At 47.9% G+C, this 445939-nt stretch overlaps 5 protein-coding genes and 1 pseudogene across 15 annotated transcripts; 3 read left to right on the plus strand and 3 right to left on the minus strand.

The window, feature by feature from the left end:
* The first annotated feature begins 8610 nt into the window (after nt 1–8610).
* Nucleotides 8611–19177, plus strand: DEGS1 (delta 4-desaturase, sphingolipid 1). Of its 2 annotated transcripts, none has more exons than XM_026003462.2 (3): nt 8611–8800; nt 14307–15049; nt 18471–19177. In XM_026003462.2, the coding sequence occupies exons 1-3, from the start codon at nt 8719–8721 to the stop codon at nt 18615–18617; spliced, it is 972 nt and encodes a 323-aa protein (XP_025859247.2). In that variant the 5' UTR covers nt 8611–8718; the 3' UTR covers nt 18618–19177. The 2 variants fall into 2 exon arrangements, with proteins under 2 accessions (XP_025859247.2, XP_072588756.1); XM_072732655.1 differs by lacking the exon at nt 8611–8800 and adding an exon at nt 11155–11305.
* Nucleotides 19178–24897: 5720 nt separating this feature from the next.
* LOC112923461 (large ribosomal subunit protein eL18-like) lies at nt 24898–25537 on the minus strand (annotated as a pseudogene).
* Nucleotides 25538–33839: 8302 nt separating this feature from the next.
* Nucleotides 33840–115858, minus strand: NVL (nuclear VCP like). Of its 6 annotated transcripts, XM_072732658.1 has the most exons (24): nt 115730–115848; nt 114115–114212; nt 112298–112371; nt 110985–111037; nt 110803–110902; nt 106987–107044; nt 105982–106239; nt 102654–102783; nt 102359–102435; nt 101936–102070; nt 100436–100537; nt 98565–98682; nt 94871–95015; nt 86145–86409; nt 84367–84585; nt 83350–83454; nt 79189–79251; nt 72374–72493; nt 69365–69464; nt 55234–55340; nt 47512–47588; nt 44666–44754; nt 42194–42264; nt 33840–34127 (listed from the first exon to the last, which is right to left on the minus strand). In XM_072732658.1, exons 2-24 carry the CDS (start codon nt 114115–114117, stop codon nt 34083–34085), a joined length of 2514 nt encoding a protein of 837 aa, XP_072588759.1. In that variant the 5' UTR covers nt 114118–114212; nt 115730–115848; the 3' UTR covers nt 33840–34082. The 6 variants fall into 6 exon arrangements, 4 of the variants coding, with proteins under 4 accessions (XP_072588759.1, XP_072588757.1, XP_072588760.1 ...); XR_011996304.1 differs by lacking the exon at nt 44666–44754 and having other exon boundaries at nt 115730–115846; XM_072732656.1 differs by lacking the exon at nt 114115–114212 and having other exon boundaries at nt 115730–115858.
* Nucleotides 115859–131772: 15914 nt separating this feature from the next.
* Nucleotides 131773–148544, plus strand: CNIH4 (cornichon family member 4). Of its 2 annotated transcripts, XM_026003458.2 has the most exons (5): nt 131773–131927; nt 135522–135590; nt 141173–141285; nt 146473–146613; nt 147890–148544. In XM_026003458.2, the coding sequence occupies exons 1-5, from the start codon at nt 131859–131861 to the stop codon at nt 147915–147917; spliced, it is 420 nt and encodes a 139-aa protein (XP_025859243.1). In that variant the 5' UTR covers nt 131773–131858; the 3' UTR covers nt 147918–148544. The 2 variants fall into 2 exon arrangements, with proteins under 2 accessions (XP_025859243.1, XP_072588768.1); XM_072732667.1 differs by lacking the exon at nt 135522–135590 and having other exon boundaries at nt 131865–132002.
* A 4486-nt stretch (nt 148545–153030) lies between these two features.
* Nucleotides 153031–192545, minus strand: WDR26 (WD repeat domain 26). Of its 2 annotated transcripts, none has more exons than XM_072732661.1 (14): nt 191757–192545; nt 189863–189962; nt 189658–189762; nt 184145–184281; nt 180616–180713; nt 179294–179450; nt 173661–173799; nt 169531–169671; nt 166367–166486; nt 164541–164686; nt 164177–164255; nt 163770–163899; nt 160707–160892; nt 153031–157574 (listed from the first exon to the last, which is right to left on the minus strand). In XM_072732661.1, the coding sequence occupies exons 1-14, from the start codon at nt 192170–192172 to the stop codon at nt 157549–157551; spliced, it is 1980 nt and encodes a 659-aa protein (XP_072588762.1). In that variant the 5' UTR covers nt 192173–192545; the 3' UTR covers nt 153031–157548. The 2 variants fall into 2 exon arrangements, with proteins under 2 accessions (XP_072588762.1, XP_072588763.1); XM_072732662.1 differs by having other exon boundaries at nt 189706–189762; nt 191757–192544.
* Nucleotides 192546–199599: 7054 nt separating this feature from the next.
* CNIH3 (cornichon family AMPA receptor auxiliary protein 3) lies at nt 199600–415070 on the plus strand. Of its 3 annotated transcripts, XM_072732665.1 has the most exons (9): nt 199600–200115; nt 208701–208823; nt 209263–209337; nt 210949–211158; nt 357176–357244; nt 361503–361550; nt 394935–395047; nt 399146–399289; nt 402744–415070. In XM_072732665.1, the coding sequence occupies exons 4-9, from the start codon at nt 211141–211143 to the stop codon at nt 402769–402771; spliced, it is 420 nt and encodes a 139-aa protein (XP_072588766.1). In that variant the 5' UTR covers nt 199600–200115; nt 208701–208823; nt 209263–209337; nt 210949–211140; the 3' UTR covers nt 402772–415070. The 3 variants fall into 3 exon arrangements, with proteins under 3 accessions (XP_072588766.1, XP_072588764.1, XP_072588765.1); XM_072732663.1 differs by lacking the exons at nt 199600–200115; nt 208701–208823; nt 209263–209337; nt 210949–211158 and adding exons at nt 312068–312362; nt 357807–358043; XM_072732664.1 differs by lacking the exons at nt 199600–200115; nt 208701–208823; nt 209263–209337; nt 210949–211158 and adding an exon at nt 312076–312362.
* The last annotated feature ends 30869 nt before the right edge of the window (nt 415071–445939 follow it).

Genomic DNA, 445939 nt, shown 5'->3' on the forward strand with positions numbered 1-445939 from the left:
AAAATTAAATATCTGAGCTCCTGGGTTGGTGAACCTGTGAAATGTGGCTGGAGGGAACGTTCCAAGCCCCTTTCCCATGCCTAACCCTGTGCATCAATTCCGTCTGGCTACTGATTCATATCCTTCATCATAATCCTTTAAATAAACTGTCAAACACTAAAAAAATTAAAAACGGAATGACCACATGACCTAGCCATGCCATGTCTGGGTATATAGAAGCATTGGAAAGCAGGGTCTTGAAGAGAATATTAGTACACCATGTTCATAGAAGCTATTTGCATTGCCATAGCTAAAATGTGGAAACCACCAGCATGTCCACTGACAGCATGTGCATACCATGGAATATATTCAGCCTTCAAAAGGAAGGAGACTCTGACGTCTGCTACAGCATGGATGTACCTTGTGGGCATCCTACTCAGTGAAAGAAGCCAGTCACATAAAGACAAAAACTGTCTTTATTATATAGCATACTTGGATTCGTCAAAATCTAGGCTCAGAAAGTAGAATGATGGCTACCAGGGGATGGGGAGAGCGGTGAGGGGCAGAGTTTCCATCTTGCAAGAGGGAAACAAACAGTTCAGAAGTTGGCTCGTGGTGATGATCGCACAATACAAATGGACTTTATACCACTGAAGTGGTTCAGGCAGGAAATTTATGTTGCGTGTATGTTACCACAGTAAAAACAAAATTGGGAAAAATGAGAGGCATGGACAACTACAGATTTCCCTCGAAGCACTGATGGGCTGAGTCCCACCACTTTTTGTGCACTGTGTCTTAATTTCCATTCATCTAAAATATTTTCTGGTTTTCTTTGTGACTTTGACTTCTTGGTTACTTAGGACTGTGTTGATTCCCACATATATGTGAGTTTCCCAAATTTCTTTCCATTTTTTACTTCAAATTTCATTCCACGGGGATGCCTGGGTGGTTCAGTGGTTGGGCATCTGTCTTTGGCTCAGGGCATGATCCCGGGATCCGGGATCAAGTCCTGCATCAGCCTCCTTGCGGGGGTCCTGCTTCTCCCTCTGCCTATGTCTCTGCATCTCTCTGTCTCTCATTCATAAATAAATAAAATCTTTAAAAAACAAAACAAAAACAAATTTCATTCCCCGGTAGTCAGGAACCATACCTTACATCATTGCAGACCTCTTTACTTTTCAAAGCTCAGTTTATGACCCAGAATGGGGTGTATCTGAGAGGACATTTCCTGTTTACCCAGGAAGAATATGTATCCTGCTGTTTTGTGTAGAGTCTTCTGTAGATATTTTGTAGATCTGGGGGGGTGCTCATAGTGTTTCCAAGTTTTCTCTTCCTGTCTGATCGTTCTCTGCCCTAATGGAAGTGGGAAATTCAAGTCTCCAGCTATTATAGTTGAATTGTCCTGACCCCTGAGTTCTATCAGCTATGCTATCATTAGAAAAAAGACCCTCTTTATCTCTGTTCATGTTTTTAAAAGATTTCATTTATTTATTTGAGATAGAGCACAAGTAGGGGGAGCAGCAAAGGGAGAGGGAGAAGCAGACTCCCCATAGAGCAGGGAGTCCGACATGGGGCTTCATCCTAGGAACCTAAGGTCATGACCTGAGCCAAAGGCAGACGCTTTACCACCTGAGCCACACAGGTGCTCCTTTATCTCAATGTTAAAGTCTGTTGTGTCTGGCATGTGCAGAACCACCCAGCTTTCTTGGGTTGCATGAAATATCTTTTCTCGTTATTTTATTTTCGAGTTATTTGCATCTCTGAATCTGAAGTGTCTCTTTTGCAGTCACTCTATATAGACAGTCCCCAACTTACAATGGTTCAACTAACAATTTTTTGATGTTACAGTGGTGTGAAAGCGATATGCATTCAGTAGAAACCATACTTTGAATTTTCATTTTTTCCTGTCTGAGACAACACTGTCTTGTGATGGTGGGCAGAAGCAAAAAGTCATAGCATCCAGTCAGCCATGTGATCGTGGGTGTAAACTACTGATACGACCATTCTGCTTTTCACTTTCAGTACGCTATATTCAATAAATTACATGAGATATTCAACAGGTAGTTTTGCCCACCTATAGGCCAACGTGAGTGTTCTGAGCACATTTAAACTAGGTAAGGCCAAGCTATGATGTTCTGTAGGTTAGGTATATTAAATATATTTTAAAATTATTTTTTAAAATCATCTCTACACCCAACATGGGGCTTGAACCTATAACCCCAAGATCAAGAGTCACATGCTCCACCAACTGAGCCAGCCAGGTGCCCCAAATGTATTTTGACTTATGGTTTATATTTTTAACTCACTATGGGTTTATTACAACATAACCCTATCAGAAGTCAAGGGAGATCTCTATTGGAGCTTATATTTTTATTTAGTCTGTCAATCTCTGCCTTTTTATTAGATTCCTTAATCCATTCACATTTAATGTTATTGTTGATATAGTTGGATTTATTATTGCTGTTTTACTTTTTTTCTTTTTTTAAGATTTTATTTATTTATTTATTTATGAGAGACACAGAGAGAGAGAGAGGCAGAGACACAGGCAGAGGGAGAAGCAGGCTCCATGCAGGGAGCCCAATGTGGGACTCGATCCCGCATCTCCAGGATCACCCAGGCTGCAGGTGGCACCAAACTGCTGCGCCACTGGGGCTGCCCTTACTTTTATTTCTTATGTCTCATGTCTTTTCCCCCCTCTATTCCTCCTTACTGATTTCTTCTGTATTTAGTGAATATTTTCATTATATGAAAATTGTGTTAAATTTTAATTCCTTTAATGATTTTTTTCTACTACATGTTTTTGTTAAATTCATAATGGTTGGTCTAGGGGCTTACCATACACAACTTATCAAAATATTGCAAGTTTATTCTAACCTTATACTCCTATATAGTTCCATTTCCTTTTCCTCCAATTTGTGCTATGATTGTTAAACATATTACATCTGTGTATGTTACAAGTCCTAAATACAGTTATAATTGTTACTTTATGTAATTTTGTGCCTCAGAAGGAAACTGAGACTGTATATGGATTTTGTTATACCATTTCATTTACCATTTTCATTTCTCTTCATTTTTTTCTGTGGATTTGAGTTACCATCTGGTTTCATTTCCTTGTTCCAAGGCAGCTTTGCTCCAATCACATGTGTTGTTATTATTTTATATTTGTATATGCTATCGGGCCAACAATACAACTATATGCATATTGCTTTGTACAATTGCTTTTTAAATCATTAAGAAAGTAGAAGAAATAAGTGCTTATGCTAGCTTTTATAATTACTTACCTTTATTAGTGCTTTTTATTTTTTCCGGTGGCCTCTGGTTATATTCTGGAGTCATTTGCTCTCAACCTGAAGAACTTCCTCTAGTATTTCTTAGCAAATGGCTCTTTGAGCAACAAATTCACTCAGTTTATGTTTATTTGGAAATATTTACCTTCATATCTGAAAGATAGTTTTGCTGGATATAAGATTCTTAGTTGCCAGGATGCTTCCCCCCACCCCCCACCAGCACATTGACTATGCCATCCCATTGCTTTCTGGTCTTCATTGCTTCTGAGGAGGAGTCAGCTGTTGACACTGTGGGGTCTCCTTGTATGTGATGAGTCAATTTTCTCTTGCTCTGTCAAGATTTTCTCCTTGTGTTTCAGCATTTTACTGATGTAAATGACATAATGATGTGTCTGGGCATTGATCTCTTCTTTTTTCCACCAAATCCATGAGCTTGGAGTCCACTGAGCTTCTTGGATGTAGGGAATAATGTTTTCCAGCAAATATGGGTGGTTTTCAATTATTTCTTTCTTTGAAAAAATTTGACTACATTCCCATTACATGTATATTGATTATTTTAATGGTGTCTCACATTTCTCTGATGTCTCTATTCTTCAATTGTGTGTGTGTATGATAAAATATACATAAGACACTTTACCATTTTAACCATTTTTAAGTGTATAATTGGCATTAAGCATATTCACAGTGTGGTACAACCATCATCACTATCCAGTGCTAGAACTTTCTTATAATATCAAACACAAACTCTATACCCATTAAACAATAGCTCCCTATTTCCTTCTTCCTTCAGCTTCTGTTAATGCCCATTATTTTTTGTCTATGTCTGGCCAACTTTTATACTTTAACCATAGCAGCTCCCTTTTTATCAGGTTTTCATGGGGGCAGGGAGGGTGGCAATTCTTTGGCTTAAAAATAGAAGTTGAAGAAAATTACTGCCTGGGGAAATACAGAAAAATACAAGTCAGGTGGGGATGGGAATGGTAACAAGTTTCATTTGAAAGGATATTTGTTTTAATAGAGGAAGACAGTGAACGTGTTTGTGCATGAGAAGAAGAGAGGCAAAGCGAGAGGGCAGAGAGAATGCCAAGCAGTTTCCACACTCAGCATGGAGCCTGATGCAGGGCTTGATTTCATGACCCTGAGATCATGACCTGAGCCAAAATCAAGAGTCAGATGCATAACTGACTTATCCATCCACACGCTCTCATTTGAAAGGATTTTTTGAGTAGCTCTGTGGTCAGAAATTGTCCGAATTAGAAGTTGATATTCAGAAACTGGTAGGAAAAAGAAGACATATAGATGGCCAAAAAACATAAAAAATGCTCAATATCACTAGCCATGAGGGAAATGGAAGTCAAATCCACAATGAAGTGTCATCTTACACCTGTCAGAATGGCTATTACTAAAAAGTTATTTTGTTGCTGTGACTATCATAAATAAATAAAAATTTATAAAAAAATAAATAAATAAAATAAAATCATAAAACTAAACTGGGTACAAATTTCCAGAACTGGGGTGCCTGGCTGGCTCAGTCTGTAGAGCATGTGACTCTTGATCTTGGAGTCATGAGTTTGAGCCCCATGTAGGGTGCAGAGATTACTAAAAAATAAATTGTAAAAAATAATTTCCAGAACTAATAGAAAAACTGGTTTCAAGCAGAGCAAGTTGTATGGGGCTGAATGAACTTATGAGGATGATTATAATTTTTTACTTTTTGTTTGAAACACTGCTGACTCCTTAATGTTTTATTCTTCCTAACTTAAGGAAATGTCTTCTCTTAAATTATCTGTGACTTACAGCAATTTGCTAAAGTATAGATTTGTAAACAAAGATGAAATATTTAACCTGGTCTCTGCACCTATTCCCTCCAGAATTCAGAAACTCTTGAGTATTCTTTTTTTTTTTTTAAGATTTTATTTATTTATTCATGAGAGACACAGAGAGAGAGAGAGAGAGAGAGAGAGAGAGAGAGGCAAAGACACAGGCAGAGGGAGAAGCAGGCTCCATGTAGGGAACCCAATGTGGGAATTGATCCTGGGACTCCAGGATCATGCCCTGGGCCAAAGGCAGGTGCCAAACCACTGAGCCACCCAGGGATCTCCTTGAGTATTCTTTTCATGCCAATATAGGTAGTTATTTGCATAGGTTCAGTAAGAATCTGTTCTCTTTGTAACAGGACACAACTAGAAACACTGGTTATATTATCAAGGGTTTAGCTTGAATGTCATATTTGAGAGAGACATGCATAGACTCAGATATGACCACATTGCTCGGATAAATCCACCTGGAATCTTGCTCACACAGTTCTTGGCAGCCTTGTCAGGTAAGTAAGGAAGTCACTTCCTGGTAGGCCTACAAACCTCAGGATATTTGGGGGGAATCTCAAGAAGAGAGGAATTCACCCAAACTATAAGTATTGCAGGTAACATCTGATGATAATCCTCGGCTTGGCTTCCTGGCCTCAGAAGCTTTTAAAAGTTCAATCTGAAATTCCTTTTTTTTTTTGGGGGGGGGTTGTTGTTGTTTGGTGGTTTTGTTTTGTTTTGTTTTGTTTTGTTTTGTTTTTGGCTGGATTGTCTTAAGATTTTATTTATTTATTCATGAGAGACACGCAGAGAGAAGCAGAGGAGGCTCCCTGCAAGGAGCCTGATGTGGGACTTAATCTCAGGACCCTGGATCATGACCTGAGCCAAAGGCAGACGCTCAACCACTGAACCACCCAGGGCGCCCTCAATCTGAAATTCCTAATGAAAAAGTCCAAGCAAAGCAGCCTTTAAAAGAGTTTACATGGTCAATTGCTCTTCTTTCTGCGCTATGTAAATAATCAGACCTGGTTTAATAAAAACAAATCATTTTACTGTGATTATCTGGGAGGAAAAAAGTGATTATGGAGAGAAAAGTTATGTTTGCACCTGTGTAGACATTAAATTCTAGTCTTGCTGTCTTTGAGGATTTGTTCTATACCTGTAAACTGGACTGGATCTTGAATTCTTCTAGCTGAAATATCTGGCTATGACTCTCCAAACTAATGTTTCCTATCCTCTCCCACCCTTCTGATTTGCAATCACTGGGAACAAAGCCTGCTCTCAAATCCCCATGGAAGGACCACCAGTTGTCCTCACTACTCAGATGGCAGCCACACATTAGTGACTTGAATGTTCGGTACACATCTCAGCTAAAGAAGGCTCCACCTGACGTCCGGTCCTTTGCAGACCCTGGAGACCTCTGAAGCAAACTGATGAGGAAGAGAAGTAGCCACATCATAGATGTAAACTGCTTCTTCCCGAGATGCCAGATCAAGCCCTCATACTGTAAACATGAAACACTCTTTTCTCTTTCTTCTCCTTTACACTGGCATTGGCCTTGAAAATTAACACCATCTTTTGTATCTCCTAGGTCTTGCTAATTGGGGCAACCTTTCAGACTGCTGGATCTGTCATAAAAAACTCCTATCTGCCCGTGATGCTAGAGACCTCTGGTCCTCCCTGTGACCAATCTCCTTTCTAATTATTCCTCCCTCCACCTTAGAAGTCACTTAAGGAATCTTTCATGGCCACAGCATCCAGTGCCTTGTTTATATCTTTCTCCAATTATAACTGCACCTGCCCAATTAAACACAAATAAATATGCACATCATAGGACAGTTACACCCCCATGTTCTTTTTTTTTCACCCCCATGTTCTTATGATTATCTAAATCGGATGGAAAGTCACAAAAACATCTCACCAGTGGTTGCCATCTTTGCAAGGCCAGTGTTGTTCCCAATGATAGCATAGCTCTGGATGATCTCTTGGCTGAACAAGGAGGTGCCTGTGCCGTGGCCAACACCACCTGATGCACTTGGACTGACATTTCTGGGGAAGCACTGAAACTCAGCTACATAAAGTCACTGAATAAGCCACTACACTCACAAAAGTGGCTCCTTCAGGTTTAGGGTGTTTGACATGATCGATTTGGATTGGTTTGGATCTCGGGGACCATGGCTGGGAAGTGAACTCCAGATGCTCGAAATGATCCTGTTCATAATCACTAGAGCTATCGCCCTTGCAGGCTGTCCTCTCTCAAAGCCTCAGGTGCATGTTTACAGCTGCTGACCACCAAGCCCACAAGCTCCCGAGAAATGGAGGGTCGGAGAAGGAGCTAAGACTGACCCACTTACACGTTGTGAGCCTGGTCAGGACCCGTGGATAGCACACAGGATCAGCAAACACTGTGAGGCCTCCAGAGTCCAAGTAGGGAGTGGCACCAAAGCCTCAACTTCTGATCACATCCTCAGGTAGGCTGTTCAAAATTAAAAATAATTTTATGCACCACACAGTCACTGGGGTCCTTGAGAATCTGCAAACACATTTTGAGCTGGACCAGCTGCAAGTGCTGGTCCCAGCCATGAAGCTTTGGAAGGTTGTTTGCCATCTGTAGTGGCTGGAATGTTCCCACCCATTACTGCTGAGTTTCTGCTTTCCAGAGGAGAGGTCTTCTCTCAAGGGCCCCATAAAGCCCCTGAAGCAGAAAGGAGCTCCTAGGAGACAGGGCAGAGGGCCCTGGGAGTGGGGTGGGGGACAAGGAGTCCCCTCCAGGACTGGCACTCCTCATTTCTCCTTGACACCACAAGGGGAAGGACTGCCGTATGACAGAAGTGGGTAGCTCTGAAGGAAGTTTCCAGAACCAGCAGGACCCTCAAAGGGACCCTGGGGTGCCAGGGATGCCAGGGAGATACACGCCCTGGGCTGATGGGAAGTCCTGGCCCGTGGACCTAGGGCGGGGAAGGCAGCCGTAGAGTAGAAGGGCTGGGCCCCACCACGTGGCTCCACAGTGACCACCCCAGACTGCGGATCCCCCCCCCCCCCAGTGTTGAAAAGACACAAGGGGACGCCCGTTTCAATGTGGGAGAGCAGGTGGTGACCTGGAGCGGACAGGAAGGGGCACAGCAGAGTTCGTCCAGGCCCGGGCTGGGGCGCAGGGGTCGGGCGGGCCGGTCCCGGGAGGCCGAGGCGCCCGCGGCCGCACCCCGCGCCGGGCTCGGCGGTCGCTGGGCTCGGAGCCGGCGGCTCTCTCCCGCGCCCCGGCGCCCCCCTCCCCCCCTCCGTCGGGAGCTGGGCTTCCTAACGTCGCGCTCCCGTCCCCGCGCCGGAGGGCCCCTCCCTGCGGGCGCCGAGACGGCCCCGCCCACTCCGGCAGCCGAACGCGCCACGCGAGCCGGCGGATCCCGGCAGCAGCCGCGGCCGTCACGGGGGCGGGGCCGGGCCTGGGGGCGGGGCCTGGGCCTTCGGGGCGGGGCCGGGCCTGTGGGCGGGGCCTGGGCCTTCGGGGCGGGGCCTCGGGCTCCGCCCCCTCCCTCCGTCCCCACCGCGGCTCCGCCCGCCGCCCGCTGACAAGAGCCGGGAGCCGCCGCCGCCGCCTCGGAGGAGCCGGGCCGGAAGCGAGAGCGGGAGCGGGGCCGCCAGCCGCCGCCATGGGGAACCGCGTCGCGCGAGAAGACTTCGAGTGGGTCTACACCGACCAGCCCCACGCCAGCCGGCGCCAGGAGATCCTGGGTGAGGCCGGGCCCGCGCCCCGTTATGTGCGCGCGGCCTCCCGCCGCCGGGGCGCGCTCTCCGCGTCGGCCTGGCGCCCCCGCGCCCGCGGCCCGTTAAGAGCCGGTGGGGGTTCCCGGCGGGCGCGGGGTCCCGGCGGGGAGGTCCGGGGGAGCCCCGGCGGGGGAGGGCTTCGGGGGGGTCCAGGAGGTTCCCGGCGGGGGGGCACTCCCGGGGGTCGCAGGGGTCCCGGGGGGGCAGGGGCTGGGGGGGGCAGGGGCCCCGGCGGGGGGGGTTCCAGGAGGTTCCCGGCGGGGGGGACTCCCGGGGGGGCGCAGGGGCCCCGGGCGGGGGGTAGGGGCTGGGGGGGGGCAGGGGCCCCGGCGGGGGGGAGGTTTCCGGAGGTTCCTGGCGGGGGGGCACTCCCGGGGGGGGGGTCGCAGGGGTCCCGGGGGGGCAGGGGCTGGGGGAGGCAGGGGCCCCGGCGGGGGGGAGGTTTCCGGAGGTTCCTGGCGGGGGGGCACTCCCGGGGGGGGGGTCGCAGGGGTCCCGGGGGGGCAGGGGCTGGGGGAGGCAGGGGCCCCGGCGGGGGGGGGTTCCAGGAGGTTCCCGGCGGGGGGGACTCCCGGGGGGGGGCGCAGGGGCCCCGGCTGGGGGGCACTCCCGGGGGGGCGCAGGGGTCCCGTCGGGGGAGGGCTTCGGGGGGTTCCCGGAGGTTCCTGGCGGGGGGGACTCCCGGGGGGGCGCAGGGGTCCCGTCGGGGGAGGACTCGGGGGGTTCCCGGAGGTTCCCGGCGGGGGGCTGTGCAGGGGTTGGGGGGAGCAGGGGCCCCGGCGGGGGGCGCTCCAGGAGGTTCCCGGCGGGGGTGGGGGCTTCCGGGAGGGGGGCAGGGGTCCCGGCGGGGTGGGTGCGGGGGTTCCCGGGGTCGGGGAAGTCCAGGGCTTTCCCGGAGGGTGGGGGTCCCGGCGGGGCTCGGCAGGTCCTGCGGCTCGGAGCCCCTCGGGCGGAGGCCGGGGTGCGGGGCAGGGCGTGGTCCTGGGCTTGTGGGCCCTGCGCGGCTGCGCTGCCGGCTGCCCGGGGGCGGGGGCGGGGGCGGGCGGCGGCGAGCTGGCTCGGGCGGGGGGCGCGGGAGCCGCGCGGCGAGCCTGGGGCCCCGGGCGGCCGCGGCGCGCGTGCGCTCCCTCCCTCCCTCCCTCCCTCCCTCCAGGCCTGGGGGCCGGCGGGTCTGCGCTGGGAGGACCGGCCGGCTCCTCCCCGCAGGCTGATTCAGGAACCCGGCGGGCGCCCGGCGCACTAGGCCTCGGCCGGGCCCGCGGGAGGGGAGGGGGGCGGGCCTCGTGCCGGGTGGGCTGCAGACGCCAGGTCGGTGACGAGGTTACAAGGTTACGTGGCCTCCCAGGCAGATGCTCTCCACCCCTTGGAAAAGGCCAGGAAACCAACGAATGAAGCCTGCCCCACAGTCCTTACCTAGCTTTCCTTCTCAACGTCCATTTGCCCAGTGAAAGGAGAAAGCCAGCCTCTGATTTTTTTGCTGGGGTGTCTGAACTTAGAAGTGTCAATGCTTTTACAATAGGAGTCGGGGGGCAGCCCCGGTAGCCCAGCGGTTTGGCGCCTGCCTTCGGCCCCGGGGTGTGATCCTGGAGTCCCGGGATCGAGTCCCACGTTCGCGCTCCCTGCATGGAGCCTGCTTCTCCCTCTGCCTGTGTCTAAGAAAAAAACAAATAGGAGTCAGTAGGTTCAGCCTAGATGGATCTTTAAAAAATGGAATCCATAAATTGGTAGCTTGAAGCTTTACAGTTGCTATTCAGGATAGCCTTTCAAGAGACTGGTTACTGGATGCGTGCTTTCTTTTTATTTTTAATTAAAATGTGTATTTTGTAAATCACACAGCAGAGACAGCATCTGATACATTTTGTCTATGCCTTAGACAATCAACATGCTCCATAAGAACAGGCTGGTGTCCACCTTGTAAAAATCCCACACCTCAGCCCTGGAACTGAGCCAGTGATTTAAAATTCACATAATCAAGGAAGTGAAAAGGTGCTTATTGATGCTTATCTTGACAATTAGCCTTTTCCCACATACTTAACATCACTGAACCATTTCACGGAAAGTAAAAGGATGACAGGTTTCTCAGTGAAAATAGAATCCTTTTCCCTGCAGGTGCAAATACTGCTCAGTGTTCCATTTCAGGAGTGAAGCTAGAATAACCTCAGCAAAGATGAGAGTACTAAAATGAGAAGAGATATTTCTGGAAATGGTTGGGTTTTGGGGGCGGGGGAGAGCCATTAGAGAACATGAATATATTTTTTAACAACAGACATGTATGCTAAATTTACCTTTGGAGTTATAGTAAAATTTCATTTTTTTTAAAGATTTTATTTATTTGAGAGTGCACGAGAGAGCAGAAGGACAGGGAGAAGCAGACTCCCTGCTGAGCAGGGAGCCCGACTCGGGGCTTGATCCCAGGACCCTGAGATCATGACCTGAGCCGAAGGCAGACGCTTAACCTACTGAGCCTCCCAGGTACCCCTGTTCTGGACATTTCTTATAAGTGAAATTATACAATTCTTGGTCTTTTGTGACTGCTTTCTTTCCCTTATAATGTTTTCAAGGTTCATCTATGCTGTAGCTTGTTGGTATTTTATTCCTTTTAGTGGCCAAGTAATATTCCATTGTATGGCTGTTCACATTTCATTTATTCATTCTTCAGTTGCTAGACTGTAGGGTTGTTTTCACCTTGTGACTCTTACAAATAATGCTTCTATGAACACTTACATGGAAGTTATTTTTTTAATTATATTTATTTATTTGAGAGAGTGAGAGGCCATGAGCAGGGAGGAGGGGCAGAGGGAGAGGGATAAGCAGGCTCCCCACTGAGCAGGAAGCCGGGGACTTGGGGCTCCATCCCAGGATCCTGAGAGCATGACCTGAGCCAAAGGCAGATGCTTCACCCACTGAGCCCGCCAGGTACCCCTCACATGAAAATTATCAGATGGATGTGTTTTCATTCCTCTTGGCTAGCTGCCCGGGAGTGGACTTGCTGGGTCATTGGTAGCTCTCTGTTTAGCATTTTGAGGAACGGCCAGATTCTTCCAAACCAGCTGCACCATTTTATATTGTCAGCAGCAACATGTGTGGGTTCCGGTTTCTTCATATCCTGGTTACTGCCCATCTTTTTCATGATAACCGTTCTAGCATGTGTGAAGTGGTGTCTCATTTTGGTTTCAGTTTGTGTTTTCCTAATGACTAATGTTGAGCATCTCTCATGTGCTCACTGGCCGTTTGTCACTTAGGTTTTTGGTATATTATCTAAGAAATCATGAAGGCTGTAGAGATTTACTTGTGTTACGAGTTTTATAATTTTCTTGTATTGAGGTCTGTGATCTGTTTTGAGGTAATTTCTGAGTATGGTGTGAGGAAGGGGTCCAACTTCATCCTTTTGCATGTCAATAACTAGCACTATATGTTGCAACAACTCTTCTTTTCCTATTTAATTGTATCAGTACCAGGATCCCTGGGTGGCTCAGCGGTTTAGCGCCTGTCTTCGGCTCAGGGCGTGATCCTGGAGTCCTGGGATTGAGTCCCTGCATTGGGCTTCCTACATGGAGCCTGTGTCTCTGCCTCTCTCTCTCTCTCTCTCTCTCTCTCTCTCTCTCTGTCTCTCATAAATAAATAAAACCTTTTAAAAAATAATTGTATCAGTATCCTTGTAGTATTGATTTTTGTGTACTAAAATAAGCTTTGCAAACATTTGGTACAGAACTACTTGGAGCAGCTTGATTTGTCTGAGAGAACTATGCATGTGTGTTTCATCATTTTAGAATACCCATAAAATGTATATTGCCTTCCATCCTTTCTCAGATGTGTCAAAGGTAAAAATGCTGGAGCCCTAAGTGGAAATACATAGAGTTATTACTTACTGAATGAACTATTCAATGAGTTATTTCTTATCCACTAACAGTTGTTTTTCTGTTGTTGGAGAACTGCTCCCCAAATGCTCAGATTTTAATGAATGACTCGATTGAACTTTAAAAAAAAATTTTTTTTTTAATTATTCATGAGAGACACAGAGAGAGAGAGAGGCAGAGACACAGGCAGAGGGAGAAGCAGGCTCCATCCAGGGAGCATGATGTGGGACTCAATCTTGGGTCTCCAGGATCAGGCCCTGGGCTAAAGGCAGGCACTAAACCACTGAGCCACCCGGGCTGCCCTCGATTGAACTTTTCATTTGGTTTTAGACTAATTCACTTCTGGGCCTGTAGGGTTACTTTTTTTTTTTTGGTCTATTGCCTACAAAATTACTAACGATAAGATGAATTAAACCAACAAAGATCAGAGGTTAAGAGAGAGAAAATGGGTTAGCACCACTCTCACCTCTTATATGTAAACCTGGACTTCAATAGCTTCCTGCCTTGCAGTGTAAGCTTTGAATTCCTCACTTCACACGTAGAGAAAAGAGGATGAAGCTGCTCTTTTCCTTTGTCTTTTCAAAAACATTCTGAATGACCTAACTCAATAAATGAATGAATGAATGAATGAATGAATGAATGAATGAATGAATAGGTCCTTCCTCCTCATGCTGTTGTGGGTCAAACCTACTCAGCAACACATAAAACCAGAGACACTCATCACACCTGGTCCTCCCTCTGCGGGCGGTAAGATCCAGGGAATGGTCTGCGTTTGCCCTTACAGGACACTTGGCTGAAATGCAGAGCTTTTGCGGTTGGCTTTTTTCGTCATTCTTAAATATTTGCATGTAGATTCAACAAAGCAGATAAGAATCTAACAAATGAGCACTGTGCAGTCATCACACAGAAGTGAGCAGTATGGAAAGTGGCATCTTAAATCAGTAGAATTCTTTGTACATTATCCTGATTTCCTAATGACTGTCAGAAGTCCACACTGGCAAAAATCTTAGCTACTTGAATGTCTAAACATCAGGAAATGGGTATAAGTTATTACAACTGGCAACTAGAAGCGATTCAGTCATTACAAAGGAAATTATAAGTACGTGTCCTCTGTATCAATTCTATATCATGTTTAAGTGTGCAACTACATTGCATATGCATTATACATAAGTAGATACATCTGTTGTACTGTCAGACACTGGAATAGGTTATCAGACTGATTGCAACTTTGCAAAACTTTTTTTTTTTTTTTCAACTTTGCAAAACTTAATCAATTTACTATACAAAGAACTGGTAGGGGTGAAAAGGGAATTGGATGACACGACATCTTTACCTTATTTGTGATTTTCTGTTCCTGTGGAGGTCTAGATTCTGAGGCTAATTTTTCCTGAACAAATTCTCAATTTGTTGTGACACAGTATTTAGTAACTTCTCTATTGGATTACACTCCTCCCTGTAGTGGAGAAAGTCTCTAATGAAGGGCGTATAATGATTTGGAAAAAGAAAAAAATTAATGTGTTAATTTAATGGGTGTTGTTTTAATTATAATTACAGAACTGGTGAGTGCTCTTTTAAGTTCCTGGTTGTTTTTTTTTTTTTCTTCTTCTTCTTTACAGCAAAGTATCCAGAGATAAAGTCCTTGATGAAACCTGATCCCAACTTGATCTGGATTATCACCATGATGGTTCTCACCCAGCTGGTTGCGTTCTACCTCGTGAAAGACCTGGACTGGAAGTGGGTCATATTTTGGGCGTACGCCTTCGGCAGCTGCATAAACCACTCTGTGACTCTGGCTATTCATGAGGTTTCTCACAATAGCGCCTTCGGCCACTACAGAGCTATGTGGAATCGCTGGTTTGGAATGTTTGCTAATCTTCCTATTGGCGTTCCATATTCAATTTCCTTTAAGAGATATCACATGGACCATCATCGCTACCTTGGGGGTGATGGCATTGATGTGGATATTCCCACTGATTTTGAAGGCTGGTTTTTCTGTACCACTTTCAGAAAGTTTATATGGGTTGTCCTTCAGCCTCTCTTTTATGCTTTTCGACCTCTGTTCATCAACCCCAAACCGATTACCTACTTGGAAATTATTAATACTGTGATCCAGGTCATTTTTGACGTTACAGTTTACTACGTTTTCGGAATCAAATCTTTGGTCTACATGTTGGCAGCATCCTTACTTGGTCTAGGTTTGCACCCAATTTCTGGACATTTTATAGCCGAACATTACATGTTCCTAAAGGGACATGAAACCTACTCGTATTATGGGCCTCTAAATCTGCTCACCTTCAATGTGGGTTACCATAATGAGCACCATGACTTCCCCAACATTCCCGGAAAAAGCCTTCCACTGGTAAGTATAGAGTTTTGAAACATACTAGAATTTCTGATGGTTATAAGACCATGATCAGTCTCAACCTGCCTGTTTTATTTTATTTTTATTTTTATTTATTTATTTTTAAAGATTTTATTTATTTATTCACAAGAGACATAGAGAGAGGCAGACACAGGCAGAGGAAAAGCAGGCTCCATGTGGGGAGCCTGATGTGGGACACGATCCCGGGTCTCCGGAATCCGGCCCTGGGCTGAAGGCGGCGCTAAACTGCTGAGCCACCAGAGCTGCCCATGCTGCCTGTAAAGGAATCTTGGGGGGACGCCTGGTGGCTCAGCAGTTGAGCACCTGCCTTCAGCCCAGGGCGTGATCCTGGAGACCAGGGATCGAGTCCCACATCAGACTCCCTGCGTGGAGCCTGCTTCTCCCTCTGCCTGTGTCTCTGCCTCTCTCTCTTTTTCTCTTTCTCTCTCTCTCCCTCTCTCATGAATAAATAAAATCTAAAAAAATAAAAATAATAAAAGCAATCTTGGTGTGGGGGGAGCATGCCTGGGGGACTTAATCAGTGAAGCGTCTGCCTTTAGCTCAGATCATGATCTTGGGGTCCTGGGATTGAACCCCCACATCCACCCAGTCAGGCTCCCTGCTCAGTGAGGAGCCTGCTCCTCCCTTTCCCTCTGCGCCTCCCCTTGCATGTGTGCAGGCACACACACGCTCTGTCTCAAATAAAATCTTTTTTTAAAAAAAAAGGTTCTAGTATATTTTGCCCATCTGAGCCACTGATCAAAGCCAACAACCAAGTTCAATCCTGAGTGTGCCACCCTCGAGTCTTTGGGGCTCAGTCTCGGAGTCTCTCACCCAGTGGTGGCCCTCGGGTCTGGAGTGCTGGAGGATCTGCCGGCTTGTAAACTAAACCAGAGATTGAGAAAGGAGTCTCTTTAAGTGAGCTTTCATCACGTCGCTTTCATTGCTGTTAAATTGCTGGGCTTAGCTCAGATTTATGTGCTGGCTTGTTGGGCAATGCAGGCGTCCCACAGAGTCGGCCTGCACGTGAACGCCGGCAGTCAGTTCCCGAGCAGACTCTGCAGGCAGGCCCGGCCGCTCCCACTGCACGTTTCAGTATAGTGTGTGTGGAGGACATGAGAGGACGCATTGGACCATCCTTCCGTCCTCTGCCAAGGCCCACCTTCCTAACTTCAGTTACCTTTCTGGTGAATTCTTCCCCCCCCCCCAAAAGATTTTATCTGTTTATTCATGAGAAACACATAGAGAGAGGCAGAGACCTAGGCAGAGGGAGAAGGAGACTCCCTGTGGGGAGCCTGATATGGGACTCGATCCCAGGACCCTAAGACCATGACCTGAGCTGAAGGCTGATGATTCACTGATTGAGCCACCCAGGTACACCATAAGGACCAACTATTGCCAAATATTTTATGCCATCATACCCACCCAATCGAATTTTATAGATTTCCTAAGTTTTTTTAACTATTGACTGATTACAAACACACACAAAGTGAGAACTAAGTGTGACCTCTGATTATTGATTGGATTCCCACTAGAGGAAAGAAAGCTCTAGAATGGACATTGGGTCCATGGGAAACTTTAAATCTGTACTACATCATAGAAAATATTGTGTTGATGTTAACTTTCTTGAGTGTGAAATATATGGTTTTGTAGGAGAATGTCTTTGTTCATAGGAGGTATGTGTTGAATATTGGGATGGAATGTGAGAGGCCAGTTGTCACATGTCTGCATCTTACTCTCAGAAGGCTCAGCAGAGAAAGCACGCTATGTGGTATATGTCTGTGCAGAGACAGAAAGTGACTCAGTGGAAGTTGGCAGGCCTGGGTAAAGGGCATATAGGTGTCTGTTTTACTGCTTTTTCAACTTCTCTGTACTTGTCACGTTTTTCAAAATAAAATGTTTGGGGGAAAAACCATGCAACTGTCTAAAGACAAGTTTGAATCCCAGCTACTTTGTGTCACTCTTCCTGGCACAGGTCTGAAGACAGTGGGAGGCTTTTGTTCATCTCTTCCCTAAAGAAGTGAATTTTCACTTTTTAAATAGGATATAAAGCTGGTTGCCCTTTGAACAAAATCAGTTTTTCAATCCTAACCATAGAGAGTAGATTCTTGAACAACAGTGGTTAGGGTGCCAACTCCCCACAGGGTTGAAAATTCACATGGGACTTTTGACTCCCCTAAAGCCTAACTACTGAGAGTCCACTATTGGCATAAACAGACGATGCCTAACCGATGGCATAAGCAGTCAATTAACACATATTTCGTATGTTTTATGTGTTATATGCAGTGTTCTTGCAATGAGGTGAGCTCGAGAAAAGAAAATGCTAAGAAAATCATAAGGAAGTGAAGGCACATTTACAGGACTACACTGTGTTTAGCAAAAATATGTCTGTATACATGAGCCGTGCAGTTCAGACAGTGTTGTTCAAGGGTCAAATGTACCTTAGCTTACGGGTTTCTTTGTAAAAAAAAAAAAAAAAAAAAAAATTTTTAAGGCTTTTATTTATTCATGAGATGGAGAGAGAGAGAGAGAGAGAGGCAGAGACACAGGCAGAGGGAGAAGCAGGCTCCCTGCGGGGAGCCTGATGTAGGACTGGATCCCAGGACTCTGGGATCACACCCTAGGCTGAAGGCAGACACTCAACTGAGCCACCCAGGCTGCCCCCCAAAAAAATCTGTTTTTAAACTTTTTTTAAGATTTTGTTTATTTGAGAGAGAGCTCAAGTGGGGGAGGGATAGAGGGAGAAGCAGACTCTCCGCTGAGCATGGAGCTTGACATGGGGCTCGATCCCAGGACCCTGAGATCATGAAGGCAAGTGCTTAACCAACTGAGCCCCCCAGGTGCCCGAGCTTCCATGTTTCTTGACCAGTCCCCAAACTGAGAATGTGCTTGCCTCAGACATCACTTGACGTGAGGCAAGTGTCTGTCCTGGTCCTACTTGCTTCCTGCTGCCTCACTGCTGAGCTGCGCGGACAGGTGTCCTCAGAATTCTGGTCTTCCCTTTCCTGCTCTTCCTCTCAGGGGTATATCTGGGAGCATTCTATTCTGTGTCCTCAGCAAATCCCTGCTATTGATTGGATCATGGTATTGCAGGTGGTGTTATAATGTGCAGCGTTAATAGTGTGTGTGACGAGGTTTCTTGTAATAGCTTTATTGAGATATAATTATTATATCTAGCTGTTTAAATGACAAAACATCAGAGCTTGTGGCAGAGAGTCTGTGATCTGAGAGGGTGGAGTACCTGTCCCTGTCGCAATGCAGATGGCTTTGGAATCCCTGAGCTCCTGCTCTTAGGGCTGAGTTTTGGAGACGGAGGAGGCCAGAGGGCTCATGGTTTCTCAGTGTTTGTGGTGGGCGTTTGTCTGCCACATTTAGTGGGACTCAGCCAGCACTCATTCTTGTGTGTTTTCTCTTGCAGGTGAGGAAGATTGCTGCCGAGTACTACGACAACCTCCCCCACTACAACTCATGGATCAGAGTACTGTATGACTTTGTGACAGATGACACCATAAGTCCCTACTCAAGAATGAAGCGCCATCAAAAAGGCAAGGTGGTCCTGGAGTGAAGATCCTTAGAGTTGAAACCATTCCTCTGTGGCGCTTCACGGTGGCTGGAAAGTGGGATTGGAGCATGATTGATCTCAGCCTGGTGAAACAGAGAAGCTCCTCTCATGGTTCCGGAGGGTGAGCTCCGAGGCCCCCAAGCTTCCGTGGCTTCCCACGGTCAGCCTGCCTAGCCCGCCTTCAGCTTTGCTCACGGGGAGCGTGTGCATTGTGTCATCACTGTTGAGGACAGTCTCCCTGGCGTCTGACATTTTGTAAGCGTATCATAAAGAAAGCTATTTCTAGTACATTATTTTCACTATAAAGTTGTACTTTATTAAAACAGCTAATAAACTGAGCTATTAATCACAGTAGTATTTATCACATTTTCATACTTCACTGTGTTTATCTAATACGGTACTGGGGTGAGTTCACTTCAAAATGCCACCCCACCCCAAAAGATCTGGAAATCTCTTTTCCTATAAGCTGAATTTTTAGTTTTTACTATTGTACGTGAAACTGAAATGACACACTCCTGAATCCTGCATAGCCTATTCATAAATAAAGGACTTACTGCGTTCAATCACGTCCAACATTGAACTTCTTTTTCAGATGCAGCGACTCTCAGAAGTAGCTCCACTGAGAGACTTCCATGTCATTTTATTGCAGCAGAAGCAGGGTGTGGTCTGATGGGAGGCAGCTGGCTTCAAGGGGCCAGCAGTCCTGGTTAGCTGAACTGTGTCACTGGGGTAAATTGTGACATGGTGAAGTACTTTATTTTCTTTTTTTCATTAGAGAGGGAGAGGCAGAGGGAGAGAGAGAATCCCAAGCAGACTCCACACTCAGTAAGGAAGCCTGACGGGCTCAGTCCCACAACCCTGAGGTCAAGACCTGAACCAAAATCAAGAGTCGGACACTCAACCAACTGGAACCATCCAGGGTCCCCATGGTGAAGTATTTTAAAAATAATAGATGGTATCAAAAAATCAAATAGTCTACTATTTGTACACAACCCCAAGCAACCTTATTGCGAGATGTTACGAAGTCCAACTTCTGTAATCATCAGCTTGTCCTCGGAGGGACAGGCAAACCTGCTCTACAGACCTCATTTCATCTCCACAGTACTTGCTTTCCCTTCCTGGTCCTCTAGCCTGGGAAGATTCCGGGGATCAGAACTATTGCTTAAGGAACCATCGCGTGAATGGTGCAGAGTGATGATAGAACCAACTTTATAATTCAAGCACACTCGCTCAGTCACAGTGTCTGAAACACACCCATGGAACTGAGGCATGAAGTGGACTGTGTTGTCTGGCAAGCAGCCCTCCCACTCTCCTTGCCTGCAGAGCTTGAGCTGTGAGCTGTGAGCAGCAACACGGACACTGACAGGTCCCGCGTCCCCACCTGGCCCCTCCTTCTCTGAGCCCTGTGGCTGTGGGGCCTCAGTGTCTACGTCTTCATCCTTCCCCAGAGCTGCTGTTGGCAGTCACATTACCACTTCTTGTTTGGGTGGTAGTCTCCTGACCAGTCCAGCTCCCGTCTGCCAGCTCAGCCCATTGTTTCTGTTCCTGGCAGGGACTTTCTCAAAGAGAGAGCACGGACTCTGGGGGCGGGAGGAAGGCTGGGCCTCCCGCCCTCAGAGCACAGGGTAGGGCATGAGAAATCCTTCTGCGGCTTTGCACAACTCCTGCCTCCACCTCCTTGTCTCCTGGTCTGGCTGGCTCATCCTCGGAGCTCACACCAGCCTTCTGCAGCCCATCCCCATTCCCCAGCAGGTCAAGTGCTGCTCTTTGGGACTCTCCAAATGATCCATGGCCCCACTGACTGATTATGAATTTGCAGTCTGTTTCCCTATGAGGTGCTAACTCCCGAGGGACAGGTACTTTGTTTGCCGAACCTCGCAGAGTTAATGCATGCCTCCACAGTAGGCACATAATAAACGGGGAGCCACCTACAGAGCTGGTCCTTGAACCCGAACTAGGCACACGGGAGGGCATGTGGACGGCCTAGGAGTGCAGGCCACTTAGAACAGTGGATGTTTGTCAAGATCCCTACTGTCTGCTCAGCCCTCACTTCCCTACTCTCCAGCCTGCTAGCTGGACACAGCCCTGTTCCTGTCTTCATTGTGGACAGAGAAGATGGGCTCAGACAGACAGAGGCCTCTGCCTGGGGCCACAATGGGCAGGGCAGGACCTGCGGCTTGAACCGGGAGCTCCTGAGCCAGACGTGTTGGGCGTAAAGCTCGAGTTCCCTCCACTGCCTGCTTGACTCCTCCCACGAGCCTGCAGTTTGGGCTGCATCTGGGGGGGGGGGGGGGGTTTACTTCTAACAACCTCCAAGTCTTGTGTTTTGTTTTTATTAGAGTTTGGCTTTTTATAGAACATGTTATGAAAAATGTTTAATCAAAAGGACCAAAGTCCATGCCTTTCTCAGACTCCTCAGGTTCGCCCTTCTTTGTGTCCACATCCTTTTCAGGGAGGGTGGTCGGCCGTAGTGGAGGGGGCAGGGCGGGCCACCAGTGTCCCCCATTGCCAGTGAGGCTCCCAATGTTGACAATGGCCGATGCCTTGGCCAACTAGCCTGGGCAGAAAGGGTCAATATTTTTGCTGACCACTTTAATGAGGGCATCACTCCTACCTTCTGTGACCGTGCCCAGCACCTCATCATGGTGAGGCCACAGGCAGGCCAGCAGGGAGTGGCTGCCGGGTGTGGGCACCAGCTGAAGTGAGGGTCTTGGGAGGCCCGGGCTCCTCAGTAGAGGCTGAGCAAAGGGCTGCTCTAGAATGCTACCGTGGAACTTAATGCTTGCATTCGTTGCAAAAACCCATTTACTTATTCACTCCTCATGCATGTGGCCAGGCATTGCATCAGGCAGTGAGGCTGCAGAAAACGTTCAGGAGAGCTGACAGTGCAGCACTAGCCTGTGTATGGGGTCAGCAGTCAGTGATGAAGGGCTGGACGCCTACAACTGGGGGGGTAGGGGGGAGGAGGGCACACGGCCACCAGCGACCCATGCCCAACCTGCAGGCCAGGGAGGGGCCCTGCCTGGGCTGGGGGGGGGGGGCGGACAGGGCCCAAGACATTGCCCTGGGGCACGCATGGGGCAGCAGAGTCTGGGCTCCTGCTCCCCTACCTGCTCCAATGACTCGGAGGCTCTGGACAAGGAAGTGTCTTGCTGGGAAGGTCTTCCAGGAGCCAAGCTTAGTCACTTGGAATGAAGCAAGGATGGGCTGGCCGACCCTGAGAACACTACCCTCAGAAACCCAAGGGCATTAAGCCTGAAGACCCTCTCGGGGGGCTGGGGGTCAAGGAGGCACAGAGGGAAGAGGGCAGCAAGTCACACAGGGCCGAGGCCGCTGACGGGAGAGCTGGCTGCAAACGAGGAGTGTGGCAATGTCCTGGGGCAGCCCTGAGGGGGGAAGGTGCAGGATATGCAGGTCAGGTCTGGCAGGTGTGCTTCACTGGAAGGTTAGTGACAAGGTTGAGGGAAGGAGAATGGGAACGGCATCTGGGAAAAGGCGGGCCCCGTGGTGGCCAAGTCCACTCTGAAGTGATTCAGAGATTTGCGGAGCTCCCAACGACCCCATGGAGGGAAGGTGCCCGCCAGTCACGCATCGATGCCACTGGGAAGGTGGCCGCAACCACCGGCAGCTGTGACTTGGCACACAACACCCGAGGCAAAGGGTCAGGACCCCATCCTAAGGGGTCCTCCGTCCTGGCGCTCGTTTATGGGCTCGGGGCACACACCTGGCGATTCCTCCGCACAGGCAGACAGCGTGTTCATGGCCCACGGCCCTGAGTCGCCGACCCTCGGCCCACGAAGAGTGGAGGCTCTGTGGGAAAGGCCTGGGAAAACTGCGTGGCCCTGGGCGGATCAGCACTTCGCTGCTCTGGGGAGGGCTCTGCGGCCAGAACAGGCCCACGGGAAGGGCAAACAACACCCAAAAGAACAAACCGTGTGTGAGAGGGAACAGGACTGTCACGTGTCGAGTTAGTGGTTCAGGCCCCACATTGTCGTCCGGCGCAGTAGCCGAGATTTTCTGGCACAAGGGGGAGTCTCCCTTCCCAGCCTGATGGGCGCTGTGAGCTCCCACCTGAGGCCCCAGCAAAAGCCAAACCTCCAGGGTCCCTTGGGAGCCGTGCTGGCGCTGGCTGACAGATCCAGTGCCCAGAGCTCTGGGCCCGGCGGGGGGGTTCACGGCCTCACACCTCCCACCCATCCCTCCCGTGCCGGACCAGAGATGTGTGATCACTCGCTGAAAGATCTCTGCCCTCCTGGAAGGCAGCCACCATTGTGTCCCTTACGATCAGTGTCGAGTAGACCATCTTATCCTTGGCTGGAGGAAGACGAGAGCCAAAGTTAGGCAACTGGCAACAGGTGGCCAGCCTGCTCCCCGAGGTGGGGCGGAGCCACGGGCGGGCTCCGACCCACACCTTCACCCCCACCTGCCTGAAGAACCAGTCTGGGTGCTGGGCCCTCCAGCCTGGAGCCCGGGGTCTGGCTGCGAGGATGCCCTTCTGCGCTGAGGGCCCGGCCCCACCGCTCGCCAGGCATCTCCCCTGCTTCCAAGGAGACACGCGAAGGCCACCACCAGCTGTCCCCGCAGCCAGCTGAGGTGGGAAATTGGTGGCACGGTCCCACCCCTGGTGGACCTGGTCCGTACAGATTGCGGAGAAACGTAAGCCAGGTGTAGGCTGGTCTTCACCGTTCACGGAACTACATGTCACTAAGCCAAACTAGTTTTCTGAGTAAAGGCTGATGCACAGGAACTGCTTGTTCCCGAGAATCCTGCCGGGGGGCTGACGGTGCGGGGGGCGGGCCCCCCGGGGGGCCATCGGCCCTCACACAGGTATCATCCTCATTTTGCGACCGAGGAAGCAAACAAATTCGGTCTACGACATTTCAATTTGGAGCCCTCTCCCCAGTTCGTGTGACACCTGAAGTTTTCAAAGACAGGATCGGGTCCATACCTCCGAGGTCGCAGGGCTCCGGATGGGGGGTGCCTGTGAACTCCGTGAGCTTTCTCTGCAACATGTCCCCGGGGCCCGGACACACGTCCTACCCAGCGGTTTTAGGAGTTGGCTCAGAAGCGCAGCCAACCGTCCCGGGGCCTCCTAGGAAGAGCAGGCACCCGGGGCCCAGTTTGCCAACAAGACAGGCAGGCGGACACGGGGATGCCCAGTCCCTGTGACTGGGAGGACAAGGGCAGCTTTGTAGAAGTGTCAGCTGCAGCCCCAGCTCCAGGGCCCGGGGCAGGGACCCCGCCCGGCCAGCTCGCCCATGTTCAGTGGCACCTGGAGGACACCGTGTCACCTTGAGACATCTCAGAGAGCAACAAGGAAGGAAAACAGGACCTTGGTACCTGTGTATCTGCGGCAGGTTAGCTCACTTCCCTTCCCCACCATCCGTCTACCTCCCAGGGCTGCTGGCACCATTGTGGGATGGTCACTGCCTGGGTTTCGTGGGCATGGCTCCTGCAGCCACTGGGAACAGCAAGGTGTTGAAACCGGTCATTACGATCATTCCAACCCACAGCAGTTACTGTGTGTGGCCCAAACTCTCCTATGAGCTATTTTTTTTATTTTTTAGAAAACTATGGTAAAAACACATAACATAAAACTTACCCCGCTACCCATTTCTAAGTGTCCAGTTCTGTGGTGGTGCGTACGTTCTCACTGCCTTATAGCCAATCCCTGGAATAGGTTTGCCCTACAATACGGACAGTCAACACCTGAGGCACGACTCCCTGTGTGCCCCTCTCACCACCCAGCACCCACTGCTCTGCTTCCTGTGAATCTGTGACTGGGGTGTTTCCTCTTTAAAACAAGCACAGCTTGGGGATCTCCGGGTGGCTCAGCGGTTTAGCGCCTGCCTTCAGCCCAGGGTGTGATCCTGGAGACCGGGGATCGAATCCCACGTCAGGCTCCCTGCGTAGAGCCTGCTTCTCCCTCTGCCTGTGTCTCTGCCTCTCTCTGTGTGTCTCTCATGAATAAATAAATAAAATCTTTAAAAAACAAAACAAAAAAACAAGCACAACTTGGGGCACCTGGATGGCTCAGTGGTTGAGCATCTGCCTTTGGCTCAGGTCATGATTTCAGGGGATCGAGTCCTGTGTTGGGCTCCCTGCTCAGTGGGGAGTTTCCCTCCCCCCCCCTGCCCATCCCTCTGCTTATGCTCTCTTTCTCTCTCTGTATCAAATAAATAGATAAAATCTAAAAACTAAAACTAAAACAAGCACGACTCTCAAGTGCACATCCATACCCACAAGAAAGGCTCTGCAGGAGCTGGGTTTTCTTTTCTTTTTTTTTTTTTCAGCATTCAAAATCTTTTTAATAACAAGGCAGGATCTGGGGTTAGTTTTTGTAGCCTCGGCTGGCCCTGCGGCCTCTGGCACCCTCGAACTTCCAGCCCTTGGATCTCACGTAGGGTTTGGTGTGGCTGTGTGGGGTTCTGGGGTCTTGCCAAAGTGTCTGTACACCTCTTGGCCCTTGCGTGGACCAGAGTAAGACAGTGCCACAGCCCTTGGGGGAGTCCAGGGCCAACTGGTCGAAAGTGAGGATCTTGCCTCCCACTTTGAGGATGCGGCTCCGGGCACGGCTACTCACGCGCAGTGCACACACCTTCAGCTTGGCCACCTCCTGGACACGCACATCATCCGTTATGGTCCCTACAACCACAGCTGTTTTGTTTTCCCGGCCAGGCAGTTTCATCTTCCGGATCATCCGGGAAAGGGACAGAGGTGGCCGGTTGGTGCGACTCATGAACAACCGCTTCAACACAACCTGGTTAAAGGTAGAGTTGGCTCGTCTGGCCAGAAACCTGTACAGCTTGACCAACAGTCTCAGGTAGATGTCCTGGCTCTTGGGCTCCTTGCGCCCAACCTTTCGGTCCTTGTTGTGGCGGATGTCGACTCCCATGATGGCGCCTCCTGCTCAGCCAGGTCTGGAAAGAGCCAGGAGCTGGTTTTGAGGGGAGTAGCCAGGCACTGGTCAGAGGGGAGCCACCCCAGCTTGGGCCGGACATTCCAGCAGCTGATTCACTCTGCATCTGGGAGACAGTGGGGACAGGCCCACAGTCCCCCCAAGGGGCTCGTCTCCCGGGCGCTCCGCCCACCACCGGCTCCCGGGCCCAGGCTGTGCCTCCCTCCCTGGCCACCGCCCAGAGATCTCAGAGCGAGATCCTGGCAATTCCCAGGTTTCCGAGCTCCGTGGTTTGAACAGACACCTGTCCTCACCTGGAAGGGCCCCGAGGTGGGGTTTTCCAGCCTCCGCTTGTCGGGAACATGCTGAGTGCAGACGTGCCTCGGGCTGAGGGCGGGGCGGGCAGTGCGACGGGAGGACGGGCCGCCCTCACGTCCTTGCCTGGGCGTCACTCACACGCGTGTGGGCGAGCAGGTGCACACACTCGCACGCACACGCTCACACCTGCGTGTGCACGCTCGCACCCGGGCACACGCACGTGGCATGTCGAGGCCCCTGCGCGGCCTCCAGATCTGCCGCCCGGAGACCAGGCCCCTTCCGTCCCGGCCCGCGGGGCTCGCGGGACCCGCTCTTCCCCGACGCCGTTCCTCACCCGCTGCCTGGCGTGGGTGGGGTTCCTCCTAAAGCCGACCTGACGCGAGAATGTGGGTCCACACAGCTTGGCTGGCGGGTGACCCCGGGCCACGGCGTCAGGGATGGACAGGCCTGGCCCTGGAGCCTGTGCGGCCTGCGGGCTCTGTGTTCACGACAGGTGTGGGCAGAGGGAGCCAGGTGGCCCCTGTCCCTCGCGGTCGGCGGTGTCTCCCGGGGACACTGCCCGTGTGCTGCAGGTCAGGGGACAGGGAAGCCGCTCGCAGACATGGCCCCACCTGAGGCCTGTGTGTCCCCAGGCCTCTGAACAGGCCTCTCTTGCCACAGGGTCACAGGGATGCGAGGCCTCGGCACGAAGTCAGCCTGGAGAGGGAGGAGTCGCACACCCACGTGACTTGTGTCCCTGTCGGGCCACCACCCCTGGGAGATGAATACATCTGTTTTCCTGGGGTCACACGTGGTTTTCCAAGAGTGCCCACAAACACGGGTCTGATTTCTCCTGACGTGCACACGTCTCTGAGGCCGCCCTGCTCTGCCACCCGCTCTGCCAGTGACCAGGCCCTGGCGCCCCCAGCCCGGCCTCAGGAGCCCGCCGGGCCGACCTCTGCTCCCCAGCTGGGCCGGGCGCCAGGGGGCCTTGGGGTGCAGGGAACCCGGCCAGGCGGCCACAGGAACCCCACACGGGGTTCCCAGAGGCTGGCCGGCAGCCCTCACTCGGCTCACCTTCCACTCTCAGCCCCACTTGCCCCCAAATCATTCCAGGTCAGGGACAAATGTGTATGTCCTCCAGGGCTGGGGGTGGACACCCTGGGGGTGGGCACCAGAGTTTCCCCTTTCCACGTACATGGAGAAGGGGCCATGGGGCCTGCGGCATGAAGCTGGGACCTGGTCTCCACTTCCTAGGCCCAGCAAGGTGACAAGTGGCCTCTGTTGTTCAAGCCACCAGTGTGTGTCTCCGTTGTGATCGGAGTTGATGGAGATGATGACAGCATGCAGCGTGTGTGGGAAAGTTCTGGGTGTTTTCACCAATGGCAAAGGAGATGGTTTATTTTTTTTCTCATTTTTAAAAAAGATTTTATGTATTCATTTGACAGAGAGAGAGAGAGCGCGCGCACAAGTAGAGGGAGGGGCAGAGGGAGGGGGAAAAGCGGACTCCCCGCTGAGCAGGGAGCCTGACGTAGGTCCCAGGGTCCTGGGATCACGACCTGATCCAAAGGCAGATGCTCAACCACTGAGCCACCCAGGTGTCCCAAGGAAGATGATTTAAAAAACAAAACAGACAAAAAAAAAAAAAAAAAAAAAAACTCAATGCAAGTCAGTGACCTGCCCCATGTGCACCTGGCCCTTCACCCGTCACCCAGCGTCCAGAGGTCAGGCTTCAGGAAGGGAAGGCCCCAACAGTTGGGATGGTGGGGGAAGGCCAGGCTGGCCCACGGAGCTGAGGATGACCTTCTGGCGAGTGTCCTGCAGGCAGGTGCCTCCAGGGAAAGGACAAGGCACAGGATTTGTCCCCTGAGGCCCCTCTGCCTCCTAGGGTACCTGTAGGAAGGGAGAGAGGTGGCTGGGCAGGGCAGGGGCATGACACCCACCTCACAGAGATGTGACGCTAACCTCTGATCGGGGACAGAGCCACCCATCTGACCAGAGGAAAATCTGCAGACAAACGTTCAAAAAAATGTTAACAGTAGCAGTCTTGGGGCGGTGGGATGATGGATGGCCTGTATACCCTCTGCCACCTTCCTCTCAATTTCTAGCAATTCATGTAGCAACAGAAACATAAAGGCACAGAGTCGTCTGCAGGTGTGACAGGTGCTGGACTGCGCCCAAGCCAGTCAGTCGACCCAGGCTCTGGACTTCCCCGTCACGGAGCAGCCCCACAGCCAGGACTCCTGAGGCCGTGATCCACTCTCCTTGGATGAGTCACCACCCTGCCTCGTGACCACACTTGGGGCATTCTTTAAGCTCTAGACCTTTAAACTTTCCATAATTGTGCTTTGTTTCCTTAGAGAAAGAGATTTTCAGCGGGTGACACTGGCCTGGCTGCGCGGATGGCTGTGGCAAGTTCCTTGCACTCTCTGGGGTCACTTTCCTTATCTGCTGACCCAGGACAACAGTGACACCTGCCGCCCAGGGGTCCAGGGACAACTGAATGGGTTTAAACACACAGTGGCCGTCTCCGAGGAGTGTGTGTGACAGGTGCGACAGGGGTGCCTGTCCTGCAGAGGCCTGTGGTGACGTGGGCAGGACGGATGGACGCACACACACAGGACAACCGACTTGGCCGGTGATGAAGAGGCTGGTGGGACGCCGGAAGAAGGTGCAGCATTTCCTCGACTGGTGGGTCTGCGGACCCTGCCCCCCCACCCCTTCCCCCACCCCCAGGAGAGGCCACCGGGGGCGCGGGGCTGGGGTTTTGCTCTGAGCAGTGCGCCAGCCACCAGCGCCCAGCCTGGCTCGCGGCTCCCAGTCAATAAATATTTGTTGAGCAAATTAGTGAAATCTCTCCTCCGGGTTGTGCTTCGGCCCTTGGGTGGCGCCGGGTGGCCGTTGCTGCCTCTGCCGTGCCCTGGACCCCACTAGGAATTCCCAGGCCTCCCTGGGGCGAACTTGGCTGGTTTGTCCTGGGAACGGTGACAGGCCACATCGGGGACCCCTGACGGGTCCGACATGCCTCCTTCCCGGAGCTCCGCGCCCCCAGCCCAGGCCCCCCCGCTCGGCCCGCCCGGCCCCTCTGCCCCTAAACCAAGGCCCGGCGCGGCCCCTGCGGGCGCAGAGCTCGCAGGCCCGGCCATCAGCCAACACCTGGCGGGCTGCAGGGGAGGAGGAGCAGAGGCGAAGGCGGTCTCCCTCCTGCGGCTGGTCTGACAGCACTCTCCCCCCATGGGGCGCAGCAGGCGGCGCACGTGTCCTCCCACGCGGTCCCCGCGGGCAGGCACATCTGCTGGTCCGGGCTGGCAGGGGCCCAGCGCCGCCCACCTGCTCCCGCTTTCCACCAGCGAGGCGTTCCCTGCGGAGCGGGCCCGCCCCGGACGCAGAGCCTGAGTCACTGTCCCTCGGCCCACTCGGTCGGGTGGTTGCCCCCAAGCAACCCCAGATCTCTCCACAGGTTTTCGTTGTGAAATGTCACAGTGCTGGGCGAGGTACACATACGGCTTAGAGAATCGGAGCAGAAACAGGGTGGGGGGGCACGGCCCGCCCGTCCCGGGTACAGTCTGCACGGCCTCAGACGCTCGGCGCTCGCCTGGCGCAGTGCCCGTGCTTATCAACAGTACCGGCCTTACAGTTCAAAGACGGCAGATCTCCTGTCAAGGGTTCTTATCACGAATAAGAAAATTAAGAGGGCAGGAGATGACAGGTTTATGGCACAGACTGTCGTAATGGTTTCATAGGTGGGTAGTTATCTCCAACCTCATCAAGTCCCTTTCTGTGTGTGTGTCTTCACCTGAATAAACTGGATAAAAGAAGACGGAAGAAAAACACACAGCGCAGAGGACCCTGGGCAGTGCCCCTGACATACGCCATCCCCCCCGCCCCCGCCGACGGGACCACTATCCTGACTTTTGTGCATCTTTCTTTTTTTGAAGTTCTTCATGAAAGGGTTTTATTGAGATTTTTGAGGAAAGCAGAAATCAAACTCATTTTGAGAGGAAAGAGCACCGTATCTTCTAAATCACTGTAAATGTATCTGATTTATTCACTCAGGGTATTTCTTCACACCGGTGTCAAGAAAAATTCTTAAAAAAAAAGATTTATTTGAGAGAGTGTGTGAGCGAGCAGGAGGGGCAGAGGAGAGGGAAAGAATCTCCAGCAGACTCTCCATGGAGGGTGAAGCCCGACGTGGAACTTGATCCCAGGACCCTGAGATCACAACCTGAGCCGAAACCAAGAACTCAACTAACTGAGCCACCCAGGCACCCCCAAAATTTTCATTAGAAAACTTCTTTTTAATTGACGCATAGTCAACATGCACTGTTAGGCTCATTTCAGGCCCACGATTCTGCACATTAACCCTGCTCACCCTCAGCCACTGTACGGTGTTGGTCCTCAAGCTGTGCATCACATCGTGACTGGTTTATCTTATAACTGGGAGTTTGTGCTCTCGACACCCTTCACCCTTTTCACCCACTCCCGCCCCCTCTGGCAACCACCTGTTTGTTCTCTGTGTTCAGGAGCCTGTGTCTGTTTTTCAGATTCCCCCTACAAATGGAATCATGTGGCAGCTGCCTTTGCACCCATGTGTGCATCTGTAAAAAACTCATAGTTTTGCCTCAAAAAGCTGAGCAAGTGCAAACCTCTGTTTGTAGGGCAAGGGCCATACATTTATGGCCCTCCCCAGAAGCAGGGTGAGCAGAGCTGGCTTCAGCCTCCTTGGGGAGCCCCAGGGCCCCCCAGACGCACACAGTGGGGAGAAGTGTGAACAAGGTGCTACCGGTCAGGCAGCCACATGCTCAGAAGGGAGGGGGCCGCTATGGCCGTCCTGCCTCCAGACCTGCGCTGGCTGCCAGAGGCAGAGATCCCTGTGCTCCGTGCATGGGAACGAGGGGCTCACTTCTGCAGGGAACACACAGAAGACTAGAGAAATGAGTGGCCCGGGCACACGCTGGGCATCCTGGCTTCCTGTTCAAAACACTGTAGGAGGCTGTCGCGTGCTCTGTGGCTATAACCTGTGACGGGGTCTGTGTTCCAAGCCTCTCTGCAGGCTGGCCAGTGGTCTCCCCCCGGGTGGGGCTCCTCCGTCCCCCACATTCTGTTTCTTGCTTTTCTCCCTCTTCTTGGTGGAGCACATCCTGATAGTTTTCTGAAGGGTGGAGGGGACGGAAGGAGACAACGCTGCCCGAGGGTGCTCACCTGGGGCTCCAGCTGCCCCAGACCCACCACACCTCCCCGGGGGCTATTGGAAGAGGGCCCACTGCTGGGCTCGGGGTTGCAGAAGACTCAGAACTCAGGTTAGTGCTGGCCTGCCCATGGAAAACCTGCAGGAAGAGGTAAATGGCAACCCAGGCCCTTTGCACAAGCATAGGTGGGGGGTGCATCCAATGCAGGTGCAGCCAGACATGAGATGAGGCCTAGGCGCCCTCCACAGGGTGCTATGGCCTTAGAGGGTATGTGAGCTATTTCTGGGTGCTGAGGAGGTGGTGCAGGAGAGACCCCAGCTCTGCTCCCCTCTCCGGGGCTGAGGGACACGGCACTCATGCTGCTCTGTGACCTGGAGAGAGGCATGGAGCCCGTATGTGTCCATTCTCTGTCCTCACCACTGCCTATGCGCTGCTGGGGGTAAACCAAGGCAAAAGCCCCCATCTCAAGGGTGGTGAGCCTTTGTGGTTGCAGGAGAAGCAGGCTAGCCTGGAGCCACACTCAGGTCCCACCCCTGGGCGCCACTAGTGTATATTCCGGGGCTCCCCACCTGTAAGCTGCAGGGGTGGGGCTTTAGGGGCTTTCCTCGGGATCGCCTGGGGATTCCGATCCAACCCGGCGGCGGCGAGGCCCAAGTGGCATGTTTTTGAAAAACATGAGGTGATGCTTGTGTCATCCAGAGTTGAGAAACGCTGACAGATGATTCAAAGGTTTTTTGTGGGCATTACAACGCACATCCTGGGGACAGCCAAGCTGTAGGTGACATGTTCCAAGAGGAAATCCACAGGGCAGCGGCGCTGCGTGCACTCGGACCCCTGGGCGCGGCCTCATGGGGACGCGACCACTGTCCCGTGGACTCTGGGACACACAAGCCGGCACCGAATCCAGTGATGCTGCAGAGACGTGGGCACGTTCCATACTGTCCCCAGAGCCAAACATGCGCCCGATTCCTTCAATCTCTTACTGCCGAGGCTGGACAATGGAGCGGCTGTTTCTTCTCCTCCACCTTATCCATTTAGAAGTCACTTAGTTGGGCAGCCCGGGTGGCTCAGAGGTTCAGCGCCGCCTTCGGCCCAGGGCGTGATCCTGGAGCCCCGGGATCGAGTCCCGCGACGGGCTCCCTGCATGGAGCCTGCTTCTCCCTCTGCCTGTGTCTCTGCCTCTCTCTCTCATGAATTAAATGACTGACTGACTGACTGACTGACACATGGTCTCTGATTGGCCTCCGTGATGGGGCGAGGTGGGGGCGGACCGCTGAGGGAGGTCGCAGGCGGGCGCTCGCTCGGAGCCCTGTGGGGACGGGGCCGGGGCGGCTGCGCCTGTGGCACTGTGGCCGCCGCAGTTGGCTCGGAGCGCTCCGCAGGGGCATTCGGCGGCTTCCCCGACAAGCAGCTACCCCGCGCTCAACCACATCCCCCGGGTCTCGGTTCCCCTTCGCGGTTGATCTGGCCCCGAGAGCTCCACCGGCAGCAGCTCAGAAAGACCCGGCGGCCATTTGAACGCTCGACTGTCTCGCACAAATTCAGAGCGAGTGGCCGCTGCCTGAGGTCTCCAATAGTGGTTGGACACGTCACCTGTTATTTTAAAGAGATTATTGTTATGAGGAGTCACAGCAGCTGATGGAGGCAGAACCCACTACGGTCTCCCAGGAGCCGGGCGCTCGGTCCCACGTGGACAAAGCCCGCAGGATCTAGGACAACAGGGCTTCGGGGCCTCCAGGCGCCACTTATTGATGGTGAGCTGTGGGGGCAGCGCAAGTCGTTTAACCTGACGGGGGGGGGGGGCTGGCAGGGGGGTTGGTGACAGAGGGGTGATGGGGGGGTGACGGGGGCTGACGGGGGGTGAGCAGATGCCACCCTGAGAACAAAAACACAAGTTGGACTCAAACTCCTGACCTGAGCTGAAATCAAGAGTCACTTAGCTGACTGAGCCACCCCAGCATAGCTGTGGATTACCTTCTTACAAGCAGCATAAAAATTTCTATAGTGTGAGGTGGAGTGGAAGCTCTGGAAGGGAAAGGAGGCAAGTGCCCTGCATCTGTGGGTCAGATCACACAGCGAGCAGCACAGTAAAGGAGCGATGTCAGCAAACGTAACACAGATGCAGCCTTTGAGAACACAGCAGGCACCTGTCAGGTGTTCAGGCACAGGAGGGGCTCCCTGTTGGGCAGACCTGGGGCAGTCTGAGGGTCACGGGATGACAGCAATGGGACCACACGCAAACAACAGAAACAGCCAGTGTGACGAGGAAGGGGTTCGCACATGGTTTCCAGTACCTCCCACCACAGAGGAGCTGCAGAGGAGCCGCCTGGCAGGACCACTCTCCCACATGATCACAGGGACTGCATAAGGAGCCGGACACATCCCGACTGCATCACTAGATAGGACGCAGGGAGATCACAGCATCACTTGGCTAAACTCCTGCCACAGTTGTGTAGCTGGGGTGGGACCACGAGGACACTGCTGACAAACAAGTAACTGGCCTGGAGTGGGGGAGTGTCAGAAGTCAGGAGAGGGGAACTGCTCCAACTTGAAGGGAACTCATGTGAAGCAGAACCAGACGCAACAGCACATTCCTTGCCCTTCTGTCACAAAGGACAATCCCGAGGCTGTGGGACATGCCTGGCAGGAGCCGGGGGTCGACACGGTGTCCATGTCTCATGGCTACTTTCCTGAGTGTGACAGCTGACTTTGGGGGTCCTGGGGGGCAGGAGACATCACAGTATTTGGGGCTGACGGGGCTTCAGGGTGGCAACTTATCCACAGACAGCTCAAGGGAAAAGTACTTTTACTGTGATTGCAATGCTTCCATAGTGCATTGGAGACTTTCAAAATAAACATTTTATTTTTTAAAAACATATTGGTTATTTCATAAGTTAAATGTCTTTCTTTTTCTTAAAGAGAAGGGATGGTGTTCCCATGCCTGGCTGGCCAGACAGGAAAGCCTATGGGCTCTGACCAGCTGCATCACTCTGGGAATAACACGCACACACAGGACGGGAGCCCATCTGCGTCATGTCACCAGTGGGCTTCTTGGCCAGCTGGACACACTGGCCTCCTCTGGGGTCACAGGTGGAGAGACTGCCGCAGAGCTTCGTACATCACCTGGTCCTGAGAACAGAGGACAAGACAGCTGATGAGCGAGACATGGCTGCACACGATTTCCCAGCCCCCAGGACCACATGGTGACCTTGGTCCTCCGTCCTCTAACAAATGTTTTTTTAAAAATATTTTATTTATTTATTCATGAGACACAGAGAGAGAGAGAGAGAGAGAGAGAGAGAGAGAGAGAGAGAGAAGCAGGCTCCATGCAGGGAGCCTGACGTGGGACTCGATCCCAGGTCTCCAGAATCAGGCCCTGGGTTGAAGGCGGCACTAAACCGCTGAGCCACCCGGGCTGCCAGCAGAAATCATTCTTATGATTCAGATGCTCAGTCTTTCCCACTTGAGCTTACAGAATTGCCCATCGTCTTCTACTTTGCTGGTTTCAGTTCTCACACCTAAAGCTCTGACTGCCCTAAGGTGCGCCTGGCTCTCGGTTCTGGAGACGGCTTCCCAGCTGCCCCCACATCAACCACCATCCTTCTGTCACTGGTGAGGGGGCCATCATTATGTAGTGTTTATAGAAATTACATATTAATGGGGCACCTGGGTGGCTCAGTGGGTTCAACATCTGCCTTTGGCTCAGGTCATGGATCCTGGGATTGAGTCCTAAATCAGGTTCTCTGTGCAGAGGGGAGTCTGCTTCTTCCTCTGCCTCTGTACCCTGCCCCCCATTCCATGGTCTTTCAAATAGGTAAATAAAATCTAAAAAACAAAAAAAATACATGTATCAGGGTCAATTCACATTCCACTATCACAATGTTTTAATATTTAAAAAATATTTTATTTATTTATTCATGAGAGGCACAGAGAAAGGAACAAAAGCAGAGGGAGAAGCAGGCTCCCCGGGGGGAGCCCGATGCAGGACTCAATCCCAGAATTACAACCTGAACTGAAGGCAGACACTCAACCACTGACCCACCCAGGCACCCCACAATGTTTTAACTATTGAGGCTTTTGAAAACTGTATCAGTGCTTTTAGGCCCCACCCCCAGCCTGTTCTCTTTATAGTTCTCCTGCTGCTCTAGTTCGCTGGGTTTTCCATATGAACTTTCAGCCACCCACCCCGTTTTTAGCCCCCAAAATAAAAGAAAGATTAAAAGGCCATAGAGTATAGTCATTTAAATTATTTTGAACAGTGATGTTCCAGACTCCCAGCAGATGTGGAGAAGGCCGTTCAGATGTTCGCAGAAATGCAGCTGCGTGACCAGAAGCAGTCATGATGGGCTCCTCCGCATACAGGAGGTCTGTGCAGAGTTTAGAAGGGACTTTAAGACCATTATCTTTTATTCTGAGGACAATCCTGAGTCAGATAAAGGCAGAACGGATGTTCTCTCTTCGGAACTAGTCAGAACCCTGACACAGAGGCCAGGGCAGATCTTCCGTTCACAAAGGAAAACCATTTCCTGGACTGTACTTAATGCTTACCTCCGGTTTGAAAGATGGATTTGAAAAAAAAAAAAAAATCTATGTAGTACTTGTTTCAGTGATTTTTTCAAGTACCTCTAACAGTTTCAAAGGTGAACATAAAGTAGGCATTAGTGAAATGCTGAATTAACTCTGAAATAGGATAAAAGGGTCCCTCTGTATATCAGTATCAGTACTCAATAATATATAGTGAAGAGATTTTAGGCATGCTTGACTTATAACCAGGTTAAAGCAATTCTTTTTCTTTCTTTCTTTAAAGACTGATTTATTTGGCAGAGAGAGAGAGAGAGAGCGCGCGCGCATGCATGAGCAGGGGAAGGGGCAGAGGCGAGGGAGAAGCAGACTCCCTGCTGAGCAGGGAGCCCAATGCAGGACACGATCCCAGGAACCCGAGATCATGACCTGAGTCGAAGGCAGATGCTGAACCCACTGAGCCCCCCAGGTGTCCCCAAACAATTCCTTTTTTATAGTAAAATAACTTTTTAAATGATAAAACAAGATTTATTGTAGAAATAATAAAAAATACAGATCAACAGTAAAAAATTAATCCTCATTTCCAGAGTTAACTATTATCACTATTTTGGTCTCCAGAACTTTTATTTTTTTATTTTTTATTTTTTTTTCCAGAACTTTTAAATGACAGTTTTTTCAAGATTTATTTTCTTTTAATTTTCACACTTTTAAAGTAATTTCTACAGCCATTGTAGAGTTTGAACCCACAGCCTTGAGATCAAGAGCTGTGTGCACCACTGATTGAGCCAACTGGGCACCCCTCAGTATTGAATTTTTTTGAATAGGTAAGATATTCACATCGTGTGAAATTCAAAGAGGATAAAAGGCCCCTCAGCCAGCCAGCCTCTCCCTACAAACAGCTGTCGCTAGTTTCATACATAATTGCTTCTTTAGGGACAGTTAAGGAGCCAAAGAAAGTGCAGCCTTCACCTTGATGTTATGCCTTATTTTTAAGAGATCAAATAAATTAATAATCAGCTTGGTCATCTGATTTCTTATTTATTCAAAATTCATATTATGCCTATTTCCAAAAGGGAACTTGTAGTTTCTTATTTGCTAAGTTTTCAGAAATCAAATATTTAAAGTATAAAGATTTAAGGCACCAGAAATACTAAGAAGAATATACTAGTACTGTCTCACTAGGACACGCATATAGCCTTCCACAGGATGTTCCAAGAGAAGAAATTTCCACCATGTCTGGCATGATAGGTTCAGACAGATTTTTTAAAAAGATTTTATTTTTTATTTATGAGAGACACAGAGAGAGAGAGAGGCAGAGACACAGGCAGAGGGAGAAGCAGGCTCCATGCAGGAAGCCTGACGTGGGACTCAATCCCGGGTCTCCAGGATCACGCCCTGGGCTGAAGGCAGCACTAAACCGCTGAGCCACCTGGGCTGCCCAGGTTCAGATAGGTTTTTAATAAAATCAGTCATCCCTTTTAAGCAAAAGCTACATGTGAATCCTGTACTGACACTGACGGGACTGAGTGACCAGATGAATACATGTTCTATGTACAGGGCTCCGTCTCCTGTGATTTTTGAGTCCAGCACCGTGCCTGGCACATGTACAGCAGGTACTGGATGAACATTTAGAGTTGGATCTTAAGTAACCCATTAAAACATAGCAAGCGGGAAACAGGTGAACTCTGACTTGAGAAGTTTTTCTCTTGTGAATGTCCGTGTAGCGGAAATAATCAGGGAAATGAACCATCTACTCCTGAGTGTGGAGAAGAGAATTGAAAAGCCATTGGCAGTGGGTGTAAAAACCATGCTGCGGGTGAGTGCACAAACAGGAGGGTGGCTCTGGGGTGGCTTTAATAGAGGAGGAAAGAAAACAAATCTGACTGAGTGAGGTTTCCTTCCAGAAGTGGAAAAATGCCAGAGTAAGCAGATCAAAAAGACTATGAGGGGAGATAATAAATATCTGGGAACATTATCTTGAGATCTCAATGCTTGCTAATAGCTAAGCTGGCCTCAGGGCCCTGGAGCGCAGGGAAACCGCACGCTCCTGCACCGGCAGGAGACCTGGAGGGATGACGCAGCCGGGATGCACATCTCTGAATTCTGAGAAGCTGCTGGCGGTGGGCCCAGGCTTATTTGTCGGGCAGACTGCTTGCCTATTAGGGCCTCCTGGGACCAAAGAGGACGTGGCCACTCGCCAGCACTTAGGATGGGCAGGGATCTCCAGGTAGAGCCAAAGGGCCTGGCCCCACCACAGTGGGAGCCAAGGAGGCAGTGAGGACAGAATGGAGAGAGTGTCTGCTCACTGTCCACACCTCCCACCCTCAACCAGTTACCAAGGCTTACTGGGTCAGGGGACAGAGTGGTACACTGAAGCCATGCTGAGTATGTGAGAAATCAGGAAGCCAGCTCTGCAGACCGTGGGACAGGACCTGCATGGCTTTCTTCCATTGCCTTACATGACATCTATCAGTAACTCCGTGTTTACTCAATTCAAAGCGACAGCTGTTTCTGTAAGTTGGTCTGAAAGGCTGAAGTGTGGCAGGTGTTCCTTTCATGCCAAACAAAATCTAATGATTCTCTTGCAGCATGAAAAAAAGACTCAAAACCCCAACCCTGCCACTAACAAGTGAGTCAACTCGAGTACCAGCATCTTACTTACAGGTTTTCTTTTGAGGCTTTAAGTTGTCAGCTTTATAAAACTCCATGGCCCCTTGCCACCAGCCTGGCCAAGCATCCAATTTCCTAACTGGCCACACTGTTCTAGCACAGGATCCTAACCAGGGCTGGGCCGACCCCAGCCTTCCCCAAGACTCCCTTGCCAGAGTTGGTGGGGAGTTCTCTGCTGGGGAGTGGGGGTGGTGGTCTGGGCCTGCAGGTACCCACCTGCCCCTAGGAAACGAAGCAATGAGGTTCTGCAGCTAGCTGTGCTCTAGAGATCCTTGTTCTGTGGACCAACCAGCCCTGTTTCCCTGTTCACCTGAGTTGGGGATTAGGTATCTGTCATTTACAACTAAAAGAGCCCCAATATTAAAAGCAGAAAGAAGGGGCACCTGGGTGGGCTTTGTCGGTGAAGCATCGGCCTTCAGCTCAGGTCATGATCTCAAGGTCCCGGGACCGAGTCCCTCATCGGGCTCCCTGCTCAGTGGGGAGTCTGCTTCTCCCTGTCTCTCTGCCCCTCCCCCTGTTTGTGCTCTCTCTCTTAAATAAATAAATAAATCCTTAAAAAATGTTAAAAAATCCATAAATAACAAAAAATAAAAATTATTTGGTAATAAATTTGGTGAAAGACGGGTAAGATATTTACACTGAAAACTCACATTACTGAGTCAATCAGGGGCTCTAATAAGTGAAATGAATTAAAACATTAATAAATTTATTTAAGAGAAATTAAATGAACCTAAATGGATAGATATACAAAGTTCATGAGCTGAAAAACTCACTATTCGTAAGCTCTGCTCTCACAACTGCCTATGGACTCAGATCCCAGCAGGCTTCTCTTGTAGGAATCAATAAAGTGATTATAAACTTTATATGGAGAAGCAAGGGGCCTAAAATTAAAAAAAAATTTGGGAGGGGGGAAAAAGAGGACAAATTTGGAGAACTTATACTACTCGGAATCCCAAGACTTTGAATCTATAATAATGAAGACAGATGCCAAGACCATCGCAGGAGAATGGAAACTGACACATTTATGACCAAGCGGTTCTCAAACAGAGGGTACGGTGTAAAAGTCTTTTCAACAGAGTTGGAGCAGGGAGGCAGCCTTGGAAACATGTAATCATGATCCCTACCTCCCCCATCAAACTGAAATGTTATTTGGAGATGGATCACAGGCCTACATGTAAAAGCTAAAACTATTACACGTCTAGAAAAAAAGCAAAGGACAGAATCTTTGCGAACTTGAAATGGCCAAGATTTCTTAGGGCAGAGTGCACAGGCCTTCGTCTAGATTAAAAGCGGCTGCTCTCTAGACAGTGGCATTAGACAACAGAAAGGTAAGAAGCAGATTTGGAGAAAATATCCTCCATGTGCCACTTCCTAATCACCTCCACGTGGAGTAAAAGCCTTTACTCCAGAATAAGCTAAGAATTTGTGTAAGAAAAACAACACAAGTTTTTAAGAGCAAAGCAGGACAGGACACAAGGAACCACATGGCCAACAAGCATGTGAAAACACGTTTGGAGATGCACACACTGCACAGGGCGCTGGTTCACATCCCGTTGGACGCTGGTGTAAAGGACCGTGACACTGGGGGCTCAGCCGCTTCTACAGAGGAATCTCGAGACCTGGTGGCATCTCCCTGGCTATTTACACACAAGTGAAAGCTTGTGCTCACACATTAACATGCTCAAAGGACCTTTATTCACGAAAGCCACACACTGGAAATCCCACGTGTCCCCCAACAGATGAAAAGCTAGGAAGCTGTGGGATATTCTTACCCTGGAAGACTGCTCTGCAGGAAAAGGAGCAAATGCAAAACAGGAATGAATCCCAGAAGCCTTCCACTGAGCAAAGCAGCCAGATGCAGGGAATGCACAGCGTGCGCTTCCACTGGTATCAAGTCCTCAGATGGGCAGAGTTGGAGCCCGAGGATGAGCCAGACCCATGGTCTCCTGTGTATCTGTGGCAGCCACAGAGGGGGCACAAGGAACTTCTGAAGGGACAGAAAGTTCTAGATCCTGACTGCAGTGCCAGCTTCCCTCGTAAGAAATTACACAACTGTGCTTGCACACAGTGTAAAACAGTGACACTAGAGGACAAGCCACGTCCACATGTCCTAATTCCTGACGAGCCTTGGAATTGGGCTGCAGGTGAGGGATAATTTCCACTAAAACAATGTTCTTAATGACGAAACTTTTGGGAGGACATTTACATCACTAGCGTCTTGGTCAAAACGAGGAGCACCAGTAATAGTCACTGTAAAAGTCTTCCTGATTTTATTTTAACTAATAAGGCTGGTTTTTATTTGAAGATGCTCAGTAGATCAAACACATTTCCTCTGGGATACAAAATCACCTGAGAGGCGAAGGCAGACCACTGTGTCCAGCTATGGTGGAGAACGGGCTCTGGGTGTAGCAGACTCTCCTCTCTAGCCAAAGAAGTCAGTTATGTGCCTAAAAGATACCACTGCCAACCCAAATCAATCCACTAGTTATTGTGGTGAAAAGTGGTTAAGGGGGGAGAGTGCCTGGCTCAGTTGGTAGAACATATGACTCTTGGTCTTGGGGTTGGGAGTTCAAGCCTCAGAGGTGTAGAGATATCTTAAATATAAAATCTTTTTGGGATGCCTGGGTGGCTCAGGGTTGAGTGTCTGCCTTCAGCTCAGGGCGTGATCCTGCGGTCCAAGGATCGAGTCCTGCACTGGGTTCCCTGCAAGGAGCCTGCTTCTCCCTATGCCTATGTCTCTGGCTCTCTCTCTTGTGTCTCTCATGAATAAATAAATAAAATCTTTAAAAAAAATCTTAAAAAAATATTTTATTTGAGAGAGAGCATGTTTGTGTGTGAGAGTGAGAGCATGGCAGGGCGAGGAGCAGAGAGAGAGGGAGAAGCAGATTCCCCATGGAGCAGGGAGCTTGACTTGGGGTATGGGACTCGATCCTAGGACTCTCAGATCATGACTTGAGCTGAAGGCAGATGCCCCACCAACTGAACCACCCAGGTGCCCCAAAATAAAATCTTTACAAAAAATAAGCAGTAAGGTTGTCACCTCACTTAGAAGGTTCAGAGCAAACTTTGAGACACCAAACAGGGCAGCCCGCCTCACAGAACTGCTTGGACTCTGACTCAGAGTTTTGTTTTGTTTTGTTTTTATCAGTAATTATTGTGAAAAATTCTAGGCCTGGGGTAATAAAGGGCTAATGATTTCAAGGAAGGGTTAGCCCAGCAGGAAGCAAGTTCTCTTGGCTAAGGTACATTACATTTCCAGGAGCCCTGAAACAAGACATCCAAGTGAGCAAGCTTCATCAGGGAAGGACTCGAGTCAGGTGTTTCTTAGGGCCAGGTGCATTGCTGCCAACTGTCGCAGCAGCCATCCTCACACTACAAACAGAATACCTCCTTGTGGTAAGAAGCGGACACACAAGGTCTGGTGCTTTATGTAAAGAACAGTGGGCCATGTAACTGACCCTTTTCTGACCTTGCAGTGAGGACATCTGTACCCGCCTGAGACACGTGGACAAGTCCCTGGTGCTGGGGGCGCCTGGCTCCAGGTAGATAAGAGACGTCACGTCATGAAGGGTGGAGCAGGTCAAGGGACATGTGGACCAGACAGATTAAAATTCCCAAGACGGTGGAAAAGACACACACCCTCCCTGCGGCTTCAGTCTTTTTTTTTTTTTTATTTAATATTTTATTTATTTATTCATGAGAGACACAGAGAGAGAGAGAGAGAGAGAGAGAGGCAGAGACACAGGCAGAGGGAGAAGCAGGCTCCATGCAAGGAGCCTGACGCGGGACTTGATCCCGGGTCTCCAGGATCACACCCTGCAGCACTAAACCACTGCGCCACCAGGGCTGCCCTCTGCAGCTTCAGTCTTTTAAGAAACACGTAAACCTATAATCTCTCAGGATCACTCCCCCAAAGGCAGTTATTTTCCTTGTTTCCATAAATTCATATCCATTGATCTCGATTCCAATCTCTCTTCTCCATACACGTTAAGAGCATTTCTTACCTTTTTTGATATAGAGGATTTCACTTTCTTGAAAGCTTCTTCAAAGTGTTTCTGACCGACCTTGAGTTCACCTGTGGAGCAAATCACAAATGCCCCTGAGTGCAGCACGCCAAACGTCACTGGCTCCAAGCTTCTCCCGACCCTTCCAGGTGGGTGAGGTAGCATGGAGGTTTCAGAAGGGTAGTAGGCAAGCCTGATCCGCTGTGCTCATCAGAGCTTTTGGATTTTTTTTCATTTTCATTTAATTTACACATCTGACCAGAGTTAATTTCAAAATATGCTTAAGTTTTATTTACATCAGTGTCCATTTTAGTGTCATTTTTCCCCTCCAGCAATCAAAACAGTTTATTTGGGGACAAATTTTTGTTCATCTTTAATTAGAGAGATTATTACCCTTTAAAAGGAGAAAATCCATGTCTTCATAACCCCCACCGTTTACTGAGATGTCACTGACATATAACATATGTAAGTCTAAGGCTTTAACTATGACAATTTCAGACACATATGTGGTGTAATGGGATCACCACAAATATTAGTTTAGCACCTCCATCCCTCACATGATTAGTTTTTTTGTGTGTAATAACTTTTAAGATCTACCCTTTTAAAATCTTCTTTTTTTTCGTAAAGATTTTATTTATTTATTCATGAGAGACAGAGAGAGGCAGAGACACAGGCAGAGGGAGAAGCAAGCTTCATGCAGGGAGCCTGGTGTGTGGAGTCCCAGGATTAACGCCCTGGGCCAAAAGCAGGGTACTCAACCACTGAGCCACCCAGGCATCCCACATCTTTCAAGTATATAATACATACTGTTAATTGTAGTTGTCCTAAACATCTGATTCCCAGAACTTGTTCATCTTAGAGCATCTCCATTTCCTGACCCTCTGCTCACCAGGTTTTAATGCAGGGCACCCCAAAGAGGCTTAGCACTCTCAAACAGACATCCTCTGAAGGCCCCTCTTTGCACTGTTTACACCTTAATTTAATGGTAATGTTTAATGAAGAGCCAGAATTGTTCCTTTCTAAGATAATCCAAATAATTTAACTGGGAGTGGAAAATAATAATATTCCAGTTATTTAAGAGTACATATGCACTATCAGATATTACAGAGTTATTTCATAACATATGTTATATACAGAGATAATGTTGCAACCCTGCATCAGATGGGGCCCTACTACTTTAGAAGGCTGTGCCATGATAGAAGTAATGGAAATCAAATAACTACATGTTGAACAAGGCTTCTTTAGAATGTTCATATGACAATTTACACAACGACAATGAAAATAGTGATCTACACAGATATTAGGATACCACGTTTACCTAAAAAGAAAATGTACAGCTGAACATGTCAAGTGGAAGGTGAATAGTGCTACTGATTTTGGAGAGGAAGACGTCAATGCAAAGTCCCTAGAGGACAGGTAACTAGAAATGCAAACTCCAGGAGAGCACGGGTGTCAGAACTTGCTGCATGATTATAAAATATCCAAACAGACGTTAGGAGCAGCCAGTATGTGTAGAGAGGTCTGCAAATTTTCAGTGACAAATCCCAAAATGCCATCAGACTCTGCTCTCAGGCAGCACACTTACATGAAGTTTCTTTTTTTCTTAAAGATTCTTTTAAATTCATTCATGAGAGACACACAGAGAGAGAGAGAAGAGAGAGGCAGAGACACAGGCAGAGGGAGAAGCAGGCTCCCTGCGGGGATACCCGATGTGGGACTCGATCCTGGGTCCCCAGGATCACGCCCCGGGCCGAAGGCAGGTGCTAAACTGCTGAGCCACCAGGGCTGCCCTTACATGAAGTTTCTTACAAGATATTCTAATTTTGTGAATTATAACACCTACTTCTAAAAGGAATTTTTAAATTTTGTTTAAAAAAATCTTTTAATCTTTTTTTTTTCCTCTCCAAATTTTTATTTAAATTCTAGTTAGTTAACATATAGCATAATACTGGTTTGAGGAGTAGGATTTAGTGACTGATCACTTATATACTCCAAGAAGAATCTGAAATAGCTTTTAATAAAAGTTCAGATAACTGCATCTTAAAATTCAATAAAACCACAGGACTTTAAAGAAGGTATGTGTGCTGACAAAAGTCAGAGACACAGATGTCACTGTAACTGTAATCAAAAGGTCGCTCTGAGATTCCTGTGAGCCAAAGAAAAAAGGGAGAGAAGACAGAGAAAATCAGTGGGAATAAAAAAAAAGTTGTGTTTTTGGAAACATGCTGCATGAACTCTGGGTGGAAGCACAGGTTGAGGCCAGGACAGTCTATGTGCAGACAGCGTCTACAGGCTACCAGCTGGCTGCCACAGATACTATGCCAGGTGAAGCCTGGGGGAATGGCCTCATCAGAAACACATCAGCTTTAATGCCACAGACTTGAGAGAATGGTCACTGTCTGGGTCAGCTGTGGAGTGAGGTGTCCAGAGTGACAATGACATGGAACGGAGAGACTCCAGAAAGCACCATACCTCTGTCACCTCCACCTTTCGGTCTCATCATCTCCTGTCTCAGGGCACAGATGGAAGCTTCCCGAACCAAAGCAGAAAGGTCTGCACCCCTGTAGGACAAGAACCAACCTCAATTATTCTACAATGCTGCAAAGAACAGAAAGATGTCTGACAGCAGTTTCAAGTCACAAATCAGACAAGGAAGAAACTGACCACTCGTTATGGTCAGCAGGAAAGAGCTTATCGTTTTTACTTCAAATATTTCTAGCTTTCAGAAGGGTGATTACAACAGAAACAATGTAATGAATCATCAGTGTTCCCCTGCTAAGAGCTGCAGATATTAAGGTTCATGTAAGAAGTCTAAATAAATTGGCCAGGGGATGTCTGGGTGGCTCAGTGGTTGGGCGTCTGCCTTTGGCTCAGGGTGTGATCTCGGGGTTCTGGGATCAAGTCCTGCATTGGGCTCCCCATGGGGAGCCTGCTTCTCCCTCTGCCTGTGTCTCTGCCTCTCTGTGTTTCCCATGAGTAGATAAATAAATCTTAAAAAAATAAATAAATGAGGGATCCCTGGGTGGCGCAGCGGTTTGGCGCCTGCCTTTGGCCCAGGGCGCGATCCTGGAGACCCGGGATCGAGTCCCACATCGGGCTCCCGGTGCATGGAGCCTGCTTCTCCCTCTGCCTGTGTCTCTGCCTCTCTCTCTCTCTCTGTGACTATCATAAATAAATAAAAAAAAATTAAAAAAAAAAATTTAAAAATAAATAAATAAATAAATAAATGAATTGGCCTGTCAGTAGAAACGTACACATTCATGGTAAAATCTCCATCCACAAGGCCTATATGCTGCCAGCGTGTTGAGTATCCACATGCTACCTACCTACCGCCAGGAGTAAGCTTACATCAGACTCATTTATGGCATCTGCTTCAAAAGGGGGATGCACAGGCTAGGGAATCTCTAATGCTCTGACTCAAGCCCTCACTGAGTGGACTGGTCATAAATGAATTAAAAGAGCACAGCTAATAAGCCTCCATCCAATTACTCTGTGTGATAACATCATGAGTCATATGGTTCCTGAGTTCACCAGTGTTTCACTACATCATTATCTTTAACGAATTCTCGCAGCTCGTTAGAAGAATTTGGACCTGGGGATAAAAACTTCATTTCTAGACATTAAACTTAATGTATAATGTAGACACCCACTTAATATATAACATTAAATGCCCACAGAGTTTAAATTATTAGCTGAATGCAATGTTTCTGCGGCTAGGTGTCAGATTTATAAGGCTGTGCAATAATCGAGTACATGCTGGGTACTCATCCCTTTCCTTAATATTTAAACATCTCCCACAGGTGCAGAGACACCTTGACCTAACATAAATAAGCAGCTGAAAACAATGGAGAATTCTAGGTCTCTTGAATTGTGGGGACCACAGTATTAAAACTCCAATTGTACATCACTCAGCGTTAACCCTGATCCCTTTTTAAACCTGTGCCCTACACCACAGAATCCAGAAGATGTGGCCCAGGGTAAGTTCTGGCATTAAACTGCCTCTGGATTTTAGCACTCAAAGCTGTAAACTACTCCCTTAAGTCTTCTCCCCCCTTAATAGTGAGCTCATTTAATTGTACAAGTTTGAGCCCCAACAGGGGTGGAGGGTGAGGGGGAACGCACTCTCCTTAGAGGGAAGAAGGGGCTCACCACTACCACCTAGCGCTCAGCATGTCATCAAGATAATCCCTACCTTTGCACCTGAGCCAAGATAGCCAGATGAGAGAAGAGGCTCGTGGCTCTGGATGCCCATATATAAAAAAATAAGATAAAACGATGTATCCTGACCACACTCCCTGAGAATGATCAGCGTGGGTTCCAGGGCAACCATCTTGACGAGATGAACTTCTTCAATCAGAACCGGAAATAACTGAGTGCCAACTGCTCCCAGCAGGTCTGTTGCGGGGATGTAAGTTCAAATTATGGAGTAAGAGTCCTGAATCCCTTGAACATGAAAACCATGTCCCAGGGGCGCCCAGGTGGTGCAGGTGGTTCAGCATCTGACTCTTGGTTTCGGCTCAGGTCATGATCTCAGGGTCCTAAGTCCTGGTCAGGCTCCAGGCTCAGCAGGAAGTCTGCTCCCTCTCCCCCTACCCCCTGTACTCTCTCTCTCACTGAAATAAATAAATCTTAAAAAAAAAAAAAGAAAGAAAGAAAAAAGGAAACATCGCCTTACTTGCTTGGCTTCAGAAAACACATTTTGTTTTGACCTAAAGAAATAGCATGAGCACCAAGTATACTGAGAATAACCAATCCACAGAGCTTTCCATATAAGCCAGAGGGGCCGTTGCCATCTCCCTGTTAGTGAAATGGGAGTTTCATTTTCTGCTCTGTGTACCCAAAGTGGGAAAGTTAACACATTTACTTAATGTAAAGCAAGTAATAAAAACCATGACCACACAAACAAGAGGGGTATAGGCAGAAAGGGCAGATTTCCTGCTGCTACTACTGGCTGCGTGTGTTAGCCAGTATGCTGTGAAAAATGCATTCTGAGCCTTCTGCATTCTGAAAGTGAAGTGCTCACAGATTATTCTCTTCAGTGCTGCACACATCTGCTCACATCTGGAAGATGTGAGCAGCCACAGCGGCCAGGGTGGCCGGGTGCCAACAGTGAACACAGGAGTTGATGTGCCGAGGGCCAAAGCATGTCAGAACAGGAGCCGCAAAATGGGTCATCCCCCCTCTGAGGAGGAGCCAGGACAGAGCCAAACACAAGGCACCCCGCGCTCTCTGGGATCCAGAATTTAAGCCCCTACACGAGACCGCCGTCCCCCCACTCTGCCCACGAGAGGTGACGCCCTTGAGACCCAGGTACTCACGAGTAGCAGTCACAGCGCAGGTCAGCAGCAAGGGCTTCCAAGTTTACATCGGCATCCAAGGGGGGTCTGGTGCCATTCTAAGAGAGAAAACTCGGTTTTCACTGAGGCTTCCAAGAACTTTTCCACAGCATAGGTTCTTCATGAGTGGTGATGACTGCCTGACTGAATGAGTGCCACTGATCGGACCAGTGCTGTGCGATTCTATAGATTTCAACCTAAAGAAACAAGGTCAGGAAGCAGACTCCAACACTCAGAAACCTAAAGGCAAATGACTGATCCCGTGGGGCCTGGGGAACCTGTGCAGCAAGGACAGAACGCACCGCCTCGAGCTTTCCAAACACCTTCCCTCTGGCTGATTAAATACGGCAAACATCGGGCAGCACCTAGCCCCAGCATCGCCGCCCTGGCTGGCCAGGCAGGCAGAACCATGACTGCAACCAGAGGGAGTGCCACTACTGCTGTCCTAGACTCCCTCCAGACCTTGCTGCCACTGCCCTGTGGCTCACATACTGACGGGCACCGGAAAGGGCCGACGTCAGGACGCGCTGAGAATTCCAGCAACACTGACCATGGCGCCTGGCCGGCACACACCACACACATAATGATGTTTCAGTGACTTAAAATCATGACGTAGTTAGATGGCAGGTCTGTGAATTTCTGCTTTCTGATTCGATGCATAACTCACACAGACGCTGCATACAGTCCATCCGTTGTAGCAGACATCACTTAGGAAATAGTCGAAGAAACAGCAAAGAAGTGAGTGAGCCTGTGATAAGCCTCAAGGCACACATCAGTGTGTGGGTGTGCGGAGCAGAGGCCGGGCGCTGGACACTAGAGCGGGTGCAGAGCGTCCTGTGTGTATGTCCCCCACCCCACCTTGCTGGCATTTCACTTCACAAACCATGCATTGGCTATTCCTCAATAAAACGCAAATGTTCATCCAACACAAGTTCCAGAAATTGTTGCCACGGTTCCCACTTAATTGGCATCGTGGGGGTGGGGGGCGGCGGTGTGGGGGTGGGGAATAAACCCTGAGGGACCTCAGGCAAACAATCACACTGCTTTCTTCTTTTCTCCCTCCAGCTGTGCCTGAAGCTAGATAGCCAGACTGCCCGGTCCTTATAACTAAAGGGTTTCAGTACAGTCAGCCATGAGGTGCAAGGGGGTGCTGGGATCAGGGGTTGGAGGTTGAGGCTAGAAGGAAGGAGTACAGCTTCTGAGGCTCTAGTGATGATCTCTCCTCTCTTTTTTTTTTGTGGTAAAATTTGCCTAGCAAAATTGATCGGTTTAACCATTTTTAAGTGTATGGTTTAGCAGCATTAAATACATTCACGGTATTGTGCAACCGTCTTTAGAGTTCATCTTCCCCAAAGGAGGCTGGATGTATGAGCCACGGGCCCTCCTGCTGCCTCCCCCTCCAGCCCTGGCAACCACTACTCTAGAAATATAACCAGTAATGTTCTCTTCCTTTTTCTGGAGGTTTTGTTTATTGTTTCTGGCCAGTTGTGTATTTAATGATAAGTCCACTTCTCGGTACAGGTATTGTTCTTCAACACTGGACCAGGAATTAGGAACTCTGAGTTCTGAAGTTCAAATCTGCAACTGAATGGACCTTTGGGAAGTTCCTACATCTTTATCATTTATTTTGGTAATAAAAAGCCAGTATGTATCTGTTCCAAAAAATATTAAGAGGAAAAAAAAATTTCCTTCCTTAAGAGGAAGGAAAAGTTCCCAAATTCATTCTGTGAGTCCAGCATGATCCCGATACCCAAACCAGATAAAGACTCCACAAAAAAGAGAACTATAGGCCAATATCTCTGATGAACATGGATGCAAAAATGCTCAATATAATACAAGCAAACTGAATTCAACAGTACCTTCAAAAAAGCCATTCACAACAATCAACTGGGATTTATCCTCAGGGTACAAATGTGGTTCGATATTCACAAATCAATCAATTCAAAATAGATTAAAGATCTAAACGTGAAAACCTGAAAACATAAAAATCCTTGCAAAGTGTACAGGCAGTAATTTCTCTGACATCAGCTATAGTAACTTTTTAGATTTGTCTCCTGAGGCAAGGGAAATTAAAGCAAAAACACACTATTGGGACTTCATCAAAGTAAAAAGCTTCCGCACAGAAAGGAAATGATCAACAAAACTAAGAGGCAAACTACTAAATGGGAGAAGATATTTGCAAATAACAAATCTGATAAAAGGTTAGTATCCAAAATATACAAAGAACTGATACCACTCAACACCCAAAATCCAAATAATCAAATTAAGAAATGGGCAGAAGACATCAACAGACATTTCTCTATAGACAATATTCAGATGGGCAACAGACACATAAAAAGATGCCCAACATCACTGATCATCAGGGAAACACAAATCAAAACCACAATGAGATACTACCTCACATCTGTCAGAATGGCTAAAATCACCAACTCAAGAAACGATGGATGTTGGTGAGGATGCAGAGAAATGGGGAACCCTCTTACACTGTTGGTGGGAATAAGCTGGTATAGCCACTCTGGAAAACAGTATGGAGGTTCTTCAAGAAGTTAAAAATAGAATTATCCTATAACGCAGCAATCATATTAACTGGGTATTTATCCAAAAAAACCCCACAAAATATTAATTCAAAGAAATACATGCACCCCAATATTTGCAGCAGCATTATCTACAATAGCCAAGATATGGAAGCAGCCCAAGTGTACACTGATGGATGAATGAATAAAGACCACATGGTGTCATCTTTACACAATGGAAGATTACACAGCCATAAAAAGAAAGAAAATCTTGCCACTGGCAATGATGTGGATGAAACTAGAGGGTATTATGCAAAGTGAAATAAGTCAGAGAAAGAAATTATCATGATTTCACTCGCATGTGGAATTTAAGAAACAAAACAAATGAGCAAAGGGGAAAAAAAAGAAACCAAGAAACAGACTCTTAACTCTAGAGAACATATGGATAGTTACCAGAGGGGAGTGCATTTATCATGATGAGCACCGGGTGATGTAGTTAAGTGCTGAATCAGGATGTTGTACACCTGAACCTAATATTACACTGTATATTAACTAACTGGAATTAAAATAATAATCAAGAAAATCCATCTGATCTCCAGATAAACAGACATAATTTTGTGCTACACTGAGTGGGGGTGGGGATGTGGGGAATAGCAGCGAAGTGAGTGTATAGCAGTGATTTATTATAACAGAAACGTGGGCTTTTCAGGCTATTCCTGAAACAGGAAGGCCTGATGGATATGGCTGGTTGAGTTGCTAGAATCAAGTGGCAGGTTGGGGAGAGGCTGCCTCACCAGGCGCAAGCCCTGAATGTCTTTAACATTCATAAGAAACCACCAGCCACAGCATAAGGACATGTCCTGCACACACTCCACATGCTGTCGTTTTAATCGAAGCCTCAAACTAAGGGATAAATTCGTGGGGGACCGCTAAAGGATAACTCTTCTGTACTTCTCAACATCCGAACTGGGTCAAGCCTGACTCTCAGTGGCCTGTGTGCCCTCAGGGTGCGTTTCTCCCACTCTTCACAAAGTTGTTTCAATGAACTGGCTTGGAGTTAGGTCTTGGCTTCCATTAGAGAAGCATCCGGCTCAGTCCAGAAGGCTCCTGTGCTGACAACAAGGTCGTTGTTGAAAACACTGCCCATCACAACTCAGCACTCTATGTGTGAGGCCGAGAGGAGACTTCCTTACACTGTGGGCAGCTGTCAGCTTTCTAGATACAGGACACCCTTTAAGTGAGATCTTTTGTGACAGCTCACTATGCAAAGGAATGTAGTAAATGAAGAATTATCTAAAAGTAGTATTTCAGAAAAATAATTCTTAGAATTTAGATTTCAGAAACTAATTCTTATGAAATTCATTTTGTTAGAAAAATAAATAACCCCTTATGTGTCGTCATGTGAATGTGAAGGAAAGTAACAAGGTGCCTTTTTCTGGGAGTATGGGGAGTGGCCTACATGGGACACCTCCAAAAGTTTCAGTACCAACATTATTTTCTAATTAGTAGAAATAAAGGCTGAGGAATTAAAATTGAATTATTCTTAACTGAAAAGTGGCTGTGTTTCTGACCTGTGGTAAGAAGTAAAATGAAAAGTGAATTCTATGTACTCTTGTAGGGAAGCAGTTAGAAATGCAGCACTGGGGCACCCTTTGAGGTGGGGGGCTTCAGGGCCAGTACGGTGAACAGCAAGGGGGTTCTAGCTGATGGTAGTGTCAGGCACTCCTGTGGTGCCAAGCACACCCTTCAAAGGACAACATGTTGTAAACAGTGATCTTCATCACCAGGGTCCGACTCTGGGCGGCCCTGAACACCACATACCTCAGGTCTGGATGTCTGCTCCAGGCTCTGCCTTTAATTAGTAATAACCCAAGAGCAAGAGTGGAAGGATTATCGTGCCATCATAACCACAAGCAACTCTCAAGCATGCTTGTGTGTTTGTGTTTGTACACACATGCTCTAACCAAAGCAAACAAAAGCTCACAGTTCCTGGACAGAGCCCAGGGTAGGGGCAGAAATGCAATGTGGGCTTGTCACCAAACCTGCTGGCTACAAAGACAAGACATAACCACAGCATGGTTACTTGTCTGTGGCTCTACGGACACCATGGGTTGATGACTCATGTCATAGGGCTGTTCTGTGTGCACTGTAGCTGGTTTGCAAGCATTGTCACCCCCCAGCCAGGGCCCCACACAAGTGCCCCAAGACATTGCCTGGAGGTGGGGTGAAGGCTGTTGGCAGTAAGACGGCCCTAGGTGGAGAGCACTGCCCTGAAGCCACGCGTCTTCGTGTTTCTGACCAGAAACCACATGCTGGTAGGGCCAGAGGGCTCCCCCGAGCTTCCAGCCTCTGAGCTGACTCTCACCTGGGTATTGCCTAAGCACCAGAACCTTGGCAGCATCATCTCCTTACTCCCAGACCCTCATCTACTCAGCAGCCTGAGCAGAGAGTTTCACCTCCACTGTCCTTGCCCATCGACTCTACAGTCAGGCCAGTGTCCTGTTAAGGAAAACCAGATCCAGTCTTCACGCCTATGTCCTCTTTACTGCACCCCTGACACGGCCTCAGGTCCAGTGTGCTTCACTTCACAGCCTGGGCTTCACCTTCCTCCAAGCAGTCTTCCTAGACTGCTCTCACTGGGGCCTCAACCCACAAAGCTGGTTGCTGTTGTGCCCCTCCTTTGGGAGGCAGTTGCAGACACTGCTCTATGTAGTTTTAAGTCACGACGGCCCAGAATATTCCTCTGCCAATTCAGAAAGGGAATGCTACAAACACATAAGGGTTAAAATTTACTAGTGGAGGGCAGTCCAGGTGGCTCAGCGGTTTAGCGCCGCCTTCAGCCAGGGGCCTGATCCTGGAGACCGGGGATGGAGTCCCGTGTCGGGCTCCCTGCATAGAACCTGCTTCTCCCTCTGCCTGTGTCTCTGCCTCTCTCTCTCTTTCTCATGAATAAGTGAATAAAATCTCTAAAAAAAAATTTTTTTACTAGTGGCAACAAATGAAGGTGTGAAGCACCTTGTAAGTGCTTAGGAGTGAAAGATAAGAGAAACTTCTGACATGGCTGGTCTGTGAGCCTCCACTCCTGACAAGCAGCCTGGAGGGAAGAAGTGGGCAAAATCCCATGCACGTCCACTCCTCTTCCCATCTGGAGAGAAGAAGAATGAAAAGGCATTCCTCAGAGAGGCTCAGACCATCTGAGATTTCAGCAGGACTGAGAGGATCCAGCAGGGTCCACGGGTGGATGGGGCAGGTCCAGGTCACATTAGGCATCCTCCAGGAGAGAACTCGCTCAGGTGTCCTCATAAGGGTGAACTTCAAGCCAGCTCAGCTCCCCTTCCTGCCCCAGGTTATAGGAACTGGGACAAAGAAGCAAACAGGCAGCCCTAGGCTGTAATGCGTGAGGGGCAGAACTGGTCCAGCAGGGTGGGAGAGGGCACAGGAGGAGGACGGGGGCAACTGTCAGGAGGGAAAGAAGCATGGCAGGGAGAGGGAGGGAGGCAAGGTAGGAAGAACAGAAAAATGAGAGAAACAGGGAAGACGCAGGCTCATCACACAGAAGGCAGCAGAAAAGTAAAAAAACTAAAGCTCGAAGACAAATGATGTAAGACAAGGGGACAGCAGAGACGCTGATCGCGGAGAAGTAAATCCAGCACAGGAGGCAGAGGCATCCAGACACAACAGAATAGCTTCTCTGGAGCAAGGGGAGGACGGCACCACACAACAACGGCACCCAACACCAGGCTGAGCTCCTCCCTACTAAGAATGCGACACTGCTGCCACCACTGCCACCACTGCCAGGAATGCAGAGCGAGGAGCCATGATGGGTCTCACTGCAGGTACTCAGGTTCACAGACAGGCTTTTTCAGAGACCAGCGTAAAAGCAAGTCACCAACCAAGGGGAAAAGAACGATCAGACTGGCCTCACCCATCTTTACAGGTTCCATGTCCATAAGCCATTTTGCAGAAACAGGCTCATAAACACAGAGAATGAGGTCATCAGAGGGGACAGCTAGGGGTGGGGGGGGGGGTGGCGGCAGCAAAATAGGTCAGGAGGATGCAGAAGTGGATTCCAGTTAAAAGATAAATAATTTACAGGGATGAAAGTACAGCATGGGGAATACAGTCAAACAATACTGTAAGAACTTGGTAAGATTATAAAAAGACACATGAGGACCAGAGTCGCTGTGTATACAACTTATGTAATGTACCCAACCTGTATAATAATGTATATAAATCTCAAATCTTTGTAATAGGCACCTGTAACTAAAACAACTATAATTCAATTAAAAATAAATAAATAAAAATAAAAGGGGTGCCCAGCCGGCTTGGTCAGTAGAGTGTTGACCCTTCACTGTTGGGTTATGAGTTCAAGCCTCACACTCGGGGTAGTTTCCTTAAAAAAATAGAGGGAGGAGGGGCGCCTGGGTGGCTCAGTTGGCTGAGTGTTGTATTCTCAGTTTCAGCTTGGGTCATCACCTCAGGGTTGTGAGATCGAGCACTGCATAAGCTCTGTGCTCAGTGAGGAGTCTGTTTGGGATTCCCTCTCTCTTCCCCTCTGCCCCTCCCCTCAACTCACACACTCTCTCTCAAATAAATGAATAAAATTAAATTAAAAAGTTGGCATACACCAACGTGGAGGACAGACAACACTGGTTGAGACTCAGTTTCCCTCAGTATTTGTAATGGGCCTGTATCTATACCCTTCTTGGCTCCAAAAGTTTCTATTCCATTTCGCGTTTAAGGGCAATTTCTCTAAAGTAACAAAGATCTAAAACAACCAAAAGGGCAGCCTGGGTGGCTCAGTGGTTTAGCGCCACCATCAGCCCAGGGCGTGATCCTGGAGACCTGGGATTGAATCCCACGTCGGGCTCCCTGCATGGAGCCTGCTTCCTCTGCCTGTGTCTCTGCCTCTTTCTCTGTATCTCTCATAAATAAATAAAATCTTTAAAAAATAAAAAAAATAAAACAACCAAAAATGTGATTAGAATAAAATCTCAAATCAGTTGAGCATTTAACTCTAAACATCCCTTTTATTTTAAGCAAATAAGAAAGAATGGAGAGTCTCTTCAATTATCAAAATCGTTCACCTTTTCTCTGGTAGACATGAAACAAGCAAATATTTAAGAGCTACAGATATTTGTATCTAAAATGAGAGAAACATACGCAAAAACACGTCATTTCCTTTACTTACTTTTGTAATGGTTTTCAGGATGGCTAGACGATCTGCTGGGGGTGGCAAACCCACAAAGAGTGTTTTGTCTAGGCGTCCAGGGCGCAGGATTGCAGGGTCAATGATATCTGGAGAAGAAGGGAGGGTCAAGTCTTAAATAAATAACATGGAATCTTTTAAAAAATACAATTAACGTGAGAAGTGGGAAAAGTACTTTCTTCTAAAAGAAAAAAAAAAACTGATAAATTAGACTTTATTAAAATTAAATACTCGTCATCAAAGTATAACCCTAAGAAAAGTCCACTCCACCCTCCTGTCCAAACCCACTAGCCACCAGGATTCTCCACCTCAGACAAGGACCACCACACACGAGCCTGGAATTCCAGCAGATTTCTCTCCCCTCTGACCTGGATACCTTCTCTTGTTACCCTGTCCTCAGCCAGGGCCAAATGCCACGTCCCCCTTGCTGGTCCTGTCTCTAAACTTCCCTCCTGGGACCCCTTGTGATGCCACCAGGGTTATCTTCCTAAAACACATCACCAACCCTCACCTCCTACTCCCAGCTCAGAACAAAGCCCACATCTCTCACCACACAGCAGGAAGGCCCTTAAGGACCTAATGGCTCCTGTCCTGGTTCCCTCTCTCTCTTCACATTCTCCCTAACTCCCACACCGGCCAGACCTCTTGCTATTCCCTAAACAAACCTAGAAGCCTCAAGCCCCTTTCTCTTTGCTCTCAGTGGTTCCTTTCGCTGAAATGCTTTCTTCCTCTATACACCACATATTGGAATTCTCAAACAACCTCTGCTCCAGGAAGCCTTCCCTGCATCTCCCAGAAGAAACTTTTGCCCTCCTTTGTGTTCACCAGACTCTTGGTACCAAGAACAAAGAGCAAGCCCCAAACTCTGCCTGACGCTGAAGTTCGTTAGGAACATTCCTGATTCTTCCACGAAGAGCTCATTTTTTTAAACAAAGACTTTATTTACTTATTTGAGAGACAGCAGGAGCAGGGACAGAAGAAGAAGCAAACTCCCTATTCAGCAGGAAGCCTGATGCAGGGCTCGAACCCAGGACCATGGGGTCATGACCTGAGTCAAAGGCAGACATGTCACCAACGGAGCCACCTGGGCACCCCAGGAGCCCATTTTTAAAGCCAAGTCATTTCTAACGGCCCCTCAACCATTAGCAGTAATATAAATGCTACAGCCACTTCAGAAGTCTGGCTGTTTCTTGAAATGCTAAACACAAGAGTGACCAGGTGGCCCGGCAATCCCACTCCCAAGTATCTCCCCACAGCAAATTATAATAGATGTCCACACAAGAATTTGTACACAATGTTCACAGCAGCATTATCACAAGTCCCAAGTGGAAACAATCTAAATGTCCACCCACTGGTGAATGAATAAAAAGTTATATCTCCACATAGGGGACCACTATCTGGCAATGGGAATGAAGTACTGACAGACACTGCAACAGGGACAAGCTTTGAGAACGCGACGCTGAGCAAAGGAAGGCCAGTGCCACAGCCCCATTATGTAAGCTGTCCAGGGGAGGGAAGCCTGCAGAAACAGAAGCACTGGAGAGGGGAAGGATGGGGAGTAGGGGCCAACAGGCAGATTTCTGTTTAGGGTGATGGAAATGTCCTAAAATCAGATTGGGGATAGCTGTACAAGTCTGTAAATATACTCAAAACCACTGAATCTTGTACCTAGAATGGGTAGAGTTTATGGTATATTACCTCTCCATACAGCTGATTTTCTTAGAAATCGGAAGCATTCTCAGACTAATTAGACCATCAATAATATGTCAAGTGAAAATTATTACAAGATCAAATAGTCTTCTTCCAATTCACTAAACACATACTGAGTCCTCTTACGTGCCAGGTTCCTATAAATGAGAGGTGATGCCAGGGCCTATGTCTTCTTTCAAGGGAAGTACTTTATGCCAGAGCACAAGAAACACAGGTTTGACCACAGCCCCAGTCACTGCACAATCGCCTTCCTAGGGCATTCAAGTGTGATCCAAGGCCGTTCAGACCAGATGCGTAAGGGAACGCAGCACTCTAGCTGGAACTTTACGTGGCTGAACAGCTTACTAGCACGAAGTACACCTCTTCCTGATAAGCCAGTCACCCTGTCACCTGACAATCACCAGGGCCTTGCAACAGACAGGGACTCTTAACAAGAAGCTTTCTCTCAATATAAAACTGCAGACCCAGTTCTCATCCAGAAGTTTAACCATTATCATGTACTTATCTCTTCAACTGAGCTGTATATGGGGGCAGGGGGTGGGGAAGAAACTCTGAACTGTGTTGCTCTTATAGGAAAGACACCTGCTAAGCAGAATGAGTAAGCTGGGGTGGCTGTTTAGGTTTCACAGGCAGGCAGGCCAGGCAGGAATGTTTTTAACCAGCCAGACAGGGGATGTAAGTGGGAACAGACAGCTCCTCAGAGCTGGGACTAGAAGAAGGGAACACAGAGATGGGTGTGGGATGGAGACCAAAGCTGGGGCATCCGTGGTCTCCGTGCAAGGCGCTCACCTCCTGGGGCCAAGCAGAGGAAGCAGTTTGTTTCCAGTACAGGGTGTGGACTGTGGTAGACCACACAACACAAGACCGCTGTCACAGGTTTTTAGAGCAACATAGGGTGGAATGGTACAGAGCAATTCTTTCACTTCCTAAAAACCAGTATGTCAAAACATAGGGGAAAAAATTAAGATAGAAATGGAAAATAGGAGGGCAGCCTGGGTGGCTCAGCGGTTTAGCACCGCTTTCAGTCCAGGTCGTGATCCTGGAGACCCGGGATCAAGTCCCATGTCAGGCTTCCTGCATGAAGCCTGCTTCTCCCTTTGCCTGTGTCTCTGCCCCTCTCTCTCTGTGTCTCTCATTATTAAATAAATAAAAAATCTTAAAAAAAAAAGAAAAGAAATGGAAAATAGGAGAAAAGACGAAATTTAAAAGACCAGTTCAAGAGGCTTAAAACTCACCAGGTGCCTAGCATAAACAAGCAGCAAATAAATAAGAAGTCACATAGGGGCCCTGGCTGGCTCAGTGGGTAGAACATATGGCTCTTCATCTCAAGTTTGTGAGTTTCAGCCCCCACAAGGGGTACAGAAATCACTTAAAAATAAAATGTCTTTTAAATAAAGTCACGTAGGAGTGCCTGGGAGGCTCAGTCAGTTATGTATCTGCCTTTGTCTCATGTCATGATCTCAGGGCCCTGGAACCGAGCCCCGCATCAGGGTTCCTGCAACCTGGGGCGTCTGCTTCTCCCTCTGCCTCTCCCCACCACTTGAGCTCTCTCAAATAAATAAAATCATTTAAAAAAAAAAAACCTACATAAAAAGAATCAGGATGACATAAACCTTTTAAGAGAAAACAAAGCAAGGCTTACAGATTATGAAAAAAAATTTCAACTCAAAATTCTGTACTCCCAGGCTACCAATCAGTAATGAGTGTGGAACAGAGATACCCTCAAATATACAAAGACTCAGAAAGCCCAGACTGGAACCAGGCAGAGAACGCTCTGGAAACAAGAACAAAATAAACCATGGACATAAATAATACCGATCACTGTCTGGCATATCTGATGAAGAACAGAAACAAAACAAGGAAGAGAAAAAAACCCAAGAGGTCCTACATCTAAGAATGAAAAAGTCATGTGAAAACACAACCCTGGGGTAGCCCGGGTGGCTCAGTGGTTTAGCACCACCTTTGGCCTTGGGCCTGATCCTGGAGACCTGGAATCGAGTCCCACATCAGGCTCCCTGCATGGAGCCTGCTTCTCCCTCTGCCTGTATCTCTGCCTCTCTCTCTCTCTCTGTGTGTCTCTCATGAATAAATAAAATCTTAAAAAAGAAAAAAGAAAACACAACTCTGATTGCAGTGAAACTTCTGGGGCCAGGAGAGAAATAGGTACACAGTCCTGGTAATGTAAGCACTGGTGATGCAACCAAGAATTGAGAAGAAATGGTATTATCACATGGGAATGACGGGGTGGCGGTAACAACAACGGCATGTGGAGAAGCGGTGAACGTAAGAGAAATTGTGTGCCTTAGAAAGAAGTAACAGGCAGCACATGAAACTCATAAGAAACAGCAATATGAGCATACTATTTAAAAATATGGAGAAAATACAGAAGAAACAGCTCAAGGATTTTACCAGTGGCTGCCTCTGGGCAGGGACGGGAGGGTGATTTTCACTGTCATTTGAATTTTTAACAGCTGCCTCCCCACCCGAGTCTCCCTTTTCATGCTGGGCAGCATCAGAGAAGGCCCAGCAGAGAGCTGACACTTCCTCCACTGCTCTCATTGGGTCTCTGGGGGTCACGGGGAAGAGTACACGGTACCTCCACCCCTGGCAGCCCACAGGGAGCTAATGGAGGCCCAGTGGGAACAAGTCATCTCCCCACCCGGGGGTGTGAATGGAGGCAGAGCACAGAGCCTGGGCTCTGTGAGGTGGCTTCCCTTTCCCCTGTAGTCGGAGAAAACGTAAGTAACATAACACTCAGTGCTACGTAACTCTCAAAATTGTCCAGCCTACAACTGAAAATTACTTGTTGCAACTAGAACCTGATAATTCTCAACTTTAATGAGAAAAGAAACAGGGAAGTAGAGCACTGAGGTGACCCAGATGTTGGAACTACCTGATGGGTCTTACTGCGGCCACAATAAAAGCACTTACAAGAGCAATGATGAACAGGCTTGAGACAAATGAAATGAAAATGAAGTCTCAGCAAAGAAAGAGAAGATGTAAAGAAGTAAATGGACAATTTTAAACTGCAAAACTGGGATCCCTGGGTGGCTCGGCGGTTTAGTGCCTGCCTTTGCCCCAGGGCGCGATCTTGGAGAAGCGGGATAGAGTCCCGCATTGGGCTGCGGGCGTGGAGCCTGCTTCTCCCTCCTCCTGGGTCTCTGCCTCTCTCTATGTCTATCGTAAATAAATAAATCTTAAAAAATAAATAAATAAACTGCAAAACTTAACAAACAAAAGGAAAACCTCACTGGACAGGTTCCACGGAACTGTGGATGAAGAGAAGAATCAGTAAACCTGGAGAACAACAGAAATGACCAAATCTGATCAACACAGAGAAAACAGAGGACAGAAAACACCATCAACAGAGCCTCAGTGACCTAGGGAACTATAATAAAAGATCTAATGTGTGTATCATAGGAGTCCCAGGAGGAAAAGAGAAAGAGCTAAAAAAGTGTTTGAAGGGTGCCTGGGTGGTTCAGTCCATTCAGTGCCCAAGTGTTGATTTAGGCTCAGGGCATGACCGCAGGGCTATGGGATGGAGCCTGTGTTGGGCATGGAGGCTGCTTAGGCTTCTCTCTCTCCCTCTGCTTCTCCCCACCACTTGTGCTAATAAATAAAATCTTTAAAAAATAAAAATAAATAAAAGCAGAGTGCAGCCACACCCTCCGTGCACAGTTAAGACAATCAAACAAAGCAGGTCTGTGTTCAGAAACCACGAGTGCTGGCAGAACATGGCATAATTCTCAGGTACAGACAGGCAAGATCTATCGACCCAGAACTCCCTATCTAGCAGAGACAGGCTTCAAGGAAGGACCTGAAATCAAGACATTCTCAGGGAAATGGAAACCAAGAAAATTTGATACAAGCTGAACCTAATTAAAAGAATAGCTCGAGGAAGTTCCTGAAACAAAAAGGAAATGATAAAAGAAAATTAGGAACATCAGAAAAGAAAAAACTATGGGAAGAGTAAAAATGTACACTAAGTGTAAATGGTGCAAATACACCAATTAAAAGACAGAATTTGGCAGAGTGAATTTTAAAATTACCTTATGTGCTGGTTATAAGAAACCTCACATGTAGTGACATCAATAGGTTCAAAGTAAATGGAGAGAAAAGACATACCCTAGAAACGTTAATTAAAAGAGATCACAAATGGCTATACTAATAGCAGATAAAGTACACTTAAGAGGAGAAGAACAGTCAAGGACCAAGAAGGACATAACAATGATATAAAGATCAGACTGCTGAGAGGATAATTGTAACGGAGTAGGCACAACAGAACTGCAAAATGTGTGCAGCAAACCTGACAGGACTAAAGGAAGAAATAAACAATCATAAGTTAGAGACTCTATGGTAAGAATGTTTCTTTTTCTTTCTTTTTAAAGATTTTATTTTTAAGTCATCTCTACACTCAATGTGGGCTCAAACTCCCAACCCTGAGAGTGAGAGTCGCACACTCCACCAACTAAGCCAGCTAGGCGCCCCTGTTTCATTTTTAAAGAAGCTGCCAGACTGTCTTTCAAGTGACTGCACCATTTTGCATTCCCACCAGCAACGAGTGAGAGTTCCTATTGCTACATATTCTTGTCCACATTTAGTGTTGTCTATGTTTGGATTTCAAACATCCCAATAGGTGCACTGGTATCTCTGTTGTTTTATTTTTTTTTATTTATTTATTTTTTTTTTTTTTATCTCTGTTGTTTTAACCTGCATTTCTCTGATGACATATGATATTGTTGAACATCTTTTCATGTATTTATTTGCCGTCTGTACATCTTCTCTGGTGAGGAGTTTACTTAGATCTTTAGTATATCTGTTTGTCTTCTCATTGTTGAGTTTTTAAGAGTTCTTGTTGGGTTTTTAAGAGTTCTTTGTATATTTTGGATATGAGCCTGTCTTAGTCAACTTAGGTTGTTTTAACGAAGTACCACAGATTGGGTGGCATCACACACAACATAAATTTGTTTCTCGCAGTTCTGGAGGCTGGAAGTCTGAGGTCAGGGTGCCCATGTAGGTGGGTTCTGGGGAGAGCCCTCTTATGGGTTGCAGACTATGCCATCTTCTCATTGTGTCCCTACATACCAGAAAGAAGGCTCATAGGAGTTCCTTTTATAAGGGCACTAATCCCACTCATGATGGCCCAGCCTCATGACCTCATTACCAAAGGCCCTATCTCCTATATCCTGACATCTGGGGTTATGATTTCCACGTAATAAATTGGGGTGGGGGACACAATATTCAGTCCATTGCCCTTTATCAGATAGGTGTTCTACAAATATTTTCTTCTACTTTGTGTCTTTTAATTCTCTGAACCAGGTCTTTCACAGAAGAAAAGTTTCTCATCATAATGAAGTTCAACATATCAATTTTCTTCCTTCATGGATTGTGCTTTGGGAATTGTATCTACAAATTATCAGCAAGCCCAAGGTCACCTGGATTTTTCTCCTGCTCCCTTCTAGGAGTTTTCTTCTTCTGTACTATACATTTGGGTCTATGACCCATTTTGAGATAGTTTTTATAAAAGGGGTAAGATTCCTTTTTTGCATGTGAGGATCCAGTTGTTCCAGGGCCATTTGTTGAAAAACTATCCCTTCTCCACTACTTGCTTTTGTTCATTTATCAAAAACCAGTTTACTTACTTGTAAGGGTCTATTTCTGACTTTTGTTCTGCTCCATTGATTTATGTCTTTTATTCTTTTTTTTTTTTAATGTCTTTTATTCTTATACCAATGCTATGTGGTTTGGATTAATGGAGCTTTATAGTAAGTCAGGTAGTATCAATCTTTCAACTTTGTTCTCCTTCAATACTGTGTTGGCCATTCTGGGTATTTCACCACTCCATAAAACTCTAGGATGTTTGTCAATATCCACAAAATAATCTGCTATGAATATGATTAGGATTGCTTTGAATCTATAGATCAAGTTGGGGAGCTTGACATCCTGACAATATTGTTTTCCTATTTATGAACATGGGCTATCTCTCCATTTATTTATACCTTCTTTGATTTCTGTCAGTTTTATACTTCTCATATAGATCTTTCTTTTTAAGATTTGAGAGACAGTGAGCAAGAGGAGGGGGAGAGGGAGAGAGAGGCTGAGAAGCAGATTCCCTGCTGAGCATGAAGCCCGATGTGGGGCTTGATCACAGGATCCAAGATCATGACCTGAGTCCAAACCAAGAGTCAGAGGCTTAGCCGACTGTGGTGTCCTGGCTCATATATATCTTGCATATGTTTTGTAAGATTTACACCTAGACCTACCTATCTTCCTTCCAGTGCTAATGTAAATGGTATTGTTTAAGATTTATTTATTTTATTTTAGAGAGAGTGAGAGAGAGAGCAGGGGGACGGGCAGAGGGAGAAGTAGACTCTCCACTGAGCATGAAGTCCCACAGGGCGCTCGATCTCACAATCTGAGATCATGAGCAGAGCCTAACCAAGGGTCAGATGCTTAAACAACTAAACCACTCACTCAGGTACCGCAACGCTATTGTGTTTTCAGTTTCAAATTCCAATTGCCCACTGTTGGTATATGCTAACTGATTTTTGGCAAAAGTGCAAAAGTGATTCAATGGAGGAAGGATAGTCTTCAAAAATGATGAAGGAATTGGATACTCACAGGGGAAAAATACACCTAGACTTAGGTTTTACACCTCAGATAAAAGTTAACTACAAATAGATTACAGATTTTAAGTGTAAAAATATAAAACTATAAAACTTTTAGAAGAAAACACTGAAGAGAGTTTTTGGGACACGAGACTAAAAAAGTTCTTAGAAATGCTCCCCAAAGCAGAATATATAAAAAGAAACATTAATACATTGAAGGGGTACCCAGCTGTTTCAGTCTTCTGAGCATGTGACTCAATCTCTGGGTTGTAAATTCAAGCCCCATGTGGGGTGTAGAGATTACTTAAATAAACAAAACTTAAAAAAATATATTGAAAAAAATGCATGGAGTCTCTTGTTGAGGATGAAAAGATAAGCTGCAGAGTGAGACAAAATATTTTAAATCACCTATTGACAAAGAACTCATATCTAGAATATATAAAGAACTCTCAAAACTCAGTAGTAAAAAAAAAATGCAGTCTAGGGGCACCTGGCTGGCTTAGTCTGTGAAGTGTGGGGCTCTTGATCTCAGGGTTATGAGTTCAAGCCCCATGTTGGGTGGTAAGATTACTTAAAACTAAAATCTTTAAAAAAAAATGCAGTCCAGTTTTCAAAATAGGCAGAAGACACAAGAGATACTTGAATAAAGAAGTTACAAGATGGCAAGTAACATGAAAAGATGTTCTAATGGCTGATGAGCCACTGGAGAAATACAAATTACAACCATGAAGATATCACTATACATCCTAAATATACATATATATACTATATATAAGATACAGTGACAATACAAAATACTGGCAAAGAAGCAAACAAACTAGGTCTCTCATATCATTCCCGATAGACATGTCGCATGGCACAGCCCTCCAGAAAAAAAGTTTGACAAGTTCTTTAAAAAAACTGAACATAGACTTACCATATGACTAGCCACTGTGCTCCTAGACATTTATTCCAGAGAAATCAAACCTTAGGTCCACTAGAACCTATTCATTACACAGATGTTCACATTAGCTTTATGTGTATGAGTCAAAGAATGGAAACCGTAAGGGTGCCCTCAGAGAGAAAGGTCAGACTGTGCGCCTCCCATAGGACTCAGCACTAAACAAGAACAAACTGCTGATTCACCCAAGAATCTGAATCCATCTCAAGGGCATTATGCGAGGTACACACAGTCATCCTAAAAGGTCACATTTATGTGACCTTTATGATCCCTTTTATATAAAACTCTTGAAGTGACACAATGTAGGCAACACAGCAGGTAAGTGGCTGATGGGAGTCACAGGTAGAGGACAGACATGGGTGTTACTGACCAGGGCAACATGAGGGGGACCTCTGTGCTGATGGAACAGATCTCATCTTGACTGCTGTGGTCATTACAGGGATCCACACCCGTGTTAAACTGCACAGAAATACACACAACACAGACATGTTTCCTGATTTGATGCACATGCCACAGTTACACAAAATATAAGAAGATAAACTAGGTATGTGGAACCTCCGTGCACTCTTTTTATAATTTCCTGTGAATTTGAAATTATTTCCAAATACAGAATAAAAAGCCAAAAGTCCCATCATATATTTTATAAAAATAGAAATATTTAAGAAAATGAGGTAGTACCACTTCCTCACCCAAAATCCCCCACGGCTTCCCATCTCAGCAGAACATAGGCCCCATTCTGCGGCTTCCAAGGCCCCTATCTTCTCCCCTATGCCTGCTGGTCTTCTTCCAGGCACCCTGCCTCAGGGCTGGTTCTGCAACATAGCAACTCATGCTCACACTGACCGCTCAATCTACCTGCAGCGCTCTCCTCCCAGACTCTACATGGCTCCATCTTTCACATCTTCTGGGTTCATGTGAAAGAGGATGTCAACCACCTCCATTCTGACCTCAGTCTGTACTTTCTCATTAGCTCTTCTTTCCAGCTTATCTCTTAACTCAGGAAATAAACCCAGAAGGCAGAGTATCCCTTGATGGGAACCGAAACTACCCCCTCAAGCAATAGGGACTGCCCTGCTGCCAGTAAGACCCCACCCATGACTGACCTCCAGACAATGAGGGTCCTGACCTCCACTGCCCACCTGCAGGGACCCATCGACCTTTGCCTCACACTTGTCTTAGGCAAGCCTGGAGGTATTTTCAGCACTTTGGAGACCGTCTGTCTTAGACGCTGGTCTGCGGGCTTCCTAGTGTTGGCCTCCTGGAAATAAACTCCTTTCCTGTCTCTCCAACATCTGCCTCCCCATTTCTGGCCTTTGGTTTTGTGAGTGGCGAGTGGCCAAACCTGGTCTGTCTGGGACCCCCAGAGCACATGCTCTCGTCCCACTGTGCCCCATGTGCTCACAGACCACTTCTAAAGAAGCCTTCCTGGACTGTAATATCTAAGTTAGCCTCTCTCTCTCCAACTACCACTCATCTTCTACCCTCCCACCCTTTTATCATTTACCCCAAGTACCCCAGTCCCAAATCCACATATACATAAACAATTTTTCTGTTAGCCTTTGAATTCCCAAAGCTCAGTAGGGTCAGGCATATGGGAAAAACCCAACATAAATATTTGATGAACAAAGGAGTGAATCTGCTAAGAAATTAAAGAACATGACACGACAGGATGGATCTTCAACAGCAAATGGAAAGATGGGGCTACACTGTGCTGGATGAAGCAGAGAATGTGAGGACAGAAAAAAGGACAGAGTTCAAGTGACCCCAGTTTTTCACATCCACCCCCACCCCACCGTGCTCTTGAATCTGAGCTTCCCTGTCACGTCTACTGACGTCAGTAGACGGTGTAATGCCTTCAGGACGCATGGCAGCTTCCACCCCTGTCTCTTGGAACCTGTCAGTCACGTGAGAAGGAGAATGCGGAACACCCACGGGAAACCACAGGGATAATGAGTGGAGGAGGGGATAGAGATGTCAGGGCTGGCCAGGGAAGGGGGTCTTCTGGCTGGGCCATGCCAGCTGATGGCATGTGGATCGGAGATGAACCTCCCAGAAAAACCCTTCCTGAGTCCCTGACCCACAAAATTGTGGGCAAAGCAAAAAAGCCGATTTTAAGCCATGAAGTATTGTAGTAATTTGCCACATGTCAACCAATGTCCCAGGGCAGCATACATACAGGGGAAAGACCTAGAGCAGCTACTTCTGGATTTCTGGAGGCGGCAAGGCAGAGGGGTCTGCTCTGGGGGATAAAGGGACGGGGCAGGGGCAGAGAGAGGAAGACAATATGAGGGACCCCGAAAGGGACAACACAGGTACCACATTCCTGTCGTTTTCACCACTGGCTAAACTCAGCATTCTACTCAGTCCTGGGTTTTACAACCAAGAATCTGGACAACTGTCAATAATTCAGAGGTGGTAGAGATCAGAAAACACAACCCAGAGGAAAGGCAATGCTCCTGTGCTGTCTGGAGGGAGAGGATTCAGGTAAACCCCAGTGATGCTACAGGACCTATTTCCTAGTCTACAGAGAGTAAGCTAAAGTGTTTACAACAAGCAAACACAAAACCAATGAGGGCAGTAGAATCAGAATAGTTGTTACAGACCACAGTGTCTTCTGAAAACAGACAGAATCTGTATCTACTTAGAAAGGCAGGGTGTGATTCTCTGCAGATTTGAGAAATTTTCCGGGCTTCTTCCAGGACAGCTCTGTGTGTAACCTCATGACTGCTCCTACGTGGTCACCGAAAGTGCTCATGGCCATGGCCATGATGATAGTCACCGAACAGCTACTTGCCACAAACCCTGGGAGACACACAGCCAGTACCACTTAACCTGTACGACAGTCCTGCCAAGTGGGTATCACTCTCCTCATTTTTCAGATGAAGAGTCAGCGGTGAGCAGGATGAAGAGCCCTGGACAGATGCCGAAGGTCGCTGACTTCGATGAGAATACATTTGCTCTTTGTTCTTGTTAGAAAGTTTCAAAACTCCTGGAATTTCCTGAGGGATGGGAGTCTTTGTGACGCTAATGAGAGGGCCCAAGGTTGGCCCCAAGCTAACTCAAGGATGGGCCAGTTATCAGAAAGACCAACCCTGAGATTAGAGGGTTGGAATCTGGAGCCAGACCTCTGGGGATGGCTGTGGGGGGTGAGGTGGGGGTGGGAGAAGATAGGAGTTCAGTTAACCCGACTATATAATGAAAACTCAACAGAAGCTCTGGAAGCAAAGCTCAGGAGAGCTTCCTGGTTGATGAGCACACTGGTGCTGGGAGGGGGATGGGTTCGCTCCAAGGGGAGGGAGCACCAAAGGTCTGCACAACCTCCCTCCTGGCCCTGTGTGTATCCTGCAACTTCAAGTACAGTGACCCTGGAATAATACAGGGGTAAGGGGCGACGAATCCCCCACTCAAAAGTCTCCATTTAACTTTCAATTCCCCAAAAACCTACTATAGCTACTGTTGACTGGAAGCCTCACCAATAACGTAGTCAATTAGCACAGATTTTGAGTGTTCTCTGTATGATATGCTGGATTCTTATAACAAAGTAGAGAAAATATTAAGGAAATCATTAGGAAGAGAAAATATGTTTACAGGACTGCATTGTATTCATCCAGAAAAATCTGTGTCTACTATCATCATGGCCACAAGCACTTTCGGTGACCACGTAGGAGCAGTCATGAGGTTACACACAGAGCTGGTCTGGAAGAAGCCCGGAAAATTTCTCAAATATGCAGAGAATCACACCCTGCCTTTCTAAGTAGATACAGATCTGAGTCCACATAACTCAAACCGGAGTTGTTTAAGGGCCAACTGTATGACACTTTCCGGCATTCCACTAATGGTTCTAGTGAATTATTGACGGCTTCAACTGCGGCCAGCTGGTCAGAAGTGCGGACATCCCACGAGCACTCACACTGACATCGGGGCTGGTGGGGGGGGTCTTGGAGGGGCCGGACCCCTTGACTCACAGGATCTGACCCCAGCTCCATGTGGTCAGTGTCAGTGCTGAGCCACAAAGTATTCCATTGGAGTCAGACTGGCTAGGGTTGAAAGAGAAGGGTCAGAGACAAAGTGCCACAGCCAGGACTCAAACCCCACTCTGATTCCAAAGATAGTACTTTTACTATCATCTAAGTATAAACCTTCACATCTTTCAATTTTTCATTTTAAAATGAGGTCGTTTCTCTCTCTTGGTCTCAAATGAATAAAGTCTTTAAAAAGATAAAAAATAAAAAAAAAATAAAATGAGGTGGCATATAATTTACCAAAGTTCTACCTGCCAAAGTAACTTATGAGACAGGAAAGATCTCATCAGGTCAACGGCTGGCCTATACAGTTGATACAGTCACAGCCGCAGGGGCTCACATGGACACCGAGTAATAAACAAGAGGAAGAGCCACGTGAAGCACTCCTGAAGTGCTGAGCCTGTTCCAAACCCCGCAGCGTTGAGGCTCACAAGCAACCTTAGGGACAGGTTAAACGCAGGTGCACGGACACGGGGCCAGAATAAAGCCTTGAAAACCTATCCTCAACCTTCAGTCACAGTGAAGAGTCTGGTTCTCATTTCCTACAAGCTCAAGAGAAACCATAGGACATCAATTCTGCTAATACCTGTATGGTCAAAGGTGGACATTCTGAGTTTTCTGCCAACAAGACCCTCTTCTGAGCTCTAACACAGAAACAATCTCACAAAACCTCGACAATAATACCACATTTTACTAGAGCTTCCAGGAAAGTTTTCTAAGATTTTATTTCAACTTATGAGCCAAAAAGGGATTTCCTAAACCTAATCTTCTGTTACTAGGATATAAATCCCATTGTTCTCAAAAGGTGAAGGTTTGGAGACCTGTGTCCTTACCTGGCCGGTTGGTGGCTGCCATGATGAAAACCTGCTGCCGTGCTTCCAGACCATCCATCTCAGTAAGTAGCTGATTCACCACCCGGACACTTGCCCCTGTCTGCAATAAATAAATATAGTTCCATCAGATCCCATAAGAAGAAATATGCATACCATGTTTTTCCAAACAAAATGACGTATCTGCTAATTTGAATAAGCTTTTGCCAAGAGGTAATGATCATTTTCCAAGGAGCCGTGCAAAACACATTCTCATCAGGAATTCCCTGGAATCCTATTATCCCCTGTTCCAGGAGGAAGCTGAGGCTCAGAGAGGCCACCTGTCCAGGCCTCTCAGCATGCCTGGCTGACCCGAGTCTCATGCCTCTAAATCATTCAAAGATCTGCTGGCCACACTGGATTTCCCCTGGGGCAAGTGTAGCTCAGTGGGTTGAGACCCCCTAGGATGTGAGATGCTCCAGATCTTTGGGCTGGGACAGGTGGCTTTCCCTCTTCTCCTGGAAGCACACAGTACAGAGCAGAGCTATCCTGGGGCAATACCCAAGTAAAAGGTCCAGGGAGGTGGTGGATAGGGGGATGGTGTAGGTAATGTTCTAAATGGACACTGGAGAAAACGAGGCAAGTGGTGGGTCTAGGTATCTGTCATTACTGCCCATTTTCAACACAAAGTCCACGGGCAGAGGGGGTAATGAGTTTACCCACTGATTTCTCCAGAAAGCAGTTGGTGCAAGTCACCACTCCCAGGAGACATGACATGGAGCAGAAAGCAAACACTATGCTCCCTGAGCAGATGAAAACCTCAGAATTCGTGTGGGAACAGGTTTTACTATGCCAAAATTATAACGCTGTATTAATAAAAAGATTACAGATAGTGAACGGACTGGGAAAAACAACATCAACACCCATAACTGGACAATGGCACACACAAAGCTCCTATAAATCAAAACAAACTTTTCAGAGCAAAAGGGTGGAAGTATCAAATCAGGCAATTTATAGAAGATGAAATACAAATTCACTGAAGAGAAATCAGGGACACTAACACTAAGATTTAGTATCATGTTTTGCCAATAAAATTGACAAAATTTAGGGGCACCTGGGTGGCTCAGTGGTTGAACATCTGCCTTCAGCTCAGGTTGTGATCCCAGGATCCTGGGATCAAGTCCTGCACCAGGCTCCCTGCAGCGAGCCTGCTTCTCCCTCTGCCTGTGTCTCTGCCTTTCTCTGTATCTCTCATGAATAAATAAATAACATTAAAAAAAAATTTGACGAAACTTTACAAATGGGTGCTACATGCTGCTGACAAAGGTGCAGGAGATAGTTATTTCCCGACGGTCAGTGGGCAGCGTAACTGGTAGTTTTTGTGAAGAATGATTTAGTGTTAGCTCTCAACACACAATACACACACACGTACACCGATACCCCATTTGTGAAACTCTCCATATGCACAGAAGTATGTGTAAGGAGGTTACTTCAGTTTTGTTTGTGAGAAACAACTAGAAAGCATGTGAAAGTCCAAAAGAGTGAAATCATTAAAGAAATACATCTGCTTCCAGACTGTGGCATATTTATGCAACAGTTAAAAAATTAAGTTTTTAAGTACATGGGAAAATCACCAAGAATAATGACCACATTAAAAAAAAAAACTCAAAATCATAATGTTTTTAAGTTTACAGAGAAAGTTTTAGAACAACAAATACATGAACAGTTTCATGTTGGCAGTAGTCATCTCCAAGGACAGCAACGGGGAGAAAGATGGGAAGAAACACACTCGATCTATTCAATTGTATTTTTGAATTTTGTTATAAGAATGTGTTCATGTATAACCTGTATAATTAAAGAATACATTCAAATGTATTTGAATGTTCCAGCTCCTGGCTTGCTTGAACATATTTTCAGAATCCCCTTCCTGTGAAAATGTCAAAAAAGCATGTGTTCTGAAATACTGATGGGTGTGTTTGCAAATAGCCAAGAAAGTGAGAGAAGCCCACAATGAGGAGTGTGGTTCCCAGGCCACAGCCTGGATGCACCTCAGGAACCCCTCTGTGATGACAAGCTACAAACCCATGAAAGGGGCTGGTGACAAACATAGGACTTATTCAGAGCCAAAGAGGAGAGAGAACAGAGTCAGGTCCAGGGCTTACCATACCCCAACCAGCAGGATGGGAAGGGCAGCGCTCTGCTCTGGATCCCCACATCAGATTTAGGATGTGGCAGCCAGCAGGGACACCGAGGGAGGGCCTCTGCCCTGGCCACCAATGTCAGTGTCAGAGACAAGGCTGGGGAAGGTTTGGGATGTGGGCAAGGACTCGTGGAGGAGGAAACATATATCCGCTGTGATATGGGCCACACGGACGTGAGTCAAGTTTTATTCTTGCGACTTTGGAAGGCTTCTGGAGATTGGAAGCAAAATGAGGCATTTAATAAATGTTTTACAACGTACAGGCACACACAGAGCAACTATTTGAAGATAAACCACAAGTGAAATAAAATAACTTGCTCAGTCATCTTGCCATGAATGTACTGATCAATAAGCTTTGCTACCTGTTTCTAAAAGGCTGTAAATTCCCTAAGTGAGGCCTCACTGCGACGTAGACTCTGAGATGAGTGTGCCTGGGCTGAGAGCGCTTCCAGACACTCACTGATCACAATTTCTACCCCCGGGGACTCAGCCAAGTGATGTCAGTGGAGTCCAGGGAAGACAAGGGGCAGCGCTGAGGCCGTCTGACATCACACTCTGTCCTGTCTCGAGAACCTACTTGCCTGAAAAGAGTCATGATCACGAGGTGGGCCACTGGAAGCCCTGTCACTCCTATTCCCAGTCACTTGCCAGGTGTGACCCAGATGCGTGCAACCCAAGTATGGTGGAGACAAAAAAAGATGCAGAGGCTGAGAGACAACTGCTATCCTTGGACCCTCATTTAGAATTACTAGGTTTCTGCACTACCAGAATCTCAGCGTTCTGGGAAATGACTCTGTAAGAACCGACAAAAGGCTTCTGACACTAACACCTACCTCCCTGTCTGACCTTCGAGGACACAGGGCATCCACTTCGTCAAAGAATATCACGCAGGGTGCGGAGCTCCTGGCTCGCTGGAACACCTGGCGCACTGCACGTTCACTCTCACCGACGTACTGCCATGCAGAAACAAAACAGAGACTGTTTAACCTTGGGGTTTGGGCCAAATTATGGTAAAACTAGTTTTAAATGACACATATGTATCAGAACCCGGAAGTATTAGGTTGCACCACATGCAACTGCTGACAGTTACCCATTTTTGATGCATAAAAACAAATTTGTGGTTTGACTTATAAAATCAGATTATTAGTGATGCTTACAAATTTCCCCATTTACAAAACAAAGGCTAAGTGAACGTAAGGTCTCCAGGTCAAAAGCGATCCTGCAACTCTGCTGTATTTTACAACTGATCTCCTAAGCTTTATGCAGGTAAGACACCCAGCTGTAACTTTCCTGGATCCAACAATATTTTATCTGCCATTAGCTGCTCTACTGTGTTCTCCACACGGTCAGGTTGAGAATGTAAGGGCTACTTCGTCACATGGCATCAGAGAAGGTAGGTGAGCCAGTGAGGTCTCCAACAGCCTTCTCAGGACATGCAGGTTCAAATCTAAATCGGGGTGCCTGGCTGGCTCTGTGGGGGAGTGTGCAACTCTCAATCTCGGGGTCATGAGTTCAAGCCCCATGTTGAGTGTACAGATGACTTAAATGAGTAAAAATGTGAAATCTAAATCAAAATATGAAACAGTAATACCAGTTAAGAAATACAGAAACTCACAAGCAGCTATGGCACTAAGACTAATCAGTACAAGAAGTTACATGTGAGAGTATGGTTCACTGTTGGCCAAGTATAAGAAATTGCTGTAAAATTTCCAACTGGTTAAGAAAAGCAGTTTTTTTCATAATAAAATTGCTAAATAAGACAGAATCTGAGAGCTCTTTGTGGCATCAACTGCATCACAAAGTGTTTATTGTGCTGTTTTATGATAAAGTAATGCAGGTACAAGGCACACACAGCACAGACGATGGTGATTCAAGTGTTTCACTCTTTTCCACAAGCAGGACTTTCCTTCCCTCACGCCTGGCCCATCTTATCTCAGTATTTCTCATATTTGCACTGTTTTCCAACCTGCCCCGAATGCTCCCTGTACTCAAGAAGGTCCCAACAGGTCTGTCTTCCTATCCGTCTCCCTTATAGTGCCTCTACTACGGTGGCTTCCAGCTAGCCCGCCTTCACTGCACTGTAGAGAGAAGTCCCTGGAAAGCAGAAGCCACTTCCACATTCGTCTCCATCATCACACCCTACGCACAGTTAGAAGTAACAGGAGTCTGGGTTGCTTTCCTAAAGAATCCAAGTCAGCAAAAGTTATATCTGGAATGCTGAGCCAAAATGATCAGTAGATACAAAAAAAAAAAAAAAAAACACCCAAACAAACCCAAAACCTAACAGTGCGTTGGCAGAGGCAAAGTCTCCAACAAGGACAGATGGGAACAGTCAGTATGGCACCAGGACTATGGATCTGGCAACCAAAACGACCAAGTAAAGGAAAACTTAATTTAGGGGAAGGTAAACCTAAAGTTTCAAAAGGACAGATTATGGGCAGCCCGGGTGGCTCAGCAGTTTAGCGCTGACTTCAGCCCAGGGCATGATCCTGGAGACCTGTAAGGCTCCCTGCATGGAGCCTGCTTCTCCCTCTGCCTGTGTCTCTGCCTCTCTCTCTCTGTGTCTCTCGTGAATAAATAAATAAAATCTCTAAAAAAGAAAAAAAGGACAGATTAAAAGTCAATCTTAACAAAGGCAACAATGATTAAAATAAGTGAACAACAAAAAATCCCACTATCTTGGCCTTTAAGAAATATTTCAGGGGATCCCTGGGTGGCTCAGGGGTTTAGCGCCTGCCTTTGGCCCAGGGCGCGATCCTGGAGTCCCGGGATCGAGTCCTGCGTCAGGCTCCTGGCATGGAGCCTGCTTCTCCCTCCTCCTGTGTCTCTGCCTCTCTCTCTCTCTATCATAAATAAATAAAGAAAGTAAGAAAAAAAGAGAAATATTTCAAGTAAGGAGCCTATACCTATCATTTCTAACTCCTTATTTTTTTGGTAAAGATTTATTTATTTATGGGGGGGGGGAGAGTGAGCACAAGTGGGGGGCAAAGGGAGAGGGAGAAGCAGACTCCCCGCTGAGCAGGGAGCCTGACATGGGGCTGGATCCCAGGACCCTGAGATCATGACCTGAGCTGAAGGCAGATGCTTTAGCCACTGAACCACCCAGGCACCCTAATTCCTTATTTAAAAAAAAAATTGATTTAATTTAAAGAGAAAGGGAGAGAGTGTATGTTCATGTGGGGTGGGGGGTAGGGGAGCAGGGAGGGGCCGACAGAGAATCTCCAGCAGATTCCCTGCTGTGCTGAGCAGACACAGGGCTCAATCTCAGGACCCTGAGATCACCACCCGAAATAAAACCTAGAGTCAGACACTTAACCCACTGAGCCACCCAAGCACCCCTTCTAATTCCTTGTCCGCCATTCAGTTTTCAACCTTGATAATCTGGCTTTTGCCAACACAATTATTGAAAATATTCTCCCTAAAGTCATTAATGACCTTCCAGTTGCCAAACCCTAGGTCCTACTTTCTATTCCTTGTACTGGGTCTCCTTACATTGACAAGATTGAAGAAGTTGTCCTCCCCCTTCAAAGACCAGCCTGCTTTGCCAGATTTCCCTTCCTTGTCCCATAGCCCCTGGGAGCCTTGCTCCTCAGTTTACTCCCCCTAGCAAACTGTGTCCATCCCCAGGGTTTCAGGTGCCACCCCAAATCTCCCCAGCACTACAGACTCACATCCATTCCAGATGGAGTCAGAGATGCCCTCAACCAAACACATTTTCTAAGCCAGAGAAGTCAATCTTCCTCAGTAGATCACTCCACCTCTCCCCCACCCCACCCCATCATTGGGACTCTGCTACAGATCTCTTCCCATACCTCCCCCAAGAAGACAAGTCTGATCACGGTGAGATGAATGCCAGGGCTCTGCAGTGAGATGAATGCTAGCGATCCCCAGAAAAGCAGTGATCTGACGGTGCCAGCGCTGGTGAGAATGTAAGGACCCTCGTTCACAGCTGGGGGAGGTGTAACCCAGCAACAGCCCTGGGACAAGAGACAGCAATTCTCCTCCAAGTACATACCGTAGAGGAAATAGCTCCTAGACGTATGTAAGGATGTGTGTATATAATGTTCAACTTAAACATTTGTCAAGAAAGAAACGGAGTTTTTATTTTTATTTTTTATATTTTTAAAAGATTTTATTTATTTATTCATGAGAGACAGAGAGAGAGAGAGAGGCAGAGGCAGAGACACAGGCAGAGGGAGACGCAGGCTCCATGTAAGGAGCCTGATATGGGACTCGATCCTGGGACTCCAGGATCACACCCTGGGCCAAAGGCAGGCACTAAACCACTGAGCCACCCAGGGATCCCCAGAAACAGAGTTTTTAAAAGTGTGGTTACATTCATTCAGTGGAGTACCACTCAGAAGACTGATGTGCGAAAGGCAAACATCAACAAAGAGAACACCTGTGATACAATGATTCAGAAGAAGTATTTATTTGGTCGTTCAGATGACCAAGTATATTCCTCAGATATACCTGGTATTCACCCGGTTTCTGAGAACCGTCAGAGTCACAACCATGAACCGAGATCTTGCTAATAAGGATGAATCTGGACCCCACCCAAGGGCGGGCTGGCTGCCAGAGGATGTGTGGTCAGAGGCCTGGACTCTCAGGTTTCCTCACTTCCCACCTCCTGGGACGTGACTCAACCAGCCAATGGTCAATGACTCAACCAATTAGGACTATGTCATCCAACCTCCATAAAAACCTAAGAGGATAGTTTTAGTCCTTATCTGCCTGGGGAGCCTATCTGCTCCCACAGGCCCCGGAGCCAGAGCCCGAGCCCACAAGTCTCCTGTTTGGGACTTTGCCCTCTGTGTCTCTTCATGTGGCTGTTTATTCTTAACCTTTATCATATATTCCAATAAACACATGTTATTTTCCTGAGTTCTGCAAGCTGCTCTAGCAAATTAAAAGAAACTGCGGAGAGTTGTTGGAACCTCCACTACAGCAGGTGGGTCAGGAACACAGGTGACGGCCTGAGCCTGGTGGCTGCAGCAGAGGGCAGAGGACATGCCCACAGCAGGACTGAGCCCCTAACTGATGGAATCTGCTGCTGTGTCCAGGCAGACTACAGAATGAGGTTGAACTGAGTCCATTTCTTGGACACCTCGCCACTTCTCAGATTGCCTGATGGTTTTTTGGGGGAACCTCTCCCCCCATTGGAATTGGGTTCAGAAATTCTGAAATAATTATAATGTTCAACAAAAATAACAATAAAACCAAGTTACAAGAGTACATGTACCACTAACATAAAGTGGGTTTTTTTTTTCTTTACTGTTTAAGAGTTCCAAACGTAAGAAAAGTAGGCCTAAGAGTATACCAAGTCTCAAATATGCCCATCACCCAGCTTCAATCATCATCAGCTCAATTCCTGACCAACCTCGCTTCATCCACAGTCTCTCTGCTTTCCTTTCTTGGCATTTTGAAGGAGAACCCAGACACCATATTGGATGTGTAAGTATTTCACTATCTCTAAAAAAACAACGGTTTTTGACATAATTACACATCATCACTGATGTGATCAAAAAAATCAAAACTGATTTTTGTTTTTTAAATTTTAATCCTGGTACAGTTAACATATAGTGTCATATTGGTTTCAGGTGTGCAATACATGGACTCCAGACTTGCCTACCTCACTGTGTGCTCACTGGGATGCATGCTCTTCATCTGCATTCCTAAGTTCACAACTTCCCTTCAAACTTATTTTCTTAACATCAAATAACCAGTAAGTATGCAAATTTCCAGTGGTCCCTTAACCATTTCTGAAACATGTACAATAATACCATAGGTTGTTGAGGGATAAATACACATATAGTAAATGAGGAAGTTAATGGAATTAATAAACACCAAATTTGGGATTATGGTAAATTCTACACGAGAGAGAATGGGGTCATGCTTAGGAAAGGTCTGCAGGGGGCTTCAAGCCTCTTGGTTTTGTGTCAGTTTTTAAAGCTGGGTGGCAGATACAAGAAGGTTCATTACCTTACTCTTTGTAACTTCTTATATGCTTGGGATATTTCATATCATAATAAAGTTAACAAAATAAAGTTAACAGTTCTCTGCTGTTCTGGAGATTACAGCCCTTCACTGCTCAAAGAACTCTTTCCCAGCCTCAACCCCTGTCAATCCTCTCCCTGCACAGTTCACTCTTGATACACTGTCTGCCAGAACACAGAAATCAGCCACATCACAAGTATAGACGTAAGTAGAAAGCCCACAGGAAATGCTTAAATGTGAATCCTTACATTAGGAGAAAAGTAACACATACAATAGGAAACACATAACTGGTAAGGGATAAACTTAAAAGGTCTTTTTAGACATTTTACTTTATTTTTATTTCTTATAAGATTTATTTATTTATTAATGAGAATTAGAGAGAGGCAGAGACACAGGCAGAGGGAGAAGCAGCCTTCCTGCAGGGAGCCCAATGCGGGACTTGATCCTGGGTCTCCAGGATCACACCCCGCGCTGATGGTGGTGCTAAAGCGCTAAGCCACCAGGGCTGCCCTAAAAGGCCTTTTAAAACAAACGATAGGACACTTCTTCGTTTTACTACATGACAGAGTGGCCCTTTTACTCCTCACAGGGATGAAGAAATAAGAAGATACTCAAAATCTCTTAAATTTGAGACACTATATAAACTGCCAAATACAGAAAGAAGTTACTACTATAATAGTACGTACTATTTTTCCCCCAAAGTACTTTTATTTATCAAAACTTGAGCCATTTAAGGGGCAACCTGGGTGGCTCAGTCAGGTGAGCATCTGACTCTGATCTTGTCTCAGGTCTTGATCTCAGGGTCATGAGTTCCAGCCCCATGTCAGGCTCCACACCAGTTAAAAAAAAACAACACCTTAGGTCATTTGAGCCACTGGACAGCAGGACAAGGCAACCCAACCAGCAGTCATATAACCCAGCTCCAGCCTTAGCCCTCAGACTTTGGCCAAGGTGTGTGCAGCCTGTAGAGTGCAATTCCTTGTTCAGAAATCCGGAATCAGGAAATAATAACTCGTATCTCACGGGGTTGTTGAAGAATAATATAGTTGACCACTGAACAATGCAGGATTTGGGGCGTCAACCCCCCACCCCCGATCACCATGGAAAATCCACATTTAACTTTCAACTCCCTCCAAATTTAATCACTAACAGCCTGCTGTTAGCCTTCAGAGCCCTATGGACAACAAAAACAGTCGACTGGCCCCTATTCATAGGTTCCATATATCACACACTGAATTCTTACCATAAAGTTAGCAGGAGAAGAAAATATTATTCAGAATTTCCTAAGGAAAACACACTGACAGGACTGTATTTATCGAAAAGTCTCCACACTAAGTGGGCAGCTCAAACCCATACAGCTCAAAACTGTGTGTCCAACATGTGACAAGTACTAGGCATGGAGCACATACTTTAAAATGTCAGCCGTTTGGTTATTTCCATTTTGCAGCTGAGAAAACGGAGGCTCAGTGCTGAAGACTGAGGATTACAGTTACATGCTCGGTACAGCAGAGACAGCTAAGGTCTCCACGCTTGCAGTGGAGATTTCACCAAAATGCTGTGTCCATTTCCAGGGCCGAGGACGCTCTGCCCATCCCTGGAGTGGCCACCAGTCTCCTAACCCACACGCAGAGCTGATGCCACCGAGACTTACCATGTTCAGCAACTCGGGGCCCTTGACAGATATGAAGTTCAGGCCAGACTCATTTGCAACAGCCTGAGGAGAGAAGACCAAAGGACACAGATCAGACAAACACAGAACCAAGTAACTCATTTGTGACAGCGCGGGGGCTTTCACAGCTTATGCTATTTTCCCCTCCTTTACAGCTGTGTTTTCCTGATTAGATGCAGGACACAGATGGGTTAAAAAAAAAAAAAAATCAACAGAATGTTCACCTAAAACTTTCTAAGAATCACTCAGACAGACTAGAAATCAGAAACAACAGGAACGTTTATGCCAGGGTTGTTTCCGTAAACTTGCTTATGTAGCGAGTTTGCACATTCCTAGCCCCAGGTTGGAATTCGAGTGAAACCATTATCTCTGCATCCAAGCACATCTCGCCCAGTGAAAGCAATCATTCGCATGTGAACCCAAATTCAAAAACATCAGTATCCATGTTGACCAAGGGTCAGTGTTTCCAGATTATTTTTAATAACAATTAAACAGTATGGCTCAAAGCCCAAGAGAAGCACAAAGGAGAGACATACAGTTACACATGTATAAGAACCTGACAGAGATCACCAGAACGCAGAGACCAAACCTGAGCAAAATCACCCAGAGCTCCACGAGGACCAGGACCTCTGCTCCTGGGAGCGTGACCTCGGAGCTCCAGATCCATACCCAGCAGATTGCCTGGCATCTCCCTCCACATTGAACTCACATCTCAAATCCGTTATTTCCAGAGCAGGATGCCTCACCATCTCCCTCCACACTCCATGCCTCCAACTAAGGCAGCTTTCAGACCAAAGCCACGGAGTCCCCCTGACCCTTTGCCTTGTCATATGGTCCAGTCCATCCACAAGCCCTGTTTGCTCTGATGCCAGAAGGTACAAGTCCACCACTCTGTTTCTCCTCATGCACCTCCGGTGCAGACTGCCTCATATCCTGCCTGGACAGGCAAAAACAAAAAAAACAAAAAAAACACAAACCAAAGCACGGTGGACAGACCCTGGCTGGTTTCCTCTCCACCTTGTTTTCCTCTGACTCGTTCTCACAGCACACCCAGCACACTTGTAAAAATGCCCACCATATGGTTTCCCTAGGATTCCCATTCATCTGTGAGTACAAGGTGGAATATTTACTGCAGTTCACAAGTCGGTCATTTGGGACAGGGCAGTTTTTCCTCAGTCCAGCCACCAGCTTTCTCTTGATCTCGAACTCACCAAGCCCTTCCCACCTCAGGGATTCTGCAACAGACATACCCTCTGCCTGGAAGAGCCTTCCCATTCTTTCCCTGCTGCTTCAGGTGGCTGGCTGGTCCCTCAGGATACTGCTAAATGTCGGCATCCCTTGAGCATCACTATCTAAAACAGCCCACCCACCCTCTCAGCCTTTCAAGGCCTCTGTTTCATTCTTCTCCTGCCTGTCCCTTCCAGATGGACAGTAAACCCCACTAGAGGAGGTGCCCCATTCACCCCAAACCACTGCCAGCACAGAGGACGTCAGTGGGTCAGTACTTGCTGCAAGAGCGAACGCCTGTGAGCTCTGCGATGGAGCAAGTGCTAGGCCCGTGGGTAGCCCATGTCGCTGAATCATTGCCCTGCTTTCCATACAACACCACATGAAGAGGAGAGTCAAGTCCATATCTAATGAAGTCTGATGCGTCCGCACTAGGTTTTCAGCTTCCAGGTGCCAGATTACTAGATTTAACCCACTAAAGCCCCCAGGAGTTTCTGAAACTATTGGAAATCTTGTCTCCTAAGTCAAGTCACAGTTTACGTTTTCTTCATGGACATCTCTGTGAGCCGCTTGCGCAGCGTCAGGAGCTGTTGGCTTCCATGCCAGGGTTCCGGGTCACTTGCTAACTTATCCTCATTCATCATCAGCTTGCAGTATGTTGGCGCCAGACATCACATGCCTTCACTTTTATGCTACTCACATACTCTCTATGGGCCAGTGTTTAGAAACATCTTATTATCTTACTGCGTTCCTGAGTTAACAAAATCACCAAGATTAGCCCAAACCTTCATTTTATGACCAAGTCCAGGTTCCTAAGTTCCAACTAGTACATGGTTCTACGACTTTCCTGTAATAACATTTTGCTTCTGCCGTTCAAGGACACTTTCTACTGTTTCAAGATTTCCAGGTATGTACCTCCTGGAGAACCTGAACACAGTTGCAAACCCTCCCGGCCGCACAGATACTGCCTGGGCTCACAGACCCAGTGAACCTTAAGCCCACCCACGGAGTCCTGGGTGAGATTCTTTGCTCTGGGTGGGCAGATGTCAGAAAGTGACTGCACAGACAAGTGCCACAGGGCTGAGCAAAGAGGAAATCTGGTCTATGATTTAACATTGTCTATGGATTTCCAAGAACCCAAGCTGTCTTTCTGCCATGGGCAGGGCTACTCACAGGCAGATCTAACTAATTAAAAAAAAAACAAACATGACAAGGCACCCAGGCCAGGGACAGGTACCGCCTGGTGAATTTACATGTTCACGGGCTGGACCTTTTTTCTGGCTGTGTCGTTTGAGAAGCACGGAACAACTGTGGTGCCCTCTGCACCCCCCCAGTGGCTCCCATGCTCCTGTACAGCCATGCCGTGTAAGAGTACTGGGAGCATCGAGCAAGGAAATTTAGTAGTACCAGTAGAAATAAGTTTGGAATACTTCACCTATATATTATTTAATATGTGGATATCTGATATTTACTAAGCAGTCACAAATTATGTGGCTACTGTGGCACTTATTAATTTTAATTTCCTATTTTATAAGTCATTCAAATATTTTTAAAAGCTAACAAAGCTAAGTAAATTATAGATGAAACATTATACAGACACTAAAAAATGACAATAAAACGTATAGAGGAGAGGGTTCTAATATGTATGACTCCAAAGGAAAAAAAAGTCATAGACTGAGAAATTTGCCCACATGAATATGAAAACCCACAAAAAGGAAATATGTCAAAAATATGAATAGTCAAAAGTGCCAAAATAAACTGATAAACACTTACAAATGTAACAGATTTTAATATATGAAGAATGATTATAAAAATCATATGCACGTCAATGGAAAAACAGGCAAAGGATATGAATAATCACTTCATCAAGAAGAACAGCCAATAAATATACTGTTTGACAAGCCCACTGGTGATTTTTAAAATGTGAATTAAATAGTGTAAGATACCACTTTTGCCTCCCAGACAGTCAGAGATGAAAAGCAGTGTTACTGGCTCTCGCTAACTCACACTGACTGGGTAGGATCTATACATACTGTCTGGAAGGCACTTTGGTGATGGAGCAGATGTAATTTGGTAATGAGTCAAAAGCTTTAACAACATGCATTCCTTTTACTGAAAAATTATTTAGGAATGTGTTGTAATAAAATGATCGGTTGAGGTGAAAAAAAAAGTTAAGTACAGGACTATTCGATGTAGTGCTTCAGTGGGGGTCATTTCTGTAAACTGTAGCATATCGTTAGGTCCAAATACTACCCTGACATAAAAATACAGAGACATATGCATGCTGACATGGGAAGATGTTCAAGGAATACTGCCTTGCGGGGAAAACATCTTAAAAACCTTGTATTTGCCCAAAACATGTGCATACAAAAAAAAAAAAAAAAAAGGTACACATATGTGTCATTGTGACACGCACATACAGAGGACATTTGGAAGGATTGACCACAGAATGAAATAGTGAGCGGTGAGAGGTACAAGGAGTGTGTCCCCCATTTACTTCTCTGTTTTTCCTACTGAGAAAAAAACACAATTATTTAAAATGACAATTATAAGGAACATAGAGGAAAATATTTCCTATGAGTGCTAAGTTATGCGAAAGCAAGAAATGAGGTCAGCTACATACAAGTATGCAACTGTACTCACTAAAAACCAGAAAAAGAGAAAATGGGGTAACTGCTGTGTTCAAACTGATGAGGTGATGGCTGATGGAAAAATCTTTTCCTTTTGCAAATTCCCAATAATGTGGTTTTCATAATTAAAGTGAGAAACTTCCCTGAAGAAAATTTGTCAGCCTTGCTAGAAGGATCTTGTAACAGACATTACATAAAACCCGCTCACTGCACCATGGAGATTAAATCCCTACTCTACTCCCTGAAAGCAGGAAAGGAAACACGTGAGGCCACACTCACACCGTACCTTTGCCAGGAGCGTTTTCCCGCAGCCAGGGGGGCCAGCCAGGAGGACCCCAGCTGGAGTCATCAATCCAAGCGCTCTGAACTGCTCGGGGCTTCGCACGGGTGCCTGTAGAGCACAACACTCACACTGGTCATTACAATGTGTATTCTATCCCGTATCTCCAGATGCATGCTACCGACCAGCATGGGGCATCTGGTGGTAAGCACCGGCGTCCCTGCTCCTGAGGAATTTACACTTAAGCATGAGTTCTGGAAACATTTTAAACATAAAAACACAACACTTCAGCATCTTAAAATCAAGATTTTTTTAAAGCTACCTAAACTTTAGGGTCTAAAGCTTTCAGACGGTGCCGTCCTGGGGGACCAGAAGCAGCACTGCCCTGCGGGGTCAGGAGCCAGACACTGCCCCCTCTACGCTTTTAGCAGCTCTGCATATTTAAGTGGATTGTACTTCAGTAACAAAGCAGAATGCTCAGGAAAGTGGAAAAGTTAGCGTGGATGAAAATCAATCCACAGTTTCATGGGCACTAAACTGCTTTGACCCGAATGAGTGTCAGCTAAGAAAATATTTCTCAAACTGTCAGCTCTTGGTTGAAACCTATACTTTTTTTTTTTTTAATGTTCACAGAATTCAAGCACAGCCATAAGAATAAGTCTAAAAGGGAAGCCTGGGTGTCTCAGGGGTTAAGCATTTGCCTTCAGCCCAGGGCGGGATCCTGGAGTTCCAGGATCGAGTTCAATATTGGGCTCCCTGCATGGAGCCTGCTTCGCCCTCTGCCTGTGTCTCTGCCTCTCTATGTGTATGTGTCTCTCATAAATAAATAAATAAAATCTTAAAAAAAAAAAAAAAAAAGAATAAGTCTAAAACAGATGTTAGAAGAATGAAAAAATCACCACTGGAGGCTTTGTGAGAATCCACCAGGACACATGGAAGAAAGCCTATGGTCAAGCTCATTTAGATACGCAGCCTAGTATGCACACCCGGGCACTGGGCCACAGCGCAGGCAGACACACCTACCAGTATCGCCATGGTGAGCTCCTCCCTGATATCTTCCAGTGCACCAATATCTGCCCAGGTCACACTGGGGACGGTGACAAAGCCTTCCCTCTTGGCAGAGGGCTGCACCGAGGACAGGGCAACAGTGAAATCATTCCATTCAATGCATAGTCCCTGCAGCTGCTCCTCGGACAGTGGATCCTGGCTTCTCAGCAACTCCAGCAGCCACTGCAATTCATCCTGAGGGGAGAAAGGAGGGGAAAGTAAAAACTACCAAGGTTGCTGAAAAAGTTATTTTGTACTTTTAAAAATTATTACTGCAATATTTCTTTTTTTAAAAAAGATTGATTTATTTATTCATTTAGAGAGAGGGAGAGAGAGAGAGAGAGAGAGAGAGAGACAGGCAGAGGGAGAAGCGGGCTCCATGCAGGGAGCCCGACCTGAGACTCGATCCCGGGCCTCCAGGATCACGCCCCAGGCTGCAGGCAGCGCTAAACCGCTGCGCCACCAGGGCTGCCCTGCAATATTTCTTTAAGCTATAGAGCTTTTGTGTGTTTTAACAACTTTCTCCACTGACACAGTCATTTATTTTACTCTGCTGAGACCATCTGACTTGGTCGGGGAAGGTCCATGGACTAATGGAATGCAGGAGGATGACTTTCGCACGCCACACCACAGCTAGCCGGGCCAATACCAGCAGCTAATAATGTTCATTCCCACAGCCATGGATTCCCATTTTTCACTTATAAATAATAGAAAAGCAGCTGAATTTTGAGGAAATGAAAATAAAGTGACTCTGGTGGCAATATAATTCACGGCACAGTGAATTCACAGTAGTCTATTCAGCACACAGAAGCAGGCCAGTTTCCTAGTACTACCCTGAATCTTGAGCCTCAAAGGCAGACTTCTTGCTTCATGAAGATATAAAAAGATGAGTGAAAAGTAACTCTGAGTAATTCAATTCCTAATTATCCTAACATATCCTAACATATGTACAGCATTATATAAGGACTATGCTTACTGTTAATGTTAACAGATAGGACTGTGGTTCGCAATCAGCAAGGAAGGAAAAGACATTTAAAACCAAAGACTGGATGCCTGCTCTGGAAAGCAGAGGCCATGTGACCTGTACAAGCCATAGTCTCTCACACTGAGCTCCTTTGATTACGAAGCTGTACGAAGCCCCTATGCAAACCATAAAGTGCTACAAAAACGTGCTGAGTTTTCATGAAGCACCAAGCTCACAGCTGTAGCACCGACCTTGGACTGACGTGGGCTGTCAACGGAGCCGCATGCAAGCAAGCTCACGGATACAAATATGCCCGTAGACCACGCTGGTCCACGTAACCAGAAGGTAACCAGAAAATAGAACTAAGTGCCCAGTGCTCCTATAGCAGCTGTCCAGGCCTGGAGGGTAAACACTGAAGCTCTGTGGGCTGTATGTTGTCACTGCAGGGACCACGTGCGTACTCTGCCAGGAAGTGAGACAGCAGGGAGGCGATGTGCAAACACCGGAGCATGGCTGCATTCCCCTGTAATTTCAGTGCACAGGAACAAGCAGTGGGTAGGCAGCCCATGGTTTGCCAACCCCTGCTCCACAATTTCATCATCCATGTTGTAAAATGAATTTATTCAGGATCAGCTAAAAACGTGAAACAACTTGTAGCTTGGAAACTATAGACATTCTGGGTGTCACGGAGAATCATTCCGTGGTTAAAATGCCAGCAAAACAGAAAACCATGCACCTCACATCCACCAACCCTGGCTGCACATCCCCTGTGAAGGAGCGGCTACAGTACCTGCACAGAGAGCACCGGTGTTTCAGAAGCCGACTCAGTGCCAACCCGGTCTTCCTGGCCTCCTTTGGAGGGTAATGTTCCCATCTCAGGATCTGTGGGCTGCTGCTCCTGCAGCGTCATCAGGACCCTGCTGACTGCACACATAGCTGCCTCTCGGCAGAGCGCCATCAGGTCAGCACCAACAAAGCCCGGCGTCAGGTGCGCTAAGTGACGGAAGGGGAAAGTTTCTGGAAGTCTTAGTTTTCTGCACAAAGTTTGAAGTATTCTGTAGAAAAGACAGGGGCAAAAAAATTTAGATTCCTGACCCACCAGTAGAAACAAACTACTGATTATTTGAGGTAAATTCCGTTTTGAGAGTAGACTAAATGGACATCTGCCAGAAATAAAAGCCACCAGATTCAAGTATACCATGAATTCTATTCATCACAAAAAGCTGTGTTGGGGGGATCCCTGGGTGGCTCAGCGGTTTGGCACCTGCCTTTGACCCAGGGCGCGATCCTGGGGTCCCGGGATCGAGTCCCACATCAGGCTCCAGCATGGAGCCTGCTTCTCCCTCTGCCTGTGCCTCTGCGCCTATCTTTCTCTCTCTCTCTATGTCTATCATGAATAAATAAAATCTTTAAAAAAAAAAAAAAAAGCTGTGTTGATACACGTCTTCACATCCAATTTTATATTAGGACAGTTCCTTCTGCAGCTTCACTGTACTCCCTGTGCAAGAAAGTCCGCTGGCCTGAAGCAGAGCCATGGTACCAGCCACAGACATGTGGGCCTCCAGGCCCTTCTTAGAAGGCCTTCTTCAAAGGCCCTTCTTAGACAATCTGCAGGAAGAGGAACCTTACAAGCCATCAAGATAAAGGGCTGGGAGCTCTGAGGCTGCTCTGCTGCTCCAAAGGCCAGGCTGGGTACTGCTACGTGGGCTTCAGCTTTGTCGCTTCTCAGCTACAAGTGATAGCTGTGCTCACTTGAAGGGCCATCGTGCGTGAACATGCGCTAAACCCTTGGAACAGTGGCTCATCGACACCAAGTGCCCACGTGTTATTTATTACGACGTATGTACCGTGATATTACAAGTTAACCTGGACGAGCAAATGCATTGTGGAATTTCCAAATTTGTAGGGAAGAGGAGTATTTTCAAGTGTTGAGCGGATGGCGAGTAAGTTCCAGGAAAGTCACTGGAGATCATGTAAGTAAACAGAAGCAGATAAACATTACTGACCCACAGAAACTCACTCACTCTATACAGCAGAACACGAAAGGATCGACCTTAAAACCGTTTTCTAAAGATCCACACCTTCTTTGCTGCCACGCACAAGAATACTAAGATCCTCAAGATGTCACAAGAAACAGCTAACATAAGATAAGTATCATTCCTTTCTCAGTTACAACTTCTCTTTCTGAAAAAAAAATGTGGGTATTTCCAGTCACCTCTGGAAATTCCAGAGGAGACCATACCCACGAAGAGATTTCCAGTTTCCAGATGGCAGAGTGACTGTTGCAGCCAATCCCACAGTGGATGGAACCAAATGGCTGTCTGGACTCCCCGCCACACCAACCCCTGCTGTTCTGGAAGCGAACCACAGAACGAGCAACAAAAAGGATCAGTCTTTATTTTTATAAGGTCTTTCAAAAGCTGCCGACTTTGGTCCTTGGTGACAGGCCCCAGTGTGGCTCTGTATAGACACCAAAGAAACAGGTGTCTGGGGTTCTGATGCTTACAAATCTTACTAAGAAGAGAAAGGCCTCCTGACATGGGTCTCTCTGTGTCAGCTCTAGCTGATGCCCTACAGTCAGTAAAGCCCTAAAAAAGATTCAAACCCCTAATAAGGGGTTCTCAGAATAAATGATTAAGGTTTAATACTGTGTTTGATGATAAATAGGATGACTTTTAATTCATTTTTAAGAAATATAGCTTTTATTTTGGAAGTTTTAGATTTACAGAGTTACTGCAAAGAGTAGAGTTCCATGTACCCCATACTCCTCTCCTATTACTAATGGCAATTCTGAGGATGATTGGCCCAGATTCTATAGAATCCCCCTAAATGGGATAAGTCTGATACTTTCATGGGTTTCAGACTAAGTTAATGTGCTTTCGGGAAGAGCGTAGAGGCGAAGCCTGGCTCACACACCTCAGCGCTGGGATGTGAACTCTGACGCCCAGGCTAGCCACCATGTTTGACAGGGTCTCCATTGGGAGCTTAGGCCCCCTTTCCACACTGTACTCGCTGGGAGTAAGTCGCCATGCCAAGCTGGCACTGAAGGATTAGGGAGCTCAACACTACATCCTTTGGGGCAGTGCATCCATGTAGATCCTTTGGAATTCTGCCCCAGAGACTTGCCTCTTGTCACCCATTTATTTATTCAATTGTTCACTTATATTCGTACAGGCCAAGAGACTCTTGACTGCCTGTACTCCTGAACCACCATTTCTGAAGAAATGAAGTTGACAGAGAATGATAAATGACCTGTGAGAGGGGATAAAGTCAAGTTAACCTTTTATGAGGTGGTGCACCAATGAGAAGGATTCCTGAGAGCAGGAACTGGAGGCCATCTGGGTGCTAGGCGGCAGAAACAGGGGCCACAGCGGAGAGCCAAACAGCACATTCTGGAAACCCTGCGTGAGAAGCATTATGACCCCCATCTTCTACATGCCCTCAGAAGACCACAAGGCCCACTCTGCCAGAAAGATGGGGTGTGCGATTCCTCACTCCTCCCCTTGCCCGTGTCAGGAGACCAGCAGCTAGACCTGCACCTGCAATGATGTCTCAGCGTCTGTTCCTTTCTTTTCTTATTTCTTTTTAAAGATTTTATTTATTCATTTGAAAGAGAGAGAGAGTGAGCAGGGGGAGGGAGAGGGAGAAGCAGACCCCCCACCCAGCAGAGAGCCCAAAGGCAAGGCTCAATCCCAGGACCCTGAGATCATGACCTGAGCCAAAGGCAGACTCTTCATGCCTGAGCCTCCTAGACTCCCCTCAACATCTGTTTCTGAAACATCTAAAGTGACTCAACAAAAACCATCTATAGAAACTGACATTGGAGTTCTAGCTAAAATGTTAGCTGGCCGTCTATCTGCTTTACAGTGTCACTCGGCCTTCAACAAAACAGCTCACACCACAGGTGTCCCGTCAGCCTCAGTCTCAGAACAGAATGGTCAGCCAAGGTCTGCCAATCAAGGAAAGTACCCGCGAAAAGAGTATTAATCAATCAATCATCAAGATTCACAACACAGCAAGAACTGTTGCTCTGACTTTACACATAACTTCTCACTGCCTCTCCCTGTGACAGAAGGCACAGGACAGACCAACACGTCTGTACACAGACACTCAGAGGAAACAGAATGGGAAAAAGTCGTAAGAAAGTTAGCAAATGAAAAAAATACAACTAGGAATTCCAGTTAAAATGGTGAAGAAAGGTAGTACGATCCCGATACAGGACTTGGGTCAGCAGGGAACAGTTATTTATACAGAGAAATGAAAATGCTAAATACGGTTACCTTGAAATTCATAATATGATTAGACACCACAAACCTGTGGGTATGGTTTGGTTATTAAAATTATTAAAGAATTGTTTGTGATGTATGTCACGGTACTGTGAGATGTTAAACAGTCTTTATCCATTAGACACCAAAGCATCTATAGTTGGAATGAACAGTGCCTGGATTTTGCTTTAAAATGCTCTAGGATGGGCAGCCCGGGTGGCTCAGTGGTTTAGCGCTGCCTTCAGCCCAGGGCCTGATCCTGGAGACCTGGGATCAAGTCCCATGTCAGGCTCCCTGCATGAAGCCTGCTTCTCCCTCTGCCTGTGTCTCTGTCTCTGTCTCTCTCATGAATAAATAAAATCTTTAAAAAAATAAATAAATAATAAATAAAAAAAATAAAATGCTCTAGGAAAAGGGGGATAGATAGAACAAGATGGAAACTGGGTGATGAGACATGGGCTCATTAGTGTCAAGAGTTTTCAAGCCCTCCTGGGACTGGGAGGTGGGGCCTCTGGTGCCTCTCCTGAGTCCACAGAACAGGACAACAAGAATCGTGGCCACGGGGTCCCGTGAAGGGGGCCACATTGTGGAGGTGGGGTGAGGATAGACGCATGGACAAGCAGGTCCATGGGTAAGCCCAGCCCTGCAGCTCCAAGCTCCAGCTGCTGTCTCTCACTGAGACAGAGCCTGAGTCCTGTACCCATAAGACTTGTGGGAGACAGTTAAAGGACTGGTTTAAGCCACTCCATTTTGCAGTGGTTTGTTCTGCAGTAACAGAAACTGGGACAGTTGTACCAGACTGCTCTCTGTGTACACGGGGATTTTCCATAACAGGATGCTTTTCAAGTCCAGGAAAACATCAACAGCTACCTTAGAACTCCTATGTGTCAGAAGTTGTGCTTAACGCAGTCCTTGCCAGAAGCCTTTCAAAGTGACCACATTTTCACCATCTTACAGATAAAATGAGGCACCATCCCTACGATTACTTCATCACAAACAAACACACAAGAGCTAGCGAACACTGGCTATCCAGGAAAAGGCCCAGGCCCAAAAGCAGAGCTGGGATTCCTGGTCTCCAGGTCCTGGCACCGCCACCTCTGGACAGCATCGTCACCTGGACCTGCTGACCTCTGAGATCACATGCTAGAGCACCCCATGTTTGGGCCACGGTCTTCCGCCCACTTGCTCTGGATGTCAGTGGGTACCTGAGCTCACCCTTTACCAAGTGCTGCTGTTTTCTACGACTCAGACCCTATGGCCTAGGTTTTCTTCTTAAATCCTAAATCTCGGCTCCCTCTCTGCCTGGACCTGGACCGTTGAGCATTACTCACAGAAAGAAACCCCAAGACCAGGCCTACGGGCACCCTCCCCCGCCAACCCTAAACACAGCCTTAAAACCGTTATCCTAGCTGGCTTATCTTGAGTTAGCCAAGACCCTCATCCTCCTCCAACCTCTATGGGTCACATACCTGACTTTCACCACATGCTCTCTCTGCTTAATTCCCGGAGGAAACACCCTTTTCCAGGAAGCCCCCTGGCCATCTCACCCTTTTCCCTCCACTGCCACTCCAACAGAGGAGCCCTTGCACCCTAGCCAAGACCTCAAATGGGCTCTAGCCCCCATTCTTCCCACCTGCTGCATCCTAAAAAGGTCCCCAACACCCCAAAATCCCTGGTGCATAACCACCTCCCTGTACTCTTTCGCAGTCACACCTCCTGAGCGAATCATGTAAGTCCACTGGGTCACCCCTTCCACTCACTTAACCACTCGACTGGGATACTGCCCAACTGGCCTCCTCGCACAGCTCTCAGCTCAAGTGACTGGGGCCACCAGGTGCTCAGGTCTAGAAACAATTCCCAGCCCTGAGCTCTCATGACTCTGTCCTGCGGGAAACATCCACTTCCCCTCACTCCCATTATAGACATCCTCGTTTCCCGGCACTCTGGCCGCTCCTTCTGTACTTTCAGCCTGCCCCAGGGCTTCTAGCCTCTGCTCCTCAAGCTCAGGTCCTGCTGGTCTACTTTAATGTGCTCATGATTCCCCAGCTTTCCCTTCCTCAGAGCTCCGTATTTGTCCAACTGCCAACTTGACATCTCTATGTGGACAGCCTACAAGCATGCCAAGCTCAGCTGCCCTGATCTACTCCATCCCTCCCCAAATCCTCTTCCATAACTGCTCATCTACAGTATTTCATATCCCCTCAGAGAAAACCATCAGCACAGATGCTGAAATCAGAGACTTGGGAATATTCCCTTCTGCTCAATCATAGCCCCCCCTTCCATGCATTTGTTCAGCCAAGAAATGCAACGCACTGGCTCTACTTGCAAAATGACTTTGATTGCTCCAGCTGTGCCCCCTCCACACTCCTGCCACCTGACACCCATTCCAGCCGTGCCCCCTCCACACTTCCGCCACCTGGTACCCACTCCAGCCATGCCCCCGCAATGCTCTAGTTATCTACCCATATTCCCACCTTCTTAATCGCAATGCCATCTCATGTGGATTTATAGGAGCCCCTCCCTGGGCCACCAGAACCCACTCTTGTTCTTCTTTCATTCATTCTGCATGCTGTAGCTATAGTGATCTTTTCAAAATAGAAAATCTGTTTCCATTAGTGTCCTGCTTAATTTAATTGCTTTAATTCCTTCCTACCTCTCACAAAGAAGTCCAAAGTCCTTACCGGAGGTACCTGAACTGCCCTCTGTGTACCTCAATAGCCTTTCCACACCTTCTCTCTTCTTCTACAGCCATAGTGTCTTCCAGATACCTGGACTCACTGGGCTTGGTCACAATGGGGCCTTTAGTCGTGCTACTCCTGCCTGGAATACCCTCACTTGCCATGTGATCAGTTCACTGCTATTACTCTTAAAGTCTCAGCTTTCTCAGAAGAGCCTTTAAGAACCCCTAGACCAGGTCTGCTTTGCCTGATACATCCTCCCTAAGACCCTGTTTTCATCTTTTTGTACTCGTTCTTTTAGTCACTCACACTAACACTGAAGTGTCAACCACTGTTTCTCCCTCCTTAGTCCACAAAAAGGTACTTAAATATTTCCTCAACTAATGAATGACCTTCTAACAACTGGTGATATACTGACATACCTCAATTCTACTTATGTATTTTCCCCATCTTAGAATTTAACACATTATCTGCATACAATGATATAACTATTTTGCTTTTGCACTCAGAGCTAGACACAAGTATAAAAGTAGGAAAACTGCATACTGCCTTTGTCAAAAATTCAATCAGAAATACTCTTTCTTGGGGCGCCTGGTTGGCTCAGTCGCTGGAGTGTGCGACTCTTGATCTCAGGGTTGTGAGTTCCAGCCCCACATTAGGTGTAGAGATTGCTTAAAAATAATTAAAATCTTAGGAGCGCCTGGATGGCTCAGTCAGTTGAGCGTCTTGACTCTTGATTTTGGTTCAGGTCATGATCTCAGGATTATGGTCTCTGGAATGTGTGCACATGTGTGCACTTGCTCACTCTCTCAAATAAATATATTTTTAAGTAATAATAATGATACAATCTTAGGAAAAAAAGAAATACTCTTTCTTAGGGGATAATGAGTATGAAATAGGTACTAAATATTAATATTCCAAGATGAAATTGCAAGATGAAAATGTTCTAGAAACTTGCTGCAAAGTGAATAAAACTAATATTACTAAACCATATAGTTATTAAAAAGTTACGATAAGTTTTATGTGTTTTTTACAAGAATAAAAATATTTCAAAATATGCTTCCTTAAAAGATTCTCACTTGTAATTATATTCAAGAGCCATCCTCTTTCAGGCTTTGAACCCTGCTCTCCCCAGCTGGCCTTAAGCACAGTAGACACTTAACACCGTCTTCGGTTTCTGACAACTTGTGCTGGCCTCCGGGACTAAGCCAGAGTGCCCAGCCTGCATGAAACTATGCCAGGAGTGCCTACAGAGCTCACTCTGAGTCTACAATAGTGTTTAGACAAATTGACAAAGGCAGCCATCCTAAATGTAGATACCAGAAATATCTGGATCCCATTAAGTATACAAGAAAATGGCACCATTAGAGGAGAAAACTCTGACAACTTCCTAATGGAGTGACTGGACTCCTCAAGAAGTGACACTGTGAGCCTCCCTACATGATGTTGAGGAGACCTCACTGCCCAGGCAGTATTCCTGCCCAAAGCATCTAACCTGAGTGTCATCAGGAGGAAACAATCAGGAACATCCAAATTTCAAGGCACCTAGAAAATACTGATGTCATGAACACGCTTCCTCCCCGAGGAGGCAGGGTAAGGTTATAGGTTCGATCCCAGAGTGGATTCTAGGTAAAACACAAAACTACACAAACAACTAAACAGGTACATTCTGGAAGCAACTGGGAAATCAGAACAGACTGTATGTTGAGGTAATGCTCAACATGTGTTTGCTGAATAAACAGGAACCACTTACATGTTAAATATCACTGAGCTGCGAGTCTAAGCACACGTGGATAAACATGAATGGCTGAATGTGCAGGACCACACGTGTGGGAATGCAATCAGCACACGCCTGACTGTGACGATGGCAGCGGAGGAAGATGCCAGCCAATGATCCAAAACCATGAGGAAGGACAATGCGTTCCTTCCCCCTTTCTCCCCATGTGCCCTATGAGCACTTCTCCTGCACCCCCAGCCTCCTGGCCTGCACTGCTCCCTCCCTCGTCATCCCCGGACTGTCCCCTCACTGCACACCATTCTTCCAGAAAGCTGCTGGGGACCACAGATGCCACAGCTAGTGTCCTGAACCTAAGCCACAAGCCACCACGAACCCAGTATTACAGGAGAACTCTTTGTGGGATTCCCGCTCCTCAGCCTCAACAATGCCTCCTGTGTGGTCTTTGCTTCCTGAGATACTGGTGGACATTTCCCTGCTCTGCAGACACTCAACCCCACCTCCTAGGACAGGCTGGCCCTGCAACGAACACATACAGCTTGCAGCTCTCCAGCTGCCTCTTGTCACAAAACCTGTGGTCTTAAGGTAGATTAGCACAACAGATGAGTGTGGTGCTTGACATAACCTCCACGCAGGCCAGCAAGCTCGGCTCCATCCCATGCCTCCCCACACTGTCCCTTAGCTGATCAGCCAACTGAACATCACCAGCCCTGGATTCAAAATCAAAGTTACTGGCGCAAAAAACGAAGAGAGTGAAAAGGTTATGTGGTATTTGTCCCTCCTCGTTTCCAAAGTGTTCAGTTCAGATGTTAGTAAAATTCATCTGACAAGAGTGTACCTTTCCCTGGAGGCTTCGTCTGGGATCCCAAGGCATATCTCTCGATCAAACCTTCCTGCCCGCCTCAAAGCAGGGTCTAAGGAGTCCGGTCGGTTAGTGGCTCCAATGACGAGGACTCGGGCCATTGCAGCTGTGGTATTCAGATCTAGTAAGAATCAGACACAGGGTGAGGGCTAACGAGACACCGGGAAAGGACGACAACGGCATCTACCTAAGTCGTGTGAGCAAGAAGAGAGTGTCACATGTTTGACAGCAACATTTATACAAGCTAATGTTTACTAATTATCAATTAAGGGAGAGAAGTGAGGAGAATAAATACACACTTTGTCCTCAAGCAGCTCACAGTCTATGGAGAAACCCACCAGACGAATCCTGTGTAGCACAAGGAAGGGAAAAAACAAAGCATCACAGTAACTCCATGGAAGACAGCATGGGTTCTTGGGGGGTCATAGTCAGGGAAGGCCTTGGAGGACAAGCCATAAGCAGATCCAGGTTAGCAAAATTACACGTGAACCAAGGAGTGAGGGACCACAGAGGCACAGACATGCATGGTATGCTCAGAGAGGGGCCCGCCAGGCAGCGACTTTTTAGGAAAAGTAGAAGGTGGGGCCCAGCATGTCTTATTCTCTCAAGGGAGGCAGGGAGTCCGAGGCTGCACCCCTCCCAGGTAATAAAGTGGTACGATGATGCTAAGTAAGGAATGTACAGACTAGTCTTTGCCGACGGAAAGGCAAGAAAGGCTCTCCTGATCAGATCTGTGTTTTGGAAAGACAATTCTATCAGCAGAGATGAACAAAGGCGAGCAGTGTTCCCTGCAATGAGTTCATGTGCTTGTGGCCGTCAGGGTACAGAGGAGGGAAGGCAGGACACAGGGAGAAGCCCAGGTGCATAGTGAGTCCCTGAGTAGGGTCAGGGGAGCACATCGTCTGCACAGGGAGGAGACGATGCAGCCGTGGCAGCACATGCTGTCGGGTATCCGACAGGCAGCAGGGAGAGGAGCCAGATGCTGGTCAAAACTCAAGGGTTCCAACTCATCCGTGATTCCTGAAGAGCTGCATGCAGATAGCCAGCGGCAAGCGGGCAGAAGGCGACAAGAGAGGGCCGAGTGTGGAGCCTGTCAGACCCTGTTAGTCTGAGGGACGGGTGGGTGGAGGCAGCCATGTCAGGGAGCTGCTAGTTAGCAGCCAGAGTGCCCGGCCAAGGAGAGGAAGGCAGTGCTAGTGCTCAGGCCACGCATGCCAACAGCCCAGGGTGATGCGGCCCATGGGACCAAGCGCTCTCGAGAACCACCACGCTGATGCTCTCTGGCTGCTCACTGTGCGCGAGGTGCAAGGGCACAGTCGCCTCCTCGGCCAACCTCTGCCACACCTGTGACAGGTAGGTTCTCAGACGAGGACAATGAAGAACAGAGGTTGGGACAGATGAGCGTGAAAGCCACTAGACGATCCTCCACAATTCTCCCAGGATTAGCTTCAGCTATACGTAGGGGACAGACATATATTGGGGGTACAGTGTAGACCAGAACAGAAACACCAACGTGTATTCAGCAGACAGTGACTACTCCTTTGATAAAATTTTGGATTGAGAAGAGAGGCACAAGGCGGTCAGCGTGAGTGAGACAGGAAGGCTCTTAAATACTTTTTGAAAGTTGCATAAAAGCTCAAGGAGGGGATTCATGCTCAAGAGCTCATAAATGAGCAGGAGAAACTATAGGAAAATGAGGTGGCACGGCACAGTCACCGCACACAAGCTTCCCAAGAAGGTGTACCTCCACCAAATGCCACCTGTTTGGAGGCCGGGACAGAGCCCAAGCCACCCCCAGGCTGCTTCCTGCAAGTTCTAATGCCCATAGCTACAATGGCCAATGGGACACCTGCTTCCTTGTTCAAGGTCAGGTCACTCAGACGCAGTGGTCTCAGTGACATGCTCTGAGCATGTCAGGGGTCAGGAACAGAGTTCAATGAGGACAGTCATGGGAATCTAGCTACAATGGCCAATGGGACACCTGCTTCCTTGTTCAAGGTCAGGTCACTCAGACGCGGTGGTCTCAATGACGTGCTCTGAGCATGTCAGGGGTCAGGAACAGAATTCAGTGAGGACAGTCATGGGAATCTGTGAAATCTGCAGTCATGAAATAACCCTTCTACAGGAAATTGATAGCAACGGAAGTGCTAATGTCAAATACGATTTCTTCCGTTGCATAAAAGATAAAAATCAGATCTTAGCCAGGACTGGCCACCCTCTCCTGCCAGTAGCTTCACGACAAATTCTGTTCTTTCTCTCCCTCTTCCCCAGTACGATGCAATCATGATAAACTGACATTATGTTAGCCACAAGTTTGAACTTTGGAAAGTTATAGAAGAAGCAAAGTGTTATTTCTTTCCACACAGAGTAAACCCTGCCTGCATGGCACCAGCTCTCCTAGACAAAACACACATTTTTTGCAGGTGGCCTATTAACTGGATACAAGTGTGTAAACATCTGGAGCCAAGCCCTGGCTTTGCTGATGACCCACTGTATCCACTAGGTCCTGGCTTCCTGCACAGCACTTCCTCATAGACAAGATAATGTTTTAAGATGTTTTCCAGCTCTTAATAATTAGAATTATGCCTGAGTTGAAGTTTTTTAAATTAGGTAAAGTTAGTTCTCTTAAGTTCTCTTATTACCTTGTTCAAAATCATTTAAAGTTTTCAATTATTAAAATTCAAATTTGTAAACTCAAATTGATATTTTATAAAATTCTCAAACTGTAGGGGAAAATGACCACCTGGGACAGACTATTTGGGGCGTGACTGGGTATGCTGAACTGTTGGAAGTTCTCTCTACTCCATTCATAGAGGGGACCCTAAAACACACGCACTATGTCGGAAACCACAACTAACGGGGCTTTCAGGAAAGTTCTAGTAACGGGCAATCTGGTTACTCCTTCCACACTGTAAAATCTCTGAAATCAGAATGCATCTACGATCATGTGATAAATTCTGTGTTGCATTTTGGCAGGTGGTGTCTCCTTCTTAGAGGGACATAAAAATGATAACCACGTATCTCAGAACTGGTAATGATGTAGCTTCAATCTGGTAATTGAGAACACAGGCCTCAGAACATGGCAAGAACATCTTACATGACAACAGTAGAATAAGCAACCTGCACCTAGCACCATGAGAAGCACATGGGCTCCTTCCAATTTTCTTATGTATGTAAACCCCCTGCTATTTCATAGTGCATAGGATCTCGTTCTAAAAGTTATCTACCTTCCCTCCAAATTTCTACCTAAATGGGAACTGAAAAACAAGCTACAGACTGGGAAGAAGTAATTGTAACATGTTTACCAAAGAATTTGCTTCCATAACAAATTAAAATAAAATACCCCTTCAAATCAATTTTTAAAAATTCAGTAACACAATCGGCACAGGATGAGAAAGGGATGTGGGGGTGATACAAATAGCCAAGAAATAGGGAAAGATAATCACCCTGCAATAAAAACAGGTAACTGCCAAGGACAATATGGCAATAACTCCATCTTCACCAAAAGACCATCAAAGATGAAAACACCCAGTGACAGTTGGGGTGGTGGAGGACTTGGACACAGTGTGGCTCTCAGAGGATGGGGCAGCACATGCTGCAAAACTTTCCTACAAAATTTGAAGTGTGTAACCTCTAACCATCACCTTAAAATGAATAATTTTACACTGACCATCCATGCAGGTTAGGAGCTGGGCTACAATTCTTCGTTCCATATCTTTTGAAGCAACTTCTCTCTTGGGGGTAATTGCATCAATTTCATCAATAAAAAGGACACAGGGTGCATTTGACTGGAAATAAAAATATCACAAAAGACAATCGTAAATACATGCTCCATACTGCAGCATAGTTTAGTATGCATGTTTTAAAGAATCTTGAAGTTCAGGGGTCGTTCAGCAAAAAACCAGCACTAACAGAAGGCAGTTCCCAGCACATCACTTGATTTTTATCTGACTTAGGACGCTGGACAGGGGACAGTGAGAGACCACACACAGGCTGCCAGGCTGCCAGCCCTCTTATCCATCTGCACTTTGCAATGACCAAGTCCCCAAAATTCTTTCATAAATGAGGCATATACGTGATGCTATGAAATACAACCAGTGGGTGAGCATGCACAAAGCTAGAAGACCAGCACTGGCTGGCTGTGAGGACCATGCTGAGGACGGAAGGGAGGTGAGTCCCCAGTCGTCCAGTGTGGACCACAAGCACCTTCCCCTTGTGTGTTCTTTGAAGTTCAGACTAGACTAAGTGGAGAGAGGAAGTTAAGAAAGAAGCACCAACCACCTGGAACGAAGCCAGGGACATGGGAAACAGAGATATAGGGGATGGTGGGGGCTGGGGAAGGGCCGTGGGGGTTCAGGGGCTGGGGAGGGAGGGAAGGTGGGGACCAGGGGTTTGTTCAGGTTGGGTAGACACTGGGGGTGACAGTCACACAACATGCAAGTGTACTTACTTAACACCAAAGAACTGTGTACATTTAAAAATGTTTAAAATAGCAAGTTTAACGTTTCACCACAATAAAAACAAAAAGAAAGGAGGACCAGTTAACACGAAAAATGTAAATAAAGGGACGCATGGGTGGCTCATCAGTTGAGCGCCTGCCTTTGGCCCAGGGCATGATCCTGGAGTCCCAAGATCGAGTCCCACATCAGGCCCCCTGCATGGAGCCTGCTTCTCTCTCTGCCTCTCTGTATCTCTCATGAATAAATAAATAAAACCTTAAAAAAAAAATGTAAATAAAGATGTTGAGATATGCAATCTAAAGCACGGTCCCTCCTAGTTACTGAGTGACACGGATTACACTAGGAGTCCGGCTCAGCAGCTAAGGCACCTCAGCCCCATGGGGCTCACAGCAGTTCAAGGGAGGATCTGGCCCATCACTGGCTGACTGGCTTTCCGTCCTCCTGGGACAATAGGATCTGCCCATGGCCAGGAAAACTCAGTGAGAAAGAGGAAGAGGCGGTTCTGGTCATCAGAACTTGGCTGAAGGGGAAGCACACAGTTCTCAACAGAGGACCCCAGTATCTGCTTGGAAGTTCTGTTCTCTGGCCCATATGCCTCAGAGCACCCTGCTTCATCAAGTAACGGGGTGGGGGGGGGGGGACCCAGGACTCACTAGGCACCTGCTGTCACCCTCATTTTGATGTCAGGAATTACAGTGGGAATCCAATCCGTCATTTCTCTGGTAACAGGATTTTCTTCTCACAGGTTCACTTAGAGAAGAGTTTATCCTGGCATTTCTATGGCTACTCTTACACTGTGATAATCCTAAAGGTGAACAGTTTTCACACTGCTTGCACACTGTCTGGTAAACTTAATTTGGGGAAAGTGAAAGTGAGAGCAAATACCACCAGGACAATCTATTTTCAACCCAGAAGCAGCAGGCATGACAGTGTAGAACTGCTCACTAACTGTAGTTACACCTGACTTCAGATTCAACAGATTACTTTGTCCGACAGCCTGTATCAGTGCATCTACTATAAACATTTGGCTGTGTTGCCTCGTATGACCCAATGACCCAACGAGGGTCGGCACCAGACTCACCACAGCCTGCTCAAATAGCTCTCTTAGCTTCTGCTCGGATTCCCCAGACACCCCAGACACAACCTCCGTGGCAGCTACCTTCAGAATTGGGAGGTCCAGTTCCTGGGTAGAAACACATCAAAGAATGGCCACATGTCAAAATGTACCTTCCTACATGTTCCTCATTCAGTCCCTGTCTCAAAATTCCATTTTTGGAATGCTCAATTTTCTGAGAAACTTCATCTTTCTGTATTGGTTTGTTGAAAAACATTATTTAGAAATCTACAGTTTTGTTCAAGCACATCGACTGGATGCCTTCCACTTGTCTATACTTTACAGAAGTCACTGTGAGATCCCATTGTCATCTCCAGAGACAGCTCTCCACCCCCCACCCCCCCACTCCCCCACCCCGACCTCAGCCAGAACAATTTCCCAGTTATTTACCTGTCGGAAGGAGTGCCAGGGTCATGACACACTTGGGTCCTACTCACCCTACTGCCACGTCTCAGCCCTGCACCCAGAGGAGCCCAATGCAGAGGAGGAGCCGCCCTGCTAGTGCACATGGCGACCAGCCTGCCTGCACCCTACTAGCTCTCCAGGCCATCCTGAAAATCACTTCCTCGCCCACAGGCATCCCACAGAAACACCACACTGTTATCTTCCACCCATGACTGCTGTGACTGCATACAACATTCACCTGTATGATGGCCATTCCACGTGGCCTCTCCTACTATATGGGGTTTACTTATCACTGCATTTCAACATCTGCCAGGCAGTGGTCACACAACAGTTTGGTCAACAGAGGAACAAATGAGGCATCAGAGCACTAACCTATTCATCACTGGTATAAAACGCTATTCTTCAAGCTGAAGTCACTCATTTTGCATTTTACCACCTAACACAGTTTCTGAAAAATCTGATGGGACAAAGAAAATATTGCTGCCTTTTAATTTTGCCAACTAAGTATCATCACCATTTCAGAAAGGCTAATTAAACACTAAAAAGTACAAGAACGTGGGGCACCCAGCTGGCTCAGTCAGTGGAACAGGTGCCTCCTGACCTTAGAGTACTGAGTTCAAGACCCATACTGGGTGTAGAAACTACTTAAAAATTAAGAAAAAAAAAAAAGATAAAAAAAAAAAAAAAGTATAAGAACATGACTCTGAGTGGAAATTCTCAGTAAATTTAGTTCTGTGAAAAACAATACGATCCTTAGTTTTCTTATTTACTGTTTTTGAGAACCACTGGCTTAAAGGGAAAGAGAAGTAACTAAAACATAAACTGTGTATTAAAAAAGGGTGTTTGCAGCCAGGTCATTTTGCTCCCCACCCAACCCTTGCCATATAAATAACTGGCTGCATTAAAACAAACAGCATCTCACAAACAGCAGCACAAAAGAGGGAAGAAACAGAGAGGATGGATCCTCCTGAGAAGATGCCAAGTGTGGTTCAAGTTGACCGAAAAGGAAGCACAAAGGCAAACAGAACGAAGGAGCAGGAGCAAGACGCACGCAGAGCTCACCCCAGCAATAGCATGGGCCAATAGGGTCTTCCCACAGCCTGGTGGTCCGTGTAAGAGAACACCACGGGGCGGCACGGCACCTAAGTGGTGGTACACCTCCGGGTGACGCATGTGGATGAGCATCTTGCAGACTTCCTAGCAGAGAATGGGATGCAGGGTAAGTGGAACTGAGTAGACACTGAATAAATAGTAACTGCTACTATTACTCCTGCTAGAGCAGCGTTCCGCACATAGGTTGTAGTTCAAACAATGAAGAAGCTGCAGGCACTACACGCCCTCTACCCCTCGGCCCCCTGACAGTATGAGCCAGGTCTGCCCCTCTGCCCTTCCCAGGCTCCCTTCCACACTCAGTTCCTACCAGCAAAGAGACGCAGGTTGTTTGAATAACTGATCAACAATAAAGCCACGTGCACCTGAACTAACCTTTAATGTCGCATCATTGCCTCCCACATCTTCAAACTTCACCCTGGAGACCTGTAACTCCAGCCCCTTGGCTTTAGCTGGCAAACAAAATAGGAGACAAAAAGTGTGTGATTCGTTAGGAATTCAGAGTTCTATTTAATAATGTCTAAGGAAACTGAGGTCCCTGGACACTGAAGTCTTTCATCACAGATGTCACCACACCTAGCAGGTCCCCCAAGCATGATGGCAGGGACTGGCACCACCTCTTCCGAAACCCGCCTGCCACCGTGCCTGCCCCTGAGGACGCATAGCCCACCTTTCCTGTGCAGGACACCTTCTATTTCCCCATCTGCTTCCTGGACATCTTTCTTCCTTTTGTTCCCTTTGCTCCTCAGTCTGCCTTTTCTTTTCTCATTACTCTCCAGAAGGGAAGCATCTTTGGAATCCTGGGAAGGAAAAGAAACTTAAATATGCCATGCCTGAAACCACAACATCAGTGATGTATTCTTCAAGACGGGCATTCCTGGCCAGGCACTGGCATCAGTTTCCAGCCCCTCTGCTCAATCATGGTCTCTGCTGAAGACTGGCCACCTTTTCTGCAGCTGAAGCTCAGTTTATAGCCCACGCATGAAAACTTCCTTTCCAGACTCTTCCTCATACTCCCTGGACACTGAACCTGCAAGTGTATTAGAGCCTGCCACAATCTGCTTATATCTGAGAAATTCTGCATCCCTCATGGAACTGTGAGTCCTGGGAGTGGAGACATTAACCTTCGTCTTGTGTTTCTCACCAGCCTTTCACCAGAGTGTCTTCATGTGATGTCTGATGAATCACTACATTAAACAGCACTACAGAGCTGCTTTGAAAGCCATAAGAAAGTATAATTCTGCTTAAGAGTCAAGCTATTTCCTTAACCCTATAATAATGTTTTCTAAGGACAGATGATGAATGTTCAGATATGAAAAAGGCCCAGTAATAATTTAAAGGAGAAGGGTTTTGCCAAGTCAAGTCTCATTTCTTGGAAACCACTTACAGTGGTGCTGGCCAAGAGAAATACAATGCCATATACAGAATTTTTTCCCCCAAAAGATTCCATTTATTCATTCATGAGAGACACACACATAGAGAGAAGCAGAGACACAGGCGGAGGGAGATGCAGCCCGATGCAGGCTCCATGCAGGGAGCCCAATGTGGGACTAAACCACTGAGCCACCCAGGCTGCCCATATACATAATTTTAAATATGTTCCAATAGCCACGTTTAAAAAAGGGAAAAAGCAATCAGTGAAGTTAATTTAGTATTTAATCGAATATATTCAAAACATTATCATTTTAACATGATAGAGCCCAATGTGGCACTAAACCACTGAGCCACCCAGGCTGCCCATATACATAATTTTAAATATGTTCCAATAGCCATGTTTAAAAAAGGGAAAAAGCAATCAGTGAAGTTAATTTAGTATTTAATCGAATATATTCAAAACATTATCATTTTAACATACAATCAGTATAAAAAATTGAGAGGTCTTATGTTGCTTTTTTTTAATAGCAAGTCTTCAAAGACTAATGTGTACTTTATTATAGCACATCTTTTTATTTTATTTTATTTTTATTCATGAGAGACACAGAGAGGCAGAGACATAGGCAGAGGGAGGAGAAGCAGGCTCCCTGCAGGAGCCCAATGTGGGATTCAATCCCAGAACCCCAGGATCACGTCCTGAGCTGAAGGCAGACGCTCAACCACTGAGCCACCCAGGCACATCTTAACTCAGAAACTAAATTTTAATGCAAAATACATAATTTGTATTTAGGTTCATAAAATTTAGAACTAAAAGAGTAGATTTGAGGTGCCTGGAGGGCTCAGTCGGTCGCTCAGGTCATGATCCCGGGGTCCTGGGATCAAGCTCCACTGTTCCCTGCTCAGCGGGGAGTCTGCTTCTCCCCCTTTCTCTGCCCCTCCCCATGCTAGTGTGCACTCTCATTCACTTGCTCTCCTCAAATAAAGTCTTAAAAAAAAAGTAGATTCATATACCCAAGTTGTTCCAAATATACTTAGAAGTTTTATAATAACTGAATTGACTACTACTTTATAAATTTAAATTACAGATTTAGCTCCTCATTTGCACTAACCATATTTCGAGTGCTCAAGAGCACCTATCACACCAGAGAGTGAGCCCTGGGGGCGTCTGTGGGACTACCGTGGGACAAATTCCTATAAATTCGCTCTCATTGTGTCAGTTGTTAAAAACAGTCAGTTAAGGATGGTGCCCAATGTGTTCACTCTGTGATAATTCAGCTTTACTTTTAGGTATGGTATAGCTGAAAGGTTAAAAAACGGGTGTCTACTTATTCTGTACGTTTTCATGGTGTACCCATTTGTGCAGGCTCCCTTGAGGCATTACCCTCAGGGGAAAACGAGCCACATGCTGCTTTAGAGCTCCCTCTGACAAGGACTGACCTTCTGAAACACACGTGCAAAGTACCTATTCTTTATTTAACCTGCACCGGTAAGTGCACCTTGGAAGGCCATTAGGCACTAATTCAACAAATTGACAACCACATATCAGCTGCATTTTATTTTTTTAATGATTTTTTAAAGATTTTATTTAGAGAGAGAGCAAGAGAGAATGACAGAATTAGAACGCATGAGTAGGGGGAGGGGCAGAAGGAGAGAATCTCAAGCAGGCTCCATGCCCAGTGCAGAGCCCCACACCAGGCTTGATCCCAGGGCCCTGAGATCACAACTTGAGCCAAAATCAAGAGTCAGATGCTCAACTGACTAAGCCCCACAGGTGCCCTGTTCGCTGCATTTTAGCCGGGGAGACATTATTAAACAAAACAAGCTGGCATTCTAGAGGAGACAGTCAAAGAAAAAAAAAAAAAAAAACACTAAACAATTATGCAATAAGTTCTCTTTGTCCAAAGAGCTTGACAAAAAGGAGATGAAGCAGGGTCAGGAAACAGTACCCAAGGACATGCTATTTTACATATCAGGAAAGGACTCCACCAAGATTACAAGGAAATAGGAGGTAATAGGAATCTGGGGTAGGTCCAGACAGAAGCACAGGTGCACATGCCCCAGGTGAGCGTGCATGGAGTATTCTAGAAACAGCACCAGGCCATGTGGGGAGGTAGGTGACAGATGACTGAAGAGCCAGCAGGGCAGCCACTCACAATCATGAAGCCTTTGATTTTAGACTGAACAAAGACATTTTTTTTTAAAGATTTATTTATTCAGGAGAGACACGGGGAGGGAGAGAGAGAGAGAGAGAAGCAGACTCCATTCAGGGAGCCCGATGTGGGACTCGATCCCAGGTCTCCAGGATCATGCCCTGGGCTGAAGGCGGCGCTACACCGCTGAGCCACCTGGGGATGCCCGAACAAAGACATTTTTAATGCACAAATGAGAACAACCTGACTTGAAAAAAACAAGACCCTGCGAGTGGAGAATAAGCCACGGGAAATTATTTCAGTCTTTAGGGCTCTAACTCAGAAACAGCGGCAGCTGAGAGGATGTGAGCATGTTCTCCATGTGCTGCCAACTCCCCCCACACCCTTCACGAGCCACAAGAATCTGCTGATGTGACATTCAAAGGCTGGAAAGCGCTCCAAGTACTTAAGGCTAAAATTCCACCAGAAAAATACCTCTTTCTCAGATCCTGGCTGCTTGTGATTACTCTTCTCGTCTGTCAGACCCATCTTTCCAGCAGGAGTTCTGTCGATAAACCACCCTCCCTCAGAAGCTCTGGCTGGGGCCTTCAACGGGCCGGAGCCTGTTCCAGAAGGCGTCCGTGGGACTGAGACTGTGGTTTCTCTGGGCTCCATCTCGGGAGTACTTGTAACAGAATCAGGATGTCCTTTCCGATATAAGGACAGCAGGGAGCTGTTCATGTGATTTGCCACCTGGCAGAAACACAACGTTATCATAAATTACTCACAGGTACTCATGGAAAGCTGGTTACCCAAACATTCCACGGTCAACAGCTTCTCTCACAGCATTTCAGTCAGAAAACACAGGGGTTCACAGTGAGAAGCTTCACAAGCAAACATTTACTGCTCATAAAAGATGTCCCCACTTCACCTCAAGTTAAAGCACCAACTCATAAATGGGAGTTAAAACTAAGTAACAAAGATCAGTTTTAAAAAATACAACAGAATCAAGTATGAAAATGAACTGGTTGTCAAGAAGAGTCAAACTATCAATTCAATACTGATCAAATATGACTCATTATCATCCTTTGTTAAAAACATAAACTACCATTAGGAAAAAACAGAGTAAGTTACAAATCATCTGATACATTATTTCCACATTTCCCTTTAACTGAAGCCTACTTTTTGGCAATGCCAGCCCTTTGGCAGAAAATGTATCTTTTTCTCAATTTTTACTGTTAATTCCCCTTTGTCTTCCCACATGCCCTATTTCTGGCCACTCTCTTCCCTTTTTTCCCCCCTATAAAATAGGCTATAAACACAAATATTGGAAGGATGGCCATCCAGAGAATTCTTCAACACTGTACACAGGAAATATTCAATTATTTATTGACAGAGATGTTCAAAGTCTCTTATTCTATTCCAGGCTAATTATTTTGTTAAATTATTCAAGATGATTAAAAAAAAAATCAAAGTTGGTCCATTAAATGTCTAGCTTACCTGTGGATCTGGGTAGTCTTCCATATTTGAATCACTGTCTGAATAGCTTTCAGTATACCTCAGAGTAAGAAGAGGAAAAGAAACATCTTAAAGGCTTTTCTCCACATCCTAAAAAATTTACCACTCCAAGCAAAAAATATACTAAGGCAAAATATTATGGTGGTGAAGGGTCCAGGCTTTGGAATTAAGAAAAATCTGGATTCAAAAATACAACTTGCAGGTTACTAGCTTCTACTCATCTCTGTGAGCACCACATCCTAATCCATAAAGAGGGATAATAAATAATGTCCACCTCACTATCAGAGGACTCAAGAGAAGCTCACCAATTCCTTAGAGTACATAATAAATGGTGATTACCTTAATACTAGCAATAAATAAAATGCAAATTCCTATCAGACCCAAGGGTCTTATTAGGAATATCAGGTGCCAAAAAAAGGAAATATTCCAGCAAGCCATAAATGAGTAACTGAGTAAAAATTCACACACTCCACATGACAGCCAGGTGACCAGGTGGAGCTTTCCCAAGTCTGTCCATGAGAAATGAAGGTACAAATAAACTTTCAGCAAGGAACAGGCATAAATCCTAATGACAGGGATCCCTGGGTGGCGCAGCAGTTTGGCGCCTGCCTTTGGCCCAGGGCGCGATCCTGGAGACCCGGGATCGAATCCCACGTCGGGCTCCCGGTGCATGGAGCCTGCTTCTCCGCCTCTCTCTCTATCTCTCTGTGACTATCATAAATAAATAAAAATTAAAAAAAAAAATCCTAATGACAAACTAAGAATGCGGCCTCAGTTCATTATAACCCAGAGTTGATATTTTAACAGCTTCAAGTAAAACTATAGGACCCTGGTACTATTCAATAAAATGTCTTTAGAAAATAATTAAACAAGAACAGGACTCTTCCTAAATAAAAAGGTTTATGAAGGGATGCCTGGGTGGCTCAGCAGTTGAGCGTCTGCCTTTGGCTCAGGGTGTGGTCCCGGGGTACCTGGATCGAGTCCCACATCAGGTTCCCTGTATGGAGCCTGCTTCTCCCTCTGCCTATGTCTCTGCCTCTCTCTCTCTGTATCACATGAATAAATAAATAAAATCTTAAAAAAAAAAAAAAAAAGGTTTACATGAATGTTATGACTCTTTTATAAAAAAGACACGAATTCTTTTGTTATTCATTAAATTCTATTAATGTAAGTTTGGGTGTTTCTAATCAATGTAAAGAAGGTGGATAATTCAACCAGTTGAAAAAAAAACCATTTTGCCCTAAGAGTCACATCCTACAAAGATAATTACAAGTGGTTTAAAGGTTAAATGTTTGGGGTGCCCGAGTGGCTCAGTTGGTGAAGCATCTGCCTTTGGCTCAGGTCATGGTCTCAGGGTCCTGGGATCGAGCCCCAGGTCAGGCTCCCTACTCAGTAGAGAGCCTGCTTCTCCCTCTCTCTCTGCTGCTCCCCCTGCTTGTGCACGTGCTCTCTCAAATAAATAAAAATCTTAAAAAAAAAAAAAAAGTTAAACGTAATGCCATGAATAAACAAGGAAAAAGTACAGGTAATTATCCCATATACTCCTGTGCTAGAGGTCTAATCATATCAGCATCAACTATAAAGGAAAACACTGGCAGATGCAGGACTTCTCTATTCAAAAGACTCTCTTTTTGAGTGACAGTACAAAATTCCAGAAGAGGGAGGGGACCTGACCAGAGCTGCCCTCAAAAGACATTTTATTTTTTTATTCTTTTTTAAAGACTTACTTACTTATTTACTCATGACAAACACAGAGAGAGAGAGGTAGAGACATAGGCAGAGGGAGAAGCAGGTTCCTTGTAGGGAGCCTGATGTGGGACTTAATCCCAGGACCCCGGTCACACCATGAGCCGAAGGCAGAGGCTCAACCACTGAGGCACCCAGGTGCCCCTCAAAAGATACTTTAACAAAAATAAAAGACGAATGGCAAAATGGAACAAGCATTTGGAGTACGTATAAAAGGAGGTGCTATTTTCTATGAAGGGATCTGACAAATAATACAGAAAATTCAAACACCTCTCAAATGAAAGACAAAACCCATAAGCAAACAACTAAAAGAGGAAACATTAAACAGTCAAAAAAATTTAACCTCACTAGTTATCCAAAAATTACAAATGAAAACATATCAATTTCTGCCTGCGAAGCTGGTAGAGATTAAATAATAGTACTACTAGGATAACAAGGGTGCAGAGGAATGCACTCTTCATACAAAGCTGCTGGGAGGATGAACCAGCTCCAAATGTAACAGAAATCTCAAAAATATACCTTTAACCCCAGAAATACCACTTCAGGAATTTAACATTTAAAAAACAAAGAAATGTATACAAAGATATATGTGCTAAAGGATTATTTACTGCACGTTAGCACAAAACTGGAAACAAGCCAATGTCCACAAATATGGAACTAGTTAAGAAAAGAAGCCAGCAAAGTGGAAAGGAACTACCACCACAGATCCTATAGACATTGAAGGCAAAATGAGAGGATATCTTGAAAACTTTATGCCAACAAATTCCACACCTTAGCTGAAATGGACACATTCCTTTAAGAGTACAATTTACTGATACAAGAAGAAAAAGAAAATAGGAAGAGTCCTAGAATTAGTAAAAATAAAGGTTATCTAAATCCTTTCCAAAAAGAAGCCTATAGCCCAAGATGAATTCTTTTTTTTTTAAGTTAAGATTTTATATATATATATATTGCAATGTTCCATAACTTCATCTCTAAAAAAAAAGAAAAAAAGAAAAGAAAGAAGTAGCAGTGACATTACTAACTTTTTGGTCAAATAGAGAGAAAAAAAATTTTTTCCAACTAATATTACGAAGCCAGTATAACCCTAAATTGACAAAAACATTACAAAAAAGAAAAAAATTCAGATCAATATGAAGACAGACATAAGCATGTACAGAAAAAGATAAGCAAACAATTTTACAATATCTAAGGATAATACATGGAACCCAGTAAGGTATATCCCAGGATGCAAGACTGGCTTAACAATAAAAAAAAAAAATCAATGTAATTCACCAAATTAATAGAACAAAGGGAGAAAACCATAACGAAATATTTCATTAAGTGCATAAAAAGTATTTGACAAATATAACACCTATTCATGATAAAAATACTTAATGTTATTTCTCTCTCTTTTTTTTAAAGATTTTACTTATGTATTCATGAGAAACAGAGAAAGGCAGAGACATAGGCAGAGGGAGAAGCAGGTTCCACGCAGGTAGCAGGGAGCCCAATGTGGGATTCATCCAGGCATCCCGGGATCACGCCCTGAGCCAAAGGCAGATGCTCAACCACTGAACCAACCAGGCATCCCATTAATGCTATTTCTTAAACAGCAAGATTAGCTGGTACCTTTTCAGATATCTGGCATTGTATGAGGGCAGAGAGCAACAAAGATAAGGAGACAGGTCTGTCGGGGTTACACACAAGTAATCTCAACACTATATGACAAGCATCATATCAAACACTTGTAAGCAAGAGTTAAGGAAGCAGGCAGAAAGGCGTCTAAGACGGCTGGCTGGAGCATTCATGTGGCGCCTTAAAGGCTGGGGAGTAGTTTGTGGCAGGGAAACGAACACTCCAGCTACAGAAGGCCACTCACACAAAGACACAAAGAATTTGTCCTCTTTGGGTAACAGTGAGATGCACTAGGCCCAAAGGTCTGGAGACTGTAGGTAAGTAGTATACACGGCCTTGCTGGCAATGAAGAGCCACCACAAATTTTACAAATAGGAATGTACTGTGGTCGGTCCCCTGGTTTAGAAAAACACCCCCTTTTTGTGTGATCCTTACTCATTATCCTCTTCACCTTGTCTTGCTCTTTTTGCCAGATGCTCATCTTCTAATGCTGTTAGATCCTTAACTTCTTTCTCACTGGTAATTATGCTAAATACTAAAACAAAAAGAAAAATGTCATGAGCTAACACAGTTCTTAAACTTCACTAATAATTCAGCTCTAACACTAAAAGACTCACCTTTATCTACCTGAATCCTAAAAGCATTTCTTTTTCTTCGACCATAGTCTACACTGAAAAACATAACAAACGTCTTAGTACAGGGATCTCCACCAACATTTTCTCATTAAACTCAATCTAAATTGATGACATTAATTTGCAAACATGTAAGCATGTCACTGTATTCACACTGATCGTAAGCTTATTTTCAAGCAACTTCTGAGTTTACATTTTCTCTACTGTAAATTTTTCTGGAGTAGAGATGGGCTTACACCATCAGGAATGCTGGCCGCTTGTACAAGAGGAGACAGAGAGGACGGATGAAGGAATGCTGCTGAATTCCTGGGATTCTACAGGATGGGCCATTCAACTGTGGACGGACTTGATCCTTCACAGAAAGGGATGAACAACTCTAAAGGGGCGCTCAGAGGTTGGGGCCTGGGTCTGGGGAGTGGCACTATCCTCCTCGGTTCCAAAGGGCAGGGCAGCCATCCTAGTGGGCCCCAAGACAGAGCACTAGAGCAAATTAATCCAATATGACTGGTGTTTTTGTAAGAGTAACAGGGGCGCCTCGCTGGCTCAGTTGACGGAGCACATGACTCCTGATCTCAGCTTTGTGACTTTGAGCCCCACATTGGGTATACAGATCTTAAATAAGAGTAAGAGATTAGGGTACAGACAGATGCACAGAGGAAAGACCATATGAGGACAAAAGGAGAAGACGGCCACCCAAGAGCCAAGAGACCTCAGGAAAAACCAATCCTGCCGGTCCCTTGATTGACAGCAGAGTTCCAGCCTACAGCTCTGAGGCCTTGACCTTCTGTTGCTTTAGCTCCCCAGCCTCTAATACTTTCTTACGGGAGTCCTAGCAAACTAGTATACTAAGGAAGACGGAGACTGCAATATACAGGGTGGTGATAACTCATGGAGTGCAGTGTCATGAAAGCTGGGGTCAGAGATGCAAGAGAAAAACAGAATCTTCTTAAAAAAAAAAAAAAAAAAAAACCTGAATATTTAGGGGAGAAGCCTAGAGACATTTTGAGGTAGCCAGGAAGATCATGTCTCATGATTTTGATTCTTTAATGAGACAGGAAAAGAGGCACCACTCCTGATTAGACTGTATGGTGCTGAAAGAGAAGCAATAGCTGTTCCCCTTAGTCACAAGGAAAGTGCTCTGCATATGATACATATTTGGTAAATCTATGTATAACTAAACTGAATCCTGAACTTATGGACTGGTAAACTAGTGCCAGCAGCGATTACTGTCAACTCGGAATTCAGTCAGAATGGAAACTAAAAATAAAGGCAAAAATCTGGAGACTCCATCTCTTTACCTGTACATTCTTTGTAAATCAGATGCTAAGACTCCGATGTCCACATATTTGCCACATCTGTTACTGCTGAGGTACTAAAACAGAAAATATGACATTCAGTACTCAGTGTTTCAAACTCAGTGATTTTAATCAGAGATTGAGGTATTCAAACATGTTATGCTTTAATATAAACTCTTCATTGTTAAGTGTTTCAGAGACAAAAAAAAATCACTAAATAATGATCAAGTCTGGAATCAGAGAATTAACATTTTTAATCACTATGAGAACACAGTAACAACAACCAGAATAGCTATAAGGTAGTTAGGGGTTATTATATCCTAAATTCCGAAATACCCCAGAACAAAGCACTTTAGCTCACAAGGGCATAGGGGCTACTATAAATCTGAGGGAGCATCATAATATTTGCCACCTGACCATCACTGCAGGAACTTCAGGTCTGAGACAATTCATGATTTCAATATGAAATCACCTTTGGATGATGTCAGATCTTTGCAAAACTGGGTTTTCAGCAGTTGCTATAAGTAAAGCCCTTGCAAAAATTAGTGTGGAACAGGAAATAAGAGTGGCAGGGTCAACCTGACCCAATAGGCACACAAGCCCCACTCTTAAGTGGGATTACTTAAGAATGAAACACAACTGTGTTAATTTTCCTTCAGTTTTTATGTATTATGTTTTCAAAAAGCTACTAAGTTATTTGCATTAAACAGTCATGAAGGGGATCCCCTGGGTGGCTTGGGTGGTTTAGCGCCTGCCTTCGGGCCAGGGCGTGATCCTGGAGTCATGAGATCAAGTCTGGCATCAGGCTCTCTGCATGGAGCCTGCTTCTCCCTCTGCCTGTGTCTCTGTCTCTCTCTCGCTCATGAATAAATAAAATCTTTTAAAAATAAATAAATAAACAGTCATAAAGTGGCTTGGATCTAACTACTTAATAAATGTGCCTGGAGGCACCGTGAAAAAAATCTTAAGAAACTGAGGGCCTCAAGCACTTGCTGTAGGGCTTTGTAGCAGCACTCATGGTCCCATGAGGGATGCCAGGCTTCCCACTTTATAGATGAGAAAGGCTCAAAGAGACGTTGAAAAGCTAATTACCCACTTGGCAGCACATACATCACAGGGCCAGATTTGAAACACGGGATGTCTATCAAAGTCTGGGTTTCAATGCTCACTAGTCATCCAGTCAAGGATGCCTGACTTCATAGAGGACCTTCTTGAGAATCCCAAACACAGGATAATGGTCTCTGCACCAATGCCTCCAGTGACAAGAGACCAGGTGTCCAAGGCAGTCCTGTTCTAGGTAATCTTCCCCTGCCCTGGACTCCTAGACCATGCTGTCATTTACTACAGTTAATTCTGAATTATACATATTTGTGTACATCTTGTACCCACTACAAGTCAAACAGTTCCTTGATGGCAGCAGAAATAAAATCACTTTAATCTGCTAAATTTCAGGATGGTTTGTCACGTAACAATAAAAATAACTGGTGTGCTAGGTACAAGGAGACAAATGTACTATTTGTGGGAAAAGGCCTAAGATATACCACTGGGTGAAAAAAGCAAGCAGCAGAATAGATGCAGATGAGTCTGTGTGGATAAAATATATACACACACAGAAGTCATACAGGCGTACAAAATTTTAGATACAATGGAAACTCTCTATGGTTACCCCTACAGAAATGAAGACAAAGGGATGCCTTTTCTTTTATGCCCTTCTGCCCCTTCTATTTTAAACCATAAAAACCTATTGTTTTCATAATGAACCAAAGTAAAAGCAATAGAGGAAAACAGATAATGTGAAATGGTGAAGAGTAGTCCCATACCATGAGAGCAAGGACCACTGGAGTTAGGAGTCACCATCCAGACATCTACTGATGAAGTGAGGCAGCACGTGGTGGGGACACCGAGAGCCAGCTGCGGGCTGCAGGAGGGTCAGTGTGGTGAGGGCACAGAAAGCAAGAGGGAGCAAAAAGAGCATGAAGAAGTAGACGGGGCCCAGAGTACATGACTCTTTAGGATGGTTTTTCCCCAGATACTGTGGGAGCCCACTGCAGGGGGTTTTGAGCAGGACCCCGCCAAGCTCCTTTTAAAAGAACCTCCCTGGCAGCCCGGTGAAGAACACACCTTACGTAGATAAAGCGACCACAGAGATCCGCAGTCAACTGTGCTGTGATGGTGGGAGGTGTGGCTGGGCCTGGGGTACGGTGATGGGAAAGCCAAATAAAGCGCCAATTCATTGGTTACAGAAAGCGAAACAAAGGAGTAGTAATGGTTGTTAAGGTTGTTAAGGTTTCTGGCCCTGCCTACTGGACACTACTGGTAGTGTCATTTACTGAAATAGAGAACACTGAGAAAAGACCAGCTTGGAGGAGAATATCTAAATATCAAGTGTAGCTATGTTGTTGGAGATGCCCACCAGACATTCAAGAGGAAATGTTGAGTACACTGTTGGATTTTTTTTTTAAAGGATTTTATTTATTTATTCATGAGAGCGAGAGAGAGGCAGAGACACAGGCAGAGGGAGAAGCAGGCTCCATGCCCGACATGGGACTCGATCCTGGGTCTCCAGGATCACGCCCCCGGCCAAAGGCAGGCGCTAAACCACTGAGCCACCAGGGCTGCCCCACAGCTGGATTTTCGAGATAAAATCCACACTGCACACATGAGTCTTGGAAATAAAGAGTAGGTAGAGTGAATATATAGGGGCCCCTGGGTGGCTCAGTCGGTCAAGAGTCTGCCTTTGGCTCAGGTCATGACCTGAGGGTCCCAGGATCCAGCCCTGTGGGGCGCCCTGCTCCCGCGGAGTCTTCATCTCCTCCTCCCTCTGTACCCCACACCCCCATGCTCTCACCCTCTCTCTCGAATAAATATAAAAAAATAAAGCGAATATGTTTTCATTGAATTTATGTTTACATATTCACAAATACACGTATACGGCATCTTCTATTTGTATTGTTTTTTGGCGAACGTATAAATAGTATGCAGGTAGTATTTAAAGGCTCTGGACCGGGTGACAGCGCCTAGGAGGACGGAGAAACAGCACAGGAACACTTATTCAGACTTCGGGAGCAAGAGACCCATCCGAAAAGGAAACTGCAGCACCGGCCAGGTAAAAGAGTAAGAGGATCCAGCTTCCAAAGTGCAAAGTGAAATCTCTCCCTCCTCCTTACGCCGCTGGGGGCTGCGCCACTGCAAGCTACTCGGCACACATCGCTTCCTGCAGGCGAGCGTACACCGGGAACGCGGCGGCCCCAGAGCCGCTCCAAGGTCAGAACCGGGCGAGGCACCTGCGCGCCGCGCCGCCGGCTCCTCCCGGGCTGCACCCGGCGGGACCCGGCCCCCGGCAGCCACGCCGCGGCCGCAGGGCGGCCCGCACACCCCCGCCCGGACCCGGCTCGCCGCGGGGGCCACCGAGAAAGCGCGGCGCCCGGCATCTACCTGCGCGACTCGCTGCTTCAGCTTGTGGTCCACGAACCTCCCGGGTCGGGGCTTCATCGCGCGCGTCCGCGCGGCCGCCGGCGGGGAGCGGGCTCCACGGGAGCCGGGGTCCTCGCCGGGCTGCCCGCGGCGATCGCCGGGCCGCCCGCCCCGCGTGCCCGCGCCCGCCCCGCCCCGCCGCCCCGCCGGCCCCCCGCCCCCGCCGGCGCTGTCCCGAGTGAGGAGAACGCCCCGAGGAACAGGACACCTGCCAACGCTGGGGACCCCGTGGGAGCCTTATTTTGCAGGCTCGTCCGGCGGGCCCTGGACGACAAAAGACCCCTTTTGAACAAGCTCAACTTTATTGTTCCCCGCTGCGCGGACACAGGTGCGCCCCGCGGCTCTGGGGACCTGCTGACGTCCGTGCCCGGCTTGGGTTCGAGCGTCGGGGTCCAGCCACGCCTTCTCCGTGCGACGCTAGTATCGGCCAGAATCTTAACAAAACCCGAACCTGAGGTCTCCTGGAACGAGGCGGCCAGGATGAAAACACGGCGCCACCTGGCTCCGCAGGGAGGCCCCACCTGGGAGGAGGGAGGGTTCGGGCCCTGGCAGGTGTGCGCAGGGGAGCGCAGGGGTGCACAGGTGTGAGCAGGGGTGCACAGGGGAGCAGGGGAGCGCAGGTGTGAATAAAGGGGCCCGGGTGAGCAGGGGAGTGCAGGTGTGAGCAGGAGGGCACAGGTGTGAGCAGGGGAACACAGGTGTGAGCAGGAGGGCACAGATGTGAGCGAGGGGTGCAGGTGTGAGCAGGAGGGCACAGATGTGAGCGAGGGGTGCAGGTGTGAGCAGGTGTCCACAGGGGAGCTCAGGTGTGCTTTATCCAGAGACCCGGAGGTCTTGCACTGTTTTCTGCCACTGGCTTAGGGAGTACATGCGGTGCAGGACTACAGCTAGACCCATAAGCGGCCCAAAATTTTGGTGAACATCTGTATTTGCCCGTGAGGTTTTATTATGCAGTTGAGAAGACACAAAGAGACAGCGTTAACATGCACACTCACATGCACAGTTACCGGCTCTTCTTTCTGTTTGCTTGTTGGTTTATCTTATTCTCAGGATTCCTGTTTGAGATCTAATTTGGCTGATGGCAACACTGTTTATTCAGGTGGGGGGAGGTGGAATTAGAAGCTGGGAGATGCTGGCACACAACCATCTTCTTGCTCAGGAAACCATGGCTTATCTTCCCCTCTGAATTCCAATCACATGCCTCGCTGCCCTTTACAGTGGTTCTAATCCCTACACTGAATATAGATTCCCACTCTGATACTCAAAACTTAGGTTAACTGGGCTCCAACTTCCTTTCCTCCTTCTCTGCTGTGCATGCCTAGGGCTGCTGTGTCACCGGCAGTGCGGCAGCTGGGAGGAGGTGGGAGTCCTGCTCCCAGGGTTACAGTTACTGAAGCTGCTGGGTACCTGCAGCTCTATGACTTTTGAAAAACTAGCTAACTACCCAGCTCCGTTGTGGCCTTTCCCCATATTTCCCTGAGTTAAAATCTCTGCCCATTGCATGAATATTCAACAAACATTTATTGAGTTCTCACCGGTTTCAGTCCCTGCCCTGCCCTTGAGTTTTGTAGGGAAGAGCAAAAAAAAAAAAAAGATAATTGTACCTTTTTATGACATCTTTTCTTATTAGGTTAAGTATTTATGTACTTGATTATATCAAACTTTAGCAGCAAAGACTTCTTGCAGTAATTAGCATAAATAGTCAATGCCTAATAACTGTTTAAATGTAATTTAATTGTGTACATGCTGAATGTACCACATAGAATAAAGATGAAGGGCTGAAGAGCCCAGCAGCATCACAACGGACAGAAAGCAGGCTAGTTTGTGAGTCTGTAATTTGTCGTAGGACACTATTCTACCTTTAGGATTGGCTCGTGGGTGCCTGACCTGTGCATTCACAAAGGCCTTAGTGTTTAGAAGTTCCCCACACTTGGTTTAATGGTCTGCTGTTGTCACTTTGACATTCTTTTTCTTTCTTTTTTCCCCCCAAGTTTAAGGTAATGGGGATCACCAGTCTCTTTGCCTTGAGATCATCAAAGTCATGTGTCCAGTCTAAGAATCTCTAGTGACAAATGGGAGTGTGGTACAAGGACAAGGGTCAGTGAAAGGGGCCTCACTTATGAACCTCAAGGAAAAGAAAGTATACAGCACCTCGACAAACCAGTCCTTTCTTCTCCTTACTGTTTATCTATATCATGGGTTACAAATGTATTTTTTAAAAAAATATTTTGGTTAAGGTAATAATATGCACAAGTGTTTCAACATGAAAATCTGGGAAATAGAATGTGCCATCTTCACTCGTTAGTTTTATTGACCATATTCTTACTGACTCTAATTTTATTAAGACATTTAATACTCTGACACTCTAGAATTTTAAACTCGTTCTTTTAAAAAAAAATTTTTTTAAGGATTTATTTATTCATGAGACACACAGAGAGGCAGAGACATAGGCAGAGGGAGAAGCAGGCTTCCCACAGGGAGCCCAATGCGGGACTCGTCCTGGATCCTGTGAGCCGAAGGTAGACACTCAACCGCTGAGCCACCCAGGCATTCCATCTTTTTAAAAATTTTTGTATGGCTGACAATAACTGAAAGTAAGTTAATACTAGGTATCAATAATAGAATGCTTGAACATTTTCTGCTGGAATTACTTTCAGTAATTATTGCCCAGAAGACAACTTTCCATCAATTCAAGCATTCAGGTTTTACTGTACCATACATCCCAACCAAAAAGTCACTGACTAGTAGCTTGAGTGCACATGGACCTGAGGATCTTCCTGCGATCATTGAAATGTCCTCTGTTCCTTAATTCCTATCCCCACCTAGTGGTAGCGGCACATTTCCCCTTCTTCACAACCTTCGCCCTGCCCTCCCAGACTTGATTTCTCTAACAAACAGCCTCTAGGCTAATTTTAGCACTGTATAATTTGGGTGATCAAGTCTGGACTCGGAATAGTCCCGATTTTTACCTCTTGATGCAGCATAGTTTTAACAGTATAGTAATTTGTGGAAATAAATGAAAATCACCCCAATGAGAACAGGCAAAGGCTATTCAGAGCTCACAATAGCAAGGGTGGCCACCACTGTCACTCGTGTTCTGGGAGGGACTCAATGGAGGCAGAAGAGCGGCTGAGCTTTGTGGCTGGAACAGGGATGGCTCCCCGGGGTGCCCTGGCTGGAGGCTGTTGGCTGGAAGCTGCAGGACAGCTAACTAGAAGCAGGGCATCCTAATGTGGTGAGTTAGGGGAGTGGATTGGCTGGCTCTGGTTGGTCCTCAAATTAGAAGTTGGGACAAAAACCAGGGAAGCTGTGAGTTACTAGTGGAATCCTGGCCATCTGGGGCCAGTTGTTCTAGGATGTATCTTTTGGCCTTCTGGGCTATTTGCTAGAGGAATGGTCTGATATTCTACAAGCCTGACTACTTTCAGGTAGCAGGCTGGCTTCCTAGGCTGGATCCTGCAGATTGTAAGTCAGGGTTCTGCTTTTATATGCAGTCTGGCTGTTGTTTGTTTGTATATCCAGTGTCTCACCTTTATCTCTCAGAAGGGTCCGGTTTGGACAATATGTGGCCACCCCATGTGTAATAGGTACATGGAGAAAAGGTGAGAGAGTGTGAACGGCAGAGATTTCTTACCCAGGGTCACAAGGGAGGTTGTCTGCTTCCCTGAAGCTAGAGACTGAGTCTGTATCCTTGTTTTCTGAGATTCAGGGAAAAAACTTTTATTTTATCTGGTAAAGACTAATAATTCTGTTCACTAATAAAGTCTGTCCTCCTTTGAGATGATTGCCTCATTCATGTCCATAATTTTAAATAGAATGAAAATAATATTTCGAGCAGGCATGTTATGTTTGTTGTCTCCTCTGTGCCAGGTCTATACTACAAGAGAGTCACAGTCAAACAGATGTGGTCCTGGAGCTTAATATTCTGCTGAGAGGAGCAGGCCACAGGCTGGCAAAACAACTTAAAATTAGAATAATGAGAAATAATAAGGATTTTACGGCCCTTGGAGTAGTACCTTCCAGGAGAAAGTGTTCAGTTGGGGAACATGGTGAAGAAAATAATGAGGAGTGGTATGGAAGAGGAGAGGGAGCCTGCCTCTCTGTCCCAGTGGCCAGGGGAAGACTTTCTGAGAAGGGCACATTTAGGGACCTTGAGGTCAGCAGGGACTGGCTGTGTGAGGAGAGAGGTTCTGGTACGGAGAGTGTGCAAAGGCCCTGAAGCCTTTGACTTGTTTGAGGAACAGAGAGAAAAAATAAACTTCTTTCTGCTTTAAATCACCATCACGTGAAGTTTCTGTCATTTAGAACCAACATTAATTTGAGTGAATGTAGGTTATTTGGGGGAATTTGAAAAGTTGAATCTAAGACTAATGGGAAAGACCAAATGGCCAAGAAGAGCCAAACTCCATTGAAAGGCCAAGTCATTTATTTGTAATAAAATGCATCCATTTTAAGTGTATAATTCGGGGATTTTAAAAATTGAGGTAAAATTTATATAACAAAATATTTCCCTTATAACTACTTTACAGTATGAAATTCAGTAGCTTTTCATACATCTGCAGTGCCATGCAAGCATCACCGCTCTGTAGTTTGAGAACATTTTTCTCAACCCAAGAAGAAAGCCCATGCCATCGAGTCTTCACTCCCAACCCCTCTCCCCAGTCCCAGGAAACCACAAAGCTTCTGTTCTTCTCTAGAGACTCCCCTTTTACCACAGTCCCTGGACATTTCCTATAAATGGAGTTGCACAGTTAGTGACTTTTTGTGTCTGGCTCCTTCCACTTAGCATGGAGTTTCCAAGGCTTACCTAGGTTGAAGTGTGTGTTGGTACTGCATTCCTTCTTGGGGTTGAATAACATTCCACTGTATGGACAGATCATGTCATTGATCGATTCATCAATTGATTGACATTAGGATTCTTTCTTCTTCTTAGCTCTTGAGAATAATGCTGCTAGAACACTTTTGTACAAGTTTTTATGTAAATACCTGGTTTCAGTTCTTTTGGGCATAGACTTAAAAGTGGGATTGTGTGACTTTTTCAAATGTGTAACTTTTTCAACAACAACCAAACTGTTTTCCGAAGCAGCTGCATTATTTTACATTCCCACCAGCACTGCTGGAGGGCTCTAATTTCTCTATATCCTCCCCCAAAATTTATTTTCTGTCTTTTTGTTTTTTAGTTGGAACCATCTTAGTGGATGTGAAATGCTATTTCATTGTGATTTTGATTGGTATCTCCCTAAAGTTAATTTCTATTTTCTTAAGATTTTGTTTTTTTAGTAATCTCTACACCCAAAGAGAGGCTCAAATTCACAGCCCCAAGATCAAGAGTCACGAGTTCTACCGACTGAGGCAGCCAGGCGCCTCTAAAGTTAATTTCTTAACCTCAGTTGCCTCTAAAGTTAATTACTTAATGGTTGCCCTGGGATGTACAATTAACATCTTAATTTATAACAATCTACTTTGAGTTAATATCAACTTAGTTTCAATTGTATATAAAAATTTTGGGGCAGCCCAGGTGCTCAGCGGTTTAGCACTGCCTTCAGTCCAGGGTGTGATCCTGGAGACCTGGGATCAAGTCCCATGTTGGGCTCCCTGCATGGAACCTGCTTCTCCCTCTGCCTGTCTCTGCCTGTCTCTCTCTCTGTCTCTCATGAATAAATAAATAAAATCTTTTTTAAAAAATTGAAGATGGGGGAGCACCTGGGTGGCTCAGTTGGTTGAGTGTCTGACTCTTGGTTTCAGCTCGGGTTATGATTTCTGGGTCTCAGTTCAGGCTCTGTACTCAAGGGGAAGTCTACTTGGGATTCTCTCTCTCTCCCTCTGCCTCTTCTCTCCCCCTTCCCTTTGGGCATGTGCTTGTGTATCCACACGTGTGTCCGTGTGTCTGTGAGTGCTCGCTCTCTCAAATAAATCTTCAAAATAAATAAATAAAACCAAAAAACACTACCATCATATGTATAGCTTTGTCCTCTTAATTAAATTGTTATTGTTACATATTGCATCTTTTAAAAAAAGATTTATTTGAGAGAGAGCATGCAGGCGCATGAGGGAGAGGGGCAGCGGGAGGAGAGAGAATCTCAAGCAGACTCACACTGAGTGCAGACCCTGACAGGGTTCAGTTTTACAACTCTGAGATCACAACATAAGCTGTAATGAAGAGTCTGCCACTTAACTAACTGGCCACCCAGGTGCCCCACGTATTACATCTTTATGCATTATGTGTTCCTTAATAACTTTATAATCATAATTTTATATGGTTGGGACGCCTGGGTGGCTCAGTTGTTGAGCATCTGCCTTTGGCTCAGGTTGTGATCCCGGAGTCCTGGGATCGAGTCCCACGTCAGGCTCCCTGCATGGAGCATGCTTCTCCCTCTGCTTGTGTCTCTGCCTCTCTCTCACGCGCATGCACGGTCTCTCTCTCTCTCTCGTGAATAAATAAATAAAATCTTTTTAAAAATTGTGATGAAAAACATGTAACAGAATTTATTACCCTACACATTTCTAAGTGTCCAGTACAGTGGCACTAGCCACGTTGACATTGTTGGGCAACAATCTTGAACTCTGATCTTGCAGAAGTGAAACTCTATACCCACTAGAAAAGTCCCCATTTCCCCTTCACCCCAGCCCCTAGAAGCCACCATTCTACTTTCTGTTTCTACAAGTTTGACTCCTATAGATACTTTGTATCAGTGGAATCATATAGTACTTATCTTTTTGTGACTGGCTTATTTCAATGTAGTATTATGTCCTAAAGGTTCATCCATGTTATAGTATGTGAAAGGTTTTCCTTCTTTTTAGAGGCCAAAAATTTTCCACTTTACTTATATACCAGATGTTTTTAATCCATTCATCTGTTAGTGGGCATTTGGGTTGCTTTCACCTCCCAGCTATCTTGAACAATACTGCAATGAAAATGGGCATGCAAATAACTCTTTGGGATCTTGCTTTCAGTTTTTTTAAATAGATACCCAGAGGTGGGATTACTGAATCATATGATAATTCTACTTTTAATTTTTTGAGGAACTCCATACTGTTTTTCATAGAGGCTGCACCATTTTGCATTCTCACCAACAGTGCACAAGGGTTCCAGTTTCTCCACATCATCGCTAACACTTCTGATTTTCTGGGTTTTTTGTTTTTGTTTTATTTTGTGACAGTGGCCAACCTAGTGGGGATGAAGTGGTATCTCATTATGATTTTGGTGTGCCTTGGTCTGATAATGGTGTGGGGGATACTTTCATCTGCCTATTGGCTATTTGTATGCCTTCTTCTTCTTCTTTTTTTTTTTTTTTAAAGATGTTATTTATTTATTCATGAGAGACACACACAGAGAGAGAGGCAGAGACACAAGGCAGAGGGAGAAGCAGGCTCCATGCAGGGAGCCCAATGTGGGACTCGATCCCGGGTCTCCAGGATCAGGCCCTAGGTTGAAGGCGGTGCCAAACCGCTGAGCCACCTGAGCTGCCCGCCACCTTCTTTTCAAACAGAAAAATATCTTTTTGAATTCTTGCCAATTTTGTAATTGGGTTATTTTTATTGTTGTTGTTGAGTTGTAGGAATTCTTTATGTATTCTTGTCAACCCTGTATCAGATATATGACTTCAGAGGTTCTCCCCTTTCATCCATAGGTTGCCTTTTTGCTGTCAACTGTTTCCATGGATGCACAGGAGTTTTTAAGTTTGATGTAGCGCCATTCATTTTTGCTTTTGGTTGTCCTTGCAATGGGTGTCATATGCAAGAAATCATTGCCAAATCCAACATCATGAAGCTTCCTGTATGTCTTCTCTTGGGAGTTTTACATTTTCCTTTACTTTTAAGGATGATTTTTCTGGATATAGAATTGGTTTAGAATTTTGCTTTGTTTTGTTTTCTTCTTTCATCACTTTGATTCTGTTATCCCATTGTCTTCTGGTCTCCAGGGTTTCTGGTAAGAAATCAGCTTTAACCTTATTGAGATTCTGACTTTATTCTTATTGAGATGCATGACTAGTCACTTCTCTCTTGCTGCTTTCAGAATTCCATCTTTGACTTTAAACAGTTTGATTACGTTATGTTTTGGTGTGGGCTTCTTTGAGTTTATCCGACATAAGACTTATTGATCTTGTTGGATGTGTAGATTCATGTACATACTGGCCATTATTTTTTAAAATATTCTTTCTGTTCCTTTCTCTCTCTCCTTTTCTGGCACTCTCATTATACATATGTTGGTACTTTGATAGTGTCCTGCAGGTTCATAGGGTCTGATCATATCATTGTTCTTTATTTTTTTCTTTCTTGCTCTTAAACTGTGTAATTTCAATTAACCTATCTTCAAGTTTGCTGATTATTTTTCGGCCTGCTCAAATCTCCTTTTGACACCCTGTAGTGAATTTTTCATTCTAACTCCTTAAATCCTCTTTGGTTTCTTCTGTTAAAAATCAGTGTGAGTCCTTCAACTTTGGTGTGTTTTTTTCAAAATTGTCTTGGCTATTATAAGTCCTTTGCCTTTCCATATAAATTTCAGAATAAGCTTTATATTAATATTAAAGAAATCCTACTATGATTTTGATTGGTATTGTATTGACCCTGTAGGTCAGTTTTGGAAGAATTGACATTTTAAGAACTTTGAGTCTTCTAATCTGTGAACCTGGTATATCTATTTAGGTCTTCTTTGATTTATTTCATCAATGTTTTAATCACATACAGGTCCTGGGGATATTTTATTACATTTATCCCTAAATATTTCATGCTTTTTTGGTACTGTTGTAGGTAGTACTGTTTTAAAATTTTGATTTCTGTTAGTTGGTAATATAAAAATGTAATTGATTTTTGTGTATTGACTTTGTGTTCTCCAACCTTGTTAAAAAGACAATCTACATAGACAGAATTGATTTTCTCCTTTCTGGTCCATATGTATTTTTTTCTTCCCTTATTGTACTAACAAGACAGTGGAGAACAGAAAGGATGTACAACTAAGAACAGGTAGATTAAGTGAGTGTCTTCAGACACTTCCATTACCCCATTTATCTTGCTCAGAAACCTGGCAAGGTTGGCTTATATTCTTCCAGGCAAAATCTTGGATTCCTTTTTTTTTTTAAATTTTATTTATTTATTTGATAGAGAGAGAGAGAGGGAAAGCACAAGTAGGGGAAGTGGCAGGCAGAGGGAGAAGCAGGCTCCCCACTGAGCAGGGAGCCCTATGTGGGACTTGATGCCAGGATTCTGGGATCATGACCTGAACCAAAGGCAGACACTTAACCAACTGAGCCACTCAGGCTTGGATTCTTTTCTGGACTAACTAAAGGACCCTAGGGAACAGATCACATTTGAGGAGGCAAGGGTAACCACTGACCAACTAGGTTACCATTGATCAAAACGCAGTGAAACCTACTAATCAACCGACCTGCCAATCCACACTGTGCTCCCAACCACCTTTTTTTTTTTTTTTTGCATTTTTAAATTTAACACATGAACAGACTGTCCAGGATTAAAGTTAACCTCCAACATGAAATATATACCAAAACAAAATAATGTAAAAAGAGAAATTAGAGGAAATAGAGACAATGCACAGAGCAAAATATGTCAAGTATACTAAAATTTATATCCTCGTGCAAATAAAAAGATATTGTATCAGTGAAACAGGAAGAAGATACTATAAACAAGAAGAGAAGGAGAGAGGATCCCTTATAAAATAGAGAGATGACAGTAAATAAACTTCATCAGAAGGTTTGTCCGGTAAAGTTGAGGAATTCCCATAGAAAAACAACAACAACAACAAAATACACAGGGATGGAAATGGAGAGGAAATATCCTGGCTCTAGGAGGTCCCAATGTATGACTAACAGATGTTTTATGAAGCAAGAAGGTACAAAACAGAAGTGAAAAAAAATAATCAAGTGACTCTTGAAAATTTATCAAAACTGGCAGATATGTGTTTTCCTAATCAACCAGTGAAGCACAGGGAAGAGGACATGTTATCATGACATTACAGAATGTCAGGGAAAAGGAAGAACAGACAAAGTATATCCACAGGGTCAGAATTTTATTTTGTTTATTTTATTTTTTTAGGATGAGGAATTCTAGGATGGCACACAATTTTCAACTTGTGCACTAATACAATAGAGAAAAGGGAGCAATGCTTTAAAATTATTCTGGGAAATAGTTTCCAACCTATAATTCTATACTAATTCAAACTATCACTCAAGATAGGAATAAAACAAAGCTAATCTCAGACATGCCAGGTCTCAAAAAATTTATATCCATGTATCTTTTACCTGGAATCTGCCTAAGGAAGTCACCCAGGAAGTGAGGAAACCATTCAATTTGAGAAGGGTGTGTATTCTCCTGTTGGATGGAATCCTCCATAGACGTGAATTATATCCAGCTGATTGATGGTTTTGTTGAGTTCAGTTACATCTTTACAGATTTTCTGGGCGGTGTATCTGTCCATTTCTGTCAGAGTTGTTGAGGTCTCCAACCATAATAATGGATTCATTTATTTCTCCTTATAGTTCTGTCATTCTCTGCCTTACACATTTTGACACTCTGCTGTTAGGTGTATATGTAATTGAGGATTATTGTGTCTTCTCGGAGAATTGGCCTTTTATCATTATGTAGTGCTCCTCTTGCCCCTGATAATCTCTCTTGCTTTGAAGTTTGCTTTGCCTGAAATTAATATAACTTCTCCCACTTTCTTTTGATTAGCATTAGTGTGATATATCTTTCTCATCTCTTTACTTTTTTTTCTCCAGCATTATTGAGATATAATTGGGTGTTTAAGGTGTACAAAGTGATGATTCGAGGTGCATATATATTGCAAAATGTTCACCACCATCAGATTAGTTAGTACATCCTTTGCCTCACATAATTGCCATTTTGTTGTTGTTGTCATGGTGAGAACATTAAAGCTTTACTCTCACAGCAACCATCCCTTTACATTTAATTTATATGTGTCTTTATGTTTAAAGTGAGTTTCTTGGGGCACCTGAATGGCTCAGTCGGCTTAGCGTCTGCCTTTGGCTCAGGTTATGATCCCAGGGTCCTGAGATAGAGTCCTGAATCACGCTCCCTGCTCGGCGGGAGTTCTGCTTCTCCTTCTCCCTCTGCCCCCAACTTGTGTTTTCCTTCTCTCAAATAAATGAATAAAAATAAAAAAAATAAAGTGAGCTTCTTCTAGACAATATATAGTCAGGTCTTGTTTTCTGATCTACTATGATAATCCCTGTCTTATAATTTAGACCATTGATGTTTAAAGTGATAATTGATATAGTTGGATTCATATCTATAATATTTGTTACTGGTTTCTATTTGTTGCCTTGGTTTTTGTTCCTATTTTTGTCTTCTACTCTTTTTCTGCCATTTGTGATTTTATTTATTTATTTAAAATAAATTTTTAAATTGTATTTATTTATTTAAAATAAATTTAAATTTAAATTATTTATTTAAAATATTTAAATTTAAATTATTTAAATTTAAAGAAAATTTAATTTAATTAAAAATAAATTTAAATAAATAAATAATTTAAATTATATATTATATATTATAAATAAATACAAATTTAAATTATTCAAAATAAATAAAATAAATTAAAATAAGTTTTTAAAACAAAATAAATAAATAATAAAATAAATAAAATAAATAAATAATAAATAAAATTAATTAAAATAAAATAAATTTTTAAATTTTTAAAATAAAATAAATAAAATAAATAATAAATAAATAAATAAAATAAATAATAAATAAAATATAAAAATAAAAATAAAATAAAATAAATAAAATAAATAAAATAAAATAAAAAATAAAAAAGAATAGAAAAATAAATAAGTAAATAAAATAAAATTTAAAATAAAATAAATAAAATAAATAAAAAATAAATAAATAAATAATAAATAAAATTAATTAAAATAAAATAAATTTTTAAATTTTTAAAATAAAATAAATAAAATAAATAAATAATAAATAAATAAATAAAATAATAAATAAAATATAAAAATAAAAATAAAATAAAATAAATAAAATAAAATAAAAATAAAAAAGAATAGAAAAATAAATAAGTAAATAAAATAAATTTTAAAATAAAATAAATAAAATAAATAATAAATAAATAAATAATAAATAAAAATAAAATAAAATAATTTTTAGAAAAGGAAACTTAAAGATTTAGTTAATTTTTTTAGAGCACATGAGTTTGGGGAGGGGCAGAGGGAGAAGATATAGAATCTTTAGCACACTCTGTGCTGAGCGCAGCCAGGACCCTGAGATGGTGACCTGAGCTGAACCAAGAGTCGGATGTTTAGCGGACTGAGCCACCCCGGTGCCCCACTGCCATTTAGTAATTTAATTGAGCATTTAATATGATTTCTTTTTCTCTTCTTTCTCAACATATCAATTACACTTCTTTTACTTTCTTTTGTAGTTTCCCTAGATTTTGCAGTATGTTTATGCTTACTTCAGGTCTGCTTTCAAGTAACACTGTCCCACTCTGGCATTTTCAAATGGCCACTTTTTGCCTTCCCCTGTTGGAAGACGGTTTTTCTTTGATCATCAGTAGGAAGATGTGGGAGAGCTTCAGGAGTTCAGATGCACTTAGTGTGGTCCCTGGAGTGTTTTTGTTTTTATGCTTTGGGTTTTTTTTTATAGAGGGAGGGGGAGGGGCAGAGTGAGAATCCCAAGCAGGCTCCACGCCCAGCGCAAAGCACCACATGGGCAGGGTGGAGGTGCTCCATCTCACAACCCTGAGATCATGACCCAAGCCAAAATCAAGAGTCACTTAACCGAGTGAGCCTCCCAGATGCCCCAGCCCTCTGGAGTTTTATATTCAGGCTTGTCTCTATGGAGCCTCCAACCTTTCGTCAATCAATGATCAGGTTTTCCTGCCCCAGTACTGGTTCACAGAGATTTCTGCCCTGGCAAGTTGTGATTATAATGGTCTGTCTGTCTCCCCTATTTGGAGCAGTGACCTCACTTCTCTGACAGATCTAAAAATTGTTGATTTTTCAGTTTGTTTGGCTTTTATTTGTTGTTAGGACCCAGTGATCCCTGAGACCTGTGTGACCTTGCCCTGCCACCTCTGATGTTCTCCCAGCCGTGGAGCCTGACGCCAGAGCCCATGAGCCAAACTGTGGGCTGAAATGAGTTTATCTCGTTGTTGGGATGATCACTCCCCGCGCTGAAGGCAGATGCTCAACCACTGAGTCCCCCAGGCATCCCCAAAGGCTATCTTAATTAGAACTGGTAATTCTAACCCTTGATGATGGTACCAACTTTTAAATTTACTCAGAATAAAGCAACAGATAAAGACTATAGGATAGCCTGTGTTTTCTGCTCCAACTTAAGAGAAATGGGGCATGAGGTGTATGTTTTTAAGAAAATCTGGAATAAATTTAATGAAACCTCTCCTTACAGTCAGTATAGATCATTCACTTGGCAAACATTTATGGAACACCAGCTACTTACAGGATAAAAAGTACTGAGGGTACAAAACTAATAAAATCTGTTATTTTATTGCAATGTAAGGCATGGCTGGCTGGGCATGTCAAGCAGCCGATGTGTGAGTGCTCTGGTAGAGGTGTGGACAAGGTGCAGTAGTATAATAGCTGGTTCATAAAAAATCTGTTACCAGCCTGTCTAGCTTTAACTTATGAATCCTTATGGATCCTATGAACTTATGCTGTGTCAGGCAAATCCTGTTGGTTTTCCTTCATGCTAATTCCCATATTCATCCATTTTTCTCCTAAGTGGTCTCCTTGCAACCTTGTGCCTCTTCCATACATTTAGTGCACCAAACAGAAGGATATTTTTAAAATGTAAATCAGAACAAGGTACTTTAAAAAAAAGATTTATTTATTTATTTATTTAAGAGAGAGAGGCAGGGCAAGGGCATGCACAAGCAGAGGAAAAGGGAGAAGCAGACCCCCTCACTGAGCACAGAGCCTGACTTGGTGCTCAATCCCAGGACCCTGAGATCATGACCTGAGCCAAAGGCAGGTGCTTAACTAACTGAGCCACCACGGTGCCTCTAGACCAAGATACTCTTAAAACTGTCCAGTGGGGGATCCCTGGGTGGCGCAGCGGTTTGGCGCCTGCCTTTGGCCCAGGGCACGATCCTGGAGACCCGGGATCGAATCCCACATCGGGCTCCCGGTGCATGGAGCCTGCTTCTCCCTCCGCCTGTGTCTCTGCCTCTCTCTCTCTCTCTGTGACTATCATAAGTAAAAAAAAAAATTAAAAAAAAAAAAACTGTCCAGTGGTTTATCAGCACATTAGAATAGAAGTTAAACTCCTTGCCAGGGGCAGCCCGGGTGGCTCAGCGGTTTAGCGCTGCCTTCAGCCCAGGGCGTGATCCTGGAGACCCCGGATGGAGTCCCACGTCAGGGTCAGGCTCCCTGCATGGAGCCTGCTTCTCCCTCTGCCTGTGTCTCTGCCTCTCTCTCTCTCTCTCTGTGACTCTCATGAACGAATAAATAAAATCTTTAAAATAAAATAAAATAAACTTGCCAGGGATCCCGAGACCTGTGTGACCTTGCCCTGCCACCTCTGATGTTCTCTCAAAACTCACACACCCTTATTCATTGTAGTACAGCGCACTGCCTTTTCTCCTGTTCTTTTTTTTTTTACTTATGATAGTCACAGAGAGAGAGAGAGGTAGAGACACAGGCAGAGGGAGAAGCAGGCTCCATGCACCGGGAGCCCGATGTGGGATTCGATCCCGGGTCTCCAGGATCGCGCCCTGGGCCAAAGGCAGGCGCCAAACCGCTGCGCCACCCAGGGATCCCCTCTCCTGTTCTTTTTTTTTTTTTTTTTTTTTTAATTTTTATTTATGTATTATAGTCACAGAGAGAGAGAGAGAGGCAGAGATACAGGCAGAGGGAGAAGCAGGCTCCATGCACCGGGAGCCCGATGTGGGATTCGATCCCGAGTCTCCAGGATCGCGCCCTGGGCCAAAGGCAGGCGCCAAACCGCTGCGCCACCCAGGGATCCCCCCTCTCCTGTTCTTAAAGACAAGTTTTTATGAGCAATCGGGCCTTTGCAATCACTCTGCCTGCAAATCTTCAGCTAGCTATCGTTCAGATTTCAAATTAAAAGCTGTTCCTCAGTCTGGCTTTTTCTGATGGTTCAGTCTAAAACTGTTTTCCTTCCTCTGTCTCCCCTACTGTAGCAGGAGCTACAGGAAGGCGAGGACTTTCCCCCTCTTGTTCATCAGGGATCCCTACGGCCCAGTAACTGCATACACTAGCTGCTTAGGAAATACTGGTTGAATGAATGTATGTATACTTTTGGTATAATTTGCCTTTAAAGAAACCTTTCCCCTGTATCTGGTCTCCACTTACTGCTTAGTTTGCGTGGCACATTTCTTTACGATTTTTATTTACTTATTCATGAGACAGAGAGAGAGAGAGAGAGGCAGAGACAGAAGCAGGCTCCATGCAGGGAGCCCGATGCGGGACTCGATCCTGGCGCCGCGGGGTCACGCCCTGAGCCAGCCTGCCTTGCACCTTCCTGCATCGCGCATCGCGGGCGGGCGTAGGGCAGCCGGCAGGTACTGGGGGTGGAGTCAATACGTACTTGCCGAGTGAGAATCCTAAGACCCAGAGTGGAGAGAATCGTTGCTGTAACACAACAAGCAAGGGACCGTGAAAGCCCCGGAGAAACCGAGATCAGGAAAGGGCAAGTCTCCGCCGGCAAGACCCGGGCTTTGGCAGGACAGCCTCTTGGCGTGGCCCGGGGGGGCGGTGGGATCTAGTGGACCTCACGCGGAATCTAAAAGAGAAACTGCCCATGACAACAAGTTGTACTGGGTACCCAGCAGATTACCAGCGTCCAGCCAGTGCTCGCTGATTCTCGTCACTATTTCCGGGACGCATCAGAGTGCCCGTAGGCTCCCGTCCTTCCTCAGCGCCGGGGGTCGTGCTCACGAACTACACTTCCCAGCATGCGTCGGAACGACGGCGGCCGGGCGGTTCGGGGGCCGACTACATTTCCCGGCATGCCGTGTGTCGGCGCCCGTGCGACGCGCTCCAGCGGCCGGGCGAGGGCCTATCAGGGGCGGGCGGCGCGGCGGGCGCGGCGGGCGCCGGGGCTGGTTTGACGGAAGGAGCGGCGGCAGAGGATGGAGGCGGTGGTGTTCGTCTTCTCTCTCCTCGACTGTTGCGCGCTCATCTTCCTCTCGGTGTACTTCGTATCCTTGCCTGAGGCGGGCGGAGGCCGGCCGGGCCCGGCGCCCGGGGAATGGGGCTGAGGCGGGGCCGGGCAGGTGCGCGGGGGCACGGGCGGCCCGGCCGGGAGCGGGGCGGCGAGCCGGGCGGGAGGACGGCCTCGCAGGGGAGGGCCGGGCCCGGGAGGCCGCCGCCGCCGCCGCCGCGCACCGGCCCGGCCCTGAGCGGCAGAGCGGCGGGCCTGCCTGGCGGGCCGCGGGGACCTCTGCGTCCGGGCGCCCGGTGAGCGGCCGCCACGGGCCGCCTGTGGTCGCTGGGGGCGACGGTCGCCGCCGCCCTTGTCGGAGCGCCGCGGGGACCTCGGGAGGCCTTGGCGGCCGGGCCCAGCCTGGGACGCGGGCGAAGTGCGGGGCGGGCGGAGCAGCCTTGTGCTGGGGGGTGGGGCGTGCAGGGGGGCCTGCGGGGGGGGGAGCAGCCCTGTGCTGGGGGGGTGGGGCGTGCAGGGGGGCCTGCGGGGGGAGGAGCCCTGTGCTGGGGGGGCGGGGCGTGCAGGGGGGCCTGCGTGGGGAGGAGCCCTGTGCTGGGGGGGCGGGGCGTGCAGGGGAGCCTGCGGGGGGAGGAGCCCTGTGCTGGGGGGGCGGGGCGTGCAGGGGGGCCTGCGTGGGGAGCAGCCCTGTGCTGGGGGGGCGGGGCGTGCAGGGGAGCCTGTGGGGGGAGGAGCCCTGTGCTGGGGGGGCGGGGCGTGCAGGGGGGCCTGCGTGGGGAGCAGCCCTGTGCTTGGGGGGGCGGGGCGTGCAGGGGGGCCTGCCGGGGGGGGGGGGGGGGTGGGGGGGAGCGGCCCTGTGCTGGGAGGTGGGGCGTGCAGGGGTCCTGCGTGGGGAGCAGCCGTGTGCTGGGGAGGTGGGGCGTGCAGGGGGGCCTGCGGGGGAGCAGCCCTGTGCTGGGGGTCTGTGCTGGGGGGGCGCCTGAGAGGGTCCATGCAAGGGGGGGCGTCCTCTGGGGACGGAGCAGCCCTGTTCTAGGGGAGCTGTGCAGGGGTCCACGCGGGGGTGGGTCAGGGCCAAGCAACCCTGTGGGGGGTGGGAGGCTGCGCGGGGGTGGGGAGCAGCCCCGTGCTGGGAGGCTGTGCAGAAGGGCCGGCAGGGTCGTTTTCGCGTGTGTCCATTCCGAAGCAGCGCCCACGTGGATAACTTGTTCCGGTGCTGGTCCCCAGATGGGTGTCCAGGACGGTGCATGATGGTTGGACCCGCACTCTGCTCTCATCCAGTCTTAGTCGCCATGCACCATCCAGTTGAAGTCATTAAAATGTTACAACACCTGCGAGCTGTATCGTTTTTTCTTTGGAATTCATGTGCAACATGTCCTTTGTGATCGAAGTCAACGTTTTGTTGGCCAGCGTGCCCCGGCATAGGGTAGTTGTAGCCTGTGCAGCCAGCATGGCCTTGTAGTGTGGAGTTTGCAGTCAGGACGCGTTACTTTTTCACGTTTACTGTCCACAGTACTGTGCACGGATCTCAGCCTCAGTTCTTGTCTTTATAATGGGACATGTTTCCTTCCCAGCTCTTCCCAGTTCTTGTCTTTATAATAGGACATGTTTCCTTCTCAGCTCTGGGTGTGCACAGCCAGAGCGTGGGTTCAGCACCCAGCACCCTGCCTGCCTCTCCTGCCCTAGTTCAACTGCACTTGCCCCCTGCACTCATGAGTTATAGTGGGGAGAACCTTGAGTTGATTATGTTTTGTGTTTTAAGATTTTATTATATACTCCAGGCTGGGGCTGGAATTCACAACGGCCAGATGAAGACTCATGTGCTGTGCCTGCAGAGCTGGTCAGTCCAGGGAGGACTTTGGGTTTTATTAGGTTTGGAACTGACTGAACTAGCAGAATCATGGGCCTAAGTTTTGACGACGTGTGTCCTTCCCATGACTGGCACTGTAAGGAACTGGGATTTACAGAGAAATGAAAGATTTCTGTATTTGCACTTTGGAAAACTAGGCTTGATCATTTGAAATAGCCATGGACTTTAACAGTTTATTATGTACATAGGAAAACATTAGGTGGAATATTTGACTTAAACATTCAGGTATGTTTAGGGTGTGTTTTGATGAAATTCAGCATGTTGTATTACAGTATTTTTGGATAGTTGTACTAGCTTAGTATTAGAGGGAAGAGGTAGAAAGTGGTAAGGGTAGAGGTTCTGTAGGGTTAGAGGTTTTCGTGGACTTTGTACCACGAAGAATATGCACAGAAGGAAAGGGTGGATATTCAAAATCAGGCAGGAGCAAAGGTGAAGAGTTTATGGCATTTCTGGACTATCTGGAAGACATGCTTGATTTTGGTGGTAGAAGGTCTGGTGGGAAAGGCTGGATCAGCCAGTTTTGAAGGGCTTCTGAGTTCTAAGGCAGGGAGGGCTTTCACTTTTATCCTCTAGGCTATAGGGAACTGTTGAACATTTTTGACACAGATGGTGTTTTAGGGAGCTGAAACTGCAGAGTAGGTTGGAAATGTGAAGGCAGACCACTGGGGAATGGGCCCATGTGGGTTTGCAACACTGCTGACTGTGAGCAAGTGAAAGGAGGGACTAACTGGAGAATGAGGAGGAAGGGATTGCCCCAACCTGCAGATGACTGGTTGTGGGCTATGAAACAGAAGACAAATAATTTGAGCCATGTTTTGAGCCTGGGCAAATGGTGGTTGTGTCATCGACAAGAGAGAAAACACATTTGGCAGTGAAACAATTTGTGAAGAAAGTGATGAGTTTGACTTAATTTTGTTGAGGTTTTAGGGGTAATGTCCATATGGAAATGTTTAGAATTTAGCTGAGAACATTTATTTTTACTTGTTTCAGTGGACATTTTCAAGTATAAAATCAGAGAGTATAATGTAAAAAACCCTGTGTTTCTTTTGCTCACGAATGCACTATACCAGTATTTTGCTTTGTCCTTTCCTGGGGCAGAAGGAGGGGGGAGGGTGATGGTGGAGCATTTTACGCAAATCTCGGGCGTTGTATCATAGTTATCATTCGGTTGAGGACTTTTCCTTCTGTTTCTGTCTGCTCTCATGTTTTTATGAGTTTACATTTGATACTGAATACCGTTTTTTGCTTAATTCTAATATAAAGTATGTTTAATGTGGAAGGTTTCGGAAATAGAGAAAAACATTAGGAAGACAGATCATTTGTCAGGAGACATAACCACTGCTAACATAGTACCATACTGTATTGACAATTTTGTATCTTTTCTTTTTTCACACCTGGAATCTTCAAAGACATTTTATGGATCTATCATAAATTAACACTATTTTCCTACTTTGGTAATTCAGGTTTTCATATTTAAATTGTCTTCAGAGGTCTCATTTTCCACACTGCTTGACTTTTAAGGAACTCCAGTTGAATGTTCTCATATGGGTCACTTTAGAATTGAGCATAATAAGATTATTTTGGGAAAATAATTTGGTGAAGGAATATAATGAGAATATTTAGTTGTCTAATGAGTGAACTTTACGGAAATAACAGATTTTTTCAAGTCAAATCTAATTCTGCGTTGCAATTGGGTTTCTTTCTAAACTTAAAAACGGTTGTTTTAAAAGAAATCTTATAATTCCTTATCTTGATCCTCAGATAATTACATTGTCTGATTTAGAATGTGATTACATTAATGCTAGATCATGTTGCTCAAAATTAAACAAGGTAAGACATTTCTTTACTTATTTTCTGGCACTGAAGGTGGTTCTCCATTTTCTGCTTACAGATTATTCTAGATAAACCAGCACATGTATATTTTATTTTATTTTATTTTATTTTATTTTATTTTATTTATTTTTTTATATTATTTTTTTTATGATAGTCACACACAGAGAGAGAGAGAGAGGCAGAGACATAGGCAGAGGGAGAAGCAGGCTCCATGCACCGGGAGCCCGACGTGGGATTCCATCCCGGGTCTCCAGGATCGCGCCCTGGGCCAAAGGCAGGCGCTAAACTGCTGCACCACCCAGGGATCCCGTATATTTGATTTTAAAGTACATATTGCTTCTCATTTTTTGGAATGTCTGTAGAGCTACTGTGTTTTTGCAGTACTTTAGATCCTGTAGAAGAACTTGCTGGAAATATGTTTCTTTACTGTATTTCTTTCTTGAACCTGTGCCCATCAGAACTTTATGAGGGAAAGGCTCGTTATCATTATGAGGGTAATTGTATTTACCATCCTCCTGCCCATGACCAAAAAGCTTAGTCTGGTTTTTGTTGCATAAAAGATGATGTTTTTTTTTTCGTGGGTTGCTGAGAAGTGGAATTAATGAGTTGATCTGTTTCAAGGTCATTTTACCTTTGGTATATAGTCAGATCTTTATGTTGGCAAGAATATTCTGAGTTGCAGGGTTTGTCTAGAAATAGGGAACAAAGGAACACAGTCCTGATTCACTTTATGGGCTGCGTAGACAGAAGAGCTTTCTGGATAAAAGTTCATATAACAATTTAGTAAATACTGAGAAGTGCTTTGGGCTTGACCTAAAAATTATTCCCATGTGTCTTTTCACCTCTTCATCTACTTAGGTCTCTCTGGCCCAAGAGTGAAAAAGCCACACATGCAAAATTAAAATTTCTAGTAAACAATACTCCTCTTCCTCTTGTTTTCTTTAATTTGAATTTTCTAGAATGTGGTTTAATACAATGATAGCTCTAAATAAAAGATTTTATAGTTATCTGCCATATTTTAAGACTTTTTAAGACACTGAGATGTAATCTATATTGTATTGGTTTCAGGCCTCCTCATCTTCCAAAGAATGGTTATATATATTTACCGGCTGGGTTGTATTTCTGTTTATATTTCTTGCTTACTTAATATTTTAGGGGGCATTTAAGTGGCTTTTCTTTTATAAAAAATAGAAATTGAAATAGAAGATTACCTAGATTCTTCTTTTGAGAAAGTTACTCCTTCAGTTTGAACTTAAATCTTTTTTTAATGTTAATTTTTACTTTTGTGAAGGTAATACTTGCACACAACTACAGTCAAAGATTCTACAAAGCTTACACTGAAAACCAGATCCCTTCCTGATCTCTCTGATTCCGACCTGTCATACTTTTTGGGGTCAGCTGACTTCCACACTTGAGCCGTTAATTTTTTTTTCTGATGTATATATCCATATATTCTTTTATATGCCCATATTGCTGTTTCTTGTTTTATCAGTTTTAAATGTCATCTATTGATTTATGAGTCACTATGACAAGATTTTGTTCTTAGATACCCCTTCCCTAAACATTTTCTTTTTTGAGTTAAATTCATAGTCAGTGTTTATATTGTTACAATACACTGTTATGATAATATACTAAATATTTTTTTATTACTGAGTCTCATAGTAGACAGTGATCATATTTTTCTTTCTTTCCTGTTTTTCTGGATAGCTTTCTCTTTCCCAGTGTTAATAATTGCTACATTTAAAAAATTTCCTTGGGCAGCCCCGGTGGCGCCGCCTGCAGCCCAGGGCATGATCCTGGAGACCCTGGATCAAGTCCCATGTCGGGCTCTCTGCATGGTGCCTGCTTCTCCCTCTGCCTGTGTGTCTGCCTCTCTCTTGCTCTCTCTCTCTCAGTGTGTATCTCTATGAATAAATAAATAAAATCTTAAAAAAAATAATATAAAAATAAAAAATTTCCTTAGTTTTCACTTACCTATTATGAAATCTTTTCAGATACATCTTTAAAGCTTTTCAGTATGCTATTTTCTCCATGGGAAACATTAAAATAACCTATCAGGTGAGCTCTTTTCCAGGTTCCCTTTCTCCTTGAGATCACTGTCATCTTGCTGTGCTCTGGACTCTCCGCTTCCAGGCCGATCCCACAGCCCACATCCTGGGACCCTTGGAAGTCATGTTGTCCTTTCTTCTGGCCTCCTGCTCCGTCTTGCTGGAGTAGATTCTTGAGATACATTACATGGGGAGCAAATTTGAAGGCCTTACCGTGTCTGGGAATGTCTTGTCCTTACTCTAGAGAGAGAGTTTCTCTGAGTGTAGCGGTTCTGGGTAGCAAAGATTCTCTTTCAGAGTTTGAAAGATATTGGTCAGTGGTCTTCTGACATCCAGTGTTCGCATCAGGCAGGATGATGCTGTTTTGATTTCTTATCCTTTCATGTGCATCCTTCCCCCCGCCCCCATCTTTTTTCCCCTAATCCTCTCCAGAAGTTTTAGAATCTTTTATCCTTGGTGTTTGGGAATTTTGCAGTGGTAAACCTTTGTGTACCTTTGTGGAGGCCCGTTTCATGCACTGTTTCAGCCATCTGCTGGCTCTTTTGGCCTGTGAGTTCCATTCTTTCTTTGATAAAATCAACCCCCCTTTCTCTTTCAACAACTTTCACACTCTGGATAATTCATCTGCTGGATTATCTGCCTGTTCTTTTAAAAAAATTTTTATGCTTTCAATTTTTTCCTTTTTGTTTCAAAATTTCCTCCATACTTTTTTTTTTTTTTTTTTTTTTAAGATTTTATTTACTTATTCATGAGAGACACTGAGAGAGGCAGAGAGACAGGCAGAGGGAGAAGCAGGCTCCGTGCAGGGAGCCCAACGTGGGACTCCATCCCGGGTCTCTAGGATCACCCCTGGGCTGAAGGCAGGCGCTTAACTGCTGAGCCACCCAGGCGTCCCTCCTCCACACCGTCTTCTGATTCCCTAGTGTGCATACCATTTACATCAAGTTTTAGTTTCTAAGAGCTTGTTTTCTTGGCTCAAGTTTGAGTTTCTTAGCTGAGAATCTTGATTACAGTAGTTTTGAAATTTCCGTCTACTCCCTATGTTATATCTGTTCCCTCCAAGCTTCTTTCCCTTTGTGTTTTTCCCTTTCATATTGGAGGCTTTCCTCAATTTCTGGTACATGGCTGTCTGTCCATCTGGCCGTCTTTTTTTTTTTTTTTTTTTTTAAAGATTTTATTCATTCATGAGAGACAGAGAGAGAGGGAGAGAGAGGCAGAGACACAGGCAGAGGGAGAAGCAGGCTCCATGCAGGGAGCCGATGTGGGAATTGATCCTGGGACTCCAGGATCACGCCTTGGGCCAAAGGCAGGCGCCAAACCGCTGAGCCACCCAGGGATCCCCCCTCATCTGGCCATCCTTAAGGGTAAATCACTGAAATACTTGCTGGAGTCTTCATGCATGGTCCAGGCTGTTGACCGACTGATTGGTAGATAGACTTCACTATAGGGCTGCTGGGGTGCCTGGAAGCCAGTTGTTCTGTAGGCATTCTCTCTTGTGCCATCAAGTTACTCCAGAATGTTGCAGGCTCCAGCTGGCGGCTACAAGCCTAGTGCTGGTATTCCGAGAGCGAGTTAGGAAAAGAACATATAACTAAAGAGGGAAGAGAATGGAAACATAGGGTTTGGTTGAACATCAGTAAGGCAAACCTAATAATGTTAAGTATCCCTTCCTAAAACTTTTGCTTCCAGTCTGTGTCAGTGTAAAACAAGGTAAGAAAGTTCTAAAGCTACTGCTCTGTGGGTGGAGGGCACAGACCCTGGTGGCAGTGACCTCCCTGCCGCTTCCAGAGTGCTTGCTCTGCCTGTGGCTCACCCATGCTGTTCCTCTAACTCTGTACAACAGGGATCATCATCTCCATTTTACAGATGAGAGAATCATGGCTCAGGGTAGGTGACCTTTCCTAAGATTGCTAAACTGATCTGTTGGATAGAGCAGGAATTCCAGTCCAGGTTTGACTCTGCAACTCACACGTGTCAGCATTATACTCTCTTGGTTAGACTTTTAAAAATCCGTATTACATACTGAAAAGTTCCAGTTGATTCCAAGTTAGGTTTAGCAAATCCCTTCTTTGTTCTAAAAATGTCTCTAAAATCTAAATGTGAGAGCCCTGGGGCCAGTGTGTTTGGTTTTTTTTTTTTTTTTTTTTTAATTTTTATTTATTTATGATAGTCACAGAGAGAAAGAGAGGCAGAGACATAGGCAGAGGGAGAAGCAGGCTCCATGCACCGGGAGCCTGATGTGGGATTCGATCCTGGGTCTCCAGGATCACACCCTGGGCCAAAAGCAGGCGCCAAACCGCTGCGCCACCCAGGGATCCCTGTGTTTGGGTTTATACCATATTTTCCCACCAGGAAGTAGCTTTGTGACCTTGGGCAAATTACTTAACCTCTCTGAGTGTTTCTAGTTTCTGCAAGTGGGGATTGCCAATTTGTATCTGCATAAGTATTACTATTAACTTCCTTTAAAAGAAAAATCTAGGGCAGCCCGGGTGGCTCAGCTTTAGCACTGCCTTCAGCCCAGGGTGTGATCCTGTGGACCTGGGATCAAGTCCCACGTCGGGCTCCCTGCATGGAGCCTGCTTCTCCCTCTGCCTGTCTCTCTGCCTCTCTCTGTATCTCTCATGAATAAATAAGTAAAATCTTTAAAAAAAAGTCTCTACTCAGAGGAAGGTTATTGGTAAAGGGAGGACCTGCTGTAATAGTTCTTGGTCATGAGAACTAGAATATTGGCCAGTTAACAGAGAGAGAACACAGAGGGCAGTGCGTGCTGTAGAGCCAGTAGGCTGGTGTTCTGGTACCCTGGTTCATTACCGTATTTGTTCAACTTTGAGTTGTTAATGTAAGCTGCTAAAGTATTTGTGTGTGTGTGTGTGTGTGTGTGTGTGTGTATGAGTGTGTAAATGCGAATGTGAAATGATTTCTCTCAGGATTCTGGAGATTGGAAAATGTTTAAGATTGATATTCTGACTTGCATGCAAGGCAGTGTATATTTGAATATAAACTACACCAAATTAGGGGCACCTGGGTGGTTCAGTGGTGGAGCGTTTGCCTTTGGCTCGGGTTGTGATCCTGGGGTCCTGAGATCGAGTCCCACATTGGGCTCCCTGCAGGAAGCCTGCTTCTCCTTCTGTCTGTGTTTCTGCTCTGTTTCGTGAATAAATAAATGAAATCTAAAAAAAAAAAAAAAAAAATTAGAGTAAGAGGCTTTAGTACAGACACTGGACTAGAAAGTAAATGATACCTCCCCCCCCGCCCAGTGTCATTCATACCTTCTTTGTGGATGAATCTGCACCTTTGCTTAGGATAAAACATCATTGCAATTTAAGGGCATTATTTTTAAGTTGTGCCCTGCAGTACTTGTGTGGGGTAAGCAGTTACAGCAGTATATAGATCTGGGTCATCCGAGTCTAAAAATAATCTTGAAACATGAGCTTGTAAATTCTCGGTGTATTCATTGATTTAGCTTCAGATAACCCACAAATCCTGGAAGAACACAATAGGGAGATGTAATATTGTGTTCCTCCCTTATAGTGGGTGATCCCAGAATTGATCGGCCACACCGTCATCACCGTACTCATGCTCGTCTCACTGCACTGGTTCATCTTCCTCCTCAACTTGCCTGCTGCCACCTGGAATATATATCGGTGAGTGTAGTCTGTTCACTGCATCACAGCAGTTTAAAGAAAAATTTAAAAAAATTTAATAGCTTTTTCTTCTGCAATAAAATATGTGCCAGTCATGGAATAAATGACCACAGAGTGCTACACTAAATCAATATACATTTTTGTTTACTTTGGTGTACCACGCAAGCAGCAGTGTGCTTGGCCCCACTCTTGTGGCAGAAACACAAAGTTTCATATGTAAAATTAAGAAATATGGAATGTTTAGTTGTGATATCTAAGAACTTGTGTGTTTTCCTGTAAGAATGATCAAAAGTCCAAGAATATATAATTCTTGTTTATATCTGCAGATTTTAATTAGAGTATACTTGGAATGCTCCAGAGAGAATTTCATTTTAAAGTCTGTAGACTGGATAACATCAGAATTAACTGATGTAGTGCCGAACTTAACTGAAGTAGGGCACTTGCACAATATACATTTTCTTTTGAAGAGCTTTGGGATCATCTTGACAAACCTGGGATGATTTTCAGTGTGCTACTCTTCTGCTAAGTTTTCGGTTTTTTTAAATTTTACTTTTATCTAGGTTTTTTTTTGGGGGGGGGAGGGGTAAAATTCATCAGCTGATCTTTATATGTGATTTTTAATTTTTTAAAAATATTTTATTTATTCATGCGAGAAACACAAAGAGAGGCAGAGACATAGGCAGAGGGAGAAGCAGGCTCCCCAAAGGGACCCCGACGTGCAACTCAATCCCAGGACTCCGGGATCACGACCCGAGCCAAAGGTAGATGCTCAACCACTGAGCCACCTATGTGCCCTGATTTTTAATTTTTTTAAAAAATTTTTATTTATTTATGATAGTCACAGAGAGAGAGAGAGAGAGAGGCAGAGACATAGAGGCAGAGGGAGAAGCAGGCTTCATGCACTGGGAGCCCGATGTGGGATTCGATCCCGGGTCTCCAGGATCGTGCCCTGGGCCAAAGGCAGGCGCTAAACCGCTGCGCCACCCAGGGATCCCTGATTTTTAATTTTTTTAAGGTTTATTAATTTTATTTTTAGTAATTTCTGTATCTAATGTAGGGCTCAAACTCACCACCCAAGATCAGGAGTCACATGCTTTTCCTTCTGAGCCAGCCCGGCACCCCATACATGTAATTTTTTAAAAGTGCAGTTAGGATAAGGAGGACAGGGGCACGTGGCTGGCTCAGCGGTTGAGCATCTGCCTTGGGCTCAGGTTGTGATCCCGGGGTCCTAGAATCAAATCTTGCATTAGGCTCCCTGCAGGGAGCCTGCTTCTCCCTCTGCCTGTGTCTCTGTCTCTGCCTCACTCTTTCTCATGAATAAATAAATCTTAAAAAAAAAAAAAAAAGGCTAAGACTAAAGAATAAAGGAGGGGTGGGGAGAGGCTTGGAGCACGTGTGATGGAATGCCATGAGGATGAGGAAGTGTGAGTGGGTTTGGGGGAATGAATTTATATATAAAGATTGTGAGATGAGAACCTGAGCTAGGGAAGAGATTTGAAATCTCTATACCTTTTTCCCAGAGGGAAAGAATCACTTTTTGTTTTCCTTTTCTTGTTGCTCTCCCATGGTCATCCCTAGACCAACACCCTGACCTGAGCTCAGCTAGCAGCACGGGGCCCTGACCTATCTGTGGTGCCATCTCACATAGACCTTGAGCCCTGCTCGGTATCCCTGTGGTCCTAGTGAGCAGAACATGAGTGTGGGAGTGAGCATGGGAACATCTGAGGCTGGATCTTAGCCATACCCGAGAGCGCACCATCGTCCTTCCACAGGATCCGAGCGTGTGCCAGAGGAAGAGTGGGCTTGACCACGTCTCCCGTGTACATAGTACAGACTGTAGTGGGAGGCTCTGATTTTACCGGAGGGACGACAAAGTCCACAGATCGTTTCCTGTAACCACAGAGATCATGTGGGTTTATTACCCTGATGATGGCAGTGACTGCTGTTCACAAATTTACCTTTTCTTCAAAAAGGTTAAATCAACAGATGGATCCTTTCTTCTCTTCAGACGTCTGTACCTTATGCTCTTGGGGATGCAGACATCTGAAGTGGACTCTTCCTCAGGACAGAGGCAATCACAAGACAAGTTGCTTCCCGAAGAGGCAGGCAGAGGTGCCTGATGAGTGATGAGACCCTGTTTGGGAGGAGAGCCGTGTGGGTGTGCCCCGGGACCCTCTCCAGAAGTGGGTGTGGGAGCAGAGCCGGCAGGATGGGTGAGGCATGACGGGCGGGAGAGCAGGCTGAGATGCACAGGCATGTGTAAGGACTGGACAGGTGGCAGCTACATAGATGAGGGAGTCGTCAGAGAGTCTGGAACATTCGTCCAAGGAGTGTATGTATAAATGTGAGTACCCAGAGCACAAAGTTCACCTGTTGAAAGTATTCTCTTCAATGTTTTTAGTATATTTATAGGCTTGAGCAACCATTGTCACAGTGTATTTAATTTAGCACAGGGTCTTCACCCCAGAAGAAAGCCCTACACCGGCTGGCAGCCTCCTTGTCCTGCCCTCCCCTCCTCTGGCCTCAGGCACCCAGCAGTCTACTTTGTGTCTCATATGATGACCTGTTCTGTACAGATGCGTCCTATGGAGCGCTCAGTATGGGCTCTGTTGTGACTGGGTTTTTTTACTCAGCATTATGTTTTCAAGGTTCTTCCATGGGTGGCAGGTGGTGGTTTTTCACCCTGTCCGCTGTACGGACAGAACACATCTTGTCCGTTTGCAGTTGATGGACATTGGAATTGTCTACTTTTTGGCTATTGGGAATAGTTCTCCTGTGAACACTCGTGTGCATTTTTTTTGCGTGGACGTTACGTTTCCATTTTTCCTGGGGGTGGAATTGCTGGGTCATATGTTACCTTTATGTTAACCTTTGAAAGAACCACTTAGGTGTTTGAAAGTATCATTTCCCATTCCTGCCAGGTATGTGCCAGGGTTCCAGTTTCTCCATATCCTCCCCAACACCTGTTGTTGTGTGTCTTTCTTTTTTAGATTTATTTTTGTTTAAGTCATCTCTGTGCCCAGCATGGGCCTTCAACTCAGGACGCTGAGATCAAAAGTCGCATGCCCTTCCAGTTGAGCCAGCCAGGTGCTCCTGTGTCTTTTTATTTTAGCCATCCTGCTGGGTGACATGTTTTACTGTGGTTTTGATTTACATTTCCCTAAAGGCTAAGGAAATCGAGGACCTTTTAATGTATCATCATTGGTCTGTATATTTTTGAGTAGCTAAGTTGATAAAGTCAAGTATCTTTGGAAAGATTTTTCTGAAAGCGTTGTGTAGTACGGATTGGATTGTGGAGAAGAGCCAGGAGGTAGGGAGGCCTGTTCAGAGACTGGGGTGAGCCGGGGGCGCTGCACTGGGTTTGGGATGCAGGAATGCAGAGACCTCCGTGGAAGTGGCACTAGGTGGGGAGGTGGCCTGTGAAGGATACAGAAGAGATAGACGTCTGGAAGGAGCCCCAGGCAAATGGTGACAGTGCTGTTGGGTTTCCTGGGAGTCATTGGAGGATAAACCTCTTAGCAGAGATGGGGCTGAGATGTTGTCTAGACCCTCCAGTCAGCTCTGGATGGGCTGCAGGGCTAGGGGGAGAGTTTGAGATTTGTGGAACTCTGGGGGCACTTATGTCTCGCTGAAGTCATTGTTGAGAGAGTGTGTATGTGGCAGGAAGGGGTCGAGGGTGGCATGAGGTTGGACACGTCGTTGGACTAGTGGGAGTGGCACTGTCTGGAGGTTGCAGTGCAGGTACTTTGCAGTGGAGTACCCTCCCAAGTGATCCGATCTCCTCGCTTGTTAAAGGGCATCAATTTGGAAAGGAGACTGTTTTGTGTCACTATTACATGCAGAGTGACATGAAATAAATATGAAAGTCTAAAAGACTCCTCAGCATGTTGAACGTAGTGTCAAGATGCTTTTTAAAAAATGGGACTCTCTTCTGAGTGTGTGGGAACGCTGGGTTGGACTGGTGCAGAGTTAGAGCTAGCTGCCGGCTTGCTGTGCCCTTTCTCTTTGGCTCTGATCTGTGGGCCCTGTTCCTCATGTCCCACGGTGGTTGGGCCTCCACCACTATAAAAAGAACATTTCTGGGTTGTTGGAATATTATTACTTAACCTCTGGCACTTGGCCTGTTTTTGTAAGAGTCACATAAAGCTAGATGTTGCACTTTGAGTCTTAACAGTCTCCTAACTGAATTTTGCTTTTACTGTGGTGGCACTTAGGCTAAATCGTTCCCATTCTCTTGTCTATAATTGTGCCTATGAGCCGGGATCCATTGACGCACCTGTAGACAAGGTGTGTTCTCTCTGGATCAATAGGAGCACCACCAATGAGTGTTCCAATCGGACATAGAATGTCTTTCACTGTCTTCTGTGAAATGGGGATAACTATGTTTGATGCTACTCCTTATAAATATGTTGCATTAAGGAGTGCCTGTGGAGCTCAGTAGATTGAGTGTCTGACTCTTGGTTTTTATCTCATGACCTCAGGGTCCTGGGATCGAGCGCTGTGTCAGGCTCCGTGCTTAATGGGGAGTCTGCTTCTCCCTCTCCCCCTGCTTGCTCATGTTCTCTCTCTCTCAAATAAATGAATGAATAAATCTTTAAAAAAATATGTTACATTAATTATTTTAGAAGTTTCTAGATAAAGAAGTTTCTAAGAACTTGATAAAATTGGTTTGGTTTGGGGACGCCTGGGTGGCTGGCTCAGTGGTTGGTCATCTACCTTCGGCTCAGAGTGTGTGTGATCTTGGGGTCCTGGGATCGAATCCCACATTGGGCTCCCTACAGGGGAGCCTGTGTCTCTGCCTCTATATGTGTCTCTCATGAATAAATAAATAAAATCTTTAAAAACAAATTGGTTTGGTTTGGAGTCCCTTGTGTCAGGTGGAAGATGGCTGCAGGTATGACCAGTTTAGTTTTGTACAGATGGGTAAAAGGGTCTTGATGCACAGAATACCCTTCTCTAGAGTATCTCTGTCTTTGTTTCAGGGGGTGGAGAATTACAACACAAATTAACAAGTGTTGTGTCTTTCAAAGAAAACCACGTGGTGGCCTGTGACATTGTTGTGCTATGCTGTCCATATCTGGTCTGACTTGAAGACTGCTGATTGGTTCACTTTTAAAGGTTGGCTGTTATTGGGTACGTTTGAATATTTATACTGATTATATTCTCCTTTTAACGTGTGCATACCAGGTTCATTATGGTGCCGAGTGGGAACATGGGAGTGTTTGATCCCACGGAGATCCACAACCGGGGGCAGCTGAAGTCACACATGAAGGAAGCCATGATCAAGCTCGGCTTCCACCTGCTGTGTTTCTTCATGTATCTTTATAGGTGAGTTTGTGGCTCTCATGGTATTGCCCTATATGCGAGGACCACTCTGGACGGGTGACATGCTCCCGGCTGGTAAGACTTTGCATTGGTGATGCAGAGCTTCGGGGGATCCTGCGGAGTTCTTGTGGCTGTGTGCATTTTGTACGTGTCACCGCATCTGCGTGCCGCATGACCTCCAGGAGCTGCTCTGTGGCGTCATTACTCCCTGGCTCAGGCCGTCCGTGTGCTCCACACCGGATGCTTTGTCTTCCTTCCCCAGTGTCCAGGCCTCTCTGCCGGTCATGAGTGGTGGCTGGCTGTGCTCCCAGAGAGAGGAGTTACAGAGGGGAGACGCCCATCTTCTTGAGAGAATGTTGGAGTCCGTGGCATTGGGTGTTGGGCTGGGTGCCAGCCTAGTGCAGTCTACGCCCTGCCCTTTACTGTGTGACCCAGGGCTAGTTTCTTAAGCACTCTATGCCTCAGTTTCCTCATCTGAAAATGGAATAGTAGTGCCTACCTCATTTGTTGTGATCCAGGCTCAGTGAGATGATGCACCTAAAGCACCTGGGTTTGCGGTGAGCTGTAGTTAACCCGTAAACATGTTCCAGAGGTGTTAGCTACTCTGGTTAATCTGTCCTGTGCAGGGAGGACACTTAGTGTGGTTAAATTTGGACAACCAGTGATGCCGTTAGTGGTTGTAAGGGGGTTTCTGGTCCTCTAATCTTAGCATAGCAAGGCTGACTTCAGGAAAAGGAAATAATCAATTTGCTGTTATTGGCCATGGTGGTTTTCGTAGAGTGACTGCAATACATCACACACTGTCGGGCTGCATAGGTGGCGTCTGGGGCAGCACAGAGTCCTGGCAGGAAAGTTGGGGCCTACATTGGAGACGTCCTGAGGCCTGAGCTGCCCTCCTAGCTATTGTGCGGTCTGTGCAGGGGTGTGACCCTGGGAAACGGGGAGCAAGGGTCCAGGTCTTGGGACAGCACATGCAAGGTCTGGCTAGAGAACTAATGTTTTGTTTTCTGGACATGGCTTCTTTGTTCAGAACTGTAGCCCAGCGTTGGTTTTAGGTCACCCTCCTACCCCCACCCTAGTTATTTGTTTTGTCTTGTGAAGAAAAGTAGGACGTGGAGAGGCCCCAATTAGAAATACTTTTTAAAAAAACATGTGAGTGATTGTCTTTTATTGACATGAGTGTTCCTTGCTGAGCCTCAGAGGCACAAACCCGGATAGTGCAGACTTTTTAGGAACATTGCTAAGGAGATGCTGCTAACGCTTGTTTCTTCCCTCCCAGCATGATTTTAGCCTTGATAAACGACTGAAGCTGAGGAGCCGTGGTCCGAGTCTGCCAGCACCACGAAGCGCAGCCCAGGAGCCAGAGGCGCCGGAGATCATCCTTAGAACCGTGACCATAGCAGTATATTTTTTCCTCTTTGAACAAAAAGAAAAATATTTTTGCTGTATTTTTACCATATAAAGTATTTAAAAAACACAAATTGAGTTTTTGTAGATTTCTGGTTCTCAACTTCAGCCCGAACCCTGACACGTGTTTCTAATCATCTGTGTGTTGAAGATCGTTATCCATACATAGCAACAGGACTGTCGCACTGGCCTCGCGTGCCAGAGAAATAAAGGACACACATCAAAGGGAAAGCCCACTAGATGCAGGAACGTGCTGCGAGTGTACTGAGAAGGCAGAGTGTAGGGCCGCGCTGTTAATCTGGGCAGAGGAAGAGACAGATTACCCCTTGTGGCAGCTTCGTGTATTTAATTCAGTGTAAAGATTTATGGGACTGTCAGCTAAAAGTCTTTTCATAAGAATGTTAATAGAAAATGACATTTCAAAAAGTATATATTTCTTTGCAGATTCTGTGAAATCCTATAAGCCATTTTCCCAGGTACAATGTAATTCCTGCTTCTAGAAAGGAAAATAAATAAAAAAAGCACAATTTTATCAAGAATTTTCATTTAAAGCCACTGCCTCCAAAATCACCCTCAAACCCATACAACCCGCTGGCTCTTGCCGGGTCTTGATCCCATGTTCTGTGCAACCCGTTGCACTCGGTCTCTTAGTTACATTTTTCAATGGGTTTGGAGAGGTGATTTGATAGAAAGATGCTCATGAGATTAGAGCAGGAATAGCCAGTCACCGAGTGACCATGGAGCCTGCCACTGCCCTGCTTCTGTCCCGCCATCTGATGTCCACTCTGGGGAGATGCGGGCCAGGCTGTCCAGGCCGTGGTGCTCCGCAGCCAACTCCGTTCCCTGGGGCTGGGTCTGCTCGGGCGGTTGGCGGGAGCATCAGCCTCTTGGTCTGTGTTTGTGGGCTGAATGGCCGATCCTTTTCACTCCTACTTGGGGCCGTGCTTGTGCTGATGAAGCCTTGGCGTCTAGGCAGGATATGGCTGTGTGACGTCGGGGCAGAATTGGGCAGCTGAACAATGTGTGGTCACCAAGAGACCAGACGCCGCGTGCCCTTTTGGTTGGGGACCTGGTCCAGCCTGGGCAGAAGCCTGGAGGCTGCTAAGCCTGACTCCCTAGACAGACGGGCCCCGCTTGGAGCGTGGTGCCTGCATACGGCAGGACAGGACGGTCAGGGACAGGGACTGCTGCCGTCGGACCCCCGGGCTCCTGAGCCCCTCGTGGTTACTTGTATCGCTGATGTCTCGGGGCTGAGAAACTGTAATGTAGGATGACCAGGGGACAGCTTTCTGCCTGTAAGAGAAAAGCCCCAAACCAAACCGATCTATTGCCCGGCTTTGTTCTCATCTACGGTTTCGCCATGTCCTGCTCAAGCTTTTAAAGCTCCAGGCTTTAAAGGACTTCAGTCCTTGGAGCTGAGCGCCAGGTCCCCTCAAGCAGCTCCGAGGTGGTAGAGGGTGTGCTCTTCCCTGGGGACTCTGCCCCGGGGGGTGAGTGGAAAGTGGGTGGGTGGTGAGCCTGGGTTGTGGGGGCGCTTCTGAAACACTAACTGGTTGGAAAGGAACAGAGCCCATGCTCTTGAACCGCTCGTCTGCATCAGAGCCACAGGAGGGGGTGACTAGTGTCCACACATGGTGAAAAGAGGGGAGAAGCCTGGATTGATGAGCTGTGGTTAAGGTGCTAGGACTAAGGTGCTGTGCTCTCCCCTGAGAGGAGCACTGCACAGACCTTCCAGATCCTCCCATTTCTGCCCCTAAGAGGGAAGTGAGGCTGGAGGTGGCCTCAGAACCCCCGTCCGGCTGCGTGGGGTGCTCTGCGAGTGAGCTGAGTCTGGTCGCATCCTGTACCCCGTCCCGTCTTTGTACGCTTCAGCCCCTGCTGGCACCGAGGAAGCCAGGTGGGGGCGCGCCTCCACCCCTCCTCTGAGCCCCTGGGTGGGCAGCTCTCCTGCGTCGTGGACAAGGCGGTGGGATTCAGTACCTGCTTCCTCTCCAGTTAGGATGCTTCCCTGGGAACTTGACTTGCTCTGGCACCTTCTGCACCTTGCCTGCCAGATCAGGAGCCTGTCCTCCCAGACTGTACGTAGCCAGCTCTCACCTCGTCAGAATGTCTGCTTCACAGATCAGGCCTGGTCCTGAAGGGGCCCGTGTGTGTGCAACCTTGAGAGGGCACCCCCTGACCCATGACGACCCCGTGCCTCACACCTCCCTCTGGTTGCCCAGGGGACCCGACCTCGTCCTGTCCGCTGCTCTGACCACATGCGTCTGGGGCAAGAGGCCAGCACTTGAGCAGGAGGGAGCTTGAGTCCTTGCTTGGTCTTCTCAGCTCAATTCATGGACATCGATCTTTTCTCAATGATGATGTGACATCGTCATCAAGTCTGATGGAGAAGAAACCTGCTTTGAGGACTCCTCTTACTGCTTATCTGAACCTGTGGCCTGTGTCCCAGACAGAGGTACGATCTGTGCAGTTGCCCCGGGCGGCCCCTGGGACACGGCCGGGCCTCCTGTGGTTCCAGGAGACATTCTAACTTTCTGGAAGGCAGTAGCAGGACTAATTGATGTTGCTTGGTAATTTTGTATCTTAGCCGCTACAGCACTGAAGTCATGGGCATGCTCGCTTCATCCCTAATCCAGCCTGACATCGACATCATCATGTCTCTAATATTGTAGTATTTTTGTATGCGGCATCTCCGTGAGATAAGGGTTCCTGAAACCAACCTGAATTCTTAGATGTTGATCCTGAGCTCCTGCAGAATGGCAGGCCTGGGCAGCCCTGACGTAACACGGCAGCCCTGGGTCCTCCCAGCTGGAAGACAAAGGCGTGAAGGAAATCTGCCTTCCCTAAACGCGGGTTTAGGATTCCGCGAGGGGCCATTAGCCCACCACCTCCTACACAGCAAGGTCCTGGGTGAAGTGCACTGATGAAGCCAGAGGGGGAGCCACAGCCACAAAGTCAACGTTTGTTGAAAAAAAAAATTTTTTTTAAAGATTTTATTCACCTATTCACGAGAGACAGAGAAAGAGAGAGAGACAGAGGCAGAGACACAGGCAGGGGGAGAAGCAGGCTCCATGCAGGCAGCCCGACGTGGGACTCGATCTGGGTCTCCAGGATCACGACCTGGGCCAAAGGTGGCACTAAACCACTGAGCCACCTGGGCTGCCCAACATAAGATTCAACAAGAGTTTTGTTTTTCTGGAAAAAATTTCAAGACATCATCAAAGGATGTAACCAAAAATCATTCACTTTTAAGTGGAAGGAATTGAGTTCTGTTTTAAAAGACAGCTCCTAGGGCGCCAGGGGTGCCTGGTTGGCATAGTCGGTGGAGCGTCCTACTCTTGCTGTGATCACAGCCTTCCACTCAGGCTGTGATCTCAGGGTCGTAGGATCGAGCCCCGCACTGGGCTCCATGGTCAGCGGGGAGTCTGCCTGGGATTCTCTCCCTGTGCCCCTGCTCCCCCCGGCCCCAACAATACAGCTCCCTACTCTGCGATTTGGTTGGGAAATTATCCCAGGTCCTGGGGGCTGGCCAGAGAGCTAAAACACAGATGAATAGGCTTGCGTTTCCAAGTCTACAGAGTTGAGCTGTATTTACAGAAAACAAATGGAAAGGCTTCTCCCACCTGTTCCTCAGGACACCGCAGACCCCACCACCTGCCCGCCTAGCACTGATGCTTCACAGGGGAGCGTCCTTCCGTGCACGACTCTGCTCCTTACAGGAAGCTTCCTAAAGCTCACTTGTGTAATCACTCTCCCCCACAAGGAACTGATTTTCTTTCCCTTTTCTCAAAAGCACTGAAGTGCTGTGAGTTGGTACACACTCAATGCTTTCCCCCAAGAGCTTTTTTTGTGCTGAGCACAGAGTCTAACGCAGAGCTTGAACTCACCACCCTGAGATCAAGGCCTGAGCTGAGATCCAGAGTCTGACGCTTAACTGGTTGAGCCACCCAGGTGGCCCTCTCCAAGGAGATCTTTAAATAACTATAGATGGGGCACCTGGTGGCTCAGTCGGTTAAGCATCCTGCCTTCTGGCTCAGGACATGGGGTCGAGCTCTGCATGGGGCTCCCTGCTCAGCAGGGACTCTGCTTCTCCCTTTTCCTCTGCCTCTCCCTCCCCTGCTCCTGCTCTTTCTCAAGTAAATCTTAAAAAAAAAAAAATTGTAATTATTCATTAGGAAATAAATTTTAATTTCAAACTGAAAGTATATTTTCTCTAACATATGCAATTCCCTTTTTAAAGATTTATTTATTTATTCATTCAGAGAGAGCGAGAGAGGCAGAGACACAGGCAGAGGGAGAAGCAGGCTCCATGCAGGAAGCCCGATGTGGGACTCGATCTCAGGTCTCCAGGATCACACCCCAGGCTGCAGGCGGTGCTAAACCGCTGTACCACCAGGGCTACCCAACATATGCAATTCCTAATGCATAGTTTCAGACGCAGTAATATCTTTGAACAAAATGGGGCAGGAGTTTGAGATTCCTTTGAGATGCAAGAATATGCTCCTGGGGGACCTGGGTGGCTCCGTTGGTTGAGTGTCCAACTCTTCATTTTTGGCTCAGGTTGTGATCTTTGGTTGTGGGATTGAGCCCTGTGCTCAGCATGGAGTCTGCTTGAGATTGTCTCTCCCTCTCTCCCTCTGCCCAGACCCCTGTGCTCTCTCTCTGAATTAATCTTTAAAATATAAATAAAATTCAAGTGTTCCCTAAATTTCTCTAATCCATGACTGTCCTTTATTTTTTGAAAATTTTCAGTAATCTCTATACCGAATGTGAGGCTCGAACCTATGACCCTGAGATCAAGTCAAACATTCCACCTACTGAGTCAGTTGAGCACCGCTTCTTGCACAACTGCCTCTTTTAAAAAAAGGGAGCCGAACACTTGAGGTGCTTCCTTTGACAGCAACTTAGAGACACCCAGTAAATATATGGGGGTCAAACTCAGCAAATCAACTGTTAGAAGCAGTGCCATCTAAGCACTCACGTTAATGGACATGAGGAGAGCTGACACAGCCATGATGTCTTATTCATTCTGTTTATTGGATTGAAAGGGAATACAAACGATTGGTTAGGTGCTACGCACTGACATGGAAAAGGTGTATTTAAAAAAAAAATCCCATTAAAGCAAATCAAAGTTAATGTAGTTTCAATTGAACAAAATTTTAAGACGTTTAATATACTACACATTTATAAAATAAAAGTTAACAAAGGGTGTTTTGTAAATAATTATTAGAACAAGTGAAAATAAATATGAGACCTGAAATTTTTTATGCTTTAATGAAATAATAAAGCAAAGAAATTTAAACTACTAAATAGAATCTGAGGCAGTTAAAAAAAAAAAAACAGAACCCCCCCAAATTTAAGAACACAATCCTTTGAAACACTGAATCAGTCCATAGCAAATAGTTATTACAGACCAAAAGCTCTAAGTGTTATCTAGCTCCACCACAATGCCATGGAAATCTCGACAAGTTAGGTATCTTGAGATCAGCACTCAAGTTCTTTCCTTGATCTCTACAGCTTGGTTTGTAAGTACAAACATGCTTCTGCGGATCTTTTCCCCTCGCCACACACATACATTCAAGGAGCCAATGACATCTTTTCTCAACTGTGCCTAAAAATGTTACAACTCGGTTTTAGCACATTGACCCTGATAATGAAAATGCTTGAGTTAAAGATGGGGACACATCTCAATCTTATAAAAATATACCAGTATTAACCAGACCCTAAACTCAGAAAGGGCACATCACACATGCACGAGACTTAGTAAAATGACAAGAACCCAGAAAGCAGTTTCTAGGACTCTTTATGAATTAAGTTCTCTCTCTCTCCCACACAGACACACAACACACACACACACAAAATTTTTATACTATTAGTTTCATTAAATCCAGCCTATCTGGATTAAGTGGACAGGGGACGGGTTTTACAGTTTTTGTTTCTGCAACTATAGGGCAGCTACTGTAACAATAGCTTAACACTGAAACTTTCAATTAAGTTCACCCTGTTTTTAGAAAGTGTCTAAGTGTAAATAAATGCAAATTCACCTCTTCTTTTAAAGTTAGCTGTTTATGCTAAATCAGATACGGTTTTGAAAATGCATGTTTTGGAGTGTAAGGCCAAAAGAGAGCTGCTAAAGTCTAAATGAAATCTAGATATCTGCACATTTTAGAGATGGGACACAAAGGATATTAAGGAAACTGTCTTCTGTCCTCCCCACTCAAGAGTAGTCATTCTTCTGCTGTCAGAGAAACTGACACAGAGATCTCCCTTTCAAGAGGTGTGCGGTATTGACCGCTGAGCAGAGGTGGTAGGGTCAGTTCTCGTGTGCAGGAAACAACAGCCTAAAAAAGAAAATTTCAAGACGGGGGTGGGGTGGGGTGGGGTGGGGAAGAAGGTTTGCTATTAATGTCACAGAACGCCGTTCTGGAGGGAGAACAGAAAGCGCCCTATTTCTACGAGTGTGAGCTCAGATGAAAATACAGACAGAAATTGGGATTTTTTTTCCCTTTCAACTAGCAGGTTCCTTCCATCACCTCATTCATATTTAAAGCTAGGTAAGCCCTGCCTGTCCTCCCACCCACTAAAATGGGCTGGTCTTTGGGGATGCTTGCAAACCTCCTGTTTAGACTACTTACCTGGTTTAATGCAACACATTTACCTGGCCTAGAGGAGTAGAAATGCAGCTGGTGCAACCACTAAGGATACACAGCCCCGAAGGAAAGCTGTGCCATGCCCACACCTAGCCCCCACCCCTCAGCTCTTCATCACCCCCCCAGTCCACCTGATTCTCACATCCAACGCTCTACTACCCATAACCAAGTGTTTGGAGGAAAAAGACATTTAATTTCATACTTGCTCTAGCCCTTAATCAATGAGTAACAACAAAAACATTTTTAAGCACGTGGAAGTGAGCCTACTAACCTGATTTTTGGAGCCAAAATTCCCCACTCTAGTTTATCTATGTGCAAAAAGTATTGGTACTTTTCATTTATACATTTGTCAGTATCTCGTGCCGGCTTGCCAGGATCCTCACTCTGGAGCCTATAGACTATAGCGCTGTTGGAGGCCGTCAGGTTATAGCTATGGGTTGGCCAGTCCTAGGCCTCTTCGCTGGTCACCTCGCCTAGCAGTCCCTGTGCGGCACGCCGGCCCAAACGCTGCTGGTGTGCTTGGGCTGCTGCTGCAGCAAGTAGGTGGGTGCAGGCGCTCCCCTAGCTGCTATGCGGACCTTTGTATAGTTGCTACTCCGCGTTAAGTTAGGTTAACTTAAATAGTTAGGTTCTTCGTAAAATGTGCCTCACCTCTATGCCATTTTTTTTTTTTTTTTAACAGTGTTTCTAAGGGAAAAACTCAGATCTGGGGCTGGCTGGGCAAAGCAGGGACAGACTTATGGCCAAGCCGCCCCGGAACCTACCAGGGCACATGGCGACTCGATCTGTAAGCCGCGGCGGCCTACAGAAACGTTCAGATGTTTCTGGAGACTGGGTTGCATTAACGGTTTTGAGGTTTACCAAATCACTAACACCAGGAACGGGTTGAACTGCACTGATGTAAAGAGAAGTTGCCACTTAGTTACTTACAGATACCAATGAAGACTTTTATTCAAGCTCAAAGTAAAAAGTAATTGGAGTTAAGAAAAATGAAGTACCAGATAAACTGTAACATACTTATTTGTAACTCAGAAGTATCAAAACAGGAATTCTTGATTCTCTAAGTGGTGGTCTCTGCAAAATGGAGCTTAAAGAAATCTTTTACATACCAATTTGATAAAATAATCTGCTGCCCACGGTCTGCCACTTTGCTTACTCTGTGAGCTTCTGGGAGGACCCATGCTATGTTAAGGCCAATTGCATTTGTCTGTCCTCTCCCCTCCCTGTAGCCCAGCCTGCACCCTGGGAGGATTCCTGACACTGAAGCCTTTCCCCTTGCCGCTCTGGGTCCTGATAGTGCCCACTTGGGGCGGTGACAGACTGCAGGCCTAGCTGGGCCCCAAAGGGACTTAGCACAGACAGGCCCTTTCCTTGGCCAGAATCTCAGGGGTGCTCCCACTCCTCCTCCCAGCCTAACAGCCGGGCCCCTGGGAGCCTCTGCTGACAAGGGAAAGGAGTCTCAAAGGAGATGAAGTCGGCTGCATTCAGCTGTTATAGGGTTTAAAAGCACAATGTGAACATCAGGCTTCTGGCTTACTTTAATTAAATGTGAAATTCTCAAGATTAAAAGTGCTTTCCCACGAAGGAGACCTTTCCTTCAACTAAGGGGAGGGGAAGGCAAGGACTACCCAGAGCACCAGTGTAGAATGAGGTTCAGTATGGCAATACCTGGAAAACTGAGGAGGAGCAGTCTGGACTTAGGTCTCTCTATGGGACAAAATAGTGAGGGCCACTAAGACCAATGACTATGAGGTGTTAAACCCAGTTTGGCCTGTCTGTAACCTGCTGATACTCCGGACAAGCTCAAACATCCTTGGACTCCCCCAGTGGTTATGCCTCGGCTCCACTCGCCTGCTGATTTTGCACCAGAACACCTTCCCAGGCTGGAAACTTAAACTGACTATTCATCTCTCCTGTCAGTAGAGATTTACAATTCTCTTTTTGAATCTTGAATTTCTTCAACATCAGGTACTGATGTTCCTTCAGGAATAAAACAAAAGGGGGGAAACCTTCCCGGTGGGACTCTGGGTCTCCTGTGCCACGTCCTTCCAAGCACTGTTTCTGGGCAAGTCTCACGTGGGGTTCCAGAAGAGCATCAGTTATACTGCGTAATATCTAAGTCAGAGAGGAAACTTTTTGAAGCTGGTTTAGATTCCAAATGTATACAAATGAAGTCACTTTAATCCTATAAATACTTCTTAATTTATTTTTAAAAAATTGTGCTGTTAACCCTTTTACGGGGCAACAAGCTATGTGAAAAGTACAAAACTTTTTGTCAAATGTAATATTGAGAGTGCTTTTGACATAGTTCACTGGTTTATCATCTGGATCAGTATATACTGCGCAACGGGCAAGGCTAGAATCCATGAACCAAGCTGCAAAGATCTCAAGCTAAATAAGGCGGAAAGATTTGGAGAAACAAAAGAAGGAAATTCTTTCCTATCCAATGTATACTCTTCAGACTAATGCACTCCTTCTATCAAGCCTTCTAAACTGTTAAATAAAGTTTTCCAAACAAGCATTTAAACTTCATTACACAGAAGAGCAACAAGAATGGTATCCCACCAGGCAAAAGGCAGGAGGGAAAAAAATATATATACTGAGTTCAATGGGTAAGCCTGAATGTAGCACAGTTCTTCACAACCGATGGGGGGATAATTCAACATGGTGTCCAACAACGTTCTAACGACGTGCTTCATCTCAACTGGTTACTATGAAGCAAGGTGTAAATGTTTGGCCCCAATCGGGCTTCAGAAATGGTTCTTTTTCATGACGAGCATGTCTGTCCAGCTATCAATCATGTTTGTTTGCACCAAATCCCAAGCCATTAAAATACGACTAATTTTAAGTTAAACAGAAGTCGTCTGCTCCACATTCGCCATCAACTATCCATGCTACTGCATTCCTCTGAATGAAGACAGGATGAAATGTGTTGGGGGGGAGGGGGAGAGGGGGAGGGGGGGAGGGAAGAGGAAAAGGGAAGAAAAAAGTCACCAGTTAGAAAGTTTTAATTATCAGGATCATGACATTACAAACCATACTACCACTGAAAAGCAATCACACCATGGCAAGTTCTTAGCATTTCCATCATAATCTTTACAACATGTCCGTATCAAGTCTTAGCCTATGTTACAGTCTAAATTCATTATTCTGAATATTGGAGAACCCAAGTGAATAATCAAATTAGAATCTCATACTTTAAAAATGAACCTTGAAATAGTTATGTGGAACAGAAATTTTTATGCTTATGAATAGATTACAAAAGGAAGGAAGAGCAAACGATCTGGTAGGCCAAGGTAGGGGGGTGCCTGGGACTGTGTGCTTAGCCTGAGATTCTGTGCTATCTTCCCAACTGTCTGTTTTTGGGAACAGGCAACAAGCCTCCTGGACATAACTCACATACTATACAAGCATGCCTTTAAAGCGCAGAGTTCCATGGCTATTATCAGGATATTCTCAGGGCTGTACAACCATCACCACAATCAATTTTCACACACTTTCATCAGAAGTCAGCAGTCATACACACGCAGCAGTGCCCAGCCTTCAGTTACCCACTGGTCTACTTTGTCTCTGTGGATCTGCCCATGAGGGACATTCCACGTGGTCTTCTGAGTCTGGTGTTCTGCACCTGGCCTGCCATTCTGGAGGTTCATTAGCATTGTAGTATGTCAGTGCTCGAGCCTATTCCACTCTGCTTATTCCTCAAAATGATACGTAAGGGACTCTACTGTGCTAATAAAAGGCAGCAAATTGGGGATCCCTGGGTGGCTCAGCGGTTTAGCGCCTGCCTTTGGCCCAGGGCGTGATCCTGGAGTCCCAGGATCAAGTCCTGCGTCGGGCTCCTGGCATGGAGCCTGCTTCTCCCTCTGCCTGTGTCTCTGCCTCTCTATCTCTCAGGAATAAATAAAATCTTAAAATAAATAAATAAATAAACAAGCAAAACAAAACAAAACAAAATAAAATAAAATAAAATAAAAGGCAGCAAACTCGTTTTTGAAATGAAGGGGCACCTGAGTGGCTCAGTGGTTGAGCATCTACCTTCAGCTCAGGGTGTGGTCCTGGGGTCCTAGGACCGAGATACATATCGGGCTCTCCACAGGGAGCCTGCTTCTCCCTCTATGTCTCTGCCTCTCTGTGTCTCTCATGAATAAAAAACTTAAAAAAAAAAAAAAAGTCTGAAATGGAGTTAAGTCAAACAGTTTTGTTTAAATGACTTATAGTATATTACAGTATCACGATATTTGAATGTCATTTTCTTTAGTCTCCTCTTCTGTTTTTCAAAATTTCTATTTCAAACAGGTATTACTTTAATTAGTCAAAAAAAAATTTTTTTTTAGGGGTAAAAGAACCCAAAGACACCTACATAAAAGGCACATAACCAAGTATCTAGTTTTTTTTTTTTTTTAAGATTTATTTATGATAGAGAGAGAGAGAGAGAGACAGAAGCAGGCTCCATGCTGGGAACCCGACGCGGGACTCGATCCTAGGACCCCAGGATTGCGCCCAGGCCAAGGCAGGCACCAAACCGCTGAGCTACCCAGGTATCCCCAAGTATCTAGTTTTATAAAAACTGTTTTCCTGTTAGAGGTATAAATGAACATCTTTCTATGGCTGGACCTATGTTGCCCAAACACAAGGCAAAGTTGCTGAGTTTGACCTAGATATGGCTCACAGCATGTGTCCACATTAACTCCATCCACCAAACGGTGGGGCAGCTCTTACTTCACAGCAGTAAGAGGAATAAGCAGTAAGAGACGTAAGTAGATCTGCTCACCAGGTAAATCTATTACTATATACCTAACATTTCCTATGTCTTCAAATTGAATATGCTTCCTTGAAGAAATAACTTCCCAGTGACTAATAAAATTAGAGAAACATATAATCACAGTTATAGATCTATAAAACATCTAGCTTTGAGAGTGGGGCCTGAAACCTAACCAGACATCAAAAGGAGGCAAGGGGTCTTGGTTGTTGCACTGGATTTCCCAGAGGAACATTGGCCGGTCCTGCAGTGCCACAGACCAGAAAGGTCATTCAGGCTCTGAATCAATGAGCAGTGGTTTTCAAACTTCTTCACTCATGTCCTCTTTATGCACCGTACTCTCACCTGACCACGGCTGGCGAACTAAATTCTCTTCATCTGTTTTCTGGGTAACTTGCTTCCTTCTAATCAAACAAAATATTCCACTTGCTCTGTTTGTCTTCCCTCCAGCACAAATATCTTGCTCAACTGAGCCATGGGTTCACAGTCTGCTTCCCCAGCATCGCCAGGTAGTGGGAAAACCCTTCAGACTCAGGACTGTGACTCTTGTCTTCTCCCCCATGGAAATGAGGGTAGACCTTCTTTTCATAGCGCTGTGATGACAGCACCCCTGCTGCCTGGCACCGAGGCACAGGACAGATTGGGGTCTCCTCTCTACCCATTATCCACAGTGCACAGGGGCCTGGGTGCCACGTGGTGTTACAGGGGCTTCTTTTCTAGAGCAAACTGTTCTAAAGTTGTTCAAATTTTGTATACTAGCTAGTTCTTATGCATATGGAAAGTATAAAATGCCTCCTGAATCATGGAGGAAGATTTTCAAGATTGCTGAACTGAAAATACTAAACAGCTACGTGGCTGTAAACGAGGTGGCATGTTTCCTGTTCATCTTCAACAACCGTCACCACCACACACTTGCATGCACACATGCACACCACATACACAACCACACACATGCACATACATCCATGCATACATGCCGGAGACACACACACACCTGTGCCACAGGTGTGCTCACACACACACACACACACACACACACACACCATACACACACCACATACCAATGCCATACATACGCACATGCACACATGCACCAGACACACCCACACACCCACCCATATCTCAGTTTATTAAACTCCTTCCGTGGAGAGAATATATAATCTCTAAATAAGGGACAAAATAGATTATATCCCACACTTAAAAGTACTGCCACTTTACAATAAGCAGGGCAAGGTTTCACCCAGAGAAAACATGGGAATGGCGTGCGGCCATGTTACCTTCAATATTCTGGTGGTCTATAAAAGGTGCTGGTCCCCATATCCTAACAGTGCCGTCGTCTGAGGCGCTGGCCATCATGGATGGGATCTGTGGGTTCCAGCTCACACAGTTCACTGTACGTGTGTGCCCTGTCAGCTCCGCAATTGGCAGTTCGCTACGTTTGTGCCAGATGTAAACCTTGTGATCTGAATAGACAGTAATTCAGAGGAAAGTCAGGGAGTTTTCTACATTAACAAAACCAACTGATCTTAAATTTATCATTCATTACACATAGAACATACGACTTGATTACCAGAAGTTAATATGATGTGAATAGTTTAATAAACTACTTTATGCAAAATGCCATTTTAACAAAACATGAATTTCCTCTGGTAAAGGTGACTGATTAGCTCTCAAGTCATCACCAAGTCACAATATTCTTTAATACCTAAGTAATGGGTTACAGTTAAAATCTCTCAATGCAAACAAATCGAGGACAGAGGCAATAAACACTGTGGAAAGGGAATGTGATGGAACTGTGATGCGTTCAAACCCAAGAACAGCCATAGCGCAGAGGACAGTGAAACCTCTGCAGAGTATTTGCCGTGTAGACAACTCATGTGGTGGATCTATAGTTTTCACCACCAGTGTGGTGAAGAACCAGGTGGGTGCTGTGCTCCTTCCCTTCCCAGGGAGGTGGTATAGAGTATGCTCTGGAGTCCGACCACCCAACTCGCGCCTGCCTTCCATTGACAGGCCCCGTAACCTGGACACAGCACCCACTCGGGTTCTTCATCTGCACATGAGGATAGAACTGACCTCACCATGGTGGGAGGGCAAAATTAGTTTGTGTATGAAAAGAGCTCTGAACAGAGCCTGGCACAGAGTCAACACCACGTGTTACTGTAAAGAGGGACCTATGTCCAGGTGACAATTCTTAAACAGAAGGCAGGGTCCTGGGTGAGTTACAGAAGGGCTCCCCCTGAAGATGTACGGTCACCTGAGGGCCAGTGTGGGAGTGCCTGGCAGACATGCTCTCCACTGAGCAAATCTCAGAGTGCTGAGAAGTAGCTCATTTGTGGTAAAAGATTCTGTCCTGGTTTCCAAACATCTAACATGAAAATAAGATAAAACAGCAGGTTGGGTACGCTTCCCCCTTAAACTGAAGAAGTTCACATTAGTGTGAAAAGTGTGAAGGCACCTGCCCCCTGCTGGTGTGAGATGTTTTGTGAGCATACATCCAAGAAGGTGTTTGCTGAAGAGACAGCAGACCTTGTGACTTGAAGGAGTCAGGGTCAGAGCGACAGTCTTGCTATGTGAGCTCTGCTGGCTGCCATGGTCCCCGGAACTCAGTGCTTTTGCGAAGGTAAAAAATAAAGCAGGTTTTTCTACATATTGCTAGCACACTGAAAAAGCCTGAATAACGGCCTAACTTTTTTGGGAAAGGGTTTTCCAACTGCTCTATTTTATGTCAGCATTTATGTATTTGGGGATTTGGAAGGTTCCTGGAATATATTCCCTGTAAATAAATGGCAAATGGATCAATGTGATTGACTTGGGACACAGTACATTCACTATGTCCACTTGGTGTTAAATACGTTTCTCAGAACCATTCTACATCACCTAAGTTGTGAGAACCCTCATCTCTTCAGTTACATTTCACAGAACATTCATTCTGTTCATAAACAGAATGTGGTCTGATTAATAATAATTCATCATTAATTCAAAGTTAACTTGGGCTTTATGGCATCACTAGAGATGATGGCAGCTACACATATTCTGAAGGACCTCTAGGGTCCATGTGATGTTTGGAAAGACTGAGGAGCATAACTGGGAGGGAAGCCCACCAGGAGCAGGGCTGAGCAGAGCTCAGGAGGAAGACTTGGAGCATAGGTGGAGGTGAGAACAAGCAGGCAGAAACATCACGTGCTTGGACCGTGTCACAGAGGAGCCAGTGCAGAATCTGGGAGAATATAACTGGAAGATGTGAACTTTTCAAAGTGTTCCCTACAAACCATTTGTCTCTCTTCTCAATCTTATCTGATTTTTTCTTTCTTCTTCTTTTTTTTTTTTAAGAGTGCAAGTGGAGGGGAGGGGCAGAGAAAGAAAGAGAGAGAGAGAGAACCTCAAGCAGCCTCCCTGAGCAGGGAGCCCGATACAGGGTTCTATCCCACAACGCTGAGATCATGACCCGAGATGAAATCAAGAGTTGTATAAATTTCCCCTTATACACAAAGGGGAAATGCATGTGTTTCTCTGTGATCCTCTTATCTACGGATATCAGTTTTTCATCAAGCTGGGTGATTGACACCTTGGATGATAAATGCAGCACCAGCAGAATTTGGGCCCCTGGTCTGTGCTCTAAGATTAGGTTCCATCTGTTTGCTGTGTTGCTGTAGCACCCAGAGCAGAAAAATGGGGGCTGAGTGAAGTTTTGCCACTCTTTGCCATTACCTGTGCTTCTAATGCCTTCAGAAGCACACTTACTTTTAATACTGATGCGCCTATCTGTGCTGCATATTGCAAACAACTTCTCCTATAAATGAGACAGATAGACTACTTTAGGAACAGGCCTGCCTAGAATATTGATGTTATCAAACTGGAGAGTACGGATTTTCAGAAAGGTAGGAAAGATGATTCTAGAACTTCAGCTTTTCTGAGACCATAAGAATCCTCAAACTAAATGCTTCTCTTTGGCCATCAAAGAAACACTGCAGATCCTAAATAGAGTCGATTTTGTCTAAGTTCAGGTAAAACATCATAATCAACCCTGACTTTATAGACACTACAAACCCCTGGCACATCATCACAATAGAGTACTGGTTTAACTAAATCTTGATTTGACACATGCATCGAGCACACCTCCACGTGGCCAGAATGGGCACCGCTGTGACATTATGGAGAATTCAAGTCGTTCCAAAAAGGGGAAATGAACAGTGTACCGGAGAAATAAAACTCTATAAGCAATTTTTCATTTAACACCCTGCATTTGCCTGGAGACATGGCTCTCTCAGCCACTGAGGCAATTACGGAGCTCCCACCCTGTCCCCACAGGCGCACTGATGGTGACACACACAACTTACCCTCACTGCCACTAGCGATGAAGTCTTCGTTATGGCCTCCAAAACATGAATGAATCGTATAAAACCCTTGCGTGACACCTTGATACTTCCTTACTAAAACTCTGTCTTGCAAGTCCCATAAATGAACTCCCTGAAGGCAAAGATAATAGACATATTTATTCTACCTCTACTCAAAAGAATCTTAAAAAGTAATCTGAATATCTCTTTGCCTGTTGGAACATTTTCAATTTCTATTTGTGCAAAATGCCAACGGTCTGATAAATTTCTAGTTGACGCTACAAACTTAAGGATCAAACACATACAGTAAAACTTAAGAAAGTGTAAACACATTCATTTATATATTCATACACCAACAATTCTATTCCATTTTGAACTAAGCTAAATCTTTATAATTATAATAAACTTACCTGAGTTGCTACATTTAACAAAGCTAATCGGCCATTCTTGGAAATAGTAAAAGACATAATGGGATGATCTTCTTGTACTCTGTAACCAGAAAATAATCTGTCAAAAGCAACATACTAAGAATCAAGAACATTCAAATTATCAAAACATGAAATGTTCTAGCTTAAACACTGCAATTCTGTCTGTAATCAGTATGACACACTGTACTTCAATCAAGAAAAAAACTGTGAGTTAATGTTTGCTAGCATCTCCTGATTACCAATCCAAATTCAAACCAAAACACAAAAACTCTTCTAAAATATCAAGTTCCACCACACATTTTAATATTAATCAAATAATTATTTAATGGATATAAAAACTAATTACATGTTCCTATCTGTGAGGTCCTCGAAGTTGTAACCCCGGATCCGCTGGTGTGTGTCTGATGCCAGAACTGTCTTCCCGTCGCTCAAGCACCAAAGGCATTGCACTCTTACCCCTTCCCAGGAGTCAAGGAGGTTCCCATCTAAATCCTGAGGAGAAATTCATTATTATTTCCATTAGGAAACCACACCAGGAAAGCAAAGAACAGAAAGAATCTCTTAGCAGCGTCTTTTTGTAATAAGTTTGTTTTTTCCTGCTTGACTTAATTGTTCCATAAGTGGTTTTAATCATGAAAATTTGAATATAGGTCAAATTTCATTACAATAGTACCTTCGGGGTAAGGGGAGAGAATCTCTGTAAAATTTGTCTTCCCTTCAATAACCAGCCGGGCACAGATAAATAAATCATACACAAAGAAAGAAAGAATCCTTAAATTCCAAGTGAAGGTCTCACTACTATTGGAAATGAATTCAAACGTTCTTTTAAATGTGGTATACTGGGATCTGTCCTACACTATTCAGAAGTGGTGATATGGAAAAGATTACCAAACCATTAGTTACAGTTTTACGGAACTCAGAATCTGTTACATTTTAAAAACATCACCAAATTTGTAAATGTGTTCTACAGATCAAAGCTCTAAGGATCATTATCTTGCTGAATATTCAAAGTTCTGAGAAGCATCCCATTCCACAGATGAGGGAGCTGCCAAGTTCTGGGCCTGGAAGGTGTCCACACTGTAGGGATTGCGGGTCATCCTGAGGTCACCCAGGGACTCAAGAATCAATGGCGTCACTGCTGTCAAGTCAGCATGGGGGCTAGCTGGACTGTGTATTTGGAAGTTGCTTAGAGAGTAAATCTTAAAAGTCCTCATCACAACTGTGTATGGTAATAGGCAGTGACTGTGGTTTCAACACACATGAATATAAAACCGTTATGTTGTATGCCTGAAACATAATGTGGTATGTCAATGGTGCCTCCATTAAAACAAAGTAAAAAATACAGGTAGTATGATACACAATATATTAGCCCATGGACAGAAAAGTCCAGAAATAACTTCTTAAACTATGGAAAAATCACGGATAGAGCATGTTGAAACTACTGGGGGAAGAAAAGAACTTGTGGCTCATAACCATGCTGCAATGACAGAACACGAGGTTCCATGAGTCCCATGGCCAGCTTAACAGGAGACCCCAGTGGTTTGTAATGGCCACACAGAGGTCTTTATGACAGGTGATCTTAGCTACCCTGAATAATTTACAGGATTCATTATCTTGTTTAATTGTAGTCTTAAAAACACACGTGGAAGTGGAAGTGCCCACTGTGCCAAGTTGTAAGGGGAGACACAGAAACCAGACAGTGATGGCACCGCACTCACAGGAGAGTGTAACATGTGTAACTTCTTATTTTCACCATCCCACTGAAGGTTCTCTGGTAGTGCCATCACTACTTTAGTTCTCACATATTTAAGATGGCCAACTCATGTAATTCAGCATATTTTGGATATAAAAAACCTAAAGCCTCAAAAAAAAACACAAAACCACCTGAATATTTTCAATCCTATGTATCAGAAACTTGTTTATGAGAACAAAATATTTAGTAAAATAATTTTTTAATGTTTTACTAGACTTAAAGTCTGTATTTTGTATAAACGTTTAAAAATGGTTAAAAAAAAGAAAAAAAACCAGTTCTTTCGGAGAGTGCTTATTTAGAAAGCTAAGTGGGTCTTCACAGAATATATTTCATAAAAGATATTGAATCAAGCAAAGTCTTTAAACAAATCTAAAGCTGCTTTTACAGGAGACTTCTGAAAGGGGGCACTGAATACTCACACATTGATAGAACTGGCCGCGTTGACCTCCAGTCACAAAGCGTTTCCCATCTGGATTCCAAGCCACACTCGTTAAACTGTCCTCATGAGACTGGCTCATTTTTGTCCTTAGCTCTCCTGTCTACAGAGAAATAAAACTGTGAGTAAGACCTTCAAGATATTCTTCTAAAGGGACTGTATAAAGAAAAAAAATAGCTGGAACAACAGGGTATAGTTTGGTCTTCCTGATTAGAGAAATGAACTATTCTGACTGGCCTTACAAAAAAAAGCATCCAACCAAATAGTAAGACTGCAGCACTTGGAAGGGGAATCAAGAATGTGAAAAAAGAACCCAGGAGTTGAATGATGCCTGGCACAGGTGACCCCAAGAATGGGTACCATGAGATAAACTCTAATCAAAACTTTCATCTGAAGTCAATGATGTTTATGAATTAAACATATTTTCTCCAAGTAAAATGATGAAAAGCTCAATGCTACATGCCTATTCCTTCCAAGTTCCCACTTCTCAGGCAACAGTTCTTTGCAAATTTGATTCTAAAATTGTAGTGACTGCCATTAGCAATTCCTCAAGAACATGATGAATGGACAGAAAAACTAGGGCCTTGAACTAGGGCAAGGGTGTGGCAGTTCTAAATTATGTTAACTTTCATATTTGAGATGCTCAGAATGTAGCAGGGAAGATGGGAAGAAAGAAATGAAAATTATTTTTCTGATATCTAATTTTATCTCAATGTACAGAAAAGAGAACTTTGTACTGTTTAGCAGAGCTGTTTTAAAGGATTCCCAAGTAAGAAAGGCTATTTACTAGTTACAACCCTAGGATATCCTTCGGTTATTTTTTCTAAGTTATTTAACTTAGAAGGTAGACACATACCATTTAATCTAGTCTTGATTCCATTTTGTTCATGGATTAGAAACAGGCTCTGAGAGGTAATAGCTGCCCTTGGTTTAATAAAAAGTAAATACACGGGTGTAATTTTCCTGTGAGAAATGGATAATCAAAAGTAAAAAAAAAAAAAAAAAAAAAAAAAAAAAAAGTGAAAACGGAGTGTATGATCAGGGAATAGGGCCAAGTAAAAAAAGCAAAAAGGGCACAGAAATAGAAAACCAGAGGTCTCCCTTACACTAGAAAGAAAAAAAAAATCTGCAATCTTAAAACCTTCCCCCATACTGCTAATTGCTCTCACCTATTTATCTTTTTTTGGGTTGCTAGACAGAAACAGTTAAAACAAAAGTTCAGAATCGTAAGTACACATGCAACGGATAAATCCTCCACATTTTCTGTTCACAGATGTGTTACTACACTAAGTTCTGGAGGCAGAGATGGTCTTTCCTGCTGCATTGGGACAGTAGGTATGAGCGAGTCTACAACTAGGAAACTACCCAACAATATAAAGGAATGATGTGCAAACTGACTGGAAACCAGGTCAGCACAGTAACACAGTTCAGCTAGAATACCCTTTACCTGTCTAGAAACTCAGAACTGACTCTAAGGAAGACTACAGCCACCATCAATTCTGAGTCTACTACTGTATGATCAGGATCACGTACGTCTTCTCTCTGAGGGGAAAAAAAGCTTTAATGGAAAAGACCCCTTTCTGTCTCTAAGGTCCGATTCCTCAAGTCTGCTCTACCGAGGGAAAGTCGTCTATTCTCTTCTGTGCTCTGCCATCCCCTGAAGCCAAACACAAACACCAATCACACACTGGTTAGATAAAAACGCTGTAAAGACTTTTGGGGAAAAACTGGGGATTTTTAATTATGGAACAAAAAGTTAGATATTAGAGAATTAATTATAGCTAATGTTCTTAGATAAGATATTGACATGTTATACAGGAGAATGCTACTTTCTAGAAGATATACACTCAAGTACTTGCAGTAAAAGATCATATTTGTAATTTCCTTCCAAGTGTTTTGGACATGGATGTACATGAGTGTGTATGCACACGTGTGTACACACAAAATATGCACAATACTGATCGCTGAATCCAAGGTAGTAGGTGAGGGTCACCATTGTACTCCTCCACTTAATATTTGACAGCTTTCCGGGATCCCTGGGTGGCGCAGCGGTTTAGCGCCTGCCTTTGGCCCAGGGTGCGATCCTGGAGACCCGGGATCGAGTCCCACGTCGGGCTCCGGGTGCATGGAGCCTGCTTCTCCCTCTGCCTGTGTCTCTGCCTCACTCTCTCTCTCTCTCTCTCTCTCCGTGTGACTATCATAAATAAATAAAAATTAAAAAAAAAATATTTGACAGCTTTCCTACTGAAAAGCTGGGGTTGAAATGTAAATAGTAAGTGAGCAGTAAGAAAAGCACACTGTGTGGCAGCAGAGTGAGAATCCTGGCATACCATTCGCAGGTGTGTTTCACTATTCACTCTGTCCTCTGCACACTCGTGCACAGCTTTAGCTCCACTCTCTCACTAAAAACCAACTCACGTACAGGTCCCCGGACTCACGGTCCTACCTTGTCAACGCACACAACTCAGACCACAGCCCAGACCATGCCCTTGCCTCAGGTCAGAATAATGAAAAGAACAGGATTTAACCATCATGTTATAGAAGGAAGTTAAAATAAATCAAATTGCAACTATAAAGTTTCTAAAACATAGTATAGAAAAATAGTGGAATGAACTTAATGCTAATTTTTGTTAAGACCAAAAAAAAAAAAAAGGACCCTGGATAGAGGTTACCCTTTGTTTAGAAATAGTAATAGAGCCCTTATTAAAAGTGCTGAAATATTACTTTTTCTAAGTTAAATCAACATAGTAAACATGGTAAGGAGATAATGGTGTGATCACCACCAGAATGAGAAATCTGGTTCTGTGCATATGCTCGCACACTCGAATGGTAAATTTTGTGTATAATCATCAAACTATTAATGGAGGCAAAAGTACCACAGTAAATAGTAAGAATTCCACAGTACAAAGCACATTTCTGAAAATACTCTTTCGTCCTTCTTTAAAAACTTTAGTACGCTCAGCATAATACTTAATTTAAAAGCTTGGACACCTGGGTTCCATTCGCCGAATTCTCTTTTACAAGGGACACACTCTGGTAACTGAGGCTGAACAGCTGTGCTCTAGTGAGGGAGAACAAGTTAGAAGGAGGATGTGCAGGCTGATCACGCTGTAGGAAAGGGCTAAAGCAAGGATGGGACATGCTCACTTGGACATTCCAAAGCCAAAGCTCAGAGCAGTCGTCTGGGCCACAAGCAACAAGATAGTTGTCATCTGGACTCCACGCGATGTAAGAAACGCCGTAAGCATGTCCTTCTAAGGTTTTAAGCAGTTTTAGCAGATGTGTATCCTAGGAGGCAAAGAGACAACTTGGTTAGAGTCCCCAAAGTCCATGGTTTTCTGGCATCAGAACTTAAATAGTTGCAAGGATATACTTCGATGATGTAATTAAATCTGAGGAAATTTTCACAGATTTCACCAATTTTCCCCCTACCCAAAGCCCCAACAGCTTGCTTCACAAAGCCTCACCCACACTGCAATAGCTAGTAAGCATCTACTATGCATCACTCACAGTGTCCTGGGTGGAAACAGAGATGACACAGTCCCTGTGAATCTTCCGAGGAAACTGTGAGCAGGTGCACAAAGAGCTACCTCCAATTCATTTCTGAAAACATCTTGAATGAGAAAGTACTTATGCTCCATAAAATTCACCCCTCAAAGTATGCAATCCAGTGACCCTGAGTATATTCACGGAGTATATTGCTTCCCACCCCCCATGGCCTCTTTCTCCATGAATTCACCTGTTCTGGACATTTCATATCCACAGGATCATACAACGTGGGGTTTTCTGTAACTAGGTTTTCACTCAGCATAATGTTTCCAGGGTTCATCCACGCTGCAGCATGTGCCAGCATCTGACTCCTTTTCATTGTTCGATATTTCATTTTACGGATAACCGTATTTGGTTTAAACTAATGAACATCTGGACTGTGGCCAGTTTTTGGCTACTATATACAACGCTGCTACGACCATGAACAAGTTTTTGTGCAGACCTACATTTTTGTTTCCTATGGGAACACACACAGGAGTGAAGCTGTGAACTCCAGGTCTCAGGTTTTGAGGAACTGCCACACTGTTGCCCAAGTACCTGCACTGCCTCACCTTCCTGCCAACAAGGCTGCCACGTATTTAGTGCTAATCAGTATCAGCACTGTTCACCAACAATACCTCGCCGAACTCTCCTAACTCTGAAAGGTTACATGTTCTCCCTCCCCCCGGACTGCAGGAAGGAGATTAGGTCTACTGACATGTAGTGTAGGCTCTGCTCACAGCGCAGCAGAGTCTGCAGTGGGGCTGCTCAACTCTCAGTCAAGCAGACCACCTGTGCTGTAGGCTGAGGGATTAAATTGTACCCTGTGAGGGGAGAGCTGCTGAAGATGTTTAAGTTGGTGAAGACATAATATAAAGCAAAAGAACCCATAGGACTAGGTAGAAGATGAATCAGAATGAACGGACATGGGACATGGACACCCAAAAGGAGCTGACACAAGAGCTGTGACAGTTAAGACAGGAAATGAGGTCCAAATGGAACACAGCCTGGACTGAAAGAGCTCATCAAAATGTACATGGGACATAAAATACATAGGACAGAATGAGACAAGAAATATTTAGAGACAACCGTCAGGTTTTTGTTGCATAGGGCATGGATGGACGTGGACAGGAAACATAGCAAGTAGGGATTTGGCTGGAGGTGGCAGAAAGTAATGAGTTAAGTGTGAGACTTTGTTCAAAGACCAACAGAGACCAGTACTGAGCCAGTAGCATGTGAACAGCTAAGACCTGGAAGCAGTGAGAAATGGATCTGGAAGGGTACCTGGGTGGCTCAGTTGGCTGGGCATCTGATTTTGACTCAGGTCATGATCCCGGTCCTGGGGTTGACAGAGTCCCATGTAGGACTCTGAACTCAAGAGGGGAGCATGCTTCTCCCTCTGCCCCCTCCCCCTGCTTATGCTGTCTCAAATAAAATCTTAAACAAAAAAAAGAAATGGGTCTGGAACTCCTCTGATAAAACTATGTTGGAATTTTTTTTGCCAGAAATGTCACTAACAAATGGATGTGTTTAATGTACTTTGTTTCTTCACCTACGTTTATCATTTATTCCATCACCTAGTCCAAACCACCATGGTCTGACAAAAACTAGTGAACACTGCTACTGCTTCTGATTCCTCCCTGGGAGAAGGCTAACTGGCACAGGTATTTGTGTGAGAATGTGACACTGCTGGTCAAAGCAGCCGGAGTAACTTAACAGGACACCCAGGCTTTTGGACGGGCTCAAGATCTTCCAGTAAGAAACCTTCAATCACAGCCGTGCTTCAGATCCTTACAAAAAATCTCTTCTAAACTCATGACAAACTATTTCAGAAGTATTTAACTAAAACACTAATTATTTCAGCACAATATAATACTGTAAAAAAATAAAGTTGAAAATAAATGGGGATATGAATGCTCGATCTTCTCAAGTACAGTGTCTCTTACATGAAGTGGAAATACCATATTCATGGAATCCACTTAATGGTGCTCAGATTTTGGGTGAGGGAATTGGTAAAATGTTTTTTTTTTTTTGGGGGGGGGGGCAAATGTGAGAAAACCTGTTAAAAGACACCAGCCATCAGAATCACATCACCTCAAAAAAAAAAAATTTTTTTTTAAAGGCTTCACATCCAGTGTGGAACTGAATGCAGGGCTCCATCTTGTGACCCTGAGGTCATGACCTGAGCCAAAATCAAGAGTCAGATGCTTAACCGACTGAGCCACTCAGGTGTCTCCATCACCTCAAATCTTAAGGTCCTTCTCTATGCGTTGTTTTCTATCCATTCAAAAACACATACATAAAACACATTCTCAAAAGAATCAGCAATTTTCTTACAAGTTTTTCACAGTATTTGACACAAATACTATCATACTAAACTCTAAAATCCACGGCATCTCAGACTGGAATGAGGGCATTAACTCTGTGTTTCCCCAGCTATTCTGGCCACAGTGGCCACAGAAACCCTTTATACATAATGCCTATTCCAACAAAAGCATTCTGGGTAGTACTGGCATAAAGGCCTAAACTCCTTAGCAGAACATACAATATCCTCAACTGGTGGCTACTAACTCCGCTAATCTCACCTCCTACTCTGCAGTGTAACCTCTTCCCCAAGACTGCCCCAATGCCAGTCATGTTTTCCTTGCCCACGTGTCCCATGAGGGCCAGAAGTCATTGGTTTTGCCTCCATAATGGTTTACTCCTTCTGCTAGGAATTATTTGTCTTCCTTCCCAGTTCCAGGGGGCTTTCTTCTTTGGGCCCCTGAGGCACCCACCGCAGAACAACCACATAGTACTATCATAAGTTCATGGTAAGGCCTTGTATAAGCATGCACTCAATAAATATGTGCTAAATGAAAGACACAGTTACACACTGTTGCCAAAAGAAAATGTAACAAAGAAAAGGAAATACTTATTTCTACAAATCTGTAAGCCATCCTGTTATAAACAAAAACAAAAATCTGATTTTAGAGATAACCTAGAATTTTAAATCCAGAATACAGTACTTTTCATATGAAAGGGGGCAGTGTTTAACAGACCTTCTACAAATTACACAAGAACAAGAGACCTTCCTAACTTGTGACAAAATGGTAAATCAAGGGATCCCTGGGTGGCTCAGCGGTTTAGCGCCTGCTTTCAGCTTGGGGTGTGATCCTAGAGTCCTGGGATTGAGTCCTGCATCAGGCTCCCTGCATGGAGCCTGTCTCTCCCTCTGCCTGTGTCTCTGCCTCTCATGAATAAATAAAATATTAAAAAAAAAAAGGGATGGTAAATCAAATATTAAAGATACAAGCTGGCAAGGGGCATTAAGAATAGTACGTCTGGAGTAGAATTATTCCTGGATATGAGTCTCATTCTGCCACTTACTAGCTCTGAGAGCCTGGGCATTTAGAATCTACCTCAGTTTCCTGGTCTGAAAACACGAGATGTGAGCATCTCACAGAGTTATTCTGAGGACTACAGCAGATTGTACGTACATAAATCATTAGCATAATCACTAGCACACATTCTGTATATACCATTTATCTACATATACCATAAAGAAAACACAGGAAGAGGTAAGACATGACAAAAATGACAAGAGAAGTGCTCTTAGGAAAGAATACATTTGTATATGTACACTTTAAAAATAGGTAGTCCATTAGATTATGAATTACCTTTTTGTTTGTTTGTTTGTTTTTTTTTTAATTACCTTTTTGTAGTACACACACACACACACACACACACACACACGCTGGAGTACATACCGGGTCAACCTGCCATATGATAACCGTGGTATCTTTTGATCCTGTTGCTAGTTTAGTGCCATCATTGGAGAATTTACAGAACCACACTTCATTACAATGCTCCGTAAGTATCTGCTGAGTATAACATGGGAACTGCCTCCTAAAACAAAAAAGTCCACAAATAATTACTCTTTCAAAATAGACTAATTTAATAATGAAAAAGGTGAAACCAGTGATAAAACTTCATTGGATATAAAAACTTTAAAAAATAAGATATGAATGCCTTTGTAAATCTTAAAAAATCATGTTTACAGTGGTATGCTGAAAAAAGATTACTACAACATCAGTCAAGGCAATCTCAGGCGAAATCAGTAATCTGAAGTCTGCTTCAATGTGCAATTTATTCTCCTCCCCCCCCCGCCCCATTTCTCAAGATTAAACAGGAATAAAAATAGGTGTCTACCATAGAATTTTTTGGTCTGATTAAGTCAATTCATACAAATAAAATTTAATAATCAGGGTTTCACGTTGGTATAAGTTGGCAGGCATCACAAGGAATGTGCATTTTTATTTATATAAAAACAACCTAACATAACAGAGATGAGGCACTGCATGCAGTCAGACAAGTCTGGGTCACAAGCTTTCATGTCTTTGGAAGTCATTTCACTCCCCTGAGCCCCAGTTTCCTCATCTAGGAGGAGGTTAACAAACACCTAACAAGGTTCTTCTAAGGATGAGGAAAAACATCTATATGTTCTGGAGCACAACAGATACAAGTGATCTCTCCTCTATTTTGGGGGGCAGCAGAGAAGTGTAGTCATGGGTAGGGGCTGAGTGGCTAAGGATAAAGCCTTAGGAATGAGGTCAGCAGAATCTGAGAGACTGGTTCAAATGCTGGCTCAGCCACGTACTAGGTGGTTTCCCAGAAACAGGGAACCAAGTTTTCCAACCATAAACTAAAGACCACAGCACTTGCCTTACAGAATTCTCTATACTGGGATGCCGCACAAGACTGAGGTGATGGAGGCTGAGCATTCCCGTGGAGCCGAACACCTGGCAGGCACTTCCTCACTGGCAGTTACTACTATGTATTAAGGGTGAAGAATTGATGACTTCCGATTTTGAGAAAAGTGATCACAAGACTGTTCCCAGGAAGCACTTTTTGAACTACGTGTAAATTCACTTTAAAACCATTTTATTCTTCTTCAACTTCTACAGCAGCAGAAAAAACTCCTCCACTGGAGCTTTCTGTACCCACTTAGGAAGGTTACGTACTGTTATCAACCCAGAAGTCTTGGACACACACATGGCTACTCAACACTTGAAAATGTGGCTAGTACAGCTGAGGAACTTGATTTCTAAATGTAATTTTAATTTCCTTACGTTTAAATTTAAGTGGCCACATGTAATTACCTTTTGGACAGTCCAGCATGCCACTAGAGTCTAAGATTATAAAGAAGTTACGTAAACACTAGTGGATAAACTTTTCTTTCTTGGTGGGGCAGGGAGGCCAGAGGGAGAGGGAGAGAATCTCAAGCAGATTCTGTGCTGAGTGTGAAGCTCTACATGGAGATTGATCTCACGACCCCAAGATAATAACCTGAGCCAAAACCAAGAGTTGGATAGTCAATTGACTGAGCCACCCTGGTGACCCATAAACATTTCTCTTTTTAACTGAATGATAGTTGACATGTGATAGTAAAATAGTTTCAGATGTTCTATTACTCTACCATTATACACACACTACAAAACATTCACCAACACAAGTGTATTACAATATTATTGACTAGATTACCTATGCTGTACATCCCTGTGACTTGATAAACTTTTAAGTCTGTCTTGAAAAATGGTCTTCCCTATTTTTCCCCCAACCAATCTATAATTTAAAAATATATTTTATCAATTCATTACCCTGATAAATAATATATATTTAAAACTAAATTAAAATTCTTTATCAGGCACACAAGAAATCTCCACCTTAGCACTTGGCTATCTAGAGGCTGCTTTAAACTTCCAGATGGTCTAAAAATTGCTTTAATATTAATTATTATTTTATATCTGAACTTAAACATAATCAATACCAGTTGATACTTATGAAGCACTTACTGGATGCCAAGAACTGTGCTACAAAAAAAAAAAAAAAAGGAACTGTGCTACATGTTTATATATAGTACTGCTAATTCTCAAAACTACCTTGCAAGGCAAGTAATATCTCTATCGTCATGAGGCTTGGAGAGAGCAAGTAACTTAACAAATATCATAAACTGGTAACTGAATCAGGTTTAAACCTATGGTTGACTCTCCAAGACCTGTTTTTTTTTTTTCAAATATCATTTTTTAAACTGCATTTTCCAAGACACTGTTGGATAAAATTCCAGTCAAATAAGTACTTCCAGTATCAAGTGTTCCCCCCTCCCTTATGGGTAGTAATTGATAGTGATATCATTTACTAGTGAGAAACATGGAGTATTTTAGGCCCAAAATACACAGTAATTCAAATGGGTAAAATTGATCACAAATGAAAAGATATATCTACAATCAGAGTAGCAAAATGTCCTTAAGGAAGGACCAATTCATAGCCAGAATTTAGGGAATAAGTCATCCAGTCTACTGACAACCAACTGTAAATTAAAGTGATTAAAGGGGTATTTAAACTGACATTTTTATAATTACTTAAATCTTTAAAAAAGACTAACAGCCTCCAGTTTATTCAAAGTCTAATTTTAGATGTATACAAGTGAAAGCTAATGACTTTACTTTCAAGTTAACTTAAAATTTAAGATGGTGTTAAAATATCATATATTCCCAAATAAAACTCAATAGTGTAGTATTTTAATTACTGAATCTTAATATTTTAAGTATCTGTAAATATTTCATAATAATCCTTTACTAAAAAATTAACTTAAAAATTTACCTACAGAAACAGTCTTCTTTAACCAAATATATTGTACATACTGTGAAAAATACAAATAATACATAATCTGATGAAAACTGTTCAGTGCTGATAAGAATTTTTAAAAGTTGAAGTTCATTTACTCATAATTAATTCTCTTCTCCAAAGAGAGAAGAGAAAACCTGGTATTTAGATCCCAACGCTAAGAATTAATTGACAAAAATAGAGTTTCCTAGTTTCAAATGCTCATCTAATTTCTGCAAGGGAGTAAAGCAGATAATAAAAAATACTAACTTTTCTTTTAAAGACCTAAATGAAGGGGGATACTAGGAATTAAGTTAACTCCAGGTTTTTTCATAGTTCAGCAATATCTGGAAGATGGTACACACCAACTGTGTGCCCAACACACTTCTCCTTGGTGTCTGACTCTGAGGGTCTGGCTTGGGTAGGTTGGGGAGATGGCAGCCCCTCACTGAGATCGGGGACTCAAAAGAGGAAAAGTAGACCTTGCAGAGAGTAAGAGGAGAGGGAAGTTCTACTTTTGACATGTTGTGTTTAAGGTGTTTGAGCAACATGCACAGTTGTGTGAAGGTCTAAGGCTTAGATCAATGCTGTGGCTCTAGCCCAGGCCCGGGCACCATCAGAACCTAGAAGGGGAGGGTGGGAAGACCAAGAAACCTTGGGAAGACAAAGAAACCTTCTGGAACACACGTTTATTAAAGGGATGGGGACAGAGGAGGAGCCCAAGGTGCAGCCAACAGAGAAACAGAGTCTGCAATGTCTTAGAAGTCGAAGGAACGGTTTCAAGGCAAAGGAGTCAAAGGCTTCAGAAAGATCTAACCGTAGGCTGCAGAGTAGTCCCTGGATTTAATAAAGAGCTCGTTCCTTATTAACACCAGGAACAGCTGTGGTGGTGTGCTGGCTGCAGAAAGCTGAAGAGTGAAGGACACAGATATTGTGAATGTGCAGGAGGACATTACTTTAAGCAGCAGACTGTCAGGTGTGTGTGTGTGCACACGCACATGCATGTGCCTGTAGTGGGGACTAGCAGAAGCAGAGTCAAAGTTCTGTTTTGTTTTTAGGAGATTATGGGGAAGACCTGCCCTGCCCATCAGTGGTTAGTTCTGAAAAGTGTGAACTTTTGTTCCTATGCAAAACCTCAAGAGTGCCTTCTCTGTAGCTTTACAGGAGGCTGATCCTTGTTCTGAGGGTAGAAAGTCAGATCAGAAGCTCCTGGGGGCGGGGGGGGGGGGGGTGCTCAGGCAGTGAAGCTTCTGCTTTTGGCTCAGGTCATACATAATCCCGGGGTCTTGAGATCAAGCCCCGTGTGGGGCTCCCTGCTCTGCAGGGGTCTGCTGCTCCCTCTCAAATAAGTAGAAGTCATTAAAAAAAAAAAAAAAGTCAGACTAAACATTTCCCATCATTTCCTTTCACAGGTACTGTTACAGAAATCGAGGCACTTAGGAAACACGTAGGTCACATTCTCACAGATTTGTTTCTACTGACACCTCCTGAACCACCAAGCCTACCATAAATACTTTTCAATCCATTTCACCAGCAACAAATCCATGAACCAAAAAATGGTTTGGGTTCACAACTGCCTTAATTTTAACACTGGTCTCAAGTTCTCTAAAGGAGCTGCGAAGGATGAAACCATATACCCTTTTAATCTATTATCTCCTATGTCAACTCAAATGAAAAGATTAAAAATTCTCACAAGCAAGAATATCAAAGGAAAAGGATCTCTAATCAGTTTCTTTTAGGACATTTACAACACACACCATGTAATTATCCAGTATGTGAAGATGAATGACACTAAGTCACTTAAAGCCAACAGTTCAATCATCTTCAGCTTCTCAGTGCATGTGGGGAGGGGGAGGCACGAACTCAACCACGTGACATGGTTTACATGCGCCCCTTCCACATCAACCCCACTCACACTGCACAGCACGAAATACCTATAGCTGTTCCCAAAGCCTGCACGCAGTCTACACTCTGGTCCCACCTACCCCGGCCACTTTCAGCCTTCAGTCCATGATCTTTACTAAACAAAGTGGGCACGTGTAGTACAGTGGGTTCAGGTGTGGTTCACCAGACCCAGAGCATCTCCCTCTGGGAGTCTGAAAGACTGCAGAATTTATTTTTCAGTATCTTAAAAATTAAAGCCCTGCTTTAATTTTAGAGATTATTAAAATGGTAGGGACATTTTCACTCAGAATACTCCTAATATCTAAAGTGAGATTGAATTATGGACATGAACAGGTATAATAAAACCCAAATCAGAAAGTTACTGCCTGTTACTCTAACCATTTTTAGTTTAGAGGCCAGGTTCTACTAAAAAGCAGAACTTCCATTATGAACAAAGTATTTCCATGATTTTTATGAGCAGAAAATAATTGAGGCGACTGTTAAAATAGCCATAACGCACAGAGAGAGTCACTCAGTGACTTCTGGCACCCAAGGACAGCAGACACTCAGGTCACTGGCTTCCCCACCCAAAACCATTCACAAGCCCTTACAATGATGGCCGGAGAGAGAAAATGACCAACTAACAACATGAAGACAAGAAGAGGAAAACTGGGTTTTCCAGTTTCCCCTCTTAAAATGCAGGTCATCCCACAAACACGTCCCAATTGCTCTGCTTGCAAAGCTGAATCAGGCACAAATGGTTTCACATTGATAGGATAAAGCTCCAAAAAATAAAACATTTTAACAAAGTTCATACTGAGTCTGTTAAATCTGTAAGGAGTTTTTCTCTTACCTACTACAAACATGATCTATAAGCAGAGACACAGAATCTAGATTATTGTCAAGTTTGGTATTGTGATATAGGCACCGGTCCCTTTGTAGCTCCACAGCCTGCCGCAGGAGAGTCTGTAAACGCCGTGGAGGAAGCATCACTGATGGTGGTAAATATGCTTTAAGAGAAGACATTTTTAAGAAGAGAGATAAAAATAAAAATTAGAAGACCAAGACAGTACAAACTTTCATTTAAGACACCTGCTCCACTTTTGCTGCCCTTGCCCTCAAGTATTACATCTCTCAGAGCAGTGGCAGGCAAGGAGACACAGTATGAGCCTTAGGAGTATTTGTCAGCAGCTACAGCTATGTGGCCACAAAATGGAGCAGATACAAGGGCTCCAGTTTGTATGTGAATTTCCAAAAACAAAAACACAAAGCAAAAAAATAAAAAATAAATAAATAAATTTAAAAAATCCAAAAACCCCCACTACTAACAAAATCCCCCAAAAAGTCAATGAAGAGAAAATCTGAGGATGACTGTGTCCCAGTGGGAGACTGAGCATCACTAAAAACGTAAGAGACCTCCACTTCACAAAGAGCAAGCCAACATGTTGAAACAGGTTCCAGCTCCCATCAACTTGCTTCTAATGCCAAGGATCCCGTGAAAATTCAGGGCATGATGGTGTTTTGATCCTGAAATCAATCTATTCTAATTCTTCCATGCCTCGAACCTCCCCAACCACACAATTTTCTGACTTTTTAGGATCTCTACTCTCATACCTCAATATGGAACATGGGATAACATGATTTAATCTGAGAAGGAAGAAAGATCTTTTCTATAAAAATGTGGCAAAATAAAACTCCTACTCTAATTTGGATAATACATATAACATATGGGGGGGGGGGAGGACAATTTACTTAAATCTGGTTAAAAAAAAAATTTACTTAAACCTGGGCTTTCCTATTGAAATCAACAAATATTGAAACACTTTTAGTTTATGTTTCTGGTTTATATTTTCTTTTTCCCTGAAATCACAGCATTTCTCCCCCAAACAAAACCTTAACAGGAGCATCATGGCATAACACAAATGAAGGGAGAACTGCTTTGGGACCTGTGCTCTCTGCCCCAATTCCAGGGGAGGCTAGCTGCTTCTCAGGCTCAATGGCAGGGTTTGGAAACCTTTGGTTGAAAGGGCTTCTTAATGGCTTTTTCCTTCTTTCCTATATAACTACTCCCTCCTCGCTGAGGGTATGTCTAGACACAAGATTTCCTGATCAATTCATAGTTATCTATTTCTAATTAAGAAAAAACACAGAAACACCAGAAAGTAAGACTCTTACTCTGCAGTTTGTCCAGCAGTTTGGATCGGGAAGCTGTTCCTTTGCCTTCCCATTCTGCTTTTGCACGTAGGTCTTCTGCATGGCTACACATCAGATACCTAAACACAGAACAGAGAAAGCAACAAATATCAAACCCTTTCCTTGGATTAAACGTTAACTGAAAAATACCAATATTTTTACTAAGAAAACATATATCAAGTTCTTACTAAGAAATATACTGAGAAATTTCTACAATGGACCCAATCCATTAATACACCTGGCACCTGGATATAATTACTAATATGTAATCCAACAGTAATAGCAAGATATATAATGTTACTGTCATGACATCTTCTTATCTGTTAGTAGAATACATTCCCACGCTTGTTATCATACGTAGTTATATACTGTAGCTCTTACTGCTTGCCAGTCTTGGTCCTAAGCGCTCCACATGTATGACTTTATTGAACACAGGTCGCAATCCTGTATGCAGCAAGCACTGGCACTTTATTTTCACAAATGAAGAACCCAAGGCACAGAAAGCCTCAGTAACTGGCTGAGGGTTACAAGGCAAAAAAATGGGGGATATGAACTCAGGCATTTTTAACTGCAAAACTTGCTCTTAATTACTATGCTAACTGAACTGCTTCTCAGTAGTAAAATAAAACTCCCCCCAAAACTCCAAATAAATTTAAAAAAAACCCTCAAAGATATTTACACTAATTAAACAAAAACAACATACCTTCAAGAGTTTATCATAAACGTCACTCAAGAAATGGTATAATTGGATAATCATCCTTGGGTCATCCTGTGAAAGGTATTGAGATCCCAAAGTGGAGACTTAGGGAACTGTTTCATTACTCACTATATGTGCCAAAGGAGGCATAAATGCTAAAGTCATGGATTCTGGAGAATACACGAGGGCCCCCTGCTGGAAGTGTGACCCTGACCTCATTCTTCTCAGAAGAACTGGCTTTAAAAGTGAAAGAAGTGAAAGCATGATTCAGACATGGAGATGAGACCCTGCAAGTAACTCTCCTGCTACTCTGTCTGATACTCTGTTCTCGGATCCATTCTTCTAACTTGTAAAAAGGGTATTAAATAGGGAAGTGAGGATTAACGAAGATGGGTATGTGAAGTACTTGGTCCATTAGCTGGTATACAGATAGAGCTTAATAAGTGATAAGAGCTGATGTGAGCATCACCTCCTATTTTTCTTGGCTGCATGAAGCAAACCGTATTCAGCACTAAGTTCCTTGCCTCTTACCCAAGAGTAGAACCACCTGCTCTCTTGCTATTTAGTATATGATGTCTTAACCGAGGAGAACTTCGTTTTAATAGCAAGAATAACTGGCCTCAAAATACCCTATTGCAGAATTTTCGGTTTCTAAAATAAAATTTATTATCCATATTTTTTTTTAAGTTTTTTTTTTTTTTTAATTTATTTATTCATAGAGACACAGCTAGAAAGAGAGAGGCAGAGACACAGGCAGAGGGAGAAGCAGGCAGCATGCAGGGAGCCCGATGTGGGACTCGATCCCGGGTCTCCAGGATCATGCCCTGGGCTGCAGGCGGCGCTAAACCGCTGCGCCACCAGGGCTGCCCTATTATCCATAATTTTATGGAAAAATTGCTCACTTTTAAAATTCTGCAAAAAAGACTTAATGATTGATTCTGCTGTCCCTTTTGAAAATACACATTATACCTTAGGGTTCCAAATGAAAGTCTGTTTATGGGAAGCTGTGTGGTGTAACTGAAAGTATGCTGGGCCAGTAGGAAGAAAGCCTGGGTCCTCATGAGAACTCTGCATCTGGCTGTCTCTGGGTCATTCCCTTATGGGAAACGGTCAAAGGGCACAGCGGGTGAAATTCATTTTAGAATAAAAACTATGTGATTCAGTTATATGTTCTGTTACCAGAGCAAGACAAAATTCATCATGTGAACGGTCTTTGAGTGACACAGAAATCAGACCCCTTATCAGAGAGGTAAACAGAACAAGGCCAGCTGTCAAGTATGACCCAGCAAAGTACCCAGCACACTGCACGATGCAGATGCAGTGAGTGAGGACCAAGGACTCTGCTGAGACAAACCAGGCTTGCAATCCTGGCTCTTTACTTTATTAGTTCTATTGTGGACTGGTTACTTCACTTCTCCAAGGTTCTGTTCCTTTTTCTCGAAAACCCTAAAATGAACTCTACACCTCTTTGGGTCTATCGTTTTTGTCCATTATTTTGTATCTGAAAACTCATAATGTGTTAATGTTGTTCTAGAGGCCGGGGGCCATATCTACCATATAGTAAAAAAGTGCTATGAAGGAAAAAATTAAAAACAATGATGTGACAGAGAACGCCTGGTGGATGGTTTTAGGAGGACATGGTTTTAGGGACCAGAGCACCTAGGAGCCAGCTATGGGAAGATTAGGGGAAGAACATTTACGATAGAGGGTAGAGGCAGTGAGCGGCTTGGCCAGTTAAGGAACAGCAAAAACATTAATGTTGCTAGAGTAAAGAAGAAAGAAAAAGATGGTGGGCAAGGGTCAGGGTCTCCGCAGGCATGAGCAGAGATTCTAGAACTTAATGGTGCTAGAAAGCCAGTGGGAAGTTTTAAGAAAGGGAGAGAAGTGGCTGAGTGTGTGGTTTTACTTATGTATTAATCTGGCTGCTGTGTGAAATCTGTGTCATTAAGGGAGTGAAAATGAACTCAATGGGACTCATGAGGAGGCCACTCGCATATTCTGGGAGAGATGTTTATGGATAAACTAGCAGAGAGGTTGTGAGTTGTGGAGATGGAGAGAAATGGACAAACCTAGTTATGTTTTAGAGTTGGGCCAATACAGGTCAGAGTTAAAATATTTAAAAAACGCAAGGATAAGGTTTGATGTTTGTCTGAGATGGGAAAACTGGGAGGAGCAGGTGGTGGGGAACGGTGGGAGAAGACAACTGGATTGGAGAACCTCACTGTGACACACATCTCTGAGACACTCAAATGGAGACTGTCAAGGAGGCTAGGAGACCCATCACACTGGGAAATGGGGGGACAGTCTCCAGCATAGACACGGCATGTGAGGGTGCAGCACAGAACGAGGTGACCTGGTGGGGTGTGTGGACACAGAACAGAAGGGAGGTGCAGATCCAAGGCCTCAGCCCCCGGACATGGGAAGAAGGAACATGAGGATTGAGGGACACTGTGTACAGGAAACGCATGGCAAGGATCTGGGGCGGGACAAGCATGCATTATGGAGAACGTCTGACAAGGTACACTGGAAGCATCACTGCTTACTGTCTGCACAGAGGATTACCCCACAGGGTTTTTACAAGACTATGACACGGCGGTACGTATTTCTTCTTTCTTTCACCCACTTAAGTATCTCTCTAGTCTCCTATGGGACGCTTCCGAGGAGGACACAAGTAGCTCGAACATGTTTCAATGATTGTATCCAGACAAACAGCATCCAAGGATTTAGCAATGTTCTCATCTTGGAGGAACAGGCACTCTTGATAAAAATGACAGCCCCTCAGCCACCCTGGAGTTAAGAGCTGAGCGTCCTTACCCACTGAGGACGTGAATGCGCTCTGTATTGTACTTCAGGGGTGTCAACTCGCAGCGCAGAACCTGAAGCGCCTCCAGGACCTTGCCATCCTCCAGGTATTCTAGGTACTTCTGCTGCAGCAGCAAAAACTTCATCCTCTGACATGACAGAAAGCAGCAGTCAGGGGAAAGAAGTTGATGGAAGTTTCAGAAAATGTTTGTGCCTAAACAGAACAGTAGAAACCATTCTACTACGCCCTTGGAAAATAACTTCTTACAAAGCTTTAAGAGGACTCAAGATATTTTGGTTTAATAGAGTCACAGATTAAACGTGACTCTGCTCAATTCCACATCTTAATAAAACTCTGCTTTGATGAATCATCTCAAATTAGGTAAGACTATTGGTGACCAAGGCATCAACAGAGGAAAAAATGAACTCTGCCCTTAAAACGTTCACCTAGAATTTTATTTCTTGTGTGAAAACTCAGACCGAAATTTGTTTTTAAAGTGTGACTTTTATAACAAGGCATTACGAGGTTTTATATAACAAGTTTTGAAGAGATGGCAGAAAAACCGGTTAATGGAAAAATTATTTAAAAATGACAACGTGCCAGGACAAGTAGATGGGAAAGCACAACTAGAGCAGAAGTGTCAGGCCTGGCTCATAGGGAGTAAGAAGAGCTGTCCAGCAGAAGGACTGGAGGTCCAGGTGCAGAGTAGGCTCGAGGGAGCCTGATGGACCTGCTCTCGCTAGGATGTTTATGACAGAAGGCTGAACCGAGAAATCTGCAAAAGGAGGCAATCTCTGTGTGTGTGCTGGAAACAGCCTGATCACTGGTGCGTTTAACTATGGGGCACACAGTTAGGATCAGCTCTTTTCTCCCAAAAAGGAGAGAGCATTTCCAGCTCACTGGGAAGCACATTCACATTTAGTTTTTCTCTGAAATATGTTTGGCTTTAATACTTTATAATGTCCCTTTACTCTATCACTGTATTTTTAACTGGAGAGCATCAATAGTCATAATCTTTGCAACTTTTCTGCTAGAGGAGAGAGATGCTTAGGAGTATCAGGCTGAGAGTTTTTCCACAATAGAAGACCACTGCTTGGAGGGACTCTCATCGTACTGCTACCTGCGGCTCTGGAGCAAGCCGGTTGCTGCAGGTGCAAAAGTCCGTAGACAGAAAATGCCAGTCATATTTAGAGACCCCAAGGAATACAGTGGTAAAGATGTTAAACCTACTTAAAAAAAAAACCAAACGACAGCTTTTTCTTCCTAAGAGGCTTACTTTGAACACATTAAGTATGTATACACTGCTGTCCAAAAAGGATGCAGAAATGATAATTTCTTTACAAAATTAAGAATACCATGAACTTCTCTACAAGACTGTCCATTAGGGAGTATTAGAAGAATGGTATACCTACAATCCTCTAAAAAATGGTTTCTAGAGAAAGTAAACAAAACAAACCCGGTCACAGAAGTTAGGTCTACATTTAAACACATCTTTTATAAGATGCATTGCCTATGTGTGGTGATTATCTAAACTTAAATCTGTAACTAAAGAACAACAGGAAAAATTTCAAACTCTAAGATAAGCTCCTGTTAACTCTAGAAAAACTACACCTACCAAATTTTACACATCCAGTTAGAGTGACTAGTGAATGCTTCAGAAACAGATCAGTTACCAATAAGCCCTGGAAAGTGTGTTCTTGCACATGGAGCCCAAAGTCAACCTTTATTACGTTAAATAAAAAAATACTCTCCATATCCATCAGGTGACAAAAACCAAAAGACTAAATAATATAAAAATCAAAGGATTTTATATTTGAGGTTATATTCTCACCATTTTATTTTCTGAAAAAGACTTCCACTCTCTATGAAATGTAGAGTTTATATATTTCCATTTGCTGATACTGCCACAGTTTCGTTTCACATAATGTTTCTGATTCAAACTTGAGAATCACGTTTAGTTGAACAATTTTTTTCATTTAAATTAATGCCACGTGTAACTGGCCAGTATCTGTACTTGATTTCTCTACTAACTTTTCTTGGCAATTGGAAATTTGGAGAAAATTACTTTTTATTTTCTGGGGTGTCAACTGTGAGGTCCTAGGCACATCCCCCATTCCAATGTGTGTAGGGACAGTGCCCCAAGCGCTATTTCCCCCTTATTTTCCCACCAAGATCCTGATAGAACATGCTACTGTCTTTCTATGGGGCAGGGGTGGGGCCAGAGAGGACAGCAGAGGGAAAACTGTGAGAGAAGCCCACACAAACACATAATTCTGGATATACATGGCATGCTATAAAGGTAGGGCACAGACATTTTTCTATGAGTCATTTTATCCAGATTAAAACAAAGAATATCCTCAAATGGATATCGAATCCTCGTAGTATGCATGGCAACTGACAGGCTACTGGCTAAGCACAGCTAGAGATCTGGTTGAAAGAGATGTTTATTTTTCTAAAAATCAGTTCAATTTGTATTTGACACATATGATAAGGATGGAGAGTAAAACTGCATTTTACTTTCCAAAATTTAAAGCACGAAAATGTAAACACAATTTCAAGAAAATAAACATCTTTCACAAATGATGTCAATTATTTACTGAAAAAGTTTTAAAAAAAAATCAAGCAAATTTGCTGAGGGTGGGACAGAGCTTTATGAACTTTTTTTTTTTCTTTAAAGATCACAAACTTCTTCAATGAATAAAAAAAAATAAAAGAGGCTGAGAAAACAAACTGTCCTTTAGATCTCCTCCCAGCTCCTAAGGAGACCTCTGTGACAGATTACTTCTGGTCTCTGGTAATTTCCTAGCGTCTCCAGGCACAGGGTGTGTGTCTGTCTCTTACTGTCCAGTAGGACTGTGAGACAGCTCTACAGAGTAGATCCTGCTGTTGCCCCATGCCCCCACCATCCTACCCAGTACTGGGATGCTGGATCCTCTCTCTCCTCCTCCCACCTAACCGTACTGAATTCCATGTGAAGGAAAAGTCAGAAGCCGTGCAGTCTGGTTATTCAGGGTGGCCTCTAGCTAACTCAGGAGTGGTTCTGACTAACTCTGGAATAAGGTTATAACCAAGTTGTATCAATTAAACCATGACTCAGAGGAAAGGGGAAATGAATTCTATTTAAATCATGGCTTTCAAAGCTCTATTTAACTTTAAAAAACAGTAATTAATTTCTGTTCATGAAATTAGCATTTGAACACTTTTCTTAAACACATTTCTATTATACTAAAAAAATAAATAAAAATTTTAGACAGAGAGGGGTTTCCCATGTTACTGGCTTCTCAAACCTACCCGAACTCCTCGGATGTGGCAAAGCACATCTGAACCAAAACTGAAATGTGTTGACTGAGGAGCTCATTCTCCAGAAAATCAAGAGCAAATTCTGTTATTGCTGATATCATTTGACTGGAAACCATTAAAAAATATGGAGGGTAGGTGGAGAGAACAGAGTGTGGATTGGGTCAATAAAAATATACAGGCTTAAAAAGTAAAATAATAATTTTAGTCTCGATTAAGTCATCAAATGTGTCTGGGCATACAATTAAAATAATTATGTTTTAAAAAGTCCCAAATAGTTGTCTTCTATGGTATTATTATAACTATGCTTGGATTGGGTTCTCTTCTGGAGATGCAGTGGGAGAGGAGTAAATCTGAACACAAACTAGAAGGGTGAACAAAAATGCTGAACTGAATCATAAACCTGGAGCCCCTTTCTTTGTACAAATACCTAAACAGTTTGACAGTGTGAGGCTCAGCCAATGACTTAACCTTCATCTTTTACTAGATGCTGTAATATTCTATAGACTTAAGAGGCTGTAAAAAGAAAGGCCTCTTCCTCATTATCTACAACTCCCTCTCTTGAGTTTACACGTTGCTTCTAATGAAGCTTTCAAGGGAGATAGTCATAATCTTAAATCCAACACAGAAGCCCCACATATCTATAAACAAGTAAGAAAAAATAGGAGGTGATCTATTTAAATTTTTACTACTCAATTACAAGTACAATTTGAAGTGAAGCTGTAAAAAAGGCAAAAACAATTCTCCCAAAACTCACACACTTATTTTTTGTCTTTATTTTAGGGCCATCTTCCATTGTGTCAGAGCTAATAATTTATGAGAAACTGCTCAATTAAAATACACTTGAGTTTTTCCTTTTAAACCCCAAACACATTGATTGGGAAAAAATTTCATTATTGGAAAATTTATAACCTTTTAAAAGTAAGTATTTTGTTTATTTTAGCTTCTGTGTTTTAATTTTTAATATTTAGCATGGAATTAATCATTCTATGAGTTAATGATTCCACAGTAAGTAAAAATTTTAGTTTTTAAATTTTTACTGAAAGCAAAACTATATATCCTACATCATCAATTTAATCTGTATTTGTTCACTCTTGTTTGCACCTTCAACTAGTCTGAAGTCCATTCTCTAGGATTATATATCATTATATAAAATCATATCACGAATTTGAAAACTTCTGTATTTAAGAATCTCCTCCTCCCTGCCGATCCCCCCAAAAAAGAAACAAGAGGCTGTGGTAGGTTTATAGACAAAGGCAGCAAGATTAATGTTTGACCCAATTACAAAAAATAAAAAATAAAAAAATAAAACAAACAAACAAAAAGGTAACAGTAGTCATTTACTAATATTTAACAAACAGCTGGTTTCCCTACTTGACTTCCTATTGGCCTTCTTTCCCTCCCCCACCAGACAGGAAACTGCTTTTGACAACAAATGAATCAGCTAGAAGTTAAAAGGCCAGTAGCCAGCAGCTGATTCTTCAGGGTTTCCAATCACAAGCACTTAGAAAAACTGATCCCCCTCCTCTCCGTCACTGACATCTACAGAAGAAATAAAGCCTATCACTATAAAGGATTCGTTGAGACTGATGAAAGACGTGAACAGGTTAGCCTACTGAACTGATCTTGTGGGGGAAATAAGGGCTGTAACAGAGCCCAAAGGTCCAATCTGCACACAAACCCTCCACCAGAGTGATGCACATTAGACACACTTTGACACTGTCCCTGCACACAACTGGAATGCAAGAGTGGAAAATGGTGAGCACACCAAAGGAGCTGCTTTTTGAATCAACTGCCATTTCCGAAGATTAGAAAAAAAAAAAAACCCAAAACAAGACAACTAACGTATCAGCTATTTCAGGCTATAGGATACACACACATCCAAATGTTTCCTCTGCCAGCACATTCAGTATAAAGTGAAAGTATAATTTATCTTTGATTCCATAAATATAAAACTGCTATTAACACACTGAAAGCATGAAAATGTTTCAATTAATTTCTAGAAGCTTAAGTATAAAGTAGGTTCAAACGACACATTTACTAAACATGATTTTAAAAACACAGAACTCAAAAGTTTAAAAAGTCAACACTCATCCTAGTTTATAAACTTAATTATGAAATTTAACTACTTTTAGGTCTTATCTTTTATAAGAGGCAGAAGCCTAAAACTATCAATAACCTACTAAAATAAGCATGAATGTGAAACTAAGAACAAAAGTGTATTTACCACAATTATTCCCAACAACGTTTGAGAGATTTCAAGTGCGCCTCTTACCACAATAGCATGAGGAGAATGCACTAAAGGCTTTAGTTCATTCAGGTCATTTTCTGCCTGCAAAAATTGGCATAAAGAAAAACAGAAGTGTCACAACATGCACATTCAAATATATAATTTTAGCAGCAGTCACACAGCTCTATATGCCCTACTTTACCTTATCCCAGTCTCCTTCCATGACATGATTTCGGAATTTGGTAGCAGAAGGATGTTCTAAACGACATCCTGACTCTTGCATGAGGAGATCAACAGTCTGGCTGCAGGAGAGATACAGTGTAAAAAAGACCTGGCCAACTTGTAGGATTTACTCTTCTAAATAAACTAATGTCCATAAAAACAGTTGCAAAAGTTTTCAATCTAACCTCATGATGGAGAAAAAAGAAATCCATAGGTTTTTTTTGTTTTGTTTTGTTTTTTTTACTGTGCTTGGCTCCACAAACTTGCCTTTTTAAACGGCCACCTTTATGTAGTTTTATCTAGTCAAGTCAAAGTCTTGAAACCAGAATCAAAAGTTCTTCCAATTTTTACCATGTAATGCCTCAGAAGTTTAGTGAAGTATAAAATCTCCAAAAACATACTGTAACCAAGTGCTTAAATAAATAAAAACCAGGATCTGCATACTGATGTTACAAAGTCTCAAAAGACAGAAATTGTTAGCTCCAGATAAGGTGATAGAGAGGACCTGGGTTAGGGAAGGGCCTTACATCCAGGCAGTTATGTTTGTTCAGAAATTCTACTAGGTCAACCTTTAAAATTAAAATAAATCCAGCATCAAAAATCACTCTCTTTCTCTCTATACTAAAAATAGCAAATTTACTATGGTGTAGGTTCCAAACAGTCACGAGTTATTTCCTCCTGCTGCTGTCAGCTTGCTTCTTGTCTCGGTAACATGTTCTGTTAGCATTTACAAAAATCTGTTTTCATAAGAATCCTTTTCCTTGGGGAACAAAGTGAAATCTTTCTAATATGTGTTTCTCCTTGAGAGCTGAAGAGATTTATCAAATGCAGTTTCTCTCATCGGGCATTCTGATACCTAAGATTCCTTATCAGTTTTCCATATTTGTGTTTACGTCTCAACGTTTCCTTTCTCAACTATTTTTTTTTCAGCTAAACAGTGTGATGATCTGCCAGAGAATCAAAATACTTAAGTCACTTTTTGAAAGTGCTCCCCTCCCCCTCCTCCCCCCCCAGAACAAATCTATAAACCCAAAAGTACATTTGGGCTGGCCCAAGGGGCTTATTTTGGCCTGTGCGTTGAAGCCAGGAGATGGACTGTTGCAGGGTTCCCCCTGGTCTCATCCGGTTCTGCTCCATCCCCCCTCAGGACTGCAGGGCACTCCCACCGATCCTACCTTCCACCCCCCCCACTCCCCCCCCCAACCGGTTTTCCTTTGTGTCCACAAAACGGTGGATTTAGGCCAAGGTCGCTGCCTATCCCTTCACCTACACGGAGGGGCTCGGCTCGAGGCCACCGCCGCTGCAGGTCGCCGGAGCAGGGGCTCCTTTGGCGGGCGCCCTGGGCGCTAGCCGGGCGTCCCCACGGGTTGGTGGGTTGGTGGGTTGGTGGTAGGCCCCTGGGCCGCACGCCGGGCCGCACGCCGGGCCCTTTCAGCGACACCCACGGCCACAGCGTATCTCCCTCGCTCGCCCCCATCACATTTCTTCAACAGCCTCCTTCCCAATTCTCCCAGCCCCTCCGCTCCCATGAACACTTGTAGGCGACTGTGTCCCCTGATTGGTGGCTGGCCTGGCTTGTCTGTCATAGTTGGGGGTGGGGAGGTGTCCCACAAAGATGCCTCCGAGATACACTTGAAAAACAAATCCTCCGAGGTTCATTATTTGCAGCGGCCCGAGCGCGCCCCTCCCCCACCGGAGACGCACTCCCGCATCTGTCTTTATTGACAGACAATCGGGCTCGGAGGTGTGCGGGCCGAGGGCAAGGTCCGGGCCCGCCGGCCTTCCCGGGCCGGCCGCGCTCGCCTCCGGCCCCCTCCCCCCGCGGCCTCCGGCCCTCGGCCCGTCCGCACCGGCCGCCGGGGAGGGACACTTACTTGAGCCCTAAGCCATTCAAGTGCTGTCCTATTAGCCTAATGACATCCTCGTCCGACTGCGAGAGCCGCTTCTTCTTCTTGAGGCTGCTGCCCAGCTCCGGGGTGGCGGCCGAGGCGGCGGCGGCGGCGGCGGCCGAGGCGGCCGAGGCGGCGGCGGCGGCGGCGGCGGCCCCGCCGGGGACCCCGTTATTGACATTCAGGCTGTTGCTATTGTTGCTGGCGGCGGAGGGGGCGGCGGGCAGCAGCCCGTTGGCGTGGGCTAGGTCCCCCGCGGACGACGACGACGACGGGGACGACTCCCCGTTCTGGGCCGCCAGGCAGGCCAGCTCCGGGGTCTGTCCCTGGCCCCCGCCGCCCCCTCCGCCGCCGCCGCCGCCGCCGCCTCCTCCTCCTCCTCCTGCCCCGTTGGCCTGCATGATGCTGCCGCTGACCAGGCTGTGGCCGCTACTCCGGTGGGGGGCGGCGGCGGGGGCAGCGGCCGGGGGCAGTCCCACCACCACCAGCACGGAGGAGGAGGAGGAGGAGGACGAGGCCGAGGCCGAGGCCGAGGACGGAGGGGAGAGGCCTGCTCTGCCTGCCGAGGCCCCGGGCTCTCCTGCTCCCTCCGCCGCCGAGGCTCGGGGTTTCTTCCGCGGGGGCGGGGAGGCTCCGCCGGCGTCCGAGTCGGAGGAGGAGGAAGCGGAGGCCAGAGTTTCCTCGCCGAGAGAGGCCGTGGTGGGAGCCGGCGGGGCGAGGCGGGGGCCGGGGGAGGGTCGGGGCGAGGGGCCGGGGCGGGGGCGGGGGCGGGGGCGGGGGGGCCGGGGCCGGGCGGGGGAGGGGCGGGAGGAGGAGGAGCGGGGAGCGGGGAGCCGGGAGCGGGGAGCGGGGAGCGGAGCGGAGCGGGGCCGAGGGTCCGGGCCTCTCCCTCCCCCCGGGCGGCTCGGAGCGCGGCGGGGGGCGCGCCGGGGCCCCGCGGGAGGCGGCGGGGGGCGCGGGGCCCGCCGCGGGGCTGGGCCCCGGCTCGGGCGGCGGCGGCGGCGGGCGGCGGCGGAGGCAGCGGCCGCCTCGGCCGCCTCGGCGCTCGGTGGCTGCGCTCCGCTCCCTGGTGTGTTGATTCTTCCCCCAGCTGCTGCCTAATGGAGTCCAGGCGCCCGCGTCACAGGAAATGCCTATACTGCCCTCCTCACTCACTTCCGGTGGCAGGTACGCGGCCTATGGGGGGCCTGTCAGCCGGCACGTGCCGGGGCGGGCGGCCTGCGGCGGCGGGGACCCCGGCCCCGGGACCCCGGGACCCCGGGACCCCGGGACCCCCGGCCCCGGCTCCCCGGCGGCCGCCCCGGCGGGAGTAAGTGCGGCCGCCCCAGGCCGGGCGACGGCTGGCGCAGGCCGGGCGGGGGCCGGGGCCGGGGCCGGGGCCGGGGCCGGGGCCGGGGCCGGGGTCGGGGTCGCGGCGGGGGGCGGGGCCGGGGGTCAGGGCCCGGGCGTGGGGGGTCGGCATCCAGGGCTCGGGGGCCAGGGCCTCGGTCTGGGAGTGGAGGGTCGGCATCAAGGGCCTGGGGGCCAGGGCCTTGGGCCAGGGAGTGGGGGGTCGGCATCAAGGGCCTGGGGGCCAGGGCCTTGGGCCGGGGAGTGGGGGGTCGGCATCAAGGGCCTGGGGGCCAGGGCCTCGGTCTGGGAGTGGGGGGTCGGCATCAAGGGCTCGGGGGCCAGGGCCTCGGTCTGGGAGTGGAGGGTCGGCATCAAGGGCCTGGGGGCCAGGGCCTTGGGCTGGGGAGTTGGGGGGGTCGGCATCAAGGGCTCGGGGGCCAGGGCCTCGGTCTGGGAGTGGGGGGTCGGCATCAAGGGCCTGGGGGCTAGGGCCTTGGGCCAGGGAGTGGGGGGGTCGGCATCAAGGGCTTGGGGGCCAGGGCCTGGGTCTGGGAGTGGGGGGTCGGCATCAAGGGCCTGGGGGCCAGGGCCTCGGTCTGGGAGTGGGGGGTCGGCATCAAGGGCTTGGGGGCCAGGGCCTTGGGCCAGGGAGTGGGGGGGTCGGCATCAAGGGCTCGGGGGCCAGGGCCTCGGTCTGGGAGTGGGGGGTCGGCATCAAGGGCCTGGGGGCCAGGGCCTCGGTCTGGGAGTGGGGGGTCGGCATCAAGGGCCTGGGGACCAGGGCCTCGGTCTGGGAGTGGGGGGTCGGCATCAAGGGCTTGGGGGCCAGGGCCTTGGGCCAGGGAGTGGGGGGGTCGGCATCAAGGGCTCGGGGGCCAGGGCCTCGGTCTGGGAGTGGGGGGTCGGCATCAAGGGCCTGGGGGCCAGGGCCTTAGGCTAGGGAGTGGGGGGCTCGGCATCCAGGGCTCGGGGGCCAGGGCCTTAGGCCAGGGAGTGGGGGGGTCGGCATCAAGGGCTTGGGGGCCAGGACCTCGGTCTGGGAGTGGGGGGTCGGCATCAAGGGCCTGGGGGCCAGGGCCTCGGTCTGGGAGTGGGGGGTCCGCATCAAGGGCTTGGGGGCCAGGGCCTTGGGCTGGGGAGTTGGGGGTCGGCATCAAGGGCCTGGGGGCCAGGGCCTTGGGCCGGGGAGTGGGGGGTCGGCATCAAGAGCTTGGGGGCCAGGGCCTTGGGCCGGGGAGTGGGAGGGTCGGCATCAAGGGCTTGGGGGCCAGGGCCTTGGGCCAGGAGTGGAGGGTCGGCATCAAGGGCCTGGGGGCCAGGGCCTTGGGCCGGGGAGTGGGGGGTCGGCATCAAGGGCTTGGGGGCCAGGGCCTTGGGCCAGGGAGTGGGGGGGTCGGCATCAAGGGCTCGGGGGCCAGGGCCTCGGTCTGGGAGTGGGGTGTCGGCATCAAGGGCCTGGGGGCTAGGGCCTTAGGCCAGGGAGTGGGGGGCTCGGCATCCAGGGCTCGGGGGCCAGGGCCTTAGGCCAGGGAGTGGGGGGGTCGGCATCAAGGGCTTGGGGGCCAGGGCCTCGGGCCGGGGAATGGGCTTTCAAGGGGGAGCTGGGGTCAGGGCCATCGGGGCTGGGAATGGGGGGTCAAGGGAGCGCTGGGGTGAGGGCTGTCAGGGCCGAGGAGTAGGGGGTTGGCATCCATGGCATCAGGGCCAGGGAGTGGAGGGTTGGGGTCGGGGCCATAAAGGCAAAGGTCATAGAGGCAGAGGTCGAGGGGGTCGGGGTCGGCACCGACAGGACCAGAGTTCAGGGGGTTTGGGGATATTGGGGTCAGTGGCAGTGTTGAGGCATAGGGCTGGCAGCCCCGGCAGCTCACCCAGCGGTCACGTGGACTGAAACTGGGGTGAACAGGCTACTGGTCTTAGTGTGGAGGAACCCGAGTTTCGGAGCAGCGCTCCCAGCGGAGAGCAGGATGTGCTTGGACACTGAGGCCCCAGGAGATAGAGCCAGTGGGCACCTGCCTGGGGCGGCCTCTGTCCCTCCCAGCTGCCTCTGCTGAACCCTGCATCCTGAGCAGGGTTTGGACTCTGCTTGAGATCCAGGCTTGAGGTTTTTAGGTGAAACGTGGGGCTTCCGTGTCACTGTGACGTCCCAGCCTGTGTGCCTGCAGAAATGACCTTCAGCCCAGACGGCTGTGTGTGTGCCTGCGGCTGTGGTTACACGTCTGTGTAATAGACATTTTCTCAGAAATTAGAGAAATTTTCCTCTAAAGCCTGTTACCTGTGGAAAACACAAAACTTCAACTGATGCGCCTTCTAGCACTGAAATTTGCAGTATTAATAACTTGAGGTAACTTTAGAGAGGCCTTGGGAGACCAGCCCTTTTATATTCAGAAAAATGATTAAAAAGTGATGCTTATGAGAAATTAGTCAAAGAGTCCTGAGCTCTGTTGTTCTGCTGCCTGGAGGAAGGGAGAGGAAGTGCACAGCTTTGTAGTTCTCATCTCTTAAATATGCTTCCAGGTGGTGGTATAATTGCCAGGTGACTCTGGGTGGATGTTTTTATTCTCCTGAGACAGACCTCGGTGTGAGCTGAGGATCAGAGGGCACTGTCATTGTACCAGCAGAGCCTGAATTACGGGATGCTGGACACCCTGACAGGTCCCTGTTTGTGTGTTCCCTCTACAGCCTTATTATTAAAAGTGTTACTGTGGATACAAAATTTAACTTTTGCAGTTATTTACAATAATCGGTTAGGCTTGTAATAGTGTGAAGGACAAGCTTCTTAGTAAAGTGTATAGCTTTTGTAAAGGAAATAATTACTTGTGGTCGCTGCAGGTAAGGCCCACACTTCATTAACAAAAGTAAACGAATGAAAACAGAAGCGACTTAGTTGCTGTCTAAACTGACTACGTATATCCCAGCTTTTCTATTTTTTTTTTATTCTGCTCTTGTTAGGATTCTGAATTTATGAGGTCCATGTGTACACACATTTTTCTCTGCTAAAATATTGCTGGAGAACCTGGTGTCTGAGCTCTAGGTGTCTTTAGAGCTTGTTTCCAGTCTGTGTGCAGATGAACAATTCTGGAACAACACTCTGCACACTCGTAGACCATCAGCGACACCATTACTCCTTCCACAACAAAATCCAGAGTCTGCCTTGCTCTCTACATACTGACCTCAGGCTTTCTTTTGATTTTATCCCCTACCACTCCCTTGACGAATGCTTAGTGACTTCCCCCCAGACGTGCTGGGCTTACTTCATCTTTTGAGTCTCTACCCTTCTGATTCCAGTTCATTTTTCAAGATTTGCCTCGTTCGGGGGCTTCATCAAGGGAGCCTTTCCTGACCTCCAGGCTCCTGGCCCTCTGTGTGAGTATCACTTACTGGGGCCTTCAATTTTGAAGGCTGTTTGTAATCTTTGCTAATGTACTAAGACCCCTTCTTCAAGTCAGAAGAGAGGAGCCTTTCTAGACCTCTACCCCAAAGATCTAAAAGCATAGAAAATATCCAAGGAAAACACCCATAGGAAGGGTAATGATTCTGTGAAAATTTTGTTTCAATGACATATCTATGCTTGACAGACTGAAAAATATTTCTTCTGTAGGACATCCTCAAAAAAGTTTAAACAGTAATTCTCTAGGACAGCCCTGACAGAGAGACAGGACATAGATGTTAGATATCAAAATGCAAGTTATACTGTCCAAGGTAGTGTCTGTCAAAATTAGGGAACTACCTGATTTTAAAAAAAGCTGAGGTAATATGTATGTTTATAATAAAATATGAAACCACATTTTCACAAAAGCCTTTAAAAAAAAAAGATTTATTTGAGAGAGAGCGAGAGAGAGCACAAGCTGGGGGAGGAGCAGAGGGAGAGGGAGAAGCAGACTCCCCACTGAGCAGAAAGCTGGACTTGGGGCTCCATTCCAGGACCCCAGGATCATGACCTGGGCCAAAGGCAGATGCTCACTGACTGAGCCACCCAGGCACCCCCAGAAAAGTCTTTTTTTTTTTTTTTGTAAGATTTTAAAATTATTTTTAAGTGATCTGTACACCCAGTGTGGGGCTTGAACCCAACTCTGAAATCAAGTGTTGCACGCTCCACTGACTGAGGCCAGCCAGGCACCCCTTTCACAAAAGTCTTTGTAAAACTGGTAAAAACTGTTCTGTTTTGGTGTTAATTTGGTGTTTCAACCTGGTTACTTAGCAACATCAATATTCTTCAATTCATTAAATTTTTGTTAGGGAAAGGTAGTTTTCATTATCTCAGGAATTCCTGGGGAGGGTGTATTTCTATCTCTGGCTTCTTTCCTAGTTCTTTGTTGAGGGTCCTAAAATTGGTGAGCTGGCCCTGGACTTAGGGGGGCCAGGGACCATCCAGAACAGAGCACAGTGCCCAAGGTTAGGGCGCGTGGTCCCCACTGATCTTGGGTGAGTCGTGTAACACTGCTGCCCTACATTCATCCCATCTTATAAGTGTAGAAAGTCCCTCTGGCCTACTTGCTGAGCTGGTGTGTGACTCAAATGGAAGAACAAATAAATATTTGGAAAAATGCCCTGTCAGAAATATTTCAAAATACATTTTAAACCCTCCATCATTTGGGAGGCCTGAGTGGCTAAGTGGTTTAGCGCCTGCCTTCAGCCCAGGGTGTGATCCTGGAGGCCCGGGATCTAGTCCCACATTGGGCTCCCCGCATGGAGCCTGCTTCTCCTTCTGCCTGCGTCTGCCTTTCTCTCTGTGTCCCTCATGAATAAATAAATAAAATATTTTTAAAAACCCCTCCATCATTTCAAAAAGGATTTGAGGCAACTAAGTGCAGAGATGTAATACGGCCTTATTGTTACTAGTATTTCTGAGCCTGTACTCTGCCATGTGACTGTGTTCGTGTGCACTCTAGGCAGGCAGCTCTGAATACTGTGCTGCTCGTCGGTCTTGGTGACGGGAGTTTCTCATGCCTGTGTCATAGTGAAAGGCACAGTCGCCTAGCAGTTGTACCTACCGCTGCACGCCTGTCTCTCCAGCACTTGCTCCTGATCCCCCATCTACAAGCATTTCGTTGGTGCCATCAGCATTCAGTCCACGCCTGGGAGTGGGAGGGGGTGGCCCAGCAGGTGGATCTTAGCGCAAGGACGGAACTCTCAAAAGTGCACAGATAGAAGTGTTTGCCTTCCTCAACTGCCAGTAGCCCTTTCTTGAGCTGTCTTAGGCCCACTGGCTGTAAATCAATGGCTCAGGAAATTTCCTGAAGGAACTGAAGTAAACCAAGGATCTTGATTGTTCTTTTCCAATCACGCAACAGTGATAGACCGCTTGGAGCAGCTTGCAGCTGCGCTGCACTCTGTGGTGGCAGGTCACACTGAAACACCACATATGACCCCAAGCTTCATGTGCAGAGATCTTCCCTGGAGCCCTGTGGATGAGCAAAAGGAATGGCCTGTGCTGATCTGGAAATGGCATCAAGATATGTTATTAAGTAAAAAAACTGCATGATAGGATTCCTTTCAGTAAATTGCACGCGTATGTTATTTTTCTGGTGGGGTAGAAAAGCCTAAAGCTCTGGTGGGGAGGGGTAGGACTCCAATGGTGAGAAGGGAGCTATTTTTTCCCTTTGATACTTTAGTGTTTGCATTTTCTAACAATCAGTATTTTTTTTAACGTGTCATTTTAATTTTGCTCTCTTTTTTTGTATTAATGTTTTTAAACTACTCGTGTTTTTCAAAGTACACTCAAAAACCATCAAAATACTCATAAGAATGTCATAATAAAAACATGCCACATAAAGCAGTGTTGTGCATATTTGACATTAAGTATATATATTTTAAATGGCCCTTACATTACCTGTACTCCCTTGTTCTCAGCTCACTCTGCACATACACATCCCTCTCATTTGGTTACGTTCATCTGGGGAATAAAGGGCAAAAAGACATTCCTATTTATTAACTTTGAAAAGTATCTAAATAATTAATAGCCCCTGGAGTCTGCATGGTAGACAACAGGCCCTTTGGGCAGCCTTACCTCATTCTCCGTTTCATATATGCTGTTCATTCCTCTGGCATTATGTTAATCATAAAGAATAGTCAATGATAAAACACAATTATGATGGTTAACAAGAAATTCTAGTTATGAAAAAATACGTTTTCAGAATGTATACACAGGCCATATAGAAGTAATGGTTTAATGGCTAGAATTTTTAAAACTTAGAAATTTTAATATTTTGATTCTCTGGACCTCTTTGGTGAATTATTTTTATTTGGAAATCATGGTCTTTATTAAATAATACTAAACATATAGGCAAATGTGAAACATAATGGCCTCAATTTTTCAAAAAACTTGCTTGAATGAGCTCATGGATACCAATCATGAACAACAAAAGAACAAAATAATAGCTCTTAGCCTCTTTTTGTGGTGTGTGGAGTGGTGCCAGGCTAAATGAACACCAGTAGTTGAGGGGTACCTGGGTGGTTCAGTCTTGTAGGTGTCTGACTCTCGATTTCGGCTCAAGGTCATGATCTCAGGGTCGTGGATTGAGCCCAGCGTCAGGCTCTGCACTCAGCGGGGAGTCTGCTTGTCCCTCTCCCTCTGACCCTCCCCCCACTTGTGCTCACTGTCTCTGAAATAAATCTCAAAAACAAGACTGGCAGTTGAGGGACTTTCTGGTCCCTTGAATGTGAATAGGGTTTATATCCTCTACAGAGAAGGAGCCTTTCTGCATTTCTTGCTACACCTCTGACCTCTTATCTCAGAGGATCTTTTTCTTTACCCCCAAATTATTGGCAAATACTGTTCTCCAACAAATATGGAAATAGCTAGAAATAGATATGTTTGGAAGGTTTAACCACAGAGTTTCAACAACACCGTTCTCTGGTTTCTGAGAGCCCACCTTCCCATTCGTTCTTTCTGGCAGTGGCGTGGGTCCATGGCAGGCTTCTGTGGCACTGGAGAAACGCTAAAGGCAACACCTGGCATCATTTTAAGCACTCTACGCATATTGTGCTATTTTAATCTCAGCAACCTTGTGAGGTATGTACTATTACCTGCGTTTCACAGGTGGTAGACCGAAGCACAGGAAATTTGAGGTCATGTGGCTGGTGGGTGGGTGAGCTGGGTATGCAGGGTTCTGAGCTGTACGCTCAACCCCTACGCTATCAGAGATGCCTGGTATGAATTTGAAAAGTATCCATTGTTGCAGTTCCTAGAGGTCAAAAGAAGAAACAGGAGCAAGTCCTATAAATTTTTTAACCTTGCCCCCCCCCTTTTTTTTTAAAAAAAGATCTTATTTATTCATGAGAGACAGAGAGAGAGAGAGAGGCTGAGACATAGGCAGAGGGAGAAGCAGGCTCTATGCAGGAAGCCCAATGTGGGACTCGATCCCAGGACTCCAGGATCACGCCCTGGGCCGAAGACAGTCACTGAACTGATGAGCCACCCAGGCATCCCTAACCTTGCCCTTTTAGTGTGTATGAATCCTTGTTCCCCACTGGGAACTCTTTACTGTTTCATTGGCCTGGTTAGTGGATAAGTGAACCTTGGAGGAAGGGTGGTAGAAGGTTGTCCATTCTTTCTGGTTCATTTCTTTGAGAAATCTTTATTGAAATGCAGTGTGTTGAAATGCATGCTGTGTTTCCTGTGCTGCGCAGTATATGTTGTGGTGTGGGTCCCCCTGTTTCAGAGACTCTGCTTGATGAGAGAATGGCCAAGACAACTTCTTGAGGTCCCAGGAGCCTGAGGGTTCAGTGTTTACGTTTCCATCATCACTACGGAAATACTTGGTTCCGTTAGGGAGGGATGGAAGAGAGGAATCATAGATGGCCCCACAGCATGGCACCCTGGCTAAGCTATGGCTTTAAAAAGGTTTTATTAAAAAAAATAATAATAATAAAAATAAAAAGGTTTTATTATACAAGATCTATACATAAAAGTAGAACACTACACTTGACTCTTGAACTGTGCAAGTCCACAAGAAGTGGATTTTTTTCGATGAGTTGAGTACTGACCTGTGAATGGATTTTCTCTTATACATTTCTCTTTTTTTCTTATACATTTTTTAATAGCATTTTCTTCTCTCTAGTTTACTTTATTGTTAAGAATACAATGCATAATACATGTAACATCCACAATACGTGTTCATCGACTATGTTATCGGTGAGGCTTCTGGTCAGTGGTAGGCTATTAGCAGTTAAGTTTTTGGGGAGTCGAAGGTTATACATGGATTCTTGACTGTGGGGGGTCAGTGTCCCTAACCCCCATGTTATTCGAGGGTCACCTGTCCAGCTATATTAGCTATCAATTCATCTATTCTTATTTTACTGTTCTCCCTCTTCTGATTATTTTGAAGCAAATCCAAGATATTATTTTATTGATATATGTATACTTTAGTATATAGTTCTAAATGATAAGAAGTGTTGTTGAAAACATTGATATAAAGCCATCAATCATCTCACCTTAACAATTATTAAGTATCACCAAATATGCAGCTAATGACCAAATTCTCACAAATTCTTTTTTAACGGTTGGCTTGTGTGAAGCAAAATCCAATAAAGTCTACACATTAACTTTGGCTGATATATTTCTCAAGTCTTTTTTTAAGGAAACATTTTTAGGCAACTATAACAAATGGAGAAGAGTGTACAAATCCTTAAGTGTATAACTTAGTGAATTTTTTTTTTCCTGTGAGACCCCCACCCATGTCATGAAACAGAACATTGCCCGGACCGCAACAGCATCTTACTGTAGTTTTAATTTGCATTTTTCTGGTGACTAATCATGTTGAGCCCTTTTAAAATATTTTTTAGGGGAGAGGCACTGGGACAGTCTCTTCTATGAAGTGCCTTTTCAAGTCTTTTGCTTCTCCTTCCTTTTAAAATTGTTTCCTTTTTCTTATTGATTTGTGGAATTCTTTATGTAATCTGAATATGAGTGCTTTGTTGAATACATGTCCTGCAAGTTTCTTCTCCCACTGTGTGGTTTGCTTTTGCTTTTTTAATGGTGTCTTGATGAGTAGAAGTTCTTAATGAAATCCAGTTCATCAATTGTTCCCTTTATGGTTTGTGCTTTCTGTGTTCTACTTTAGAAGCCATTCTCTGTCCTCAAGGGCATGAAGATACTCTTCTAAGAGATCCTCTGGAAGTTTCAATGTCTTGCCTTTCCAGGGCATGTCTACAGTTCTAAAATTCAGGTTTTTTTGTTTGTTTGTTTGTTTGTTTTTAGTTTATTTAAATCACCTCTATACCTAATGTGAGGCTCAAACTCATGACCCCAAGACCAAGAATTGTTTTGCTATTCTGACTGAGCCAGCCAGGTACCCCTAAACTTTAGTTTCATGACTGGTATGAGGTAAGGGTCAACGCTCCTTTGTTTTTCCATGTTTATGTCCAGATGATCCAGCACCATTTTGAAAAGACCATTCCTTCCTCTCTGCCTTGCAGTGTGGCATCATTATCAAAAATTAGAGTACTGTGCACATGTGGATCTGTTTCTAAACCCTCTGTGTTCTATTGGTCCATTTGTGTATCTTTATGCTTTGCTGACAAAAGTTTCTGCTAATACCATACTGACTTAATTGCTGTAATTTTATAAGTTTTGCCATCTGGTAGTGGAAATCTTTCAACTGTGGTTTTCTTCTTCAAGATCGCCTTGGCTGGCCCTTTGCATTTCATAGGAAAAAATGGAGTCATCTTGTCAATTGCCACAAAAAATTGCTGAGATTTTGACTAGAACTGAATAAAATCCATAGATCAACTTGGAGAAAACAAATACATTTTATAATACTGAGCTTTTGTGCTTAGGAACATGGGATGCTTTCCCATTTACATAAGTCTTTAATTTTTCCTAGCAATGTTTCTGGATTCTCTGGATAGGCCCTGCACATATTTTATCAGATTTATTCCTATGTGTTGGATTTTTTTATGCCAATGTAAGTGGTATCATGTTTAAAATTTCATTTTCCTCTCCCTGTCCTCATGTTCAGATTATTGACAGGTGGTTCCTCATCAGAGGTAAATGAAAAGTCTGATATCAGAGCTATTTTTTAGTCTTGAACTTAGCATGTTTTTACAGCTTCTACTTGCTTTCCACTTATAAATAATTTAACAATACAACTGGTCTTTCATTCTTTTAAAGGATTGGACTCAAACTCTCCCTTTGGAGGAATTGGGAAGAGGGTGGCTCCAAAAATCTATTTAGGTGAGGAATGAAGGATTCTCCTGGGAAGAATCCATCTTAAGGGAGCGGGAGCCAGGCTGGACCTACTTGACCCTGTAACAAAGCCCTTCCCCAAGGGAGGGAGGCCGTGTGGTGGCTGTCACTCATTTGTCTTCTAGCCTGGGTGCCCACACTCCTGGCTTAGTCCTGGGAGGACAGTGTGCAGGAGGGAAGGCCACAGGTACAAAAATGTCAAGAACCCTTTCATTTTTATTATTTCTTTTTCAAATTTTTATTTCAATTCTAGTTAGTTAACTTATAGTTTAATACTGGTTTCAGGAGTAGAATTGAGTGATTCATCGTTTACTTATAACACTGGGTGCTCATCCTGACAGGTGCCCTCCTTCATGCACCTCCCCCATTCCTCCCCTCATCGGCCCTCAGTTTATTGTCTTTCTCTTATGGTTTGTTTCCCTCTCTCTCTCTTTCTCCACTCCTGTATGTTCATCTGTTTTGTTTGTAAGTAACCCTTTTAATGACAATTTCAGAAAACACTGGGCATAATCTCTGCTGCTTTGCGGCCCCTTTGGTGGCATATCACGAAAGGAGGGCATTGTTCCTTGCCTTATAGCAGAGGTCCTGTAGCTTTGGCACATTGTGGTGGGAGTGAGCACTGGCCTCCCCAGGGTCAGTGGGCCAGTGGGAGCAGTGGTGGTCAGAACATATAGGGTGAGGGCGGGAGAGCAGACATGAAGTGAGGACCCTGTTGTGTGCCTGGCACATGGCCACTGAGGTTTTCCTTGAAGACTGTGGGAAATAACTTGGGGTCGGGTGGGGGCTGCTTTAGAGGGGGCTTAAGTACCAGTTTAAGGTCAAGACACATGAAGCAGGTGAAATCATCATAATTTGATCATTCGATCCTTTACAGACTTAAGAAACCTTATATTGATTTGTTTTTTTAATTTTATCACCTTAAATTTCCTTGGAGTAAGTGGAACCATGGCTTCTGGTCTGTTTTTTCTCTGAGGTGACAGGCACATCTATATTTAGATCAATAGTCATGCTTCTGTGGTGATGGATCATGTGCCTCCAAACACGGCTGTGCATGGAAGTAATAACATGCGTATCTTTCTGAAGGGAGAGATCATCACCATTGTAGGTTTCAGGCACACACATCACAGGGACTTCTCTACAAACCTACTGATGAAGCAGGTGTGTGGGCAGTGGTGGCAGGGTGGAAGGTTCCCAGTGGGGCCAGTGTCCCTGAGCTCATGTCAGCAGACACACTCACACCCAGCCACATGTGGGCAGGGGAGCTTAGGACTTCATATGCCCCATACACAAGACCAGTAATTCTGTTGGGATTGCCTTGAACTCCATCCTTTCTCTCACTTTCCCGTGTCTGGCGTGTCACAAAGTTCCACGGATCCTACCTTTTAACAGCTCTCCATCTGTCTCCTCTTTTCTGTTTCTGCTGGGAGTTGCGATCCTGGATGTATTTGCACCTGGATGGACGATAACCTCCTGCATGTTTTGCACTTTTCTCATAGTTGCCTTTGCTGCTACCAGAATTGTCTTTGTTAACATCAAGCCATCATGTGGCTTCCCTCCTTAAAAATCCTTAGATGGCTCCCCCTGCTCAAGGATTAAAGTCCAGCATGCAGAGACTGATAGAAAGCTGAGAACTGGCACTTGCCTCTCTTTCCAGACACCGGGTTCCTCACACCTGCTCCTGGGACCCCTGGAACCTAGGCTCTGCTTCCAGACTCGTCACCTTGCCATGATGCCTTCCCCCCACCCTCTTCTCTCCTCTGCCCTTTGGCCAGCTCTTCACTTTGACATTGTCCTCACACTCATCTTGAGCAGACAGATCAATGCACTTCCATCAGCCTCATTGCGTTGCGCTGGATGCGTGTCAGTCTTCCCCGTTAGATGCGAGTCTGTGAGTTTTTCCCTCATTGCATCCCTGGGCGCCACAGGTACCTCACGGGCATCTGCCAGAGGCCTTCTTACCTCCAGCCAGCCATCTATCTGTTCCTTCAGCTAATACTTCCTGAGCATCTGCTCAATGCAAGGCACCATTCTAGCTACTGGAAATACTTGGCGGAGAGACACAAAATGCTTATTTCCATGGCACTCAGGTGCTAGTGAGAGAAGACAGGTGAGGAGGGTAGAAACAAATTGGAAGTAAATCAGGTGGTGGGAAGCAGAGAAGCAAAGTAGGGTTATATGACACAGCACGAAGGGGTAAATCCCAGAGAGAGCCCCTCTGAGGGGCGCCCTGAGGCTCTGAGACGGCAAGACCCACCTCTTGAAGATCAGGGAAGAGAGCATTCCAGGCCAGGATGCAGATAACAAAGGCCTCAGGGTAACAATAAGCTGACTTAGAATAAGCACTGGTGACCTAAAGCCAGGGCGGTCATGGGGCACATGGCAAAGTAGAGAGGCCATGGCTGGTTTTGGAGTCAAAGGTAATTCATTCTTTGAGACATACTGGATACTTGCTGGCAGCTACCAATAGGAATGACAGACCCTGTTCACAACCAATGAATGGACCCAAGCACCTAGGAAAGTGGGTGTGGAATCCCCTCCCTGCGTCACTGGGAGCCCAGCTGTTTGTGTCAACATGACCTGTGTGCAGGAGCTGCTCTGTTTTTTACCTGTTGATAAAAATTTTAAAAAACATTTTATTTGAATTCAATTAATTTACATATAACACATTGTTGGTTTCAGAGGTAGAGGTCAGTGCTTCATCAGTCTTACATAACACCCGGTGCTCATCATATCATGTGCCCTCTATGCCCATCACCCAGTGACCCCGTCCCCCTACCTTCACCCCTTCAGTGACCCTCAGTCTGTTTCCTGTGATTAAGAGCCTCTTAGAATTTGTTTCCCTCTCTGATTTTGTCTTGTTTTATTTTTTCCTCTCTTCCCCTATGATCCTGTTTTGTTTCTTAAATTCCACGTATCAGTGAGATCATCCAATAATCGCCTTTCTCTGATTATTTCATCCTTTCTGATGGCTGAGTGGTATTCCATTGTGTATACACACCATGTCTAACTTATCCATTCACCTGTTGATGGACGTCTGGGCTCTCTCCACAGTTGGGCTCATGTAGGCATTGCTGGAGGTGCTCACTTGTAATTTCTGTTCTTAGGGCCTTCATTTTGCCCAAGGCACACACGTAACATAACCACAAGAATGTGACTACTCTTCTTTGGACTGAAATATGCCTATTTTTAACCCTTGCAGTGGGAAGGCCCTTAGTTTACTCCTTTGTCATTATTCTCCAGCTTAGTATTTTCTTTTTCTTTTTTTTTTTTTTTAAGATTTTATTTATTCATGGGAGAGAGAGACAGAGAGAGAGAGAGAGAGAGAGAGAGAGAGACGCAGAGACATAAGTAGAGGGAGAAGCAGGCTCTTTGCAGGAGCCTGTTGTGGGACTTGATCCTGGTCCCTTGAATCAGGCCCGAGTCAAAGGCAGACGCTCAACTGCTGAACCACCCAGGCGTCCCAGCTTAATATTTTCTTACTCCCTTCCTGCATCCCCTGAAGAGAAGTTGCAGGGTGGGAAACTGCATGGTTTAGCATGGGGCGAGCTGTCTGCTCCTGTCCATGCAGGGCCGTGGCTGAGGGTCCAGTAACCAGGGCTGCCCTGAGGACACCGCTGATGCAGAAGGCCTTGCTGTAGCAGCTATGAGTCTCATCGCAGGAAGGCTGAGTGTGAACTTAAGAAGCGGGACTCGTGGCTCAGACCAGCCCATTGGGCAGCTTTGTTTTCTAACTCAAAATGTCTCCTGAAAACCCTGAGTTTCCAGACCCATGCTAGTTCTATCTGGTAGAGAGGTGCTCCCCACCACAGCCATGATATGCCAGAGGAGAGCCACACTTTATTGTCCCTGGCGGGTGGGTGGTTCTCAGGAGATCACACCCAGAGGAAGGCTCACATTCCTGTGCTTATACAGACCAAGTGGCTTGGCCACACCAACGCCACATCTCGACCTGTGACGCCATAGACCCTGCTGTGTGATACACTGATCTCTTTGTGGGTGTTTCTCATTTAATTATGTTCCTGGTGATTCTTGTGGAAATTGACCATCTAGAAAACTTATGTAACTGTACAGTATCATAATTCAGTATCAAAAGAAATTTGGACCTCAAGGTGTCAGAAACCTACAATGGCCAGGTGTCTTGCCTAGCGGTTGGATCAAGGTCTAATAGCCTCATGTTCCTGACTTCTAGGGCAGGTCTGTTCCCAGTCTGTTTAATGACTGCCTTTGTCATTAAAGGGGAGGTAGCAAACTGGGGACCTGAGATTGGTCATTTTTTTTAAGCTAATAGTCCATATTTAAACACTGGGAGATTACATGCAAGGATCTGGATTTCTGGTTTCTTTGCAAAGTGCTGAGCCCATGCTTCTGCAAGACTAATGGTTGGCGTTTTTTTTTTTTTTTTTTTTTTTTTTAATGGTTGGCGTTAATGGTGGCTTCTGCTTTTATTCAGGTGATGTGCGTTCCAGCTCAGCTTGGTGTGCATTGCTCTCTGCATCCTCCCGAATGTCAAAGTTGATGGCCAGCTGCCATTTAGGGTCAAACTTGTGGTGTCATATCTCTGATAGTAGAATTAGGAACTAAGTGAACTCTCATATCCATGTCTCTGTCAGACATGGGCTGTATTTCAAGACAAATGGGTATTCCAAAATTAAAGTGTTTCAGGGCCAGAAGAATACAGTTCAAGATGATCTTATGGGACAGACCTATTGGCACCTGTAGGCATTGGAAGTTACAACTCTTGATACCATTGTAATCAGAGGAGCTTTGGGTATGTCTTTTCACTGGGAGGTTGCAGTGTATCTTTGACAAGTTTTGAAAGGAGATTTTCATGGAGAAAGTGGAACAAGAAGAGGACATGGGACCCTTCTCTCCCCTCACCCCACAGCAGAGCTACTAAAAGGAAGATTAGTTTGTTTAGATCATGAGTGAACTTGTTCAAAAGACTGTGCTTTGGGAACTCTTCACATAGACTTTCGGCAGAATTAGCTCCATCCGTTCCACTGTCCATCCTGGCAGCAGAGCTACTGGGGGAGTCAGAGCTGAGGGCTCCTCTGCCATTTGCTGATGAGACACTGATGTTGCCTCAAAGACATACACTGTATTACTTGGAGAAATAAATTGCAAATAAGCAACACCCAGAACGCACCACACTTATGATTCCCTGAACAAAAGGTGGCATGCTTTACCTATCCTGTACGCAGGGCCGCTGACGGGCTCACTCCTGCTCGTGACCTTCTTTCTGGTCTCTGCCTCCACTGTCCTTGAACTCCACCAACTAATATTTCTTTTGTGAAGCGGAGGCTCCATAAAGGTTAAAAATAATTCAGCTATATTGTGCTGCACATAATTGAAATGTCATGAGCCATCTAGAGAGCAGGAGAACCAGTTCTCTCTTGTTTCTATTGGTTTAGACTGTTGACTCTTCTGGTGCCCGTCCCTGACGCTTGGGCCGGGAGACATGCTGAGGAATGCTTCCTCTGGGGTTTCGACCGGCACGGCTATTTGTCATGGCCTCAGAAGCTGCTTGGCTACAGGTAAGGATGGCTGCCCTTATGGGAGGGATAATTATAGTCAGTGACCTGAGCTTGTAGCTTGGCCTTACTCTGCACCCAAACTGCACCCAAGCTCAGGTGTGATTCAGGAAGTCATCTGTTTTTGTGTGTTCATGTGGATGATTTCCTTACCTGCTTTATGGAAGGGGAACAGCCTCGGGGACACCAGGCTGAGTACAGGGCTTGGAGGTGGAGACTCTGTAAAGGAACGATTAAGTAGAGGGAGGAGTCATGGTCATTAGGGTACCAGACACCTGGCAAAACTGAGCACAACCGCCCACCTCCTCCCTGACTCACCCCCAAAGCATGATTGACCTGGAGGGTGTGTGTCGTAAGCAGGTATTTGATTCAGCGATGCGGGTGGGGGCCTGAACCCCATCCCTTCCCACCCCTGAGACTCCATTGGTTACTTTTTTCCCAGAGACTTGGAAGCTTGGGGATCTCAAGATACACCTTGACCAGTGGAGTCTGTCTGAGCCTTGTGTAACCTTGTCACGTGAGTGGCCCGACCAAGTAGAATGAGTGATTAATAGCTAGACTTATCAGGGGCCTGGGAGGCTCTTTGACTTACCAGGATTATCCAGGAGTTACCGAGTTACAGTGCCTGGAGGGGAGGCCTCATTAACCTGGCTTCCTTGAGGTAGACGGACCCAGAGCAGATTAGGGGGCTGTGCAAAGGCCCCTTCCCTTGGCTCAGAGAGACTGCTCCCTTTGCCATGATCAAGGGGGTGGTCTGGTCAGCATTATAGAGATTCTTTCAGTACCATACCTCTTATATCATATGTCATAGGGTAATGGAAAAACTCCTCAATGGCCAGACCAGTGTTGGCCACATCAAAGCAACGGCTGTTATACCAGTCATGGTAAATGAATGTGGGTCCCAATATAGACATTGTTTTATCCTTCTTTCTTTTTAAATAAAGCATTTGGCTTGTATATTGTGCTTGAAACATGGAGTATCAACACACACAGTCATATCTGAATATAAATGCTACCTATGTTTTGATGATAATTGCCATTTTTATTGTGTGTATGGCAGCACAGGTGTATTATTTTAAGTGATATATGTGAATGTAAGGTGTACAGTGAGTTAAATAATTACTGTTGCTTCCTGTGACCTGTGTAGGATGTACCAGTTTAGTGGATGAGGTCATTCAAAACACAGAAAAAAGTCGCCTTCACCTGCCTGTCAGAATGCATGGAAATCACAAATCTGGGGTCATACCTGGATATCGAGAACATCGTCTGGGAGCATTGAACCCTTCCTACCCCTCCCTCTCTGTACCCCGCCTCCCACCTGCTCCCACATGTGGCACTATTCTACGTAGGAAAGCTCCATCCCTGAGCAGTGGGACTAGACCCTGTGGGAACCCTTCCCTGGACCCCTGGCCAGAAATGGGATATGGCCCAGGAAGCAGCCCATACTCATGCTAGCTGGCACATGTGACAAGGACCCCATCCGTCCCTTGGACACTCTGCAACGGTGCCCTCTTGGGGAGGAGTCTATCCCTCTGCAGCCATGGTCACTGTGCCCCTTGACCCCATTAGTGTTGTACCTGCTTCCACACCCCTCTAGTGATCAGGAGTTACAGGGTGAGGCTTGCGGGGGCCCTGCCTGGAGCCCCTTGCAGCGAGTCCACTGTCCCTGAGTGTGGTGGCAGGTATACTGCAGGAGGAGCAGTGTTTCCACCCCCATGCCTGAGGTCTGCTCCAGCAGGGCGACGGTTTCCTAGGTCAGTGGCTCCAGACAAGGCCAGGCCAGCACGGTGAGGGGCTCAAGTGGCAGTGACCCAGAGGCCATGACCTGAGGCTAAATCGATCGGAGGAGGGCCGCGTACAGACCAGGATGGCTGTGGCCGATCCCTCCCCTGTGTATACTCCTCTGAGCTCACCCTTCTCAGCTCTCCAGCTAGGTGGGGAGGTGGCCCTGGCTTCTAGAAGTGCCTCACAGCTGTGGGAGGCCCGCCTCATGCTTCCCAAGGGAATCCCACAGTGTTTCAGCAGCTTCTGGAAGGATCCAAGGCTACCCAACTGAATGGGAATCTGTGCTCTGAGAAGTTAATTGGCTTTTGCAGCAATCCTTACTCCCCCCTCCCTTCCTTCGTAGGAGACGAAATATTGGGCCAAAGGGCCAAAGGATGCCAGGTGGGCGTCTTGGTGCCATTCCCAGCGAGACTGTTCCTGAAGCTTCCCAGTCCAAGTGTGGGAATTCCGTTGGTGGTTCTGACACCTGGTGGCCATACTGGAGACTGCACCTGGGCCAGCGGCTCCCTGTGGCTTGGATCCTTCCCTACTTTTAATGTCAACAATGCAAGAGGTAGTTCAGACGTTAGTTGTTTTTAATTGAAGTATTTATAAGTAACGTTCCCTGGCAAATACATTTGGACAGAAAATATATGCAAAGATGTCCCAGAACTGTGTAAGGAGCGCCTCCAGTCTGGGGAAGAGGGGACTTCTTTTTCTTTATACCTTTTACTTCTCTCTGAAATCTGTTTTAAATGAAAAGGAATGTATTAGTTTATTACTTGTCACTGAAGTACCACTGGGGCAGGAGACCTGGAGGGTGGGGTGTTCCCGGGGACCCCAGCCCCTTCTCCTGTGTTCACACACTTCGAGTGAGCATGGTGTGGCCGGATCCACTCTGACTTTGATCATGATGGTGGCCCCACCGGGTGGGAGCTGGTCCTGGAGCAGGTGCCTGGCCCCCAGGGGTGAGCTCAGTGCAGGGGTTCCAGGGGACGAGCCACGCCCTCACTCAGGTCCCTGGTGCCTCCCAGATGCCCCCATGGGTTCCAGCTCAGGGAGCAGGCCCCAGGTGGTTGTGGCCTGTGGCTGGCCGGCGTGGGAGCCAAGTCTGCTGAGAACCAGCACCTCCTGATGCCTTCTGCTGTCTGATCCCAGCATGTACTTCCCCAGTCAGCAGGCCCTGGGTGATGACATACTTACCCTTTAAGACTGGTTGAGCACCACCACTGTTGGCGTGTGTGCTCTGGGACAGCAGACACCCTTGCTTGACTGTGCCCCTGAACCCAGCTCTCCACTGGCAGCCCACAAACCCCGGGTGCTGAGTAGCCTGGAGCAATGGGCAGGGTTATCAGGGCCAGAGCCTCAGCTGGATCCACACAGAGGGGAGCGCCTTCCCACCCTTGCCCTGAAGGATGGGACTGAACACGGCTGTGGAGCTCCTTGGCACCCATTCTTCAGGGGGAGAAAATTGTAGCAACATGCTCAATTGTTGGTCCTTTGACCCAGAGGACATGTTTCAACTCCAGGGATTGGTTCTTTTAGGGTACACCCTTGAGGGTACAAGATAGCATGTGTGCCATCCCAGGATTGGTTCCAGTGACCACCATCTTTTTGACTCCAAATAGCCGGGCACCTGACCCGCTGCTCATTGCCCTCTTCCTCCTTTGAGCAGCACCACTGTTGCCTTGTGGGACAATCAGAGCTCCTCCCTTTGCCTCTTCTCCTTCCCGCTCCTGCTGGCTGGATCACAGTTCCCTAGCAGACATCATGTAACTGTGGGGATGGAGGCCATGTGCCTGCGGAGACAGCAGGAGGCTGAGACCCTGAAGACTTTGCAGAGCTGCCACACAGCTCTCCACTCTTTACCTCTAGTCTCCAGTAAAGTGGAAGAGTAAAGCCATATACGTCAGTGGTGGAGTTTCCTGTTACACGAAGCCAAACTTCATTTAACAGATGCAGGGACCCTCAGTGATGCCCACTATGGCATGGAAGCAGGTTGCTCTAATAAAGAACAGAATCACACCACTCGAATCTCTGGTAGGACTCTGTGTACGTAGAAAAATAGATCTGTGTGCGTTATTGTTCAGAGAACTATTGAATTATATAAATGTTCTCACCATGGGGCTGGGGTAGAGCTGGACTTTTCTTTTTTCTTTTTTAATATATTTTATTTATTTATTCATGAGAGAGAGAGAGAGAGAGGCAGAAACACAGGCAGAAGGAGAAGCAGGCTCCATGCACCAGGAGCCCGATGCGGGACTTGATCTGGGGTCTCCAGGATCGCGCCCTGGGCCGAAGGCAGGTGCCAAACCGCTGTGCTACCCAGGGATCCCCGAGCTGGACTTTTCATAAGTGCGCCAAGGTGTCTCTCAGCTTCTGTTTAAATATGGGGGGTGAGTGGGGAAGAGGTGTGTGAGGGTGCAAAGGGCAGGGGCAGGCTGCTCTGATCATCTTGGTAAAGTTGCATTTGGAGCTTGCAGAAAGCCCTGGTCCTAGGCTCTGGAAAAGCTTACTTGTGTTCCCTGCACAGGGGTGCTGGAGCTTGTTCCAGTTGTAGGACCCAGGTCTTCCTTGATCCTGGGGTCACCTTTTGTTAAAAACAGCTTTATTGATGGGGTGCCTGGGGGGCTCAGTTAGTTGAGCATCTGACTCCTGGTTTCAGCCCAAGTCGTGATCTCAGGGTTGTGAGATTGAGCCCTGTGTCACACTCTGTCCTCAGTCTGCTGAGGAGTCTGCTGGAGAGTCTCTCTCCCTCTGCCCATCCTGTGCTCTCTCTCCCTTTATTTCTCTCTAAAAGACAACCCCCCCCAAACCCCATATAACTTTACTGACATAGACTCAACTGCACACATTCAAAGTAGTGAATTTGATGTTTTGCCATGTGTTTACATCTGAGAAACTCAACCAGGATCAATCCAGTAAATGTGTCCATCACCCCCCACATTTCACTATGTCACTATGGATTATTTGCATTCTTAAAATTTTTTGCAAATGGAATGGCATAGCATGTATTCTTTTTGTTTTTTGTTTTTGGTTTGGTATCATTCAGCATAATTTTTTTTTTAAGATTCATCTATCCTTTTGTATATATCAGTTCTTTCCTTTTTATTGTGGAATAACATTCCATTGATATTGTTGTAGATGCACCACAATGTCTATGCAGCTGTTCATGCATGTTTAGATAATTTCTGGGATTGGCTCTTAGAGCTGTTGAAAGCAGTTGTGTACAGGACTCTGAACTACTTGGGGATCTATCAAGGAGTAGAGTGGCTGGGTCATATGGTAGGAATATGCTTCACTTTTTCCCCCCTAATCAGATATTCTTATTATACTTACACTCTTATCCTTATTCATTGTGTATTTTGAACAGAAGATGTTTAGTACAGACTTATCTGAGTCATCAGACATTTTGAAGAGAAGATGATTTCATAGCCCTTTTACTCCCTTTTATCCATGGGAAGATAATCGTGCCAATATTCTATAGAAAAATATCCACACAGAAGGTACTCCTGCTTTTCTTGTGTTACCACCAATTTGCATTCACAAGTAAAAGAAAACTAATAAATGTATATGTACATGTTTGTTTTTGAATATATACGTTTTCCTCACATGTATGTGTCTTCCAAATGATCACATAAATAATTTATTCTCTCAGTTGGACTGGAGTCCAACTCAGTCTTTAATTTTTAAAACATTTAATTTTTAAAACACTTATCAAGTTTTAAATTTTAAGACATTTATCAATATTTTAATGAACATGCCACAAAATTCACCCACTGAAAGTGTACAATTCCATGGTGGTTTTTTTTAGTATGTTTAGAGAGTCACGCAGCTGCCACCACTCTCTTGAGTTTAGAACACTCAACATGAAAGAAACTGTGTGTCTGAAAAGAAACTTTTTCATCCCCCCAGTCTCCCCAGTCTCTCCGGGTTGTGCTTCACCACTAATGATGTACTTCCTGTTTCTCTGTATTGCCATTTCTGGACATTTCATGGACATGGAATCACATGCTCACCCAACCGTAGTGTATGTTAGGATTCACTCCTGGTGTCGTACAGTCTATGTTTTTTTCCCCTTAATTTTTATTTTACTTGAGTTTAGTTGACATACAGTGTTCATTCTGTGGTTTTGACAAGTGTATAATGACACGTGTCCACCGTTACAGTATCGTTCAAAATAGTTTCATGGCCCTAAAAATCCTCTGTGTTCTGCTTAGCTTTGTGAAAAGCTGCCCAACTGTTTTACAGAGTGGTTGTACCATTTTACATTTCTGATGGTAGTGTGGGGGTTCCAGTTCCTTCAAATCCTTCTCAACACTTGGGATGGTCAGTCTTTTCAATTTTAGCCGTTTCAGTAGGTGTGTTGTGGGATCTCACTGTGGCTTTGCATTTCCCTGGATACATCTTTTTGTTTGCTCATTTGCCCTCTATGTACCTTCCTTGGTGTACTCTCTGTTCAAATCTTTTGCCCATTTAAAAAATTGTGTTGTTTTCTTGTTATTAATTTTTCAGAGTTCTTTAGTAGTGTGAATACACATCCTTTATCAGATACATGCTTTGCCCATTGGTTTCTCTCAGCTTATAAGTTGTCTTCATTCTCTTAGGAGCTAAGTTTTAAAATTTGATTAAGTTCACCTTATCAATTTTTCTTTTTAGGGATCAAGTTTTGGTGTCATATCTAAGTGATCTTTGCTGGCCCCAACATCAGAAAATTTTTCTCCAATATTTTCTTCTAGAAGTTGTATAGTTTTAGGCTATACATTTAGGTCTGTTACTCCATGTTGTGTATGGTGCCAGGTATGAACTGGAATTCATTGTTTTTGTATATGGGTGTCAAGTCAATTCAGCACCATCCTTGCTTCACTGACTGCCTTCATACCTTTGTCAAAAACTGGTTGTCCGTGTATGTTTAGATATATTTCTATGTTCTCTCTTCTGTCTCATTCATCTATTTGCTTATTTACAACAAATCAAACTTTTGATTCCTATAGCCTTTAAATAAATCTTGAAGTCAGGTAGTGTGAGTCCTCCAACTTTGTTATTTTTTTTTTTAAATAGTTGTTCTGGCTATTTTAAGCTCTTTATATTTTCATACAAATTTAAAAATCAGCCTGCCAGTTTATGCAGAAAATCCCACAGGAATCTCTACTGGGATTACATTGAATCTGTAGAACAATTTGGGAAAAACTAATGTCTTAGCAATATTGAGTTTTCTGACTCAAGAAAAATGCATATTTCTCTCCCTTTTTAAAAAGCTCTTTTTAAATTTCCTTTGGCAATATTTTGTAGTTTTCAGTGTACCTGTTTGTGTACTTTTTGTCATATTTATCCCTAATTTACTTTTTTGATATTGTTGTAAATAGTATTATTGTTAAAGATTTCAACTTCTTATTTTGTGTTGGTAGTATATAGGGTATAACTGATTTGTTATATTGATCTTGTGTTCTGCAAACTTACTATATTCACTAGTTCTAGTAGCTTTTTTTGTAGATTACATCACATTCTCTGCTTAGATGATCATATAGTTTGTGACTAAAGGCAGTTTTATACTTTCCTTTCCAATATTGATGCCTTTTATTTCTTTTTCTCACTTGATTGCACAGAAATAATGAGAATAGATGTCCTCGTGTTATTCCTGATCTTGGGGAAAAGTGTTCAGTGTCTCACCACTGAGTATGATGTTGGCTATATAGGCTTTTCATAGATGCTCTTTATCAGGTTGAGGAAGTGCCTTTCTATTCCTAGTTCATTGAATCATTTTACCATGAAAAGGTGTTGGATTTTATCAAATGCATTTTCTGCATGTGAGATGATCACATGGTGTTTCTTAATATCTTGTTAGCTGAATGACTTACATTCATTTTCAAACGTTAAACTGAGGCTGCATTCCTGGGATAAACCATACTTAGTCATAATGTATTAACCTCTTAACAATTGTTGGATTCAATTTACTAAAAATTGTGTTTAAAATTTTTGTATCCATATTTATGATGATTGGTATGTAGTTTCTTGTTTTATAATGTTTTTGGCTTTGGTATCGGAGAAGTGCTAGCTCAGAATGAATTGGGAAGTATTCTCTCTTCAGCTTTCTGAAAAACTGTGTAGTATGGTATTACTTTTTCTTAAATGTTTGGTAGAATTCATCAGTAAAGGTATCTGGGCTAGGAGCTTTGTGGGAAAAATTTAACCATAAATTTGATGTCTTTAATAGATATAGGTCTATTCGAGTTATTTATTTCTTCTTGAATGAGCTTTGGTAATTTGCATCTTGCAAACAGTTGTTCACTTTATCTAAGTTGTCAAATTTACAGGCATAAAGTTGTTCATAATATTCTCTTATTATCTTATTAGTATCTGTAGAGTCTGTAGTGATTTTACTTACTTGTCTCATTCCTGATATTGCTAATTTGTATCTTCTCTCTTTTTTTCTGATCAGTCTGGCTCGACGTTTAGTAATTTTACTGATATTCTCAAAGGGCGACCTTTAGGTTTCATTGATTTTGTTGTATGTTGTATGTTGTTTTTCTGTTTCATTGATTTCCTCTTTGATCTTTATTATTTCTTGTGTTCTACTTACTTTGGTTTCATTTCTTCATCTTTTTCTAGTTTCATACAGTAGGAACTAAGGTTACTGATTTGAGACCTTTCTTCTATTCTAATATAGGTAGGTGATCAGTGCTATAAATTTCCCTGTAAGAACTGCTTTATCAGAATCCCACAAACTCTGATATGTTGTATTTTCATTTTCATCTTGTTAAAAGCACTTTCTAATTTTCCTTTTGATTTCTTCTTTGACCCCTGGGTTACTTAGAGGTGTGCTATATAATTTCCAAATATTTCAAGATTTTTCCAGACATCTTTCTGTTAATTGATTTCTAATTTAATTCCTTATGACCACAGAACATACTTTGTGTGAGTTAGGTGCTTTTACATGTATTGAGACATATTTTATGGCCCAGAATATGGCCCATCCTGGTAAATGTTCCATGTGCCCTTAAATGTATTTTGTTCCTGTTGGAGACAGGTTCTTCATATGGTTTGATTTAATTTTGTCGTTTATATTTGTTTCCTATTAGTCTCATCTATTCTTTATTCCCCCTTTCCTCTTTTGCTGCCTTCTTTTGGATGGAATATTTTCTGTGTTTCCTTTTATCTTCTATGATGGGTTGTTAGTTATAGCTCTTCACCCTGCTCTTTTAGTGTTTGCAGTCGGGTTTATAGTATCATCTTTAACTCATCAGCATGACTTCAAGTTATATTAGGCAACTCTAAGTGTAGTGTAAGAGCTTATACTGTATACCTACACTTTTCTCCTCGTTTTTATGCCATTGCTCTCATATGTTTTTCTTATATATTTGCTATAAAGCCTAGGCTATATTATTGTTTTTATGTTAAACAGTGAATTTCTTTTTGACTTTTTATTTTGAAATAATTATAGATTCACAGGAATTTGCAGAGAAATGTATGGGAAGGTCCTGTGTACCTTTACCCCGTCTCCTTTGGTTTTGATCTCTTGTATAGCTATAGGACGGTATCAAAACCAGGAAACTGGCATTGGTACAACTCAGAGTTTATTCAGATTTCATCAGCTATACATGTATTCATTTATGTACATGTGTGTATATGTATTTGTGCAATTTTACTTCTTGTGTGGCTTTGTGTAATTGTCACCACAAGTGAGATATAGTATCTTTTATTATCACAAGGCTCCCTTGTACCTTATAGTCAATCTGTCCCCCTTCCTCTTATCCATGACATCTGGCAATCACTAACCTGTTCTCCATTTTCATATTATAGTTGTTCTAAGAGCATTATATAAATGGAATATTTTACATAGTATTATGCAGTATATAGTCTTTTGCTCTCCCTTGAGACCAGTCCAAGGTTTCATTGCATGAACAGTTGTTTCCTTTTAATTGTTCACTAGTATTCCGTGGTTTGGATGTACAATTTATTTAATCATTTACATGTCAAAGGATATTTGTGTCAAGTCTAGTTTTTGGCTATTACAAGTAAAGTTGCTGTGGACATTCATGTATAGGTTTTTGAGTGTTGTAGGTTTTTGTTTGGCTGGGATAAATAGCCAAGAGTGCTAATGCTGGGTTGCATGGTAAGTGCATTTTTAGTTTTAGAAGAAAATGCCAAATTATTTTCCAGAGTGGCTATAACCTTTTGTATTCCTACCAGCAGTCTATGGTTGATCCAGTTTTTTCACATTCTTGCCAGCATTGGGATTTTTTACTTTATGGATTGTTTTTAAAGATTTATTTTATTCATGCATCTGAGAGAGAGAGAGAGAGATAGAGAGAGAGAGAGAGAGAGAGCATGAGTGGAGAGAGGGGAAGAAGGAGAGAGAGAGAATCTTAAGCAGACTCCCCACTGGATATGGAGCCTGACTTGGGGCTCCATCTCATGACCCTGAGATCATGGCCTGAGCTGAAACCAAGAGTCAGACGCTTAACCTACTGAGCACCCAGGTGCCCCTATTTTGGGGTTTTAATGTACATTTCTCTAGTTGCTGATGTTTGACATTGGGTCATTTGCTTACTTGCCACCTGTTTATTCTCTTCATTGACATGTCCTCAGCCCACTTTCTAATTGTATTATTTGCTTTGGTGCTATTAGGTTTTGAGAATTATTTATGCATTCTAGACACCAAGTCCTTTGGTAGGTATGTGGTTTGTGAACATTTTGTTCCAGTCTATAATTTGTGTTTTTGTTTTCTTGACAGGGCTTTTCACAGAGCAAAAGATTTTAGTTTTTAAGAGGTCCAATTTGTCAAGTCTTCCTTTTTTTAGATCATATTTTTAATGTCAAGTCTAAGCTCTTTTCCTTATCTAAGGTCTTCAAGATTTTCTCCTATTTTTTTCTTTTCTAAAATTTCGTAATTTTACATTTGAATTGATGCATTTGAGTTAATTTTTGTAAGAGGTGTTAAGCTTTGATTGAGGTTCTTTTTTTAAAGATTATTTATATAAATAAATTTATGTATGTATTTATGTATTTGAGAGAGAGAGAGAGAGAGCAAGCACAGAGGGAGAGAGAGAAGGGAGGATCCTGACTGAGCAGGGAGCCTAATGCAGGACTTGATCCCAGGACCCTGGGATCACAACCTGAGCTGAAGGGAAATGCTTAATCGACTGAGCTACTTAAACACTCTGCTTTAGTTGCAGTCTTGTATTGTCTTTTCTTTTCTCCAATTGACTTTCTCTTTATCACCAGTTTTGAGCACATGAATATGATGTGCTTGGGTGTAGTCTTCATGCTGCATGTATTGGGGTACATAGAGCTTCTTGTATCTGTGGCTTTATAGTTTTCTGTACAATTTGGAAAAATTTCAGCCATTATTTCTTCAAATATATATTTTTTATGTCCCCATGCCTCCACTCTTGGGGGATTCTAATTATGTGTGTATGAGGCTGCTTGACGTTGACCCACAGCTCACTGAAGATTTTATGTGTTTAAATTTTTATTCTCTTTCTGTTTCCTTTTTAATAGCTTCTATTGCTATATCTTCAAATTCACTAATATTTTCTTTTGCAATACCTATTTTGCCATTCTGTCTCATCTATTTTTTATTTCAGATAATGTAGTTTTTATCTATAGAAGTTTTTTTTAAGGAATTGTTTAGATATTGGTTGGTATTTTACTTTTTTCAGCTTTATTAAGGTATAATTGACAAATAAAATGGTAAGATATTTAAGTGATGGTTTGATATTATATACATTGTAATGAAAGGGTTTCTCCCATTTAGTTAATTACCATACCCATCAAATCACATATTCATCTTTTTGTGTGTTTATGTAAACATTTAAGTTCTACTCTTAGCAAATTTCAATCATATAACACAGTATTATCAACTGTAGTCACCATATTATGCATTAGTTCCTCAGTACCTATTCATCCTATAGCTGAAAGCTTATACCCTTTTGCCAACCCTTCTATTGCCTTCCCGTGGCAACCACTTTTCTATTCTGTTTCTATAAACTTGACTTTTTTTTTGGTTATTATTTTTTTATTTCACATATAAGTGATATCACGTAGTATTTCTTTTTGTCTGGCTTATTTCACTTAGTGTAGTGTCATCGAGTTCCATGATGTCACAAATGTCAGAATTTCTTATGGCTTAAGGACATTCCATTGTGTACAGGTATGTGTGTGTGTACACATCTTTATCCATTGTGTGTGTGTGTGCACATCTTTATCCATGCATCCCTTGATGGACACTTAGGTTGTTTCCATATCTTGATGGTTGTTGAGTAATGCTTCAGTGAACATGGGGGTGGAAATATCTCTTTTTACATATCCTGTTTACATTTACTTTGGATATATAACCAGAAGTGAAATTGCTGGATCATATGGCATTGCCATTTTTAATTTTTTGAGGAACCTCCATACTGTTTTCTTAAAGATTTTATTTTTTTATAAAAAAAATAAACACAGAGAGACACAGAGAGAGAGAGAGTGCATGAGCACAAACGGGGAGGGGCAGAGCAAGAAAGAGAAGCAAACTCCACACTCAGCATGGAGCCTGATGTGGGGCCCAATCTCAGGACTATGGGATCGTGACCCAAGCCAAAGGCAGACACTTAACTGATGGAGTCCCCTAGGCGCCCCCTCCATACTGTTTTCTATAGTGGTTGCACCAATTTACATTCCTATCAACAATGCACAAGCTTTTTGGTTTATTGTAATCCCATTTATTTATTTATTTTTGCTTTTGTTGTTTTTGGTATCAAATCCAAAACTCATCACCAAGACGAATGTCAAGGAGTTTGCCTGTTTTCTTCTAGGAGTTTTATAGTTTCAGGTCTGAGATTTACTTATTTATTATATATATATATATATTAAGATTTTATTTATTTACTCATGAGAGACACAGAGAGAGAGAGAGAGAGAGAGAAAGAGAGAGAGAGGCAGAGACACAGGTAGAGGGAGAAGCAGGCTCCACGTAGAGAGCCCGATGTGGGACTTGATCCTGGGTCTCCAGGATCACACCCTGGGCCAAGGCGGCACTAAACCGCTGAGCCACCCAGGCTGCCCCAGGTCTGAAATTTAAGTCTTCAATTGATTTTGAGTTGATTTTTGTATATGGTGTAAGACTAGGGTTCAATTTTATTATTTTGCTTGTAGCTGTCCAATTTTCCCAGCACCATTGATTGGAGAGACTGACTTTTCCCCATTGTATATTCTTGGCTCCTTTGTCATAAATTAGTTGACCAAATATGTATGGGCTTATTTTTGAGCTCTCTGTTCTGTTCTATTTCTCTGAGATCATGGCCTGAGCTGAAACCATATTATTATCTTATATTGTCTATAAGTTTTATAAGAGTCTTTGAGAAGTATGTCTCATGTGTCCACTTAAATTTTGAATACATATAATACAATTATATTTTTATGTTTCTTCTGTTAATTATAATGTTGGGGGCTATCAGTTCTGGGTCAGTTTATTTTGATTGATCATTCTCTTTGTTAAGAATGATTTTCCTATTCCTTTGTGCAGTTAGTAGTTTTTGATTAGATGCCTAACATTGTTAAATTCACCATATTGAATGATGAGTATTTTTGTATTCCTATTAATGTGAAAAACAATTTTTTGAAGATTTTATTTATTTATTATTTATTATTTAAAATTTTTTTATTGTAGTTCAATTTGCCAACATATAGCATAACACCCAATGCTCATCCCATCAAGTGCCCCCCTCAGTGCCCGTCACCCAGTCATCCCCACCCCCTGCCCACCTCCCTTTCGTTTCCCAGAGTTAGGAGTCTCTCATGTTCTGTCTCCCTTTCTGATATTTCCCACTCATTTTTTCTCCTTTCCCCTTTATTCCCTTTCACTATTTTTTATATTCCCCAAATGAATGAGACCATATAGTGTTTGTCCTTCTCCGATTGACTTCTTTCACTCAGCATAATACCCTCCAGTTCCATCCACGTCGAAGCAAATGGTGGGTATTTGTCGTTTCTAATGGCTGAGTAATATCCCATTGTATACATAGACCACATCTTCTTTATCCATTCATCTTTCCATGGACACCGAGGCTCCTTCCACAGTTTGGCTATTGTGGACATTGCTGCTATAAACATCGGGGTGCAGGTGTCCTGGCGTTTCACTGCATCTGTATCTTCAGGGTAAATCCCCAGCAGTGCAATTGCTGGGTCGTAGGGCAGATCTATTTTAAACTCTTTGAGGAACCTCCACACAGTTTTCCAGAGTGGCTGCACCAGTTCACATTCCCACCAACAGTGTAAGAGGGTTCCCTTTTCTCCGCATCCTCTCCAACATTTGTGGTTTCCTGCCTTGTTAATTTCCCCCATTCTCACTGGTGTGAGGTGGTATCTCATTGTGGTTTTGATTTGTATTTCCCTGATGGCCAGTGATGTGGAGCATTTTCTCATGGGCTTGTTGGCCATGTCTATGTCTTCCTCTGTGAAATTTCTGTTCATGTCTTTTGCCCATTTCATGATTGGATTGTTTCTTTCTTTGCTGTTGAGTTTAATAAGTTCTTTATAGATCTTGGATACTAGCCCTTTATCTGATAGGTCATTTGCAAATATCTTTTCCTGTTCTGTAGGTTGTCTTTTAGTTTTGTTGATTGTTTCTTTTGCTGTGCAAAAGCTTCTTATCTTGATGAAGTCCCAATAGTTCATTTTTGCTTTTGTTTCTTTTGCCTTTGTGGATGTATCTTGCAAGAAGTTGCTGTGGCCAAGTTCAAAAAGGGTGTTGCCTGTGTTCTCCTCTAGGATTTTTATAGAATCTTGTCCCACATTTAGATCTTTCATCCATTTTGAGTTTATCTTTGTGTATGGTGCAAGAGAGTGGTCTAGTTTCATTCTTCTGCATGTGGATGTCCAATTTTCCCAGCACCATTTATTGAAGAGACTGTCTTTCTTCCAGTGGATAGTCTTTCCTCCTTTGTCGAATATTAGTTGACCATAAAGTTGAGGGTCCACTTCTGGATTCTCTATTCTGTTCCATTGATCTATGTGTCTGTTTTTGTGCCAGTGTCTTGATGACCACAGCTTTGTAGTACAATGTGAAATCTGGCATTGTGATGCCCCCAGCTCTGGTTTTATTTTTTAATATTCCCCTATTTGGGGTCTTTTCTGATTCCACACAAATCTTAAGATGATTTGTTCCAACTCTCTGAAGAAAGTCCCTGGTACTTTGATAGGGATTGCATTAAATGTGTAAATTGCCCTGGGTAGCATTGACATTTTCACAATATTAATTCTTCCAATCCATGAGCATGGAATATTTTTCCATCTCTTTGTGTCTTCCTCAATTTCTTTCAGAAGTGTTCTGTAGTTTTTAGGGTATAGATCCTTTACCTCTTTGGTTAGGTTTATTCCTAGGTATCTTATGCTTTTGGGTGCAATTGTAAATTTCTCTTCTTAATTTCTCTTTCTTCAGTCTCATTGTTAGTGTATAGAAATGCCACTGACTTCTGGGCATTGATTTTTATCCTGCCACACTGCCAAATTGCTGTATGAGTTCTAGCAATCTTGGGGTGGAGGCTTTTGGGTTTTCTATGTAGAGTATCATGTCATCTGCAAAGAGGGAGAGTTTGACTTCTTCTTTGCCAATTTGAATGCCTTTTATTTCTTTTTGTTGCCTGATTGCTGAGGCTAGGACTTCTAGTACTATGTTGAATAGCAGTGGTGAGAGTGGACATCCCTGTCTTGTTCCTGATCTTAGGGGAAATGCTCCCAGTGTTTCCCCATTGAGAATGATATTTGCTGTGGGCTTTTTGTAGATGGCTTTTAAGATGCTGGAATGTTCCCCCTATCCCTGCACTCTGAAGTGTTTTGACCAGGAATGGATGCTGTATTTTGTCAAATGCTTTCTCTGCATCTATTGAGAGGATCATATGGTTCCTGTTTTTTCTCTTGCTGATATGATCAATCACATTGATTGCTAAGATTTCATTTTTAAATCCTCTCTATACCAACCTGGGGCTCAAACTCACAATTTGGAGATCAAGAGTCACATGCTCCACTGACTAAGCCAGCCAGGTTCCCTGAGAAACAATTAAAAAAAAAAACCCAAAACTACCAGGACCTTTATTTTTGCTTTGTTTTATTAAAAAAAATGTTATAAAGCTTTTATTTTCCTTCAGGGAGAAAAAAAGGAACAAGTTTTATAAAGTCAAATAAGCAATGGTAACTTTAAAAAGATTGGGAATCAATGGTTTACAAGTTATAATTGAGAGAATGAGAGCTCCATCTGGCCATTAATGGCGGCAAGCAAGATCAACCAGAGCAAAATAGATAACTGTTTGGAAGCCCTGATAAGTGCTTAAACAGACTGATTCACTGAGACATCGGTATAGATATATTTTTGATATGTGTATTTTTAAAGACTTATTTATTTATATAGAGAACATGTGCATGAGCAGGAGGGGCAGACAAAGGGAGAGAGACTCTGAAGCAAACTCCCTTCTGAGCATGGAGCCAGATGCCGGACTTGATTTCATGACCCTGAGATTATGACCTGAGCCAAAATCAAGTTGGATGTGTAACAGACTGGGCCACCCAGGCACCCTGCTATGTGTATTTTAATAAGTCCTGGTGATGTTTTTGAGTTTTGTTCTGGGATGCAGTTAAGTTCATGGTAAACAGTTTTCTACTATAAATCTACCCTTTGTTCATGAGCTCCACATGCAGCTGCTCTCAGCTCTGTCATATTGGGCCGCCCTGATGTCTCTTCCAAGATGCTTTTTTTCTTGGTCATTCAGAATCCCTCACTTCTCATAAGAACAATCACAGGTTTTCACAGGAGGAGCTTTCTCTTTCTTCCCTGAGTTTTTTCGCCTTGAAACCCTATGGCTATTGGCTAACAGGGAAGAGGCTCCTTCATATGTCCTTTATTTTATCAGGATTTCTTGTTTATTTTCAGGCATCATTCTTCTTCCACCCTATGCAGTCTGACATTTTTCTTTTTTTTTCTTTCTCTTTTCTCCTTTGACTCTTTTAAAACTTCAGTTATGAAAGGTTTTAAGCCTGCCAAAATATAGAAAGATGATGGTACAGTGGGTTCCCATGCACTCATCAACAATCATCCATTCAGAGGTGGGGGGACGGGGTCACTGGATGATGGGCATTAAGGAGGGCAGGTGCTGTGATGAGTACTAGGTGTTATATAAGACTGATGAATCATTGATCTCTACCTCTGAAACCAGTAATATGTTATATGTTAATTAATTGAATTAAAATAAATTAGAAAAACCCCCAGTCATCTACTCTTGCAACTGCATTTTTCTAATGCTGTGGAATTGCAAACATTAGGGACTTCTTTTATTTTTTTTTTCAAGATTTTATTTATTTATCCATGAGAGAGACAGAGAGAGAGGCAGAGACATAGGCAGAGGGAGAGGCAGGCTTCCTGCGGGGAGCCTGATGTGGGACTTGATCTTGGGACTCCAAGATCACACCCTGAGTTGAAGGCATCACACCACTGAGCCATCCAGGCATCCCCATTTTTTTTTCCAAGACTTATTAGGGACCTGTTTTCAAGTTGCTTCAGAAATCATGTGGTGGGGGATGTGCAGCCCTTTTTGTCTCATGTGGTGTGGGTATAGGACTCTTGGTTTATTATCCAGGTTAGGGTGCATACAACATGAGAACTAAGGGTCTCCAGGGGACACAGTAGCATCTCAAATCCTCTCTGACTTTTTGTTTTATGCACACTCCTTAAGCGAAACCTGTAGCTTTCATTCTGTGCTTTGTTCCTAGTCTCTGGGTGATTTAGGCCATATTTCCTCTTTCATCTAGATTTACACCCGTGAATGCAGTTCCTAAGCTACTTTCTTCTTCTTTTCTGAGTACATATATACCTGGAGTGTCCTTTATATATCAACTGTGCCTAATGAGTAAAAGCAAACTAGCATAACATAGTAAGAGGCGTCTCTTAGAATCCTGACACCACTTCTTACTAGTTGATGTGACTTCTCCAAATTTGCTAAGCCTCTCTGAGATCCAGCATCATCATCTGTAACTTGAATAACGCCCACCTTCAGGAGGATGACTAGGATTAGAAGTGATGCAAGTAGAGTGCCCCTCACTGTGCGCAATGCTTAGGAATAACTCAGTAGATGACAACTAGTGTATTGACAGATGCAGCGCGGCTGTGCAATGGATGGCAGAGGGAATTGTCCCCAAGTGGCTGGCCACACAGGCACCAGAAATACTCAGATACTGACTAAAGTCTCTTCAGGATCCAGCAACAGACCCATAACCAAACTCATAAATGCCACTTCCTGGACTCCAAGGCTCCTGCAAATATACCAAAATCTAATTTCTGCTTCTATCTTTATGGGCAAATTCTTTTTTATAACAGGAATAGACATTTCCAGCAGCTCATTTCAAGGGGATTTACTAAATTTATGGTCTCAGGCATCTAGTTTTGGGCATTGTGCCCAAAACCATGTCCTCATAGCCACGGTAATGCTTGCAATGAGTCTATCAGTCCAGTACATCTCTGCTGGGGCGTTTTGCTGAGTTTATTTGTGGACAGGCTGCTTCTCAAAACCATAGGCTGTCAGTGGACAGGCATATAAATTAGACTGAAGAAGTGCTTCAAGGTTTCACACAGAGGAGGGAATGTTGAGTCCCACTTTCTCTGTTTCTCCCTCTGTGTTTCTGTCTCTCTGGTTCTTTGCCTTGCTGTCTCTCTGACACATGCACACACACTCATACAGACCTCATCTTTTGGATATTATATTGTTTAGGTTCTGAAGAGGTATGTTCACCTCTGTGTATTCTTTCCAAAGTGGAGAGATGGTCTTTCTCAGCTTTCTCCCTGTATATTACGGGAGTACCAAAATATGTCATGGTTAATCATCTGTAGGTGTCTTGAGGTAGTAAATTCTGTCTAAAAGCTAAAGACACTCTCAAGAAAAATTAGTGAAAATTGTGTGGAGATGCTCACCCTTTTGTCCTAAACAAACAAAGTTAGGGGAGAAAAGGACTATTTGAAGGGGATCTGGAAAGAGAGCTCTAACTATTGCTTGCTGATATGAGATCCCTTCTCACCTTGGATTCACCATGTTATGTCTTCCTTTTGGCAGGGACCACTATCGGCAGGGGAATTGCCTAGGAAAGAATGAAAACATTTCCTTCCTCAAAAAGAAACAGTGGGGCTTTTCCCTCTTTCCTTTTTCAAAATTGTAGTCTTCAACTAAGAACAATAGCTGTAACTGTGTCTCTAGCACCTTTCATTATGTTTTACACATAGTAAGCATTCAATAATTATTTTGGATGCTGAATGTATAAATATATATTAGTTACATATCTGCTGTGTGGCCTTTGTTTGGTGCTGTGTGGACCACTGAAGCACAACTCAGAATCCCTCACTTTCGCTGAGATTGCCATCTAGATGGGACATAGCAATTTGGGGAAACGCTTGGCCATGATTCATCAAATATCTTGTCTGCTTCATTTTATTTTTCTTTTCCTTCGGGACTCCAATTGTACATATATTAAATCTTTTGATAATGTCCCTCAGGTTCCTGAAGCTCTATTAATTTTTCTTTTTTTCCTTTTGCTCTTCAGATCAGAAAATAAATCTGTTAATTTGTTTTCAAGTTCATGGACTCTCCTGTCATCCTCATTCTACTGTTAAGCTCATCCAATGATTTCAAACATTTGAGATACATATTTTTCAGCTCTAGAATGTCTATTTAGTTTTTTTTTAATAGTTTCTAGTTACCTACTGATACTTCCTACTTTTTGTTTATTATAAGCATACTTTGTGTCCTTGAAATTAGTTATAATAATTGTTTTATAACCCTCATCTGCTAATCCCAATATGTGAATCGTTTCAGGGCTGATCTTCATTTTTTTTTTTTCTTGAGTATAGATGTCTTCCTGTTTCTTTGAATGTTAAGTAATTTTGAACCATGTTCTGGATGTTATAAATTGAGTGACATATTGTAGAGATTCTTAGTTCTGCTATGTTCGCCTGAAGAGTTTTGATTTGTTTTGTTTTGTTTGCTTTTGGATAGTAGGCAGTTAACTTGGCTGAATTCAGATTGCTAATTTTGTCTTCCCTGCTGTGAATGGTCAGTCCAATTTCTCCTTTCATTTAGGTCTTTGCTGGACTGTTTGAAGTCTGCTTCATACAAGTGTGATTCAGCATGAATCAAGAGATTTGGGCAAAATTTATACACAATTTGGGGCTCCCCTTTCCTGGATCTGCTCTCTTCAGGATTTCCCCCTCTGCTTTACAGCAGCTGTATCTGTCTCGACTCTGTGTTCTGTCTTCAGGTCATTAGACTTTGGGTTTTCTTTCTGACTTTTGGCTCTTTTGTATAGTGAGGCCTTACCTCAGGATCAAAGCCATAAAAAATGGGAAACACACCCAGTTCTTTGCCTTCATCCAAGTGTTGACTTCCTTCCAGTATCCACCTCTTTTTGGCTATTCCCCAATGTCTTCAGATAGTTGTCTTTATATTTTGCCCAGGGTTTATAGCTGTTATTTGTGAGAAGGTTGCTCTGACAAAAACCACATGGCCATGACTGGAAACAACCTAGTTCGGTGTGTAGGATCACAAGATAGAGACAGATAAGCAAGTCACTGTCACAGAAGGAATCAGAGATGAAAGTAATTGGACTTACACAGAGGCTTGTAAGGGAGTCCAGGCTTTGGAAAGACAGGCTTTTTAAGGAAAAAATGCAACAGGATTTAAAGGAAAGAAATGACCAAATCTCTGAGTTTCCGGTTGGTCTGTGTGTGGTAGAAAAATTGTAGTTTTCCTGCATGATTTTAGCACTTACAGAGGCCGAGACATATCTTTAGGCACTAGCAGTGCAAAAGGTAGGGAGACAGATGATTTTGTCGGGGTCGGTAACCTGCAGAAAAGGCTTAACATTTCCTCTTTTGAGGTCTGGAATGACACAGACTGATTCTGGTTTTCCTGGTTTTTGTTGTTTGTTGATTTTATCTCTGGGTGCAAAGTAGATGTGTACGTGTCCCATCTGTGTGGGTTAGCAGAGCGTTGGTTGTATTTTCACCATCTCTCCTTCATGCCCCACTCTGATGCTCAGATTTGACCCCATAGATTGCTCTGAGGTTTTCAGATTTGGTGTAACTCAACTGATATTTTGTTTTATTTCACTGGTTTTATTTACATAGTGCACAAGAGATGTTAATACACAGATCTTCCTTGACATACAAGGGACTTATGTCTGATAAACCCCTTATCAGTTGAAAATATCACTAAGCGGAAAGTTCACTGACTATACCTAACCTACTGAACAGTACCTTTTAGTCCCACTGACCTCAGTACTGCTCAGAAACCTACATCAGCCTACAGTTGGGCAAAATCATTTAACACAAAGCCTGTTTTATAGTAAAGTGTCGAATATCTTATGTAATTTATTGAATATTGTACTGAAAGTGAAAGACAGAATGGTTGTATGGGTACAGAATGGAGGTCAGTGGATCGGCATTGACCCTTGTGATGACTGACTAATGGGGATCAGGGACTGCTCCCCAGCATCACCAGAGGATAGCACAGACCACTAGCCTGGGATAAGGTCACAATTCCCCATTGGAAGTGTGGTTTCTCCTGAAAAGGGTATCACTGTTATAGAGTTGAAAACCAGTGAGTGGAGACATCCTAAGTCAGGGACTGTCTGTATGGAGGCATCCTTGTTACATATTAATAAAACCAGGGCAGTTCTGATTTCAGAATTACCTTGTAAATCCTCTACAGTTGTAAGTTACTTCTATCAGCTCATCTCCTGAGCTAAGGACCAAGAACCATCCAATTTGCTTCTAGGAGGTTTGCCTGCAATAGCCTGTAGGGTACCCTCTGTCTGAGAGGCTCAGCATTGTCACATTCCGGCCCATAGGGAAACTCTTTACCTGTAAAGCTGATACTCTGTAAGCCATGAAGTAGGTTTCAGGACAGTTTTCTTGGAAGTAGTATCCTGGAACTGGCTATCACTGGCTCACATGAGTTGATTTTTAAATCTACAGGAATTTTATAAGCTGTGTGTTAAACTAGGCCATTATTAGAAATTAAGCTTTATCATTTACAGTTAAATATATTATATTTAACATAGTGGTCATAAATGCTCAAACCCCATCCTTCCTGATTGTTGCCTGACATTTTAATTTTTTTAAAAAAGATTTTTATTTATTTATTCATGAGAGACACAGAGAGAGAGAGACAGACAGAGATAGAGAGAGAGAGGCAGAGACAACGGCAGAGGGAGAAGCAGGCTCCATGCAGGAAGCCCGACATGGGACTCGATCCCAGGTCTCCAGGATCAGGCCCTGGGCCAAAGGCAGCACTAAACTGCTGAGCCACTGGAGCTGCCCACATCTTGCTTTTTAATGTAAGATCTTGAGGTTGTTCACACTTTTCGTATCTTGGTGGTGGAGATACTCTGAAGTGGTGTGCTACTGCGTGTCGACTCCCAACGCTGTGTTCAGGGGTGTCTTGTTGAAGTTGGCAATGACGAGAGTATTCATAACACAGGAATTGGCAAACACCACCAGGCGCTGCCTTTCCTTTGGAGAGCTGGTTGTTAAACAGTTATCAACATATCAGTGGTCGTAGGCATTTCCCTTCAACCTGTAAAGCATAGCCCTTGGTCCTGGAGTAGCTTGCCATATCTAATTAAATGGAGTTTGTATCTTGCTTATTGTTGCAAACTTGATTTACCCGGTTCAATCTTATAGGAAAGAGGGTGGATTTTTATTGGTCCTAAGTAAATAATTACACAATCATGGAAAGTAAAGGAGCTTAGTAAAAGTGTTTGGAGTAATATTTAACCACTGTTACCATTGTTTTGGGTAATTTGTAAAGTCTAGTAATATATTCTCCAGAATCAATATTTTCAGATTTCTCTTTTAATTTCCTCATTTAAACTATATGCTATAAATTTTCACCAGAAGTTTATTTTTCCTCCTGAATTCTAAGGAGGGATGTTAGAATATTATATCACTTACAGAATGTTCCATTCCAGTTTATGAAAGCATGTTAAACTGATGGCTAGAGATAAAGAAGGAAGAGAAGTATGTTTCCTCATCTGCCTACTCAAAATAGAACATTAACCACAATTAAATCCATTCACTCAATCCCAGAAAATTGATTTTTATTTGGCCAACTTTGGGCTGAGCAGCCTACCTTCATGAGGTCACCTGTTTCCGTGCTCAGAGTTGTGGAGGTCCTGAGACTCAGAGCCTGGGTATGGACTGGACAGGTGTGTGTGGACATGCTGTATGCGCCAATGGGGAAGCCCATGCTCCCAAGTCTGGTTGCTGTGGTGTCCGTAGTTAGCAGAGCCTGCTACAAGTTTTATGACACCTCTTTTTGAGGTTATTTCCAAAAGTTTCTATTTTATTTCTGAGTTTATAGCAGAGGCCTTTAGGCACACACAAGGGAAAAGCAGACACCATCTGTTGATGGCAAGACTGAATGACTTTGGCTATTTTACTATAACATCCAGCAATGTCAGAACAGAGTAGTGTGAGCCATCTAATCAAGTTCAGAAGGATTTAGTCCGTGAATTCCCTGGATAGTGAAGGCACTGACCCCAGGATCTTTAACTTATCCCAGAACATGTGTTTATCTGTTGCCAGTTGACAAGGGCATTTTAAGCTGAGAAATAAGATCTTTCTTTTTAAAGGGATTAATTTGTTGAGAGTTATTTCGTTAGTCTTTGTATATAAACTCAATATGATGGGTAAATAAATAGGCTGATGGGTCAGTGACTGATTTGTGTTACAGACTTGTGGCTATTTTATATTTGCTGAGCATAAGGGACTTTTACCAACCCTTTTGGTGGGTAAGTGGGGGCCTTTTTTAGTTGTGCTTAGCAAACCAAAAGGCTAGGGAAAGCTACCTGAGGCCCTGGGTGAGTGTGTGAGTGAGCGTGGGTGTGCATGAGTGTGCGGACTGGAGTGGTCTCTGCAGTATTTTCAGCCTGCCCAGGGGCGCAAAGGAGGAGTGTGATTGCTGGTTGCAAACATAATGAACAGTAAATATCTGGAAGGAGGCACAGAGGGGAGCAGAGGGAGGGTGAGTCGGATTCCCATCCTGTGCATGGGAAGTAAGTAGGAAGTTGCATACAGAGAAATGTGGTTTTTTTCTAGTTTACCAGTGTTTTTCTCCTTCACATCTTTTTTTTTTTTTTTTAGATTTTATTTATTCATTCATGAGAGACATACAGAGAGAGGCAGAGACACGGGCAGAGGGAGAAGCAGGCTCCATTCAGGGAGCCCGATGCGGAATTAGATCCCAGGACCCTGGAATCATGACCTGAGCCTAAGGCAGACACTTCACTGACTGAGCCCCGACCAGTGCTTCTGGAATTCTTTTTTTTTTTTTACTTTTATTATTATTATTTTTAAAATATGTTATTTATTCATGAGAGAGAGAGAGAGAGAGAGAGAGAGGCAGAGACACAGGCAGAGGGAGAAGCAGGTTCCACATAGGGAGCCCGACGTGGTACTTGATCCCGCAGTCTCCAGGATCACACCCCAGGCTGCAGGCAGCGCTAAACCACTGCACCACCAGGGCTGTCCCTGGAATTCTTTTAGGTAGGAAGCTTCCTTAGTGCCTTTTAAATGTGGGACTGTTTAGAAAGAGTAAATGCATATGGGTTTTCAGGAGCACAGCTATTGTGTCCAGTGAGACAGAACCAGAAAGAAGTTGAATTGAAGCTGGGCTCTCCCCTCTGCTAGCAGAGGTGGTAGGGTGTAGATGTGGGCTGGAAAACCAGCATACCTTTTTTTTCTAGGAGAGTAATCCAGTCTTTACAGAGATGAACAGAGGTGAGCTGGAAGGTGTCTCATGTGGGATTTGTTTCGGTTATAGTAAAAATGTTGTCATTTGGGGATGATTTACTTGTATAGTGTATCAGAGATAATTCAGGTCATTCTGATTCTCTGGCAGCACTTGGAGGGGCTGGGTAAGGAGGATGTGGGGGCCGCAGGTGAGTGGTGGGGAAGGGCTGAGTGCCACTCCTCTGGCCCCGCCACCAGAGACCCCCTGCCAACCCACAGTCTGCACGTGGGCCAGAGTTCCTCTGTCCACACTGCTATGCGGTGGCTGCCCCGGGGCCAGGGCTGCGTAAACCAGCTGCATCACCGCAGCATCTCAACAGATGACCCACTTGAGCATATATATATATATTTTTAAAGATTTTATTTATTTATTCATGAAACACACACACAGAGAAAGAGAGAGAGACAGAGGCAGAGGCAGAGGCAGAAGCAAGCTCCATGCAGGGAGCCCGATGTGGGACTCGATCCCAGGACTCCAGGATCACGCTCTGGACTGAAGGCAGGTGCTAAACTGCTGAGCCACCCAGGGATCCCCCTCACTTGAACATATTGATCTGCTGAGAAAAGGCAGGTAGTTCTTCAAAGTACCTGCAAAATCAATAATAATGTCTTCCAGGCTTTCAGAAGCTGCCGGGACTGATTTCTAAATAGGTTCCATCCCAGGTGTTGGGTCAAAAGCTGTGATAATGTGATTTCTGAATATTGTATCAAGCAGTGTTGGTATTTCACATCCCTTATTGATAAAATTCACTAAAAGGACTTGGAAAAATGAGATCTCCTATCATTTTCATATGGAATTTCAGAAATTGCAGAGCCCTTGAAATGTTGTGTAGTATTTTGGTCCTGGCCCCCGGTCCTCCCTCTCTGTCCCTATGTCCTCCCTGCACCCTGGCAGTGCACCTGGCAGCAGCCAGGCTCCCCACTTGGCCCTACTCCAGTCTGTGTTCTGGAAGCAGGAAGGTGAGCAGGAGAGAGTAGACCAAAGGTAGGAACCGGTTTATCAAGCCCTCCGCCTGACAGTCCCAGTGCTTGAAAGCTACATTCCTGCCAAACCTTTGCCTGTGGTCAAAGCAACATGGGGAATAGCTCATGGTATAAACACTGGTTTCCATAACCAACTGCTGGGGTTCTTTTGAAGTTCTTGTTGCAGCCACTTTATCCTAGAGAGCTCTTAGGGCTTCTTCCTAATCATTACCAGAAAAAAATGTTTTTTGTAACTATGTTTGTTGACAGATGTTAACTAGACTTTATTGTGCCGATCATTTCACAACATATACATACAGATGTTGAATCATTGTGTATATCAGCTATGCCTCAATAAATAAGTAGGTAAGTAAAAACAAAGAGACAAGACTTGAATTCCTTTGTTTGTCAGAACTCTATTGCCCGCTAGGTGCCAGGTTTTGCCAGCAAAAAACGGGGTACTGGAGGAGATGGGGTGTCTGCTGGCTATGGACACCAATGAAGTGGTCACCCTGCACGTGCCCGTCCACAGCAGTGGCAGGTGTCACACAGAGGCTGGGCCACATGCAGCCAGGAGGCCCAGAGGAGAGGCGGTGTGGCTGGTGGCTGAGGGCTCCTCACTGGGGCAGGGGCTCTGAGTTCCCGGGAGCGGTGTGCATTGTGGGTGTCGGGAGGAGGAGAGGGTCTGGGAACCTAGGCTGAGCGCGTGAGGGCAGGGTGTGGCCTGTGCCGGGTGTCGGGGGCCAAGAGGAGCAGAGTGAGTTGAAGCAGATGACAGGAGGCCAGTAGGTTTGAAGGACCAAAATGGGGCTGGGGGGTGTGTGTGGGGGTCACAGGAACAGGCTTTGAGGAGAAAAACAAAATTTTAGCTCTCCTTTAATCAAGGTTAAGACCACATGAGATGCCCATATGTGAGACATGCCAGTGAAGCAGTGGAATTTGCTCCTTGCTGTGGAGTGGGACGTGATCTGGGAAGTGACACATTGCCTACGTCTCCAGAATTCCAGAGGCTCAGCAATTGTCCTCTCTGAGCTCCTGTGACAACAGTCACTGAGCAGCCACTCTCTGGTCCGAGGCCCGTCCCACGGGCCTGTGGGAGGGACTTTCACATCTGCCCAGATCCCATGGTGCCAGGACCTGGAATTGGGGGGCACTCAGGCTTGTCCCACGTGTTGAACCTGCCACAAGCTGCTGACCGCAGATTTTTAAATGGTGAACTTCATGTTATGGGATGATACCTTGATTTTTGAGAAATCTAGGAATTCATCAATTATACATTCCATGGTACCTAGAGTCAGAAAACCTCTTCCCCCTGCTCTCTAGACTTAGGAGGAGCTGCATTTCCTGGATGACTGTGAAAATTAATGGTGATGTTGCATGTGACAGACCCACTGCGGACCTGTCCTTGTGGTGGTGGTTTTGGCATGGTGTGGAGCCCCTGTGTTTCATCTATGTATCATAAGGCCGCTCCTGCATGGCTCACTGGTGTTGAGGCCCCTTGAGAGACTCTTGGAATCAGGAGAAACTCCCAAACTCAGTTATGGTGGGGGGTGGGGGGTAGAGGTTCCCCACTGCTGCCCCTGCAGCCAAGCCCCGTCCTGGGCGAAACTGAGGAGCACTTGACTTTTGTGTCTCTTTCCTGCCTATCTCTCTTGGCTGGCTCATGTTTCTGGTTATTTCTGTGTCTCTCTCATGTGGTTCTCTGCAGTGATGAGTGTTTTCCAAAGTGAACTCATCACGTTAATCATATTAGGGTGTGAGTGGCCTGTGTGTGCCTCAGAGGGAAAAACCTGCTCTGTGGAGGGGAGGGGAGGTGGGTGGGAAGTTATTTGGAAGCAGTCATGCCTTCCTGGGTATCCCTGGAACCGCCCTGATGCAGGCCCCATTTGGTCCCCCGACCTCCGGGCCAGCCCTGCCCAGCCTGTGCTTACTGCTGGCACTCCTACATTACCCCGAAGAGAAATTCAGGCACACAGCTTCAGTGTCTTGCACTCCTAGCATCAGACTCACCAGGGGTTGTGGAGCCCCCACAGGGGCAGCACTGCTAGTGGCCACTGCTGGTGGCAAGGCTGTCATTAGCTGCGCTTGTACATCACTGCTGGGCTTGGCTCTCTGCTGTGACTCAGCCTGAAACTTTGTTCTGCTAACAGGAAGCCAGTAACCAGTGGAGTCAGAAGTTGGTAGGAAACTCTCTGGATTGGAAAAACCACTGGCTGTTTTGAAGCTTCTGTTTCTACAACAAAAAGGGAAATCAACAGATAGAAGCTCCTCTGTCTCCTTCTATGTGAAAGGGCCATGTTGGCAGAGGGCGGTGGTGAACCAGGCAGACTAAGAAACCCTACGGGAGTTTACAAAACAGGAAGCTGGCAAGGAAAACAACTGGAATTATGTAAATTAAACAGTGGGTTTGGGATGCAGGTGGCAGTCTGCCTATGGGAAATTCTGGGGGCCAAGAATGGGAACAGGTGGGGAAGAGGCTGCGAGGAAGGAGCAAGGTGTAGGGCCCCAGGCAGTATGGACTAGTGGGCAGCCAGGGCCCTCTCTGGGCATAGTGGGAGGAGATGAAGATGCTTACCTTCCTCGTGGCTGTGGGGACAGAGCCACGTGAGCTCCGGAGGCCTCTTGCCAGCCTCTGGAAGGCTTGGGAAGGCTCTAACAGTCTGGCAGCTGTTGGGACAGGTGCTCCCACAGGGGAGGGGAACTAGGAGCCCTGTGATTTTTTTTTTTTAGTTTTTTTATTTATTTATGATAGTCATACAGAGAGAGAGAGAGAGAGAGAGAGAGAGAGAGAGAGGCAGAGACATAGGCAGAGGGAGAAGCAGGCTCCATGCACCGGGAGCCCGATGTGGGATTTGATCCCGGGTCTCCAGGATCGCGCCCTGGGCCAAAGGCAGGCGCTAAACCGCTGCACCACCCAGGGATCCCAGCCCTATGATTTAGATCGGTGTTTCACAAACTTTTGTGAGTGGGGATGCTTTGTTATAGCATCTTATTTTGGGGTGTATTCTTTTCCCCACTGTGTAAATGTATTGTTAGTCTAAACAAATTTAAGGGCAGCCCTGGTGGCTCAGCGGTTTAGCACCTGTCTTCAGCCCAGGGCATGATCCTGGAGTCCCCAGATCGAGTCCCACATCGGGCTCCCTGCATGGAGCCTGCTTCTCCCTCTGCCTATGTCTCTGCCTCTCTCTCTCTGTGTCTCTCATGAATAAATAAATGAAATCTTTAAAAAAAAAAAACAAATTTAAGAAAGCTAAAATTAACTTTGTTTTAGATTTTAATTTTTTAAAAATATTTTATTTATTTATTTATTTATTTATTTGTTCGTTCGTTCATTCATTCATTCATTCATTCATTCATGAGAGACACACAGAGAGAGGCAGAGACACAGGCAGAGGGAGAAGCAAGTTCCATGCAGGGAGCCTGATGTGGGACTCAATCCCAGGACTCCAGGATCACGTCCTGGGCCAAAGGCAGGCACTAAACTGCTGAGCCACCCAGGGATCCCCTGGTTTAGGTTTTTTTTTTTTTTTAAGATTTTATTTATTTATTCATGAGAGACACAGAGAGAGGCAGAGACACAGGCAGAGAGAGAAGCAGGCTCCATGCAGGGAGCCTGACATGGGACTCGATCTTGGGTCTCCAGGATCACACCTCAAGCCAAAGGCAGACACTCAACCACTGAGCCACCTGGGCTGCCCCTGTTTTAGTTTATTTTTATTTTTATTTTTTTAAAGATTTTATTTATTTATTCGTGAGAGATACACACACACACACACACACACACACACACACAGAGGGAGAGAGAGGGAGAGGCAGAGGGAGAAGTAGGCTCCATGCAGAAAGCCCCACGGGGTGGGGGGAGGCTCCATCCCTGGTCTCCAGGATCATACCCCAGGCCGAAGGCGGCAAAACCACTGAGCTACCCAGGCTGCCTGTTTTAGGTTTTAAAAGAAGAAGAAGATTCTCCTGTTTTTTTGAAACTTCTAAGATGACTGGACAGCCTTTGGGGGTATGGCGATATTAGGATTGGACCCTCTCAGCTGTGTGCTGTGTTCTCTCAAGGGCGAAGGGAAGCCTTTCAGTGCTGATAGCAGAGAGGTTGCAGCAGGAGGGACTGTGCCAGCTTGCCAACGCCCCCTGTCCCCCTGCAGCACCGACATCTGGGCATGTTTGATAAATGTCCTTTCCCAGACCCGTTACTAATCACATTTTTTCCCTCCTAATCTCCCTTCCCTGCAGTCTGTCACTCATCCTGCCATGAGAACTAATTTCTTAAAACATATTCCATCACGCCACCTCCCTCCTCAACAATTTTCTGTGCATCTCCCTGCTGCTTACATGAAATCCAACACCCTAGTGTGGAACATGGCTTAATCTTCAAATACCCTTCTAGTTTCAATGTCTCTTACATCCCTCCATGCACCCATGATGCATGCAAAACATGACTTCAGGTCATTTCCTGAACATCAAGAAACTGAAAAGCTTAGCTCAAACTGGCGTATATGTAAGACAGGGATTTATTTGCTCCTGGGGCTAAAAAAAACACAAAAGTCCATTATCAGTGTGAGCTTCAGGTAAGGCTTGCTCCAGCAGCTCAGCAATTCCTTCAAGGACTCAGTTTCCTTCTGTCTGATTTTCATGCTCCTAAGGTGGTTGCTTCATTGTTCATGTCTCTAAAGAAAGAATGACTTTGCCCAGCATTCCTAGCCCATCTTCATTCCAACTAGGTTTGTTTATGTCGGTGTTTACTCTGCACCAATTCCTGCAGCCAGTGCGATGTGCTCCTCTTCACATTAGGGGTTTCCCAAGAACTGAGTGGGCATCTAAGTGGGCACCAGGGCTGGTGGAAAGAGGAAGGAGGACTGGACCCTAAGGAAGCAGCCTGTGTGTGTTCATCCCACACACCCTGCCTGCACCCTTCACAATTCCCCATCTGCCTCCTGGAATTCGGAATTCTCCCACCAGGCACAGTCCCACTCATGGGATACGGCCTTGCCCTGGTACCATGTCTGCTGCTACGTCCCTTCTGTTCTCCTGCTGAATTAATGTTGCTCCTTCCCCCATTTCCTGGAGCTCTGTCTCATGCATGACTGCATTTATTAATTCTGCATTTGTCTAGGGGAAAATGCACTGTTTCCCCGGACTCTCACACTGCACTCTGACACCAAATGATGTGTGGTTTCTGCTCCACAGCATTGGTGTCATTTCTCTGACACCAGCTGGGTGTCCCGCAGTAAAACTCAGTTCCAACGCTGCCTACCTGGAGGTGGCATCAGATCCCCCAGGGTAAGGGCTCAGTTCCACCAGACTGTCCCACGGCAGAGGCCAGTCACAAGTCCCAGGCTGTCATCTGGCTATAAATTGGGGTTCCCATGACCCCCTCCCTGGGTTTGATCATTTGCTAAAATGGTTCACAGAGTTCAGAGAAACACATCTGCCAACCTATTATAAAGGATTTAATAAAGGATTCAGATGAAGAGGCACATAGGGTGAGGTCTGGAATGGTCCTGAGCGCAGCAGCACCTGTGTCCGTGGAGCTGAGGTGTGTCACCCTCCTGGCATGCGGATGTGTTCACAAGCCTGGAGTTCTTAGAACCCTGCACTTCAGGGACTTTTGCGGAGGCTTCATCACATAGGTGGGATTGATCATTAATTCATTCTCCAGCTGCCCCCCTCCCCTCTGCCCAAGAATGGGGGTGGGGCTGGAAGTTCTGAGCTTTAAAGTATGGCTTAGATTTCCTGGTGCCCACCCTCCACCCAGGAGCCCCCGAGAGTCACCTCATTAGAACAAAAGAGGTTTCCTATCACCCAGGAGATTCCGAAGGACTTAGGAGCTCCGTGTAGGGAGCTGGGGTCCAAGACCAAATATGAGTAGGAATGGGGCAGAGAGCAGTGTACACACGTATGTTTCATAATGTTTTACAGCTTCCTATCTGGTGGTGTATTTATCCGAGTCTATAATTCAGCAGAGAGAACCGCGAGGTAGGGGTTCATAGTGTGCTCACCGTAGGGGCACGAGTGTTAAATAAATGGTCGTGAGCAGTAATATCGTTACCGAGCTTCCTGCACAGGCAGCTCTTTGCTAAGATGTCTTTGCACAAGTTGCACTTAATCTTATTCAGTCTGGCAAAGCAGTCAGCAGGTAGTACCATAGACTGGTACCTGGATTTTTTCTACTCCACAGTCCCCAGTCTTAGGCCTGATCCAGTTCTGTGCTGAGATTTGCATGCCAGGGGATCCTTCCCTGGAAGCTGTCAAGGGGACCAGCCAGGAGAGGGGTGAACGTGGCGCTCCCCCAGGAACTGCAGGATGGAGGGGCGGTGGGAGAGGCGGGCTAGTGGAGGACCCTCAGGGCCTTGAGCTGGGTGGTTTGCAGGAGGAGGGTCTCCCTCCAGGATGCTATTTGTGGGCAGGGTCCGGGAGTGCTGGGGAGTATGGTGCCCCGACCCTGGGCCCTTGTCTCCAGGGGTCCTCAGAACCTGGGGGTCAAGCTATCCTGCCAGCCATCCTGAGACAGCTGCTGGGGTGAAATGAGTGGTAAGAGGCTGGCCAGAAAGCTCCCCCTGAGAGGGCAGTGGGTTAGCGGGGAGCCGCTTTTTGTGGAAGGTCCACGTGGACACTCCGGAGCGAGGCAGAGACCTCCTTTGGCACAGAAAGCCTGGGTCTCTAGAGGCAGCGGCCCATCCACTGGCAGCCCGAGTCCGCTCTGCCTGCCTCCCAAGGCTCCAGGCTCTGGGGGGCGGAGGCCGGGGCCTCTCCGGGTCCTGGCACCCTGGGGAGGGGGATGCAGTCCAGGCCGTCAGGAGCCCCCCAGCTGGGCATCTCCCCACCCCTGCATTCCCTGCCAGGTTCTAGCTGAGCAATTGGTGGGAAAAGACCGTTCCCCTTTCATAGTCCTTTCTGGATGTTTTCAGAAGGAATTTAACCCTGGCGGACAGAAAAGGAAAGCTTTTATCCCTTCTCTGACCACCGAGAGGAAGCGAGAGGAAGCGGTGGATTGAAGAACCACGTGGACAGCGAGGAACAGAGCCAGGGGGACCCGCGGGTGGAAGGGTGGGAGGGAGAAGGAGCGATGGAGAAGAGCAGAGCTGGGGGCTGGGGGAGCGGCGGCCCCCGGGGAGGGGGAGTGTGCCCTGGGAGACTGCTGGGTGAGCCATCACCTTGGGGGGGATGCAAGAGGACCGCCTTTGTTTTGTGTGAAACACCAGAGCACACTTAGTGCACACGTACTGATTCCTGTCCGCGAGCTGATTCTGAGAGTTAACATCTTTCAGCAGGTCTGTTGTGAGGACCTGGCTTGAAAGACAAGGCCCGCAGCACATCTTGCTTCTTCGCCTGTGCTGGCCCTCTGTCCCTCTGTCCCTCCGACCCCCCATCCCTCCCTCTGACCTTCTGTCCCTCCCTTCGTCCGTCCCTCTGTCCTTCTGTCCCTCCGTCCCTCCGTCTTCCCCTCGCCTGTGTTTCTTTCTTCCTTCCTGCCTGTAGTCTCTGTGTCCTGCCCTCGTCCCTTGGTTCTCGAGGTGAGCAGGCTGTCCCGGGGCCCAGGGGCCTGCCCGCCCGCCTAATCTCATCCTCCTGTCACCCTGCTGGCTGCGTCCAGAGCCCGGGATTCAGGAGGGGAGCTGGAGTGACTCTCCTTGTTGAAAACACAGCTGCGGCAGGGGAGATAGGGGAGCCGGCCCAGCCCTCTGGCGGAGGCTGCGGCGGGAGTGCCAGCTGTGTGAAGTAACAGGTCCAGCCCAGCAGGCACAAACACGTGGCCAGGGCTGCACTGTGGCTGCCAGCTCCCAGGGGAGGGGGTGCGTGGGGCCCCACAGGGCCCTCAGGCTGGTAGGGCCAGCGGGCCCTCCACTCTTTAGGAGAGTCGCAGTTGCATGGGTCCCCGGAGAAGGAAGGGTGCCAGGCTGGCCATCTCACAGGGGCTGGGAGGGTGAGGTGGGGCATGAGACATAGTTGTCCCAAAGCCTGGCTTGCTAGTGAGTGGAGACTTACTCAAGTTACTTGCCTCATTCAGACTTCATGTCTTCATCTATGAAATGGAAATAATACTTGGCCCACTTAGTGAATAGTTTGTTTCAAGGACTCTGTGGTTGAGCGATGCCTTCCAGAGTTAGATCTGGAGTCAAAGCCCACCATGGCCACATGCCAGCCCACCTCGGCACCTGCCAGTCTAAATTCTATTTTTCCTCTAGAACTCAGCTGAGCGCCTCGGAGAAGGCTGTCACTGGTCGAGCTACACCTCAATCTTTGTCCTGAGACGTGTTGTGACCAGCCCGTGCCTGCCAGACTGCTTGAGGTCTGAGCTCAGACCCGGGAATAGCAGTAAGGTCTTGGGGGTTGTTAAGAGGGTCAGATAAGCCCCTATGCCTGCAGTGATCAGAGTATGTGGCATGTTATATCTGCTCAGTCGAGGTTTGTCGGGACTTCTATGCTGCTGAGTGTCTAATAGGAGCATTTTTGCTTCCCGTCTTGAGTGTAAGCTCTTCAAAAGCAGGCTGTGCCTTCCACTCTCTCGCCATATCACCTGTCAATGATATACATGTGTTGGGTGATCAGTAAATACCTTGGCACCTGCCCCTCCATTTTGGTTAACTTGTTATTTAACCAAATTTAACCAAATTTTGCAGAATGATGCTCATCCACAATCATGGCACATTGCTTGTCTGTATGTTTACAGGGAAAAGAGGCAGCTCCTATGTAGGTGGCATGGTGTTTGGCACTTTCACATGGTATCTCGTTAACTTTTGCAAGAACATCAAGTTCCTAGGGCAGGTGTAACTATCCTTGCTTTACCAGCAGAAAAATAAGGGCTCAGAGGTACTGAGCCGTGAGACCCAGGTTATGTGGCTGCCAGACTGATGCCAAGGCCATGTTTTGTTTTCTTTACATCGTCTGTGTCTGTTGGTCACAGTCTTGGTGGAACAGATGCTAAACCTGAATCTTATTTGCTGGTTATATTGATGCTGTGCAAACTCTTAGTGTTCAACAAAATTGGCAAACCGTCAATTGATTATAAAAAATCTGGAGGAGCTAAGCACTTGGAGCAGGCCCAGAGCCTGAAATGAAAGTACTTGGCTTCCTGTTGCACTAGAAGTTTGGTTATTCCTCCTGAAACGACTGGCTTGCAGGCTTAAGCTTGTTTGCCACTTTGAAAGTATGTACTCCCCCTCCCTGCCCAGACCCTCCTATCAGAAAGACTTTGGTGTCCAAGGTCCTGGGGCACTTTTCTTAGTTTAAGGAATTTTGGTTCATGGAATTTTGACCTCTAGTGACTAGAGATGTTTTGGGAATGAATCTTTTGGGCCTAGCACATTCCGTCTTCACTGGCTCTGCTCCCTCCCCTTCAGGCTTGGCTCTCCCTGCAACACATCCTCCTGGCCGCCACAGCAAAGGGCCTGTGGCAGCCAGCACTCTGCCACTTTCTCATGGGCCCCATGTTAGTGTTCCTAGTGGGCTCAGGCTGTGGGGGTGGATCAATTACAATACTCTGCCTCACCTCTACTTCCAAAGCCTTCCCTGAAGTTAAACCTGAGTTAGCCCTCTGGGGGAAATGTGGGGTCTCATGGGGAGCAGCACTCTTGGGACATGGAATCACTTGTTTTTGCCTTACACCCTTTCTGTGCTGGAATTTTATGGTATTCAGCAATTAGGCTATGCCTGCATGCCTACGGACAAGATGATCAGATTTTAATTCTCAACACCTAAATGAGAAGTACGCTTGTTCATAAAACAATGGATGCTCCAATTCTCAGAATATCAAGTGTTTCTCACTCCAAATAGAATAAATCAGGAGGAGAATTGTAGCAGCCCAGAAAAGAGGCGTGTGTGAGGCCAGAGGTTAGTGTTGTCACAGAACCTGGGTCCAGACAGATCGAGTTCAAGTTACCAACTCTGTCACTTCATGGCATTGTGACCCTGGGCAGGTTGAGTACCCTTCCCATGCCTCGTTTTGTCCTCTGTAAATCAGGATAGTAAGTGTGACTGCCTATTGGGTTTTAAATGAGTATTAAATTTAATGAATTAATATTTCAAAAGTGATGAAGATAATGCCTAACGTAATATACTGTATAAGTGTTTGCTGAATACGTAAATATATTTAAAGTCGTTTCCTGATATATATGTCCCCCTAGTGTCAGCTAGGGTCCATCATTAAACCAGAGGCTTTGAATATACCACAGCATAACATAGCACAGAATACAACAATATACCACAGTATAACACAGCATAGCATAGTATACCTCAGTATAGCACAACATAGCACGACACATATAGCATACCACAGTATATCATAATATACCACAGTAGACCTCAGTATACTACGGTATATACAATATACCACAGTATACCACAGTATATTACAGCATACCACAGTATATACCTCAGTATACTACAGTATACTACAGTATACCACAGTATATTACAGCATACCACAGTATATACCTCAGTATACTACAGTATACTACAGTATACCACAGTATATTACAGCATACCACAGTATATACCTCAGTATACTACAGTATACCACAGTATATTACAGCATACCACAGTATATACCTCAGTATACTACAGTATACTACAGTATACCACAGTATATTACAGCATACCACAGTATATACCTCAGTATACTACAGTATACCACAGTATATTACAGCATACCACAGTATATACCTCAGTATACTACAGTATACTACAGTATACCACAGTATATTACAGCATACCACAGTATATACCTCAGTATACTACAGTATACTACAGTATACCACAGTATATTACAGCATACCACAGTATACCTCAGTATAGCACAGCATAGCACAGCATATATAATATACCACAGTATATCATAATATACCACAGTAGACCTCAGTATACTACAGTATATACAGTATGCCACAGAATATTACAGCATACCACAGTAGACCTCAGTATACTGTAGTATATACAGCATACCACAATATACCTCAGTATACTACAGAATACCCCAGTATACCCCAGTATATTATGGCATACCACAGTATACTACAGTATACCACAGTATAGCACAGTATATTACAGCATACCACAGTATATCTCAGTATAGCACAGCATAGCACCGCATATATATAGCATACCACAGTATATCATAATATACCACAGTAGACCTCAGTATACTACAGTATATACAGCATACTACAGTAGACCTCAGTATATTACAGCATACTACAGTATATACACCATACCACAGTATACCATATATTACAGCACACCACAGTATACCACAGTTTACCTCAGTATATTACAGCATACCACAGTATACCACAGTATACTACAGTGTATACAGTATACCGCAGTGTATTACAGCATACCACAGTAGACCTCAATATTCCACAGCATACTCCAGTGTATGCAGTATACCACAGCATAGCATACCACAGTATACCAAAACTCACCTCCAATCCCCGCTCTTTTTTCAAGGCTGCCTGCAAGAAATTAGTATCTAGTGTCTTGTTTCCCAGTTGGATTGTTGCTGAATTTGCAGAAACTCCTAGGCTTCTCAGTGTGAGAGGCCCATTAATATGTATACCTGGAATTGAGCTGTCTCATTAAGCTGTTTGTATGTGCACTCATCTTTGGAAGGCATTTGCTCTGTGCAGTGCACTGTGATGAGAGCATGATGAGCTACACTTGGTCCCTGCTTGGGAATGCTCTTCGTGTTCCACAGACATGCTTGATGCCTATGGCCAGGGTTAGGCATTTGTGCACTTGCCGCCCAGGGTTAGGCATTTGCGCACATGCCACCCACCTAGCATTGTTTTGTGAGCTTTTCTCTCTGGAAGCAAAGCTCACCTCCCTGAATGTCAGGAGAGGGCCATCTGCCACACCAGAGCAAGAAATGAGAGGCATTTCCACGTTAGGCCCTTCTTTTCTGTTCTGTGTGAGCATTGTGAGAATCCTGGCCTGACATGCGTTTGGCAATGGAGGGTTTTATTAAATAGAAGCTAGATGTTTGGAGATAAAGCACATCCTCCTCCCTTTCCCCCCAAACACAAGCTTTTCCTTCCTGTCCAGTTCTCCGGATGTGTTTCTTTTAGACAATGGTCATTAAAGCCAGACATGGCCCTGTGCTCCCTCTAGAGATGTCACGGGCTCAGACATGGGGTGGGTGGGGGTGGCTGTGGATGCTTCTGGCACTAGAAGGAATGGGCTCTCCCAGCAAAAACAGAGGTGCTGGCGCTTGTGCAGTTGGGTCTTATGCTGTGTTTGTCTGTCTTAATTCCTGAGGTGTGGTTTTCAGTGTGAGGGTCAGGACTTGGCTGGTGCTCTGTGGAGTGGGCCGCAGGCCATTCGGGATACTCCCTGAAGGGACTCTGCATGGGGTAGGGTTGTTACGGCTCTGAGTGCTCTCCCATCCCACGTCTCCCTGCTCGGATCTGCTGAACACACAGGGCCAGTTTGGTTTGCTAAACACAGCTCGGATCAAATTGCTCTCCTTGTAAAATGTTGATGACTCCCCATTACTAACGGTATCAAACATACAAATATACCCTTACTTCAGCATCCTCTAAGGTGTGGCTTAGGTCCACCTGCCATTTCTGTTGTGGAGGCAGCTTCCCCCGCTATCTGAAAGCTGAACATTCCTCTGGAAGCTTCTATAAGGTAAAGGGGTGTAAATCAAAGAAGCAGTTACATTTCATTTATATGGAAAATATTTGGGAATCCCCAGACCCAAGAAAACCTGTCTTAGACTTTTCTGATACCTTAGGACACATCTTGCTAATTGATGCACAAAACAAATTGATGCTCAGAGATGCCATCCAAAGCTCTGGTGGCCTGAGGCTGAGATGTGAGTGTGGGTCCCAGGGAAGGAGCCGGTGGACCCTTCTCGCTGCTCCAGGCTCTGCTTGCTGTGAAACACACGCTGAATGCGATTTTCACTTTAAGTCTTTCATTGTGAAAGCAAAAATCCTTCTTTTGTCTGGTAAGAACAAGTAGTAATGTAGGTCTTTTGTAGAAACAAAGTGGCTGATACAAACTTTTGAAAAGTGGGATATATGTGTATATAGTGTATTGTATCTAAATTTAGTTTAGCAGGGGAACTAGGCACTTGCACAGACATGGGAGGCAGAGCATGTGAGACACCAGAGGAGCCCACACATCTGCTCTTGGTGAGTGGGAAGCCAGTCACCACTGGTCTGTCCACTGGATGCATCTGAAGGATGCAGGATGAACCCTAAGCCCTGAGTATGGGAGGCTCAGCCTAGCAGTCTCAGTGCTGGGATCGCCAGGTGCCACATCCCCAGAGCTCTAGGACATTGTGTCAGTGTCTCCTGGCAGTCGCCTGGGGAAGGGGCACCTGAGAAAGGGGGTGTTAGCCCTTCTGAATGCTTTCCTGCCTCGGCTGGGCTGCGGGAGGCATGGAGAGAGCCTGTGGCCTTGCAGCTCTGAGTCTTCCTCCCATGACCTCCACAGCCTGAATGAAGCTCCCTGGCTCCATGTCCAGCTCCCCCCTGCTGAAGCTCGACAGCCAAGCTCAGGACTCCTTCCCTGGACTGGCTTGGTGGAGTCTGCAGGTGTTCTCCGAGGAACTTCCCTGTGGGGTGCCCTGCTTCTGGGAAGGAGGCAAGGGAGGACGGGCTAGGGTCCTGAGGGGTCCAGGCTCCCCTGTGCATGCTGCGTGTAAGGCGTGCAGACCCACCTCCGGCAGGTGCAGAGGCATAGTCTTCAGTGAGGGGTCAGATCTGTGTTTTAGGATTATTGCAGGTAGCAGTCTGGAGCCGTGGAGACCAGTTGGGAGGCCAGGAGTTGAGGGGAGGGACGAAGAGGACCAGAACTCTGTTAGTGTTTCGGTTGATTGCTGGCCCCAGGTGCCGGGGTGTCAGGTGCATGGTAAGTGTTGCCTCAGAGAAGATGGGTGCCGGGACCCACAGCCATGTGAGTTCTGGTGCCGGTGCTGACTGGTGTCCCTGTTCCTCCCAGGCCCTGTGTGGTGAGAGCAGGGGACAGACAGAAGAGGCCCAGTGCTCAAAGGAGCCTGGCTGAGTATGTATGTAAAATAAAAGCCAGAGGATGTGGTTTGGGTTGTCCCTGAAAAAGATCTCTATTTATATGTGGAAGGTTATTTTCAGATGGGGCTTCATGTCAGGACAGGAGGCTGTCCTGTGCAGGAGCTGGCCCTCGGGGGCACAGCAGGTCTCGGCACAGCAGGCGGGCAGGCAGGGACATGGTCACGGTCACCGCTGCGGTCCTGTGGGGGACTGCTTGGCATGTTTCCAGGCCCGTGATCCCAATCCATACCGTTTCCCCGGACTCGATTTAACAATCTGTGAAGCATTGCTCTATCTTCTAGGAGGTGACAGGACACAGTTAATTCCTGTTTGTGATGCTCAGAGGCTCTCAGATGAAAATGCCGCGTGGGTAGCTGATTTTCTCCGTGAGGATCCAGCCTGTGTTCTCACAGTTGCGCTCATGCATGATTGCTGCAGGGGTAGACTGGTTCCGTGATTTCGTATTCGAATCCTTGGAGGATACTTACTTCCTATCAGTTTCTTTTCCTTCTGCTTTAAAAATATTATCTAGGAAAAAAATTTAAAAATATGGAGCTGTATGGAGAATATGGAGCTGAACACCCACACCCCCACCATCCAGAATGAACAAATAGTGACTTTTTTTTTTTTTTACAATTAACAACCTTTATTAGAATTTAAAGTATTTTTTTTTAATCTAACAGTGCACTGTGAGTTATATGTGGTTTTAAAATTTTGTTGTTAAAGGAAATAGGGACACCTGGGTGGCTCAGCGGTTGACCGTCTGCCTTCGGCCCAGGGAGTGATCCTGGAGTCCCTGGATCGAGTCCCACATCGGGCTCCCTGCATGGAGCCTGCTTATCCCTCTGCCTGTGTCTCTGCCTCTCTCTCTGTGTGTCTCTCATGAACAAATAAAATCTTAAAAAAAAAAATAAAGGAAATAAAACATTTGTATGCACCCCCTCCTGCCCCTTGCCTTCCTGTAGCCCCTGAGGTGACACTGTCACGGGTGTGCGCCCTCCCTGTCCACGTGTGCCCATGTGTGCCTGTGTGTGCCCGCATGCGGCCGCTCCTACCCCATATACCCTGGAACCACCACAGAAGGATGTGGGTGCATAGCTCGTGGAGTTCAGGGTGAGGTGGACCAGGGCTCGAGACTGGCCTGTTTCACTTGGGCCTTCTTGAGCCTCAGTGTCTCCATCCGAGGCCTGGCATTGATGAGTTCACAGCACTGTTGTTGACGTTGGAGAGAAGGCCGAGGTGGTTGGGTCAGTGAAGGGACTGACAGGATTTCTTAGGTTTCTCTCCCCTGTCTCCGAGGTGGAAAGCCCCTTGAGAGCAGGGCGCCTGCCCAGCCTCTAGTAAATACCTGTGTCTTGTTGACAATGCCTCCTGGCTGGTGCAGAAGTGGAGTAGTTGTTTCTTGAAGAAATGATTGAAATGCCCCTGCCCCATGCTGGCCTCAGCGCAGACAGATGCGAGGGCCGCACAGCAGCCCCGTGCCATGGTCACGGAGGGGTGCAGAGCCCTCTGTGGCACTTGATTTTCTCAAATTGTGGATTTTATATGGCGAATGACTCAGGTGCATTTTTGCACCATTGTGGCCTCACTCCAATGCTACCACCCCCTGCTGCACCATGGTCATGATGTCTGTCTCAGGAAGAACATGGGAAAGGGACACGGGACACGGGGAACAGAAGAGACAGGACACATATCACAGGGACATGGACACAGACACAGGGATATGGACATAGAGCAGACAGGACACAGGGACACAGACACAGGGACACGGGGACACAGGGACATAGAGCAGACAGGACACAGGGACACAGACACGGACACAGGGACACAGGGACAGGGACACAGGGGCAGGGACACAGACACAGGGACAGGGACACAGACACAGGGACATGGGGACACAGACACAGGGACACAGGGACAGGGACACAGATATGGACACAGGTCACAGGGACACAGGGGACATAGGGACACAGACACAGGGGACACAGGGGACACAGAGACACAGGTAGGGACACAGGGGACACAGGTCACAGGGACACAGAGCAGACAGGACATAGGACACAGGGGACACAGGATGCAGACACAGGCAGAAAGGGGACAGCAGGGGGCACCAAACCCGCGCGGTTGTGCCTGGAGTGGAGCCCGGCCAGGCCAAGTGGTAGGGCCTCAGGCCCTGGGCTCCGCCGAGGCAGCTCCCCACTTCCGTGGGGGTGCGGTGGTCTCCTGGGTCACGTGGTTCCCAGCTGGTTGTGGATGGAAAGTAACTCCCCTGACCCCCGCTTCTGGAAGACAAACCAACAGCTGCAGGGGTGGGGGTGGGGCGGTGGGGACTCCCCAGCGGAGGTGGGCAGGTCAGGCTGGGCCCTGGCGGGGGAGCAGGGCCCCCTGCGGGAATTGGCTGGTCTTCAGTTGGAGCCGGAGCCGCAGACCAGCTGCGTGGCCTGGGTGCTTGGGCACCGAGTTTCCCTGCTGACTATAACCCGAGTGCTGGCGTTCGGAGGTGGTCGGTCGTGGGGCTGGGGCCACGGCGAGTGGGGTCAGTGCCCGAGTCAGAGGGCCCCGGGGAGCCCCCTTGCTGCACCTGCCATGCCAGGACCCCAAGGAGTATGTGTGTGTTGTTCAGGCCCCAGGACAGGACACCCAGAAGTGCATATGCTTGTGCGGGACCTGAGCAGCTGGGGATGCCTCACGCTCCCCCACTTCGTACCCTTGCGACCAGTGGACACTCGGGCTGGCACCGCGTGAAGGCATCCGGCCCGGGTCTCCCCACCCCACAGCTCTTTACCTCCTTTCTCTCCAACTTGTGACACAGAAGTCTGCACCCCAGCTACCTCCTCTGCTCAACACTTTAACAACCACTCATAGAAAACTTGCACAAACTGATTCTAAAACAAAACCACGATCATGTACGGAATGTTAGTATTCTTCAAATGCACACCTGGGGAAAGAATTGATGTTGAAATCAAAGCACCTCGTGCCCCTTCTTTACTTGGCTTGCGTGGAATTGGTGGCATTTGGCCCATGTCTCTGTGACAGCAGGTACAGTGGAGAGTTCAGCAGGCCTGTTTCCTCCCCGGCACGTGGCCATGGCCTGGAAGGAAGGGTCTGGTCCTGCCTGCAGGTCTTACTGGGTGGGGTGGTCTCTAACGCTGCTGGGAAGGTGGCAGTGCCCAGCCTCCCTCTGGGAGAATTTTCCTCCCGTGGCGGTGCAGGAAGGCCATGAGGTCTGGGGAAGTACAGGGTCGAGCTGGGGACCTGGGCCGGCTCCTGGCTGTGGCGCTCAGACCGGTGGCTTCTAGCACCTTTTGGTTGCCTGCTGTTGGCAGTGTGCGTGAGGAGTGTGGGCCCCAGCAGGTGTATACTGACTTATCTGTGATTTGATATGCACATTGCAATACTGATATGTTATGCTCATTATAAAAAAATGCATGAAGATTCAGAAAAGACAAGGGGAAGATACCATAAACAGGACTTTTAGACGTGCTGTTAATGGCAGTGGGTGCATTACTGTCATCAGCTAATATCTGAGGCACCGTCAATGCCTTGCATTCGGTTTCTCGTTCCCAACACTGAATGTGAAGATATTCCATATCTTCCATTATTATTCCATTATTATCAGATAGCCTTGATAATTTGGAAGCGTTTTGGCTGACTTGTGAAATCTGATTATATTATCACTGTTTCCCCAACAATGTGGCTGCCTGAGCGCCGCTGGGACTGCTTTGCTTGCTCGTTCTGTCTTGCATTATTATGCAATCCATGATTCCTTTTTAAAAAAAAATTTAAGCCTCTTGCCCATTTTTTGGATGGTTAATTTAGGGAAAACTAGATCTGCTGTGTAATTCCACTTACCTGGACTCATCTGTTGTAGGTCACATTGTGTGGAGGGAGAGTCCAGGGATGAACTCACCACTGTTGCCTGGTGTCTGATCCCTCAAGACCTGGATGACAGATCACTAATGGGTGCACCAGGTGAAGGCGTGAAAGCCAGTGCTTATGGTGACTGTCAAAAAAGCTTAATTGATTTTGAACTGAATTATATTCATATAACTGCAGGTTCCCCCAATATCTGAAATGGAGTGTGAAAACTTCTGTAAGCCGAAACGGTGTAGAGAAGAAGCTGTTAGCACTGATTCATAGGAAAAATTTTTAAGCTTTCCCAGACCCCAAAAATAACCTATCTTAGGCTTTTTTGATACCTTACAATACATCTTGCTAATGGATGCACTAAACAAATAGATGCTCAGAGACACCATCCAAAGCTCTGGTGGCCCGATGCTGAGACGCTGAGTGTGGGTCCTGGCGAAGGAGCCTGGGAGGCTCCCTCTCACTGCTCTGGGCACTGTTCCTATAAGCTCATTGTGAAACACATACTAACTGCAATTTTCTCTCTTCACTTTTTTTGGTCAAAGTGAAAATCCTCTTCGGATGTCTTGCAGTTAACAAGGGCAGGACCAATGCAGGTCTTTTGCAACAGTGAAGTGGCTTAAGGTGAACTTTGAAAAAGCTGGGGATACCTGGACATGGAGATTTTAATATTTTCCTCCTTCACCTTCTGGGTCATCCTTTCTACCCACAAAATTTAGAGATCCCAACTGTAGAGACATAAGGCAGGCGCTTTGGGTTGGAACTTCAAGCCCCTCACAGTCCACCCTCAGTTGACCTTTCCAACTTCTTATTCAGTGACAAACCATACTGCCATTTGGCCACGTCCATGGTTTTTTCTGCAAGATGGTGACCTTTGAGGGCTGCCGTGGCACCCTATTCACGGCTGCATTCCAAACCTCAGCTCAGTGCTACAGAAGGCAAATTCTTGGGGATCCCTGGGTGGCGCAGCGGTTTAGCGCCTGCCTTTGGCCCAGGGCGCGATCCTGGAGACCCGGGATCGAATCCCACATCAGGCTCCCGGTGCATGGAGCCTGCTTCTCCCTCTGCCTGTGTCTCTGCCTCTCTCTCTCTCTCTGTGACTATCATAAATAAATAAAAAAAAAAAATTAAAAAAAAAAAGAAGGCAAATTCTTACACCTGAACGCCACAGGGCTGCCCACAGAGTCATGGGCTTCCTGCCTTTTAGGCCGGGTTGGTGCAAACCCTAGATGGGCCCACCCCACCCTGTCTCCATAGCCATCTCAGGGCACGTGGATGGCAGCGTGGTCCTGCATAGCAGAAGCTGATGGGCCGGGTGGCACCTGTCACGGGAAGAACTCAGCCAAGCAGATGGGGCAGACTGTGCGGCACACTTTCCTATCCTCTTCTGTCACCACATCATCCCCGCAGATTCTGTTCCTCCATGGTGTTACGATGACATGTCCTCTCCTCTCAGGACCTCCCTGGGCCCCCTCTGGATTTTTTAGGAGACATGAGTGTGTAACCTGAGAGCTCTATCCACTCTCCCGGCCTGTGTTTCCAGGTCAGAATTCCATGTGGGGCCTGGAGATGCGGCACCTGCATATTGTGGATGGGCAGATCTGGGACAGGCTTTGCGTGTGTGCATCTCAGCTACTTCCTGCAATCCTCTCAGCTCTCCTGAGCCAATGGAGAGTGATCCCCATGGACCCCACGGACCCCACGGACCCGAGCTGCTGTGGAGGGAATTGCTGAACAGACCTCAGAGGGATGCCTGGTCCCAGGGCATTAGCCTGTGGGGTGTTCGGGAGCTTACTTAGCTGAGCTGTCCCTAAACCAGGATACACAAAGTCAGGGCCCGAGCTTATGCTAACTGGGGCGAGGGTCATCTCAGCTCTACTAGGGTTTACTCATCTCCTTGGATTGACATTTGGTAGCTCAACTGCTAGGGTACTTCTGTCTGATGGGAGATGTGTTCTTGGTCTCCTGTTTTGAAGCGAATCTTTGCAAAGGAGAAATACCAGCATTTCACTACTGATAACGTAGTGAAGATGGCAGGACTCTGCTGGCTGTGGGGATGCTGGGTGACCATGAAAGGCTTAAGGAATACAGACCAGAGCTTTCATCACATAATTGATGAAGTGGCTCGTTGGCATGATGACAGCTCTCTGTTGCAGTTTGTAGGCTGGAGGGAGGTGTGCATTTGTGACGTTCGGAGGCCGAGGTTGACACATGGTAGAAATGAGTGTGCAAGCCATGGGGAGGCTGCAGTGGCAGAGTGGGCCCTCCCAGATGTGGCCGGCCACCCAACTTCACGATGGTACGATGGTCAGCAGCTTTCCGAGCACTCTGGATGCATTATTACTTCAACAAACATTTATCGAGCACACAGCGCTGGGGATGCAAACGGACCTGGCACCTGCCCTCCACACACTTGCTATGGTCATTTTGTCACCCAGGCAAGGTGGGAGGACTGGCCTCATTTTATTTTGAGGGAACGGAGGCTGGGGAGTGTGGGACACCCTGCAGGAGGAGCTAGGGCTGGAAGCCAGCCTGCGATTCCAAGTGCAGTCCTCTTTCTGCTTCCTACAGAGAAACAGTGTTTATGGATGGGGTCCCTCGAGGTCGGGCATGGTGGATGGGGGTCCACTCTCTGCTTAGGACCCCAGGAAGTCACTTGACCTTCTCTGGTCTCAAGTTCATTACCTATAAAAGCAGGTAATAACGATGCCTTTCCCGCGGGATGTGTAAGGTTGGTCACACTTCAGCTCAGCCTCTGATGGGAGTCAACACTTAGTATGTGGCAGTTGTTACTGTGATTATTATCGCCTGACCCGGCTAACTGTGGGTTTGGAGATCCCAGGGGCAAGCCCAGGACACTGTGTCTACACTGCGTGTAATTTACCATGAAACAAATTCGATGCCCCACACCCAGTTCAGGGGAGGCTGCTGAACTCGGTGTATGCACACATTTGCTATCATTGGTGGCTTGCTGTCTCGCTCTTGACTTCTGTGAGGAGAGCCCAGCAGCCTTGTCATGGTCAGCGTTACCTTTCTCACTGATCCGACAACCAGTATTTATTGCAAATGATAAGAGCCAAGTGAGGCTTATGTGATGTTTCTATTTGGGGTCTCTGATTTTGAATTTCTGTCCCTGATGGGGCATTTTGACCTTCTGCTAGGACATGGACCTCTCTTTACCCTAGTCCCACTGCAAGAACACCGTGAGGCCGATGACAAACCCCAGAGAGGTAAGGTTCGACCAACCGACCAACCAACCATCAGGGAGGCCTAGTGTGGGAATGAAGACAGGAAACAGGTGCTTCATAACCAAGCATTCTCACCGAGAAGAGCAGCAAGCAAATCACCACCCCAGCCACTAGTTTTCACCATCTTCTTTGGTTCAAGGCAGGCAGAGCAGAGGTCAGGGTGGGGAATACCGCTGGGAGGCCTCTGAGTGTCTTACCGAGGGGTGGGTGGCCTGGGAGGGAGTTCCTCGTGAGGCCCTGGGGACCTGGCTCTTTCTAATCTTCCCCGGCACGATCACCCTATGCCCCTGCAGGCCTGGAGCTGGGGCTCCAAACAGCGTAATCCGTGGCTTGACCCCAGCTGGCGGGTTCCATTTTTGTAAAGGTGCATGCTGGATTCCATGCAAATTCTTCTCTTAACGTCTTGCTCTACTTCATGATCCCTGTTCGTTCCTTCCTCATTGTTCCTTCTGTGAAACACCGGGTGTTTTGTTGGGTTGTATTTGGGTGTCCCTCTCCTTGGGGCAGAGAGTAGGGGCCTTGGGGTGTGTGTGGAGTTAGGTTAGGGCTTCGGGTTCTTTCTCTGGTTCTGTGCTGTCTTAGCTCCTAACATAAGGTCAGGGTTACCAAGTACGTATCTGCTCCAGATGAAGGGGCTCAGTGTTTCTGGACCCATTTAATTTCTGCTGTATTTCCCCACATAAATCATCCATTGTTGAATTCTTCTGCATCTCGCTTTTATTGATGTGTCTGTTTCTGGGATGTGAAGCGGTCACTTTCTTCTGTTCATTCATTGCAACGAGTGCGAACTACATTTTGTTGATTGATTTACCTTGAATTGTGTGTTGGTGCCTTAGAATGTGACTAGTCAGTGACACACCACTTGCTTTTTACTCCAGCGAGTACAGTGGATCGCAGCCCTGGCTATACATTCGAGCTGCCTGGGGAGCTTTTAGAAAACACTGGGTGTCACCTTCAGAGGTTCTTATTTAATTGGTCTGGAGTCGGCTCAGGTGGTTCTGATGTGTGGTGAGAGTTAAGTTAAAACCCACATGGCTTTTAGGGGCACCTGGGTGGTCAGTGGGTTCTGCGTCTGCCTTTGGCTCAGGTTGTGATCTTGGGGCCTTGGGATCGAGTCCCACGTTGGGCTCCTCACAGGGAGCCTGCTTCTCCCTCTCAAATAAATAAAATCAAATCTGTTGATTTGATTTCAGTTTGTGTTTTCAGAGTGTCTATAAGACCCAGCCAGCTTGGGCAGCCTTCTCGGACGCCCTCCACACATGGCCGTGCCCAGGCTCATGTGCCTGGTTCCTACTGCTTACCCCCCCTTGTTATGATTTGTTTGTTAATCTATCTCTGTAAAAGCTTCCCAAAGTATTTTTTTCACCTCGGTACTCCCGGCACTGAGCACATTTCTGGGCAATAAGTGCCACGTGATGTTTTTTGAGTCACGTGGTCAATTTGCAAGTCAGGCTGTCCCATGATCATACCTTTTGATCCATACCGATGGTATCTTTTCTCAGGACTCTTTTCCTGGGATGAACCAGCAGCCTTAAGTATGTTGTGGAGACATCTGTCCCCAGAGTCCTGCGATCAGAAGCATGACTTGTTTAAGGATCTGGAGGAAGCAGACGTGAGCGCCGGTGTCCTGAACTGCTCACCAGACAGAGCCTTGCAAGTGTTCCCCTGCCCCTCTGGCTGTTCCTGGGTCTGGCCCAGCAACTTGTCATGTGTCTTAGCAATGAAACGTGCACACCTCTCAGGGTTCCCTGAAGCCTGCCCTGGGAGCCCAGGACAGATTCCTGTGTGGGAAGGGCTGCACACGGGTGGGGTGTATGCCAGACTACTTGGAAGCCTAAGCTCTTCTCCAAAAGAACTTGGGAGCTTCAGTGGGAAGCTGCCAGGGTGCCTCGTCCAAAATTGGTGTTGAGCTTACAGGCTCATTCCAGGGATTCTTTGCACAGAGCCCTCTTAGGATGGACGGTGCGGAAGCAAACTGCATACAGGCAGGGACGTTGCCTTGCTCATCTCCAGGCCTGTGGGGCTTACAGCAGTGCCCGGCCCCGGGGGAAACTTAGAGCCTGAGATCGGTGGATGAGCTTCTCCTAGCACTGTTTCCCTTGTGCTGCGACAGGCAGAGCTCTGTGCCAGGACACAGGCCACAGACACTCCTGGCATTTCTGGTGATGGAACTGGTTTTACCCTGTGGAGATTGAGAGGCTTGTGGACAAACTGGGAGCAAACTGTCACCACCCTATCTCGTCACCCTGAAGCAAATGCCCAAACTGAAGAGATGATATCAGGACCTGAGGTTTCCCCAAAGTTGATGTCCGGGGAGAAGTGAGCTGAGATGCTTCCCGGCTTTCCAGCCTGCGTACATTATTCCTAGCTCAGATGCGAGTCCTACTGAGTGACCATGCAGCAGTGTCACACCCTTGAGTCAGCCTTCCAATCTAGATCTTGTTCAGGCTTCAGGCTGGTTATCACATCCTCTGCCCGCTGCCACTTGGGTCATATTTGCCATAAGATGTAGCTTTTATCAGGAATGATGGAGCAGGCTCAAGGTCAGTTGCTGCAGTTTAAATGAAGCCGTGGGGATGGTCATTAAAGTCTAGCGCTACTCTATCCATTATAGTTGCCACAAGCCAGTGTGCAGCAACTGAAATGGAAATGAATTAAAATTAAATGCAATTAAATTTCATTTCTCAGCCATACTAGGCCACAGCTCACATGCTCGTGTGACTCAGGTAGTCACACATGGCTGGCAACTACCCTGCTGCATGGAGCAGAAAGGCATGTTTGCGTCATAGTGGAAAGTTCTATTGGGTGGTGTTAGTCTAGAGTGCCCAGAGACCAAGGCTGCACGCCCAGCTGATGCCTGGTAGGCACCCTTTCAGGGCTACCCAGCAGCAGCTGTACTGCATCACAGCCCCTCTAGCATCGCATCCTATCAATCCTCTTCCAAATGTTGCTCGAGGTGAAGAGCAACGGCTGGGAAAGGAGAGAAACAATGTCTGTTCCTACACTTATTAATATAAAGATGCCCTCATAAATTGCATAAGGTTCAACCTCATATGAGGGAAAGAGAGAGGAATGACAGAGATTCAGGAGCAGGAGGAGCATCTGCGGCTTGTGTTCCTCTTTCAGTCCTGTCTTTGGATACCATGGGTTGATGATAATCCAGATAGTTTTAACTCAGCAAAGAGTGGTTGACCAAAGGCCTGTTTGCTCCTTGCCAGCCCATGTTGCAGGATGAGAGGTCCCTGTGTGACCATGGAGTGTAATGGAATAGTTAGGATGTAGGCAGCTGTAAGACAGCTTGGCTTTGTGCATATGGTTTTCCTGACCAGCAGCCTGAGGATGGTAGTTCTCGAGCTGGGTGGGTAGCTCCAGGACATCAGGGCTCTGGGTTAGCATTTCTGCTATTCTCCTGGCCTTCTCCTCAGGGTCCACAGAGTGGCTACAGCAGCTCCAGCCATCATGTCCCCATACAGCTATGCCCAGGGCCAGACGCTGGGTGTGGGCGAGGCCAGCACATGGGCTCTCTTTCAGAGTGGACAGTGTTTCCCCAAGCCATATCCCAACAGATTTTCCCTCTGCCTTATTGACCAGACCTCTTTATGAATCCATCCATTAAATAATCTAGAAAAAGGGAATGTGTTTATTAATTTTGATTTGGTGATTGATGCCCTGAAGCCAGGCATATTGCCAAGCTAACAAAATTGAAATGGCATCAGCCGGGAAGAAGTGGTAGTGGGAATGGACATTGGGTGGGCAAGTCAGAGTGTTTGCCAAAAGTCATTAACATGCTTCCAGTTCGTCAATGACTTTGTTTTCACCTGCCCCAGATCCACTGTGCCTCTGTTAGTGACACACACTGGTCACTTTGGGTGTGGAGGAGGGTGGGAGGGGACTCTGTCTCCATCGTTCCAAGGGTGGGAACATGATCTGAGCCAGGAGGTGGGGCTCAATGTCAGGACTTCTGTCTGAATATTGGGAAGAGATGTGTTTGCCCCGCCCTGGGGTAGCATGCCAGCTGGAGTGGCGGCTGTCTGTCTGCCGAATGAATGAAGCTAACGTGGAGGAGAGAGGAACTGAAGGTCGTGAGACGCATGGTCCAGACTAAATTGCTGGGGCCCTGTATGCAGCCGTGACAGACTTCTCCCTGGACCATTCGGTTAGATGACCTGGTGAGTCTGCCTTCCCCGCTTCTCTCTGTTCTGTTACATTCATAAGCTAGTCGGAGCTGGGAGTTAGAACCTAGCAGCGGGGTGCTCCCAAGTGATGGAGCCCAAGTAGGAGGGACGGCAGCCAGGCTCTTTCTGTCACCGGCTGCGGAGTGAGTGGTCTTTGTTATACTCTAACAGAGCAGCTCGTTAAAGTGTTGTCCACTTTCTCTTGGGACTCAGAACAGGTGCTGTTTGAGGCTGTGTCCTTGTCTTCATTAAACCTTTCAGGCTGTGGAATGTGTTGGCTTTTATGAGAAAGAGATAAACTTCTCTTAAAGTTGGTCTATCTTGGAAAGAAAAAGAAGAAAAATTTGCTCTTTGATAAGAGGTCCTTTTTGCCCTTGGTAGTTGAAAACCAGGCAATGCTGTGTTTTGCAAGACAGGAAACAGCGAGTTCTCTGTCCTGTGATGAAGTTCATTCTGGAAGGAGTAGGAAGACCAGAAACAGCAGAAGAGAAGACCAAATCAAGGAAAGAGCCGGAGCCAGAAGGCCACTTGTCATCATGGCCATCAGAGATATCACTGTAGAGTGAAGAGCTGCAGGACAAGCAAGAGAAGGTACCACAGCATGTGTAATGCCCAAAGGGCTCATATCTGGAACTCCTGTACCTAAATAAGGAAAGATAACCAGTCCCACAGCAAAGTGGTCGTTTCACAAGAAGGGATGTCCAAATAAACATAGAAAGATGCTCAGCCTCACTTGTCATTGAGGAAGCACAATGGCAGCAGTGGAATATCTCAGCACACCTTCCGCCAGAAGAGCTACAGGGAGAAACGTGGGCTGCACTGGTGTTGATGAGGCGGCCCTGCTGGAGCACCTGCTGGAACACACCCCCTATTGGAGCACCTACTGGAGCATTCGCTCCTACTAGAGCATCTGCTGGAGTGCTCACCTCCTACAGGAGCACCCTACTGGAGCACCCAATAGAGCACTTGCCCCTTGCTGGAGTACCTACTGGAGTGTTAGCTCCTGCTAGAGCATCTGCTGGAATGCTCATCTCCTGCTGGAGCACCTACTGGAGCATCTACTGCAGCACTCACCCCCTGCTGGAGAGACTGCTGGAGCACTCACCCCCTGCTGGAGCATCTGCTGGAGTGCTCACCCCCGGCTGGAGCACCAACCCCTTGCTGGAGCATCTACTGGAGCATCTGCTAGAGCACTCGTCCCTTGCTGGAGCACCTGCTGGTGGGATGTGAGCAGGGACTTAGCCAAACATAGTGTATTACCTATGAGAGTTGAATGTATGCAAATCCGAGCAGTTCCACTCCTGAGGACACAGACAGACAACACCTATTTTTAGCGATGTTGTTTGTAACAGTCCCACACTGCAAAGACGAAATGCCCATCAAGAGTGGAATGGGTAAATATATTGTGTTGTGGTTGCAATGAACACTATACACCAATGAACAGGAGCAAACTGTGGCTTCCCTCAACAACATGAATGGAGCTCACAAATACAATATGAGTGCAAGAAGCTTGACAGAAAAGGATGCATACTGTAGAGTTCCACTTATATGAGCTTCAGAAATAGGCAACGCTAATATACAGTGAATGGATATTCACCTGGGCCAGAGTGGGGGTGACTAGGAGGGTCCTGGTGTCATTCTGTTTCTTGATTGTGACTCTGGTATGCCAACTCTGCTCACTGGGCAGCAAGATGTGCGATGTCTACACTCTGCTGTATGTCAAGAATATTTTGAAAAGCCTTCCGATGGCTCATGGACTGTGGAAGGGGGAGAGCTGGGGGTAAGCATGCAAATCAGTGGCTCATGAATGTAACACTCACCCCTGGGCTGCAGGGTGGGAGGCAGTTCTATTCCCAATTTCACTGCTGCTGTGGGGGGAGGTGTGGGGGTGTGGGGAGGTCAGGGGGTGGAGGCCATCAAGCTGAGGGGGAGGGTAGAGCCTGCAGGCTGTTGCTGACAAATGGAATTCCCAGACCAGAGCCCTCAGTAAGCACGACCTCCCTTGCTTTGGTTAATACCCCATGAAATGACTAAATGCAAATGGACTGGCCAAATACTAAGTACTAGGCTTCTCAGGAGGTTCTTTTGCCAGAGAAATCTGAGCTTGGCTAACAGGGCCTGTGCTTGCTCAGCCCCAGGGCAGGTGCTTGATGCTCAAGCCTGCCCCACCTTAGGGGTCCCTAAGGGATCCTCCCCGGCTGTGGAAATGGATACAGGGTGAAGGGGATCCGCTCAGAAAGGGAATCAGGGCTGGGGGCTGGTGAAGGAACCCACCCCTGCTAGAGAACAGGTCCTTGCTGCTCTTGTCCAGTAGAGCAGGATTTGGCAAAGGCCTGCTGCTTATCTCTCCTGTTCCCCATCTCATTGCCAAATGGAAATTTCTGTGTTATCCTATTTTCTCTCTACCCTGGTGTATGAGAACACTTGTACATGTTGGGAGTGTTTACCTCTGTTCTTAATCTAAAGGTGTCAAACTATGGGATGCTAGAGCCAGACCTCATTGAAAGGAGTCTGCGTGACCCAGGTGCCCTGGTGTTGGAGCTGGATCCTAAAAGAGGACATAATCTTAGGATGTCTGGAGAGGGAGTGATTTAATTTGTGGATGTATGTGGCATAGTCACAGGGATATTGTAGAAATTCTATGAGTGGAAAGAAAGGTGTAAGGAGATCCTGAGAGGCCATGGAGTGGATTGTGATGTACCTTTTGTTTTTGCCTTCAGGTACCAGTTTCCTTTTCTCACAGTGATAGCACACTGATTTTCTTCTGGAGAACAGGCTTCTACCCAACTACCAGACCATGTGCTTTAAAGGATAGGCAAGAGATGCAGACCAGGTGCCCAGCTATGAGCTTCCATTTCTGAGCTTTTGAGAACTCCCTGGGGGAGAGAAGCTGCCTTTGCTCTGAGTAGTCAGGGTGTTGGGACATAAGTCTGGGGTGGCTGTAAGGGAGGCGTCTGCCCAATATAGCCAATAAAGTTGAAAACAGGCCAGGAGATGGAGAGACCAGGTTTGATGTCCTGAACTAAGCTCTAGGACAATTACCCTCCTGCACTTCTTAGTGGCATGAGCCAAAAAGACTTCATATTTTGGGGCACCTGGATGGCTCAGTCAGTTAAAGGTCTATCTCTTGGTTTTAGCTCAGATCATGGTCTCAGGGACTTGAGATCGAGCCCCACATTGGGCTCTGTGCTGAGCATAGAGGCTCCTTAGTATTCTCTCTCTCTCTCCTTCTACCTGCCCCCCTCATCCCCCGCTGGCTATTGCTCTCTCTCAAAAACAAAAAGTGAAAAACAAACACCCCTTGTATTTTGCTTGAGGCCACATGAGTTGAGTTTCTGAAACTTGCAGCTCAGAGCCCTGTGCTCACAGTCAGCTATGAGAAATGCGTAATTGTGTCCATGAGCTTCAGGCACATTTGATGGGGAGGCAGCTCTTCTTCAGTAGGTGAGAGAACAGCAGCTTACCCTGAAACATCTAACTTCCAGGAATTAACACAGTAAAGGGCAAGCCTAGTTGAATATGTGCCTTTGTTTTGGTTTGGCATCCAAAGCCCGAGAGGACTTGTCCTATAGCACATCACAGCACAATCCTTGGTATTGTGCACCCCTGGCAGGGGGACACTCAACCCTCTGGGTCAGTATGTCCTTGTGACATCAGTACATGATGAATGCACATCACAGTGATGGTGGTATGTTGTGGTCTGCACACACAGACATGTGACAGCAGCATGTTCCTGCCATGGAAGAGGGGCGAAGGCATCTGCATGAGACCTAGGGTGACTGGGTATATTGTAAGACCAGTGGTGTTTGGGGGGCAGGGCTTTTGAAGCCTCAGACCCAGGCTGAGGAACAGGGGGCTGAAATGTGGGAGTAAGGAGGGATGATTCCTAGGAGTACTCATGGAAGGTGCTAGAAGGTGAGTTGTAGAAGGAAAAAGCACCATGAGCTGGTAAGGCACAGGAAGCAGGGGACAGGAGACTGGCATGCTTCCACGTGCACTGGGCAGCCCTGCCATATCTGGGGGATGAAGTTGCTGCTGCTTCAGGAGATTTTGAAGGGTCTGCCTGAGTTCCGTGCTGCCCCTGAGGTGGGTCAGGGATGGGCTGGGGCTACAACAGTTCCCATTGCCATGGCTACCTGCCCCGTTTTATTTTTATCAAGAATGCTTGTGTTTTATCTTCCCACCAAATCTGAAGTCAGAACTCTTCCTCAGCGTTGGGCACAGTATAGGCCAAAGTAGGTACTCGGAAAGCCGGACGGGCTTGAAAACTCACTGTGTGCATGCCCACGCCACCGGAGGGGCAGGTGCTTGGAGGGAGGCAACAGGAGGCCAGTGCAGACCTGCCCTGGGATGACCTGTGCCCATGGTGGCAGCAGTGTGTGAGGGCTCGCACCTGCTGTCCATTCTGTGGCCACGATGGCATTTATTGACCATTGTCCATTCAGGGGATGGTGAGGTCCCTAAGCCGATTCCTTAATCCTGACAGATAGAAAGTACTGTCTCTTACAAGAGGAGACAGTCCTCACTTCACAAAAGCACCAGCGAAATGGCTATGATGGTTGTCACTGAGGAGCAAGCCCTGGAAGAGGGGCCAGCTCTGCTGATACAGGAGCTGACAGCAGGAATGCTTGTGGGCACCTCGGTGGTGGTAACTCGTGCCAGAGAACAGCATGGTTTTACTCCGGGCCTGGGATGCAGTGTTGGGTGGAACTTCATGCAAAGTGATTTCTGAAAAGATTTTTAAAGTCATAGAAAATTGACCTTGATATAATGTTAAATAATAAAAGCAGGTTACAGCACATAGAGTCTATAAAAAATTATATGCATGTATGTATGTGCACACGTGTGTACACTTATCTGTATCCACATATGCACATATGCCATACATTAACGCACACATGCCTGCTGCATACATACTGCATATGCACACACATTCATATGCATGTGCACACTCCACACATGCATGCATACATGTACACAGTGCATGCATGCACACACATCACACATGCACACACATCGGCAGAAGACCGACAGGAAAATACCCAGTGTAAATAGTTTCCTTTATAGGAATTATAGATGATTTGGATTTCTTCTTTTGTATTTTCAAATGTTCTGTAATGATTACGTATATTCCTACTTAATTGTATATTTTATGATTAGAATATGAAGACAAAATTGTTTTTATTTATTTATTTAAAAGATTTTATTTGTTTATTCATGAGATATACAGAGAGACAGAGGCAGAGGGGGAAACAGGCTCCCCGCTGAGCAGAGAGCCCCAGACGGGACTCAATCCCAGGACTCTGAGACCATGGTCTGAGCTGAAGGCAGACACTTCACTGACAGAGCCCCCTAGGTGCCCCAGATGTGTGGTTTTATATGACTCAGTCAGACATCTAACTTAATCATTGCAAACACCTTGGATTTGAGTGCCATTATTCTCATTTATAGAGGAGGAAGTTGAGGCTCAGGAAGGCAGGTAGATAGTAAAATGGTCATAAAGGCAACACACCAGCGAATGATGAAGGACTACATGGTTGTGTTTGTATAGTGAATAGACTAGAATGTCTATTCAGGGGAGCTTTATGTCGGCTGGAATCATTCAGGGAACTTCAAGGAGCAGAGGAACCTGAATTAGGCTCTGAGCAAAGGTTAGATCTCAGTGATTTCCAGAGAGGAGGGTGGCGAAGGACATTTCAAATAGAGGGAAATTTTCCTGCAAAGTCAAGGATTTGGAATAAAGATTAAAGTATTAGGGGGAACAGAGCTATGCTGAGGGGTTCACCCGCTGGTTTGCTTCCTGTGGCTACCCTAATAATACCCAAGCTGGGTGGCGGAAGGCCACAGAAATTCTCTCCTGGCCTTGGAGGTAGAAGTGCAAAGTCAGGGTATTGGCGGGGCCATGCTTGCCCCAGGGAGAACCTGCCTCACACCTTTCTCTTCGTGCTGGGTGTCACCGGCAATCCCTGGCACTGGCCCTCACCTTCAGACACCTCACTGCAGTCCTGTCTTGTGCTTGTCACATGTGTTCTTCCTGTGTCTGTGTCTGACCCTTCTCCTCCTGTAAGGACACCAGGCCTATGGGGTTAGGACCCATCGAACTCAGTATGACCTCATGCAACTTCATTACACCTATGAAGACCCGTTTTGTAACAAGGTCACATTCACAGGTACTGCTACAGTTATAGCTTCAGCATGTCTTTTTGGGGGGGACACAGTTCAACCTGTAACATCTGCTGAGCAAATAGTAGGTGGTTAATTATTACTTGTTGAATAAATAAACAGGATGAGTGACATGTGGTTGGATATAAGGTGAGCGTGGCTCTCACTTGCCAGTGGAGGTGTTTGGACAGCGCTTTACCTAGGGTGGTAAAGCTTGTTTTTTTTTTTTTAAGATTTTTTATTTATTTATTCATAGAGACACAGAGAGAGAGGCAGAGACACAGGCAGAGGGAGAACAGGCTCCATGCATAGAGCCTGACGTGGGACTCGATCCAGGGTCTCCAGAATCACGCCCTAGGCTGCAGGCAGCACTAAACCAGTGCACCACCAGGGCTGCCCTGGTAAAGCTTGTTAATGGGGATGCTAAGGGACACCTGGGTGACTCAGTGGTTGAGCATCTGCCTTTAGCTCAGGTTGTGATCCTGGTGTCCTGAGGTCGAGTTCTGCATCGGGCTCCCCACAGGGATCCTGCTTCTCCCTCTGCCTGTGTCTCTGCCTCTCTCTCTGTGTCTCTCATGAATAAATAAATAAAATCTTAATAAATAAATAAATAAATAAATAAATAAATAAATAAATAAAATGGAAAAAAATGGAGATGCTGAGTTGATTTTATAGGGCCAGGCAGAAGAGAGTTACAGTTTAGAGTTTGAAATTTAAGAATTTTAGAATTTCAAGCTGTCTAGAGATGTCACCAGATTTTGTCCCTTGATTCTATAAAAAATGACTGTTAAAAATACCAATTGCCAGCTTGGAATACCCAAGTAGCAAGTGTGCAGTCTTAGAAGAGAGAGTATTTTTTTTGCGTCGAAGTCTTCGGAGGTAGCAGTAATAGACTCAGGAAAGCAAACCTGGAAAAAGCCGGTGGTGAGACCAGCGTGAATGTGGTGTCATTTTCTGTAACGACAGAGTCTAAATGCAGCCTCCATGATTACGTGCTGTCACCATAGACAGTGTCCTGCACCTGAGCCTCCCGAAGTCTCGTGCAGACATGACCCATCACATCGCTCACCTCCTCACAGCTTTGTTACAGGGGCTGGCATTTTGGCTCATAAGTAGGATAGAATCTCCAATTAATAGGTCCAGGAGGCTGGTTTCTTCTGAAACGCTTGTGCCAATCCCTGCGTGGCAGGTGTGGGTGCTGTGCTGGCATGTTCGCATCCACTGTAGGCAGTGTGTTTTGTGGATTCAGCCTTCTCAGAAATGAGGCAATAGAGACACCTACCAGCCTGTGCTTTGGAACCCATCTGCCATGGGTTGAATTGTGCCCCCCAAAAAGATACGTTGAAATCTTGATCCCTAGGACCAACAAGTGGGACCTTAGTTGGAAATAGGGTTTTTGTAGATGCGATCAAGCGAAGATGAGGCCACCAGTGTGGGCCCTAATTCAGCAGGGCTGGTGTCCTTGTAAGAAGAGTGCATTTCATGTGCCATGTGAAAGCTGGGACAGGCTCAGAGGAGGCCACATGACAACAGGTGTGGACACCCTGCTGCAGCTCAAGGCAGCAAGTGCCAGCAGCCAGAAGAGGCAAGGATGGATCTCCTTTCTTTGAGAGGGAGTACAGTCATGCCGATGCCTCAGTTTCACATGTCTGGCTGCCAGGCTGGGAGAGAGCACGATTGTGTTGGTGTAAGCTGCTGGAACGTGGCACGTAGGGTAGGCTCTTTGTAATGTAGACTGAACGCTCAAAGGGGCACAGGTGCAGGGAGAGCAACCTGACAAAAATGGAACAGGCGGTTGTGGTCTTGTTGGCTCGCAGGCAAGGATTGCCAGAGGAAGATACCAATTAGGGGCACCATTAGAGGCAGGAATCACGTGCCAGGGGGAACAGGTGAGCTGGACTCCATGCTATGGAGATAACAAGATAGAGAAAGACCCAGAAAGACAACCTGACTCAGTCCTGGGAGAGAGGTGCAAAGGGTTTCTGAGTGTGAGAATCAGGGGGAGCAAAATAGTGTCTTCCTTAGAGGGTCATGGGGAGATGTGGATGAGTCTGCATGTAGAATAGTGCTCGTTAGCAAAAACATGTACACGTGCAGTGTGTACAGCAGCGATCACAGCCACCTGCTGTGGGGTTCAGGGAGATGCCCAAACAATTTTAGCTGACCCAATGGGCTGTGAGTGGCTGCTCATTGTCAGCATCACCTGTAGTACATGGAGGGGACTTTGCCCCTCCACTGACAGCAGGGGACCTGGGGTAGGGAGCAGAGAAGATCTAAGAACAGAAATCAGACACATTAATTGAGGGGAAGTCTGCAACCTCAGCTTTGCCAAACTCCAGAATTTGCTCTGTGCTTAACTGAGCCTGTGAGGGACCCACGGGCATGGTTGTGGTCTACTCCATGACTGAGTGGCCTAGACGATGTATATGTCCCAAGTCGCTCATGAGCAGGTCGTGGAGGGGAGCTGGAGGGGTGGTCTGTCCCTAAGCTTTCTGTTCTGCTGTGGCTGGAGCAGCAGCAGTAGGCATCTCTAAGAATTTTGATTTGGGGGATTTTAAAATGAGAGCCCCTTCATCAGCTCCCGGGGACTAAGTCTGGCTCTCACTGTGTCTTGGATGACGTCTCCTCTGGATCTTGTCCTGGTTCCCTCCCTGCTCACCTTGCTCAAAATTCCATCTTCCCATCTTCTGTCTTCTTGTCCAGGTCCCCGTGCTGTGGGACTGCTGCGTGACTTCTGGTGGCTGACACAGATTTCTCTTGGTCTCCTGGGTATCTCCACATGCATCTCTCATCAACAGCTAACACTTGCCATGTTTAATGGAACCCTTGCTTTCCACCATGTTGCTCTGTCTGCTGTATTTACTATCGTGGCTCCTGGGACTTTACCCTTGCTGTCACTGGGGCTGGGAGCTCGGTCACCTTCCACTGCTTGTCCACCCCGTCTAGACTCCAGTGCCTCGTGACATCCAGATAATCAGTTGCCAGGCTTTCTTCCTCTTGAGCTCCCCAATCCAAGACCACGGTTCTGCTCTAACTGACCTCCCTATTAACTCTACTCTGGATATTTCAATAGCTTCTTGATATGTCAGATTTCCAGCCCATTTTCTTCATTGTCATATGGATTTTTTTCTAGGACACAGGTCAGACAGTTTTACTCCCCCCAGGTCTTAAGTGGCTCTTCTTGCCCAAAGTATCTGGCTCAGCTCCTGGCTGTGGCCTCAAAACCCTCAAGGATGGAGCTCCAGCCTGTGTTTCCAGCCTCCTCATCCTCTGTCTCTGCATCCCTGACACTGGCCATGTGGCACCACTGGCTACTCACTCCTCTGTGTTTTCGTTTGCCATCTAAGGGTCCTCTTCACTTCCATTCAGACCCACCTCTCCGGGTAGCTTTCCTTAAGCCTCGGACTTAGAATCAACCAGATCCCACTTTGCCCGTTCTGTTTCCTCTTCTCCTACAGAGGAGTATGCTTTCCCTCCAGGCTGTAAACCTCTCGAGATGCCACTGAATTTTATTCACTTCTGTGTCCCCCTGGCACCATGCACCGGGGGCTTGGTGCACATCCGCCGGTGCCTGAAGACTGTTGAAATCACATGATGGAGGCCCTTGGGAGGCTGGCCTCTGAGTGTGTATCACATCTTCAGGACTTCTGCTTTCTTCACCGTGGGCAGAAGTTCGAAAGAGGAAAATCTGGGTACTGAGGGGCAGAGTCTAAAACGGAAATGCAGCTGTATTTCCATTCTGTTTTGCTCCTATGGTTTTTGTTTCATGGCCTTGACTTGGAATTTCTTTTTTTTTTTGACTTTTTTTTTTTGACTTGGAATTTCAATTGGAAACTTGAATTGCAACCAAAATAGTTTCTTCTGTGTCACTCCAGAATCAGGCTTTCTAAACCCTTCATTTCCACTCAAACATTTCTCTTAAAAATCAGCTCTGCTCTAAAGTGGGCCTAATTCAGTGCCCCCTCACCCACCCCGCCGTGATGTCATGCTGAGGATGGCTGTAAGTGGGGCACTTTTAGACTCTCCAATATGTCAACAAGTTAAGACTTTCATTCATTTAAAAAATGTAAATAAATGCAGCTGCATCTGGCCGTGTGAACAATAAAAGTAAGACCATGGCGCTAAAACCAAGTGAGAAGATGCTCTAAATTGAGAGAGACACTCAGCCTTGAGGATAATTTAAGGAGCATTAATAAATATATTTAGAAAACTCATGCAGCAGAACTCATATCTCCAGCTTGTCATTTTTCCACCCTGTGAGCTAGCAGAATTCATAATGACAGCTTTAGAACAACAAAGAAAGAACTGGCTGCTTACCAGAACCAATTAAGCGGTGAGAAAAGGAAGTCTCATGTGTTAAACATGCATGTTGGAATTCTCCATTACTATACTTAAAATAATTATATAACTTCATATTTCTCAAAAAAATTTTTTATTAGGAGTTAAGCAGTGTTCAGCTTTCAAAAACATTTCCAGAATTCAGCCTGAAAGTCTGTTTGAGGATCTAATGCACTTTCTCATAAAAAAAAAAAAATGCCATTATAAACACAACTGGGTACCCAGGCTGGCCCGCTAAAGCCATTTAAACTTTGTAATATCGGGATCCCTGGGTGGCGCAGCGGTTTGGCGCCTGCCTTTGGCCCAGACCCCGATCCTGGAGACCTGGGATCGAATCCCACGTCGGGCTCCCGGTGCATGGAGCCTGCTTCTGTCTCTGCCTCTCTCTCTCTCTCTCTGTGTGACTATCATAAATAAATTACAAAAAAATAAACTTTGTAATATCTATGCCATATTGTATATTTGCAAGAAAATTTTGTCTAAAAATCCATTTCCCTTGCAAGAGTAGCGCTGATGTAAGTGATTTAATCTTTTATGCCTGAAATTGACTAAGGAAGGTTTTCATTTTTACCGAATGATGACACCTGTGGGAAAATAGGATTAATTAGGGGACAGAGAGATTGGTGCTGTGGTAGAGTGTCCACGGGAAAATGGGGTCCTTTCTCAGTTTTTCAGGTAATGCTGGGGGTTCTTCAGGATGTTAGGTCTTGTTTCCAAAAGTCAGGACTTCTTCCTTCCGACTACAGATGGGGTGCTGATGCCACTGTACACTGACCATGACCGGCTCACTTTCCCTTGGCTCATGCATGGAAAAAGAAGGAAGGCAAAGGGAGAGATGTCTTCCTGCGGGAATTGAGTATAAGTTGAAGGAGAGGAAGCAAGGAAGAGGCTCTTGGGAAGCATGTGTGTGTGTTATGAAAAATAAATTTGCTGTATTGGGAAAATGCGGCTGAGTCAGCAAAAACACGTAATTCCCATTCAAGGAGAAGCTGTTTGTTAGATTTGAGTGTGCCTGGGCTGGCTGGGCCACTGAAACTATTTGTTACCAGGGTATATGTAGCTCACAGAGTCAATGGGAAGGCCAGAGAACCAGGTTTGGAAAATGGTGTATGTCCAGGGACCATCTGGTTGGAAGGCCACCATAGGCTTCACTCTCATCCCTACAGTCCACCCCTCCATGTAGCAGCTGCAATGATCTTTCTGAAATTTAACTCCGAGTATGATACTTTCTTGCTCTAATATAATAAAGAATCCCCAGGTTCCTAGCATGGAGCTTCTAAAACCCTTAGGATTTCGTGATGGGAGTGCCATTGTTCTTCATGGCATGTCTTAATAGTTCATGCTAACAAGAGGACCCAGGAAGGGGAAAGATCGCACCAGAAACACTAACCATGTGATCGTGGGGTGGGCTGTGAGCCACAGGAGGTCAGTCTGCCCTTGGAGGAGGTGCGGGTGTTGAAGACACAGTTTATCCACATGGCCCATAATCCAATCTGCCATGCCTGTGGTGGTAAAGCCCCAGCAGACACTCTGGACTCTGAGTCCCTGGGGAGAGGATATGGAGGCTCTGTCTTTGGGACCCTGAGTCCCTGGGGAGAGGATATGGAGGCTCTGCCTTTGGGACCCTCTCAGACCAGGCTTTATGTGGCTCTTCATTTGGCTGGTCCTGATTTGTATCCTTCATATGTAACTGTAACCATAGGTGTAGAGCTTTCCTGAGTACTGTGAGTCATTCTAGTGAATGAGCAAATCTGAGGGGGCCATGGAAACTCCTGAATATTTAGCCAGTTGGTCAGAAGTGTGGGCGGCCTCAGGACCCTGGCCTCACAGCTGGCATTGAAGTAATGACAGTCTTCCTAGGGGCTGTGCCCTTGCACCAAGGCTTCTGTGATGACTCTGGGTTGTTAGTGTCACAGTTGCAGTATACCATCTGCTTAATACTTTCAACTGGCTTTTTATTCAACCAGAACATCCCAGAATGAAATAAGTCCTCACTGTGGCCACACCACTCTGCTGCCTCCCTGGCACCATGTACCTCTGTGCTCCTCTTTGGTTGCTGCCCTCCAGCCACACTGGCCTGTCCTGGTCCTTCTTCCTTCCAAGGCTGTGCACTTGCTATTCTGTCCACTGGGAATGCCTTTCCTCAGCTCTGCACGTGGACTTCTCTGAGAGTGGAAGTGCTACTAGTCTTGTGTGCCTCAGACTCAAGACTTAGAACAGCAACATGGTTGTTTGGTTGGTTCTAGATCACAGGTCACAGAAGAGACCTGGTCAGCCTGTCAATGATAATTCTGCAACCCACAAGATCAGATTTGAGGTCTGACTCTTTGGTAGAGTGGCTCCGTGGCTGTGAGATACATGAGGTGCTCCTTCACGGTTAGAGAAGCTTTGTGGGTCTCTAGCCTTGACATCAGCTGAGATATTAGAGCTCTGAGCTTGTTGTTTCCCCATGAACCCTGTGATCAGAAGCGGCCAGCCCATCCACAGCCGTTTATACTCATCATTCCTGCCCAAGTGCTCAGTGACGATCACACGTGTTCTCTTCAAGCCTTGCCTTCTGCAGCATTTCATCCCAAGTAGCCTACAGTGAGAATTCAAGTGAGCATTTGCCACTGTGTGGCCTGGATACCAGTGTCTCATCCCCTGCTGGCACTGAGGAAATCCCGGCAATCGAGCCAAGGCGCCTCTGATAACCAACCCCGATTCCCATCTTTGGGACCTTTGCTGGGCTGTGTTAGAGCAGAGTGTTGGTTTAGGTGGAAGCAAAACTACTCTAGGTTTTTAAGCGGAGAGAATCCCACACAGAAGATTGTTAACAAAAGTCTCACAACAGTGGAAAAGATGGAGGAGGCCAAATTATTCAGACACTGGTTGTTTGAGGAGGCCTATCCACCTCTGGGTCTCATCCACCTCTGGGCCTGGGTGCACAGAAGAGAGCTTGGTTTCCCTGAGCCCACGGCCACCATGCTGCTCTGCTGTCACATCCCCAGCATCAGGACAAGGCCACCTTGCCCTGACTCTGACTTTCCCATCTCCTTCCAGTGTCTTCCAGGGCAGAATCGGCTGGCAGGGGAGTCTGCAGAACGCTGTCTTCAGGCAGCAAGGAGGTGTAGCAGGTGAGTGTTAGCTGTGAGATGGTGATTCTGTGTGGCCCAGACTCAGGGTCGCCCCACACAAGCCTTCCTTGTTCTCCCAGACCAGAGCAGACCACGCTGTGCTCCCTCTCAGGACTTTCTGGACCTAAACCCTCATAGATCTTCCTGCACTTTCTTTTTGTGCATTATGTTTATATGCACACACATGTGTGTGGATGAGTATGCACTACACATTTATATCAATTTCTGTTTTCCCTGCTGGAAGTTTCTAGAAGGCAAGGCCTGTGTAGGTTTTGCTCTGCAGTGTCAGCAGCACCTACACATAGTAGGTGCTCACAAATTTTTGTGGAATGTATGCAGAACTTCAGGTGTCTACCTGACTTCACCTGACTTCACCAGAACAGAAGCTCATCCTCAGACGTCCTTCAGCTCCCATGGAACCACACTCAGCACACACTCAGTTCTGACAAATACAGGTGTTTGAAGGGATGCGTGGATGGCTCAGTGGTTGAGTGTCTGCCTTCGGCTCAGGGCGTGATCTCAGGGTCCTAGGATCGAGTCCCACATGGGGCTCCCTGTATAGAGCCTGCTTCTCTCTCTGCCTGTGTCTCTGCCAATCTCTCTGTGTCTCTCATGAATACATAAATAAAATATTTTTTTAAAAAGATTATTTATTTATTTATTTATTTATTTATTTATTCATAGAGACACACACACACAGAGAGAGAGAGAGGCAGAGACACAGGCAGAGGGAGAAGCAGACTCCATGCAGAGAGCCTGACGTGGGACTCCATCCTGGGTCTCCAGGATCACGCCCGGGGCTGCAGGTGGCGCTAAACTGCTGCACCACCGGGGCTGTCCACATAAATAAAATCTTTTAAACACACACACACACACACACACACACACACACAGGTGTTTGAGTGTGTGACAGTGTCTCATTGTCTGCCGGTGATCCTCATGGAGCATCTTTCCTGCAGAGACAGAGATGGGCCAGGGCTCTAGCTGGAGCACAGATTTCTAGCAACAAAGCCTGTGACGATCACAGATCCTAACTAAGACATTCGGCCACTTAATCAGGTCGTTGAGGGCGTAATTAATGGTCCTAGGTGGGCCGCGTACCTAGGGGCTGCCTGTGCTCACACTTGCAAAGTAGTCTCTGCGCTGGATGCTGAATGAACAAAAGGATGTTGGAATTCAGAACAGCACTGTTTCTAATGACTGGAGTTATTTCAGTTTCTCTGGCAATTTGACAAATGACCAAGGAAGAGCAGAGAGGGTCTGTAACTCTGGTCTGGAAACAATGCCAGAGGTTTTGATATTAAGAAATTCTCTCTTTTCCTTTTTCTTTCCTGGGCTTTGCCTGGGACTTGCATCAAAAATCTAAAGGAGGCAGTGCTGAGATTTGATACCTGTGACCCACTGGGTGCCCTGGCCTGGAGGAAACAGGGTTTCCTCGGGCCCCTCTGACTGAGCGTGGATGCTGACTGAAGTTTATTAGAACTTAGATTACTGTTTCATGATCATAATGGGTTTGGTTAATGATTGTTCATTTTAATTGTGACTTTACTGATTTATTGTTAATTACTGAGCAATGAGAAGTCCCCAGTGAATTGCTTTTTGGGGGTGCCTGGGTGGCTCAGCTGGTTAAGCGTCCCACTCTTGATTTCAGCTTAGGCTGTGATCTCAGGGTCGTGGGATTGAGCCCCACGTCTGGCTCTGCACTCAGAAGGGATCCTCTCCTTCTGCCCCTCTCCCCTGCTCATGTCCTCTCTCTCTAAAATAAACAAATAAATCTATAAAAAAATAATAACCCTATTGATTATATAGTGCTCTTATTAAAGGAAAATTTTTGGTGAGGAGATTCCAGTGTTTTTCAGCCATTTCTCAGGCTAATCAGGTAGGGTTCAGCAGAATTGCATCCATCCAACAGCCATACACTTTATGCACCATCCATTCACCAAACATGTACTGGGCACCTATACTGATCACCGCCGTCTGCCTGGCAATGAGATGCCTGTCACTGGTGAAGGGAGCCTGGATTGCCCCTGCTGTGCTGGGGTGATGCAGTCAGCAAAACTTTCACAAGGGTCAACTGGGAATGTGACACCAATGGAAATGAATGCACTGGCCAAGGTAATATGTCAGGCATTTGCCAGTTAAGGAGGAAATAGTAGTTTAGAAAAGGAAGCTGAGGGACAACTGGGTGGCTTATTTGGTTAAGTGTCCAACTCTTGATTTCAGCTCAGGTCTTGATCTCAGGGTCATGAGATCAACTCCATGTCGAGCTCCGCACTTGAGCCCCGTGTCAAACTCCATGATGAACCTGCTTAAGATTCTCTCCCTTTCCCTCTGTCCTCCTCCCCATCACTCTCTCCCTCTCTAAACAACAAAGAGAGAAAGAGAAAAAGGAAGAAAAGGAACCTAGAACTGGAGGGTGTAGACAGGGCAATCAGTGCATTGAAGGAAGACAATAGAGGCCTAGTCATCAATTAGGGCCAAGTATGAAGGCTACGCCAAGTGGCCCAGAACTTAATTGGAAGAGTAGCAGGTGTCCCTGAGAGGGACACATTCTCAGTTCTGTCAAGTAGGCTACGCCAAGGTCAGGGCTCTGAGTGGAGCAGAGTGGAGTCCTGAGATATGCATCTGGGTCAGGAAGATATTGACTCTCTAGGTCCCTCTGAACCTTCTGGGCCCACAGAACTAACCATGTCCTCTCTGTTAAGGACTAGCACTCCCTCTTACTTCAAGGTGATGTCGCCAAGGCCAGAAAATAGGCTTGAGTCCTCCCATAGCCTGGCTGGAGAAGTGATGGGCCTGCTAAGGGAGGAAAGGGATCAGACTATTAAAGAGCTACAAGACCTCCCCACCACTGACACCTCTGACATGCACTGAGAGAGTGTGAGAAAGGATTCTGAAGGTTCTAGATCAACGTGTGTGGGAAGGGATTCTGAGGGTTCTAGAGCAGCATATGTGGGACAGGATTTTTTGATCATATGATATACAGTTATAACAAGTGTTTTTATAGTCATGTCTACTAATTCTATCATTTTTGTGACTTCTGGATCAGTTTCAGTTCATATATTTTTCTCCTTGTCATAGAGTATATTTTCCTATTTTTTTGCATACCTCATAATTTTTGACTGGATGCCAGACACTTGATTTCACCTTCTTGGGTCCTATATACATTTGTATTTCCTCTAAATATTATTGAACTTTATTTGGGGATGTGGTTAAATTGCCAGTTTGATACTTTACAATCTTGCTTTTAATATTTGTTAGATGGAACCAGAGCAACATTTAATCTGGGGATAATTTCCCTGTAATACTGACACAGACCTTCTGCATACTCTACTGGGGTGCTGTGAATTATGACAGTTCTCACTCTGGCTGGTCAGAACAGGATCTCTTCCTGTCATTGTGAAACCTCCAGGGATTGTTCTTCCTAAGCTTTTTCTTGAGGTTCTTTTCCCAGCCTTAGTCTTTTAACACACAGGAGCTGGTCAGTATCAGCTGATGATGGCAGGAGGACTTTCTGTAGATCTCTTGAGCTCCCTGAACAATGCTCCCATTTTTCGTACTTTGCCCTGTGAACACTAGCTGTCTTGGTGCATTGTGCTCCCATATCTGTGTCCTGAACTCAGGGGAACCACGGGGCTCTGCTGGGCCTTCCTCCCCCTCTCTGAGCCACAGCCCAGAGACTCTTAAGGCAGCAAGGTGGGCCAGTGGGTGGTTCATGTTTCCTTGTGTTCTGCCTCTCAGAGATCGCTATCCTTCATTGCCTGCTTTCCAGTGTCTTGAAAACCATAGTTTTATATAGTTTGTTTTCTTGTTTGGTTCACACAGGAGGTAAATCTAGTCCTTATTTCTCCTTCTTAGCTGGAAGTCAGTCTATAGTTACCCCTTTTTCTTTAAATAATATATTAAACTTACATTTCCTAACCTATCAATCTTCATAAATGAATCAGTGTCTTGATTCTCCCTGTGAAATGTGACAAAATTATACTCTGACAGCACCTCCCTTTTCAAACTCCTGGTTTTGGCACGTTGTGAAATTTCCCCCTAATATGTTATCATCAAATTATTATTATTTTTAAATTGTATAACTCTTCTTCTAAGATTTATAATGATTTTATCAGGTATTGTAACTGTCGTTACCAGGATTTATTTCTATGTTTAACTGAATTCAGATCACCACTAGTTTTTTTTTTTTTAATATATATATATATACATATGTTGGCTGCTCCATGCATGAATTCATTATCTTGATTCTTCTTTTCATTTGCAGAGTGCTCTGTTGAAGGCAGAGTGCTCATGTCATTTACCTTGGTGAGTTGGTATTGACTTATAACCTTAGCTCTCTAGACTCAGCACATCCAGAGTGAGCCAGTCTCTCCAGGGGGGATTCGTGTTGCCTAGTTTCACGAGAGATTCATAAGGAATCTACTACATGATTTTGTTCATTTATGAAAAATTTAGCTCCTTTCAAGACCAAGACACTGATGTTCTCTGCTCAGTGTATTATGTCTCAACAGGAACTTACACAACTGGTCAAATTTTAAGGATTTTATTTATTTATTTGAGAAAGAGAGAGAGAGAGTAAGAGTGTGCATGCCACTGGTGGAAGAGGCCAAAGGGAGAGGGAGAGAGAATCTCAAGCAGACCGGGCACTGAGCATGGAGCCCAATGTGGGGCTGTATCTCCACCCTGAGATCATGACCTGAGCTGAAACCAAGAGTCAGATGCTTAATCGACTGAGCCACTCAGGCACCCCAACAGGTCAAATTTTAATGCAGAGCTTCTGTGCAATCATAGCAAGGTGGTTGTGGGGATGAGTTGTACTTTTTTTTTTCCATTTTTAATTCCAGTATAATTAACATACAGTGTTACATTAGTTTCAGGTGTACAATATCGTGATTCAGCAATTTTGTATATTACTCAGTGCTCATCATGGTAAGTGGAGTCTTAATCTCCAGCTCCTCTGTCACCCATCCCCCTACCTACCTCCCCTCTGATCACCATCAATTCTCTGTATTTAAGAGTCTGGGTTTTTTTCCCCTCTTTTTCTCTTTGTTTTGTTTCTTAATTCCACATATGAGTGAGATCATATGGTATTTGTCTTTGACTGACTGTCACTCAGCATTATATCCTCTGGGTCCATCCATGTTGTTGCAAACGACAAGATTTCATTCTTTTTAAAAATATTTTATTTATTCATGAGAGACACAGAGAGAGAGAGAGGCAGAGACACAGGCATAGGGAGAAGCAGATTCCCTGCAAGGAGCCCAGTGCAGGACTTGATCCCAGAACTCCGGGATCAGGACCTGAGCTGAAGGCAGACGCTCAACCACTGAGCCACCCAGGTGTCCCAAGATTTCATTCTTTTTCATGGCTGAGTAATGTTATATTGTGTATATGCCACATCTTCTTTATGTGTTCATCTATGGATGGACACTTGGGCTGCTTCCATAATTTGGCTATTATAGATAATACTGCAGTAAACATAGGGATATATATATCACATATATGTGATAGATATATATGATATATGTGATATATATATGATATATATATGTGAGATATATATGTTTTTGAACTAGTGTTTTTATGTTCTTTGGGTAAATTCCCAGTATTGGAATTATTGGATTATAGCATACTTCTATTTTCAATTTTTTGAGGAACCTCCATACTGTTGTCCACAGGGGCCGTGCCAGTTTGTATCCCTACCAACAGTGCATAAGGGTTCCCCTTTTTCCACATTCTTGTCAACACCTATTATCATACATTTAAAATACTGAAGGCCTCAGGTTCACAGCACCCACCTGCAGTGTGGAGATGTCCTTACTGTGCACATTCAGGATGCGGGGGCAGAGGCATCTCTGTTTGCAGGTATCTTGAGTGGGTGCTCCAGCAGCAGCTGCCTCTGACTAGAGTGGACTCTTTGTATTTGCTGATCTGACCCCTACTATTTTTGTGTCATTTTATCTGCTTGGACTTTGGATCTGTAATGACGCAGCAAGGATTTGCTTGTTTATCCAGTGTTTAGCTCCAGGAATACTTTATCTTTAAGGTACGTTTTGCACGTGATGAATCTCATCCATTGAGAGTTGAATTATAGTTTTACTCTTTCAGCTTTGGGGGAACTTTGCAGGTGACTCTCTGAAAGTGACCTTTTCTCTTTCTGAATGCCCACCTGTCCTTTGTCCCTTGTGTCTGTGTCATGCTGCTTGTCCCCATTGGTAACAATGGTCTCACTGCTTCTGACTGACCGTGTCTGAGAGACATCCTCTATGTATTTGCTTTCTACTTAGTATTTAGCACGACATCTTATCCAGGGAAGATGTTCAGTAGGTACTTGTCAGACCTCCTTCTGTTCTGTGGCACCTGAATGCCCAGATCTAGACTCACGTTCATGTGTTCTTTAAGGAAAGGAAATTTGGAAACCTATTGAGTCCACTTGATATTACACAGCATGAGTGACCCAAGCTACGGGAAAGGTAGGCATGAGTGAGTGGGAAGGGGAGGGAAGGAAAATACATGTTAAAATGCCAAGACAAGTATATCTAGCTTAAGGTTTCCAGTTTCTGGAGCGGACTAAATATGCCAACTGCTCAGAGCATGTCCGAGCAGCTTTACTTGGTTATTGCCAGTTTTCAATGAAGCCTCCCTGACAGCAGAGCTTCTCAGGAGAGTGGGGCAACAGGTTTTTATTAGGGAATCACCAGTTTTGCCCGTGGTCACATATGTGTTCAGATGTGAACTCTAGCAGTGCTGATGCCCGGGATCAGTGGGGCCAGGCCCATTGTGGCATGTGGCAGAGATGGTGGTCCAGCCAGCCATCAGCATGGTTTGGCATCAGGAAAGTTGGCAGCTGGGGCCATAGGGTGTGTGGCCCTTGGTCCCTGTTCATCCACACTAGCTCTGGCCCTTCTCCTTGGGGCTTTTGAAGGCTCTGCCCATGGATAATCACCTCCTGATTGCTGCTTCCACTTCCCCCAGGGGGTTGGGGGCACTTGCCATACAGGCCCACACCCCCTGCTCTTCCTGCTGTTATAGCCTGAAACCCATGGAACTGTGGCCACCTGTTCAGTCCTTTGTGTCTTGTTCACCATTGAATGCAGTGGGGTGTCCACCCCGCACACACTCACTTTGGAAAGACGTAAAAATGCTTAAACGGTAAGGCTGTAGGGTGAGGATCTCACCACAGATCCAGATTTCTGTGAATAACACATTTATTCAACACTCACTGTGTGCTGGGCACAGTTTACCAGTGCTGTTCATGTATTAACTCAGTTATTCTCCCAATCTTTTTTTTTTTTTTTTTTAAAGATTGATTTATTTATTTTTAGGACAGTAAGTAGGGGGAGGGGCTGAGGGAGAGAACCTCAAGACGACCCCCCGCTGAACATGGAGCCCGACTCAGGGCTCAAGCCCATGACCCTGAGATGATGACCTGAGCCAAAGCGAAGAGTCAGACACTTAACTAACAACCAAACCAGGCGCCTCTATGCTTCCAACCTTTTGAAAGTTCTATTAGACTCCTTGTTTTACAAACGAGAAAATGAAGCTCAGAAAGGATGACGTACTTGCCTCAAGACACACAGTGAAGTATGGAGTGAAGGTCTGAACCAGGGCAGTTTGACTCTGGATCCTACACTCCTAATTGCAGAAGTTTTCCCCCCAAATGTGAGTATTATTTAATGAAGACCAGCAACATTTCAGTCATTGTGCAAAGAGCTGGGTTTACTGATGGCTTCAGTTGTTCTTTGTGGATTCAGGATGACACAGGCCAGATCTGTTCAAAGACCTGAGGAACTCTTTCTGAGGCCCTATCCTACAACATTAAAAAAAAAATACTACATTAAATGTAAATTTTTGCTATAAATACTTGGCAGAGGTTTTATTTATTTATTTATTTATTTATTTATTTGTTTATTGGCAGAGGTTTTAAAAATAATTTGCCTTTGAAGTAATCTGGCTATGAACAATTGTGTATTTCACGATTGATTGTGATTTCTCATTCACATTTGGAATTCTTGTTATTGTTTCTAAATGTAATAACATTATTATGAATATTAATTTAGCCTGTGAGGTTGATGTAATATTATTACATTTCATAGACATATAATGACATATCTTTTTTTTGACATATCTTTTTTTATTAAAGATTTTATTTATTTATTATGAGAGACAGAGAAAGAGAAAGAGAAGCAGAGACACAGGCAGAGAGAGAAGCAGGCTCCAGGCAGGGAGCCCGACGTGGGACTCGATCCCGGGACTATAGGATCACTCCCTGGGCCAAAGGCAGGTGCCAAACCGCTGAGCCACCCAGGGATCCCCCTAATGACACATTTTTTAAAAAAGATTTTATCAATTCATTTGAGAGAGTATGAGCAGGAATGGGGGGTGGGCAGAAGGAGAGGGAGAAGCAAGACTCCCCACTGAGCAGGGAGTCCCACACAGGACTCGATCCTAGGACCCTGAGATCATGACCTGAGCCCAAGGCAGACACATAACCCATTGAGCCACCCAGGTGCCCCATGAATCATTTATTGATTGTGGTTTTGCAATGTTCTTTTCATAATTTTGAACCAATATTTTCTTTTCCTTTATTCAATCTTAAACTTTCTCTGCCCTCAAATGGATTTGCAGGCTGGTGCTGTGGCTCAGGGCTTGGTGAACATGTGTGTTCCTGGCCCTGCTCCACCTGCTTCTCCACTAAAGCTGACTGACAGCCAGAAGACGGAGGAGCCGACCCCACTGCGGGATGGCTGTGGAGTGCGTTGGGGACCCTACCAGGGCTGGTGAGGAAGGGTTGTGTGCCCACTGTGGGTGTGTCTTCCTGTATCACTTGCTCTCAGCTTGGGGATGTGTCTGCATGCTGCACCACGTCCCTGCCAGGGTGGTCTGATCAGACGTGGCTTTGGGAATCGGACACACAGAGGTCTCATGCCAGGCTGACACATCCCATGTGACCCGGGCCAGCACTCTCCCTCTGCAGGCATCCGTCTGTAGCATGTAAGTGACCGTTGCATGCCTCATTGGCACAGCTCCACACTGGGTGGCTTTGCCCTGGACCCAGCAGCTGGTCAACCCTGCCATTTTCTCATGAGTTCCCCCGAATGCCTCTGCAGGACCCCCAGACTGCAGTAACTCCACGTGGATTTGCTGCTCGCTGCCTCTTGGGTCCTGCTTCCTGGTGTCTGTGCAGACAGCCACTCTCCGGGATGACCTTCCTGGGCGGGGCTTACAGTGGCTCCAGGGGTGAACCTTCTTGCCCTCATGGGTCCCCGTCCTTCCCGCTGCTTTCAGAGAGGACAGGCCTTCTCTCCAGGCACTGGGGTCCAGTCTGCTGCATTGGCCAGAGTCGGGAGCATCCTTGACCACAGCGAGCGCATCTCAGGCTGCACCCCAAACAGGCTTGAAGAGAGAGGGCACAGTGCCAGCCCCTCGGCTTTGCAGGAACTCAGTACAGCTTTCCCCAAAGAAAGTCTCCTCACAGAATAGCCTGCACTCCCCTGAGGTGCAGCTAAGGGCTCCAGGGACCCTGGATCAGTTCTGGACCTTCCACTTTGGGGGCGCGCCTGCAGGGTGTGTTCATGCTCACTTTGGTGGGGGGCGCCCCTGACCTCTTAGTCCTCCAGCGACTCTGCTTGGTCCTTGCCGTACCACCTGTGCCAGGTGCTGTCATTATCTTCATTCTGCAGAGAAATTTATGGTCACAGTCACACGGGCGTAGCCAGGCCCAGATGGCTGCGTGGACAGCTCCCAGCACTGAGGTCCACCATCAGGGCTGGGCCCTCCTGCAGCTGTCGGATGGCGGGGCCGCAGCTGGCATGATGAGTGCTGGCTCTGCCTCTCTCTGCTCATGAGGACAGGAGGCTGGGCAGAGCTTCCCCACGCGAAGGCCTCGACCACAGCCGGAGCAAGATCTGCAAAGCCCCTTGAGGTCCTGGCTCGGAAAGCCCAATATCATTTCTGCCATGTTTATTGGTCAAAGTGCATGACCAGGCCCAAGCAATGAACAGTTGGCCTGCCCTTTACTAGGACAGTGCGCTGGCAGCCTGAACACCGTGAGCCAGGGCTGCTCCCGCCAGAACAAGGCACTGCTGCTGCACTCTCCACCGGCAGCCCCAGTGGGGAAAGGGGCCGCATCGCAAAGTTACCGTCCACCATCCATGCCCAGGCCTGGGAGGGTTTCCTATGGCTACAGGGCGAGGGTGGAGAGAGCCCGTGAGACCAGGCTGGGCCCCTGCCGAGAATTGCTTATCCTTTTTCATGGTCTCATTTACACCCTGAGCCACTTCTGCATGATGGTGCAGCATTTTCAGCTTGTAAAAGGCACTTAATTATACTGCCGTGAGCTAGTAAAATCATCATAAATGTTAATATTTGCATGTCGTTTTCATTAAGAAATAAATGTCTTTGGATGAAAAGGGGCCTCCCAACGCACCCAGTAGTTATCAGAGTACTGAAAGCGCCCCATGTGCAGTGGCATGGAGGGGGGACCTGGGGGCAGTCAGCTGCCAGTCGTCTGCTGCTAGGAGAAGAGATGGTTCGAGTGGCGAAGACCAGAGGAACAGCCCTCCTGACTCTGTCCAGCTGGGGTGCTGGGCAGCCAGTTCTGCTTCAGAGGATGTGTCTATGATAATACTTCTTTTGTTTAAGAAAGAGAGAGATGAAAATGCTGTATCATATCATGAAATTAGCTCATGACTGGTCCTTAAGTCCCACATCTTGGCAGGATCTTCACCTCTTACCTGTCAGACAATGGGTATAAGCTCTCAGAGGCACAAGCTAGGTGTGTCTATATGGCTCCTCTTTCCCTTTATTTTAAAGAAAAAAATATATTTACACATATTATATATACACAAAATATATTTATATAAAAGAAATAAAATAAAATAAATATACATGTATTTAAAGTTGTGAAATATAACATGATTAAGGAAAATACATAAGGAGCACCTGGGTGGCTCAGTTGGTTGAGCATCTGACTCCTGGTTTCTGGTTTCAGCTCAGGTCAAGGTCTCAGAGTCCTGGGATCGAGCCCCAAGTCAGGCTCTGTGCTCAGCTAGGAGTCTGCTTGGAGATTCTCTCTCTCTGCCTCTCGCCTCACTTGCTCTCTCCCATTCTCTCGTCTCTATAAAATAAATAAGTCTTGAAAAAAAGAAAAATACACAAAAGATAATAAGTTTTTCAAATTATTTTCAGCAAATCCTTAGGTTAAATAGAACCACCTGTGGGCCCCCTCGTGATTATACCCTTTGCCTCGCCTCTCCCTAAAAGTAGCCACTATCCTGACTTTCATGGTTATCATGCCTTCTCTCTTTTTTTTTTTTTTCAGTGTTTTTACCGCTTGATGAATCCCTAAACACTGCATTTGTTACCTGATTACGAACTTTATATAATCACGAGCACATTTCACCCAGCACCGTACTTGTGAAATGCATCTGTGATCAGGTGTAGCTCTGGTTAATTTCCACCGTGGTGTGCTGTGGAGTGAACATATCACACCTTATTTACCCCCCTACTCCTGGTGGACATCCGCCTCACGCTGGTCATGCTGCTGTGAATGTCCTTGTATGTGCCTTCTGCTGTATGTATCATATATTATGTGAAGCCACTCCTAGGTACTTCCCTACTCAGGAATGGAACTTTGGGGTTACAGGGTGAGTTTAGCAGTCAATACGGCAAACAGCTCCCAATGTGATCACACCATTTTGCATGCCAGGGACACTGGGAGTTTTGTCATGCCACATTCCTCCCAGCACGTGGGGTCATCCGTCTGCCCAACGCCAACCATCCAGCTAGGTATATAGTGACATCACACTGTGGTCTCCACATGCATTTCCCTCCTGATGAATGATACTCAGTACTTTTAGTAAGTTCCGATGTCCTCTTGTGCGACACCTATTCCAGTCTCCTCTCCTTTTCTCTACTGGGTTCTCTAGTTTACGTTTTTTTTTCTTTGACTTTTAGGGTTTTATATGTGGTCTGGTTGTGAGCCTCTCCCTGGTTATGTGTGTTAAAACCACCTCCTCCCATTCGGGCTTGGCTTTTCACTTCCTTTTGCTTTGATAAACCAAATTTCTTAATTTGAATGTATTCCAATGAATTTTTCTTTTCCTTTATAATTTGTAGGTTTCCTTTCTTGGTCATGTATATATTCTCTTGTATTCTTTCCTAAAAGCCTAAACCTTTAAAAAAATGTTTATATATATATATATATATATGTTTGTATACACCTATTTAGTCTTCTTTTTCTTTTCGTAGTTAGGATTATAATACACATGGATCAGATTTTTTTTTTTAAGATTTATTTATTTGAGAGAAAGAGAGAGAGAGAGAGAGAATGAGAGAGAGAGAGAGAGAGAGAGAGAGAGAGAGAATGAGTGGGGGAGGGGCAGAGGAAGAGGGAGAGAAGCAGACATTGCACTCAGTGGGGAGCCTGACCCTGGGCTCTATCCCATGACCCAGATCATGGCCTGAGCTGAAATCTAGAGTTGGAAGCTTAACCGATTGATACCCCAGGTGCCCCCAGGTGGACCTGATCTTTGTGGATGGTGTGAGAGGGGGCTAAGTTTCCATTTTTATACTTATATATGTCCCACTGGCCCCCTGCCTTTGTTGAAAAACTCTTTCCCCCATTACTCTGATATTTATCATGAGGCCACATCTCCCCCAGGCTGTCCTAAGTTAGTGACTGAGCAGGGCAAGGTCCTGGAGCCAGACTGTGCCCCCCTAGCTAGAGGAGGACTAGTGGGACCTCTGCTGGAGCCATGGGTCAACTGAGGCCTTGTCAGGCCTGCACTGTGGTCTGAGGGCTCTCCCTGCCTCCACCTGTCCCTCTGTCTGTCCTCTGCAGATATCTGTCCATCCTGGCGTCTGCTTCCTGGAGGCTGACCTGGGGCAGGGGAACCTGGTAAGAGAGCCAAAGTGACAAAGGCTGGCCAAGTCTGGGTGGAGGGGACGGACTGGGGGGTGGACCAGACTTTCTAAAGGAAGGGGGGAGCATGTGCAGAGCAGGGGGGCAGCGGAGTGAGGTCCGCTCTGGGGCTAGACTCCATCCCTGGGCATTGGACTGGGGGCTTGGATGGGGTACCAGCCACGGCCTCACTTCAATACTAATTAAGGAGTTTTTGTGGAGAAAGGAGTGTGATAAGTTACATTTGACCTGGGCATCTGCTGTTTGCTGGGCGTTTGCGCAGGATCCATTTCCTCTCCAGCAGGAGGGCCTTTGGTAGGGAGGACGGGAAGCAGTTGAGAGGATGCGATGTATTCCTTCTCCCATGGTCTTTGTGCCAGGCCCCACTCTGGCCTACCTGTCTGGGAGCTGCTGAGTCCGCTGGAGGACCAAGCAGGTAGCTGCATCCAGTGGAGGTGGCAGGTCAAGGTGGTGTCAGTGTGGGCAAGCCTGGGTTCTGGCAGCTGAGATGGAGATGGGGGCAGAGTTGCGGGGAGGCTGGGAGCTGGGATGTGCATGGATCTCTCACGCCTGGGGAGGGGGACTTGTTGGGGCACGTCACAGAGAGGACTCCACTGCAGGAGAGTCCTGAGTTGGCCCCAGGTGATGGCAGGCCCCCACCCCCTCTCCAGTCCTCAGATGCGTTCCCCACTCCCACAGTGGAGGCTGCTTTCAAGGACGGAGCCTCGGTGGAGGAAGGTGGCTCTGGGACCACATGGAGGCTGAACCCAATTAAGGCCTCTATAGAGACTCCTAAGAAGTGGAAGGCAGCTGTGTGGGGAGCCACGCGACTTGCTGCACCACCTTGTACATAAGTTCCCTTGCTTATTGCACCTGATGCCCACCTGTGTGGAGCAGCTGCCTCTCTCCTCCATCGCAGCCTCTCCTCACATTCAAGGGTGGCAGATAAATTGTATCAGTGTCGCAGAAGGGGAAACAGGCATGACATGGGGTGGGAGGTGCACGACTGTGAAAAGGAAAAACCATCTTGGCTGGATTAGCAGAAGGACAAGAATGCACTGGGATATTTTACACGGGGGGACGTGTGTGCAAGTGTCATAGCCTCAGGCAGGGTAGTAAGAAGAGAATTTGGTGGAGGGAAGACAGTACAAGAAGTGTTGGAATCACAAAGCCTCCAAAGAACTTTAAGATCCTTCTGATTAGCCACCACTAGCTTGCTTGGCTGGTCCCATGCCTGCGAGGCTCCTTGGATGGTGACAGTGTGGACGCATGTCTGGGAGGGGAGCTAGGCTCCCAGGCTCCTTTCTGTGCTAGGGATGGACAGATGGTTCAAGGGAATTTCTAACTTTATATTGTTGGGTACCAGGTTTCACACTAAATTTGGGCTCTGGCTTCCAGCTTTCCCGTTGGCCCTGGATTGAGAATAGCCTCTCATCTCCCAGCCATCTGGTCCCTCCTGGTCTCCCCTGCTGAGTGGCGTCTCCATATATCTTCCCATGGGGAGAGGACAGGATCTCAGACAAAATCTATTAGGTGAATATATGTGTTTCCAATAGAGGACCCCCATGTGGGATTCTGGAGAGGAATAGGTCCCCCCATAGGAAGCGGCCATATTAATGTTTGATGTGATGGAATGGGCCCCCTTGGGCAGCTGCACGTTGAGGTATGCCCTGGATAGGGTATTCCCTGCCTGTGTGTCTAGACCTTGGTTTCTTGAAACTTCGTTTTCTGAGCAAGCAGGCTCTGGTGCCACTTCTCCATCATCCATCATCAATGGATGTGTGTCAACACCTGCTATGCCAGGGCACTGGTGGCCCAAAGTGGTAGGAGCAACAGTCATTGCTGGTTTGGAACACTGGTTTTCTAAGATGACAAAAGTAGAACGAGTTAGGGAGCCTGGGTGGCTCAGCAGTTGAGAGTCTGCCTTCGTCAGGGCATGATCCCAGGGTCCTGGGATCGAGTCCTGCTTTGGGTTCCCTGCAAGGAGCCTGCTTCTCCCTCTGCCTGTGTCTCTGCCTCTCTCTGTGTCTCTCATGAATAAATAAATAAAATAAAATAAAAAAATAGAACAAGCTAGCTTTAACCACGACATTCATCATTTGTGAGAGAATAACCCATTATAATGTCTCCCAGGACTGTCTCTGCACCGAGACCAAGGCTTGTGAAGATGCTCAGACTGACCAGACTCTGAACTTCCTCTCCTTCCACCCTCAGCCCTGCCCCTGACAACCCCGCATTTTTTATCCTGGTGGATCAGGTCAAAAGGAATGTCAAGGACTAATTAGAAGAGGGTCGGTCACAAACTGGGTCCACGTGACCGGTGGTGCAGAACAGAGTTGGAGGCGAATGACACCCCTTGGCCGGCTCTGGGAAGTCTGGTGCCTCCAGCTCCCCTCCTCAGCACCAGATGGCAGAGCCGCCCTTTGCCCTCTGCCGGCATCCTCACCCACATTCTACCTTGTACCAGAAGGCCTCTGTCGACCAAGAGGCGCAGTCATGGTTATACAAATGTGTGGTGATACCTGTGCGAATGTAGCTCAGGTGGCCCTGAAGGGTGTCTGGTAAGGGAGCTGTGGCAGCTGTGACTTTGAATGGGGAGATGGGGTAGGGGGGGGGCACAGGGCGCGAAGGTGGCTTGGTCAATTGAGCATCCGACTCTTGGTTTTGGCTCAGGTCACAATCTCAGGGTCCTTAGATCCAGCCCTATGTTGGGCTCTGAGCTGAGTGCAGAATCTGCTTGGAATTCTCTTTCCTTCTTCCTCTCCCTAGCTCTCTCTGTAAATAAATCCATCTTTAAAAATACTGGTGGTGGGCAGACCTGGCCTATCACGCATACCTACCCTCTTCTATCTCACATCACAAATGCCCCCCAGGGCTATGTGTGAGTCGATTTGGATGTGACAAGTCCAGTTGATTCGATTCATCAGAATCGATAACAATAAGCAGGCTATGAAACTGGTGACATTTCCCCAAATTTTGTCATGCTTAGACTCTGCTCTCCATACATACCGGGTGTGTAGAAGGGATGTTTCTACAAGTGGTGGACCTCAAAGTGTGTGTTGTGGGGAGGTGGTGCTCCCTGCAAATGTTTTTTTCTTGCAAACATTTTATACAAGGCTCATGGGTGCCTGGGTGGCTCAGTGGTTGGGCATCTGCCTTCAGCTCAGGTCGTGATCCCAGGGTCCTGGGATCAAGTCTCATGTCCGACTCCCCGCAGGGAGCCTGCTTCTCCCTCTGCCTATGTCTCTGCCTCTCTCTGTGTGTCTCTCATGAAAAAATAAAACCGTAAAAAAAAATGAACAAGGCTCGTAGTGGTGGTTTGAAATTTTGTGGTGGTTGGCGTACCAGCAGTCCGTGGCATGGCTCAGCCACACCTCCCATCCCCCTGCAAGGTGCAGTGGGAAATCTAGGCAGGTGGATGAGTCATGAAGCTCTGCTCTTACGGGATAAGGCCGTGTATTTCCTAGGTTTGTCTGTGGGGCCTCTGACCCTGTAGAGCCTGGACCTGGCACCCCTGTTTGCTCTAGGCCCCTGATCTGCATCCTTATCCTTCTGTGCCCTGCACTTGCTCCCGGCCCTGCCAGCTGGGGCTTCCTCTCCTTGCCTCCTGCTCCCCCCACCTCCCCTCCCCGTGCCATGCCCACGGCAGCTCCTCTCTGGAGACTGAGGTTGGGTGTTGCTTCCCTGGGGAAGCTTCTCTGAGCTCCTGCAATAGCAGTGGCTCCTCTTGGAACACGGGACACTGTTTATACCCCTTGTTTTCTAAGCTGTTTCCTCAATGGGCAGGATTGTTGACTCTGCCCACACAGAGCCTGGCATACAGTCAGCCCTCGGTGATGCAGTGAGGAGGTGTGCCGTGTTGTCACTGGAGGCCTGGCCTGCTCGGCTTCCTTTTCTCATCTTCCTCACTCCCTCACTGCCTTCCAGACAGTCCTTGACTGGCTTGTTTTTCCTCCTCTTCGTCTTAATGAACTCAGAAATCCTATTGTTTGTTTCTGTTTCGTACCCAGATGCCTCTTCCCTGAAGTCTTTTTGGGTAAAATAAAAAATCTGTGTGTGTGTTATTTGCTCGGATGTTTTTCAAGATGCGTCATGGTCCTGAAGGGAGAAGATCACAGCTGTAGGGGTGACCGAGGTCAGAGCCTTTGCGGCCAAAACGTCAGCATCACCTGCAAGCCTCCCTGGTTCGGGCCCTTTTGTGCGACAGATGTTTTCAGGTTGCCTTAGGGATTTCTAACCTTTGGACCAGGAGACGGTCGAAGAGAGGCATTGAGCAGGTATCTCTGCTCCCTCCCGTCTTGCCTGCAGAGTGTGGCGTCCCCTCTGCCCCAATGACGGCTGCGGCCTCTCTCATCGCAGCCTCAAGAAAGGGGTATTTTCTAGCCAGAAAGACAACCATGGAGGTAGAGGTCCAGGTGGGGGGAGGAAGGATGAAACAGCCTTAGATGTTTGTTTTTAATAAAATTAGCATAAATGACCAGGGCAGGGTGTTGCAAGAACAGGGGGCCGGGGGCGGGGAAGCCTCATGAGTCCTTGACTTTGAGCGGACCCTCATCCTTCGTTCTCCCATCCAGTACTGGGGGTGCAAGGAGGCCACAGTTTGGTGTCAAGATATCTACAGTGGAAAAGGAACCTGTGGAACAGGTGCCCAGCACACGCCAGCCCCTGGGCTCTGTGCGACTTACTCATCATCTCATTTAGCTGTTTTGATGAAATGCTGAGTGGCTTCCAAAGGACAGTCACGACATACATGTGGTATAGAAAGGATTACCATGGAGTGCCTGTCTGTGTGCAGCTTCCTGCTGAAATCTCGGTGTGCTTCTCCTCCTCCAGATACGGCCGTTCTCCTAGATGCTGTTTATTATTAACTTTCTTCTTAAAATACCTTTTTACTTTTCCTTCCATCGCAAAACAACGTATTATGTCATTTTATAAGTTTTTGGACTTTGTGGAAATGGAATCATACGATATGTATTTTTAGCAACTTTCCCTTTATCACTAAAATGTCCGATTATGAGGTTTATCCAGGTTGTCGGCATCGCTGTGATCAGTTCCTTTTCTCTGTTGGATCGCATCAATCGCACAAGAGTGTGTTTCTTTGTTGTAATGTGGATGGACATTGGGACTTCTTCCGCCGCCTTGGCCGTCCTGTGCTGGTCGCCTGTGCACACAGACAGGAGGGCCAGGGCATTACCTGGGACACTGGGCCACAGCCACAAATATCTCCATGCCTGTCGGAAATTCCAGGTTCTCCAAGGGCTCGTCCCCATTTACATTCCTGCCAGCACTGTGCAAGCGTCCTGGGTTTTCTGCACCATCGCCAACACTTGGTTTTGTCAGATCCATTCACTCTTGCCAGCCTGCTGGTGGGAAATGGTATCTTGCTGTGGCTTATTTTTGCTTTCACCACTTATGCATGGGGTTGAGCATATTTCACATGAATGTACCTATTCATGTTTCTTCTTATGCAGAGAGCTGGTTCAAGTCCTTTGCTGGCCGTTTTCTATTGGGATACATGTTTCTTATGGATTTCACTCACCCTGGCCCCTGAGCCTCATGTCCTTTGCCCATTTTTGTTATTTATTTATTTATTTATTTATTTATTTATTTATTTATTTATTTATTTATGATAGTCACACACAGAGAGAGAAAGGCAGAGACACAGGCAGAGGGAGAAGCAGGCTCCATGTACCGGGAGCCCGACGTGGGATTCGATCCCAGGTCTCCAGGATCGCGCCCTGGGCCAAAGGCAGGCGCTAAACCGCTGCGCCACCCAGGGATCCCCCTTTGCCCATTTTTGAGTTAGGCTGGTGATTTTTTTGTTGTTGAGTTGTACGAATTGTTTATATATTCTGGATATTAATCCCTGATCAGACATAGGATTTACAAACGCTCCCATTCTGTGGGTTTTGATTCACTTTCCTGTAGTGTCCACTGATGTCTAATAGTCTTTGATTTTGATGAAGTCCATTAATCTGTTTTTTCTTTTGTTGCCTGTGCCTTTGCTGTGATATCCAAGAAACCACTGCCAAGTCCAAAGTCATGGAGACTTTACGTTTTCTTCAGACTTCTATAGTTTTAGCACATAAGTTTAGCTCTTTGATCCTTTTTGGTTTAATTTTTAAAAAAGATTTATTTATTTATCTGAGAGAAAGAGAGGGCACGTGTGGGTGCAGTGGCAGGGAGATGGGGAGGGAAGGGAGTGAAAATCTCTGAGCTGAATGCAGAGCCCGATTTGGGGCTCAATCTCACAACCTGAGCTGAAACCAAAAGTTGGACACTTCACTAATTGCTCCACCCAGGCACCCCAGCCTTTTTGGGTTAATTTTTGTATATGTTGTAAGGTAAGGGTCCAAGTTCACTGTTTTGCATGTGGATAACCAGTTGTTCCAGAACTATCTGTTGGAAAGACCGTCCTTTCTCCATGTCATGTCTTGGCACCCTTGCTGAGAATCAGTTGTCTGTTGTCCTAGGGCTTAGCCTCACTGCATGTCTCCTCCTCGTTTTTGTGGGTTTTGAGGGAACAGCAGCTAGTGAGTGTGGTTAGCCGGGCATCTGAACCACAGCCCTAGGATTTCTGGAAATAAAAAAGTCATCATCATGGGGAAAGCACTGGAAGTCACTGCTCTGGCTCTTCTGCTCTCTTCTGTCCCTTGATGAGAAGCCTTTGCTCTTGGGCCCACTTCCACACTCTGATCTGCTGGTGAATCTGACCACATATTTTGACTAACTGGTGCAAAAAATAATCTGACTTGCAAAATGTTACTCATTGCTCTTGAGATGGTCATGTGAAGAGCCCAGAGCATGTTGGTTCTCCTGAGGATGTAAGAGAAGTAAATTGTACTACTCTTAAAAGCAGTGCTGTGTGATATGCATTGTGGGAGAGAAATAATTGTCATTCTCCCAATCCTGTTCTTTCATTATTGACTGGTTGGCTTTTTAAAGGTGACAGGCTTCTTTTTCTTTCCTTGGAAGATGACTTGTTTTTTTTTTTTTTTTGAAGATGACTTGTTAAGGTCTTATTTAGCTCATCTGCTTTGCTAACGTCTTTAGGGATAACATTTGAGTCACTTGTAAGCCTGGGAGACAGACATACATTGTTATCCAAATTACGATGGGATAAGGACTCTCAGAAGCTGGAGGGGATGCAGCTAGAGCTGCATGTCTTGGTGTCTTTTCACACCCCTGGAGTCAGGCTGGACGTGCCGGGTTGAAACATCAAACATTTGTCTGTACAGATAATGGGACCGGTGTGCATACAGTAGGAATGAGGATTGGTGACAAAAATCAGGCTGAGGGGATAGAGGGGGCGGTGCGGGGACCAGGGAAGCCAATTCTTCTCTGGATGATGTTTGCAGTTTCATTCATAAAATTAACATACTGTTTGGCTTTTTTGACTTTGATAAGCTGGGGGCTGGGGTTTCCTTTACCTTCTCTTTGGGCTCCAGCTATTCCTGGATTGATTGATCTATTTTAACTGCTGTTTTTAGTTGACACACAGCATAGATGCCAGGCCTCAGAGTGTGTGAGCATATTAGCATAAAGTTCTAGAGGCAGATATTTTCTTACTCTGGCAGAGGCGGATGTGGCAGGCCTTTTCTTTAGCATGGTTTGGTGTCACCAGCATGTTCCACAAAGACAGAGAAGAACAAAACATGTCATTTTCCTCTCTGAATTAGCTACTGACTAGTTTTTCATCTAAGATAGTGATGGATATTGAAATATCCGGGGTGCTGTCCTATGTACAATGCAGCCTGATTCCACAGAATTTCCTCCTTACATATATTGGTAATGAAATAGAAGGAATTTTATTTGCCTGAATTCCTCCAGGAGAGAAGGAGTATGTGTTTGGGAGAAATGTTTTATAAGCCTGTTGAGGTCAGAGTGGGGGACCCCAAGTGACATGTTTGGAATCAGAAGGTGTTCCAAATGCCTTCTAAGAAGGGTGAGTCCTGCCACCCAGCAGACTTTGCTTTTCTGAAAACTGAGATCATCAGGTGTGCAAGCTTGCAGGTTGGGAGCTGCTGTGTGCCCATGTTGCTCTTAACTGTGGAGGGGAGGAGAATCTGACTTTGGTTTACTTCTCAGTCATGTGACTTTAACTCCTCTGTTGCTGAGACCCACAGAACGTGCCCGGGGTAAACATGGCACATTTCCTGGGGCACTGGTGGTCTCCATCTCCATAAATAGATTGTAGAGAATTCAAAACTCACATGCACTTTTAAAAACATTCATCTTTATTTTTTTTAACATTTAAAAGAATATTTAATTTATTTATTCATAGAGAAATAGAGAGGCAGAGACACAGGCAGAAGGAGAAGCAGGCTCCATGCAGGAAGCCCGACGTGGGACTCGATCCCGGGACTTCAGGATCATGCCCTGGGCCGAAGGCAGGCACTAAACCACTGAGCCACCGGGGATCCCCAAAACATCCATCTTTAAAGAAGACATTGCTCTGGGTCACACGAGTCTGTGGTCCTGGTCACCCCAGCTCCATCTGCTATGTACTTACCTTCCCTATGCACACACAAAGTGCTGCAAGAATTCAGAGGACAAGGAGCATTTCTGGCAGTGAATTGTCCTTGAGTGACCTTGGAGGGCATTAGGGAGGCAGCACTAGAGTTGAGTCTCCAAGGACTGGGAGTTTTTGTTAGAAGAGATTGGTGGGTTTGTGTTGGGTGGGTGGGGACATGCTAGGTGAGGGGGTGGTAAGGGTCTCAGCTCAAGGGTGGAAATGCCAAACCAGAGAGGGGGCCAGTGGCCAAGCTGTGGGACAGTGAAGGAGGAGGAGATCTGAATTGCTTGTGGGGATCAGTGGGTGGGAGCCATTGTCAACTACCATTTGTTGTTGTTGGGAATCCCTGATGAGAGGCCAGTTTGTTTGGTCAGCGATGCCTAATCTCCATCACTTGGGACCCCACCACTGTAATTTCTGATTCAGGAGATCTGGTGTGGAGCCCAAGAAATCTGTATTTGGAGAATGTTCTTCAATGATTTTTGTTCACTCTCTGGTTTTTTGTTTTTTATTTTTTTACTCTCTGGTTTTAACATGCCGGAATGGGAGGCGATGGCAATAGCCCACTTGTAATGTAGCAGAACTTGGGTTCAGGGTGGTGGCAATGGGATGGAAGAGGAAGTCCATTTGAAAGGCTCTGTAAAAGGGCAAGGAGGGCGTGAGATGATGCCAGACCTGTTGGAAACCCAGACTGCAATCACACTGGCTTTATTCAGTGGTTCATGACTGGGGTCCATCCCATCCAGCAGGTAGAAGGGAGCTCCCCTGGGCTTCAGCAAAGGAAGAATTTTCACAGATGGAGACTGAGCAGAGAACACATTGTTTCAGCTGAGGACAGCTTCCCAGGGGAATGCGAGAGATCTCCTGGGTCGACTGTCCCACTCGGCCACTCCACCATGACTGGCTCAATCTTCCTGGGGCTGGGTGGTGTTAGCATTTGTAGCTCCATCTGGGGCCTGCTGCCTCCATTGTAACAGACCACTCCCTGCCCCACTCTGGGGGTTGTGCTGAGCCCTTCCCTGTTCTGTGTCCCTCCCATATCAGGGACTGCTGGGCTCCCCTGCTCACTTGTGACTGTATCAACCTCACTAATAACCATTTCTGGGGCGATGATTCCATAGGATACATAGTTATTTGGGCTCTTTGTGGACAGTTTTTCAAAAGGATATTTTTGCACACTGTTATTGCTGACATTATCCTCATTATGTTTTTAAAAGCTATTTTATGACAATTTCTAACCTCAGTTTTGTCTAATTATCTCTTTTAAAAAAGGCATTAGGAAAAAACTCAAGTTTCTGTTGCAGAGAGGCACATAATCCCCATAAAATCTGGATATCTAATTTGTCCTTGAATATCCTCAGAGTCATGGGAGACTCACAGACAAAGTGAAACCTGGTATTATCCAAGACAGCAAGGTACTGCTTGATCTTGAACAAACTGGATTTAAGTCTTGTTTGGGCACTAGAAGAAAATTAACTGGTTCCATCATAAACCCTTAATGCCAGAGCAGACAATGTTTCATTAAAAGGCAGAGGAAAAGTGCTGATGTACATCCTTCCTTTTTGGGAAGCTGATCCTTTTGTCATGGAACAAAGACTGGTAAAAATATTCACTTTGCAGTCATCAGGATGGCAGAACTTGAATTTGATGAACAAGCGTATTTATCATTTGTCATGATATTTTGGCTGCATGATTCAGCATTCTGATTTGCATTGACCATTTTGAAAAAAATGAGGCATTTCTTGGTCATAAAGTTTGTTTCTTGGGAATATTCCTACTTTGTGGGCTGGTTGACTGTGGAGCTTTCAGCCTTCGTGTAAGGTAAGAACATGGGAGTCTCAGAAACGTCAATGTGGGTTGGCCAGCATGAAGTCTATGAGGTTAGGACCGAGCGTGGGGCCTGGGTAGGAAGGAATGGGAAGGACATGGCTACTGCTGGCTTCAATCTCAAAGGTCAGGGAAGAACCCCCAGATACACTGCTGCTGAGGAGGAACAATTTATTCCACCTTGCCGAGTTTCTTCTGGCAGGTCTAAGAATCACACTGACATGAGACAGATGAACAGAAACCAATCCCATCTAATTCCGTGCCTGCTGGAACCCCACATACAGAGAGGTTCAAGGAAAAGGTAAAGTCAGGCTCATGTGCCATCTAGAGCTGAGGGATGGAGAGGGGCTGGGGGCCTCCACGTGGAGGACCACCATTCATGGGGCAATGTTTGGTAATGAGATGTCTGCCCTGCCATACTCATGGGTCACACAGATAAAATTTATCTCTGGTAATAATTCTGATTCTGGGAAGAACCCACAATTTACATCCTTCTAGGTAGTTATGGGAGAGGCAGAACTTTCTCCTGAGTCTGCTGGGTCCTGATTGCCTTCACCCCAAGTAGTCCACATGCCAAAGTGGCACATTTTGGGGAGACTTGCTCTGAACCCCAAGCCAGGAGATGTCCTCTCATTCATGCCTCCATGACTTCAGCCTTTTGTCTTTTGCTTATAATGCCTTTTCTGCACATGCCCCTCTGTCAAAATCCTACTCATTTATTTTCTAAGGCCTGACTCAATGTCACCTCTGTCATGAAACCTTCCAGACCCCCACAGCATTCAACATTCCCATAACGAGCATCCTCCATATGCCAGGTACGGTGCTGATGAGAATAAACATGGGCAAGACCCGGTCCCTTCAGGGGTCCTGTATGTGCTTCCTTAGCCGGTGAGCAGTTGAGCCAATGCTGGTGGTATGAAATTAAAGTACACTTGTTCCATTTGCTGAAAGTCCCCATTCCTGGTTGTCCTGTAGCTGCACATGTGATCGATCAGCCTCTCAGTGGAGGTGGTCATAGTGTAGGACCAAAGGGTTCAGCTCTAAACTTCATAGTCAGTGTTTTTGAATCTATAATCAGGCAATAGTCTTGAAAGCCAGACTTTGTGGAAAGAGAAAAGGGCTTTTTAGAGACACCAAATCTTCCCCTTTCATAGCAAGAGTCAACTGGGTCTACCCAAGTCATGGGCTACTTACTGAGCATAGAGAAAACTCCACTTAAGCTGGAGGGAAGTTCTGACCTCACGTGAATAGGGAGAGTCCTTCCCCCTCCCCAGTGCTGGGGGAGAAATGGGGCAGTGCAATGTTGTGACCAAATGGAAAAGTAGATTTGGTCTGCGTCCATTTTCTAAGGGATTTTCTAAGGGATAAGAGCAATGGGAGCATCTTTTGTTGTAATATCTGGTTTTTATCCTCAGTCCCAGAAGTGGCTTGAGAGAGAGAACGGTTAAGTGGGTGCCTTCTTATTAGTAACAAGCCCGGTTCAACTACCCCGGAATTTATGCTAATGAGGTGACTTTTTGGAAGCCCCTAAACAACCTTAGGCTGGGGGGGAGGTACCGTGTGATTGGACAGGTGGAACTTTCTGCCCTGCTCCTGACATCCTGGGAGAGAGGTCTGGCTGGAGACTGAGTTCCAATCACCAATGGCCAATGCTGTATTCACTGTGGTTATGTAATGAAGCCTCCACAAAAATCCAGAAGGATGAGGTTCAAAGGGCTTCCAGGTTCACACAACAGAACACATCCGTGCTCCCCCAAACTCCCTGGGGACAGAAGCTCCTGTGCTCCAGATCTTTCTAGACTCAGCCTATGTGTTTCTTCCTCTGGTTTCTCATTTGTACCCTTGTCATACACTGGTAATCTGGTAAGTGAGCTGGCTTCCTGAGTTCTGTGAGCTGCTAATTTAGCAAATTAATCAAACCTAAAGGGGTCATGAGCACTGCCAATTTATAGCATTAAAAGAAAACCAGAGGCCCCAAATTGAGTCATTGATGCCAGGCCAATTCACCACACTGGAGCTTAGTCCCTAGCCTGACTGCCTACCCCAGGAATGCAGTCTTAACAGATCAGTCTGTCCTGAGGGCCCTCGCCATCCCCCAAAGGAAGATGGTGTCATCCACATGGCAAGGTGACAATCTTTTCTGTTGGAGATGACTTCTGCCTCACCCCCCTGCCTATAAATATCTTGCATTTTATGAACTCCCCAGGGCTCCCCTCTACTCCCTGGATGGGTTGCTGCCTGCTTCGGGAGTCCATTAATAAAGCCAAGTGAATCTGCAAATTTTACTCAGTTGGATTTTGATTTTTAACAACAGGCAGTGGGTCAGAAGCCCGGTAACAACCTGCACATGTGTTTGTGTCACAAGTGGGGGGCAGTCTCATGGGGCTGAGCCCCTAACCTGCGGGGCCTGAAGCTGCCTTGGTAGACAACGTCAGAGTTGAGTTAAATTGTAGGACCTGTAGCTGGTGTCGCAGAGCTGCCTGATGTGGGGAAATCCTCCCATCCAGGGAGGGAAGTTGACTTGTGAGCCACCTGCTTCTCCCCGTGGGATCAGCACCTTGGGATCTTAGGGCAAGTTCTGTGCATCCCTGGGACGCTGCTGGCCTCTTAGAGAAAGTCTGGCTTTGTCATGACTGTCGTGATGGCCTTGTGTATGTGCTGGTTTGACTAGGTCCCCTCCCCATTTGTGTTTGCCTGGAACCTCAGAATGCAACCGTATTTGGGAACAGCTTGCAGATGTAATGAGTTAAGGATCTTTAGAAGAGATCATCCTTGATTTAGGGCAAGGCCTACATCCAGTGCATGGTGCCCTTCTAAGATAAGGGGAAGATGGGGAGGATGCAGGAGATACAGGGGAGGGGACGCAGAGGTGGGGTGAGGCCCTCCTGATGCCTGGGCTTGACCTCCAGCCCCCAGAACCATGAGAAAATTCATTTCTGTAGTTTTAAGGCCTCCAGCTTGTGGAATCTCATGAGGGCAGCCCCAGGAGATGAACACCATATGGAGCAGCAGACAGTGCTGGCACTTTGGGTCACGTTTCTGGTTGCCTGTGCCTGGCGTGCTACCACAGGCCCTGGGATCTACACAGACCAGGTGGAGGTGCAGGTGTGCAGAAGTTTCCACAGAGGGAGAAGAGCCAGGGGTTGAGACGAGGCCATGGAGGAAAGCCAGGCACCTGGGACCTCCACCCTAGGGGTACTGTGGACCAGGACACTGGGAGGGACTAGCCACAGCCATGGACACAGGGTAGGATATTCATGCCCAGAAGAGGTCAGGGGACAGCGTGTAGACCACAGGCCCATGTGGGGTACTGTCAGGACAGCAAGTGTCCCCCTGAACCTGGTGCCATTCAAGAATGAGGCAGGTGTGTGGTCAGAGCTCCTCTGGAAATAGGAAGCAGACCTGATAGAGATTTTAAACTTGGAAAGTGAATGAATGCTTTCGTGAAAGAAATGTTTCCAGTCTGCAAGAGCCTGAGGCTTGGCTCCTGGAAAAATCTGAGTGTGTTGACATTGGGGATTGAGCACAAGAACAGACTAGTTGTAGAAAATGTATTTATAGTTTTCACATATTTGAGTTTTGGTATATAAATTCCACTCCACCCCTAAATATTTACCCTATTCTGTGTTTCTTCCCTCCCATGTTTGCTTCCTCAACTAAACTGTGAACTCTCTGTGGGTAGAGATGATGTTATGCCTCTTGTGATATCTGTGTCCCCAAGACCTACGGGGACAGTCCTGACACATATTGTGGTTTCATCAAGTATCTGTTGAATGAATGACAATATTCAGAATGTGTAAGTAGCAGGGCACCCTGTTGGCTCAGTAGGTGGAGCATGTGACTCTTGACCTTGGGGTTGTGAGTTTGAGCCCCACATCGAGTGTGGAGATTACTTAAAAATAAAATCTTTAAAAAATGTATAAATAACATTTCCTTTCATTTTCCCTCAATATTTTTCTTTCAAGTTTTATTTCTTAATTTTTCCAGTTTTATTGAGATATAACTGATATATCACACTCGACTAGTCCAATGATACAACCTAAGATAAGACATAGGTACATACTGTGAAATGATCTTTATAAGGAGTTGGGTCAACACCAGCCATAGTTACAATTAGCCACAGAGTTACAGTTTTTCTTCTTGTGATGAGAACTTTTAAGATCTATTCCCTTAGCAACTTCCAAATATATAACCCAGTGCTGTGAACTATAGTCACTATGCTGTATGCTGCATCCTGAGACGTACTCATCTTCAAACTGGAGGTTTGACCCCTGCCACTCATTTTTTCAAGTTTTAAGCAGTGTCCAGACTTTCTCAGAGCCTTTGCCTTGGACTCACACTTGGCAAGGTTGTGAGGACCAGGGCTCAGGCTCAGGGGCCAGCAAGAGCCAGGAGAGGGGCAGTGGCTCCAGCAAAAATATCTGTGGGAGTTCCTATTTGGGACCTCTGCTGGCACAGGGTCTCCCACGCCTGTGAATAAATCGGAGCTGAAGGGATTTTTCAGAAACAGCATAGTTTCTACTAGCATCTTTGCTGCTACTTTAGCAAAAAAAAAAAAAAAAAAAGTATTTAAAACTCCCATAGTGTAAATTAATTCAGATATAAATAATCATTCAGAAAACCAGGACTTTGACGAGCAGAGGTGTCTGCCAACATGTCCTAAGTAATTAACTAGATTTTTGCACATTTTTTTCCCATTTTGCTGGCAGCACCAGGAAAGACTTACTTATTTCTTAGCTCCGATTTGATGGTGCTGATTCTAGCAGTTAGAAAAAAGATTTAGGGATTTGGTGACTGGCTTCTCAAACTATGGAACCTGATGGCCTGAGAGGCTTCTGTTGTCAGTTCTGAAGCTCATTTAGCATCAAGCCTTGGGCCACGCCACCTGCTTCTCCATGGCTTGCATTTGCTTGGAGCCGTCACAAGGGCTACATGATGTCCATGCACGTCCCAGATCCCCCTTGGGATCCATTCAAGGGCCTGAGCCTTGAGATGAAAGGCTGGAATGCAATGCTCGCTGCTCAGGAAAACCATTTGGGTCTGCTGTCGCCCCACCTCTGCCGGATGTCAGGGCAAGTGAGGAGTTGAATATTCCCGGGGCTCGAGTTCTGCGCATCGCTGTGCACTGGAGTTCCCAGCAGCTCTGAACTCGCTTCCTGCTGGAGGCACTTTGAAGGGATGACACACCATCGTTATTGTAAGTCTAGTCAAATCAGAATAACTGTGTAGTCTTCTCAGGTGAGAATGAGTATCCAGGTTACATGAAAGAGAAGTCCCATGACTTCCGATGTGCGGCGAAACTAATTCTGCCTGGGTGAGCTGCAGGCTGCAGCCTCCGCTCAAAGCTGACTCTTGGAGGGTGTGGGCGGGTCTGCTTTTTGCAAGAATTGTTCCTCGACATTTGGACACTTTTTAAAAAAAGATTTATTTATTTATTTTCGAGAAGGAGAGCAAGCTTGGGGAGAGGTGGAGGGGGAGGGAGAGAGAATCTCAAGCAGATTCTGCACAGAGCCTGACTCGGGGCTCCATCTCACAGCCCCGAGAGCATGACCTGAGCTGAAACCAAGAGTCACTGGCTTCACGGACTGTGCCACCCAGGGGCCTCTGATGTTTTTTTTACTCTTTTCTCTCTGCTGACTGCTCTGTAGTTTAAAATGAGCTTTTGCTCCAAACTTGAGTTTTGGGAGAATTGTTAACCCAGAACACATACACACACACACACACACACACACACACACCTGCACGCCCCAGGGAGGAGCTCCCAGGATGGAGCCAGCGCTTGAGGAGTCTCTGGCACCTGCACCTCATGTGTGGGGCTCTGAGGGTGGAAGTGGAGCCAGGGTGGGAGCCCCCAGCAGCTCCCGGGTTGGGGCTTGCCGGTGTGACCGTACTGTCTGGTGTGGGGGTTTGAGGATAACCAGTACATCAGCGTGTTTGTTTAAAATGGCAGCACAGTGTCTGGCTTACAAGTCAGGCTTCCAAGTTGGACAGATTTGGGAGTGAATCCCAGCCTACCCTACAGTTTCCTGTGTGACCTTAGGCAAGTGCCTGACCTCTCTGAGTCTCTGTTTTCATGTCGGTAAAACTGAGATCCTGATGCACACATGGCAGAGTGTGAGGATTAAGGGGAAGAATGCACGGCCAGTGCTTGTCTGGATCTGGTGCCTGAAAGAGGTAGGCATGGATTATTAAGAACCACGATTTAGAGGCGCCTGGGTGGCTAAGTTGGGTAAACGTTTAACTCTTGATCTCAGCTCAGGCCTTGATCTCAGGGTGGTGAGTTCAGGCCCCACGTTATTAAAAAGTAACCACGGTTTACAAATAGCTCTCCCAGAACATCCGACGGTTGTGGTTGTCATGGCACGTGGTGCTCGTTCAGATGAAGCTGCAAGGACCTCCCTCCCGAGTGTACACATGTGTGGGCATCGTGAGTGCATGCTGTGCATGCAAAAGCGTTGGACACCCTTAAGGCGAACTGAGAATAAGGAAACATGAAGTCACTCACGGTTTTACCAGCTCAAGTTCTGGTGGAGCACAGAAAGGCGAGGGGGAGAGCAAGGCGGCAGAGCTGGGCCAGGACAGAGGCCCCTCAGGGCACAGGGGAGCCGGGGGGGGGGGTGGGGGGGTGGGGGGGGGGTGGGGGTGGGGGGGGGTGGGGGGGGGGGGCTTGGAGAGTGAGGACGGAAAGGAAGGGAAGTCATCCCAGCAATACTCAGACTGTAAAATTAGGTCCAACATTAATCTTGTGAGTTACAGACTCATTAGCTGTGGGGCTAAACTTAGTAGCCTCAGATTTTCTCCAGGACACCTGAGACTGTTTCTCAGAACAGCACTCTGTGCCCAGTGTGCAGAGGCACAGGGAAATTTGTCACGTTGGACTCAAAGCCCGAGTCCTCAACTTTCCTGTCTGAATTCACAAGTAGTAACATTAGTTTTCTAATGGCAGCACAGAGGGGTTATGTCAATCATAATGCCAGCCTGTCTCCTGAGGCATCCACTGCCAATGCTTTAGGACAAAGGGCCAAGCTGGGAGCTGGTTTTTGACCCCAGTGGACAGGTATGGGCACCTCAGGTTTCCAGCAAGCTCCATTAGGGACCCCCGGCTCTTCAGTCTCTGAGTCCAACACACAGTCTCCCTGCACAGGACAAGTAGCCTCTGAGCAGCATCGTGGATGTAGATGGCACATCTCCAAGTATAGAAGGAGCCAGGGCCCAGGGCGCAGTGGGGAGTGTTGTTCTGCTAACAGCCACATTGTGATCTGTTTATGGTGCCTGTTTAGCGGTACTAATTTCTGCAGAAAGTAGCACTCATGGGAAGATGGCATTCAGCTGAGTTGTGGATATAGCAGGAAGCTGTGTCCTGTTCCTCAGCCTCTGGCCCCAGGACTCTCCAGAATTGTCAGCTCTGGGCTAGAAGCCCTGCCCTTCCCCCTCCCCACTACCTCTTTGGTGAAGCATGGCTTCTGCACTTGCTTAGGCCTATCCACACAGGCCACGCTGATGCACATGCAGGGGATGGAGGGACAACACACCTGCCCACAGCCACATAGCTAGGAAGGGGGAAGTCAGGCCCAAAGCTTCCCAACTAAGTCATCTGTTTCAATTCAGTGAAAAATACGTTTATTGAGCATACTCTATCTGAGCCTTGTGCCAGATGCCTTCATAGACATGTGTGCTCCTGTTGTGGTTCTTGTCAAAGTACTAGATGGCTCTGTGCATCTCTGTTAGATTGTGAGCTCCTTACAGGCATGGATTAAGCCCTGTTGATTGTGGCTGCGGAGTGGTAAGTACTCTAAGGGAAATATATGAAAGGCAGACATGGTCCCTGTCTGTGTTGCTCATCACCTAGTGGGCAGACTTGTTTAAAGATTACCAGTCAGATTGTGATAAATGCATCTATTCATCTAGCCACCCACCCATCCATCCATCCATCCATCCATTCATCCATCCATCCATCCATCCATCCATTTGTTGAATGTTTGCTGGACATCTGTTATATGCCAGATGCTGGGAAGGTAATGGTGATTCATAGATGAATAAGAAAGAGTCTCTAATACCAGTTTATAGAGGGAGATAGAAATTCAACACGTAAAGAGCTGAATTGTAAGACAGGGTGGTGTTCCACTGATATGAGGTATCTAGAATAGGCAAATACATAGAGATAGAAGGTAAAATGATGGGACCCAGGGCCTGGGGCTGGAGTACGGAGAGTTATTATTTCATGGGGACAGTTTCAGTTGGGGAAAAATGAATAATTTCTAGGGATGGATGGTGGTGATGATTGCATCACATTGTGAGTGCACTTAATGGCACAGAACTGCATACTTAACAAAATGGTTAAAATAGTAAATTTTATGTTATGTATATTTTACTGCACCCCGCCCCCAAACAAACAAGGTGATAAGAACTCTGCAGCTCGAGGACACATGAGTCTTGGAACCCGTGCCTGGCCCAGGTGGCCTGGACAGGTCACCCTGCCCCAGACCCCAGAGAATTTATGCCTTGCTTGTCTGGAGGGGGGTCTTGGGGGATGGAATTAGAGCAAATGGGAGTTATGGGAGCTGGAGGCACGCTTTACCTAAGCTATAGGAGAGTGTGCTTTATACTTTCCCCTTCTGGAAGCTGTGAGTTCTATGTACAGTGGGCTCCATGTTAGAAAGGCCCCTTGGTGAATAAAGGACTTTTGCAGTAATCTGTCACTGCACAACCAACAATACCCAACCCCGTGGCTTCAAACAGCAGCTACTCTTTATCTGTTTGTGACTTAGCTCTGGACTGGGCTCTGCATGCGCCGTCTCTGATCCACATGGAGTTGGCCATACTTACCAATATTCAGGGCGGGAAGAGCCCAGAAGGTCTCCCCCCAGTGTGGCACCTCAGCGCAGGACCAGAGACCAGGGGCCAGCGGGGCCTCTCTGTCCTTGGGGAACATATTTCATGAGTCGGACTGACTTTTATTAATTTTTGTCATCTTCAATCCATGGAACTTTGAAAACGTAGTTTGGCAAAGTCACAGTATTTATTTATTTAAAACATTTTTTTTGGAGATTTTAGTTATTTGAGAGACAGATTGAGAGAGAGAGAGAGAGCGCACACGAGCAGGGGGAGGGGCCTCTTCCCAGAAACCGGATTGCCAGCACCCTGGCCATGGACACCCAGCCTCTGGAGCTGTGAGAAGGTAAATTTCTCTTGCTTGAGCAGCCCAGTCTGTGACATTTCCTTACGGCAGTCAGAGCAGACTAATGCAGTAATAAGTAGAAAGCTTACCAAGAAAAAAGTTAAAGTGATTTATTGAATTTACATATTTAATTGTATCATTTTAAAATAAGTTATTACTATGCTTTTATGCAAAACATTGAAGTTTCTTAGGAAATAAATATTTTACTGTCTTGATTTATAACTTTTCAAATAAGTTATTTTCTCATTTCAGTAGATATATGTTTCCCAACAAGCGGGACCATAATATAGGATGCAGTGTGTGCTTATATAGATACTATTTTTAAAATGGCTGTTGAATATTTCATTTCTGGAAATGGTCTATCATATTTATTTTACTTTATTTTATTATTATTATTTTAAATTTATTTATTCATGAGAGACACACAGAGAGAAGAGCATAGGAAGAGGGAGAAACAGGCTTCATGCAGAAAGCCCAATGTGGGACTCAATCCCAGAACCCCAGGATCATGCCCTGAGCCAAAGGCAGACACTCAATTGCTGAGCCACCAAGGCATCCCTGGTCTATCATATTTAAGCACATGCTAGCTAATGCTGATATTTGGCTAGGATGTTTTCTTGGTATTTTTGATTTTATCAACATTTTAAACACTTAAATTTAGGCAATTTTGTTCTTTCAAGCTCATTATGTGAAAGTGATCTTTGGATTGTTTCTCTTATTGATAATTACAATTATTTAATGAAACCATGAGCTTTGGCAGCATGTGATCTGCAATCAAACTGTGCACCATTTGCATCCATTCTTGTATCCCCGGCACTGATGAGATGCTCATATTTTTGTTAAAATAATCAAATTATTATGAAGTATGAAGCATTGTATTATTTTGTACTAATTCTTGTGAGTGTGAAAGGTGTTCAGGTCCTCGGACTTGTGTGCACGAGATGGGCTCTAGGCTGGGATTCATTATTAATATCACTGCTCGTTCTCTGCACCCTTGGAAGATTGAGGTGAGTGATGTTTAAGTGATCAGTAATAAACAGATCCACACTTAGTCTTCTTTCTTTCATGAGTTCGTTTTTAATATTTTATATATAGATCCTTAAATTTGTAAATATTGACACACTGCATTTACTTGTGCACTTGCACAGGAATTATGATGCACACGTGCAACCAAAGTAGTAACTAGTTAGAGTCCATGGCAGCCCTGTGATTCCACGACAGCGAGAAGCCCGGTGAGCTTCGTGATGCACGAGCTTGTAGAGCCAGGTTCATCAACGATCCTTGTCACAGCCCATGACAATGAGCCTGATTGAATGAGTTTAATTTAGAACTTAATTGTTTATTAATTTTACTGTTTGCTGTGACAACCGCTATGCTATTTACCAACTGGAACAGAAAACTTCCAATATGACCATCATGGCTACAGTCATATTAATGACTATTGGGTGAATAAATTGTGAGGTGGAAAGATGAAGGTCTCAGAAGTCAAAGGTCCTTTCTGGTTCTGGAGAGATTCTGAGAGATGTCTCTCTAGGGGAGAGACAAGTGTGGAGAATGGCTTTGCAACAGCCAGTGGAGGTGGGGAGCAATCGGCAGGATGGAAAGAGGCTGAGGCTGGGTTCTGGAAGAGAGGGGACCCATATACACTGTTTCATACCCATGACTCTTGGAGGAGGCAAAACCTCACAGACGGGGCTGTGTGGTGCCCAGGGTGCAGAGGCTCCCAGCACTCCAGCCAGGAGGGACCAGAAGGCCAGAGGCCAGAGGACCCAGAACCAGGCCATCTGGAATGTCAGCAGGAACCAGGAACCAGCATGGTCAAATGACCAATGGCAGAGAGAGGAGCTGCCTGTCGTTTGGTATATGTAAGCCCCCTAGATCTCTTGGGGAGCCCCAGTGAAGGCTGATACTGAATTCCTTGCTAGTCAAGCAGGAAGGGGACTCAAAGTTAGATTTAAGTTATTTTAAAGAAAACAAAGAGGTGATTAATCCATTCTTAATTTAATGAAATCCGTAATTCATAGCTAGCTCCTCCACACATGTGCATGCATACCCCACAAGTCAAGAGGACGTCCTGAGTCAGACAACGCCAGCTTAGATATGTGGAGGCATGCACGGCAACCGACATGGGCCTCCACCGAATATAGTCACTGTGCTCAGCATGGAGCTGTCAATGGAGGACACTCAGCTTAAGAAGAATTATTGTTGGATAAATTACACAAAAGAAAATGGTTAAAAAGTCCTAGAGTGCGAGGTGTAAGGAAAATCTTTACATTCTGCTTCAAACAAACCAGCTGTAAAATGCAATTTGGGAGAACCAGGAGGCACATATGGCAAAATGTTAACAGTTGTGGAACGTGAGTGATATGGAGACGAATGGTCACTATGCTCCCTTTTCTACTTTTCTATACATTTGAAAAAACATTTTTTTAAATTTAATTTATTTAGAGAGAGTGCATGTGAATGGGGGAAGGGGCAGACGGAGAGGGAGAAGGAGACTCCCCACTGAATATAGAGCCTGACGCGGGGCTTGATCCCAGGACCCCGAGATCATGACCTAAGCCAAAATCAAGAGTCAGACCAACTGAGCCACCCAGAAGCCCCTACGTTTGAAAGTTTTTTTTAAAAAAATTTATTTATGATAGTCACACACACACACACACACACACACACACACAGAGGCAGAGACATAGGCAGAGGAAGAAGCAGGCTCCAAGCACCGGGAGCCCGAAGTGGGATTCGATCCCGGGTCTCCAGGATCGTGCCCTGGGCCAAAGGCAGGCGCCAAACCGCTGCGCCACCCAGGGATCCCCATTTGAAAGTTTTATAAGAGAAAACCCCAGTAATGGGCATGGAATAAATGTGGATATCCCAAAGTCCACTCGAAACCCTCTTTTCTTTGCCTATTTGAAAGAGGCCAGAAGAGGAGAAGACTCACCTTCTCAGACTCACTTACAACTAGGTATGGAAGCTGAGTGTCAGAGTTGTGGCCAAAGGTAGCAGATCCCAGGGGAGAGTTTCCTTTACTCTCCCAAAAAACATGGCTTCATGGGCTGAAACCTTTGGGCTCTTTTGTCCTGCCCACAACATGATGGAGATGCAGCAGCCTTCTCGTGACCATGAGAACCAAATCCACATGCTAAGGATAGCAAGTCAGGAAGGTAAAAGGAGCCGGGGGCTGTAACAATGTCAAGGAGCTGCTACACCAGCCCTGAACTGATGATATGATTTCTTCTCCTATCAGGAAAACAGCCCCCCCCCCCCACATTAAACCATGGTATTAGTTAAGAATCATGTTTACCTGTAGGTAACAGAATTCCTTACTTTCGTGGCTTAAAAAAGTCAGTTTTATTGTCTCACACTACAAGAAATCAGAGAAGTTCAGGGCTGGTGTGGTGGTTAATGGTGTTAATGGTGCTTTCTCTCTCTATCTTTTTAGCTTTCCCATTCTTACTGTGTTGATTTCTTCCTCACTGTTACAAGATGGCTGCTGTACCTCCAGGTAGCATGTCTGCATTCCAGGCAAAAAGAAGTATGTATCTTCTAAGCTCAAACTGTGTCACATGTCTACCTGTGGCTGCATGGTGGCTAGGAAAAAAACCCAAAACAAAACAATTGCCTTTTCAATGTCTACAGTTGGTGAAACAATGTAGGTTGGTCTCTCAGCATCCATTCGTTACTTTCTCCCTTGCTTTCCTCTGCTGTGTCACAGGCAATTCTTCTCCTCCTCCCTCATCTAAGGCTCCCTCTTGAAGGAGTTATTTATAATCTCACCAATTAGGGTTCGAATCTTGCGAGTCCCCCCAGGACCCACAACCACTAAATAACATTTGTTGAATTATTAAACACTAATTCTGCGGTTCTTATTTACTGCGATTCTACTACTGATAACACAAGATAAAGCAGGGCTGGGGAAAGGTCGAGAAAGATGGAGGCTAAGGTATATTCAGAGCCTTGAAAGTCAGAGTGGTAGGATGATGGATTCAATTGTTTTTGTTTGACGTTTTATTTTGATGTAGACATTCTGATTCTGGTAACACTGAGCTAGATAATTCAGACCAACCCTCCTACTAAATACAATTTAAAAAGCTGAATAAAATCTAAAAACCTCTTCTTAAAAGCATCAAAGACTTAGCTTGAGAGTAAGGAATTACTGGGGCCATGTTTTGAGGGTGGACAGGATCCAGACCGGTGCGCCTGGCATTGGGGGCCAGTCTTGCCTTTCTGGGCCTTTGCTAATCTGGAGGAAGGGTAAGAGTCTGAGTTGGAGATTTAGCGCTTCATAGGGCTTGGGGCAAAAGCCAAAGTCCAAGGACCAGCAGGGATTGGGACTTAATGACCACCTGCTTTGGCGGGGGATCTAGAAGGACCACTGGTGAATAAAAATAACTGAGAAAACTAGCCCTGAAACAGACTGGTCACCCCAGAAAATCTCAATCCCTGAGTTTGGAGCAGGGCAATTCTAGAGTGCCAGAGTTTAGAGTCCCCAAACACCTGGTAAAAGGTGTAGAAAATCCTCTTTAGAGAGAGGAAACATCATCTCAGTCCTCGAATTTCTGCAAAGAGCCTTAAAAAAAATGTTTGGCATACAATAAAGACTTAGTGGACACAGAAGGAGTGAGGGCTCTGCAAGCACGAACCAGCAGAAGCAAAAGACAATAGATCAAACCTGAAGGAACTCAAAATATTTGAATGATTATATCTTCCTGTGATATTTTTGTATTGTCTTGGTGCCACGAAACTTATATGGTATAATTACAACCTTAATGGCTGATATAGAGATGTGATTGCTATAAAATGAAAAGCAAAAAGCAGAGCTCGGAAGCAGCCTAGTACCATGGTGCCAGTGGTGTCTGAGAGTGGCCAACTCTGGCGTCTGTTACATCCTTTTTCATTTCCGTATTTTTGTTGTTGTTGTTTGTTTTTAAGGAGTGTTTGTACTGGAAGACATCCAAGTAAGAGAGAAAGTGATAAAGAGTATAACCCAGAGTGGGGAGGATTTGCAGGTGCAGAATCTCCATGGTTGTCCAAGGTCCTCTGGTCAGAAGGGCATCCTACCTGGATGAATGCTCTATGGCTTCGATCTTGAAATCCTCAATAATTTCTAACAGGGAGCACTACCAGGTCCTGACCCAGAGGCAATTAAATGCTGACCCTCTGTCAACAGCCACCAGACTTCTCTATCTAGCTCCTGCACTCCCCACTGAGCAGCATGGAGTGTCCCAGGTGGAGGGGGGACGACCTCTGCAAGAATGCTGAGGCGCGGAGGAGAGCCCCCTGGGCCAGGGGTGTGCAGAGCTCTCCGAGTCCTGTCCTGGCGCAGGGGAGGGCACAGTGGGAGCTGCACAGGTGGCACCGGGGTCAGAACCATCGACAGCTGTTTATTTCGCGTGCGCTCTGAGACCCGCTCCCAAGACCCCGGAAAGACTGGACCCCCTTCCCCGCGCTACCGGAGATCCCTTACGCGGGAGGCATGGTGCGTTTCCAAGGCGCTGGGCCGCTGGGGCAAAGCGTGCGCGTTCCACCCTGCGGTTTACTGACCGCGCAGCCAGTGCTAGGCCCGGCGCCCGCTTCCTGACTTCGGTTCCCATTTAACCCCGTGACACGGATCGGTGGTCCTCTTTCCCCAGTTTTTTCAGATAAGGAAACCGAGGTGTAGAAAGGTTAGGAGACTGGCGCGCCGGGGTCTGACTCCAAAAGCAGGTGCTCTGGACGGTCCACGGGCTTAACGCAGTGCCGGAGCCACGGGAGGGTCCGGCGCGGCGGGGAGGGCACCGCAGGGGCAAGGCCAGGCCTCTAGGCGCCGCCGCGGCCCCCCCGCCCCCCGCAGCTCCCACCTCCTCGGGCGCACGTGTTCGCAGTCCCCGCCCGCCCGCCGCCCGCCGCCCGCCGCCCGCCGCAGGTGTCCTGGGAGAGGCGGGCGCGCACTGGGCCGGCGCCCCCGCCGCAGCTCTGCCGGCGGGGAGCGCGCGCTCGCGGAGGGGGAGCGGGAGCGGGAGCGGGAGCGGGAGCGGGAGCCGGGGCGGAGGCGCCGGGCCGAGGCGGCGGCTGCAGCAGCAGGTGGAGCGGCGGGCGCGGCTCCCGGCCTCGAACCTGCCGCCGCGGCCGCCGGGCCGAGCCGTGCGCGCCGGGTCCAGCCTGGCCCCGGGGAGGTCGGGTCCCCGCGCGGCGCACCGGCCCCTCCGACCCCCGCAGGACTGTGCTCGCCGGCGGCGGCGCTGGGGTCCGCGAGGAGCGGCCCTCCCCGGATCCGGGCGCCGGAGCTCGTGGCGCGGGCCTCTCCGCCGCACTCGGCGGCTGAGCTCTCCGCGGGTTCGTGTCCGCGATCTGGGGACGCTTCCCGCCAGCGACGCCCCAGCGGCTGGGGGGGGGGGGGGGTCGGCGGCCGCGGGCGGGCTGGCGTCCCGGCCGCCCTGACCCTCGGCGCTGCCCCGCGGGCCTGCCTGCTCCCCGCCCCCCGCCCGGACCCGGACCCGGACCCGGACCCGGACCCGGACCCGGACCCCGCCGCGGAGCGAGTGCGGTCCTCGAGGGCGCGGCGCGTGGGCTGGGGCGCGCGGCCCGCCGCTGGCCATGGCCTTCACCTTCGCCGCCTTCTGCTACATGCTCTCCCTGGTGCTGTGCGCCGCGCTCATCTTCTTCGCCATCTGGCACGTGAGTAAGCGGTACCGGCCTCTAACTCTCACTACCGCCCGGCCCACCCCTTCCCCGGTCTCTCTGGAGCGTCCCCGAGGCTCCGCGAGCCTCCGTCCCGGGGCGGGGATAGTTGGCGGCATCGGAGCCGGGCTGCTGGCGGGGGGCAGAGGGAGAGCTGGTCCGGGGGCTGGTCCCGGCGCTGGTCCCGCCGCTGGTCCCGGTGCTGGTGCGGTGCTGGTCCGGGGGCTGGTCCCGGCGCTGGCCCCGCCGCTGGTCTCGCCGCTGTTCCCGGTGCTGGCCCCGGTGCTGGCCCCGCCGCTGGCCCCGGTGCTGGCCCCGCCGCTGGTCCCGGTGCTGGCCCCGGTGCTGGCCCCGCCGCTGGTCCCCGCGCTGGTCCCGGTGCTGGCCCCGCCGCTGGTCCCTGTGCTGGCCCCGGTGCTGGCCCCGCCGCTGGTCCCCGCGCTGGCCCCGGTGCTGGCCCCGCCGCTGGTCCCTGTGCTGGCCCCGGTGCTGGCCCCGCCGCTGGTCCCCGCGCTGGCCCCGGTGCGGGCCCCGCCGCTGGTCCCCCTGCGGGGCCCAGGCGCACAGCGGCACGCCCACCAGCCCTGCGCCTCCTGCCCGCGGGAGCCGGGGAGCGCGCCTCTGTCGGCCCGCAGTTAGTCAAGTAACTATAACAACTAGACACAGAATGTCAGCTCTGTGGTGGGCTGCGTTTTGACACTTTTGGAGACAAAGCGGAGACATGATGGGAGCGCTGTGGGACAGGGGGTGAGGCAGGCCGCGAGGGGAGGGAGAGACCAGACGCCGGGGTCACCTGTCCGGGAGAGAGGCCCTTGTGGGAGACCAGATTCCCAGTCCTCCGCTGCCCTCCAGGGGGCCCAGCCGCCCAGCGCCTGCAGGACCCCCCACCGGTAGCAGACTCCCCGCCCCCAGCGCCCCGCGCCCTCCCCGGGTCGCTGGGGCTGGGGGCAGTGGAGGTGGGTCCTGGTTCTGCAGGTATGGGGAGGGCCTGGGACCTGGAGCTGTTGTACATAGTGGAGGGGGTGGCCGCAGTGCAAACACGGTGCACAGTTGGCAAGCGGAGCGCTCTCAGGGCCCCCTGCCCTCGCCAGCCAGGAGCTGGTGGAGGAAGAATGGCTGAGGTGGAGAGTTCCAGAGGGAGCCCACCGTGCAGCCACCCCGCCCAGCGCAGCCCGGGCTATGGAGGGACCCTGGGTAGATTCCAGGAGACCCCTGTTCCGAGAGCCCTATAGAGCGTGCCTACAGGGGCAGATGCCCAGAAAGCAGATGGAAAGCAGACTGGAGAGTTGCCGTGTGGATAGGACGCTGGTGTTCTGTAGGAGCGGTTTCTGGAGCGAGAGGGCTTATCTTAAGATAGAACTAAAGGTCCTCTTAGAGGCGCTCTGGGAGCCAGGAGAGGGAGCCTGGCAGCTGGCACAACGCTGGCTGGGCTGGCTGGGCTGGCTGGGCTGGCTGGGCTGGCTGGGCTTCGTTCCATGTCCCCAAGTGAGAGCTGACCTGGGTGGTCCCCAGGCTTCCCCTTGTGTCTAGATGCTGCAAGTCTGTGAATCGGTCAGTTTAGAAATGGGGGCGGGTGGAGAAGGGATTCAGACACAGGAATTTCCTGGCTGATCAAAAATCTGGACAGTGAAAAGTGATACTTTTTTTACAGATTGCATATGGGATTTGCAGCCTCTCCTCCTCTGCCCTGGGATTCTGGGTATGATTCTGTCTGCGGAAAGGAACCTAGGAGTTGTTGACAGTTGTTAAGGGAGAAGGAAACTTTACCAAATTTAGAAAAAATAGGACAGGACAGATCACACCCAAACAGGACAGCACGTACCTGCACGTACCTGCTCATGTGTTTCAAAGGAGCTTTCTGTGTTTCCCCAGATTTGGGGAGTTATTTGCATTCTAGAAGGCTAATGACTCCCTTTTTTCAGAAATACTTCACTTGCTTTTTCTTTATGTTCTCATCTTGGCCAGAGGGTGGCAGGTACCAGAGAGCTCCACCAAACCATCAGCAATGGGGTTCTCTGAACAGGCCCCTGGAGCAGAGCAGGTAACCAGCAAGAATAATTTCCTCTCACTCAGGGGAAGATAATAAATAATTCAGGAGCAGGGTAATTAAATGGACGGCATGTGCGTCTGGTTGACTAATAGATCCCTGAATCAAAGCTGGCTGCTGGGGTGATCCCCTGTTGGTGTCCCCTAGGAGTTCCCAGCCCACACCCCTGTGTCCAGGGGGTAGTTGGATGCCACCAGGTCCTGACCAGGTTCCCAGTTGGGGGCGGGGGCAAGATGCCAGTTTCTAATAATAAAAAGAACAGGAGCTCTTTGAATTCAGATTACAACGAGTGTTGCCAAGTCTCCAGCCTCTTGTTCTTTCCTGCGTCTTTTCCTTCTCCCTGTCTCGGAATCAAACAGCCTAAAGCCTCCCCACGTTGATTTGGCTCTTGAACGTTGAAAAGGGGAATCAATGCACATGTTGTATGTGTGGGTGTTGCGCATTCAGTGGTAATGACTTCCAAAGAAATTTAGGAGAGCTGGTTCTACGTTAGGCTGTGTGTTTGCTTTCTTTCTGGCTTCTTAACTTTCTTATATATTTTTTGATCTGATAAGCCATATCGATTGCTTAGCATATGTTAACATCCCCGGGAGTGGATTGGGCACTTAGCAATACCCTCCAGTTAGAAAGCTGGTTCTGTTGCCGTGTCCTTTTCTTACTCAATGGTACACACCTTCTTGGTGGTGATACTACTAGCTACTACCTATTGAGCGTGCACAGCAGGCCAGTTCTAGGCACTTCGGAGGACCTGTCAGATGCTCACTTCCCCCGGAGGCCCCGGGAGAAAGGGTGGATGTGGCCGTAAGCACATTGCTTTCAAGTCTCATGTTTTACTTGGAAAATTTATTTGCATCTGTTTTCAAATGAAAATATTTTGAATTACCGATTAATTTTATATCAGCCACCATTTGCCACATTTGGAACATGCAGAATAAACGTGAGGGTTTGTTTTTTGTTTGGTGTGTGTGTGTGTGGCTTTGCATGCCTTCAGGCACATGGCCTTACTGCCCTAGCCATCCTTCACTCCTCACCGATGACGTTTTTACAGATTGGGGAACTGTGGATCAGAGAGGTTATGAAACTTGCTTGAGGTTTCACAGCTGCGTGTGCTGGAGCTGGGATTTGAACTGAGTGAGCCTGGTGTGGCCATGTCTTCTTTCTAAATCTACTTACTATTTTGGCTTGTTTAATTTTGATAATAGTAGATAATGTTTTTATGCAGAGGATTACCTTTCTCCATATAAATAAAATATTTTGGGCTGGAATTTCTGATTGGAGTTATAACAACAAAGACCTCTAACATACTACATATACTTTTTAAAAAGAGGAGATTCTATTTCATTATTTATTTTTCAATTTTATTTTAAAGATTTTATTTATTTAAGAGAGAGAGAGAGAGAGAGAGAGAGAGAGAATGAGTGGGGGGAGGAGAAGAGAAGATGCATACTCCCTGGCTGAGCAGGGACCCCTGGTGTGGTGTTTGATCCCAGGACCCTGAGATCGTGACCTGAACCAAAGCAGATGCTTAACTGACTGAACCACACAGGCACCTCTATTTTATTCTTTAAAAAAATTAGGTTTTTTGCTTCTAAAATGATACAGGTTCCTTGCCGAAAAATTTGAAAATACAGGGACATATATGGAAAAAAAATCACCATTAATCACATCCTCCAGAAATGATTTGTGTGTTTCTTCTTCCAATACCATGTATTTGTATATTTTTAAAAATTGCATATGGATGTTTAGAAGGGAAAAAGGTGTTCCGAAGAGCTTCAGATGTGCAGTGATTTCTATTTCCAGCCAATATGAAATGAACAGTGTTTACTGGCAAGAACGCTCTCAGCCCCAGCTTGGTCGGGCCTTATGCAGGCCTTTTGCAGACTGTCACATTTATATAAATACAGATGAAACCATTCTTTGAAAAGATCAAAGATTCATTTCAGGTTTTTAGCGTTCAAAGTTTTTCATTTGTTTGTTTGTTTGTTTGTTTTTTTAATACCTAGAGTCACTTTTAAGACCTGTGAGATCTGACAACATACGAGTAAGATGAGTTCCTGATCGTATGTCTTTGGACACATAGTGGTGGCGTGTGCTGTGGCAGGGCTAGATGGGCCCCGACAGATGATGCGACACATATTTATTTACAGAGAAGCAGTTTTGCTGGGCAGGATGTCGTCCTGGCTGAGCTTCACCGCCAGCTCCAGCCTGTCACAGATCCCACCCTGGGGACCTTGGGGACCTCTCAGTTCCTCTGGTCATCCATCTGGAAAGAAAACATAGTTAATGTGAGATGCTGGGCTGCCTGGGGTTGACACCCACCCATCTTCAGAAGACCCTGATCCACGGACGGTCTGCTCAGCAGAGAGCACTGAGCTGTCAGCTATGCTTGGTCTACACTGTTCCTTCCATCTGGGACACCCTGTCCCCACTGGCATCCCCATGTCCAATGTGGCATCTGCAGCTGCGGCCTTTGGGTGCCCCTTCCTTCTGTACCCTCTGTGGCTGGTGTGGAAGGAAGCTCTGTGAGAGCAGCCACCTTTTTAGGTCATTTCTCCAGAGCTGGGGATGGTGCTTGTACAGGGGCTCAGTAAATGCTTGGAGGATACTTTCTTGTTCCGTTTTGGCTTGACATGCTTCTGGCTAACATGGTAACTCATATCTGATTTGGCTTCTGGCTGCTTCCCAGGGACAGCTCCCTGGGTGTCTAGGGCATGATTGTTTCTGCTGTACTGGCACCTGTTGCTATTACAAGAAGGCTGGCTGTTAGCGGGGCTGTGGGGCCCACCTCGATGATGCTGGGGCTGGCTCTCCTGCAGGGGTACAGCCTGGGGACAAGTGCCAGCTGTTCCCAGAGACCATGCCTCCTGCAAGTCATGACGTCAGGCCACCTGGCTGGCGGTCTCCCAGGATGACCCCTGCAGGGGGCAGCCTCGAGGGCATGGCATTTCCCCCACGGTCCGGCAGGAGAGCAGACTGAGGATGTGGAATTCAGGGCTCCTGTACAGCAAGCAGGCACCGGCCCCCACCCGCTGCCTGGTGAGGCTCTGGGCCTCCTTGGGGTGGGATGCTGCGGGGCCACCATGATATTTGGCTTTGGCATTAGAATGCCTGAAGGAACTGTAAAGGCAGAGACGGGTATGAAGCCTCTGCCAGGCAATGGGAGCAGCTACCTGTACTGCCCAGGGGGTCAGAGTCCCTTCCTGAATCACGGGGCCTAGAACCTCTCTTGACTTGCATCCAGAACCCCCACCCTGCCCGTGGCTCTGCACAGGGTCTCCTCTGCACTTGCTTTCTGCTGCCCTCCCTCCCAGTAGGTCTGTAAACCAGTTCCCCTGGCGCCCCGCTCTCCTAGAAATGTGCTGGTGGGTAGTGCCCTTGCCAGCTGTACCTGGGCTGTTGTCTGCCTCCTGTTGGCCACTTCCTGGGGGTCCCGCCAGGGCCTGGCTCTGTCACAGTCATATGCCCCCTCTGTATCTACCCCCTTTCTGGGGTGAAGGGTAGGGCTCTCGTGCATTCTGCTGCCCCCGGTCATGACCCCGTGTTCCACCCTGTGCCACCTGACCTCACCAACCTCCAGCTGCCTCTCACCACTGCTCTGAGCCTCTTTTCCCCACGGTGCCCTGGGGACCCACTGGCCCCTGGCTGCTGCCTTCCTGGTTCAGGGCTGCTGGAGCCAGCGAGGCTGGGCTCAGCCTCTGCAGGGCCTCAGTTCCATCCCCTGACTCCCCAGCATGATCCGGCTGGTTCTTTCAGCTCCGTTGATACTGTTCCAGATCTCTGGCATTTCCTCAGAGTCCCCGGGACCCCCTACCCTCTCAGACTTCACTGCCAGCTGACAGAGAAGGTAGAGTTATTGGCAGGGACACCTGGGCACCCTGCCCATCTCTGAGCTTCACATTCCACCAGCACACTTCCCCTTCCTCCTCAGACTCAGAATCTCCCGTGGGCTCCCCAGGGACGTCGCCCATCCTTGCCCCTGTGTGCTCAGCCACTGCCTCTGCTGGTCTGTCCCCTCTGTCTCTGAGCCCGTGGGCCAGCTGCTTTGTTCTGGGCCCTCCCCAGGCCACCGGCCTTTTCCTTTGCAGATTGACTTGTTCGCTTCCCTGTTCGTTCCCTCTTTTATTCTTGTAGCAAATGTTCAGAAAAGGACCAAGACTGAAAAGCCTCCTGCTCCCGTCATCCAGAATCAGCAAATGTTAGCATTTTGCCACTTTGGTTCCTTATCTGCCTTACTTCAGTCAGTGTTTCCTCATGGGTTCAGGCCTAGAGCCTCCCTTCTTGGCCCTGCTCCAGTGGCCTGACTCCCAGTGCCATTCAGGGCTCAGCCGAGGCCTGTCCGTGACCTCCAGGCTCTGGGCCATGCCCTCCTTGTGGCTGCTCTCACGGTTTCTGTGTTCCTCCCTGTCTCTTCTTCCTGCCCTGCCTTCACTTACCTGCAGCTGCCCTGTCCCAAAGGGCTGCACCCCCAATCCTATAGACCTTGTATGGGGCTGCCTGCCCCACCCCTGGGTCCTACTGTCCTCACCACCATGGGATCTGCCCATGGTGCTGCAGTCTTTCCCCAGACTGTGAGCCCTTCCAGGGCAGGAATGCCACCCTCATTTGTAGCCTCAGTGTATCACTGTGGCCAGAGTCCAGTGAGTACAGAAAACACATATCTAGGATCTGGGCAATCGACTAGACCACCCAAGACCCACAGACTCTTGCTCAGTGGATGGTTTCCCCGGCTTAGCTGGTTACAGCAGTCACCTGGGTGCTTATTAAAAATGCACGTTCCTGGGCTCCACTGGAGGCATGAGGAGCCCTGCCTGGGCATTAGGAGCATGTCCAAGCTCAGGCTCCCACCCCTGGGGTTGGGGAGATGTTTGACAGGGCACGTGAGTCTGGGTGCAGGTGAGGCGCGCCGCCCTGGGCTGTGGTTCTGCGCAGCAGAGGTCTGGGAGAGGCTGCTGTCTGAAGTCTGACGGGCGATGCAGGTGCTCTGATTTATGCTTGGAGACAGCAGCCCCACCTGTGGGCAGTGGGATGCTCAGGGATGGTTGTGAAATGCACCATCCTCCCATCCTGTGATGCCCAATGGCAGACAGCCCCCCTGGGGCTCAGATAAGGCCGGCCTGAAGTCCCGGCCTGACGTCTTCGCTGATCGGGTTCCTTCTGTGTTGCTCCTCCTCTGGCGGAGGGATGGTTCTCAGAAGGGACAGGGGGCTGTGTCCGTGCAGAGAAGGGCTGCATCGTTGCTGGTATGGCACCAAGGTCGAACAGCAGGTGCGCACCCAGATCTGCAGGGATGGAGGTAGTTACTGTTGGAGACCTTTCGCAGGACCTCTACGTCTCAACACGGCGAGCCAGGCCTTGCCGGGACTGCTTTTCATGGCTCCTGGACTCTGATTAATTCCCATAAAGGTTATGGAAAGCTCCATGTGCACAGTTATATCCTGAATTGGTCTCTGAATACCAATCTGGAACCAAACAACGAAGCTGGCAAATATTTTTAATTTGACACAGAAGAGGCAAGCATGAGACATTCTCATGTGCTAAAATAAAGCCTGAACAAAAAAACACTAAAAAAGATACGTAAATGAAGATTAAGCTGCTAGACTCTAATGAAGCCACCGACTTTTCTGGGGGCACAGGGTCCTGGGCATTAGGATGTTTACAGGGGTTCCCTGCCGAGGGCACGGGGTTGAAGACTGGGGTCGGCTCACAGGATGGCTCCCTGTGGGTTGGTTGCGTGTCCTCACCTCTGAGGTCAGTGTCCATTTCACGCCCCCACCCCTTGGTGTTCAGATATGTGTGTTCACTCTTCCTCCCTCACGGATCTAAGTTGTGCATGTTCTTCACCCTGCGGCCCCTGTCTTGACCATGGTCAAGCCTGCTCACTCTGGCTCAATGCCGCCGCCCAGGAAAGTATGTGTGGCTCCTCAGCCCCTGTTCACACGTGCCCCTGAGTCAGTGCACACCTCGGGCTGCACAGCTCAGCTGTCGATGATGTAGTTGCTGTTGGAGGTAGGCGCTGTTGTCCCTGTTACGCATTCGTGGAGCCTGGGAGGACACGAACAGGTGCGGAATGCAGCTGTGGTTGGTGGCTCTGACTGGTCATGAGGTCTGACAGTCACCTCTTTGTAGCCTCGTTTGGGTTGTGAATCTGGAAGTCCCCTCGAAGAAGAGGGAGCCTGTGGCTTTGGGGACCGTGGTGACTGGCTCCCAGGGAATTCGTGGTTGCCATGTGCTCTGACCCAGCCCCATCTGCTCCCAGACAGGGGGACACAGCACAGTCCCAGGGACTCACCAGCAGCCAGAGGGGCATACCAGCCAGGGATGTCTCACCGTCCAGGGCTCAGCATCACAGGCCTGGCCACTTTGTCTGCTGGAGCTCTGAGAACTGGGCCTCCCATCACTGCCTGAGCCTCTGCCGTGTGGGCACAGAGAGGACGGGCTCTCTGGTCTTCATTTACCCTGAACTGGTGCAGGTGCCCATTGGGGTATGGAGCCCGACAGGGTAGACCAGTCCCATCCTCTTGTAACCATCTGACCCAGGCCCAGACTCAGGCCACCTTGTACAGACATCCAGGTTTCTCTGGTTCTGGACTGTGTCAGCCTCGCTACCTGAGCAGGAGAGGGAGCTCACCTGGCCTGTTTCTACTTGAGGCTCTGCCTGATGCCCCTCATGTTTTAACTGTAATTTTTTAAAAAAGGTTTTATTTAAAAAAATTCATGAGAGACACAGAGAGAGAGAGGCAGAGACATAGGTAGAGGGAGAAGCAGACTCCCTGTGGGGAGCCCGATGTGGGACTCAATCCCAGGACCCCAGGATCACACCCTGAGCCGAAGGCAGACACTCAACCACTGAGCCACCCAGGCGTCCCATCTGTCTTTTTTTTTTATTGTAGTAGAATATATGTCACCTAAAATTTACTGTTTTCCAACCATTTTTAAGTGTATGCTTCAGTAGCATTACACTCATGTTGCGGTGCTGCCACCCCCACCGTCCACTTCCAGAATCTTCTCACCCTCCCACACTGAAACTCTGTCCCCATGAAACACTGGCCGCGGCCTCCCCCAGCCTGGCTCCACCATCCTGCTTCCCGTCTCTGCGAACCTGGCTGCTCTGTGCACCTTCCAGAGCGAGTCTTGGCTGTCCCCTGGGTCTGGACACTTCACTGAGCTCAGTGCCCGGGAGATTCCTTCCTGTGGCACCTAAGCAGGTGCCAACCTCGTGACCTGCTCGGGTTGGAGAGTGTTCCATTGCATGTATAATCCGTGTTTCTCCCTTAGCTGGGTCCACCATGTCCTGTCCCTGTGAAAACCGGTGTGTAGGGGTCCCTGATGCCCTGTCTCTCTCCCTGCCCCCCACCCCGTTCCCGTGCATTCCCAGAAGCGGAAATGTGGGGAATTCTATGTTTGCTGTCTGTGGTTCCTCTACTTTCACAGGCACGACCTCTCTGGGTCCTCAGCGCCAGCTCTGTGCTCTGCCTTGACCTCTGTCCCCACTAGTGACCACTCTCGGCCCTCCTTCAGGATGGACCACGGCAGTGCTGCAAGCATCCTGGTTGTCCTTGTGGGCTTACCTACCTGGTCTGCTTTTCTGGGGTCCTCATGTCTTTTAGGCGAGTCAGGTAGTCATAGCCTATTTTTTCAAATCCCAGCTGTCAAGAGTTGTAAAAGGCTCCTGTGCAGGGTTTACTGGACACTGCTCGTGGCTTTGCCAGGGAGAGGATTCCATCAGAAACAGGTAACAGGTCTGAGAATTGGGGAGCGCGCCTGAGTGAGAAGCCAAGGGATCTCACGAAAGGATTGTTGTTTAATCAAACATTTGCTTTTCCGACCTCACTTGGGCAGAGGCCCAGAGGCTGGCACTGCCCTGGTGGCCGGTGGGGACAGGACCGGGTGGTCACCTGCACCAGGAGGAACCGGGGACAAGGAGGCTGTCAGCCTACAGGGCGATTCACAGGATGGCTTCATTCTCTAGCTCTTTGGAGTTGCCTTGAGTCACAAAAGTAGTTTTAAAAAAAACAAACCAGATGTGTAAACTGTGCGATTGCCCTCTGTGTCTCTCACACATGCGCACAGTTACCAACACAAGAACAATCTGTGGCAGGGAGAACCCCACACCTTCCTGGCCAGACACGTGGGGAGGACGGATTTGTTTTCTCTGTCCCCCCGGGGTCAGGGTTAGTGGCGGGTGTGGGAGGCGGGGAGTGCCCATGTGCCCATTTGCCGTCAGCACGGTTTGGGGCAGTTGTCACAGGTGCACCCAGCTGTTGTCTGCCTCTCCACGCCCAGAGGCTGGTGGCCGAGAGCTCGGGCCTGGTCTGCGTGCAGGTGGTCAGTACCCGGAGCTGCCCGCGGCGGGGGCGGCTTGGTGCCATGCCGCCAGAATGGACTCTGATGAGTCCTTTGCAGTGTCTGTAAAAGCTGCAGGTGTGTGTGCGTTTCTGGGTGAATGACACCCTGGCCTCCTGTCTTCCTACATCGGGAAGAACTGTGGGCCTGGACTCCACGAGTCCACATTCTGCCCCTCTCCCTCCAGGGACACATTCTGTCCAGGATTTGGCCGCCTGGCACCCAGAGCTCAGCTGCCTCTGCTGCCTGCAGGTGTGCGGTGGCTGGTGCGTCCCTGGCATCAGGGGCTCCCAAGCCTCGACCACTCTCTCTCTCCTTCCTCCTTCCTTCTTCCCTTCCTCCTCTCTTGCTTTTGACCTCCTTTTGTTCCTTCTTCTTGGCATGTATCCTAGATCTGCCAGAGGCTGCACAATACTCCTTAGCCCAGCTGGAGGGCCCCGGGGCTGGGATGTTAGCTGATGCCACCTCCGTCCCCCAGGGCGAGGAGAACTAGGGGCTGACATTCCCAGGGCCTCAGCCTTAGGTACCTGTGCTGTTGGCACCTTCATGGGGTCCTTTTGGACAATGGGTTACAGCTCTCCCGCTGGGAAAATGCAGGGGAGGGAAGTGGAATCTTGGAGCTCACTACCTTTTTTTTTTTTGTATTGGCAACTGATTCATGAACCCTAAAAAAAGAGCCGATAGCAACATAGCCAGCTAGCTATAGCAGCCCAGATGGTCCCCTATATAATAGAGACATTTGTCTCTTGCATAAAAAAAATATTTAAATGTGTTCTGTGAGCTTATTGAGAAAAGGAATTAGCAACTGCAGGGGTTGCGAGCCTGGAGACAGCCCAGCGATTCCAGTCCTGCAGAAGGCAGAGCTTAGGAAGTGGGAACTGGAGCTGTGAGGCCGGCCGGACAGGAACCCTGAGCACGCGAGCAGGAGTGGCTCCAGGGTGCCCCGCGGCGTCACCTGCTCCTTGGGGAGGCTGCCGGCGGGGGACCGGACGTGCGCATGGACACCGAGCCCCACAGCCCGAGGCACTGCCAGCTGGGGAGGCTTCGGGCAGCTGTAGGCAGACCAGGGCCAGAGAGAACACGTTTGTGCCAACTGTTTCTCAGTTCTGCTCTGAACAGATAGATGCCACTTCCCTTCCCCTTCTGTCCTGTATGTTCGCTGGGAAACGGTGCAGGACCCCCGAATCCCATGGACCTGCCTGAAACCTGACAGAGCTTTCTTTTTTTCTTTTTTAAAAGATTTATTTATTTATTTATTTATTTATTTATTTATTTATTTATTTATGATAGACACAGAGAGAGAGAGAGAGGCAGAGACACAGGAGGAGAGAGAAGCAGGCTCCATGCCAGGAGCCCGACGTGGGACTTGATCCCAGGACTCCAGGATCGCGCCCTGGGCCAAAGGCAGGCACTAAACCGCTGAGCCACCCAGGGATCCCCTGACAGAGCTTTCATTGTCCTCGATGTCACCGGCCCTGGGCAGGCCCCGGGGCGGGGGTCCTGGTGGTGGAGGGGCTTCTGCTGACACCAGCCACTTTGCGAGGAGGGAGGGCCTGGGGATGGCCCCAATGTGGGAGCAGGCAGTGGTGCCAGGTGGGGGGCGGCCTCCCGGCGCCTGCAGAAGCGCTGTCTGGAACTGGGGGTCGATCGAGCCACGGCGGCACCTTGAGCCCCTGCGGCATTCCTGGAGCGTGTCTTAACCCCGGGATGATTGTTCTTGGAGGTTCTGGAGAGAGTGCGAGGATTGAGCGGAGGCCAATAGAGCATATGTGCTGAGCACAGAGAAACGGGTTCTGTCCCGACACCCTTTTCCCTCATTGCCTGGTAGCTTTAGACCCAAAAGTCATGCCCTGGAAGAGGGGCTGGCGCTGTTGCTACGTGGCACTCTCCCACAAACTGCTCTGTGGTGTAGAGTCCCTGTACCTCCCTGGGCTGCGTGCACGTGTGCACGGGTATGTGTGTGTGTGCGCGCATGTTTGTGGGTGTGTGTGAGCGTGTGCATGTGTGGGCATGTGTGAGTGTGGGCATGCACTGGTACGTGTGTGTGCACATGTGAATGTGTGCACACGTGTAAGCGTGTGCATGAATGCACGGGTGCACATATATGTGCCTGTGTGCATGTATGTGTAAAGTGAAGGCACTGAACACAGTGGTCTCTGGGGTCCTATCCAGTTGTGGAATTCTGTGGCTCTTCCCTTGCTTGCTGCACGCATCTTGTTCCTTTCCTGCTCTCCATCTGTGACCCTCCATGTATCTGCTGAGGTTCTAGAGATTGGTCCTGACCACCTTCTTCCACAAAGGGATTTCTGGGGAGAGGAGTGGAGTGCTCACACAGTGCATAGCAGGTCTGGAACACAAGACCTGACACGCAGAGTAACCTGGATTTAGGTCCCTGGCCCTCTTCCTTCTGTCCTTGAATTCCTGCTTCTGAGGACAGAGAGTCTTCTAGGCTCAGTGTGGGTTGTGCTCCTGTTGGCCACACTCAGCGGTGAGTAGAAGTGTCCTGGGGTCTCCGGCTCCTGTATTCATCTTCCCCCTGGGACTGCGGTCAGAGGGGAGAGGTGCTTCTCCAGATGAAATCAGACCCATGTGGAAGGGCACAGACGTTGGGTGACCCACATGTGACAGTGTCCACTCCCTGAGCTCTTCAGCCTAGCTGTCACCTGCCCTGTATTCAGAGGAAGCAAACCTGTCTCTACAGCAGGGGTAAGCTCCTGGTGCCACAGAGCCCGTGATCTGATAGCCCACGGCGGCTGCAGAAGCTCATGCCGCCTGATGCGGGGCTGTGGTGCTCCAGCCAGGACGCTGGACTTGTTGGACCGGGGCCCATTCAAGCTGTGGCTGTGCACTGCCCCTGAGGAGGGTCTCCACCTTCTCTTGCCTGAAGTGTCCCACGGAGGCCACGTGACGTGCTTCCACAGCACTCGGCTTTGCCTTCTGAGTGCACAGCTTTCACCGCGTCCACTTGGAGGAGGACTTTGCAGGAACCTAGCAGAGCACATGCTCATCTGGAAGCTGGAGTGGCAGGTGTATGACTCAGGAGTTATAAAACCGTGTCTTGCCAGTTTGCTGTCTCCCGGCCTGCTTGGCCCCAATTCCAGAGGATAAATGGCAGAGTGAAACCCAGCTCTTCCTTCTCGCCTTGGGAAAGCAATCCCTGGTCCAAATTCCCACTTCCTCCTGAGAAATACCCCCGTTGCCCCACATCTGGCGGAGCCGAGCACAGCAGGCCCCTCCCAAACTCTGTCTGTACCACTTACAAGATACCCCTCTGCATTCCCGCCAGGAGCCACGTTCTTATAATTAGCAGCGCCGGCAACTTCCACCACTATACGGTGAGCTATTTTGCTCTGTAAATGGGAGGCAGGGCCAGTTGTCTCCCGAGGGAGGAGGTGATGTGATTGGCTCAGAGCAGGGCTGTGCGCTGGCTCCTCCGTTATAATTAGTTCCTCCACGTTCTGGGATCATCACAAAGCCAAATAAAGTGAGGGGTGGCAGGATTCTTATAGCCAAGGGACTGTGGCTCTGGAGGAGCTGTTGTTTCCAGAAGTCTGTCCCCCCAGCCACTGGGGCCCAGCCACACGCTGTGGGCAGGAGGCCCAGCAGGAGGGGGCCTTGGAGGCAGAGGAGTGCCCTGCTGCCCCTGTGAGGCCCTGGCCCCTAGGAGCTACTGTCAGGCCGGACCCCTCACTCTGTGTTTCCTTTCTTATGTCAAACACCAAGGGCAACATTTTATTCAAGGAAAAAACATCGCTACAACAAACCACAACCAAAGCTAGTAAAGGTTCGGGGTGGAGGGCTCAGCCAGTGTTGTCAGGGGCTAGTGGGCTGTTGTGCGCTGCACAGACGGCACTTCTGGATTTGGGGCAGGCAGGTGGTGTGGTGTCTGTTTGCTGATCTGTTTTCTTTTAATTTGACTTAAATTGTCGGGAGGAGGTGGAGTCGTGTAATCATCCAGTGCTCAAGTCCTGATGCCAAAAGGGACCTGAGGTCATCTAGTCAGTCTTCTCATTTGGAAATGGGACCCTGTCAACCCCGAGAGGCCATGAGATGTGGCGGAGGTCACCGGCCCAAACCCCTTGGACCGGGGCCTCCACCAGGAGTTTACATCAGGTGCCCTGTAGGGTTTTATCCCGACCGAAGCAAGGAATACACACGCGTCTGTCTGGTCTTCCCAAGGCGCACCCTGGGTGTCCAGCAGGCTTCTCCCAGGATGGAAGAGGAGGGTGCGGTGGGGCAGGAAGAGAAGGCCCCCCTGGGTTCTGCCCACCCCTTTAATATAATGCAGAGCCCAAGGAAGACCAGCACTGGAGGGTTGTTTTGCATTTTTCATGTATGTGCTCTGTCTGTCTGTCTTTGAGGAGGGCATCCCTCCTTGTGAGCAGAGGTGTGCATCCCAGAGGCAGGTGCACAGCTGTCTTGATTCAGAGTGCGACACAGAAAGCTCTGTGTGCCATCACTGAACTGGCCCTGGCAGGTCCGTCCATGTCTCTCTGGGTCGTGGCCTCCTCCATTGTCAGACAAAGGGGTCTTTCCTTGTCCTGGTCCCATTTCCCTCCCATCCCCCCAGTGTCCTGAATCAGGGGTCCCCTCCCTCCCATCTCATCCTGCACTCCGAGCCCTCCAGGCCTGTGTAGGAGTGGGGGGGGGGAACTATCATTCCTGGTGGGGTCCCCTTGTCCTGCATCCTGAGTCCTTCGGACCTGTGTGGGAGTGGGGGGCTGAGAAGGAGCACTGTGTGCTGCCTGGGCCTCCTCTCCCTCTGCGGGGTGGCTGTGACAGTGTGCGGAGCCCTGGGCTGTGTCACGTGCGTGCATGAGTGCTGGCTCACACTGCTGCCTCACCCACGCTCCAGGCCCTGGTTTCTCCATCGGCACAGGCAACTGAGGCCCTCTGGGCTCTGGCTCTGCCCCCGTGGAACCTCACAGCTCCTTACCCTGAGCAACAGGTGCCAGAGGCAGTTTGACAAGCGCAAAGCCCTTTCTTTGCGAAGGGTGTCCGAGTCCGCTTTGTCTGGGGGGCCACCTGCGCTCTCCTGACTCAGACTCAGCCCTTTGTCTCCTGTCCGGCGATCCTCTGGATACTGTACTCACCCTGCCATATCCCCACTGCCTTTCCTAGCTGTTCTCTGTTCCTGTGTCTGTGCCCAGGGTTGGGGGCGGGGAGCGGAGAAGCAGGTCCTGCCCCCTGTGCTGTGAACTGGGACTTGGGGATGGCTCTGAGCCCAAGGGCCAGGAGGTCCGGGTGGTGATGGGGGACATCAGCACCCATGGCCAAGATGTCTTTTGTGTGTCATCCCCCGAGGGAGGCTTGAGCGGTCCTTGGGGCAGGGGCTGTTTGGGTCAGGCTGGAGGCCACTGCTCCTTATGTCCCAGGGAAGCAGATCCAAAGGTGGAGGAGGGAGGAGCAGTGTGAAGACAAGTGCAGGTGGCACGTTTCCTCCAAAACAGTTGACACTGGCTCAGGATCACACCGAATTATTTTACTCTGTGCTGTATTTGCCTCCTTGGTCAGACAGCGGCGGTTCCTCTGGGCCTCTGAGGCTCGCTTTTAGTGCTGCTGGGATGTGGCAGTGTCTTTAGGGTCCTTGAGGTGGGATGTGATAGCTGAGCCACTGAGGGCAGGGCCTGGGCCTGGGCTGAGCCTCCTGGTGACCCTGGTGCTGCCGGCCACTGTCCTGAACTGTAGCACCTGTTGCACAGTGAGGGGTTCAGCCCTGGGCAGGATGGGCAGGGCACCTTGAGGAGGGGAGGGGACAGAGAGGGGTAAAGGTGGGGAGAGGATGAGGATGGGATGGTACAGGATGGGAAGCACCCCCCAGGAAGGCCCACCAGGCATTTTCCAGGAATAGTGCCTGAACATGACCACCTGCACCCCCTGGGACCTGCTCAGCACCCTTCTGCAGCTGGCCCCATGAAGTCCCCACTCTTACTGCGTGACACTGTCCTTTTCCCAGGCATGGGTGCTAGGCACTGCAGCCACCCCGGACAATGCTTCCTTACTTCTTCATCCCCAGCTCTATCTGTGGAGGTTCAGGGCCTTTGGACACCTTCCTGCCTTGGCTTCCCCGTCCAGCTGCCAGCACAGTTCTCAGGCCCCAAAGGAGGCCAGGCATTCACTTGCTGTAGAGGTGATCATCAGACGTGTCAGGTGTCACTTCAGGTTATCCTAGGTCAGCAGGTCTCAGACTTCCAGGTACACGCAAGTCACAGGGAAGTGGTCACAAAATTCCAATGACTCTTGCCTATGGGGATGGTGGTTTGGGGGAGGGTGCTGGTCATGCTGTTTGGACACAGGGGCTTGTGAATGATGTTTTTACCTGTGTTGGCTGCTTTTTGCCCTTGCGTGGAGGGTGGGCGTCGCTGTAGAATCACTGGTGCTAGCTGAGGACGGACCCCTCCAGGCCCTATCCTACTGCAGGGACCCCGTGTCCTCAATGTTTGTTATGCGGATCCTTTAGTGACCTGTTTTCTGGATGAGGAATGGAAGCACAGAAGGTTTGCTGTGCTCACACGGGGAGCATGTGGCCAAGCCAGGACTGCTCCTGGCCGGTCGCCCCCCAGCACGGCTCCTGGCCGCTGTGCTGGCTGAGGACTGACCCCTCCAGGCCCCGTCCTACCCGCTTCCCCCCAGGTGCCTGTTTATTTGTTTTTAAGAGAATGATCAATGTGTCTGATTTCTCCTGGTGCATCTTGGTACAGAAAGCCTGACCCTCTTCAGGGGCAGTTAGGAGAAGGGGGACGCTGTGACCAGATGCTGCTTGGGGCTGTAAACTCTGAGAGGGGTCTGAAGGGACACTTGTCTGTGAGGCTGAACACAAAAGCCAGGAAACGGCCCTCTTCCGAGGCGGATCCCTGGACGCAGCTGCAGGCTTTCTGTGTGCTAGCCGGTGGCTGCAGCCGTGTGTGTGGCTGTCGCTCGTGCATTCCTGTCCTCAAATGCACTGTTTTGTTCCACAATTATACACGAAACAAGGAATGAGACAGGGATTGCCCTGGGGGGCATTCAGCATGCTGGAGAAGGTGCATGTGATTGGGCAGGGGCTGCGGAGGTGGCAGCTGCGTCCATGGAGCATCTTAGCTGCAGAATCTTTTGGACATTGGTTCCAGCCACATCTACGTGGAAGCTCATCTACATTTAGGAAGCTAGAGACAGTGCAATAAGATGTGAAGCATAACCTGGTCCCCTGTGACCCCTGCAGGCCAGTCAGCCCAACTGGAGTGACCCAGGCAGGTCAGTGAGTCGTGGGAGCAAGGCCAGGAGGGGCAGGTTTCGTGAAGGCCGGGCAGCCTCCGAGCTGTGGCTGGATGCTGGGGCATATGGGGAGAGAGGCCGGTCAAGACAGGGGACTCCAGGTCTCTGAAGCCGGCAGGTGGGTGGTGCTGTAGCCGTGTGAATCTAGGGCGGCGTTCACATTGTGGCAGAGGACCCTGGGGACCCGTGTGCGTTTTGCTGTGGCCGTTGCCGCAGCTCCTGGCCCAGGCCTGCACATGGCCCTGAATGTGTGGAGGATGCTGTGAATATGTCCTCCGGATAATCGCGCCCCCGTGGTGGCTGTGGAGCTGGCCTCCAGGACCTGGGAGAGGGTGTGGGGCACACACGGCCCCCGGGCCTTTCAGCTCTGACGCCTGCCTGGACGCGCATGGTGAACTGCAGCCACCTCTACAACACGAGAGGGAGAACCCCTGCCCATCTGTTTGCTCACGTTCCCTGGCTGTGGGGCCAACACCTGACCCTTCTCACCAGCCTGAGACCCAGGGCTTTCCTGCCAGGCTGCAGCGTCACCTGCCGCCACTAGAGGGACGAGGCTTCTGGCGACCAGGGACCTGCAGCCCCGGAGATGGGGGCGCGCAGGGAGGGTGGCCACCTGGCCACCTGGCCCCTGCGCTCTAGCCGGCGGGGTGGAGGACAGGACAGGAAGGTGGAGTGGGTGCCACACCTCGAGAGCAGCACGGACCTGCACTCTGGGACTGCTGGCCTTCCTCACTTGGAAGGACCGGACGTGCTCAGAAGGGTTCCATCTGTACCAGGGGAAGCGTGCTGCCTCCCATGTCCCCAGGGCCCTGCGCGCCACCTCTACTCTCTGTGCTGCGTTCTTGGGTGCTGTTTGGTGCTGGAGGCTGCTGTGGGCGCCAGGCCCCCCAGGCGCTGGCCTGATCTGGGAAGGAGACCCAAGTAGAAGTGACAGGGAGGCTTGGAGTGGCCGCAGTGCCTGTCGCTTCCTCAGCACTTTGCCAGGTTGCATGCCTGTTCTGGAACTTGCTGTGGAGGGAGTACAACCAGTGGTGTGGAGCATCTCCAATGTGCTCTGAAGTCCGGGCTGTGGCCACTGTCTCTGTGCTCCTCATGCATCTGTTTCCTAAGTACGGTGGGCAATGAGGCACGATGGAGGTCCTGATGTGCAGGTGGCAGGTCAGGAAGGGGGTGGCGTGCTCCGAGCTCGGCTGGCTATCCGGGGTTTATGGCTATGGCAGCCCGGACATCTGTAGACGGGCACACCCCAGACTCACTCTGGTCCCTCCCACCACCTGGAGGCCTCCACAGGGCAGGATGTTCTCTTTCCCCGAAGGAGCTCGTTGGGACCTGACCGGCCCAGGGGCAGGAAGCAGTAGGAGACACAGAAGGGAGCTCGGGTATGTTTAAGTCATGAATCAGATGCTCTCCTGCCTTTGGCCATTCATGGGGATTTTCAGCCCTGTGCTGGGCAGTCCCCAGGCGAACCAGCCGTATTTATTCCTACTTAACTGAGCACCCGTTTGCCAGTCACTGCTGGGACTTCAGGGCACATGCGCAGAAAGACATGGGCCCAGTCCTCAGGATCTTTCACGGAGGTAACAAGCGTAACATCAGGCAGTGGGATCAGTGATGGAGGCTCCATGACAGTCCCATCTGACTGGGTCATCATGAGGAGGTGGCCCTTCTGGGGGTTGGAGCACAGATGGGTGGAGGGATTAGTCCAGATGGTCAGGATGCACTTGGGAGAAGTGGTCAGGAGTCTGGTATGATTTGTCTGTGGACTGTGATTGCCGAGTAGGGACTGAGGTGAGGCAGGATGTGTGACCCCCCTCCCCCGTCTGGGCTGCAGGGTTAGCAGAAGCAGGGTGGGATGGGGTGGCTGGCATTGCTGGTGGGGACTTGGTTCTGTGTGGCCAGCCCTGTGGCAGGAATGTCCCCCTGAGGACTGACTGTCATGGCAGGAACCAGAGCAGTGAGCTGGCTCAGAGCCCCCAGGGGAAGGTGAAGTTTAGATATGTGGGAGGAATTAAGGAAAAGAGCTATCAAGCCACAAAAAGACATGGAAGAAACTTAAATGCTTGTTAATAAGTGGAAGAGGCCAGTCTGGAATGTCTCTGTCCTGTGTGGTTCCAACTCTGTTACGTTCTGGAAAAGGCCAAGCTGTAGAGATAGGAAAAGATCAGGGGTGGCCTGGTGCTGGAAGAAGGGTGAGCACAGGATGTCGAGGCCTAAGTGACGCTGTTGTGGTGGACACCTGTCCCTACACCTGTGTCCAGACCCTCAGAATGCACAGTACCCGAGTGACGCCTCATGTAAGCTGTGCACTTCTAGGGTGCTTCTAGTGTGTCGACGTTGTTTTCTCAGTGAAATAAATGTCCCACTCTGGTGGAGATGTTGATGACAGGCAGGCTGTGCATGCATGAGGACAGGGAGTCTATCTGTGTGTCTTCCACTCAATTTTGTTGTGGATAAAACTGCTCTAAAAATTAAAGTCTATTAAAAAAAAACAACTTGGGAGAATAAGTACTAACCCTAATCCTGGAGAAGTTCAAAGACTGGATGGGGCTGAGACCCCAGAGTCAAAAATTTGTGGCTGGGTGGCAGTGTGACCAAAGAGAAAGTAGATGGGAAGCCCCAGTGTGGGAAGAGGAAGGGTATGGTAGAAGATGGTCAAAGCTGCTGGTGCTCCCACATCAGCAAAGTGAGCTGCAGGTTCAGGGTTGGGGGGGTGCGGGTGCTGGCTTAGGGCATCAGGGGCAGGTGAATAAGAAATGAGTTAAAAATCACTGAAATCTTTGAACCCCTCTGAAGGGGGGGCTTTTGAAGAGGAATGTTGATGAGTTCCTTTCTGGGTGTGCTGACCTTGAGGTTTGGAGGAAGGTGGGGAGGAAGCAGGGGAGAGAGTGTGGATGTCTCTGGGGAGCTAGCAGTCTAGAGGGGGTGTGGAACTAGGAGGTGAGTTCCCCCAAGGAAGGAAAGATCGTAGATAGCGTCTCCCCTTCATTGGCTCAGTCATTAAATGTCCGTTGGTGCCAGGTAAGGAACAGGCAATCCTCATTCTTCAGAGCCAGCGAGAAGCAAGGAGCTGTGTCCAGGCTCAGGGAGAGCTTTGCTCGTTAAGGGGATCTTAGAGCTGTCTCTGCAGGAATATCTGCGTTCCCCTCCCCTGTCCCCTAGGATGTTTCTGAAGGAGATGCAGAGATAAGAACCTGGAGTAGCATCATGGGAACAACAAATCACCCCCCAGTGCAGAGAGCTCCAGTGCTGGAACCCCAGGCATCTGGTCAACCTGTGAGCTGGAGTTTCTTCCTCCGCTAAGCTTAAATCCAGAGCTTAGCACTAGCTAGCCCGCATGCCCCAGGGGTGTCACGGAGCTGAAGAGGTGGCAGGCATCCTGCTCAGGAGACAGGAACCGCATGCAGGGCTGACAGGGCTTTTGCTGCACAGCTGTCCTGCCCTAGTAGGCAGGCCTGGTGGCTTCTGCAGTCAGATGACCTCACTTCCTGAGGCAGAAGGAGCCAGGAGGCTCTCGGCCCCTCTGTTAGTGAGAGGAATGGCAGGCCCAGAGGTCGTGATTTATCCTGAATGTGAATAATCTGCTGTTTCTTGTTCCTTGAGTTTCTTCCTTTCTGAATCCCTGGGCTATGCAGTCAGCCCAGACATGGTGGGCTTCCCTCATGTATTGTGTTCATCCATCGTTGCAGTAGGCAGGATGATAGCCCGGTGATGCCCACACACCCTGGTTCCTGGCACTTGTGTTACTTTATGTAGCCAGAGGGACTTTGCAGATGGGATTACATTAAGGATACCGAGATGGGGAAGAGGTTATCTGCTGGGCCCAATGTAACCACAAAGGGCTTTTGGCAAAGGAGGCAGGAGGGCCAGGGTGAAGTGGTGAGGAGACGGATTCTCCCCTGGAGCCTCCAGAAGGAATGCCGCAGCCTTGCTGATGCTTGATCTCAGGCCCATGTGATCCGTTTCAGAGTCCTGACCTCCACTAGCTCACTGTAAGCCATTACATTTGTGACAATTAGATACCGCAGCTGTAGGAAATGAATATAGCAACGTATACCTATTTTCCAGTATATGCCTGAAATCTTGGTATGTAATAGCTGCTCAATGTCATTGATTGGGTGAATAATGAACCCCACGTTTACCCCAACTCAAAGTAGGGTTCTCCCTACTTGGCTTCGTTTGGATATGCAGAAACTCAGGGGAAACTTGGTCCAAGCAAAGAAACCCCCAGGAGCCCCTCTGTTAATTGCAAAATAATCAGTTCTCCCCAGTCCAGGCTCCACATGTGGTGTCTGCTGGGGAGGGTTTGCACCATGTAGGGCTGGGTCACTGCCCATCTCTGCCTTGCCCTGCACTTGCACATCTAAGTGGAGGAGGTTGCTTGCGCACCTATAGAGCCAGTAGAATGAGAACTGAGTATATACACCATGCTTAATGGAATGCTTGAGGCCTTTGAGTTGGCAGAAATTTCCAGTAAGTAAGGTATGGCTCCTGCCCTCCTGGTGTTCTCATGGGCTGCAGGTATTATGTGTAATTACCTACCAATGTGCTCTTTGGCGGGCCCCAAGTGCTGTGTGTGGGGGACAGCTGAGCTCTGCTTTGCACACAACCCATGTGTCCTGAAAGATAATTTTTAAACATGGAGCAGCATCCATGCTGGCCGTACGGCAACAGCTTCTGAGGCAAGGGAGCCCTTGTGGGCTGAGCAGGGAACCTCTGCTCTGGGTGCTCTGTCCCAGGTGCAGGCCAGGGCTCTCCTGCCTGAGCAGTGCAGCAGTGCTTGTCAACAGGTGGAAGTGTCCTGGACCCTGACCAAGCAGGGAAGCTCAACTGGTTGCATACGTCTGACAAGTTGCACAAACTAACCAATTTGATTCTAAACACTTGAGATTAGGCCCCTTGAGGCTTACATCCAAATTTATATAAAACTATATGCAAATGAGCATGGAGCCAAGTGGTGGCGCCCCACTTCCTTACCAAGGAAGGCAGGCCCTGACCCTGCTGCCCTTGCCTTAGGTTGGTTTTGGCTCTGGATGAGTTGTGTTGTGTTGGAGCAGTGTGGGGGCGGGGTGGAGGGCAGTGGAAGGAGGGCTGTTCCAATTAAAGCAGCCACAACAAAATTCTTTTAGCAAATTGGTATGCTCTTCAAAAAGAGCTTTCTGTTCACAGGGCATTTCAGAGGCCATATACACTGTCGTCCTGGAAATAAGGGGCGAATATTTGTCAGAATTCAGCTCCTGAGATCATAATTGAGGTGAAGACTCCTTGGCTCTCTGGTGCACCCCCATGGTTGCCTCCAGGACTCAGCATGGCTCCACAGGAGCCCAGCTTACGGTCTGGGCTCCTTGGGCAAAGCAAGGCAGTAGGTGTGGAGCCCATGTGTTCAGTAGAGACAGCAGCTTGATGGGGTCTCCTGGTGCCAGGGCTCAGTTTTCTGTGTGCTTATTCAGATGGTGATGGGCTGGAGAGAGAGTGAGATATTACACAAGTGTGTACACAGGTAGGTAGGCAGGCATGCACACACGTGCACTCATGCAGGGATACACATGCATGCACATGCACACACAGGCAGGGATGCACAGATGCACATGCATGTACACAGAAGCAGACACTCACATACACACATAAACACATGTAGGTAAGTAGGCATGCACACAAATGCACACACATAAGCGGGCATGCACATACATGTGGAGACATGAATGCACACATACGCAGGCATGCATGCACACACATGCATACACAGGTAGGCATGCACATGCAGTCACACACAGGCAGGCATGCACACTCAGGTGGGCATGCACATGCATGCATGTACACATGCACACAGGTAGGAATGCACATGCATACACAGGCAGGTATGTACACACGTACATGTATGCATATAGAAGCAGGCACTCACATGTATACACGCACACATGCAGATAGGCAGGCATACATACACATGCACACACATAGGCAGACAGGCATGCACACCCATGGGCATGCACATACATATGCATGCACACAGTTCAAAACTAATGAACAGTGAGCCCAGTGCTGTCAGCAGCTGCTGCTGCTATTATTTGGTTGGAAGTAGTGAGTTTGGAGTGTCAATAGAGTTAGAAAAGCAGGGGAATAAAAAATCCAGTAAGATAGCTTTGCAGGGTATTTTCCTGATTATGTGAATAATTTATGCTCATTGTAAAAATGCAAACAGCTCGTGAATGGTGTGGGGAAACCACCCAGTGGTAGCCCCTGTCAGGGTTCCCGTCACAACTTTCATGAATCTTACCACGGATCCACATGTGCATAATTGCACATAAATGGAATTAAGTCATATATTCTGTGTTTTCTACCATGACTTAAATTGTGTTTTTTTGTTGTCCTGTTGCGTAACAATCTGCTCCAGCTACAGTGCTTGCTGTGGTCACTTCCCAAACTTGAGGAACAGCCTGGTGTTTGTCTTTTATAGGTTCCCTCATGCTTGGGTATAAACATGAATACCTTTTTAGGGTGTGTCTTGGTTTTGCTTTTACATTTTTCTGCATTTGGCTTTTCTCACCAGCAGTGGCCAGGGAGCCCGTCCAGGTTAGGCTCACTAGTCACCCAAGGCTGTACCAGTCACCCCTGCATGATCAGTCCTCCTACTGATGGGTACTTACTGTGTTTCCAGTGTTTTTTGCCCATTTTTCGACTGGACATCTGCTCTTATGTGGTGCTGCCTTTCTTTAAATGAGCCAGATCCCTGGGAGGGGGGTTGCTGGGTGCAGGGTATGCATACTGGCCTCAGTAAGTATTATTAGGTTGCTTTCTGAAGGCTGTATCCACTCATGTTCTCAACAGCAGCGGGTGGTTCCTTTCTCCCTGCTTCCCTGACCACAGTTAATTTAGCACAATTAGCTTCTCCTTCAATCTGATAGGTATAGAATAACATCTCACTGTTATCTGCATTTGCATTCTGTGGCCTATCAGTGAGGTTGAGAAACTTTCATAATGTGGTTGACCCATTGGCTCTTCTTGCAAAGCAGCAGTATTAGCCTGGAAGTCTGACCTGTAATTTCTGGGTTTGGGAGGAGAGCAGGAAACTGGCCCGTGACCTCCCAGCCTGCAGCCAAAGGCCAGAGGCTTGAGCAGTTGGTTTTTGTACCAAAACAGACCAGCAAGGTGGTTGGGGCAACTTTGGGATTCCTAGACTGGGACTGGATGTGAGGTGGTGGGCAGTAGCCTGGCTCCAATCCCTGGGGGGCGGCCGGCTGGTCTGTGCAGTGTCAGCAGGTCTGATGAGCTTAGCATGGAGGTTGGCATAGGAGTCCCAGGCCATCAGTCCCTTCATGGGCAGCTGGGCTCCTGCCAGTTGTCTGCTATAGGAGGACAGGGGTGTGGGGGGGATGGACTCCAGGCTGGGGGTGGCAGGAGACAAGGGCTAAGCAGTGTTGCCTGACAGCCACTGGCCCCAGTGAGCAGGTCATGTACGGGGCCGGTGGCTGAGGCGGGATCCCATTGTACAAACTACATCAATGCAGAGGGATCAGGAAAGACAGTGGAGTTCCCCGCAGGGGCGTCTCTCAGGACTCCCAGAAACCAAACCCAGGGAAGCAGGGTAAATCCAGCTGGCACCAGCTGGCGGGGTTGAGACCACCGGTGGGTGTCGTGTCCCTGACAAGGGCTGCAGGATGCCTGGGCTCCCGACTTCCCAGGCCTACCGGGCAGGGTCTTACTGGGAGATTGTGGGGAGCTGAGTGGCAGAGGGTAGACACGAGGCAGAAGCAGACTCACCAATATTTCCTTGCTTGTGATGGTGAAGGCCACCTGGAGTGAGAGAAACACTCCGAACCCACCCAGCTCAGTGACCAGCCAAGTGTACATGGGGAGCGATTGGGTGTCGGGTATTTCTACGTCTTTGTGGATCACTCATACACGCTTCTCGCACGAGGGCATCTGCGCCACCTGTCTGTGGATGCGAAGCTGCGTGAGCTCCGTGTGAATGCTCGGGGCCGTTGCATTGTGCTGTCCATCGGAGTGGCCTCTGGCCAGGCCAGATACCCGTTTTGAACAAAGTGAGCCAGCTGTGTGCTCGCCCCTCTTCCATTTTTAACCTAAGCTCAGAGATTTGGAGCTCCTTTGGGAGAATCCTGATGCCTCCCTCCTTGCTCTGGAGTTTGTTGTTTTTAAATAAAGAGCATATTCTATATGCCGCTGAGACAGCTTTCTTCTTTTCCCTCTTGGTCATAAGTGAGGAGTGGCCTCAACAGACACTTCTTTCAGCCATTATCTGAAACCTTGTTCTAGAATCAGAATCCGGGTACGTGGGTAGACTCTTCAGTTTCCCCGCATCCCTGTCAGTGTTGCTGGGGCCTCCACATGATGGGAGCTGCTCCTGATGAGCACCAGCGCTCGCCCATGGGGCAGGTCTTTGCTGGAGACCCCAGCCCCTCCTTGTGTTGCTCCAGCTGTTCCAGCACCTGGCTGGAGGCACGTGCAAACCTGTGCTGTGCCATCCTGACTCCCCAGGAGAGGGTCCTGCCATGCCACACTTTTGTGCAGTTTCTCGGCCATTATTAAGGGATGCTACGATAAAGAGTCTTAACTCCTGTTACTATGCGGTATCCTCTCCTGTAGTTAAAATATGTGCAGTGAGCAATTTTACGTGTCTGGGCTGGGGGACAGTTTGTTTCCTCTGACAAGCTAGCACATCTTTTTCTTTGTGGGCACCAAGAGCTGTGCCACTGGTTTCTCTTTGCACTTTAGTTTCAGGGGAGCAGCAATTGAAGTTTTTGGCTCTTTGGGGCTTCATGTGTGCATGTTTCTCCCTTGCAACTTTCTCATTTTATTCAGGTTTAAATTTTTTTCTGGACCTAATTTTTATTTTCAATTATTTTTCACTTTTTTATATAGTTCTGATAAACCACCTGAATTTTTTTTTTTTTTGTAAGGTAGAGTATCCTTATGTACTCCTGCAGGTGGGTAAATCCTAGTTAATTGGTGGGTCTGGACAGAGGCTCTGAATCTGAGACCTGTGTCTTGGTGGACAGGCATGTGACAGCCCTCAGGGGACTGCCCTCTAGGACCCCGGATTCCCCTGGACTCCAACTTTGGTGCACAGAAAATTTGTCCTTAGGCATGCATGTACACCTGGGAAGATGGTGTGGGGTAGCAGGGCGTCCCCTACTTTGCAAGGAGAACTGGCTGGATGGTTGTGATGAGCTAGTGAGGTATTTATGAAAGTGTTTTGAGAAGTTTAGAAATCTTTCACATTTGTTAATGCACTGATTTATCAGTTGTCACAAACACGAGGCCAGGGATATAAAGATGGGCAAACTCATTCATTGATTCACTCTTTCAGTAGCTACTTATTGAGCACCTACTATGTGCCTAGCCCTGATCCAGGTGCGGGGGATGCAGCTGTATAAGAAAAACTTCATTTCTTCCCGCCGCTGAGTCTCCTCTCCTGCTCACACAGCACTTCACTCTGGTCACCTGATGGGTAGAAGTTTTCTCACACTGAGCAGTTCTCGCACACGGCTGTGCATCCTACAATTTAACCCTGTTCTGACACCGTCTACCTGGAGACAGTGCAGACCCCACAGGTTAAGGGCTTCATCCCATGGCACTGTCCCGCACTTTAGATGCCAACAGCAAGTCGTAGGTCCCCAGGTGACCCACAACTTCTGCCCAACTTGGCCACAAAGGAGGTTCCCTGAGGCCCCTCCTCGAGTTTGACTAATTTGCTAGAACAGCTCACAGAACTCAGGGAAACATGTCTATCGATTTATTACAGGATATGATAAAGGGTACAGATGAACACCCAGATGAAGGATACATAGGTGAGGTATGGGGGGGTCCTGGACATAGGAGCATCTGTCCCTGTGATGTTGGGGTATGTCACCCTCTCAGCCTGGGTGTGCTCACCAACCTGGAAGCTCTCTGAACCCCAAGCTACTGGGATTTTATGGAGGCCTCCTCACATAGGGATGACCAACTCTTAATTCACCTCCACCCTCTCCCCTTTCTGGAGGGTGGGGGGTGGGGTTGAAAATTCTAAGCTAATCATGACTCAGGTTTTCTGGCACCCAGCCCCCACCCAGGAGCCCCCCGCCCCGAATTGCCTCCTATGAATAAGGGATGCTCCTAGCGCTCTTTTCATTGGGGAAGGGAGGATTTTAGGAGCTCTGTGCCAGAAACAGGGGCAGGAGGACAGCATCTCTGTTTTCTACCGTCTCATAGCAGCAGTGAACAAAAGCATCTCCTCTCATAGTGCACGGTGTCCTGGAGTCCCCAAGGCACTCATACTCCAGGGGGACTCCACATATGTCCTTCACATCTTCACATACGTGGCCTGGGCTCAGGCTTACTTTTCAGATCAAAGCTATGTTTTTGAATTAGTGTTTATAGATGGAGGCTGCTATGTTAAAGACATTTGTATTCACAGAGATTTGAAATGGTATCTCCATGAAATGGTATCAACAGGTAAGAGTCAGAGACTGAGTATAAACCTGTGGCTTGGGTCTGTAGTTTCCCAAAGAGGGTTATGTGTTGGGCTCTTATTGTCTAAGGGATGCTGCCGGTGGTCTGACATAACATTTCTTCAAGACACTTACAGTGATGGACAGAGTTCAGTTCTCAGCTGGTCTTGGAAGTGCTGTCCTCTGGTTTTGATTTAGCAGATTGAGGGCAGGGCTTGTGCCTCTTGTGTTTTGACAACTCCTCTAAGGAATCTGAAATGCTTACTATTCCTCTCCCATGCTCAGAAATGCCGATCTAAGCCAGTGGGTTCATTTTGCACATCAGGAAACAGAGGCATAGGGGGCAAAGAGATTATCCAACATCACACAGTCAAGAGCAAAGAAATCCAGGACCAAACTGAAGTTCTTGACTCTCACATGATGCCCTTTCCATGAGCACAGGCTCTGTGCCTTCTGTGAACCTACAGGTGGTGAGGGCTGTGAGGTGGTCTGGTGATGTGCACTTGCCGTGAGATCATCCATCCCACCCTGAGCCTTGCTCTGGGAACTCATGGCTTGGTTATCCTTCTGTGGGGCCTTTTCCTGGCAGCCCACAGCTCAGTAGTGAGGGCTGCCGCTGCTCCTGTGGCAGTGGTACCACCCTGTATGTGCTGTGAGGGCAGAGTGTCTGCAGTCCTTTCTCTTCTCTGGTCCTTAGGTTCCTCATCCCTAAATGGAGTAGGCTGGATCACACTTTTTCCAAGTTTTTTTTAGGGCAGCCTCCTTCCTAAAATGAGCTTGTTGACAGATGCTGAGATTCATGATGATTTCTTACATACTGGGGCCGTAACAACTCTGTGCTGCTTCTCCAGCCAAGCCTCCTGGCCAGGGCCCATCATGGCCCAGAGCCTGCAATAGTCTTAGCAGCTGGGGTTTGAGTGGTTAATTTTACGTCTGTTTCACAGGGCCATGGTGCCCAGATATGTGGTCAACATTATTCTGAATTTCCTATGATGTGTTTTTGGATGAGATTAACATTTAAGTCAGTGACTTTGAGGGACTTCCAGGAAGATGGTGGGGTAGGAGGATCCTGGGCTCACCTTGCCCCAGGGGGACATGTAGGTAACACCCAGGTTGGCATAAATGACCCAGAAAATGACCCAAAGACTGTCAGAACAGACTCTCCACAGCTAAACATGAACAAGAGTCCACATTGAAGAAAGTGCAATGGGCAGAGACACAGATGGGAACTAAACTGGGCCGACACTGTCCTCAGGAGGGAGGGACCTGCAGTTGTAGACACAGAAGAGGAGCAGACGCCTCAGGCACTGGGGACCCATACAGGGAAGAGGAACCCCCATAGTAGTTGGCTTTGAAAACCAGAGGAGCCTAACTTTGCCAGTTCTTACAATCAGTGGGTAGCACCTGGAACTGTAAAAATGAGCACACTTGGCTCTGTGAGAGCTGAAAGGGTGGGAGGATGCTGAGTCCCTGCCCTTAAAGAGACAGAGCAAACAGCCCCATGGAGATACACAGCACAGAAACAGCAGTTTGAAAAATGCCTGGGGTATGTGGGAGGGAGTTTATTTGCTATTCTGAGATGTGTGCTGGAGGGGCAGAGGTCTTTTATGAGAATTCTCCAAGCTAGCTGGCAGGAGCCATTTCCCTCTCTGGCCCCCAATCCAGATACAGGACACCTGCAGGAACCAGGTGTCCAGCACCAATTCTCCACCTAGCTGGCTAACAGCTGGCCCTGCCCCTGTGTTCATCTTTAGGACATGACCCTTCTACTTCAGCTTGGTCAGTTTTCCCTCCCATGGTGTATTGTTGGTACCTTGTGCCCCACCCCTGCATTCTCCAGAATGCAGAATCCTTCTCCTCTAATACGCTCCTGTAGAACCCATCCAAAACAGTCCCACCACCCTGGCAGTGTGCAGACAGCCCTGACAAGGGCCAGCCCCACTCCAAAGTGAGTCCTGCCCCAGGGAGAGGGGAAGAGGACCACAGGCCAGTCTGACAGCAGCCCCAGGAGTGGGTTGGGGGCAGGCAGCTGGTCTGACTGCAGGCCCTGTGCACCAATAAAAGCTTCTGGGGGACAATACAGGGAGAGTGCTGCAGTTTGGTGCTACTTCATCTCTGGCAAACACCTGGACTGACTCAGCTCAGGCCCAAGGCGGCCCCGGACTGGCCCATTAGCAACATAGGGACCAGACTCTGCCCACAACAGGCAGAGAATCATCACAGACTGGACTGCAGGCAAAGAGTAGGACACCCTTGTACCAACACACATAGGAGAACCTCCTGAGGCACCATTTTCTGGTGAAAAGGAGACATTGCACTGTGGGGCACTACAAGACCTCTTCTTCATAAAGCCACTACTTTCACATATGGGAGACAAAGCAGACTTTCCTAACACATAGAAACAGAAATAACAGTGGACAAAATGAGGAGACAGAGGAATTTGTCCCAAACCATAGCAAGGGACTTAAGCAAAATAGATATAAGTAATATTCCTGATAGAGAGTTTAAAGTAATGGTCATAAAGATACACACTAGACTTAAGAGTGGAAGACAGTGAGACCTCCAAAAAAGAAATAGGAAACATAAAAAAGAACCAATCAGAGATGAAGAACTCAATAAATGAAATTAAAAACAAACTGCCTGGAATAAGTAGTAAACAAAAGAAAGTAGAAGAACAGATCAGTAACCCAGAGACAGGGTAATGAAAAGTAATCAAGTTGAGCAGAGAGAGGGGGAAAACATGCAAAATGAGAATAGACCTAGGGAGCTCAGTGACACCATCAAGCATAATAATATTCACATTATAGGGATCCCAGAAGGAGAAGAAAGAGAAAAGGGGACAGAAAACTTATTTGAAGAAATAATAGCTGAAAACTCCCCAAATCTGAGGAAGGAAAGAGAAATCCAGATCCAGAAGGTACAGAGAACCCCCAACAAAACCAACCCAAGGAGGTAAAACCAAGGTACATAGTAATTAAAATGGCAAAATGCAGTGATCAAGAGAGAATTTTAAAAGCAGTAAGAGAAAAGAAAGCAGTTATATACAAGGGAAACCTCATAAGACTCTTAGCTGATTTTTCAGCAGAAACTTTGCAGACCAGAAGGGAGTTGCATGATGTATTCAAAGTGCTGGAAGGAAAGACCTGCAACCAAGAATACTCTATCAAGCAAGGCTGTCATTCAGAACAGAATGAGAGATAAAGAGTTTCCCAAACAAAAGTTAAAGGGATTTCTGACTACTAAACCAGCCCTACAAGAAATATTAAAGAGGACTTTTTGAGTGGATAGGAAATGCCATAAGCAGAAGAACAGAAACTTAAGTCAGCAAAAATGAGTATATCTATAAAAACAGTCAAGTGATTCACAAAATAAAATGATGTAACATCTGATGCCATATACCTAAAATTGGGGGAGATGGGGTAAAGAATGAGATCAAACATAAGCAACCATTAACTTAATGTAGACTGCTATATGTATAAGATGTTACATATAAACCTAATGGTAACCACAGATCCAAAATCAGTAATAGATGTACAAAAAAAGAGAAAGGAATCCAAATATATCACTAAAGAAATCCAGCAAACCACGAAAGAAGAGAGGAAGAAAAGAAAGGAACAGAAGAGAACTACAAAAACAACCCATAAAGCAAGTAGCAAAATGGCAATAGGTAATTCCTAACAATAATTACTGTGAATGTAAATGGGCTAAATGATCCAATCAAAAGACACAGGGTAACAGAATGGATACAAAAACCAAGAACCATCTATATGCTGCCCATAAGAGACTCATTTCAGATCTAAAGACACATGCAGATTGAAAATGAAGGGATGCACTTATCATGCAAATGGAAGTGAAAAGAAAGGGTAGCAACACTTATCTTGGACAAAATAGACTTTAAAACAAAGACTGTAACAAGAGACAAAGAAGGACACCATATAATCATAAAGGGAACAATCCAACCAGAAGATATACAATTGTAAATATTTATGCACCCAAAAACATAAGCAGCTAATAACAATCATAAAGGAAGTAATCTATAATAATACAATAATAGTAGAGGACTTTACCACTGCCTTTATGGCAATAGATAGATCATCCAAACAGAAAATCAACAAGGAAATAGTGGCTTTGAATGACTCATTGGACCAGATGGATCTAACAGATACATTCAGAATGTTCTACCCTCAAACAGCAGAATACACATTGTTTCAAGTGCACATGGAACATTCCCCAGAATAGATCACATATTAGGCCACAAAATAGGTCTCAACAGATTAAAAAATATTTAAGTTATACCATGCATCTTTTCTGACCACAACTCTATGAAACTAGAAATCAACCACAAGAAAGAAAACTGAAAAGAATACAAATACTTGGATGTTAAATAATAGGTTACTAAACAGGCATCAGTCAACCAAGAAATCAAAGAGGAAATTAAAAAATACATGGGGACAAATGAAAACACAATGGTCTAAAATCTTTGGGATGCAACCAAAATGGTAGAGGAGGGAATAAAGACACACCTCAAAGAGCAGGAAAAATCACAAATAAACAACCTAACCTTACAACTAACGGAGCTAGAAAATAAGAACAAACAAAACCCAAAACCAGTAGAAGGAAGGAAATAATAAAGATTAGATCAGAAATTTTAAAAATAGAAATTAAAAAAAAAAAACAGATCAATGATATTAGGAGCTGGTTCTTTGAAAAGGTCAACAAAATCAACAAACCTTTAGCCAGACTCACTTTCCCCCACTGCCCCCCATCAAAAGGACTCAAAATCAGAAATTAGAGAGTAAAAATAGCTGACACCACAGAAATACAAAGGACTATAAGGGAATATTATGAAAAAGTCTATGCCAGCAAGTTGGACAACCTGGAAGAGATGGATACATTCCTAGAAACATAAAACCTCCCAAAACTGAATCAGGAAGAAGTAGAAAGTTTGAACAACCTGGTTACCAGCAGTGAAATTGAATCAGTAATTAAAAAAAAAAAAAAAAAAAAACTCCCAAAAAACAGAAGGACCAGGACGAGATGGACTTCACAGGTGAATTCCACCAAACATTTAAAGAAGGGTTAATACCTATTCTACTCAAACTATTAAAAAAAATAGAAGAGGGAAAAAAACTTCCAAATTCATTCCATGAGGCCAGCATTACCCTGATACCAAAAAGATAAAGACACACAAAAGAAAAAGAGAATTACAGGCCAATATTCCTGATAAACATAGGTGCAAAAATCCTTAACAAAAAATTAGCAAACCAAATCCCTTAATATGTTAAATCATTCACCACAATCAAGTGAGATTTATTCCTGGGATGCAAGCATTGTTCAACATTCACAAATCAATCAACGTGATACATCACATCAATAAGAGAAAGAATAAGAACCATATGATCATTTCAATAGATGCAGAAAAAACATTTGACAAAGTACAACATCCATTCATGATAAAAATTCTCAACAAAGTAGGTTTAGGGGGAACAAACCTCAACATAATAAAGGCCATCTATGAAAAAAATCACAGCAAACTTCGTCCTCAATGGGGAAAAATGGAGCTTTTCTCCTAAGATCAGGAATAGGACAGGGGTGTCCACTGTCACCACTTTTATTTAACTTAGTACTAGAAGTGTTAACCATAGTAATCAGACAAGAGAGAGGAATAAAAGGCATCCAAATTGGTAAGGAAAAGGTGACATTTTCATTATTTGCAGATATGATATTATATGTAGAAAAGCCTAAAGACTCCACCAAAAAACTGCTAGAACTGATAAGTGAATTGAGTAATAAGGTCACAGGATATGAAATTGATATACAGAAATCTGTTACATTTCTATACTAGTAATGAAGCAGCAGAAAGAGAAATTAAGATAACAATCCCATTTACAGTTGCACCAAAAATAATAAAATACTTAGGAATAAACCTAATCAAAGAGGTGAAAGATCTGTACTCTGAAAACTATGAAACATTGATAAAAGATATTCTATATGACACAATTGGAAAGACATTCCATGCCCATGGATTGGAAAAACAAATATTGTTCAAATATCTGTACTACCCAAAGGAATCTACATATTTAATGCAGTCTCTATCAAAATACCAATAACATTTTTCACAGAGATAGAACAACAATTCTAAAATTTGTTTGGAACCACAAAAATCCTGAAGAGCGAAAGCAATCTTGAAAAATAAAAACAAAGCTGGAGGTATCACAAGTACAGACTTCAAGTTATACTACAAAGCTGTAGTGATCAAGACAGTATGGTATTGGCACAAAAATAGACACATAGATCAGAATAGAGAACAGAACAGAATAGAGAACCCAGAAATAAACTGATGATGATATGGTCAATTCACCTCTGACAAAGGATTCCATGGGTGAAAAGACAGTCTCTTTAACAAATGGTGTTGGGAAAGTTGGATAGCAACATGCAAAAGAATAAAACTGGACCAGTTTCTCATACTATCTAAAAAAAAATAAACTCATATTGGATTAAGGACAAATGTGAGACCTGAAACCATAAAAATGCTAGAGGAGAACACAGGCAGTAATCTCTCTGACATTCACTGTATCAACATTTTTCTAGATATCTCTCCTGAGGCAAGGGAAACAAAAGCAAAATAAACAAGCAGGACTACATCAAAATAAAAAGCTTCTGCACAGCAAAGTAAACAACCAATAAAACTAAAAGAATGGGAGAAGATGTTTGCAAATGACATATTAGATAAAGGGTTAGTATTCAAAATATATAAAGAACTTAACTCAACACCCCCAAAACCCAAATAATCCAATTAAAAAATAGGCAGAAGACATGAACAGACATTTCTCCAAAGAAGACATCCAGGTGGCCAACAGACACACGGAAAGATACTCAACATCACTCATCATCAGGGAAATACCAATCAAAACCTTATATTAAATGTTGGCAAACGGAATTTAAATAAATTTTTTAAAATGTCAAAACCACAATGAGATAGCACCTTACACCTGTCAGAATGGCTAAAGTCGACAACACAAAAAAAGCACATTGGCAAGGATGTGGACAAAGGGGAACCCTCCTGCTCTGTTGGTGGGAATGCAAACTGGTGCGGTTACTGTGGAAAACAGTATGGAGATTCCTCAAAAAATTAAAAATAGAGTTACCATATGATAAGTAATTCTGTCAATGGGTTATTTACACAAACAATATGAAAACACTAACTCGAAAACATACATGCACCCCCATGTTTATAGCAGCATTATCTACAATAGCCAAGTTATGGAGGCAGCCTAAATGTCCATTGACTGATGAATGGATAAAGAAGTGGTATATAGACAATGGAATATTATTCGGCCATAAAATAGAATGAAGTTTTGCCATTTGCAACGACATGGATGGAGTTGGAGAGTATAATGCTAAGTGAAATAGGCAGAGAAAGCCAAACACCATATGATTTCACTTGTATGTGGAATTTAAGAAACAAAACAAAGAAACAGAGACAAACCAAGAAACAGACTCTTAACTCTAGAGAACTAATGGTCACCAGAGGAGAGGTGGGTGGGGGATGGGGCAAACAGGTAAAGATGATTAAGAGTACACTTGTTGTGATGAGCACTGAGTAATGTAGAGAATTGTTGAATCACTCTATTGTACACCTGAAACTAACATAACACTGTATATTAACCATACTGGATTTCAAAAAATAACAGAAAAACAAAATAAACATAAATCAGTGACTTTGAGTAAAAGCAGATTTCCCTCCATAATGTGGGTGGGCCTCATCTAATTAGGTGAAGGCCTGAATAGAACAAAAGACTGACCTCCCCTGAGCAAGAGGGAATTCTGCAGCCCGTGGCTTTCAGACTGGACCTGCAGCATCAGCTTTCCTGTATCTCCAGGGTGCCGGCCCCCTGCAGATCTTGGACTCGCCAGCCTTCATAACTGCATGAACACATTCTCATGAGAATGCTCACCTGTGTGGAGGTGAAATACGCATGAGGTTAGGGCAAGACTCAGAACCACTGTGCCGGTCTGAAATATTTTTCTTTTCTAAGCTCTTGGCCAGGTAGGGGGTTAAGCAGTGTCTTTGATGGGGAGTCCTCAGCAGGCAGGGCCGTGGGTGCTAAGCCCACTCTGTGTCGTGCCCCGTGCAGCACTCCATAATGATGGGTGCTCTAATAAACAGTTCTCACTCCCGCTTAGGAAGAGCAGTGAGCCTGTGTGGCCCAATGCAAAAAGCACAAGCAGGAGAAATGGAGAAATTGATGCAGGTTTCAGCCCTACTTCCTTGGGTGGCCTCGGGCATTCCTAACCACCTATAGTTCTCGATTCTTCCTTGGGAAAGTGCCTTGGAATGGCAGTCCTACTTGGGATGTTACATAAAATACAGGGAAATACTGAGGGAAGTTTAAAGCACCTGTGACTTCTGGGCATTGTGCTTTCTAGGAAAGGGGGTGGGCAGTGGAGGAGTGTCAGAGACTCTGCCTCTTGTCGCATGCCTCATGGTGATGGGAGCTGAGCCAGGACCAAGGAAGCGGCTGGTATCCACGAGTCCACGTAGAGCCACTGCTTCTTTCTTCCTCAGGGCTGGGAAGTGGCAGCAAATCCTCACCTGGAGCCTCTTAGGATTGGTGAACCGGACGCCAGGACTCACAGGGCACCAGGACTAGACGTTAAGCCACGCGTGTGTCCCAGGCAGTAGTTTCCATCCATCGTCCCTCTCTTGGCCCATGGAGCTCCTGATCCTCAGAGGGGCACCAAGGTTTAGGCTGTGGTTTTAGAAATTGCTGTGGTTGGGACAAGACATGGCGAGGACATAACCAGACTTCTGGGGCGCCTGGGGGGCTATGTCGGTTAAGCGTCCAACTCTTGATCTCAGCTCAGGTCTTGATCTCAGGGTTGTGAGCTCAAGCCACACATTGGGCTCCAGCGTGGGGCCTACTTAAACAAAAACAAACAACTGAATTACAAGTGCATTGTGAGTGACTTTGAGAAAAAGCCAAAAAGGCCTTGGGGCACTTCTAGGAAGGCTTGGGGTATAAAAGCCTGCTCCCTGGGGACATGTTTATTTTGGGTCAGCACTGCTTCTTTCACACTAGCGTTCACTGGCGCCACCAAAGCCATTTCTTCCCAAAGATGTCACAACCATACTCTCAGATGTTATGTAAATGGAGTGCATTGGTTTCCTAGGGCTGCCTTCACAGGTTCCCGTGACCAGATGGCTGTTGATTCCCACCCAGACCCAGCTCTGGAGGCTGGAAGTCTGGAGTCAAGGTGACAGTGGGGGACCGCTGTCTTGGGAGGCTCCAGGGAAGAGCGCTCCTTGCATCCTCCTGGCTGCTGGTGGCCCAGCTATCTGTGGTGCTCCTGGGTTTGTAGTTGTAACACCATGTCCTCGGTCCACATCTCTTAGAGGGACACTGTCCCTGGATTTAGGGTCTGTAATCTCGTATGGCCTCATTCTAACTGCTTATATCTGCGGAGACCCTACTTCCAAATAAGGTCAGGTCTGAGGACCCAGGAGGACAGGACTTTGGGGGGATGTCATTCAGCCCACAGCATGGAGAAATTAAGAGTGGAGCTTGGCACAGGTAGCCTTATTACCTTTAGGGGTCTGAGCACAGGCCTGAGGGAGGGAGTTGTCCCCCTGCCAGACAGGTTGGGAGGTAGAAGTTCTGGGGGCTTGGGCCGCATGCCCTCTTCCATTAGAAAACTGTGGAGCACTTTTCCCAACATCCAGTTCTCTCTGGGGTGGGGAAGCCACATTCATCTCTGGCTTCCCAAGTTTGATAAGCCAGGATGCATGATCCTTTCTCTTACTGCTTCTGAGTCCTGACTTTTCATTGGGTGAGTTAGCAGCTCTCCGGAAAGGCCTGAAAATCAGCCCACTGGCATCTCCCTCGTGTGCACGGTTGGGTTCACAAGCACTGACCTGTCACCGATGGCCGCTTGGTCATGTCCAATCTTTGTCAGATTGAGAAGCCACAAGCATAGACATGCTCAGTTCTGCAAGCCACCCAGAGGCCACAGCGCCTGGGAATAGGGGCTGCTTGAAGTCTTGGTATAGGGGCCTACCTCGAGGAGTGTGGCTGCAGGAGGCCGATCCCTGGTCCCGACCTGGTCTCCCACTGCTGTCTCTCCATCCTTGGGCTGTGGCTGCTGGGACCCTTCTGTATCTCCCCCTGCAGACCTGGATTCCCCTCTTGGGGCCTCTGCAGCCTAACTTCCTTCTGGAACTTTCCATGTCTGGCTCCTGGTCATTCAGGTCTCTCAGATGATGCAGCTAAGTCCTCCCTGACACCTCCTCAATTCTATTTCCTCCTGTCACCCCAGCCCCCCACCCCGTGATAGGCTCTGTGATGATAGGGCTTCATCTTCTTGCTCAGTGCTGCGTTCCGAGGCTTGGGATGGGGCCAGGCATCTTCAGTAAGTCAGAACTTTCTTCCCACCCCGTCGTACATGGAGAAACAAGGCAGTGTGTTGGATGGAGCATAGTGGATCCTGGATTCCAGGACGGGACGGGTGGGGACTGTTGCTCACTCACCCTGCCTGGACGCAAGGGGGCATCTATATCCAGTGCCCAGGGGTGAACAGATCGAAGACGGCAGCAAGATAACATGGAGAGAATGTTCCAGAGCAATGAGGCTTCTGCCAATGCTCAGTTCTCAGTGGGGTGGCCCTGGGGACTCATTAGCTATTGCAGGCTGAGATTTCAACCATTTCTTAGTCTTCCAGGAAGGTTTTGCCGCAGCACAGACAGTTATTTTTAGCAAAATAACTGTTTTAGACAAGCACAGTAATTTTTAATCTCATGATTATCAATGCCGTGGGCCTGAAGAAGGAAGACTCCATGAGATAACTTCTGGAGTATTTCTACAATTCCCTGCCTCTTAGGTGGGTCCACGCTGCTCCTGACACTTGGGGCTGATGTTGCTGTGGGGAGGGGGTGCCTCTAGCCCCATGAGACCCTCATGGGGGCTTCACTGGCCCGTGAGTAGTTGCTCTGTGACCCTGTAGAGGTGAAGGCTGGGGGAGCAGCTGGAGAGTTTGGGGCAGGACATCTGTGCTGTTAGCCTAAGCCTGGTGGGGGCACGGACAGGTCACACCACGTACTCTCTCTGCTTCCTTCCTGACTTCTTTTTACACTCCCCGGCCTGGCTCTGCCTCTCCTGAGCCGCCAGCTTGGCATCTGACCTCGTTTCTCCCTCTTTGGTGGCGTCTCCTGCAAACCCCTGATTTCCACCCAGAGCCTCATTTCTGCCCTGTGGAGCCCAGGCCCAGCCCAGTGAGGTCCCAGGCAGCCTGGGCCTTCAGAGTCCCTGGGACGTGCATAGCTGGTGGGAGAACTGCTCCTCTTGCTTTGTCATTGCTCATCTGTGGCTACCCTTTCTAGCCTCCTGCGACCTCCGTCTCAGGAGTTTGGTGAGAAAACAAGAAGGGGGATGCACAAACAGTGAGGGTCGCCCTGAGTTCAGATCCAGCCTGTACATGTGACAGTTTTGATGAAAGGGGCCAGTTCCTGCAAGCTATCAGAGCTCGTGCGTGATAACCCAAATAGTCCTACATCTATTAAAGAAATCAAAGTTGTAGTTTAAACCTTCCCATAAAGAAAACACTGTTTAGAAAAAATATATAGAAAAATCTGTTATATAGAAATCTGTATATAGAAAAATCTGTGTAGCCTTAGGAGTACGTGGATCCAACACCAGAAGTTTGATCAATAAAAGAGAAAGAGGTAAATTGGATAAACTGAGAAGTGTTAAGAGGACATTTGCTCTGAGAAGCATGCTGTCAAGAATGGAAAGACAAGCCACAGAGCAGAAGAAAATACTGGCAAATCACATATCTGACAAAGGACTTATGTCCAGAATATATAAAGAGCTCTCAAAAAATCAATAGGAAAACAAATGGCTTAAAAAAAAAAAAAGATGGGCAAATGATCTGAACACATGCTTCACCAAAGGAGGAATACAGATGGCGTTAAGCCCATGTGAAGATGCTCAACATTTTCAATTAGTCATTGGAGAAATGCAAATTAAAACTATCCTGAGATACCTTTATGCACCTATGGAAATGGCTAAAATAGAAGAAATCCAAGCTGACACACTGTTGGCAAGGATGCTGAGCTTCTCACTCATTGCTGGGGCGGGGGGCGGGGAACGCAAAAATGGTACAGCGTCTTTAAAGAGCAGTTTCTCAGTTTCGTATGAAGTGAAACATACGCCCACCACATGAACCAGTGATCAATCCTGCTCCAATTTACCCGAGAGAATTGAAAACTTATGTTTAGGAGAACACGAGTATGCAAATGTTGATAGCAGCTTTGTTCATGATTTTTGGAGACCAGAAACAAGCCACATGCTCTTCGGCAGGTGAAGGAATAAAGAAGCGGGTCCATCCGTGCCATGGAATAGGATTCAGCTTGTCTACAGATAGACAGGCCATGCTGCTGCTGAATCTTATCGTATTGTGTTAAGTGGAAGAAGCCAAGCCGACAAGCTGACGCACGGCACGATCCGTTAGGATGGCTTTCTGGAAAAGGCAAAACGATAGGGACAGAGAAGGGACTCGTGGTTACTGAGTGGGGTGGGGGTGACTCCAAAGAGGCAACAGGGGCAAGTTTTGGGGGGTGATAGAGTTATTCTCTGCCTTGATTGTGTTTACATGATTTTATGCATTTGTCAAGAGACATAGAACCTTTAACCAGAAAGAGTACATTTTATTGTATATAAATTTAAAAATAAATGTAAAAACATGAAGAGGCTTTGAAGTGTGCTTATCCTCAGAGCAGGAGTTAAAGCTCACTTAGCACTGTTGTGTGGGGGCCCCCATGGTGGAATGGAGCCCCCGAGGCTCGTGGAGCCCCCGAGGCTCAGCTGGCGGTCCATGGTCATGATCCTATCACCACTATCGCCTGTCACACTCACAGTCCGTCCCTGGTGCTAATGGCCTGGCTGCAGGCAGAAGTCTGCAGCACCCACACGGCCGTCCCAGTGCACTGCCTGTGTCTCCTGTGCTGGACACTGGGCAGGAGGCAAGGGCTGGGAGACCATGAATTAGGCTAAAAAGAGGGTGACCTAACCCTCACCTCTTCTGGAAGCTTTCTTTCTTTGTTTTTTTGTTTATTTAAGATTTTATTTATTTAGAGAGCAGGAGGAGGAGCAGAGGGAGAGAGAGAATCCCAAACAGATTCTGCACTGAGCTTGGAGCCCAACGCAGGGCTCCCAGGACCCAGAGATCATGACCTGAGCTGAAATCATGAGCCAGTGGCTTACCCGACTGCTCCCTGCAGGCACCCCAGGGCTTGCTTTCATTCCATAGACACAATTGCCCATTCTGGATATCCTTGGGATCCTACCTCATCCCCTCCACGTGTTGTGGGAGGCAGAGCAACGTGATGCTAACTGCATAGGTTGTAGTGTCAGGGAGGCCTTGGTTTGGAGCTGGTGCCAGAGCAGCAATTTTGGGGAAGGACTTGAACTACTTTTGGGTTCAACTTCCCAACCTGTAAGACGGGGACGATAATAGTACCGACATCACGGGGTGGCCGAGGATTACGGAATCCAAAGTGTGTTCCTGAAGCCCAGTACCCAGTGTGGTGAGCATGTAATAAACCCACACGGTGCTCACTACACGTGCGTCAGGTGAAGTGGTGCGTGCAGGAGTGAGTGGTCCCGGGGGTGGGGATGCTGAAGCCCCTGTCCTCATTGTGCACATGGCTGGCCCCATACATTCTGTCTCCTGGGGCTCACAGGCTGAAGCTGCACTCAGGGCTCACGGTCTCCTTGCACCTTCCTCCAGGCCAGGCCCCGAGACGGGTGGTGGTTGCCTGGCTCTCGGACGCACTCAGCAGCTCTTGGTCCCCAGGGAAGCTCCCCCTGCTTCACACACCATCAGCCCAGACTGACCTCCCAGCCCTTGCACAGGGGCCTGGCTTGGGTCAGGACAGGATAGAACCTGGAGTGTCAAGGCCATAGCTCAGGGGATGACTTCTTTCCTCCTGGGCTCCCTGGCTCACCAATACTTGTGGGTTCAAAAGCTATCCAGGGACCGACTTTCAGTTCCTGAACTACATATAGTGAACTGTCTTACAATTGGCTAACGACAGGCTGGAGGTTAGCCAATGCCAGCCTCGTGGGAGCAAGCAAGGGTGCACTTTGGGCTCTGCCCTGGGTTCTGCTCCATTTGCACCTGTGTTAGGGTGGATGTGGATGTGTCCATTGAGGACATTGGGACTTGTGGTTGGGAGATAGGTCATATCTCAGCACACTGGACTGATGGACCAAACCATCAGGAATTAAAATGGATAAAGGTCAGTTCTTGCTCTCAAGCCTTCACATCCAACTGTGCATGTGGAGTTTAATGAGTGCATGAGAAAACCTGGGGCTTTTAGGCAATGCAAGGTCAGTACAAAGCAGGGAGTGTGATGCGGAAACAAAAAGCTAATGCTATCAGGTTGCATTAACAGAGACATAGGTTACAGAACAGAGGAGGTGATACTTTGATTTTCTGTGCTAGGCTGACCTCATTGTGAATATGGTGTTTACTTTTGACAGTCACATTTTAGTGTGGATGTTTACAACCTGTAAGTTTGGGAGAGGGCAATCAGAATGATGAGGCAACTCGGTGCCAGTTTATATAAAGGTTGGAGAGAGCTGGCTTAAGGAACAAAGATCTGCCAGGGTCAGGGTAGCCGGCAGTACTTAAGGGGATCCTTGTGGAAGAGTGATTATGACCTATTCTCTGTGCCTCCAATGCAGTGCTATGTAAGGAATTTCGGGTGATGATGGAAATAGTTTATGTCTGTGCCATTTAATAGCTACCAGACAGATGCGGTTTTTGAGCAAATAAAATGTGGGAACTGAATTTTTAATTTAACTAATTAAAATGAAATTTTAAATGGCTTAATGTGGCTACGTTATTGGACAGTGAAGCTTTAGAGGGAAAATAAGAGAGTAGATGAGGGGCTGGTGAATTTTTTCTGTAAAGGGCAAGACAGTAACTGTTTTGGATTTTGTTGGGTGTATGGTGTCTGTGGCAACAGCTGGACTCTGCCGTTGTAGCGTGAAAGCATGCACCGCAGAGGAAAGAATGAATGTGTCTGTGTTCTAATAAAACTTTACTTATGGAAACTGAAATCTGAGTACAATTTTTACATGTCACAAAATAGTCTTCTTTTGATTTTTTCAACCACTTTCAAAGCATAAAAACCATTCATCGCTCACAGGTTGTAAAAAAAATGCGTGGCAGGCAGGATGTGGCCTGTGGAGTTGCTGACTCTGGCCTAGAATGTGGGTGGGAGCCCCAGGGAGTCCTGTGTAAGTACAAGCAGGGAAGATGGTATTGATTAGAGGCGGCTGGGAACAGCCCGGGCGCCATGGCTAGGAGGCCAGTCCTGTCCTGAATTCAAGTACAGGCCGGGGAGTTAACGAGCTGGCAGGGAATGAGGCAGATGTGTCTAGTTAATGCAGCTTATACTAGAATTTCTCTGGATTCTGTAGGAGTTTTGAAATCAGGATGGGGTGTGATTGCTTTACGATTATACCTGCTTTGTGCAGGGAAGTAAGCTGTTCCCCCACATGGTACTTCCTCGGATCCCGTGTTGCTGGGATGGAAGCAGCTGGGGTGGCCGCCCCATCGCTGCTACCTCGGCGTGTGCAGCCCAGGGGAGAGGTGGCTGGGAGCCCCGGCCTCCACGGCATAAGGGAGGACCCTCCCCGCCCGAATACCTCTTCTCTGCCATCGGGTCCCCTTCTAGACAAGGTGGCCAGGCTCGGAAAGCTTCACCACCAGCTAGTCCTTTCCTTGGGTGTGCCTGGAGAAGGCTGCCTTCTGCATCCTCCCCCCAGACGGGGGGGACCGGTGCTCTCTGGCGGGCTGTGGGACCCATCTGTGAAGATGTGACTGCTTGGGAGCTGGTTGTGCAGCCCGTGGACCGCTGGCGCTCAGGGCCTCTCTGTGACCATCAATTCGGCTTTCTTGCTTTTCTCTCCTCCCTTTGTCCTGACCTCTGTCCGTCTCATGTCCAATCAGCATCTCTGCCAAAATAAACAAAAACAGAAAACAGAGAGGTTCTTCCTGTAAGGAGAGAGGAGGGAAGCCCTGGCTCGAGGTTTGAATTTTTGTGTCTATATCCACACCTCAGCCTGCTGTCACCGTAATAGACTTTTCTCCATGTCTTTGTAAATAAAGCACAGGAAGCTTATGAAGCTTTGAGGGGCCTTAAAAACAATTGAGAGAAATACCTTCGGCGTACAGCATTATGTAAGTCTCCGTGCAGAGTGTATCAATGCAACACGAGCTGCAGTATCATTCCCATGGGAGCATTCGCCGCCCTCCGTCCCGGCACACGGCTACCCTTGCTTCCACTGTCAGGAGCAGGTGAGAGCTTGTCTCAGCCAGTTTCATGTTGAGAGACCAGCTTCCTCGTCTGTACGCGTGGGGCTGTGTATCAGGTCTGTAGGCCTGACCTTTCCACTCGGGGCGAGCATGTACCCTTACACCATCTCTTGCCCGTTGCCTATTTTGGGGAGTTTTAGGCATACACAGAAGACAGGGGAGTACAGTCAGCCCCAAGTGTCCATCACCGGCTCTGACAAAAGCCAGCTCCTGGCCGGTCTTGAATCATTCATACCTTCTCCCTGCCTCCTGTACTTTGAAGCAAATCCATGGGAAGCTTCTGACACGGCGCATCAACTCACTCTTGCACTAACATCTCTGCTCTGCACATTCCGTTTCAGATCATTGCCTTCGACGAGTTAAGGACGGATTTTAAGAGCCCCATAGACCAGTGTAACCCTGTTCACGCGGTGAGTAGTGGGTGCTGGCGGTGGGTGGGGTGGCATCAGGGCAGGCTGCCAGGGCCTGGGGAGGAAGGACGTTCAGGTGGGGGGTGGATAGAGTGCCTCCCCTCCTGGCTCAGGTCAAGGGCACCTCTCACACCTGAAGTCTGCCCAGGTCCCAACATATCTCGCAAGTCAGAATGACGATCCCAAGAACCCAGGTGGGAAAGGTCTACTGTGCAGGGCTGTAGTCTTCAAGGCCCCATGCTGGTGGTTTTTGGTTATTCATCCCTGAATAAGGAGAGAGGCTCCATGCTGGCCAACATGCTGGCAGAGCTTGGGAGGCTCATCAGAGGTGGTTCACGCTCTGTGCTTGCCCAGGTCTCCCAGAGGCAGACATGCAGAGTGGGTGGACGTATAGAGCCCCTGGCCACCCATCCACCACCCAGGGGGTCACTCATCTTCAGAGGCTCCGTCTGTGGGCCTGAGGTCAGCTCGCCGCCCACTGGGGAATCTGATGCTGTCTGGTCATCTGATCCAGACTCAGCACGTGCTGTTCTACATCTTTCCATTCTGTCTTGCTGGTCAGTCATGCATGCTGCCACTGCCATGTGCTCTGGAGTGGATATGGAAAGCGGGCTTGGTGCAGAGAGCAGAGGAGGACCCTACTTCCAATGAATGGTGTGGGTGCTGGCCATCTGCTTCTCTGGTCAGTGCAGCCGACTTCCCAGAGCCAAGGACCAACCACGCACGTGGACAGAGCCTCATCCACACTCACTGTGGACCAGCCTCGCTGGGCTCAAGGGATGGAACACACACTGTTCAGGTGTGTTTCTCAGCCTAAACTCTGGGGGTCTGTGCACCCCTGAAGTTCTTTCCAGGCCCCAGTTTCCAGCACAAAGCCAGGTTTTTGTTTGGATATCTCTGTGGATATTTTCTGTTAGAGGTTGTAGACTGAACGGCAGGATTTACTGTGTGAATCCATCTGAACCTGGAAGGCTCATGGTGTCACTCTTCAGTGACAGGGACCAGAGAGACCTGTCCTCCTTGAAGGAAGATATGCTCCCTGGAGGTACCAGAAGACCAGGGGACCAGGCCTCAGGGTCACCTCCGTAAGGGACATGGTTTTTACCGGAGTTGTAAGTTTTTGTGAGTTTTTACTGCACGCGAGGAACCGTGTATATGTGTAACCTATAATTCTCACAAGTCAGCCAGGATGGCATCATTGCCGCACACAGACTGGTAGGCGAGAGCCCGCAGCGCATGGCGGGAGGTTAGCACTGCCTGTCTGCCTGTCTCGGGAGCCCGTGCTCCTACCACGTACTCCAGGTGGTCTCTTTTCACAGAGCTGATTTTCGAATCCTTTTGGCATCAGATTCTTTGGTTCTATGAAACAGAATGAAACCCTTTCAAAGTCAACAGTGTGGAGCAGAATTTTGTCGCAAGATGCAAGAATCCCTAAGATGCACTTGAAAATTTCTGAGGTTTTGTGAAACTTGCTTGCATTGAAATGCATTTTGTTTGCATCTGCCGATCTCACCACCTACCTGTGACCTGAAAGGGCTATCTCCTGGTCTCGTTTCTCTCTGGATGTTTCGTGTTTGGCACTGGCATCACCGCCTGGTCCACAGAGCTGCTCTAGTCCTGCTGTTCCTCCTCCTAGCTCACTGGAAACCCCCAGGGCTTTCTTGAATCACCCCCGGGTGCGTGCTGCTGCAGAAACGTGTCCTCCACTCTGTCCTGTCCTGCCAATTCCACCCAGGTGACTGGCGAAAACTTGAGACTGCCTCATGGAGCCACTTCCATCTGGCTACGTCAAGTTCTTAGTCCAGATGGAGCAAAGAAGATAGGATAGGCCATGTGCCATGGCAGCACCAGTACGGAGCCTGCACACAGTTGGTGCTCAACTATTGTTGATGAGAGGGAGAAAGCATACTGCAGAATGAGGTGGAGGGTGGAACTGGGTCTTAGCTCTTCACTCTTGTCACTAAAGCCATGCTTTAGACGCTTTTAGATGATTTAATTAAGGAGCCTGGGCCCTGCCAGCCAGATATTTCTTGGATAGACTGACGCCCCTCCGGAAAGGACTCTTGTCTGAGATTAAAAAAAAAAAATCCATTAAACCCCCCATGGAAGAGTATTCAACATATTTTCTTGGTTCTTACTATTTATTCTCTGGAAGGAAGTTAAGTGCTTCGGATGCCTCATTAACTCCCATTCGAGCTCTTTCAGCCTCCGTAGAGCCCTGGAGCAGGGTCTCTGCCTCAGGTGGCTCGGAGAAGCCACCGCACCCATTGGTGACACCAGCCCTGGTGGACTTAGCTTACAAACAGTTGCTCTAGGAGTGGGCTGAGGCTCACTGGTTCTCAGGATCAAATGTCCCCTAGAGCTCTATGTCTTGCGGGGCCCTCGGGGTAGACCTCCTTCCAGGGGGTGGACAGGGCAGGAGGGTTCTTGTTTTCCTCTCAGCTTCTCATTTCCCTTCCTTTTACCAGAGGGGCCCTCGGTATCACCAAAGGAGGAGCCACCAGAGGCCCAGCTTGCGGGGAAGGAGCTGGTGTGGCCCTGTACCAGCCCCCCTATGTCTGGCACCTCACCCCTTGCCCCTTATTCCTCATGTAGGCAGCTTTGATGCCCAGCTGTGTGCGGGGTGTGTGTGTGCACATGCATGTGTGAGCATGCACACATGTGTGTTCTGGAGGACATGGTCTGTCTCCCTAGCCACGTGGACACTAATTTGTCCTGAGGTGGGCTCTTTCTTCTGGGCTTGAAAGACACACAGCAGTCACTGTATGATTTGATTAGAGAAACTGAAGTGGCAGAGCCACCTGTCTCCCCCAGAGCAAGTTCATTAGCATCACATTCGTGGTCACCAGATTCATAGTGGCTGCCTCCTAATGAAGCACCAGCAGACGCCGCAGCTGCACTCAGAGGGGCTTTGGAAAACAAGAAGCTCACCACACGAAAGGGAAGGCCGTGCACAGTCTGTGATGTGACCATCATCACCCCGCCACCCTGCCGCTGGCCATGGGCACCCGTCCCAGTTGTGGGCCAGGCTCCGGGAATGGACTTTGATGTCTCGAAAAGTCTTAGCCTGGGAGCGCTGCTGGTGTCTAATTTAGTGGGATGACTGCTTCCTCTAAATGCACTCACTTTAGAAAAATAAAATCAACGGGCAGAGAACTTCATAGCTTAGACACCAATCAGGGCACATGTGCTCTGGAGCCCGGGTGGAAGTCCTCCCGGGAGGGCTGGCTCTAGGCTCCAGAGGTCCCTAGTGCCCGACTGTCTTACAGTGGGAAGTTTGTACCTTTGAGCCCCGGTGTCCAGTTCCCTCTGCTCTGCTGCCTGTCTCTGGTAACCACACACAGGATCTCCTTTTCTAGGAGTTTGTTTTGTTGTTTTGCGTGATCTCACATATAAGTGACATCATATGGTATTTGTCTTTCTCTGTCTGGCTTATATCACTGAGCATAGCACCATCAAGGTCCATCCATGTTGTCGCAGATGGTAGGATTTGCTTCTTTTTTATGGCTGAGTAATGTTCCAGTGTGTGTGTGTGTGTCATGACTGTATAATAGTATATCATATGGATATAGTGTATGTATATGCATGTGTGTGTATATACATATTTTCTTTTTCCACTTACACCCACGACACTCAGGCTGCTTCTGTGTCATGACTGTGATAAATAATGCTTCAGTGAACACAGAGGTACAGATAACGTTTTCTAGGCAGCGATTTCGTTCCCTTCAAATAGGTACCCAGAGTAGAATTGCTGTGGCTATTACAGTATTTTTATTTTTAACTTTTTGAGGAGCCTCCCTAATGTTTTTGTAGTGGCTGCACTAATTTACATTCCCACCAACAGTGCAAAGAAAAAGGACGAGAATCCTTTTTCTCCTCGTCCGCACCAGCACCTACTGTCTCTTATCTTTTTAGTAACAGCCGTTCTGACAGCTGTGAGGTGCTATCTCAATGTGGTTTTGATTTGCATTTCCCTGATGAAGAGTGATGAGCACCTTTTCATGTTCCCCCGGCTATCTCTGTGTCTTCTTCAGAAAAAATATCTATTCACAGCCTCTGCCCATTGTATTTGGATTATTTGGGGTTTTTTGCTGTTGAGTTCTATGAGCAAAAACTCTCATTAGGAGCCGCCGGGTGGGAGCATGCAGGTCCCTGGTGGGTTCTGACTCCTCTCCTGGGGGCTGGATCACGGGGGGCTTCTCGTGTTCTTTCAGCAGAGCATCTAACCCCCCTCTTTCTTTCTTGTGTGTCCCAATAGAGGGAGCGGCTGAGGAACATTGAGCGCATCTGCTTCCTCCTGAGAAAGGTCAGTGCGGCCCCATGCTCGAGAGTGGATGGTCACATGGCCATGGTCGGTCAAGCAGGGGAAGGGGCTGGAGGGGCTCTGTGCTCAGTACTGTCTCCCCAGAAAGGCAAATGGCAGAGGAGGGGGAGGGGGAGCAAGTGAGCAGTTTGCTGGAAACCTCGAGATAAAAGGCGCTAATTAGAATGGGTGGCCATCAATCAAAGCATCAGGGCTACTGGGTATTCGCAGGTGCCCTCTGGCTGGACTTAAAGGTTCTTTATCTTTGTGTGATGATGGATGGCATTTCCAGCCCCTGTGACCTCACAGCTTTTGTTCCTGTCTGGTGCTCGGCTCAGAAACGCTCCTGCTCAACTCAGGGAAGTTTTTAACTAGATGCTGGTTTTCCTTTGAGGTTTCAGCTCGCCACTCAGCTTTGTAGTTTGATTGGCAGCATCCCTGGGAGTGTTTTAGGGGCAGGATGGGAAATGCTTTGAAAGGGGGAGCCAAGCATTGAGAGAGTTGTTCTGAATGGATGCTGCCCTCAGTGCATCTGGGAAGCGCACGTGTGCATGCACATTCATGTGTGCACGAACAGCACAAGCTTGGTATTTAGCACAATTCTGTGGCATAGCCAGGGAACCCCAGTGGCAGAGGGACTGCATTCTCCACCAGGACAGCACCTGCTTTTTGCAGTAAAGTGTATGGAACAGCAACTGGCAGGTAAAGTGAGCAGTGGCCATAGCCTTGAGCCAGAGGACGGCCCCACTTTCTGTCCAGAGCACATGGGCCACAGGACATAGGGAGCCACCTGTCAACCCAGAAGGACTTTTTGAGCCTTATGTGAGTAGGAGAGAAACAACCACTATACCAGCATTGACAGAAGGGAAACAATTGTGCAAGTGTCTCAATATCTGGGTACATTTCCATAATGATACCTTTCACTGGAGGAGAAGGCTGAATCAAGAAGTTGACTATTTTTCTAGCTACTGACTCGTCCTTTAATGTCTTCCAAGACCCTTGGTAGGTGAGAGCTCCACATGTTGTATGTCACAGCAGGGAAGTATGGTAAGACAAGGAAAATGCATATGAAAATATTAGTGATCCAGAGAGTAAAGAGTGATTTAAGAAAACACATGGCATTTGGTACTAAGGGCAATTCATGAATTTGTCAATTATTTTCCTATATAATGTGTTGGACACATCAATAGCCCCTTCAGCTGTCATTTCCTGGCTCTGACACCTACTCTCTGCCATCCTGAACATACCACCCAGATTCCCCACCAAGACAATAATCCACATCCATCACGTGGGTCTTACTTACCCTTCCGCACTGCTTGACCACTGACTCTGGCCAGACAGTGGGCAGTGGCCAGTGGCCGCCTCCGCTGGGATCCTACCTTATAACCCAGAGGTCAAAGCCAAGGCCATGAAAGAATACAGGCTGTGCAAGAATTAGCATTACCATTTGCAAATTTGCATATAGTTTGCATAAGTTTGCATAAATAGTAGATGGAGGCATTTTGCTCCAGGAAACATACTCCAAGTACCTTTTTCTGTTTCTTGTCCTTTTCATTTGGTCTCCCCCACCCCACCCCACTCTGTGGCCTCTGCTGCTCCTGTGAGCACAGATGCTATTCATCTTCAGTGGGAAACACCAGGAAGGGTGGTCCAGGGTAGGTATTGGAGGCCAGGAAATACGGACTGTGAGTTTTTAGGTGTTATAGCCTAATGGTCACTTGTCTTGCAGCCTAATGGTCTTCGGCTCCATGAGCAGTTGCACAAGGGCCTAGCTTGGAATGTGTATATTTACTACATTTAACTACTTCTATGAGATTTGTAAAATCACGTGTAACTCTGTATTATGTTGACCATCGACTTAGCAGGTCCCTAACTGAGGCTTCTCCTACCCTAACCCTTGGTGTGCATCTGTGTCCGCTGCCCTCCTTGGGGTCTGCTCCCTGCCACTTCTGGACCCTTCCACGAGAGAGGTGGTGGTGCACATAGGCTTCTGCTGCCTAGATGCTGCTCCTGCCCTGATTATTGTGTGGCCCTGGGTGTGACACTTAACTTGAGAGTGGTGAGAATGCACAGCTGCCGTGATATTCAGTGAGAGGATGCACGTGTGTGCAGCTCAGAGCAGCTCAGCACGGTACATGCTGCTGCTCACGTCCTGGCCCTCAGGGGCTGCTGGCAGTGCTGGGTGACAATCCCACACACACTTGGTGCCGAAGCAGGTGAGGCGGCTGGTGGCCTGCCCCCAGCTGCTCCCCTGTCTCTCTTGCTCTGGTTCTCCTGCTAAGTCCGAGCCGGTTGCAGGGATGTGCGGAGGGTTCGTGGGTCTGTTAGCACCACCACCTTCTGGGAACTGTACCTTCCAAGAAATTTCTTGGAACTTGTCCCCTAAACACCCAGAATGTGCTGTATCTCCGCTGCTGATTGTTGTTAAACCACCTCCTCAGCTTTCTCGGGAGGAAGGAAGGGATTTTCAAAGTGGATCCATTTTTAGCTCTCTAATTATCAGAAAATGTGTTCTTTGGCTAATTTTCTGAACTGTAGGATTCTGATGTTGACATGTTGCATGTGATTCATTTTCCGTGGCAAGAGCCACTTCATGTGCCGCTCTCCTGCTGGAGCAGGATGTGGGCCCCATGGGTCACTGGCCCTGCGGGTCACTGTGGAGGATGGTCAGGGGCCCCCTGAGAGGAGATGGACCTGACGAGGGGCCCTGGCTGCATCCCGGACTTTAGGAAATTGTTGGAGAATAGGAGCTTTGGGAGAGCCCCAGGCTGGTGTGAGTGTGAGAAGGAGCCTGCTTTTGGGGGAGGGGCATCATCAGACCCTGGATGTGGTCATCCCTGGGGACCATGACATGTCACTTCTAGACCAAGTCATTGAACAAAGTCTGTGACGGTCTTGCGTTGGCTGAGCCTGCCTGAGGGGAGGACTCCGTTGCACAGTTTGGGAGAAGCATCCAAACTGTGCTTCCATCTTGTGCCCTGAAGCCCACAAGTGTCTTCAGACCCACTGTGGATTTCTGACACTTGTGGCTCTAAGGACCTCTGGTGGACAGTTTTCACTCCCTCCATCGAGCAGTCACCCTGGGCTGTGAAGGAGGAGGATGAGGGGATTGGGGTGCTAGGGTGTTGAGTTTGTGGGGGAGGTATAACCAGGCTGGGGGGAGGGGCAGGCGTGCCAGGTTTTAATCTGGAAAGAACAGTGTGGCAGTAAGGCCACATGTGTGACCACTAATGACCACCTACACCCTCCTCATTGATGCTTACCTGAACCACACCTGTGGAGTGCGGGGTTGGGGTATGCATCACAGTGCAAAGTACCCACTGTATGGTGTGAAACACAGGTCCCCTTCAGAAGTTCCAGAAGTTCCAGCAGTCCTGCCGGTGGGCTTGGAGGAGGTGGGGTTGGCCAGGATCCTTGTACAGTGCAGATCCTATTGGTCATGTCCCTGAAGCCAGCCCTGCCTGTGTCCATGCCCTTGCCAGGTGACGGTGCAGGTCCCTTCCTCCACATTCACGTCGGGCTCTGGCATGTGAATGTGGGCAGGTGTGTGAGTATGCTGAGGCCTTCAGAGTTCTGGGTGTCCTTGCTTTCTTGCACTTCTGACATCACCACGGCCAACACACTGGTGCGAGGTGCATGGAGGATCCAGTGACCCCCAGCCAACCTTGAGATGCATGAGCAAGCATAAATGATCATCGTTTTAAGGCACTGAATTTTGGAATGACTTGTTATGCAGCATTATTAAGGCAATGGCTCACTGATACTGCAAGCATGTGCTACTTATGTAAGAGGGACAATCTTTTTTTAAAAAACGATTGTGTCCTCTCTACACATCAGCTGTTTGCTGACTCTACAAATTTATAAATAGATAGTTTCAAACTCTGTCCCAATTTCTGTGACCTCAGAGGAGGCTACTAAATGCATTAATGTACCAGAACCGAGAGAAAGACCCACGTCGCTTTGGATCAAATGTTTGTCATGCATCAGCTGCTGGGAAGGATAGTGAAGACAGTCGTTTCCTCTGATTCCCTGCGCTCCCTGCTGTGGGTGCGGTCCTTCCTGCAGGGCTCTGGAGGGAGCAGCGAATTTTAATTGTGACACGTAACACAGTGAAAAGGGACACATAAACTTAGTGGCAGTTGTGTGCAATGCTGTAGAGACACCATCCTTGACTCAGAAATTTTCCAAATCAGAGTTCTGTGTTGGCTGGCGGATTTCTGAAGTATGCTGAGGATCAGAGCCACTTCTGTTTCCTGAGTGACTGCTGTTGCTTGTAAAAGAACGGACCCTCCCAACAACCCTACAAGGTGATCATGATCGAAAATCCCACCCGGTAAACGAGGAAGTCAGGGCATAGAGAGGTTTACCTCCTACTGGGGTCTCATGTTTCTTGAATCCATAGAGCTAGGGTCTGAAGACAAGTGGGACCAGAGTCCATATTTTTCATTACAGAATAGGGGAAATTGTTGGTTCTCTGGAACATGCTCCTTGCGGACCACCACTCAGGTAACATCACTATCTAAAAGGAAGATACGAGCCCCCAAAGCCACAGGGGCCACAGGGACCATCACGTTGCTGGCTCGTCACAATGGGGCCCAGTGGATTCCTCCAAGGCTCTTTCCTATTTCCATTTACCTTCTTGGGAAGATAGTTCACCCCAGAGGGAATGTTTGAAGAGAAGTAAAAATATCCTAGAACAACACTTGCAACTAGTTCAGAAAGTGTGTCTCATGTATAATGTATTTTCATTCTCTTTCTGTGGCCAACTCCTTATTAGTCAGAGGGAAAGATGGAATGCTTTACTCACTGTGTGAACGGTGGTGCTGAACCAGAAGCCGGCGGTCGGTGGGCAGGAGGCCTGTCCCCACTTCACTCCCCCACAAGGCCACAGCCGGACCAGCAGATGACCCTACAACAGCCCTGGCTCATTAGGCCCATAGCTGGTTGGCCTGTCCTTAATGGTTCTTTATTCCATGATAACAGAGGATCAAGCAAGTTTACAGCAAGTGCAGTTTCTATTTCTGATGGATCCATGCGTCACCTGGTTGGCTCCCCCCATGCTGGCTGGGCTTATAGGGAGAAAGGAGTGTTCTTCTGCTCTTGCCTGGACTGGCCATCCACAGACTGTGTCTGGCCATCTGCAGACTATTAGCCCATGTGGGACAGCCTCCCCTGGGTTGGTTGGTCCTGCTTCCTGCCTCGTCCTCCAGTGATGAGCCCGGGCTCTTCTCGCAGTGTCACAGAGAAGCCAGGGCACAAGTGGGAATGCACATGTGCTTTTCCACACTTTGGTTTGCATCAGATCTGCTAGTGTCCTGTTGGCTAAAACGAGTCACATGGGCGAGCCCAGGGCGTTGATTTGAAAGTGCCTCAGTGGGATCCCTGGGTGGTGCAGCGGTTTGGCGCCTGCCTTTGGCCCAGGGCGCGATCCTGGAGACCCGGGATCGAATCCCACATCGGGCTCCCGGTGCATGGAGCCTGCTTCTCCCTCTGCCTGTGTCTCTGCCCCTCTCTCTCTCTCTCTCTTACTGTGTGCCTATCATAAGTAAAAAGAAAAAAAAAAAAAAAAAGAAAGTGCCTCAGGAGCTTCGCAGGTGTGAGAAGAGGCTGGGGAGGGCCCGAAGAGGGAGGCCGGCCACTCCAGGTTGGTGGGTGGCAGGTGTTGTAAGCAAGGGAATATACTTATGAGGCTTCTCTTGGGCAGCCACAAGATGAGCGGATCTCTGCACCCACCTACCAAGTCTTAGACATTTATAAAGAGGTCACATGTACTGTTCACATGGTCCTAGCGCCACATCACTGTCTGAAGGCTCTCCTGGGGACAGCTCCCAGAGCAGGCAAGGCAAGTGGGACCAATAGTCCAAGGACAGGGTGGGGGTGATGAGTCTCTGATCACCAGGGTCCATCTCATGGGTCAGCTGTTGACCATGTCCTCTCAACAACCTCCCCCAATACAGGGTAGAAATGGGAGGGATGACAGAGTTACAGGGAAAGATGTAGATGTAGCGAGGCCATCGGTGGCATCATAGTTGCTGTCAATCTACCACATATCTGTAGGAAGGGGATTAAGACTCAGGGGTTAGGACAATGAGACACCACCTCACTCCTGTTAGAATAACCAGCATCAAAAAGACAAAGGATAACAAGTGTTGGTGAAGGTAAACAGGAAAGGGAACCCTCGTGTCTGGTTGGCGGGAATGCCGACTGGTGCAGCCACTCTGGAAAACAGCATGGCGGAGCCTCAAAAGTTAAAAGTAAAAATACTGTGTGATCCAGCAATTCTATTTCAGGTTATAAATCTGAAGGAGATGAGAAGACGAAGTCAGAGATACACCTGCACCCCTGTGCTCATAGCGGCATTATTTACAACCGCTAAGATAAGGAGACAGTCCAAGTGTCCATCGATGGATGAATGGATGAATGGATAGAGAAGATCAGTATGTGACCAGGAGATGACATGCTAAAACTAGAATGGACCTTAGAGGTCATCTGGCGAGACTCCTCATTTTTAGATGGGGAAACTGAGACCTAAAGGCGTAGTGGTGAAATGACCTGAGAACCATCTCAGACACCCCCTTGAGAGTCCGAGATCACTGAGGTTGGGCAGCATGTGACCCGGCTATGAGCTCTCTGAGGCAGGGGCCACACCTTGCTTGCTCACCCGCTGCGGGGCTGAGCTCAGGGTGCTGGGAATGGCAGATGCCTACCGCATGACAGTGGCCGTTTCACCGTGAGTAGCATGCACTACGCGTGAGTTGTCTTTCCCTCCAGTCTCAACCTCTCTCCCACTTGGCATCTGATTGGCCTGGGAATGAGGCTGCCCACCTTCATATTCTGCAGTTCCTGGTGAGAGTTGTGGAAAGGATCCTCGGTTATTTCAAAATCAGCCCTTCTCCAGTGAAAAGTGGTCTTTCTATGGAGATGCGGGGGAGGTGGGCAGTAAGCACTGCTGTCTGCAGTGGGCTCTCAGGTGTGGGGAGCGTCCACAGCATTCCTGCAGTGAAGCCTCTGCATGTTCTTCCCGTCAGTTCTTCCCGTCACGACAGCTTTACAGAGGTCTCAGCTTACTTCCATCAGAGGGGTGGCCTCATTAGGTGCCTCGGGTCTTCAAGGACATCTTCACAGTTCCGTTTGCAGGCAGCCATGTGCAGAAATCCGCACTAGATCAGTGCTGTGAACCTGAATCCTGCATGTTTCGAGGCAGGGGGCATGCCCATGTGACTGAGCTAGTGAAGGAGCCTCGCCAGCCGCCCAGCACCCTCCCCACACGGCTGCACAGCCTTGCTGTTCTCTGCTCCGTATTCCACATCCAGGAGTTCCACCGACCGCCTGCGGAAGGCACTTACCACTCGCCGTAAAGCTCTGCTCCCTGTCTTGTGCGAGATCATGTGTGAGCAGCGTGTCAGGAGCTGGTAAACAGTGGAGTGCTCTGCCCTGTGGTCACTAGTGGTCTCTAACTGTTTCACGTGGTGAAATCCCCTGTGAAGATTGTCTCACGTGCATCTGCTTTGGAACCACTTCTGGAAGTTCTGCTGTCCTTGGTCCAGGTTTGGGTTGTGTTTTGTTTTGTTTTGTTTTTTCCTCTGCTGCAAAAAGCTTTATTGTTTCCATTTGGTCTACTGCTTGGAAGAGGGCTCCAGGGTGGTTAAAAGCCGCCTCGTGGGGGCTCCTGGGAGGCTCAGTCGGTGAAGCATCTGCCTTCAGTTCAGGTCATGATCCTGGGGTCCTGGGATCGAGCCTCCCGTGGGGCTCCCTGCTCAGCAGGGAATCTGCTTCTTCCTCTCCCCCTGCCCCTCCCCATGCACTCTCTCTCTCTCTCTCTGTCTCTCTCAAGTAAATAAATAAATAAATAAACGCCCCTTAAAAAAAGAAGGCAGCCTCGTGGCAGCAGGGAGTGGCTTGGGCAGAAGCTCTGGAGCACCAGGGGACACCAGAGGGGCCCCTCACAGGCTGCGGGCTCCAGAGGCTCCTTGTCATGCTGGAGGGCGAGTCTTTTAGTGAGGTGCTTGCCCAGCCCAGCCTGGGGGCCCGGACGGCCTGTGGATGTGAGCCAGGTGGTGGCCCGTCTTCTTAGTGAGTCCACCTCCTCATCCAGGGAGTCACAGAGATGGGGGTTCCCGCGGGAGAACCCATGCATGCAGATCCACCGGAGCTGGGCTCAGGCTCTTCCTCAGAATCAGAGAGGCTTCCTCGCCATCCAGGGTTTGGCCCACTCTTCGTGGAACAGCTTTTCCCCATCCTGGAAGAGGGCGCAGCTGCTGCATTGGTTTTGCTCCTTCACGGGAAGCTCAGCACCCTCACACTTCTGCTCAGCCAGTTCAAGGAAGAAGTGACCCATGCCCTCCGAGGCACATCTCCCGGAGGAACAAGAAGCCCAGACAGGAGGCCCACAGGTGTGTGTAGACCAGGCAGTTGACAGTGGCCTCTAGCTCCATGGAATGATGCATCTCAAAGCTCATGGTTGATGATAGTAAGGAGCTGAGCTCAAAATAGGGTGTTGGCTGGTCCTGGAGACACATGGTGGCCAGAAGATGGCCCTGAAGGTTACAGCTGGATAAAAGCTTGGAGGCTGGCACCCCTGGGTCCACTCCATCCAAACACTGTTGAAACAAAAGACAGATCTGCGGGACCACTGAGCCCCTGCTTGGGAGGGTCCAGTTATCTGTTACTGGAAAATACCCTATGTGGGCGTCTTGTGAGTGGCCACACCAGAGGAATCCTGTGAGGAATATCTGGTTATGTGAGTGGTTGGCGAGGGTCCGGGTGATTCACAAGCAGCTCTTGCGTGGCTCCCCAGGGTCTGGAGAATGGTGTCTGTTGTGGGAGAGGGAAAGAGAGAGGAGCTTTGAGCCAGCAGGGCTAGCAGCCCTGGGCATGAGGAGTAGCCCCAGCCCACCATGTCCCGACTGCACGGAGGGAGCATTTTCCCGCTCCAGAGTGAGGAAGACTGGTTCCACTCCACAGAGGAAGTTCAGGAACCCTTGTGGAGGTGGAGGGAGAGACCCTGAAGTCATCAGGGACCTTGGGCTGCATCACTGAGAGGGATCCCTAACCTTGACTGTGCCTTGCATCACAGTTGGAGAGGTTAGTGAAAACATGGATTCCTGAATGCCCACCCCCGGGGATGATTAGTTTTAGGTGTCAACTTGGCTAGGCCACATTATTCTAGGCATGTGGTCAGACATTATGCCAGGTGTTTCTGTGAGGGTGTTTTTGGATGAGATTAATATTTAGATTGCTGAATAAAGCAGAGTGGTTGCCCTCCATAATGAGGGTGGGCCTCATCCAATCAGTTGAAGGCCTCCATAGAACAAAAACTGACCTCCCCAAGCAAGAGGGAATCCCATAGCAGATGGCCTTCAGACTTCAACTGCAACACTGGGCCTCCCTAGACCACCCTGCAGACCCTTAAAATCTCCATATAAGTACATGTATACATGTGATACAAGTAGCCATGTTGTGATGAGGGTGTGGGCAGCTGACTAGGCTCACACACAAACATATACACACAAACATATGCACACAGCATACACAGTCACATACACATGCACACACCACACATACTGACACAGTCATATACACACACACACTACACACAGTATGTGCGCACACATCACACACATGCATACACATGCATGTATGTACACAGATGCATGAACACATTCACATACATTTATACACCACACATGCACATGCACACACTACACTCACACATACATGCATACATGCACACACCACACAACACTCCGTGTACTTACACACATGTATGCACATACACAAATGCACACGTGCAAGCACACAGCCACATACACATGCACACATTACACAATGCACACAGCATGTGCACACACAGTCACATGAACCACGTACATGCACACACATGCATATACACACTCACACACTACACATACACATGTGTACACCACACACACTTTGTGCACTCACACACTCATAGGCATGCACACACACATGCATGCACACACACACACATGCGCACCCTGTTGTCTGTTTCCCTGGAGGACCCTGACTAATGTACCCCCCATCCTGGAAATTGAGGCTCCGTGCGTCTGTGGAAGGGCCCTGGGACACTGTGAGTGGAGTCTCCAGTGAGGTGGGTAAAGTGATGGCCTCCAGCAGACGGTACATTCCCTGCTCAAGGGCACCCAGCACCTGGGTCTGGCTCTAGAGCCCACACTCCCTCCCTTTCCCTCCTGCTGTTTCCATTTGCTTCCATCTGTGGGAGCCGGGAACCTTCTGTAGCTTCTTGCTGTACACGTGGGGCCTGTCTTTGCAGGCCACCGACCAAGAGTGAAGAGTGCTTGGCTTCCCTTGTGGCCTCCACAGAGCGTGAGCCAGAGAAGGAAGCCAGTCCCCTCACTGCATTTCTCATCCCACCTTCTGAGCAGATTTGTGGACTTGGTAGTTTTGCTACCAGAAGTTGTCAAATCTGGGTGTTCTGACAGAAATTATCTGCTTTTCTAGAGTGCCTTTCTCCTCTCCTGAGGGTAAAAAGGAAGTCCAGGTGTTGAAGGTGTGGGAGCCAGGAGGGACACAGGGAACTCACTGTTGGAAAGCCCATCCAGAACGAGATCTGGTGGGGAGGAGAACTCTGCCTCAAGGCCTCATCGGGGCCCCACACTCCTGCCTGGTCCCTGTGGTCTGCAAAGGTGTCAGCTCACATGTCCCTTTAGGCCTCAGGGTGGAGGGGGAGGAGGGAAAGGGCCATTTCTCCAGGGCATATGACTCAGAAGGAGCACATTCCTCTTCCACTTAACTCACTGGCCAGATCTTAGGCAAATGGACACAGCTAGTCTTATTATGGGGTGGGGGGAGCTGTGTACTCAGCCAAAGATCAGGGATTTTGTTCCAGAGAGAAGAGGCAGTGAACACTGGGAGGGTGGGGGATGGGGCAGATCTTGGCCTCCAGGAGCTGCCAGCACAGGGCACACGGCCACTGCTGTGCCCTATATGCCCTTCCAGGTGGAGAGGAGGGTCGGGTGGGGAGGGACTGGGCATCAGAGGCTGGGGTGGTGTTTGGTGCTAACCCAGAGAAACCTGGGCATCATGGGGCTGGACAGGGGAACCAAGGCATCCTGGACGTTGGCTTGGTAGGTTCCAAAGAACACTGATTTATTCATTTGGCTGGCATTCACTTAGCACCTCCTGTGTACGCAGCTATCATGTGCCGCCAGGGATGTGTGTGTATGTGTGTGTGTGTGCATGTGTGTGTGTGTGAGCAAGTGGTGGAGACATGCTCAGTGCAACTAAAAGGGATCTTGCTTTTTTCCTGAATTCCTGCCTCAGAGTCTCTCAAAGCCACAGCCACATGATACTTTAAAGTTGCTTGTATGCACATCTTACACATTTGTATTTTTGAAGGGATCATGCCCTCGTAATTTGTATACCCATCACATTGCCTAGCATGGTGTCAGCTTTATGTTAATAAGCTAAATGGATTAGGGAATGCGAGCCTGGCGGCCACATAATGACTTGTGGCAAAATTCTCCCAGCTGAGGGTGGGATTAAGGCAAGTGATGTGAGCAGGGAGAGACCGGTGGCAGGTGTGATGAGAGCATCGCTGCCCGGTGGGTGAGTGCCGTGGCAGATGGGGTTCCAGCACCCGCTCAGCCTGGCTGCACATTGGCATCACCTGGGGAGCTCACAAAGTGCTGCTCCTGGTCCCACCCCCAGATATTCCATCTCGTTGGTGTGGGATGCGGCCTGGGCATCGGCATTTGGAGAGCCCCCCCGGGGCTGCGGGTTGAAGAGTTGGAGGCTAAGCCTGGCTCTGGCAAAGCAGGCGGGAAGTGTTTCCATTTTCACAGCCCCGAGGCTGTGATTTAGAGGCCGTGATTCTCTAAATGGTGCCAGGGTAAAAGCAGTAATTGCCGGCAGGTGCCCAACCCAAGAAGTCTGTGCCTAACTCCCTACTTCCGAGGAGGGGGTCAACGTGGTGGGAGGACCCTGCTTGGAATCTGCAGACAGTGTGTTTTTCCTGGTGTGGCTTTGCTTCCAGAAGCTTCCTTTCCCACAGTGTGATGAGGACCAAAACCTTCTGTTCCCAGCGCCCACACCCCACCCACCCCCATGCTCATCCTTCCAAATATTCATCCTTGCCCTTTGCCCAACTGCTGAAAAAGCAAGAAACATTTCTGGGTCATGTTTCTAGGCCACAAAATGTGCCAGTATCACCAAATTCTCATGGGCTCTTGTTCCCTAGAGCGCTGCCTTATCTCTTCCTCTCCCTAAAGTTAATTCCCGACACCAGCTGTATTGACAGAGAGACGCCCAGGAGCTGCCAGCACAGGTGAGCACCTGTGGGGCTCCTGGCTGGCGCTGGACCGATTCCGTGCCCAGATGTATCTCCTCCCCATGGCTAGTTGTGCTGCTGCACCATCACGCTGGCTCCATTTGCCACTTATGTGGGATTTGTTATTCTTTACGCAATTTGGGGTATTGGTCCTCCTCCAGCACAGAGTTTCACTGGCTCTGATCCCTAAGCTGTCTCCATGGCACAGACAATTACAAAACACATGGAGTTTTGTTTCATTCGGATAAGACTAGGCAGTAGTTGGGGAAATGCACTGAATGGGTTCAATGTGCTATACAAATGCAAAGTGCCATTATTCTAAGGGGACAGAAGAACCATCCCGTTCCCTTTCTGTATCTGCCAACCGGTCCGAGCGATGATGAAATTCTGGAGCACAATGGTCATGGATTATAGCACAGGGAGGTGGGCGGGGAGCACGTGGCTACGACAGCTCTGCTATTGTGGCCTTTCTGTGGTGACATCACTGCTGTCAGCTCTCAAGGCGTCCCCTGGTGTCCTGGGGGGAGGCAAATAAAGGAGCCACTTGGCTGGGCTCCTGCCCTTGGGGACCTGTTCAGATTATATCAGCAGGATGGACTGCTGTCTGTCTCTTTTGAGGGCCATGTCAGCCTCCCTGGGCGAGTTACACTTCCACATGTGCCGCCATGCTATCAGATGCTTTCTTGATAGTGGTGATGCCAACTGCTATGTGGACGTTGGGTTGTTTGTTGTTATTGATAAAGTATCTCAAGCACAGACAGTCAGGACTTAAGAGGAAGACAGTATGGGGGGAAGAGGAAAGTCAGAGGTGTGACACTCTGTCACACCTGGTTTCCCCCAGGAGACCTTGCGGTGGGTGTGGGCAGGTTTGGGTGCTTGACTCCTTGCTCGGCCCTCACCCTGCAAGCACTGTGTAGTCGGGAGAGCTTTGCTGGTGGCCTCGGGGTTCCTCCCTCACCCCTGTCCCTGGGGTGGCCATTGGGGCATCCCTGGGCTCTGACTCCCAGAGTCCTGCCTTCCAGAAGTCCTTATGTTTCCCACACCTTTGTGGTCCTCAGAGGCACCCAGATGCCACCCTGGGACACCCCGGCATTTATCCCTGCACCTGCGGGACCCACCCTCCTCTGGTGTGATGACTGCCATCTCAGCTGGTTCTTGGCCTACAAGTCACATGCAGGCTAAGAGCCTTGGACCAAAGGCATCATCCCAATTTCAAGAGACTGTTGTGGGTGGGTTAGCCTGAAGGAAGGCATGGTGCCCTCTGCCTGCATGGGTTTACTGGGCCTGGCACATCAGGGTGGCTTAAACACCAGAAATTCATCTCCTCATGGTTCTGGAGGCTGGGAGTCCAAGATTATTGTAGGCTGGTTGGTTCCTTCTGAGGTCACGCCTTGGCTTACAGACGGCTGCCTTCCCAGGTGTCGTCCCTCTGTACGTTTGTGTCCTCTTACAAAGACTCGTGACCCTATTTACCTTAATTACTGCCTTATGCACCCTCTCTCCAAATACAGTTACATTCTGAGGTGCTGGGGGTTGGGACTCCAACATACGAGTTCTATGGGGATGGGATCCATGTGCCAGAGAAGAGTTTTAATGGAAATGACATCCACGTGCTGGGGAGGAAGGATGGCCTTCCCTTGGTGAGTAACAGTGAGTAGTGGGGGCCTGGGTTCAGACTTCACTGGCGGTGTCCTGTCATCCACGGGAGTAGTCCGTGATAGCAAGGGCAAGATGTTGCTCCTTTCTGTGGGATTTGTTGCATGTTTATCTGAGCAAAGCCTGTGAAGATTGCCCCATCATTCCCAAGGGGAGGCAGTCCACACGGTAGGGACGGGAGCTGCCGCCCGGAGCAGCGTGCAGAGCCAGCTGCCCTACCGAGCGCCCGCAGCTGAGTCCCAGTCATGCGTCACGCTAACCAGCTCCGGCTCCTGTCTCCCCGGCTGGCCCGGGTCAGCACCATGCCGTGTCTGGGATGTGCGCTCTCACAGAAGTGCTGCTTGCTGAAGTCATGTACTTATTCTATTTAATTTATAGAACATGCTCTCCCAGGAGATCCCTGGCACTTCCCTGTCCAGAAATTGTAACTTGGTAGCAGACCAGCATGGCCCATTCTGGGGCTGGTGGAATAAGGAGCACGACCCACGCGTGGTGCTCTCTGTGCACATGGGGCCGGAAGAGGGGCTTGGGTCCTTTCTCTGTGCTGGAGGGCCACACCTGCTTAGGCGTCGAAGCCTGGCCCTAGAGGCAGAAGGAAAGTTTTCTCTGGGACCATGACACATACTATTACCATGTGTGGCGGAGAACATGCCAGCTGTCTTGTGAAGTGCTCAACTGGACCATCTCACTTAACGTCCCCTCTGATGTGGCATTATTGTGATGCAGGTGTCCCTGTGGTCCCCTCTCACTGATGGTCATGAGGCCATCCAGCCAGGAACCCAAGCGGGTCCCAGTTTTGGTGGTCCTTTCCCAGAGTGCACTCTGGTTTTTCTTTGTTTGTTTTGATTGTAAATGTAGCATGTCCTCATTTTCACTAGGAAATGATGCTAAGTTAATATGAAGGAAGTATTAACAAACCGCCAACCCTCCTCCATCCCTAACCCTCTGACCTGACGGCAGCAGCTGGGGCCTGCGTCCCTGCACTCACGTGTCCGTGCTCTTTCAGTCACAAGTGTGTGTGCATACACACCCACACACACTCTCTCTCAGAGTTGTCTTCTTTGTTGTTTTTCCCAATAATGGGAAAATTGTTTTTTTGTGCCTTGTTCTTCCCCACACACTGGACGTGATGGACCATTCTCTAGGTCACCACTACAGATCTAACTCTCTTAAAAATGGAAACGAGTTTGCACAAACAGCCATTATATGCCATACTACATGCCATCTGTCATCATACCCTTGTCCATGGGCACTCTGTTTTTAGTTTTGTTCATTTGGCCTCAACCATAGCCCCACCGTGAGCTCCTTCGTGAGTTTCTAACCCTTTTAAAATTGTTGGGTTGGGGGATCCCTGGGTGGCTCAGCAGTTTAGCACCGCCTTCGGCCCAGGGTGCAATCCTAGAGACCCAGGATCGAGTCCCACGTCCGGCTCCCTGCATGGAGCCTGCTTCTCCCTCTGCCTGTGTCTCTGCCTCTCTCTCTCTCTCTCTGTGTGTCTCATGAATAAATAAATAAATAAAATCTTAAAAAAAAAAACAAAACTTCAGGTTGAAGAGTGTGTGAACTTGTACTTTAAATGGAATTACCAACAGTTTGAAGCAACGTGTGAGCAATGTGTGCTGCCCGCACTGGCACAAGAGGGTGTGTCGCGGTCACCAGCAGTTCCCGGGGAGCCCAGGGGCTGACCTACTGTCCGCAGCCCCAGCAGGACACTGTTTGTTGATCAGTTTCCCAGTCCTGGCAGCACATTCACATTTCCCTGGGAGCTTTTAAAATCTGGATACAGGGGCCTCACACGATGTCTCCCTTAACTAGTCCAGGGGGCACGGAAAATGGTGTTTTCAAAAGCCCCCTGGTGACTGTGATGGTCTCCAGGGTGGAGAGCTCCTGGGAGACCCTGCAGACACTAGGCCCCTATCCCCCTTCCTGGGTCTCCCGTGGATGGGCAGTGGGGACTCTGCTGGAGGCTCCGGTGGTCTCCTTCGGCCAGCCGCCCCTTACTCCCTGCAGGACTATCCCAGTCCTGCAGAGCACATGGCTGGTCAGAGCTGACTTTGGCCATTGCACAAAGTCCCCTGATGGCTTTCAGAGCCTCTAGGACCCTGTAGGACAGGCACTGCTCTTGAGAGGACCTTCTCACCCAGGGCGGTTGGGAGTGCTCTTTCCGGGAGAGAAGAGGGTGTCCACACAGCCCTAGTTCATGACCAGAGACACATGCAAGTTCCAGTGATGTCCTCCTGTGCAGGGGTCGTGTTGTTTATGTCACGCAACACGCAGACCACAAGTTCCTCCACGTGGCACCCACCCCGTGTCTTCACCCTGTGAGCTACTGTGATGCACATGGTGCCAGGGGAGACGCACCCCCACGCTGAGGTGTAGAGGAGTTTTGGTCCCTTCCATGGCACGATGGTACCCTGCTGTTTGCTGCGCCTTGAGTGAGAACAGTTAGAACACATCAGTGGCTGGTGTGGGAAGCCTGCAGGCCAGCAGGGACTCGGGTGTTCTACGTGTGTGTGCACACGTGTGAGTGCACCCATGTGCGGTGCGGTGGAGGAGGTGTGCAGACGCTCACCTTGTTCTGCCTCACACTGCTGGGTGCTGCGTGTGGACCCTGCTCACAGCTGGCGGGAGGGCTGGCAGGGTCCTGCAGAACCACGACATAGTTCACGTGCCTAAAAATACCAGGAATGTTTATGCTTCGTGAAAAAAGATGAGCTTATGTCTTTCAAGAAACAAATTGTGTCAGAAACTCTATCCTTAGCTCAAGGAGCCAGCCTGGCCAGTGAGACACCCCCAGCCCCCCCGGGACAGCAGGAGGTGGGGAGCTGGCTGTGGTCCCGGCCTGGCCCACGTAATTATTAACTGTGAGCGCTAACACTCGCAAAGTGCTCTTCAGGACACTGGTTTTTAACCTTGGCTGCACACTGGAATCTCCTGGGGGAATTTTAGGAACTGTTGTCTGATCCCCAGAGATTCTGACTTAATTGGTTCAGAATAAATCCTGGCTGTCCCGAGTTTTAAAACTTCCTTGGGGTGATTCTAATGTTTAGCCTTTTGGTAAACAGGCTTCATTGTTCAGGTTTACTGATGCATTTCAGCCGCGTTGGTGGCCTGGCCGCAGGGGCTTTGCTGGGCTGGTGGCTGCCCCTCCTTGGCCCTGCCCTCCCCACCAGCATGGGGCTGCGTGGGGTGCATAGGCATCCAGTCACTAGCCCCAGAACCTCTTCTGCTGGCCAGGAAGGGTAGGGTTTCAGAGGTCAGCTCCAACAAGAAACAGGACAGGGGTCTTGGCTGCTGCCTGCATTTTAGAGCCCCCCCACCCCCTGGGGGTTTCAAGAAATGCCAAGGCTCTGGACCCAACCTCTGGGTTTCTAGTGCAGTGCTGAGGTTTGCATGGGAGCTTCACGTTTTCGTTGGGGGAGGGGGGGAGGTCAAATGTAAGGTAATATTGACCAAGCAGGATGACAACAAATGCCTGCACAGTCTTCCTTCACCAAGACCCATGTGTGCTCCGTCTGTTCCTCTGTCCCCCACTGCGAAGAGCCCACACTCGTGCACGCACCGGGACCATTTGATTGCACGTCTTATGGTTTTTCACCCCAAAGGCATTCGCCAGCACAACACAGTACATGGTCGTGTCCAGGACACTGATGACGACGTCTCATTATAATCCGGGGACATTTCCCCTGCTCCCCGTAAAAGTGCTTTATAGCTTGTTTTTTGCAAAAAAATTCCAGGATCCAGTTAAGTACTGCATCTCCCATTTGGTTGTCACATTTCCTGCAGTCTCTTTCAGTCTAGAACAGTCTTTGTACTGTCTCAGGACAGTGACGGTTCCAAAGAATCCCTGAGTGGGTGGTTGTTCAGGGTCCCCACAGTGTGTGAGGAGCCACAGCGGGGCTGAGAGGCCCGCGTCGGGGACCCAGAGTCCTGCTTGCCGTGTGAATGTTCACATGCACACAGGATGCTGGCCCCGTTGTGTGCTCCTAGTGTCCCTAGTGTCCTCTGTTCTCCCAGAAGTGGCCCTGAGTGCTCGTGAGTAAGCGGGGCCCTGGTGCTGGGCTCCCTACCTCTATCCTGCTCTGCCTGGTACCCTCCTGTCTCTAGTCCTATCTCAGGTCAGGGCCCCTCCCTGCCCCACTGGCTGGCTGCCCCTTCATGGGCTCCCTCCAATTCTGTCTCCTTCCAGCTCATTCTGGAATGTGTCTGGACCAGTTCCCTCTTTCCTGTGTACCTTCTGACTCTTGTCGCTACAACTCTGCCTTCCCTGTCTTCAGACACATTGTCTTCCTTGTCTTACAAAGTGTCACTGACCTTGGTAACCCTTTGTTACGAACACATGTGGTGTTCTTTCATATGTCACCAGATTCTGGAAAGAGCCCCGCTCACCCCTACTCATCTGAGAATCTCCTGCGACGTGGCAGGTGCTCCTTTCATTCCATGGAAACTGGTATCTTGAAGGTCACCAGTGACGTCTCAAAGACCAAATCCAAAAGCCTGATGTATTCACTCTCAGCCCCTTTGGCTTTCTGAAGCACTTCACTGCTGGTCATCTTTCCTTTCTGGTGCCCGGCAGGAGAGCACTTCAGTTTCCCTCTGTCCTGTGCACATGCTCCTCTCTCTGCCTTAATCCCCTTCTCCACCGTGAAGACTGGTGTCCATTTGAGTCCTGCCCTTGGCCTTGTCTTTTTCCTGTTCTGTATTAAGAGTTGCAGTCAGCAACCTGTAGTCATATACTTACTGCAAATTTGTTTTACTAGACCCATTTAATATTTTAAGCATCTGAAAAAATTCACACAAGAATCGATTTTCAGCTTGCTTTTGGGAAAAGATGTACAAAATCTGGCAATACTAGAACTCTTTCCTTCAAGATAGCCATCAGCTGGGGTTGGGCGGCAGGTGACCCTTCTGCTGGGAGGTGTGTTCCTCAGACTCCCTGCACCGTCCCCTCCTGCATCCCTGTGTGCTGTGCACATCTGAGCGCGAGTCCACCTCCCTGGGGCTCACCTACCCCGGGACTGGGACTTCTGTCATCATTCATGTTGGAACGGCCCCCAAACTATGCCTTCTCCTAGCTCGCTCTCTCTGGAATTCCAGGCTAGCACTGATCATCTGCAGAGCACCTGTACCTGGTTCTACATCTTGTACCTCAAACTCAGTATTGGGGTCAGACGTGCTGAAGAACCAGTGGGTGTGAGCCAGTTCACCTCTGTGGGTGTGAGCCAGTTGAGAACAGACACGAGAGTCCAGATGAGGGTTAAAAATACAGTGTTACAGCTGGCCAGCTGCAGGGACAGTCATGATGGGACTCCAGTACCTTCAAGTATGAGACAGAGAGAGACACAGAGACAGACACACACAGAGAGAAAGTGCCGCAGAGGGGTGGGCTCTGGGCTTGTGCTGGCACCGAGGTGGGCTTTAGGCCCTGACCATGTAGGGACAGGCAGGGCCTGGAGCAAGAGAAGCTAGGCCACAGGCTTCCTCCCTGATGTTTCCTCAACATGTGGAAGCAGCTGGTGGAAAGTCCTGTTTTACCAGTTAAAGCAGGAATCCCGAGAGGGATGTTGAAGGGTTCCTTCAGCCTGCCATAAACACGATGCCTTACAACCTACTCTTCCAGTTGACTGTGTTGGTTGATGGAGACACCGTCTTCCATGTCACTCAGGTTGGATAGCACACCTGTCCTCGCCTGTGGGTTCTGTTGCCCACGTGCTTCATGAATTACAACCCACCTCCCCCAAGTCCCTTTCTTAAGGGCTCAGACTCTCTTCTTGTGCCTGGACTGTTGCGGTAGCTTACTAGCTGGGTTTCCTCCCTCTGGCCTTTGGTCTGTTTTCCAGTCCTCCTCCCGGTTTCACCGTGCATGTCATTGGAGTGATCTAAGCAAACCTTGATCAGGTAAGACCACCTTATCCCAAAACCTTCTCTGGGCCCCGGTGTTGGAGCACAAATCACTGATACTTAGCAGTGCTTCTAGGGCTGTCTATAATTTCTCCTCACCTTATGGAAGCCTACTTCCTTTCAAGCACTTATCTGTTCACCAGCATTTATTGAGTACCTACTATGTGCCAGGGATTGTGCCAAATGCTGTGAATAGAGATGTGTGAGACTGCCCTGGGATTTCCTTTCCTTTAAAAAAAAAATTATTTATTTGAGAGAGTGAGCATGAATAGGGGGAGGGGCAGAGGCAGAGAGAGAAACAGACTCCCTGCTGAGCAGGGTGCCCAGTGTGGGACTCGATCTCAGGACCCTGAGACCATGACCTGAGCTGAAGATAGATCCCAAATGGACTGAGGCCCCCAGCCACCCCTATGATTTCCTTTCTTTATGCCTTTTCTTACATGATTTTATCACCTAGAATGTTCTCTGTTGGCTAAAATATTATCTTTTGGTTCCAACTCAGATGTTTCTTCCATGAAACTTCCTCTAATCCACTAAACAAGAAATATTCTCTGCCCTTTCCGTCCTCCTGGATTCCTTACAGTTGGCCTGCAGAGTGAAGCCCAGTCTGTGTCTCCTCCCACCCAAGTGCCCTGAGGCACCTGTACAGTCCTGGTGCACAGGAGGCACTCAGCCAATGAGTGCTCATAACATTCCTGCATTTTCTCCAAAGCAGGAAATAAAACAAACCCAGAAAAAAGTGTTTAAAAACACGAGTGAATTACGCATGATCCTAGGTATTGCTAAATATAGCCGTACAGAGACAAACATGTCATGATTAATTAACACGTTGGTGAGCCACCTACAATCCATTCTGAAATAAAGCCATGTCTAAAAATGTTAAATAATGTTCCTTCATCTCTTACTTTTCATTCCCACTGCAGCTGACTTTAGAGTTGTTTTTTTTTAATGATTATTTATTTATTTGAGAGAGAGAGAGAGAGAGAGAACGGGAGGGAGGGAGAGAGTCTCACGGGGGGAGAGACTCCCCACTGAGCAGAGCCCAACTGAGGCTCGATCCCACGACCCTGGATGTGTCTCTGGTTTTCAGATGCCACTTCTCTGAAGGCGCAGGTTGACACCAGTGTGGTGGGGAGATGTCCTGACCGCAGCGTGCTAGGGTGCAGCACTTCCTCGAGGAGCCTTATGGGGTTTAGTTACTGGATTAAAATTTGTCAGCGTTAACCTCAGTCGGGGCACAGCCAAGCACAACTGGAAGAATCTAAGAAATTTGGAACCAGGATAGAGCTTTCCAGAGTTTTCCAGGTGGTTGCCAGAGCAACTCGGGGATCAGTTTCTGGGGGAACTAAAAACTTCTATTTTAAAAGTACCCAGTTGATCATCAGCCAGAAGCAAAACAACCAAACAATAAGGTACACATTGGAAATCCTTACAAAGATAAGCATTTTCTCAAAACTGGAAATCGTTCAAGCTATGAGGAATATTTTGACCCTGGAGTGGTGTCTCCAGCGCTGTGTTAACCAGCAGGACACACAGCCTCCTCTGTGGCGGAGGGTTTGGAACCAAATCACTGCCCAGCGGGCTTTCAGGATGTGTCAGCAGTTTTACCAAAAAGCCAAACAGAGCAGCACCGCGGGGAGTTGCGTGAGCGTCTGCCGATTGCGGCCTGGTCCGAGAGGATTCTAGCGGCGGTGTTGGCATCCCTGCTCCCGCCGTGCCTCGCTTGCCTGCACCGCTGGCTGCTCGTGCTGTGTGCAGGTCTGGGGGCCGCAAAGCTGCTGGGATCAGAGGTCAGGGCTGCAGCCCCGCGGAGTCACCGAGGAGTAGGTTGGGGTGTGGGCAACAAAAATGCTTGGAGCAGGGCTTTCTGGGAGGAGAGGGGCAGAGTGGGAGCTGTTTGCTCCCTGCAATGACACCTGCCTGTGCTCACACCTCCTTCGTGCAACGTGTGACCTTCATGTCCTGTCATGTCCAAGCAGCCTCCACGAGGCCTGGGCTCCATGAAGTCACAGCTGTGTCCAGACACCAGCTTGGGGGTTAGACGGGATGGCACCGTAGCCCTGTGGAGCTCTCCTGGAGTTCTCCATCAGAACAGCGTCACAAGAGCGCGTCCTTCTGACCCCCGCTCCTGAAAGTCATTGAGTTGCCTGGTTGTGACAAACTCCTCCTGTGGCCCCGAGGACAACGTCGAAGATTTGGGAGCAGGAGGAGGAGTGAGCTGACCCGGTCCCCGCCATCTGCAACGAGCCTATGCACACCGAGCGCCCTTGCTTCACAGGATCGTGACAGCTGCGAGGTGGCGGGAAGGGGCTGCACCCCCAGGCCAGGTGGGCCCCCACAGTGGCGGGAGGGCAGGAGCCCTGGTGCAGGCAGGTGGGTGGGTGGGGGTGGCCACAGGGCAGTGATGAGCTGCAGCGGGGGCATCCATGACACATGTGGACTAGTGATTACTGGTGGTGACTCCGGGACACCTGACAGCATGGCCAACGAGACAGGTGTCCCTAGCACCACTGTTTGCATCCCTGCAAGCCGATGGCCGGTGCTCAGTGTTTCTGCCGATCCCGAGCCCCGAGTCAGCCGGCGTGGGGAAGGAACCGGTGGGGGCCAGCGCATCGCCCTGTGCCTCTCGCCCCCAGACCTCCCTGGCTCTGCCCTGTGCCCCAAGCCAGCGGGCATTTTCTCCCCTAACTGCAGGGTTCGGCCGTCCTGTCTCTGACTTTCAGCCTCTGCCACCTTGGGCTCCCAGGCTCTTCCTTCTCTCCTCGTCCCAGTCCCTGCACGTAGGGGGGCCCGGCTGGATTTGGTTCTCCGCCTTCTGTGCTCAGCACCTCCTGCCAGGCGATCTGAGTTCCATCTGCCGTGTTTCCTCAGCCTCCGGGTCCCCACTGTGAGGACCGATCCTGCACCCCGCTGTCCCGTGGGCACCTCTGATGCTGGCCCCGCCGAGCCTGTGGTCCCCCCAGAACACCTGCTCATCTGGTGCTCCCCCTCTGGCTCTCATGAGCCCACTGCTGCCTTCGGTGTCGAGCCCGTCAGCGCGGCTCTGTCCCTCCTGCGCACCCTGTCCTAGCCACCATGGACCCTCCAGAGAAGGAGCGAGGCCAGAAGATGACTCTGGGCAGCCGCCCCCAGGCCCTGGGCCCCAGACCTCCAGCCACAGGTTTTGCAGTTCCTTGTGTCACGCTCCATCTTTCCCAGCATGTGTTTTCCACACCGGGGTGCAAGCTTCATGCTGACCCCGTCCCCTGCCAGCACATGGACCCTGGCACAGCGAGTGTTGAGGGGATGAGTAAGCACCGTGGACGCACGTCCTGGGTCTGCTGGGGAGTCACAGAGGCCGTCCGTCTCCACTGCAGCTGAGGCTGGGGATGAGATCGCTCCAGGAACGGGGTTGATGGAGTTGGGGGAGATGCACAGAACACAAGGACTTTGAGATTTGGGTACAGTGAAGCATTTAAAGTAAATCGAACAGAACCATACCAGGTGGAGCAGGCGGGATCTTTGAGGAGGTGACCGTGGGTGGATTCACAGATGAGGAGGAGCCTGCCATGAAGAGGTCTGGGGAGGGACTCTCTGGTCAGGGGCCATGGCACATGCTAAGGCCCTGAGGTAGCGACAGGCAGGCTGGGTTTGAGGATCTGCAATGGGATGAGTATGGCTTGTGTGAGTGGGCAAGGGGGTAGAGGGGAAGGAGTCAGGAGGGCATGGAGGCCGGGTCCTGTAGGGCCTTAGAGGTCATTGTAAGGAGTCGGGTCTTGTTCTAGAAGCAACGGGGAGGCATGCAGGGTGGAGCAGAGAAGTAACATGACCTAATTTATATTTCAGAAAGATCTCTGTGGGTCCTGGTGAAAGTGGTCTGGGAGCCGAGGTCTGGGCCGAGGGAGGAGCCCGGCCAAGGGGGAGTCAGGCAGAGGGGGAGGGACTGAGGTGGGAGGGGCCAAGGGGGGTCTGGGAGGACAGCTGGTCAGGAGGCCGCTGTAGTTCCTCTGACGGGTGGCAGAGGCTTGCTCTGGCCATGGTGTGTCCTGTCTCTGCGGCTGGGCCTTTGCCCATGGCTGCCTGCTGGGTTGTGTGCCTGCCTCAGTTTCCCCACTGCCCGTCGTTTAGGCTTGCTTACCGCTAAGTGTTGTGCACTTTCTGTTGTTCAGCCGGGGTCCCTCCTGCCAGCCTAGGGATGCAGGGATACAGGAGCAGCGGCACCTCCAGTGCCTGTCACTGTCCTTGGCACGCATTTGTTGAGTGAATAAATGGTGAATTTGCCAGGCGCTGTGCTGGTAGAGCTGTGTGGGGAGACTCCCCTCCCTCCAATGTGCACACGGGCAGGGCTCCAGGGGATGTGGCAGTCATTCCTGGGAAGCACGGGAGCTGCAGTGCTTCGGAGTAGTTAACAGTGTTGCGGGCAGCAATCAGACACCCCAGGATATGTGGCATTTTGGGGACAGAAGTGAGCAGAGGGAGAGGATTTTAAAAATCTGCAAGCACTGGGCACGCCTGGGTGGCTCAGTGGTTGAGCGTCTGCCTTTGGCCCAGAGCGTGACCCCAGGACCCTGGGATAGAGTCCCGCATCGGGTTCCCTGCATGGAGCCTGCTTCTCCCTCTGCCTGTGTCTCTGCCTCTCTGTGTCTCTCATGAATAAATAAAATCTTTAAAAAAAAATCTGCAAGCACTGGAAATGGACTGGAGAGGAAAGGGAAGACACGTTGGCTTAATTTTCAAGAGAGCTTAATTACTGCTTTTTACAAGGCATACGGGGAGCTTGAGCTGACAAGAACTGCAGGGCCGGCAGGAGTGTGCACATCGGAGCATCTTCTCACCGTGGCGGTTATCTGCTGGGTGTCGCTTGTGCCAGAAGCAACGTTCAGGCCTTCACCTGCACTAACTCACCCCTCATGATAGTCCTGTGAAGTAGGCACCTGTATTGGTCCCATTTTATAGATGAAACTGAGTCCCTTGTCATTCGACAGCCCACGGCTCTGGGCTTGGCCATCGGCTTGCTCTCCTCCCTCAATCTGGTACTGTTCACGCCGGGACAGTGCCCCCGAGCCTCCTGGAAGCAAACGTGACCTTATGATTTTGCCTCTTCTCTAAATGTGAATTGGTGAATTGAATTCCTGGTAAACTGTGGCATACACCAGCCACCACCAACTTTACCAGATTTGGAGAAACACACGTGTACTCAGGTGACCCTAGCATGACATGGGGATGGAGGGGCACCAGCCCTGCGTGAAATCTGTCAGATTGTATCCTGTGTTCCTGCGATGATGCAGGCTGGAGAGGGTACCTCCGCCGTGGACACGCCACGTACACGTGGACCTGTGTGACTGGACCCACACTGTGCAGGGACCATGTGGGCCAGTGTTGCCCCTGCCCGAGGGCTCTGGGTCGGGTCGCTGGCCCACCTCCCTGTGTCCCTGCCATGGGCGCTCCGCAAACGGGACCCGACAACTCTCCTTCCCCCCCCCGCCCCCCCCACACACTTGTCCGCTTGTTCAATTTACCCTGCTTTGCCTGTTCTGAGCAAAAAGTCTCCGAGCAGCTGGAGGGAATAGGTAATTAATGCACTTTCGCACTGTTAAGTAGGATGATTGTCTGTTTTTATTCTGGAGAGGCTCTCCTGGGGGAGCCGATGCCGTCTCTCAGGCCCTGCACCGCTACGAGGCTCACTCAATTAAGACACTGTCTGTGGTACAACCTGAAGCAGCGCGTCCTGTTCCATCAAAGGTTTGGCAACAGAAGCCTCTGTGCAGAGGGCTCCATCCATCCCTTCGTGCTGGGCTGGCAGGGCAGGGCGGGGAAAGCAGCAGGGGTGAGCAGGGAGGGCAGGGACTGCAGGCCCAGTCTTGGAGCCTACATCCTCTGGGACCTCAAGGATGGTCAACTCAACCCAACTCGCCCACCATGCGCCTGATTTTCTGTTTGGGGCTGTGGGCACCAGGAGAGGAAGTCATGTGGCCTGCCCTGCCAAGAGAGATGCCCACCACCATGCCCCACAGCCTCAAGGCTATAAGAAACTGGTATGAAGGGTTTCTGGTCTCTGTGTCACCTCCTTGGGAGATTTATAAGTCATGTCATTCTGGGACACGGGAGCATGTGATGATCTTATAGCACAATGAAGGCTGACACCAATGCCCTTGGGGATGCCCTCTGCCTTCCCCAGAGCAGAGTCCTCCCACCTCCAAGGAGCACGTGCAGAGCGAGCATTTGTCTCCCCGCTTCCTGCCCTGAGCTGCTCGCACACTGCCCCTCTGTGCTCAGGCTCCCGTTTGGTTGTGCTGCAGACTCCATGCACACTGTGCATACATGCACACCGTGCACACAACACACACTGTGGTCTCCGCTCACCACACTTCCCAGCCTTCATGCCCAGTGAGTGCTCACAGTACATATCTGCTGAGTGTGAATGTGGGCTCTTCAGCACCAGCAGGTGTGCTGGTGAAATCCTTGCCCCTCTGCCCTTCTGCCTCTAGAACATTCCCTCCTGTTGGCATCTCATCTCTCAGATAGTCTGAGCTCTGCGTAATCACTCCCTGTATCCTGCCCACAGTTCCTCCCCTCACCATCCCTGGCTTAAAGACCAGGAGTACAGGAGTGGATAGCCGAGGGTGACTTCAGATCTCCAGACTCCGCATGCACTTGTAAGAGGATTCCATCCCTTTGAAAAGGTGGTGTTGAGAGAGGACTTCTACTCTTACCCCTTCACGGGGCTCTTGGGTCCCAGCTAACAGTGTGTGAGGAAGTGGCAGAGAGGCTTTTGAAATGCAAGTGTGTCTAAAAACAGTGACAAGAGGCAGGTTGGAGGAACCCAAAAGGAACAAGGCGCCTCCCAAATCTGGAAAGCCAGAGAAAGGAGCCATAAAGGGCGGGGAGGGGGAGCACAGGCAGTCAGCGGGGCTAGAGGCTGGGGGTTCGGTTGGTGAAGGAGGCTGTGGGACAGCACCCCACCCCCCGCGGCCACCTGTCCTAGGAAGATGCCAGGCCAACCCTTGGAGGTTTCTCCCCAGGGTGTTCTCCTGCATGGCGGCGGCTGGGGGCACTGCTCTCTCCTGTGCAGGCTGCCTGCCCAGGACAGTCCACGAGGGCAGGATGTCACAGCCCCGCGGATGGAGGGGGGTTGGGGGTGAGGTCTTTGAAATGGAAGTCTGTGCCTCGTGTCCTCTTCACACCCCTGGCCTGTGACTCTTAGCACAACTGTTTAACAAAATCACCTGGGCAGATTCCTGGCCCGGAGTAGACTGCTAAGAACCTAGCAATCTGCATTTTAACGTGCGCACCCCAGGCGATTGTGGTGCAGGCGGCTGGTGGGTCCTACTTCAGGAATCGGTGCTGAGTGCCATCAACTTGAATGTGCTCTAAGCCCTTGGGGATTCTGTTAGAGTATCAGTTCTGGTTCCGTGGGTCTGGAGCAGAACCCCAATTCTACCTTTCTCACAAGCTCCTGGGTGATGCTGGTGGTGCTGGTCCAGGGAGCACCGTGTGAGGGACATGTTCCCAGCACGGAAGGGCCCACTTAGACCTACAAAATCTGAAACTCTGGGGTGGGCCCCAGCCATCTGTGTTTTAGCAACAACCCCAGCTGATTCGGAGGTACCAGGAAGTTTGGGGAGCACAGCTATGAGGGTGATGCTTGAGGAAATGGGCAGGGTAGGAGGTCCAGGGAGCTGAGTGGTTGGCAAGCCCATTCTGTTCCATCTGCTCCTAGTTTCCCTCTCCTGCAGGAACTGCCTAGACCCTTGAATTTGGACAGAAGGAACCTTCTTCCCTGTGGGGTTGGGCAGGCACACCTCCTCATGGATCGAGGTGCAGGATTTCCCCAGCATGTGGTGTGGCCAGTGGTCAGGGCCCATGAGAAGGGGCAGGAGGGCCAGGGGTGCCCCAGCCAATGGCCAGCCATCAGGGCAGGAAGGATCCCGTAGCTCTGGGGCCTGTGGCAGGGTATGGGAGAGCCAGAGCAATCCCAGGTGACGGTGTGAGTGTCTAACACGTGTGGCAGGTGGCACAGCTTTGTCTCACCTTGAGGGTGGGGCTGAGCTGTGAACTGGACCATTCCCAGGCTGGGTAGCCAAGAGCAGTCGGCAGTGGGGATGTGGGTTCACTCCTATCTTCTCTCCCTGGGCCACTGTTGCAGAGAAGTGAGTCCATGTGGGCAAGAGAGCCCCAGAACCTCCCCTGATTCCTGATTTGGATGAGATATGCTCAGGGAGGGTGGGTGGAGGAGAGGGTGGACCGATTTGATTCTTCTGTCCTTGCATGCTGGGACCCAGGTAGAGAACGCCTCTTGCTGTTTTTGTCCAATTCTCTGTGGGTTTTGGTGTACAGAAAAGGCCCACAGGGAAAATGATCGGGGACTGGCTCCCCTCGAGGCTGGGCCCAGTCCCTGGGATCAACCAAGCGGGTCTGACTTAGACCCTGACAATGATGCCAACAAGGATGCTGCTGGCTGTGTGGGGCGCAGAACCAGGCCATGGTTCCTTTTTTTTTTTTTTAAAGGTTTTATTTATTTATTCATGAGAGACAGAGAGAGAGAGAGAGAGAGTCAGAGACATAGGCAGAGGGAGAAGCAGGCTCCATGCAGGGAGCCCAACGTGGGACTCGATCCTGGGTCTCCAGGATGACACCCTGGGCTGAAGTAGGCACTAAACCGCTGAGCCACCCGGGCTGCCCTGAGGCCCATGGTTCCTGGGGACATGCATCAGCATGCATCACATGAGCTCATGGTGGCTCTCCACGTCTACTCTAGGCGATTCTGTGCTAGGTACTTATGTGCCAGGGTCATCCGCTCACCTCTTAGGATATTTTTTGGACATTGATGCAAATTTCAGGAAGTCAAACACTTGAACTGGCTGGCACCATTAAATGGTCATTCAGGTCAGCCCAACCCCAAGCCTAGCTGTTGGGTGTCCCGGCTAATCGTGCCATCGGAGGCCAGGGCGCCAGTCCACAGCACGAGGGGATCAGAGGCCTTTAGGGAGGCTGGCCAGGGAGCCCAAACTGCTCCCTGCTCCTTGCTCCCACCTGGCATGGGCTCTAACCCGCTGCCTTCCAGGAGTGGTTTACCCAGAGTGACTGCAGAGAAAGTGCCCTCCTTCGAGCAAAGGGACTCAGAAGGTTTCCTGCCAGCACTTGGGATGCTTTTCTCCTAATCTTCCAGTGCAGCAGAATCCCAGGTTCCCAGGCATGCGACCTTTCTTTCCCTCTGTCCCGTCGTGCCTCCCCTGAGGTGAATCAGGTGTGCGATTACTCACCTGGGGACAGCGGAGCCGGTGTCTCCACCTGGGTGGTTATGAGAAGATTGCCTCTTCCCTGCTCATCCAGGAGGGCTCCTGTTTGGGGAATCAAATGAAAGGGTGTTATCCTTTTTTTTCACACCCGTGGGCCCTGGGGCAGATAGACACAGAGACCTAGATGTCCTTAAAAACAGGCAGAGCCTGGGTTTTCATGGTCAGAGAGGCAGGTTTGGTTTCTCTCTCCACTTGGGGAAGCTGGGGGCTTTGTTTCAGTGTGTGTGTGGTTTAGGGGAGACTAGGTGGAGAATTAGGAAGCCAAAATCGGTCCTGGGTAAGAGCGACAAGTGACCTACCTGAGTGTGGATTAGCTGGTACATGATAGTGACAATAAGGGTCATGACAGTGCACCTCTGCCTTTGATGTGGCTTCGCCTCCCATAACAGCCTCCTCCATAGGAGAGGCTGTGTTCCTAGGCCATGGGGGCTGGTGTTTACAGATAAGGGAACTAAGACCCCACAGGGTTAGCTGCATTTCTTAGGACCACACAGTGACCGTCACGTAACTATCAGAACTCATATAACACTTGGAGGTGGAGGCGAATATTTTGAGCCCAATGTGCTTATAGTGAAAAGCTTGTTGTCTGAGTCTACGGAGACTGGGTCTCACAGCTGCCACTCCCTGAAAGCTGAACACAGCCCTGGTGGCTTCCCTGTGTGGCTTCCCAGTGGCTCTCAGTATGTGTGTGGTCCCAGCACACTTTCTCCAGCGACTCAGCTGGCCCGTCCACCTGGGATGTATGGTGAGAGGCAGGAGCAGGTGCGCGGCCATCGGGCTCGTTCTGCACCATTGTCCCCTCCTCCCCCCCATCCCGGGAGGTCCCATCCTTCTGCTCTTTCACATCCCTCTCCCTGTGCACCAGGAGAGTGCCCTGGCATCCTGCAGCCCCTCTGCCTGTCAGGGGTGAAGTAAGACAAAGGTGCAGCCTCATTGCATCCCACTCCCGTAACACGTAGGGCTACCAGCCAGCAGCAGATTGTTTGTGGGCTAAAGCCAGGAAAGAACACAACACACACGCCAGTGAATGGGAAGACATGCAAATGCAGTTAAATCACTTTGAAGACAAATCAAGTAAAATCGTCAGGAGAACATGTTTGTGGATTCAGGAGCTGAGCCGAGGGGTGCGTGTTCTGCTGGACACAGTGCATGTGTATAAGGAAGGAAACCTGCCAGAATGTTCTTGCCCTGGCCCTGGAGGGGGTGCGGAGGCCCAGGGCAGTAGGGGCAGTAGAAATAAAAGAGGAAGAACAACCACAAGTGGCAGTGAAAGAAAAATGGCAGATAGGAGAGGGAAAAGGTGACACAGAGGAGTCAGAGCTGGTGGCTGTGGGCAGCCACGGGTCGTCCGCGAGGGTGGCTTTGCAGAGGCTGGAGGTTGGGAAATATCTGGGTGAGATCCAGGCTCTGCCTGGATGAGATGGCGAGCCTGGGAGCCTGGGCAGGGAGTCACGAGTGATGGTAGAGGTTGGGGAGTGGGTGAAATCAGTGAGGTCTTCCTGGACAAGTGCAAGCTCTGCTCGTGCTCCCAGACTGAGGCCCTCACAGACGGAGTAAAATCACGTTTGCCCCGGGCTCCATGCCAGTACATGGTGAGGTGGTGGCCCTTCCAGGTGTCTTGTGCTGGACCCACCCTCTGCTGGGTCCCTAGGGCACCTCTCCCTGTTTGTGGGCCTCTGGCCTCCCTGTGTGGTGAGGTCTCCCCGTCCTCTGCTCTGGGTGGAGTGAGTGCAGCCCCTCGCAGTCCCACCAGACCTGCATGGGGTGGCATAGTCAGTGTTTCTGGCTCTGCAAATCAGGCAAGTGGGGCTTCCTCCTTGCATGGACCACACCTGCATGGAGGCAGCTCCTCTGTTCACTGGGGGGAGAATGAGGTTGGTGTCATTCAGCAGCTTTTCCTAGGAAAACCCAACCCTCTCCAGTGTGGGGATGTGGCTCAAGGTCAAGGGTGTGCTCACTGGGGTCAAGGGTCAAGGTGATCTGTATGTAGCAGGTAAGCTCAGAGTAGAGCATCCAGTCCAGCTGCCACGTGGGGATGAGCATGAAGGCCCCATGGTCATCAGCCCCGCTGTGCTGGCCGTGCTCATGAGGAGCAATGCTGGGGGATAGAGGGATGAGCCCGGCCCCACTGTTCCCACAGGTACCTCATCCTGTGTCTGACTAGATGGGTCAAATCATACTATGGTGAGAGGCAACCCCTGAATCTCAGCAGCTTAAAGGCCACTGGCCTATTCACACTCACATGCTCCTCCATCACCTGGGCCCTCTTCTCACCTGGGGTTTCGGGTGGACGGGCTACTCCCCACCCTAATGCCCTCGCAGTGTCGGGGAGAGAAGGGCCTCAGAGTGGGTGGCATTGGCTGGCCGGTGCTAGGGTCTGGCTGCTGGCGTGCTGCTGTGTGTGACTCACCCAGTGTGATCCCCAGAGGTGGGCACTGTGCAGCCAGTGTGGACACCTGGCAGCCTGTCACCGGCCCTGTGGTTTAGGGGTGAGGGGCAGGTCCTCATATCCACACCATTGTGGCTGGAAGCAAGCAGGACGGGACCCCGCACTCTAGCGAGGTGGGGGAGAAATGGGAGGAGCCTCTCGCATTGGTAGGGGTGCTATCCAGAGACAGTAAGAGGCCACTGGGAGAAGGCCCCAGAAGAGCACGGTTGGCAGTTTCCCTCTGTGTGGTGACAGTGACCAACCTCCCTGCTTGGAAGGTTGAAGCTTCCACTGTAAATCAAGCCCTGAAGATGGGAGAGGCCCTGGGCCTGAAATCCAGCATGGACTCCGCAGGGGAGGTGAGCAGGGCTGCAGCCGGGACACTTGGTGGGCGGTCCTGTGAGGAGGGGCTGTGGGGATGCCCACTCTTCCCCGGTGGCCGAGGCCTGCAGGCTGGCTGTGACCTGGGCTGCTGTGTCTGGAAAGCTGGCCCCATTGGTGGGACTCCAGAGCTCCTCGATTCCAAGGCATGGGTCCATGCGTTCATCCCTGAGCAGACTCCTGGGTAAGGAAGATGCTGCTTGGTCGTGAAGCACATCTCTTACAGGGTCGTCTGGGGCAGTTAAGCCCCGTGAACACAGGAAGGGATGAAGGAGCCCAAAGATGGGACAGTTTGAGGCGGTCTGTTTCCTGTCCACAGAAACCCTGGCTGGTGAGCCAGGCTGCATCCGTAAGGCCAGCAGTCCATGCCGCAGACCCACACCCTGGCCGGTTCACCGAATCCCACACTTGCTCAGTCTAGGAGACAGCGCGGGTGTGTGTGCTGGGGGTGGGAGGAGGACACTGACTCGTTGGGGGAGGGGAAGGTCCAGGAGGTCCGCCAGGTGAGGTCAGGGAGCACGAAGCGGGCCTGAGAGGGCTGCAGGAGCTGCAGGGGTGAGGGATGGTCTGAGTGGGGCTTCCCTTAGGAAGCAGCATTTGAGATAAGCCCACGAAACTGGCTGGAAAGATTTTTCTAGGAGCTCAGAGGCATTCATGCCGGCTCAACAATGGGCCTCGCACTGGCTCCTACGTGATGGGGAAGATGGTGCACTCCCTCTCCATCTCTGGGTTTCTTTACTGGCCTGGGGAACCACATTTCTTCTTTACGGTCACAACTTTGATTTCTGTTACGACGTAAATATCCTGGGGAATTTGTAATGACTTTAAACTCTTTTTACCAATAAATAAATAAATAAATAAATAAATAAAAATAAACTCTCTTTACCACTTATCCCTGGCGTGGCTGCATTGGGGCTGGGGAGCCTGGTCTTCCTGCCAGCTCCCCCAGCATCTCCTGGTCCAGGCTGGCCTCTCTGTCCTCCCTGGTCACTGCCATTCTCTTTGGGCTCCCCTGGTCCACCTACCATCAGGAGAAATTCTGTTTTTCCTGGCCCGCCCACATTTAAAACAAAAACACATATTTGCTTTAGGTTTGCCAGGTTGTAGAGGAGGGTACGTAGGCCTGGAAAGCCAGGAGCAGGGCACTTACAGGATCGCGGGTGTTTCTCTTCTCGCTTTCCACGGCCAGGCAAGGATGACCCCTAGAAGCAATAGCCCATTCTGGTAAGTAGGGTGCCTGAGAGCCTGTGTTTGCTGCACGTGGGCGTGAAGCGTGGCTGTGGGGCCACAGGGAGGAGGATGTAGCAGAGATGGGCTACATCTGATTCGGTGCCGCTGCAGGAAGGCCTCTGGGTGGCCAGTGCATTGGCAGCCTGGGGGCAGGAGTGACCGTACCCCCTGTAATGCAGGCCTGTGTCTCTGCCCCCCTGCAGCTGGTGCTACCAGAATACTGCATCCACAGCCTCTTCTGCATCATGTTCCTGTGTGCTCAGGAGTGGCTCACCCTGGGGCTGAACGTCCCTCTACTTTTCTATCACTTCTGGAGGTAAGTCTGGAGGTGGGGCTGCTCTGTGCTTCCTCCTATCTGCTTGGGCACCGGCCCTCCAGAGACAATGACCCCCAAACAGACTGGCTGCCCTGTGCCTCCCTCCCTTCTCTGCCTTTTGGAGACCTGTTCTCCGCGGCCTTCTTTGCAAGCTACTCGTAGATGGCACCCCGTGAGGGAAGGCCTCTCTCACCAGCTCCACATGCTGCAGCCTCAGCCCACAGGGATCGTTGTTGAAAGCAGCTGCAGCTATTCAAAATCACCCCCAAATGGAAACAGTCCACATGGTTACCAACAGATGAATGGACAGACACACGGTATGTCCTTGCAAAGACACATTATTTGGTAATAAAAGGCAGTGATGTAGTGATATGCACTGCGACATGGATGAGCCCTGAGCGTGACAAGTGAAAGAAGCCAGGCCCAAAAGGCCATTCATGTGAAATGTCCAGAAGGGGCAAGTCTGAAGGGAAGGGAAGTAGGCGGTGGTTGCCAGGGGCCGGGAGGGTCAGGTGGGGCCTGCTAACAGGTGCGGACTTACTTCTTTTGGTGTGAAGATGTCCCCAAACTAGGTGCTAGTGATAACAGGACAATTCTCTGAACATGCTAACAAGCACTGAATCGTGTACTTTAACAAGGTGAACTTTCTGGCACATGAATTATATCTTTTTTTTTTTTTAAGATTTTGTTTATTCATGAGAGACACAGAGAGAGGCAGAGACACAGGCAGAGGGAGAAGCAGGCTCCATTTGGGGAGCCTGATGTGGGATTCGATCCCAGGTCTCCAGGATCACGCCCTGGGCTGAAGGCAGCGCTAATCCACTGAGCCACCTGGACTGCCCTCTTTTTTATTTTTTATTTTTTTTAAAGATTTGTTTGTCCTGGGGATGGGGCACAGAGTGAGAATTCTGAGCAGGCTCCACCCCAGCAAGGAGCCTGACATGGGACTCTACCACTCACGATCCTGAGGTCATGACCTGAGCTGAAACCAAAAGTCAGAGGCTTAGCTGTCTGAGCCCCCCAGGTGCCCCTGAATAATATCTGAATAAAAAAGCATCTACCAGATGGACTGGATTTTCTGGGACAGTTCTGATTTTAAATATTCTATTCTCTGTCAAGACTAGGCATCCGATCACGTGATTTGGGCTTTTTGTAAAATACTGTCGCCATATGGACGTAGGAGGTAGGAAGGGGAAACCGAGGTGCAGAATGCTGCCGTGCAGGTGAATCAAGCACCCTTGACCCCTTGCTCCCAGCACTGCTGTGCCCCACACATATCTCCTCATTGTCCTCTTACCATGAAACGTAGCCGGCATTTGTCACATCTGCAGCACATTCTCCTTCATCTAGTGCCCCTGGGAGACATGCTCCACGCCCGGCCCTGTAAGGGAGTCCAACGTTGGTGTGAGATGGGATCTTCACCTTTGACGCATGTTTATCCCAGTGGTGGAGGGAAGTAGATTCTTAGCAGACGTGAGGAATGCGTGCAGACGTGCAGAGAAATTTAGGGCAAACAGGCAGGGGGTCACTTGGAAGTCTGCAGGTGGGGGGCAAGCCCAGCACAAGCTCGGAGGTAGGACAGCACTGGGTTAGTGTTAGTGGTTAGAGGGACAGTGGATGTGGGCTTGATGGACCCCTCTGTGGAGGGGTCAGGCGTGGAGGGTCCAGGGCGTTGGAATCAAAGTATTCTGTAGGGAATGGAAGCTCTCAGAAACTTTTGAGGGAGAAAGTGGCACTGCCTGACTCGGTGTTAGGAAAGCAACTATGGCCACTGAGTAGAGGGGAGGAGGGCGAACTTGGGAGGATGTGTCCAGTTAGGTGATCACAGTGGAATCTCAGGTGAAGAGACACAAGAACTGGACCCCCAGGGTTACTGCGCGATGGAAGTGGGAATGGACAGAGAGGGTCTGTGGATGTGAGCTCGGCCAGTGAGCAGGTGCAGGGGTGGGGCAAGGGCAGCCTCGGCTCTGCAGGCTGGCAGGGGTGGCGCCATTGACCTAGAGTAGGAGGAAGTGCAGCTTTAGGGAGAAAGGGAAATGACTCAGGGACACAAGAAAGTCCTGTGGGTTTTTTTTTTTTTTTTTAAGACTTAATTTACTTATTTGATAAAGAGAGAGAGCAAGTGAGTGTGACACAGGGCACAAGCGGGGGGAGGGGATGGGCAAAGGAAGAAGCAGACCCCCCGTTGAGCAGGAAGCCTGATGCAGGACTCAATCTCAGGACCCCAGGATCATGGCCCGAGGCAAAGGCAGATGCCTACCCGACGGAGCCCCCAGGCGCCCCAGGAGAGTCCTGTTGTGAGTGACGGTAACCCACGGAGGGCATGGACGACTGTCACCTGGGAACCCTGTGCTGTTGGAATCTGTTTCCTGCCCACCCCAGGGCTTTGTGGGCTCAGCTTACCCAGTATCCACACCACCAGGTGGACCCTTCCCTGTGTCACACACAGATCAGGGGGACTGTTGCCCAGACTCGCTGAGCTGGGACACAGCAGCCTAGTTCAGCCCCCACCGTACGGATCACAGCCCGTGTCCTTGTCACCCGGCCTGCTCCCTGTGAAAGCCCCCTCCCTGCAAGAGAAATCTATTTAAGAGCCTTCTAGTAGCGTGTCACCAGCCCAGGGAATCAAAGATGTGGTGGATTTACAAGACTGACTGGTGCTCTTCCAGCACGGGGGAGAGGTGGGCACAGAGTCCTTGCGTGTGCGTGTGTGAGGGAGTGGCTGTGATGTCCCCGCCTGGGGGACCTTGTCTGACTGTGGAGTCAGTTCTGGCAATTCCTAAGTGCTCAGGAAAGGAAAAGAAACAGGGAGAGGAGGGTCCTTTGAAAATGAGAGTCCTTGAACACCGTCTGCCTTGGGCTTCTGCTCCTGCCTCCCCCGGGCCCAGGCCGGGACGTTGTGCGGACTCGGCCCCTCCTGCCCTGGCTCTCCAGTGCTGGCGGAAAGCAGCCCGGGCACCTCCATTCAGTCCTGTTCTTGGCAGAGTATCACATCCAGCACCATGCGTCATGATGGCCTGTGGAGTGGGCACTTTCATCCCCATTTTACGGATGACAAAGCTGAGGCTCAGAGGGCCAGTGGCCAGCTGGCAAAGGTCAGGCCGGTGGCCGGTGAGCCACAGAGCCCCGGCTCTCTCCACCAAGCCGCTTGGCCACCCTGCCGCCCCTGCCCTCGCTGAACGAGGTCTCCCCAGAGGCCCCTGGATTTTGAATCTGCCGCTTAGGAGGCAAGGAGTGGCCTAGAGAACTGAGAGCAGCAGCATCTCTGAATCGGCTTGTGCTGTCCTCCTGGCACCCTGTGATGACCGACACTGTCGCTGTCCTCTGAGGGGGTGAGGCTCGGCTGGAACACCAGGTCCCATGTTGCTAGTGACCAGGCGCTCTTCTGAACCCTGGAGAAATCTGCCTAGAGCTGCTCTCCGGCCGGGCCTCCTGCCTCCACCAGAGTGACAGCAGCCCTCCGAGGCTGTGCCGGGGCCAGAGGTCAGCCCCAGGGTGGCCCTCACTCCTGTGAATGAGCCTGCTGGGTGTTTCTGCATAGACTTCAGCCTCCCTCTGGCCCACTCCCTGTGCTTTCCTGCCCCAGGTCCCTCTGCTGCCCTGTCCCCATCATAGCCAATGCTCTTTGGCTGTTCAGGGTCCTGCCACCAGGAGAATAGTATCTGAACTCCACCACACACCAGCAGGCACGCGACATCCCTCCCCTAGCGTTCAGGTCTGAGTGGAGGATGGCATTAAACCCAGTCATTAATGATTCAGAGAGACTGTGGTCGGTGGAGTCGCCCTTGTTCCTGAGCTGACACCCACATGGGTGCCTGCGCCCCTGGGGCAAGAGGCTCTTGTTGGCGCCCACAGGCAGCTCCAGGTGACACGTTTCCCTCTATTGGAGCGGCTTTGTCTGCGGGTGCCGTCCCCGTGGTGCCGGGGTCCCTGTATCTGGGAGCTACGCCCTGCTCCAGGACACTGCCGGGCTGCGATGTGGGCGACGATGCGGGCAGAGGTGGACCACCACTTAGTAGGGATCCCTTGGACAGAGATGGCCTCCCACGTCCCATCTGAGCCTCAGAGCCAAGGGTGCTGTGTCCTCTGTCCCCGCAGGTATTTCCACTGCCCGGCAGATAGCTCGGAGCTAGCCTACGACCCGCCGGCGGTCATGAATGCCGACACGTTGAGCTACTGCCAGAAGGAGGCCTGGTGCAAGCTGGCATTCTACTTGCTGTCCTTCTTCTACTACCTTTACTGGTGAGTTTCTGACCCTCCTGGTGCTTTCATCCTGCGGCACATGGGGGCAACTTCAGGCCACCACTGGCCCTAGGGGGTGACCTCTGAGGGTGGGGGTTCCAGCCTGCTGGGTAAGACCCCAGCCACCTGCCTCGGAGGCGATGAGGGTCCTGCAGGGGTCTCCCACTGGCGGGCACGTCTGTAGGTCCGCACAGTGAGACACATTGTCCCCACACCTTGGGGAGGGGGTTGGTGAGCTGCAGCTCGTCACTCCTCCCCCCCGTAGGGCTCCCTCACAGCTCAGCCACTTGCGTTCTCTGTAGCCCCTGGACGCCTCGCCTTGTGCCCCTTGCAAGCATCTGGGGAGCAGAACAGAGACCCTGGGTGGCGGTCACCCTGGGTCATTGCAAGCGCACGCTCACAGCTCTCCCGATATTACATAACGCCATGCCGATTACGTAAACCGTGCTGACTCTGCGATTGTTCAGACGCCTCCCTTGTCTGCACCTCTGCGCATAGCGGCCCAGCCAAGCAGATGGCCGTAAACAGACTGCCTTATGGCTCGGGCCCCAAGGGTGCCTTTTCTTAAAGCGTCTCCCTCCTGTTCCTCCTTGGGCACATCTCCGGGGCGCCTCATCTACCACCTCACTACCCGGTCGCTACCCGTGGCCATGAAATCTGCGGGCGTCCCAGGGCTGCTGCTGATGGGAGCCAGGCGAGGAAGAGGAGGGTGGGAGTGTTAGCAAGGCAGCCTCAGGTTTGGGGCAGGCTGGGGCCTGGCTGCACTTATCCACACTTAAAAATGAGCTGGGCTTGGAGCCAAGAGCGTGGCTTGTATGGCCCAGGCTAGGGGGTTGATGCCATCGTCGTCCACATGTTAACATTTAGGAACCTGAATCCCAGATGTCGGATGCTTTCCTGTGTCACGGCTGCAAGTGCATCTCAAGTCTGATCCCAGACATGGGGCTCTTAACTGCTGGCTGTCTTAGGAAAGCTCGAGAAAAGTCTGATGAAAGTGTGGTCTTTGGGCTTTCTGCATCAAGTGAGGTGGATGTACTTCTTAAAAATGCAGATTCTTTGGCTTGGACTGGCTGACTCAGGATTTTGTGGCTGGGCATCCCCCTGGGGGTGAGACCTGTCCCCAGGATACTTCTTGGATATGCCCCCTTGCCCACATACGTCCCAGCGTCCAGAAGATGCGAGGCCCTGGGCATACACCTTACCTTGGGGATAACAGCCTTGGAGGGGATTCACAGTTATTCTACTACATTCTTCTTGGGGTCAAGGGTTGGTCCAGGCTCAGGATGACCCCTTCCCCCTCCTTCCCTATGGACCATCCTGGGACACTGTCTGCGTCAACTTACAAGGAGCCTGAGGGTCTCTGAAGCGTCTCTGGAGAGGCTGCGGGGGCACGAGGGGGTGGCAGGGGTGGTGTTGGCAGCTCCTGCCTATTGGCCAGTAGTGATCATCCTGTAAATGATCATGTTCCAGACATTCTGTTTGACTGTCTGTCCTTCAGTTCAGTCTGGCCCTGCCTTCATGCTGCATTTGTTAATTATTTCGTTGCCAGAACAAAATTAGGACAACTCCTCCTGCTTGCAGGGACCCTGGGTGGCGGCCAGGGCTCCCCCTTCTTTGTTGAATCTGGTGCCTTGAGGTTCTGCAGAGCTCCCCAAAGATCCCATTTCTCCCACCCCAGAACTCCCAGCCGCTTAGATCCAGGGTTGACTGTCAGCCCTGGTCACCTCATCGTGGGAGAAGGGGACCCAAGCATGTGGATAGCTATGTGCAGGCTGAGCACAGTGCTGGACTGGAGTGACAGCCACTGGGAGCCTGTCATGGTGGGGTTAGCATCTCACAGCTTCCTCGGGCTCCCCAAAACCTCGCAGAGATTAAGAGGTGTGTCCGAGGCCCTTGTCGAGAGGTGTCTCTATGGCCTCACAGCCAAGGCTCTTCTCAGCATTGTGTGCTAACCATCCCAGTGGGTGCCCTGTGGACCAGGATGTGTTTGCAGGTTCCTGGGGTGGATCCTAGCTAATGGGAACATGAGCAGGTTAGTCCAGTGTAGACTGTCTGCCTGATCCATGTAACCATCTCTCAAACCAAGAGGTGAAGTAGCACCACCCTCCTGCATCGCTCTGGGTCATGCTACTTCCTTCATGTTTATTCCTCTGCCTCTATATCCATCTTATCTATGGCCGACTTGATGGCAGACACCCCGTCTGTCTGTCTTACTCGCTTGTGCACAAGCGAGGGCCCTGGCCAGAGCATAGCACATAGGACGTACTCACGAGCTCCTGGTTGTTGCTGGAGCTTGGCTGTGTACCACCTCAGGGCAGGCTCTGGACTGCAGGCTCACCATGTTTCTCAGCACCGAGAATGGTGCCTGGCATGCAGGAGGCGCCCGATAAATGCTGAATGAGTGAGTTACTGCAAGTGAGTAGAGCAGGTAAAGGGCATCTGTGATGTCACTCGATGCTGTCATGGAGAGTGCATTGGCCTTGGCTTTTTGCTTTTCCCTCCCTGGCTCTGTGCCCTCAAACGATGCACTTCTCATGTGACCCCTGGCTTCCCCAGGTGCACTGAGAGCCTCCAGCTCCGGCCTAGCCAGGGATGCTGTGTGGGCACAAGAGGTACCAGGTTCTCGGAGATGGAACTGCACGTGCTCAGAGGAGCTTGCTGGGCCTTTGAAACTAGGCAGGGTTAGAAGTAAAGCAGAGCTTCTTTCATTGGGTTTTCTGTCTGAGGTTATCCATTTCCCTCTCTATGATGTGAAAATGTGGTTGTTTTTCTTTGTTCCAGGGAGGCTAAGTGGTATATTTTGGCATGGAACATCCTCCATCTTGCAGAATTAGCCTTCAGCCCTTTCTAGAAGCACAGGGATGCGTGACCTCCCTCCCTGGTAGTGTTGGGGCACCACCCCAGGACACATGCTCTCAATGCACATTTGATGCCTGGATTCCATTAAAAACAGGAAGTCCAGGGAGTGACCCTATAAAGAATTCATTTAGTTTCTATATGCAGAGGGCCTGTGTTCACACACTGAGCCTTGGAATAGTGATAAGGGTCATTTCCCAGCAGTGGGATAGGATGTGGCATCATCTGGGGTCCTGGATGCATCCATCACATGAGCATGTGGCAGCTGGTAGGAAGAGAATCCTCTGCACTCCACACCCCAGAGACCTGCAGCTGCTCCCCCCTCCTGCAGTGTCTCACCGACCTGGCTGGTCTCATTTAAACCCCATTACATAATAACCACGAAGTCACTTAGGCTGATCACATCTTTTATCCAAGGGACACAGTACTTGCTCATAGCAGATGTTTAGTCCAACGTGGTGGGAAGTGGGGACAGCAGGGGACAGACACTCCAGCGCCAGGATGAGAAAGAAGCCACCCCTCCCCTTTGGTGAGGGCCCATCTGAGTCCCTTGAAGGCTCCCACTCACCCCTTCTCTTCCTCTTCTCTCCATATTCAGCATGATCTACACGCTAGTGAGCTCTTAGCTCAGACTGCGCACCATCAGAGGCTGAGGTCACGTGTGCTGGTGGCTGGAGAAGGACCCAGATGGGGCCATGTGGGAGACACCTGTGGACTGCCAAGGTCATGGAGCGCAGGGGTCGCTGCCCAGCCCGCCCCAGGGTTGCGATCCCTTCGGGGCCGTGGGACCTCTCCTGAGCCAGGACTGCTGAAGCAGCGGTCCCTGAGCGCACCTCACCCACAGCTCCGTGCCGTGCACACGGAGCCCCGGGACCACGCAGGAGGGGCGGCCGGAGGCTGCACGGTGCCTGCCCAGGAGTGGAAGGACCCAAGACCCAGGCCGCGTCTGTGGGACCCTCGGAGCCCGAGGGCGTGGCGGGCTACCCGAGCCTCTCGTGTTTCTTCTGACCCCTGGCCACGGCCTGCGCTTCTGTGGGGGGGCCTGGGGGTGCATGCATTCGCCTCTGGCTCTAAAGGCCCTGACCCGCAGGCCGTCCGCTTTGGGAGAGCCGGCTCAGGACACCAGGAGTGGGGCCTGGGGCTGTGTTGGTCAGGAGTTATGTCCAAAGTCAAGAGGAGGCGGGAATCCGAGGGAAAAACGATTTTTTAAAACCCCGACATGTTCAAAGTGTTAGTTCTTTGCCACCACAGACCGTACTCTGCTGCCATCAATCGCAAACCATCACAGAATCAATGAATGCAGATCGATTGCTCAACATTGGCAAGGCTGCCTTGTCTCGAGGACCCCAAGCGGCCGCGAGCCCAGAAATGCTGTGGTGCCTGCTTTGTGCCAGGCGCATCCGGCGGCCGGGAGGTGACACGGCGGGGTGACATGACGCTGCGCTGTTCCCTGTGTTAGCTCCACGCGAGGACACTCGCTTAGTTAGAATTTTCCATATGACATTCTCTCCTCTTCGGGTAGGAGTTGTCACAGGGGGTTGTAAATAATGACAAGGCTGAGATGTTTTGTGTTTAAATTGGGCACAATGATTTCCACTTCATTCCCCCAACTTCCCTTCCTTTCTTATGTTTGACACACACAGGCTATTTATACCTGTACCCAGCTCCGTCGGGGCCTGTGAGTCAGGGTTATGGATGGTGCTGGTAACGCCGAGTGCGCTATGTTTAAGCTGCAGTGGCAGCTCAGTGTCTCACCGACCTGGCTGCTCTCATTTAAACCCTGTTACAGGCTGGCTTCGCCTCTGAGTGGTTGGTAAACAGGTAGCTTAGAGAAAAAAGTTTCCAAAAGGTGTTTTGCTTCTAAAAATTGTAGAGAGAACAAAACTCCGATTTCTGCGCTGAGGCTGAAGGTATAAAACCGGGGGATTCCAGGCAGTATTTTGGGGAGCAACTTGACTCCCCTTGATCCAGGCAGTGTCCATCGTCCTGGCTGGGTTTCTGGGGCTGCTCAGCCTCGTCTCCGACCCCATTCCCGGGAAGACCCGCTGCAGGAGCCCTTTCCCAGCCATGCTTCTCACCCTGGAGCTGTCTTGCTTGTTTTTGTACTTTGCCTCCTTCCAGAAAGCTGTGAAGTGGCTCGTAGTAGCAGATACAAACACAAAGAGACCATGGGAATGGAAGTAGGGATTTCTGGCACACTGACTGCCTGAGGTTCTGTTTACTGAGATTGAACATTAAATGTTGCTTTCTCTTCGCAGTAAATAGTAGTTCACATTCGCCTAAAGCTTCACCTTCTACAGATTGCTTTCACATCTTATTTGACCTTCCTCACCATCCTATGCGCTCCATACACTTCTTTTTCCCATTTTCCAAGTGGAAGCAGAGGCTCAGAGAGGGTAAGTGACTTACCTGTAGTCATGCAGCAGTCACAGATCTGCTTTTAAACCCAGGTCGCCTGACTTCACAAACCCCATGTCCTTTTCTTTTCTTTCTTTTTTTTTTTTTTAAGATTTTATTTATTCATGAGAGACACACAGAGAGAGGCAGAGGCACAGACAGAGGGAGAAGCAGGCTCCTTGCAGGGAGCCTGATGTGGGACTCGATTCTGGATTCCAGAATCATGTCCTGAGCCAAAGGCAGAAGCTCAACCACTGAGCCACCCAGGCATCCCTCCCCTGTCCTTTTCTGTCACCTGAAAGCCAGCAAAGTAACTTAGGCTCTTGTTACAGTTCCATTAGTCTGAACTTGAGAAAAGGAGATCTAAAGACATAGAGCTGTAGATGAAGTGCCTCGTTTTCTTCTTCTGTGAGAGCCTCAGACTTGCTTTGCTGTGGCAGGTTCTTCCCCCAAGGGGGTCCTCTGCAGGTGCAGGAACATCCAAGTACCTCCCTCCTACAGGCGGTGACTGGGAACAACTCTGCTGCTCTGTCGGGAGCTGGAGCCAATTCTCAGGTCCTGGGAGAAGTGAATCATGTGCATAGAGGTGAGAGTGGTGAGCACAGCTGCTGGAGCAGCACTGGGTGCCAGGTGGTCACCCCAGTTAGCGACGAGGAAGCCAGGGAGGCTCGGGGTGTGTGAGTCTGCCCCAGGGACCGAGCCAGACCAGGGCCCAGCAGTAACCACAGCTCTAAATCAAGGTGTGGGACGTTGTAGGACGTCAGAGGCCCTCAGCTAGGGAGGGCGGGCAGAGCAAGGGCCATCATTAAAACCCCCTGTGACTTTCCCCACATAATACTGCCTGCTGGGATATCTTCACCTGTCCTTGTTGGTCCCACAGAATCGACCCCAGGCAGGGAGTCAGTGGAGCCGGGGTCAGTGCCCTGGGTAAGTCCCACAGTGGCTGATGGATGGCTGTCCCTGCCCAGCATGGCTCTGGGCACCTGGGAGAGAGGTCTTCAGGGGCATAGGCATCAGGGAAGGTGCTGGGGGGACCTGGTACCAGTTTCCTTGGAACATCAGAGCTGTAGGCCAAAGGCACAGGGTGGAACCTGCTGGGGTCACTTACTTTTCACATCACCAAATGACACTCACTGCATGACTTGTTAGGTTAAATGAGGTAATATTTTCAGAGAACCAAGATGAGCTCCCTGTACATGGTAAGTCAGGCCCTCCCTCTGTAGGAGCTGGGTCTTCCTTGCCATCCCCACAGTGCCCTGGGTGCATCCAAGTACACGGTCCTCACCTGGACCAGCTGTCTGCCGAATGCCTTATCCCGTCCACAATATCCTGACCCCTCTTTCCAGCACCGTGCTTGCCAGCCCATGGCCACTGCCCTTGGACACTGGCCCTGGCAGGAGTCCTGTAGAGCACGTATATGCATGGTCTTAGTGCCACAATATTGCAAAATAGGAGCTGCCACTGGGTCCAGTTCATAGTTCAAATAGTCCAAATGCTGAAGCTGGTGGAAGTTACTCGGGTGACTGCTTGCCCTCCTCCTCCATCCAAGTGAGGAGGGCTAACAGGAGCCATGCTGTCTGAGCTTGGGGGTCTTGTGCAGGCTTCCCGACCTTTCTGACACTGAGCTTTCCTACCTGGAAGGTGAGGGAAAACACCTGCCCGGCTAGAGTGGTTGTGAGTCCTGTGCTGATGGCCTGCCTCGTCCCAGGCGCTCGGCCCACGTCGGTCCTCAGGGTGGCTCCCCGCCGCCCTCGCAGACTGAAGACAGCCTTCCTAAACAGAACCTCAGCTGCCGTCCTTCCCACTCCCATCCTGCGGCCGGCTGTCCCCGGTGTACGACCCGAGGACACAGCTCAGCCCTCCCTAGCGGATCTCCCCTTTCCTTCTATTTTTAGGCTTGGCAGTTGCACCGATGTTGAATGAAGTTGTGGCTGTTGAGACAGTTCTGTTCTCCCTTGAGAGAGATGAGTAGCACCAGCAGGTGCTTGGGCAGCTGCACAGACCCCTCTCTCAACCTCCCCCATTCCTACACGTGGGCTGCTCCAAACCATGCGCTGGTGAGAGTGGTCCAGACCTCAGCAGAGGCTGCAGTCCCTGGGTGTTGGGGGAGGCCCCAGGACTGTGTTTTGGCTATTCCCGTGCCCAGGAGCCATGCAAGGTAGCAGGCCACAGCAGGCTTTGCCCTCACATTGCTACGACCATCTCTCTGCTGCTCAGCTCTAGCCAGGTGGCTCTGGGTGCCCTGGGAGTGTCTTCTTGTGCTGACCTTGACCTCTTGACCACCATGTGATGCCCACATATTCCTTCCTTCCCAAATGGCGGAGTGCTAGGCTGTGGGAGCCAGTTGTTAGGTTTCTTGGGGATCTTGCTCAACAGCTGTCCAACACAGCCTTTATAAGAACTGGTTACGTAAGCTTAGAACAAAATAAATTATACTCAAAACAAAGGTAGAGTCAAAACTCACCACCTCATGATTATGTCACTACATTTTGCTGTATCTGTGCTCTTGAGGTTACGTGTGTTGTCCCAACGGTGGGATCGAGGTGTCACCATGTGCTTTGGTGAGCTTGATGATGTGCAGCTGTAGCTTAAAATTGGCCATGGTTGGAGTACTTGCACCACACAACTGAGCACAGGTGGCAGATCCAGTCCCCTCCTCCCTTGCATGCAGTGCTTCTTGTTGGAAGTTTACTAATTCCTGGGGTTCACACCTAGCTTTACACAGTACTCCCAGCTCTGGCACCAAAGGTGACACTGCAGAGCCAGTGACCAAGTGGCAGGTGGGCGGCCAGTACCTCTGAAGGCATGGGCACCACAGCACAGTGTCCAGGCCCTCAGGGCCCGACCTGCTACCCACCCAGGCAGTGACACCCATCCTAAGTCTTGACGGGGTGGGCCTGGATGTGACGTAAGTAGACTTCTCTGCTGAGTGGAAACATGCTTTTGTACTTTGACCTTGATCCCAGTGCCCTTGAGTCACTGTGGGGGCCGCCATCCTTCCTGTATGGTGGGTCCCATCCCAGGGGTCTTCTGCACCCTCCTACCGCTGGACACATGTGTCTTGTGTGAATGCTGGGGTGAATGCTGACCACACCCCATCATGTTATCCACCCTGTAGGGGATCTTGGGGCTCAGGGCATCTCAGTGAGGCCTGCAGCTGTGCTTTGCACACAGATAATCTCATGACCTGCAGCTCCTTCTCTGCTGGGCTCTGCAGGCTGGCGAGGGTGGATGTCTGCTCCCGGCCAGCCCCAGCCCTGCAGCTGCTGATCATGCACATCTCCTCCAGGCAAGACTCTCCCCTCCAGACCAGGCACCACAGGGGCAAATGCACACCCCTTGGTTGAGAGACTCACTAACACAAGGAGGCTGACAGCCAGTGGAGAGACTTCCAAGCCACCGTGGCGTTTCTGAGCAGCAGACCCTATCCCTTCCAGCGATGCTTGGCATCTCCTTTCTGGTAGGTATACATCTCTGAGATGTTAGAGCAGGGCACCTGGGGGAAGTGAGAACCAATTAAACACCAGTCCCCACATTAAATTATAATGAAGGCATCCATCAGGCCCCCATGCTGGGGATGGTCTGCAGTGATGGAAACAGCAGAACTAGAGGTTCTCGGAAATGCTGCTGGTTCGTGGCCCCACAGGACAGGTCATATGATGCTGTTCTGATTTTCCCACAGCTCCATGGAGGGTACGTTTGATGTCGAGGTGGCATTCTGGGCTCCGCGGGCTGCAGAGAGCCCTATGTGTGGAGGGGTGTCAGGTGGAAGCAGAGTTCTGTGGTCAAACCCCGATGGGACCTGCAGCCTAAACACCCCCACAGACCTCCCCAGCTTACCTGTGCAGGGGGCTCCGGCCCTGGCATCAAGGGGGAGGCTGGCTGGCTTGCAGGGCACTTGCGATGAGGGGGGAGTGGGGCAGAGCCCTCTGGTCGAGGGTGGCCTGGGAGACGAGTGTGCATTGGGGTGAGATAGGTCCACACAGGGAACTGAGGATGGGAATTAGTGTGAAAAAGTCAGGCTTGACCCAAACTGTCCAACAGCGCTGATGAGAATTAATCCACATATTTTAAGGGCAGAAAAATGTAGGAAAGACTGGATTCAGGATCCCATGGATTATAAGCTCCAGGAGGACAGGCTTTCATTAGGTAGCTCCCAGAGCTGAGCGGAGTTTTTATTAGGCCACTGCAAGTATATGTTGAATGAAATTTTGGATCACATCTGGAATCAGCAGGAAGCAGAGAGCCACTCCAGTTGGTAGGAACCCATATCTTGGGAGGACTGTGGGGGCTTCGTGCAGTCAGGTCCTGGACACACCGTGCTGGGCTCGGGAACAGTGAAACAGGTGCAAGCACTGCCTGGGTGCCTATAGGTACCCCTCACTGCAAAGACCTCTCTGGGCTTGTTCTTCCGAATCAGGAAGATACAACCCCTAGGCTCACAAGAGTAGATGGTGGCTCTGCAGTCATGGAATGACCAACGCTAGACTCCACCACCTTCCATGCTCACAACAGCTAGAAAACCTTGAGGAAAAAATGAGCCCAGCTTCTGGTTGCCACTCCCTGGCTTGGGAGGGTCTGGCACACAGACGCAGCTGTGGCCCAGCCCTCGAGCAACAGCCCTGGCAGACAGGTCCACCTGCTTGAGGCCATTAGGATTGTCTGCGTTGTCCACAACGGCAAAGAGTAGGGAGAGTCAGGTGCACGCTGCTCCTCCCGGCCTGGGCCTAGAGCTCAGGTGTGCAGTCCTGCTCACCCACACAGAAGATGCGCCCTGCAGCCGGCCGGTGAACACGCAGCAGCACCTCCCCCATGTGTGTGCACTGACCATCAGTAGGTCATCGTGCAGGTGTTAGACATGTAGTAGCATAGAGTCTGGGGAGGAAGTTCTGGGCTAGTGCTGTGCATTCATAAATAGCCTTCTGGACGATGAGAGGGGAAGAAGAAAGAAAAGGAACAGGTAATAGTTTTATCCATAATATCCTCTCTGGTTGGTTTTCATCCTTGAGCCTTGCCTTCTACAATCTCACCAGCAGCAGTGGGTGTTGGTGGGGGGCAGGAAGGTGTGGAGTCCCTTCCTTGTGAGTTAGAGTCGACCGCTTGTGCGCACTCATGCACACACACTCACACACATATTCACACACCATGCACACTCACGTGTGCACATACTCAGATACATGCATGCACACACTTATACAGTCACACACTTTGTCCCACGATTGGCCCCTCCTGTCTTCTGCCTTTCTAAGCTTCTGATGAGAAGGAAAAGGAAGTAGCAGGAGAACAGGAGGAGGGGGAGAGCGGAGGCCAGAGGAGAAGTCAGTCAGCTATTTTAAGGACATGAAAGTCTCCTCATAAGTCATTACAGTCTCCTTGCCAATTCATTTCCTTTCGAATGAAGTTGAAAGGTAATCTGGTAAGTTTCATTATCTCTGCATATAATTCATAAGTTCAGATGAATTACCATGACATAGTGTGTAGGAGGATTTCAAGGTCTGGCAAGGTGACAATTACAGGACCTCACTGGAACTGACAGCTGGTATTGCAATGATCTCCTTTTATTGAGATTCTCTGTGTGATTAGAAAAAAAAAAATCCCAGCAAAGTGAGTCATGATCAGTGGCCACTGCTGCTCCCACGTAGATCCCCAGAGGTGCATGTGGTATGTGTGCAATGGCAGAGCCTCCATGGCTGATACAGGGCTTTGTAGGCAGAGGACTCTCATGTGTAGCCCATGACAAGAGCAGCTCAGATGTGTGTAGAAGGGCGCGTTCAGTTGCACAATCCTGTAGAAGGCTGAGAAAGAGAATCAGAACTCAGTTATCAGCACAAGCTAGCTTGTTTGTGAGAGCCTCTGCTCTACTCGGGCTGGACATGTATCGCCATGTCCATTCTGCATCTCTCAGGTAAAGACAGAGCATAAATGTTTGTCGGGTGGACCAGGAGAAAGGGTGAAGCCTTCTGGAAGCAGTAAAACATTGCTTTGTGCTAAGTATGCTTAAGCTGGCGAGGTATCTTCTACAGCCTTGAAATATGTGTAAGCTTATGAAATAAACTCACGAGTTTCAGAATAATCACACAGTGAGTGCAGACATGGAGTACCTATATTAGATTAGCACTTGAAAGTTAATTCATCTATTTATTCATTTGTATATTATTTATTCACCCACTTACCTCATTTATTCCATGTTTATAAAATCTCTGTATAACATTGAGTGTACAAAAATGAGTAAAGTGAAACTGCAGCTCTCAGCCCTCAGACAGCTGACACCTATCTACTTCCCTGCCTCTGTCTCCATCCATCCATCCTCCATCTCCACCCATCTTCCATCCCCATCCAACCATACATCCTCTATCCATCCATCCATCCATCCATCCATCCATCCTCCATCTATCCATCCATTCTCCCATCCATCCATCCATCTACCCATCCATCCTCCATCCCCATCCACCCTCCCCCCACCCATCTATCCTCCATCCATCCATCCATCCAGCATGCCCACTGGGTCTTCAGCAGCCATCAAAGATTCGAGTGTATTTCAACCCCCAATATTATAGCTCCGTGAAACTCTGAAGCCCTCCCATAGTTCCTCTGCAATCTCAATATTTCCTCCTTCTCCCTGCCACTATGCCTGGACAGTCCATACTTCCATTGGTATAAACTCAGAGGCTTGCCCCATCATTGTTTTTGCCTCTCTAATTCATATGCCTCAATTATTTTGTGAGTTTAGTAATTTTACATAAGATGAGGGGGAATGGGGGGAAGAGCTACAGCATGGAGCCTTTGTCCTTAACCCCCTCCTCTCACTTCCGCTCATTCTCCTTGTGTTTCCTCTAAAGATATACAAATAAATGTGACTTGTAACCCTCCTGGCTCCAATACACACACACACACACACACACACACACACATGCACGCATGCATGAGCACACGGGTGAATACACACACACCCTGCAGTCTCATATTGAATAAATCATATTCTGGAGGCTCAACTTTTACCCCAAGTTAGTTGGCCAAAAACAGTTTTCTGAAGAAACCTTTCCAAAAGAAATTCTAGAAAGAAAAAGGATACTTTCCCCCTCTATTCTATATTATTTATCTATGTACATTCTATCTTAAAGCCCGAGTCTTAAGGCCTGGCCTGGATGGATGAATGTGGGATGGGAGAAGACAGACAGGCAGGTAGGTGAGTTATATGCCCTAAAACTAGAGTCAGCTTTTATATACCTCAGAAAAAGAGCATGGAAAACTTCAACCACTACGGTTTTATCGGCATTTCCATTTCTTAAGCTAATGTTCTTGAAGATCTTGGCCCAAGATCACACACTGAAAGGTACAAACATGCATTCAATCAAGTTTAAGCAAAAAGGCACGTATGAGTTATCTCTTGCTACATAACAAAGCACCCCAAGACTTAGCTGCATAAAATAACAAACATCCATTTTCTAAGGGCCAAGAATTGTGGGGTGGCTTAGCAGCATCCTTCTGGCTTTGGGTGAATCGAGGTTGTATGAATGTTGGCTGGGCTGAGGTTACCAGAAGATGGAAGTGCCTCTGGGAGGCTCTGGCTGCCAGCAGGGCTCGGCTCCTTGAAACGTGGGCATCCCCTCATGGCATGGACATGCTTCCTCCAGACAACCCAGCAGGGAGGGAGAAGTAAGCCCCTTGTATTTCAGGACCTGGTTCAGGGGTGGAGGGGACTGCACGGGCCTGGCAGCGAGGCCATTTGGGAGGCTGGCTACCTCTGGCACAGACTTACGGACAGCAGATCCAACCTTATGACCGACCATCTGAGTGCAAGAAGCCAGGAGAACTCAGCTGAGAGGGCAGGAGCTTGGATCTCTTTCACCCCTGTTGGTGTTGACCATTACTGCCAGGGCTCACACTTCCTGAGCAATTAGCCTATGTCCTGTGTTAGGTGCTTTGCAGAGGTGATCACATTTAATTCCAGATCACATGCCTATTTCACCAAGGAGATGGAACAGGTGATGTTGAAGGTTATCTGGCTGGAGTTTCTGTGCGTCACTGACATTTCTTTACGTGGAAAGCCATTGCCCCTGCATTAGGTTTTCATGTTCTAGCTCAGGGGCTGGTCCTTTGGAGACCGTGGGAATAGCACCCTAAACTAGGGGGGATCATTTAGCATGGCAGGCAGATTGGTCAGCATGTGTGCCAGAGCAAGCGATCACTGAGTCAAGCTGAAGACTTTGCCTTAATGACGCCCTGAGTAAACAGAAGTCTGCATCTGCAATCAATAGCTGAAAGCATTGAAAGTCCTGTGGAAGATTCTCATCCGGGTACCAGCATTTAAATGTATGCGACTGTTTTTCATATTGAATTTCCCATCTCGTGGCGTGCCATTCTGCAGCTGAAGGAGCGGGGGGAGGGTTTCGGAAGGTGACACAGTATGAGTCCCAGAGGAAGGGCCTCGAGTGGGTGTCTTTGGAACAAACACCCAGCTCCTTTTGCCCATGAAGGAGAGAGGATAGGAGCCAGAATTCTCCTGTAAAAAGTAGAGAAATCACTTAAATACCAAGCACTTCATCCCACTCTTTTATATTTTTATCTCATTCCATCTTTTTATATTGTTTTTCTGTTTCTGGTGAATTCATATCCACCAAGCTGGCAAATAGGGGGAGTGGATAAGCAGGATCCATTTCTGAGACAGGGGAGTGCTCACTCACTCATTCAACAAACATCGTTGAGCTTTGGCATTCGAGGTGTCCTGCTGGGTGGTGGCCCATGCAGAACTCATTCATCATCCTCTGGCTGTATTTATTGAGTGCTTTTTAGCTCCCTGGCACCCTGACAGATGCTGTGAAGTTTTTTAAAAAAAGAAGAAAAAAGAAAAGGCAAGATAAAGGAGTCAAGCTTCTCCTTCCTAAAAGATCTTGACATACCCATAGAAAAATAAAATTAATATGAAACAATCAAGAAACATAGCAAGACAGTCATTCCCTGCCCGCCCCCTGAAAATAATGAGGCTTTATTATTATGGATCCTTCTGTGTTCTACACATTCATAGAAGCTTCTCTCACGACAAAATGTAGAAATTATCCCTAAAGGTTAGTCTCCAGGTAATGATGGAGTGTGCATTTTTTGTGGAAGCACCAGGCATACACACAAGGGGCCCACAAATGGTTAGAGTCCAGGGAGGCTTCTCAGGGGAGGTGTCGGGGGTGGGGGGCTCTGCAGCAACAGGTATGCTCACAGGGGGAAGATTCCAAGAGCCCAGTGGAGTGAGGTAAGTAAGGAGGGAGTGCTCTGGGCCCAGTCCCACCCCTCCGACCTGGTGTCACTCTGAATCAGATGTTTCTGTGTTGCACCTCACCCCCTATGCCCCTGAGAAGATCTGGAGCTGGGTTGGATGCTGTGATGAGCACTCAGGTTTGGGCAAGGCCAGGTTGGACACTCCTGGGTCGACCCTGCAGCTCAAACCTTGTCAGTTCTAAAGATGAGGATTCCCTACCACCCCACCCCCGAGAATGGCCTGACTCCTGGAGTCTTCAGTCCTTTTCCTGGCTCCAAACCCCAGGCCAGGGCCATTGTGGAGATGACAGGGGATTGTGGCACGAGCCCACAGCCTGTGAGACTAGTATTATTCAACCTGGAGAAAACTGAAGGATGAAACAAAATGATCTGTAAGTACATCAAAGTTCTAATGCAAGAGGCTGGTGATGCTGATTCCTCTGAAGGCATTTGAAGAAACCAAAAGGGTTATGATGACACAGTCAGGATTGGGGTCAGCCCTTGGGGCCTCTGCCCACCCTGGTATGGCCAACACGTCTGTGCAGGCACCACCTGTGAGGGGACCCAGCAGGATTCTCCTGGCTTGGGCTTTCAGTGCTGACCCCAGGAGGGTCCTAGGCAAACCAGGGACGAGAGTCCCTCTGCTGGGTCACCCTGGTCCAGGCTCAGGTGCATCCCCTCCAATCCCACCCATAGGGGCCATACTCTCCAACATGACCCAATGACCCTCAGTCCCAGGGGCGGGGTCTACCTGAGACCATGTGGCCTGGCTGGTCAGAGAGGCCTAGTCAGGGTGGAAAACCCCTGAGCAACACACCAGGCCTGGGCACAGAACGAGGGCATGTGACAAAGTCGTCTGTCAGGGAGCAGCCCCGACCCCAAGCCTGGAGCTGCCACGTCCGCCTGCCTTCCTCTCACTCACACACACAAGCTCACCAACCCTTGGCTTCTGCAAAAAGTGTCAGGAGCAATTTCTGGCAGTTAACAACACTGACTTTCTGAGCTTTTTAAAGGGCCAGATCTCTCTGGAATAATTTTAATTTTGTCTCAAACAGGAATGACTTTTTAAATGGAATGGTCTCAGGGCACCAGGGGGGGCTCATCTGGTTCAGCATCTGACTCTTGGATTCAGCTTAGGTGGTGATCTCAGGGTCATGGGATGGAGCCCCACGTCTGGCTCTGTGCTCTGCAAGGAGTTTGCTTGAGACTCCCCCTCTCCCTCCACTCCTCGCACTCATGTTCTCCCCCCCTCAAATAAATAAATAAATCTTTTAAAAAATGGAATGATTTCATTACACATAAGCATTTCTACATGTGTGGCACCATGCTAGGTATGTCATTGGGACTATTTTGTGAAACCCCGTGCTGTAATCCTACAGGCAAAGTGCCCTCATGTTCCCTATCTTATTAGCAGATGGGGAAACGGGGTCACAGAAGGGAGGTCCATGGTGGTAAGCTGGGGACCCAGCTGCAGAGTCTGATGCCAGAACCCATGAGCCAAACTGTGGGCTGAAATGAGTTTATCCCATTGTTGGGATGATAGTACTACTCCCGGTCAGCAGTAGTAATCAAATTACCAGGAACACTTATGTTTAGCTAATTTCATCAGCAACTATGAAAATAGCTAAAAATAATTTCTATTGGTGGTGATGTGGGTTCTGTTTTAAAGGGAAGGGTGCAGTAGCGAAGGTGGCACCTCTGTAATCCTACACACGCGGCCGTTACTCTGGTCTCAGATGATGGAGCGACATGTGGGCCATTGGAGGGGACGGAAGTGGTTGAGGCCTATGCAGACCCATGCCCCTGGTGACGTCCAGGGTACATCCTGTCTGACAGAGCACCACAGATGGGGCTCATGGGTCGGGGGCCTGGAAGCCCAAGATCAGGGTGCTTGGCCTATGCAGACCCATGCCCCTGGTGATGTCCAGGGTACATCCTGTCTGACAGAGCACCACAGATGGGGCTCATGGGTCGGGGGCCTGGAAGCCCAAGATCAGGGTGCTTGAGGAGCACAGAGCTCTGGGAGGGCGCATTCCCAGGTGGCAGCCTGCCAACCCCTTGTCAGGGCCTCACAGGGCAGAGAGCAGAGAACAACAGCTCCTGTCCTAACTCCTGAGAAGCCACTCACCCCGTCCTGAGGGCCCATCCTTGCTACCACTGTCCAGAGGCCCGCCTCTTGCCACCACCACATTGGGGGGGTAGTTTTCAGCGTGTATATTTAGAGCAGACACATTTGGTCCCTAACACATCCCCATCGTCGACCCCTGACGACTGGTTTGCCTGAAACAAACTCAACTGGAAGCACCTGGGCTACACCCTGAGGGGTGGCCGAGCTGCCAGAAGGGCACCTGGTGTGGATGATGAGCGGCTCCCAGGCTCCATGCAGCCCCCATGGCCTCCCTGGCTGTGCCCCACTCAGGACCCCACACAGCGACCCTGTCCCCGGGAAAGCCTGGAAGTCCAGCTCCATGCCACTATGGGCCAGCGGGGGCACAGGGGCATATTGAGTAAGACACGGCCCGGCTCTCAGGAGTCCCACAAAATCCTCCCTTGGTGGAGCAAGAAGGGGCCTAGGGACCGGGTGGACTGAGGGAGGGCTATCTGGAGGAAGGGGCGCTTGGCTGGAGCTACACAGTGTGAGGTAGGGTTAGGCACTTGCGCTCTGCGGTCCGCCTGCGGTCACCTGGAGCTGGGATGGATCCTGGCTCTGCTCCTCACCAGCTGTACGCCAGGGGCGGGCATTCTCTCCTCCCCACGTTTGTCAAGCGGGAAGATGCTGATGCCTGCTTGCTTCACAGTGCTTCACAGTGCACAGCACACAGTGTGGATGTATTGTTACCACTGGCCTGCATCGGCCACTCTCATGGATACAGACGGGGCAGCGTGCAGCGGGTGGGGGGCAGGTAGGGCAGAGAGGGCCAGCCCGTGCTTGCAGGAGGGTCAGGTCGGTAGGGCCCGCCCCCCTTCTCTCTCATGTGAAAAGGCAGGGCAGAGCCGTCCCCTGTGCAGGTGAGCACTGACCAGAAAACCATCCAGAAGCAGATTTCAGAGAAGGAGATGTGCTTGGGCCTCATGATCCAGAGCAGCTCCTGTGGCAGCAGGTGGAGAGGCAGCACCAGGGAGAGCAGGACAAAGGGACTTGGGGGACATAGCATCCAAGCTGCCCTGCTTCCTGGATTTGTGAGGGTGTCCGCGTGCTGCACAGTGTGCTGGGAGGGACACTGGCCTGGGCGGTGCAGGGCTGTTTGCTGGGAGGCTGGATGGCCCGTCCTTCCAGTTAGCAGTTGGGGCTGGTCCTCAGTCCGCAGACTCGCCAAGGAGCCAGCTCAGGGTTCCTGGGGTCCAGGCCCCTTAGGAGGCTCCGCTGCTTGTCTCATCCCTGCCCTTACCTGGGCCAGTTCTCTAGTGTTTCCAGAGCTGGAATCCAGGGATGTGGGGACGTGAGGGCTCAGCTGGTGGGCCACCCAGCCAGGTTCTGTCACCGGCAGACGCCCGAGGATATACAACACGGAAGCTGGATGTTCTGTGTGCGTCTTCCCCAGTGGAGCCTTGAATGCTGCTTTATCCGCCCCCTTGGGCAAGTTTGTCAAGCTTTCCCACCCCTGAATGACCGGTGACTCTGGGGGGAGCAGCTGAAGAACTGCAGCCAAACCAAGGAGGCTTCATTTCTAGATAGAGGCACTGTCCCAGCAGGGGTCCCCGTCACTGGCATCTCCCAGCTCTAGCCCCAGGGCTCCCCGTCTTGCATGGCCTTGGTCCTGGAGCTGACTGCCTGGTATTCTTGGTGCCAAGTGGCATTACATAACTCACCCTTTGCAGGTGAGCAGCAAATCTCATTTTACCAGAAGGGCTGACCTGGATCAAAACACCCCGTCTAACATGCCGAAGTGGTGGATAAAAATAAGTCGTGCTCGTTAGGTGGCTCCCTGCCCTGTAGAGCTGCCCAGAAACTTACCTCTGTTCTGCCCAAGTGTAAATAGACTCCCTATTTAGAAATGACACAGTGGGAGGTAAATGAGTTGGCCAGGAGGGGCCAGCCATAAGTCAGTCATCACGTTGGAAGCTTACAAACCCTTTACATGAGGAATACTAATGTGCATCAGGTGTGGAAGGCCAGGCTCCTCGCCACATTACCTCACGTAATCCTCCCAGCAGCTCTGCAGTGTTTTTCTCGCGCTATTTTACAGATGAGGAAAGTAAGCCCAGCCGAGTTAGGTATCTGGTTCAGGCCCTGGAAGACTGCGTCAGGGACACTGAGAATTGCACACCTGCCACTCTGGTCCTGGGCCTGTGCAGTTCTCACAAGACCCACTGCTGATAGCGGCCAGAAGGGCAAGGTGATCAGGAGCAGGTTCAGTCCTTGTCCTGGGGTACCTGGGTGGCTCAGTCTGTTGAGACTCTTGATTTCAGATCGGGTCATGATCTCAGGGTCATGAGATTGAGCCCCACGTTGGGCTCTGTGCTCAACATGGAGTCTGCTTAGATTGTTTCTCTCCCTCTGTCTCTGCCCATCCCCCTGCTCACACCCTCTCTCTCTTTCAAAATAAATAAATAAAATCTTAAAAAAACAACCTGCTCCCTCAAAAGCATCCGGTAACTCTTGGCTTGATCCTCACCTGGAAGGCGCCCTGCAGTGAGGCTGCTTATGAAGGATGAACCCCGGATGAACATCCCTGTGCTGTGGTTGGGGCTGCGCTGGCTCCCAATCTGGCAGTGATGGTCCACACAGCAGGGATACCCTTGGCGCTCTGCCTGCCTGCGTGCACCTGCCTGTCCTATATCCTAATAATGATGGCTGTTGGGATTTTGAAGCAGTTCAATTAACAGTGCCTCCCCAATCCCTGTCCGGATTCTAGGTCAGAAACAAAGAGTAAGGCAGACATAGGCCAAAAAGCATCTTAGCTACAAGGCTAGATTGGAGAAGCCCGTTTACCATGAGATCAGAAGGGATTTCTGTGGCAGGAAGCAATATCTGGGGATTGGGTTGTGGGAAGTCTCACAGAGCTCTTCTGGGGGCTGCGGTGGTGGGAGGGGAAGGGAGGGGGAGGGACAGATGCAGATGAGGACGTGGGGCTGGCAGGGTTTGGAAAGTGGGGCAGGCCTATCAGAGGCCTCAACCAACCCCTTGACACACACAGCTCTTTCTGCTTCTCTGGGTGCTGGTCACTGGGTGCAGACTGCCTTGGGAGACCTTGGGGGTGACCCTGGGGGACAATATGCAGTCTGAGACAATCCCCAGAGAGGGCTGTCAGCAGAGGGGACGAGTCCTTCAGTCCCCAGAGTGGGTCCTGGCAGTGCAATGGAGAGCCCACCAAACAATCTGCTCCACTGTCCACTTTCTGGAACGGTCTCCCCAGGGACCAGAGGAAGGCCTCATTCCCTGGCAGAAGCATAGTCGAGAAGGTTGGTGGGTAAACTACAGCCTAGCACTGTAGCTGATCTCGAGACCACAACAGATAGTTTTCGTCCCCCTCTGCTGACCCCTCTGCTGGTCTGGGGGCTGGTATTCAGGTCCTCATCCCATATGACAAGCCCTCGGATGCCATGCCTCTCTCAGGCCATGGTTGCTGAATGTGTCCACTTATGACCCAAATTGACCAGGGGAGTGGCCAGAGGTGTGGAGCTGGTAACCCAGGCACCTGACCATGCCCCCACTGTGTACAGCAGCCCTGCCCCCTCCTGCTGGTCATAATCAGTTCCCCTGCCAATGCGGTGACTCCCGCCATGAACACCCATCACCTTGGCTCGGCCATTACTTAGGTCTCAGTGGTTCTTCTGCTGTGTCACCTGGTGGAAATGCTCCCCATCCTGGACCTGGACCTCTAACCCTAAAAAGCCCAGAATCGAAAAAGTGAGACCTAAAATCTGCAATGGGTCCCTGGCGTGGTTGCCATGTTCTCTGCGTGTCAGGACACACCAAAGATTGTGAGGAAGCACTTTCTCTCCAGAAGCTACTGTGTGGAGCGCCTGCTCTGTGCAGACCCAGCATTCCTCGCTGGGGTGGGGGTGGGGGTGGGGGTGGGGGGACTGTTTGCCTCCAGTTTGTTCATGATGAAGAAATGAGCCAGGAATCAAGCTGAGTGCACCTCAAAGGCATTCGTGAAGCAAAGCACCTGCTTTTCCTATCCTGTGGGTCCCGGGGCAGGGCTGGGGCGCTGGGGGTGGGAGGGGGGCTGCAGGCAGGTGTGCAAGCTGACACAGGTGGAAAGGGCTGTGGGTCCCCGGATCTGTTACCCCACTTGCGTGACTCCTACGGCTCTGGCTACAATGTGTCTGCAGGGCTCCCCACCCCTAGGCCTCCTTCAGCTGCCCTACAGCGGACTGCAAAGCAAAGTTAGGCATAAAAAGACGGGTTCTGAGGAGCTGGAGGTCATCTGCTTCCCTGTCTCTTATTCAAAAAAGCGGATCAGCGATCAGAACCCTTATTGTCAGCAGAGGGGCTTGGTTCACCTGCTGCAAGGAGGCAAGAGAGGAAGGAGCCAGGTACTGGGTTTGGGTGGGCACTGCTCCTGGGACCCTACAACTGCCCCAGGTGGGGGCTGAGCTTAGCAAGAACTGGGAGGCATGGCAATTATTCAGAGACTCTTCAGCAAATATTGTTTGTGGATTAGTTTATTTTTATTATTTTTTTAAGATTTTATTCATTCATTCATGAGAGACACACAGAGAGAGAGAGAGAGAGAGAGAGAGAGAGAGGCAGAGACACAGGCAAAGGGAGAAGCAGGCTCCATGCAGGATGCAGGGAGCCCGACGTGGGACTCGATTCCGGGACTCCAGGATCATGCCCTGGACTGAAGGTGGCACTGAACCGCTGAGTCACCGGGACTGCCCTGTGGATTAGTTTAGAAGAAGGTCTTGAACATGATGGGAAGCATTGAGACATTTTGAAAGGCGATTAATGTTTTGCTGACTCGTTAGCACACTTAGTGCAGCACTGCATCCAATGGCGATCATGGATCATGGCTGGCGGTGAATGGCCTTAACCCAAGCAAGATGCAGCCAACCCCCACCCCCACCCCCCCAACCCCGCCCAGGATGTGCGTGGGTCCTGTCAAATCCAGGCTGCATTTCTCAGGTGTATGAGGAATGGAGCAGAGGACAAGAGCAGGAAAGAGGGAATCAACTTTCCAGAGAAGAGAGGAAAAAGCAGGGCTGGCATCATAATGATCCTGATGGAAATTTTTTTTTAAATTTTATTTATTCATGAGAGACACACAGAGAGAGGCAGAGACACAGACAGAGGGAGAAGCAGGATCCCTGCGGGGAGCCCGATGTGGGACTTGATCCCAGGTCTCCAGGATCACGCCCTGAGCTGCAGGCGGTGCTAAACCACTGAGCCACTGGGGCTGCCCTCCTAATGAAATTTAATAGAGATGCATAGGGAACTGAAAACAGGTTGAAACGCTGAGCAGACAATCAAGATTTAAGCCCCGGGCGCCTGGGTGGGCTCAGGTCATGATCTCGGGGTCCTGAGATCGAGTCCCACGTGGGGCTTCCTGCTCAGGGGGAGTCTGCTTCTCTCTCTCCCTCTGCACTCACACTCTCTCTATCTCTGTCTCTTTTTCATATAAATAAATAAACAAATAAAAATTTTAGAAAAAGAGTACCTGTCTGCTGTGGACTAAATTGTGTCCCCAAAAATTCAGTTACTCCCCACAATGTGGTGGTATTAGGAGTTGGAGCCTCTGAGAGATGGAGTTAATAAGGCCATGAAAGCAGAGTCCTCATGAGAGGATTGGCGCCCTTGGAGCAAGAGAGCTGGGAGCTGTAGGGAGGAGAGCTCTCACCAGAAACCAGCCATGCTGGCTCCTTGATCTTGGATTTCCACAGCCCTGGTGGCTCAACGGTTTAGCGCCACCTTCAGCCCAGGGCCTGATCCTGGAGACCCAGGATCAAGTCCCATGTCGGGCTCCCTGCATGGAGCCTGCTTCTCCCTCTGCCTGTGTCTCTGCCTTTGTGTGTGTGTGTGTGTCTCTGATCTCTTGGATTTCCACCTGCAGACAAGCCCACAGGTGGTGGTATTTTGTTGTAGAGCCTAAGACACCTGGGACCTGGTCGATCCCACCTCATCTCCATTCCGGCCCATCAGAGACCGTGCCCCGGGGGTCCTGGGCTAGGCAGGACGGGCCAGGTATCTCCTGGCTAGTCCAGAGCCTGGAAAGTGACCCGAGCCTTCAGATAGCTCCTGGCCTGCCAGAGTAAATGGCCCTGTGAGCAGGATGGGGCATCTGGACACCCAGCCAGCTTGATGTGCTGGCAATGGGAGCATCTCAGGGCCCATGCTCCACACTGGGCAGGGCTGAGAAAGGAACACTGTATTCAGAGTTTTTGTGTAGAGTTTGGGCTATAATCAGTGGATACACAGGATAGAAAGGGTCTGGGAGCAGGACAACGTGCTCCATGAGCCTTCCTCACCTGGCTATGTACTGTTTGCTATGCTTTCCTGAAGCCTCGCCTCACTGAAATGTAAAAATGTTAAAAGGCATGGGTTGTTTTTCAAATTTTAAAGGAAGAGATGATTTCTATTGTTTATATTTCTCTGAACTACAGAAGATGCGACGCCTCCAAACTAGTCTACCAAGCAAAACCAAACACAGATAACACAGAAAACAGAAGACAAACCTCCCCTGTGAGCACGAATGAAAACATGGTGAATAAAACACGGTGTGAGAACCCCTTCCAAGGCCCCAGATGCAGGAGGGTCAGTATGAGAAACAATGGGATTGTTCAGTGCTTGCAGACCTGCTTGAAGCAGCTCCTAGGACCTCTGTGCTGCTCTGGGAGCTGGAGTTGCAAGTTGGAAGCAGGGTCCTGGCAGGGATCTGAGCAGAGTCAGGTGGTGTGATAAATTGTTTCCTGGGGTACCCATGGCTGTGTGTGGACAGGAGGCTGAAGTGAGGGACATGTTGGGGGCAGAATTAGGGCCTCCCCAAGAGATCCACGTGTCCCCTCGAACCTGTGGACGCACTATTTTACTTGAGAGTGAATAAAAAGGCTCCACGTGGAATTATGGTTGCTAATCCACGGCCATGAGATGAGGGGTTGCCCTGCATTATCGGGCGACCAGCGCAGTCACTCACAAAGGTCCTCATAAGCGAGGGAGGGAGGCCAGGAAACGTGGGGAGGACAGGGTGGGCTCAGAGCCACGGCAGGTCCCAGGACTAGAAAGGCAAGGACAGGGATGCCCCTTGAGCCCCCTCACGGACAGCAGCCTTGCGGCACCTGCGCGTCAGGCCAGTGGGATTGGTTTCAGACTTCTGACCTCTAGAACTGTAAGATGATGAATTCATGCTGCTTTTAGCCACAAAATTTGCGGTGGTTTGTCACCACGGCCACAGGATGGGAGCACAGGTCTGCCGTCGTGGTCACGGATGGAGGTTGGTAGTGGCTTGGACCAGTGCAGCGGCAGTGCAGGTGTCCACAAGTGGTTAGATCTGGGGACAGGCTCTCAAGTAGCATCAGAGGTTTATTTGTTGATAAATCAAATTTTACAGGATTTGAGAGGATGAGAATCAAGACAATTCTCAGTTGAGAGAATGAGCTCTGAGTTTTCATGGGGAGGCACAGATAACTTGGTCAAGTCCCCCGGGCACTGACCTCTCCACTCTCACCTCCCAGAACAACTCCAGTCATCATACCCCTGCAGCAGGGGTCTGGCCTAAAACAGGCCAAATGGGCCTCAGGGACCATTTATCTAGACCTACACCCTAATCCTTGGCCCTTTTGATATTGCACACTAATGAGAAGAGTCATAAAGAAAACAATTAAATTCTAGAATGACAGTATCTCCATCCTGAGTGTGTGTGTGTGTGCGTGTGTGTGTGTGTGTGTGTGTGTGTGTGAGAGAGAGAGAGAGAGAGAGAGAGAGAGAGAGAGAGAGAGAGAACCTTGAGTTTCCTACCTTCTCTCCCTCCAAGGGAATGGTTGTGTGACACTCAGGGCCCGGGTTGGAGCACCTGGCAGGAGAGGCCAGAGCATTTCCATCCGTGGGGGAGCCCACGCCTAGTGAGAGAAATAGAAATAGGTCCGGGAGTGGGGAGCACGGGCCCAAAGAGCTGAGTCCTTGGCTGGGCTCCAGGGAGGATCCTCTTTGAGAACATCAGTAAACATTTCCAGGTGCACAGAAGAGGATTCCTGTTAACATCCCTGTGCTTCCCTCCTCTGCACCACCACGTCAGTTCCCAGATCCCCAGCTTCTTCTTTGGGCCAATGTGCTGAAAATTGGAAGTGCCTTGCTGCACCTTCCAGCTGCTGATGAAAACTCTCATCCAGTTGTTTCCTGAACCAACTCTGTGTCATAAAATAAGGCTTGCCAACACCAGCACAGATGTGTAAGAAGGAAGCTCTGCACTTGTTATTGGTCGTCCGACCACATCATCAGTTGTCCTGGCGATGAAAGAACATTCACTCGAGAACAGTCTCCTGAAAGGTGTAAATGTGCCTTTCCTTCAATAAGCCAGGAGAGGATCACGGATGCTTCATTCTTCCTGGGAATGGATATAAGAGTGAATAAATCCTAAGACTTGGTTAGATATCTCATTTTCAACAAACGTGTGGACAGCAAGGTCCCATTCTTTACCAGAAACACTTTAGTTTGTTGATCGGTGTTTCGAGGACTTTTACATTGGGCAGGGACTGGCCTATGTGGTCCACTGATGAACTCACAGTAAGAACAGCCTTCTGGCAGCCCAAAAAGACTGAGCTTGGCCAGACCTGAGCTCTGCCCTGCATCCCTCCCGGGGAGGTAAAGAGATCATCATCCCAAGGACAGATTGCTGGGGGGCGGGGGGGTGCCCTCCACCGACCCCCTCTAAAGCCACAGGGGAGAGGAGAGCCACCGAGGGGGGCCGGTTGTCAGGACAGTGCTCACCTGTTCAACCCTGTTTGCAAGCTCTCCAGGGTCCTTCCTCCAGACAGTGGCCACTCACCTCTATCCGTGGAACCCTCCCTGTTCGGGGCTGTTGCAGGAAACGTCAAAGTGGAAAAGTGGAGGAGCAGAGGCCTGTGAGACTCCAGAGGACTTGGCGGCCTGGCCTGTTGTTTTCCCTACTGAGGACATCTGTGGAACATCGGCCAGATTTTCCTGGGACTTCCATGAAGTTCTTTCTCTGACCCTTCTCGTGGCTTGCCATCTCCTGCTTTCTCAATATAAGCTCTGCACATCAACCGCATCTTTTTATTTTCTGTATTTTCTTACATTTTTACATTTTGGGGCTTTGCCCATCCTGGAGAGGCCACCCCTCCCCGGGCTAACTGGTCCCTAACAGGACCCGCCTGCAAGAGCCTCCTTCATGTGCCAAGGGCCCAGTCCAGGGCCAGAGCCCTCAACTCAGGGCTTTCTCCACCTCCCTGATCGCCCTGGAGCAGCCCCTCCACAGTGGGGTCCCCTGCAGTCATTCCAAGTAGGCGATCCTAAACCTGCCCATCCCCACAGCAACCCCAGCAGAGGCTCTCTGCCATGTTCCTGTCTCTTCTGCCTGTGGACTGCTGCGTGGCTCACGCTCCCACCTCCTGGTGGCCTCAGGGAGCCGACCATCTTTCCAATGACCGTTACCACCTCATCTGTGGACCTTACCAAAAAACAATGAAACCTACATTTTAAAACACTCTAGCACAGTGTGGGGCACATTAATGGTGCTCAGTAAATATTTGTTGAGTGAATGCCAGAGAGATGGGCAGCTCAGCAAACCAGGGCTCCTATTAGAAGCTTCAAGACCCGGCAGGAAGATATTGCACATAAGGCCCCTCCATGTCGACCAAATGCCTGACCCAAATGTGATGGCCAAGATTAATTTCACATTTCAAATTATGTTTGAAACATACCCCAAACTACACAAAGGTCCAGGAACACCACGCAGCAGGAGGAGGATGTGCCCCCAAATCTGCTGTCGCCCTATAACACTGACAAATGCAATGCCCCTTCCATTACCAGATCAATTCATCATTCCCCTGGAGAAATGGGTATTCCCCAAGATTGCACAACATCTCGTGGTGGTCCTCACTCAGAGGTCTGATGGGGCTTAGGTCTTTTCTTCTGGAGCCTGGAACATCTTCTGCTTGAATCCACAGAGCCATTTCTGCCCTTCCAAGGTGGGCTGACTCCAGGGCCAACCCTCTTTCCAGAGCTGCCAAAGTACCTGGGAACGCTGTGGCCGTCTCCAGAAAAACATCACCAAATGGCACAAATGTGGCCAATGCAGCTGCTAATAATCAAAAGAAGTAATTATCTTACACAAGCAGTCATTAGGAAAAGACATCACAAGAGATCAAAGAAATAATAAAATCCAACACCTGTTCCTAATAAAAGCTCTTTTAAAAATTAGGAATAGATGGATACTTCTTTGCCTGATTAAAACGTAGCATATGAAATCACGAAATGATGATGAACTTTTCACCAAACCAGGCACAAATTAAGGAAGCCCATAATCGCCATTATTATTCATTTTTCTGGACATTCTGGCAAATTTGATACAAATAGAATAGAAAAACAGAAAGTCCTATATATTGTGAAGAAAGAGAACAAGCCTATTATTTGCAGACCACAATGCATCTACAGAAAACTAAAATGGGTAAAATTGAGGTGATAATGAGAATTAATGAGCTCGGCAGAGTAGGTGAGTACATAATAAATACATAAAAATTAATAGCTTGCTGTTATAACATTAAAAACAGTTTATAATAAAAACTGGGATCCTGATTTTAAAAGCAGGAAAAAAAATGAGATGCTGGGCTGCTGGGTGGCTCAGTGGGTTAGGTGTCTGACTCTTGGTTTCAGCTTAGGTCCTCATCTCAGGGCCCAGGGATCGAGCCCCACATCGGGTTTTGTGCTCAGCAGGGAATCTGCTTGAGATTCTCTCTCCCTCTGCCCCTACCCTGCTTGCACTGGTGCATGCATGTATGCTCTCTCTCTCTTGCTCTAAAATAAATAAAAATAAATTCTTAAAAAAAAAAAAAGAAAATAGAAGCAATGCCCACAAGCAAGCCTCATGGCATTGTAGTCTATTGGGGAACACAGCCACCGACAAATAAACTCACTGAGGAGACTGAACAATGTATTCGGAGAAAATTATAGAACTACAAAATGTCATTGCTAATTATAAAAGAAAACTTGAATAGAATTATCTTAGAATTCTGATGCCAATTCTTTACAATTTAATCACTCTATTCAATGTTATTTAATTCAATCGTACAATGTAATATTTTCGTAATTGGAGGAAAAAAGCACTCCTACTTTCACTTTTATTGGCGGAATAAGCAGACAACAGTAGCAGTGAGTTAGGGAAGGAATAGTAAATTATTAGATATTAAAATTCAGAAAACTTCCGTAATTGCAAGTGTGCCATTTGTGCAGGAATCGGTCGGGTGCTCTTGCTATGAGCTATCACGGTGTTGCATGTCCTTCCTGGTGGCTAGCTGTGTTCTAACCAACCTTGTTGGTTTGATCACCTGAGTGGTAACCTGGAGCCCCAGCACCTAGCACAGCGTCTGGCACACAGCAGGCACTGAACCGATACTTGCTGAACGAGCATGCAGAAGCGTAAGAGAACGCAGAGGAACACCTGTTATAGATGAAGAATCTACTATCTCCCATCAGGAGGGTGAGTATCTGCAGCAAATGGAACTAGGTTAACTGGGAATTTCTAGCTTATCTTTGTTTTACATACTAAGTCCTGCACCTAGTATGTGTATACTCAGCTAAACGCTTGGTAAAATAAGGAGTTAAGTCTAAAAACATTCAAACCATGGAAAAACCAGAGAAGAAAAAGCGGTAGATACTTACCGACCCTCTAAGCTTGGGAGAGAGGGAAAGACTAGCATTCTGCCATTTACACTTTAAAGGTGGGAGCAGGTGCAACCATCAATCATGCGTGCAGACGTGAGCAGATCCCTAAAACCGAAATTCCCCGTACTGAGGGAAAATAGCAGAATTGGCAGGACACGGGCATCCTTTGTGATAACACAGTGCCAGCCTGAGTGGAGGAGAGGAAGCGGCTGGGTGTCAGCGAGGGTCCAGGGGCAGGGCCGACCAGGCTCTGTAACAAAGCAAATGAATGCTAAGTTTGCGATTTGGTGATATTAGTCCTGACCCCAAGGAGTCCTGGACAGAAGTCACACAGGTAAAATCCTGGTGAGTATAAGCACCCGATAAGGAATCTTGATTGGTTTTAGCTGTTCGTACTATTTTGTATCCAAAAAAATCTTCCCTCAGAGCTGCCTGTGAAGTTAGTTTTGTGCACAAAGTGCTGATGAGGGTTGTTTAGAGTCAGAAATACTCCAACTGCCCTCCCAAGGGAACAGCTACATAAATTAAGTTTCCTCTGCTCACTGGAGTATCTTGCAACTGTTACGATGAATGTTTATGAAAGTGATTATATAATATTGTGGAAACGTGCTCATGGCAAGAGGCTGAGTGAGAAATTGCCTTTGTGCTATGTGTACCGTTCTGTAAGACAAACAATACTGTGTGCACGCGTGAAAGCCTGCAAGGAAAACCACGCTAATGAGCACTGTGTTTGTGAAGACTGCCCGTGATTTATTTTCTGGTATAATTTTTGTATTTCCAAGTTTTTGTTTTGTTTTAAGGTTTTTTATTTTATTTATTCATGAGAGACACAGTGAGAGACACAGAGACATAGGCAGAGGGAGAAGCAGGCTCCCTGTAGGGAGCCCCATGCAGGAGTCCATACCAGGACCCCAGGATCATGACCTGAGCCAAAGGCAGATGCTCAACTGCTGAGCCATCCAGATGCCCCTCAATTCCAAGTTTTTAAAGTGAGTATGGAATATTATTGACATAAAAAAATACATATTTAGGGATGCCTGGGTGGCTCAGCAGTTGAGCCTCTGCCTTCGGCCCAGGGAGTGATCCTGCAGACCCTGGATCAAGTCCCACATCGGGCTCCCTGCATGGAGCCTGCTTCTCCCTCTGCCTGTGTCTCTGCCTCTCTATCTCTCTGTGTCTCTCATGAATAAATAAATAAAATCTTTTTAAAAAAATACACATTTACAGAAGGAAAAACAAAGATACTCTGACACGTCTACTTTTGCAATAATCTGGGTGCTGTTTACAGAGTCACTCTTGGGCAGCATGCTCGATGTTGTAAGGCTGTGACACTTCCACCCAGAAACATCCTGAAGGGCAGGAAAACCCCCCTGGGCCCAAGAGCAGAAGCCCGGACCTGTGAGCAGCTTCATCTGACATCACAATCCCTGCGAACACTACTGGGGCTGCAGGAGGAAGAGTCTGGAAGCCTGGGTCGCTTGGGGCCCATTCAAGGGAGCAAGAGGCTTCAGTGGAAAAGCTTGAGCATAGGAGCTATGACTCTGTTAATGTTTGTTATTTGGAGCACAGGGTGCTGGATGGTGAGCCACTGTTCCACGGAAGTTTCCACGGAAGACCATGAGAGATGCTGAGATAGAGATGCTTTTACAGGACCTGGAGAAAGTACGCAGCGTGTCTGTAGGAGCTGCACGGCAAGGTCAAGGCAGGGAGAGGCGGGATCCAGGGCCTGGGGGCAGAGTGACTTGCGGTTCCTGGGCTGGGACCCGATTGGTCCACTCAAATCCAAGGAGTGGGGATTGGGTTCGCCCCATGGGGTCTGAGGGGCACAGGCCCTGTGCGGCAGACCCGGCTGCTGACCACAGGCTGTTGGGGAGTCCTACCAGGAGCTAGCACACAGTAGGATCGCACCCAACAAAAGTCAATTTCCCTTCTTCCGGATGAGCCCCCAAATCAGATTACACTGAACCTAATTAGCCACGACAGACTGCTCTTTGAGAACGTTCAATCTACAACTTCTGCTTAGAATAAAAGCTCTTTTTTTCAGTAAAAAACAATTTCTTTTAAAATTCTTAAAAGCAATTATAGATATTTTTCACGGCAATATCAAAATACTTTCATAAAACAAGAGTAACTCTAAAATTGTATGGAACTATACAAACTGGCTTATTGCAGTTAGGAATGTGAGTGATCCTAATGCCCCAGAGGGAAGAGGATACCTATTAGCCACAGTCTGCAGCCACCTACTGTGGCATTGTCTTGTTTAGGATTTTCAGCGGTTTTCTTCTTCAGTATTGCACAAATGAATCCTCTGGCGTATGTGATTCTGCTTCCTCCCCAGGACTGAATTGCAAGATTTAATATTCAGGGGAGATTTTAATATTTGTTTGTTTGGTTATTTTTGCCAAAGGAAGCAAGAGAATCCCGGGTTGGAGGGGTTGGAGCCGGGATAGCAGAGGTGGTGGGAGGGCTGCGTGGCCTCCTGACAGGGGTCCCAACTTCGGAATCCTCTGTGTGCTGGGGACTTCGGTAACGTGAGTTGAGAAGTGTTGTCTGGGCCTTCCTGGCCCGAGTGTGGCTCAGGACCCACCAGCAAGGGCCCTGATGTGGGGGTTGGTGAGCAGGAGGCTCTGGCCAGAAGCTGAAAGGTTTGTCAATGTCAGGAACCATCGGCATCTCTTAGAAGGCGGGGATGTCCTTCTACTCTGTTCCCAGGCCCCAAGCTGAGGGCCACAGGGTCCCATCTAGGATCCTGAGAAGTGTGGCTTCTGCCCAGAAAGAGGCCAGGAGCTCTGGCGGGGAGCCTGGAGCAGACAGCACCTGGGAGACACCCCCCCTCCCCGGTCCAGCGAGACTGGGGGGACATCACAAGGCCGGCTCTGCCTCTGCAGGTGGGGGAAGGGCCGTGGTCCTTTGGGACACATGGGTCTGGGATACGCTCGGTGACCCATGCCATCTAGAGACCTCCACTCCTCCATCACAGAGTGTGGGTTTGAGGCCGTAGGCCCGACTTCACATCCCACCTCCAGCACAAACCAGGTGTGTTAGTGGCACGATGTCTGCATCTGCCAAATAAGACCTTACCTGTGGCTTGCGGGGCTGTCGGGAATAAACACATCTACAAGGGCCAGGCCTTTTGGAGGACCCGCAGGTTCAGTACCGGTTGTATCTATACCTTAGAAATCACTCACTACCTTGGCCAGTGCCAGGAAATGAGAGGCGTCTAACGGCAAAGTCTGGATTTCCTTATAATTTGCCTCTTAAATATTTTTAGACATTCTGATCAGCGATCCTGTCCTCTTGGCTGAGAAGCCTTTGGTTGGAAACAGTAGAGTGGACATCTGCTGTTTGTTAGTGTTTAAGGGGAGCACGGCACCCGTGTTTTAGGACTGGCCCCCCGCAGTCCATGCAGTTCTGACAGGGCTGCCAGCCCAGTGCTCAGTGCTCAGGCTCCCAGAATCAGGATGCGGCCCAGATGCTTAGAGTGTGTCACTCTCTCTGGAGCCCCAAGTGATCCATGTGGTGACAGGCCTCGGGTGCCACACACGATGACACTGCACCAGGGAAACAGAGGCACGGGCACCCACCCCTGGGCCACACTGGCTGGCTGTGTCTGCCTTCCAAAACCATCCTCCCCACTTGTCCTGCTGTTTGTGCAACAGGTTCCTGCTCCTGGTAATTTTACAGGTCATTTCGGTTGCTCAGAGTAAAACGTGTGTCTTAACAGACAGAGTGCTTTGTAACTTATGCAATGGACAAAAAAGATGCCATTTGAAACTAAAACTGTAGAGCAGCTCATGAGGTTGAGGGGAGGGTGGTCTCGGGATGGTGGGGGCATGAGCTCTGCTCCTCCTCTGGCAGGGACTGGCAGGGCAAGGAAGAGCAGAGGTGTGTCTGCCAGCAGAGCCACACCATGGGGCCTGAGGAGGTGGGCTGATGGGAGGGCTGAACTGCTCTGCTAACAAAGTGGTGGAAGTTTCCAGAAGACGGTAAAGCTAGCAAGGTGGTAGGAAGCTCCAACTTAAAGAGAACTTGGCCAAAGGAATTTTGAGGATAAGGTAACATGTTTCGTGTTAAATAATTTAAATTGGTTCAGGGTAAACCCACTATTCACTTCCTCAGAGGAAGAGTCAGCTGAACACAGATTTCTGTATGACCGACATGGGCATATGTGCATGTGTGCGCATGAGAGCAGGTGAATGGAGGGAAGGCGCCCGGATTGGCAGTGGCAGGATGTGCTGTGCAATGGGGATGGAAGATGCAGGAAGGTAAGATGATTCACAAACTAAGCCACTTCAGCAGAACAGGGCAGGCCCACCGCCCCTGGAGAGGTGGGGTAGGACCCAGGCCGGTGTCTGCCCGTGGTGGCCCTTTCACCTCAGGGGCCAGGGACCCTCAGCTCATGTCTGGTTGACAGGGTGTGTACTCGCCTCCCGTGTGCAGCGAGGAATGTGGGGGGTGCAGGACAGAGCCCCGAGCACGTTGTGTCACCATCTCATGGCTGCACAGCCTGCTGGCCAGGGCCGTCTGTCCGAGGGCGGCTTTCATCCCGACAGGACAGGGCTGACCTGCCGCACACACCCTGAGGACCTAAAGCCTACAGTACTTCCTCCGTCGCCCTTTATGGGGAGGTTTGCGCTTCTGCCCTAGAGGCCGAGAAAGCCGTACGGGGTCAGGTCAGCCTCTGGCTCAGGGCTTAGAAAGGTCCTAATATGGGCCCATATGCCTGAGGTGAGGTTACGCTGTGCATCTCAGGGCAAGATGGGGAGAATCTACACCAGGGAGGCCAGGCCCAGGGGTGCCGGGGGGCCCTGCCGCACAGAGGCGCTGGCAGAGCCGTAGAGGTGATTTAGGACTTGTGGGAGACCTGACCTGGGACCTGGTTCACCTGCGTGTGTTCCGTGAATGCGGGATCGCTGCTGGACCCGGCAGGACCCCACGCGATCGCCCGCAGAGGAGCTACTGCCCACCGCTTGGAAAGCACTTCGCCTTAGACGCTAGTGCCGCCGAGAGGCCTGGCCCCCCCCCCCCCCCCCCCCCCCCGGGCTGGACTGTGTGGCGGGACTTGTGCGCCCGCTGCCCTGGCTCCCGCGGGCTGCCGACCAGCAGCTCCCTGTGGTGTGGAAGTTAGGGGAAGTGCAGCCCCTGGGTGAAGCCCAGAAAATCATTGTCACCGTTGGAACGCTGGGAGCGCCGTGGGCTGAGAGCTCGCTGAACACCAACTGTGTCACACACCCCCTATTCCCCAAAGGTTGGGCTTTTACCCCCATTTGAGAGATCTAGAAACTGAGGCACTCAGATGTTAAATCGCTGGCCCAAGACAGGGTCATTGGGTCCTGCTAACTCCAGAGTCTTGGCCGCATGTGTGCTGGCTTTGCTTACAAAAACCGAGGTCAGCATTCTCCTCACCACCAGGCCCCTCCTCTGGAGGTTCTGATCCGGTGGGTCTGAGGAGGTTGGCGAGATTTGGGATGTGATAGGTGATTCCTGTCATTGGGGTCCTCCAACCCCTCCTCATAGCCTCGCATGGTGACATGTGGAGGCTAAAGTGCAGACACAAGTATAAGAGGACGAGAGGCCATCAGGCTTCCCGGGACGCCGTCCTGGCAAAATCCCATCTAAGGAGGTGGGAAAACCCAAGCATGACAATAGCTCCAATTCCACTGGGCCACACTTGATTTTTCAGGAATGGAGACAAGAAGACGCAGGCTTGTAACCAGGACTGGAGGAGTGGTGCTGAGTTGGCATAATCAGCTGCTGTAGACTAGATGTAGCAGATGTCAGCTGTGAAAACCAGCCAGAATGAACTCAGAGCCTCAGAATGACTGAGAGAAGTAGACTTCTCAGGCTAGGAGGCCGTCGTGTGCTCAACAACAGGACCATTACAGGTGCACAATTGCCAAGCCAACCATGGGCCCCCACGGTTCATGGGGTGTCTGTAGTATGAGTGAGTGTCTTTCTCCTGGCTGCTGGAAATGGGCCACAGAAAGTTAGCATGTTCACGGCAAAAGCGGGAACAAAAGATACAGAAAAACCCTTAATTTACATTGAAATATATGAGAAGTCTTTTACATTGAAGTCATTCAAGGATTAAAACAAAACCATAAAGTTTTAACTCCAGGCAGATAGCAGGCTTTTCAGAAATAGAAATAGCAGGCCCTTCAAAAATAAAAGGGTATGGAGCCAAGGCAGATCTTGTCTAATGTTCCAAATGGGCGTGCAAAACAAAACAAAACAAAACAAAAACAAAAAAAAGGGGGGGGGGGACACAGAAAGAAAGACAAGCAAAGAAAAAGAGAAAAGAAAAAAACAAAACAATAGCAAAGTAATTTAAAAATAGAAAAAAAAAATCACTTTCTGATAGTCTGAGATGAGAACTGTTTGGTCCAATTACCATCCAGATAGTCTTTTCTGCTAGCGTGTGCGGGTTTAAGAATTCTTTCTGATTTAGAAGATTTTCTGTTAGGATTAGGTTGGAATGTACACAAAACAAGCAAATAGATAAGCGAAAGTGGCTTCAACAAGATAGTTCCCTCCAGAATAGAAGAAGTCAGGGGAGTCCTGCAGAGCTAATGTGGCCATTCATAGTCTCCCAGACCCAGGCTCCAGGCTCCTTCTTCCCACCTGTTCCTCCTTCACTATTTGGCTCCTGTCCCCAATAAGGCTGCTTAACCTCCAGCCATCACATCTACTGTCTAGTCTGCAAGAATAAGAGAAGGTGACAGTGTGGCAAAGTCAGCTGTCTCTTCGGGCAGTTTCCTGGAAGTTGCTACACAGCACTTCTGATTCCCTCTAGCTGACCAGCACTTGGTCCCATAGCCTCAGCAGAGTGCAAAGGGAAGTGGGAAACTGGTCTTTGGGCACATGTGCCCAGTTCAGAATGAGGGCTTCTATCACTAAGGCAGAGGGGCGAATGGAGAGTTGAGCGGCAAATTACGGTTCTTGCCACAAGATGTAATGTCCTCGCCACCAGGAAATGGCCTCAGAAGCTCTGGGTTGGGTGACCAACAATAAGCCTGTCCGTTCTCCTCTAAAGTGGGGAGCCTTCTCCTGACCCTTTGGCCATTGCACCCCAACAAGGCTCCAAGCAGGTGCCCCAGAAGTGCTCTTGTCATGATCTCTGGGAGGCTGCCCAGGCCACTAAGTCTCGCCTGTGTCATATGAGAAAGGAAGGGCGCACCTGTGCACTGCTGTCAGGCATGTTCCAGAAGACTGGGGTGCTGGCCGACCGCCATCCCACTGCTGTATTCCTCTCACACGGGAGCTTCCTGCCATGCCCGGCTCTGGACCAGTCCCTCCAGGGCAGACATATCCTGCCTGTCTTCTCACTGAGGGTAAGGACGGAGCATTTAGCTGCTCTCCGCGGGGCTGAGGGGGAGGCAGTGGTGGGTGGCTGGAGGGGAGGCCACACAGCTCAGAGGGCTGGGTTTGCAGGTGAACAGGAACATTCAGTGGGCCTTCACTCAAGGCCAAGCACCCTTCAGCATTGTATATTATAGTCCTCACAATAAACACGGGGAAAGATGGACACATATTTACCCATTTTGCAGATAAGAAGACAAAAGCTTAAGAAGGCTACTTGCCTAAGGTGGACCCAGCCAGTAAGTAAGTGGTACAGTCAGGTTTTAAGCCCCAGGCCCTTCTGACCCCAGACAGTGACCTGTAACCCTACACTGTGCCCTGTAGCCTTTGGAGGGAGCTTCACAGAAATGTTCATCCCTTCCTGATGCTGGTCAGCATGCGGTGGAGCCAGAGCGGAAGCCCCTGCCCACGACGGCTGTGGGGCAGCAGGCCTCATTTTGCCTTGTCACGTGGGAAGTCAGGCCAGGGAGAGCTTCTGAGCGGATCCAGGGCAGGCTTCGTGCCCTAAATAGGATTCTGTCCCATGTGAGCTTCTAAATGGCAACTTTCTTCCTTCATTCCATCTCCCTGGCTCTGCTGCTTTCGAGCAGTTGTCAATGCTGCTAACAAGCCGGCAGGGGATGTCAAGAAAGGATAATTTATTCTCCTTCTCCGGCAGCTGAGGATATCACCCCCCCCCCCCCCCCCCAATGACAGACACTCTCTTCCTACAGAGAGAAAGAAGCAAAATCTGGCATCCTCATGAGTGGCCAGCTGGGGCTTCCTGCGAAAGCTCGCGGTGAGAGGGGGTGCAGGGGGTGCTGGTCCCTGGTGCTTTTGCGTGCCTTCTCGGGATGTTGGCTCGCAGCTGGGGCCACCAAGAGCGTGGGTGCAGCTGCACGCCAGCCCTCAATGCTTCTTGAGACCATCAGAAAGGGCCTGGCTTGGAAACAGGGACTTTACTTTGGTTATTGCTGCTTATTTAATTTTTGTATTTTTTTTTAAGATTTTATTTATTTATTCATGAGAGAGAAGCAGGCTCCATGCAGGGAGCCTGATGTGGGACTCGATCCCAGGTCTCCAGGATCAGGCCCTGGGCTGAAGGCAGGTGCTAAACCGCTGAGCCACCTGGGCTGCCCTTTTGTATTTTTTTAATAATAAAATTTGCTATTGAGTTTATGTAGCTGTTTTCCTCTTCATCTACGGCCCATCAGTGCTACAACTTTGTGGTGGTTCTATCAGATTTAAACCAGCGGGCAGGTGTCACCAGAATGACGTCATCATAACAAATCTCTCTGGTCCAGATTAATTCTTCTACACGGTTCATAGTGGCCAGAAGGAAGAAATGAATTAGTTGCTCAGAAGATAATATAACTCTCCCTGGAAACTTAAAGAAATTTCTTCTTTGGTTTTTTTATAAAGTGGCCTCTGTACTATAGTGAACAAGGTAGCTGGTAATAGGGTAGTCTCATGATTAGGGTTGCCAGGTTTAGCAAATAAAAATACAGCATACCAGTTAAATTGAAATTTCAGATAAGCAACCAATAATTTTTTAGTATAAGTTATGTCCCATGAAATATTTAGGAATGTGGTTATGGGGGCTGGGGCAGGGAACAGGGGGACCCTGGTCAAGGGTACAATGTTTCCGTCAAGCAGGCTGAATGAGTTCTGGGATCTAATGTACAACATGGTGACAACAGTTGATACCGACTTGTATACCTGAAATTTGCTGGGTGTTCTGAGACACACGCAGGAAGGGTAGCTAAATCAGGTGATGGATATGTTACTCAGCTTGATGGCGGTGGATACATAGATCACAACGTCACATTGTACACCTTAAATATATACAATTTTTGTTGCTAAAAAATTAGATTTTTAAAAGTTTGATGTTCATCTGAGATTCAGCTTTAGTGGGATTTCCATATTTTATCTTGCAGCCTGACTCCTGATAAATACAGCTTTGAGACTCTGAAGGCTGCGTTTATTTTGTTTGTCTAACATCTTATTTCTATCCAGGCTCCATATGCACAGGGATCAGGAAGTTAGAGAGTTCCACCTGGTTGGCTGCAAAACCATGACCCTCCCTCCATGTCTCCCACCTCAGAGATGACTATTTCCAGCTCCTCTGATTTTTCTGGCAAGGATCGCCCCATCTCTGAATGTCAGGCTCGCATCTCTGTGTCTTGATTTCACAGCGTCTGCTCTATGTGCTGACCTCCTTCCACAGGAGACAAGAACATGAGGCTTTACCACCTCTGCTCTCTGCCACCTCCCAAGGTCGTTTTATGGTGATTTTGACCCAATGCATAGGGTTTGCATCACTATGACCCTGTGCACCCTGTTCACCAGTGAGCCAATTATATCTCCTTCGTGACATAGCTATTTGGGAGTTTTTCTGGGGGGGGAGCTAGTCATGGTCTTTTTTTGTTTAGGTTTTAAAGTGCTTATTACTAACTTGTCCCAATTATGTGACCTCTCTCAGTTATGCAAATCTTTCAATACACTCAAACACACCAGGCATCCAACATTATCTTCTGGACGGTACCCCGTCTTCTTCCCTACTCAGACGTGAAGCAGTCAACTGTTGGCAAGCAGGGTCTCACCTGCGGCCTCTCTCATTTGTGCTGGGGACATCCCCTCAGCCCCTTTGGTTGCTTCACCTGGTCCCTGGAGGCAGCGCCTCCTATTCCTCGGGTGGCTCCCTTGTGTTGATGGAGTAGACTCCTTGCAGCCTTCCATAACTGCTTGTTGAAGGGAAAGTGGTGAACAGCACAGATGAGCTAGTTGGCCCTGGTGGTAGGGTCATGCCCACATCCCAAGGGCTGGGCACTGCCGATGGACATCTAGCACCTCCCCTCCTTCCAAGCCTGAGGGCAGTTGCACCTCATTATCTGCATCCAAACCTTGGCTGTCCCTGCTGTTTCAAACAAACTATGAGCAAGGAGCCATGAAGATGTCAGTAGAAGCAGCAGGTGAGGTGTGCAGTGTCGGGGTCCCACAGAGTGACCAGAAGGGGTGTCCAGAACAGAGCACATGTGCTTTGTGTTTTCTTTGTCACTAATGATCAATCACATCAAGTACCTAGCAATGTCGTGGTTTGCCTCTCTCCTGATTGGATGGGGATGGTTATAAAAGGGGAAAAACTTGCTCTCTACCTCCAAATTGTTCTATTTCTGTTTTCTGATCCACATTCTCATTTTTCGCTGTTCCTCACCCAACAGAATAAACATCATGCAGGATGAACCCTCAAGCACCTTCATCTTTCGACATGCTGGAGACATGCCTCAGGCATCACTTGGTCTTGACCGAAGTGCTGGCTCCATGTGTGTAGCTAACTGTGTTAATGTGGCTTGGCTGCATCACTGCGAGGAAGATACTTCATGGTCCATGCTACCCACGTAGATCAAAGTCCATTTTCTTAAGGGCAGATGACATGTGGGTCATGAAAGACAATAGAAATCCAAACCACTCTCTTATTCTGGACATGGACATTTGTAGTAGGAGCATAGGCTGTGTCCCCAGTTTTGCAGATGGAGATGGTGGGGTGCACCCAGGTGCAGGGCCTGTGGTGTGAGATGCAGCCAAACAGCCCAGATGAGCACTGTGCTGGAGGAGATGTGTGGGGATGGTTTATCAAGCCACGTGGGTGCCACAGTCGGTGGGAAAGTGGAGGTGAACTCTCCTTGCTGTTGCTGTGTTTGTATCCAAGGAGCACTTTGTCATCAGGCTGTAAGACGTGCCTCTGAAGGGTAAACGTACACTTTGTGCAAATTATACTATTGACTAGCTTCCTTCACGGATGAAAGAGATAAAGAGCAGGTGGGTTGTAAACCATAAAACTCTCCTGACCAGGGATTCTTTGCCCGGCTCACCCTTCCATCTCAGAGGAGCTGGGATCCTCCTGAAATGATGTGCAAAAATCGCATGTATATTCATTTTTCTGAGGACAGGGTCCAGTTCTCTGAAAGGAAGGTGCACAAAAGAGAGTGGACCTCTGACGCCTGTAGACCTATCACTGCCTCCCCCTCGTGTCGGTGGGCGTGGGGGTGGGGGTGGGGAGTGAGTGCAGGCCTGTCTGAGGGGTGTTGGCGCCATGGTGGGGCTGCCCTAACTCAGGGAAGCAAACATTCCCTGAGCGCAGGGGCGGACAGGGGGACGGGCCTTCTGGAGAACGAGGCGTGATGCGTGGGGGGTGTGCTCTGGGGCCAGGCAGCTTGCTGGGTTCAGGTGCCACGGACACCCCAAAGTCTGGCTCCGCCTCTGCCCTGCCATCTGTGAGACACTCCTGAGTTCTCGTATGTTTGCCACCGCCTTCTTATTTTTGCTTTGGTTAAACTGGTTCCAGCTGGTTTCAGCTATTTGCGAATAAAAGAGTCTCAAATAACACAAGGTGTCAGAGTAAGAAGACTTGGAAAGCTCCTTGCTGGAAGAAGGACCAGGTGGGGGTTTCCTTTCTTCTGCCAAAGTCAGGCTCAGGTGGTCCTTTGCCAGCTCCCGGAGATGTAAAATCAGGCCGTTCCTTGCGATCCTTCTTCTTTTTCAGTGTAGATATTAATTTAATTTCTGCCCATTTGTGAATTTCCCATTCTTCTCTATGCCACTGATTTCTCGTTTGACTCCACTGTGGTCAGAGGAGAGACTTGGTAGGGTCCCTGTTTTCCTACACGTCAGAACTTATTTTGTGATCTGACGTGTGGTAGGTTCTGGAGAGAGGGGAGTGTGCGTTCTGCTGCTGCTGCTGGAGGATGCTCTGCATGCACCCGTGGTGGTCTTAGCGCTGTTCAAGTGGTGTTTCCTGTGGGTCTTCTGTCCAGACATTCTACTCTTTATTGACAGTGGGGTCGTGTGAGGTCTCCTGCCGTGGTGGGACTGCAGCCTACTTCTCCCTTCAGCTCTGTCCACATGTGCTTCCCATTTTTAGAGGTAGATATATTTGTATTTGTTGAATCTACCTGATGGATTGTTGGCCCTTTATCATTATCCAAAGTCTTTCTTTGTCTCTCGTGACACTGTTTGACTTAAATCCATTTTCTCTGATGTAAGTATAATCACCCACTCTAGATCTCTGTTTGAGGGGAATAGCTTTTCCATCCCTTCACTTCTGGCCTTTGTACATCCTTGAATCTAAACTGAGTTTATGGCACATGATTTGGTTGTGTGATCTTCACTGATCTTCATAGCCCTGTAAGTAATGCAGATCCTTAGGGGCGCCAGGGTGGCTCAGTTTGTTGAGCATCCAACTCTGGATTTCGGCTCAGGTCAAGATCTCAGGGTCGTGGAATCCAGCCCCACATTGGGCTCCATGCTCAGCAGGGGGTCTGCTGAAGATTCTCTCTCCCTCTGCCCCTCCCCCCACATTCACGCTCTCTCTCTTATAAATAAATAAATAAATAAATAAATAAATAAATAAATAATGCAAATCCTTTTTATTTCCATTGGAGGGGGAGACCCTGGTGCTCACAGATGAAGTGACTTGCTCAGGCCCCTGTGTGCCGAGGGTTAGACCCAATCCCCTGGCTGGCAGAGCAGGGCTGTTTCCACAGACCCACCCACCACCTCTCTCCATCCTACCCTCTCCTCCAAACACAAGAGGAGCTGCTCACAGGAGGGTCACAGATGCCACATGAGGAGTCTGGTCTCAGGTGGAAGGGCCACAGAATGCCTTGGAAACTGGACACATCGTCCTGTGTCCCCAGCCCCAAGCACTGCTGGCTACAGACTAACATGCTTGAGGGTTCTGTGGTCAGTACATTATCATGCTTCTGGCACTCAAGAGTATTAGGTGGTATTATCTGTCCTTTTTCCCGTATCATTTTCCACCATTTGATTATTAAGTCATATAAAAAATGAGATGATCTCCATGCTCTCTTGGTGGTTGCCATGGAGCTTCACTGGGCATCCCTTCAGGCTGGAAGATCCAGGTGAGACAGCAGTTGGGTGTGGAGGAGCTGCCCGTGGACATTAACGGGGGACAGAGCTCTCTGCCAGCACCCCGAGGGCTGCTCCCCAGCAGCAGGGAAGACGGGGCATGCCCACACGGCCTCAGCTTAGCAGCACCTTCCACTGCATGGCTGGGGCCAGGGATGTTCAAGAAAGGTTCTAGGCTTAGAGAACTTTAGGAAGTTTCTTTCTCTAAGGAAGCAACATAGAAAGTAGAAGGGAAGGCTGGGATTTGGACAAACCGGTGGCTTTCACACATTTTTTGGACATGATCCACCATAAGAAATGCATCGTGACCCAGTGTGTGTGTGTGTGTGTGTGTGTGTGTGTGTGTGTGTGTGTATAAATTAAACAAGAAGTATTAAGCACATAATACTTTTCCAAAAATGCTCTGTCCTCTTCTGTACTCTGATCATTCTGTCCAGGCCAACCGATTAAAATAAATTTGAGTCCTGACCAACCAAATACATTTGCTACCCACCAATCCAACCTAGGGCAGGACCGTTGGTTAGAAACCTTCTGAAATGAACCTTGGTGCCAGCTCGGCTGCTCTGCCAATTCTCCATCAGTCAAAAGGCGGCAGCGCCCCTCCAGCAGGTGGCTGTATCGGTGAAATGTCATCCGTGCTCACAAGGCAGGCAGGGATGAACCCAAGGCTGTTTCTCTGCACCAAGTGTGGGGCCTGGCCCCTAGCTGGTATTTACCTTTACTGCTCCTCTGACCCATCCCACCTGGGGCCGAGGGAGGCGTGTGAGCTCTGAGGGCCCCTCTGGTGGGGGCCCAAGGTGGCGGGCCTAGGCCAGCCATCCCAGGGCCTCTGCAGGGAGAACACGCCAGAGGATGCTGCGTTCAACCAGAGGCCAAAGCTGTGTCTGTAAATTAAGGGTAAGGCCCTGGAATAGCGCCAAGCTGGACCCAAAACTTTTTTTTTTTTTTTTTTTTTGCAATCCCGCTTACTAGCAAGTTTACCCCATCGAAGAAATAACAGGATTGAGAAGTAAGTAGAGGCCCTGAGCGAGCAAGCCCATAACCTGTGTGCAGAGTGGGCAGGAAAGGCTGCAGGGCCCAGCGTTTTGCAGTAGACGCATCCTGGAGCAGCTGATTGAGACGATGCCAAAGCTCCCAGGAGCTCAATGATCTATAGGTGAGGCTGCTTGCTATCAGCGTCCATAGCCTGTGTATGTATTTCATACTCGGCCCACAGACAACACACTGGAGTCTCCCAACGTAGAGGAGACCCTCCTCTTAGTGCTGAGAAGAAGGACTTTGCAGCAAAGGCAAGAGGGTTCATCCTAGCTCTGTCACCTCCTAGCCCTGTGGCCTTTGGCAGGTGACCTCATTGTGGGAAATGGGACCTGTAACCGTGCGCACCGCACAGTGTCTTTGGGAAGATCCAGTGGATTAAAATATGTAGGACTCTGTGAATGCGGGAGAAGGGGAGCTGACACTCCGTGGGGCCCAAGACCCTGAGCCGTGGGAAGCCAGAGAACCGATGAGACCCCCCCCGCAGGGCACGTGGCCTCCTCTGGGCTCCTCCGAGCCCCCAGCCCCTCTTCTCATGCTTTCGGGCGGCCTGGGCAGGGTGGCGGAGGTCTAGCTGGAGGGCTGGAGGTTTCCCAAGCCTCACAGAGGGTGGAAACAGAACTGCCCCCAGGAGAACAGACCGCCACCTGGGTTCAGCCCGCCCCCCTCCTGGTGAGCTCTGCTGCCCAGGGAGGTGGAGTCATAGCTCCCCATACTGCCCTCCCACCCCCGAGGGTGGCAGACACAGACAGAGACAAGAGGCGGGTACACAAACAACTCTATTTTGGTGACGCAAAGTGGGTACAACCGTACAGGGAACGCCATCTGCACATTCCCACTCTTGCCTTCTGTGTGTCCTCCCACCTGGCATGGCTCAGCTCCCCACAGAGCCCCACCTCCTAACATACCTGCCCCCAGGTGCTGCCCCCCACCCGTTGGGGAAGGGTCCTTTCTGCCCCAGGAGCTTGGTGGGCTCTGCCTCTCAGACCGTCTGACTGTGAAGAGGGTGGGGTTAGAGACACCGGGGCTCAGGCATCCCCGCCGTCGGACGGACAGGATGCAGGGGCCAGGTGCGCCCCAGCAAGACGGCTCAACCCCCAGGATGTGGGAAGCTGTCAGTGGTCTGAGCCTCCAAGTCTGGGGGTCCGACGGATGTGCACCTGCGCGTTAGCAGGGACATTTGATCTTCGGGCCTGGCTAGGAAGGGGCCCTGGAGGTTCACGGGTAGGACCCAGTGATGACCGGCCGAGTCCTATGCGCTGGTCCCCGGCCCATCAATGCTTGCAGTGGTCCTGCGGCTAGTGGGAAGCCCGCCTCAGGGCTGAGGCCCCGGTGGTTCCCTGGGGGCAGGCTTCCTGGAAAACTACCAGGAAGACTGGGGAGCCAAGAGGGAGCCTCTGTGGGTCCTGGTGGAGGATGTGGGGGGCGAGGAAGCCGGAGCCCCATCACTGGGCATGGCCCCCAGGGCAGGGGCAGGGAGAGGCGAGAATGCATTTTCAGACATTTTTTGCTTTCCTCTTGCATGGGGGGCAGTCTTCTGGAAAAGAGCTGCTCGCCCTGGTTGATGGGAACAAACAGCAGAGACGGAGCTGGGAGTGCAGGGCACATCTCTGCCCCGGGGTGGGGGAGGGGCACCTGCACACAATCTGGGCAGGCCACAAAGGGCAGGCTGCACGTGGCCCTGCACTCCCTGCTGCTCCTCCCAGGAGCCCTACCCGGGCCTTCCAGGGTGTCCCCAGGCGGTCCTGTGGTCCCGATGACACCCCAGGCTTCTTTGCCTCCTCACCCCCCTTCTGAAACAGCAAGGCTGCAGCTTGGCCCGGCTTCTGCTCTGTGTTCCTTATGAGATTGTCAGTCTGGTGCAGTGATAAGAGGAGCCCCAGGAAGCCCAGGAACATGGTTTATTGTACCCCCAGGTGCTGGAGACCATAGCACGCCGGCACACAGGGCCCCGTGAACACGCCAGGGGGTCAGGACCCAGGAGACAGAGCCAGGGAGGGCTCAGGCCAGAGGCAGGGCAGGGCAGGGCAGGACAGGCGAGTGGCTATGTTCTGGCCAGTTTGAATGAGGCCAACAGGCTTGGGGCTCCGGGGATGTCCTTGCTCACCTGGTCCCTGGCCCAGGGATGACCCGGATGGCTAAATGCTGCTTCCTTAGCCCTGCAGGGTCAGTTTGCAGGTCAAAGGCACATGGGGCCCTCGGCTGTCTCCAAGAATTAGCTTTCCTGCCCAAGGGCAGGCGTCTCCAGCCAGAAAGGTGCTTTGGGGATGTCAGAACGTCACACGCAGAAAATCAGGTGTGTTTATGATACAGCTTCTCAGCCAAAGGGTGTTCCACTCTGATTCTTCGCTTCTTGACAGGAATGTTCTATGATTTGTCATCACCACACTTACATACATGGAAGCCTCAAGTGTCCCAGAAAAACCACCTCACACATCAGGTTTAAAACCGTGTGATGTGCTGCTTGGCAGTTTAGACGTTACAGTCCAATCAATTTGAGTTGTAATGCCTTGAAAGGGTGCCTTTTGTTGTTAATATGAGCAGCTAATACTCATCCTAGATAATTTTTAACTATTTATTTTGAAATAAATAATCAGACTTGGAAAAAACATAGTACAAAGAATTTCCATATAGATTTTACTTAGGTTCCCAAGTGTTAACATTTTACCATACCCACATAATCATTTGTTGTCTTCCTATACACACGCACAGACATATAGATGTGCACACGAGCACACACACAAACCACACATATACAAACACGCAATTATTTTCCTGAAATGTTCTGAAGTATATCAGAACATATATCAGACCATATATCAGAACATATATCAGACTTTTCTATATTTTTGTGTTTTTTATCTAAACACAGGTCCTTTCTCTTACCTAACCATAGTTTAAGAGTAGCAGGTCGGCATTCCTCTGATTTTTTTTTAAATTTTATGTATTTATTCGTGAGAGAACAGAGAGAGAGAGAGAGAGAGAGAGAGAGAGAGAGAGAGGCAGAGACACAGGCAGAGGGAGATGCAGGCTCCATTCAGGGAGCCCGACGTGGGACTCGATCCTGGGACTCCAGGATCACGCCCCGGGCTGAAAGCAGGCACTTTAACTGCTGAGCCACCCAGGTGGTGTCCCCATTCCTCTGATTTTATCGGAGGACTGGATTCCAAGTCTGCCCTGTGTCCCGTGCACGTCCTTACCTAGCCTGCAATCGTGCTGCATTTACAGTATTACGAGTGATGCTCACTTTGATCATGTGATCTTGCTGGTGTGTGCCTGATTTCTGCATTGTAAAGTTAATGTGCTTTTCCCTTCTCATTAGTAAATATTTTGAAATTGTGTAAGTGTCCTGTTTCTCATGCTCTCCTGCCATGCTTGTCCCTGAGAAGGACTCTGGCCTGAAATAGTCGTTTCTGTGCTGGTTTCCAAGTGGGGCTTTCCAGTGTCATTGTCTCTGCTACTTTATGACTTGGAAGAGCTTTTCCTCCCTCATGCTCCCCCCACACTGCCCCCTGTCTGTTTATTTATATCAACATGGATTCATGGATCCTTGGTTTTATGGAATATAACCCACTGTTATTTTATTGCTGAAATTGTCCCGTATTTGGTGGGGGAGGCTCATCAAGATAGCCCTCCATCCCTTGGCATGCCCTTGTCCTTTCTGGAGCATCTCCTTGCTCTCTGGCATCAACAGATGTTCCAGGCTTCTCCGGTACTCTGGAAAATGAGCTTAGAAATCCAAGATCTAGGGGCACCTAGGGGATTCTGTTGGTTGAGCATCTGACCTTGGTTTCAGCTCAGATCATAATCTCAGGGTGGTGGGATGGGGCTGGGTTCCGTGCTCCAGGCAGAATCTGCTTGAGATTCTCTCTCTACCACCACCACCCCCCACTTTCTGAAAAAAGAAAGAAGGAAGGAAATGAAGGCCTGGGCACTAGCTATGCTCATTGGTTTTCCCTCTCTCTGCTGTCACTGTTTGTGAGCCTCCTGGGTGAACGGAGCCAGGACAGGTCTTACATGAGCATCCACCAGTGTGAAGATGCACATACACACTATATCCATGT

The sequence above is a fragment of the Vulpes vulpes genome, chromosome 13 (genome assembly GCF_048418805.1).
Source record: "Vulpes vulpes isolate BD-2025 chromosome 13, VulVul3, whole genome shotgun sequence".
Lineage (NCBI taxonomy): Eukaryota > Metazoa > Chordata > Mammalia > Carnivora > Canidae > Vulpes > Vulpes vulpes.

Excerpts from the sequence above, each read along its gene's own strand:
- CNIH4 (XM_026003458.2), top strand. The coding sequence starts at position 131,859 with ATGGAGGCGGTGGTGTTCGTCTTCTCTCTCCTCGACTGTTGCGCGCTC. Across the intron at positions 131,928-135,521 it reads TCTTCCTCTCGGTGTACTTC|ATAATTACATTGTCTGATTT; the intron begins GTATCCTTGCCT and ends CTTGATCCTCAG. Across the intron at positions 141,286-146,472 it reads GCCACCTGGAATATATATCG|GTTCATTATGGTGCCGAGTG; the intron begins GTGAGTGTAGTC and ends TGTGCATACCAG.
- NVL (XM_072732656.1), bottom strand. The coding sequence starts at position 115,786 with ATGAAGCCCCGACCCGGGAGGTTCGTGGACCACAAGCTGAAGCAGCGA. Across the intron at positions 110,903-110,984 it reads TAGGATTCAGGTAGATAAAG|TATTTAGCATAATTACCAGT; the intron begins GTGAGTCTTTTA and ends TTTTTGTTTTAG. Across the intron at positions 72,494-79,188 it reads GCCCCGAGTTGCTGAACATG|TACGTCGGTGAGAGTGAACG; the intron begins GTAAGTCTCGGT and ends TCTGCATGGCAG.
- CNIH3 (XM_072732663.1), top strand. The coding sequence starts at position 312,282 with ATGGCCTTCACCTTCGCCGCCTTCTGCTACATGCTCTCCCTGGTGCTG. Across the intron at positions 357,245-357,806 it reads AGTGTAACCCTGTTCACGCG|TCATGCATGCTGCCACTGCC; the intron begins GTGAGTAGTGGG and ends CTTGCTGGTCAG. Across the intron at positions 358,044-361,502 it reads ATGGAACACACACTGTTCAG|AGGGAGCGGCTGAGGAACAT; the intron begins GTGTGTTTCTCA and ends GTGTCCCAATAG.
- DEGS1 (XM_026003462.2), top strand. The coding sequence starts at position 8,719 with ATGGGGAACCGCGTCGCGCGAGAAGACTTCGAGTGGGTCTACACCGAC. Across the intron at positions 8,801-14,306 it reads CCGGCGCCAGGAGATCCTGG|CAAAGTATCCAGAGATAAAG; the intron begins GTGAGGCCGGGC and ends TCTTCTTTACAG. Across the intron at positions 15,050-18,470 it reads CCGGAAAAAGCCTTCCACTG|GTGAGGAAGATTGCTGCCGA; the intron begins GTAAGTATAGAG and ends TTTCTCTTGCAG.
- WDR26 (XM_072732661.1), bottom strand. The coding sequence starts at position 192,172 with ATGCAGGCCAACGGGGCAGGAGGAGGAGGAGGAGGCGGCGGCGGCGGC. Across the intron at positions 184,282-189,657 it reads CGTTGTTGGGAATAATTGTG|AGGATGAAGTTTTTGCTGCT; the intron begins GTAAATACACTT and ends CTGTCATGTCAG. Across the intron at positions 163,900-164,176 it reads TGTTAAATGTAGCAACTCAG|GGAGTTCATTTATGGGACTT; the intron begins GTAAGTTTATTA and ends CTTTGCCTTCAG.